The following is a 437,289-nucleotide window of genomic DNA, read 5'->3' on the forward strand; positions in this document are numbered from 1 at the left end:
TACTGAAAAGAAATAATACTGTTACTAGAAATCTGTATATTAAATAGGATTTTGTCATCATCTGTGCTTCCCTATGAACTAATTTTGAGGTTGCAAAACTCCAACGAATCCTTTTCTCTACATTCTTCACAATATCCACTCACAGATGAGTTGGTACGCTTTTCCTTAGCTATGTAAAGCCTTGATGACTTTCACAGAAATTCTGCATAGCTTGAGGCAAGAGTGTATATACACAACAGTTAAACATCATTTTGTGTTTGTGGAATATGCTCTAAAGGAAGGCTTGCAACAGACAGCATTTTACTAGAACAAGATCACCGTGTATAAAGAAATAAGCAAGAGGTTTAAAACCAAAGTTAGCTTTTTCTCTTCCCTGTTTACTGCTGTTGAGATCATTCCTAGAGGTCAGTCTTGCAAAGTAAAAAGCTGAATGGAGAAAGGATTCAGTACCTCAGCCTTTTCTCTGTTCCATGTCACAAGGGCCCCACCTCAATTAGTAATGGAGCCACATTTTACCTGTTCTTCCTTTTGGGTCCATTTTTGGGTCACAGCTTCTTCCCTGACAGGGACACCTGCTCTGGCACCTGCTAAACAACTAGCAAGAGTTGTGACATAAACTGCTGCATCCGTCTGGGAGCTGTGCTGCACACTGTGTTTATGTACAGGCCCCTCTCTAGCACCAAATGAAAGGCTGCTCAACCCTCCTGAACACAGGCCAAGCAGCACTGAAGGCTGCAAGCACCTTGGTGGTGTCAATGGCGGATAATCAAACTGCTAGAAGCTCCTAGAGACTTTGACCCAAACCCTTTTGGTTACCCCTTACCTTGATCTTATCTAGCATAAAGGCCAAGAAGTTATAGAAACTTCCTTGACTATTTATTCTATAGCTTACCTGCTTACAGAAGAAAATATCGTAGAATGCACTTGAGTAGCATGAAATTCAAGAGCATTTCGTCAGACTAGAACATTGTGCACTGGCTGGCACATGTTTGGAAAGATACTAAAATGCAACTCTGTGTCAAACACTGTCAGTATTCAATGTGACAGCCAGCTGAATGAGTAGGAGAATGTTAACACTCAGAAGCAACAGGCACAGGACAGCACAGCTGGGTTTGGGTTAGGCATTGAGAGAAAGTTCAGACAATATTTATACCTACTTTTAATATTCAAATTAATTTCCATGGGGACATCACTTAATTAACATGAGTTGTATGGAAGTCATCTCATTTCCATTTATATTCCATCCAATATTTAATATATGTTCCAAGAGGTACTGCACTATGCTGCACTACTTTAATCACTGCCCTTTCCTATTGTATTCAGGACTGTTCAAGTCTTTAACTGTCATGTAGATCAGCTTAACTTCAGCCCACATAACTTTTTAGGGTATGTTTCTACCTTAACCTGTAACCTACTTCTTAAAGGTTTGTTTTCTAGCACTATTCGTTGCCTACTTACCACAGAGATACTCTTTATGAAGGGCATGCCCCAGACTTATTTCCACTAAAAACCAGAAAAAACAGCCTCAGAGCTGTAGTATCAATAGTTGATTCAAATGACCCTTACCTGAGCTCAGGTAAAAATAAATTTATGGAGGGAAAAAAAAAATAAAAAAAAAAAAATCAGGAAAAGACTGTACTAACCCCTTTTCACCTACAGTTTGATACTGAAGAACAGCAATGATTTCTTCTTCTAGTGTCACCCTATCATTCCTCCTATTTGTTTCTTGCTCTTCTCTAGATATGTGAACTCTGGAAATGTAGATAAATAGAACCAACAGAACATGGCTCTTATTCTGGAGGATGATTTTCTATGCTAATTACACCATAAGAATATTATTGGGAAGAAAAATTCATACACTGACAGGGTTATAGAATCATTTGAGTTGGAAGGGACATTTAAACATTGTCTAGTTGAGCTCCCCTGCAATGAACAGGTATGCCTACAGCTAGATTAGGTCACTCAGTCCAACCTGACCTTCAGAATTCTCCAGGAATGGGGCACATCCACCACCTCTGTGGACAACCTGTTCCAGTGCCTCATCACCCTTATTTTAAAAGCACCTTTTTCTTATATCCAGTCTGTATCTCCTTTCTGTGAGTCTGAAACTATTTCCCCTTCTCCTACCACACCAGACCCTGCTAAAGAATCCATCTCCTTATTTCTCAGCACCCCACTTTAGCAGCCTTTCATGGAATAAGAAATTTCATTGATTTTTATTGTTTATCAGATAAACGTAAAGGACTTCATAAAGTAATCACAGTGACTGAATGAAGCATCTATATGCATCACCACAGCAGTAACTCATTGGTTACATTTCAAGAGCACAGCAGGGCACCGAGGTACATTTCAGAAAGTAACACTTCCCAAGAATTATTTGGCAGGCCACTACATTGTAAGCCTGTACAAAACCAACACACTCTCAACATCGCTGCTTTAAGGGCACTCCTCTCTGGGAAGATCTGAATGATTCTTAGGATGAAAGGTGCTATAAGGATATATTCAGCACACTGCATGTACAAAAAATATAGATCTGTGTCTTTAATGTTACTTGTGTGCTGACCTGAGAGCTAGTCACTGACCTGCTAGTCACAGGTCTCCACAACTGGATGCTGCACCACTGACCACCACCCTCTGAGCTCAGCTGGTTCTCAAGCCACCTCACTATCCACTCATCTATCCCACACTTTCTCAGCTTTGTTATCAGAACGATGCGAGAAACAGTTTCAAAAGCCTTGCTGAAGTCAACATAGACAATATCCACTGCTTCCCCTCATCTACCCAGCCAGAGATGCCATCATAGAAGGCTATAAGGTTGGTTGAGCCTGATTTCCCCTTGATGAATCCATGTTGACTATTCCTGATAACTTTCTCTTCCAATTGCTTGGAGATAGCATCCAGAACAAGCCGATCTGCCACTTTCCCAGGAACAGAGGTGAGACTGACTGTCCTGTAGTTTCCCAGATCCTCCTTCTTGCCCTTTCTGTAGTGACACTGGCTATCCTCCAGTCTTCAGGCACCCTCTTCTGTTCTCCAAGACCTGTCAAAAATGACAGAGAGCAGCTCAGCAAACATCCGTCAGCTCCCTCAGCACACATGGACATACCTGCACCCATGACAGCCCTCTCCTCCCCCAGCACTCAAGAGAAACTCCAGATAACAGAGCTCCCCCACAGTCAGTGTGAGGGGCTACGTCCCCTTGGTCTGGTTTGCTGCCTCAGTTAAATTTACGGATGTTGAAGAAGAGTTACAACACATGCAAAGGCTGCTAAGCACAAGGAGATATTTATGGTTGAGCCAGGCACTGAACTGCAGCTTTCTGAAGGATGGAAGGATACCTTGTGAAATGTACACCGCAAGCTTATCTTATTTGCTGTTTCCTAAGCATCTGCTGCAGGCTGCTGTTAGACATAGGATAATGGGTTAGCTGAACTTCGGAACTTCATACAGAAAAACTTGTACTCTTACATGTCAACTGTATATACCTGTAGTACTTGATTTCAGAATTTCAAGTATTCCACAGAGGAGAAAAGACATCCACACCTGCAAGATATGAAAAGTTCATTTTTATTTTTTTTTCCCATATCGACACGAAACATCACAGTAATGTTTAATTAAAATTATGAGTTCAGATTCATCAGAACTCAAATCTTTCTCCAGTCACTGCTGCACAGTGTGTGCTAAGCTGAGGTAATAATACTGATACTAATTATAACTGCAGCTGAAAGAGTTTGAAGGTAGAAATCTATTACCTTCAGTCTGTAATGTGAAGAATAAGAACGTCCCCTCACATTCTAATAATATTTTGACCAATTTATTTCATCTTTCTGTAACAGTTTTCTAGAATAACAATCTCCTCTGAGAATTCTGACTGCAAGATAAACATGAGGCAAAACAATTCATGCTCATCTAGGATAACTTAACTAGATATTGATGCACCTAGACAGCAGTTCAACACTACTAATAATGAAAAGCTAAATTAAGACAGACAAAATTAACAGTATGGGAAGGTAAATTTGCAAATGTAACAAACAGAGGAAAATTAGCAGATAATCAGAGTTTCTAATTTCTTTAAATGCCACTCAGGTTGTACAACAGGCAATTAAGACTTCATTGGGCTTCAGTTTACAGCTGAGGACAGTTCAAAGTGTGAGACTTTAGGACAAGTAAAGGAAATCATAGATTTATTTTATTTTTTTAAAGAATATGGTAAAAGATACTGTATTATGAACCCAGATTTTGAGGCACAAAGAAAATGACTAGCACTTCTTTGAAGAAATGTTATTTCTAGATCATAGCTCCTTTGAAGTACAGTTCTATAACAGTGTAACAATATATTAAGAAACCACCACCAAACCAACATTATGTGTCTACCAGGAAATATCAGAAATATCAGTGAAGAACCTGGAAAGGGACCAGTATTTTTCTTCCATTAATTTCCTGAACAGTTACGGACATGTGAAGAGGCCTGAAGTCCAATCAGTAGTTATAACTACTAAATCATGAATTACACAAAATAAGTTACGGTTCATTAAAGAAAGTTTCCCTATAGTAAAAAATCTTTAAGCTTTTTATCCTTCATTGATTGGTCATTCTTTCCCAGAATGAGTGCAATACATTGAAAACTGTTCCATCCTGGGGCAGTAAGTTTCATAGATCACAAGGCTGAGACAGATTTACTTCCGACTTGACTCGGTCACAGCTTCCAAATACTGTGTGTAGACATCACAGGATCTGCCATAGTCCCCGCTGCCTTAATACAGTACTGCTGAATGGAGGATATCACTGAGGGCCACAGTGTATCTTTAGCAAGTTTCTAAGTCATATGGAAAAAACGAAATGCACAACAGTAGAAACTGACTGGTCATCACCCCAAAGACAGACACTTTCATAGTAAATGAAAACTAACGAGCAGTTCTCTTCGCTTCCTCCTTCATTTTCAAACACAGTTCACCCTTAAAAAAAACAAAACAAAACAACCTTGAGCGATATTTCCTTAAGATGGACATTGGTTCAGCTTTTCTGCAGAAGTAGTCTATATTATTATAAATGCAGTGCAACAGAGCTTGAGGATATTAAGCCTCTATTGCTACTCTGCCCACACCTTCCCCAGCAGAAGCCCATCCAGAAAGTGCACACCTCATTGCATGCCTTATGCAAGTACACATACCAACATAAAACAGTGATGGCTGCTCACAGGGTGAAGGCAAGCATTTCACAGCTTAGATACGCATCCTGGAAGCTCAGTATGTGAAGAAACCTTCCTGCTATTCTTACCAGGAATCAAGGCTGTGCAACATGGATCTTCTCATGAAGCAAGCACAGGAAACTATTTGTTAAAAACATTCACATTTTTTTCTTCAAGTACATTATGAAGACCACACACTAACCCATATGATAGTCTTGTCTTGGTAACGTTCAGGGAAAAAAAAAAAAAAAACCCTCAAAACACAAAATTAGGTTGTGGCCCTATCTGATTTATAGGGTCCTAGGTTTTCCAGCTCCAATACAGTGCAATTACTTAAGATCTTTATAACAAGAATTATCTACAGAAGCTTATTGTGAGAGTTAATTCCTGAATGTTTACGTTCCACCAAAACAGGTATTACAGGACAGAAAGTTGTAACAGTATTTCACAAACACTATTTCCCCATGGCAAGAGGGGGAAAAAAAAAAAAAAGAATCATTAGCAACCTTCTTAATTTAGCTGCAACTTTTTAACCTTACTGTAGCTAACTAGTAGCAAGGTAGATGGAATCAGCCAACATCTACCTGCTACACCAGCTGTTCACAGCCTCAAGAAGTATATTACAATTGCAATCTTGATTTTTCCTTTTCAGTATGATTCACTTTTGAGTTTGTGCCCTAAAGCCCAGCTGGCAAGCGGGAAGGCAGCCTAGTGGCCAGCAGAGTTCTCAGCTGACTCGATCCCCTGGTCTCCCCATTAGAATGGTATACTACATCATTTATTTCACTTCACACTATTCCAGTTACAAACAAGATTTCTACTTTCACCTTTTAAAAATAAGCAATTTCTAATCCAAATACAGCAGAACGCCCCATTACTGAGAGGAATGACTTGCACTGCTAGAATAAGTCTACAGATTCTGCAAGAGAAAAGATTCACAAAGCTTCTCATAGTGTCACAGAATCATTAAGGCCAAGAGAAACCACTAAGATCACCTAATTCAAACCATTAACCCATCACCACCATGCCCACTAACCCATGTCACTCAGTCTGTCACTACCCTTTACTTGAAAAACCCCAGGAATAGAGAAAATACTTGAAAATATGGCAGAAAAACAGTACAAAACTGACTTGAATACTACAATTTATGCTATAAAGATTCAGTTATTTAGATCACATACATGAAACCTGGTCTTCATAGAAATAAAATGTCTCAGAACAGTTAATAAATGCTATTTACATCTCTCCATATAGCAACATGAATTTTGTCTGATGCAATGTGGACTTTTTTGAGTTAACCAAAAAACAAGGTTTACACTTGTAGCAAAGCAGATCCTACTATCGCAGGCACAAGTCACCTTACAACGCACCAAGGGACCACCCCAACCTACTCATGTCATCTAAGCACAAGAGCGGGGCCAAACAGAAGAAACATCTTAAAATAGCTATCAAAAACAAAGGCACAAAGAAATGGAAACATACTTACATGAATGGTAGGCACTGTTCATCTCTTTCCTGTATTCACATGTGTGAATAACCTCCAAAGAATTACTATTTACTTTTTGGTTTGGAGCCTTCAGCAGAGCCTTTCTATCCCTGAGGAATCTGCAGCTCCTCCTAATTCAGTGTCATCGCAAATATACTGAATACATACACCTTTGAGTCCTGTGTCCTGCTCATTTATAGTAATACCTAAGGGAACTATCCCTGCAGTCAAGCCTGACTGTTGCCTGTCCCCCAGCCTCTCCCTGACTGATTTCATTCTAGCAAATGCTTGAAGCCTCTTTTGTATGGCTCTGAGTCATTGCTTAGCCATTTGTTTGTATTAAGAGGTATAAACAGGAAGGACAGTTTCATGACATGGGGTTTAGTTTCTGGACTCTTTTACCTGACAGTCTTCCATACCTACATGAAAAGACAACACATGCTTGGAACTAGACCACAGGTGCTCTCTCAAGTGATGGAATGTTCCTCAGGGGTGATTAAAGTGTAGGAACAGTTAAAAAACAAACCATAAACTACAGCAATTTATTGACTTGGAATGTATTAGATAGTTGAAACTAATGAATGTATTTTTCTAATAGTGGAATGGAAATAAAATCTGTTAAATTATCCAAAAGTTGGACATTTTTACAATTCAAGTAATTTTTACAGATCACATTTTCTGCATACTAACATTATTAGTGTGTATCCTACCATTAATATCCAGGATGGCTGAGCAAAACATGGTTTGGGTTTGCAGCTATGAAGCCTAAAACTGCAAAAACTAACGAACAAACAAAAAAACACCTACCACCTTTCACACCCTTCCATGGGATCAGTGGGATCATAATGTATTTCCTGGGTGCCTGCATTCATAAGAGAGAGAGCTGGTATTCATACCACTTATTCATACCAGTCCTTGCACTGTCTTCCATTACAAACAGAGGTACAAACTCTCCCCACCCTCACTTTAATCTGACTGTATAATTGTATTCCTCTGTTAGCAAAGACAAAAACCAATATTCTTTCTCTTTCTTTATGATAAATCAGAAACAAAAGCCCTAATCATTAGTTTCACATGAGCGTGGCAAGAAGAAATGGCATTAGACTGTGAGCAGCTTTACGAATCTAACCTTTGTCCTGTAATTGTTTACAAGGAGGACCGATCCTTCACCAGGCAGCAAGAGAGGAAAATTTAACCTTTGCCACTTTCTATGCTCACCTGTGGTAATTACATCCACAGTAAGTTCCCTTCCACATCAATTTGGTTTACCAAGCTGAGAAGTAAAGCCTTTCCCCCCATACCTACATAATTTATGTTCAACTAAGGGGGTTTTCTTTTCAGTTGAAAGAGAAATAAAACTAAACATTACAAACATAATAGGAGGTCTTAAACTTCTTTACCTGATTTAGGCTTTCTCTGCAGTTTGTAGGTTCTTAAGGACTCAATGAGCACAAAAAACAGCGGCAGAAGAAGAAAAAGTAAGGGAAGGGCAAGTCTTCGGAATTCATCTTTGTAATTGCACCGGTCTGCTGAAAAGAAGATATCAGAAGAAGAATGCTTATCTGTCTCCAAAGATGATATAGGCTCAAAGAAGAACTCTGCAAAGGAGGGATCTCCTGAAAGAGATCCTTCCTCAGCAGAAAAAACTGACCTGACACTTGCCTCAGGTGGTTAATCAGAGGTTCAGGCTGTGATTAACAGTTTCCTATACGCTTCTCAATAAGTCTTCCCAGAGATGAGATCCCACAAACTTGGCTAGCCTAGCAAAAACACATAAGAACGGATCAAACAAATTCTTAGGAAGAAAACCTATTTCACCAGTTGGTACCACTGGGGAAGACAGTTATGGAGACCATTGGGCTGTCAGGCTATTTTCCTTGCTCTGTTCTTAACAGTAGCCTCATGAAGTAAGATTGACAAACATAAGAGCACATGCCTGAAATCGTGGTATGACTCAATAAATTCTCTTCTCAATTATTTACAGTAAGATAGGAGACCATATGGTTTCGCTTAGAAAAGCCACAGGAAGAATTTGCTCTGTTCTCAGTCAAGGCAATCATCTACCTCTTAAAAGAAATTTAATTGCTGTAGCCTTAGGAACTAACTGCTTTCCAACCCATCTGATTTTCTACTTTAAATTTGAAATGGCAGTACTACAAGTCAGAGCACTTCACTAAATCTTTTAAAAAATAAAAATCCAGGAAAATACCCATTTAGGCAGCCAAAACCATTAACACTGCAATACATTCTGTGCTCGGAGGAACCTTACCTTAATTAATCCTACCTGAGATTGACACTGTTAAGAAAGCCCACCTGCAGAACCAGACAAGAAGTTCTCAAAAAAATAAAACAACAAAAAAACCCCAAAAAACCCACAAAAAACAACAAACAAACAAAACACATTCTCAAATGCTGAATTAGAAAAGAACATAAAAGTAACTCTGTAAGGATGCCTTTCTAAGAGCATGTGAGCTATCCTGGCCCCAGCAGGATCCCCCCAGAAACCCAGCTCAGAAAGTGGGTTTTGAAGGGGGAACTACTCAGCAGATACTGTATTCAACTGTATGTCCATGTGGAGGGGAGGGGGTGGCAGTGACAAACTGTGTTCCCCAGTGGCCTGTCTTGAATTTGGTGCACTTCAATGCCATATTGAATGATATGGATAGCAGGATTGAGGGCCCACTCTACACGTTTCCTGATGACATGGAGCAGACTGTTGCGGTTCGTACAAAAGAAGGGAGGGGCTCTGTCCAAAGGGATTTAGACGCATCACAAAAGAAAGCCTGTGTGAACTTAGTGAGCCATGCATCACCCTTGGTCAGGGCCTTCCTAGGTACAACCACAGACCAGGACAAAAAACATACTGAGATGAGCCCTGCAGGGAAGCACTCAAGGGTTCTGGAGAAATAGAAGTACAATGTGAGCCAACAGTGTGCACTTACAACCCAGAAGGCCAATGGTAATCCAGGCTGTGTCAAAAGAGAGGCCGCCATCAGGAAAAGTGATATTTTCCCTCTGCTCTGCCCTCATGGAGCTGGAACTGCAGTTCTGGGCCTGGGCCCCATGGTGTGAGAAATAATGTGGAACTCCCTGAGTAGGTCTGGAGAAAGGCAACAAAAATGAGCAAAGGGCAGCAACCTTCTCGTATTAAGAAAAGCTGAGGGAATTAGGTTTATTTATTTCAGAGGAAAGAACGTCATATTGCAGGCTTCAAGCACTTGCAGGGGGATTATAAACAGGAGAGGGACTAGCCTTTTTTGTGGTCTGTGTGTGCAATGCTACAAAGCACAGCAATAAGAGCAGCGCAACAAAGTCCTGGGCTCCAACAAACAAGAGCATGCCCAAACACAGGAGCTGCCACAGATGCAGAAACCAAAAAAAAAAAGCAGCCACTTACCTTCAGAAAACATCTACTAAGCCACAATCTCCAGTAAAGCACTCTCACTTCCACTGCCAACCCTTAAATGAGATCTGGGAGGGGGGGGGGTGGGGGTGGATCCTGGCTCCACCCCTTCCAGTCACTCATCTGTACTGTGGGCACCTGAGCTCCCCTGGGTTGGCCCTGCCTTCCCATCAGGTGTTCAATCACAGCTTCCAGCCGTGATCTGGCATTTCCTCTACAGCCTGATAGTGACAGGATGAAGCGGAATAGCTTTAAACAACAAGAGAGGAAATTTAGGTTAGATATTAGGAGACACAAATATTTCAGTTGGGTGGTGAGGAACCGGCACGGGATGCCCAAAGAAGTCCTGACAGCCCTGTCTCTGGAGGCTTTGAGCAACTTTTCTCACCTATCTGTCTCACGGCGGACTTTCAGCCAGTGCTGCAGGGGATCACAGAGGCGGGCAGACTAGGCAAATGGAGCCGGGCACACAAAAAGCAGCGGCCAAAGAGACAGCTTCCCCACTTACACAGGACACCCAGCCACTGCCTCTATTGCAAAGGGCCCAGGACCCTGGGGCCCAGTATCTCCCTGAATTACAGGGCAGCCCCCAACCCTACGGCCGAGGGAGGCTCCTTCACTCCTAAGTCTGGGGCACCTCAACCTGTACCCCACTAATGGGGCGGTCACCCCACACAGGCTGCCAGCAGAGCACTAGCGCTCACACACCCAGAGCCTGATTACAGGCAGGTGGACAACACCCCTGGAGCCACAGAGCCCAGTTTCCCCTCCAGCGGTGGGAATGACTCTCGGAAGCAGTCGCGATCCCAGACCTGATTCCAGGGAGGGCGCAAAGCCCAACCCCACATGTCATGGCCCTGTGCTTCTGAAAAGCTGGGGCCACCTTCCCACCTGAGTACGGGGGTCTCTCAGAACGCAGCTCACCAAACGCACATGGGGGCACACGCAGCCCTGCCTACAGGGCTGGCCTCATTGTAGTGGGCAGGCAGCCTGGGTATGGGTGGAAGCACATTGGCCAAAGCTCTTGCGGATCCAGGTTGATTCCTGCTGCCTGTGGTGCACGAGGAGGCACGTGTCAGGTTGTGATTCAGCTACGGATTCCCTGGGGCTGCAGGCCTGTGTGCTTGGCCACCAGCTCTTCTGTGCCCATTGCTGCTGCACGTGGTGCCTGCTCTGAAACATGACGGTGCTAAGGGGTCATAGGCAAATCTGGGCTGCAGATGGGGCTGTTGTTAGTGCTCTTTTGGTCGCCTACCATACAATTCCTTTCGAGAAGATGCTGGCTTCATCTCAGCTCAACTGGAAAAATGCCGATGACTGTAAATGTCATCAGCTGCCTGTGGGCCAGGCTGGCTCTGAGCTGATAAGGAGCAATGCAGAATAGAAATGTCAACACAGAATTGGAGGAGCAGAAGGACTGGTTGCACAACCCTTCCTCCTGCTGCCAGTCAACCTCTCCAAGAGCCCCAGAACCTCTGCTCTTTTTTAGGTGGGAAAGAAGCGATGGATCTCATGACTGCAACTCTTGTGCCAACTGGTTGCCCAGAGAGGTGGCAGACAACTTGTGGGTGCAGATATTCAAAGTAAGGCTAGACTGGGATTTGTGCAGCCTGATTTAGTGTGGGTGTCCCTGTTCAGTACAGGTTGTTGGACTAGACGACCTTTGGGGATCCCTTCCAACTCAAGTGGTTCTGTATGCTTGAGCAAAGAATGCAAGCATACCCAATAGTAACTTTCTTTGACTTTTAATGTCAGTGTCATGATTTCCTGGGTTGGAGCCTTGTTTTCTTGAAGTTGTAAGTGGTGGAGGAGGAGACCCAACCCTGAGCTAGGTGGTGCAGGAAGGAAACCCAGCCCTGATAGAGGCCACCCGGTTTGAGCAGCAGGTCCTCTCACCCCTTTGGGTAAAAGCAAAGTGCGCATTCAAGACACTGTAGGTGTGGGCAAGTAGTGACAGCAGAAGTAACTAGCCTTCACTCTGCATGAGGAATGGGGTGCAAAGCTCAAACCTCACAGCTTCCAGAGCAGAACAGTGTCTGAAAGCATCACCTGGTCCTTTAGCTCACACCCTGCTACCCCATTTCCCAGCATTCTGCTTCCCAGTACCTGGGTCCCCCAGCATCCCCATCCTCTGATGTTCTGGTCCCCAAGGTCCCCCATATTCTGGCATTCCATTCCATGGCATCGCATTGTGCCCCAACCTCCCCATCTTCTGACACCCTGCTCCCCCAGCATTCCCATCCCCTGGCACCCATGTTCTTTGACACTCCGCGTCCCCTAAGAAGCTGAAACAGAAGCTATGGGAACGCCACTCTCGCAGCCGGCAGAGTACAGCGTGCAGCGATGCGAGGCACGGTCGCACCCGTTGGCAGTGGCGTCCCGTTGCCACCAGAGGGAGCGCCAGGGGAGATGCGGCTGCTGGTGCCGTCTGTTCTGCATAAAAAAGGAACACAATACATAGATGGGTCTGATGAGGAGTTGGTGAGTTGGGTACAGATGAGGGCGTTTTTGAACTCCCTTCGTTTCTATCAGCTGCTTAACAATATGAGCAAGCTAGACTTGAGTATGTGAACTTCTCTGGTTTGCTTTCAATACAGGGGACTGTTGATGTGACTTCAGATGGCCACTGTAAGGCACGTGAGTATGTTAAATCAGTGATTCCCTACTCAAATATGGCTGGGTTCTCCACTGCTTGAAGCCTTTCTGCACGCTCTGACAGCTTGCACTTTCCATAGAATGGAAGGCTGTTCATTTATCAGCAGAGCTCTCTTGTACCTGATAGTTGAGGCACTCCACCATGTGAACAAGTCTAACAGCAACGTTCTCTCCCATAGGTATCGACCTGCCACATAAGTGCAAACGCAGCGTGAAGGAGCAGCACACTGTTCACTAGCACTGCGAGTCTGCAGCTCCAGTCCCAGTGCCCTTCTGCAAAAGGACATGTAGTACCTATTCTTTGTAAGTAGGAAAACTTTTTCTGTATCTGGTCTTCCTGGCTTCTTGTTATAAGAAATTTCCTGGTTGGGAAACTGGGTGTGCAGAGCAGCAGCTGTTGGCAACATGACAAAATGTCCTTGGTGCGATAGGAGTGCCCTTATCTTAGTCACGAAAATAGGCCCCTCATCCCTATCGTCCCAATCATCCTCAATAGGACCACTCAGCTAGAATACTAGTAGAAACCCTTTCCCTTCCTGCTTTATCTTCAGATGGGAGAAGGGCATAAAACACAAGTTAATCATAGGTACACTTAGAAGTCCATTCTCCTGTGTGTTTTACTGTTGCTGAGACTTTATCCAGAAGCTGAGAATGCCATTGGTTGAAAGGCTTATTTTCCTGTGCTATTTTTTCTGACGTGCATTTTGCTTCTTAGGTAAGTGAAAGGCAAGTAACTGAAATTATTTTAGCTTAGAGCTGAAACAGCTTATTCCCATCTGAAGTGTTCTTTCAAACAGAGGAACACCTGAAACCCTTCTCCTTCCAAACTAACACTGATACTTCATTTAGTTGCTCACCTGGCCTGTGCTGTACTGTCTGCAGCTTCAGTGGCCAGACAGTCAAGTGAACTCTTTGATCTTCTGTTTGCAAATGTAGAGTTCTGGTTGGGCAAGATGCAGGCAGCAAGGTGAACTCACTTTAATGAAAACCTTCAGGTTCTTCAGCTCAGAGACAGTCAATGGGCCAAACACCCCAAAAAAGCACCTAAATGCCTCACCCCACACGCAGGAAGACACAGGAACAAAAAACAGCCTGAACACCTTACTTGGTTTGTGGGGCATGACCAGTGTTGACCAAAACGTGACTACAGCCAGCTCTGTGCAGCTATTTCTCGTATGTGCATGCTCAACCACTTATTTGTAGCCTCAGAAAACCTCTTCCAGCTAGTGACCAGTCTGCAAGTCAAACATTTCCCCAGCATAATGCAAGAAAAATCAATTGCATTGCTCCAAATACTGTTTCTTCCATTCTGTGTGGACTCTTTGCATTGTCATCCACTTTACTAGGGTAGCCCTAGGAGAACCACCCCTCATATGAGCCAGTCAAGCCAGGGCTCAACTGGCTTTAGCTTGTAGCTGTTCTTTTCTTAATATGAGAGGATGGTACTATTCCCATTTGTTGAGCAGTTTTGAGAAAACAAACAAACAAACAAACAAACCAGGAAGCATACTGTCCCATATTACTAAAGTAAATATTTGCCAGAGATACTGCCTTGTGTCAGCTGAACAAGTCCAAAGGCACACTGTCATGTTGCTGATGTGAACTGAGCCATTACAATGTCAGCTCTGATTTGGCTGTTGGGAAGGTGGCTTGGAAAACTTAAGTCACATTTTCACATGGTTTAGTTTAGCTAATTTTTTGTTTGGGTTTTGTTACCAGTTGTCAGAGTTGGCATAGAGGATAAGAAAACTAATGGTCTGCTCTGAATACTTATTTGAGTAGAGGCACTGTTCTTTCACATACTTTTCCACTGAGTGAATTCCCTGCCTGTAGAATTGGGCCACTAGTTTTATCAACAGTGTGCTGTATCAATATTAATCCATTATGGTATCTGTAATCTTGAATTTAAAACAAAGACCATGAACTGTATGTGCCCTCTAATACAGAAGGGATTGTTTAAAAGAATGCCAGTGCAATAGCTTAACAATTAGAATGATAAATTTGTAATGTAAATGTGAAAACAAAACAAAACAAAACAAAACAAAACAAAACTGTCTAAGTATGGCTTTGGAAAGTAACCTGATTAGTAACAAACTAGAAAAGAAAGTGGCACGCCAAATTCAGTGGATCACCTTACAAGTACAGGGGAGACCAAGCATTGGGAGAGAGTTGGGTCTGACTCTTTTACTGATCTGTGTGCCAGAGTATATGTACTTGGCCTTGTTTTTATTTTCTTTCTGATCCCAGGTAAGGAGGAAGGTAGGGCCCTCTTTATGCAACCGCAACAGTTCAGTTCATAAAACTTTTTGCACTGCTATATAACATTTCATTTGTGATTCTGAAGATGCCGCACTTGCGTCTGTCAGGCATCCCAAATGTGGTCCACAAGAAAGAAGCATGACAATTCTCCAACGCCACCAAAATAAAGGTATCGCTTGTGAAAATCTTTCTGGTATTTACACTTCAAAAGATCTGATTATATAATATCTTCAGGGCCACAATGGGTTCTAATTATCAGTTTACTCTGTACAAGGCCATTCGCACATCAGTTTAATTCTTTGATATCACCAGTTCCTCTCTTAGTAAAACAGCGTTCTCAGATGTGTGCCTGGTGAATTGGCTCTGTGTCAAAAGCAGACCAGTGTTAGAGAAGGAAGCCAGAAAGTTTTAGTTTCTTATGGACTTTATGCTTCTGTAGCTATGAAGACAAACTTTTCATCTCTAGGATGGTTAGTTTAATTGATACTGGCATTAATTAGTTATTATTATTATTATTATTTAATTGAGGGAATTTGTCTGGTGGTATCCTGTCAATCTAGGTTGAGTGTTCTGTTTACAGAGAATCCCACTTCAACCAAGCTTCATCTTTGCTTTCTGTGACGTTCTGTTTTTAAGATAATCTTCCTGTTGGGAAGGAAATTATTTAACTCTGATCCTCCAGAGGAACCTATCCAGCAAAGTCCCCCACAGATACGACTGGCTAGAAGTAAGACAGGGTAGCTAGACCATAGTTCATCTCATCTACCTTCAGGCAAAATAAATATGCATCTAAACTGAGACTTGAGGCACTGTAAACTTTCAGGGTAGTTAATGATGAATCCATTTCCTGCTATACCATCAAATTCTGGCTTAAAACCAGAGCTGAATCTGACTGTCAGGGAGCAATGTCTGACAAACAAAGGGCTACTGCAGTGCCATGTAGCCATGCCAGCAAATCAATGCTCTATGCTGCCACTTAATTTAGTGGAATTGGCTTTTCCCTTAGATTTGTTTCTCTTGACTTCCCCAAGTGCTCCAACTTCATTCTAGATCTCCAAGTTCCACTTCTTAATTTCTTTTTTTATTTTTTTTTATTTTTTTTATTTTTTTTTTTATTTTTTTTTTTTAGCCATTTTCAGCCTGGGCATGGAAAAGATGTCCCCTGAATGTGGTGTAAGTTGTGAATTCGTCTTGCTTTACTGCTACCCAGGAAAGTTCTCAGGAACTGCCACATTCATCGTGCCCTTCCTACATAAACAGTCTTGGGAGACCCTTCAAAGGATCGCTACAGTCTGCTACACTCACTCTGTGTGATGAAGTGCACATCTAGAGACTACTTAACGAGAACCAGGTCAGCTCTGTCGCATCCCTGTAGACATTCTTCTTTTCCTGTGCTGAGTGAACGTGGTTGGACATCTGTGCACTTCCAGCAGCAAGTAGTTAATTCGGTGGCATTCTCTAATCTGTGCTGTTCTGCTCACACTGTATTATAACAATGATCTTTAAAGTCTTCCTAAAATGAAAAGCTAATGTAACTGGTTGCTTCGGTGCCAGATCCGTTCTCATAATAGATTACCTGGTCTTGCTACAAACTCCTTTTTGCAGGACCAGAGCCCGGTTACAGGTGATCTGGTGCTTTTGTGTCAGAGTAAAGCAAGTCAGGCTTGCAAATCTGGAGAACCGCAGTTTTCTATTGCAAATGGACTTCTAAAGCACAGTTTAACACTAGTCTGTTCAGAAGATAAAGGAGTAGAATAAACTTCATCGGATTTTTACGACAGAAAAAAACAATAGTCATGGGGGAATTGAACCTTTGTTAGTGAAAATGTGAGATGTAAAACTTTTAGACTACTTTTCCCCCTTCCCTCTTTACTTTCTGGCTTGGAAATTTTGTAACATCTGTAAGTAATGAAGATACAGCTTTGTAGCACATACAGCAGAGTCACCAATAGTTTTTTTAATGTAGCTTTTGTAGGTTGCCAGTCACACTATCGATTATACAAAAAGAGATCTGATTCCTTTAAATGATTTTTTAAAATTACACATGATTTTAAAGTTTACTATCCCCTTCACTACCTGCTGTTGTTGGAGGTAAAGTAGCACTTCCATCAGAAGGATGCTCTGCTCACTTAATATATGAAAAATGAGTGTTAAGTTTAAATAATAAAGCAATAGAAAAATATTAAAGATTGAATCTGAAGTTCGTCATTGCTATATAGATCCCTGTTTCTTTGTATCAAAGCATTTGATCATGAATTGTGCACCCTACTTTAAATATTTCTACAGGCTCCTGAAGGTGGCTTGAAGAACCGCGTATCCCAAATATCTCAACCTAGAAGCCAGTCTCTCTCGATAGCTACAATATAGCTTTAGACTTCAGGTTATAAAGTGCAAAAGGGAATGAGAAACAGGGGATCTGGCAGGAGAATATGCCTAAGTCGGATAACAGACTAATGCCAGGAAGCGAAGTGCTGGAAATCACTGCCGATGGTGATTGGAGTTTCTCACTGTGTCACTGAACGTGTGAGAAATAGCACAGGTTGGCAAAGCGACAAGGGGCTATCGCATCCAGCCTGGACATCCACGGTCTGCTCACTGCTGTCCAGTAGTGCACCACTGTGCTGCACAGCGCTCGTACGCCACTCCGGTGACTTTCCAGCGATGAGCAAACTATATATTTCATGTGTTCATTACATTGCCTATGGAAATTACAGCTATTTATATCATGAAATAACATGGTGTGTGTGTATATATATATATATATAAAGACTGGTTTTTATTCTAACTTTAATGTATTTTGTTTTTGTATTGTACCGACAACTTCAACTACTGAGGTGTAACCTGTTTTGTCGGTTTGTGATTCTGTTCTTTTTTTTTAATGTACTTTTGTGTGTGTCTGTGTAACTTTTATATTTACTGAAGTAAAGGTTGTTTTTGTGTAAGCATTTTAAGTTTAAAAAAGAAAAAAATAAAAGCTAATTTTGTTTCTCAAGTTCTCTCCGCTAAAACATGCAGTAGAAATAAATTTGTATTGTTAAATGATCCAATTAGTTGTTAAATGTGAACGCGTGTCTGTTTTCACGGGGAGGGGAGAAAACCCTGCTGAAAACGTATCTGAAATCCCAGTTGCAGAGAGCTTCTGGCGTTTGCAAACCGTTTCCCGGCTGTGTCAGGATGCAGTTTGGGTACTACCGAATCAGCAGCAGTCCTGTTTTACAGTTTTATTTCTCAGTTCCATCTTTTCATCACCTGTCACGTACCTTATGAGGCTGCGTGTTTGGGACAAGGTGAATTTAGATGACATCGTGAAAACGGGGCCAAACTCATCCGTTACGGCTGACGCGGGCCGAGCGCGGCCAGGAAAGCCCGCAGCAGCCGGGGGGGGGTGCGGGGCGAGCCGGGCTGGGCCGGAGGGAGAGCGTCGGACGGCGGCGCTGAGCCGCGGGGGGCCGGGAGCCCCGCTAGGAGCCAGCGCAGCCCCGGCTAGGGCGGAGGGAGCGGCCGCACCACCGGGCCGCTCCGCGCCGGCTCCGCTCCGCGCTCGGCCGGCCGTGCCCTACCCCACGAGCGGGGCCCGTGTGCTCCGCAGTTCCTTTTGCACCCCGTTGCTAGAAGTGAGAAACAGCGACAGCTCGTCGGAAGCAGCTTGCGACAGGTTATCGGAACCGGCCCCGCGTTGTTTCGTCTCACCCGAGTGCACAAAACCCGGATCGCTCAAGCCGAGCGGGGCGCGGAACCCGTACGCCAGCGCCCACTTCGTTCACCTCAGCCGAGCAACCCCGTTCGCTCAGGCCGTTCGTTTAGAGCTGTGACGGAGCTCTGACGGCACTGCTTCGTAAAAAGAGGCAGCTAAAAGAAATGAAGCGAGAGACCTTCAGCTCGCTTTCGAAGTGACGACTGTGCAGATGGGTGGATTTCATCCAGATGAAGCGAAATATCATGTTTAGTTTCTGTTTTCTTCACTGGAATAAATATTAGGGTCCTGGCATTAGAAAGCTCTTCGTCTTGTTATAAAATCTATTAACTCACAAGTCCCACTCTTAACGTAGCCGAGCAGACGGCCGGTTTCATCTAAGCGACAGGTAGTTCGGCAGCAGCTTCGCTTTCCCTCGCGCGCGTCCCGTTCCGCCCTAAGGCCTGGGTAGCAATGCCCGTCGCGTGTATTAAAAGACGCAAGCGTTCCTAAAGTAGCGACAGCTCACAGCAAGAGTCGTAAGCTGCGCGCTACGACTCTCTTTGTCTCCCATAACAACTCACATACAGCGTTCGAGTAAGCGTCAGGATTTTTCTCGGCCGCGAGAGGAGCCGTCCCCGAAGTGACGCTCGTCGCGGAGAGCACCGCGGCGTTTCGCGTGTCCTCCGCGGGATCTCCCACCTCACTCCGCACGTTCAGATCTCCCCGCTTTCCCGTCTGATGCTGCCGATGGCTGTGTAAAATACACGTGTAACAGCGTGCAATAAAAACATTCACACTTCTATCATCGTAAGACACGAATATGAGCGGAGTCCAACTTTCGGGAGTTTCAATAAAGAACGAAACCGCCATTGAAAGTGCCTTTGATTACAGCAGTCTTTACAGAGTACCCGTGTCCTTTACTGGAGACAACTGCAATCTCACTGAAAGCATTCCAGCTGATGTTTGCGACACACGAGCGCAATCCCAAGCGACACGGAACCGCTCGCAAAGCTACGCTTCAAATTTACCGGTCAGCAATTTTCTGTAGCTCTGCCTTCAATCACGTTTTCTGGGTCAGGTCCAAAGTACTCACAGGTTCAACACATCTTTTTTTTTTTTTTTTTTTTTTTTTATTTTAATGAATGGGGGAAGGAAAGGGGAGTAGAGACAGCACGAAGCAGAGGCCGCTGGAAAGCGTTAAGGCCGGGGACATTCTTTGGAAGGGCGTGGTGAGACGCAAAGCGATCCGTTTGAATGAGGCACAATGATTTCACTTATTAAAGAGTCTCACAATGAGATGCGAAGAAGTGGACAACAAACTTGACAATGCAGTTCAGATCTTTAGTTCAGATCGGAAGTCCGCGTGTCGAGCTGTCAAACCCCCGCCCGGCGCTAACGAGGGAACGACTCCCAGGTGCTGCGGGGGCGGCGCAGCCGCGACTGGTTCGCAGCCGGGGGCGGGTCCTCCCCCTACGCCTCTTAAGCTCCTCCGGAGGCCGCAGGGAGCTATCAGAGTTATCCGGGATTCCATAGAAGATGGTAGTCGGCGTGGGCTCCGCTTCTTCGTCAGGTTTCGGTGCCGCTGGGGCTGCTTTTGTTACGGGACTTTGAGGTTGGGTTTTTTGTAACGTTCTCTTTGTGTTTTGCTCTTTTGTTTCAGGTTGCGGTGGGACGTCTCCCGGTGAAGTTGAGCACGAAACGGTGAGTCGTTCAGGTACGAACGGGAGCGCGGAGGAGGAGTAGCGCCGGAGAGCCGTTCGGGGCCATCCGCCCGCGGCGGGCGGCAGCCGGACCGCAGCCGCGCCGCGTCCAGGGGCCGGCGCGGAGCTCCCCCGGCTTCTCGGAGCCGGGCTAACGTCGTCGCAGCCGCGAGACGGTGAAGTTTCGGATGTGAAGGGGAAGATGCGAAGCAGTAAGTAGGGTGGAAATGGCAGACTTTGACGGAACCAGCTTTGTCCTCTCGGAGGACCTTCTCAGCGGTATCCCTCGGTTCGGAGCATCGGAAGGAGTTCCGCCAGCTGTTCTCGACCGTCACGCCTTCCTCGTTTGTTCTTTGTTTTGTTTTCATCAGGGTGCATCCTCAAGAATAAGAAAAAGAACAGCAACGGCAGGAGACGGGCGTCACCTCAAAGAGGAAAAAGAAGGTGAAGGCCAGTTCAGTATCCCCTTTACGGAGAGAAGGTGACGGCTAACCGAAGCTTGCAAGATTGCTAACAGCAAAACAGAGGCTAGGGAACGTGCGGGTGTGTCGTTATCAGGACTGTCCCCTCGTGAAATAGGGGATGAGGGAAGGCGGAGGTGAAGAGGCCCTTCTAAGGTTCAGCAGCGGCTGCCGAGACGGTTCCTCGGTTTCGTCAGAAGCAAGAGTCCTAGAGAAAGGATGATTTCCTCTCAGGTGTGGAGGAGCCTGTTAAAGATCCTGTAGGTAAAAAGGCTTGCGAGTCCTAGAGGTGCCGAGGCGGGAAGAGATCTCCAAGATCGTCGTTTCCAGCGGCAGCTTAAGCCTAGGTGTCTACAAGGCTCAGCTAAATCTTCTCTGGAAGCCCCACATCCAGAGGACTCCTCAAGACATCCCAGGATGCGGAGGCAACTATCTCCCGGGGAGCCTCTTCCAGCGTTTAACTCCCCTTTGGGTCAAGAAGAGTTTCCTAAGGTCCAGGCTAAAGGTATCTAGTGTGACTGTAGGCTTTTTTTTCCTTCTGTCAGCAGGGAGAAGAGAGTATTGCAGTCGTCAGGATAAGCAGCTTGTAGATGTGGTAAGAGAGCCCTAAGGTATCCCCCTGAGCATTCTTTCCCTAGAGCTTACTGGGCTATGCCTGTGTGTGCTGAGGAAACGGGCAGAAGCGAGCCCTCAAGAGGTTTGTATGGTGTTTTTTCTGCCGTTTGTTACAGGCGAGGCAGATGAGGAAGAACGGACAGCCCAAAGGAGCGCAGCCTTCAGCGAGGGAGTTGTGTGGATTCAGCAATGGAAAATGATGCTGGATGGAGCAGGTAAAGTTGGGTGTGGAGTGTGTCATGTGTTAATAAATGTGTGAGTGTATAAAATAATTATAATATATACAATTATATTTGTATTATAATATAATTGTATATAGTATAATTACATAATTCCTCACACATTTATTATTATATATAATGGGCTGTTTGGAGAGTTTGAGTCCTCTTTTCTGGGGCTGTTTAAGGATTGTCTTCTTTTTTCACAGGGTGAGCAGTGCAGCAGAGCATTTGGCAGTGAGGATGGGAGAGCCCTGTGACCTGGCTGTTCCAGTGGTTCCTCAGAAGCGGTTTGAGCAGTTTCAGGAGCAGAGTTGGCAGTGGAGCACCTGTATGGAGTGAGGTGAGTCCTTTAATTTTTGTTTTGTGTGTGGTGCTTTTTGGTGTTGGAGGCTTTTTTTTGTTGTTGTTGGGTGCTGGTGTGTTTAGAGCACTGTGTGTGTGATGGGTCTTGTGGTGTTAGAGGTGCAGCACTGTAGGTGGTTAGTTTTTTTTTTTGGTGGTGGTGTTAGGCTCACTTAGGGGTGATAGGTCTTGGTTTGTTTTTTGGTGGAGGTGTTAGATTCACTTAGTGGGTGATAGGTTTTTTTTTTTGGTGGTTGTTTTAGTTAGGTTCACTTAGGGTGGTTGAAGGTGTTGTTTTTTTTTGTGTTTGTCTTTGTGTTGTTGTGACTTTGTCCAGGGGGGAGAACACAGCTCACACTGGGTGACTGCTCTGGTCACTTAGTGTGGGCTGTGTTCTCCCCCCTTGGAATAATGCTAGAGACCTGGTTTTGCACTATCTTTAAAAAGATATAAATTTTTTTTTTGGGCGGGATGGTGGGTGAAACACAGTGGCAGTTTTTTTTTTTGGCCCCTCCCCTGCCCCTCTGGGGCCCCTCCCCTGCCCCTTGGGGCCTGCCCCCTTGGGGCCCCTCCCCTTCCCTGCCCCCTTGGGGGCTGCCCCCCGTGCCCCCTTTGGGGCCCCACCCCTGCCCCCTTGGCCCCTCCTCTGCCCCTTTGGGGGCAAACTTTGCCCCCTCGGGGCCCCTCCCCTGCCCCCTTGGCAACCCCTGAGTGGGGTTGTTGGGCCCTGCCCCCTTGGGGGCCACCCTTGCCCCTTGAGTCCCCCCCTATGTCCCCTTGGGTGTCACCCCTGAGTGGGTGTCTGAGGGCAGCCCCTCTTTCCCCTTGGGGGCTGCTCCCTGAGTGGGGTGTGGGGGTGCCTCTCTCTCTTCCTTGAGGCCCAGAGTGGCTCCTTTGTGGTGGTGGTGCTCTTAGTCTTGAGGGAAGGAGCTCGAGTGAGGAGGAGCTGCGTTCTGCATCCTGCTGAAGAAGAAGACTTGGTTTAATTCAAGCCTCAGGTAAGATCTTTTTGAAACAACTTTAGCTCTGTGCCTAAGGGGTTCTATGGGGGTTTACAGTTTACAAGATTTTGGGTAAGTGGCTGAAGGAGAAATACACTGATATGCAATGCCGCAGGCATAAGTCCTGACTGTGCTATGGATGCTTTACAGTATCAACAGTGTATGTAGGCTGAGTGGTTACAGAGGAGGGAAGCTGCTACATGTTCTCTGTAACATTATTGCCATTTCCTCTTAGTGAGGATAAAATAGAACCGAACAGGGAAATAAATGGAAATGCTTGTGCAAGCTGTTGAGAGAGCTCTCTGAGACTGACTCTAATATTAATATATTTTAAAAAATGTAGAAAACTATCTCTCTGTGGGCAGAGTTTTACTCTGTAAGAATATTAGTAATTGCCCGATGGGGGACTTAAAAATACCTGAATTAGTGAAAAGCTAGCTCTCCCTTAAAATAGTGTGTCTTTTGCTTCATTTTCTTACTTGAGCAAAACTGTGAAGAAGAACTTCAGGATAGAACTCTGTTCTTCTCGTTTCAATGCATTACTCTGAAATAGCGATAACTAAGCTTACTTCTGTGGCTCGGGAAGAGGGCGATAATTCCTTTTTGCAGAATTATTGGCTCGCGGAGGCTTTTTGGCAAGATTGTTTCTCCTGAGAGCGCTGCCGATCTGCATTGCGAGTGGGATCTGGGACGCCTAAGAATATCTGCCCCCTAGCGGAAGGACTAGGCTTAGCAACTCGAGGTTTAGCGGTGAAGCGGATACCTGTCTGTGTGTGACTTAAAACAACAGAAAATCAGTGCTTACCTCAATAAAAAATGGATGCGCTGTCTATTTCTGTGCTTTGGTCTGGCTTCTTTGCTGCTGAAGGTTTTTATCTTGCGGAATGTGAAGAGGAAGAACAATGGTCCCTTAAGCAATTGGCATTTGGCATTGTGTGTTCTGTAAAAGAAAAAGTGAGACTTAAATCAGTAACAAATAATAAATCAGTAACAAATAAAACAAATATTTATATATATAAATATATATATAAATATCTATGGCAGAGGGACTGAGCATCAGACTTGCTTTGCTCAGTGAGTGTTTGTATTGTTGCAGCTCTTTCTGGAGCAGTGTTTCATGAACTTGGTATGGCTTTCTGAGCTGATGGGTGGGTGTGCTGTCCCAGCAATAGAGTGGTGGTGATTGCCTTGTTTTAAAATAAAGAAAAAAACCCTTTTGCTTTCCATTTTTAAGGTGAGCTCACTGTGAGCAAACTCTGGTTTCTCGCTAGGTAAACTAAGCTAGTGCTTTGCTGTGCGACCCTCTGAATCTAACATGTAATCTAAGTTAGTTATTGTGAACATTTGTTCAAAGTGAGGCTCAGCTTTAATGCTAACTATACAAATACATTATGCTCTGCATTTTGTATTTTAACAGAAGTAATGAAACTGCACTGGGGTTCTGCCATACATGATTATACTACACACAAGCATTTACATCTTTATGTGAGAGTCTGCAATTATTAATAGGTTTCACTTACAATCAGTTAATGACCTATTTATGCTGCCACCAAAGTGAAACATGGTGGTAATTTGGGAGAGAAAATTGAGTCTTAGTTAACCATGATGCTGCTTCCCTAGTGACTTGACTGCAACAGAGTTTCAGTGAGTTAACAGGTAATCTTACTGGTATGTGATGATGTTAGTGGGCAATTGAGGCGTTGCTTTCTGTGAAAAACAGAATGGGGGGGTTATTTTACATAGGGATATCTTAAATGAATATTACCGAGATAAATGTTATGGATAAACAAATCCACTAATTCAATGAAATTTCTTTTTGATTACAGAATCACAAAGCCAACCCAGTCAGAAGGGACACGTGACTCCTAGCTCTGCGTGAGATGGCCCTGACTTCAACTGTTCTGGCTGAGAGCGGCATCCGCCTGCTCTGTGAACCGTGTCAGCCCTGGGCTGTGATTGATGCCTCAGGGAAGCCTGTTCTGATACCTCAACCCTCTTTAGAGCATGGTTTTTCTTCATCTCCAAGCTGTACTGTCTACTGTCCGGATCCCTCTACAGAGCCTTTCTACCCCTGAGGAATCTGCGGCTCCTCCTAATTCAGCGTAATTTGCAAATGTACTGAATATGTTTACCTTTGACTCCTGTATCCTGATTAATTACAGGAACGCCTAAGGGAACTACTCCTGCAAAGAAGACCCTGGAGTCCGACTGGTGCCTGTCCCCCAGCCTCTTGCATTCTGATTTCATTCTAGCAAATGCTTGAAGTTTCTTTTGTATGGCTCTAAATCATTGCTTAGCCATTTGTTTGTCTGTTCCTACACATTAGTTTGGCTCAGTGTATTAGATAGTTGAAATTAATGGATGTATATATTATATAATGGATGTATTGTGGAATGGAATAAAATTTGATTAATTATCCTGAATTTGTGTATTTTTTCTCTCTTTCTGTCATTTCACAGATCACATTTTCTACATACTCACATTATTAGTGTAGTATCATATCAAGAATGGCTGAGCAAAAAGGATGGATTTAAGCTATAAAGCTTAAAACTGCCAAAAACAAAACCAAACAAAAAAAAACCCAACAAACACCACCACCTTCCACACCATGGAAGTCCATGGGGTCATCATGTATCCATAAGAGAGATTTCAGAACTCATGCAGACAGAATGCACTGTCTTTCATTACAAATGTGGGTACAAACTCTTCCTCACCTCACTTTAACCTAAGGGCCAGACTCTGTGATTGTATCCCTCTGTCAGCAAAGACAAATAGGACTTATATGTATATATTTTTCTTTTATGATAAGTCAGAAAGGAAAGCCCTAATCCTTAGATCGTGTGAGCTTGGCAAGAACAAATGGCATTAGACTGCGAGCACCTTTAAAAATCAAACCTTTGTCCTATAATAGTATACAATGAATACCACTCTTTCAACAGGCAAGTGTGGAAAATTAAACTTTTCCACTTTCTATGCTCAACTGTGGTAATTACATCCACAGTATTCTCCCTTCCACGTCAAAGTTGGGTTACGGAGCTGAGAAGTCTTTCCACCCATACCCACACAATTAATGTCAAACTAATTTAAAGCTTTTTTGCTTTTTTTTTTTTTTAATAATGGAAAACAAAAACATTACAAAGGCAATAAGAGATCTTAAACTTCTTGACCTGATTTAGGCTTTCTCAGCACTTTGTAGGTTCTTAGGGACTCAACACGCACAAAAACACAAGCAGAAGGAGAAAAAGGCAAGGGCAACATTACAGAATTCCTTTTTGTAACTGCACCGGTCTGCAGCAAAAAAGATGTCACGAGAAGAAGAATGCTCATCTGTCTCCAAACATGACACAGGCTCACTGGAAGTCACCCTTTAAATGAGGTTAAAGAGACGTGGAGCCTCCCTGCAGTTGAATCCTCTTCCCCTGTGCTCCCGAGCCTGACCCGGTCTCTTCTTTCAGGTGCTTGCTATGTGGTTTGGGCCCTGACTCTGCAGTTCCCTTACAGTCATGCAAATCTTACTGGTTACGGCATAAGCTATTTAGACTGAGACACCCTGTCCTTGAGACGTCAGACAGAACTGCTTCCCAAAGGGAAGCTGAATCGCTTATCCTTCTTGTACAGTGTAATAATACAAGAATAGTAATGTATAGCTCAAAATAAATAGTACAAGACTGGTGGTAAAAAGATAGCCAGACATTATCTATAGGAAAAAACTCACCAATTCTGAGGCCTCCAGTCTAGATGGAAAATGATGAAGCTTGTCACACAAACACCACAAAGGAACAGTCTCCAAAAGAGATGCTGCCTCAGTGCTGGTCAGCCCTCAAATGAAATCTAGCAGAGCCGGGGAGGTGGAGTTGAGCTGGATACCTCCACCTGTGTTCCCACGACTGACCCGACACTTGCCTCAGGTGGTTAATCAGAGGTTCAGGCTGTGATTAACAGTTTCCTATATGCTTCTCAATAAGTTTCCCCAGAAATGAGATCCCACAAACTTCTCTAGCATATCTAAAGCACACAAAAATGAGTCAAAAAAATCCATAGGAAGAAAACCTATTTCACCAGAGGGTACCTCTGGGGAAAACAGCCATAGAGACTGTTGTGCCGTCACGCTATTTTCCTAGCTCTGTTCTTAACAGAGGCCTGATAAAGTAAGATTGTCAAACTTAAGAGCACACGCCTGCAGTTGTGGTCTGATTCAATAAACCCTCTTCTCAATGACTTACAGTAAGAAAGATAAGAGACCACCTCTGAGGTTTTGCTGAGAAAAGCCACGGGAAGAATTTGCTCTGTTCTCAGTCAAGACAAACATCTACCTCCTAAAAGAAAACTAATTCCTGTAGCCCCATGAGCTAACTGGTCTCCAACCCATCTGATTTTTAGTGGTAAATTTGTAATGGCAGTAATAAAACTGAGAGCACTTTAGTAAATCTTTTAAAAAGTACAAATAAAATCCAGGCAAATACCCATTCAGGCAGCCAAAAGCATTAATGCCTCAGTACATTCTGGGCTAGGAGGAGCCTTATCTTAATTAATCCTACCTGAGATTGACTCTGTTAATGACACCCACCTGCAGAAACAGACAAGAAGTTCTCAAGGAAAAAAAACAAAAAAAAAACATATTCTCAAATTCTGAGTTAGAAAAGAACATAAAAAGAACTCCTTAAGGATGCCTTTCTAAGAGCATAAGAGTTCTCCTGGCCCCAGCAGGATCCCCCCAGAAACCAAGCTCTGAAAGTGGGTTCTGAAGGGGGAGACACTCAGCAGACACTGTATTCAGCTGTATGTCCAGGTGGGAGGGGGGGAGAGGAGGGGGAAAAGAGTGATGGACAGTTTTCCCCAGTGGCCTGCCTTGGAATCTTCAATGCCATATTGAATGATATGAATAGCAGGACTGAGTGCACCCTCTACACATTTCCCGAACACACCGAGCAGAGCGCTGCAGTTCATACAATAGAAGGGAGGGATACCCTCCAAAGGGTTTTAGACACACCTCAAAAGCGAGCCCGTGTGAACCTAGTGAGGTTCAACACAGCCAACCATCACTCTTGGTCAGGGCCTTCCTAGGTACAACCACAGACCAGGAAAAAAAAACAAAAACAAAACACACCCTTATATCAGCCCTGTGGGGAAGCATTCAAGGGTTCTGGAGGAACACAAGTTCCATGTGAGCCAACAGCGTGTGCTTACTTAGAACCCAGAAGGCCTATGGTAATCTGGGCTGTGTCAAAAGAGAGGCAGCCACCAGGAAAAAAAATCATCCCCTTCTGCTCTGCCCTTATGGAGCTGGAGCTGCAGTTATGGGACTGGGCCCCTGGGCGTGAGAAATAATGTGGAGCTCCAGGAGTAGGTCCAGAGAAAGGCCATGAAAAAGAGCAAAGGGCTGCAGCACCTCTTGTATCAAGAAAAGCTGAGGGAACTGGGTTTCTTTATTTCAGAGGGAAAAAGGCCTTATTGCAGACTTCTAGCACTTGCAGGGAGATTATAAACAGGAGAGGGACTAGCCTTTTTTGTGGCCTGTGTGTGTAATGCTACAACATGATACAGAGCACAGCAATAAGAGCAACACAACAAAGTCCTGGGCTGCAACAAAGCAGAGCGAGCCCAAATGAAGGAGCAGCCACAGATGCAGAAACGAAGAAAAAAAGCTGCTTACCTTCAAAAAAAACCTCTACTGGGCCACAATCTACAGTAAGGTGCTCTCTCCTCCGCTGCCAACCCTTAAATGAGATCTGGGAGGGGGGGGATCCTGGCTCCACCCCTTCCAGTCACTCATCTGTATTATGTGCACCTGAGCTCCCCTGGCTTGGCCTCGCCTTTCCACCAGGTGTTCAATCACGGCTTCTTCACTTTCTTCTAACTAATGCTCTAACAAACAAGTACTAAAATTCAGACCACTTACTTGCCTTGAAGTACAACACCGCAATTGGTAGCACTGTGCAAGTACACAAACAAACAAAAAAAAGCAGAAAAACCAAACTTAAACCTTCTCTATTGTGAAGTTTCGCCTACACGAGGTATTTAATATCACATGGGTCATGTTGCCAGTGCGCAGCACAAAGTAATCAGTTATTGTGGAAGTCATATTCTCTGGCTTCGTTGTAAAACAGGTTCCAGGTTAACTGGAAGTGTATAAGTGTACACAGCTGCTGAACACTCACCGTCTTCTTGATGTATTCTCTTATAAAAATTAATTCTGTCAGCAATGGGAAATAATTCTTATTTTTAGGCTGTCATTTTTGTACAACTTCAGTCAAACTCAAAATATTATTCTAAACAAAGTTAGAAGAATTAAAGACTATCTCTTTAACTGCTACCTATTACTTACTCTAGCAGAGACAGATGACAAGAAGCGCGGATCTGTCATATCTGGCAGTACCTAAAAGTGCACTGGCTTTAATCAATACTAGAGCAAATCTCAAACCTACATTTGATTGCTCTGTTGTGCTCATATCCTTCTGTGACAGAGCAGGCAGTGAAGGATTATGTTGTGCTTTCTCTCCACTGTTCCTTCCCTCTCCCTCCTTTTTCCTGCTCCAGTGTGGGTCCCCTGTACGCTGCTGTCCCCTTGGGGTGTACCTGATTCAGCGGGCACTCATCCGTGAGTGGAGGTCCCTTTGGTGAAGTAACTCCTCTTGGCTGAATTAACCGTGTGTGGGTCGCCTGCTGCGCCGTGGCACGTCACCGTCTCCAACCTTCATGTTCCCCCTGCTCCTTTTCACTCAAGTCGTATCCATGCCCAGTTCTGTGGGTGGAAAAACTCTGCCAAACTAAGCATGGGAAAGCAGGTAGCAGACTCAGTATGAGTGATAAACAAGCTCTGACTTTATTGCCCGAAAAACCATACTTTTATAGCAGACAGACGAGGGTGTTTGAAAATCACACACACTAATTGGAGGAAAGCTACTGCAATAACAACCCTAAAACCCTCCTTCAAATCTGCGAGCCGTTCATTCTTTTCCTAGAGGTGTCCTTGGTTCTCATGCTGTTTATCCTGCTCTGCAGCTGCTGCTCTGTGGAGTGCTAATCTTGATCCATAGCTGCTGCTCTGTAAAATCCTGCTTGTACTGCAACAGTTTTTCTGTCCTTTCCTACATTTCTTTTCACCAGCAGCTCCGCTAACAAAATACTGTAGGTCCTGGGATAAGTGTGCTGCAGAGCGGCCTAAAAACAACTGTAATCATTGTAGCCATCCCCTAATATTTCACAGAAATCTCTCCTGTTGCTCCCCTTCCTCCCAAAATCTTGCTGCAGAAACCCAATACAGATATCAATATCTATTATTAAGAGGGGTGAAAAAAAACTATTAGCAGGATTTCCTTCAAAACATAACAAAATAGTGCAACTTTGATGCGATACTAGAAAGACTGAAGTAAGTTTAGTGTGAGTTGAGAACAGGAATAACAAGGCAGATCATAAGTTTAGAGCTCAAAAGCCTTGATTGCTAGCCGTGAGAATACTGTCCCTGGGTCACAGACTGTTAATCAGTGCTATTGCTAATTCAAGAATAATAACATGGTTTGATTTCTTTCCACAGAGAATGTTTCACTAAATCTGTCAACAAACTCAGCTCTATAATAACATATAACTCTGGAAACATTAAAATAACAGCTCTCAGGCCTTCACAGGGAAATCGTTGGGCTGCCTGATGAAAAGTCAAACGCTTGTGGCGAAGGAAACCAAAATTCTGACTGAAAATGTGAACAAACCAGGTTTTCTCATCGCCATAACTGTCATCTGAAATTCCTTCTGTCAACTTTGTTCATGTTTACTGGGAGGCAAATTTGGGTGAGACAACGTATTGCTCTCAGCTTTACTGCAAGAAAAATATATATGTTTTCTAACTGATGGGTACTATGAAGTTCAGCTCCGTCCCAATATATTCACATGTGACAAAGCAAGTGACATCACTGCCTATTAGAAAGTGAGCCAAGTGCTGAGCTTCTCTCTGTAGATTTCAAAACCAATAGGCTCTACAAAAATAACTCAGGGATTTCTCATTTGCTGTCTGTTACTGAGTGTGGAGCCCTCTGTCCCTCTGAGCTTTATCAGCTTTGTCAGCTCTGGGTGAATATTATTTAATGGTAACCTCTGTTATCTTAATGCTGATTGGGGAACAAATGTACAAATGGGGTCACTGAGTGATACAGGGTAGTCTTTGTTTTGTTGGTTCGTCATGCTACACTTTTATTATTCATTGTGATTTAAATGCAGCGTGGACAAAAGTGAATCAAAGTGCCTTAAAAACACAAATATTTTAAAACAGAAAAACGTTTATGTCACATATGAACATCTGAGAAAATATTTCAACATTGATTAAAAAAAAAGCAACAAAACAAAAAACACTTATACAGTAACCTTGTAGCGAAAGTAAAAATCAGTTCCTTTTTATTTTAAGTGATGCTAAAGGCAAGTTTCCTGCACTCTCACCCAGAGCAGAATGCATTAGAATGCATTTGAATCAGTGTAAAACATGTTTACATTTAATGACATAATTCCTTATCTCCTCAAGATTCTCTGCTAGGATCCAGAATCTAAATGAAGATTTGGGTCCCTCATGTTGCCCAGGTGTGGGCCATAATGTCATCTTTTACCATCAAAATTTTCTATTCCATTGAGACTTTTAATACGGTGAGTTGGAAGTTCATATTGTCCTTGAAAAACTATTAAAAGAGTTCCCAGGAAAAGTGGAAGCCAGCCAAATTCTCTGGTGCTGTAGGCTGTACGTCCTCGTGTCGCTCTGCAGTCCCAGCTTCCGGGCTTGTGCGGCAATCGGAACCTAAGTGGCTGCTTAACGGGCAGAAGCCCTAATACTAAAATAAGGGAACGGGCAGCGGCAGCAGCCGACCTGCCTGGAAGTGTGCGAGACGAATATATTGATGTTACGGTTTTGTAACTTGGTTGGTGTGGTTGGTGCTGCTATTCCACATCAGAGCAGCGTGCGGGATAACGGGAGTTAAGGGGACACGTTTTTTTTCTTTTCTGTGGACTGCCTTAAATGGGCACGGGGGGGGGGGGGGGGGGGGGGAGCACCTGAGGGGAGGTCGGGAAGGGGACGGGGTTTTTTCTCCGGGTTCGCTGCGAAGAGACAGCGTGGTCGGAACTTCCCGCCTCCCACAGCCCGTCGGTGAGATCGGGACTTGGTTTTCTCCTTGTTGAAACTCTCTCGTTGTTGTTTAGTGTTACTGGGTTTATTAAACTGCCGTTCGTTCTCAGATCATTCTTTTTATCTTCATTTTTTTCTCCTAGACCCATTCGCAATCTCCCTTCCGCTGCCCCTCTCCCGGAGCGCACGTGGCCGCGCCGCGCCGTTAGAGAAGGGAGGTACTTTTTTTCCTTCTCGCCCTGGGTTTGTTCCCGCTGTCACGAAGCGAGCAATAGAGAGAACTCCGTGACAACCGAATACTGTCCAGGTCTGTGCAGGGCCGGTTATCTGGTACACTGTTCAAACTGAGAGATCCGTTTCTCTGTTGGAAATACCTCAGAAAAGGCTGGCAATACATGAAGGTACTATCCCTAAGGAAATGACAAGGAATAAGGTACCTTTATTTCAAAAAAAAAAGAAAATTAAGTGAAGAATCAGAACTCCAATTTTAAAATCTCCTTACAATGCAACTTATAGTCACATTGTAATATATATAGACAGGAAGAAACAAGAAAACAGACTTTCAATACATTAATTATCTGGTATGCTAGGGAAGACCAGCAACACATCTTACAATTTTGCTGAAAACCAGATAAAAGGGACCATTGAGAAGCACCAGCAAGATCCCATTTTTGGCCAATATCATGGGCACAAAATTAGTTCACACACTATGTACAAAACATCTGACTTCCAGTTACTAAAGCCCTCCTGTTGTGTTGTGAGGATACTTAGCTTAATACCTGCACATGAGAACACCGGGACAGTTTAGCCCTTATTATTACTTTTATTTATATTACTTTGATTCCATACACAGCAAAAGATACCAGGCATCATCTGCAACCATCCGACAGAGAAAATTAACTTTATTATACATTGAAAACAATGTATGTGATATATAATTAAAACACTTTCAGTGTAAAAATAATATGCTTTCAAGCTGTGCCTTGTGAAACTGTTATGAGAAATGAGCGTGCCTCATGTCTCTCTCCATTATATTAATTTTCACAGTACAATGCAAACAGAAATCCTCACTGTGGAACACCCATCGTAACGTTTTGAAAGGGCTCCGATGCCTTTTTAGGCCACGGCTTTTACCAACTGCATGAATTCAAAGCCCTTCTTTCAGTTATAGAAGATGCTTGCGGCACCTCTTGTACCTCTTTGTACAAATTAAGTTGTTTATCTATAAAATTAACCTTGGAAATAATCAAAGCCCAACCAGAATGCGTGACACTAGGAAATTACATAATTTATAGTGTATTGTAGTCTGTTGGACATTTTGTTTGGCAATTTTTTTCTGTCTTGGGCCTCATCTTTTCCTTTTCCACCCTTTCATATCTGTCTTTTATATTCATCTCTATCTTTCATATTCACCTTTCATATCTGTTTACTCAGTTCACCTCTCTGTGTCCCACCCTCATGTTCTTCTGTTCGATAATTTAATTCCCACCCTCATGAGTGAAGCACCGTTATGCTTCTCATTAGGAGGAGTCTGTATTAACTGCACACTCGGTTACAGATTCATTGAAAACCTTTTGTAATTCTTAAATAAAAAATTCACTCCAACAGATTAAAATCAGAGGGAAATGAGCTCATTTTCAAAGAAAGGAAGGTATCAGCACACAGTCTTTCTCATTTACATCCATAAAAATAAAACTTAAAAAGGCAGTTTTTGCAGTTTCTTCAGAACACTCTATGTTCTCTACAGAGTAAATATGATTTCAAGGAAGAAAGTTTATTTTCAAGCATATGAGCAACACAGTTGTTTTTGTTTTTTTTTTTCCTTTGAGCTGTGGCTCGACAGCCTCTATAAGATCACTTATAATTTGTGCATCTGTTCTGAAACAGCATCTTAAAATGGCTGGAACAATCAAAACAGAACAGCAGTAATAATAAATATATAAGAATATAATATAATAATAAATAATAACAATAAAAACCCAACAGAAATAATGCTGACAAACTCACACCTTCGTCTCAACCACCTGGCTCCTAAAACACACACCTATTATCATTCATACAGTCTATTCTCTTCTGCATCTTCAAACACCATTCTTCTCTTTTTTCCTCTTTTTAGCAAAGTTCAGTATTCATAGAGGCACTGTGAAGATCATTTGCTTTGGTTTTAGGCTTTTATTTATTTATTTATTTATTGCTTGGTTTATGGTTTTTTTGTTGTTTTTTTTTTCCCCGCTATTTGGTTTAGTGACAGTCATCTATTTTACTGCTTACTTAGTACTGCGCAATTTAAAAGAACTGTTGAACAAATGCTCTCTTGTGGTGCAGGAGAAATTTTGCCCTTTTTAGTCTTCTGAAAACACAGGCTGTGGATGTTTCTGAAGAGCAGCTTAGTCAGTCCCTAAAAAAATATTGCATTTCACAAAATCCAGTCCTTTGTGAATTCTGTTACCAGCATTTAACCATATGAGAAAACAAAACAAAACAAAACAAACAACAACAACAAAAAAAAAAACACAACAACAACAACAAAAAAAACAATGCATACAATAGGACATGTATCAAAACACCCCTAAGCTATCAGAAGAGTGACCTATGATGCTGGAAGTCGCTGGAGGCTTCCGCAGTTCTGTATAGATATGGTACAAAGTGCTTCACTCAAGACATTTTTTTTCTGTCATCTTTATTTATTTATTCTTAAAGGGAAATTTAGATGTACTGTACACGTACATATAACAGGAAGGCCAAGTGGTAAACAGGTGAACTGGACTACATATCACTTCTCAAAATGAAGGCTAATTACAAACACAAAGTTTAGAATTATATGAAATAGGCTGAATCACGTTCCACCATTTTGTCAGCCTCCAGCAGAGAGTTACTTCTCCAGTGAAAGCATAATTTTCAGATTTTTACTCTAACAGCAGCACCAAAAAAATGAAGGAATACAGTTTTATTGTGGATCACCAAATATATGGTCTTTACTTGGTAACTATTTCCTTTGATTTTCCTCATTCTCATGACATGCGGAATCAAACTCTATAGCCTGTTAGGATATAAAGCTGGTATATTTAATAAAGAGAAGTGTACACAGCTCTTGCATAAGGGCTAACACTCCAAACTTGTGCACTGTAAGGAAAAAGTGTGTTACAGATATAAGTCGAACTAATACATAATCAATAGTCTCCCCCTGATTTTTGTTACATATTCATTATATTCCCCGCAACCCCATGCACCTCTTCTCTTCCCCCCTTCTCTCCGTTGTTGTTTTGGAATGAAGATTTCTTTCCTGTTGTGAAAGCTCCTGTTTTCTTCCGGTGTTATCTTCTGGCCTGGCAGGTGGAGCGCCCCCACACATAAGTGCCACCTTGCCCTGTAAATATATATGTAAATCTGGCCTTTCTGCCAGATCGCTTTCTTCCCCTTTTTTCCTCAAACTTAGCGTCTGCAAATCTTAAACTACCATTTGCCTTAGTTTCTGTGAGGCCCTCTTTCCCTTTCTGTAGCAAAGTGTTCCCTTTACATCTATTATGGGATCCTTTTTCACTCTTCAGTTCCCCACTTTTCTTTAATCTTGTGGGCCTTCCACCTGCTAGATCATTTTATTCTTTCTTGACGCGTCCTGAAATAAGCCCCGCTCCCTACCTTTTGTCTAAGCTCATGCCTCTCCCATTCCTCATATTCCCTTCTGGTATCCTGGCACAGACACAGAGAGCATCTTATTACAGCACAAGTAAATCACACAGAGAGTAGGGAGTTGGTGCAGACTCAGAAAAGCTGTTTTAGTGATCAGCATTCTCAGTTGTTTCTAAGGTTACAGAAATTTTCATACAGCGATACCCCCATTTTCTCGGCAGTTCTGTGGAATCAATTTGCCATCGTTGCCCTGCAAGGCCCTTTCCCATGAGACCCACTTGTGCCCTGTTGCTGGTACTGGGAGCTTACTTTGTAGTGTTGGTTTGCCCAATATATTCTCTTATCTTCCCTTATAACCAATTTCCATAAAATACTAAGGGTATAACAGTGTGTCCATCTGGGCGTGTGCCCCTCTGTCAGCTTTCTCTCTTCCCTTCTAAATCATTAATTGGACTCCTGCCCTCTTTAGAATATTTTACAGGTTTTGACTTGGGTTCAGAGATTTTAAGTTTACCATCTGGAATTGAAGCCTTCTGCAACTGCCTGTTCTGCCACTTGATCTATCGTCTGACGTTCTGTTTGCTGTAAAGTGTTATTTTTCTAATGTCCTTTACAACATATAATAGCCATCGGTAGATTTACATCACGCTGTTTTCCTTGTGTGTGAGCAATCCTTGCTCTTTTCAGATGGTACTATGTATGTGTGGTACCCCAAATGCACATTTAGCAAAACTCTCTTAAATTTGTTGTCAGCCACCCAACAGAAAACAGCAGTTTCTCTGAGACACTTCTTCGAGCTTCTTTAGTTCAAACTGTGTTTTTTTTTGTTGTTTTTTGTTGTTTTTGTTTTCTTTTAAAGACTGCAAAACTACAGAAAATAGAAACAAAATTAGAAACAAACAAACAAACAAGAAATATCACGGTATAAAAAGGCTGGATTTCACATCAGTCTTGGATAAAATTCTGAAAGGCTCCTTGCCATTTGCACAGCAATTTTTAAAACTTTCTTAACTATGAAAACTTCAAGTGGGTTAAACAGCATAACCTCTCCATCCTTGTATAATCAGCTCTATAAAGAAATGTCATGGTTTTGCAATTTTGTAGTTTTGCTATCAGTATTCCACATCATAACATCACGTAGAGCATGGATAATTTTGACGAATGTGATGCTCACAGAAGACTGAATGTCCCAGAGAACATCACGGTCAGTCATATGACAAGGACTCTATAAAATCTCACTTTGGTGCTGGACTCGCTCTCTTGAATCCTGCCTGCCAGGAAGGGAGCGTGGGGAGAGCATTCCAGCTGTTTCGCCTAGAGTTACAGTAGGCCTCTTGGTTTTGGGACTCAATCTCTCCTATTTTACTTGATTTGTTAGCCTTAATTCCAATTATATTGTATTGCATTGTGTTATTCTGTATTCCAATATAATATTTAGTAAATAAATATGTGTCTCCTTAGGTCATTGCCACTGTAATTTTTTTCCCCTTTTTCCCTTCTTCCGTGCAGTGGCCCCCTGTGGGCCCTGCCCCCCTGTCACAGGCGCAGGCAGATTTTAGGTTAACCTGTGACAAGAAACCAGCAAAACCAAAGTCTTAAACCAAGTAATAATTTTAAAACATACTCCTAGTACTTTCAAAATATGAACCACTTATCTTCAGACACACTTTTACAGTACTTACATCTTTTAGTATATGTGCAACATGTTCTTGCTAAAGGTGAATCAGCTTTTTGTGTGTGGGTGGGTTTTTTTTGTTGTTGTTTTGTTTTGTTTTTGTTTTTTAAGTGTACCTTTTGCTCTATGGCTGAAATCCTAAAATGTGTTTAATTATGTGAAATCAGATGATATGCCATTGTACCTTTGGCATCATTTTCATTCTGAAAAATGGTACTAAACTGGAACCAGAGTGGTCCATGTGTATAAGATTTTTTTTCTTAAAGATGAATGCTCATATATTTTTGCTTCCAGGTCCAGGGGAGAGCTAACTAATTAGTAACGCATAGTTGTATTATAGCTCTTTCTGGTGGAGAATGGGAGCTGATCTTCAGAATAAGTTATGTGATTAGCACGTCTAGTTTTGATCTCACTTGCTTCTGAAGAGCTTAGTCTGAAACCAAATGGAATTTTTGAAGTACTTGTCATGGAGAGGATGAAATCATGCTCTGTCTGCCTGGGCAAAGAGTGGTATTGTCTGGTTGTTGACTTTTAGCTCTGAAGTTTCTAACATCAGATGATAATAAGCTGAAAATAAGCATACTGGCCTGCATTTAAAAACATGCTCACTGATCTTTGCTAGGATTTTTTCCTCATGCATCAGGATCCAGAAGCACGAAATCTCAATGCTTTGACATGTTGGTGGCAGGATATTTTCGTGATCTTGGCACTGTGTTGCAATAGGTCTTACCTTTAAACAGAGCAAATGTCAGCCTGTACAGTTAAAAATCCCAGTATTCTCTCTGAATAGAAGAAGTAAATAATTTTAGAAATTGATTTTCTTATTTTTATTCAGACTGCTTAGTCATGAGAATTGCTGTTGTGTTGGGCTGTGCTTTGTGAAAGTGAAGGAGGCTGAAGCTTCACATTGTGACTTTATCAGTGGCACTCAGTTTGAGTGTTTGTTCAGCTGTCTTGCAAACGCAGGTTAAGCAGCATGTCAAGTTATCTATTTAAACTGTGTTCCAGCAAATTCTCTAAGTACATTGCTTTAAATCCTATTTTAGGCATACGAGTTAGTCATCTGCTTAAAGTTAGATGTGCTTGCAGACAGAACTAACTTGCTTACTCTGCCACATTGGCTGCTTTCAGCTTGATCAAGTAAAAATGTCTACATTCAGTAGAGGCAATTGAAGACTGAATTTCCAGTAGTGAATCATATTTTTGTTGTTCTCTTTTACTTCTTTCTCTAAGGGAAAGTACCACACATTCAGATTCTCTTTTGTTGTTTCTAAATGCTCCTATTTCCATCACTCCCAAATGTCTGGATCTAGTCATGATCCAAAACGTAGCTTTTTGTATGTTAAACTCCATTTACTGTTAATTAGCTAACCTTCAGGTCATTTTGTCTCTGACTGTGTGACCTAACTCTACCCTTGCAATGCTGAGCTTGCTCCATGGGTGATTACAGGAGTCTAGCAGACGCATTGTCTTCTTAGTGCTGTGCAACACTAAGCTAGCATAGCCTACTAAGAAGCAAGGTCTGTTTTGTGAGTGGGATAATGGTGCTTGATATTGTGCTTCTGGTAACCAATTCAGGCTGACCTAGCGTGGGCCTTGAAGTTGTTTGGTATCTCACTGTGCGCTGCACAAAGCAAGTCCCTAGCTGTGAGGACACATCTAGGCATGTGTTTTCCTTCAGCTGAGACGTTATTTTCTTGCTTTTGCTAACTTTACTGTGGTATCACTGTTTACTGTTCTATGAGTAGTCCCCAGCTTGTTTATAATTTTTTTTTTTTTTTCTCCTATGGAAAAAAAGTGAAGTTTAAATACTTAAACAAACAAATAAACAAAAACCCCCAACAAACAAACAAACAAGCAAAAAAAAAAAAAAAAACAACCAAAACCCAAAACCCCAAACAAACAAACACAGACCTTAAGGTGCAGATAGCATGCTTTATTTCAAAGGAACAATTCTATCTCAAGGAGGTTCAACATCTAACAATTAGATTTACTACTACATTAGAAGAACTACAGCAAATTGAAGTGCAGGGCAATATCTGATGTTATAACAACAGTTTGTTTCCAAACTGTGGTTCACTGCTTAGTTGCCTGTAAGGGACTACTAAGTGTCTAATACTACTAAACAAACTCAATCACTGCACCCTACGAACCTCCAAGAGTTGGTACTGCTGCTGCACTTGAGTACCTAAATGGCTTTGTAGATTATGGGGATGGCCAGGTGATGTTACTTTTTAAAAGCCATTCAGGCAGTCAATGTGTCAGAAGCAGCACCCAAACAATGGGCGAACAAAGTGCTGGCCGCTTGCACTTTGTTCAGAAATTGTCAGTCAGGCATGGAAATTACGACAAAATCAGATCCAATGTAAAACATTAAAGTAATACTTACAGGAGGGTAATTGTAAATATCACCAGTGCCTTACATTTCTGATTCAACATAATTATTTGTGCTTGTATTAAATACTATGCACAGTATCCTTTCTTGGTTGTAGGTAATCTTCAACAGGGAGCCTCTCTACCTGTTGAGGCATTCTTAGACATCAACAATGAGTTGAGGCACAAAAATTAGTTAAATGTTGAGCAGGATAGTCGTTTGCTAGGAAACTTTCTCCTACCAACTGTTAATTCCAAAAGTTACGTTTCAAAATGTCATAAAACAAATGGTACAAAACTTCATAACCGTTAACTTCGGCTATATACAGTATGTACATGTCAGTGAAAAAAGTGTCTAAAATTCTTAGGTCAATAATGACTATAAGTCATAATGTGTATCTCTGGACTTTGTCTCATTCAGGTAGGTACAAAAATATTATTATTATTTTTTTTAATATTTACAGATCAGTCCATAAGGGAATCACTTGTAAAAAGACAAGTGTAAATTATACAGATCAAGCTTTCTAAATTGATCGAATATTAATATTCACAGTGGCAGAATCTGTACCGAATTCATTTCCTAAATTCAGAGTGTAAATTCCACCATCATTCTTCTGGACGTCCATGATGATCAGGGTGGTTAGATCTTCACTGGTTTCAATGTGGAATCTGCCTTGCTGGTCCTGACTGGTAATTTTTCTCCCTTTGCAGTACCATGTTATCTCAGGTGCAGGTTCACCCGAAAAAGCACAAGATAACGTGAGAACTTTTCCTTCATCAATACTGATGTCAGATGGCAGAGCTTCAATTTTTGGTGGTACTCCTTTACAAAACAGGAGAAGAAATGTGAAGTTAGTTAGCATGTTTCCACTAAACCCCTGTGAGGTGTAGTGGGTTTACTTAAGGACTATTTCACGATATTCAAAGCACTAACTCTACTAGTAATTGTGTTGCTCACCTCTCACACCTGATTTAAGCATCTTACTAGTTGAACTTTCCAGTTGAGCCATACTAGATTTCCCCATAATACTGCTGGAGCTCATCTCTACAAAGGATTCTTTCATGGAGGACATGCTTTTGGCAGACATGCTTGCAAATTTCGTTTCAGTCATGCTGCTACTGCTGAAACTGCTGAATGAAGCCTCTTGTTTAGAAGCAGCCATTTGAAAGGATTGAGAAGAAAAACTTTCGTGCATGCTTGCGTCGCCACTTGTCTTCAATACTACCTCTTTTGGAGGTTCTTCAATTAGAGCTGAGGAGCATAGAAGGAAAAACCAATAACATCACATTAACTAAGGAAGTCATGCAGTCTGTGCGGTTAATTTCTCAGAAATAAATGGACAGACAGCTTAGCTTAGTTTGCTTTCACTGGAAAACTGCAGTGGAGAATACAAATGTGTAAAATTATTGGATTCAAGATGTCCAAGTTACAAATGATAACTTGGAAATGAAATGAGTAGGAAACAGAATGGTGGCTAAGATGCATCAGATGGAAGGGAAAGACATGCTTAAGAAGAAACAGACTGTCGACACACTATTTCCTAATACAGCCATTATTAGAATTAGAAATTGTGTGTTTGGTTCATAGTTGTAGAAGTTGTGGAATATTTTTGAGTTCTTAACATGCATCATACTAGAAGTTCTAGATGTCACTGCACTCTTTTGTAGTTATCAAAGAGAGCAGAAACAGACCAGCTACTGCAGCTTTCCTTTAAGCTCAAGCACAGTTATCCAGGCAAATCATACTAACCCCTTGGTGCTAGGAACACAGATGTCCTTGTACAGTCAAAATCTTAAATCTGGTTCACTTATGGCTAAGTTACTGTAACAGTTTTCAACTGCAGAATTATTTTGTTTCATTGGAAGAGGTTCTGTTAGTAGTTCAGGAAAAAGTACTTGCCAGCACCAAGGTCAGCCTAGAAGAAACGTTCACAGCTTTCCTGTTAACGCTCATCTAGGGATACAAAAGAGCATCTGCATGCTTCTCTGTGGGTGCTATGAAGGTTTTTAATTTTAATTTCTAAAGACAATTTCTAATGGACTTTAGTTTTATGGATATATCAATAATAAATAGAAACCTGTTAAAATACCTGTATCAACCTTGCCGGTGGCTTTAATCAAAAATCATTTTAGTAGACATACCACAGCAATAAAACCTGATAAATCTCAACACAAGATGCAGAAAACGAACTTACGGAAAACAGTCAAAGATGCTGTAACAGAGCACTGCCCATGGTAATTTTTAGCCTTAACTGTGTATTTTCCGGTGTCACTCACTGCAGCATTTCGAATCTCAAGAGAATAAGTGTTTTTAGAGCGAGTCACTCTCATACGTGATGAAACAGCAATCTGTAGAGGATAAAATTGTTTAATTAAAATCAGTTCAATGAAGAATCCTAAGTTTTCAAGTGAACACGTTGAAATGGTACTTACAGGTTGATTATTCCTAAGCCATTCAATTTCAGGAGAAGGATCACCAGAAACTTCACAGGTGAACAACACATCTTGTCCTTCATTGACATTTTGAGACTTTGGCTGCATGATAAATGCCGGTTCGTTTGAGCGCTCTTTAGAGAACGTAAGCACATACTGGCATTTAATAATGCCTTCATCAGTTTTACCTTCGCAGGTGAGTATACCTTCATCTTTATTACTAGCCTTTTTGATAGTTAGCGTGTGATCACTTCCAGAAATGCCATATCTGTAATCATCTGAATTTCTTAGCTCCATTCCATTTAGCACCCATTTTACTTCAGAGGCACCAGGAATGTTGGCTTTCAGAGTCACTTTCTGCCCTTCAGACACGGTCATTTGAGTCGAAGAGGTTCTAATTTCTGCTTTCAATTCTTTGACATCTTCAGTAACAATTGACTTTTTAATAACTTCTTCAATTGCCGCTTTTTCTTCAGTTGAAACTGATGATTTCTTCTGGGTGGAAACAGTAAGTACTTTGTCTCCTTTCTCAACTGATTTATGAGTTTCTGATACACTTTGCACCTGGGAATGGATGTTTTTAAATACTTGGCCGGTAAACTGGAAGTTAGTTTTTGAAATACCTCCTTCTCCCATAATTTCACAAGTATATTCTCCTTTATCAGATTCTGTGAGGTCGTGGATTTTGAGCTCATATGTGCCATCTGCTGCATAATGAAACTTGAAATGATGGTCTTCTTTCAGTTTTTTGCCATCCTTGTACCAAGCCACTTCCCTGACGCTTAAAACGCTACTTTCAACTGCGCAGGATAACTTCACCTTATCTCCAAGGGTTTCTGCTTTCAGTTGCTCCTTTATCTTTGGAGGAGAAGCAGTTGGTAATTGTACTTTCTCTGCCGGTGCTGTTTTGTCTCCAGGTGGTGATTTGGCTTTTGAGGGGGTACCGATGGGTTCAGGAGATTTCACTCGCTTAGGAGACTTAACTGGCTCTGGAGACTTTACACGAGGCTCAGGAGATTTGATTCTCGGAGGTGACGTAATTGCTTTTTCAGGGATTCTTTTCCTTTGAACAGTCAAAGTAAAGTGCGCTTCCTGTCTTCCTTCAGAGTTTTCCACCATAACAGTGTAACTTCCTTCATCTGAAATCTGGACCAAAGAAATTTCAAAAGTAGACTTGTACTGCGTCCGTGTTATTTGGAAGCGCCTGGAAGAAACAATAGGTTGACCCGCGCGGACCCATGTTATTGTTGGTGCTGGTTCACCGTCAACATCACAGGAAAATCTTGCAGTCTCGCCTTCAGAAACTGTGATTGACCGCGGTTTTGTAAGGATCGTTGCTGGCAGAGTGCTCTTAAATGCCTTGTGTACAGTCCTTTCTTCCAATGATTTTTCTTCAGAGGCACTGATCTTTTCTTCGGAAGAAGCATGGTGTTCATATGATAAAAGCGACTCTCTCGTTGCTGACACTTCTGATTTGACCTCTCTTACTGAGGAACTCGCTTCTGTAGCAGATGCTTTCTTAAATGATGTGACTGCATACGCCTCTGTTCTTGTCAGGTCAGGTAAAATTGACCGTGGTACCTCTTCGTCTCTCCGCTGGGAAGAGTATGTAGTGTAATCTCCTCCAGTAACATCTAGCGTTGCATAATCAGAACATTCACCTTTGTAGTTTGTGCATACAGCCCTGTATGTTCCACTGTCATCAATATGACAGTCAAGAATCTCCAGCGTTAATACCCCACTGGTATTCGAGAAATGTATCTTACTGCTCTCCTGGAGCTCAATGCCATTGTGGTACCACTTCACGTCAGCAGTTGGTTTTGACTGGACATTCAGAATGAACCTGGTGTTGTGGCCACACGGCACACGGTGTGAGCGCATTCTCAGGGTGATGCGAGGAGCATGGTCAAGGGTGAAAGGCTGTTGAGTTAGGACTTCGTATTTCCTTTCCATAGTTTTCTGTGTTTTCAAAGCGGATTTCATGGACTCGTATCGAGAAAAAATGTCAAATCTTGCCATCCTCTCAAACCGAGAGAGCGATCTTTCAGTAGAAACTGGGCTAGGTGAACGCGGTCGAGTTCTCTCTGGTGTTGGGGATCTTCTTTCACTTTCCTCGGGAGGTCGTGAACGGGGTCTAATTAATTCAGATACAGGGCGCATCAACTCAATGTAAGTTGGAGAAAGGGATCTTCTTCTCCTTAGTAATCTGGAAGGAGGTGAAAATTCCCTTTGGATGTGTTGCACCATTTCTATTTCTTCTTCTTCTTCTGATGTGATCTCAGTTATTTCTCTTTCCCTCCTTCTCCTCAGTCTGCTCTTTTCCTCCTCTGCCATATATTCCAGCTCACTCTTGTACTCAGAGAGTCGTTGAGTAGCACCGACAGGACGGAGCAATTCTTCATCCTCTCTTTCAGCCATTATTCTTTGCTTTTGTTTGGGGGGTCTGTAGGCAGCCCTGTCATAGCGCTGACGAAGTTCCGCATAGCTTGCGCTTGTGTCAGCTTTAGTTGGGATATGGTAGCTGGAGTACCTCAGCTCTCTCTTTCTTTCTTCCTCTGAATGGACCTGTGTTCCTGCAGTTGAGTACCGAAGCGCAGACAGCTCAAAGCGTGGGGGGCTTCTACTTGGTGGGGAAGCAGAAAAGCCTAGCTCAAGCTCTTCTTCAAGGCGCAGTCTTTCCTCTTCAGTTCTCTTCATGGCTAAATAGTCCTCAATTGGCAGGAGTAATTCCTCATCAGATAAATCACCAAGTGACCGCCTCCTTGGCCTGTAGTAATATTCATAATCTGGAGATGGTGTACGCCGACGTGCTGGTCTCACAGTTTCGAGGTCATCTTGTGTTAGCTTCGGTATGCGCCATTTAGGCTTATACTGATCAGAAATGCGTGGCAGTGGCATCACATAGAATTGCTCCCACCTGGAAAGACGTATGCGTTTCTGGCGTTTCTGAACGGTTCTCTCAAGTTTTCCTGGCATTTCATACTGGTCTCGCAGCCTCTTGTACCATTTCATATCTGACAGAGGCACAAAGTGTTTAATGGTCTGATCTTCCTCAAGAGTAGTACGCACGTGTTTGCGAGGCTCTGGAACCTCATATGGCATACGAAGTTTTCTTTCTTCCTTCTTTTCTTCTTTCTTGATTTCGTATTCACCTTTGACAGTCTTAGTGCTGACAGCTGGTTTGTATAAGATAGCAGCTTCTCTGAGAGCCTCTTGTGCAGTTTGTGTCAATGGAACAGCTTCAACCCCAGAAAGGATCTCTGCCATTCTTAAGGTCTTGTCAATTTGCCTTTGTACGTGCTTCTCCCGCTCTTCTTCAGTCTTGTACTCACGCTTGACATATTTCAAGCGTTCAACTTTTAGATGAGCCTGGCAGCTTGTAGATCCAGCGCTGTTTGTAGCAGTAACTCTGTAATAACCGCTGTCTTCTGGTAAAGTATCTCTTATATGCAAAGCATAGTAATCTAAACCTTCATGAATTATATCAAAGTTAGGACCAAAGGATAGAGGTTGACCGTCTTTCTCCCACATCAATGTCGGTTTTGGAATACCAGATACCCTGATCTCAAAACTAACATTTTGGCCTTCTTGGCATTCGGCATTGGCCAGCAGTCTTTTAAACATTGGCCTCAGTGTAGTATCTGCTGGAGGTGGATGTGGAATCACAGTCAGCTTAGCTTTGCAGCTGTCTTCCCCATATTTATTGCGTGCTACAATACTGTACTCCGCATCGTCCTCTTCAGTGACTTTATTGATGATGAGCTGGTAAAGACCTTTGTCTGATTCAAAAGTATACTTATCGTCATCACCAGGCTTGATTCTCTGGCCTGACTTGAACCATGTTAAGCGAGGTTCTGGGTGGACTGTTATAGTTACACCAAACCTGACATTTTCTCCAACGTATGCAGTGCGATTATACAAAGGCAAAGTAAATTCTGGTGGGCGCTCTAGAAGTCTCATTGCATCAACACGGCGTTTCACTTTCCTAACAGCTCTACATCTGTAGTGCTCAGACATTTCTCTCACGCCTTTAACAAAAAGTTCTGCGTAAGAGCTGTCTTCACCGTAGTCATTTATAACCTTGCATCTGTATGTTCCATCATCTGATTTAGAAACGTCTTTGACGTACATCGTCGCCACACCTTCTTCATAATTGATTTCATATTTCTCATTGTTTTCTAGTTGCCTCATACCAAAGTACCAGGTGACCTGTGTGGACTGATCATAGTTTTCAATTTTACACACATATTTGGCATGCCCTCCTTCTTCTGCAGTAGCATGGTTTATCTGCCCAGCAATGGGACCGATGTCTATTGGAGCAACTTTAACTTTAGCCACTGTTATACCTTTCTGAGATCTAATTGCACCTCCACAGGAAATGCGGGCTACTGACACAACTGTGTTCCACTCCTTCTTTACTAGAGTGTGGTAGTAACGCCTGTGTCTTAAGGTCTTGATGGTTTTAGTGCTGGTCTTCTCTGTTTTCTGTTTAAGCCACGTGTGATTAAGTGCTTCAGCAGCTGTCATTCGAGCTTTTCTTTCCTTTACTAACAGGCGATCGATGAAGTCCATGGCCTCAATGCTTATGTCTTTGAATGCTTCATCATCAAAATGGTATTCAGCATTTAGAATATTTTCAATAACTTGTTGATTTGTTTCAGCAATGAAAGGATTAATGCCGCTGAGAAGTATGTACGTTAGAGCACCAACTGACCACATGTCAGTTGCTGTGCTGACCAAATCATGGTGATGTACTTCAGGTGCATAATATTCAGGTGAAGTGAACTGGAGTCTAAAGCTGTCTCCAGGCTTCAGTTGTCTGGCTTGACCAAATTCGACAATTTTAACTACAGAGCTCCTTCTTGTGAAATAAATAATATTGTCTGGTTTGATATCAAAATGTCCAATGCTGTGGCGATGTAAAAATTCTAGTGCATCACAGACCTGGCGTACATAACTTACTATTTCTCTTTCATTCAGTTCAAATGAAGCTGTGCTGATTCTTTCAAAGATGTCAACTCCCGAAATGAATTCAAAGATCATGACTAATTCTTCTAGGCTCTCAAACGATTCATGAAGATACAGGATATTTCGGTGCCTAGCAATGTTTAGAATAGAAATTTCTTTCTTTACCAAAACTTGGTCAGCACCTTTTACTTTGACAAACTTAGCCAGGTAAGTCTTCTTTGAAACTGCCTCAACACAGCGGTGCGCAATGCCAAACTGCCCACGTCCAAGCTCTTCTGCAATCATGTATTTGTCATAGAGTTCCTTCGTAGAATAGTGAGCAGCTTTAGCTGTGGTGACTTCTCTGGTCTCATCAACCTCTTCATCGTAGTTCATTACTCTAGTCTTATCTTCCTTTGTTATAATTGGATCAGTAGGTTCAGAAGGCTGGCTTTGGCCAAACTTGTTTTCTGCAATTACACGGAACTGATAGGTGGTCTTGCCAAATAGGTTCACTACTGTATATCGTGTATCACGAGCTTGTGCAACACGAATCCATCGCTCTGCTGTTGTAGCACGTTTCTCAACGATGTAGTTTATGATCCTGCTCCCACCATCAGTAGCTGGTTCAATCCAGGTTAAGTTGACTGAATCCCTTGAAATGTCACTAACTTTCAAACCTCTTGGTGGATCAGGCACATCAGCTACATCTAATTCAACTGTTTTTTGATCAATTCCAAATCTGTTTTTGGCACAAACAATGTAAAAACCTGCATCTTTTCTGTCAACACCATTTGGGAAAACAAGAGATGTGAATGATCTTGTAACAATGACTTGGTAATGTCCATTAGTATCAATGAGATCTTGTCCCTTCTGCCACGTGATCACAGGGGGAGGCTTGCCACTGAATGGGATCTTGATGCTCACTACTTCCCCTCGGAGAGCGTGAACGGCTCCCATACCTTCCAGGTTTTTGGGTAAGTGAATCTTTGCGGGAACTGGAAGAAAAAGAGAAAGAAAAAAACAACACATGAGCAAAAACCCATGAGAAGAGCATCAATAATCCAACCGCTCAAAATTTAAAGAGAATGTGTCTCGGGAATCAAGACCCTTCATTTACCTTCAACATCCAAAGAGGCAGTGCCAGACACTGATCCTCCTTGATTGGTAGCTCTAACTTGATACACTGTGGCGTCATCATCTGTTACATCTGTAATGATTAGCTGGTGGTATCCACCCTTGAATTCCTGTATTTTGATCTTTTCTCCATCCGGCATGATCTCTTTGCCCTGCCTGTACCATTTGACAATTGGTTTAGGATGACCAGTAACTTTGCAGACAAATGTGGCATTAGCTTGAAATTTCACATTCAGATTTCTGAGTTCTTCCTTGAAATGTGGAGCTTGAATTGGTACATCAGATTTTGGAATGACTGGTTGTGATACCTCACTCCACTCACTTTCGCCACCTAGATTTTCACATTTTACACGGAACTCATATTCAAGGCCTTCAATAAGGTCTTTCACAGAGTATACGGTTTCACGAATTTCATCCGTTGTTACAGAAATCCACTTGTTTTGTTTCTTCTCACGCTTCTCGAGATAGTATGTTCTGATCTTTGCACCTCCATCACTTGCAGGTGGCGTCCATGAGACAACACAAGAATCTTTTGTGACAGCACTTGCTACTGGCTGACCAGGTTGTCCCGGTTTTTCTGTAAAGAATAAAAAGATTGAAACATTGAAGTGAACTTTCCGTAGCAATTACAGAGGCATACCAAACTGGATATTCAGTGTGCACTTACCAAATGGAGGCTTCATAATGACAACTGATGAGACTTCCAGTGCTTCGCTAATTCCATATGTATTCTGAGCAGAAACACGGAAATAGTAGCCTGCGTTTTCAGTTAGATTAACAATTCTACAAGTTGTGCCTGAAATGCTTGAAGACACAAGTTCCCATTCTGCTCCTTCCTTGGCTTCACGTTTCTCTATGATATAATTTGTTATCATAGCACCTCCATCATCTTCTGGTGGTTTCCAGCTAATCACCACGGAATTCTTCAGTACAGACTCTATAACGACTGGCCCTTCTGGTTTATCTGGCTTATCTGTGAAACAGAAAGAAGTGTCTTTTTAGTTCTTTCTTTCTTTTGCCACTCAGTATTTTAGAAAATATTCCACAAATACACTGAAAATAGAATTCTTTACCTTGTATTTCCACATTAAGTACAGTGTCAACTGTTCCAAACGTGTTGCTGAGTTGCACTTTGTACTTCCCAGCATGAGTTTTGTGCTGGACATTCTTAATTGCAAGATGAGTATAATGCTCTGTGTTTTCAATAGTGACTGATTCTGATCCTCTCAGAGGTTTGTTGCCATGAAACCAAGTTATCGCTGGTACTGGTCGGCCAATATACATGACATGAAGGCGGAGAGTGCCACCAGCACCAGCATAATATTTCTCTTTCAATGGGAAGCCAGGGTGGAACTGAGGAGAAGCCTGCAACAGTAGCTTGCCACTAGTTTCAATTTCTCCGACATCATTGGTAGCCATACAAGTGTAGAGACCTTCATCCTCTTGTTCGTCTGTTAATACTGTCAGCGTGTGGTTGCGTCCATCAGATGACATTTTGTATTTTCGGCTTTGCACCAACTCTTTGCCAAAGCGGTACCATTTAATATCAGGAAGAGGTCTCCCAACAATCTGGCACGTCAGCTGAGCTGCTTCACCCAGTTTAGTTGTAACATCCTGCATTTCCTTTCTTATGGCAGGTGCTTCTCCAGCTAAAAGAAAGAAAAAATAAAAATAATGATAACTAATCCAAAAGATTCCTCTATTATTATGTTACTGAAATGTAATCTTCATTTACACTTGTTCCCCTTACATGTGAACAGTTGGACTGTGACTTAGGACAGTCACGTTGGCAAATAATTTGTAAAGCATATTCAGTGTGGCACTGTGGTATATGACACACGAGATTACATCAGTATTGAAGCAAATACAACAGTGTATTTTTTACTTACACGTTAATTTAGTTTTCACTGCCATAGCAGTCCTTCGGGGTCTGCTGAGGCCAGTCTGGTTTTCTGCAAAAACACGGAATTCATATTCTGTGGCCTCCAATAAGCCTCCTATGGTAAACTGTCTGTCCTTGATGAGTTCTTTATTGCATTTTTTCCAGGTGCTTTCTCCAGACTGTCGATATTCAACCCAGTAGCCAAGGATCTCTTTGCCACCGTCACTTTCAGGTCGTTCCCATTCTATTGTAATGCTGTCCTTAGATATTGAAGTGATCTCAATTTCTCCAGGTTGGCTTGGTTTGTCTGAAAATTGAAAGATATACAGAAATTAAATTCTTTTCCAAATTGCTAAATTGTTCCTCACAAGATCTATTAATGCAAACATTTTCATACCAAACGGATCCTTGCATACGACTGGTTCAGAAGCAGGACTTGCTTCACTTTCACCAATTTCATTTTGAGCAACAACACGGAACTGATATTCAGCATCTGGAACAAGTCCTGTGACTGTGTACATTGTAGTAGTGATCTGCGTTTTGTTATGCCGGACCCATTTTTCTGTAGATGTCTCTTTACGTTCAATGTAGTACCCAGTTACACGAGAACCACCATCATCTTTAGGTCTGGACCAGGACAAGTTAACTGAACTCTTTGTGACATCAAGTACTTCAGGCGGGTTGTTTGGAGGCTCTGGAGGATCTGAAAATAATGACAAGAACATGATTAGTAGAAATAATAGAGCCACAGCATTCAACTATATGCTCATTCTATTGCACTTGTGGAAGTGTAATGTAGTAAGTAAGTGGTAACCATTACAAAAAGTTTTTAAAAATCTAAAATGGGGACTTACTCAGAGGTGTCTTTGGTACTGCTGGTTCTTCAGATTTGAGAGATTTGCTAATGCCAAAATGATTTTCTGCAGAAACACGGAAGTGATATTCCACATTTTCTTTTAGACCTTTCACTACCAACGATGTCCCTTTTACTCTAGAATCAACAGTGTACCAGGCAGTCTTTGGTACTTCTCGTCTCTCGACAATATAACCTAGTATATCTGCCCCGCCATCGTCTGTAGGAGGTCTCCAGCTTACTCTGACAGAACGGGCTTGTATATCGTCATACTCAAGAGGCCCTTCTGGTGGATTTGGAATGCCAATCACTCTGACTTTAATATACACAGCTTTCTTGCCACACTTGTTTTCAAGTGCCAGATCATAGGTGCCGGAATCTTCTCTTTCTGCATCTTTGATCACAAGTTCTGTGTGAGTTTCGGAAGTTGCAATCATGGCCCTCTTGCTGATATCCTGTCCTTCTTTCGTCCATTTGCATACTGGGATGGGCTTACCCTTAATGGGTATCGTAAGCCTGATAACTCCACCTTGTCTCACCATGAGACCTTCCTGGTATTTTTCATCAAGTTCATAGTCAGGATATTCTGTAAAGAAAATTAACATCTCAGGCAATGTGCATTTTACAGGCAAATGATTTAGCTGAATACTTCTTTAGGACAGCTTTCAATAGGATTTAAGATGTGAAGTGTCTTACCAAGCATTTCTGTTATTTTGACCGTTCCTGGCACTTCAGCAGGTTCTCCTGGCCCACCAGCATTACAAGCTAGCACACGGAATCTGTACTCTGCACCTTGTGGTAGGTGTGTCAAAGTGTATTCACGAATCTTGGTGGGAGTTGTATTACATTTGGTCCATTCAAATTGATCTACCTTCTGCATCTCAATTAAGTAGCCGGTGACTTTAGAGCCACCTTCATCTTCTGGTGGACTCCAAGCCAGAGAGACAGATGTTCTTGTGGTGTCAGTGACTCTTGGATTCTGAGGTTTCCCTGGAGGAGCTGGAAGAGAAGACCACATGAGGGCTCAGTGAGATCTTCTTTATGAAGATTTAAAACACATAACTTCCAGCATACAATCCGTATGAAGTCATTATAGGATTTATACAGGGATACTTGGAATAAAAGATTTTCACATATGTTTTTCTTGGTTTCTTCCAGTCAGACTCCCTTCTGCTGTTCATAAACGTACACAGATAAATTTCCAAATTACCAGAAAGAGTGACTTTCAGTAGGATCATTCCATTCTGCCATAATATGCTTAGCCTATGTAGGAAATAACTTACCAATTGGATCCCTGGCAACAACAGACTTGGAAGGACGGCTAGGTTTCCCAGCACCTCTTGCATTGATTGCTGTGATGCGGTGTTCGTATTCCAGTCCTTCAACCAACCCAGTGGAACGGTATCGAGTCATAGTGACTGGAACTTTATTTGCACGAATCCATCTATCTGCTCTCACTTCCTTGCGTTCTACGATATAACCAGTAATCTGTGAGTCACCATCATCATCTGGAGGATACCAAGTTAACGTCATACCATCTCGAGAGACATCAAACACTTCCGGAGTGCCAGGAGGGCCAGGGATACCTGTAAAAAGAGAACACAGACTTACCGAAGATGGCATCAAACTATTTTCACAGAGAAATATGCAACATACTATGAGTGACAATGTTGTATCAACATCATATCAAATTTAATTTTAATAGAAAAATATAAAACTACTTTACAAACTAGGCCAATGAAATAATCCTGCTTTTGTAATGGGGTGTAAAGCAAATTTTCAGTAATAGTAGATAGATAGCTAACAGTAGATCTAAGCATAAAGTCCATGCTTACTGTCCATGTTCTCTGTGGTGCATTTGCAATACCTATTTATGGATGAGGTTTTTCCCCAGAAACATACAAAGGCTACAGTGTACCATAATGTATCCCATTATTTGGCAAAATAAAGTAGCAACGTTTAGGATAATCTCATCTACGCGTGCCCACATAAACCATGTAAATATGCATATTTTATTCTTAAAGGTAGACTTACGAATTCTGCTCTTGCATTCTATAATCTCAGACTGCAGGTAAGATCCGATTCCAAAGCGGTTTGTAGCAGCCACACGGAACACATATTCTGCACCTTCAACAAGCCTGGTGAATTTGTATGTTGTTCTGGTTACTGACTCTGAAACTGGCAGCCATCCGGGACGGTGAGCATCACGCTGCTCTACCACATAGCCACTAAGTGTAGCTCCACCATCCAGCTCAGGTGGCTCCCAGGAGATGGTTACGTAATTTGAATCAATTTCATCAATTCGGATAGGTCCAACAGGTGGCCCAGGTTTGTCTATGAAAAATAAAATTAAGAGCCACAAAATAATGTTGAGAGAAGAAATCATATTGGTGGGAGCAAAGTTCAGACAAAAAAAGATGACGGACAATTACTTTCAGAAGTTCTTACCAAGGATTATAACTTTTATTGTATCAGAAACTGTTCCAGTTGTGTTCTTCAGTTCAAGTGTATACTCTCCAGTGTCATGAATGGTGGTCTCGCGCACCGTCAGTTTAGTCATTTTGGCAACGGTTTCCATTTTGATGCGTTCTGATTCTTTTAGTTTAGCACCAGCCAGGAACCAAGATGCAGCAGGAGGTGGCCGTCCTTCAATTGGAATAGCTAATTCAATGGGCTTGCCAGCAGGTACATGAATTGTCTTCTGAGGTATTCCAGCAAGGTCAATTGTTGGCAGAACTAAGAAAAGAAACAAATACATTGATATTCTCAGTATCTGCTTAATAAATATTGCGTTGATTTGGTGTCAGTTTCACAGTTATTTTCAGCAGTAGATGCTTACCTTTTTGGTCCTGTACTGTTACTGCTGTGACAATCTCTCGTGGTTCTGAAACACCCTTCTGATTCTGTGCTCTGACCCTGAACAAGTACTGTTCACCTTCATTGAGAGAAATAATTGTATGTTCATAGACGGTAGGCTTTACTGTCACTACCTTCAGCCATCTTTCTGTTCCAGCTTTGCTGGCCTCAATAACATAGCCAGTCAATCTGCTGCCACCATCATGAACTGGTTTCTCCCAACCAAGAGTAACAGTTGATTTGGTGGTGTCAATCACTTCAAGTTTTTGTGGTACCATAGGTACATCAGATATTAATACTGCATCAGATGTTTCACAAGCTTCACCAATGCCATAAATATTTTCTGGCAGTACTCTGAAATAATACAAAGCTCCTTCCAGAAGTCCAGTAACTCTGTAAAATGTCTTGCTGCATTTAGTAGTGACAGTCTTGTAAGCTCTCATGGAAGCTTCACGTTTCTCAATTATATAATTGCTGACAGGGGCTCCACCATCAATAGTTGGAATGTCCCAAGTAAGTGTTGCAGAATCTCTTGATACTTCCTTAATTCTCACTGCAGCTGGTGGACCGGGTGTATCTAAACCAAAAAGAAAATATTAACTTTTTCTTTGGGATTCTTTCCACAGATTGAGTTCTGAATTAAAAAAAAACAAAACAAAACAAAGCCACAACAATAAATAAATTAAAAAATAATAATAATAAAAAAAACAACACACAAAAAAGCATTTCATTTATAACTGGGATTGTTTAGTCTGGAGAGAAGGAGGCTCATGGGAGACTCATTGCTCTCTACAACTACATGAAAGAAGGTTGTAGTGAGGTAGGTCTTGGACTCTTGTTCCAGATAACAGCAATAAAATAAGAGAAAGACATAGAATAAGAGGCAGTGGCTTTAAATTGTGCCAGGGGAGGTTCAGGTTGGATTTTAGAAGGAGCGGTAATGCATTGGTATAGGGTGCCCTGGGAGTGGTAGAATCACTGTCCCAGGAGGTTTTCAAGAAAATGGTAGATGTGGCACTCAGGGACATGCTTTAGAGGGCATGGTGGTGGGATTAGATGATTTCAGTGGTCTTTTCCCACCTTAATTATTCTACAATTGTAGCACAGCTTTAAAACTTTACGTTTTCCTCTATTTCTTTGACTTCTCAAACAATCTCATGCTGTTTCAAACTACTTTTTCTTTAGAAACGACTGAATTTCTTACTCATCAATAACATGCACCATGAGTAGTCTAATAACCATATTTTATAATTGTAGTAGTACTTACCGTACACTTTCACAGAAATAGTTGCTGATTTTTTTCCTGATTGATTTTCAGCTTCAATGACATACTTTCCAGCATCGTAGCGATTAACTTTATCCACAATAAGTAGAGTGTAGCTGTCCGTAGTATCAATAATGCCTCGACTTACAAGGTCGATACCCTGCTTGCTCCATGTGATTACAGGAGCAGGTCTGCCAGACACAGAGACCATTAGACGCAGGGAACCACCAGCTCTCACTGTTACTGTCTTCCTCAGGTCATCAGCAAGCTCAAGCTCAGGTTTTTCTGATGAAGGGTGCAAGAAACATGAAATGAATTAATCTTTTAGTAGTTTTAAAAGAAAATAGAGTTATTCTTTAAAATACACACTGAATTCTTCAAATTACCTATTCTTTCCACAGGTTCTATTTCTGCAGACAGTTCACTGAATTCACTCATACCATTCACATTTGTAGCAGCAACTCTAAATTGGTATTTCTGGGTTGTTTTAAGACCAGTTACGGTGAACTCAGCGTTCCTCAGAGTGGGAGTCGTATGTGGTCGGTACCACTGTTCAGTACCTTCTTCCTTCATTTCAAGAACGTAGCCTAAGATGTCAGCACCACCATCATATGTGGGCTTTGACCAGGCTAAACTTATGCTGTGCATTGTAGTGTCCACAACTCTTGGAGCTGAAGGTGCTGCAGGAGTATCTTTGAAAAACAAGAAAACATATTTCACATTGGTTAAGGGAACATTTTACAGTTAAAAATTGTTTATCAACAGTAAAAGCTGGGAAATGCATTTAAGATGAATTACAACTGCTTCCAAATTTTTTCAAATACTGCCTAGTTCACTGAGTTCCTAGGTCTTCCTGAGTATCCTAGTTGAAGCGTGAATTTGGGTTTATGCTCCGTTATTATAAGTAAATGTTAAAATATGTTTTAAATGTGGCAACTTACATGATGGTTCCTTGCATAACATATATTGTGAAGCTTCGCTAGGCTCGCTGTTCCCAGCAGCATTCACTGCAGTGACGCGGAACTGGTACTGACCACCTTCCATAAGACTGGTAACTTTCAGTCTGGTATCATAAATCGTGTAATCTCTGTTCACTCGTGTCCAGCGCAGACTTTTCCTTTCACGTTTGTCTACAAGATAGTCCTTAATCTCACTGCCACCATCTGATTCTGGTTTTGTCCACTGAATGATTATGTGTTCCTTGCCAACACTCACTTCTTCGGGAGTACCAGGCTGTGTTGGGATAGCTGTTGAGTTTAAAAATGAGAGGAAAAACATAATTTTATGCATTGCTTACCTATGACAGACATTCCACACATTCTGACACAGAATGGAAGGTAGTAACACTCACTGAAAGCATTCCTGGCAATGACAGGTTCTGTTTCAAGTGGAACACCTGGCCCATATTTGTTGACACCTCTGACACGGAAGATGTACTCGTTATTCTTAATAAGTTTTGTTACCACACATGACAATGTCTGGCATTCGGCCTCAACAATAACCCAGTGAAGTCTGCTGGTTTCGCGCCTTTCTACAATGTAGTGAGTGATTTGTGCACCTCCATCCTCCTCGGGAATATTCCATGCCAGAGTGCACTTCTCTTCAGTTATTCTGCTAACTGTGATTTTTCCTGCACACGGACCTGGTGAATCTGGGTGGAGGTAGAAATAAGTGTTATTATTAGAAAACAAAGAAAAAATTATCTCTTATTTTATGCAGCAACACTGGTGTTTTTGTTTTTAGTATACATTAAGCACGAATATTAATCACAAAAAACATACCAAGCACTTTGACAAGAACAGAAATTTGCTTTGTCCCACTGGCATTTTTCACCGTTAGAGTATATTTTCCACTATCACTTCTGTCACAGAACTTGATAATTGCAATGGCTCGTTTGCTGGTGTATTGCAGAGATATCTTTTCACACAGGTCCAATTCCTTATCACCTTTGGACCAGAAGACTTTTGGTTCTGGTTTCCCACCAATGGCTGCATCAAGAACAAGGTCAGATCCAGCCCTAATGGTCACAATTTCTCCTTGCAATCTGGCATCGAGTTCAGCCTTTGGTGGTGCTGTCACAGGAAAAAAAAAAAAGAAAAAAAAAAAGAAAAAAAAAAGAAATAAAAATTAAATTACAAATTGCATGATAGTATTAAAAAATGGAACGCCACATATTTAGTTGTTCCAAATGAATATTTCTTACAGTATTCATCTTTGCAAATGACAGCACCAGTTGATTCAGATCCTTTGCTAATCACACCAGCTGCATTCTTTGCTAGTACACGGAATTCATATGCTTCATCTTCACCAAGAGCTGTCACTGTGAAGAAGTTTTCTGAGACTATGGTATAATTGCATTTCAGCCAGCGTCCATCACCAGATTCATTATATGGTTTCCTCTCTATAATATATCCAATAACTTTACTTCCACCATCGTAAAGTGGCGGTGACCAGCTCAGGGACACTGTAGATCTGGTGACATCTGTTACTTCTGGCCGTCCTGGTGGATCTGGAGGAATAAAACAGAAAATGAGAAATGCAGTTCTATTTTAACTTAATTTACAAAACAACTATTGAAAGTAATACTTACCAACTGGATTTTGAGCCACAATGGGTCTGGAAGCTTCACTGGCTTTGCTAACACCTGCAGCATTTAGAGCATACGTTCGGAATTGATATTCTAGGCCTTCCACCAGCCCAGTGATTTTGAAGTTGCATTCACAGCATGGCACTTTGTTTTCCTTCACCCAAAGGATGGTGTTGCGCTCTTTCTTTTCAACCCAATATCCAATGACTTTGCTGCCACCATCATGATAGGGTTCTTCCCAGCGAATTGCCATGGCATTTGCAGACACGGAATATACTTCTGGCCTTGAAGGTGGGCTTGGTGGGACTGAGTACAAATGGGAGGTTGGGAAAATATTAGTTAACTATATAGTTATATATACGCACACACACACACACACAGCAGTTAGAGGAGAACAGCCTAAAAATAAAAATGTATCACTTACCAAATGGATGTTCAGCTACTACAGTTTTAGATTCAAGTGGTTTGCTGACTCCAAATCTGTTTTCTGAGCTTACTCGAAAACTGTACTCCTGGTATTTTGTGAGACGGGTGACTTTGATCTGTGTACGTTTTACGCTCGAATTTACCAGTTGCCATGCTGTTGTTCCGGATTCACGCTTCTCTACAATGTAGTTTGTAATATCACTGCCACCATCATCTTCAGGTTCTTTCCAGGTCAACATACAGGATTCAGCAGAGACAGACGATATTTCAATTGGGCCAGTGACTGGACCTGGCCGTCCTATGACTACCACTGTGACAGTAAATGTTTTCACACCAGCAGTGTTTTCAAGCGTAAGGTAGTATTTCCCAGAGTCACCTCTCATACTGTCCTTTACAGTCAGTGTGGTTCTGTCTTTCGTTGTCCTTATGGTAACTCTCTCAGTTTCCTTCAGCCTCATCTCCTCAAGTTTCCATGTCACTTTTGGAGCTGGGCGGCCACTAATTGGTATATCAATAGTAAAAGTGCTTCCAGCTTTGCATGTTATGAGTTGTCTGCTTATTTCACTGAGATCTGCTGTTGGTTCAATCTGTGGCTCTTTAATAATAACAGAAGAGAAAGCTTCTCTTGGCTCACTGTAGCCAGCATCATTCTTTGCCTTGACCCGGAACTCATATTCAGTGTTTTCCACAAGGCCTTCAACAGTGAAAGTAAGTTGTTTGGTTTGACCAGCTGGAATCCATTTGTCAGTGCCTTTTTGTTTCATTTCAAGAAGGTATCCAGTAACACGACTACCACCATCATGGTCAGGTTTAAGCCAAGCTAAAACTACAGAAGATTTGGTAGTATCAACGATATCTAGTCTCTTAGGTGGAGCAGGCTCTTCAGTGGCTACAATTGGTTCTGTCAACTCACAAGGTTCACCTACGCCAAATTCATTTTCTGCTGACACTCGGTAGTAATATGGGACACCTTCTGCCAGATCAGTGACCTTAAAGATTTGTCGAGTGCATTTTGAACTCACCACTTGCCAGCTACGACGGCTTGCTTCTCGTTTTTCCACGATGTAGTGATGAATACGTGAACCTCCATCCAGCACAGGAGCATCCCACATTAAAGTAATAGATCTTCGGGTCACATCCTTAAATGTAATAGGACCGGGTGGACCAGGAGTGTCCAAAACCTTGACAGTAAATGTAATTGACTTACTTCCACTGTTGTTTTCCACAGTAAAGACATATTTGCCAGCATCGTTTCTGTTGCATTCCTCCACAGTCAATGTGCTAAATGAATCAGTGGTTTGAATGTCAGCACGCAGGCTCAGATTTGCATCTGCTTTGGACCACACAGCAGTAGGAACAGGTCTTCCAGAGAAGGCAATAAATAGGCGAATACTTGCACCTGCTCTTACAATGTGAGTCTGCTTGAAGTTTGCATCAATGTCAATTTCAGGTGCGGAAAGCCTGTCTACAGTTTGGACTGATGCAGGAACTTCACAGCTTTCTCCTTTGCCAGCACCATTGACAGCACTAACTCTGAATTTATAGTGTTCTCCTGCCTCCAGATCAACTACAGTATATTTAGTAGCAAGAACAGTCTCTGCATTGACTTTCTGCCATGTTTCTAGATCAGCTTTGCACATCTCAATAATGTATCCAATTATTTCCATACCACCATCAAAAACTGGTTTGGTCCATTCTAAGCTTACACTAGTCTTTGATGTATCTGTCACCCTTACAACATTAGGTGCGCTAGGTGGGCTAACTGGCTCTCTGCATTTAATTAGCTTTGAAACGTCACTTGGAGGTCCAACTCCTGCAGCATTTTCAGCCATGACATGAAATTCATATTCGTTGCCTTCAATAAGGCCGGTTACTCTGTATCTGTTCTCAGCAATGGGCCTCTTACTGGACACTTTAACCCAGCGCATGCTCTTCTTTTCTCTCCTTTCTAGAATATATTCATTTATCTCACTCCCACCATCTGACTTTGGTCTGGCCCATGTCAGAGTGATACTGTCTCCTGTTATGTTGGTAGGCTCTGGTGTCCCTGGGGCATCAGGAAGAGCTAAAAGGAAAAAAAAAAAAAAAAAAAAAGAAAAAGAAAAAAAAAGAAAAGAAAAACATAATTAGAAACAGAAGATGGTACCTTTACAGTGTTTTCCACAGAATTAGATAGTAACTTACTGTAAGGTATTTGTGCTACAACTGGATCAGACTCCAATGGTCTGCCAACTCCAAATTTGTTTACTGCAGAGACACGGAACTGGTACTCATTGCCTTTAATTAATTTAAGTGCAGTGTAGCTGCAAGCTTCACACTTGTCATCAACTAAGGCCCACGCAATCCTGCTGGTTTCACGCTTTTCAATGATGTAGTGGGAAATAGAAGCACAACCATCGTTAGCAGGAGGCTCCCACCATAAGGTCACTTTTTCTCCAGTGATGTTTGTGAATCGTATTGGTCCACCAACTTTTCCTGGTGTGTCTGCAAAATAAAAGGTTTGGAGTTATAATTTAAGGGCACTTAGAGTAAAATACTGGTATGAAAAATTGTATTGAAAGCATTCAATATGATACCTTGTATTCTGAATGTAATATCTTCTCGTTTAGTGCCTGATGCATTTTTGGCTTCTACTGTGTACACTCCACGATGATCTCGGGTAGCATCTCTAATGAAGATTGTGCTATATCCAATACCTGTAGTTATTTCTATACTCATAATTTTTTCTATCTCCTTGCCATCCTTAAACCATGTCACCTTAGGTACTGGTCGTCCTTTGATTAAAGCTTTAAGTCTAATGCTCTCTCCGGCTTTAACAGTTAGGCCTTCAAAGTGCTCAGGGCCAAATTCAATCGTTGGAGCAACTGAAAAAGGAAAATACAGTCTTCTTAACTCAGCAAATATAAAAGATTTATATACAGAATTATGAACTGTAAGCTTATTTTTTCCTGTTAGCACTCTCAGCAACATACTACAACAGATGAAAAATACTAAACTATTTGCTACTAACGTAGCAATGATTACATATGTCTGTCACGTTTGGGTATTCCATTTAACTCCTCCTGCTTTGGAGCAAAAGCAGAAATGATTCTGAGTCAAGAGGAAGGGGCAGTCATACGCTTTTCTCCCCCCTGTGACCTCTCATCTTCCAGAAGGTCTACTTGGCCCCAGTACACAAACACAATTGTGTTATGAAATCTTACCGTTTTCATCTCTGGTCATGATATAGCCTGAAGACTGTGAAGGTGGGCTAATGGTACCAACAGCGTTTCTTGCAAGCACCCTGAATTCGTATCGATCGCCTGAACTGAGTCCTGTAACTGTATACTGGCATTCACTGACATCAGTAAAGTTACATCTCAGCCACCGGTCTTCACTTCCTTGCCGCTTCTCAATACTGTAGGCCACAATCTTACTGCCTCCATCACGCAGTGGGGGGGTCCATTTAAGAGTGACTGTTTCTCTGGTGACATCAATATAATCAGGAGTACCAGGTGGATCTGAAAGAGGGTAAAAATAATGAAGGATTATTTTTATTACTGTTCACCATATTCTACAACACTAGAATTTTTTTGGGTGACTGATCATTCACTCACCTACTGGAGAGACTGCCAAGGTAAACTTGCTTGGCTCGCTAGCTCGGCTTAGACCAGCAGTGTTTTCTGCATATACTTGGAACTGGTAATCCAGACCCTCAACTAGTCCTGTAATCCTGTATTCTCTGCTAGATATTAATGCAACATTAACCTTTTGCCACAGAATACTGTTTCGCTCCTTCTTTTCAACATGGTAGCCAATGATCTCTGAGCCGCCATCATAAGCAGGAGCATCCCAAGCTATGGTCATTCCATCAGCAGTTACATTGTATACAACAGGTTTGCCTGGGGCACCAGGTGTTCTGAATTGATGCTTTGCCACAACATCTACTGAGACAAGAGGTGGGCTTACTCCATATCTGTTTTCTGCTCGGACTCTAAACTGATATTCAGCATCTTTAACAAGGTTTGGTACTTTGAAAGTCGTTCTAGCAGCACTTGAGCACACCAGCTTCCAGTTCATTTGAGAAGTTTCTCTTTTCTCAATACTGTAGCCAGTAATTTCACCTCCCCCATCATCTTCAGGAGGTTCCCATGACAAAACTACACTATCTGCTTTGACTTCGTCTAGTCTTAAGGGTCCTTTTGGCTTAGATGGTGGACCAAGAGTGATGACAGTGATTGTAAATGTTTTTCTGGAGACGACATTATCAAGAATCAAAGTATATTTGCCACCATGCTCCTTTTTCACATTCTTGATACTTAAGCTTATCTTGTTTTCAGTTTTCTTGAAACGAAGGTGTTCAGTTTCTTTAAGAGGGAGGTTGTCCTTCAGCCAGCTCATTGATGGCTTAGGTTTACCTTTATAGGGTAATTCAATGTGTAGGTTATGCCCAATTCGCACAGTCATTTGACCTCCAGGAATGTCAGAAAGGTCAGCTTCTGGTGTTATTATATGTTCTTTCACTGTAATGGGTCCAACAGTAACACCATCACTCATGCCTTTTTCATTTTTTGCAAAGACTCTGAATTCCATGACAGATAGCTCTTTAAGTTTTTCAGCCTCAAATTCACAGCTCTTGCTTGTGCCTGCATAGGTCCATTCCTTTTCACCCTGCAGTTTCTTTTCAATAACGTAGTCTGATATAATGCTACCACCATCATAGTCAGGTTTGCTCCAATGCAATTTAACAGAAGTTTTTGTAGAATCTTTCATGGTGAGGTCTTTTATAGGTCCTGGTATGTCCGCAGCTTTCACTGGTTCAGGTGTCTCACAAGGCTCACCCAGTCCAATATCATTTTCAGCAAGAACACGGAAGAAGAACGCAGTCTTTTCTGACAGGTTAGTTAGCTTAAAGGTAGTTTGAGAACACTTCATTGTTACAGTTGACCAGGCCCTCTTTGTAGCATCTCTTTTTTCAACAACATAATTTGTTATTTCAGAGCCACCATTAATGAGAGGTGGCTCCCATACAAGTGTAACTGTGCCACGAGAAACATGCTTAAGCTGTAGCTTCTGGCAGGCAGATGGTGTGTCAAGTACCTTCACATTCACAAATGATGATTTAGGTTCTCCAACTCCATTTTCAATTGTAAGAACATACTTTCCTGTATCATCTCGGGTAACTTGAGGAATAGAAAGTAATGTTGATGATTCTGTGTTCTGTATGATATATTTTTCATCAGTCGCAAGATTTTTGTCACCCTTTCTCCATGTGACAGTTGGAGGAGGCCTTCCTTTGAATGGAATCATTATTTCCACATCTTCACCTGCTTTAGCAATGATAGAAGTCCGAAGGGCAACATCCAGATCAATCTCTGGTGCCACTGTGGAAATAGATAAAAATGAATAATGCACGTTTGGAATGTAAAATTAAAATAAATAAATAAATAAATAAATAAAATCTCCAAAAAATAAAACCACAGAAAAGTTACTGAAAGGTACTGTACCGAGAATATCTTTAGCTTGAACAGGTTCTGTCATTTCAATAGGCTCTCCTTGTCCAGCACAATTTATAGCTGAGACGCGGAAATAGTAATTAATACTTGGCTGAAGATGGGATACAACATACTCAGTTGTCCTCACTTCTCCTTTAGAGCTGACTATAGTCCATTCTTGCTCTTCACCTTCCCTTTTCTCGACCACATAGCTGGTAATTGGGCTTCCCCCATCATAAGCAGGTTTAATCCAGCCAAGGGTGACAGATGTCTTAGTTGTATCCACAACTTTCAATTTTGTTGGTGAGCCTGGCTTATCTGTAAGTGATAGTTTAAGAAAAGAAAGTCAGAAACAATACATACAGGTAATAAAGGAATAAAATCTCCTGCAGTTACATTGGTGCAAGCCATCTTAATTGCTTGTTGCCTACTGATTTTTAACCAATTAGATATACTGCACATTGTCTCTTACCAACAGGATCTAGGGCTCTGTAGAAGTCAGATGCTTCAGAGAATGGACCTTGTCCAGCTGCATTGACAGCACAAACTCGGAAATGATATTCACTGTTTTCAGTCAGACCCGTTACTTTCTGTCTGGTGTCACGAATGGTTTCCTTAGTAACCTTGAACCAGCTAAGACTCTTCTTGTCACGCTTTTCAAGAAAATATCCTGATATTTCGCTACCTCCATCAGCAGTGGGCCTACTCCAGACAACAGTCATAGAATTCTTGGTTATCATTGTGACTTCTGGTACACCAGGCGGTCCAGGTGCAACTAAATTAAAAAAAAAATATATACACATATATGTAAGTAGATGAATACTATGTGCAAATACCACATAGGATGATTCAATTCCATTAGTGATTTTACATGATTCTTACCAAATGAGTTTTTGGCTATTACTGGTTCAGACTCCAAGGAATCACCAACTCCAAACTTGTTCACACCACGGACACGGAACACGTATTCATTTCCTTTGATAAGTTTTGTTGTAGTTATAATACACCCCTCCTGTTTCTCAGAAACTAAAGACCATACAACACGACTTGTCTCCCGCTTTTCAACAACATAATGTGTTACAGGCGCACCACCATCATCTGCTGGAGGGTCCCACATTATTGTGATCTTTTCAGCAGTGACTGTCTTAAACTGTATCGGTCCTGTTGGCGGTCCAGGTTTGTCTGTATAAAATGCCAGAAACAAGGTGTTAAGAATTTTTAGTAGATTGCTGTTTAACAATGTTACACAGTAATTTCTCAAGACATACCAAGTATCTGTACTCTAATGTGCGCTGATGCTGAACCCATGGCATTCTTCAATTTTAGTTCATAGGTGCCACTGTTGAGTCGGGTTGCATCCTTGATGAGTATAGAAGCAAATTCTGTTGTGTTCTCAATAGACAGTAGTGAACTGGTTTGCAGCTCATTGCCATTTTTGAACCATTCAACTGTTGGTATAGGCTTTCCTGAGATGCCTAATTTTAGCTTAATAGAAGTTCCTGCTTTGTATTTCACTACTTCTGTATATTCTGGTGGCACATCAATTTCAGGTGCACCTTAAGAAAAAATAAGAAAAAAAAACAACAAACACAAAACAGTTTAGACTTGTCTTAAAAAAACAAACAACAACAACAAAAAAAAAAACAACCCCAAAAAAAGTAAAAATTAGCAATACTTTTTCTAAGCTAACACTTACAAGTGTTTTATAAATATTGATTAAAGCTAGCCTGAGTAACTTAAATGAGAAACCTGGTATGAGTTAGAACTCACACTACCAAAAAAAAGGTAGCCACATGTTACAAATATCATCACTTTGGTCACGCGGCATGGGCTTACTTCTGAAAGAATAAAAATGCCACAGCTTAAAAAATGCAGATACAGCTGAAGATGTTAATCACAATCATGCTCAAAAAGCTCACAATCATTCAAGTTTATTACACCAAGATAAGTTAGCTTTCCGTATTAAAAAGGCTATGGTTTGACAAAACGGTGCTTCCTTGAAGCTTTCTAGCATTGTAAAACTGTTATATCATTGCAAAATACTTACCATATGTATCAACACAAGTAATAGGACCCACAACATCTGATGGATTACTAATGGAACCAATGGCATTCTTGGCAAAGACTCGGAATTCATACCGGGAATTCTGTGTCAGACCAGATACTGTGAACTGAGTCTCAATAACATTGGTGAAACTAGCTTTTGACCATCTGCCATCTGGTAGATCACGTTTTTCTACGATGTATCCAGTGATCTTGCTACCACCATCAAATGCTGGCTTCTGCCATGACAAAGTAATAGCAGTCTTGGAGATATCTGAGACACGAACATTTCTTGGTGGTTCTGCAGTAGAAAACATGAAAGTATTGCAAATGAATAACACTGTTTATAATAATATTAACAAATGTTTTAGGTATTAGCTTACTCCATAAGACAGAATATCACAGGTAAAAAGAAAAAGCACTACTTCAGTGGTTGGGTTTCTTTTATTTTCTACAGAATACATACCGCAAGCATCAATTGCAAGGACCGGATCGGAAGGATGACTTGCTTTTCCAATGCCAGCTGCATTTTCAGCATAAACTCTAAATTCATAGATAAGGCCAGCGCTGATGGTGGTGACTTTAAAGTGAGTTGTGCGAATGAGGGTCTTGTTAGCCTTCTGCCATAATATACTATTCCTGTCCTTCATTTCCAAGTGGTATCCAATGACAGCGCTGCCACCATTAGTGACTGGTTCGTGCCATCCAACTGTAATACTCTCTCGGGTGACACTAGTGACCCACGGCGTGGAAGGAGGACCGGGAGTAGCTGATGATATTAAAAGAAATGATGGTTAAGGAAAGCCTTTCAACATCTGAGCATTAAAATTTTGATCTGCAGTGTGAGAAGCACATTACTTACTGTAAGGAAGTTTGACGACTACACACTGTGAGTCAACATGATCGCTGATGCCAAAGCGGTTCTCAGCTTTGATGCGGAATTGGTATTCTTCTCCTGTTGTGAGTTTCATGACTTTAATAACAGTTCTAGCAACGGTTGCAGACACCTCAGACCAGGCAGCGGTACTTGTTTCTCTTTTCAATACAATATAGTTGGTAACTTGACTTCCACCATCATAAGCTGGTGGCTGCCATCTGAGTGTTACACTCTCTTCAGTGATATCACTAAGGACAACAGGACCAACAGGAGGACCTGGTCTATCCAACACAACAATATTAATGAATGACTTTGTGGTGCCACTCGAATTGGCAGCAGTAATATCATATCTGCCAGCATCAGCAGCCACACTTTCTTTAAGGTTAACAATGAAACTTTCTGCTGTCATTTCTGTGTGAAATCTCATGGTGGGTTTGATTGGAGTGCCATCTCTAGATAATGTCACCTTTGGCAGTGGTTTTCCAGAAACTGGAATTTCAACTTTCAGGTTTGAACCTGCTCGAATATACACAGTATTGTGAGGGAAGCCCTTCATGTCAATCTCCGGAGATTCTGAAAATGAAGACATTTTCAAATAATTAGAAAACGCTATCTCTTCTAAAATATGAATTCAATTCAACGCATATTAACTTTCATCTCATGACAGGCAGCTTACCTAATTGTTCTTTAACTGTAACAGGGAGCAGTAGTTCCTTAGGATCACTTAACCCTGCTTGGTTTTCTGCAGACACTCTGAAGAAATAGTCAACATTCTCCTTAAGACCATGGACAATGTGATGAGTTGCCTTTACAACTGCACACTTAACCCATTTTTGCTGTCCTTTTTCAAGAGCTTCAATGAGGTAGCTCACGATTCTGCTTCCACCATCATGTTCCGGTTTTAGCCATGAAAGAGAAACACTGTCCTTTGTGACATTTGTCACTCCAAGTTTTTCTGGTGGGCTGGGTTTTTCTGAGAAAAAAAGTTCAACAGGTTAAGCAACATTGCAAGTTTTTCCTTTTTATGTTAGTGATTACATTGGATTGAGTTGTTTGGTTTTGTGTTGTTTTTTTGTTTTTTTGTTTTGTTTTGTTTTTGTTTTTGTTTTTTTTAATTATTTTAAAATGAATTAGTACATTAGAACATTATAATGTAAAATATAAACAAAATTTAAAATTAATGCTTCTGCTTCACATTTTCTTTTGTAAAACCCCAAACATATATACCACATACTTAACTTTCTTATTATAAACAGATTAAATACTTTATATTATTTTGAATTAAACATTTCAGAACATGCATTGTCATATGTTACTGAATTTTTTTATTTATTTTTTAATTTTTTTAGTGAAACATACCTGTTATTTTAGTTCCCTCCTTGGTCTCAGAAGGCACTCCAACACCATACTCATTCTCTCCAGAAACTCGGAAGTAGTAAATGGCACCTTCTTGTAAACCAGTTACTTTATATGACAGGCGATGACAATTATTTGTCACGGTGACCCATGCTTTCTTGCTGGCTTCTCGTTTTTCAATGACATAGTTCTTCACAGGTGCCCCACCATCGTTATCAGGAACATCCCAAGATAACACAGCAGATTCTTTAGTGACGTCTTTTGTTGTTACATGAGATGGCGGGCCAGGAGTGTCAAGAACTTTGACAACTAAAGTCAAGGTAGCAGTGTTCAGGATGTTTTGTAACGTTAATGTGTATTTTCCAGAATCATTTCTTGTTGCCTTCTCAATAGTAAGAGATGTGCGATTATCTGAAACATCGATGCTTGCTCGTGCACGGAGATCAGTATCTGGTTTGTTCCACGTTACATTTGGGACTGGTTTGCCTCTGAAAGGAACTGTCATTGTGAATGATTCACCAGCCTTTACAATTAGTGTCTTTCGCATTTCACTGTCAATATCAAAAGCAGGTTCTTCCTCTCTTTCTTTTGCCAAGTGAGGTTCTGAGATGTCACTTGGTTCACTGACACCCATTTTGTTGATAGATTTCACTCTGAAGACATATTCAGAGCCAGATACTAACCCACTTATGGTGTACTCCGTACCTCTTAAGTTCTGAATAGCAGTTGTCCAGTCAGTTTCATCAGTTTTCTTGTATTCAACTGTGTATGCTGTTACTGGAGCGCCTCCATCAAACAGTGGCTTTGTCCACCCAATTGTGATATTTGACCTTGTGGAATCCATAATCTTTGGTTTAGAAGGGGGAGATGGCAAAAAGATTGGATCTTCTGCCCGAATCAATGGTGTGCTTTGGCTTGGAGGGCTGAGACCAGCAGCATTTTCTGCATAAACTCGGAATTCGTATTCACATCCTTCACGGAGACCAGATGATTTCACTCTTAAATCATATACTGGCTTTTTGTTTACACGGATCCATCTTAGGCTAGTTTTCTCACGTCTTTCAATTACATAGCCAGAGATCTCATTGCCTCCATCAGACTCAGGTCTTGCCCAGCACAAAGTTATTGAATCTTTGCTTACACTGGTGATCTCCAAAGAAGTAGGTGGGCTTGGAACCGTAAATGGGTCTAGGGCTTTAACAGCAACACTTTCTAGAGGCTCACCAGTGCCGTATTTGTTAACTCCAATCACTCTAAAAATATACTCATTACCCTTCAGCAGTTTTGTCACTTTACAGGATGTTGTTTTAAGCTCTCCTTCACAAATTGTCCATGCAATTCTGCTGGTCTCACGTTTTTCTACAATATAATAATCAATATCTGCACCTCCATTCTCTTGAGGAGGTCCCCATGATAAATGACATTTTTCAGCAGTAAGGCCAGTTATTTCTAGCGGGCCTGCTGGTGGGCCAGGTCTGTCAAGTACTTTGCAATTAATTGCCAAAGATCTTGTTCCAGCAACATTTTGTAACGTTAGTACATACTGTCCTGAATCACCTCGGATACAGTCCTTAACTGTTATTGCAGTAGCGTAGTCTGTTGAGGCTATTTCAACTCTAGCTTTTCCCTCAAGTTCTTTGCCATCTTTTGTCCATGAAATCACTGGTATTGGCCGTCCTGCAATATCAGCATTGACTTTAAACACTTCTCCGGCTTTCACAACTACAACATCTCTGAATCTGACATCCATCATAATTCTTGGAGCCTCTACATCATCTTTTACAGTCACAGGTCCAGTTGATTCAGATGGCTGACTGAAGAGTCCAGCAGCATTCTTTGCAATCACACGGAATTCATAACGCTGGTCTTCGGTAAGTCCACCTACATCAAAGTATGTTTCTTGCACATTTGTGAAATTACACTTTAGCCAGCGACCATCTGGTATCTCTCTACGCTCAATAATATATCCTGTTACTTTAGCCCCACCATCATATTCTGGCTTAGTCCACTTCAGTGAGACACATGTTCTTGTAATATTAGTAACTTCTGGTTGACCAGGAGGATCACATGGATCTCTTGCAGCAACTGGTTCACATGATTTACTGCACTTGCCTATGCCTGCAATGTTTTCAGCATACACCCGATATTCATACATCAGTCCTTCATCAAGACCTGTAACTTTCATTTGTGTATCAGGTATAAGACTTTTGTTGACTTTTGCCCAAAGAATACTGCTTCTTTCTTTACGCTCCAAGTGATACCCTAGTACTCTGCTACCTCCATCATTAACTGGTACCTGCCAAGTTACTATCATGAAAGCTTTAGTTGCATGTGCCACGTGAGGAGTACCAGGAGGTCCCGGGGGTTTAAATGGATATTCTGCCACAACAGATGGAGAATTAACGTGTGTACTTTTCCCATAACGATTTTCTGCGCAAATACGGAACTGATATTCAGAACCAGTAGTAAGTCGCGACACTTTAATTGATGTTCTTGCAACTGCTGCAGATACTATGTCCCAGGTCGTTGTGGTAGTGTCTCGTTTCTCCACAATGTAATTGCTAATATGGCACCCACCATCATATTCTGGAGCTTTCCAAGACAAAGTTACGCTATCAGCACTAACTTCATCAATATGAACATCAGTTGGTGGTCCTGGTCTGTCAAGGACAACTACAGTTAAAGAAGCAGTTGTTGATCCAGCAGTATTTGAAAGATGTAACTCATAATGTCCCAAATCTTCATGTGAAGCTTCCTTGATGGATAATGAAGTTGAAGTCTTTGATGTCTGAACATTTACCCTGGTTGTCTCTCTTAAGGGATTCCCATCCTTCTTCCAGCTAATGGATGGAAGAGGTCGCCCTCTGAATGGCACATCAATCTTAAGATCATCTCCAGCTTTCACAGTGAATGTGTTGAAAAGGAGCTCAGCAGATGGCTGGATTTCAATATCTTTTGCAATGACTGGGACACCAAGTTCTCTTGGATCACTTTTCCCTTTTTCATTAGTAGCAATCACTCTGAAACTGTACTCTTCTCCCATACTCAGTCCCGTTATTGTTGCTTCTAATGTTTTTACTTGGGTACATGTACTCCATTTTACACTTCCTTTAGTTTGCATTTCTACTATATAGCCAGTAATTTTACTGCCACCATCACTCTCTGGCTTTTCCCATTTAATTGAAGCAGAGTTGCGAGTTACATCAACAAGAACGACCTTTGCAGGTGGAGAAGGTGGTTCTGAGACCTTAATTGGCTCAGGTGTTTCTGCTGGTAAGCCAGCCCCATATTCATTTACAGCTAGAACACGGAAATAATAACTACATCCTTCTTGTAGCTGAGTAATTTTGAAGGAATTCTTGGTGCAGTTATTTGTAATTGTGGCATATGCTTTTCTTGTAGATTCCCGCTTTTCAACTACATAGTTGGTAATTTTTGCTCCACCATCAATAAGTGGTTGTTCCCACGCTAGTGTTACAAAATCTTTTTTCACTTCTCTGACTGTCAGGTTCACTGGTGCGCTAGGTGTATCAAGCACTCTAACATTAACAAAAGCTGATTTTTTGCCGCTGTTGTTCTCTAATGTTAGATTGTATCTACCACTATCAAATCGATTCACATTGTCAATCACCAACATTGTATAGGAACTGGTGACTTCAATCTGAGCTCGATCACTAATTGCTCCTTCTGCTTTCTCCCATTTAACTTCAGGTTCTGGTCTTCCTTTGATAGTGACAAAAAGACGTAAAGTACCACTGGCACGTACAATGACTACTTTTCTGAGATCTGCATCAAGTTCAATTTCAGGAGGTTCAATCTTGTCTGCTGCTATAACTGTGCCAGGTATAGCAGCTGGTTCTCCTACTCCTTCTGAGTTGATGGCACAGATGCGGAAGTTATACTCCTGGTTCTCTTTAAGTTTTGTTACAGTGAATTGTTTTGCTTGTAAGCCTGTTGGTGGGGTGCAAGTAGTCCATTCATCAGCAGCTGCTTCTTTTGCTTCTACTACATATCCCTTAACTGGAGCACCACCATCATAAATGGGCTTACCCCAGGCAAGAGAAACTGATGATCTGGAAGTGTCTGTAACCTTTGGATTGCTTGGTGGACCTGGTGGATACAATACATCACAAGCACGATAGAAAATGGATGGCTCACTGGGTTCCCCTACACCTGCAGCATTTTCAGCAGAAACTCTAAATTCATAGAAATGCCCATCAGTAAGACCTGTTACTCGGAATCGCAAGTCTGTCAGCCTTTTCTTATTGCATTTGGTCCACCGGACACCATCTTTGTCTCGTTTTTCAAGTATGTATCCTTCAATTTCAGCTCCCCCGTTGTCTTCTGGACGACCCCACGTTACAACCATCGAGTCTTTTGTGATCGCTGAAACTTCAGGTGTTGAAGGAGGACCGGGGGGCTTGTATGGATTACGAGCCACAACTGGTTCAGATTCCAAGGGTTCTCCTGTTCCATATTTGTTCACTGCCATTACACGGAAAATGTACTCATTGCCAGCAAGAAGTCTAGTTACTTTGTGGTTAAGGGCTTGCACATCTGTAGCTACTTGTGTCCATGAAAGCCTGCTTGTCTCTCTCTTCTCAATGATATAATGTGAGATACTAGAACCACCATCATGTAAAGGCGGAGCCCATGCCAAGTAGCATTTTTCTGCTGTTACACCTGTAACCTTCAAAGGTCCTTCTGGAGGTCCTGGCCTGTCAAGCACTTTTACAGTGATAGGTATAGATTTTGTGCCACCAACATTTCGGAGGTTAAGTGTATAGTGACCTCCATCTACTCTTATACAGTCTTTGACCGTAAGAGTTGTTTTTTGAATAGTAGATTTAATTTCCATTCTTGCAGTTGTTTCTTCAAGGTCTTTACCATCTTTTGACCATACAATGTCAGGAATAGGCTTGCCATGGATATCAGCTTCAAGAACAAAGGTTTCTCCAGCATGAACAACAATGACATCTTTGTATTTAGGATCCAGAGAAGCTCCCGGTGCTTCAATTTCATCTCTGGCTGTAATGGGCCCCGTACTTTCAGATGGTTCACTCAAGCAACTAGCTGCATTTCTTGCAATTACTCTAAATTCATATCGTTGGTCTTCAACAAGACCACTTACTGTAAATTCTGTTTCTAAAACATTTGTAAAGCTGGCTTTCATCCACCGACCATCTGGTAGTTCTTTCTTTTCTACAATGTATCCAGTTATTTTGCTTCCACCATCATATTCTGGTTTCTTCCATCTTAGTGTAATGTTATTTCTTGTAACAACAATTGCCTCTGGGCGGCCAGGTGGGTCACATGGATCTCGGGCAACATATAACTCTGATACTTTGCTGACTTTGCCAACGCCAACAATGTTTTCAGCAGAAACTCTGAACTCATACTCAAGACCTTCTTCAAGGCCATCTGTTTTATAGGTGGTGTCTGCAATGAGTGACTTGTTCTGTTTTATCCAAAGAATGCTGTTCTTATCTTTACGTTCAAGATGGTAGCCAAGAACTTTGCTTCCTCCATCATTAACTGGTTCATTCCATTGTACAATCATATGGTCCTTGGAAGCTGCTGTTACAAATGGGGTTCCAGGTGGCCCAGGCACCTTGTAGGGGTATTGCACAACAACTGGCTTAGAGTCCAAAGGAGAACTCTTTCCGTATCTATTTTCAGCAGAAATCCTGAACTGGTATTCAGAACCTGTCTTAAGCTTTGTTGCTTTGATAGTTGTTCTTGCAACAGTTGCTGACACAATATTCCATGTGGTAGTGCTTGTGTCACGCTTTTCTACTATATAGTTGCTTATCTGACAGCCACCAGTATAATCAGGTGGATCCCATGATAAAACAACAAAGTCTGCGCTAACTTCATCAAAGCGCACAGGTCCTCGTGGTGGGCCAGGCTTTTCCAATACAATTATACTCAGCTGCTCACTTGCTGTGCCTGCTGTGTTTGATGCTGTTACTGTATATTTACCAAAGTCCTCTTTGTTGCTTTCTTTAATATGTAGGATAGTTGATGTTGATGTATTCTCAATATTTAATCTGGTTGTTTGTTTCAGTGGCTGTTCATCTTTTGTCCAAGTAATAGTAGGTTTTGGTCTACCTATAAACGGTACTTCTACTTTCAAATCTTCTCCAGCCTGTACACTGTATGTATTAAACATCAACTTAAAGCTTGGCTCAATTGTCAAGTCTTTAGCTATCACAGGAACTCCAAGTGCCCTGGGATCACTTTTGCCTTTTTCATTGTAGGCAATTACATGGAATTGATATTCCTGTCCTGGACTCAGACCAGACACAACTGCACTGCACGTTTTGGTCTCACTAACAACACTCCATTTTTCTGTTCCTTTAGGCAGCATTTCAACAATGTATCCCAAAATTCTGCTACCTCCATCATGTTCAGGTTTTTCCCATGTAAGTGATGCACTTCTCTGAGTGATGTCAGTGAGAGTTACTTTCCCGGGAGGCAGAGGTGGCTCTGAGGCTTTCACAGCATCTGCTGTTTCAGCTGGAACACCAATTCCAAATTCATTCTCAGCCATGACTCTGAAGTAATAGATTGCTCCTTCTGTAAGATTTTCAACTTTAAAGCTTGTCTTGCCACACTTTGCGCTTACATTTGCAAATGCCTTCCTGGTTGACTCACGCTTGTCTATTACATAGTTCTTTACCTTTGCACCACCATCAATAATTGGTGGTTCCCAAGATAGTACAGCAGAATCCTTCTTTATATCCTTTACTGTTAAATTTTGTGGTGGTCCTGGGGTATCTAAGACTTTTACTGTTACAAATGCAGATTTAGAACCACTGCTGTTCTCCAACTTAAGAATATACTTTCCAGCATCATTTCTATCACAGTTGTCAATCGAGAGTTGTGTGTAGTTCACGCCTTTATCAATTTGAACTTTCTCCGTGAATTCACCCTCTTCTCGAGACCACATAATGTCTGGTATTGGTCGTCCCCTGAATGGTATGTGGATCCTAGCAGAGCCACCAGCTCTAACCACTATCCCTTTCCTCAGCTCTGAATCAATATCAAGTTCTGGAGCTTCAAGTTTGTCCTCTGGTTTAATAGTACCAGGAACGGATGCAGCCTCTCCTACACCAACCTTATTGAGAGCACACACTCGTAGTTTGTATTCCTGATGTTCAGTAAGCTTTTTGATTTCAAATCGAGTGGCACGTACACCTGTCTGTGGAGTAACAAGTGACCATTCATCTTCATCTGCTTTGCAGATTTCTACAAGGTATCCCTGGATTTCACAGCCACCATCATAAATAGGTTTACTCCAGCCAAGTGTCACCGAACTTCTAGTGGTATCCACAACATGGGCATTTGTAGGTGGTCCAGGCTTGAACATGGGGTCACAGGCTTTAAAGTAAGGGGAAACTTGGCTTGGCTCACCCAATCCAGCAGCATTTTCGGCAGAAACTCTGAATTCGTACTCATGATCCTCTGTTAATCCTGTAACTCTTAGTCGCAAATCTGTAATTCGCCGTTTATTGCATTTTATCCATCTGATGCCTGCTCGATCTCTCTTTTCTACAACATAACCTATGATTTCACTACCACCATCACTATCTGGTCGGCTCCAGCAGACAGTCATAGAATCCTTTGTGATGTTGGTGATTTCCAAGGCCTTTGGTGGACTGGGAACCACAAATGGATTTTTCATCATTACTGGCACAGATTCCAGTGGTTCACCAACTCCGTACTTGTTAACTGCCATTATACGGAAAATATATTCATTTCCTTCCAAAAGTTTTGTTACTTTCAGCATTGTAGGTAGAACCTCTGAAGCAACAACAGTCCATGCTAGACGACTAGTTTCTCTCTTCTCTACAATATAATGAGAAATATCACTGCCACCATCATGAAGAGGAGGAGACCATGCCAATGAACATTTTTCAGCTGTAACCCCAGTCACTTGGACAGGGCCCTCAGGAGGGCCTGGCCTGTCCAAGACTTTTACGTTTACTGGTACTGTCTTTGTTCCTGCAACATTAGAGGCTTCTAAAATAAACTGTCCACCATCAACTCTAATAGCATCTTTTACAATTATTAATGCACTGAAATCTGTGTTCTTGATCTCATATCTAGCAGTTTCCTCAAGCTCTTTATCTCCTTTGTACCATTTAATGGTTGGTAGTGGCTTTCCGTGAACATCAGCCTCAAGTCTGAATGTATCACCAGCATTTACAACAATTGTGTCTTTGTACTTTGGATCCATTGAAATTCGTGGAAGTTCAACTTCATCCTTTGCCGTTATTGGTCCTGTACTGTCAGAAGGTTTACTTATGGCACCTGCAGCATTCTTTGCAATTACTCTAAATTCATATCTTTGGTCTTCGGTAAGCCCTGATACAGTGAACTGAGTTTCAATGATATTTGTGAAACTAGCTTTCATCCAGCGACCATCTGGTAAGTCACGTTTCTCCACAATATACCCAGTAATTTTACTTCCGCCATCATATTCTGGTTTGGTCCACTGTAGAGTAATAGAGCTTCTTTTTATTATTACAGCTTCTGGGCGACCTGGAGGATCACATGGATCACGAGCTACATAGCACTCAGAAACTTTACTTGTTTTACCTATACCAACAATATTTTCTGCAGAAACTCTAAATTCATATTCAATTCCTTCTTCAAGGTTAGTTGTCTTAAAACTTGTGTCCTGAATAACAGTCTTATTCACTTTAGTCCATAAGATGCTGTTTTTCTCCTTTCTTTCAAGATGGTAGCCCAGTACCTTACTGCCACCATCATTTATTGGTTCATGCCATTGTACAACCATGGAGTCTTTTGTAACTATTGTCACAAATGGTGTGCCGGGAGGTCCAGGTTCTTTGTACGGGTACTGTGCTACAACTGGTGCAGATTCCAATGCAAAGCTCTGCCCATACCTGTTCTCAGCAAATATTCTGAACTGATATTCTGAACCAGTTTTTAGTTTAGTCACCTTCAGTACAGTTCTTGCAACAGTAGCTGAAACTGTTTCCCATACAGTGGTTGTTGTATCTCTCTTGTGAACAATATAGTTGGTGATCTGACAGCCGCCTGTGTACGCTGGAGGATTCCATGACAGGGTAACACTTTCTGCACTTACTTCATCAAACTTCACAGGTCCTACTGGAGGGTCAGGTTTGTCTAGAGTTATAATTTCAACAGAGGCAGACTTTTTCCCAACAACATTAGCCACGGTGATTTCATAAGTACCACCATCCTCTTTGCTAGTTTCTTTAATATTCAGTACAGTGAGATCAGTCAAATCACTAACATTGACTCTTGTTGTCTGCCTTAGCGTCTGGCCATCTTTTACCCAGGTAACAGTTGGTTTTGGTCGACCTGAAACTGGTACTTCTACTTTCAGATCTTGTCCCACTTGAATACTGTAACTGTGAAAAGCAGGTCTTACATCAGGTTCAATCACCAAGTCTTTGGCAACTATTGGAACTGCAAGTGCTCTAGGATCACTCTTACCCTTTTCATTTACAGCCATTACTCTAAAAAGATATTCTTCCCCTTGGGTTAAGTTAGTAATAACTGCTTCAAGTGTCTTCACACGGGCACACTCTGACCACTTCTCACTACCCTTTGCTTGCATTTCAACAATATACTGTATGATTTTGCTGCCACCATCATGTTCAGGTTTTGCCCAGCTTAGTGAAACACTGTTTCTTGTGACATCATCCACTGTTATTTTCCCAGGAGGCTGAGGAACTTCAGCAACTTTAATTGGATCACTGGTTTCTGCAGGGAGGCCAATTCCATATTCATTCTCAGCAGAGATTCTAAAGAAATAATAGCAGCCTTCCTGAAGTTGATCTACTTTCCATGAAGTCTTGTGGCAGTTTGTTACAACAGCTGCATATGCCTTTCTTGTTGCTTCACGTTTTTCAATAATGTAATTCTTTATTTTTGCTCCACCATCCAAGAGAGGAGGTTCCCACGAAAGTGAAACAGAGTCTTTAGTGATTTCTCTGATTTTTAAATTAACAGGTGCGCTTGGAGTATCCAGTACTCGTACACTGACAAAGGCAGACTTTGTTCCACTGCTGTTTTCTAAAGTCAGGGTGTACTTTCCAGTATCGAATCTGTTGACACTGTCTAGAACAAGGGAAGTAAAGCTGCTAGTGGTATCAATAATGGCTGCCTCTCTGATCTCACCATCCACTTTACCCCATTTTACTTCAGGTGTTGGACGACCTCTGATGGGAACAAACAGTCTTAAGGAACCTCCTGCCCGCACATTTACAATCTTCCTTAATTCCATGTCGAGGTCAAGGTCTGGTGCCTCCATTTTTTCTTCCACAATAACAGAACCAGGAACATCTGCATGATCTCCAACTCCTGCTTTATTAACTGCGCAGACGCGGAATTTGTATTCATGTTTTTCCACTAATTTTTCTACTTCCATATGGGTGTTCTTTATTCCAGTTGGAGGGGTACAAATTGCCCATTCACCATCACTTATGTCACATTTTTCTACGATGTATCCCTGAATTTCAGAGCCACCATCATAGATAGGTTTGCTCCATGAAAGGAAAACTGATGATCTTGTAACATCCACAACCTTAGGATTATTGGGTGGTCCTGGCTTATAAATAGGATCACATGCCTTATAGTAAGCAGAAGGTAGGCTTGGTTCACTGAGACCAGCAGCATTTTCAGCTGAAACTCTGTACTCATAATTATGATTTTCTATCAGCCCAGTCACTCTGTATCGCAGTTCACTTATCAGGCGTTTGTTACATCTTGTCCAGCGAATACCTTCCTTGTCCCGTTTTTCAAGGACATAGCCTAGGATTTCACTACCTCCATCTGAGGCTGGCCTTTCCCAAACAACTATCATAGAATCCTTGGTAATGGCTGTGACTTCTGGTGCCTTCGGTGGAAGTGGCACTACAAATGGGTTCTTTGCAAGTACTGGCTCAGACTCAAGAGGTTCACCAACACCATATTTGTTTACTGCCATGATGCGGAAAATGTATTCATTTCCTTCTAAAAGTTTAGTTACTTTGCAGTTGAGCGTTTGCACATTTGAATCAACGACAGTCCAAACCAGGCGACTGGTTTCCCTTTTTTCCACAACATAATGTGAAATATCACTACCACCATCTTGCAGTGGAGGTTTCCATGATAACATGCATTTTTCAGCGGTGACACCTGTAATCTCAACAGGTCCTTCTGGTGGTCCAGGTCTATCAAGAACTTTGACATGAACAGGAACTTTCTTTTCGCCTGCAACATTCTTTGCCAATAGCACATACTGACCACTGTCAACTCTAATAGCTTCCTTCACACTAAGACTTGTTGCAAAATCCATACTTTTAATTTCCATACGAGCAGTGTTTGTCAGCTCATGATCACCTTTTAGCCACTGAATGGAAGGTATTGGTTTGCCATGAACATCAGCTTCCAACTTAAATGACTCACCAGCATGTACTACAATTGTGTCTTTGTATTTTGGATCCATACTTATGTGAGGTGGTTCTACTTCATCTCTTGCTGTAATGGCACCTGAGCTTTCAGATGGTTCACTGAAAACACCTGCAGCATTTCGTGCTATAACACGGAACTCATATCTCTGGTTTTCAACCAGACCTGTTACTTCAAATTGGGTATCGATTACATTTGTAAAACTTGCTTTCATCCAGCGACCATCAGGTAGCTCCTTCTTTTCAACAACATAACCGGTAATCTTACTTCCACCATCATATATAGGTTTCTTCCACTGAAGCGTTACTGAACTTCTTGTGACGATTACAGGTTCTGGACGGCCGGGAGGGTCACATGGGTCATGTGCAGCATAGCATTCAGATGCTCTACTTGCTTTTCCAATGCCTACTATGTTTTCTGCGTAAACTCTGAACTCATACTCAAGACCCTCCTCAAGGCCAGTTGTCTTAAATTTGGTATCTGGAATAGGTGTTTTATTCAGCTTAGCCCACAGAATGCTATTTCTCTCTTTGCGCTCCAAGTGATATCCAATGATCTTGCTACCACCATCATTGACTGGTTCATTCCATTGTACCACCATGCTATCTTTTGAAGCGTTTGTTACAAAAGGTGTTCCAGGTGGACCAGGAAGCTTAAATGGGTATTGGGCTACAACTGGCTCTGAAGTGAGATGGGTGCTCTTCCCGTATCTGTTTTCAGCTGTGATTCTAAATTGATATTCACAGCCAGTCTTTAATCTACACGCTTTTATCGTTGTTCTTGCAACAGTAGCTGACACAATCTGCCAAGTGGTGGTGGAAGTGTCTCTTTTTTCTACAATATAATTGTTAATGGAGCTACCACCATCATACTTGGGTGGCTCCCAAGAAATGGTAATACTATCTGCTGTTACTTCATCTACTTTGACTGGCCCAGTTGGGGGTCCTGGTTTATCAAGGACAACAACATTTAGGGTCTCAGTTGCTTCACCCGCAGAATTTGTAAGTTTAACTAAATATGCTCCCACATCTTCTCTGCATGCTTCTTTTATCGTTAATACTGTGTTATTTTCTGAACTTTCTGCATTGACTCTGGTTGTCTGCTTCAATGCCACATTATCTTTTTGCCAAACCACTGCTGGTTTGGGTCGACCAACAAAAGGAACGTCAACCTTTAAGTCCTCTCCTGCTAGAACACTAAAAGTAGTAAACAGTAGTTTGAAAGCTGGTGGAATCACAAGGTCTTTAGCAACAACTGGTATACCCAGCTGGCGAGGATCACTGACGCCTTTTTCATTTTGAGCTGAAACACGGAAAGTGTATTCTTCACCTTGGATCAATCCTGTGATAGTGGCTTCAGTAACTTTTACTGTAGCACAAGTTGACCACTTTTCACTGCCTTTGCTTTGCATTTCTACAATGTAGCCCAGAATTCTGCTACCACCATCATGTTCAGGTTTTTCCCAAGATAAGGATACGCTATTTCTTGTCACATCCAACAAAGTTATCTTTCCTGGTGGAAGTGGTCTTTCTGATACTTTTACCGATTCTGAAGTTTCAACTGGAAGGCCTATTCCATACTCATTTTCAGCTAGGACTCTGAAGTAGTAGTTGCAGCCTTCTTGCAGTGAATCAACTTTCCAGCTAGTCTTGTGGCAATTGGCATTAACAGTTGAATAAGCTTTTCTTGTTGATTCACGCTTTTCAACAATGTAATTTTTTATTTTAGAGCCACCATCTAAGAGAGGAGGCTCCCATGTGAGTGTAACTGATGACTTTGTAACTTCTTTTATTTTCAAATCTTGAGGTGGCCCCGGAGTATCAAGTACTCTGACATTCACAAATGCTGACTTACTACCTGAGCTGTTTTCAATTGTCAGCATGTATTTGCCACTATCAAATCTATTTACATTTTCAACAATAAGTAGAGTATAAGAGCTTGTTGATTCAATGGTTGCTCTATCCAGAGATTCCCCATGTTCTCTTGTCCATTTTACCTCAGGTGCTGGTCTTCCTTTAATTGGAACAAAGAGTCTTAGAGTACAGCAGGCTCTGATAGTTACAACTTTACGAAGTTCTGCATCAAGTTCAATCTCTGGAGGGAGTAGTCTTTCTTCAGCTTTAGGAGTCCCAGGAACAAGAGCAGGTTCCCCAAGACCTTCAGAATTCATAGCATATATCCGGATTTTATACTCTTGGTTTTCTTTTAGGTCAGTGATAGTAAAGGAAGTGGCCTTTAGTCCTACTGGAGGAGTTACAATCTTCCACTCATCTTCCTCAGGTAGTGCAATCTCAACGATGTAACCTGTGATCTCTGAGCCACCATCATATATTGGTTTGTTCCATGCTATTGTAATAGAGGACTTGCTGCTATCCAAAACACGAGGATTACCTGGGGGACCAGGTTTGAACACAGTATCGCAAGCTTTATAGAACGGACTAGTTGGGCTTGGCTCACTGACTCCAGCAGCATTTTCAGCCATGACTCTGTATTCATATTCATGACCTTCTGTCAGTCCAGACACTTTATAACGTAAATCAGTAACAGCTCGTTTGTTACATTTCACCCACCGAAGACCAGCTTTGTCACGGCGTTCCACAATGTAGTTAGTTATTGGGCTCCCACCATCAGAATCAGGATGGCCCCAGCAGACAACCATAGAATCTTTTGTAATTGCTGTAACTTCAGGTGTCTTAGGTGGATCAGGTGGCACATATGGATTTACTGCAAGAACTGGCTCCGATTCAAGAGGCTCACCAACTCCATATTTGTTAACAGCCATAACACGGAACACATACTCATTGCCCTTCAACAGCTTAGTAACCTTCAGTTTAGTTAGTGGAACTTCAGTGGCTACAGCTGTCCATGCCAATCTACTGGTTTCACGTTTTTCAACCACATAATGGTCAATCTTTGCTCCTCCATCATCCAGAGGAGGTAACCATGATAGCACACATTTTTCTGCAGTGACTTCAGACACAGCCAATGGCCCTTCTGGAGGACCAGGCCTATCAAGAACCTTAACGTTGAAGATATGCTTGGCAAAGCCACCAGGATTTGTTGCAGTAAGTGTATATGCACCACCATCTCTTCTTGAAGAGTCTTTATTGATAAGAATGGTAGAAAAGTCTGCTGTCTTTATTTCTAGTTTTGCTGTGTCTTCAAGTTCTTTTTCTCCTTTTGTCCATGCCATAGTTGGTGGAGGGCGACCTGACACATCAGCCTCAAGTCTGAAAACTTCACCCGCTTTCAGCACTAAGGTGTCTTTATATTTAGCATCCACGCTTATCCTTGGTGCTTCAATGTCATCTCTACAAGTTATTGCATCTGATGGTTCAGAGGGCTGACTAACAGCCCCACCAGCATTCCTAGCAATCACTCGGAATTCATAGGCAGCATCTTCTGTCAAACCACTGACAGTGAATTCAGTCTCTAATATATTGCTGAAATTAGCCTTCAGCCAACGGCCATTAGGAAGATCTCTTTTTTCAACAGTGTAGCCAGTTATCTTAAAACCTCCATTGTATTCTGGTTTAGTCCACTTCAGTGTCACTGCATGTCTTGTAATGTTCAGAGGTACTGGCTTACCAGGTGGATCTATTGGGTCTAAAGCAAATACAGGCTCAGATGGCTTGCTTGGCCTACTCTTGCCAGCCAGATTTTCTGCTATAACACGGAATTCATATGCAATGCCATCACTAAGTCCAGTTGATTTAAAGATATTGCCTGATACCAGCATTTTACTTACAGTCTGCCAAAGAATGCTATTTCGTTCTTTCCTTTCAATGTGATATCCTAGAATTGGGCTTCCACCATCAGTAACTGGCTCATGCCAGCTAATGGTCATAGTTTCTTTGGTGACTGCAATCACCTGAGGAGTACCAGGAGGCCCAGGCACCTTAAATGGATAGTTGGCAACTACAGATTCTGAAGTAATGGCTGGACTGGTTCCATATCTGTTTTGAGCTTTGACTCGGAACTGATACTCAACGCCAGTATTAAGACGAGTGGCTTTAAATGTAGTACGTATCACTGTGGTTGCCAGTTCAGTCCATGTGGTACTGTCAGTTTGACGCATTTCTACGACGTAATTACTTATTGGTACACCTCCGTCATTCAGAGGAGGCTGCCATGAAAATGTTACAAAGTCAGAAGAAATTTCATCAAATTTGATTGGTCCGGTAGGAGGTCCAGGTATATCATGAACTTGAACTGTAATAACTTCACTTACTTCTCCCACAATATTTTTAGCTGACAGTGGATACTGACCACTATCACTTCGTGTACATTCATTGATGGTTAGTATGGTTGCTGTTGCAGTATTTTCATAATTTACCCTTTGTGTTTGTTTAAGTATCTGGTCGTCTTTCTTCCAAGTCACAGTTGGCCTTGGACGACCAAGCACAGGGATTTCAATCTTGATATTGTCACCAGCTCTGGCAATGACTGTTTTCTGGTAGATACCACGAAGGTCAAACTCAGGAAGCATCGTTTGTTCCTTGATAATAACTGGTCTGCTTTCTCTTGGGGCACTTCTCCCAGCACTGTTAACTGCCATAACCTGGAAAGTATATTCTTCATTTTCAGTTAGATTCTTCACTACGCAATCTAGTGTTTTTACAGTTGTTATGTGTGCCCATTGGTTGGTTCCTTTTCTTTGTGCTTCAATTACGTATCCAGTGATCTTGCTGCCACCATCATGTTCAGGTTTTGGCCAAGCCAGGCTAACTGAATTTCGTGTTACATCCATAATATTAAGGCTGTCAGGTGGGGATGGTGCCTCAGAAGCCCTTACTGGTTCTGCTGTTTCAGCTGGTTCACCAATACCAAACTCATTTTCAGCCAGTACTCTGAAATAGTACTCACAACCCTCAGACAAATTAGGAATCCTGAAAGAACACTTCTGGCAGTTTGTTGTGACTGTTGAATATGCTTTACGAGTTGATTCACGTTTCTCAACAATATAGTTTGTTATTCTTGAACCACCATCTATCAGAGGCATATCCCATTGGAGAGTGATGCTGTCCTTCGTAATTTCTCTAGGTTTAAGGTTTATTGGTGGACCTGGTGTATCCAATACTTTTACATTTACAAAACCAGTCTTCTTACCAGCAGCATTTTCAAGTGTCATTATGTACTTTCCTGCGTCGTATCTGGTGCACTCTGTGACAATCAAGAGTGTAAAAGAGTCTGTATTTTCAATGCTAGCACGTCCTTTGAGAGAAACATCATCTTTTGTCCATGTAACTTCTGGAGTTGGACGTCCTTTAATTGGCACAAAAATCCGAATAGTTAACCCAGCTCTGACAACAAGTGTTCTTCTTAGCTCAGCATCTAATTCAAAGTCAGGAATTTCTTCCCGCTCTATGATTTCCACGCTTGGAATTACTGCTGGTTCACCAGTACCTACAGCATTCATGGCAGAGATTCTGAAATTGTATTTGGCTCCTGTCTGCAGATGAGCAACAACAAACTGAGTGATTCTTAAAGCAGTCCCTGTTGTGTCTTTTACCCATTCTTCTTCTCCTTCCTTTTGATGCTCCACTATGTAGCCAATGATGTCAAGACCACCATCATAGTGAGGCTTGCCCCAGGCTAAAGATGCACTTGTCTTTGTAGTATCAGTCACTCTTGGATTTGCAGGTGGACCTGGTGGGTCTGAAAGTGAGGATAAGATAAAATACCACATTATGTTATACCACTATATTACAGAGGAAATCACTTTTATACTGTCTAAATGTATCCCCCCAACCACCGCCCCAAAAAATAAAAAAGCATGATACTAACATGCAACATCCTTGCACATGACTGAATTTGATGCATCACTTGGTGGTCCAACTCCTGCTCTGTTTTCTGCACTGACACGGAATTCGTATTCACTTCCTTCCAGAAGACCAGTCACTTTGCATCTAAGATCCGAAACTGGTTTCTTTGTTGCTCTGACCCATCTTAAACCTTTCTTTTCTCTCCTCTCCACATAGTAACCTGTGATTTCACTTCCACCATCATCTGCTGGCCTTTTCCAGGTAACTGTCACAGTATTTTTAGTCACATTTGTTACTTCTGGTTTTCCAGGAGGTCCAGGGGGACCTGATAGAGAAGAAAAAAATACAAAGTTCAGACAAAAATCAAGTAGTCAGTGATTGTTAAAAGCATACTTGAACCTCTTAGCTTGTTCAACTTACCAAATCTGTCCACCATTTTAACTGGTTCAGATTGTACTGGTTCACCCTTGCCATATTGATTTACGGCTGAGACACGGAAAACATACTCATTTCCTTGAATGAGTTTGCTAACAACATGCCTACAACTCTCGATATTTTCAGCAACTAATGTCCAGAGCAGTCGGCTAGTTTCTCTCTTTTCAAGAACATATGATTTGATCGGTGATCCACCATCTTCTGCAGGAGGTGACCATGTAAGAGTGGCTTTTTCTGCTGAAACATTGCTGATCTCAATAGGTCCTGGGGGTCCTGGAACATCTAAAACTTTCACATGTACACTCTCTTGCTTAGTGCCAAAAGGATTGGTTGCAGTGATTGTATATTCTCCAGAATCCTTTCTGGCTGCATATTTGATGGTTAGGGTAGAAGAAGTGGGTGTAGTTTCGATGTGCACAAGCTCTGAAGGTCTAAAATCTTTTCCAGCTTTTGACCATGCTGAAGTTGGAGGTGGTTTGCCACGGATACTAATAGCAGATAGCGTAATTGTATCTCCTGCTTTCACTGTTAAACCTTCCTTCAAAGTAGGTTCGATAACAATTGTTGGCGCCTCTGTAATAAATAAATAAATAAAATAATAATATATATATATATATACATACATACACACACGCACATATATAAAGGATTTGGCAATATATTAATTATTGAAGTAGAATTCATTTTGATGCCATCTACGTACCATACTCATCCTTGCATATTATGGTTCCTGTCGATTCAGATGGAGGACTGATAGCCCCAGCAGTGTTCTTAGCTCTTATTCTGAATTCGTATTTGGAACCTTCAGTAAGGTCAGTCACAGTGAATGCACAGTCTGGAACATTCACATGATTAGCTTTAGTCCAAGTCTTTGAGGGCAAATCACGCTTTTCAACAATATAGCCGGTTAACTTATGTCCACCATCATATTTTGGCTCTGTCCAAATAAGTGTTACTGAGCTCCTTGTTACATTGATAACTTCAGGTTTCCCAGGAGGATCTTAAAGGAAAAAAAAAAAAAAAAAAAAAAAAAGATAAACCATGGTCAAACAACAGTGATTTCAGCTTTCAGAATTTTCATTTTGTTCTCCTCATAAACTTACCAATAGGGTCAAGTGCCACAACAGGTTCCGAAGGTGGGCTTGGTTTACCTACTCCAGCCATATTGATTGCCATTACTCTGAATTCGTACTCCAGTCCTTCAGTTAATCCTGTCACTCTGTAATCTTTCATTCTGATTGGAATTGTATTGGCTCTCTTCCACAAAAGACTATTTCTTTCTTTGAATTCAATATGATAACCTAAGAAGATAAATGGTGAGATGAAAATGAGAGATTTTCCAGAGATCTTCCATTTATCACAGGTCTTCAAAATATCATACAGTTTGCAAGGTACGTCACACAAGACATGTACAAGACAATACTGAAAACCAGATTAAGAAATGGATGCAGACATACATTACAGATGCATCTAAGTGAAACACTTGTAATGCAAATTGTACAGCCCCAAATGATGTAACATGTAGTTGAGACAGTTATTTGGTTCTTTGGCTGTTTTGGCTGTCTGCATAAAAGCTTTATTGGTTAGACTCTTCCTGACTTCCTTCTTTTAAAGTTAAGCCTTTAAAAGACTCATCATACAGGAAGAATAGGAAGTAAAACAGTGAAATCAACCTATCATTCCCTCAAGCTATTAAGAACTGGAATAGTAAGAAGGCTTTTGGGAATATACCTGTGATTGGTGAGCCTCCAGTTCTTCTGGGATCAGTCCAAGTTAAAGATACAGAATCATGTCGAACATCAACAATGTTGGGGGGTGGAGGAGCATCAGGCACATCTAAACAATATTAAAAGATGCAGCATCATTAACAATAAATATCACCTCTAAAACCTTTTTTTAACATTTTGAATATTATAATGATTACTTACCAAATGGATGTTTTGCAACAACAGGATCAGATTTAAGACCTTCGCCTACTCCATATTTATTTTCAGCCCTTATCCTGAATGTGTATTCATTTCCTTCATGAAGCCGTGTAACTCTAAATGTAGTTTTCTGGACTGCAGAGGCACAAGTCACCCACTTATTGCTTATATTATCTCTTTTCTCAAGAACATAGTTAGTGATTTCTGAACCACCATTATCTTTTGGAGGACCCCATTTTAAGGTCATGGCATCAGCTGTGACTTCATCAAATTTCACTGGACCTGTTGGTATGCCAGGCTTGCCAACAACTTTCACAGAAATGGTGCCTTCCTTGCTGCCAACAACATTCTTCAGAGTGATTGTATATTTTCCAGCATCAGCTTTCTGGCAGTCACGTACTACAAGTGTTGTGTTTACTGCCGTAGATTCAAAAGCAACTCTTCCACTCTCAGTAAGTGCCTTGTCTTCATCTTTCTTCCATGTTACAGTGGGCAAAGGCTTGCCTTTAATAGGGATTTTAAGACGGAAATTGCTACCCTCTTTAGCTATATAGCACAGATCGGGTAGATCTCTTAAATCAAGATCAGGTGCCACTGTAAAAAAAAAGAAATAAAAAAAAAATCAATTATTAAACCAAATGTAAACTCTGAGATAAAATTCAGATGCTCTTTTCATAGCATCATAGAAAGGTCTGCGCTGGAAGGGACCTTAAAGATAATCTATTTCCAATCCCCCTGTCAGGGACAGGGGCATTTCCCACTAGATCAGGCTCCTCAAAGCCCCATCCAACCGGCCCCTAAACATCTCTAGGGAGATGTTTAGGCTTCCCTGGGCCAGAGCTTCTCAGGTTCCAGAGCCTCACCACCCTCATAGTAAGAATTTTCTTCCTTTTAAAGGCATCTGATTTGCATGTATATATAGCAATTATGCTATATATGAAATAAATGTGGTTTGGTAAGTGAATTGATTATCTTTTAAGTTGCTTCATACCAACATCATCTCTTGCCACAATTGTGAGCTCCCTTGGAGTTCCATATCCAGCATCATTTTGGGCTCTCACTCTGAACGTGTATTCTTGCCCTTCCTTTAGGTCTCTCATTGAAAAGTGAAGGTTCTTTGATCGCATCACTTCCTGCCATTTATCTTCACCAATGAGGACTTCCACAACATAGGCAAAAATACGGCTTCCACCATCACTGATAGGTTTTTTCCATACTAAATTGCATGATGATTTTGTTACAGCTGAAGCTTTTAGATCCACAACTGGTCCAGGTGTTTCTAGAAGAGGAAGAAAAGCAGAGTGAGTGTCCTTTCAAGCTAAAAATAAAAATGAATTGAATACCAAAATAGGAGAAATTGATTGATTTTTCTTACCAGAAGCTTTAACAGCATCACGAGTTTCACAGGGGTCACCAATACCATATTCATTTTCAGCAAAAACCCTGAAGAAGTAGGATTTGCCTTCTTCTAAGTTGGTTATCCTGTAGCTTGTCTTTGGACATTCTGTTGTTACTGTGGACCATGACTTTCTTTCTGCATCACGTTTTTCAACAACATAATTTGTGACTGGACTGCCACCATCAATTATTGGAGGTTCCCATGTTATATAGGCAGAATCCTTAGATGCTTCCTTTACAACAAGATTAACAGGAGGGCCTGGAGTATCTAGATAAACACAAATTCCCTGGATTTAATATAGTAAATGACATGCAATAAATAAATAAATAAATAAAATAAAAATATATATATTAGTTACAAACTGAACAAATATGTTATTCTGTGGAAAACTCTGGCACTTACCAAGTACTTTTACAACAATGGTGTATGCCTTTTTCCCACAACTGTTCTCCAGACTGAGAACGTATTTTCCAGCATCATATTTGTTTACGTTTTCACAGCGCAGGAAGGTATCAAAGTCAGTTGATTTGATGTCTAATCCTTGTCTGTCTCTTAGATTGGCACCCACTTTAGACCATGAAATCTTGGGAGGTGGTCGTCCTCTTACTGGCACATAAAGTCTCATTGTGACTCCCGCGCGTAATACAAGGACTTTCCTTAGTTCTGCATCAAGTTCTCCTTCAGGAGGAACTGTTAAACAAAAATGAGATGATTAAAACATAACATTTAAGACTATCACTAACTTTTCTCTGACAAGAAGTACTGCTTTACAGACATTCACTAGATTAACCAATTAATTCTTTTGTCCATGATGATATCAGTGAGTTTGTATCCTGATTCTCATTTCAAGATCATTTAGAAACTTAGCTTTTTTTTTCCCTCACCAATTTCACTTGCTTTTCTTCTGCTTTTTCCATAATTTATGTTACTTATCGTGTAAAAAGGACTCTCATTTCCTCTATAATTCAAAGGAGTTTCAAAGTCTTGATTCAAAGCAGTTCTGTGAAGGAATGCTTTTCTACTTGTGGCAAAATGCATACAGAAGCCAACACGGCTCTTAGGGAATAAGTCTCACAGAATCATAGGAATTGGAAGGGATCTTTGGAGATCATCAAATCCAATCCCCTGCTAAAGCAAGTTCCCTGTAGTAGGTTACACAGGAAAGAGTCCGGTTGGGTTTTGTGTATCTCCAGAGAAAGAGATCCACAACCTCTCTGGGTAGTCTGTCCTTGTGCTCCACCACCCTCTAATTAAAAGTTTTTCCTCATGTTCAGATGGAATTTTCTGCATTCTAGTTTACAATCACATAGTGTCTCACGCAGATTCTTAGGATAATAATTTTGGCTTCAAATTATTAGGAGACATGAAGACTACCTGAAAAGTCTTATTCATGATTAGAGAGAGAAAAAATAGGAAGTGGAAGGGTATCTGACATACAAATGAAAAGTGCAGACACCATTAAGATTCTTCTCAGTTCTTAACTGCCCCATTTTTTTTTTTTTCTGAATTAGCCACTTTCAAACTACATTTATTTGAGAAATAACACATTCCAAATTAATCCTTTTTTAAATGATCTTTGACAGATCCTTCATTTAGAAGCCACCCCATGAATTAAAACAAAAGTGAACATAGAAATATATTTTCAATGAACATACTTAAAATATCTTTGGCAGTGTGTTTATCAGGAACATCACTTGGATCACTGTATCCAATCTTATTGACAGCATATACGCGGAACTGGTACTCTGTATCTTCCATCAGCCCTGTTACCACAAAGTGTGTAGCCTGTAAGTTCTTGGGAAGATTGCATCTGACCCAGTTGTCTGTGTCAGCTCTTTTTGATTCTACTAGATAACCAATAATAGGGCTTCCACCATCATATGCTGGTTTGCTCCATGACAGGCTTATTGAATTACGAGTAGTGTCAACCACCTTTGGGAAAGCAGGTGGGCCAGGAGGATCTGAGAATTAAAAAAGCACAAAGTTAATCACACCAGATGATGTACAAAAGTATTTGGAAATACCATGGAAAATATCTGAGACTTTCAGCTTACATTGAGGATCACGAGCATACACGGCTTTGGACGGTGCACTAGGCTTGCCAGGTCCAGCCTTATTCAGTGCTATCACCCGGAACTCATATTCTGTTCCTTCTAGGAGTCCTGAAGCCTTAACAGTTCTTTCAATGACAGGTTTCCTGTTTACCTTCGTCCAGTTAAGTGCTTTAGTTTCACGCTTCTCAAGTATATAACCAGTTACTGGGGACCCACCATCATTAGCTGGTGGCTTCCAGCTAACAGTCATGAAGTCTTTCGTTACATTACTGATTACTGGTGGATCGCAAGGTCCAGGAACATCTGTAAAGATTTATTTGAAAGTTATGTTGATATCGTAAGTGTATACAAAACAAAAACAGTGACTTGTGAAAATAGCCTGCTAAACACTTACCATATGGATTCTTAGCAACTGCCGGTTCGGTCAAAATAGGGTCTCCAACACCATATTTGTTTTCAGCACATATACGGAACTGGTACTCATGCCCTTCTATTAGTTTCTCCACTGTGCAGCTTGTAATGGGTACATTGGCACTGACCTGGGCCCAGTTTGGTCTGCTTGTTTCACGTTTGTCAACAATGTAATTAGTAATTTCTGAACCTCCATCTTCTAGAGGAGGCTCCCAGGAAAGCATTGCATGATCTGCATACATGTGCTTGATTTTCACAGAGGCCGGAGGACCAGGCTTATCTAGAAGAATCAACAACACTCTGTCATACTTCTAGCTCTTGATATATAATTTAACCACAAATGCATTTACCAATGGGCAGTCTTTAGCTTACCAAGTACTTTAAGCCTAATGGTTGCTGACTTTGATCCACTCGCATTTTCAGCAGTAATAGTATAGTCTCCTGTTTGCTTCCTGTTAACACTGAACAGTTCAACAATAGCAAGATTTCTCTTAGTGGTGATCTTAACACCTTCTGATGGTTTTAAAAGTTCTCCTTCTTTCTTCCAAGTGATGGTTGGCATTGGTTTTCCATATACATTTGCCTCCAGGCGTACATTAGTTCCAGCTTTTACTGTTAGCTGTGATTGCATAGATAGATCCAGTTCTATTCTGGGAGGAACTGAAGGGAAAGAGCACAACATTTAATCAGTCTAGTAAGAGGTAAGCATCCCATTCTTCTCATGACTATTAGTTCAACATGGATAGATTCTTATCAGAGTTCTCAAATGCTTTTGCATTTCTCACCATTTTCTGGGTGAATGGTCACTGGATCAGAAGGCTCTGAAGGTTGGCTAATATTGACTGCTGTCTTAGCAATTGCTCTAAATTGATATTGCGCATTTTCTTCCAGATCAGTAGCAGTGTATTCTTCTAGAGGTATTTGATGTGGAGTTGTATTGCACCGGACCCATTTGTCACCAGGTAATTTGCAAGCTTCAACAAAGTAGCCAATAAGCTTGCTACCACCATCATGCTTTGGTCTTGTCCATACCAGCGATGCAGTACTCTTAGTGACATCAGTAACTTCAGGTTTTCCAGGAGGATCTAAGTTGAGTAAGATCATGTTTTAGTCTGGTATTTTTGTCTAATAACTACTATTATTAATAAATATATATATATATAAATATATATAATATTTAATAGATCTGGATCCAGTCTACAGAACAACCACATGAACATGAAAACAGTAAGTGCAAACCAAAGACTATAAAGAATTGCAGATACATTGGGAATGGCCATAGAAACAGTAGTCCGTTGCTATTCAGTGGTTTGTCTGGCTTACCGACTGGTGTCCTTGCTGTGACAATCTCAGTTGGTTTACTAGGTTTACTTGCTCCAGCTCTGTTCAGTGCATAAATTCTGAAAGTATACTCAAGACCTTCGATGAGCCCCACACAAGGGTACTCTGTGGAGCGCACAGCTGTATCATTAGCTTTCACCCATAGTAAACTGTTCCTTTCTTTGCGTTCAATGAGATAACCAGTGATTGGACTGCCTCCATCACTATCTGGTCTATCCCAAGCAACAAAAATGCAGTCCTTGTTAACTTTGGTAACACGTGCATTCTTTGGTTCACTGGGTACATCTAGACAGAAATACAAAGATGGATATCAATCACATGCTTTATTATTAGGAGGGGAAAAAAAAAAAAAAAAAAAAAAAAAAAAAAAAAAAGAGAAATGTTACTGTGAAAATCCGACATACCAAATGGGAACCTTGCAATCATCTTGTCAGAATTAAGTGGCTCAGAAATCCCAAAACGATTTTCAGCACGAACACGGAACATGTATTCTTCTCCGGGAATCAGCTTTCCAATTCTGCAGCTTGTCTTTGTGACAGAAGCTAAGGCTGTTACCCAGTCTCCTCGGCTTACATCACATTTTTCAACTACATAGTTTGTAATGTTACTGCCACCATCTTCAAGAGGTATATGCCACGCAAGAGTGCATGCATCAGCATCTATTTCAGAAATGTCAAATGGAGGCTGTGGTGGACCTGGCTTATCTACACAAAGAAACACATTGAGAAAAAGTTATGAAGGAAAATGGAAACCACTGAAACATACTAAAACTAGTTTTGCATGAAATCAGGTTTTTAAAAATAGTTAAATGATACGTACCCATGACTATCACTCTGATTTTTTGACTATCAGTGCCAGAGCTGTTTTCTGCAGTAAGAGTGTAAAAACCAGAATCTTTTCTAGTCACATCCTTAATGATAAGAACAGAAGACTTTTCTGCCTTATGCACAGCAAGGCGACTGGATGTAATTACATCTTCATCTCCTTTCAGCCATTTACAGACTGGCTGAGGCTTCCCATATACATGAGCTTCAATTCTCAGCTTCTTCCCAGCTTTAATGTGAACGTGATCAGGCATCAGGATCTTAGGTGGGACTGGAAAAAAACAGACAGCGATATATTAATTCAACTTCTGTGACATATCAATTCACTTTTTCTTATGCTTTCATGTGAAAGTTATTTTCATCTCCTTCAAGTGGAATAACCAGTAGGAAAAACTTGATAATTTTTAATTTAGGTCCACTTATGAACAACCAGAGATTTTGCAGTGTGTAATATCCATGCCAGCCTTACTTTTCCATTCTCATGCAGATTATAAGAGAAATAATTTGAGTTTGGATTTCCTACCTGCACACTTAATGAATCATACAAGTTCTACAGAATTTGTCATGGATAACCTACTGTGCAGATGGGTTCCTACTTTTTACAAGACAGACATGAAGGAGAAGAAAAACTGAAATTCTCACTGAATTTAATCTGTTTCCACAGCCTTTTTACTGCTTTTGAATCACTCTTCAACTAGAGCCCCTTCCCCAATTTTTGCACATTTTTTTGTCGCCTTCTTCCAAAAGAAGCCTGGCCATACATTTAGTGTACTTTTCTTCTTGTCCCTGCCTAGTTTTTCATTTGCTGTTGATCCTGTACCTCTCTCCACATCATGGATGAAGGAGTCTGTTCTTATTTGTCCCACACTCCTATGTCTTTCTGTGCTTGAAGTTCTCCACTAGGCCAGTATTGTCCTCCCCCCTTTTGGCTTTACATTCCAAAGTTACTCTACAATATAAGCAACTTTTTCTTGCTTATCTTAAAATAAGAACCACATCAAAGCCCACTTCTCTCTCACCCTACTGTTGACCTACTGTTCCCTTTTTCTCTTTCGTTTTAAGTTAATTGGATGTATTTATTATCTATTCCTAATTCCTGTCTTCTCATTCCAACTGAAGCCATGCACACAACATTGTTTAATGATTCATGCTCATCATTTGTGACCTGTGAAAATATCCAATACAACTAATCAAAATCTTCAAGATGACTTTATCAAGTAATTGACTTCTTAGGTCTCAATCTAAGAACAAGAGTGCTTGCCTATATTATTGCTAAAGAGAATACTGTAACAAGGGTAATATTTAATTAGGTACTTACTGAGTTGTTCTTTAATTTCAAATACTCCTTCAGTTTCTCTTGGAAAACTTACTCCAACAGCATTTCGAGCTGCCACTCTAAACTTGTACTTTTTTCCTTCTTTCAAGCCAGCTACAACAATGGAGAGGTCTTTGACTACTGAATATTCTGTCCAACGATCTTCTGGTTGGTCATCTTCTTTGTAGCTAACAATATACCCATCAATTTTCGAGCCTCCATCACGCAGTGGTGGCAGCCAGCCTAAAGTAGCACTGTTCTTTGTAATTTCAGTAACTTCAAGTTTTCTTGGTGGATCGGGTTCACCTTTTGGGGTGGGAGGAAGAAGAGGAGGGGCAAAGGAAAAGAAACATTAAACAATGAATTACAAAGATTTTCTGAAATACTGGATGCTATCTATGCTAACTCAACATGTAAAATATAGAAAAGAGGAAACTTTTTGCAAGATTGTGAAGATACTGCATTCACATGTGTTACCTAAAAGTTACTGATGCAAATATTTATGACACTGTTTAGAAATAATTGCTTTTAAAAAATCCAAAATCTTACTTAATCATAGAAAACAATCAAATATGCATAAAAGCACACTTACTTAAGGGATCTGTTGCTAAGACTGGTTTTGGTATGTCACTTGGAACACCTGATCCATATTCATTTACTGCTGTTACTCTGAAGTAATATTCATTTCCAGGTACCAGGTTAGCTATTTGGAAACTCGTTTTCTTTAGTTCTGCGGTGACTGTTCCCCAAGTCTTCCTGTCAGCCTCACGTTTCTGCAGGATGTAATGAGTCACTGGGCTACCACCATCATTCTCTGGAGGTGCCCATGAAAGATGGCATGACATCTTGGTGACATCTGAAGCTCTGAAGTCCGACACAGGTCCAGGAGTATCTATAAAGAAATTTCGATTTATGCAAGTCATTCCTTTTGAAAATTCGTCAAGTTACAGTTAAGGGGTGCTAATAGAATGTTACACAGTCAGAGACAGCATTGGCCAATACATTTATTTGTGCTCAAAAACTTCAGCATTAGGGGGGGATGAAGATTTCTGTAATGAACATACAATATTATTAAAACAATGTCTACAGATAGTTCTCTGGTTACTTACCCAGAACTCTAACGTTCACAAACACAGCCTTTTCTCCAGCTGCATTGACAAGTGTCAGTGAATATTTGCCTGAGTCATCACGTGTTGAATCAGGAATGACACAGAAGGCCATAGTGTCAACCAGATCAACCTGTCCTTTTCTGATGACATTATCAATACCCATTCTTCTCCAGGTGACTTTCGGTGCTGGGCGACCCCTAATGATGGCAAAAAGTCTGATAGGACATCCTGCTCTTACTGTGACTAACTTTCTCATGCTTGCATCCAGCTCAATCTCAGGAGGTTCTGAAAGACAAATTTACAGAAATAAAATTCAAAGTTTAGAACACAAAATAAGTTAAAAACAGAACAAATAAAGATTGTACACAAAAACTCATAGAGAAAATGGGAAAACTCACCAAGTATTTCTTTGGGAGACACAGCTTCTTTCAGTTCTGCTGGACGGCCAAGGCCAACCTGATTTTGGGCAGAAACTCTGAACTCATATAATTGTTTCTCATCCAGACTAGTGGCTGTAAATTCTGTATGAATAACTTGAGCAGCAACATTGCATCGTTTCCATCCTGCTTCAGGATCAGCACCTTCCACTTTTGGTCTAATTTCCACAACATATCCAATAATTGGAGCACCACCATCGTACACTGGTTTTCCCCAGCCAAGGGTTATTGAACTTTTTGTACTATCAACCACTCTCAAGTTGGTGGGAGGACCAGGTGGTTCTGAAAGACAATAAAAATTACAGACAAGAATACAGTTAGTTATGCAATTTAACAATCAGTTGACATTAAACAAAATAAGGTAGAATATAACAGTATGATACCTATTGGGTCTTTAGCTACTACTGGTCTTGATGGCAAGCTTGGTTCTCCAAGTCCAACTTCATTTTCAGCACTGACACGGAACTGATATTCATGACCAGGGATGAGATTAGTAACCTTCTTGCGTCTCTCAGGAATAGCAGTCTTAGTAACTGGAACCCATCTTAATGATCGTTTCTCTTTCCTCTCTAAGATGTATCCTGTAATTGACTTGCCACCATCATATTCTGGTGGATTCCAAACGACAGTCATCTCTTCTTTGCTTACTCTTGTTACCTCTGGAGGGTCAGGGCGTCCAGGTCTATCAAATTTAGTTTTTGCGATAATTGGGTGTGTTTCTGTTGGTGGACCAGTGCCCATTTTATTCTCTGCACGAACTCTGAATATATATTCATTACCTTCAATGAGGCGCGTTACATTTGCATAGTTTGTTAGGACAGAAGATGAGTATGTAGACCAAACCATACGCTTGCTTTCACATTTTTCTAGGATGTAGTTTTGTATTTCACAACCGCCGTCATCCTCTGGAGGTTCCCAGGTAACAGTACATCTGTCACTTGAAATGTCAGTGACTTTCAAATTTCTTACAGGACCTGGTTTATCCAAAACAATAACAGTTGCATATGCTACAAAACTACCGGCTGTGTTAGTTGCAGTAATCACATATTTCCCACCATCGCTTCGCCTTGATTTTGTGAGAACAAACTTTGATGTGTCCGATGTTGTTTCAATACTGACTCTTGGAGACCTTGTAAGATCTGTTGCATCCTTGTCTTTTGTCCATACAACTTCAGGCTGTGGTTTTCCTCTGACTCCAGCCTCAATTCTAATTGTGTCACCAGCTTTCACTGTTAATACCCCACTTAACTTCAAGTCTAGTACTGGCTTCTGTAGATCTTCTTTCACAACAACTTCAGCAGTTTTTACCCAGTCACTTTCACCTGCCTCATTCTTGGTTTGAACTCTGAATTGGTAAATCTTATTTTCAACACATTTATCAACCATGTAGTGCGTTTCCTTAATGCTGCCTTTGTGAACCCTTTCCCATTCATCTGAGTCTTTCAGTTTTCTCTCCACGTGATAACTTAAATTTGGGCTTCCACCATCATAATCTGGCCTTCTCCATTTCAGAAATACAAATGTCTTCCCTTTCTCTGCAATGTGAAGATTTTCTGGCTCTCCAGGCTTGTCAATAGGATTTATGGCAAGGATGGGAGTTTTGGTCTCAATGCAAGGACCTGGACCTATTTTGTTTTCTGCACAAACTCTAAAGAAGTATTCACGGTTCTCTATAAGATTTGCCTTAACTAACCGTTTAGTGACATCAGAGGACACAATTGACCATCCCCTCTGATTTGGTTGGCGGTACTCTACGATATAATTTGTGATTTCTGAGCCACCATTATCCACCGGACTCTCCCAAGCAATCATACAAGAATCTTTTGTGACATAGCTTATTTTCAGGTTCTGACATGGTCCAGGTCTGTCAAGTACATTCACAATGGCGAAACCTTGAGCATGTCCACAGCTGTTCTTAGCTGCTATTATATATTTGCCATGATCAGATCTTTTGGCTTCTTTTACTTGCAGTCCAACATTAGGTAGTTCATGGACTATTTCAATGCGTTTTTCCTGAACCAACACTTTGCCATCCTTAGACCATGTTATTTCAGGATCTGGCCTGCCTTTCACTTTGCCAGTAATATGGATTGTTTGGCCTACTCGGACAGTAATTAAGTCTCGACAAGTCACATCCAAGCTTATTTCTGGAGGAGAAAGAATATCTTTCGCAAGTACAGTTTCTGCCAGTTCTCTTGGCTCTCCTTCTCCCACAATGTTGACAGCTTTTATTCGGAATTTATATTCATTTCCTTCTATTAACCCAGGTACTCTAAATGCACATTGTCTAATAAGATCATCTTTATTAATTCTGTTCCACTGTGTAGTTCCAGTTTTCTGGCATTCCACAATATATCCCAGAATTGGGCTGCCACCATCTTTGAGCGGTTTTGTCCAAACAAGATCAGCTGTTTCTTTGGTTTTATCTTTTAATTTTGGATTAATGGGTGGTCCAGGAGGAGTGATAGGACGTGATGCTTTTATTGGATCAGAGCTTGGAGATGGCTTGCTTAAGCCCACCATGTTTTCTGCAAAAACTCTGAATTCATATGTGTTGCCTTCAAAGAGACCAGTGACTCTGTATTTCATATCAAGAACTGGTGTCTTATTAACACGCACCCATTTACCAGATGCTTCTCGACGCTCAAGTATATAACCAGTTATCGGAGTTCCACCATCTGACATCGGTAGGGTCCAAGACACTGTTGCAGCATTTTCTGTAATATCAAACACTATTGGTTTACCAGGTGGGGATGGTGGATCAAACATATGTTTAGCAACTGTTGGTTCTGAATCAAGAGGTGCACCAATGCCTATCTTATTTTCTGCCCGAACACGGAAAATGTATTCACAACCCTTCTGCAGTCGTGGAATCTTAATTTTTGTGTGACTTGTTCCAGAGCTAACTACTCCCCAAGTCTCTTTCTTTGACTGACGCTTCTCAACAATATAGTTTATTATAGGACTCCCACCGTCGTCTTTAGGAGGGCGCCAAGAAATAACCATATGTTCCGGTGTTACTTCAAGAATATTAATAGGACCAGTCGGTGGGCCAGGAACATCCAAAACTGTAAGATGTAGAGCAACAGTTTTGTGGCCAGCTGCATTAGATACTGTGAGCAGGTATTCTCCTGTATCTTTTCTTACACAGTCTTTGATGGTAAGTACAGTTGAATAATTGTCAGTCTCTATCTTGTGTCTGCCTTCCGTCTTAATTTCAGTGTCATCAGTAACCCACTTTGCAGTGGGAACTGGCACACCTCTCATAATTGCAGGAAGTCTCACTGTGGTTCCAGCTTTAACAACAAGACCTTCAATTAACTTCACATCTAGTTCTACAGATGGAGGTACTGAAATTAGAAAACAAAAACAAAACACAGAAATTGCATTATGGTTTTCAGAGAGTATACTTAAAGGAGAGAGAGAATCAGTGAAACAATACAAAAAAGCTATAAATTACCTAGTTTTTCTTGACATTCTATTGGTATAGTTGTATCTGGAAGGCTGAGACCCACAATATTTTGAGCTTTCACACGGAATTTGTATATTTTTCCTTTTTGCAGGCCTGTAACAACACAATCCAGCATTGGGACTGTTTGGAACTTTGTCCACTCATCCGCACCATCTTCCTGATATTCCACCAAATATCCAGTTATCTCAGCACCACCATCACGATCTGGTCGATTCCAAACAAGGGAAACTTCTGTCTTGTCAACATCTACATGATGCAGATTCTTTGGTGGCCCAGGAGGATCTTTGAAAATATAAAACCCAAAGCAGTTAGTAAATGGCTGATCCATCTGATGGTACACTGTACCATGTTCACATTAGTTCCAGCAAGACCATTTCAAAAATTACAGAGAACAATATAAACAAAACAAATCCTGAGTAACACTTACGCAGTGGATCTATAGCTTTAATTGGCTTGAGTGTTTCCACATATGGTCCTCTACCAAACAGATTCTCAGCTGCAACTCGGAAAAGATACTGAGTGCCTTCCATGAGATATTTAGCCATGTGACTGCGTTTCTTGGAGGACGATGAGACAGATACCCACTGTGCAGAAGCTACATCTTTCCTTTCCACCACATAGTTGGTAATAACAGAGCCACCATCATCTTCTGGTTCCTTCCATGTCAGGTAGCAAGAATCGCTTCTAACATCACTGACTTGCAGATTTCTAGGTGGACCAGGCTTATCTATTAACATTGAAAACAAATCTGTTATCTATTTGATAACCAAAGATTTATTATTATTATTATTATTATTTTAAATTTAGTAGATTTTAAGGAAAAAAAGCAAACAAAAAACTTTTTCCCTGTGTCAATCTTTTTTTTTTTTTTTCTTCTGTGTATTTCATTATAGAATCATAGAATGGCCTGGGTTGAAAGGGACCACAATGATCATCTAGTTTCAACCCCCATGCTATGTGCAGGGTTGCCAACCACTAGACCAGGTTGCCCAGAGCCACATCCAGCCTGGCCTTGAATGCCTCCAGGGATGGGGTATCCACAGCCTCCTTGGGCAACCTGTTCCAGTGTGACACCACCCTCTGTGTGAAAAACTTCCTCCTAATATTTAAGCTAAATCACCCCTGTCTCAGTTTAAAACCATTCCCTCTTGTCCTATCACTACCTACCCCTGTAAACAGCCATTCCCCCTCCTGTTTATATGCCCCCTTCGTGTACTGGAGGGCTGCAATGATGTCTCCCTGAATCCTTCTTTTCCCCAAGCTAAACAAGCCCAGTTACATCAACCTTTCCTTACATCTCAATTTGTTGATATTTTCCTGACATTCTTTCATTTCTTAACCCCAATTAAAGAATAAAACCAGGAAGTATAAAAACAACATAAAAAAGATTACCTAAGACAAGAACTTTTACTGAAACAGTCTTTGAACCAGCTGGATTTTCAACTGTCAGGGAGTAAATTCCACCATCTTCATGGACAGTGTTACGAATTTCAAGCTTACTGCCAACACCTGTAATCTCAATATCAGCTTTGGGTGAGACTTCCTTATCTTCTTTCTTCCAAGAAACTTTTGGGAATGGAACACCTTTGATAACAGCACTAAGTCTCAGGGTATCTCCTGCTCTTACATGCTGTTCTCGAGCCATATTAGCATCAAGTATCAGCTCAGGAGGTTCTGGAATCAAAATGAGTTTTTTAAAAACTGAGAAAACAAATATCTTCTTAAGTAAACTCAGCCAATTTTATTATACTCACCAAGTCTGTCTTTTACTTCTACTGCATCAGGAACGTAGGCTGGTTCAGATTCACCTGCTGCATTGACTGCCATGACTCTGAACTTATAGGTCAAACCTTCAGTAAGTCCAGTGACTTTATATTTTGTCTCAGGACAAGAATCTGGTGTAAGATTGGCCTTTTTCCATTCTTCATCTCCAACTTTCTGATATTCTACAAGGTAGCCAGTTATCTTACCATTACCATCATGGCGTGGTGGTTGCCAAGTTAAGTCAACAGAATTCTTAGTTTTATCTATTGCTTCTGGATTAACAGGTGGACTTGGTTTTACTGTTACAAAGAAAAAAAGAAAAGGAAAGAAGGAAAACATTTAAAAGGATTTCTATGTGAAACTAAGAGTGCATTAAAACTTAAATTAAAAAAAACAAATTTAATACTTTACCAATTGGATCTCTAGCAAAAATTGGCTTTGATGGCGGACTAGGATTACCAACACCAATTTCATTTTCTGCTGAAACACGGAATTCATACTGGCAGCCTTCAAGGAGGTCAGGTACTTTGAATTGAGTACTGGGGAAAATTGGGTCTTTGGTAACTCTGACCCATCTAGTAGCCATTGTTTCTTTCTTTTCCACAATATAGTTTGTTATGGGCTTGCCTCCATCATATGGTTTGTTCCAAACTACTACTGCAGAGTCTTTTGTAACATCCTTAATAACTGGTTGTTCAGGTGCATCAGGAACACCTGGAAAAAAACCCACGAGAGTTAATGAGAGCAACAGACAGAGTAAAGATTACAGCATCAAAATAAGACAGCAAAAAAATGACATACTGAAACGGTCCTTGGCTTTCATCTCATCAGAAATGAGAGGATCACTTATGCCATAGAGATTTTCAGCATAAATTCGAATTTGATATTCTCTTCCTTCAAGCAGCTTAGGAATTTTGCATGTTGTCTTAACTGTGGCAGATGTAACTGGCATCCACAAGTCTCTGTGTGTATCCCTCTTCTCAATAATGTAATTTGTAATTTCACTGCCTCCATCATCAAGTGGAGGTTTCCAGGAAACTATCATATGGTCTTTATGAACTTCATCAAATATAACTGGACCCACTGGAGGTGAAGGGCGATCTGTTTAAGGAAAAAAATAAATCACATCCAGGTTTTTATAAGATCTTCAAACAATAACAGACTAAATCAGTGTCAATATGGTAAATATATTATGAAAATAGAAACCTGGCAACTATTTTTAATAAGAAGTCAAAATCTCAAAGTTGTTCCTCTTTAATACTCTGATTCACTGGACCTTATTTCTTAATGCTTATAAAGTATTTAGTGACTGACATTTTCTACAGTAAATTGATATTCTTGAAATGCATATGGAAATATATTTTCATGCAGAATAAATTAAGGTAGAGTTAACTATGAACTCAAAACAATAAATAATATTTCAGTAAAAGTAAGAATGTACTATATCAGAATATTTCAATAAAGGACACAGTTTTTATGTTTCATATAATTCAATGAATTTGAATTATAAAAAAAACACTAAATGCAGCAGTATTGTTCAGTGAAACCTACCCACAACAGTAACTTGACAAAACCCTTTTCTTGATCCTGTGCTGTTCTCTACAGTAACACAATATTTGCCTGAATCTTCACGGACAGATTTTAGTATCCCCAGACAAAGTGTTGTAGGAGTTGTCTTAATCTTTGTACGGTCATCTTCTTTCAAAACAATATCATCCCTTAGCCAAGTAATCTTTGGTGTAGGCTTTCCTGAGTACCGTCCAGTCAGGCTGAAAGCTTCGCCAACACGAACAATAAGCTTGTCTCTGAAGTCAAGGTCAAGTGTTGGAGGAGCTGAAAGATGAAAATAAAAAATATGATTTCCACAAATGTCAGTAATATTGGTAAGAAAAAGTAAGGAATCATTAAGAGTGGTAATTGTTTTCAAAAGAAATATGAAAAAGATACATACCAATTTCATCCTTGCATGTGATTGGTTTTGTGCAAAATGATGGCTTGCCTTGCCCCACAATATTGCAAGCACTCACACGATACTCATAGGTGTCACCCTCTTTCAAGCCTTCTACTGTGTATTTCCTATCAAGCATTTTCTCCTTAGTAACTCTGTGGAATTTTTCTTTTCCAATGAGACGACTCTCTAAAACATACATGGTGATGTCTGAGCCTCCATTATATTTTGGAGGATTCCAAGTTAGTGTAACAGAGTTCTTTGTAACTGCTTTAACCTCTAGGTCTTCAGGACGATCAGGAACGGCTGTGAACAAACACAAAAATATGTTAAATTCATTTTCCTGCAGATTCATCTCATATGACAGTAACTTAAGACACAAAATCAACTTACTTATTGGATCTCTAATGATAAGCTCTTTTGTTGTCTCTGTGAAAGGACCCATGCCAATTATATTCTCTGCTGCAATTCGGAAAAAGTAGGCTTTCCCTTCAATCAGTCCCTGAACAGTAGCATTCTGTCTTGTAACTGTATAGCTTACTGGAGTCCAGGCTCTATGATCAGATTCCCGTTTTTCAATTATGTAGTTGGTAATAGGAGAACCACCATCATCTTCCGGAGTAAACCATGTCAATTTGCAAGAGTCACTTGTTAGGTTCTCAGTAAGGAATGGCATGCCAACTGGGCCTGGCACATCTGGAATCAAAGAAAAAATGGTGTATTTAAGTATACATACTTAATGTTATGAAATTTAACTTGCTCACAAGGAATGAAATTGCTTTTTACCTAGCACATCAACAATAATGGTCTTCTTCCGCTCACCACCTGCATTTTTAGCAAGAAGAGTGTATATACCCTGGTGGCTCCGTTTGCAATTCTTGATGACTAAAGAAGAACTAATGGCTGTTTCTTCAATTTTAGCTTCTTCTGGTAAAGCTTGATCATCTCTGCTCCAACTCACAGTTGGAGCTGGTTTTCCTGAGACATACGCTATGATCCGAATTACTCCTCCAGCATGAACAACAATTCTGTCCCTGACACTTGCATCCAAATTAATATCTGGAGCCACTGTGGGAGGTGAGCAAAATAAAAATTCAGTCATTTAAAAAAAAATTGTTTTAGTTCTCATTTTGAATTAGATATATTTAAAGAAGTAAATGAAAGTGATAAATACCAATTCTGTCCTTCATTTCAATAATGTCTGTGACTTCTCCGGGTTCTCCAATGCCAGCAGCATTCACTGCCCTAACTCTAAATTTGTAAAAACATCCTTCTTTTAATCCTGCCACAACAAACTTTGTTCCTCTGATTTCTTTATCCTTTACCTGGAAAAAAATATTATAAAATCAATGAAAAATCAAGGTAACATCAATTTCTTTGTGATGCTTGAAATAAATCTTAAATGAGAAATTATTTCACATTTACAAGTACAAGACATGATTGAGCATACAGTAATCTAGCTCATATAGGAGTTTTCAGAAACTGGGACACACAAGCTATTCTTCTGAAGATTTACTTTTTTGATAATTTTAAAAGACAGAGGCATTACAAGAATCACAATGCTCTGGAGTCCCAGAAGGATTATTTGTTTTGCTGCTCAAATAGGCTCATATAAGTAACAGTGGTGTTTAAAACAAACAAACAAACAAACAAACAACAACAACAACAAAAAAACCCCACAAACAAACAAAAACAACAAACAAAAACAACAAACAAAAACAACAAACAAACAAACAAAAAGAACAATTTGTTCTTTTATAAATCCAAGCATGAATCCTGTTTACCTGGAAAAAATACAGGAAATTTATGTACTACTTCAAATGCATCTCAGTATTTACACAGATAGAAAAAATGGCCAATGTATTCTATTAAAAAAAAAAAAAAAAAAAAAAAAAAAAAAAAAAAAGCGGGGACCATATTAGTATGGTTAATAATTTAGCAGAGATTCTGCCAGTGCTGCCAGTGATAATTTTTTGTTGTGGTGTTTTGTTTTGTTGTTTGTTTGTTTGTTTGTTTTTTTAATTTTTTAGTCACAGATCACCTACGTATTTTGTCTTATTTTTAAAGACTGAATTATAAGAAATCTAAGAAAAAGAAACTTCTCAGTTAACTGGGTATTGTGGAGTGGCAATTACTGACTTTAAATTTGGTAGTACAATTTAATTTAAGTATATGAAAATAATTATGGTGCAAAATATCAAGTTTTAGAAAAGAACATTCATAATGAAAATTTGTTAAATATATAAATATATATATATACATATCTTTTCTCCTGGAGACACTACTTTAGATAGACGTACAGAGAAAATAAATCAAATTCTGTAGGATTTCCACCTACCTTTTCCCATTCTTCCTTTCCTTCCTCTTTATACTCAACAATGTACCCAGTGATCCTAGAGCCACCATCCTTTAATGGTGGAGTCCACTCCAAGTCTACAGAAGATTTTGTCCAATCAGTAACTTTTGGAATAGGAGGGCCAGGTGGGGCTGAAAAATATAATCACACGATTACAGCATAACAATATATTCTGTGTTCCTATCTGAGTATTTTCAAATTAATAAATAGGAAACAAAAATATTTACCGATAGGGTCTCTAGCAATTGCTGGATCAGATGGCATGCTTGGTGGTCCAACACCAGCTGCATTAATAGCCGATACGCGAAACTGATATTCAGAACCTTCAATAAGACCAGTTACTTTGTATGAAACACCCAGTGCCATAGGTTTGATTGGGTCACGGTTAATTCTGGTCCACCTCTTTCCAGTAGTTTCTTTGCGCTCTAACCAGTAACCAGTAATAGGAGAGCCACCATCATGTTCTGGTTCTTCCCAGTTTACAGTCATAGAGTCACGTGTTATACTGCTAACTGTTGGTTTATCACATGGTCCAGGAACAGCTGGGGGAAAAAAAATACAGATTGCTTGTAAAAAATCGCTATGGGAAGACGGAAATATGAAGTCACGTGATTAGAGTTGCAGCATGTGACCTCTTCCCTCATTCAGCTTACCATCTCTTTTCACATAATATGCCATGAAACTACTGTGAAGTATCTTTCATTCAAAAAACAATGGTCAAGAATGAAGTTGCTTTTTCTCTCTCCTTTTTTTTTTTTTTTTTTTTTTTCTTCCTGGATCGGTACCTTGTTTCAGCACCTAGCCCAATCCTGAATGTTTTAAAGATAGTTTTATCTTATCAAACATTTTTTCTACATCACTATTGCTTAGATTTCTTTTTCAAAACTGAAGGCAGCAAATTCCTGACAGAATAACCTAAGACTTGTAAGATAAAACCTTATTTGTATATTAGCAGCTTAATAAACTTGGAGATTTTAATTCAATGTTCTTAACAGGGAAAGTATTTTTAGATACCACACAAGCTAACTACTACTGCTAAAATATTCAAGCTATTCTAGAAAATTTATTTTGGTGAAGAGAGAAAAGTAGTAGTGGTATTTATCAGATGTCATACACACATCAGAGTATGAAAATATCTGACATAATTTGAAAACCTATTTCTACTTACTGAAAAGGTTTCTTGCTGTTTCTGGTTCACTGTCCAAAGGTTCTCCAATACCATACTTATTTTGTGCCATAATGCGAAACACGTACTCATGGCCTTCCATTAACTTGGGAATAGTGAATAAGCATTCCTTGGGCTCATTTGTAACTGGTACCCATGTCCTTCTATTTGCTTCTTTTTTCTCAATAACATAGTTTGTAATCTTAGAACCACCATCATCTAACGGAGGAAGCCATGATATTGTCATTTTGTCAGCCAAAATGGATTCAAATTTAATTGGGCCCACTGGAGGTCCAGGACGGCCTAAAATATAAATTTTTATTAAAGAGGAATTAATTCAAATGCTATTAAAATGAAGTATCACATGAATATTATCAATTTGTGTAATATAAAAGAGTTCTTGATATCTACCCAGAACATTTAGTCTCATCTCCTTTGAAGCAGTTCCTAAATTATTTACAGCTGTTATAGTATATAAGCCTGTATCACTTCTGCGAGACTGTTGAATCAATAAAGTGCAAGAATCTTCTCCAACAATCTTGTTGACGTGTTGGTCATATGACACTGGTTTTTTGTCATCTGGTTTCTTTGGAGAAGCTTTCTCCCAGGTTAGTGCTGGGAAGGGTGTGCCCTTTATCTTGGCCACAATGTTAACATCTGTTCCTTCTTCAACCTCCATAAATTCTTTGAGTTCAATAGATGGTGGGCCTACAATGAAATGTTGAGAAGTTAGCACACAAAATCACTTCATCATTGCAGAGTGGAATTCATATTTATTGGCATTAGCCACTACTTACATGTTTGGTCTTTGACAACAAGTGGACCAACAGTAGCTGAAGGCCTGCTAGGACCTGCTATATTTACAGCCTTGACTCTGAATTCATATTCACCACCTTCTATAAGATCCTCAACAGTAAACTTTGTTTCCTCCACATCACGTCTGTTGCACTGTTTCCAAGTTTCTTTCACTTCTCCAGTACGATCCCAGTGGAGACATTCAACGTTATAATGAGTAACAGGAGCTCCACCATCATTCTTTGGAGGTTTCCATGTCAAACTCACTGTGTTCTTGGTTACTAGGCCAATCTTCAATTTAATAGGTGGATCAGGAGGATCTTAAGAAAGGAAACAGAAACATAAATAAATTACACTGTACAGTATCATCTGGCTTTATATAACTCTATTCATTTTGATTTCACTTACGGATTGGATCCCTGGCTGTGGTTCGTTGGATAGTTTCTGCAGGAGGTCCAACACCAAAACGGTTTTCTGCACGTACCCGGAAGAAATACTCTTGACCAGATATGAGATCAGGTACAACAAAAGAAGTGCTTCCACAGTTTGCATTGACTTTTGTCCAGGCTTTCCCATCGATAGTTCTTTTTTCTATAACATATCCTCTGATCCTATCTCCACCATCATCATCTGGCATCTTCCATGAAAGTTTGCAACTACCTCTTGTGATATCACTTACTTTTAGGTCTTTTGGTGGACCTGGGACATCTGTTAAGGTAAAAGCATAACAGAAACAATGTTAACAAGTATGTAGGAAAAAAAAACCCAAACCTACTATTTAAACATTTCAGAATGTGTAAGCCGTACCAAGAACATTGACTCTAATATGTGCTGTTTTTTGTCCTGCTTTGTTTTTTGCTGTAATACTGTATCGCCCCGAATGACTTCTGTTGCACTCAGGGATTATTATCATTGAACGTGTATCAGTTGCTTCCACCTGTAGATAATAGAAAGAAAGTTATAGTTCAACTTTAAATGTCTATGTTTGAAAAATTTTCGCAATACTAAAGTTACAAAACTTGCTTGGTTTACCTGAGCTTCTTCAGGAATGTTATGACCTCCCTCCTATAAATGAAGGGAATAAAGTAAATATGAAAGGGATGTATTTTGATGTCTAGATATAGATAAAGAAAAACATTTTTTTCTTTTACTAACCTTTTCTGCTGTCTTTGCTTTTCCTTCAAATTCCCAAAATGATTTTGGAACTGGACGACCTTTGATAACAGCTGGGATTTTAATTGTTGTGCCAGCACGACAAGAGAGAAAATCCTGTGTTCCAATATCAAGGAAGATTTCTGGTTCCTCTGGAAAATAAATAAATAAATAAATTTAGAGCTACTTAAAGTAAATTTCTGCTAGAACTAGTCTAAATCCCCAGATAAACATACAGAATGTATGATTTTTTGAAAAGGTGGTATGTGTAAAAAGTAATCTGGGAATTATATAAATAAATTTGTTGTTGCAATTTTGTCACAAAATACAAAGTACTTCTGTTAATGGCTATGGGAACTTGTAAGTGTTCTCAGTAGATCATGCTCTTGTAAGTGCTATCAGTAGATCATGCTCTTGTAAGTGCTATCATTGACACTTCCCAAAAGGTCTCTTAGTCTTTTATTACATTACTGTTCAATTATTTGCTTGTTATTGTCTCTGCTTGCTTTGCTTCTTGCTCAGCCATTGAAAGCAGTAGGCAACATTTAGATATAAATACCTAAATGAATTTTTACAACACTTACCTAAAATATCTTGGATAGGTATTTCAGATGTTGCAGGACTTGGTTCTGATTCTCCAGCAGCATTTACAGCTTTCACCCTGAATCGGTATTTTCTGAGCTCTTTCAAATTGGGAATAACACATTCACAAGTGGGAAAGAGTTTGTCTCCTTCATTCACCTTTTTCCAGTCAGTACTACCTTCATCTTGCATTTCAACAATATAGCCTTTTATTGGGCTACCACCATCCTTTTGTGGAGGCTTCCATGCAAGAGATACAGATGATTTGGTTTTGTCTTTGATCTCTGGACAAGATGGTGGGCCAGGCACAACTTGTAAAACAAGAGCAAGCAAAAGCAAAAATTACCCAAGAGTTAGTACTTGCATATAGTTTTCTTAAGAGTTTATAGAAGAATGCGAACATTTTCAGTGTTTTTTCTGCCATACACAGATGATCCTAGAACATGCATAATAATTATATATATTACATACATCACTGAGGAATAATTTAGGTAAAGGCATAAACATTGAACTCTAACAGTGAAGAAAAGTAATTATACAAAATCTCATACTGAACTCAAGCAAGTATACTAGGCAATATTTACAATGGCATAATTACAGTTTTATGTACATAAATGAAGGGGTAAAAGTTTAAACAAGTCAATTATTTTAAAACCAGTGAAAAACAGAAAATCAGTTAACCACTTTGCATCAACGCATCATTTGGTTTAATAAAAACAAAGCATTTGATTAATTGCACTAATTTCAATTTTAACAAAAGTACCATATTCTGGTATGATACAGACCTTAAAAGTAGTCACAAATTTTATACTTACATATGGGATCTGCTGCTAAAGCAGGATCTGATGGTTCACTGGGAGGGCCAATTCCAGCAAGATTTTCAGCCATAACTCTAAATTGATATTCCACTCCTTCAGCCAAGCGAAGCACATTGTACTCTAAACCTTTTACTGATGGTTTTGTTACTGGAGCCCTGTTAACACGTGACCAGTAGACACCTCCCACCTCTCTTTTCTCCAACCAATAGCCAGTTATTGGGCTGCCACCATTGTCCAAAGGAGGCTCCCATGCCACCAGCATTGATGACCTAGTGCGATCTAAAATTTTTGGCTTCCCAGGTGGTCCAGGAAGGCCATAGGGATCCTTAATAACAACTTTTTCTGAGAGGCATTCATCACTTATTCCATATTTGTTTACAGCCCGGACTCTAAATTGGTATTTTTCATTTGTTGCAAGATTCCACACCTGAAAAATAAGATTTTTAATCAATATTCAGCTATTTTCTGAATCAACTTATTTGTTATTGTTCAGGGGTTTTTAGCATTGGATTCTACCTTGGAATCTCACTGATATCATGATGTGTATGTAGCTACATGGCTGCATGCAGTGCCCTAAATATGGTTTTATTTCATGTGCACAGGATCAAATGTAAATAAAAGTATCATCAGGTTTCACTTTGCACTTGGCAGAGCTACAAGTAATACTGGAAAATGGAAAATAAGTCATCTTCTAAATTCACATGAGATTAAATAGTAAATGAGAACAATTAATTTTGTTTTGTCACAGGAGGAAAATACATACACATAGTATGTATATTCATAGTTGGGCAATGTGCATTCAGTAATCATGCACTTTAAATGGACCACTAGCACAGGTAACTCTGCTAGAAGTAGAAGTAGTTTTTATTGTGTGCTGTCATATGAAAGTATATAATAAAAATAGTAAAATTACCCCAAATCTTCTGTCTATTGCACTGTTGGAGACTTCTTCCCACTCGGACTTCTTCCTACTAGCATCACGTTTCTCGATAATGTAATGGGTAATTTCACTGCCACCATTGTCAAGAGGTGCATCCCATGTTAAGTAGCATGATTCTGCTTTAATATCAGAAACAGCAAGGTTTCTTGGTGGAGAAGGACGATCTATATGAGAATAAGAGAACACAGAACTGCATTAAGAAAAAGAGAAAAGCATTCTACTACGTATCATTTTATTGAAATGTCACATCCTTACCATACACTTCAACATGCACATTGCGAAATGCAGTGCCAAGACGATTGGAAGCTCTCACAGTATAAATGCCTTTATCATCTCTCACAGCTGCAGGTAGGGAAAGTTCAGTTTTTGCCTCACTTCTTGATACTTCTTCCTTGGATATCTTAAGTGCACTGGATGTTTGATCAATTAAAACTTCATTCTTGTCCCATTCAATCTTTGGCATTGGCAGTCCAGTCACATCAGCAGGAATATTAACTGGTTCTCCTGCCTTCACTTTGATAGTATCTCCTCTCACAGCCAAACGTAATGTTACAGTTGGGGGTACTGAAAAGCAGGAAAAGAATGATAGTGAAATTAGGGATGAAACAGAAAATGAATTTCATTGTTTTTAACATGTTTGTATGGATTTCTTTAAATGAGATGTACCTTCATCATCCTGTATAACTACATTGAGGGGCAATGATGGTTCACTCTCTCCAATCTCATTGACAGCTTTGACACGGAATTCATACATATGGAGTTCATCAAGTTTTTCAACGAGAAGAGATGTGGTTGGACAGAGCCTTGGGTTCACTCTTTCATAGTCTTTTGAATCATGTCTCCTCTTCTCAACAATGTATCCTAAGATAGGACTACCACCATCACTACGTGGAGGCTTCCAATCAAGTGTAATGGTTGACTTTGTCCTCTCTGTGTACATGAATCTCTCTGGTGCTGTTGGAGGACCTATTAACACAAATAAATCATAATGAAAAAAATATAAAATACAACATCAGTTACTCTGACAGTAATGTCTCCCATTTATTTCCACTGAAACTACAACAGATATGAAGAGCATAACATTATTTAATAGAGCAAATTCTCAGCTACAAAACACTTTTTCACCACAGTCATCACCTTAACTATGCATTTTTGTCAGCTATGAACAAAAGCCTGCATGCTGTGCTCATAAAAATGTGAACCAGAGTAGACAACACAGTGCTTCACTGATGCTGTTAGGAAAATATTGACCATGTAGTCCAGCTTTCATTGTGCTAACATCCACTGTTTGGTGTCCATGAACATTCAGCAAGTGCCAATGAATGAAAACATCTGCAACTTTTCTGTATGGAGAAATTCAGTTCCAAATCCTTGCTTCATATGCGCTTTGTAGTCAGGTGGCATTTTATCAGGCTCTCTCTCTGCTGCCATCTGCCACATGGCAACAAAACTTAACAGAATATGGATGGGAAGGTTCAATCTCAACTGCCATGCCACCAACATCTGCCTCTGATGTCCAGGGCCAACATAATAAAATAGGAGGCATTACTTTAGGAGCAGTCATTGATATTTTAAATTGTATGCCTACTGTAGCTACAATGGCTGTGGCTTTTCAAAGTCATCTCTTTCATATGCAAAATATTTGAATATGCTTATTGATAGTAGAAAGTTTCTGATGTATGTGGGTGAAATGGCAATAAGCAGTATCTCAGTAGATACCACAATTTTATTACATAAAGAGACATGGTAGTTTTACACTCTCTGTTTCAAAGATCTGAGCAAAGAAACCATGACAGGCAAAGTTATCCAGATAGTATGAAACAACAACAACAACAACAAAACGTAAATTAGTTCTCTTACCTAATGGATCAACTGCAAGAATAGGTCCTATTTCAACAGCTGGACCAGTACCAAACTTGTTCTTGGCACTGACACGAAATTTATATTCCTGACCTTCAACTAGACCTGTAATATCACATTTAGATCTTTCTGTATCGATAGCTAGTCTCCATGTATGCATTTTGGCATCTTTCCGTTCAACAATAAAGCCTATGATATCGCTGCCTCCATCATCTTCAGGATCAGACCAGTTAAGCAAGCACATCTTTCTGTTTGTGACCACTGGCTTTAGGTCAAGGACTGGTCCAGGAACATCTGAAAAAATAAAATCAAATGGGAAGGATAAAGCCCAAAGATTATTTCACCAAAAGAGATGCTCAGCTGATTTCAGAAAGTATTTTTTCTTACCAAATACTTCTACTCTGGTTCCTGCTGATTTGGAACCACTGCTGTTTGTAGCAGTAATTACATATCTTCCGTGGTCTTTTCTCAGTGCATTCTTAATGGTTAATTCTGATTTTGTGCCAACATTTTCAATAACAACTCTATCTTTGTCCAATTCACCTTCCTCCACAGTCCATACAATGGTGGGAGTAGGACGCCCTGTCACAGTAGCAGGAATTTTAATCGTTTGCCCAGCCATGATCTGAATGCCTGCTTTGACAGAAACATCCAGCTCAACAGTAGGAGGCTCTGAAAAAGAAAGAAAGATGGTTCATTAGTTCAAGGGAAAGATTAAAGTACGACTTCTAGGTAGCTGGAAAATTTTTCATAATATTATAATTGCCATACCTTGGGGTTCTGCAACAGTTACGGGTTCAGTTTCACCAGGTGGTCCTTCACCAGCTGCATTAAGTGCAGTAACACGAAGTTTATAGTCTGCACCTTCTCTGACTTCTTTAACAGTATACTGTCGGACCTTAATGGGTCTCTCTGTGCAACGTGACCACTCTTTTGTTCCCATTAGTTGTTTGTATACATGGTAGCCAGTGATATCTCCACCACCATTATACATAGGAGGTTCCCATTCTAACTCAATAGAAACTGAGGTTGTATCCGCAATCCTTGGAATGGGTGGGCCAGGTGGCACTATAAAATAAGATACGTAAATCAAAGTTAAAAGTTATGAATTCTATTCTGTCACTAGTCTGCTAGCACATTTTGTTAAGCTACTTACTTATTGGGTCCTGTGCAGTTTTTGGATCTGATGGTGGACTAAATTTACCAGGGCCAGCTGCATTTTCAGCACAAACTCTGAAGATATAGGTTAGTCCTTCCAATAGTCCTTCAACTTTTAGTTCCAGAGCATTCACAAGGTTCCTGTTGACTCGCGCCCAGTGAGTGCTATTAATTTCACGTTTTTCAATCCAGTATCCTATGATTGGGCTGCCATTGTCTTTTGGTTCATTCCATTTAACCAACATACTGTTGCTGGTAACATCTTCCACATCAGGCTTATTAGGTGGATCTGGTGGAGCTAAAAAAATAAAAAATAAAAAATAAAAAATTACAATTTTGTAATCATTGCTGTCTTATTCATAATTTACCCAGAACTAAGAGAGAACAAATATATGAGAAATGACTAATTTTAAGGAAGCCTTAATTATCTTACTCTCTTTGATTCCTAACTGTAACCAGTCATCAAACTTAAGGTGATTTTCTCTTTCAATAAGAATATGGCAACTGTTCTTATTTCTTATTAGAATGCTTTTCAATATTTCCCTTCATATCCATGGTTTTAAAAAAATGCAGTAAGTAATAATTGCATTGTCCAGTACTCTTCTGGGAAACTTTCACATGAATGAAACTGATTGTTCTAAGAGTGTGTATATTAATAGTGGTTTTCAGAAAAGACTGCATTTCAAAATTAAAACTTACAGAAAGGATCTTTTGCTGTCAATGGTTTTGAAACACATGGTGGCCCTGCTCCAACTCTATTTTCAGCAAATACACGGAAGAGATATTCTTTCTCTTCAATCAGTTTTGTTACATGGAATTTACAGTGCCTGAGCGTTGAACTGACAGTAACCCAGCCCATTTCAGCTTTTGTGTTGTCTTTCTTTTCCAGTACATAATTCAGGATTTCACTTCCACCATCATCAAGGGGAGGCTCCCACTTGCAAATGACAGAATTTTTCCTCACATCTTCAAATACAAAGTTGATTGGAGGCCCAGGAGTATCTGTTAGTAAAGCAAGAAAAAATGATGAGCTCTAATGTACTTCTCACTCAGTGCTTTGAATGAGTAGCTGGCTATGAGTACATTCACTACACACCTAACACATTAACTTCACAGGACGCTTTTGCAACACCATGATCATTTTCCACTTTAATTGTAAATGTGCCATGGTCAGCTCTGATGGAGTCACGAATTGATAGCACAGACTCTCCTTCTTTATGGTTGTCAATACTCATACGTTCTGGCAGTGAAAGCTGAAAAGGTTCCTCTTCTTCAGTTTCACCCTTCTTCTTCCTAGTATATGTTGTTACTCTCTTTTTTATTTCCTCTGGTCTAATAACTTCATCATTCCTCAGCCAAGTGATAGATGGATAAGGTGATCCTGAAATATGTGCCTCAAGTATGATCTCATCACCTTTCTTCACTTCAAGACCAGACTGTAGGTTTGCAGCAAGGAAGACTTTGGGAGCCTCTGTAATAACATAGTGACAATGAAGAGTAGAATTCACTCACATGTTTGAGGGTGAATGGCAATTACAACAAACAATCAAATAAGCAATTCATACCAATAGGATCCACGGCTTTTACAAAAGGAGTAATCCGAGAAGGCTCACTAATGCCAGCAGCATTCTCAGCACGAACACGGAATTGGTATTCCTTCCCTTCCTCAAGACCTTTCACTGGATAGGTTAATAGAGGTACCAGATATTCATTGCATCTTTCCCACCTCTCCTTGCCCTTAGCAAGCTTTTCTATTATGTAGCCCATAATCTTGCTTCCACCATCAAACAGTGGTGGTTTCCATGTAAGTGTTACTGATTTGGATGTTGGATTATGGACCTCAAGGTCAACAGGAGGATCTGGAGGCTCTGTGAAACAACAGCAAAAGAGGTATTACCCAAGTGAAGAACATATGAAGATTTTAGTTAAAATTCAGCATGATATGTCACTTAGTAGACTTACGTTTTGGATCTTCTGCAATTACTGGGTTTCTTAGTTCAAGATATTCGCCTCCTCCGATTTTATTGACAGCTTTAACACGGAAGTAATATTCACTGTTTGGGATAAGGTCTTTAACTTGCCACGAGAGTTTATTTTCACCAGACATTACTGGAATATATGTTCTACGACCAGCTTCTCTGCGTTCCAGAACATAATGCAGAATAGGAGTACCACCATCAAAGTCTGGAGGTTCCCAGGTTACCTTACAAGAATTCTTAGTTACTTCGCTTGCCTTAATGTCTTTACACTGTCCAGGTGGACCTGTAATTATAATAATAAAGTTATTTAATATAACAATTAACTAAATAGAAGGGAAATGTATTCCTACAAATATGAAATTATACTGCATTTCATTGCTTTGAAGAAGGCAGACCAAACCCACAAATGCTGGCTGCACAGCATATATAGGAACTTATATTCCTAAAGGTGAAAAGAATTCTTAACTCTTATAAGCTTTTTAAAATTTATATGATGATTATTCATAGTAATTGGGCTGTAAGCAGCCACAGACTAGTAATATGAATTTAGAATAAAGAACAAAAAATTGTTGCTGTTTTTGTTTTGTTTGTTTTTTTGTTTGTTTTGTTTTCTTTTTGTGTGTGAGATTTTGTTATATTAATGCAGTGAAGGCAATTGACAGAGTGTCTGAATTGAAGTGATAAATCCATATGGCAAGAAAGGGATTTTCTAGTACTTCCATCTTTTAGTGGGCTCAGAAACTCCCCCAGAATGGAAGATGTCTAGTTACCTATGACTTTGACATTGACAGAGCCAGTTGTTGATGCCAGTTTGTTCTCCAGTGTAATTGTATAAACACCAGCATCAGCATGAACACTCTCTATGACTTCAAGCAATGCAGAAGTGTAGTCACTCTTCATTGTTGTTCTGTCACCGGCTTTCAACTCTTTGCCATCTTTGTGCCATGTGATTGTTGGGGATGGAACAGCTCTGAAGGGTACAGGGATACTTAATTTCTGTCCTTTAACAACGACAATATCACGAGTTTGTAGATCAATGGTTGGATTACCTGTAAAAATAAATTTAATATTATTATAAGTTTACAAAGACTAAAGACTTCTTTCACTTTTCAGTTCACAAAGTAAATCTATTCTTACAGTCTGGGTCTTTGGTAACAACTTTTTCTGAGATGTCTGATGGCTCACTGGCTCCAACAGCATTGACTGCTCTGACTCGCAGCACATATTCCTTGTCTGGAACAACACCTTCCTCCACTTTGCATTTTAGATCTTTTATTGGACGAGAATTGATTCGCATCCATTTTTCTGTTCCTGCTTCGCACAACTCGACATTGTACCCAATAATGGGACTTCCACCATTCTTCTCTGGTGGCTTCCATGCAATGCAAATATGATTCCGACCTGCATCTGTGACATGCAAATCCTGAGGAGGTGAAGGAGGGCCTGTAAAATTCATAAAGATGTGTTATTTTTCACTCAGAATATCTGTTCTAGCCAATGCATTGCCTCCATAGTCCATATGCTGTATGTTATAATACTACTTACTAGTTGGATCTTCAATATGAATGAGATCAGTTGGTTCACTGGGATGACCACAGCCAGCTTCATTTTCTGCACGAACCTGGAACTGTACATCTATACCTTCAATGACATCAGTCACTCTGAAATTGCAATCTGGGCCAGCTGTCTTGCCAGCTTTTACCCAACGAGTGGCTAGTTTTTCTTTCTTTTCAATAACATATCTGAATAAATAGGAACAAATAGTATCAGAAATGTCAAATATGAGCATTTCAGATTTCATACTCATTAAAATAGTGTGAGATTTGAATGACTTGGCCAATAGAAAAATAAAGATAGCCATTGGTGACAGACTAAATGAGCGTTATTTCACATATCAGCAACACAGTCCTACTAGCCTTAATAGCTGTTAGATGTAATGGTGTTGCCACCGATGACAGAGTAAATTTGGAGACCCTATTACTGAACTTCTGTTGTGTTTTTGAGTTTTGTAGAGCTGCAGAGGTAAAGGAGAGAACTCTCCATGCTACATTTATATCTCTGCTAGTTTAGACAGCAGTGGACAAATTCTACTTAAATTATATGTAGATATTATCTATGAATGTTTCAGTTACATGAATTCTGTTACCATTATACAGAATGGTAAGAAAAAAAAAAAAAAGTGATTTATGTTCCTTCAAACAGATCTTTGTAGTTGTCAGTTTGTTCAGGATATGTTTACTGTGTATGGAAAGAAGAGGAAGAGTGAAAATATACAGAGAAAAATCTAACTGGTATTCAGGGTAAAATAGTCTGAGAAGTGAAATAAAGAGAATAAACAAAAAAAGATGACACTCTGTACTAGCTCAACGTACATATTTTAATGAGAAACTCAGGCAGAAGAAAAATCTAACAATATTGTTTGGTAGATGAGGAAAAGTAGCTAGAGCTCCACCTAGAGCTAGAAACTATGTCTGCATTAAAGTTTGGTTTTGTATACAACTCAATTTCATCTGATTTAATTAGATGGGGTTCTTTGTTTTGGTTTGATTTGTTTTTTTAGGATGTTTAGACATGTTCACTGTCTATAAACATTAGGTCATTTCTATTTGTGTAATTTCCACTTTTAAAATTAAATTCATACTTGGTGCGACCATAAAATTGCCTCTTTCACATAAATTCACCTCTTCTTCATATAAAATGTGTCCATTTAAAATGTAAAAATTTTGACAGAAATGTCTTCATTGATGAAAAAATAATCCACAGAAAACATTACACAAACATAAAATGAGCTTACCTTTGAATTGGTCTGCCACCATCATTCTTAGGTGGTTCCCATTTCAAATCAACATGACCTTTTGTCACTTCAACTACTGTAAGAGCATATGGAGGCCCAGGGGTTGCTAAACAAAACACATATACAAATTAGTAAAAAAGGAACCCATGAGAAGTCAGCCATTCTGTTAATTCACTCTGAAAGCAAATGTCAAACTTACTGAAGGTATCTTTAGCAAGCACTGAATCTTCAATTTCACAGTAGTCACTTTGCCCAATGGCATTTTCAGCGGCCACACGGAACACATACAATGAGCCTTCAGTCAGTGGGCTCACTGTGTACTTTGTATCTTTCACTGTTGTATCTACAGTCTGCCAGCCTTTTCTCCTTACGTCTCTCTTTTCAACAATGTAGTTGGTAATTGGGGAGCCTCCATCTTTTTCTGGCACTGTCCATTTAAGATCTGCTGTGTTTTTAGTAATATTAATAACCTCAAGCCACCGAGGAGGAGAAGGGGGATCTGTAAAATAAGAAGAGAAGGAAAAGTAGATTGCTATCTTGCCCAGAAAAGATCCTGGAAGGCAGAGAATATTACTGGAACCATGAAAAATTAATATTTTCTTAGAAGGACAAAGGTATATTTTCACTTGGTGCCTATCGAAATAGGCATATGGGGGGCTTTTTAAAAAAGACTGAATGTACTTGCAAAAACAGCACATTCTGAAACAACACTTACACAGCCTTTCCTTGCACAGCACAGGGTCACTGGGTTCACTGGGCTCACTCTCTCCAGCCTTGTTCACAGCTCTTACACGGAATGAATATTCTTGTTTCTCCATAAGCCCTTTGAGGAAGTGTTCAGTTGTGGGCACACCTTCAGCCACTCTCACCCACTCTTCTGTTCCAGTCTTTAATAGTTCAATGACATAAGATTCAATTTTTGCCCCTCCATCATGTTCTGGCTTTGTCCAGTTCAGGAATAACGATGTCTTGCCAACATCCTTCACTGTTGGCTTTCCAGGGGGCCATGGTGGATCTAGACAAGAGTCCAATATTAATTAATTAATAAAACCTTTGTTGTTGTTGTTGTTGTTGTTAAATTAGAACATTCAAAATATGTTTATTATACCAATTGGGTCTTTCACTAAGATTGGCTCTGTTTCCTTGCTTGGTTTTCCAGGTCCTGCAAGATTCTCTGCCAAGACACGGAACTTGTATTTCTTCTTATTTGTAAGACCTTTAACTCTGGAAATCAAAATTAAGTTTGATTAAAACAATCCGCATGTTAACTGTTACCTAAAGCAGTATCTTCTATATTCTTCATCTCACATTTCTGTTTGTAGTATGAATGTTAGCTAATGCAAATGTCAGGTGAAAAAGGTGGGATGTTGGCACATGATGCACAAGATGGTTTTGTTTGCTATTTTTGAATGTCTTTTTAATAATCACAAAACACAGACATTCGTGAACATTATAGAAAAAAAAAAGGAAAAAATAGGCAATGATTCAGTTTTCTGTAAAGACATATGTCTTTAAAACTATCAGATAAAATATGTAACTGGATATTAGTTAGATCTAAACTTACAGAAAAAGAGAAAAAAGAAAAAAGAACAGTCATGCAGTAAAATTTGTTTAAAAGGCTATTTTTACATTTTTACATCTCAGATTCAGCCTGAAGTGACTATCTCTTACTTGAATGTTGTATCTTTCACTGGCATTTTGTTGCACTTTATCCATTTATCCTGCTCAGGGTCATATCTCTCAACCCAGTAGCCAGTTATGGGGCTGCCACCATCTTCATCTGGTTCATTCCATGTTAGAGTCACTGAATCTTTAGTAACCTCTGTAGGTTTGAGACCTGTTGGAGGGCCTGGTGGATCTGTATATATCAATAAAAGAGAAAAAAGAAAAACCCACAACAAAACAACACCATTACACATGTGTTTTCATAGCTGTTAAAATTTAACATTTTCAAAATTTAATATTTAATTCACTAACCAAAGGAATATTTTGCAATGATGGGGTTACATTGTACTGGTTCCCCAATACCATACATGTTCTCAGCACTGACTCGGAACACATATTCCTTATGAGGAGTTAAATTGGTAGCTCTGAATGAAGTGTCCTTGATAGTTGATGACAATTTATGCCATATTTCACTGTCCGTAGCTCTTTTCTCAAGGACATAGTTAGTAATTTTAGAACCTCCATCATCTCGGGGAGGATTCCATGTCAGAAGGCAGGATTCATTTGTGATTTCTGACACATCAAATGCAGCTGGTGGACCAGGTTTATCTGTAGTGGATAAGATGAAAATGTTAATCTTCTGCTTGCTTACCTCAATACATTACTCATGTTTTTAATTAAAATAATAATAATAATAATAATAATACATGCATACCAAGAACATTAACTTCAACAACAGCTGTAGCACGTCCACTGGAATTTACAGCTTCTATAATGTAGGTTCCACTGTCACTCCTCTTGCTGTCTGTAATAGTGACTGTAGAATGATCTGGTTTTGTTTCAATACTGATTCTATCATCGGGTCTTAGTATTTTTTCAGCCTTGGTCCAAGTAATCTGAGGCTCAGGCTTTCCAGTTATTTTGGCTGGCAGCTCAATTTTAGTTCCAGCTTTCACAGTGAGTCCAGCAAGCAGTTTCACATCTAAGAAAATTTCTGGAGCTTCTGATTTAGGAAAGAATTGAAACATTGTTATAGGAACAATATTTCAGAGACTAGTAAAAATGAAGATGCTATTGTAATTAAGTGACAGAAGTAATTACCTTTTGCATCAATGGCCTGAATATCATCTGTTGGCTTGCTTGGCTTGCTTGCTCCTACTCTGTTCAAAGCCTTAACCCGATATGCATACCACTCTCCTTCCTTAAGTTTTGTTACTTCCATTCTATTTGTTAAAATAAAAAATAAAAAAAAAAAAAAAAAATACAATTTTTTAAAGTGGCTTAGATGTAACAGTTAGTTAAAAGGTTGTAACTATAGTGTGAGGTTACTTACTTTGTTTCGATAACAGGCTCCCCACATATCTCCCACTTATCTGTGCCACGTTGTGATTTTTCTACCAGATAGCCCTTGATGCGGGCACCACCATCATATTTGGGAGGTTCCCATGTTAGGAAGATTCCTTTTGATGTTGGATTTCTCCATTTAACATTCTCAGGTGGATCGGGCACCGCTATTAAAAATTAAACACATATGGTATCTTAGAAAACAATCTGACGAACTGTTTTGTTTTATTTTGCTTTATTATTTTTACTTCTTCTTTTTTTTTAACATATTTTTGTAAGGAAAACCAGCAAGGTTTTAAAAAACAGTCACCAAGAAAATGAGCAACAGTGTGAAAAAGCTGACTCACTTGCTGGTGCTGACATATTTACAGGTTCATCAATATATGCAGGTTCTCCTGGGCCACATTTATTGCATGCAGAAACTCTAAATAGATATTCTTTTCCTTGGGTGAGGTCAGGTACAGAGAACTCTTGGTCAACGACATGGTCCATAACCTAAAGTGAAGAAAGAACCCACTGTGCTACTGAAGTGTATTTCCAAAGATTTACTATAAAATTATGACAAAGAATTCAGCAGCATATGTGGAAAAAACATATCAAATACAAAAGGAATAATAAAGAATGAACTTACCTTGATCCATGTTTTCCGGCTTACTTCACGTTTTTCAATTATATAGTCAATAACTGGACTTCCACCATCATCTTCTGGAGGTTCCCATGACAGCTGTACTGTGCTCCTGCTTACATCTACAACTTTAAGTTCTTTTGGAGCACCTGGGCGAGCTAGAAATCACAATAATTTTATTATGTTCTAATCAGACATTGTCAGATGATCTCTATATTTTCTATCTGCCAAAAAACATTCTGTCCTCAGTTATTCCTCCTAAAACAGTAAACAGTTTTTGGGAGGATTAATTTCTAGTTTGTAGTTATGTTTTAATACTCTTGGCTTACTGAAAGTTATGTGATTTTACTTTATTAATCTAAGGATGTTAATATTAGAATATATACATGTCCACTTACCAATGACGTTAACGTTGATTTCCCCTGAAACAGATGACACAGGATTTTCTAATGTTAAGGTATAAATTCCCTTGTCTGGACGTTCACTTGGACTGATTACAAGTTCTGCAAAGGTGGCGGTGGTCTTCATTGTTACACGATCACCTTCTTCTAAGACTTGGTCACCAAAAGACCATGTGGCAGTTGGAATAGGGTAGCCAGTGATAGGAACATGGATCTTTATTGGCTCTGGAACAATAACTTCTAATCCATCTTTAAATGCACTTAGGTCCATTGTAGGTCCAGCTGAAAAAATGGAAAATGAATTCCATTAAATATTTTCAAACATTCTGAAAATGGCTAATGATTACTGTTTTGAAAAGGTGATTCCGAGTGCACCTCAGACAGCAGGCTGTAGCTCTCTAGGCCTAGCTGTAAATTATGACTTCCTCCCTTTCCCAGCTAAAAATCTGTTAGAAATATGTGGTATCTAATAATTCTAAGATAAGAGAACTAACCTATTCATTAAAGTAAAAACTTCATATTGTTTTGATTTCTTTTGTGTATTCTCTGACTTTCTCTTCCTCAGATGTCTCCCCTCTTCCACATATCTAGGTCAGGAGACAAAAAGTCATGTCTCACTCTCCAGGCAACCTAACAAGTCTCTACCTAATTCAGCTAATTATTGGTAGGATTAATAATGAAGAGAAATAACTCAGATTCTCATAGGTCTAAAGCTCTTTTTTCCAGTTGGTATCACAGAAGAAACACATACATCCTAGCCACAAGATGCACTTCAGTTGTGCATCTTTTCTGATTAAATATCTTTGATGAATAGTACATAGCTTACCAGAAGGATCATCTGCAGTTAATGGTCCAATAGCCTCAGCTGGGTCAGAAACCCCAGCTGCATTTTCTGCTGAGACTCTGTAGTAATAACTGGACCCTGCCTTCAATCCAGTTACCTAAAAAGCACAAATAATTTTTTAGTAACTCATTAAAAATTAACTATATGTCTTTGTTGTAGTGCTTTGCTGATGAGCCAAGCATCTCACCTTAAAAGTAAGTGCTGGTACTAGTTTTGGGTTACAGCGGATCCATTTGTCTGTTCCTTCTTCCTTCCTTTCAACTATATATCCTAAGATTGGACTTCCTCCATCTTCAAGAGGAGGTTCCCATGTGAGCTGCACTGATGTTTTTGTTTGATCTGAATGATCAAGGTTAATGGGAGGACTTGGTCTCTCTGAAAATAATTTGAGAGAAACAAATCTTGGTAAAGAAACAAAACTGGTAAAGAAGTTACACATCAGTTGTCTGGATCTTAATGTACTATTTTCAAAGCCTTGCTGCATTTCTTCTAAACTATTCTTTAAAGAAAGATTGTCTCCTATTTTCAGATAAAAAGTACTGGCAGTTCTTGCTGTGCCAAATGCTCATAAGATACTTCTGAAATGTTTTAACACCAAAATTAGGAGAAGTCTAGCCAAACATGATCTTTTCAGTACACACATTTCTCTAATTGCTTCTTGGAACATTCTAGTACACATAATATTTAAATAACCAAATGCAATCACAGTAATGCTTGCATGCTTACCAATTGGGTCCATAATCTTCACTGCACGTGTAGGATGACTTGGTTTGCCAACTCCAACCATGTTTTGAGCTCTTACTCTGAAGAAATATTCTTCATTTTCCACAACATCATTCAGGACAGCTGACAGTTCATCAGCTCCAGTGGTCATAGTTGGCTCCCATTTGATGGAAGCTCTGTTACGCAGCTCAATAACGTAGCCAGTAATCGGAGATCCTCCATCATACTCAGGAGCTTCCCAAGTAAGTGTAGCACCAAACCTGCTCACATCAGTCACTTCTACATTTTGAGGAGGACCAGGAACTTCTATATTTCATTTTATGGAGAAAAAGAAAAAACAAGGTGTGTTTCTCTATCTATTGTTACAGTAAGTAATATTTTGTTATTCTTTCTCACTGTTATCAAGCACCAAATTTTTCATAACTTCTGCTCACCAAATTTGCTTTTAGCTTCCACAGGCCTCTCTGTTTCCACTGGCTCACCAGTACCCACTCGGTTCCGTGCACTAACACGGAAGAGGTACTCAACTCCTCCTTTCTGAAGTCCAGTAACAGTGTATTCACAGTTTTCAGCATGGTCAGTGACCACAATCCAAGTCTTACGCTTGATATCACGCCTTTCAACAACGTAGCCAATGATTTTACTTCCACCATCACTTTCCGGTTCTTGCCAGGCGAGACCAACTTCACCATCATAAGTTTCAGTGACTTCCAGGTTTCTAACTGGTCCCGGAACATCTAAGAAATACATAACAATAATTTAGGGGATTGCATCTTTTTATTTGATTTGGCTTAACTAAATATAAGTAACGTCTCAATAACAGGAGCACTTACCAATGACCTCTACATTGATGAAAGCTTCTGCCTGGCCATGTTTGTTTCGTAGTACAACCTTGTACCTTCCCTTATCTGATTTCTTTGCTTCATAAATTTTGAACGTAGTACAGTCAGTTGTTGTATCAACAGTTGTTGTTGGCAGACTTTCCTCCCCTTTCAACCATTCAGCTTCTGCTCTTGGGTAGGCATCATATGGAACAGTCATAGTTAAAGGCTTCCCAACATCAACCACTAGGTTCTGATCACCAGTCTTGATTCTAGGTGCAGCTAAAGAATATCAATGTGACAAATGAGTACTTCCATATTAGAAGAAAAATACAGACATAGAAAAGTAAACGGAGCTGTTATGTGAATTCTAAACAGGTTCCCATATATATTCATTGGATTGCTGCAGAGAGCAAGAAGCTCAGTCCTCCTTTAAAGTCAGGGAAGATGGAGCTGCTTTTTGAGCATTAACTTAATGTAATTTCCTGGTCTGAAGTTGAATGAATGAAGCCATAACTCATATGACTGAAATGAGTATATCAAATAATTTTTACATTTCACATCTGTAGTGACCTAATGAAAAGGTTCTGTCCTCTGTAAACTCAATTCTCACTCTTTACTGACAATGAAAAGTGTCCTATAATTTCCTCAACAGTTGGATCAGTGTGGTATAATAAAAAATGTTTGTTGTATGAATTATAATTCATACAGTTTAACAGACTTGCTCTTGTCTGATCCTGATTGCATATTCTTTCTGATGCAACTTTTTCAAAGAAAAAAAAAAATTTTAGTTGAAGAATTATTTCACTAAACTCACATTTTATAAAACAACTATGAAACAGGCAACTTACCGGCTAATTCAAGTTTAGCTCTAGCTTCCTTATCTTTAGCAATAAATCTGTATTCCCCTTGGTCACGAGGCTTTATCTCACACACCTGCAGCCTATGGACTTTTCCTTCACTCATCATCTGATGTTTGTCACCTTGGATAATAATCATGTTGTTTCTTAGCCACTTGACTTCCACACCATCTTTGTTCAATTCAGCCATGAAGATGACATCTGCACCTGGAGCTTCATAAACATCTTGTGGTGGTCGAATAATCTCCACGGGGATTTCTGAAATTAATGTCAATTCATTTTGGGTTATTTGTCTATCATTTCTACTATCACTAAATAATGAATAAATTAATCCTACTTAATTTTACAAGTACCTTCAACAAAAAGTCTTGCCCTAGATTTTCTGTCATCCACTCCACAGGAATATTCACATTCATCATCTAGTCTACAGTCTTTTATGATTAATCTGTGAAGATTTCCATCCTTTTCAAACTGATATCTTTATGGGAGAGAAAATAAGAAAACATTATTTTAATTTCCAGATAAAGACAGAAAGAAAAGTAAATATGTTTAGCATACAAACAAGCACAATAGAACGTGCGTACTTTTTGCCTTCCTTGATTTCTCTGCCATTTCTGTACCATTTTACACTAGCTTTCTCCTTGGAAAGCTGGCAGGTAAAGACAGCATCATCAAATTCAGTGACAGTCTGGTCCTGGAGATGTTCGATAAAATCTGCAGGTGCTTCTGTGATGAGAAGTTCTGCAACAGATTTGTCTTGTCCAGCAGTTACAGTGTATTCACCTTCATCTTTAAAGCCACAGTCTTTAATGATGAGTGAGTGTTTGTATTTATCAATTTTATACAGAACGCGCTTGTTAAAGGTGATCTCTTCACCATTCCTTGTCCATTTGAGAGTTGCATTAAGGCGATTGACTTTGCACCAGAATGTGACAGTTTTCTTTTCCATTGTCTCAATGTCTTCAAGGGGTTCAACAATTCTAAGATCCTCTTCTATTAAGAAAAAAAAAAAAAACAAACATGATTAATTTACATCCTATGAAATCAAAACAACAGTCATTGAATAACTTTAATACAGTGAATGTTTTTTACCTAATACTTTCAAGGCAGCAGAGCTCTCGGCATGTTCCCCTCTGTGGTTTGACAGTGAGATACTGTAGTTAGCTTGATCTTTTAACTGTGCATCCCTGATTCGAAGAGTATAAACTAAATCCTTCTGGACAATAATATATTTTGCACTATCAAATATTGCCTCGCCATTTTTGTACCACTTCTCTTTGGCACCCTCTTTATTCACTTCACAGTTGAAGATAATTTCTTGACCCTCATTAACTTCTTGGTCCTTAAGTGGAGTTATAATCCTGAGTTTTTCTGAAATCAAGAAAATGGAAGAAATAAGAAATCATATTGTACAAGAAATACAATAAAAATATGCACAATGATAAAATAAAGCTTACCAATCACTGTCAGGCGTGCTGTAGCTTTAGCTTCACCAACCATGACAGTGTACTTTCCTGCATCTCCTACAATGGAGTCTTTAACCACAAGTGTCCTCTTTTTGCCATCTGAAATGATGTCGTACTTATCACTGGGTTCCAGCACTGTGTCACCCCACAGCCATTGTACTGTAATTGCCTCTTTGGAAACTGAACAGGTAAATTCAGCTTTGTCTCCTTCAAGAACTTCAAGGTTTTGTGGTCTGGTAAGAAATTCTGCAGCAAGTTCTAAAAAAAAAATAAATAAATATATATATATACATATACACATTTAGGTATATATGATTTTATTTCTCTTTTTATTTGTGAAGAGAATAAACCAAGATGTATTGATCTAATTGATCTCTTTTTTCAGAACAAAGACAAAAAAGAAACTCTCTTACCATGCACAGTAAGTTTTCCTGTTGTACTAGAGCTTGGGAGTTTGCAAGTATATTTGCCAGCATCCTCAGGATGAGCATTACGTATGACAAGAATTCTCTTTCGGCCATCAGAAATGTATTCAAATCTACCACCATCTGGCACCTCCTCATCTCCTTTAAACCAAGTAACTTCAGCATTAGGCTTAGAGATTTCACAGATGAATCTTACAGTCTCATTTTCGTTTACTTCAAGATCATGAAGATTTTTTGTGAAAACAGCTTCTTCCTCTGCAAAAAAGAATTTGGAAAAACAATTAAGATTTTACATCAAAATAACATTTTTTCTTCTTTACAGATTAGATTCTTGAAAATAATGTGTTTACCTATCACTGTAAGTAGGCCAGAAGTTCTAGCTGTTTTTGCTTCACAGGCATATTCAGCTTCATCATCAAAGAGACATTTACTAATAACAAGAATGCGTTCTGCACCTTTGGAAATTATGTCATACTTCTTGCCTTTTCTTATTTCAATACCATCCTTAAACCACTTCACCTGTTTTAAAACAGTTTGACAAGGTTATTAAAATTAACATGCTCAGCATAGATTTCAGCTATGTGTTCTTTGGCATCAACACAATGACAATGTAAATTTTAAATAAAAGCTTTAGTTGAAGAAACTACTCAAATTTTAAAAATATAATAATAAAAAATAAAAAAATGTATTATTGACCTTAACACCTGGGCGAGAAATTTCACATTCAAACCGAGCAGATTCTTTTTCTTTAACTTCAAGGTCAGTTAGTGGCTTCAGGAATTCAACACGAAGAGCTATAAAACAAACAAACAAACAAACAAAACAAAAACAAAAACACAAAACACACCATTTTTTGTGGAGGAAAATCACAGGATATAACAAAATAAATTGCTGAAATGTATATTATGATCTATTGCTAACCGTAGACACAAGTACATAGAGTCTACAGCAGTTATTCCATAGAAAATTATAAACTACTTACGTTCAACATTGAGAAAACATGATGTCTTAAAATCTTTAGCATCACAGGTGTATGTTTTTGCATCATCCAGTGTGCAGCCATGGATAATGAGTTTTCTGACTCTGCCTTCAGAAATGATATCATACTTCTTTGTTTTATGAACTTCTTCTCCATTTTTAAACCATTTCACTTTTGCATTTTCCCTGGAAACTTCACATTCCAGTATTGCAGTGGCCTCCTCTTCAACAGTCTGATCCTCAAGTGGTTTAGTGAATTCAACTGGGGGTTCTGAAAATAGACAGATTTTTGGTAGAAAAGATATAAATTACATCTGACCTTCTGCTATTACAGAAATGTTCCATGCTGTTTACATTTTTTTTTTTTTTAACTGAATAATGAACAGTACTCCTGAACTTCTCTCTTGAAGCCTTTTTTTCATAGTTTTTCAGATACTCAAAAGACTAAAAGTCTTAATTAGATATGGTATTGGTGTGACACACTGAGGCCAGCTGAATGTTCAAGTCTGCAGTGAAGCTGTAGAAACCCTAAAGAACTGATTTATCTCCAACATCTGTCATATTTTTATAGTTTCACAATTTCACTGTTTTCTCAGCTCTTCTGTGAAACATCAAGATTTTAAGTAAGGGGCTATTTTTAGTAAGGAAATTTATTTACCATTCCAATGTTGCATATGCGAGCCCTTTAATTTAATATATGGCGTATGTTGACCTTGGAGTGTGAGGTGAAATATGAACAGCCTATTAACACTGGCTATGGTATAATTAAAATGACTGACTTACCTTTCACAAAAAGATTTGCCTGAGTTCTGAAATCTTTTGCAGTCAGTGACACCTCTCCAGCATCTGTTAACTTGACATCTCTAAGAATAAGTGTGTGAGCTCTCCCTTCAGCACGTGTGACAACCTTATAAAGTAAGTACATAGAAAATACTTTTGTACGTATCTACAACAAATATTTGAAGAACATTTAATGAAATAGCTTTTTTTTTTTAATTTATTTATTTTTTTTACTGTTGTTTGAAGATTTTTCTGTTTCCTTCTCTATGAAGTTTGGATAATTTCCCTTTACGTACTCAAAATATAGCTAAGATAAAAATCTTCTGAGGATTTTGAGAATCATTCCTGTTTTGTCTTTTCACTTACAAAAATATGAAATTTTATGTTTCTGCTCATGTTATTACTCCTACCTACATTTGAAGTAAAAAACTTTAGAGAAATATAAAGAGGTTTGGTCCCCCACTCTTTTTCAAGTGCTAATCTGATAATCTAATATTATTAAATTTTGTAGAAAATTCTGCCTCAAAAAAAAAAAAAAATCCCTGTTCATTTGTAGTTGAAAATTCTTGATAATTATGCATTTTAATGACCTACTTCCACATAAACATTTCTTCATAAATTTCAGCTGAAGAAAAATGACAGTTTTAAGTGGATATGCAAGCTGAATAAAAACCTAGAATTTTCTCAAGTAATTGAGAGGATAACTTAATCAGACAAGATCAAAATAATGTTTCATCACACAGAAATATTAAACCTGTGATAATACCAAGCCACAGCAGTGATTAATAGTTTTCCACCCTTTTATTTCTAGACTCAGAAGTGATTACTTTGGTTTATTAAACATCCCATCTGTTGAATTTCAATTTTGGGTATCTGTTCATAAATATAGTAATTGGATTGTCACTTCTCTGATAATTGTTTCTTTCTTTTCTTATTTCTACATTTTTTAATGATTTGTATTTCATTTAAGCAAATTTGGTGAAGCTCAGGAAGGTCTATTTGCCCAAACTGAAAACAATCAACTAAAACTACATTTAAAAGTAAAAAAAATATATAGTGAAGTATCATTAGGGGCATAATTACAGGTTCTGAAACTTTGCTACATTCTATGGTGCCTTGAAAGTTTGCTTTGTCTGATATTAACAACTTCTCCTAGGGCAATATGTAAAAAAAACCAAGCCAAACCAAAACAATAAAACAAAACAAAACAAAAACAACAACAACAAAAAAAGTAGTCTTAAAACCTAGCCATACCTATTTTATTTTATGCTTCCTACATTATCTCCCCCCACCATTAACATTAAATGTTAAACTGGCTACATTCCAGACTGCTCAGATCTCAAAGTTAAGAGCCAGCACTTGATGAAGGGTTAAAAATAGTTAGTGAGAAGTGCTTGACAAGCAAATCTGCTCAGAAAGTTATCTGTAGAGCCAGAACAAATGCCTGAAATGGAATTTGAATCCTCTTAATCCCCTTATATGCAGAATTGGATAGCAACTCAGCATTCAAGAGAAAAAAAACATTTCCTGAAAGCACCTTTCCAAACCCACTCACAGTAACTGCAATTAACCTGATCAAAAATAATTCATCAACTGTGTGGCAGAATCTTGCACAAAATCTTGCACAGAATCTTAGCTCCCCTTTGTATCAAACATACTTGTAGTATTCCACATTCTCCTCCTTTTCCAGGTAAAATATTCCATGTCTGAGTCAGTGAGAAGTTACCATTCAGCACAACAGCACTGCTGTGCCTTAGTATCTCTACTAGCAGAAAGCAAATTTAAAAAAAAAAAAAAAAATGTGGAAGAGGGATGAAAGTGAGGAAGGAGGAAAAAATATAAGGGAAAATAATATTTAGTCTCCTTACCTTATCACTGGGCTCCAGTTTCTTTCCTTGCAGATACCACTCTACTGGGATTCCCTCATAAGAAAGTTCACACTCAAAAGTTGCAGATTCCCCAGCTGTCACTGTTACATCCTTGAGAGGTCTCAGCAAGCCTATTACTCGAGCTTGGTAAGAAGACGACATCATTTTCAGATTAGTCACTTCTACATAGGAGAGAACTGCTGCCCTTATGTACTAATCTTCATGGTGGCTTCCCTCAAGAGAGACAGACATTGCAATGCTGCTCTTTTAATTCTCTAAATAGAAGGGGCCACCCTGGGCTTTTAGGGGAAGGGCTAGCGACCAAAAATTTCCTATTTGCAGAGCACGCTTCTCTAAATTGAACAAGGTCAGCAGGAAAGTTGCTGTGCATCTGTCTCTCTGCCAAGCCTTGCATGCCTCTTGCTAGATAAGGCATGTGTTTTCCAAAATAGCGAGGGCTAGGATTGGAGTAGGAAACAAGTGGTCTTCAACCATGTGGTCTGTCCCTGTCCATCATGATCTTAACCCTATCCCCAAATATCACTGTGATCCCATCCTCTCAGGTTAACATGATATTTTAATGCTGCAAAGCCTTTGCTGTGATACTTTGATTTCATAACTACATATGATGCCAGATCACGAAGAAGCATTCAAGGCCATCTCCTTACTTTTTCTCCTCTTAAATGAATAAACTATATCCAATATTATAATAACTAAGTAGAAATCATCATTCTTTAATTAAATGATAAAAAGTAGCTTAAGTAACTAATCCTCGAGTTGCTGTTCTGGAAATAATTGGCTTGGGTAGATTACAATATAGAGATTTTTCCATTGATACTAAAGATGTTTTGAGAGTGTTGTTTTTGTGTAAGTAATTTCAAAGACACTTACGTTTCACTCGAAGGTGAGCACCAGATTTGGCATTTGCTGCTTGGAAATCTACTCCACCAGCTTGATCTAAACGTACATTGTACAGTGTAAGAAAGTGCTTTTTGCCTTCCTCCTTGATTTCACAGTCCTTCAAAAAGAAAAATAAAATATTTTTTTTTCAGTATCTTGTGTTCCTCAGCAGAACAGCCTGTACTTCTCAGACTATGCATCTGTTATGTTCTCTTACATTCAGAAAACTCAGGCCCACTGCCCCTAACACACTCCATGAACTTTCATCGATAGTCTGCTCCCTTTCTTTTCCTTCTTTCTAATGCAACCTAAGAAAAGTGTGAGTGGTAATGTATTTGTGAGGGTGGCATTTATGTGCTGATGGATTAGCTAATACATTCATATGCAGACCAATCAGAAGGCTAGAAAGAAATAAAAAATGGTAAGGTAAACTTGTTTGGTGATCTTTCCTTGAAAAGGGTTCTTTCATCCAGTCACTGATTTTCATGGAACTTTTGATCATTTTGATTATTCACATCAGCACTGTAACATCAAACATGGCCAAATTATTACCTGTTGTGACTATTCAGTTTTTTAAAATTCCAGATCCTACCAGAAATGAATTAATAATATTTAATTAAGCCATAAACCATTTTAAATAACTTTTAGTTGTCATAGCAATAGTGAAGAGTATGAAAATGAGATCTGCACCTATTTAAAACAGACGCACCTATTAAAACATAACGCAAAACAAACAAGCAAACAAGAAAAATCCCCACAGAACCTGAAGTTTCTATTTTTAAATGCTGTCACGTTTAATGGAACTTTATGAGGTCTATGCATTTTGATTGTTAGAGATTGGCAATAGAGTGTATTCATGTAAAATATTTTATTGTTTAGCTATTTCATGTGAAATTTTGTGCTGATTTTTATTACATTTTTAAAGTTATTACTGAACATTATACTGTTTATACAATAGTTACCCTTACTGAATGTCAAATGAATTTTCACATAAGTTCTGTAACTGCCTTCTTCTCCCACACATTCCAGCTACATGTAAATTGTTAAGTAACATGTAACCTAAAACCCAAAACATATGCTTACAGGTGATTCAGTCAGGGGTTCTCCTTTTAGCTTCCAATTGCCATGGACACCTTCCTCAGATATTTCAATATCAAAACGGGCAGTTTCTGTCTCAATCACCTCCACACTATATAGTGGACGTATGATTTCAATGTCTCTGTCTGGAGAGTGGGAGGAAAAAAAAAAAAAAGGAAAAGAAAAAAAAAAAAGATTGATTTCCTCAGTCTCTAGTGGATCCCAAAAGACATCTTTGACATAGCAACACAGCCCTACCTTCAATATTGAGGTTAGCAGAGGTTTGATCGGTACCACAATCACAAGTATATTGTCCAATGTCTTTCTTCAAAGCTTTCTTGAGTATAAGTATTCTCTTTTTACCATCAGCCTTAATAACAACATTCTTTGATGGAGTAATTGGTTTGCCATCCTTCATCCATTTCACTGGAGCATCTGCTTTGCTGATTTCACATTGTAAAATCACTTCATCTTTCTCTACAGCTGTGTAATCCTGAAGCTTCCCAGTGAAGTAAGGGTCTCCCTCTGCAAGTGAAAAGATAATGATTCTTACTGTAAATACATTTCCTATTTATGCCTTGTAAGAGCAATTAAATATAGTCCTAATTAATATTGCATAGTTCTGCTGCAAAATGAGAAAACAAATATCTAAGAAGCATTTCAGTGTATTACTCATATTACTGACAAAATGATTTCACTCTTTTCAGGAGCTTCTGAGCACCATATAAGTAGCATTTTATAGCTAATTTTGCCATGTCTGAATGAAAGCTCAAAGTTATTTTAATTATCCCTTGTGAATGGTAAATGAAGACATAGAATAGGTTTAGGTAGAAAAAAAGCCAAACAAACCCAACCCTTGCCAAACAAAACAAATTGATTTTTCATTAGGAAGACTCTTCTGATATTATATCATATAAAATTATGATTTTATATTATTTATTTATATGATTCTATATGAATTATTATATCACATACAATTATTATTCTGATAATATATCATATAAAATCTTTTTGGGTAAGCTTACCCAGAACAGTGAGTTTAGCTTCTGAGGATTTGCCCATAGCTTCCACTCTAATCTGGGAAGTGTCATCAATAGTAAGATCTTTGATTGTGAGTGTATGGAATTTGCCATCATCTGTCATCGAAACCACTTTACTGGTATGTAATCGTTGGTCATTCTTGAACCAGACAACAGGGATATTTTCATGAGAGAGTTCCACTGTGAACACTGCAGTTTCTCGCTCCTTTTTTGTTACATCTTTGAGAGGAGTAATGAATTTCAGGCGAATACCTATGGCAACAAAATATTTCATTAGTACAAATACTATGAATAAAAATGGTTCAAGGACAACTATGGCACAACTCTTTCCTAGAAAGGCAGACAAACCTTCAATAATTAGCTTGGCACTTGTTCTTTTATCTTCAGCTTCAAACATATATTTAGCCTCATCATCAAATGCAACAGATTTAATAATAAGAGCATGTTTTGTTCCATCTGAAATTATTTCAAATCTTTCATCAGGAGTGACCTCTTGTGTTCCTTTTAACCAGCGGAAAGTCTTGGGCTCTCTGGACACTTCACATTCAAACTTGGCTTCGTCCTTCTCAAAGACCTTGACATCACTTAGTGGAGTAATGAAGATGAGAGGCAATTCTGAAATCCAAGAAGAGCACTTTTAGTTCAGCAGTAGATTTATATAGAAATTGCTATTACTAGATTTGTTCTAGTGTCCTGATATACAGATCTTGGTGAAATGCAAGCAGTACCTTTCACTTTCAGATTGGCAGCACTTTTAGCATTAGCAGCTTGGAAAGACACTTCTCCAGTCATATCCAGTCTACAGTTATGAAGAATAAGAATATGTTTCTTCCCATCTTCAATTATTTCACACTCCTGGAAATAAGGAAAAAAGAGCCCCTGACATATAGGTATTCCAAGAAACTACTCAGCAAACTGTATTATCAAATATGTATTCCTTGTGTAAATTATTGTCTAAGAATAAAGCAGCAGTCTCACAGGTGAAGGTGTTAGGGTCTCTCCCTTCAGTTTCCATATGGGATGGACATCAGGCTCAGAAATTTCAATTTCAAAACGTGCTGTTTCACCAACAAATACTTCCACTCCGTACAGAGGGCGCTCCACTTTAATTAAGCGAGCTAAAAAGATAAAAAAAGTTTACATTTTCTTACTCGTTTTATAACACAGAAAATGTAGGACTGAAAAGAATATTAACTCCCTCCTTATCCCTTCTTTGTAGAATTCAAATACTGCTACTGATAAATGCCACATCTTTTTAAAAAAAAATCAAAGTTGGGCAGTCTACTACCTCTTTCTACAATATGTCTGAAAGTTTACTTACTTTCAGCAAGAATATTTTTCTTCACAATTCAGTTAGATATGCTATATTTAATTAAGCTGACTTTTTTTTTCCTGACTGTAAATTGACAGAGGCAAAAATAAGAATCACTGTCTTTAAAACAGTCATTTATTATCTATTCTTAATATACTTGGTAATTTTTAATTTATATATATCAACTATATAATAATTAATCTTCTTTCAACTTTGTTTTACAAAGGCTTCAGTATTTTTTCTTAGCCAAGGTATGATGACTTACGCTCAATGCCAATGTTACAATTTGTCTTGTCCGTTCCACAGCTACACTCATAAACACCCTTGTCACCCTCTGCAGCTTTCTTGATTGTTAGCATACGGCGCAAACCATCTGTTTTTATTGAGATTCTGCTTGAGGCAACAAGTTCTTCACCATCTTTGTACCATTTTACTGGGACATCTTTGCTAAGTTCACATTGCAAAGTAACATCATCTTTTTCTAAAGCGCTGTAGTCTTGTAGTTTCACAGTGAAGTATGGATCAGCCTCTACAAAAAGGATATTGGATATGAAACATTAAATTAGTGATACAAACACATTATATTGCCACTCTGCTTAAAAACTTGTTTATAGTTATGGTATAGTGTATCTTATACAGCATATTTATGCAATTACCTAAGACTTTGAGGTTTGCCTGTGTGTTCATATCCTTGACTACAGCTTTGATTTCAGAGATATCATCAAGTGTTACTTCTCTCATTTCTAGTTTATGAACTTTTCCTTCTGAAGTAATAAAAACGGTTCTGCTTGTGTGGAGTCTCTTATCATTTTTGTACCATTTCACTAGCATGTCTTCATGAGAAAGCTCAAACTGAAAATGGGCTGTTTCTCCTTCTTTCACTGTCTGATCCTGTAGAGGTGAGATAAACTTCAGCCTCACACCTGTAGGTTAAAAATAAAGCATGTGTAATTACCACCAGAAAAAAGCTAATGTGGTTCTAAAATATACATTACAGATATATGTAATTTTGTAACATTTTGTTCATAAAATACTTGCCTTCAACAAACAGTCTAGCTGTGCTCTTTTTGCCTTCAACTTCAGCAGTGTATTCTCCTTCATCATCAAACTGAGAATCATTGATTACAAGAATATGTTTCTTTCCATCTGCAATGATGTCAAACTTTTCTCCAATCTTCAGTATATCAGTGCCTTTAGACCATATAACGTTGGCTTCTCTGGTAAGGACACATTCAAATCTTGCTTGGCGTTTCTCAGGGACAGTGACATCTTTTAGAGGAACAGCGAAGTCCAGTTCAATTTCTAGATACAAAACAGAATATATTATTTATATCCTTGCTCAGAATTCTTTTAAAGTTGATATTGTGTTTCATCCCACAGCACATTGTACCTTTCACTGTCAGGATAGCTGTAGTAACTGCATTAAGTGCTTGGTAAAGGACTTCACCAGCTTGCTCTAACTTGACTTTGTGCAAAGTTAGGAAGCGTTTTCCTCCTTCAGCCTTGATTTCACATGTCTGCAGGGATGACAGACTTTGTTAAATATTATGCAAATTCATTACTTATAGGCATTTTTAATAATTCTACAAACATTTGATACACTGTAGAGTCATAAAGAATGGAATTATTTCTCAAAAAATTAACTTACTAAAAAATGACCAAAAAAAAAAAAAAAAAAAAAAGATTGCATTTCCACCCTTCTTTTAAGTATATAATTCCCAGTGATGTACAGAAGATATTTCTATTACTATCTGAATAATATGCCATTATCTTTAGAGAAAAAAAGCATTTCAAAAGATAGTCTAAAGGCATATAATCCTTACGTTGAGAAACACATTATTTTAATCACCAAAATATTTAGTGTTTCTACATTCTGGACTGAGTGACACGTCTGCAAAAAATTTACCATAAAGACTTAAGTGAATCTGCTGATAGTGTTTAAGTAATCTATGTTGTTATATTCAAGGATGCTTACAGGTGAGGGTCGCAGGATTTCACCTTTCAGCTTCCATTCACCAGGAATATCTTCTTCCGATATTTCTGTATCGAAGTTTGCTGTTTCTTTCTCATAAACTGTAACATCTTCTAATGGCTTCAGAAGTTCAACTTCACGTTCTAGAATGCACACATTAGTGGATATGTAATTAGGTCAGGTTTTGATTGAGCTTTACAGGACAGATGACCGTTTTTATTTTCATTTAGAGATTTTGGAATTATTGGCATATGATGTGATTAAACATATTGAAAATAAAAGATTCCTTACCCCCAAGGGTCAGTTTAGCAGGGTATCTGCGACCTTCAACTTCCACGGAATATTCTCCAATATCAGCAGGGCCAGCATTCTTAATTTTCAGGAAAATTTTATTTCCTTCTTTCAAGATTTCTGTCTTGTCAGTTGGTTCAGCAGGAATTTCCTCATCGCCTTTAAACCATTTAATGTTTGGTGTATCCTTGACAATGTCACAGGTAAAAGTAGCTGTTCCTTTTGGCTTCACATGCTGGTCTCTTATAGGTTTTACTAGCCAGTCTCTTATCACTTCTGCATTATAAGAAGTTGCACAGAAATACAGGTTAACAGACTTCTAATACAAATAGATGAGTCATAAACAGAAAAAAGAGGACTTACAGATTTTATATTACAGCAAGCATTTAATAGCTGTAGAATTTCTACCTACAAGTATATATTGTAATGTCATGGGGAAAATACTGATTTTAAAAGAGCCATAGACAAAGGAGATTATTTTGATTGCTTACCTACTACCTTAACACAAGATGAGCACGAGAGCTCAGAGTCCTCCACGGTAACAGTGTAGGTGCCAGCATCAGAATCATCTGAATTGGTGATAGTGAGGGAGTGTGACAAACCAATAATACCCAGAGCAAATTTCCCAGGCTTGTCTTTGATGATCTTCCCATCCCTTCTCCAGACCACACTTCTTTCTTTATTAAGCTCACAAGTCAAGTACAGTGGCTGGCCTTTAATCACAGTGACTTCTTCTTCAAGTGTTTTCACAAATCGTACTGGGAGTTCTGAGAGAAACAAATTATTTTGATTACTCTCCTTTGCATAGCATGATGAAGAATGCCTTACATACTAAATCGAACTTTGTAACTTTGTAGTTATTGATGAAAACTAAAATATGTATTTGTCACTGTAAATTCATAAGCTTTAGTAGGTGTTAGCCTTTAAATTACTGACAAATCTGAAATGGGATTACCTTCAACAATGAGTTTGGCAGTAGAGGTCTTCTCTTTGTTCCCTAGTCGTAATACACATGTATATTCACCAGCATCTGACAGCTGGACATCAATGATATGCAATTTCCTATCTTTGCCATCAGCAATAAACTTATGCTTTGGGCTCTCTCGGATGTTACTTCCATCTTTCATCCAGCTGGTAATTGCAGTGGATGGTGAAATAAGGACTTCAAAGATTGCAGAAGACCCAACAGATTCTGCTTCTTTCAGCACAATATCTTTCATCTCCTTGACAAACTTCAGCGGCACAGCCTTGAGTTGATAAGTGAATGGAGGCTCTTCAGGAGGTTTTTCACCACCACTGCCTGGTCTGAGTTTTCTTCTTTCTGCATCTGCTGGTGAAGGTGTCTTCTTGGCTGTAATTCAGATTCAGAAATAAATAACTTAATTGTTTTATTTTACTGTTCTTCTATGTTTCCTGCAGTGCCAAAGTGGAACTGGTTTCTAATCCACCTGCTTCACAGTGTTGCAGAACCCTAAGCACTTAATGGAATTTCAATAGAGCTAGTAATTAGTGTTAAATTTTTGAGTTAATATTAGATGAACTGAAAAAGCTGTGACAATACTAGTAACAAGATCACAAAATCTCTTCTATTGAGATTGAAACATGGAAAAACAGAATCATGCATTTATGTATTGAATTTGAAGGCAAGGGTATTCTGAAAGAAACTGGTTTTGAACTTCATAATGATCTAATTTGTATGAGAATCCAAAAGGGTTTAAGTAGCTCTTCTACCACCTCCTCTTTGCTCCCAATGGACTAGTTGTGTCCTGAAAGTGGAGGCATAGCCTTGCTTTCATGTTATAGCTTTGTTGGAAGGCTGTGCGATCTCTAACTTCATTCATACCATAGCCAAGTTTGATTTCATCTAATATTCTGGTGATGTCCAGCTATTGAGAAATGCATGCAAAGTTTAACTATCTATCATTGGCTGAATCAGCTGAAATTTTAAAGATGCATGCCTATTAACTACTGTTGCTTAGTCAAAAACAACAGATCTTCTAACACACTATAAAACTCTTTGCTGGGTAGTCTAATTTAGAAGATTGCTGAATAGTGTTTTTTTTTTTGTTGTTGTTGTTGTTTTGTTTTGTGTTTTTTTTTTTTAAAGCACTATTTATAATCTGAGTTCAGGATTGTAAGACAATAGCAATTATAGTTATTTAGTAATCATTCTTACCTTTGACTGGGCTGATACCCTTTGGAGTTTCTTCTTTTGTCGGCTTGGCCTCTGAAGCAGAACAGCAATATTATTAGGAATGGAGTTAAATAAACATGCATATCAAAATTAAGATAAATTTATTTTACAAATAATATTTTCTCCTCCCTTTGTTATGTACACATGGAAGGGAAGGAAGATATAGACATAAATATTTATATAACTTATGCTGTCTATATCTGAATGGTAAGCTCAAATTCTTTGAGGATGGCTGTATATTTAGCACTGGTGATCAAAAGGCAGCTTAGGAACTCCTAATGCCTCAATTTAATGTCCTGCAAAATTCTGCCATTCTCTAATACTTCACTTGCAATTAGGCTCCTGATCGATACCCACCTGTCAATCAAAACAGTTGAAGTACCTGTTACAAATTATGTGTTATTTGAAAAAAAAGCCCACATGCTTACTGATGGAGACAACAAAAATATAAGTTGTATAAATTAAATATGTCAGGACACTGTGATATTCTCACAACTGAAGGATGTTCCATAAGCTGTCAAGACTCATCTAAAACATTTGCCACACTATTCTGCTTCTTATCATGACTTGTGAAAGAAAATATAGTGTATACTTCTAATATGAGAATGATATGAATGAAATGCAGGACAGATTTTATTGCAGTGGATGGAAAAATGAATGCTAGAAAAAATGTGCAAGTATTTCTGAGAAGACAATGGCACACAACATGATTTATACAGTTTCACAAGAGTGTAATGTTCAGACAGTGAACATAAACTGCACAGAGACACTTACATACAGGTAAGACAAACATGTAAAGGGTGGCTGAATGCCAAAAGAGTAGATGGAAATGCGAATGGCGTTAAAGAACAAACATTGCAATGGCAAATGGTACTTTCTCTTGAAGCATATAGTAAAAGCACTTTGTGGAAGAATTTGGCAGTCTTCCTCACCTCGCTTTGCATGAGGCTTAGCAGGAACATCGAGAACTTGATGTGATTCTCCAGATGCATCCAAATTACTGTCATCACTGAAAAGGCTACTGGCCTGCTCAATCACATGAGCAGGTTCTGATTTCCAGTACTCTTTCCCTCCTTCCTCCTTCTTGGGAGTGATTATCTTACCTATGCTGGAGGAATAAGTGATTTCTCCACTTGCAGGGATTCCTTTACCTGATGTTATTTTGCCTGGAAGCATTTCCTTCTCTTTTTTCTTACTAACAGATGTGCTTTTTCTAATGTCATTTTCAGTTGCTGGTTTTTCATCTGAAATATCTACTATATCTTGAGACATTCTTCCAGAAAGCTTCACTTCTTCCACAGTCAAAGAAGCTTTCTTTTCTTCAGTTTTAATTTTGCTGCTTTTGACATCTGGAGCTTTTTCACTCTCATCCTGAAGCTTCTGAATCAGTTCTTTATCTTGACTCCTTGGTGGCTGAATAGTAACTTTCTTTGCTGACTCATTCCTGTTAGCTATTTCATCTCCAACTCCCTTTTCATGTTCTCCTATGGAAACTTCACTTTCCATTCCTTCACCTATAATCATTGTAAAAGATTCTTGTTTTCCCATGGGCAGCTCTTCAGGGGCATTAAACTGTCTCAATTTGTCTTTTCTTAAGTGAGTGCTGAAAATAGTTTTATCTTTCTTCTCTGATGTAATCCTTCTGCCTGGTTTTTTATCACTTAGTAGTGCTTCCTCAGTCAACAGTGTTTCTAAGCCCTCCTCACAATGAACTTCTGTGGGTTCTCCTTCCTCTGCAGAATATTTTTCTCCTGTTTTCAATTCCACTGCTTGTGGATTAAGAACACACTGTTCAAAGTCTCTGTAAGCTTTTACTCTGGGGACCATCTTATCTTCACTGAGATGTTCTAGGTCAATATCTTTTTTCAGTGCTGGTTCAGTAGTCTCATCAGACAGTTCTAATGGATGTAGGTCTGATAATATAATATCCTTTTTCTCATCTTTCTCATCATCTTGAATAATTTCCATTTTCTTTGCTTCTTTATTAAGAATCTTATACATAGGAATTTCAGCTACTGTGGTACTATATTTCTTCATGTGTTGAGCTTTCTTCTGCATATCATGATCCTTCATGGATTCTCCAGGAGGAATTTCTGATTTCTCTAGAGTAAATTCTCCTCTCTCTTCTTCACTGGTAAACAGAGGAGTATCAGATATTTCTGTTTCTGTAATAATTTTCACAAATGAGGTTTTATCCTTAATGAGAGGTTCTTCATGTTGCAAACTGATGTTTGATTTTCTCTCTTTTCTTAGAAATCTCTTCTTGTCTCTGGGCTCAAAAGGCCCTCCGGGTATAAGACTAGGTACATCAGTTGATTCATTTTCTCCTCCTTTTTCATTTGCAGGAATCTCTCTTTCCTGAAGAAGCTTAGACTTGTCAGAGATTCCCTCTATATCACCTTTCTCATGAACAGCCACTTTAGCTTCATCCCCCTTTCCTTCTCTGGAAACAGTTTCCTCATGTTCAGATGATATACAGATCAATTGCAATTCCTCATCAACTAGTAGTGGTTCATTCTTTTCATAAATAATGTGACCCATTGCAGCTTCTCTTGTCTCACCTCTAGGGGTAGGAGTCCTTGAAATTAAATGTGTCATTTCTAGCTCCTCTCCTTCAGGAGGCAGCACAAAATATTTAAGAGATACTTGCTCCTGCTTATATCCCTCTGACTTTAGTATTCCATCAGCAGTTTCCAGCAAGGTTTTTAACTCAAGTGGCTCTACCATCTGAATGTCCAAAACTGTCTCCTTAGGACTTACTCTCTCTTTCATAAGTGCATGTTTCTCAACTGATATCTTCTTTAACACAATTGACTCAGTCTTGTCTTCTTCCACTGGGGGCATTCTACCTTTCTGCTTTAGTAAAGATGGTGCATCAGGTTTTTCTGCAGCTACAAAGATTTCACAGGTAATTTAGAGAGTTAAAATCCAAAAGAATAAGCATCAAGAACAATACATCTTAAGACAAAATTTCCAGCTATACCTGAAATAAAGTGAACATAGAACAATTTTTCTTCGCACAACAGACTACACAACAAAACACAAAACATAGCAAAACGGATAAGAATGTCACATAAATACAGCACAGAAAGTAAACTGTCATGGTACAGGGCATCATCCCAGTAGTTTACTAGTCTGCATTCAATCCAAGTTAAAAGCAGCAGAGAGTAAGGGTTTGCTAGGACCTTGTTACCTATATAAAATGGATAGGAGTGCCACTACGTCATCTAATCAGTGGCCGATTGAATGATGGGAGAGCAACATCTATATCAGCTCTACTGATGGACCTCAGATTTGGAATGATTTGAGGAGGAGAAAGAACTATTTGTTCATAGTGAGGTATGACTCAGAGTCCTAAGTGTATCATATTAAAATACCAATACGCTGGTTCTTCAACACTGCTGCCACTTTCCCTTGGGATTTCAATAACAAATTACAAAGCAGAAGACCAAATAATGCAGGAATTACTTAGAAATATATGTAATCTTCCATTTACAACACAGAAGATTCAAGATGCAGTTCACAAGATATATATCAGAACATAAACAACATAAAAGAACAAACAGAATACACAAATTTCACAGTAGGACAAAAAAATACAAACATACATTTCACAATCCAAAAACAACAGCATAGATTCATCTCAGTGGTATTCCACAGAGATAAGCTTCACATCAGGTGACAGTATTAAGGATATCAGGATCTTGGGGCAGGATCTAAAATTACCTGGTCATGAATGAGTTAGATGATTGTACAGCTCTTAATTGTCTTTATCTTTCATGTATTTAGGCATCTTATAGAGAAAAACCCGGTAAGTAGCAAAGAGCTATCATAAATACCTGCTTTCTTTCCAACAACAGGAGTTGTCACTGGTGCAGTAGTAACAGCTGGTGCTGGTTCTGCTGGTTTGGGAGATTTTAAAGCTGTAGGGGAAAAAAATATAAAGAAGTTCTCATATATTTATTTCAATGAATACTTCTGTTTTAAGCATGATATTCTCTAAGATGTTCTGCAGGGCGTATGTCTTTATAGTACTAAAGCTCTAAAGCTGACGTATTTTTAATGTCATTTTAAGGAGAAAACTCTAAATGAAAAAGATGTACAAGTAAGGTTGCACTCATATTCATGGCTAGAGAATTCTTACCTATGGCAGGTTTAGGTTCAGGCCCAGGAACTGGGATAGCTGCCTGCTTAGGTTCTGGCATTTCAAACACAACAATTACAAATAGGTTAATTTACATATTTTCTAATCTCTTTGGACATAAAATTTACAAGCAACAATACAGACAGAGTTAGTGGAGGACAGACTTCATTGTTTTTAACCAATTTTGCCAGCAAGCAAGAAATTTACTTGAGATGAACTCTTTTAAAGCAAGATATGGTAGAAGAGAAAGATAAATTTTTCAAGCATTGAAGACTCAAAGACAAAAAGAAATCCTGAAGAATGCAAAGTGATTAACAAGTATCCAGTAGTCATGGACAGAAGGGATGGCAGCAGAGCATTAGTTCAACTCAGCATAAAATGCAGCAATTAATAAAATTTAGTTGCTGCAATAGAGAAAATAGCATCACACATCTGTACCTTTTGGTGGTTCAGGCACATGTTTCTCCTCCTTTTTAATGACAGGTATCTCAGTTTTCTTCTTAGGAACTTCTGAGACTTTAAAACATTGTTTTGTAAGATATACTGAAACACCTTGGACCCCAAAATACCTCTCTCTCCAATATAATTATAAGTTTTCACTCTTTTCAGACTTCAAGAGCTTGAGATGTTGTTAAGTTTTAAGAACATGTATTTTGAAGGCTGGGATTTGAATAAATTAGAAACAGTAAAATGGACAAAAGGACACATATTTGCAAGACCTTAGCTAAAAAAGTACTTGAATTAACCATTTCACAGCAGTTGTATTTTTATCAGTTTTACAACAAACTTGTAAATTTCTCTTTTACACTCAGACTGACAAGTAATCACACACTGTAGAATTCAGATCCGAATGCATATGCCAAATCTGGTTGTGCTTCCAGTAAAGCTCTGATTCACAGAATTACATTTATTGAGGTAATCTATTAAAATCTGAATTTTAAAATTTGGAGAATTTTGGAAAATTTTTCTACCAGATAGATTTGAATGTAAACTAGTACCTTCGGGTTTCTTAATTTTTTCTACTGGTGTAGGTACTGGTTTAACTTCAGGTTTAGGTTCTTTCTCTGGTTTAGGTTCTTCCTCTTCTGGTTTCTTTCTAAGAACTTTAAAAGAAAATTAATCTCATTTTTAAAACACAGGTAAATAAACGAATAAGATAGATAGTGAGCAAGACAAAAGCCTAAGCACATACAAACAATGAAGAAATCGGCATATGAAATACACAGTAAGATACTATTCTGAAAGCATTTTAAAAGTCATCTAGAGCAAAAAGATGCTTTAATTAAGATCACTCTCTCTGAGTAGAAAGATGTTAACTGTCTATGACAGAATATGATTTCTTATCATAGAAGTTTTGTGGAAAAGATATGATGGGTATGTATTTCAGGAGAACAAAATAAGATAAATTATATTTTAAAATAATATTATCTATTAACACGCTATTCATCAAGTATGTTAGTTAACAACATCTTTTCTTGTCAAGCTATTTTTAATCTACAAATATTCAATATGTAATCCAAAATGTTTTACTAGATGAAATAGCATCACTGCAGTTTCTTAATGCTTTCTTTTCAACACACTTTAGGAATTGTTATTTGCACCTATGGTGAGTGAATATTGGATTAATGCTATGAAGATACAGTTAGCAGAAAAGTGCCTGTATACAACATCTGAATTTCTTCTGTCAGTCTCATGCTTCTGAGAGAAAAAGTGCATCTATTCCAATTTAATGATGAATTACCACACAAATATGCATTAGTAACTGAAATTGCAGGTGATTTTCAGGGACAAAATGAAGGATTCTAGATTAAATATCTACTGACTTCCATCATGGAAGAAAACTATAATTTTCAATTGTTGGATTTCGAGAGCTCTAATCTATATCTTGTCTGGGTTTCATTTTGCTTATTTTTGCCCTGTCAGATATGCATTTTGGGTATCTAATGAGATTCATCTGAAAAACTGAGCATCTGTGGAATTGGATTGTCTAAAATTTGAAGGCCATGAATGATCATTCAGTATTTCAAAATGGATGGGAATTACTACTACTTTTTTTAAGCCTTGAGCACAAAGTAATTTGGAAGGCTCAAGACTTTGCAGGAAAAGAGAATGATGTACAATAGTGCCACCGGACTATCACGGGAAAATGTATAGGTGTCCATGAACTGAAGACACTGAAACATTGAGTTTTTGCATCAGCTTTACAAAGAATAGAAAACAGGAGAGAGTTACAACAATAAACCAGATTTTCAGTATTCTACTCTGTTTTCAGCATAGATCCTTTGGAATTAACTAATTTTCTATATCCCCTTGCTTTATCTCTTCTTTTATAAACTCCTTCCATGATAAACACACATCAAGTAGTATACTATTCATGTAGTTTTCCACACCACATAAATCAACATTACTAAGGAGAACACACTGAATAATGTTAGTATGCTGGGCTTTTATACAACTATAAGTCACTATACCTCTTTTCAAAACAACTTCTTCTTTTGGTGGAGGAGTAACTTCAGGAATTACTCTGCGAGGTTTCTTTACCAGTCCAGGAACTTAGGAAAATATTATTCCAGATTTTATTATAGGTTCATGCCAGTAGGAAGAGCTAACCAACAACTAACAACTCCAAACACACAAATAAAGTGCTGGTCTACTACTAAACATTCAAAGCAAAGAATTGCTGAGATTGAGGTCAGTACCTTCAGTCAACCTCCCATATTATTTGTTCACAGTAGTCTTGGCCCATGCACAAGAGTAAATTTTCATACAAAATAACAAAAGTGAAGTATGGTCTAAGAAAACCACAAGAGTTATAAATTCAGAGAGTTATCATAGTTACGTTCTAACTCTTTCGTTACCTCCACCTGTACTATGATATTCACAGTTTAATCTCTAAATTTAAGAAGCGTTAAAAAGAGATGTTTATGCAGTGTTGCTTAGAACCCTAATACATATGAAAAAAGTGAAGGAGTACTTGTAAAAAGTGTCTTGCTCAGCTTATCTTTCATAAGCTAATTCTGGAAGCATCTTTTTGCACAATAAAGTTACACTTCAGACAAATATTAAGTATGGATGAAGAACGCTATATACATTTAAACAGCATATTCTTATTTCTCTGTAAGCAGAGAACTGGAATAAACATCTACACAAATGACAAACTTACAAAACACTTTCTTATTCTTCCATGATTATCTTTTTTATATCCCACAAATTGCAAAATGGGAAATTAATAAGAACATGGAATAAATCTATTCAAGACTAGAGTCCATGCTTGAAGTATAATCTAACAAAGGCACCACTTTTTAAAGAATTAAAGAAGAATATACAGAAAAGTAAAAGTCTTGGTTCAAAAGATGCCTCAGAGAATAAAGATATTTCTATTAGGCAAGTACCTTTAGCAGGTGGGGGTTCCAACTGTGGAGCCTCAACAGGTTTAGCTGTCACAACTTTCTTCTTTGTTTCAGGAGCTTTAAAGAAAATTATTTGAATTTTATCATATATACCATTAGATTCCAAAAGAAATAACTTTCTCAAAAATCCATATAGCTGGTTAATACTAGTGACACAGCAGAAAGACAAGAGCTACAAAGGTAAGATTCCGGTTGATTAGCTTTTTAGAAGAAGTCTGATGAAATGAAGCAGAGTTGATTTGAAACCAATGTTTAGAAAGCAGAATCAGCAAATTATGCATGGGGATTCTCGTCATTTGTAAGAACATATTCAAAGTAGAAGAATTATGTTAAGGATAAAACAACGTGTTAACTTTTTAAAGAGTTTTAAGAATACATTTATTTATTCCAGAATTATTGAAAAGAACACGTGCAAACTGACTTGGCATAATACTACTAAAATATGGTAACAAAATAAAATAAAATAAAATAAAAAAATTACCTACAATATGCTGAAAATTCATAAAGATTTAGTATCAGCAAGATGCATATTAGAGTAATAATAGAGATGGGAAAAAAACAAACAAACAAACAAAAGAAAACAAACAAAAAAACAGTGATATGTCATAAAGCACACTTTTTAAGATTCACCAGTGTAATTAAAAAGGATTACACGTCTGAATTCCCATTGTTAATTGTGGCTTCAGATGCTTATACCTTTAAGCAGTTCTTTTGCCAGTTTAATATCTTCTGTTGGTTCAGGAACTGCTGGCTTTCGCTTTTCAGGAATTTTCTTTTCAGGTTCTGGTGCTTTAAATAACATTAGGTATATTTAGAATAAATGTACTACCACAGTAGACATATGAAGAATGCAAATGTAAAGATGATCATTTTCCATTTCCAATGAAGTTGATGAAAAAATCTCTTTGATCAAAACGGTGTAAGAGTTTTAGGCTATTGCTCTGTAGCTTACACAAAACACAGATTTCAAGCTGACTTAAAAAAAACCAAACATGTTAATAACATGGGGACAAAGGTGAGAAAGCAAATGATAAGATCCAGTTGACAGGAAACAAAGTGAAAGCACTTACGATATTTTTTATATTATACTTAGAAGAATTAAGAGATTGGACCTCATTTGCAACATGTAACAGAGAAGGAAATACATGGAGACTGACAACACACAGGTACATTTGTGGAGAATAACAGAGCAAGAAAAATTTGTTCAGCAATGAAAGAGGAAGTTGTCTGATAGCCTCTTGGTAGTCTATATACCTTCAACTGGTAAAGCTTCTTCTACTTCTGTAACTGCAGTTTCTTCTGTCTCTTCAGCTTCACTTTCCTTTTCAATTTCATATTCTTTAAAGAACATTGATAACTGGTGTAAGTTTCCAATGATAAGATCATTGCAGATATCAATAAAAAGAAGGCTACTCCAATACACACAAACAAGTACATGTTAGGATATATAATCAGTCAGTATATTGCTAACTTTGCAGTTAATGCATTCTTTGAGAAAACTGTTGTATCTGCAAGTATAATTCAGGGTTGTGTAGAGGATAGTATTTTTTCTGCATACAATATAAATGAAATAAATTTTGGATGATTATTTATAACTGGAGAAAATAAAAGCTTGAATGTTCTCTATTAATTTAAGATTATAACAGTAACAGAAATACTGGATCTCAAGAAACATGAATTTAGTGAGAATTGATTACTGCCTAAAATTGCATAATAAAATATACTCTTACGAATACCCAATGTAGGACCATGTGAAAATATTTAAAGTAATATCTTACTCTCATATGGAACTGTAATAGTAGAGATTAAAATAAATAAATAAATAAATTGGTATAATCTAAAATGTAAAGTAAACAAATTACAATAAATAGAATGGGGAAAAAAGAACAAATCAGTTTGTTCTGTTTTGTTCTGTTGTTTTTTGTTTGTTTGTTTGATTTTTAAAGCATACATTTGGATGAACAGTTAAAAGGACTGTCTTTACAGTAATAGCCATGATGGTATATACCTTCACTTGGTAGAGGTTCAGGTATTTTAGGAAGAGCAACAGGTACTTCCTCCTCTGAAGCAACTTTCTTGGGGACCTCAAGCACTTAAAAAAATATTAATACATTTATTTTACATGTAAATAAATGTGTGAATGAAACATTAAAAAAATAAAAAATAAAAAAAAAAAAAAGAAGACAGCTACCACAAAGAAAATATCAGTGAGTAACAGTGTCCACAAAAACAAAAGAGTGTATTCTTGTATTCTAAACAAGAAGACAACAAGGTAACACAACTGACAGATTCCATAGACTCAGTTATAAACAAAGGAAAGAGAAACAGAAAAGGCATTCAAAGAAAGTGCCTTCTAGACATATATACCTTTGGTTGGAGGAGGTTCTGTTTTTTTGAATTCTGGCTTTTTAGGTGTTTCAAGAGTCACTTTCTCCTCTGGTACAGACCTCTGTGTCACTTCCGGTGCTTGTAAAGATATTTAATTTTCATTTTTGTAAATATTGAAACATACACAAGCAAAACGCAGAAAAGTACCAAAGATAAGAAACAGATAAAGAACATGAAGAATAAAATTTTCAGTGACACTGCATGCGCAAATACATAAACACTGCGCATAGCATTGAAAAAACTCTAATTGATCATGTCACTGATGTATATACCTTTCAGTGGAGGAACCTCACGTTTTGTAAGGACAGATACAGGCTCTGGTTTCTTGGGCAGAGCCACAGGCTCTGGTTTCTTGGGCACTGGCACAGGTTTCTTGGGCACTGCCTCAGGCTTCTTGGGCACCGCCTCAGGCTTCTTGGGCACTGGCACAGGCTTCTTGGGCACCGGCACAGGCTTCTTGGGAGCAACCACTGGAACCTCTTCTTTTGGCTCCTCCTCCTCAACCACCTCAGGCACTTTAAAGATATTAGTTCCTTTTACTTGACAGGGACAAAGATCAGCAAACAGCCTAATGGTGAGCAGCAAGGCAGAAAATAAAGCCCGTGGCAAGCTACAGGCAGTCCTCTTCAGACATCCACTTTTCTTTTAGGAGATCTGCTTGCAGCAAAGAACCCAAGCAGGGGCTTACGGCAGGGCACATGCCCCAGACCAGCACCACCCAGTGCCACAGGACCACATGGGCATGTACAGACACAAGGTGAATAAATGCCGCTCACACCCCTCCCCAGTGGAAAGCAGAGGGCCAAAGAGCAGTCAGCGCTGCATCAGCCCAGAGAGTAGGGCAGGCGCTTTCAGGACACCACTGTATACCTTCAGCTGGAGCAGCTTCTGGCTCTTCAAGCTCTGCAGCAGGTACTGCCTCTTCTGGTGCTTCCTCCTCCTCTTCTGGGACCTCTGCCTCCGGCATCACAGGCACTTCAAAGATATTAGTGGGGTTCATTTTATAGTGATGCAAAGACTGGCCAAGCAGGAACAAACACCAGGGCAATACAGAAGCTAAACACTACAAAAGCATGACAAAAACCACTCACACTGCAGCACAGTTTGCCCAACATTCACAAATTCAAGACTCTTAGATTTAAAACAAAGACAGGCCAAGAGAGGGTAGGACAACACTCAAGAGAAGCAGATTAAGTATCTTCTCTGTCAAGTTATCCATCAAGTCAAGTACCTCTGGCTGCTGGAGGCTCAGGTGCTTTGTCAGTGACCACAGGTACTTTTTCTTCTCGAGCAGCCTTCCTGGGCACTTCAGGTGCTTTAAAGATATTAGTAACCATCAATTTGACATATTATACAGGAAGACACAAGCAATGAAACCTAAACCACAGGTATGCACAGGAAAACTAACCAAGCTAGTCTCCTGGTATGAATCCCATCCCTTTCTCACACAAGCATGCACAGACACAGAATGCCTGTATTTAGGTTATGCTTATGTTGCAAGGTGTGAGTTAGGATACTCCTCTGCATACTCTGCAGCCTTCCCTATCCACAAAGAGGAACTGCCACTTTCAGCTCTGTTAGCTCCATTGGAATGGCTACAGCCTAAATCTTATCTATTCTCATTCCTTGTAAAGCTCCTGGTGCTTTGTATTCAGCTGCATAGGCAGTGGTAGGGTGAGGAACACAAATCCTACTGTTTTTCCTTCATATCTACTCTGTCTATCTCTCTGTGAGTTGTGCTTGTGACAAGTGGTCACTGCAAGAGTTGTGGAGTCATGAAGACCTATGCTGTCTCAGTGTAAAACAATAACGTTTGGCAGTTTTTTGATAATGCTGTGGTCTTAAAAATCAATTTTTATTTTATTTATTTTTTGTGCCTGAGGATTCAGAATTTGAAAACATAAATATAAATTCAAAATATCCCTTATGTTGTGTATAAAAACTACCAGACAATTGAATTCCCAATTCACACACATCACGGTATTGAATAATCTCAGGTAGTCAGCAGCAAGAATCTGCTTAATCACATTTGTGGCAACATGTACCTTGGGCTGGTGCTGGTTCTGGCTTTTTTGGCACAGCTACGGGCGTGGGCTCTTCCAGAGCAACTTTCTTGGGCACCTTGGGCACTTTAAAGATATTAGTATATTCTAGTTCAGTGGGTTGTACAGATGTAGACGAGACAAACAATCAGTAACATTCATGCACAGTCTTTCCTGTGAAACTGCTGTGTCTACAGACAGGTGTGTTTTGCTTCAAACACCTGGAATGTGCAGGGTGTCAAATATGTCATGCAGGAGGTGGGAATTCTTTGTTTAGCTTCAGTTTTTGAGACAGGGTGGGAATCGTACACTGTCTTTTTAAAAACTGATCAAAGCTCCAACTGGAGTCCAGCTGTACTTGAATGTCTGTAGCATGTCACTCATCATAGTTTGATCAACTGCAATAATTCTTTATGAAACTAATGTTTTATTTATCAGTTACTGTTTATTTCCTGTAGCTTTTATTCTTTACATGTCTGCTTAATTTTCAGTTTTCCACACTTTCTTTCTTCTATTCAAATCTCATTACCTAACAGAAATGTTCACCTCCTTTAATCACTTCTGGCTCATCTTAACAGCCATTCAAGTGCTCATTGTATAATCAGGAAATATATTCAACATTTGACTAAAAAATCCATCACCAGGTTACCAGCATTAACTGCCTACTCTTAAAGAGGAGGGGAATTGATACCTTTGCATTCACAAATGAATAATGATAACTAAAAACTGTAAGAGTGCTTCATTATGTGTTTTACACTGAAGATGTACCTGCAGGGTGTTCTTCAGAACAGCATGCTATTCTTATTATACTAAGCATTTCTAAATCTTAATTTCCAAATATTACAGAAAGATCAGGAAGTTGTCAATATTTTTAGAAGAACAAGAGTTAAATTCTGTCTCATTTTAAACACCCCACATTCAACCTGATATTGTTTAAACATATATCTCAGATTATGATTCATAAATTAGTTCAATTTAAGTCCAGAATAGTGTAATATTTCTTTGATGATGACACTCTAACGATTACACATACCTTTGCTTGGTAATAATTCATGCTTTTTGGGTTCAGCAACAGACTCTTTTTCTTGTGGGACAGCTTTCTTGGGTACCTTAAGTACTTTAAAGATATTATTTCCACTTAATAATGTAGTTATGAAAAATAGAAAAGATCAAAATCAGACAACAAAGTCAAAGAGTTTAGAAACTTCTAACACTGAAAAATTCCTCAAGGGGCTGTTAGTTAATCACGTATTATTAGGCAAAGAGGGGCTAAGGGGGGAGACACAAAGAATGTTACCACCAAAAAGAGAAGCAACAAATAAAACAGTAATCAAGACACTAAGGTAAAAAGCAGATCTCTTCTGAAAAAATACCTTTAGCATCAGGCTTCTTGGGCACTGGCACAGGCTTCTTGGGCACCGGCACAGGCTTCTTGGGAGCAACCACTGGAACCTCTTCTTTTGGCTCCTCCTCCTCAACCACCTCAGGCACTTTAAAGATATTAGTTCCTTTTACTTGACAGGGACAAAGATCAGCAAACAGCCTAATGGTGAGCAGCAAGGCAGAAAATAAAGCCCGTGGCAAGCTACAGGCAGTCCTCTTCAGACATCCACTTTTCTTTTAGGAGATCTGCTTGCAGCAAAGAACCCAAGCAGGGGCTTACGGCAGGGCACATGCCCCAGACCAGCACCACCCAGTGCCACAGGACCACATGGGCATGTACAGACACAAGGTGAATAAATGCCGCTCACACCCCTCCCCAGTGGAAAGCAGAGGGCCAAAGAGCAGTCAGCGCTGCATCAGCCCAGAGAGTAGGGCAGGCGCTTTCAGGACACCACTGTATACCTTCAGCTGGAGCAGCTTCTGGCTCTTCAAGCTCTGCAGCAGGTACTGCCTCTTCTGGTGCTTCCTCCTCCTCTTCCTCTTCTGGGACCTCTGCCTCCAGCATCACAGGCACTTCAAAGATATTAGTGGGGTTCATTTTATAGTGATGCAAAGACTGGCCAAGCAGGAACAAACACCAGGGCAATACAGAAGCTAAACACTACAAAAGCATGACAAAAACCACTCACACTGCAGCACAGTTTGCCCAACATTCACAAATTCAAGACTCTTAGATTTAAAACAAAGACAGGCCAAGAGAGAGTAGGACAACACTCAAGAGAAGCAGATTAAGTATCTTCTCTGTCAAGTTATCCATCAAGTCAAGTACCTCTGGCTGCTGGAGGCTCAGGTGCTTTGTCAGTGACCACAGGTACTTTTTCTTCTCGAGCAGCCTTCCTGGGCACTTCAGGTGCTTTAAAGATATTAGTAACCATCAATTTGACATATTATACAGGAAGACACAAGCAATGAAACCTAAACCACAGGTATGCACAGGAAAACTAACCAAGCTAGTCTCCTGGTATGAATCCCATCCCTTTCTCACACAAGCATGCACAGACACAGAATGCCTGTATTTAGGTTATGCTTATGTTGCAGAAGGGCAAGGTGTGAGTTAGGATACTCCTCTGCATACTCTGCAGCCTTCCCTATCCACAAAGAGGAACTGCCACTTTCAGCTCTGTTAGCTCCATTGGAATGGCTACAGCCTAAATCTTATCTATTCTCATTCCTTGTAAAGCTTCTGGTGCCTTGCATTCAGCTGCATAGGCAGTGGTAGGGTGAGGAACACACAAATCCTGTTTTTCCTTCATATTTACTCCTTTCTTCCATTTCTACATCATGTTTACACTTTCCACTCTAATGGATCATTTCACCTTCACTATCTTCTTTCTTCTTTTTGTTTTCCCCTCACTGAAGCAACTTCCACTCTTGGATTTCACAAATCATTCCTCCATTGTATTCAATCAAAGTGTCCAATTTTGTTTTTACAACATTGTAAGATGTCACTTCTTCCAACTCCCACTGCATGTGAATTTCTGAATAAAATCAGGTTTTTTATTTTGAAAGGCTTGTGAAGCACAGTCACTGAGAGAGTCACTGAGTCATGAAGACCTTTCCTGTCTCAGTGTAAAACAACGTTTGGCAGTTTTTTGAAAATACTATGATCATAAAATCAATATTTTTTTTTTTTTTCATTTTTCTTGTGTGTGTGTGCCTGATGAATCAGAATTTGAAAACATAAATATAAATTCAAAATATCCCTTATGTTGTGTATAAAAACTACCAGACAATTGAATTCCCAATTCACACACATCACGGTATTGAATAATCTCAGGTAGTCAGCAGCAAGAATCTGCTTAATCACATTTGTGGCAACATGTACCTTGGGCTGGTGCTGGTTCTGGCTTTTTTGGCACAGCTACGGGCGTGGGCTCTTCCAGAGCAACTTTCTTGGGCACCTTGGGCACTTTAAAGATATTAGTATATTCTAGTTCAGTGGTTTGTACAGATGTAGACGAGACAAACAATCAGTAACATTCATGCACAGTCTTTCCTGTGAAACTGCTGTGTCTACAGACAGGTGTGTTTTGCTTCAAACACCTGGAATGTGCAGGGTGTCAAATATATCATGCAGGAGGTGGGAATTCTTTGTTTAGCTTCAGTTTTTGAGACAGGGTGGGAATCGTACACTGTCTTTTTAAAAACTGATCAAAGCTCCAACTGGAGTCCAGCTGTACTTGAATGTCTGTAGCACGTCACTCATGATAATGGTTTATGTGGTAACTTTTGGCTGTCAGCATCATTTTTTCACTTGTCATTTCAATATTACTCAATATTATGCTTCTTTCATTAGTGTATTTTTGTGTTCATTAAAAATATTTTTATAACTTTGATATCATCACTGTGAAGTGGTACTTCACATGTCGATTCTCATTGTGTTTAGTGGGAATCTTGTGACAGAGAAAACGTACTTCTCCAGCCTTTGCTTGGGAATTTGTGAAAGAAGTGAAATGGGACAGCACTGCTTCAGTTTATAGTGTAATCAGGTTTTGAATATTACTAAAATACTTTTTTAGTATTTCATCTGGAAAATCTCTTATCCTGAATATGCTGAGGAAATACATTTGACCTACTTGCAGTATGATTCACATTTTGTACATAACTCTAACGTGGTAGATACCAGATTACAGCAGTAAAAGATCAGTTAAAAATGAGATTTGTAAATAACCCAGAAATTAAGAAAAAAAACAAAAACACAACAGAAATGATGGGGTTCATCATGGCATATACCTTTTGCAAGTGGAGTTCCTGCTTTTTTAGGTACTGAAGTTGGTTCTTTCTCCATTGGGACAGCCCTCTCATGCATCTCAGGCACTTCAAAGATATTAGTTCATTTTACATTTACAATACAACTAAACATAAATACACAGACTGAAACATAGAGGATGAGAAATGTTCTTATGTAGCCATCTGTCACACACTCATACTCAGTGCAATTTGTTGTGGCAAGCACCATTTAAAATCTCAAATTAAAAATGACAGAATGAAAGAGGTTAAAATAGTGTTTAAGAGAAGATTAAGTGTGTTTATGTATTCATGATTGTATGTACCTCTGGCTGATGGATGTTCTGATTTTTCTGGAACAGCTGCAGGAATTTTCTCTTCTGGGACAGCCTTCTCAGGCACTACCGGTTCTTCAAAGATATTAGTATATGTTAGTTATGTGTGTAAGCTCTAATATGAGCATTGAAACATACTATATTCAAGAAAAAGACTTCCTATTCATAAGATATACCTTTTGTTCGTGGAGCAGCTTGTTTTTTATGTACAGCAACAGCCTCTGGCTTTTTTATCAGCTTGGCTAGTGGTAGTTCTTCAGGTTCCAAAATAGGTTCTGGCTCCTCAGGTGCCACTTCAGCCTTTTGCTTTTGAACTGTTGTAAAATGCTTTAGTTTCTGGGGTGCCAAAAGAGGTTCTGGTTCCTCAGGCACCATGACAGGTTCTTGCTCATGGTGTGCCACAACCAACTTTGATTTTCGAGATGCGGCAATAAGCTTTGATTTTTGGGAATCTGCAACAAACTCAGTTTCTTCAAGTGTTATAGTAAGATCTGTTTTTTGGGGTGCCACCAAAGGTTTGGTTTTGGGGGACACAATGTGCTCTGATTTTTGGTGTGTTGCAACTGTCTCTGACTTATCAAGTGCTACAGAGAGCTCAGGTTTCTCAGGTGCCATGAATGGCTCTGGTTTTTGGGGTTCAGCAACACGTTTTTGTTTTGATGACATCACACCATGCTTTAGTTTTTGAGATGTGACATCAGGCTTGGATTCCTCATGTACCACAGCAAACTCTGTTTTCTCAGGCACCAAGAAATGCTGTGTTTTATGGGCTTCCACATCTGGCCTTTTTTCCTCAGATGCCACAACAAGTTCTGTTTTCTGTTGTACCAAAACAGTCTCAGGCTCCTCCTCTGCCACAAAAAGCTTTGCTTTTTGGGCTGCCACAGCTGGCTTTGTTTCTTCAGATGCCGCAACAAGTTCTGTTTTCTGTTGTACCAAAACAGTCTCAGACTCCTCCTCTGCCACAAAAAGCTTCGCTTTTTGGGCTGCCACAGCTGGCTTTGTTTCTTCAGATGCCGCAACAAGTTCTGTTTTCTGTTGTACCAAAACAGTCTCAGACTCCTCCTCTGCCACAAAAAGCTTTGCTTTTTGGGCTGCCACAGCTGGCTTTGTTTCTTCAGATGCCGCAACAAGTTCTGTTTTCTGTTGTACCAAAACAGTCTCAGACTCCTCCTCTGCCACAAAAAGCTTCGCTTTTTGGGCTGCCACAGCTGGCTTTGTTTCTTCAGATGCCGCAACAAGTTCTGTTTTCTGTTGTACCAAAACAGTCTCAGACTCCTCCTCTGCCACAAAAAGCTTTGCTTTTTGGGCTGCCACAGCTGGCTTTGTTTCTTCAGATGCCGCAACAAGTTCTGTTTTCTGTTGTACCAAAACAGTCTCAGACTCCTCCTCTGCCACAAAAAGCTTTGCTTTTTGGGCTGCCACAGCTGGCTTTGTTTCTTCAGATGCCACAACAAGTTCTGTTTTTTGTTGTACCAAAACAGTCTCACACTCCTTTGCTGCCACAAAAAGCTCTGACTTTTGGGAAGCCACAAAAGGCCCTGTAACCTCAGGCAACACATCAGGCACTGCTTTTTGCACCACTGGCACAGGTTGTAATTCTTGAGGTGCCTCAAAGGGCTTTGTTTTGGGGGGTCTTGCAATGGTCTTTGTTTTTTGAGAAACAGCAACAGGTGCTTTCTTGTCTGGAACGGTTGTCTTGGTCACTTCATGTATATAAAAGATATTAGTTCTGAGTTTAATGACTGCTCAAACACATAACAACTTCAAGTAAATAAAAATACAAAAAAACACAATTGCAATGAAAACATTAAAATTTTTTCAAGCATTTATGTTAGCTTGTTTAATGACAGATATAACACATTCATTTTTCTCATTGCAAATACACACACACTTCACATCACCATATGCGGGTGTATATATGTACTGATCGTGTAACTTAAGCTATAAATAAAAAAAAAAATCACGATATTTATAAACAAAGTTTACAGGACAAAAGATATTAGTAATACTGCACATATTATTATTAAAAGATATTAATCATACAAACTGAAGACTAAAGAATTGAGTGATGGCGTATTGCTTTTCTTGGTAGACCTTCTGGTATTTCAAAAACATCAACATGGTCTGCTGTTAGCTGCTAGAATGAATACTTTTCTTCTGCTGCTACCACTTTAAAGATATTAGTTATCACTGTTATTATTAACAAAAGCGCATAGTGAGTAGAACAGTAGGAATTATCCAAAATAGTAAGAAGGTTTTGAGTAAAGAAGATGGGTAATTCACACATCCAAAATTTGTTACTATTCTTCTAAAACATCCACCTATGCATATTTCACAAACACATCCAGATACATAAAACAAATGGAATCTCAGAATCAGAGGGCCTGGAAAATGACAGCATTAAAGAAAAGTGGGAAAATATTGCTTTTATTATTTTACTAATGTTGAGACTTACCTTTCTCTGGTAGAGGTTCTGGTTTTTCAGGTACAGCCACAGGTTCTGGTATTTTCTTCTCTGGAACAATCTTCTTCGGCACCTCAGATTCTTGGAAAATATTTATTTGTTTTACTTTCAGGAATTTGAAGAATTGTAATTTAATATAGCTCAAGGGAGAACATTATCAGGAGAAAAAAACCCTCTTATAAACAGCCGATGTGTTTTTGATATTGTTTGATGTGCACCAGTAATAGCCACTGTTACTTAGTGAGAGTTATTCACAAAGGAAGAAAACAACACAAACAGTAACACTTATGAATATTAGAATAGAGCAAAGGTGAAAACAGACTTTTAAAGGTAATATTCAGATAAACTAATTAAATTTTCTATGCAATTTTATCAGTACTGATATATACCTTTAGGTGGTGGAGGTTCTGGTTTTTTAGGAACTTCAGCATGTACTTTTTCTTCTGGAATCACCTTCTTGGGTACCTCAGGCACTTAAAAGAAAGTAATCTATGTTATTTGTAAGAAATTTAAACAGTATTCTTAGCACTTTGCACACAAGAAAAAATATAACTTGAGGACATCAAAAACAACAGTGGCTTTGGTTATGTGTATCAATTTTTTTTTTTTTTACTTTGGCTATAGAAAATCAACAAAAAATGTAGAATATTTATAATAAGAGAAAATAAAATGATTAAAATCACAGTCTAGATAACAAAGGGTTTCTCTTTAACTCATCATGTACAGCAGTTACCTTTAGCTGGTGGAGGTTCTGGTTTCTTTGGTACTTTAACTGAAATCTCTTCTTGGACCACTTTCTTTGGTACCTCAGGCACTTGAAAAACATTAATAATTGTTACTATGAGAATTTCATAAACAGCATTATATATGGCTTTTTAGGCTCAGAAACTTTGATTTTCTCTTCTATTTTCTTGGGCACTTCAGGCTCTTTAAGGAAAGAGATGATTTTCAGTCATTTTATAGAATTTTACAGCTACGTTCAAAATTATGTTCCTTTTATTAGAAACTGCAAATTAGGAAAAGCCTTAATGGAATTGCATTTTTACTAAAACAGGATTAGTACTTAGTATCCCTGTAAAGTCTGAGGGTAACATTTCAGAGCCTTTTGAAACTTCAGTGAAATGGAGATCAGGGATGCAGAAGACTTAAATGTATCCTTCTACATTAAATAATTCTTCAGTTTAAGTCAACAGCATCTCTAATCTCTGACTAAGGCTGCCACTGTCCATTTTGCTTTCTTTGTCATATTCTGCTATGGATGATGATTTTGACTCTGTATCAATATTGAGGGTTTTCCCTTCTGTTAGGCATCTGTATCACTCTGTATTTAGATGTTCTTAAACATTCTTCTAGAGCTATTTTTACTGTTAGTCATCAGTATTTTGGGTTACAGAAGCACTGCTTTCCCTTCAAGATTTCTGCTGTGGCACTCAAGGATCAGTCTCATAGCTGCCCAATGATATCAGTATTTCTAACTCACTAGTACACTAATCACACCCAAAAGAAGAGATATTTCAAAGCAGTAGCATATATAGAACTATGTCCACAGAAAATAAATATAGTAGAAGAACACAACAGGATAATCAGAAACTAATCAAAACAATCTTGTTAGAAGCTTTTTCTTCCCAACTTTAGTTCTACATATAAAAGATACCTTTGGCTGGTGTTGGCTCTGGCTTTTTTGACACACTGATGGGTACTTTCTCTTCTGGAATTTTCTTGGACACATCTGGCACTTTAAAGAAAACAACAGTTTTGTTATTTTTAAAGCATTTAAAAATATGCTAATTATTTAGAAGAAAGAGCATCTGAAGAAGAATAGCAGAGTGATTCATAAGAATGGATCTGAAATTAGATATGCAATGTAGGAAATGTTGTATATTACTATATACTAATAGGAATACTTATAAGTAAGGAACACAGGATGGATTTTATTTTAATGTAAATCCTTCTGCCCAAGAGAAAGAGAAATCTTCTTAGGGTTTAACCATTGTTGATATATAGCCTTTAGGTGGTATTCCTGTCTTTTTTTGGTATGGCAAAAGGCGTCTTCTTTTCTGAGACACGTTTCTTAGGTAGCTTGGATTCATTAAAGATAAGTACTTTTGGTAATTAGAAAAATAAAACATACAATACAGAGAAGTAAGACAGAGCAAGGAGATGTGAAAGCACAGTCTGACAACAGTTACATGTTCAAAACAGTTTCACTGGTTCTACTCCTCTGACAAAGAATGGTTTGAGGCAGCTTTACTGGGCGACCTTCGTCGTGCAGTAGTGACATATGACAAAATGCTCGTTCAAACAGCCTTCCAAAATACCTGAATGAATTGTAACAATTGTTTTCAGAGCTGAATACTATTTCTATTCAAAAATTAATCAGCAAGTTTAACATGAGCAACGTGAAAGCTTGAGTACTGTGGAATTTCTGAAGGTTTTTACAATATTTATTAATACCCATAAAGTGAAAATGTTTATTTTGTAAATCTTGCTGCCTATGGACTCATCTAAAGTTTTCCTTATTGCTCTTAGTCCTTCTGAAAATTGACTGATGTAATTTCTGAACCACTGCAATGGATTGTTCTTGGGTAGAAGAAATCAACAATTTCAATTATTTTTCAACATTTGGACAACAGCAAAATGAGACAGAAGAAAGCTGAAGAAAAAGGAGAAAGAAAGGATATGTTGGCCTATACCTTTGGCGGGTGGAGCTTCTGGTTTTTTAGACAGAGGGATGGGCTTCTCTTCAGGGATAACTTTTGTGGGCACTTCAGGCACTTGAAAGATATTTACTGGTTTTAATTTTATGATTTCATACATACAAATAAATAAGACTAGTAGAGAAACATGAAAACTGACATACACAACATCACAAATTTCACACAGTTTGATTACTAACTATTAAGCAAGTAAGAAGCACAAAACATAAGCAAAAGATGACAAGATCTCAGTTTTAAAGGACTACAATAGTACCTTTAGATGGTGCTTCTGGCTTTCTAGACACAGGAGTAGGTTCTGTTTTTTTAGGCACAGCAGTAGGCTCTTCAGGAGCAACTTTCACAACTGCAGGCACTTTAAAGATATTAGTTCATTTTAAGAATTTTTGTAGAACAGAAATACAAGTCATACAAAAAAAAAAAAACAACAAAAAAACAAAACAAAACAAACAAAAAAAACCAACAACAACCAAACCCACAAGTATTAAATGGAAGTAAAGAAGAAAGAGAATCAACACAAATATTAATTACATTGAACAAGATCTGGACTATGAACATGAATAATTAAATTTTTCTTGAAGGTCGTTAATTTGCAGATAAGAGATGATCAAGAAGTTCATATACCTCTAGGTGGCGGAGCCTCCTCTTTTCTATGAAAAGTAGAAATTTCTTCTTCTATGTATATTTCTTCATAAACTTCATGTACTTGAAAGATATTAGTATAATTTTTAAATTAACTTAGAATTGCATCTTCAGACAAGACAGTAAGAAAGACAAAGAAAACCAAATCTCCAAGCTTATCTTAATATGAACAGGTCTATTTTTTATCTACTCTCAAAATCAGGTTTATTTGGAATGAGGGGAAATAAAACCCCACAAATGATGACTTTCTGTACTGCCGTAAGATCTCTGCAAGTTGCCAGAAGGTGTGTAATGTGTCCTTAACTGATCTACTTCCTTGATCAGACCTCTCTAACTATTCCCTGCCACTTTTAAAATTTGTTAGTTTTTTTATTATTATTTTTCCTTGGGAGTTCCTACCTTCATTTGCTTCAAAGCTGAACTACTGTTTTTTCTAAAGCACAAGTCCAGGTGATTTTTATTTTTTATTCAGGTTTATACTGTGTCTGCTAACTAACTCTAGGTTGTGGTACATGAAATACTCTCAAAGCTGTTAAAGACAGATACACGAAAACACACCTCTTATTCTTCAAATACCACTTAAAATGTTTTGTACCTTTAAGATGTGAAGCTTCTTCTTTTGGTGGAGCAGAAGGCATTTTTTCTTTGTGGACAGCTTTCTTTGGTACTTCAGAAATTTAAAAATATTTTATTTTACAAATTTGAAGTAGGAAATAAGTAGTACAGTTTGCAAAACAATAAAAAATGCTACTAGAACAGTATAAAAATACATGGTATTAGGCTGTAAATACAGTGTGACAACTTAGGATTATGTATTTTTGTTTTTGTAAGTCCTGGCACTTACAGGTCTGAATTTGGTAATGTTTGAAAAGATAACAGATGTTCCTCATGTTGCTCATTATTTTAACACATGAAGAGTGCTTCTATTTCTTTGTGTCAGCAAAATGATTATCTTTAATTCCCCTGCATGCATGTTCTCTTCCTCAGATACAGAACATAACTTACTCATGCAATAAGAGATCAAATGGAAGAAAACTGTGTGTACAGCACCTCCTACTGCTGTTCAGTAAGAAGACACGTGATGGATTTCTTGTTACCTCAATTTTTAAAGAGATTAGAAAAAATTCTGTTATGAGATCATATACCTTGAGGTGGAGGAGCTTCTTCTTTAGGCACAGCAGAAGGTATTTTCTTAAGTGAGACTGTTTTCTTTGTCACTGCAGGTGCTTCAAAGATATTACATTTTTAAGAACATTAACAAAATGTAAGTAACAAAACAAAGAACAAATGATAGACGCCTAGTAACTAATGAAACATTAGAATGAGAACATAAGTGACTGAAGCAAAGATGGAGTGATGATGGAATGAATAGCTGGCTTGTTTATTATAATGCATGTTGCTTTTTTATTTTATTTTAATAGTTAGTGTACCTTTAGGTGCTGGAGCTTCTGGTTTAATGGGAATAATAGCAGGGAGCTCTTCTGCTGGAATATCTTCATAAAATTCTGTCTCTTTAAAGATATTAGTATATTTTAGTATTATTTACAAGACAAGATTAGAAACAATGCTTAAAAACCACAGACTAATACAAACAAGGAACTGCTTGAACATAAATTATTTAAATATCCAATTTCAACCTGATCATTTGCCTACACTTATTAGAAATGGTCATTCCCAGTGAGTAAAATCCAATTTTATAAAAATATTTCATTATGTTTCCTAACAATTTATTTCTTGTTTTAGAAGCAATACTGTATTTCAGTTGAATTTCCCACATGCAAATTTGGGATTAAGCATTTATATTCCAGCTAAAAAAATGATTAAGTCACACTCAGATCAACTCTAAAGACAGCATCTGCTTCAGTTCTTTTTTGTTTGTTCGTTTTCTTTTTTGTTTTTTGATTGTTTGTTGTTGTTGTTCTAATATAGCTGTTTGTTCTTTTTTTTTCTCCCCAGATCAGAAGTTTAATTTCTCTCTTATTTATATCTATTTTATCCAACAATAGGGGACAAAAGAAAACTGTTACATATTATACCTAAGTGTTAGAGGCAGAGAGAGTCTCAAAGATATTCATGGAAATTACTTTTAAGTAATCAAAACAAAATAAGAAAATGACTCATGTTTTACAAAACAACTTAGAATGTGAATCAAGGAATTCTCTGCAATTTACTGCTCCGTAGATGTGTCACTGGAGTACCTTCATATAAAGGGGCCTCGTCTTCTTTAGGAATTAAGATGGGCACTTTGTCTTCAAGTACTGCTTTCTTATCAATCTCAGGAACTTGAAAAGATATTACATTTTTTTAGTAATCTCAGAATAATTTTCAATTTTTAAAGTCACAGAGAGAAATTAACCCAGATAACTAAGTTCCTCTGAATTCCCCAAAACTGAGCATTTTGATGAAAGAAACATACAGTCAAGAACTGTCTGGGACTCACTCTGTCTTTTTGCTTTTCCTTCTGACACACGTAATAACCTCAGTGGTTTGAACTTACTAGCTCTTGTGCTATTACTTCTCTAGAAATATCATGACCATTATGTTTGTTCTAAACTCCCAGTTTAAACTAAATTCACAACAACATGACAAAAATTAAGTTTTTGTGTCTTTGAATGAGAGCACTCAGAGCTCAAGCAACAGAGACTAAATTACACGATCATGTGGTGTAAAGAACATGAGGATCATTTTAGAAGATGTTAGTTGAGAAAAACAGTCCAAATATTTCCTTTCCATAAAATTTCATAGCAAAGGTTCCTTTACCTTTCATTTCAGGTGCAAGTGTAGGTTTCTTTTCTTCAGGGAAAGCTCTTTTGATAACAGCCGGCCCTTTAAGATATTATTTCCTCTTAGGGCTTTTAAAGTTATTTGGAAGAAGTTAGAAAAAAAAAAAGCAAATCTAAGACAGACTCACGAAGCAACAAAGGATTAAATTCTTCCTGACAAAGTATTTGTTAATTCTGAAGATTAGACAGAAGAATAACATACCTAAAACATTTTCTCTAAAGACAGACATATTTTTAGCTGATGGAATCTGCATCCTTTTCAGAAGGACCAAAAGAACTCTTACTTCTGAACTTAAAGCATAAGGCACATACTTTTTCAAAGCAACACTCCTGCCTTTTCAACAAATGACTTGAAACAAACAGGCCAAAAATAACTCATTCACAAACAGCTGTGTAGAGCTTCACAGAGACATAAAACACAGACATATCTTACTCAGTGAATAACAAAGACAAAAGACTGAAAGCAGAGCTCATGATTCATGAGGACAACACAGAGGAAATATACCTTCAGCTGGTGGAACCATTTCCTTTTTAGGAACAGCAGGTAGTACTTTCTCCTTTGGAACAGGTTTCTTTGGCAGTGCTGGCACTTTAAAGACATTTGTGATGTTTTTAAGAATTTTTGCAGTAGTAATAGTACATAAGAATAAGCATTAATAAAAAATACAAAGAGTCAGAGAAGAGTAGTTAGAATTAGAAAAATAAAAAATAGAGTGCCCCTAGTTGCAATTGAGTGGTAGCCTTAAGAGCCATCCTTCTCAGCTGTTTGGGATGGATTCACACAGCTGTTTGGTGAACTCAGTACAGTGGGATGGGCCTTAATAAAAGACTGACTGCAAGGTGGGTTTCTGGCAAGTTAAGAGCTCTGAACAGAAAAGTAAAGAACTCTGGACTACAACAGGAATTCTACCAACACGCACTGAGCATTGCTGTTCATTTCACAGTCTTTGTGGAGACTGACACACAGAACACATATTAATATCAAATGCACTCCAGTATATAGTTAGGTTGAAGAAAGTAATTGTCTTCTGAGATTCTGTGGAAAACTAGAGTTTGACTGCTTGGTAGTCTTCTGTTAATTTATACATCTATTTGTTTTCAATACTTTGATATAAAATGTCATTAATACTCTGACAGCAAAAATTAAATCTTGGAGGTCCTTCTCTAAATGTCTCTGCCCTCAGAAAGAATTTGTCTAAGTTTTGATTTGTTAAATAAGTATTTATCTTTTTAGTATCTTAATCCCAGTCATTGAAAATTCTGGAAAAAACATTAGGTATTTAATAGTCAAATCAGAATAGACAATTTACTGCATTTGTGAATTCTGAGAAGATAGAAGGCTGCATTTTCAAACTCCTCTTAAAGCTCATGTACCTTTAGCTGGTGGAGCTTCTTTTTTGGGAACAGGAACAGGTACTTTCTCTTCTGGCAAAAGTCTTTTAGGCACCTCGGGTACTTTAAGAAATATTTCAATAGTGATTTAAAGTTAGTCTTGAGGAATTACAACAGATACAAAGTCAGAAAGCAGAGTAATCACTTATTTTAGAAGAATCGTCTAAACTATGCTGTCAAGAGAACAGCTATTATTCTCAGAACCTGAGCAATGGCATCTAGGGAATATAAGTGTACATCTTTTTGGTACATTTCAGATACAATTTCTGATTAGTATGGTGGGTTCTATGATCTTATAATCACACATAAAAGATAAGAAGGAAAGCCATGCCTGAATTTTAACAGCTCTATGACTCGTGAGAGCTAAAATGTCCAAAGGAAACATAATGACACATAATAGCACTGAATCCAGACTGAAGCTGAACTGCATCAGAAAACTACCATTTAGTTTGTTTTCATCACATCTACACTGGTTCAGTCTTTCCATTCCACTCTGAAGGTAAGAATTCCTTAGTAAGATGGAATGGATTCATCATCATCAGCTGCAGACAGACACAGTAGTACAAACAGGGAAAAATATAAAGAAGGGAGGCTTTAAGTAGTAGCTGGAAACTTAACAAGCAATGATAAGAATAAAGAAATCATGACATGATGTACCTATAACTGGTGGGATTTCATAAGTTTCTTCATATGCTTCCTCATATTTCTCATAGATCTCTTCTTTTTCCCTAAACTCATACTTCTCATAGATATCTTCCTTCTCTTCAGCCTCCAGTTCATACTCCTGTTCTTGGATTTCTCTGTATCTCTCAGGTTCTTCAGGTTCCTCATATGCTTCAATTTCTTCACTTTCCTGAACCCCCTCAAACTCTTCGATGCTTTCGTATGTCTCATACTTCTCATACTCCTCATAAGTATATTCATATTTCTCTGCTGCAGGAACAGGAGCTGGAGCAGGGACTTTCTGAATGGGTTTCTTGGGTATTTCAGGCACTTTAGAGATAGTATTATTGTTAGTACCTTTACAGCTATTACATTTCATTCACAGTTGACCATCCACACAGACCATCCATGCAGAACAGAAAATATTTATGATAACCACAAGATTTATTTACTTCAAAAATTAAGAATATGCTCCAGAAATGTTGCATATTCCAGAGATTTTAGGAAGGAAGAGGAAAAAAAACATTTGGAAGAAAGAAATATATCTGTACCTTTACTTGGTGGTGGTTCTTTGGGCTTGGGAACGATGGCTGGTACTTTCTCTTCTGCAACAGCTCTTTTACGCATCTCAGGGACTTTAAAAACATGATTTTCTTTTAGCAATTAGAAGGAAAAACTTAAAGCAATACAATTAACAGACATATGGACAATAAACAGCTTAATGACTTTACAATACAAACATTGATAATGAAGAGTTTTAACAAAAATTAGAACAGAAATCTCATAGGACAGACAAAAGTTAGAAGAAGGTCAAGAGTCTTTTTATCATGAATATTAATGATAGTCTGGAGTACATGTACCTTTTGCAGCAGGAACTTCCACTTTTTCAGGAGGGGTAACAGGTATCTTCTCTTCAGGAACAACTTTCTTAGGCACCTTGGGTACTTTAAAGATATGATCTGACTTCAGCATTCTTGTTGCAGTTTTTAAATAGACACAAACCGAGACGCTTTCCAACAGCAGAACAGAAACTCACAAACAAACAATGAAGTGACAAACTCAGTACAATACAGACATACTAAAAAGTATTGTGCTAAGCTCAGTTTGTCTGAAGAATGCTATCTATCAACAGCACTGCATTTACAAGTGCAATACCTTTTTCTGGTAGGACCGGCACCTTTTTAGGGACAGGTACCTTCTCTTCTGGAACAGGTTTCTCAGGCATCTGAGGCACTTAAAAGATATTATTTTCAATTTAGAATGTCATCTACCAGTAATAACAACAAGAATACGAAATATATATACATACATACATATATATATATATATATATACATATAATGAAATAAAAACAAAGACATGGGCAGACTTTCTGAAAAAGTTCAATTGTTTTGGATGTTATTATTTGTCAGGAATCTGACAGGCACTCTGAGACATCAGTACAGAAAGACACAAAAATAACACAAGCTATGAGCAACATAAAACAAACATTGCTACTGAATGAGAACAAAAACAGAGATTTTTTTTCCTAGTTATTAATTTATATACCTTTTGCTGGAGGAAGCTCCATTTTGTCAGGAGTGGTTACAGGTATTTTTTCTTTTGGGACAGGTTTCTTAGGAATCTCCAGCTCTTTAAAGATATAATTTTGCAATCAAATTTAGAAATTACCTTCAGAGCACTAAAGACACTAAGAAACATGAAACAATATCACAAACTCCCCAGTAAGATAGTTAAGATTTACATAAAGCTCAGGAAAAGAAATGAAGTATTTTAATGAAGTCAAAAGATCTCATGGATAACTTGCAAGCAGTGTTGTACCTTTTGCTGGTATGATTTTTTCTGGAATAGTTTCCTCTTCTTTCTCAGGAATAAAAATGGGAATCTTTTCTTCAGGCACAACTTTCTTTGGTGCCTCAGGCACTTTAAAAGATATTAAGAACTTTTGCAACATTTCAAAGAAAAGTTCACAACACAGAACAAAAAGACTCCAACTTTAAAATAGCAACAGTAAGAAACACAATGAAAACTCAATTCATTATTTTTCATTCTTTTTCTGAAAAAAGCAATTTGGTTATAAGGAGTATGTGAAGATTTACTCTTTTGCCCAGTTCTTATACATAATTATTACCAACTGTATCACCAATGTAAGCTGCAAATGAGTGGTTGTAGATTTTTTAGTTTCTAGCATATATCCAACCATTGTTTTCTTTTCAGGATTTTTTTTTTTTTTTTCCCTAAAAACTCAGCTGCTTTGGTAAACTTTGCTCAGCACTGAAGAAGTGGCTTCTGAGTAATCTGCTTCTACATCAAATTTTGCATTTAGAGTCCATCTTCTAGTTATTTATAGAGCCAATTTTGTTTTGACTTTTTCTATGTGTCTAAGTTTAGTTAGTAGGCTTTCAAGATGCATGCCAGAATGAACTCCATGAATTGAAGAATCTTGAAGTCCCACAGGACATTATTACATGTACTTTCTTGAAACATTGTGCCTCAGGAAGATGAGTTCTCACTAACAGTATCACAATGAATTCTTTAATTCACGGCAAACACTTAAAATTGAAAACAAGCAAATCATTCAAGACCAAATTTCTCAGCCCACGGAAACCCTACCTGAGATGTAACACTGATCTCTATTTACAGTGGAGCAGCAGTGTGCTAGAACTAGGGATGTGGTTTCACTATAAACTGATTCCACTAAAATATGAAAATATAAGGAAAGAAAATTATCTGCACACACTGCAAAATGATATACCTTTAGCTGGAGGAATTTTCTTTACTTTAGGTACTGCAACATGCACTTTTTCTTCTGGTACAGCTCTCTTGGGCACCTCTGGCACTTAAAAGATATTGTTTTGATAAGAATTTTTCTATAACATTTAGAACATCACAAAAAACACAGAACAAGGTCACAAACAACCATAAGATGAAGAAAACTTCCTTCAGAAGGATAATGGAGGTTTACATCCAACTTAGGACAATCATTAGAGATGAAGAAACTTTGATGAACTGAAAAGAGCTTTCAGGTAATTTTCAGGAAGGAATGCTGTACCTTTTACTGGTATCTCTGGAATAGCTTCCTCTTCTTCCTCTTCCTCAGGAACAAAAGTAGGTGCCTCTTCATGAGGAAGTCTTGGAATTTCTGGCACTTCAGAGGTAGTATTTAATTGTAAGAAACTTACAATATCGGAAGCAGAAAGACAACTCACAAAGAAGCTGAAGAGTGCAAATTAGCAAGTACATAGACAACATCAGAAGCAGAGAGACAACATACAGAAGCTGAAGTGTGCAAGTTAGCAAGTACATTTTTAACAATCTGCTACAGTACTAAAGTTATATGCTAATAACAAACAAACAGAAACAACAAGAAGCATTTTGCACAGGTTCACTGATAAGAAGAGATACCTTTGGCTGGTGAAGGCTCTGGCTTTTTATGTAGAGGGACAGGTACTTTCTTTTCTGCAACTTTCTTGGGCACTTCAGGCACTTTAAAGACAGTGTTGTTTAAGAAATTAATTTTCAGTGCAACATAAAACAATAACTGTGTAACTGACATTTAGATAATTACACAAACATGGTAAATTTAATTGTGTATGAGAGATAACTGATTTTAAAAAAACAATTTAACTACAGATTTTTCCACAGATATAAACTTGCAAACAACTACTGTGTTATAAGTTGATGTGGTAAGGCTGGGGGAAGTCTGGGTGTTTAGGTATATTGTGTATCTTTTGAGTAGCTACTTTTGAAACAGTAAGTATTTTTAAATGACGAATTTCTAAGTAGCAGGAAAAAAAACAAAAACAAAAACCACAACACAAACATGGAAATTTAAAAAGTGTAGAGTAAATATATCATCCATGTTTAACATAAGTGTACATAACACAGTCACAATACAGTGTTCTGATCACATATAGGTCAGTGAACGGTTCAATATCAAACACACTAAGAGGAGGAGTGGGTTTGTTACTTGCAGTCTTCTAAAACTGGAGAAACAAAACTAGGATTACTTGTTTGAATCAGAAACTGGTGTACCTTTGGCTGATGGATATTCTTCCACTTTTTTAGGTACTGGGACAAGTACCTCTTCTGGCACAGGTTTCTTTGGTACTTCAGGAACTTTAAAGATATAAAAGAATTTCATTTTTGAACCACCATGCAAAGAATCAATAAAACATGAATGAATCTATTTGAATGACAAAACAAACTGACAAGAATAGACTTTTCACACTTCATTACATTAAAGAGCACACAAAAATCTTTGCTTTTTAAAAGCATTTGGTTAAGAGCTGATATACCTTTAGCTGTTGGAAGATCCTTCTTTTTCTTTACAAGAATTGGAACCTTCTCCTCCTGCACAGGTTTCTTTGACACTTCAGGAACTTTAAAGATATTGTTGTAAAGTGAGATTGGACTAAGCAGCTGAAACACCATGACATATAAGCCAGTAACACTAAACATTTTAACACAACACACAGAACGACAGTTCATAAGACTGATAATCCTTTTGCTATCATCTTGCTTAATGCAAGTGAGAAGATAAATGAAATCTAGAAGTCCTTTCTTATTACATATAATTACAAGTTGCTATACCTTTAGCTGGGGGAGCTTCCTTCTTCTTTGGCACTTGGACTTTCTTTTCAGGTTCAGGTTTCTTTGGCACCTCAGGCACTTCAAAAATATTATTTTGGTTAAAACATAACCCACAAGCTATTCAAAACAGAGAAGAGCAGAAAACAGCAGCACAAACACATCAGACACAGAGCCCCCTCCCAAAAGAAAAGTTATGCTCAAGTGAAACATCTGAAATACAGTGTAAGTTATATATTCAGAGAATGCCTGCTACAATCAAGTGATGATATACCTTTTGCTGGAGGAGCTTCCTTTTTCTTCAGCACAGGTATTTTTTCCTCTGGAAGAGCCTTCTTGGGCACCTCAGGCACTTGAAAGATACCATTAATGTCTTAGATTTACTTCTAAAGCAATGTGAACAAGAAAGCAAGCAAGTACTCCTAGCACAAACAAATCTCTAAGACATACCCAAAACAAACAGCTATGATTTAAGATGATTTGAGCACAAAGACAGAGTAAAACAGTAAACAGATTATATTCACTGCTGCTAAGCCTGTCCTCCCTGATCAGCCACTGATGGCACCAAGAAAATAATTTTTTAATTCAAGGATTTATTTGCTGATCCAAAGAGTAAGACAGGATGAGGCTTTTTAGAACCAATTAAAGAAGACTCAGAAGCACCATGGTGGGAAAACTAACTAAAACACAAATTCAATATTTTCCTCAATTTTTTGGAGCAGATGAAAATGCTAGTGGTAGATGAAAACAAACTTTATAATAAGCACCTGCTTTAAGTGCTGTAATTAATACTTTAGGGTTTCGCATTTCTCCTGACTTTCTACTAGAGCTATGATCCTAACACTTCTAAGACATTCAACAGGCTACACTTGATCATGTTGAGTATGTATGTCTTGCATATATATTGAATATATATTGCTGACTACATTTTATTCTTAAAAATTTTCCAAGTGTTACCTACATACTTAAAGCAAGCAGACACAGTTTACCAATTGATTTATGTCCAACAAAGAACTGTGGACAAGTAACAAGCACCCAGCAGTTTATCATAGAATTACCCAGGTTGGAAAAGACCTTGAAGATCATCAAGTCCAACCACAGCCTAACCAGTACTCTATCTCTAAAAAACATCTGCTAAATCATATCCCTGAGTACCATATCCAAACGTCTCTTAAACACATCCAGGGATGGCGATTCAACCACCTCCCTGGGGAGAAATTATGGTTTATACCATAATTTGTTGGTTAATGACATCAGATTAAATCCTGACTCTGCTGAACTAAGCACATTTTTTCCATTTAACTGCACTTTCAACTAAAATGTGTATTAATAGTTATTTTACTCCAAAATCCAGAAGTATTCATGTAAGTTTTATGAGGTTGAGAGGAGAATAATCACTCACTCTGAGCATTTGAAGAAAGACTGCAGCACATACAGGTTAAACTTAACTGCTGGAATTAGTCATGAGAAATTTTAGCCAACCCTAATTTTCCAGCTCAGAAGAAACCTCAGTTTTTCTGTATGCAGCATGGCCTTTTCTTTAATGGGAAAAATGTTCTAACCAATTTAATAAAATTATAGAGCAAACAACGTTAAATATAATTTTTACATTCATTAGTTAGTCAAAAGAAATTGAGTTTCTTCCTTATGGGAAGAAACTCTATTGATTAATTTTGATTCAGATCTGGAAAATATGGTTTATATACTTTTGGACAATTACATCGTATTGGAAAACTGGACATAGACCATGTCTTTATTGTAAGTAGTAGGAAGATTTTATTACCAAGATCTTGGCATCATCTAGTTTTCCTCTCTAAATAGTGAATAACAGGTTTACTCTGTTCTAATAGCATTGAAATTTTACACCATCAGCATAAATATCATTCCTGAGGAAAATATCTAAAAATTCAGGGAATTAAAATATGTCAATGTAAAAGAACTTTAATGTCTTTGGTTTCCATAAATAAATACACTAACAACAACTACAGAATTTTCAATTAATTTTGAGATTAAGTCACAGAGGTTTGTGTTCTTAAATCACTTATTTTCAATTACCCTGTGGATTTTCCAAACAAAAGTATATTTTTTTTTTTGTTATAGTTCTCATGAGCGATTCTAAACATTTCAAGCACAGGCTGACAGTAGAATTTGACAAGGACAAAATAAAGTCCAATTAAATTGTCTTAGTTGGTTACACAGACTTCATGTGAAAGAGGAAAGAACATTTATGACGTGGAACATTTAAATCTGTAGAAGTAGTGAAGTGTAGGCATATAGCACATTTTCTACTCTGTATACTAATCATTAAAAGCCTCAGAAAAGAATAAGATGTAAAGCACTTTGGAACACACTAAGACAAAACTAGGATACATTAACAGAAGATACTTCTCATTCTCACACAATCCTATAAGTAAAGTATACCTCTAATTGGTGGTGGAGCCTCCTCTTCATATTGGGGAATTTCCGCTTCCTCCTCCTCATACTGAGGAACTTCCTCTTCATAATAGGCAGCTTCTTCTTCATAATGGGCGACTTCTTCCTCTTCATATTGAGGAACTTCCTCATACTGAGGAGCTTCTTCCTCATAGTGACTAACTTCTTCATAATGTTGGACTTCCTCTTCATAATGGATTACTTCCTTCTCATATCTGGTTACTTCTTCATATTGTGGAACCTCTTCTTCCTCCTCATCCTGAGGAACTTCAATATACACTTTTTCTTTTTGGACAACCATCTTGCGTACTTCAGGCACTTAAAAACATATCAATTAAAAGAACTTTAAAATTTAGCACATACATCTTAATAACACTAAGGATACAAGGCAATGTCAAGTGAGAATTATACTAAAGGACAAACAATCCTCAGAGAACAGACTGGTACTCACTATACATGGAACACACATGACACAGAAAACATATCGTATTTCAATACTTTATCCAGTATACCTTTGGCTGGTGGTCTTGGCATTTTTTTAGGAGGAGAAATTGGTACTCTTTCTTCAATGATAGCCCTTTCTGGTACATCAGGCACTTAAAAGATACAGTATATGTATATTTAAGAATGTTTAGAAGTATTTAGAAGAAAAATTTTCTTGTCAAGACAAAAAAAAATAATAATCATACAAATACATGGTTAATACATAACAGACGACTGCACGTACTGACACTTTGTATGACATCAGTATCATAACAAAGTCTCAATCACTGTTAACAAAAGATCTGCAAAGAGAATTCCAGATGAAGGTGGGGGAGAGTGTAGAAAAAGGCTGTATGAGTGGATAAGAATGGATAAGATTTCTGGTCTAATTAAATCTGAAAGTTTTTGTTGTTCAGTGAAGAAGGCATTCCTCTTCTGTCATTTGTTTTACACAATGCCTGGTTTCTTCAGTCATGGAAAGCAACTACTCTTCATAACAGCAGAAAAAGTTCCAAACGATTAAGGCATGAATAGGTTCAGATTTTAAGATTTATTCAGGAATCATTGCATACTATGTTTAAAAAGCATATTCTTTTCCAGCAACAGTGTAGGTGTTTTGTTTTCTGAAGCAGGCCTCTTGAGACTAGGTAATCTATATCAAGGGAAGCTGCATGGAAAATTACCATAGTATTGTAACACCGGGGAGACAGCAAGGCTTGCTAAGTTTGAGAATAACTTCTACCTTTTTCTGTCAGATCTGAGATATTTTTGATCTTTAGTGATGGAATCCATTCTGCCTATGACAAATTTGAGAATTCTCACATTTTCTTCATGTCAAGCTACAATGACTGCAGATGCAGAAGGAATGAGATGACATGCATACTAGCAAGCTTTTTAAAAGTCTTCTGGCAGAGTTCTTGATGCTTAATTGTAAAGGCCAACTACATCTGTATTTGAAATCTTGAAGTCTGGAACTGGTAATTTTGCTTGATTTGATTACAAAAACTGCATTGTGCATAAATACTCATGTCCAGAAAAGCAGGTTTCTATGGATTCTTTTGTCTCAGCAACAACACTTCTATTTGCCATGCCATGGGAGGACAGGTAAGTTTGATATCGTTTTGTATTGACCCTTATTTTCCAAAAACAGTTGGTATATTACAGAGACAGTCCTCTTCTATTTTCCTCACAATACTCATGATCAGCCTGTCCCCAAACCATTCTCCAGAAGACAAAATAAATTATTTAAACTTCACATTCATGTGGTTATATTATTTTTACAATTCATACTGGCATATTCATGGTGATGGATAATTTTTCTCAACAGCAATAGGAGCAAAAATAGCAAGTGTGAGCCAGCTTGTGAATCATTTTCCACAAATCAATAGATCACTTCCCTAAGTAACATGGCAATGAATTTTCTTTAAGAGCCATGGACTTTCATTAAAACCCTTGACCTGGCAGGTCCAACACATGAGGTTATGCTAAGCCACAGCATAAGAATCCCATTTCTTAGCAAGCTAAGAAACAGAGTAGAAATAAAACGCTAATGCTTTCAGATTTGGGTGAGAGATTATTGCCACAGAAGAAGGGACAGTTACTTTTCAAAAAAAGAATGCATGTTAATATAAATTAATGAAAATACTGCCTTGCTTCCCCTCGAGGGTCCAAGGGATGGCAGAATTTGCAATGGAGGGGCTAGTGAAATAGTTGAGCTTTCACTATAAAAGCAATAAGTCAGAATGAGAGATTTAAGCCTTTTTTTTTGAGACTGAAATACTGTTCCGGGATTCCTTTGGTATTCTACAAGGTTCATCTTTGAGGTAAACTAATCATTGATGGTATTCACAGAACAACAGATTACATTTTGGTGTTTCTTTCTCTCTTTTTTGTAATTGGCTGTCAAATGTAAATTTGGACGAAGATTCACTTTGTTCATACCTGTGTATGAAATCTCCTCCTTCGTGTGAAGAGAAACAGACACTTCCTTTGACATAGCCCAGTGTTCTTCTTCAGTTGGTACTTTAAAGACAGAGTTTAGTTTAGTTTAATTTTTTTCTGGTGCAATATCATGTACAAACACATATCCCATTAAGTGTTTCTTAGAAAACTGATTATTTTTTCCAGACACCTCTCACACCTAGAGTAATTGGGGTGTTTTACAAAGATTCTTTTAAGGTTCCCTTGGGGGCTGTTGTTGGAGCATTAGAACTATTAAAAAATGGTGCCAGAATGTTAGGTTTTAAGCTCTCATGGTATTGCTTTAGCGAAGTCTGTTCATAGATTAATCCACGGGCAGGAGTACCTTCTAGCGGTGGTGACGCCTTTCTTTTTGGAACAGCAACAGCTACTCTTTCTTCTTGGATCATTTTCTTCGGCTCTTCTGGCACTTTAAAGACAGTAGTTGTAAGAATACAAAATTCTAAAAGAATAATCTATTTCCATACAAAGCCCACACAAAAGAAAAATGGACAAACAATTACAAGGAAATAGAACAGATCTACACATCAACAACACTTACAGTAAATACAACAAAAACATGAAAGACAAATACAAAGACACTTAAATTCACAGAGAAATTGACCAGCTGAATTTTTAATGCATGGTTGCTAGGGAAGCACTAAGTATTTGGAAGAATACTGGATTGGAGGTGTTCCAAGAATAAATTCCCTAGAATTAGATGCTTTGAAACACCTGACAATTTTAGTAGCATTAGAAATATAATCTACTAAAATAATACAGAAAATATTAGACTTACATACAGTGTAAAAGACATCAAAAAGCCAATTATGTAATCACACAACATGAAGATGCAAAGATGGAGATGAATCTCTCTAGATCCTTCAGAAACAATTTAATCACAAATATGACACTGAGCACACATAACAAAATTATATTTCAAAAACAAGATCAGAGAAGCAGAACACATTTCGAAGTCTGAAATTTGCCACTCTGAATATTGACAATGTTCTAAAACATTGATATTATAAACATTTTAATATTTTAATAATATTATTGATATTATAAACATTTATCACTTCATTTAGCTCTCCAGAGCTTTTAAGCAGCCAGTGTAATCAGTGAACTAGCAGCTTAGAAACTAGCAACTTGGAAAATGCAAGGCTTGTGACTGTTCTCCATCACCTACCACATTTTTTGCAAGGGAGAAGACAAAGTTCCTTTGCATTTATAATCAAGATGCTAGAGAATGGAATATTAGCCAGGCAGATGATGAGTATAATGCATTCATATATCTGGCACTTAGAAGACTTCTCTACTGTGAAAAGAGCTTAAATACCTTTAGCTGGTGGAGCGGCCACTTTCCGTGAAACCGGAACAGAAACCTTCTCTTCTGGCACAGCCTTCTTGGGCACTGCTGGCATTTTTGTAAAATTTTTGTTTGTTTTAAAAGATTTTGAATTAATCACAGACATCAGATAACAAAACACAAAATCAAAGACCCGACAATTCTTTAACTCAAATACGGAAATGACAGCAAACAACAATAAAACAGCTTTTGTTATACAATTATATGTTATAATTATAAATCAGATAATTCAGAGAAAAATGCTTTCTTATTTAGCTCTTAAAAATGATATACCTCTTTTGGGTGGAGCCTCATCTTTCTTAGCAACTGCAACTTTTTCTTCTGTGATAATTTTTCTGTGCACTTGAGTCACTTTGAAAGAATAAGAATAGTTGTAATATTTGATGTGAAGACACGTGGAATTTTTCATACTTCATCTGATTTTATGTAAAAGAAAATGCTTCAGAAACTTCAACAACAAAAGTGAGACATCACAGAAGTGTGTACTTTAGACCCATAGAGAAAACAACGCAAACAGAAGAAAGGGGAGATGCAGACAGAGATTACAGATACTAACAAATAAGAACTTTACGTAAAACACCTGAACACAAATACTTCAAGACAAACAAAAAAAATATGTATTATGACGTTATTCTCTCTGTTTACCTTTGGTTGCTGGTGGTTCTTCAACAGCTATCTCAACAGTGGGCACTTCTGGACGTTCTTAAAAAAGATTGTGCAACTTTACAAAGTGGGATTGATCTCAGCAACAGGCATAACATAAACATATAAATACCATCAGCAAGACACAGTCCATAGTCCATATTGTAGATAAACAGACATAAGTACATGCTTAACATTGAAGAAATTCAATATGTGAGATTTGTCAGCATGCATGCATGTCAAAGAAGGAATGCAAGAATAAAAGATTTTTTTTTAATTTTTTTTTACAAGTGGACCAAACCATAGATATACCTCTTGATGGTGGAGCCTCCACTTTCTTAGGAACAGGGACAGGTACTTTCTCTTTTGGAGCTGCTTTTTTATGAACTTCAGGCACTTCAGAAGTATGAATAAGATGGGAAGATGAGAAAGAATAAGCTGTAATGTTTGTAATTACAAACTACACTACTTTTTGTCATTTTAAAAAAATAATAGCAATTTACTAACTTATTTTTCGTAGTAAAAGATGGAATTTGAGACAATCATTCATCATTGAAAGCAAACACTACCCATGACAACACAAAAAGACAGTATGATATTATCCTCTTTACGAGGCATGTATAACATCATCAAAATGAGGAACTGTTTTATACCTTTAGCTGCTGGAGCTTCCTTTGGAGCAGCTGGAATTTCTGGTTCAGGGGCAACTCTCCTAGGCTTCTCAGGCACTTTAAGAGATTATAACACATAGTTTTACAAAGACAAATAGTGTTGCTTTAGCATACACACATTTCTTTAATGTAAAAACACACAAATGTACAGAAACACGTAGTGGCAACATTCACTCAGAATAATGAAAGAAGGAACACAGACAGAAACAACATATGTTTTGTGTTGTTTTTTTTTTGTTTTGTTTTGTTTTGTTTTTTAATGAAAAGAATGTATACCTTTAGCAGGTGGGGCTTCCTTTCTTTTAGGCACAGTTACCTTCTCCTCTATGTAGTAAGACTCTTCTTCAGTCACTTAAAAATAGTAAAATAAAAATACCTGAATTTAAGTATTTGTCATCTATTACTGTCCTTACTTGGCACAGGTACATAACAAAATATTTGTAAGACAAGAGTAAGCAGTGTGCTTTACTAAAAGACATCTCTGGTGTCTTTTAAAATCCAGACTTTTACACTCCTCCTCCCTCTGAAGCCAGTGGAACAAGTCCGAGCAGCTTAAGACTCTTAGCTCATATTTCTGTGAACTTGAAAATCTGGCATACAAAGTGACAGATTAGAACTTCCCATTCCTGTGTCTGTTACTACACTACTATTAGGACTCGTCTACTTCAAGAAGGCTTCCCAGTTACTTAAAAAAAAAAAAATAAAATCATTAATTAATTGGATAAAGTTATCCCTTGTAAATACTTTCCATGGTGTTGCTTGTGAAGAAAATTGAGACAATCGGTGTATGTTACTGTTCCTTACAGAATTATGTTAACACCAGTAAACTCATAGCTGAAAACAATTTTATCAGTATCCTGTGAAATTGTATAAGAAACAGGAATACATCATGAGAGTCTGAAAGGTCTTTACTTAATCCAGGAAACTAAGTGGATGAGTAATTTCAATGGAGAGTAATTGTAAAAAATAAAAATAAAACATTGAAGCGACACCTAATTTTCACTGTAGTAAGGCAAGAGTAATTACACTTTTCAAAAGCAAGACAAATTGAAAACAATATTACAGTCGATAAGATATGAAACTTAAGGCATATTTGTGCAGTAGTAAAATTTCCTTTTAAATAGAGTGTATCAAAAGTGCTATTTTTGATACAAAAACAAAAGTTTCCTTTTGCTGTTGTCTAGTATTCTTGAATTGTAATCATACCTTCAGAAACCTCTTCTCTGTGAATGGAAACAGATACTTCCTCCATTTCTTCTTCAGACCATTCTTCAACTATTGGTTCTTTAAAGAAAATGTTTAATTTTATTATTTCTGGTGGATGGATGGATCATTCAACAGATGGACAAGATGAAGATCAACTCTTAAAAGTTCTGTATGACAATATGCATAATGTATAGGAAGTGCTGTGCACACCATTTATGATCTGTACTGAGTGACACATGTACCATATTACGTACTGCTGTCTCTCTCAAATATTTTTCACAGGTCAAATGTCAGCCCATCAGAATGCCTCAGATCCCCAGACCTCCCCCTCACAACAGCTGATGTAGGGAAAGAACTAGATGTTACTTGATCCAGCAACATGAAAGTAAGAAGGGTACAAGATAAGGGTAGGTCATTAATTGAAAGGAAAGCTTGTCATATATGTCTACAAATATGACTGAATTAGGGAAAACATCAGTTTGTTCAGGAGTAAAAGACTGATTAGCAGGGGAGAAAAATTAACAGTATATCTGCATATATGAGTATATGTTAGCATGTTCATGTTTTAAGTAGATAACTTCCATATCCTCTTTTAAATACATTTGTAACGTTAATAGAACATAAGTTATATTGACAAGCAAGTCATTAATGGCATATGGAAAGTCAAAATGTTGATTTAAACTATCTTGAAACAGATCTGTGTTGGAATTACACCAACTTAAAACAACTGATCCCAGCCTCCTTTGAGTATGAGAATCTGAACTAAAAGAGTCCATGTGGAGAAAATAGTGCTGCTATCTGCAAGGCTGCAGAGAGCAAAGTAGGGACTAGAAGAAATGGATAGCTGTGGTCCCAGGCACTGGTATCTAACCTCAACACTATACATCTTTACATCTCATGAAAGTCTGATGCTAAGATTAGTTGTAGTATTCCATACATTTAATGGGATGTTAAGTGGCATTCAGAGGGTATTAACTAACTAGGAGTCTATCAAATATTCCAACAGAAAGCTCATTCAAAGTAATTAACAAAAAATTCTTGCATAGTTATATCTTGGTCTTAAAGCAAGAGATGTCTAGAAAAAGCACATGTTTCTCATTGGCGTTTGTTAACAATCTACCTTCAGGTGATGGGATTTCTTCTGGAACAGCAATAGATATTCTTTCTTCTGTAATAAGCATTCTTTCTTCAAAAGTTGCTCTCTTCTGCACTTCAGGCACTTGGAAAGATAGTAATATTAAATGTGTGACTTTCTAATGCCAGCGTGAAAGTCATCTTCCAAAATGCAAATAACTAAGTTTCCAAAGAATTGCTCGAGGGTCTTGAACAAATAACACAACAGAGATTCAACACTTCACATTGGTATTTTTGTAAGTAATGTACAACACAAAAAAAGTATCCATTGTTCTACTGCCACTAAATCAGCACTGTGGAATTCATAAAGGAAGCAGAAATCAATGACAAGACAGAACATACACATAGAAGCTAAGAAAAAGCATTTTATTTATTCTACTGGAAAGCATACCTTTAGTTGGAGGAGCCTCGACTTTTTTAGGAACAGAAGGAGGTGCCTTTTCTTTAGGTTCAGGTTTCTTAGGAACTGCAGGCACTTTTTTAAAAAAAAGGCATTTAATTTTAGAATCTAGAAAGTGCAAAACTTGCAAAAACAACATGAAACAAAAAAGTATTGTTCAAAAAGATTACACAGACATTTTTATTACAAAGAACAGCTGACTAAACCAAGGGAAATGTTTATGTTCAGAAGACTACAAGACACAGTACCTTTTGCAGGTGGAGCCACTTCTACTTTGGGAATCTGAGGCAATTTTTCTTCTGGTACTAGTTTCTTAGGTACTTCTGGTGCTTCAGAGATATTAATTAAACAATATTAAATAAACAAAACTACAAGTGTCTCCAGACTACATCTAAAGCACAGTTATCAACAAAACTGACACAAAATGTACATAACTAGTATTACTGAGGCACAACTAAACCTAGAATCACCTAACAATAATGAACAAAGTTAGACCAAACAAAACACTTAAGATATTTAAGTATACCTTTGGGTGGTGGAGCTGCTTCTCTTTTTGGAACAGCAACTTTTTTCTCTGGGGGAGCTCTTTTGGTCTCCTCTGGCACTTAAAAAACATGAAACAAAACAACTGAATTCCGTATTTCAAAGACCTATTTGAGAATTTTACATATCTATCCATTCATAAGAATATCAAGATGCACCAAATATTGCATAAATATTACAATTAACATAGAAAATATAAGACTAACATATAGTTGAAAAAAAACATTTATTTGATCAGTAACTGGAAGACTCTAAAGAGCTTTGAGACAAATTTCATAACTTGAGAGAGCCATATGAGTATGTTGCCTGGCCTTAAAAAGTGTAACATGCACAAACAATTATACATTCAAAAAGGAAAAAAAAAAAAAAAAAAAAATCTGACAGATATAATTACACAGAAACTAAAATCAACAACAGCAACAACAACAACAAAAAACAGTAAAAAAAAAAGCTATTTGAGAGGTCACTAAGTATACCTTTGACAGGTGGAGGTTCTGCTTTGGGAACTGGAACGCGTACTTTTTCTTCAGGTGGAGGTTTTTTAGGCACTTCAGGCACTTAAAAGACATTAAAATGTGTTTAGGGAATCTTGTCAAGGCTTTTGAGTTGTCTTAGGTCAGAACAGACATACAACACACATATACTACATACGTTTACATTTAGAATTGAGTAGCAGCTAGAACAAAACAACAATACAGGACTGGTTAAAGTCCACTTTCAAAAGATGCTGTACCTTTTACTGGGGGAGACACCTCCTTCTTAGCAACAGCAACTTTCTTTTCTGGAACAGGTTTCTTAGGGACCTCAGGCACTTGGAAAGCATTGCCAAAGAGAGAGAGTTTTAGTTTTCACCACACTTATTCAGATTTCAAGATTGCTTTATAGCACACAGTGTCTGGACAAGTAGACAAACAGCGCAGCACAATACATTGTACAACCCATTGGACATAATGTAGACTATTTAGGAAAGACACTAAAATACAAAATAAAATTCCAGTATCAACATTTATGTGCTATCATTTTTCGTGGCACTCTATTGAAGAAAAAATATCCTACTCTTATCTGCAAGAAACACACAGTCAAAGCAAACACAAGAAACAAACACAAGATTGTTAGGAAAGAGAAGAGACACTGAGACACATTCAAACACTGTAAACTAAGGTACAACACAGAAAAAGGCAAAGAAAGACAATGCAAAATGAAAGGCACATGGATAGTAGATTCATAAAAACATTCAAGATAGCTTACAAAAATATACTGAAAGATAGTAAGATTATTTTATTATTATTTTTTTTAACTTTAGCATTTAGAAGATAGAAAGAGATTTACTACATTGCTGTAGACTATTTTCAACATGCTGTGTAAGCAAACACCTCATGACAAAAAATATGATGTTTTTCAGACAGATAAATATTCTCAAATTTTAAAAAAATAAATCACGGATTTAAATGAAGTAGTGATAAAGAAGCAGATTTGGAAATGCAGTAGGAGGTGATGTTTGAGGGTAGAACCATAGAGAAATGGAAAGATCTGAGCTCTGTTCTTTCTATAGAGTGGTACAGACAAATAACATGAAATTTAAAAAAGAAAAAAAGAAAAGAAAAAGAAATTAGGCAGAGGCTGCAAAGATTTAATTCACCTTCAACATAATGAGTCACCAGTTCTTCAGAAATGACCTCTTGTTCTTCCTCCTCTTCAACTTCCTTATGTGCTGCAACAGGAATTTTAAAGATATTAAACACGAAGATGTGAAATCCCAATGTCTGTAGTAAACGTGAAACACTTTTAAGATATTATGTGTCCAGTTCACAAAGGTCCACTGACAACATATGCTAACGTTGTCCAGAAAATCAACTGAACATGTAGATCTCACAGTGAGTTTTTATTAAGATTCAAATTGTTTAAAAAAATCTTAAATATTGATTAGTGTCTCATTTTAAGCAATCTACCTTCAATGGGGTAAACAGCTTCAAAGAATCTTTCTTCAACTGTTTTCTCATGCTCTGTTGGCTCTTCAAAGAGAAGCATTTAAACAATGTTTAGAAAAAAATAATAGCTTAGATGTTAACATCTGTTAATTTAAAGAAAACTGAGGCTACATAACACAATGAACAAAAAGAAGCAATGCATACCAAAACATAAATATGTCTAAATATGTAATTTGAAATAAAAGTTGATTTAAAGAAAATACAGCAAGACAGAAAAGTACTGATATTTTTTTTTGTTTGTTTGTTTGTTTTGGATGTGTGATTTTGTTTTAATTTGGTTTTACAATTTTTTTGTTTGTTTTTGTTTGTTCGTTTGTGCTTGTTTTTATTTTACATACCTGTGACATATGAGTACTCTTCTTCTCTGTGGACAGAAACTGACATCTTTTCTTCTGAAATAGTCCATCTTTCTACTGTCGGTACTTTAAAGATAGGATTTTGTTTTAGTATTTTATATTATAGATCCACAGCAGTGGTAGAGAGCATGTGAATTTTCATGAAATCTTTATCTGTATTGTACACTAAAGTCTTAGACATATTTAGACAGTCAGTAATGACATTCTCACATATTGAGCACAGAACAAGAACTGATGTAAACTTTACTATGTTAGAAACTAAAGATACAGGTACTGTTAACACCAGAATTTAAAATAAACTCATGCTCAGATCTCTGCAATTAGTGTATCATAATGATTTCAAAGGTATTTCTTCAAAGAAGTGTTAGGGCACTGAGACATTGTCATGTAAGTATGTGACAACAGGCAGAACAGAAAAAGAGAAAACTAAATCATAGTACATATCCACTATTTAAATATGAATCACAAAGACAGTCACATCACAAACATGAGAAAAACATATTTTGTGATAGGCAAAATCATGGTAGACATACATTTTACAGAATGAAAGCACAATCAGTACAACAGATCCAGGTACATGCACAGTTCTATATGTTCACAAGAGACACAAGAGTTCACATTGTACTAGAAAAATTGTAAAGTACAATTGAAAGGTGCTGATCTTTACCTTCCTTTTTCATAACTTTTTCCTCAACGATCATTGGTGTAGGTTTTGCTGGTGGGATTTTCTTGGTAACTGTTAGCATTAAATTTGGTTAATCAGACATGTATTTAGAAAAAAGATTAAAACAAATCTACAGCTTTTTAGGAATAGCGTTGGAAACACAACAAACATAATCTAGCTCAGCAGCTAAGCCAGACTCTTCAGATTCATGCAAAACGAGAAAAAGAAAGTGTTAGCTTCATTTAATTAGTCGCCTTCTGAAGGGGCTGGGTAACTCAGAACATTTAGTACACAGAAGGTCATTATCTTGACATATTTTGAATTCTAGCAAATGAACTCCTGCTGCAGAATGGTAAATGCTATATGAGAATAACTGGTTACCAAGAGAATAAAGATGCATCTTAATTACAAACTTATAACTAAGGCATACTGATAGACAAGTTGGGCTGGAAATTTGAGGAAGACAGATCTTGAGCTTAGAGTGAAACAGTTTTTGCTGCTTGATGCAATTCTACACTTCTTTAAAGTGTCCATTGTCAGCATCTAAATTTCCTATTTTCACATAAAAAGCTTTTTGTCTTCCTTTTACAAAATACTACAGAGGTTATTATTACAGCTGTTCCAAAGACTGACAAGTTATTCAGATCCATGTAAAATGAATCATAGAATTGCTCAGGTTGGAATAGACATTAAAAAACATGAAGTCCAACCGCAACCTAACCATACTGCCCGTCTCTAACAACCCTCTGCTAAATCATGTCTATCCTTGCGCACCATATCCAAGCTGATTTTAAACACATTCAGGGATGGTGACTCAACCAGCTCCCTGAGGAGTCTACTCCAGTGCTTAACAACCCTTTCTGTAAATAAGTTTGTCCTGATATCCAACCTAAACTTCCACTGGCACAAAGTGAGGGTATTTCCCCTAATTCTGTCACCTGTCACCAGTGAGACGAGACCAACCCTACTCTCACTGTAATCACCTTTCACATATTGAAAGAGAGCCATAAGGTCTCCCCTCAGCCTCCTCTTCCCCAGACTAAACAGCCCCAGTTCCTTCAGTCTCTCCTCATAGGGCATACTCTCCAAGCCCTTCACAAGCCTTGTTACCCTTCTTTGGACCTACTCCAGCACCTCAATGTCCTTTCTGTACTGAGGTGCCCAAAACTGAACACAATACTTGATGGGACCTCACCAGTATCGAGTACAGCAGCAGGATTACTTCCCTAGTCCTGCTCACCACACCATTTCTAGTGCAAGCCAGGATGCCATTGGCCTTCTTGGCCACCTGGGCACACTGCTGGCTTATCTTCAGCCACCTGTCCAAGATCCCTTTCCAACAGGCAGCTTTCCAGCCACTTCTCCCCAGGCCTGTAGCATTGCCTGGAGTTATTATGACCAAACTAGCATAGGCATATTAGCTAAGTAAAAATAGCTGCTACTTTCACGTAAAGGCAACATTAAGGTAATCAAGCAGTAGTTACCCTCAGCCCGTTTGAGCTTTTCCTCTGCAACCCTCTGAGTGGTAATCTCAACTTTTTCATCAACAGGTTTCTTGACAACTGTAAGCAATACAAATATACTCATCATTTGTGTCATCTTGCAAATTATTTTTCATACATAAAACAGGTAGAACTAACTTTTTCCCATTTAAGATGTGAGCATCCAATGCATTATTCATCACACTGTTCACTGCCATTGAACAATGGGGTAAAGGTATTGATGAAATAGTCAGTATGGCCCACCTTGCACTGAGAGATATGCAATGATCTATTCAAACAGTTCTTAGAACTGCAGCTTTCACTGACTCAAAAACATCACCTTAGGTTCAAGGCTAATATACTGTAAGAGGAAAAAATAACAAGCTTAGCTTGATTTTACTAGCAGTTCTGGTTTTGCTTCAATCATTTTGTCATATTCTCTCTCTGCAGGAAAATCTGAAGTGAGGGAACAGAAGGGTTGATATGGCCCTTGGTCATGTCACTGTTCAACATGAAGATCATTCCTATTCAAGCAAATGTGAATAGCCACTGCAGTACAGCTTGAAGGAGCAGCCTGAGAGAGGTCAATATAAACACTGCTGTTACTTTTGCAAGTATGACATACCTTTATGAACTGTAACTTCTTTCTTTTCTTTCTTTTCAGCTGTAATTGCTGGAGGCTTTCGCTCAGGCACAGGCTTCTTAGGAACTTCAACCACTTTAAAAATAAAAACATTTCCTAATGATGGAAATTGCATTTTCTAAAGGCTCACAGAAGTAATTAGTTACATCATTATAAATTAGAAAGTTGAAACATACAGAGTTTTGAAGATTGAATCATTGCAGTACATTTTTTGGCTCATTTCCATGTTTTTCCATTAAAATCACGTTCTGGTCATAGAGGCATACTACTATCTTAAACAGCTGAAGCATACAAGGAATTGCAAAATTATGCCACCGTTAGCATTAAAAAAAAAAAAAAAAAAAAAAAGTTTGAAACATTAATTTAAAAAAAGTTCATTTAGAATGTGTGAATGTGTGAAATGATACCAGAAAATATCCTAACAACTAAAAATAAAACAAATTACGAATTTGTAATTCATGTTAGTTTTTAAAGATGGCCCAATCTTCAAAGTTTGCTGGTAATCCTATTACATAGTGTAACATTTTCCATTTGTATTGACATCTTCCCATACTGGGATCCTTATATTATCAAGTACTAGTTACAACTTGGCAGCATGTTTAGACTCAAGTGGTAAAACAGTAGTAATTCTTTAATACCTTCTTCATGAATGATTTGTTTTTCTTCATAAGCCACTTCTCTTTTCTCGTAAGTTTCTTCCCATTCTTCTTCCCCTTCATCATAACCTTCTTCCTTAAAATAATAATCATGATCTTCTCCATAATCTTCTTCCCATTCTTCATAAAATTCTTTGGGCTTTTCATATATTTCCATTTTTTCTTCATGTATCTCTTCTCTCCTTGCCATAGATGTTATTTTGACCTCTTTGGGCTCCTCTGGCATTATCTCAGGAACTTAAAAATAACAAAACAAAACAAAACAACCATGTTATCATCATAGCCTGGAATCTGCAAAGTGTATTGGATGTTCACAGTTAGTGAAATTAGTTCTTCCTTGCAGACAGTGTTATATGAAGGTTTTTTTATAAGATCTGTAAGATTGAACATAAACACAGAAATCAAAGAGACATCTGATCCAGAAAATAATTTCACTATTTTAAAAAGAGTATTTCTTTTGTTGTTTATTTTTTAAGTTACCTTCAGGTGGTGGGATTTCCTTGGGACCCTTTTTAACCACCTTTTTCGAGACTTTCTTTACTGGAATTTTCTTTTCTGCTTAAAATATATATATATGAAAATTTAAGTTAAAACAAAAGAAGACATAATTAAACATATGAACACTATGTAATTACTTCAAGTATAATTACCTGGCTTTTTCTCCTCTGGTGGAGGAACGAGGGGCAGAAGAATAGGAATAGGGGCAGCTTGTAAAAAAAAAAAAAAAAAAAAAAATTAGAATGAGTACAGTATTGACCTCTAATTGACAAAAAATCTTGTTGCATTTAAAAAACAGAGATTTTTTTACTGCAATTGCAGAATAAGAGTAAAACTGGTGCTCACTCTGATAGCTCACTGTAGCTGGAACAATGTGGTTTGAGTGGAAATCTATAGTCAACCTTTATTTGAATCATGACACTTGGAAGCTTTATTTTCTAGCATCATTCTCCTTTCCTTGCTGATAATAAGTCATCTAAATATAAAATCTTTTCCATCCTGCTGCATCTCAAAGCATTTACCAAATTATCTTGGAAACGAAACAGAGAATGAACTTATAGGTCCTTACTAAACTACTGAATGTAGCAGAAACATACTTAATGCATGTTGTTGGTAGACCATTAACGGAGTTTGGGGAGCTGATAATATAATTTGTTTATACAACTTCAAAATTATCTTTGTCTTTAATTTTCTATTGACATATATGTTTATTATTATTTTATTTTTATTTTTATTTTTATTTTTTCCTTCAAAGTTCATTCCTATCTACAGTTTTCACCTTCCACAGTGCAAAACAAGTCTATCCGAGTCAAGGCTTGCTCTTACCATATTTCTAAAGAGGGGACTAATTGATCCTATCAAGACCTTACCTATGTTCTTTCTTTGAGGTTCCTACTGCCTTGCTGTTACTGATATGAAAGAGTACTACGAAACGCTTATGTTCTATTATTTTACCTTCAGCTGGTTTTTGAGGCGGAACTGCTACCTTGGCATCAGGAACATCTAGAAAGTAAAAACAATTAACTGTGAAAAAAAAAAGTACATATCTGAATTTGCTGCTCTCAAGACTAGTCCATGGTTTCATTTTTTCTTGCTCTAGGAGAACAGTTACCTTGGCCCTCAAGCATAAGAAACCCAATGTATAGATAACTTCTTGAATTAATCTTTCTATATGGTCAGACTTTACGCTGTTACATTTTATTTCTATATATTGCTCACCTCATTCTGGAGTAGGCTCTTCCTTAAGAACATTTAGAAAGGAAGATCATTATATATCATAAGGAGACTATTGCTATCTATTTTGCTTCCTTAATTATTTTTAAACTGCGATTAAACATTGATTATATTCATTGGTTTCTCTTCATTTCTGTATTCCTCAGTCATTTAAATAAACTCATTTGTGCTAGAGGATGCAGCTTCCCATACTGCTCAAAATAAGACCTCACACATGATGATAATCAATGATTTCAGATTTACCACAGTAGTAATTGCCATAGTGTATAAGAATAAATAGTTCCTCATATGTACAGGTAAGGAATATTTTTTCAGAGTGTAGGTTTGACTTACTACAACCAGGAAAAAAAGGAAAAAGCAGAGAAACACATTCTATCTATGATAGATGACAGACATGATCTTGTGCTAATATTGTGCATGATCTTTACCTGGAGGCTTCAACTCCAGTTTGATTTCTGCAAAAGAAAAATACATTTCCTTCAGAATTATTTGCTCCAGAATCATATTTTAAACTCACAAATTTGCAGATGCTATGATCACAAATTTGTTTTAAAAATCTGCTAACCTTTGGTTACCAGATAGAGCTCTGCAGTGCTTCTTGCTTCTCCCCGTGGTTCAAGACGAGCAATTACAGAATATACACCTGCAACAGCCAAGAATTTTGTATTTACATGACTTTATAAGTAAAATAAAAACACTTCATAAGTAAAAAAAACATACAACAAAATCAGACAAAGTGGCATCAGTTCAAATATTTCATTAATTTTTACCTTCATCTTCTGCAGTTACATTGTGAATAGTCATATAATGACAACGACCTTCACTTCTGAAGCTGTACTTTGGGCTTTCTATCAGTTCAGTGGGGCCTTTATACCACGTCACAACTGCATCATCAAAGGACACTTCACACTCAAAGGTAGCAGATTGGTGTTCGCTTACTACAATGTTCTGTATGCTCTTTGTGAACTGAATTGGTTCAGCTGTTTTAGAAACAAAAAAGAAATAAATTATTGTTTATCAGTCAGGCCATTTAGCTTTCATGATAATAACTACATTATAGTAAGGTACAGTAACAAGGAACAAAAGTTTCCGTCTACTGTGAAGTTTTCTACATAAGAATGAAGATTAGAAGACATAAGAATATAAATGTAATAAGATTGCTGTAGATATATTATACAAGAGAAGTAATTAGGAAAATAAAGAGAAGGTAAAGAAAAATTAAGAAAAAGAAGAGATCAAGGAAAAAGAGGAAAATGAGAAAGCATCAGAAAAGAAGGAAATACAAGAAAATAGGACTGACGATTTCAGCTCAAGAGGTCATTACTAATGATGACTTAGTTAAAAATATTAAATTACACAAATACTATTATATGTGGTTCAAAGAGAAAGAACAGCAAAACATCTTGTATGATCAATTTCCAAGTTTGAGGATACTTCTTTAATTTCCTTTTTAATTTTCATCTTTTCTGTTAATGGAATATCACAATTGTAATAAAGAGATTCCATATCTGTTTACAAACCTTCAATGGCCAGATCAGCAGTTGTTTCTAGATTGTCAAGCTTGCAGGTATACTGTCCCTGGTCTTCTGTTCTAACATCCTTGATGATGAGTTTGTGTACTTTGTCGGAGACTTGTGTTGAATATCTCCCTCCTATCTTAATTGGCCTCCCATTTCTATACCACTGAGACTTGGCATTTGGGATAGAAAATTGACAAGACATCGTGCATGTGTTTCCTTCCTTGAAAGTAGTGTCATGAAGATGCCGTTCAACTGCAGGCTCTATTAGCATGTTAAAACATATATTTTAGCAGACATCAGGCAGTAGAATAAATAAAGTAAAAAATACTTCAAATACACAGCTCAAAATACACTTACCAATCACAGTTAGCCTAGCACTGGCAATGTGTGGTCCACACACTATTCTGTAATTTCCTTGATCTTCAAGTTGGCAGTTCCTGATTTTCAGTATGTGGCGATCACCTTCAATTTTAATCTCGTATTTGTCACTGGAGTCCAGTTTCTGAGTTCCCTTGTACCATGAAAGTTTAATTTCTGGATAGTTAATTTTAATCTCACATTCAAAGACAGCGTCTTCATCTGTTAAAACTGTCTGATTTTCAATGTCTCTTATTAGAGTAACAGGCTGAAAAAAATATTAGTTTACATTAGTTTCATGTTCCTTGTTACAGCTTTGAATATTTCATGAATTAGGCTAAAAATATGTTACCTCTGTCTGTGTGAGTCGTTGCTGAATAAATGCTACAAGTTCTTCGAACTCCTGGTCTTCTTTTTGAGCCTTTTCTGTGAGCTCAATTTCCTGTAATAAGACAAAATGCACTCAATGATTAAAGGATACTAAATGCCAAGTTGGCATGCTTATCCAACAAAGAATTAGTTTCTACATCAAATTTGATGTAGCTATGCTGTAACTAGCCTATCTTCGCATCTTAGAAATAACAGCCACATGGTCAAGACAGAACATACTTGGCCAGAAGGGCCATCCCTTCTTTTTCCGTTTGAGCATGCAGGAAATTGAGAACTATCAGTAAAAGATATGAACAGATTCCAGAAAAGCCTGTACAAGGAGTACAGGTCACCATGTCTGTTCACAAGAATTTTGCTACTCTTAACAAAAACAATGCTGTACTTGCAATGTTTCTTACCAATCTGTGACTTTCTTCCTCTCTGGTTTGCTTTAGTAACTCAAAAGCTTGCAGGAGGCCACGGAAATCTGTAATTCCATACATGCGAGCATATTTCTCATATTCTTTGGGATCAACATTTTTGAGAAGTTCTAAGATATCGATAGTTTGCTCTTCAGCTTCCTTCTTTTTTGTTGGAATTCTGTTCAAACCAACAACATAATTAGAGATATGATTTCACTTTCCTAGAAGGATGTTCACTGAAAAATAAACAATCAACTTAGAACTGCAATATACAGCACAATCTTCTCGTTTAACCTAATCAGATGCTTCTATTTTCAGTACACAGTTACACATGTATAATGAACATTAAAATATTATATCTTTATCTGAGTCATATAATCAAAAATTTCTGTGTTGCTGGCAGAGTAGTTTATACAAATTCTGTGCATACCTTTTCAGTTTTCCCCTGACATCCTCTTCAACAACTTCTTGCTTCCTTTCTTCAACTTGCAGGTTGACACTCCTCTCAATTTCACCATGTTGGTTAAAAGCTATGCATTTGTACATGCCAGAATCAGTTTTTGTTGTGTCCTTTATTTCCAGTCTGGCTTCATCTCCTCTCTGCTGGATTATAATGCGACCTCCCTGGTTGAGTTGTCTCCATTTTCCCTTCATCCACTTAACATTTGGGATTGGGTCTCCTCCAACTTTTGCAATAAACGTTGCAACGGTCTCTGCAGAAAGACGCAATGAGGAGGCTAAGTCTTTTCTAGGTGCTTCTATCACAGCAGGATATGACCTCAAGCATCACTTATAGGTAAATATAAAGCAATGTAATTTTAAAAAGAATTCTTACTTTCCATGACTTTGATACTCTGAGGCTCTGATACAAAATAAAGCTTTCCTTCAATGTCTGCTTTCTTAGCTGATGGTGCAGCTGCTGCTTTTTCTGGGGAAAACAAACAACACAAAACCAAGATTTACAGAATCACAGAATAGGATGGGTTGAAAGGAACCTGAAGATGACTTGAGCTCTAGAAAGCCCAGAGCTTTCTAGATGATACTGAATATTATGGGCCACGTTGTGCCATTCACTAACTTCAATCGTGTCAGTTATATTTCACAGATACAAGTTCATAGGTGGATATGCAAATAAGATTCAATTTCTAAAATTCATTTTCTAAAATGAGTCAGTTTTAATGAAGTATTTTCTGTCTATTTTTGGAAATGTTATTCTGAGTTATTTGCATTTTTTTAAAATAGTGATCTGTTGATTTTATTTTTTTCTTTTGTGTAGTTCTTATCTTTCCTGCTACCCATATAGAGACAAACAAATTGCTTCTACATATTACTGGACCTTCATTACTTGAATGCACTGGTAAAACAGGATACTACATGGAAAGTCTCATGTTAGGAAATATTTACATCTAGTTATAATTTCAAAATGCACTGGAGCTTTAACAGCTTTGAAGCACCTAACTTCTAAGGCCACATTATGAATAAATTCCTTTTGTACTTTCCTTTAATAAACACCACTATTAAAAAAAAAAAAAAAAAAAAAAAAAAAAAAAAAAAAACCATGCACAGATGAATGTAATTTTAACTAACTAAGCTTTCCTTTTTGTTAAATTCTGTGTTTAGGTTTCGGAACTAAATTCTTAATATTTTCAGTGAGAATATATTTTTGGTTTGACAGTGATCTTCCACAGTTCATATTACTATTTATATATAAAATATTTTTCAATATACTGGCTCCCCCGGATTGTGTAGTTTTGCAAAGAACTAAAATATACTAATTGTTTATTAGGAACATATTAGTATCCTTGTTCCACACAAAACAAAACAGAATGGAGTTTTGATTTAAATTCCCATTGCATGCCTTGATCTTGCATTTAACTGTACCTTTAACTGTCACTTTAGATCTGCAAGTGTCAGTGCCGGCCACGTTTGAAGCTTTGCACACATATTCTCCTGAATCAGATTTGGTAACCGCAGTAAGTTCCAGAAGAGCTACTCCATTAGCAAAGCTGAAGTTGCATCTTTCTGAAGCTCTTATTTCTCTTCCTGCCTTCAGCCACTGAATCCGGATTGGCTCTGATCCCCGGACATGGCAGCTGAGCTGCAGGGTATCACCTTCCTGTGTTGCTGCTGGCTGAAGAGGCTGGTCAAAAACTGGAGGCTTTTTAGGTTCTGAAAGGTGAAAATGCTTCAGTGAATTCTCCAAGGAAAGTATGATTAAGAGTGTAGGAGAAAAAGAGATGCATGTGTTTCTTAAGAAAGAAAATGGCAAGGAATGAGTAAGAATAAGTCTGAGAATACCAACCATAGCTTTAGAAAATAAAATCACTATCTAGGCAGCATGCTTTGAATGCAAGCATGCAAAGAGTGCTTTACATAACACATGTTCTGCGCACAGTAAAGAAATTCACATGAAAAATTAGTAGAACTAAAGTACTGCTATTAGTCTGCAAAAAATACATAGGCAGTGGTAGAGAAACAAATATAGAATCTCCTGCACTAGCATTAGGACAATGTGCCATGCTGCCCAAGCTGAGTTGTAAGTGCACAGAAAAATTGCTATATTACACATACACACACACACACACACAGAAAGAAAAAGAAAAAAGATAAAGAATGATTAAAGATTCCACCAAAATATTACGTTAAAGATTTCAATGTTTACTTTAGATAAGTCATAGTAAATACTGAATAAGTAAGGAAGCCACTCCCTGAAGAAAATGTTTGATTAACCCCAAATTGAAAGGTTCCTTGATATTGTGGTTCAAATTAGATTTATCTTGTCCATCTCAGTACAAATTATTGATGTTAAGGTATGCAAACACATAAGCATATGCAGTTAATTTATTAGCTGTACAAGTTCATAAGATAGAAGCTGTATATTTGCAGCTAACAAAGAAAAGCAAGAAGAAAAACAGGACTTTAACTAACCTCTGATAACAACAGAGGATGTACACAACACACTTCCTGCTTCATTGGACACCTTGCAGGTATATAAACCAGCATCTGATTGCCCTACGCTCTTGATATGCAAAAGCAAGGTATTGTTTTTGAATGATATTTCGCAGTGAGGACTTGAATGAACTTCTTGATTGTTTTTATACCAAGAAACAGTGAGAGGTTGAGAGCCAGCAACCCGGCCCTCAAGTTTAAGTTCATTCCCTTCTGTTTCTTCTACCGCTTCAGACAGTTTCCTAGTAAACGTAGGTGGAGTTTTTCGTTCTGTAAAAAAAAAAAAAAGAACATAGGCAACAAACTTGAAATAAATAATTCTAAAGAAATTATTTCAAGAAAGAAAGAAAAAAAAAATAGATGGGGAACATTGGGGAATCAATATTTTCTCTCATTTAAATAGGACTGTTTTTATATATACATTTTTAGTGAGGGTAAGCCAAGATCAATAGCAAATGTCTTAATCATACATTCATTGTTAGTTGATTTTCCTGTGTGCATAAAAGCAACAAAAGCAACAACAAAAAAAACCCCAATTCTTTTACATCGATCTAAGGAAAATGATCTTAAAAACACAAGATTTTTGTTATCAAGAAAGAAATAAGTCAAAAACTATAAAGAAATTAGTTTGAAGAAAATATTATTTCTTTCCTTCTCCCATTGTTGTTAATGACCCTTCATAATTCCTTCCAAAGACTCATATGTACTTCCAGGCAGATGTTTTTGAGGCAAATCATAAAAGTTACACTGCAAGTTTTTTCTCAGTTGTCTTGCAGCAATAAGGCTAACTTCCTCTTCAAATAAAAGAAAATTTTACACATAATTTATTATTTATTCAGTACCTTTAACATTCAGTTGTGCTGTACAAGAATCCTTTCCAACTTCATTGCTAGCATAGCATGTATACTTTCCAGAGTCTCCCCTGTCAACTCTCAAGATGGTCAAATGGGCTATGTTTTCTACATAACTGATCTGATAGTTTCCTCCTGTTCTGATTTCCTGATTATCTTTTGCCCAGCTGACTCTAATAGGCTGTGTTCCAGAAATGTGACACTCAAAGTCAGCACTTTCTCCAATAATACCATCCACAGGTGTAATTGGGGTATCAAAAAATGGAGGAGTCTTCCCTTCTGAAGAGTGAAGGAAATAAAAAAGCATCACGTTAACATCTCAATTTGCTGTAAATCTTTGTAAAATAAATACTATTATATTTACAATATTAAATACATATATAAATTAAAAGTAAGTTTTCAGATATTTCCATTAAATAATTCACAGCCCACAGACCTGTAAGGACAAGTTTGCCACTAGAAGAAGCAGTTCCAATAGCATTGCTTGCTGTGCAGGTATATTGCCCCATAAGGCTCTTGTCAGTCTTCAAAATCTGCAGAGTTGCTACATTATCTATGAAGGATGTGTGAACATTGTAGTCTTCTTTTATACGTACGTTGTCTTTAAACCAAGATACCTCAATAGGTTCTGAACCAGCAATGCCACAATCAAATGTAACCGGTAAGCCAACAGTTTCATGAACATCTCTTAATTTTCGTGTGAAAGAAGGAGGAAGTTTACGTTCTGTAAGAAAACAGGTATTGTATGATGAGTGCTTTCAGAAGGTATGCACCTGTTGTAGTGCTCACCAGTAATCACCGATTAAGTGATTCATACAATAGGTTTCTGCTAATAACTTAATAAGAATTTTATCCACTATATCATTTAATTTGGAAGCTGATGTATAAAGGGCACAGTACATTTGGTTGTAGGAAAATATACAACCATTCTGCCCTCAGTTACCCCCAGCAAGCCTATTAAACACTCAGGACTGTCACGCAGAAAAAATCAGAAAAATTTCCTAAGTGTGTAATGAAGATGTAGAACTTTCTATTCCTAGAGAAGAAATGGGATCAGTGAGAGATGATTTTCAGTTTGCTTTAATGGAAGGCCTTTGTTAATAGAAGACAGGAAAGAGCAGAGCTTTTAAAAAGGAAAAGGTAATCTTAGTTTTTGAAAGAGCAAATATACTTAAGAAATGTAGGCCACTTTCCTAATTTTTAGAAAGAATCATTCACCTTGAACAGTAAGCAAAGAGGATGAAGTAGCCTCCCCAACAGTGTTTTCTACTTTGCAGATGTACTCCCCACTGTCACCACTGTCTACTTGACTGAAGACCAGAGTGGCTACTTGGTTCTTAAAGTGCATCTTCACAGTAGCTGTTCCTCTCAGCTTTGTATCACCTTTGTACCACGATACAATCATTTCTGGTGTTCCAGCAACCTGGCACTGTAAGGACGCAGAATCCCCAACAGTCACCTGCACTGGCTCCAAAGGTGTAACGAAGTAAGGTGGTTCTAAAGAACAAACACATTGTATTAGTACAAAAAAGAAAAAGCATGGCACAGTGACTACTAGAGGTTGAAATATCAGCTGATGAAATGATACTGGCTTGATGACGCACCTAGTACTGTAATTGCACCATGACAATTATCTTGTCCAGAGTCATTTTCAATATGGCAAGAATATTGCCCCTGATCTTCTAGTTTGCTATTAGAGATTTCCAGTATAGCAGAAGTTTCTGTAGTGGTGATGCTACACTTTTCAGAGTGTTTTAATATTACTCCATTTTTCTTCCACGTCACGGAAATTGGTGGAGTACCCGTATATGTGCATTCCAAGATTAAATTTTTTCCTTTCTCTACACTTAAATCATTCACCTTCATCACAAATTTTGCTCGTTCTATAACAAACAATAAGAAGAAAATAAATTAAGGAAAGCCAGGAGATTATCTCTATTAAGAAGTGTAAGAAATGGTAGTCTGCACAAACCTTTGACAAAAAGATGTGTTGTGCAAGAGATCTTCCCTGCCTCATTAGAGACTTGGCAGGTGTATTCTCCACTCTGAAGTGGCTGTACATCAAATAGCTCCAATTCCGCAACAGAGTCTTGCAAGGTGATGTTGCATTTGTGTCCTGGTGCTAGCTCAGTGCTACCTCTAAACCACTTAACTTCCAATGGAGAGGAGCCTTTTATGATACTTGTAAATGTGATGTTTGCTCCAGATAGAACATTAAATGGTTCAGGTTTCTTCACAAATGATGGTGGCTCTAGGCATACAAATAAAGCAGACAAAGAAGTAGTACAGTTGATCTTCTCATGAAGATTGTGTAACAAAAGAATTTTTGTAAACAAATTTGTGTCATCTGATAGATACTGACCTCTAACACTCAAAAATGCACTGCATTCATCAGATCCAGCTACATTAGTAGCTGTACACGAATAAGTTCCCATATCAGATTCCTGAAGGCCATTCACTTTCAGAGAACAAGTATTGTCTGTAAGGGTAGCCTGATATTTGTCTCCACTGGTAATCTCCTGTCCATCATGAAACCAGGAAACAAGAATGGGCGGTGACCCATAAACTTTACACTCCAGCACAGCAGAAGAACCCAGTTGACCATATGTTTCTCTCAGTTTTCTTGTGAAAGAAGGTGGTATAATACGATCTGTATTTGTTAAAAATAATAATAATAATAATAAAATAAATGAAAAGCTACTGTACAGAAGCTTAAAATATAGAATGTTCTCCATGTATCATAAAATCAGTTAGGTTTCTTTTGCTGTACATGCATTACTAAACTGCTCCTGCATGTCTAAGTCAATGAGAAGTAGAGAGTTGATGATTAAGAACATGCTGGAGCTCTTATTCACACTTTTGAAGGAAAGGGTGGGTTGTTTTTTGTTGTTTTTTTTTTTTAAGTTTCTTTTTTAAAGTATTTTTTATACAAAACAATATTGCACCAGTTGTCTGAAAAAAAAGATGCTTGGATTAAAGCTGAAGAAATGAAATCTTTGCAGCAGTTCCTGCCCCTAAGATGTTAGGTAGGCATCTATCCCTGATGCTTGTCACAGTAATGTGCCAAGAACTGAAAGGTTATACAAGAAGTGAGTCTCCCAGACTGCCAGTCATAAGAAAGGGTATGCTATATAAAAGCATTGTAAAGGAACTTTTTATCAGATACGACTCAAATAAAGTAGTCAACTAACCTGAAACTTGCACTGAAGCAGTGCAGCTGCTTTTACCAACACTATTTTTCACCTCAAAAGTATATTCTCCACTATCTTCTAATCCTGCATTGAGGATCTTAAGTCCCGATACTTTGTTGAAGAAACTGATTTTATATTTATGGTCAGTAGACAATTCATTCCCATCCTTAAACCATCTAGCAGTAAGCTCTGGTGTGCCATCTACTGTGCATTCCAGAGTACAAGAGTCTCCAGCTGTTACTTTCACTGGGCCAGGCTTCTCTACAATGACTGCAGGTTCTGCAATGAGACGTAAATCACAACATTTTTAAAAACAACAATGCAAGAGTTATTAGTACTGTAAAAACTGAAATTATTTTTTGTTGTTGTTTATGTTATCCAATGCTACCCACCAAGCACTGTTAGTTTGGCAAAGCATTCCTGAAATCCGGCATCATTTTTTATCTGACAGATGTATTTCCCAGCATTGGTTGGTTCTGCATTTTCAATCTTCAGAGATGCAATGTTTTCCGAATAGGAAATCCAAAGATTTTCACTTTCTCTAATGATCTCCCCTTTGTCTTTTAACCACAGAACAGAAATGGGCTGTGCTCCTTCAACTGCAGCCTGTAGTTCAATTGTCTCCCCAACCACAACAGTAACATCACTCAGCTTTTTCACAAAGGTTGGTGGTGCTATTTAAGAGAAGATTGCGAAAATCACAGTCCAGAAAAGGAAAATAGGAGAACAATAACAGGAACAATGACATTCCAAGAAGGTGACAATCTGCATACAAACCTCGCAGAGTTACAGAGCCAATGCAGGAGTCACTTCCCACATCATTTACAGCTTTACAGTGATATTCACCAACATCTGCAGTATCCACATTGAGAATGTGAATGCTAGCAAGGTAGTTCTCAGACATGACCTTGTACTTCTTGCTGCTCCGAATTTCTCGCTTGTCTTTATACCATGAAATCTGGAATGGAGGTGTGCCCTGAAGCTCACATTCCAGATGAACATCAGACCCTTTCAAGGTCTGGACTGGATGAGGCTTCTTGGTAAAAACAGGGGGTGCTGAAACAAAGGAGTTAAAATTTGTGTTATTTGAGCAGAGGACATTAAAGAAGGGAGAGCATTCAAGCAGTCAAACTGATACTGAACAAAAAAAGCAAACAGTAGATAAAAGAGATTTCCCACAGCATAACAAGCAGGCAAGAGACTTGCATCTATTCCGACAGGTTTCGTCCTGTCTGATTAAAGAAAGTGAGATTTAGCAGCTTTTCCACACAGAAAGGCATGGGGAAGAGCCTGGTTTCTCACCTTTCACTTTTAGTGAGGTGCTGGTGCTAGCACTACCAGCTGGGTTCTGGGCTTCACAACTGTAGTCACCACTGTCTTCAACACTGAGGTTGTGCATTTCAAGGACTGCCACCGAATCCACAAAGGACATACTATATTTTTCACTTGGATGGATCTCATTTTCTCCTTTGTACCAGATGACTTTAATTTCGGGAGATCCACCTACTTTGCATTCATACCTAGTAGAATCATGCTCTTTCACAAGTCTTGAAGAGTCTAGTTTCTTAATAAACCTCGGTGGTTCTGGAAAGCCGAAAATGGGAGACAATGCTTTAAACTGCACTGATATAAGCAGGTAAATACTTAACAGAAAATATAAACTTCAGGGACTTATGCAAGCACTCTAATTTTGTAATTTCTATGTTGTTTATTATTATTATTATTTCAAGGTTTCCCAAAATGTAGATTAGGCAGCAACAAATTCTCTGTTGGTATTTCAGTTAGTTTCTCCTTATTTTACTTTCCCATTCTACTTCTCTTTTTATGTATTCAGCTTAGATCAGCTGACGTGTGATTATCTTTAGTAATAGCCTCTTGCAATACATGGATAACGACTGGTAGAAATGCAAGAAATCGAACTATTTGGCTAAGAAACATTAAGAGAAATTATGCTCAGTATTACAGCAACTGCTTTATAACTTAATAGGTCATTAAGAATTGATATGGTCAATAAATATACCGAAGTTAAAGCCCTTCACATATTCGTTACAAAGCCAAACATAAGGGTGCATACAAGGAAGAAAAGTCAAGGAGCTTACGCATCACAAATTAAAGATGTTCAAAACAGTTATTCTGGGAAGATTTATGAGATGGCTGGTATTACTGAATTTGGTAAGGGCCCTGTGACTGTACGGTGAACTGGGTTGTTACATTTTTTAACTGTTAGAAGAGAAAGGAGCGGATGTTTGATGCATTACATCAAAAGTAACATGTGGATAATTCAGAATCACAAGACTGAATATGCCTGCATCAAAGATAGAAGCAGTAGAATCATGAGGTAGTAATGTAGGCGAAACCAACGGATCTCTCCACAGCTAAGTGCCTGTTTACACATCTATCTGCAAAGCGTAGGAAGAATATCTGTTTTATTCTCGGTTCCTTCAACATGTGGGATGTTTACACAACATCCTATGTTGTTAGTAACAAAGCTTCCTTAGAGTTTCTAAAAATAGAGATCATATCTTGTTAACATGAGAACTCCTGAAATGTCAGTAATTTACTATCAGTTTTCATGTCAATAAACAGATGAGTACCTGTCTGCATGCTTACAGTTGTTGGCCAGTCACATTCTAACTCCAAATTGAGAATACAGCTTAGTAAAGTACATATATAAAATGTTATGCAGTTTCTAAAAGAGCTAGTAAAGCTAGAGATCTAGAATACTAGAATACTGGATTTAAAATTAGGAAAATTTAATAAAAAGCTGGGAAATGCTGAGATCAGTTGGACATGAGATCCTGATTCTAGAAACAAGTCTGTATGTCATAAAGAAGACAGCAACTTCCCAAATAAAGGAAAAAAAAAAAAAAAAAAAAAAGTAAACTAATACATACATAAGATCATACTTACAAGTATTGTAGGAATTGCATGACAAATTATGAGAAATTCTAAAGAATGTAAGTCATGATAAGAATGATAAGATTAAAAACATAAAAGTATCAATTCACAATTTTGTGAATAAAGAGTTGAAGAGTAACCAAATTAATAGGATTAGTCAAGATCCTTCTATGAACTGTATCTCCAGTCAATAGAACATATTAGTACTGTTATCACTCACAATAAACAGAATTGTGATTCTGGTGGAAACAAGTTTGTAATCTTCAATAGGTTTCTTTCCTTAAAAAGACATTTTTTAAAATAAATTTTCTTCCTACAGTATTCCAGTAACTTTAGTAGGTCAAACTATATAAGAACAGGAGGCCACAGGTAATGCAGTTTGCCACAGCCCTCATACACCCAGAGAGAAAAATTCATATGGAAAGAATATACTCCAGATCTATCCACTACACTTGGCATGAACTTACTAGAAAATCTTACTAGTGGTGGTTCAGCTTCTTGTGTTACTTGTCTCAGAGTAGAAGCTACAGTATTTAGTCTTGAAATGTTTGCGTGCATGTGTGTGTTGTTTTGTTGTTGTTGTTGTTGTTTTACCTCAGAACTAACACAGTGAAAGAAAATAATGCCCTGAAACAACAGGGACATTGAAATTCATGCATCATTTAAGTAGCTTATTTTATATTTGTCCTTTCAGAAAATCATCAGTAATAAGATATCCGGAACAGCTATAAATATATCCAAAGTTCCCACCTACATTAAGGAAATTACAGTAAGATGCAAGTGCCAGTTTTAAAATTAGATCTTCAAAAATCACAAGATCCACACACTGTGTGGAGAAGTGTTGGTGGAATAATTGTTTTGCCACCAAGTCTACCCCTAGATTCTCCAATTTTTCCTATTCAACAACAGTGGTTTTCAGTGATTTCACATTGGAAGAGTAAAAATATTTGCAGGAACTGAACACATGGTAAAAACACATTTAAGACTTCTAAGATAGTTTGCTTCTTTCAGCTACTTTTCCATCTTCTGGATCAGATAGTGAATGACATTTCTGCAGAAAGACTTTAAAAGTGGACAGCTTTTGCTGGCTAATGGGATCATTCATAAAAGCATAACAAGGTACTAAGTCAGTTTTCACATTTCAGTGACAGAATTTCTCAGGTAAGACTCACTGTACCAGACCAGAAGAAAGATGGATAAGCACTTAAGTATTAAAATAATATAAACATGAAATAAAAAATCTCAGTGTACCCACTTGAAAAGATTGTTAGTATCACATATGCACTATTCAGGGTGCCACTTTGCAAAGAAAAGCCTGCTGAAAAGTAGAGCTACCAGCAGTACCTTGTACAGCTAGCTGGGCAGCACATGCATCCTTTCCAACACTGTTGCTGGCAGTACAGGTGTAGAGTCCAGCATCCCCTTTGCCCACTTTTAGGACCACCAAGCTGGCTGTGTTTTCCACCAGCATCATCTTGTAGTTGCCACCTGGGCGGATCTCTCTGTTGTCTCTGGTCCATACAATCCTCATGGGTGTCGAGCCAGTCACATGGCACTTAAAGGTTGCACTTTCCCCTAGAGCCACATCAATAGATACTGGCTTGATGTCAAAGAAAGGTGGTTGTAGATGTTCTGCGAAGAGGAAGGCATGGTAGATCTCACCATCAAACTTCACCACACACCTCACCACACTTCCATGCCCACACTCCCTTACCACCATACGGTGAGTAAAGTGAGAGAAAGAGCAAAGAAATAAAAGAGGAAATAGATACTAAATACCTCTGTTTAAAAGTGAGATACAAACCTGTAAGGAGAAGCTTGGCACTGGAAGATGCAGTCCCCAGGGCATTCTGGGCAGAGCAAGAGTATTGGCCACAGTAAGCCATACTAGTTTGCAAGATCTGAAGAGTTGCAACATTATTTAAGAAGGTTGACTGCACATTATCACTGTCACTTAAGAGAACCCCATCCTTGTACCAAGAGACCTGGAGAGGCTCTGAGCCATTTATACGGCAATCAAAAGTCACTGGAGCACCAACAGTCTCCTGAATATCTTTCAGTTTCCTGGCAAATGTAGGTGGAAGTTGACGTTCTGCAAAATAATAATAATCACCACCATAAGTAGGAAGCCACCCTGTCAACCTAGAATTACTTAATACAGAATCTAGTAAGAACCCCTTTTTGTAGACAACAAAGAGTTTCTACAAAATACCCCAGGAAAGAGTTGCCTTGAGCCCATCACCTTTAACAACAAGCAAAGCTGTAGAAGTAGCAAAGCCAACACTGTTTTCTGCTTTGCAGGTATATTCTCCAATGTCACTGTCCTCCATGGTGGAGAATGCCAGTGTGGCCACGTTATTCTTGAAGTGCATTTTGTAAGCCTGTGTTGATCTGAGTTTGGTGTCTTCTTTATACCAAGACACCTTGATTTCTGGTGCACCACCTATCTGGCATTTTAAGACCAAGGGCTCGCCAATCTTCACCTCCACACGGTCCAGGTGTGTGATGAAAAAGGGTGGTTCTAGAGAGGAAAGAGCATAGTAAGTAGAGGCAGAATATCACTGGGGTAACCTAGGGGATCAGGGTGGTGCGTACCTAAGATGGATACAAGGCTGTGACAAACATCCCCACCCGCCTCGTTTGACACCTCACAGGTATATTCGCCTTCATCACTCTTGGTGCTGTTGAAGATTTCAAGAATGCCAGATTTGTCAGTAGTTGTAACGCTGCAGCGTTGAGATTGAGCTACTGGCATGCCATTTCGTTTCCAGGTAACAGAGATGGGAGGGGTTCCTGTGTAGATGCTTTCCAGAACAATGGACTTCCCTTGCTCCACACTAAAATCACTTAACTTCTTTGTGAAGACTGCAGGCTCTGTGTGGAGGCACAGGTCAATAGGGTGAGGGACAAACGTGGCACTGCTGTAGAGACATGTCTATGCATAAACACAACACACACCTTTCACAAAGAGTTGAGTTGTGCAGGAGGCACTGCCAGCATCATTTGTGACCACACAGGCATAGTCCCCACTGCTCCCTGGCTCCACATTGAGCAGCTTCAGCTGTGCCTTTGACTCATCCAGAGAAATGGAGCAGGTGCTGTCTGGCACCAGTTCCCTGATGCCTCGGAACCAGGTGACTTTGAAGGGTGTGCTGCCCTTGATATGGCTAGTGAATGTCACACTTGATCCAGGCAAAACTTCCTGGGGATCAGGTGTCTTCACAAAAGAAGGTGGTTCTAAGGGTCACACAAAGAAGTGAAGAGGGAGAAAGATGTTAATAGGAGAGTTCCTGTTGGGGATGAAACCTAAAACAGGTTTAAAATAAAGAGAGCGCAAGGGAGAAAGCAGAAAAAAAAAAAAAGAAAAAAAAAAAAGAAAAAAAAAAAAAAGATGTATGATATAAAGAGGGAAGAAGTGTTTTGTAGAAGGGTCTGTGACAGTCTTCCACTGACCTTGTACAGTCAAGAAGGCACTGCATTCATCAGATCCAGCCACATTAGTTGCCACACAAGTATATGGCCCTGTATCTGTGACATCCAGGGCATTCAGCTTCAAAGCACAGATGTTATCCAAGAATGAGATTTCATACTTTTCCCCACCAACAATCTCATTCCCATCCTGAAACCAAGCCACAGACATGGGGGATGTGCCAGACACTTTGCACTCCAGCAACACTGAAGATCCCAGCACCCCATTTGTTTCCTTTAATTTTCTTGAGAATGAAGGAGGAACAAGTCGATCTAAGTAAGACAGTGCAGAAGAATTATAAGAAAATTGCACTTTGTTTTTTTTCCAGTGAAAACCATAAATAAACAAATAAATAAACACTCAAACTTCTGTCTTTAAAAAGATAGAGAGCTGACCTGAAACATCAACTGAAGAAGTGCAGCTGCTGTCCCCCACCTCATTGTGCACCTCAAAAGTATACAAGCCCCTGTCACCCTTCTCTGCAGAAAAGACTTTCAGAGTAGAGATATTGTTGAAAAAGGTAATTTGGTATTTGCGGTCGTTCTTCAGTTCTCTGCCATCTTTGTACCACTTAGTGATAAGTTCAGGCGTCCCCCCTACTTTGCACTCCAGGGTAAAAGGATTGCCTGCCATGACTGTGATCGGCTCTGTCTTCTCCAAGATGACTGCTGGTTCTGAAACAGGAAGGAAGGGGAAAAACGCTTCATCAGGAAATCCACCTGCAAACCACTGAGCAGAGGATATAAGCAGCAAACAAGGGTGGTAGAGGAAACTGCGCAAGTCACAAGATATGGTACCTGTGGATTAGGCCATACCCACCTAGGACTTGTAAAAATGCAGAGCACTCCCGCATACCAGCATCATTTTTAATCTGACAGATGTACTTTCCAACATCTGCGCCCTCAGCACTGGCAATCTCAAGAGTTGCAATATTGTCCATAAACAACATTTGGACATTTTCACTCTCCCTAATAACTTCACCCTTGTCTTTCAGCCATACAACAGAAATTGGTGGGGACCCTTCCACCACTGCCTGAAGGGCTGTTGGCTCTCCAACGAAGATTGCAGTGTCACTCAGCTTCTTGGTAAACCGTGGGGGTTCTGATGGTAAAAACAAGGAGGCAGAAGAGAGTTAATCACACATGCCTGCTTGGAAGAGGCACAGCCAGGAGATCAAGAAAAGAAGGTGCTGGTGTTGTTGATCCTTTAAAATACAAACCTTTGAATTTCACTGGGCAGGTGCAGGTGTCACTCCCCACTTCATTCATCACTTTGCACTGATATTCTCCAGTATCTTGAGATTCCAGGCTGAGTATGTGAAGACTGGCAATGGAGTGCTTTGCTGTTACCTTGAACTTCTTGCTGCTCCGGACCTGCCTCCGGTCCTTGAACCAAGCCACCTCAAAGGGTGGAGTCCCTGCTATCTCACACTGGAGGATAACATCCGAGCCTTTAAGTGTGTCCACAGGGCTCGGCACCTTGCTAAAAACAGGTGGTTCTATAAAAAAAGAATCACATCATAATGTGTGAGACTGCTTCCCCAGGTAAGTTTCTGGATAGTATCAAAAGGCAACATATTCAGGAAAGAGGCCTATACTTCTTCTAAACCCATGTTTAGTCTCCAAATACATGGCCTCACCTCTAAAAAATGCTCACACCCCAACATCTCTCCAGAAATTCATTTCAAGCTCTAAGAGTCCCAAGGGCAGGAAAATATGGCATTTCTGTATCTGTTTGGAATCAGAACTCAGCATCCCTCCCCCCAGAGTCATTCTCTCCCCTCTCTTCAGGACCATATTCCAGCTTTCTCCACCTCTTTCCAATTATTAAAGCTACAATCACTTAGGCTCAGTGCAAAAGCTCCCCATTATTTATTAGATTTCACTCCTGCCTGAGTCAATGTATAAAAAAGGAGGCAGAGTGATGGCTGCTTTCTCACCATGGCTGGTGTTCCGTCTATTCCATGCTTCTCTTCTGAGCCAGCAGCCTTGCCTTATTCAGCTTACAATTGACTTAAATGGGGAGGCAAGGGAGTGGCTACACAGTTCAACACCCACTACCACTTCCTGCCTATTTTCTGCTGCCTGTATCACATCCCTGTTCTAATGTGAGAGTGGAGACACTGCCTCAGCAGCCAAGACTACTGTGGCAGCAGCTCCCTGCCTGGGGGTGCAGCTAGAAGTGGGATCGGGATTCTGGTGGTGCATTGGAGCCATGCTGCTGACCTTTAACTGATACTGAAGTGCTGCAGCTGGCAGTGCCAGCCGAATTTTGGGCTTCACATATATAATCGCCGGCATCCTCAGCACTGGCATCCAAGACAGTTAGCACTGCTGTAGATTCTACAAAGGACATGTGGAGCCTGTTGGTCATCTGGAGTGCCTGATCATTCTTGTACCATGTGATCTTAATCTCTGGTGTGCCAGTGATTTTACATTCAAGTTGAACTGTGTCTCCAAGCCTCACAAACCGCAAGGCTTCAGGTTTCTTGGTGAACTTGGGAGGTTCTGCAGAAAAAAAGTACGTAGAGAATGACAGCATGCATTCGCCACATGAAATCTACAGTGCTGAGCAAGAGTCACAGGGAGCAAAAGACCAGTGGAGCGCAACAAAGAATGAAAGATGCAAGAAGGATTAAAGATGGCAAAAACAACTACAACTAGGTTTTGCCAACTCTAGAGCTGTAAAAGACACTTGAATGACGATTGTTCCACTCAAGAGAAGCTTTGCAGTTACCTTTGTGGGGTGAAAATGTTCCAGGCACATCAAGAAAGTACTGACAAGCCCATCTTCCCCAGGATCTTACCCCAGGAACAGCAGAAATGTCAGGTACAGTTGCACTTGCTTACATATCTTTAAGGCATATTTCTGTATGAAGAACTTAAGTGACTTATAATCTAGGTTAAATCAGTAATTAACAACTCCAACTGAAATATGCAAGGTAATTGTATTTTACCATTGAATAATCACTATGTGTGAATACTCCTGTAATTGTAATTTAAGCACTAATAATGAAGTAAAAAGCAGGGAGAGTATCACGTGCAGCTCTCCATACCAACAAAGAGCTTTGCAAAGAGATTTGTTCCTTGGAGAATTGCCAGGTGCACAAAGTTTCTATTGGCACAGTATGAGAGCAGAAGAGAGTCATTTCATGGCATGTCTGCTTTCTGAAAAGCTCCTTTCTATGTATTTCCAAGCTGAAAAGGGTGGAAGATGAGGCTCACTTACAAAGAGGCCTCTTTACCCAAGAGAAAGAGAACATGCAAAGTTGACTTAATCACAATACCTTTCACACTGAGTTGGGCTGAACAAAAGTCTTTCCCAGCTTCATTACTAGCCTGACAGGTATATTGGCCAGAGTCTCCTTTACCCACTCTGAGCACTCGAAGATGAGCTGTGTTTGCTACAAATGTAATATTGAAGTTTCCTCCAGTTCGGATCTCCCGACCATCCTTGGACCAGGTGATTTGTATTGGCTGGGCTCCAGTAACGTGGCATTCAAAATCAGCACTTTCTCCAAAAGGCACATCAATAGATTCTGGCTTAGTATCAAAGACTGGTGCTTGCTTGGGTTCTAGAAACACAAGAAAACAATATAATGCTTGTATCTCATAGAAAAGTTAATCCAACACACAAATATCACTGCATACATAAAATGGGAAGGAGGCACCTGTGATCCAGGTAAAAGTTTTGTAAGCCAACACACCTGTCACTGTAAGCCTAGCGCTTGTGTTGGCAGTGCCCACAGCATTAGTGGCTGTGCAGGTGTACTGCCCAGTGTGGTTAATCTCTGTTCGCACCAGTTGCAACACTGCAACATTTTCTACAAAGGATGTGTGCACACTGTGGTCATCACTTAATTGCACACCATCTTTATGCCAAGTCACAGTGATGGGCTCTGAGCCATTGAGTCGACACATTAGTTTAAGGGGTAAACCAACAGGGTGTTCGATGTCTTTTAATCTTCTTGCAAAGGAAGGCGGTCGTTTGCGTTCTGGAAGAAAACAAGTAAAAGATAAATGCATGCCAGGAAGCAATTTTTTATACAGTTTTGCAAGAGAAGAAGTACAGTAAAGAAGCATTTGTAACAAGCTAATACAAAATCATCACCTTGAACTGTTAAGAGAGCCTTTGTAGATGCAGTTCCTACACTGTTTTCTGCCTTGCAGATATATTCGCCGCTGTCATTGATAGCCACTTTGTTGAAAGTGAGGGTAGCAATGTTGTCTTTAAAGAACACTTTGTACTCAGGAGTAGACCTGAGTTTTGTATCACCTTTGTACCAAGACACAGTAATTTCTGGGGTTCCAGCAATGTGACATTGCATTGTTGTATAATCCCCAACTGACACCTCAAGAGGCTCCAGTTGTGTAACAAAATAGGGAGGTTCTAAAAAGAGAAGCAATTAGATAGGCTCATTATATAGTGCCAGGCTTTTGAAAGCATATACTTCAAAGAACAGGCAAGAAAAAGAAGAAAAGGGAAAACACACCTAGGGTAGAGACTACAGCCTCACAGACATCTCTTCCTGCCTCATTTTCAACATGGCAGGTGTATTCTCCAGCATCCTCTTTCGTGCTGTCAAGGATCTCCAGGATGCAGGATTTCTCTGTGGTAGTGATGCTACACTTGTGAGACTGAGCGAGTATGTGGCCATTCTTCTTCCATGTCACAGAGATGGGCAAGCTGCCTGTGTAAGTGCCCTCCAGGATGATGGGCTTACCAGGTTCCACATATTGATCACTCAGTTTCTTCACAAAGACAGCCGGTTCTAATGAAGGGTAAGAATTCAGAAACGCTGAGCACCGTAGTAACAAATGGAAGGAAGGAAACAATATTTTAGGACATACAAAGAAATGCAATATTTACAAACCTTTTACTGTAAGATGTGTTGTACAATTTGCCCTGCCAGCTTCATTAGTCACTAGACAAGTATACTCTCCACTTTGAAGAGGGGTAACATCAAATAACTCAAGCTCCACAACGGAGTCCTCCAAGTAGATATTGCATTTGTCCCCTGGCACAAGTTCACTGGCTCCTCTAAACCAGTTCACCTTAAAAGGAGGGGTTCCTCTGATAACACCTGTAAAAGTTATGCTTGTGCCTGGCAAGACATCCAAAGGCTCAGGTGTCCTCTCAAAAGATGGTGGCTCTAAATACATAGAGAAAAAGAGAGATAAGGCAGTTGCTACAGTATGACCCCAGCATTTCCACATACCTACTGAAGTTAAAAAAGAAAACCTTTCCTTTCTAGCCAATAATTTCTCTCAGTATACTTACAAAAGATGAAAGACTTTTAAGAGAGAAAGAGCAAAGAGTAGCTCAGAGAGCTTGCTGACCATTATATACTGACCTTGGACGGTCAATACAGCACTGCATTCATCCGAACCAGCTACATTGGTAGCTCTGCAGCTGTAAGTTCCGGTATCTGAATTACTCAGTGAATTAACTTCTAAAATACACAGGTTATCCGTAAATGTGATATTATGTTTTTCCCCACTAACTAGCTTCATTCCATTTTGGAACCAGTCAATAGACATAGGAGGTGAACCCGCCACTTTGCATTCCAGCAGCGCTGAGGAACCCAGGACGCCAGGGGTTTCCTTTAGCTTTCTTGTGAAAGAAGGAGGAATGATTCGATCTGCATTAAAAAAATATATATATAATAAATCCATTGTTAGAGAGAAAATGAGGGAAGGAATGGAATGAAGGAAAGAGTATAGGAATAAAAGAAAGTTTTGGTAAAAGATAGAAGACAAACTACCCAACTGACCTAAAACTTCAACCGATGCCGTGCAACTGCTTTTCCCCACATCATTTTGCACTGCAAAAGTGTACAATCCACCATCTTCCTTCTCTGCATCCATAATTTTAAGTGTAGATACTTTGTTGACAAAAGTAATCCTGTATTTTTGGCTGCTTGTCAGTTCTTTGCCATCCTTAAACCACCCAGTTGATAGTTCTGGTGTGCCTGCCACTTTGCACTCCAAAGTACAGGCATCTCCTATAGTAACCCTCATTGGCTCTGCCTTCTCTACAATGACTGCAGGCTCTGGAAGGAGAAACAATTAACATGTGTAGTGAAAACTGGATATTATTAGTACTATCTGCAAGTATTATTACAATATATACAGGGCTTATATGTTTGATAACAGATAAGGTTATCTTGGTTTGTTGGGCTGGGAAATATTTTCCAACTTTTTTTCCATCTTTTATCTCACTCTAAGCTAGTAGATGCTCTCTGACATGGAGGACAAATATTTTGAAATTTCCATGAGATAAACACAATTATCTTTCTTTCTTCAAGCATGCATGAACAGAAGACATGACTTAGGAATACAGACAACTGAACATCACAGCAAAGAGGCCTGTAGTTCCTTTCACTTCTATCCCTGGGCAACTGGAAAAAAGCAACCCAACTAATATTTACTGGAGACACAAGGATTCTCTGTTTTGCCTGTTTTGAATTCAGAAGCATAAGCAAAGGATACATCAGATACTAAATTACCAAGTTTCTAACTTAACAAAGATGTTCTATAAATTTATGCTTTTTACAAACCTAGAATAGTTAAGGTAGCCATGCACTCGCGACTTCCAGCATCATTTCTGATCTGGCAGATATATTTCCCAGCACTGCTTGTTTCTGTGTGAACAAGCTGTAAAGTTGCAATATTTTCCATAAATGTGATCTTCGTGTTTTCACTTTCTCTAATAATTTCTTCCTTGTCTTTAAGCCACTGCACAGAAATTGGCTGGGAGCCCTCCACTCTTGCTTGCAACTCCACTGGTTCACCAACCACAACAGTCACACTGTTTATTTTTGTCACGAATTTCGGTGGTTCTGGACAAGAAACATGCAGTTGTAGTAAATACAGTGTCTACATAAAGGAAGAGCAATGCAGTGCCATTGGGAGCACTGCTGAAGGCCAATATCTTACCTTTAAGCTTCACTGTACAAAAACAAGTGTCACTTCCTACGTCGTTCTGAACTTTGCATTGATATTCACCAACATCTGCAACTTCAACATTAAGAATGCGAATGCTTGTATGGTAGTTTTTTGCTGTAACCTTATACTTCTTACTACTGCGGATTTGTCTCTTGTCTTTGTACCAGGTAACGTCAAATGGTGGTGTTCCTGAAATCTCACATTCCAGGCTAACCTCAGTTCCTCTGAGCATATCTACTGGAGAGGGCTTCCTGCTGAACACAGGGGGTTCTACCAAGGGAAAAAAGGATCATTTTTAGAAAGGAGTATAGAACTCTTTGATCAACAATTTATTTATATAAGCTCTTCCACATCAAGACTTCTGGGACAATCAACAGAAGTTCAAGGAATTTGCTCAGTTTTCTGAGCACATCATGAAAGGCAGGTGAGCTTTCAGAGCTTTGAGCTCCTCTGTAGAAAAGTTAAAAAACAGAGGTGTGATCCTTGACAGAGAGGGTATAGGTCTTATAGTCTGTACTAGAGGATGTAAAACAGACACTGATTAGTTTGGGTCTGTTCTTCATATTTCAGCTGTGTAATACAGCAGATCTACCTGTCTTGGACCTTGGTATTCACAGGGAACACCTGAGCTAGTACACATCTGCATTACAAACAACTCTTGCTCAAACTCTGGAAGAAGGGATGAGGGGATATCAAGAAACAAACAAAACACAAAGAAAAAGGCACTCCCTCAAATAAGAAGTGAATCTAATGTTTTTGTGGATTTCCAGGGGGAGAAACCACCAGGTTAAAACAGGAGGTAGTTGGGGAAGGAGAGGACAGCTAACCTTTCACTGTGACTTTGGTACTGCAGCTGGCCTTGCCGGCAGGGTTCTGAGCTTCACAGATGTAGTCACCACTCTCGTCTGTACTGAGATGATTCATTTCAAGCACAGCCACAGAGTCAATGAATGAGGTCCGGAATTTTTCACTGGCAACAATTTCATGGTCGTTTCTGAACCACACTACTTTCATTTCTGGAGATCCACTTACTTTGCACTCAAGCCGGGCTGAGTCACCCTGCTTTACTATTTTTGCTGCTTCTAGCTTCTTAGCAAACTTGGGTGGTTCTAAAAAACCAAAAGAGTGGAGTCAGAAAGGTCTGAATACTGGAAAGGAAAGATGATGGAAAAGAGCAATTCAAACAAGCATGGGTTGCAAATGAAGGGTAGGGAATTCACTTGGCAGGGTATCAAAGATTACTAAGGTCGGCTTGGCAGAAAGAAAAGCAAAGAAATAGAGAAAAAAAGACTGCAAAACACAGCAAGAAAGTGTGCACACCTGTTACCATCAACATTGTAGTGCAAGAGTCACTGCCAACATCATTTGAAATGTGGCAAGTGTAGTGCCCACTCCTAGAAGTATCCACCGAATACAGGGTTAAGAACCCTGTTGACCCTTCAATCCCAATGAAACAAGCTGGACCAGATACAAGTTCTAAATCCTCTTTGAACCACTTTACTGTAAATGGCGGTGTTCCTTTTAGTGTGGTCTTAAACTCCACCGTGGAATCTGGGATGGCTTGCTGGCTTTCAGGTTTTACTAGGAAGCTTGGTGGCTCTGCAGTTTTTAAGAAAAAGAAACATTCAATTATATCAAGAATGCGTAAGAGTGAAGAAAATGAGTTAGAAGAGCAGAGGCACTGAATGCATAAGAGGTTAAAGATACACAGCAAGAAAATGGAGACCAAGTTTCCAGCATTAAGAGGTAGAAGAGCGCTATGTTAGCATAAGATTTAAGTGTTTTTCTCAAGAAAAAAGTAGTAGTCAAAGAGTTTCAAACCTTTCACTGTCAGGACAGCACTGCAAGAATCACTTCCGGCAACATTAGAGACATTACATGTGTAATTTGCAGTGTCTGTCAGCTCTAGATTAGCAATCTCAAGTGACATGGTGTTCTCGTGGCACAGGCTTCTATATTTTGCACTGTCAGTTATTTCTTTCCCATCCTTGAACCATTTTGCAGAAATGGGAAGTGATCCAGACACTTTGCACTCCATTTGAATAGAAGATCCCAGAACCACATCCTTTTTGGTTAGCTTTTTGATAAATAAAGGAGGAATTGCTTGATCTGTACAACACAAAACATGGCAAAGATGTATTGGTTACCTTAGTGCTCATCTTTCACAAACTACCTTTTTTTCCACTCCCTTCCAGTTGTATTGGCAAATTTGGTAAATGACAATACAAACCTAGCACAGTCAGAACAGCTTCACAGGTGCTACTTCCGAAGTCATTTTCAACCTTAAAACTGTATGTACCACTATCCTCCTTCGATACAGGTTCAATCCTGAAACTGGCCACATTGTTTTCAAAGCTCATTGTGTAATATCTACTAGGTAGAAGCTGTTTGCCATCTTTGTACCATCTGATTCGGAGCTCTGGTGTCCCCTCTACAGTACATTCCAAAGTCACAGGGTCTCTTTCAGTAACTTTAAGTGATTTAGCTTTTTCTATAATCCGTGCAGGTTCTGTGGTATAAAGTGTACAAAAATGGTAATTAGTGACACTGAGAAGTGACTGATTTACAGTGGTGAGCTTGAGGGGATGCACCTACACACCTTGCACAAAAAGCAGAGCAAAGCATTTCTCCACTCCAGATTCATTCTTTGCCTGACAGGTGTATCTCCCTCTGTGGCTGAGGTCAACGTTGGTAAGTTTCAGTGTGGCCACATTATTCTCAAAGGTAATGTGGTGGTATTCATCATCTTCCAGTATTTTCTCATCCTTTATCCATGACACAGATAAGGGTTGAGCACCTGCTACAACACACTGGAAGAATGCGGTGCCTTTCAAAACTGTAGTGACATTCTCCAGTTTCTTGACAAAGGATGCTGGTTCTGTGGTGTGAGGTTTTATTGTGTAGAAGAGTAGTCATAGAAAGAGAAGAAAGGAGAAATCACATGAGGTCATTCTAGTCACTACACTTCAGCTAGGGACTGTAATCTTGGGGGTACTTTCCAGGAGACTGACCTTTCAAGCTGAGCCTTGTGCTACAAGAACAGCTCCCAACTTCATTTGATATAATGCATTGATATTCACCTACATCTGAGGTGTCACAGTTGGTCACATTAAGAGTAAATATTGATTCTTTGGTGGAGATAGCATATTTCTTGCTGCTGAACATCTCCTTATTATTCTTCAGCCACTTCACCTCAAATGGAGGAGTACCAGTCACCTCACACTCAAGCGTGGCATCCAAACCCTTCACTACCTCAGCAGGTCTCAACTCCCGAACAAATGTTGGAGGCTCTACAAAGAGGAATAAAGGGAAAGTGGATAGTAACTTTGGTAAGTATGAGGGGAGAAATGGTCTCCCCTTTTCCATCACTCTAGCTATGTGGTGTAGCTGGATGATGATAAAATTTTTAAAACCAACCTTTTACTTTCAACTCGATGCTGCAGCTCTCACTACCTGCATCATTGTGGGCTTCACAAACGTAAGTCCCACTATCCAACACTCTGGCTTGAGTGACTTTCAAAGTGGCTAGACCATCAATGAAAGAGATGCCGTACTTAGCTTCATCAGTCACTTCATTCCCATCCAAGAACCACGTGACACGAATCTCTGGTGTTCCTATTACATGGCACTCAAAAGTGGTGGACTGTCCTGCACGCAAAGCTACTACAGGAGTTGGCATGTGAATAAACCTGGGGGGCTCTAAAAGACAGACAAAAAAAGGTGAGGTTTCATAATATTCAGGATAGTTTTTGGAAATATTTTTCCAAAAATTGTTTTCTATCTCCCCCCCTTCAATTGTACAGAAAAATCAGAACCACAAAGAACAGTGAAGAACACTGTGCTGCACACCTTTCACAAACAGAGTTGCTTTGCAAGTTGCAGTCCCAACATCATTGCTTATCTGACAAGTATAGTTCCCAGAGTCAGACATTCTAGCTGAGAAGAGCTCCAGCACACTAGATGTGTCATCCATCCAGACAGAACGATTGGCTCCAGAAAGGAGCTCCTGGCTGTCTTTAAACCACTTTATCTGCAGAGGGGTAGAGCCTTTCACCATTGCTTTGAACTGAACCCTAGCATGGGGCACAACTTCTTGTGACTGAGGCTTTTCCACAAAATATGGAGGTTCTATAACATGGGGTGAAGAAAAAAAGAAAAAAAAAAAAAAAAAAAAAAAAAGAAAGAAATAAAAAGAAAGAGGATTACTCAAAGATTCAAAGATAGGCGAGTTCCCAAACTATGAATTAGAGACCTAATAAAAAAAAGAAGGAGCTCAAACCTTTGACTGTTAAGAACCCGCTGCACTGGTTACTTCCTGCTTTATTTGTTGCTTCACAAGTATAAGAGCCACTGTCTGTGCCTTCAAGTTTATTGATTTCCAGAAAGGCAGTATTATCATGGAAAGAGTATTTGTGCTTTTCACTTGCTGTTATTTCTTGGCCATCCTTGTACCACTGGATACTTATAGGATGTGAACCAGACACTATACATTCCAAGTGGACAAAAGACCCCTTAATGCTGTCCATTTTCTTGAGCTTTTTGGTGAATTTAGGTGGTATAATGAGATCTATCCAAAACAGAGTAAAAAGACAAAATATGAAATTCAACCGTGACTGTGGTAGATGTCAACTCAGGATAAGAGAAAGAAAGCAAAACCAATACTAAAAGAGTTCATACACACCTAGGACATTGATGCTGGCGGAACAGCTACTTCTTCCAACATCGTTGTGAACCTCAAACACATATTCCCCACTATCTTTCTTTTCTGCATGAAGTACCTTTAGGACTGAGACAGTATCTGTAACACTGATCTTATATTTTGGGCCTAATGTCAATTCCTTGCCATCTTTGAACCATTTGGCTGTAATATCTTTTGTTCCTGAAAATTTACATTGCAAGGTTGCTGGGTCTCCCTCAGTAACATCTATTGACACAGCCTTATCCACGATTGTAGCAGGCTCTATTTTAAACAGAAAGACAGAGAAGAGTGTTAAGGTAACCTGTAAAAAAACACTGAAAAGAAAACTGAGGTCACTAAAATTCAGAGTAGGACCAACCTTTGACAGTCAGCAGGGCAGAGCACCTCTGAATTCCTGCCTCATTTTTAGCCTGGCAGAAATATTTTCCATCATGTTTCAGTTCAATAGACTTCACCAGAAGAGTGGCAATGTTGTTCACAAAGGTCATTTTGATATTACTGTCTTCAATCACTTCATCACTGTCTTTCAGCCAGGACACAGTGATGGGCAAGGAGCCTTTAACAGCAGCCTGAAACACGACTGTGCCCCCTCGAAGGGAACTAATGTTTTCTATCCTCTTCAAAAACTGGGGAGGCTCTAGCAAGAAGAAAGTGGCTAAGTAAGTACAGGCCTACTGCACGCCTGTGTGGCATGGAAACCACACTGGGATAAAATCATGCTTAGTGGAGTTCTCCACCTTGCACTAACCTTTCAGTGTGACCTCTGAACTGCAGAGACAGCTTCCAACATCATTTGTTACTCTACACTGATATTCACCAACATCAGATGCATCAAACCTGAAGACATGGAGGCTAATCAAAGATTTCTCAATGCTTATTCTATACTTCTTACTGCTTCGCACAGGCTTATCATCCTTCACCCAAAACACTTCAAAGGGAGGTGTACCAAGCACCTCACACTCCAAAACCACATCAGAATCCTTCAAGACTTCCATGGATTGAAACTCCTTGCTAAAATAAGGTGACTCTATAGTGCAAAAGAAAGAGAGTGCAGTTTATGTTAATCCCACTTTAGAAACTTGTAGAGGTGCACAGAGATTAAAGAGACAAACTGGTTGAGTGGCTGGATATCACACACACCTTTGACTGTAACAATGGTACTGCAAGTATCTTTCCCAGCATCATTTCTGGCCTCACAAATATATTCCCCACTGTCTTCAGTCTCAACCTCTGTAAGATGAAGTATTGCCAAAGATTTTGTAAAAGACATCCTAAATTTGTCACTCTCTTTTAACTCCCTGTCATCCTTGAACCATGTGATTTTAATCTCAGGAGTACCAGTGACTTTACAGGTCAGTTCAGCATATTCGCCTTTCTTCACCAGGTGAGTTGGCTCTAGCTTCTCTGTAAAAGCAGCAGGTTCTGTGGATTTAAGAAAAGTGTTCAGTAACAAGAAGGCAGCAAAAAGTGCCACTGAAAAGTGAAAAGAGTAGGAATGCAAACCTTTTACAAACAAGGTTGCAGTGGATGTTACTGAACCAGCTACATTGGAGACTTTGCAGATGTATTTTCCTGAGTCATTTGGTTTGACAGCATAAAGCTCCAAGTAGCTTGCTAATGCCTCTGTCATAATGTAGCAGGCTCCTCCCGTTATCAGCTCAGTATCACCTTTAAACCATTTCACTGTCAGCGGTGTAGTGCCTTTAAATGTGCCCTTGAAACGTACAGTCGATGCAGGCAGTACATCCTGGGACTCTGGTTCCACAATGAAGCTGGGTGGCTCTAAATTGAATTGGAAGGAAACAATTGCCAAGAATAAGATGAACATCCTGCATTTTAGAGAAGAAGATCATTATTTCACAAAAAGAAAAAAGAAAAAAAGAATTTTGAAACAAATTGCCAAACCTTTTATAAACAAAGTACTACTGCTGTCTTTGCTACCAGCAGAGTTTGTGGCTCTGCAAATATAAACTCCGGCATCACTTGCATCTAGGTGTTTTATTTCCAAAGATGCAGAGCCTTCTGCAAAGTGTATTGTGTACTTCGCACTTGCAGTGATCTCAGTGTCCTGCTTAAACCAAGAGACAGTCATTGGAAGAGAGCCAGAAATTTTGCAGTCTAGACGGCAGGAGGTGCTAATGATGCTGTCAATGTTCTTCAGTGGTTTAGTAAAAAAGGGAGGGAGAGTGCGATCTGTTGGGTATGAAAAAATGAAAGAAAGCAGCACATGAGCAAAAGAGAAATACAGTTCTACTTCCGGCTCTGTTGGGCTCAGAGCAGAATAGCAGGAATCTCTGACAAGAGTCGGTACCAACCTAGCACAGTAAAGCTGGTAGTACAAGAACTGATCCCCACATCATTGGATATCTCAAAGGTGTATTCACCACTGTCCTGCATTTCAGCAGCATAAAACTTGAGTTGGGCAACATTATTTTTAAAGCTGATCCTGTATTTTTTGCTGGCAGGTAGTGGCTTTCCATCTTTGAACCATTTGGTTTTTAGCTCTGGAGTGCCTGTGACAGTGTACTCCAAAATGGCTGGGTCTCCTGCTGTCACCTGAATGACTTCGGATTTTTCAATGATTTTGGCAGGTTCTACAACAGAATTAAACAATCAGTGATCAGTGTTAAGGACAAAAGTAAATTGCGCTTCCTCTTAGGTGGAAGACAATGCAGAGATAATGGAACCCCTCCACTGACCTTTAACTGCCAGTTCACCAAAGCAGGACTGACTTCCTGCATCATTCTCAGCCACACAAGTGTATTTGCCACCAGAACTCAGCTGGACACCAGTAATTTGCAGTGTTGCTAGCCCATGTTCAAATGTCACTCTCACTTTGTTATCATCTTGGATAATGTCTTTGCCTTTCATCCACATCACAGAAATAGGCTCTGACCCTTTCACCACAGCCTGTAATGTAACATTGTCTCCAGCCAGAGCTGTCACGTTTTCAATTTTTTTAACAAAAGATGGTGGTTCTAGTTCAAAGAAAAGAGATAAAAAGAAATACTCATCTGCTACATCATTCCATGAAATCTGCTGCTCAAAGATGATTTTAAGAGACAGTGCACACGGTACAGGACATGCTTCAGTTAAAGAGCAGGCAAAGGGAAGAGCTACATTACCCAGCTGAAAGAGTAATGCACAGCCCTTTAAGCCCAATGTTCTTTAAATTCATAGTTTGATATCAGATAAGAGTTAAGATATGCACAGTTTTAAGAGAAGAAGGTACCCCCCCCCAACCTCCACCCACCCCACAGAAATCCGAAGACAAGACATTTTAAGAAATAAGAGGTTCCCTGCAGTGAGCGGAGCGTTCTCTCTCCCACTGACCTTTCAAGACATACGTTGCACTGCATATGCACTTTCCAACTTCATTAGCTATCATGCACTCATATTCACCAACGTCCGCACTATTGAAAGATGACACTTCCAGAGAAATTACTGCTTTCTGAGAGGTCAACCTGTATTTTTTGCTACTGCGGATCTGTTTCTTATCTTTGTACCAGCTAATCTCAAATGGTCCAGTGCCAGCAACCTCACACTGAAGAACGGTGTTTGTTCCCTTCACTACCTCTGCTGGTTCAAGTGTTCGGACGAAAGATGGAGGCTCTATAAAAGCAGCAAGAAATGATTAATTGCCCATGCCAAAATAAAAAGAAGATTGTTTTCAAGTGTGACTGTCAGCAGCATGAAGAACAGACCTTTGACAACTACTTCTGTGGTGCAGCTGTCGCTTCCAACCTCATTTACAGCTTCACATGAGTAGCTTCCACTGTCATCAACCTTCATCTCCAAAATGTCTAACACAGCCACACAATTGACAAAAGACATCCTGTGTGTGTTGCTTTCAAGGATTTTCTTATTGTCCTTGAACCAAGAAACCTGGATTTCAGGAGACCCTTTGACTTTACATTGAAGCCGTGCAGAGTCACCTGGGGTCAGTAAATAAGATGGATCGACCTTCTTCACAAAGGATGGTGGTTCTAAAAATGGGAAGGAAAAAGATAAAAACAGAAGAAAGGAAGAGGAGTGGAAGGAATGGGAACAAATAGGAGAAAAAGAGGGGGGAGGAAGGGGGAAAAAATGGGGTGGGGAGAGAAGGGGAAAGAAAATAAAAGAAGCCTGGAATACAAAGCTTTAAGAGTTTGTTTCCTAGCATCAGAACAAAACGTGACTATAGAAAAGATCGCACAACACATGCTGAGCTACAGTTCTCGTGGTCTCTCTTGCCCTCCCCCGTCCACCCCTCCCCCACATGCAGACGCAATTCTTGGATGCGGTTAACAAAATAAAAATCGAAGCCACACACAGTGCATTGGAAGGCAGCTGGGGAAAAAAAGCAAGAGGTGAGTGGAGTTGATAGAAGATCTGAGGAGAGTTCACAGCATGATTTCACCTCAAAAAAAAGAAAGCAAGAACTGAAGAAGAAAAAGGTAAGCGGGACCTAGGACTATCTTACCTCTGACTGTGACACTGGCAGAAGAGGAGCTGCTTCCGGCCTCATTTGAGACGGTGCATACATAATGGCCCGAATCCTTGAGTTTCGCCAGAGGAATTTCAAGTGAGGCTATTTTGTCTTCAAAGTAAACTTTATAATCCTTGCCTGGGGGGATTTTGTTTCCATCTTTTGTCCACTCTACTCTTACTTTCCTATCTTCATCTACCTGGCATTCAAGCCGTATCTTTTTATTGACTGCTGACTGCACTGATTGCAAAACTTTAATAAAGTGAGGCTTGTCTATAGTAACCATTTCAGCCTGGCAAACATCAGCCCCAAACTTATTAGAAGCTTTGCAAGTGTAAATTCCCCTGTCGCTGGTAGTGAGAAGGGAAATTTCTAACACGTGCTTGTTTTCTACTTTGGAGATCTTGTAGTGGTCCGAAGGTGAAATAGTTGTGCCGTCTTTCTGCCAAACGACGTCAATGACTGGAGTGCCCGAAACGGTACACAGGAACTTGGCGTTTTTGCCCACAAAAGTGGTGATAGATTCAGGTCTGGTAAGAAACGTTGGCGGAAGTGCTTCTGCAAAATAAAGGGGTTCATTGTTATGCGGAGATGCGGAACAGATTATGCTGTGTCTCCCCTTTGGCCGGAGACAGAGAACAGAAGGGGTGGTTGTCACTGATCACTCTTAAACAAAAGAAGGCAGCAGCGAAGGAGATAAGATCAAAGATCATTAAAGATCATGAATTTTAGCTTTTGGTTTTGTACTTGGATCTACATACTGCTCCAGAGCTTAAAAGCCTTTTGGCTCTGGAACAGTGTACAAACTAAAGGGGGGGGGGGGGGGGACGGGGACACTAAACCCCAGAAATTCCTTTCCCAAGAATTACACATTTGCACGTGATTCCCTCAAGATAATCAAGTTTTCTTATGTTTCACAGTTTGCACATCCTTCTTTAAGCTCTAGCATCTGGCTCTTAGCAAAGATCACATAGACTTTTCCACAAAAAGTCGGAATGATTTAAAAAAAAAAAAAAAAAAAAAAAAAAAAAGCCCATTAAGATGTTTAAAAAAAAAAAAAAAAAAGATGTTTCAGAAAAAAAGAAAAGAAAAAGGAGATGATTGCAGAGGCAGAGTTATCAATAGATTAAAAGAAGGTTTTACAAATTAAAACACCTTTGAACTATCTTTTCTTTAAGAGGACCTATTCTCTCATGACACAGAGTTCCCCTTGGCAACGGCACATGTATGTTCAGGTAAGTGCAGCTGCATAGTCTGCCTGACAAGTATGGCTGTAGTATACATGTAAGATAGAAGAGTAATCACACAGTGCCTACTACACCAAAGAAGTCAGATTTTAAACTGTACATCTGCTCGTTGTCTGCAAGTGAAATAAACCTTCAAGAATGTTATCACAAAGCAATCCCATTCTATTGACAATGTAGTTCCTCCCACTCTTTTCCCACTTTGTATTCCCTCCTGAAACTTTTCTCTCTGGTTCTCTTTTCTAGGTACAGAAAACATTTAAAAGCAGCAATTCTGAAAACCATTCCTTCTCTTTGCTTTTACTTGTCAAAATTAAGTATGGATTATATATAACCAATGGTGATCAAGAGCCCTACCACAAATGTTTGCAAGCATACCAGGGTAACCATTTCAAGACAGCAAGATATTTAAGATACTGTATGGAAAAGAAGTGCTTGGGACTCTGAACTTACCAGTTACTGTTAAGAAGGCTGTAGAGCTTACGCTGCCATACTGGTTGGAAGCCTTACAGCTATACTCTCCACAGTCAACAACCTGAGGCCTTGGGATCTCCAGCGTGGAGAGGTAGTTGGAGGAGCGAATTGAGTATTTGTCCCCATCATAGATCTCTCGGCCAGCTTTGTACCACTGGAACTTGACATTAGGAGTAGTTTCTACTTCACAGGTGAACTTGGCCACGTGGTTTACAGCCACCTCCAGAGGTTCAAGCCTTCTTCTCAGGATTGGTGCAACTGAAATCAGAAGGAGAGTGTTATTCAAAGCCTGCCCTCTAGAATTGTGGAAAGTAAGTGACGGAACTAACTGAAACAAAACACGTGATTTACTTGCAATCCACATAAGGTGCAAAAGGGAAAAAAAATACCTGTAAGAAATCAAAGTGGTACAAGGTCCAGTGGATGGATTGTGATGGTGCAGAATGACATCAGGAAACACAATGGTGAAACCAGAAAAGTGATGTGCAATAGCAACATGTAGTAATATTGCAATTCAAACCACACTATCTTGGAGCCATGCAAAATGACAATGTAAATGAGAAATTGTGCCAAAACAGGGCAATGATCTAAAGATTGGATGCAGTAGTGGTAAAGTGTAAGAGCAGATTCACTTCCAAGGTGACTGTGGAATGAAGTGGTCAGGACTTCAGTGTAGTTTGTCCTGATCTTGGCTGTATAATGTGGAAGTGAAAGATTACGATGTGATAAAGGGAGATCATAAAAAGAGAGAAAGGAAACCCTCTCTGATTAGTGCTGTGACCATATTAGTATCATATCTGTATCCAAAGATACAGATACATAATGGAGCAATTTCCTTAGCAGAGCAGTGTATTAGAACGGTGGTCTTTTATCCCCATAATCCAACCTCTTTTAACAACTGTGAGCTTTGCTGTTGTTGCTCTTTTTCCACCTTGATTCAGTGCCTCACAAGTGTACTCTCCTTGGTGGATCTCCCCACACACTTGGCTGATCACTAGTTTGTATGTGTCTTGATCTTGAAAACACTTGAATTTGTTGCCTGAAGACACCAGTTTACCGTCAAAGTACCAATTTACCTCTCTGACATTTGTTATGACAGACACCAGAGTAACACTCTCCCCTTCCTCCACAACAGTGTTGACCAGTTTGCTGTGTATGATAGGGTAACCCTCTTTGCCCAGTTCATCCTCTAGATTCCTACCTTTAGTTTCCAGACCCTCTCTGCCCTCCTCCTCATGTATTTCTTCCCTTTTCTCCTCCCTTTTCAGTATTTCTGTGGGTTTCTCAAGAGGAACACCTGCAGGGGCTACATCAGCAGTGGCTGCCATTGCCCCCACATCCTTGATTTGGTCATGTTCCATCAGTATGTTAACTACTTCAGCAGACAAAGGCTGTTCCAAGGGTATTTCTGCCTCTGTAGTTCTCTCAGCCTGCTGGGGCTCCAGCTCAGAAGTTTCATCAATAGATTTTCCTGAGTTAAGTGGATGGGGAGGGCTTGGCAATGCTTTGGCTTTTTCATCTGTCAAGAGGTGCTTTTCTTCATAAATAAGAGAATAGAAAGCCTCCTTTAATACTTTTTTCTGGTCAGCTGTCTCAATGTTGACTTCTCCAAGAGAAACTGTTATTTCCATGGGATTGAGTCCTCCTGTGGTCACAACATAGGTGCACAAGGTGTATTTATGTTCCTTGGTGATTTTTAATGTCTGTAATTCAACGCTTTCTTTATCAGCCAACCATTCTGAAAACAAGAGGTTTTGCTCACTTACCACTGCAGCTTTCAGTGCATCTCTGATCTGGGACTTCATATCTAGGTTACAGCTCTTAGGAACCTGATAAGTGAGCTGACTCTCTTTGGTAAAGACTTGGTTTGTCTGGAGCTGGCTAGCATACAGAGTTTCATGGGACTGTCTTCCTACCTTTGGATACTGCTTAAGTGGGCTGGCAAGATCGATGACATGTTCTTCCTCCAAAGGCTGGTTTTCTTCTAGCAGTAAAGGAAATCTCATAGCCTGTCCCTCACGTATTCTTGCAGCAAAATCTTCCTCTGCTGCCTCCAGAGCAGAAATGTTCTCCAGGGGAACAGCATGACCCCCTGTGAAGGCCAGTTCAGAGGGAAATCTGGGTTCACCCTTTAGCTCACCTTGCATTGCCTGAAAGCCCTCTATGACTTGAAAGTGGTCACCATACATGACACAGCTCTCAGTGGTGCTTGATACCTGCTGAAGAGCTTGGGAAACTTCTGTCTTCAGAGCAGCCATCTGTTCTGCCTCCTCTGGGATGATTTGCTCTTTGGCCAAGTGCATCTGTGCAGCCACAGTCCCAAGGCAGCCTGGCAGTGGTGTTTCAGTTGCTACTTCAGGTGCAACACTTTTGGGTCCACCAGGGAGGGTTTGCACCAGCTCTGCCAGAAGCTTGCTGTTCTCCTGTGTTGTGGCTGCCTGGGTCAGTATCTCTTCAATACCCTGCACAGCAAGGCAGGCTGGCGGTAGGCTAGGTAGTATGTCCTCCTTGGGCAGCATGTGCTCCATCTGGCTCATCTGGAGCTGGAGGAGGGCCTGGGGCTCCCTAATGGCCTCAAGACTAAGTGCTCCTTCTGCAGCGGGAAGCTCGCTGGCCTCTTCATAGGAGGTAGGACTTTTGTCCTCTGTCACCATGGAGTGCTGCAAGGCACCCTGTTTGGACACAACATGCTCCTCAGGCAGCACGAGGAGCTCAGCAGAACATGCAGCCTCACCCAAGGAGTTCACTGCCCTGCAGATATACAGCCCAGTGTCCTCCTCAGTGCATTCCTGCACTGTCAGGGAGCCAGAGCCATCAGGATTGTGAGCCACAAAACAATGTGCGTCCAAGAAAAGTTGTTCACTCCCCTTGAACCACTCCACATCAGGGCATGGCTCCCCAGCCACAGTGTACTCAAAGACAGCAGTGAAACCCGGTGCGCACTGCACACTGTCTGGTACCCTGTCAAAGCAAGGGGCCCCTTGTATCCGCTGCTGCACGCGGAGGTGTGCACTGCACATAGCCTCACCATACATATTGCTGGCTGTGCATGTGTACTTGCCCTCATCCTGCATGCCTGCATAGGGGAGGATGAGGCTGTGGTCATTTCCAGCAAAGACTAATTTACAATCTGTGGAAGGGGTTAGCTTTACACCATTGAAAAACCACTGGATTTTGGGTGTGGGGTTTCCAATAACAGTAACAGACAGCCTAGCTACATCTCCCTGCCAGACTTCAACATCTGAGACCTGTCTGAGAAAAATGGGTGTACTGCCCCCCTCCTCCATTTTCTGCTTGCTTTGGCTGGAGTAAACTGGTTTTTCAGACTCAAATTCAAGTGTTTTTTCTCTATCAGGCAACTGAAGGCTGCTGCTGTAGCCTTCACTTCTTCCTTCCTCAGAAGACACAGTAAGAGAACTAGAGATGTCTGTATGGAAAAAAAAGAGTTTAGTTTTACTAGAATGTTTAAATAAACACTTGAAAACAGCAGTAAGCAGCAAAGAGTAACATACAACTCTGTTAGTGTGAATATTTTTGTATATCTGCAGTGTTACTTATTACTATACAGTAGGTACACGATGTTCTCCTATCAGATACTTACCATACATAGCAACCCATGCTGTGTGGTCAGGTTAATTGAGATAGATTAACATAGACTTCTCATTAAACTTGACATCACAGTATGGGTTAGATGTAATCTCATGGATGACTCAGATAACATTGAAAATAACAGTCAAGCAACAGTAGAGCATTTCACAAATTTAATTATAGCAGTTATATGCCATATTTATATACACACTCATACAAATAAATAGCAGTGCTAAGGCCCTGGTTAATTCAAATTACCAAGAAAAAGCAGAATGTCAGAATTTGAGTTGGAAAAACATAACTTTTCAGCACACCAGCTTTTTTTCTGGTATAGTTACTTAATCTCTTTCAACTCTTGCATGTAACACAAGATATTTCTGCTCCTTCACAAGCATTCTCCTATTTTTATCAGAACCTTTAAGTTTAAACACTGTTATTACTAAAATAATGAGTTTGCATTCTTGCTTTACTGTCATTTATTTGACTTTCTGCTTTTAAGTGGCACAACTCCGCATATTAAAACTCCTATAATACCAGAAAAAAATAAGACAGAGCACTTTGTCTTTCCTTCTTGCTGTTTTGAATTTAGACATTTATGTGATAGACCACTTAGTTCTAATGGTGATTTAAAATGTGAGGAAACAGACATGGAAGAAAGAACATGTTGTCCTCACGTTCTTGATAGCAGAAACATCAGTGAATTCTGAGGTTTCTGGGAATGGAACAAGATATCCAAGAAAAGCTCGATGAAAATATCTTTAGAAATCAAATACTGTTGTCCAGCCAGAGACAAATCGGTTCAGTTGTTGCCCATGGTATTTGATGTGGAATGGGCATTGAAATTGTTAAAAAAAGAAGGAAAGAAGAGTGAGTGGATAAATATCTCCAGGTATTCTAATGATGAGCCTTGATAACTTCTCAATTACAGCATCTTAAATTCCAAAATTTGTTGTGAAATAATAATTTTTGCTGTACTCAGATAACAGCTATGAAGAAGAATAGATTGTGCCATACCCAATTCTTTCACATTGGTTCTAGCAATTATTAACCTTTCCACAAATGCCAAAGTACACATGACATAGCACTGTGCAGAGTGACTACCTGCAGAGAAGAGATGCTTAGGTGAGAAAAATTACACCAGTCCTTTACGCAAAAAAAAAAAAAAAAAAAAAAAAAAAAAAAAACCAAAACAACAAAACAAGGCTTTTTTGTTGTTTTTTTTTTGTTTTTTTTTTTTATATTGTAGCTTTGTAGCTGTCTCTGAAATGAATAAAATACAGGAAGCAATGGACTTAAATAGTTTACATGTTTATTTCACAAATTAGTGGTACACGTTAACATACTATACACACTGATGACAAACATATATAATGCATCCTTTTTTAAAAAAAATACATGGTTTGTGAAAATGAAGAGCTTAAATCTGACAATAAATTTGTGTTTTTGTTTTTTTTATAAATCCCTATGGAAGTACAAGATTTTGAGGAGAGGTGGTCAAACATGGCTCAAAGCTATACGAAATGCCCCAGAGGAATCTTTTTCAAACTAAAATTTTTCCAGATTTCTACTGTTGTAGCAGTGGTTGGATCTTTATAAGCACACCATAGTGCTCCTGGCCAATTTATGAAACTTAAAACAAGTCCTTTAAACATATATAAATCACAAACAGTACTGCACAAGTAGACATAAATATGCCCTGCCATATGTTGCAGATGTGGACATGAAGTTGGACCTGTTTGGATACAAGGTTTTGAAGCAGGCTCATTTCTACTAAAAATTTCATTTCGTGAATGTGCAAATTAAACACAGGTCACAATTGCTTAGTACCTAACCAAAGGCTCTCTGACCTCGTTGGCTTTGGACCTGAAAGACCCTTCATGTCACAGTTGACATAGAACAATTCATACCATTTTCCCCAGGAACCTTTGCTGTCTAATGAATCTGTGCAAGGAATTGATAAGGACACATCATGAAACAATTAACACCAATCACAATGTTGGGTCAGATACTCTCACTTCTCTTTCCTACCACCACTATCTATGAGAAATTGCAATTGTCTCCACCTACTAACACCATAATTATTTATTACAGGGTCATGATTGGGAAGAAAATGAAATGACACAATGGTACTAGCCTCCAGACATTTATCCAGACATTTATCCAGACATTTTCTCCACATGCTGGGTCATTAGAACTAGCCACTCCTGCAAGTTAAGTTTATACTGGGCAGCATAACTAGGGAAAATGAATATTTTGATGAAAAATTACTATGAGAATAGTCTTAAAGATTGAGGTATTGAGGCATATTGATCTCAGCGTGAGAACACATGAAACTCGGAAAAAAGAATGAACATGAGCATTACTGAATGTACCACAGGAATAGTTCTCTCACACTTAAAATCATCATGCTCCTTAAAGCAGTTTGCAAGGCAGCCAACAGTAATTTGTAAATAATCTGATGATTTTCACAAAATTAAAGCAAAAAATAATTTTTGTTAAGAGGTTGTAAAGCTTCAGTTTCCACACTGGCATATAGGCAACTGTAAAGCTGGCACATGCATTTGCATTATTTAAATTCTGCTAAAAATTATTTAATAAATTTTATACTTTTAACATATTCACTCATTCAGTTTAGCACTGTTGATCTAAGATTAATTTAGTTCTGATTAATAATGTGAACTACTGATGATTCCTCTTCCTAAGCATTAGTATTAGTTTAAATACAAAAATATACACTCATACCAAGAATAATGTAAAAAATGTCTTCTGCTGAGAAAATGCCAAAGATAACTAAATATATTCCATCTATTTCTGGTCATCTTGAAACATAGCACACTCATTACTAATATTTGTTTTTTAAAAAGGAATCTGTATACAGTTCTAATGAATAACAAGAATACTTCATACAATTTGCATTTTAATAGTATATATATTGTATGAGTGACACCAGAGTATGGGGACAACAAAAAATTATAGTAATGAATTTACAGTTACATAATTGATTTACTATGCTCCCTTTCCTTTCTCTTTAACTTTTAAAGATACAATACAAAATAGATTTTTATGTATATTACTTGGTAATAGAGTAAAAATCCTGTCCAGTCCCTACTAAAGCAAAACTTATTCTACCCGTTATATTGATTTTCTTTACTACAACGTAATTCAATTTATATAATTTAAAGGAAAAAAAAAAAAATCGGACACAACAAAGGCATTAGAGAGAGGTTCATAGTAATAAGAGTTTTGCAATGATAGAAACTGTAAACAGGATTTGAATTAGAGAGACACATTTTCTGACACAACATTGTGAGAAGGGGGAATATCAGCTTAAGGCGTTATTTCATGGAACTATGTCCAGACTAAAAAGCAGGCGAAAGTTAGTATTGTATACCATTAGTCTTCAAGAAAAAGGCAATTTCTACATTTTTAGGTGATTTCTAACCTATGTATTACAAAAACAACTGCACTAGTACAGACACAGGGCTATATATACACTATACAAAACAAATGAATCCTGCATATATGAGTGTCAATTGAAATACCTTTACAAGGATGAGCTTGGGAGGAGTCTGAAATACACTTCCGTTCAGAAAGTGTACTCAAGACTTATCCACACTGAAAATCTCACTTAAATTCCTTAAATTAATCAAAAGCAAGTTTAAGCGAGACAGAAATATGACCACATGGGGTGAACTTCACCCCTAAAGAGATGAAAAAAATGCCCCTAAAATTACTGTTGCATTTTTACCTGCAGTGAGTAACAGCATAAAACATTTAGTGTTTCAAAAGAAACTCTGAAATAAGTCATGGAAATTCAGTACAGTGTTAACAATGCACAAGTCTCAGAAGCTCCTGCCTTGTTAATGGCTATACATTTGTACAGCCCACTGTCACTTTGTATCAAATTGTCAATAGTAAGGCTATGAGAACCACCATCCTCTTCCCGCATATAGTACCGGTCCCCTTCCAACAACTTTCCATCCTTGTACCATTGAACACTTGGTTGAGGGGAGCCAGTTACAAGACACTGGAAACATGCTGACGCACCAACAAATGTACTGTAGTCAGAAATGAGCCTCAGAAATTTGGGAGGGGCTTCTGCAACGTGGAACTCAAAGCTGCAGCTCTCTGTGTCCTCTGCCCTAGACTCAACCTCTTCCTCTTGGGATGGCTCTCTGAACACATCATAACTAGTGCTGACACTCTTCTGTCCTTCCACTTCATGCTCTTGTTCAGTCACCTCAAGCAGCTGTACCAGCCTCCCTGAGTCCTCAGTGAATGGCTTAAACTCACATTCCACCTCTACTTCTGACCATTTTTCTGAGGTCTCAGCCTTACTTAAAAGCAAGTCACACTTCTCAGGCCTCTCTGGTTCACTGCCCATGTCTGTCTCACTGCTTGCCATAGTACTTGCTCCCTGCAAGTCACTCCCTGTAACTACGACAGAGCCTTTACACATTGCTTCTCCCAGCCTATTGATTGCCCGACAGTGATACCAGCCACCATCAGAAGGACCTACATTAAGGACCTTCAGGCAGTGAAGTCCCTCCTTCTGACTTATCACATACTTCCCTGCAGCAGGTGTCACGCAGGTGTCACCTCTGAACCACTGTACCACTGGGACTGGTGTCCCTGTTACCACACACTCAAAGACCACCTCTGAGCCTTCTGTAACTTTCACATCTGTAAAGGGCACAGCAAAGCGGGGAGGCATTTCAGTCACTTGGAAATCAATTTTCACATCCTCATTCTCCTCTGAGGCAAATCCTGAAACTTGCTCCAAAAGGGCAAGTGGAAGCACATCCAGGGAGACCACCATGCTCTTCTTATCCGGGCTAAACTCAGGACTTGTTATGATTTTGACCTGCTTCTCAAATTCTTTTACCTCATTCTCATCCAGCTCCACTTCTAGGAGGATTTCCTGTGGTGAAGGTGACCGTGAGGATGTGTTTTCCTCTAGGTCAAACTGTATAACATGCTGGTGGGTCACAGGGGGTGGCAGTGCTAGGGATCGCCCATCTTCAGGCAAAACTTCCACCTGGGCAATGCTTTTAGCTTCCCCAACAATGTTTACTGCATGACACAGGTACTGTCCTTCATCATCTTTCCGAATGTTAGTGATCTCCAGAACACACTTGTCCCCATCCTTCTCTACCCGCACTCTCTTATCCGCCTCCAGCAGGGATTTATTATGATACCACTTCACCCCTGGCTCAGGCACACCCACCACCTCAGCCACAAAACTCAGTGTGCTGCCCTCATACAGCCTCCTCCTGCTCAGTGCCTTCAGGAACGCAGGTGGCATCTCATTGCCTGATGGCTCTCGAGCTTCACGAGGGGTCCTAAACACCTCATCCTGTGGTGGCTGCTCTGGAGCCTGATACCCTTCCTCGCAGGGGGAAAACACTGACAGGGCATCCTTATATTCCCCAATGGGTGTCCAGTAGTGCTCCATTGGTGTGATGTCCCCTGATGCTGAGCAAAGTCCCTCAAAGGGTGTGAAGTAGCACTCAGAGGGTGCATTGTGCTTTGAACCACCTGAGGGCGTGGAGTAACGCTCAGGTGGCATGCTGTAGTTTGATTCCTCAGATGGTGTGAAATAGTGCTCAGGTGGTGTCCTGTACCCAGAGCCCTCAGACGGTATGGAGTAGTGCTCAGGTGGTGTGCTGTATTCTGAGCCCTCTGATGGTGTAGAGTAGTGCTCAGATGGCGTGGAGTAGCGCTCAGGTGGTGTTCTGTACCCAGAGCCCTCAGATGGTGTGGAGTAGCGCTCGGGTGTGCCAAGTGGTGTGTGGTAGGATGCTGATGAAGCAGTTTCAAAGATCTCCACTGAGGAGGGAGGTGTGTAGAAGTGGTCCGAATCAGGTGACTCCTCCCCACTCCCACTCTCCAATTCTATAGACATTTCTGACTCAGGAGAGAAGGGCCGGGTCAGCTCCTGCTGGCTTTTGTAATAGTCATAAACTGCGCTGAAGGTAACCTCCTCTACTTCCAAGGAAGTGATGGTTTCTCGCTGTTCCTTATGAACTGTGCCTCTGATATTTGGAACTTCCTGGATCCCTGTTGACCTTAAATACTTGGCCAGGGATAAATCAGGTTCTGTCTCTGGGACCTGATCAGCACCGTGCTCTGGACCTGCAGAAACATCTTCCCACATTTCTTCTCCATCCAGGCTGTTCTCAGAGGCTTCTGTAGTGGAACTCCTCTTCTTGGCCCAAGACTCCTTCTTTTGTTCCTTCTGTGCCACAGAATTATCCACTGTTAAACCAAGTAAGAGTTTCCCAAATGAGAAGTCCTTCGTTCTGTTCGGTTCCTGCTGCATGTCCCCGAGCCTCCCCTCAGGGGAACTTGTGCTTTCTATCTCACTAGTGGAGCAGCTCACTCCTTTTTCAATGACCTTTCCTATCCTGGAGCTGTCTTCATCCTCTACCAGATGCCAGGTCTGTGGTTTCTTCTCCTGTGCAGCTTTTTTCAAGTCACTGATGAAGGTGTCACTCTCAAATTCTGTTGGCTCCAGTCTCTCCTCGCTCTCCCACACATGCATTTCTTGTGTTGTTCTTTGGAAATCCGCAGTGGACTCTACCAGATGATCATGAAACTGTCCTTCGGGTGAATCCCAACAGACATTTGCCTCTAACTTGTGAATTTCTTCAGCAAAATTCTGCTCTTCAGCAGATAATGTGATACTGCTAAGGTTCCCATTAGAGATTTGCAAATGAGGCTGCCTGATTTCTGTTGGCTGCACTTCTTCCTGAGCACTGACTTCCTCCTGCTGCATCCTGTGGTTTGGACTCAGAACCTCACTGAGAGACATCTCTTCCACAAGCATTTCACTTTTGTGCACAGGGGAGATAATCCCAGCTTCTCCCACCTCCACACTCTCTAAAGCTGTGGGAATTTGCACCTGTTTTGTGTCCATGTTTTCTTCAGCTGGGAAAGGTTCCACAAACTTCTTCATATCAAATATGATACTGGTCTCGTCAGCCTCAGATGGCAGTAACTGCTCTTTGAAATGCACGTCTGGATAAACCTCAACTTCTTCAGCAAATACCTGACCTGAGTTTTCTATGTCAGAAGGAGTAAGAATTAAATCCAATGAGTAGCTGCCTGCATCAGACTCTCTTTCTTGCAGTATTTGTCCATCAATGTTTATTTTATGTACAGCATCCTCAGCATCAATCAGTTCTTCTTTATGAAGATGGTCACCAACCTCAACGTCCTGTACAATATCTACTGATATCTCTTGTTCCTTAGTCCATTCCTCCTGCTGCTCTTGTTTTTGGGGACCTAATGGATCTTTTGAGGGTGTGCTTGCATTATTGTCCTGTAGGTGGGGCACATCTGGCTCATCAACCAGAGACACATCAGAAGCCATTGCCTCCCAAGCAGAAGCATCACTGTCCTCCAAGTAGCTGTCAGCCTCTTCTTGCACCAGTGCTGATACAGCAGTAGAGAACTGAAGATCCTCACACTCCTTTGCCAGAGCAGACTGCTCAGAGGCAGGCATTTGTCCTTTCTTTTCTATAACAGGTGACTGCAAGATATCCCAGGACAAACTGACTGTATTTTGTGCCAGTTTGTCACCTTCAGCCTCCAGCTCCTCTGAAAAGTGGCCTGAGTCCTTGGCCACAAGTTCATACTTTTCTCGGGATGTGCTTGGGTGTAGAACAGCAGTATCAATTCCAAAGGCATGTTCCTCAGGTACTCCTTTTTCACTATACTGTTTCATCTTAGAAGTATCACCAGCATCCCTCACACCCTCTTCTGCATAACCCACTTTCTGCTTTGCACAGACCTCCCTGACATCCATCAGCATTGTTTCCCCTGTCCTACTTTCCCTGAAGTCCTTTCCCACCTGCTCACCAGGAGAGGGAGACCACTGCAGGGACCAGTGTAGGTGGCCTTTTTCCTCCTTGGAGCATGTGGTCTGTCCCTCTTTTTCCTTCTCAGGTGAACTGAGGAACAGGGCAGGTTTCATGGCAGGCAGTTCCTCAGTGCCTCCATCCTTGCTATTCAACCTCGGTGCATTAGGTTGCACTGTAAGCTCAGAGGCTGACTGTGCTGTTCCAGCCACATTCTTAGCCACACAGCAGTATAGCCCAGCATCTGAAACAGAGACCCCTCTGATGTATAAACGGTGAGTGCCAGCCTCACATTTCTCAATACTCAGCCTCTCACTGGCAGAGAGGTTCTGGCCATTCCGGGACCAGGTCACAGCTGGTGGAGGCTGCCCAGACACAACACATACCAACACCACTGCCTCCCCTTCACAGCAATAGATGTGTGCTGGGTTTTCTGACACAATTTGAGGTGGCTCATTTCCAACATCAAATGAAAACTTGAACTTGTGCTTTATGGTAGGTGCAACCTGGCCTGGAGAGGGCTGCACGGTCTCTTTCATCTCTGTGTCTTGCTCCGGTGTTGGAGTAGGGGCAGTGATTTTGATTTCTACAGGCAGTGACAGCAAGTCTGAGTCTGGAAGAGTATTTAGCAGCCCCTGCTCTTCTGTAAAGGCCAGGGTGACTTCCCCCTCCTCTTTCTCTCCCTTTTCTTGTTCCTCTTCCCTCTCTTGTTTTTTCTTCTCTTCCTTTGTCTTCTCCTTCTCTTTCTTCCTTTCTTCTTTCCCTAGCTCCCTAATGGCCTCATAGGCCAGCATCCGCTGCCTTACATGGAGTGCAGCAGAGGTGCTGACAGAACCCAGAGGGTTAGAAATCACACAGGTGACTGTGCCACTGTGCTGTAGGAGCAGGGGTGAGAAGGTCAGTGTAGAGCGGCACTCTGTGGTGTGAACTGCAGTGCCCCGGATGCGTCCCACAGGAGTAGTGTTGTTGTACCAAGTGATCGTTGGCTTGGGGCAGCCATGGAAGAGGCAGGAGAAGGTGACTCTGTGCCCTTCTACTGCCTCCTGGGGCCTGACTCCCTGGACGAAGAGAGGTGGGCAGGGCTCGAGGAGCCCAAGTGCCTTCCATCTCTTCTCTGCCACCTTGGGCCGGCCGTACTTCTCTACCGTCTTCAGCTGGAAGGGCTCTGAGCCATCCATCTTGCCAGGTGCCTCAGGCTGGCAGGGCTTCCCAGGAGGGCCCCCCTGTGGCTCGGATAAGAAGGACTCCTGCTTCTTTTTCAGCGCTGCCCTCTTCGCCTCCCGCAGCCGCTGCAGCTTCCAGCGGATTTCCTCATCCAGCAATTCCTCAGCATTGACCACAGTTCCACTTCGCTCCCTACTGCGTACTATCCCCAGACGGGGAGACTCCACTGATGGCAGCCTTTGGAAACGTATGGTCCGTACCTTGCCCCGGCCTGAGAAGTTTGGCAACAGCTGCTCAGCCTCCTGGCCCTTGTCAAAAGGCGAGCCGGTGCAGCGGAGCACCACGCGCAGCCGGTCCTGCTGCCGCTGCTGCAGCAGGCACTCCCACCTCTCCTGCACTAACTTCACCTTCCCTTCAAAGCCCGAGTCCCGCTGCTCACCGCTGCGCACCACCAGCAGTGAGGCAGCGGACTCAGCTGAGCCTTCGCTGTTAATGGCAAACACCCTGTAGCTGCCGGCGTCATGCTCTTGCACATCCTGCACCTCCAGGCTGGCGCGGTGCGTGTGCTCCTCGCTCTCAGTGCGGATCACCTTGCGGCAGTCCTGGTGGACCGGCCGGTTGTTGTGGAACCACGCCATGTGAGGTGGCGGACACGCTACCAGCTTGCATTGGAAGACAGCAGGGTCCCCCTCCAAGACGGACCTACACTTGAGGCCCTGCATGAAGGTGGGTTTGCAGTTCTGGGAGCAGTCCAGCACCACCCTTGCCCCATGTCCCTCGGTGCTTGTCTTGCTGTGCCGCTCTGCAAAAGAAGGGAGGAGACTAGGTTACGGCACGCCTCGCTCTACCCACTGTTTTGATTGAAAAAAAAAAAAAAAAAAAAAAAAAAAGGGCATGCAACAGATTTCATCACACACCCGGGGAAAAAAAAGGTAATTCACTCACCATATTTGTTCGAATAAACGCAATGCCTTGCTCTGTTTTAAAGATTGACACGAAAATCGTTCGTTGTCTTTTCTTTCTTCAGACTGTGGAAATTTCTTCTTGAACAAGCAAAAATGAATTTCAAAACAACACGTTCTTCAGTGTGTGTGTTTTTGCTGCCTGGAAAAGTTGTGTGTCTTTGGATGGCAAAGAAGAAAATCTTACCTGACTTGCAGACAGTAGAATAAACGCCCTTTCTGACCCCTCTGTTTGTAGATTAAACGTTCAAACAATTGAGAAAAAAATATTTTGAAAAGATATACAAAAAACATAAGTAATTAGCTAACATGAAATGAGAAGGCGTTTATTCGAACTAATACAGCCACTAACTTAACAGTGTTATGCACAGGGAGAAAAAAAGCAAGCAACATGAACCACATATGCTATCTGCAAGCCAGGGTAAGAGATGTATAATGATGAATTAATGTATGCAAATGAAGTGCAAGGAATCAATGGAAATGTATAGCTTCCACATATCCTAAACAACAAATGTTTTCTAGCATAATTCATCCATCCAATAAAGTTCATTGAACTGACCGTGGTTAGGTTGATAACTTGCTTAAAAATAATGTGATTCAGATTTGTATAGCTTCCTTCTGAAGTAAACTATTGCATGCATTCAAAAGGAAATTAAACAGATGAAAGCTCTGTGAACAGCTGCGAAGCATGAAGTAAAATTTCAAAACATGGCTGCAAAATCATAAATTTGAAGTTTTAAACACTTTAAAACTTAAATAACCTTATAATGCAGGTAACCCTTTGCATATCAAAACAAACATGCAACATGTTCCAATATGCCTCAAAATGTGTCTGTCTTTCCCCATCAGACACTACACATAAGCAGATGAAAACTTGTCACGAAGTTGCTAATTACTGGTACTAATTATTCAGTGTGACATCAGTAGTGACTGTACCTTTCACTTCCATTTCAATTTCTTCCTCTAGCTTCTCATACATTATTTTTTCAGGAGCTAGAAAAAAAGGAAAAAAAAAAAAAAAAAGGGATTTTTGAGCTCAAATGGCCAGTCAACAGTGCATGAAGTAAAACATTCAATCTCTCTTGCAAAGATACAGAAATTCACACATAAATACACATAAATGCATGCCAAAGAATGCAAATATTTGATAAACCTCGAGAACAGAGTAACCGAATGCTTTCAAACTTGTTTGCAATGTATACTTTTCTACAAGATTTGTTTATGTTTTGTGCAGGATGGGGGAAGATTTCTAATGGAACATGCCTCTATCATGCCTTAAATCCCTGACAAAAACATTCAGCAATCCACAGGCTTATGAGACGCTTCTAGTTCTTTATCATCTCCCCAGGAAGGAACGTACTGGAATGCAATGATGCTATGCAAGAGGAACTGATACTTGGAAGGAACATGCAGTTGCCAACCTGTCACTCTCAGATGGGTGCTGCACTCGGCTTGTCCTGCAGGATTAACTATTCTGCACTTGTATGTACCCTGGTGGTTCTGACCAACTTTCAACAATCTTAAACTGCACAGTGGCCCATCGTGTTTTAAGGAACACAGTGCAGACTCCTCAACTATGAGCTGATTGCACAGCCAGACCACACAAGGTGTAGGCACACCCTTCGTTATGCAAAAGAGTAACACATCATCTCCTTCTTTCACAACAGTTTCTGAAGGCAGAGTTTCAAGAAACTCTGGTGCTCTGGCATCAGTTTCTGTGAAGTCTTCGCATGGCACAACATCAGGATAGTAGACCCTGTTTCTTTGTTTCCCAGCTTCATGTGATCTTTGGGATGTAGATATAAACAAGCTCGAAGATTTCTTGGATGACTCTTGTTTAACTTCAGATGCTTTATACTGACAGCTTTTGGCTGCTTTAAAGCTTTTAGTATCTGATTCAAGGGTAATTTTTGTTACTGCTTTGGCTTGTGCTTCTTTAGCTAGGTAAGAATAAAGTTAGGAAAAGGATTAGGTCAGGTGTTTTTCAGGAATACAAAGCATCCTCACATTTAGATGGGAAAGAAAAACAAACATTAATTGGTTCTGAAAAGAATGTCCAGCATATTAAGGCTACAGGGCTATTAAATATGAAATCTTTGTATATTTTAAGAGCTCCCTTTCTGCTGGGCTAAGCCTGAATTCCAGTTAAGCCTATGGGACTTTCATGGAACCAAGACTTGGTCCATAAGGTGTAATACAAGCCTATCTTTGCATTTGAGAGCTTCAAAGTAGAAAGCAGAAGCAGACGATAACATAAAGCACTTCACATGGCTCAGTAGTAAAGAAAAAAAATTCAATGTGTAAGAGCCAAATCAATGTTATTGGGTCAATGGCTTCTTCATTATTTTTCTGCTCTCAATACCTTCAAGTTTACAAATACTATTGCACGTCTCGTGTGGCAGTAATACATTTTTAGTTTTCAGTAGTGCTAACACAACTAACATTTTAATATGCTGATGTCAGGAGAAAGGGAGGGAACTTAGGAAAAATAAATACTTAGGATCTCAGGGCAAGTGAAAGGTAGAAGATAATTCATTAGTTCAGTAATAGAGAACTTGCACCGATTAACCCTTTCAAGCATACTGCCCTCTATTGCAAGCCTGATGATATGTGGGAAACAGGTTGTAGCCCTCCAATCTGAAATGACCACATATGTAGTTTATCTGACATGCTTTTCTCTCTTAAACTTCAGCTTCAGGAATTCACAAAACACAAAAATTCCTATCTGCCTGTTCTACTTTACAGCTCATTTTTCATATCATGAAAGATACAGAGAATCAAAAGCCACAAAAGACTTCTGTTACTTGCTGGAAAGAGGTATGAAGTTACAACACTTATTAATAGAAGCATAAATGTGGAGGGGAAAAAACAAAGCATTGTTACTAGAACTTCCTCAGTTAAATGCTGATTATTAAGGACATTTGAATGAGCTATAGGCTGTGATAATAAAGTTGCAAAACATCATAATTTTTTAAGTCAGATAACCACCTTTGACTGTGAGTATTGCAGAAGTTGTTGTTCCTCCATAATCATTATATACAGTACAACTGTACAGTCCTTGATCTATCAGCTGAGCATTTAAAATTGTGAGCTGTAGAACACTTCCATTTTGTGATATCTTCAATTTTTCAGACACTTCTATCCGTTTACCTTCATGGGCCCAAAGAAACTCAGAGAAGAATTCATTTTCTAAGGCACATATAAACTGAGCAGTGTCACCAGATTTCACAGTTAGGTCTCTGAGTGGCAGGAGAATCGTTGGAGGAACACCTTTCAGTTCTTGAGCAGTAGCCATAGAGATTCTGGTACTCTGAGATGTCTGGGAAAGGACTGTTGTGTGCATAGCTTCTGCTTCTTCAACAGATGTAGCTTTCATGGTCAACCTTTCAGATATGCTTTCAAAAACCTGTACACCCGATTCCTGTGATGGTTGTTGCACTGATTTAAATTCTTTTTGAAAAGCTTTTGTATTCCTCTTTGTGAAAGGAGTAACGCGAAGTTCTGATATAGCCTGTGACCGCATAGACTCTTTTACATCTTTCCCAGAGCTTTGCCTATCTAGGGCTTGCACTGTGTAATCAAGTAACACAAAATAACAATGTTAGTATCTACAGAACTTCACTGAGCCATGCTCTGAGCAAAGTCATACAGCATGGAGAAAGAAAATGAACTTCATCTGAAAGCTCAGCATGCCAGATGCACTACTCTCTCTTTAGAAAGAATCTCCATACACAAATAAGAATGACATATGATGCCTAGTTTAGTCATGCAGCTGATAAACAGTTGATGCTTGTTTCTTCTTTTACTTGTCCATTTCAATATGAGATGACTTATTATAAAACTTTTTAGGAGGTATTTTGTTCCCCACCCCACCCCCCCTACAAAAAAGGGTGAAAATACCTCAAATCAATGGTATAATCATTACTTAATTCCAAGTTTAAAAAAATCTGAATTTCTTCAGTAAGATTATCCTTATTCTAGACCTATGTCACAATAGAAATCCACAAGTCTCCAAGTATGTTAGAGTTTAAACAAAAGAAATGAAAGTGGCTGGGTTATAGATGATAGGTACTATCAACATTAGCTGCTAAAGAAAAGTAAAATGAAGAAAGAACATTAGTGACAGTGTGAAAGTGAGGTATACAGAAAACTGAATCCCTTTGAAGTAAAAATGGGGCTTTACCTTCTGCAGTCACTGTAAGTGTAGCTGTACAAGTTGTTTCTCCAGCACTATTTCTTGCCTTGCAAGAGTATTGGCCAGCATGCTCTAGGAAAGCATCTACTATTATGAGCATAACTGTGCCTGTAAACTCATCAAAGTGGAACACTAAGTCTTTTGCTGGCAGTATGAGCTGTTGATTATGAAACCACTGGATTTCTGGTTTAGGCATGCCAGATACTCTAGCTTGAAATCTGACTGTTTCCCCACTGCAGACCCTGAAGCATGAAATAGGCTGGATAAAGATGGGCCTCTGGCCAATAGTCTCCTCCTTAAGTGAAACAGATGAAGAAACATGCCAGTGGGACTCTGTTGTAAGTTCTTCAACCTTTTTAAATCCTGAAAAGAAGCATGCCAACTTTTAATTTCTTTCCCTACACTACAATACATTTTCTCTCTCATTCAAGATTATTTTTTTTTTTTCTAACTTGCAACGATTACAGCAAGAACTATTCTAAAACATCATCTATAAAATCTGTTGCAAAAAGAAAAAAATCATTTATGGTTAAATAACATCATATATAACAATATAAAACCTTAATAACAAATTCTCCAGACAATATTTCTTCTTTAAAGCTTTGATCAGTATTTTATCAAATTGCAGTTCCTGATCCTTCAGGTCCCATCCAACCCACATCATTCTATATTGGAATGTGTCTATTTCTTTTAATCTTCCCAAGACTGGCACACACCCTTGATTAACATGTTTTCAAAACTTACTTTCAAAGTAATATATTTTATACAAAAACTCTTACTAGGTTCTCCTCACAATCAAATTCATGAATGTGAAAGCAAGGCCCTTCCATTAGAAAGAAAGTATCTAACACGTTTGATTCATGCAAGATTCTAATACTAGAGAGAATGAAAATGTGAAATGTGTGGAACACTGAGAAACTGTGAGGTATTTTGGAGACCAACAAATGTGTTGTGGACGTTGTGAATGGTAGCAATGAGTTAAATTAAAAGACAACGCGACAGACAAGGACTTACATCAGTGTTATGTTAAGATTAGTGTTGGAACATGATCTAAACAAGATATCTTCTTTAATTGCACACTGTACCTTCCAACTTCAAGGTGGCAGTGCTTGTCACTTGACCCACAGAGTTACTTGCTACAAAGGTATAGGTGCCTTCATCCTCTGGATAAGCTTCAGCAATCTCCAGCTGGTAAGTGTCTTCAAACTGAGTCATTCTAAAGAAACGTGATGGCTTGATTTCTCTGTCTTTGCTATACCAAGAGACTTTCAGATCTGCTCAAGCAAGAAAAGTGTGTAAATTATGATATTAGAACAGTAATTAAATACCATTTTTATATTTATGTCTGTCAAAAATCTTTAATCTCAAGTATATTTCTGTGGTTGAATATGTCTTACGTTAACTTTGGTAATATAAGATCAGTGGAAAGTTATGTATGTCTTAAGTTTTGGTTTTACTCACCCTACATCACAGGGTCCTGAGCAAAAATCATTTGTCCTCTTCTTGAAGTATAAATATATAAATAATATATAAAGTATAAATTTTACATGTATCACTCAATTATTTTTAAAGTTGGAGTTTCATTTAACTTTGAATAATTGTATATTCTTTGGGATTGGAATGGGATCTTATTCTACATTTTGCAATGTGAATATTTTATTACTTGTCATACTCCAGACTACTTTTTTTGAAGTTAAGAAAGCTAATTTCATCTTATTTTGCATTAACTTGGAAAGAATTGCTTCAATTGTAGGATGATTCTCTTTTTATCTAAAAGTAGACAAGTTACCTAAGAAAAATTCTTAATGAGACTTCAAGAGATGATGAGTAAGCACTTAGAAATCCTTTCTATGCTAGGAAAATAGTGCAATGGCAGTTTACAGTTTGCAAAAACACTTAGGAATATTAGGATGTAGCTTTTGGTCTGTTTCTTCAGTTAATTGATGTGATGCTGTGTGACACTGAAACCTCTGTCATTTTCATGTAACAGGACAATATTTTTCAGTCATGATGTTCTGTTTAGAAACTCTGCATTATTGCACTAACACAGTTTTGCAACTCCTGTTGGCATTTGAGACTCCCAGGTTACTGTGACAATTTTTTTGTTATGTCATATGTGCTAGACATTTGTGTTAGAAATGCTTACTGTTTAAGACAGTTTAAGACTTCCATTCTTGCTGCCATCTTTGATACATGACTAGCTGAACTGCTACTTGTCAGTGGGTAACACAGCAGCATGCTTCCATCGAGTAACTGTACCTCAAGGGAAAGACTGATTCAAAGTCCATAGTCTGCAGTATATTTTCTGAGTTCAAAACGAAAAATTCTGAGAGGTGAAAAGACGTACAGTATTTCATTGAACCCACCTGTTCCTGTAACTCTGCACTGAAAACGGGCAGACTGTCCCTCGGATGTAACAGCGTCACGAAGTGGTACTATGACAGCAGGTGGATATACTGGCACCTCAAGCTCAGGAGAAACAACTTCTGGGACTAAAGGATAAGAAGAGAAAGAATTTTTTAAAGACAAAGGTTAGGTGCAACTAAATGTTGACAATAAAATTTCACAGACATTGCGAGTACAGAAACTCACTTTCCACTGAAAGTGAAGCTGAAGTTGTAGCAACTCCATAGTCATTTTTGGCTTCACAGGTATACACAGCTGAATCTTCTGGGAAAGTTTCAATCAGCAATAGCGTATATTCTTGTGCATCATGAAGAAATTTGCACTTGAAACCTGGAGAAAGCTGTTGATCATCTTTGTACCAGGAAACTTTGGGCTGGGGTTTCCCTGATATCATTGCGCAGAAGCGGGCAGGTTTACCAGATTCCACAGTGGTTGGCTGTAGCTCCTGGATAATCTGTGGTGGCTCTGGAGCTGTAGTTTAGAAGGTGGGGGGAAAAGAACATGGGGGGTGGGGAGGGTGGGGGAGAGAGTTCTCATTTATTTATCAAGGATTTATCAAAGATTCTAAAACATTAGCAAGTAGATTTTCAATTCTAATCTTATTGTTCCCAATCTTGCTTGCTCAAGAAAATCTCCCCTTTTCCTTGAGAGGAAGGGAATGACCTAAAAGGAGCTGCCTTAACATAAGTAGCTATGTTGACATATGTTTATTCTCAGCAAAATGCTGAGAAAAAAACAAACCTCAGAGGGTTGGTCCCTCTGGCAAGGTGTTTTTGTCCATATGAAAAAAGGTAGTTTTATTTGAACTTCATAATTTCCTGCTAGAAAAAATATAGAGAAAATAAGGAATGTTACATCATTTTCTTCAGCTATTTTAGTAGAGCAAGAAATATCCATATGTATGAGGCTGTTGGCAGTGTTCTAGAGACAAGATTCCCTTTGTATTTACTTTTTAATTTCAGGGTTAGATTTTGAGAAAAGTTATATAGATATCAGAAAAATACAGGATAATAAATGAGGCCAAAGTGTTAGTTTTGAGTATACATACCGTTCACATAGAGAACAACAGAACTCCTATTCCGTCCTGCAACAAAAGTATATTCTCCAGCATCAGAGTAAGTGGTTTCAAAGATGCTCATTCTATGAATTCTCCTTTCCACCACATAGCTGTATCTTTCCTCATAATGGAAGTTGATCTCAATGCCATCCTTGTACCACTGTGGTTCAATGTCATCTTCATTAACTTCAAATTCAATTTCAGCTCTTTGTCTCTCAATGACCTATGAACAAGTAATAGAAACATCACAAATAGCATTTGTCTTTCCAGGTGTTCTCACTCCAGTAAGTCTTCCCAGAGGAAGTCTCTGGCCTTACAATCACTCTTTTTATTTTTCCCCCTTCTTTGGGAGGTTTTTCAGGTTAGATGTCATTGCTCCTCCTTTGCGTGATTATTTGACTTAGAATAAAAAAGTTATAAAATAGTTTTTCTTCATTGTTCTATACCTGAATATCTTTACGGATGCTTCTGATGCGAATGTCACGACCTTCCACTATCAAATTTGCACTGGATGTGTTTCCACCTGCTACTACAGTGTACTGACCAGCATCAGACATTTTTGTAGAAGGAATGATGAGACGATGGACATATTTCTCCCGCTGAATTTGCATCCTAAGGAAATCAGAAAATAAAGTGAATAAATTATTTCCTGGGGGAAAATACATTGAAAAAATGAATATGGTGTTGGAGGAATAATTTACCTGTCACCAATCTGAAGTTCTTGTCCATCCTTCATCCACTGGACCTGAATGTCAGGTTCTGAAACTTCACATTCAAAAATGGCCCTCTTCTTCTCCACAACCTTAATGTCTTTAATATGCTTCCTAAATTCAATGTGACGAGCTGGAGGAGGGTGGAACAGAATGAGTGTCATCTTTCTATTTAACTCATCATAAGTCACTAAATATACAAATCAAGAAACCAAATACCTTCCACATATAAAGTGGCTGATGAAGCTGCTTTTCCTGCAACAAAACTGTACTCTGCAGCATCGCCAAAATGCACGTTCCTTATGGAGAGTGAGTGTGTGAGTTTCTTTGTTCGTATCTGGCATTTGTCAGTCGATTTTATTTCCACTCCATTCTTCAGCCATTTATATGAGATACCTTCATAGTTAACAGTAACTTCAAATGTGATTGTATCTTTCTCTTCAGCATTAATGTCTTTGAGCATGGAGGTAATTAGGATGGCTAAGAGAAAACAGAAATGGGCATGATTTAGGGTTTTTATTTTTAAACACACTTCAGCTGATCCAGAGATGTTTCACAGAATCACAGAATTACAGGGGTTGGAAGCGACCTCTAGAGATCATCGAGTCCAACCCCCCTGCCAAAGCAGGCTCCCTACACCATGTCACACAGGTAGGCGTCCAGGCAGGTCTTGAATATCTCCAGAGAAGGAGACTCCACCACCTCCCTGGGCAGCCTGTTCCAGTGCTCCGTCACCCTCACTGTAAAGAAGTTCTTGTGCACATTCGTGCAGAACTTCCTATGCTGAAGTTTCAGCCCATTACCCCTAGTCCTGTCCCCACGCACTACTGAAAAGAGACCAGCCTCGCCACTATGCCTCCCACACTTCAGGTATTTATAAACCTGGATCAAGTCCCCTCTCAGCCTTCTTTTCTCAAGGCTAAACAGACCCAGTTCCCTAAGTCTCTCCTCATAGGGGAGATGCTCCAGGCCCTTCACCATCTTTGTGGCCCTCTGCTGGACTCTTTCCAAGAGATCCCTGTCTTTTTTGTACTGGGGAGCCCAGAACTGGACACAGTATTCCAGATGAGGCCTCACCAGCGCAGAGTAGAGCGGGAGGATAACCTCGACCTGCTGGCCACGCTCTTTTTAATGCACCCCAGAATGCCATTGGCCTTTTGGCTACAAGGGCACACTGCTGGCTCATGGCCAACCTGTCGTCCACCAGGACGCCCAGGTCCCTCTCAGCAGAGCTCTTCTCCAGCAGGTCTTCCCCCAACCTGTACTGGTGTATGCAATTATTTCTTCCTAGGTGCAAGACTCTACACTTGCTTTTGTTAAACCTCATCCGGTTTCTTACTACCCAGCTCTTCAGCCTGTTCAGGTCTTGCTGAATGGCAGCACAGCCTTCAGGCGTGTCAGCCAATCCTCCCAACTTCGTGTCATCAGCAAACTTGCTGAGGGTGGTCACTATCCCCTCATCAAGGTCGTTGATGAAGATGTTGAACAAGACCGGACCCAGCACAGACCCCTGGGGGATGCCGCTAGTCACAGGCCTCCAGCCGGACACCGCACCACCAAGGACAACCCTCTGCACTCTGCCAGTCAGCCAATTATTGATCCACTTCACCGTCCACTCATCTATCCCATACTTCCTCAGCTTTGTTATAAGGATGTCATGGGGGACAGTATCAAAAGCCTTACTGAAATCAAGGTAGACTACATCTACCGCTCTCCCCCCGTCCACCCAGCTAGTGACATCTTCATAAAAGGCCACCAGGTTGGTCGAGCACGACCTCCCCTTGGTGAACCCATGCTGAGTACTCCTGATAACCTCCTTTGCTCCCAGTTGCCTGGAGATGGCATCCAGCACAATCTGTTCCATCACCTTCCCTGGGACAGAGGTGAGGCTGACTGAGATGTTTATAATCTTTAAGAGTTTCTGATTTTTGGTGATACTTGAAGGAAAGCCTGAGTTTGTGTTCAGAATGAATACAGCAATTAAATTTCTCCAAACTTCTGAATTATTTAAGAAAACAAAATCCATCTCCTGTGGTGATTTGACACCTAGGATTTGCTCTAAACATAGGAATCAATGACCTGACTTTCAAGTTTGCAGCTTCTAGTTTTCTTTTAAAAATTTAACTTAGATTACTTAAGGTTATTTAAAAATCTCTGTACAATACTCTTGGTTTTATATATTGTTTTATATTTATTGGTTTACAATAAACTCCAGTATTGTTAATGTAGAATATTCTGTTAATTCCATATTCACATACGTTTTACGGTCAGAGTTGCACTGACTCTGTCATTTCCACAGACAAATGTGTATTCTGCAGAATCTTCACTGCTTGTGTTCATGATGTTTAGCTGATGGAGTTTCCCCTGGACTACTATTTTGAACTTCTCACTCATTTCAATCTCCACACCATTTTTCAACCAGACAGCAGGTACGTTGAAATGAGAAACTTCACACTGAAAAGAGGCAGTTTTGGTCTCAGGGATCTCAATGCTTTTCATGGTCTTTGTGATGTGTATGGCTGTGGGTAAAAAAGAAAAAGAAATAAAAGGATTTGTTTAAAAATCTGCATGTGAGCAGGGCTTTAAAAAATAAATAAAAATAAAAAAAATTAAAAAAAAGCTGGTATAGCAACTCATATACTTTTTCTTACCAACTTGTGATACTTACTTTCCACAAACAGTTTTGCTTTACACTCAAGTTGTCCAACAAAAGCTGTGTATTCTCCAGCATCAGAAGGAGATATGTTATGCAGCATCAGCTTGTGGACTTTCCTTTGAGATATCATCTTGTATTTATCACTTTGTTTCAGCTCAACATTTTTGTGGAACCACCGAACTGGTACAGTATCATGGGATACACTCAGTTCAAAGGAAACAACAGCGTTTTCCAAAGCAGTCACATCCTTTGGCTTCTTGATGATCTTGACAGCTTAAGGAAGAAAGTTAGAAAGATTCAGAAATGTGTTTGATTTCATTTTCAAACCTCACACTGGAGCAAACATTCAAAAGAGACCGACTTACTTTCAACATGAAGTCTGGCATTTGCTCCTATCTTTCCAAGCTTAAAGCTATAAACAGACTCATCAGTGACAACACAGTGCTTTATTTTCAGTGTGTGAACTGTTCCTTTAACTGAAATTTCATATTTGTCATTTGATTCAAGTTCAACACCATTTTTAATCCACAGAGCTCCTTTCACATCAGGGTGTGAGAGTTCTACGCTGAACACTGCCTCCTGTGTTTCTGTCACAGTCAAGTTCTTAAGAGTCTTCTTTATTTTAACAGCTGGAAAAAATATTAAAAATAAATAAATAAATAATACTAAACAATAATTTAAAAAAAAAAAAAAAGAAAAAAGAAAAATTACGATTTTTCATTTTAAAAATCTATTTCCTATGCATTGTTTTATATAATTTCTACCAAAGTGATATGCTAGGAACACAAAAAGAACCTTTACTTGTAGTATCCATGAGAACCAATTTTTCTTTATTTGATATGTTTAATAAACAGCTAGAAAATAGTGTATTTCAATCTGTCAGGCAGTATCTCAAATAAAATACGCCCTTTTAAAAAATAGCATGCTAAATTCCAGAAGTGCAGACTCCAAAATAATTTCTTCTACCTCAGATAGAGTGTAATAATGTAATATTGTTTTCTAAATGGGAAGCAAAATATGCTTGTATCTTAGGGTATAATTCGGGACATAGTGAGTGATGCTGGACCGAGCCTTAAAGACACAAGTTACTTATTTATATATTAAAAAATAATTAAAAAAAAAAAAAAAAAGAAAAAAAAAAGAAAAAAAAACAAACTACAAACAAACAAAAACCAGACAAACTGACCTTCGACATGCAGTTTAGCAGATGTCTTTGAGCTTGCTATTTCATAGCTATATTCACCCATATCATCCATCTTTGCAGCAGGGATATTAAGCCTTCTCTTTACACCATCAGTTTCAGCACGATACTGATCTGTCATGGGTAATGGTTTACCATTTTTTAGCCACTGACCCTCTGATTCAGGATTTGCCACTTCACATTCAAAAACAGCTCTCTGGGACTCAGCTACAGTCAGGTCAGTGAGAGGCTTTGAAATGGCACCTCCTGTTGGAAAGCAAAAGCACGTGGTTTTATTATTTTTTTCTCCCATATGAAAAACAAATCAGGTACTAGACAGAATTCTTGGCCCCAGTTTTCCACATGCCCATAGTCATTCTGAGCTCTGTGAAAAATCAAGAATAGAATGTGATGTGAACATCAGAAAAAGATGTTTTTTTCTCTTAGTAATTCTAATCTATTATCTTTATTATCAGTAGAGGCACACCAAATATTTAAGAAAAAAAATAATCCTTCTTTCTTACAATAATTATATTAAAAGCATACTACGCTATTCCATTCCAAGACTTCCTTAACAGCTCTGTTGATTTTGGTTTGCAGAGGTCACAAAAGAAGAACAAAAAGGGAAGAACAAAAAGAACATAAAATAAGAGATAAATTAAAGGCTAAGAAAGTATAGAAACAGCACACAGCTGGTACATTTATGAAGAACAGTACTTTGAGCATTATTTTTATTAACTCACAGTGAAATAAAAATCTTGGAGTTCAAGCCTACTAACCTGCCACAATCAGTTTTCCAGATGTTTTCTTCCCTCCAGCATAAAATACATATTCTCCTTCATCATCTTTCATCATTTTTACCACTGTCAATTTGTATATTTTGCCATGTGCTTCAATTTTGTATTTAGGACCAGCCTTGATCTCTTGCCCTTTGAAATGCCAAATTACATCAATCCCGGAATGGGAAAGCTCAACCTCAAAAGATACATTCTGTGTTTCAGTGCAGGTGATGTCATGAAGACCTCTAATAATCTCAATTTCTGTAAAAAATAAAAATAAAGCATAACTGACACATTAGTTTCTTCCATTGTTTTATACTGAAAAACTATTCCAAAATAAATTTGCACCATAAACAAAACTTACCTTCAACTGTGACGTTGCAACTCGTTTCAACCTTGCCAACCATTAACTTGTAATGTCCTCCATCTGATGCGTGAGTCCTGGTGATCACTAGCCTCTGTTTAGTGCCTTTACACACAGCTTGCACACGCTCATCAGACTTGATCTGATGATCATTTAGGTACCATTTGGAGGAAGTTACATCTGGTGCTGAAACTTTGCATTCAAGGATAGCTTTTGTTCCTTCAACTACATGAACATCTTTTAGAGGAACTATTATTTCCACACCTGCAAAGTTACAAAAATGATCAGGAAAAGCTATACCTTTAAAAAGTAATCGTAATGAACCCAAAATCAAACATGACTTCAAATTCATGGTAATGACTTACTGTATACAGTGACTTGTCCGGTGGTCGATAGTTCAAGACCAGGAATGCTGAAAGAGTAAGTTCCACTGTCTTCTTTTGTTGCATCTTCTATCAACAACATGTGTGACTGTTTATCCAACACAATATGAATACGATCACTTGATTGAATTTCCTGACCATCTTTCATCCAGACACCTTCCACATTTTCTAGAGAGACTTTAACCTCAAGCTGTACAATATCTCCCTCACAGACTTTTTGATCAGTAAGTCCTTGAAGAATAGTCATGGGACGAGCTATGGAATGAAATGAAATTAATTAATCCTTGTAATGGAATATTGAATACTGAGGCAGTCTGGTATATAACAACTCATACTAAAGGACATCTATCATGTATAGATGATATAAATATTAGATATACTTACGCTTCATCTTTAGTTTGCAGTGAGTTCTTTTCCCATCAACAACAAAGCTATACTCTCCTTGATCATCTTTATTAACATCTTTAATGGTGAGGATTCGTCGACCACGACGGGATGCAAGCACGTATTTATGATTGGAACTGAGTTCAACATCACCATGATACCATTTTCCCTCCATGTCTTCTGGGGAAACCTCACACTCAAGTTCACCCGTGAAGGATTCTGGGACTTCAACGTCCTCAAGTTCTTTAATGAACTCAACCACAGCACCTACAAGTAAAAATAATTATGCCCATGAAAGAGCTTGATTAGATACCCATGATGAAAACATTTCTTATTAAATTGAACCCAAGGAAATACATATATGTGCACACATTGTAACCATTTTACATAAATATATCTCAAAGCTTTCATACTGGATTGAAAAAATATGAAAGTGGTTTGAACATTTCCTAGTGCATTTTTTCTCAATTGTTTTATTTCTTTTTGAAGTAGATTTCACTTCAAAAGTACTGCATAGTTCTAGGCTGTGTGCTTCTTACCTTCAACAGTAAGCTTTGCAGTAGTTTTTACAGATTCATCTTCTACCAGTACACAGCTGTAGTCATCAGCATCAGACTTCTCTATTGCTAGTACAGAAAGAAAATGAGCCTTTCTGTCTGAGTGCATCCTGTATTTTTCTCCAGAATGAATCTCAATTCCATCCTTAAACCATTTCACTTTGATGAAGGGTTCTGATGTCTCACATTCAAATGTTGCCATGGAGTCCCTCTCTTTAGCAACAATATCTTGTAAGTTCTGGATGAAGCTAATTAACTGCTTGGCTGCAAAACAATATGTAATGAATCAGTAGGGCACTTGTCATATAGATTTAACTACAATAATTGCTATGATAGGCAGCAGGATAAAAGTAAGAGATTTAAAATTACCTTGCACTAACAGGAAAGCATGGCTGGAAGTTTCACCAGCTATATTGACTGCTTTCACCATGATGCTGGCCGAATCATCAGAAGTCACATCTCTGATGACCAGTTCACAAACGTTATCTTCAGGCCAGTACCAGTATACACGATCACTCCTTTCAATCTGTACGCCATTTCTGAACCACTGGCACTCAGGGTCTGGTTTCCCTACCACTCTCACACGGAAGTGGGCATCTGTGCCTTGGGCTACAGTCTGGCTTTGAATTCGTTCAAATATCTTGGGAGCTTCCATACTTGGACTAAGCTCAACCTTCTCTGGTTTGAACGTTGGAATGGTAATTTTGCCTTCAGGAGGAAGGGCTTTCTTTTCTTCCTCTGGGATCTCTTTGGTCCAGTGAAGAAGTTCTTCTTTTGTCTTTTTTAACATCTCCTCATATGATTCATCCTTTTTGCGAGACTTAAGTTCCACAGCAGTGATGGCTTCATAATAGCCCTCTTCTGTTCTTCGCTTGAACTTACTGCGCAGCTCTTCAGATTCCTCTGACAGTTTCTCATGAGTGATTCTTTCAGCTCTTTTAAGTTTCACTACCTCTTTGGTTGATGCCTCTGCAGGCTTGTCTATCTTCTGTACCTCAAAGAGAAGTTTTCCAGGCTCTGTCACTACAGGTTCATGCCTGGGTTCAGGAGCACGACGAAGAACTGATCTGAAGTCTTCCCTCTGCTGGATTTCAAGTTTCACTTTATGTTCAATAAAGCCTTCTGGATTCTCTGCAGTGACTTTCACCTCACCTGTGTCATATGATTTGCAGTCCACAATATCCAGGTAGTGGATCCCATCATAACGGAGTCTAAACCTTTTGCTCTTACGAATGAGTTGACCGTTAAGGTACCAGTTGACCTTGGGTAGAGGATAACCAGTGACACGGCAGCGGAATCGTGCTGTTTCACCTTCCAAGACTCTTGCAGGTTCAGGAACCAAAACAAGCTCTGGCTTTTGTTTCTCCTTTTGATCTATTGCAACTGCAGGAAGAGCACCTTCATGTGCCATTCTTTCTAACTCTTCAATTCGCTGCATTCCTCTCCTTCCTTCTGGCAACTGAGATTCTTCCACAAGGCTTTTCTCATCCTTTACAATCAGGGTAGCAGATGTATGGTCTGTACCATATTTGTTAGTTGCCCTGCAAGTGATCACACCACTGTCTCTGGAATAGGCTACTCCATAGTCCAGGCTACAGTACCCAAACTCATTGATCATCCGGAGTCTGTTAGCTGCTTCCAATGGTTTGCCATCATGCAACCATTCCACCACCATAGTTGGGTCACCAATTGGTGTAAGCCTGCACTCAAAATGTGCTGGTCCAAATTGTTTCAGCCTTAACGACGTGAGCTTCTTCTTAAAAAATGGTTTCTGTTGCTTTTCTTTGTCATAAAGATCTCCCTCCTCCCATTGCTCTTGACCATAACGCAAATGGAGGGGCTCTAACTCTGGTGCTGCAATCTCTTTGGCTTTATAAGTGCCTTTTGGAATGATTAATCTCCTTTCTGGTTCCGGCTCAGCATGTTCAACTTCAACATTCACCTTGCACCTAGTAGTGTCCCGCCCAGCTTTATTGATGGCAGTAGCTGTATACCATGCAGCATCTTGCCTGGCGGTGGATTCAATTTTAAGGGCAGCGGCCCCTTTTGTTCCCTCAATCCTGAAATATTAAAACAATTATTTTAAAAAGCTTCATCACATCTCCAAAATAAGGTCAAAGCTTCCAAAGGCAATTCACTGAAGGAATTAGGTGGTTGTTTACATTTATTCATATTTGAGTGCAATACATAAGAATCAAATAGACAAGGATAATAAGATGCAGTCTTGAATCCAGTTGCAGTTTTGCTTGCAAAGACTGCAAAACTGGAGACTGAGAAAGGTTCCCTAAGTCTCTGCGGTAAGCTGGCTTTGCATGATAAAAAATACATTACCATACAACCCAGAAAACACTGAGGGAATCCTACAAAACATTTTCTGCCTCTGAGCTGTGCTGCAATGCAAAAGTTTTACTGGTTTCAGAAACCACTGGACTAAGTCCTTACCCTTAGTTTATTCCTTCCATGGAAGCAAAGATATTTACTGCACTGTAGGAAGCACTTAGTATCTAACAGAACAGTGATTATTAACTGTTTTACTATTAAAAACAAAATCAACAAACAAAAAACCCCACACATGCTTACTTTATTCTGGGATATTTATGTGGTACAATGATGTCACTATTCTTCAACCACACAATGTCAGGATTAGGGTTGCCAGTTGCTTTCACAGCCATGTGCAGTCTAGAGCCCTCTTTTACACTAACATTCTTGAGCCTTTCCACAAAGTGTGGTCTGACTAAGTCCTCTTTAGCTGAAATAGCAAGGGAAAGTTATTACAAGAAGTAATGACATAACCATGATTTTTAACAGGAAGCATTATCAAGCCTCCTCACAACAGCATGCTCAATAGATACCTTCCACAGACAGTGTCACTGATACAGAAGCTTTGCCTGCCCTGTTCTGAGCAATTACAGCCCATTCACCAGAGTCCTCAGGCATAGCAGGAACTATGATCAATGACTGGGTGCCATCTTCTTTAATCACTATTTTATGGGTGTAATCATTAACCACTTGCTGACCTGTGGATGAACAAAAAAAACATTGTACTCAAAATATGTCACAAGAAGATGCTAAATGCTCATGAGATTGTTTTTTAATATTATTCTTTTATGTAAATAAAAGCTATGTACCATTATGGAACCAATATGTCTCTGGCATAGGTCTGCCAACAACTTTTAAGTCAAATCTTGCTGTCTGCCCCTGTGAACATTTGACTGATGTAGGTTTCAGCACAAAAACTGGCTTATATAGTCTCTCTAGTTGTCCTTCATCAGTTTCATCTAATCTGCGCGCAGGAGAACGAGAAGGAGAGCTGCGGGCAGGAGAACGAGAAGGAGAACGTGGAGAAATAGATCTGGAAGGAAAAGAGATGTGTATGAAAATGTCATACAGCAGCATGCTGACATGATAAAGTTTGAATTTTGTCTTTAGCATAATATAGCTTAAAGAGTTTTATCAATTTATCTAGGTGAGAAATTGTGCAGACAATTTTCTTTATTTTTGAAATAATTTACATAGTCAAATAATATGAGCATATGCCACACACAGATAAATTTATTTTTTTCAGATACTGTAAAGTCACAGTTGTAACCTGTCTATTTTTGTGCATGTGTGCGCATATATTTTGTAGATGACACATCCCTGGAGGTGTTCAAGGACAGGTTGGATGGGGCCCTGGGCAGCTTGATTTAGCGGTTGCCAACCCTGTACAACAGGGGGAGCAGATCTTGGTGATCTTTAAGGTCCCTTCCAACCCAAGCCACTCTGTAATTCTGCAGATATTGGATGAACATACTGCTATTTCAAGGACAGGACTTAAGAGCTGCATGCAGTACTAGAATTCCAAGTACAGATGTTATTTTTCTGAAAACATAAGCAGGTGAAGAAAGATATACTGTTGCTGAGGTTGTAAATATAACACAGTGACTAGATATATATGTGAAAGGTGGTACTCTTGAGAGCTGCCGTGCTAATTAAGAAGGTAAATCAGAGAAAAGGTTGGCACATAAATCAGTATGAGCAACGAGAAAAATGTTTAGAATAAAAAGCATAAAAGCTCCAATAACCTAAACTGTTTTCCCTCAGTGTAATGAGTGTCTGGACAGTTTTTATTGCAGAAATTTCATGTAATATATATAACTGTGTACGTACCTGTATCTTCTCATAACTTCAGGTCCTGGCATATAACCTGGAGTTGCCGTGGGCGCAACAGGCTCAACATACAGTTTTGCTGAGCAAATGGCATTTCCTTTCATGTTACTGGCAAAGACAGTATAAATTCCTTCATCTTCAGGTAAAACAACAGGCAAGCGCAGACTGGCACTACCGTCTTGCAGAACTTCCATGTGATAGTGCTCTCCGTGTCTTATGCGCTTACCATCTTTGTACCATGCAATCTGCATGGAAAGAAACAGAAACACTGAGTGAGCTTTCCAGAAGACAAACATCCAGTAATGGACTGTACATACAACAAATTTCTGTTTTTCAGCTGATGCATTGTTATAGTCCAGTAGGGGGAGCTCCTGAGTGGTGTTAACATTTTCTTATTTCAAGGAAAAATGTTAAAACTTAAGTGACATGTTTTCAAATCAAAGTGATTTTCTAATTGTGCTCAATACTCATGCGTGTGCTAACTCCGATACTCAGAAGCAAGATCTATTTCACTGTTGGTATTAAGGTGGATTAAGAAGACTGATCTACCACTGAAATAACTAACCAATCTAACACTGCTGCATCAAGGGACAAAAGAAAATATCAGCTTGATACCACCAGATTGTGTTTCCAATAGACACGCTGTGTTCTGTGTAGAATTAAAATTTTTCACTGAGATGTTAAGGGAGTTTTCAAGTAGAGAAAATAAGTTTTCTTATAAACAGATAAACATCATGTATGTTTGGAGTACCTTTGGCAATGGATATCCAGTTGTCTTGCAATGGAAAGTAACACCAGTGCCTTCAAAGGTTCTGTAATTCTTTAATCTTAAATCAAATCCTGCTTCAATTGCTTCAGATTCAGAAATATCAACCATCATCTCCTCCCCGTCTTCCTCGAGGAGTTCATCTAAGGTGGTCTTAATAATCCTGAGTTCAATTTCCTTGATAAGCCTTTCTTCAAAAGAAGAAATGTGGAATTCCTATGTCAAAAAGCAACAGTGTTAGTTGAGTTATGCATGCCAAATAATGTAAAGAAATGACTTGCAGTGGTAAAATTAAAAAAGATTTCAAACAGCTTGTCAGTATACAAAATAAGCAGTAAACATACCTCATCTTCCACAAAAGTTCTGACCACCACTGTATCTTTTGCCATTTTCTTCCTAATTAAGGCTTGTTCTTTTTCATATTCTTTATCAAAGTCACCATATGAAATGGGTGGGGCTACCTCAGCCACTTTAGGTTCTTGGACATATGCAGTCACTTGAGTTTGGTACATCATTTCTTGTTGGGATTTTATGTAGGCCTCATAATCAGCTAGGAATTATAAACACATTAACTTTGATAAGTGCTTATAGTTTTCACTATAAGAAATAGAAAACAAGTACAAGCAAGTACGAACTTTTTTTACTGGATTTTTTGGGATTTTTTCTTCTGTTTGGTTGGTTTTTTGTTTTGACCAAAGCAGAGATGGTCTGTCAAGCCAATAAAATGCAAGTAGCAATAAAATCTAAATACTAATGCCTTCAGAAGAGCTTTTAGACAATTAAAAGTTCTAATTTACAAGTGTGCTAGTTCTCAAAGTGGAAGTACTTTCAGTAACTCTATTTACTTTCTCCCCCACAGCTCTGTCTTCTGCAACCTCTTTTGCATTTCATAAAGACAACTGAAATTAACCTAAGCTAACTTATTTTCCTTTACTAGATCAACCTATTATTTGTTTCAACTTTGCCCCTATAGTCCTGCGAAGGTCTTGTGTAGACCTATTACGAATGCATACTTTGCATTTCTATAGCTGCACATTCCAACAAAGAAGGTATATCCTTCAAGAACCTGATGCCGAATACTCCGCTTTCAAAGAAGAGTTAGAACAGGTATTAGCATGCTTTCTTAAGGTTTCTTGTGCTGATTAAACTAAATTGCAAAGAATTTGCAGTACAATTTAAAGTGTTTTTCTCTTTACAATGTACCTTCTTCTAGTAAGGAGACCGTTGCAGAAGCTTCTCCAAATTTGTTACGAATGACAATAGTGTATTCTCCGGCATCATCGGCAAAGGTCATGGAAATTTCAAGTTTGCATTCCCCGGTTTCTCGTTTATAACTTACTTTGTATCTATAGAAAACATGGAAGTAGAAGCAGAATTTTTTTATGACTTTGCTTTCAATAGCAATTATGATCAGTTGCACAACTATTTTATAAATGAAAAACAAAACAAAACAAAAATATATTTGCAGTTAATTTTCAATATTCAATGCTATAAATGTATATTTTTTCTCAGCTGCAAAGTGTATTGCTTTCTACAGACAACATTTGTGCACAAACACTACACAGAAAATATAAAACAAATTTAAAATTTCTTCCTGATTTGTTCTTAAAGATGTATAGCATTTCTCATTTTATGATCTTCTGAATACTTATATTTTGAATCTCAGCAGACCAAGCATCACACAAGGTATGATCCGATGATTTTTACATAAATGAGCGATGCTATATGAATGAAAGAAATTGGCTTAGCATCAATAAGAGATCAAAATTATGTCATTATCAACAACACACTCTTTAAAATTATGTTTAAATAGTTTCTGCACATTAAATTACCTGTAGCCAGTCGTAAGAGGAACTCCACCTTTTTTCCAGAGGACATGTGGCTTTGGGTTGCCCCCCACTTGGCACTCAAAAATAATGCTCCCACCTTCAATTAATTTGTGTACTACAGGTTTTCTTATGAAGAAAGGAGGTACGGGTTCTCCCGATACTTCCTCTGCTGCAGCAGAGACATCTTCCATTACAACATCCTTTGTCTCCACATAGCTGAAACAAGATTACAGAACAGGTTAAATGATCAGATGTCTGAAGCTGTCATAGAGTGCAAGAAACTAATGACCACCATAAAAGTGGGCTATTTAGGATTCACTTTACCTTTTCTCTTCTGTAACAACCTTCTCAGAAATGGTTTCTCTAGCCTCAGTTTCTTCTGAAACTGCAATGCAAATAAGACATAGTAAATTCTGAGAATTTTGATAATACATTTGAATAGTGCTTAAACAATGATTTTAGAAAACACAAAGTGAGAGAAGGACAAGTGGTATTTCTCAGAGGACCAGGTACATGCACTGAGGGAGCTGTCAACTCATAATTGCTCTCACCCCCCCCCCTCCTTTTTTTTAAAAAAAAACATGTATACTTGCAGTCCTGCCTCCAAACAGGCCTAGAGTGTAAATCCAGAATTATGTTTGACTTGACAACTGACAAAATGTCAAAGTTACACTATAAGTAACATGCAGTTAACAAAACGATCATCTTCCTTCAGTGACAGGTATACTTACCCTTCACATGCAAGTGGCAAGATGTGCTGACACTCCCAGCCTTATTGGTAGCAGTGCAGGTAAATCTTCCACTGTCTTCTGCAAAGGCTTCACGAATCACGAGGCGAGCAAGTCCCGCTTTGAAAGTGATCTGGAAGTCCATTGAGCTCTCTATCTTGTAGTCTTCCCTGTACCATGTCACAGTAGGTTGAGGGTGACCAGAGATATGGCACTCCAGAGTGACAGACTCACCTTCAGTCACAGTCTTATTTTTAAGACCCTGTATAGCAAAAGAAAAAGAAAAACCACAGTCATTATATATTTTCACTACTATACAGATATTTTAGATTGGATATTATCAAAAACTTTTTCTTGAAAAGACTGATAAGACATTGGAACAGGCTGCAGAGGGAGATAGAATCACTGCCCCTGGAGATGTTGAATGAAAAGTAGATGTGACACTTGGTAGTGCATGTTAAAAGGCATAGTGCTGCTGGGTTGACAGCTGGACTAGATGATCTTACATGTCTTTTCCAACCCTACTGATTTTATAATTATATGACTTTAGTAACTATAACCTTTTGGAATGGAAAATTTAATGACTTTTTCAAAACAGTGTCTTGTTCAACAGTGTATCCATGAAAAAAAGAGGCATTTTCCAAGGGAAGTATTCAAAACTGGATGTGGAATCTCTGCAAATTAAAATCATGTAGCATGATGTTTATGTATGTTTAATAGAGTAATTTTTTCAGTGAAAAGTGTGAAATTGACTTTATGTGAAATGACCATGAACTCTCATCCTCACAAAAGACATCCAGAATTGTTTGTATATGAGATGAAATGTATAATTACATAAAGCCAAATTTTCATGGTCAAAATCTCAAAGATTAAAAAAAAAAAAAAAAAAAAAAAAAAAAAAAAAAAAAAAAAAAAGGCATGAAAGCAGTGTGTAACTACTATTTGCTACAGAGACTAGCTTCAAGCAGGTAAAACTTCACTGGGCAAGGGACCTGGAGTGAAGAAAAGTGATCAAAAAAGCTCTTTTTTAGACTTCTTTGGAGCCAGCAGCAGTGCTGTACCTGAGCTGGCAGCTGGCAGGTTGTGGGTGAGCTCCTGACTGACCAAGGGTGGAGCTGACACTGCCTGCTCTTTATCTCTGGTGATTGACCTTGAACCATTTGCTGTGTGGATAAAAAGAGGCTAGGGAGGGCGTGAACTGGTTCACACAACATAACACAGAAGGTGTGGAAAGCTGTGCTGAGCACCTAGGCTGGAGATAGTTAGTGTCTGAGGGCCACCTGCACTGCCCATTCAATAAGGCAGCAGTGGGAGTGGAGATTGTCTTGAGTGAGCACGGGTAAGTACTCTTGTGTTTTCTCAGCTGACTTGCTCTCCTGCTCTGATACCACCACTTCAAACATGGTCCTCACCAGGAAACGGGCTTCCCGCACAAAGACTGTGGCAACCCAGACAGAGGATCTGCTTAATAACATAGCGGTTCAGGTCTCTGGCTGCTGGAAGTGCCTCAGCCTGTTGCTTGCGGGGGAGGATGGGAAGGATGCCATTTGTGTGCAGTGCAAGCAGCTAGACAAGCTGTTCAACCTGGTTGTGGAGATTGACTGGTGGAGTGACTCTCTGCGAGAAAGGTGCAGAGATTGCACTTCCCAGACTGAGGGAGTAATGGACTCTCTCTCTCTCTCACCATAGTCAAGCAGGGAGAGACAGCTTGAGAGGAGGAATGGCAGCAGGTCTCAGCCCGGTGTCACAGGCAACCCCCATCCCAACCTATCTTGGTTCCCCTGGTCCCTCTCTGTAACAGGTATGAAGCCCTGAAACCAGAGGGAGTGGTGAGTGATAATGATGTGGGAGCACTGCTGCCAAGCTTGCTGGAAGACTGCGTAGAGGAAATGGACCTGGGGTTATTGATAGATGCCCTGCTGAACATGAGCTGACAGTGTGCCCAGGTGGCCAAGGCCAATGGCATCCTGGCTTGCATCAGAAACAGTGTTGCCAGCAGGAGCAGAGAAGTGATTGTTCCCCTGTACTCAGCACTGGTGAGGCTGCACCTCGAGTATTGTGTCCAGTTTTGGGCCCCTCACTGCAAGAATGACATTGAAGCCCTGGAATGTGTTCAGAAGAGGGCAACAAAGCTGGTGAGGGGTCTGGAGCACAGGCCATATGAGGAGAGGCTGAAGGAGCTGGGAATGTTCAGCCTGGAGAAGAGGAGGCTCAGGGGAGACCTCATTGCTCTCTATAACTTCCTGAAGGGAGGTTGTAGTGAGCTGGGGGTTGGCCTCTTCTCTTGTGTCATTAGTGATAGGACCAGAGGGTATGGTTTAAAGCTACGGCAGGGGAGATTGAAGCTGGACATTAGGAAGTATTACTGCTCAGAAAGGGTGGTCAGGCACTGGAATGGACTGCCCAGGGAGGTGGTGGAGTCACCGACCCTGGGGGTGTTCAAGGAAAGACTGGATGTTGTGTTGAGGGACATGGTTTAGTGTGAGCTATTGGTAACAGGTGAACAGTTGGACTGGATTATCTTTTAGGTCATTTCCAACCTTGGTGATTCTATGATTCTGCCTTAATATACATAAAAATTACTTACCCAGACTAAAGTAGGTGGAGTCACAGGTATTTCTGCAGGCACAGGAACTCTGGCAGTTTCTGTCACCTAGATTGTTCAAAAGCATGATTAATAAACATCACACAGGTGAAGGAAAGGAACAGTAGGATTAAGTAAGGAGAAATCTTTGTTTGCCATAGGAAAATATTAGATCCTTAGAAGAATTTATGCAAAGCAGCTAAGAATGAAAAGTCAGGCAAATGCTTCAGAAGGGAAAAACTGGAAGGAGGAGATAATAACCACCTACATTTTTCAGGTGAAAGTCAGAGTAGATGAAATTTGCTTAATGACGTACCTTTGCTTCACTCTCTTTCCGCAACAGCAGGTGATCCTCCCGCACTGCTTCTCTTTTCATGCTTACATCCACTTCTTTTTTCGTCTCAACATCGTAATGAGTTTTATAGGTCTCAGCAGCCTCTGTGAAGGGAAATTGTGGAGGAGCTGACTCTGGTTTTATCTTGATTTCATGCGGCTTTAGCTGAGGTGGTTTCACAGATTTGGTGATCTTTTGCGCAGCAGAAGTAGCAGATAACTCCTTTTCCAGAGTAGCCATGGCAGATCCTGCTATTGAAACCTGTGGAAAAGATGAGAAAGGGTTACAGCTCTAATTCTCCTATTTTCATAAAAGGCATATTCAACACTTGCTCCCCAGGTTTTTTTTGTTGACACTGCAAAGGCTATGGTAGACAAAACTGATCTCTAGTTTTAGTTTGCAGTAGTAGAATACTAGACATACAAAATCTTTCTACTAGTTTTTACTGTAGAACTTAAACAATATGATCATAAGTGAAACTTGCGAAATGTTCTCTAGGTCTACTCACTTAAGATGTTAGCTTTCTATTTTGAAAATCTAGTAGATGTTATAACAAACAATACCACTAATTATTTCAATGAAAGTCATTAAAATACATGAAGGCTTTTCAAAATGTTATTGCAGGTGTAATAAATTTGAATGCATTCAAAAATCTATAAATATTTTAGACAAGTTTATATGGTTTAATTACACTTTCAGAAAAAACTTCTCACTTTTAAAAGATCAGATGAAGAGAAAAACTGTGCTTGAAGGAGAATATTAAGTGTAAATTTAAATACCATTTGAAGGAGTCAGAACAATGGAAAGAATAACACTAAAAATGGATAATGTTATATTACACAATCCAGATTTCAAAAGTCAGCTTTATGTGTAGCAGTCTGCAAGGAAGAAAGAAGCTATTAATGTGCAAGTGAAGTGATGAAAATAATAACCTTCTTAAGGGTCACATCTGGTCTTCAAAAAATGTGAGTTGTATGAAAGGGGTTTTTGATTACACTGTCTGACAAGGTATTGAAGCTGCCTCCTTAAATGGATTCTAATCTTGCTTAAATAAGTAATACTTACAGATCACATTTTAGCAGGTTACATATCTGTTTACAGTGTTACTATTTATTAGTCAAACAAAATTATGAGAACAACTTTAGAGAACATAAAACCTTCTGGAGAAAGTACCATACCAAACTGGAAGAAAGAACAAAATGGTGTGGGTGTCATACCGGTTATTAGAATACATTGTTCTCCTTACATACACTGTTTTTACTTCTTACCTCATATGTATGATCTGGTTTAGGAACAGCAATTTTGGAGACAGTGAAGTGAGGACTTGCTGTGCGGGGTCGTGGGTGTTCTATATGGATTGTCTTCTCTATCTTGGCTTCTGTTTCTCTTTTAATCTACATGAAGAAATGAAAACATTGAGAATGTTGCTGCTCTCTAAACTGAAAAATATCTCATCAAGACATAGTTTTTGGGAAATAATTGAATGGAAACTGGGTCTAACCTCTGCTGATACATGAACTTCCTTCTTTTCAGCAGTTGGAATATGTTTCTCAGGAGGAACGTAGACCGTTTTAACTTCTTTAGTAGCAACATGGTGTTCTGCTTGTGCCTCATGGTCTTTTACAGCATGTTCTTTATAGCCATATTCCACAGTTTTCTGCTTGACATAAGTTTCATCGACTTGCTCTGTCTCCCAAGGTGATCTAACACGTGCCTGATCAACAGCTGCAACAACTGTAGCTACAGCTTCAGCCCTTTTTCCAGCTTCAATCTACAGATAATACAGGCAAAGTTTATACAAATGCTCATCATTGTGTACTAAAGGCTTTTTTTCTGGCAAATGCTTATCAACATACTGCTCAGCAAAGTATATTCAAGATAAAGAGATTTTGCATTCCATACACAGATAAGCAAAAGAAATAAAATTCAAATGTGTTCACTCACAAATACACTTCAGAGTCAGTAGATTCAAATACAGACACATTTCCAAGCTTTATCTACACATATTCAGGCTATAAATATGCTTGAATACTTTATGCATGTCCTTATTTCTATCCAAGTGAACTTTTAATACTTTATAGACAAATTAATTACTACTTGTCTCTGAATACAGCAGCTATATAAATGTACACAATTTTAAAGTCAGTATGCTCATAAACTCCATATAATACCTAAATGCTACTAAAAATGTGTGGAATGTATCTGGCATCTGATACAAATGTATTTACTAAGGAATGTATCCTCAGAATAAAATTACCATAAACCTATCCATAAATTCTGATGCTAATCTATTTTAAGTGATTTTACTAAAGAAGGAAAACTAAGCTTTCAGAGAAATTGGAAATAAAGTCCTTGTATCAGGTCCACTTTTTTGTTTGTTTGTTTGTTTTTTCTCTCTCTTTTCCTAATAGTTGATGAATAATATCAGCTTGAATGTTATCAATTATAACAGGATCCAAACTTCTGCCCAGTCAGTCAACAGTAGATAATGGGATGATTACTGTTTACTGTGATAACTGATCTTGGTGTGCTCTGTAGCAACACAGCATATGAAATGTACATCTTATTGGTAAGAAAAAGACCTAATTTATAATTTAATGCTGATTTTAAAATGATTATTGTCTTAAAATAAATTAATACAAACAAGGCCAAAATGTGATTGCTTTCAAAAATGTCGTATTATCATTAACATAGCGTTAAGGTTACAGTGACCTCAGTTCAGTTTGCCACCAATTTCAAAATCACTGTTTATACTAGCTTGAATTTGGCCCTCAATTTATACCTTATAACAATTAAAGTTTGTGTTGTGTGAAAAACAGTATGATCCAATGCTTAACTTAGAGATGCTGTTTTGCCTGGTACCTGTAAAACTTCAAGGACTCAGTTTGTAGAAAAGAACACTGCAGATTCAGAAATTTCACTGAATTTGAAACAATTTGATCAAGTAAATGCTGCTAGAAAGTCACTGTTAGAGAGTAAACTTTCACAGAGACATCTGATCTTAGTCTGAAAAGTGGCACTTCCTGTCAGGATGGGACAAACATTTTGGTATCACTGGAAACTTAATTAATCTATTATTTGAAAATCATTCCACTTAACAGGCATAACATCAGGAAATAATTTGAATGCATTCTATTGTACTTGAGTAGCTCTTAAAAGGAGAGGTTTGCAGGGAAGGTAATTGGTAACAGTGCATTTCACATCTGCAACAGCTGTATTCACCTGATCATAAGCTAGATGCATTTGTTCTTGCTTGGCTGTAATTTCTTCTCTAGTTCTGGACACTGTGACTGGTGCAATTATTTTCGGAACTACAGTTGTTTTCTTAGCTTCCTTTTTAATCTAATTGTTATAGCAGAAACAAAAGTTTCAGTTACATATGATCTTGAAAAATATTTGAACAATGGGAGAACACTTTGGATGGGAACACAGAAGGAGAATTAAAGGGTTACATCCTTGTGCACTGCAGACAGCTCTGTATTACATATATACTGGTAAGTATTGTTACAACTTGATACCTATTTAAGTAAAAGTAATATATATTTTTTAAATAAAGATGCATTTCAGGAGTCAGACAGTTCATTCCAAAAGTCAGTCCAAAATTATGGGCATCTCATTAATGACAACAATTAGAAGAGAAAGACATAGTGGTGTAATGTAGTCTAATTAATGAGAGTTTGAAAAGTTTGTAAGTGGAATCAATCTTAGAAAGAATGAGCTGGAAATGTACAGTTAGTATTTGCTCAAGGAAACATAAGGTCTGTAAAAACTAGAGGATAAGAAGACAAACATGGCCATTACAGGGCCATTCACCTTTTCATGGCTTATGCTCACATGTTCTTGTTTGGTTGCAATTCCTTCTTTACTTTTCGATATTAAGACTGGAGCTTTAGGTTTTTCAGTGGTAATTACTACCTTTGGTACAGGTTTCAAATCTTCCCTTCTTATCTAGTTTCATGGTGAAGAAAAATAATAGCAATCAATTATGTCTGTCTCCAAAATTACATAATTTTTCAGGAAAGCAGGTCAAGATGTCAGATTATGTACCAATAAGGGGAAAACGCCACCTCTGAAATGAGACAGCTCCTTTGTACAGATTGAGATCTTATATTCAAGCTGAACCATGTCCATTCAAAGTCATTAATACATCACACTAATCTATATGTGAATTAAATAATACACTTCTGAGTTAATTGAAATATACCATTGCTGTTTTGTAGAGACAGTTGGTTTAAAAATGAGAGTTATTGATTCAATTTACTTCCCTCAGTTGAGCTATTCCATTAGTTACTTCCATGAAAAATTATTCCAGAATGTGATCTATCAGATGCATTCAATCTTCACATAAATATGAGCCTCATTAAATCAAGGTTCATATATAAATATTATTGTATGCTGATAATTACCTTTACAATTGATATTCATAAATCTACCTTCAGAAGAAAAGCAAAGGTAGTAGATCATCAGATTTAATTTTGAGTATCCTAGCAATAAAAGCCATAATGCTTGTAGAAACCACAGGAAAGGAGGCTACACTGTTTCCCTGCAGACAGATTCACTATGAATTCAGTAGATCTGAACCCCTAATGCTGGACCGATAGGAATTAGTCACATTATAAAAGTTTGATTTTGTAATATCATCTTCATAAAAAAAAGCAAAGGGAAGCAGAGGAGGACATCTGATGAAGAACAAAGTGTTTAGAAGATTATTAGAGTACAAAAATAAGTTAAACACCTATATCAGATTTACTCACATGTTCATGAGAAACATGCACTTGCTCATGTCGGGCTGATATTTCTTCTCTAGCTGTTGATATTCTCTCTTGTTCCTTGGCTTTGTCTGTGGCAATTATTACTGTGGGTACTGGCATTTTCTCTGGTTCTTTTCTTACCTGTATGTTTACAAGTAAAGAAGTTTGAATTATGTATTGTTCAAAATACAAGGTATGTTTGGGAAGGAGGATATAAACAAAATGGATGAACAACATCAAAATCTGATTTTCAAAATCATCTAGTTTGGAAGCTAACAACATGAACGGCATTTCTATAAAACCTATGAACATTTAGCATTAAAGTAAAACATTGAAAAAAGGTTTGTTTTGCTACTGAAAAACAATAATAAAAGTAATTGGGTCTGAGAACAATAATAAAAGTAATTGGGTCTGAGAAAAACTGTTCTGCATCACAATCAGTTTGGGAAAGTGAAAGATACTAAAACCAAGTTTTAGGTGAAGTTTCATTTTGCCAGGAAGTTCTGATGCAACATGCACTCAAGCATGTGATTTTCTGCTCAGGTGGATTTCTGTCTCTCAGTACTCTAATTTACAGCTTCTTTCTTAGACATTCCAGCATATAAGTATGTAAATGTAACATTTATCTAGAAAAGCTGGTATTCCATTAAATCAAATTAATATTACAGAATACATTCTAAAATAACCTGAGTCCCAGTCAACTCCTGCTATTTTCAAAATAGATTTCAATGCAGAATGAGTTTTTCCCACTTGTTCTGACCCACAGTGCTTCCAACAAATAAAGCAGGCTGCAAATAGCAAGCTTAGAAGAAAAAAATAAAAAAAAAGAAAATTGAAGAGGTATTTCTTATGTCACTTCTAGAATGTAAACCAGAATGAAACGTGTAAACAATAGGATATTTCTAAGTTAAATTTTCAGAAGTTTAGATACCACATTCTTAAGAAGTAACCGTGGAAGTGAAATTAAAAAAAGAATGACATCACCAAGGAGAAGTAGGAGAATGACAGCAATGTAAACTGGAAGAGTGAACAGGGTATCAAATAAGAAGATAGGTTTTATCGATATGTTGTTCATATTTTTCATAGGTTGTCCATCATACATTTGATTTTTTTAAAAACAAGATAAGGTGTGAAAATTATGGGTAACTTCTGTATTCACCTTTTCGCGAGAGATGTGCCTTTGTTCTTGTGAAGTAACAATTCCTTCTCTAGTTCTTGATATTACTGTTTGTTTTGTAGCTTTATCACTGGTAACTACTACCGTTGCCTCCTTTCTCATCTGATTTTTATAGTAACAGACAAACAAAAAACCAAAGCCTTAAAATTCAGTTTAACAAAGGGATCATGAAAAGGTAAGAAGGGAAAATAAGAAAAGAATGCAAATGAAGGAAAAACACTACAGAAGAGTTATTTTATCCTTAGTGAAGAAAGTATAAATGAGATATTAGAAGGAAAAGTTCATCAGTGTAAGAAAAATGTTAGAAAGTAACTAACATAGGAAAACTGAGGAACACTTTCATAGAAGGCATTCTTAAACTTAGAAAAAGTTTAAGAATAATAAGTTCAATTGTACTATGAAGAAAAGTGATGGTGTAAGTAATCCATAAGCATTCCTTTAAAGTGAAAATGTTCTATCTGAGTTATGCATGCTTTTGTAGTGAACAGTTTGTTAATTCCTTGCATTAAATCAAGCCTTTCTCTTTCACACTGATGAAGAGATAAAGGGGAAATTATAGAATGTCTGTGCTTTACTTCTACCTGCTCCTGAACAGGCTGAACATGGACTGCAGTCATTGCTGTCCTTTTAGCAGCTTGCTCTACAACACTTGGAGCTGGCTCTCTCACCATGGCTTGATCCACGGCAGCAACGACTGTTGCAACAGCTGCTGTTTTTTCACTGTCCCTTCTCACCTACATTAGTCACATCAAAAAACATTTTTTCATATTGTGCATACACACAGAAGAAGCACAGAACAAGTACACAGACAGTGTTGCCATCCAGCATTTAAACATTTGCAGCAGAACTCTCTCAACTAGTTACACACAAGTCTTTATAACATTTAGCTCATCTATTCAGCAGTACTGCATCCAAACAGAGCAAAACCAATATTCTTTCCAAAAAATAGACTTTACCTCTTTAGTACCAGCTGCAACTTCACCAGCAGCAGCACCACTAATGGTAACTTGTTCTTGCAGCCCATATCTCCCTTCCCATCTTTCTTCAGTTCTTATTTCAGTTGCACTTGTAGATACTCTGGTTTCCTTCATATGGGCTTCAGCTGTTGCAGAATATCCTTCCTGCCTCCAAGGAGGAAGGACTTCAGCCCCAGGTGTCACTACCTGTGCTTTACGGATTGGTGATGGAGATTTTACTGGTCTAATAGGAGAGGTGGAGATTCTTCCAGCAGGAGAAACGGACCTGATGAAAGTATACAGTATTCATATAGTGTCATGACTACTCTATAACAGTGCTGGCCTGAACTTCCATTCTTTCCTGCTTTCAAAGAACTACAAAGACCTGAAGACACATTTTTAAAGGGCTGTTAGGTGTTCTACTCGAAAGTTACATTTTTCTGCTTTAGTATATTCCTTACATTAATTTTTTGTGCATGTATTTTGCTTATTTTTATACTCATCTGTGCAACATATCACTTCAGTAGATATATTCCTAAACTGAAATAAAGGTAAAGGTAAAAGTGCATTTCATACAAGTACATACATTTAAACATAAAAAATAGATAATTAGCCTCTAATTCCTGGCTTCATTTTCCCACAAATAGTGATATAAAAGGCATTTTTCAACATACTTTCATAGGCTTTTTAATGAACTTTTTGTTGTTGTTGTTGTTGCAAGGAATTATGTTATGTTGTATTTCTCAGGTACTGGTCGTAAGTACTGCACCATTGCAGCAGTAGGTGGCAGCAACATCACATTAACTTTTAGATTAATTTTTTTGATATAATGCAGCCCTAAAAATGGTTTGTCTGGCACAGCAGAATGGAACTTACAGCTTCACTGCACACAAGATGGCACTATTGAGTTACTCTTTCACCTTGATGTTGCTATTTACTACAAATTCATTTCTGCCTTTGCTCGTTTGTTACTGTCAGTAGGCAAAATTCATCAGCACATCTAGTACTGGGAATTTAGTTGAGGCTTTCCTGAACTTGGATAAGTTGCTTCCCTAATGCTTGTGCTTCAGGATGCTGGGACCACAGGACTTACAAAACTATTATTTATTTACCTGTCAGCTTGAAACTACCAGGATCTTCCACACCACAGGTCCTGCTCTTCAAATTACTCACTTTCCCTCTCAAAATCCTTTACACATTAGAGCTGAATTTCATTTTTTTTTATTATTTTTTTTTTTGTAACGACTTGTACCCTACCTACATTCCAAACATTTTTTTCTGCAATCTTTACAATAACACACATGGAACATGAGTGGTGACACAAGTAGCCCAGAGAAGTTGTGGAAGAGCCATTCCTGGAGGTGTTCAAGGCCAGGTTTGATGGGATGCTGAGCAGTCTGATTGGATGGTGGGCAGGGGATTTGAACTGGATGAACTGTAAGGTCCTGTGGCTACCCAAGTCATTCTGTGATTCTATGACTAACCTGTGTTCACGGTTTTCATATATTCTTCCATTCTTTTTGCCACTCATCAAAGTAATTTTTCTTTTCTCTGTCTGTATAAAAATAATCATCAAGGGCGAGCTGCTCTGTTGTTTTCTTATGTTTCATCACAAACTGGGTTCTTTGAGTGCTATTTTGATTGTATATAAAACAATCAAATGGGACTTATTGTGTAAAGGATTTTCTTCCATATGGCCCAAAAAATTTACAGAAGAGAAGCACACACTTCTTTTTTAGCAGCAGCAAATATAGTATATTACATATCACAGTCTAAATAAATTCACAGTACCAAGTCAGCACGTTCTTCAATTTTATACTATGGTCTCATTCTGCAGTATTAATCCTGTATATGGAAGTGATTAAAAGAGTGATATTGTTTGAAAGATGTTTACCTTACTGGTGAAGGTGTTGGTGCTCTGACATGTCTTACAGGTGATGGTGATTGTCTAACAGGTGACGGTGACTGCTGTCGTGCCATCTGTGCTTTTGTAGTAATTACTGGTGGAGTTGGTGATTTCGATGTAGGTCTAGGAGGCATTCGTGGAGGTGCTTTGTGTGGGAGCTGTTGGGCTGTTGCACCTTCTATGACCATTTCAACACTTGTAAGTGATCTGGCATCAAAGTGGGCTTCAATCTTCTGCAATGAAACCAAGAAAACAAGTCTGAGCTATTGTACACTTAATCATCCACAATAAAGTCTTACATTCCTTGTTTTTGAAAAATATACCTTTTCAGTTCTGGCTTGTCTTGTTTGTGAAATCTGAGCAGTCGAAACAATTGTTTTTGTCTTTTTAGCAGGAACGGCTTCTTCTTCACCTTTTGAAAGAGAAAATAAAGTCAGGAGAATATGCCAATAAACACCCAGTTGCAGAAATAAATGGGTATTCAATCTATATACCAATGTATATAAGCAACAGAGGAAGAGTGAAGCAGCCTAATGTTTCTCCTGCAACATTTGTAGACATATAATTGTGAAAACAGTTAAAATAAGGTTTATCTTTTTGCATTACTATGTCATTAGAAATAAAAAATAAATTAATATGAACACATTTATTTCAATTGGAGAGTGAGTCCTGGATCCCCAGTGACTACACATACAATGTGGAAGTCTGGCTGAGGTGAAACACATAAGAAACTTCTTTGGGTATAATGATTCATTGCTACAATTCTCTGCTAAGTACAGTCTTCATTCTTACCAAGCTAACTTATAAGACCACATACAGTTACACAGTCAAACATATATATTTTATCAAAGTCAGTATACAAGTATAATTTTGAGAAATACACTGAACAAAATAAGAATAACAGAAACTATTCCACACTTGTTTCTGTTTACTGTGAATCATGGGTCTTTTTAAAATTTCAGACAAAAACCTTTGGCAAATTTCACTGGAGAGAATGCTTTTTCACAAGAAGTTAATAACTCTTAAAAGAGTTATAATACCATTGATATAACTTTGATATAGTGGTATATATTGTATCATTACAACAGCATATACCCTTATTTTCATGGCTTGTAAATCTAGCTCCATTACCTTGAATCAGTAGTTCGGCTGTTGAAGTAGCACGTCCCACGTTATTTGTAGCATTTACTGAATAAGTACCGGAGTCTTCAGGATATGCTTCTGCAATTATTAGGCTGTAAAGGTCTCCTTCTTGTAAAATTTGAAAATCGGGGGAGCTTTGGATTTCTACTCCATCCCGATAAAACTTCACCACAGGTGTAGGGATTCCAGTCACTCTCACGTCAAGTCGAACTTGACTTCCCTGCCTTGCAGTCATGCTCTGTAGTCGTTGTGAAAAGTTTGGTGGTGCAGTTCCAGCTGCAATTTTATTGAAGAGAAAAGTAGAAAAGTAATAAGAAGAATTTTTAGGGCTAGATATTTTCTTTACTACTAACTCTAAGTGAGTTATTGAGCTAAATATCATTCAGATCTCCATTCTGCAGAACTCCAACATTCTTTAATGATTGGTTTGACTGTAGCTAGTGTGACACATTGGATGAGTAGCAGTATGTACAGGGATAGGCTAGAAATTTGTAACTGTGAATAAAAGTTCACAAAATGAAGACCATATAGTTAAAGCGTGAAGGATGTTACTAGTAATTATTTGTGAGTATAAAGCAGTCTAGACTTCAGCTTATATGAGAATATTTATTATTATTATTCATTTCTTTGCTAATCACATACTCCAAATTCAATCCTTTTCATCACCTGTGACACTTCTGCTGTTACTCCCTTTCTCACACAACTACTGGAGAGAATCACTTTTATTTAGTTGCCAAGTACCTGTAACAAGCAGCTCAGCAGTACTAGTTGCTTGCCCAGATCCATTGGTGGCTTGTATGGTATATCTTCCACTGTTTGCTTCTGTCACGGAGGGGATCACCAGTTTAGCGCGGCCATCACTAAACGAGATCTGCACTCCGGGCAGAGTTGCAGCAGAGAGAACCTGGCCATCCCGATACCAGCTCACCTCAGGAACTGGGAAACCTAGGGAAAATAAATAGAATACAAAATTATTTTTGCTTGACACACACTTCCATGTCAGACACCATTTTGTCAGACTGCCCCTCTGCTGCCATCTATCACACAGCAACAGAACAGTGATGAAAAGGTTTAGCATCTACTGCCACACCACCATCCACCTCTGACATTCTTGGCCAACAGAATAAAGCAGGAAGTTCTTGTACTTGAACATGTATACATGTCTGAAGTGGAGAATAATGTCATAGGCCCAGATTTATGATTATATTTCCAGTAACATGGTGATAAAGGTTTTCTTGTTAGAAATGTCTTTAAAATATGATATTTTAAAGAACAATAGTATCAGTGCAGTGGCAACTGCACTTAGGAAATTACTTGAATAAAGAATGGATTATAGTTTTTGACAGCATATTTGAAAATTATAAGGAGAATGAACCAATGCAAGATGATTTTTATTTATTTGCTAGTGTCTAAGTAGTACTGTTTATTGCTAGCAAAATTATCCAGTCTATTAGGAGACAAAATAAATTAGATCCTCTAGTCAGCTATTGTTGTATTATTTTGGGTTTTATTGTGTCAGGATAATGACTGCTTGAGAATAAAATGAAAGAGAAGCTGAGATGTGTATTTAGTTTTTATGCAAAGTTTGTAGTCATGCCAGATGATTAGGAAAGTTTCAGGTTTTACTCATAGCTGAAAAACTATGTAAATATGTAGAATACAGACACAAATGCTGACAGAATTAGGTTAGTATTAAAAGAGCTTAGAAGTCTAGAAGGTAAAAGTAGACTTAAGCATTGCTCATTTCACAGATGGAAGTTTTTAAATAGCCCTGATGGAGATAGTATAATTCAATTTATGGTATGGAGCCCTCAGTACAAGAAAGGCATAGAGCTGTTGAAAAGGGTCCAGAGCAGGGCCACAGAGATGATCAGGGGGCTGGAGCACCACCCCTAAGAAGACAGGCTAAGGGAGCTGGGCTTGTTCAGCCTGGAGAAAAGAAGGCTGCGGGGTGACCTCATTGCAGCCTTTCAGTACCTGAAGGGTACCTATAATCAGCGGGGGAGTAAACTCTTTGAAAGGGCCAACAATAGTAGGACAAGGGGAAATGGTCTAAAGTTGATAAAGGGAAGATTTAGGTTGAATGTTAGGGGGAAGCTCTTTACTAGGTGAGGTGGTGTGGTCCTGGAACAGGCTGGCCAGGGAAGTTGTGGATGCCCCTTCCCTGCAGGTGTTCAAGGCCAGGTTGGATGGGGCCCTGGGCAACCTGATCTAGTAAACATGGAAGTTTGGTGGCCCTGCCAGGCAGGGGGGTTGGAGCTTCATGATCCTTGAGGTCCCTTCCAACCCGGGCCATTCTGTGATTCTGTGAAATTTTGAACTACAAGTAGAGGACAGTTTGGCACTATCACTGTAAACATGGCCCATCCAGCAGATCTCACTGATTTGATCCATAGCTGTGCATTCTAAATTTCTGCACATCACTTTCAAAGCATCCTAGCATTAGGATGCATTAGGTTGAATAAGGCATATACTTAAAAAAAAAAAAAAGGGCTATTTTGATATTTCAAACTGTCATGTTGAAGAGGTTAAAAGTTAGAAGTCATTTGAATAATCTGAACATGAGTACCATGCCATAAAGACAGGGACTAAACTATACAATCTTCTTCAGACTATCACTATTAAAGAGGTTTACTTTTCTACATTACTTATATTGTAGTTACTGAAAAATTCTTTTTCATCTGAGAATTACTCAAGTTCTTTGAGCTTTATTGCAAAAAAGAAGAATATGAACCTGAAGTTTCTGAAATTTACAGTTTAAGTAATTGAATTCTATTAAATTGTCCTGGCAATCTACACAAAATCTATGTGATTTTTTCAACAATATGTAAAGTCTGGCTTGCATGGGGTAAGACATCAAAAATTCACTTATATGGAGACATAAAGATGAACACAGTTATAACACCAGCAGCTCTGCAAACCTTCTAGACAGTAATGTGCTATCTCATGTCCTGTCAGTTACTGCTCACCCACTGGGTATATCACATGATTATTTACCACCTGCTCTAGAATTTACTGCTTTTAAATCATGGTTTTTTAGTGATCCAAATTTTCTGAGTGCACAGGGTGATATTATGTAATTTTTTTATCAACTATCAGATCTTAGCAGTGTGTCATTTAACACACAATCTGACAGAATATATCTCATTTTTTTCCAGTTACAGTCTGCAAAATTGCCTCACAGGTGGTTGCTGATTTTGTGTTGGTACCCCCAGATAAAGTGAGCTTTTCACATTCAAATGACAACTCTGTATTAATACTTGACTTGTACACAAAGAGCAATGTTGTCAGAGATAAACAGAAAGTTTGAGTTTCAATTTCATAACCATTAATGACTTATGGAAAAACAAACAAACAAACAACAACAACAACAAACAAAACAAAAGCTATGTGACAGAAACAAAGCCTTGTAGTCCATTATTTATGCAATTAGATCAAGAAATAAATAATAATTTTAATCTATTAGAAAAACTAAAATGCTGTCAGATCTGTCAGTGAACAGGTAAATTTTTCAGGGGTAGGAGAGATTTCAGAGTCTTATAACATGAGGTGAATAAAAGCTGACAGGATCCATTCTCACATAAGATTTGGTACTAAATTAAAATTATGGAAAATATGGTGTAAACAGTTAGAAAAACTACTGCATCTTGAAGTAGAAAATTAAGTTCCCTTCCTAAGAACTTACTGGTATTCACATAGGTGAAATGAACCGAAATCACACATTGAGAAGTAGCACTAGCATTGTTACTGAGGCTGGTGGCAAGTATCTGTCTGTAAGTGTCAGTGAATTTGTGTGAAATTAAATTTTCCACTGAAAATTGAAATACATAGACAACAAGGCAATTAGCTGAAGAAGAAAGCCAAATTGAAGAATATGGCAAGAAAAATCATCGTGGATGTAGTCTACAGAAATAGATGTGTTCAAATGTCTTCTGAGAACCATAGCTCACCAAAATGTCCAAGTGATGAACCACAGTGGACCGTAGATGTCAGTGCTTTATAGATGGACAGATCATGTGTTTGCACCTGTCACAGAGCATCTGGGTAGTTCTAGACTCAGAAGAATTTTTTATGGTATGTGGGTTGTCATATTGTTAATGCCTCTAATACAGTATAATTCCCTCATCAAGAACATGTGCCATTTCTCCTTAGTCACTGCTGAGGTCAGAGACATGCTTAGAACCGGGTGTTGGTTCTATAAAACATTGTCTCAGGGTTTACATGTTGAGGGCTTCCCCCCCCCATATTTTAGGGTGTTTTGTGAGTAGAATGGTAAAATGAAATATGCTTTAAAATGAGGTGGCATCTTTAAATTTCAGCAACAACTGTGAACTCCTATTCATCCAGCCTTGTATTACCATCATGATAACAATGCACTTCTACTATTTGGCTAACCAGATAGGCAACATACATCTAGATGTCATGATTTTAATTTTGGAGTTCTGGCAGGGGTTAAGTAAATGAGTAATGTAGCTTAGCCAGAAAAAAAAAAAAAAAAAAAAAAAAAAAAAGACTTAGCATCTCGTCAATGAAGAGCTGGCTTTACTTTTGTACCTGGGCTCCTCATTCCATCTCATTATCATCCAAACAAGATTACCCCTTCTGCACTGATAGGAGGGTTTCTAATTAGCACAGCATGCATTTTTATCTACATACTATTTTTTAATGCTGTTTTCCCTATTTTTGATGATTGTAACATACAAGAGAATTTAATCCCTGTCTCATGGGCAGGGTGACTGGCTACTCCCTGGAAGCCATCTTAACTTTATGCAGAATGTTTGTGGAATCCTGACAACACCTCACAGAGCTAACAACCACTGCCTGAATTCTGGTCATTCTGTACATTCGTCTTTCAACATAATCCATTCAGATTATGAGCTATGCAAAGTGTTTTCATTTATTTTCTGCAGCTTGAATGATACCAATAACAACAAAAGTTAATCTTGCAAGAATAAATCAAAACCTTACCGCTAATCTGAGCCTCAAAGGTTGCGGCACTACCCTCCAGTGCCACAACACTTTGTAACGGCTGCGTAAATGTTGGTGCTTTCGTCGTCATCTTTACAGGCACTCTGAAAACAAGAACATAATTAGATATCACTGGTCATATTGTTACTATACACACATCCTTCTTGTAAGATTTTAGGAATATCTGTTACTACTCATAACAATTCATTCCTACGTTTGAATCCCATTGACCTACTAAAATGAGAAGAATGTATGTTTTGAAAAGGTTGTGTAGCGAGTTAATCTTAGGGCACACTTAACTGAGTTGGATGTTAAACATATTTAGTACAGCTATGAATTGGCATTACAAATATGCAGCAGGAGAAAAAGTTCCACTTGACTCACTGCATGACCTTGAACAGGTCATCTCTAGCCTCTCTATTTTTCCATTAATCTCCTTTACCTAAAGAGAAAACAATCTCTGTATAAAAGATCTTTGGAAGGATCTGAAAATATTTTGGTATTGCAAATCATTTGCATTCTCCATTGGGAAGATAACCAGATCAGTAAGCAGCAATTTAAAATGTGAAGGTCTACTATCTATTTTACTGCTAATAATCCAAACTTGACAGGAGGCTCCCTTTTAAAGGCAGTCTGCAAGCAAGGAATAATTTCATTTTACACAGAACCATACAGACATTATAGATGCAGATAAAATTCTATTCTTTCTTAGAGAGTATCTCAATGGAATTTTGAATATGGGGAGACAACCACCTTCGAAATGTGAGCTAGGGTATAAAGTAGCCACTGACACTGATGGTTTGAACAACTGCAAACCCATGTGAAATCAGAAAGAAAAATAGTTTGCCTCCTCTTAAGCCACTACTTTGAAACAGCACACTGCCACTAAAAAGGCTTCTGTATTTGAAGTATTTTATATTTGCTTGAAACTATTTAGGTAGTGACGCTGAATTTAAACTCAAGGTTTTAGATATGGAACTTTTAAAACCTTAGCCTGGTATCTTCTTAACAGTGTCATTCATACAATAAGGTTACATTTTTTTCTCTCTTTAAAAAAAACAAAAAAACAAAACAAACAAAAAAAAAAAAAACACAAACACACACACAAACACACACACAAAACTTCCCCTGTGAGCATATAACGTTCTACTAACAAAAAGTTAATTTCATAACCCTTTCAAATTCATTTATCTTACACAAATTTCTGGTGTTCACTTTGGCTTTTATACTTGGTTATATGTCAGTTCCAGACTTAAAAACTAATGAGACAGTGAAGTGCCTTTCATGATTAGTTATCTTACTCCATCTTTCAAAGGAGTGGAAATTCTTCATGAGGACTTTTCTCATTGAAATTCATGTCTGATCTGTTCATAAAAAAGTGGAGGGGCAGAACAGGATATTGTGCAGGGATTAGAGCTGCTTTTTATTGCCTTTATCTGAGTACTTGCCCAAGCCTGGAAAAGGAGTAATCTTTTATCATATTTAACAGTTTCATGGGGGAAAATATGACCAACTTTTGATCCTTCTTTTCTCTGAATGGCATATGAAGAAAATTACCTATCACATGTAATTCACTGAGATCTATTTCAATTGTCAATTTTGAAGCTCAGATAATACACATGAAAATAATCTTAAAAGTATTTAAACATTGTGAAATATTATACATAATTTTCAGACATCAGAATAGATTATCAAACACTCAATTAAGCATAATTTTCATTGAGTTCACATATAATTCATGCATCTCATTGTCTAGGCAAATTTTAGTGTTGAAGATCTGATCTTATAAGGCTTTTTTGTATAATTAGGATTGAAAGCATGCATCTGAAATGTCATGTTCCAGAAATAGCCTTCCAGGCTATGAATGACAACAGACAAGTGTTCCAGAGCTGCCATGTAATTGATACCTTAGCAGTTGATTCCCTTAAAAAGTCATCAGCGCTTAGCTGATACCACATGCATTTTATCAGAGCTATTCTTGGAGCTTCTCAGTTTATCTCTTGGTACCATAACCTTGAACACTCCCAACAGAAAGGAGTTTTTAAGTTAAGCAGATGTTTCCATGCCCTCTTCAAATCTTCACTTATATCAACTTTAACAATACTTATACTGTAAAAACTCTTTATCTAATGTTATTGTAACTCACCCCCTGAAATTTAAGACAATCCTGTTAGAGTTTATGTGCTCCATGTTCATACTCTGAAACCTATACCTCATCCGAGTAAACATATATAACAGAGAGCACATCAAACTTATTGACTAAGAACACCGGTTACACTAGGAGAAACACATTACTAACCTGAGATCTCAAAGTGCCTGTAGGAGTGGGCTAAGCCCAACGAAATCTTCTTGAACGACGTCCTTATCCAGAGTAAGATTTTTTTAGACAATCCCAGCATGAGAATTGATGAGCCTCTAACCATAAAAACAAAACTACACAGTCTTGACAGTGTAGTTTTGTTTTTTGCAATCCCTACACCCGAGGCGAGGCGGGGAATGCACGACTGCTCAGAAGTGCTAACATAGTTGTTTTACTTTATATACCCCAGCTCTGCTGACAGGTCTGCATCATCACGCCAGTTCTGATTGGTTTCCTGAAAGAAAGTATCTTGTGAGAGGGGATCCACTCTGTGTAACCATACACCACCTGTTGGTTTGATTGGCAATGCTAATTTTGGAAGCACAAAAGGGATTCACTGAGGAAACAGCATCTGTTCCAAAGATTTGGGTCTATAATTTAGTTTGGTTTGCAGCGCACAGTTTAAAAGCCACTGCAAATTTCTGAAGTCATAAGCCCAAGAGGAAATAAGCAATAAATAAGAATTCTGACAGAGAGTACAGACAAGTCTGTAGTAGTCATATTGTTAAGATTTAACCTTATTTTCTTTTGCTATAAAATATCCAAGAAGCTACCAAATGCATCTGTCAATCACCAGACTAAATAAGTAAGCTGATCTCAGACATGTGGCCACATGCTATTAGAATACACTGTTTAAATTATATCTTTTTTCCATAAGTGTGAATTGCAAAATTGTATTTGATAATATATAGATTTGACTCTGATTTTTTAAATTTCATTTATGATTTTTCAGTTGGATGTGCCAAACATTTAAGCTTAAACAATAGTTTGCAGAGTGCTGAAATATAAAATTTGTGAACATAAATGAACAATAACTGACTGCAATTGCTTAATAAGTAAATTTTATATCTAACAGCTTTTACTCCAGATCTGTGGTGGTTTTGTGCAGACTGCAGATTTAATCATCCATAGCATATTAGTTAGCAAACTTGCACTGGCCCATATTTCTCAGTCTGAGCAGCTAATTAATTCTGAGGCACTATTAATTGCCTTAGAAAGAGCGGTCAATTAGAAAAGGTGGAATGGGAGCTGTATCACCACAGCCTTACATTTGCTTCCCTATGAAAACGAAATGCATTTAAATCACATTTGGCAAACTCTAAGAACAGAACTGGCTCATAAGACTATTTACGTGCTTAAACCATGCTTGTGTTATATGTAAGCAGAGCACTTCAGTGTGCTGTCACCAAGATCTGCACTGAAAAATATCCCTCCAGCACATGGGAGAGCCATTCTTGTCACAAGTTTGCTGCTGATAAGGGAGGGAGGGGCCCAGCAGCTTCATAGCATCCATCTCCTTCCTCAGTCAAAAGGCTTCAGGAGTGCCAAGCACCACATGCAAATGAAAGATCAACTCAGGAAGGTGATCTAAGAAGGATATCTAGAAAAATAAACACAGATAAGAGTTTTGTAATATCATCTGCACTTGGGCTTGAAAACAGAGTGAAGAATACTTCCAGCCTGATCTCCAGAAACCGTTAAGAAGAGATACCACTACAATTCCTGCAAGAGGTATTATACTACAGTTCACAGAACTGAAAGAAACCAGAAAGGACAGACTGCTGTGGCCTCTCTGCCCTTTAGTTTATCCATCTCATAAAGTCAACTTTACAGCTAATTCTTGGCATGCAGCAGCAGCAACTGCAACAGAAACTGAAACCACTTTCTACGCTGGTACCATCTAAACCCCCCACAGAGTTTGAAAGTCAGAGCACTATGCCTCATATTTGACTTTCTGGTGCAAATGGATGTCAGATAACCTAATCTCTCTGTGTAAGACTTAGTATGATAACAAGTGCGTTCATTAGCAGGGAGGACAAGTTGACTACAAAATGCCTGAAGGAATCTGTGTAAAGGGTATCTCACTTCTGATTCTAAACAGAGGCTCACTAAAATAGCAGATGGTAATTTCATCCTGCAGTTGAACACCCAAATATTCAGTGAAAAATCAGCTCAGAGAAAGAACGCTGACAACTACCAGTTTTATAATGAAAAACAGCCTTCTTGCTAAAGATAAAAAGAGAGAATATTTATAAAATTGTGATAATTTCAAGTGAAAGAGCTATGAAAACTGTCAGTTTTAAAGATCAGAAGGACATATTTTCTATTTTTAAAGCAAGCTCCTTTCCATTTTTCTCAAAAAAGTTTTACACTTGATTCTGATCAACATTAAAGCTATTTGCATCCTAATAAAAGTTTGTACTTTTGTAACCTTTTTTCGTATTGCTGGTGGATCCAGAAATGAAGAAAACAGTGAAATATTTCTCTCATGCTCTTAAGAAAATATGAATAATTTATATTACATGATTTAAAAAACAACAACATCAACAACTTGGCCCAGCCGAGTGTGATTTCTGTATGTTCAGTGTCATATCTACAATACCTCTATAATATAAAGGGGGAAAATTGTCTTAATGTTGCACAGCAAAGACATTGATGGTAAGAACACAGCAATATTTCTTTACTTGTAGATGAGAGAAAAGCCAGACAGAGAAGTGAGGATTATTAATAAATTTCAGCATTTGCTTAAGTTGCTTACTATTTTAAGTATAAACTATATTGCCAATGTTACTGCAGAACATGCATTGTACTATAGGCCAAAAATACATTTGAGGAATAGTAAATAATCTTCAACATTTTTGAAGATTATTGTATAAACTGAAGTCAATAATGCTACTGACTTAACAAATGGAACAATTATTTGGGTAGGCTTGCATGCAGATACAGTGAAAGTCACAGCTGTAACAGCCAGAGTTAAAAAACAATATCATTCTTTTTAGAATACTGAAATCTTCTGACTGCTGCTTAGGCAAGTTTACACTGTACATTTTTTTGAGTTGGAAATTCCTAGTTTTGTTTTTGTTTTTGTTTTTCCTATTTTTCTTTTTTTCCATCTAAATAATTTCTATTTTCTTCGTTATTTCTTAAACAGCAATGTTAATAGCCGTTACAAGCATTGCATCCTCAGACTTATCTAAGGAGCAGATATACAGATGTTGCTTTAGATTTAGTTTTTCCCAAGTTTTCCTTCCATTGTGTTACATATACATAATTACATATATAGAACTAGGAAGGAATACAAAAAAAACACCTAACTTCACCCCATAGAATACACAGTCTTCTCAACAAGACCTATGAACTCTAGTAAAAAGCATACATGCTAATTGTCCCATTTCTTTTCACAAAATATTAATTAAAACTATAATACTGGGGACAAACGATGACTAGTATGGAGGCAGTTCTCAGAATTTGATAGATACATATACCTTATGCAATTTCTCATAATTTTTAGCAAATTCCTGAGCATCAAGGATTTATAAAAAGCAAAGGAAAAAAACTTACCAAACTTACCTTGCTTCATAACTGATACATTCCTGGGGATCATTTCAGAGTAACTGTGCTCCTTGCTGGCAAAATAAGGTTGCCAGGCTTTTCTTTTTGTTTAGAATCAAAATCTTTAACATGTAGTCTGTTTTCTTTTTTTCAAAAGGTCTGATATGTACTCTGTCACTCCTCTCACTGAGACTAAAATAACAAACAACATTTTCTGTGAAATCTCTGAGTAAGGACATGTGTAATGGTGTAATACCATAAAAATGTAATTGCATGAAATTCACTTAGTGTTTGACATTTGTCTGTTTCATTAAAAATAAAAAAATCCATGAAAGAGACAGTGCAAAGAAAAAGAGAGCAGACCTTAGTCCTCAGGTGTTATATTTATGTGCACATTTACACGGTCTTGTGACTCTTTCATGGGCAGAATGCCACAGACTTTTCGGTGAAGTCAAGCAAGTGATTTGTGTGATCAGGTGAAGACATATGTGATATTTTTTTTCATCTTGTTTCCTCTCTAGGCTTAGATTTCTTTCCAAAATGAAGCACAAGTTTCTACCAGCCAAACTGGATTTTGTTGGAAACTTGTTAAATGCTTTGGTGTTACACCTGCAGCAGCTGCAAAGATTTCCTTCCCTGTTTTGCACAAATGATATCTACTTGGATGAAGTACAAAGATGCTGTGCTTCTTGAACTTTGCTCCCTTTGTGAAGTGCGAGTGCATTGCTGTGGTATACAAATCCAGTGTAGGACTGATAAAGGTTTATAAAAAGAATAACAAACTGTTTCATAACAGGCAGTTGGAGGAAACATACACTCACTTGTATCGTACATGCCATAAGTCTGAGTAGCATAAATCATTTGCAAGCTAGGACTTTGATAATCTGAGTCAGAAGATGAATAGCAGATATAGTCCCAAATCTAACTAGTTACTCTGTTATTGTACCAAATAGCCTGACAAAAGGTGTTTTTCCCAAGCAATTTTTCCAGTCCTGCAAGTGGATGGCATTCCAAGTGTCCTCATTCTCTGCAAGGAGCTTTGCAATGAGCTGAAAAAAAACACCAGGAAGCAAAACTTTCACCTTGCTAATGATTGCCCTACTGTCCAAAAGATTCGTTTTCTCTTCAGGTTTTCTCCACACCATGAACAGATGCTGCAGGTCATGAATAATTTTACTACTGTGATATCTCTGGTTAAAGCAAGTTTGAAACTAGTTCCACTCTTCTTGACTACAGTGGCACTCATCAGCTTGAAATGTACTGCTTTATCACAGTAATCCGATCCTGAAAACAGAAGCCATATAGCTAAAGACTCTTCCATTCTACTGCTTTAAAGAGAATGCCTGGTCCCTGAAAACATTTTCCCTACAAAGCAAACATTAGACAAAGACGGTAACACTTAGTTACCATTTCTTTTGATGCACAAGCCCCTCTGGAAATGCATCAGAACATTTCTCCGTGCAAGCTAGAGGGAAGTGCTGGTACTACTGATTGTAATACTACAAAATGTTTGGTGCTGATGAGTCTGAAAAGACATCTGAAATTTATAAGGGCTCAATTCTCTGTTTTAAAACCGTATTCTCTGTTTTAAAAACGTACAGAACACTGCTTAATAACTGCTGTACACGATTGAGTTTTATTAATAATGATTTATAGAGATATCCAATATAAATTTCAACCTAGATACACATCAAATGGCATTCACTCATTGTCTTATCACACACGGACACAACAAACAAGATGAACATTAATCAGGTGCAGTCCACCTTCTGATCCTTGGCAGTAGGCTGAAGTAAAGCAGGAACATGTTCCAGACTGAAGCTAACATCTGGTTGTCTCACAAGCTCAAGATACACTCCTTGAAGCCAGAATTTCTCTTTAAACCTTTTATTTAAAAACAGATAAGTAACAGATAACACTTCATATCGTCTATATTTTAAACCATGTCAGCTGCAACATTCCCTTTCATAAACTGCATTGTAGTGGTTGACATTGATTCTTGATCTTAAGATGATAAAAAATTAAAGATCAAATACAGAGCAACTCCATAAAGAATATAAATTATCCTTTATTTTCTAATGATAACAAATAATCAGAGGGTACTTATGGTATAAGAAACAGAAGAGAATAATGGAAATAGAAAAATCTTTCTTTACAGTCTCCATGCTTTAATCATGCTGAATATGCTGAATTCTATAACAGCACCAAGTAAAATTAATGCAATTTTATATTTGATTTCACTGCTTTGGAATACTTGTCATCTCACAGTGATACAGAGATACAAAAAACAGAATAAAACTTCTGAGTCAATGCTTAATCAGCTGATTTTTCTGGAAAATTAAATCAATGACTAGTAGAAGATTTTGTGCATGCTTGTGTATCTTTTATTTAATAAATTCAAATAATACTGAGTAATATTCTGCTACAATGCAAGCAAATTAGTGTGTGTTTATATATACGTATATGCATATAGAAAATATCAGCTACCCCACTTGAGAAGCATGCTTTTGCAAAGAAAGTGATACCTGGCTTTTGCAAAACATTCAATAGTGTTGTGCAAATGTTAAAAAGAATGCTCGTTATGACAAATACTATTATCCCTCAAAAAGAAAATGGCAATATGCTAAAAATCATTATCTTCCTAGGTTGTGTCAAGAACTCACTGCATAACCAAAGGAAAAATATTTGAACTTCTGGGATACTTTGTACATTTGAGTTGGTCGTGCGTAAATTAATATCAAAATTAAGATACCTAGATTAAAGCAAAAACAAAACAACCACTGAACTAAATACCTGCTCCACATGAGTTTAATTTTCTATTGTATTATAAAGTCTTTAACAAAATTTAATACCTTTTGGTACCTTTCTATGCAAAATCATAAAAGCAGCCACATTACATGCTTTACATTATGAAAAAGTTCAAATGATCAGAAAAAGTGTTATTCAAGTGCTTTTTAAATTGAGATTACTGCAACTATTTGAGTATTAGGAGATGTAGCACAGAGTAAGGTGCAAGTTACCTTACTGGGAGATGCCTAGGGACTGGCCTTTGGCTTCTCACACAACACATGTCCTGGGCTTGTACAAGTTCAGCTGTGGTGACATTCCCTTTTTCTGAGAAGTATCCATTTTCCCATTCTGATTTAGCCTGAGTTATAGCAGAAATTTCTGTTTTTTTATTTCTCTCTGAAATGAGACATACACATATTGGAAATGAAGCTTTCATTTAATACAGCAACATGCCTTAAAGCATACAGTTGGCCAAGGTGAATCACCTATCACTGTTACTAAAGCAGAACAGTGTGCCTTTCCAACTTCATTGCTGGCAACACAGATATACTTCCCAGTATCAGCAAGGGTTACGTTTCTTTTTAATAGGTAGTAGTTATCTCCTAATTTCTCAGTCTGTAAAACAATAAAAAGCACATAGAAGATTATTAGAGGCACATAGAGATTATTATCATGTTAACCATGACAGAGCATAAAGCAAAATATATTATCTTTCTCTGAGAAATGTTTCAAGAACATTAGAACATACAGTGAATTCTCCAGCTACCACTTGGATATCATCCTTGGTCCAGCAGACGTGTGGTTTGGGTTTTCCATGTACAGTGCAATGCAGGATTAAATCTTCTCCTTCTTGAAGAGTTTTGTGTCCAAATTTTTGTATGAAATTTGGCTGTTTTCCTTGTACTGAAAAAAAATGATGCATTGTATTTTAAATGGCACAACTAAAGCAGATGAAGAAATACAATTTTCATAATGAGAATATTTACAACGTTGCATGCAAAGAAAGCCTTCCTTGATACCTAGAGCTCAGGATACTGCTCACAAGACAGACAGGAACAAGCAGATTTCATTTATGTATACGACAAAGTTTGCTGAATATTAAACATCCAATAATTTCATGCATCAACATAGTGATTTTAGTCCCATGTTAACATCAAGGAATTATGTTTGTAGTACAGGTATTAGGTAACTATGTGTGGATTGCTGCACTTCAGTACAGAGCAGAAAAATATTCCATGTAAATTTAAAGGAGCAAAGTTAAGATAGTTAACTCTTGTATTTAGTGCACTATTGTATATCACATCCTTTCTTCTTTTCCTTTACACTATTTTGAAACAAAAAGTAACATCTCACAAAAGCCCCCAGCATCTGAATCATGAATGTAATGACTCAGTTGAATATTTTTGCAAAATATCAATGCGGGTAATTAAACATTTTCACTCCCTTGTATTAATAAACCTATTACTTAGGTGAGAGGCTTCACATTATTTCCATATGGTAGGACTGAGGTCACAACAGAGCAGAAGCATTTGAGTTTCACTCTCATACTCTTTGCTAACCTGAAGTCTGTATTAACCAGTGCCAGCCAGCGCAATTCACAGCTGTTGAAAGCTGGTATGCACAAGCTGCCACCATAATTTCATTGCACACACCTTGCAGATTTTGGAATCTGCTGTCTTACTTCAATAGGAGAATCAACCAATCTCAAAAAAATAAAAAAATAAAAAAAAAAATCAGATCTGAATGGTAGCATGACAACGATCAATCAGATATTATCTTGATTTTGGATCAGCAACTCAGCAGAACATAAAAACTAGAATGACATTTCTAGGGAGCAAAGGGAAAATTATATGCAGAGAAAACTTTTAAGTGGTCTACAGCTCTTTGGGAAACATTCTATAGAACTCAACAGCACAAAAATCTGACGTAGAATGATGTGATTGTACTCTGACAGCAACTTTCAAAAAGGAACATATGGTAGTATGTCACCATTGCTTTTCCCATCATATGATTGTCAGAATCACAGAGTCATTAAGGTTGGAAAAGACATCTAAGATCATCTAGCCCAACCGTCAGCCCATCACCACTGTGCTCTCTAAACCATGCCCCTCAATAAGCTAAGAAAAAGCTAAGATTACTTATCTATTAAACATGATTACTGTGCTAAACATTACACAAACAATAAAGGTTAGCAGGAAGAGACTCTTTTTCCTGTGTCAAGAAAATAAATATTTCAGGCAGTCAAGGCTACTGAAAACCCACTCTGATGGCTTCAGGTAAGAAGTAAGTTTATTCATTCTATTCAATTAGCAATATAAAATTTTATATATTTGTTGGAAGCAGTACAATACTGCTGTAAACTGGGGAACCAACAAGCATAAAAAGAAAAACTCAGTGGTGTAGTACAATGCAGAAAATGCACATGAAGAGAACATCTGGATTTGACTTCATCACAGTGGTTTTACCATCCCAGTCACTCTCACACACGGGTGTCACAATATCAAGCCAAATTGTTTTCTGCAGCTGTTTTTGATTACTAAAACTCAGAACAATCTTAGTCTATTTACTCTGGGCATAAATCTTTACATCTCTGAATGTCTTGAAATGCAGTATTATCGAGTTTCTCAACTTCCCCCTAACTATATATTCTATAAAAATTTAACCTAGTCTGAGTTTCAGACAGTGCTGCTTAGCGACTTCAGAGTCTGTCAGCATTGCTCTAAACTGAGACCATACCTTATTGTTTGGGGACTTTTGGAAGGAATTTCAATAGGGAATGTCTTTGGGACTGATAATCCCAGCCAATCTGAATATCCTTATCCAGAACTCCACTGTCCTTGAATATCACCGTATACGCTCATTAAAGAAAATGTGTCTTGTAATTTTTAGAGATATATCTCCTCTGAGTCACAAAAGAAACACGCGCACACTCAGTATACTAGCTTACCCTGGCAAAATCTCCACAGAAAGGTCCATAAATAGGCATACCTTACCAGACATTTGAGAGGGAGACACCTTCTCCATTGCAGCTCCATCCACATCTGATCCAAACGCAACCAGAGAAATGCCTCAGCCTCCCTTTGCCTACTAACTCATATGAGGCCCACAATCAGGCTTCTTTTGAGAAATGAAAAGAATTAGCATTTTCCTCTTTACATTTATATATGTTGTGTATAAATTTCATACACTTCCACTTTGAGTCAAACAATCTTGTTCAACTCTTTCTTAATAAGCTCCCGTATATAAAGAAGAAGGAAGTGAGGTTAGCAATGTGCTTAATTAGAGTATTTATGTTGCAAGGCTAAAGAGATATCTAAGTCTGCTTTTTAAGAGAGGAATCACAAAGATATTCATATTCTGGCATCTTGATATAATTATAGGATCAAAATTGTGACTGTGATTAGAAGAGCTCAGTACTGTAAAATAAGAAAGCATCAAAACCAGAACAAAAAACAGCCATATGTACTTTGAGCTTCTACAGAACATTTAAAAGAAGAAATAAAATATGTGCTACATGAAATATAAGGGAAAAAAGGAAAAAACTCTAGCTTTGAAATTATTGCAGAAATAGTACGAGTATGGTTTTCTGTCAAAGAAAAGGTAATGCATTACAAAACTACATCACTATCACTCATTATTTAAGAGAAAATGAATAGAAAAGAAAAAGAATTTTCCCACAAAATCTTTTGGGGAATACATCTTCATTAAATCAACAGCTTCATTAAATCAAGAGTGACTGCAAAGTAAGTAAACCCAGTCCATCAACACAGCAGTACTAGGTACAAATTATACTTTTGTTTACAAAATAAAGCACTAAAAACCAAAAGTAGTCAGTATCCTACTGTGCAATTGGTACCTCTACTCTCTCTGTTCTTAAATCTCATTTCTTACCAGCTATTAAAAAATGCGGCTTCAAACTCATTTTAAAATACAGTTTTAATACCTGATTTAAGTTAGATGTGAGAATTTATTCACTTTAAGATACATGAAAATCACATTTCATTAATCTAAAATTGACAGAAATGTCCAAATTCCCTGGCAAAACTTTTAATGAATAATGAGATCATATACTTTTGCAATGATTTAGGATATAAGTATGTGCTAAGATATTTTTGGCCTTAATTTTTTATATTAATAATTAAAATATCTGACTATGTAAAAATGAGATTTTTCAAAAGTGAAAACATCTGGGTTTGACATTTATTATTTCACAGCATCTGTCATTTGGCATTCATGTTATTGTTGTATTTGTGTGCCCTGAAAAGTAACAGTATGCTTAGATTTTTAAAGTTGGATTTCTTCACATTTCACTATTTTTTCCTCAAGTCAAACTTGAAAGATCTTATTTAACATTTAAACTGAAATTGTATTCCAATATTTAATCCAGCAGCAAGCAGGTCATTCTTCCATAAATAGTACATTTGAGTAAAATTGATTGTGGATGTGCTGGCAATGGACCAGATCATAAGCCACTTCACAGCTGCTTTTGCACTGAATGGCAAAATTGATCCTTGCTTTCTTTAGGCAACTGGCTTACCTGGGTGACAGGTAAATCAATTGTGGCTGTTTTTGTAAGCTTTTGACTCATATTACTCAGAGTGTGCAAAGTCCACAGTACTAATCTAGTCTCCCCTAGTGGGATAATTTTTTATTTTTCATTTTTTGTCTTGACATAGATGGAGACAAGACCATCACTGACATCTGTTTATCATAAAGATCTGCTGAAATCTGGACTACATAACTTGTCAGTTACATTGGTTATGGTTCACATTGGAAAAGGAGTGCTAACCTCACCAAGTGTGTTTCACTACCATTCTCCCGTTGACAATTTTGTGTGCAGAAGGCAGGTTCCCTGCAGTCATGTTTTACATAGAATTGGCTAAGGATGTCCTTGTCCAGCCAACAAAATTGAGCATGGGTCTTGTTTCAACACTACATCATAGCAACAATCAACTAAAAGGATATCACATTGGTGCATCTTCCTGGTCTGGAAAGTATTTCAGACTATCAAATCAAATCTCATTTCAAATCTCATTAAGCAATACCTTCAAAAAGTCCATTAAGATAAACTACTTCCACACTTTGTTTGGTATATCAGCTACCAAAACAACAACAACAACAACAACAAAAACAACTCTTTTTTTTTTTTTTTTTTTTAAGAGGAAAATAAACATGGAAACTACAAATAAAAGGAAAAAAGACAAAACAATTGCATTGGTTTTTAAAGATATTTTTCTACCAAGGGTGAAGAGACAAGGAGTAGGGCAAAAACTTCAGTATACAAGAAGTATGAAGCATGGGACATACTTGAGTTTTACAGTAAAAGATAATTGTTCATTGGCAACCAGAGCATAGGATTGTAGCAGTTTGGATAAAATCTTTCTCTGAGATGTCTCTTAAACTACTCCACTATTAGAGAAAAGATGGCAGCCTTCCTTGCTATGTTTGGAACTACCTAATTCCAACTCCAATAATAGGTAATATCAATAGTTTGTAATATTATTAATGAACAAATCTCACTTGGGTGAGAGTGATTTAAAAAAACCACAAAATAATCTGAATAGTCTATAAAGATAGAAAAGCAGAAAACAAATCAAAACAGTATAAACGAGTACTTTTAATTTATGAATAATAGGCTTCTGGAAGAAGCTCTTGGTAAAAGCAGAGGACTGAAGGCCAGCCATCACTTAAGATTTTTTTCAAACAGAAAACGAATATTATAAATAAGATAAGACTGCCAAGCAGTGGCAGCTTTTCAGCATAAAAAAAAAAAATATATATATATATATATATATATCTTAGAATTCATAGAGGAGGCATTTGGGGTTTCTTCTTAACACAATACTTCCTAATGTAATGGTTATGAAATTTAGCTTGCTCATAGAGGTTCTTTGCAAAGTAACATCCATTGCTGTTTTTGTTATCATTTAATTATTGTATGTAGACAAATTTCTGTTTTGGATTTACCACTTACTAAAGGATAATTTTGTTTGACTGATATTTTTGTGTGTGAGCATGCTCCTGAGTATCTCCCCATCTTGACTATTTCTTTCTGAAATAAATGCATAAAAACTTTTCAAAAGGTCAATTCATAAAATAGAATATTTCTTGTCCTATACTAATGCTTCAGATAATTGCCAGAAATATTTAGACTTGTACTTTCATAAGACAACAGAAAAGTACCACAAGCATCTGCCTTAAAAGAAGGGTGAGTTGGAAGGCCTCAGGTCCTGTTTTGTAAAAGATTTTCAGGTTTGATTTGGTATGGATTGTTAAGTACACAAATTCTGACAATTCTATGCCAAATTTCTGTAGTGCAGATTATCACAACTCTACTGTAACTTTCATCTGCTGAGATGAGACAAATTTAAATCTGACATATGACAGAGCAGTTGTGAATATTACCATTTTATACTACGAATCTTTATCCTATAAATGAAAAAAAAATAAAAAAAAAAATTAAAGAGATGAGAAAACATCATTGGATAAAGAACATTTTATGTTTAAAATGAATTTCAGCACCCTCCTCCCTCCCCACCATAGACAATGTGTTAATACAAGCACTGTGTGTATTGAGACAAGTAGTGCCTATAAAACTGTTTTCAGCACTTCATATTGCCAACATATTTAAAACGCAAAAAGGGACCTCTGATTCTAGAAAATTGTTGTAACTTTTGTTTTTTAATCTCAGCTTCATTAAGATAAAGGAAAACAAGCACATAACACAGGTATTAAGAAACAAGCAATATATGAAATGTTACATAAAAGTAGTTTGGTACAGATGGTGAAAGAATCAGTGTAGTAAAATAAATTTGATCTTGTCTTAGCATGTGAGAACTAAGTCCAGTGCATCCAGTACCATACTCATTTTGTGAATAGCCAGTACATTAGTGATATGCAAATATAGATGACACACAGCGTTATCCAGTCTATTCTTGCAATAGGTGGCCTGTTACCTTGCACATGGAGAATAGCACTTGATGATATAGTGCCACTAGAATTTTTAGCCCGAGCAACATAGAGGCCAGCATCGTTATCACACACCTCCTGAATGAATAAAGTATGCTTTGTCTCCTTTTGGGAAAGGTTTAAGTGCTCATCAGCAGTCAGTTTCTGGCCTTTCTTGTACCTGAAGCAGAGAGTCAATTTTCAAGTCAGATTTATGTCTTTGTATGCCAAGCAGAGCTTTCCAAATTCAGATAACTTTATAGCACAAAATTAGCAGCAAGAAAGTTCACAGCCCTGCTTTCAGTCCTCATCTTTAAAGTTATATCTAAACATAACAATTGTTCACATTGCTGCATAAGATTTTCAAGCCTCTAGAAAATGTGGCTTTGAAAATGGTTTTGCATCGACAAGTAACCTAGTTATCTTATTGCAGCATTCAGGAGTGTAGCATGAAGGCCTTTACTCCTAGTTTTGCTAGTAAAGTCAATCCTCATTCAATCTGGGAGAAACAGGATCTTAAGATACACAAGCAATATAGAAATTTCCAAACATCTGTGTTCAGTAGAAAGAACAGGCAAGGACCAGTTACTCCACCCCAGCCCACTTAAAATTTTGAAGTTCATACCATCAGGCAGGACAGAACAGTCATAATATTCCAAAACTTCAGAGTATGTCGCCACATATTGGTTTTACCTACTGATACATGTTTTGAAAGTGACAGAAGATTCTGGCTCATTTTTAGTTGGTGGCATGTCAGCATAACATTACCCAAACACAGATGTGATTTTCAAAGGGTATATCCAACAAAATGTCTATGCTGGTACAAAATACATTATTTCATTGTTACCATACTCAATTTTTAATTATAAACAGACCTATTTTATTAATTTTCTCATTTGCTTTCTGTGGAATGCTATTCTTTAAAAGATCAGATATCAACCACAAACACACTTATGAGCTAAATTAATGTTTTCTTGTGATAAAATAAAATTCAAGGTACATGGTTTTGCCAGCACTACAAAATGTGTAGAATGATTAGATTTAGAGCAAAACTTTCTTGATACCAATAGAGAGTATACCACCAAGACTGTCGAATACAATATTTTTCTCAGTGCCATAGAAGAAAATTCAGCTTTTTTAAGAGCTTACAGTTTGCCTAATTAAAATGCTCTATCTTTGCTACAACATATATGCTTTACATGTGTACTTTTAGAAACATTCTCAAGTAAGATCACTAAGAAGCATATATTATTTTAAGGCATTAAAAGAAAGACCTCCATGATGAATGCCTAGTGCAGAGGAATGGCAAATGAAGTAAAATTTCATGAAAAATAGGACAGAAAACACAGGAATAATACTAAAAACTTGAAATCCTGTCCCCTTGTTTAACCAGTATCTACTTTCGCATGGAACTTCTAAAATGTTATATTGAATGATACAATGGTGTATAAAGAAATTTGATTAGACACAGAAGTTCAGAGAGAGAGAGACAGAGGGACTGTGCAAGAATACAGTATATAACAAAAGCTCAGCATAGACAGTTTTTGTTTGTTTTTCATATGAAACCAATCTCCAATTTTGAACAACACCCTCAGATGTTTATAAATGTATTTGTCTCTCTCTGTGTATGCTTAGTGACTATGTAAATATTTGTGTCCATCTGTCTATATACTGTGGCAAGTTCCTTGAAAAAGATGCAGCTTTACTTACAGTAAATCAAGAGTGAGCATTTATTTTTAAGACATTACTGAACAAATGGAATGTTGAAATACAGAATATAAAAGTACTTGACTAATCTGCTTAAAGAACGTTGAATATGCTTCCAGTTGTTCGATATTCTCATTACACTTAAAACTAAGTACAGAGAGATTATTTAAAGGTGGGTTAATTGTCAAATAATTTGGAAAGCAGGAACCATGCAGAAGTGTGGAGTGGAATGAATACAAGCTATTTAGTCTAGTCTACAGATTAATGAATACAGTTATAAGGGGTTCAAGGTGCCTGACTAATAGGTTTATTTACATTTCCTCATTGTAAGCTACCCACCATGTCAGTGTAGGCTCTGGGATTCCTGTTACTTCTACTTCCAAAGTTACTGGAGAACCTTCCATGACGGTTACATTAGACAGAAGCTGGGAGAAGTTAGGTGCCTGCCCAGTTAGGCAGGCCATGCTGTTCTTTTCTGATGTACTTTTAATCTCTTCTCGGGTGACCATCTGCCTCTGAGAGCTTCTGGTGGCGTCTGATTGAAACATGAAACCTGAGAATGCATCAGGCAAAGCATGCAGCCTGTCCTGGGTTTTAGTACAGTTATTCGAGTCATGCAATTGTTCTTGCATTTCTGCCATGCTTTTATGAATTTCAAGGTGTTGCAAATGTGTTTTGTGCACTTCACTCATCGTGCTATATGCTGGTTTGGCATTTATTGTGCAGGAAGCAGTGTTATCTTCAGATACTGCTCGTAAACTACAAGGCAGAGGAGAATCTGCTCTGACTTTTGGATCAGAATATGTTGAAGAGATACAAAACTTCTCAAGCTGAGCTGATTGGCTTTCCATTCTAGTATCTGTAGCATCAGCATAAGTAGAATTTGTTAAGAGATCAGATGATTCCATCAATCTTTTATCACTAGAGGTTTTCTGCATTTGCAAGCTATAAGAACTAGCATGCAGGCTAGAAGAACTACAACAGTGTTGCTCTTCTAGCTCAGTTTCAGAATGTAAGAGATTGGACTCTGGTGTCTCAGAAAGCGGTGGCAAAGAGATATCATCAGGTGATATACACTCGTATTCATCTCCAGAGGGTATTTCTTCTGCCAAGAATTCAGTCTGTAAACTATCCTCTTTGGCTGAAGATGACAGCTCTGTATCCTGTGACACAAGATCCTCACCAGCTGGGCAGATAATTGGAATATCAGCCAATTTATTCGTCTCCTTAAATTAGGATGGGACAGAAGAGAATGGAAAGAGAGGAAAAAGAGAGAATGGGTTATCGTTTGAACTATCACCTTTTCATACAGAAGCTAGCAACAACATTTGAAATATTTCTTCTAATTAAGCTTAATTAATATATACTAAGAAGAGGAGGAAATATGTGGAGAAGAATGACCATCACAAAAGCTTGCTGTAGCTAACTGGAATTTCAAACTGTTTGGACAAGCTACCAGATATAATTAGTTCAAGCACTTGTTATAATAGGAACAATAAAAAAAAGTACCCCTTCTGTAAACAAGTGGCAACTTGTGGGCTTCCTGTAGGAGGTTTTTATAAGACCATTTGTAATTGGTAGGTGGGTGTACGTGTGAAAGGAGGTGGCATAATGATATTTATATGGGAAACAGCTACATAATAGAAGTAGATTAATAGTCAAGTTACTGGACTTGTATTATTTGAGAGTCACGTTTCCTGCTGAAGAGTTAAATCAATATCCTCAAGCACATTGCATTTTCTTTATTTTGTGCCAGTTGTTTCAAGATCTTGTCCAAATGTCAACAGAAAATGTTGCTGTTGTTTTTTCTATTTCCTTCAACCCACAATGAAAAAAACCTCTCATCTCAATTTAAAAAAGAATTAGATCGTACACAAGGGCAGAATTCACTGCACTTTTACCTAAAACATTCAAAGCACTTGAAAGATGAAGCTTGTGTATTAAAGGTTTTCCACAAATATCTGATAAGATCCAACCCTCAAATTGTCTTCCAATATGAATATGTAATAGGTATTAAAACAATCAAAATTGAATTTCCAAACTAGTGGAAAGCATACATTTTTCACCTTTGCAATTGCTGAGAATAAAACCTTGATTTACTTCTTAACTCATCATGTACTCAGATGTTTCTATTGAGGATCTAACCAATAGTCAGCTATTTCTAGAAAATGCTTCTATTTAAGGATTAATTTAAATATCCTCATAGAGTACATTTTTCTTGACTTTGCAAATTCAACTGTCACACAGCTCTTATCACCTTATCATCACTGTTCTAAATGACCACGTCAGTTTTACACACAACAAGGATTGCAAGTCTTCATTGAATTACATTCTGATAGATACCTAGGCAGAAAAGTTAAGCTATTAGGCTTGAATTCCATCAGCATATTCAATAAACTGAATCTGATGAAATATTAAGGTTAAATATTAAATCAAATGTGTCTTGAGAATATTAAATACTGAACAGTTATATTAAAAAAATAAGAAACATGGACAAAACTTGTTAAAAAAGAATGAAAATTAGAGTTTCAAAAAGGAAAAATGGTTCTTTGTGGAAGATGTTGAGGAGATATGTGGACAGGCAAAAAGTCTGAAAAAGAAAATTCAGTAGGGAAGAAAGTGTGGGTTGCACTGAGTACATATATATATATATATATATATATAAAAGAGATAAATTATAAATTAAGGTATCAAGACTACACTGACAAAGTTTGTCATAAGGGAGGCTTAATGAGGTTCTAATCAAAGAAAAACAAAAAATGAGGCCAACCTGATGCTTTTTTTCATCTGCTTTGTCCTCACATGCTTCTTGACTATTTTCTTCTTTTTGAACAGTAACAAGCTCACCAGCAAATTCATCTTTCTGCCACATGAAAAGATTAAGTTGATACACAACAGAAGACAGTAATTAGTAGTTTCACACTGACTCAAGCTCTGCGCAATGGTGTAGTTTTTCATTCAGGATTATTTCAGAGGCAGGGCAAGTATCAGTCACTAAAGGCTGCTAAAAGTGCTTGATCAAGAATCTGAGGAATATTAACCAGTTTGTACAAAGCATAAGGAATGAAAAATATGATGCATTTTCTTTTGAATTGTTGCTGTTTAAAAAATAAAAGGAAATTGATTTCCTATTCATGGCATTGCATACTCATAGTGCCTATTTGTTTAGATAGTTTGCTAAATTTCTTATCTCTCATGAGATTCAGACTTTGCAAATATATGATCAAAATATTAGTTTTAAATTCTCAGACTATGTGTTTATTATAAAAAAATAGCATCTGTCATTTGAAAAAATGCAGAACGACTCTCTATTGCAGAAAATTTCCTTGTGGTAACACTCAGTTTGAGTAAAATAGTCTTTTTTCTTATAATAATATCTAAGAACTGTCTAAATGAAAGATGAAGCCCTGTCACAGCAGAATCTGGAGCTACTGATATACACACATTACTGTTTAGGTACATGTGGACTGAGAGGAGAATCTTGAAAAACTAGTTTATATATATATATATATAATATATAATATATAATATAATATATATATATAATAATATAATATAATATATATATATAAAAGTTTCTTCATGCTAACAGTGAAAGGCAAAGCCTTCTTTCCATTTATTTAAAGACTTTTGGAACTCACTTGTATTTTGGCATCTTTTACTGCCTCTAGGCATATTAATGGATAATCTGAGTGTTTATCAGTTTCTACACTGCAGTAAATAACGAAAAAATTTCAACAGCATAAAGTGAAACAGCTTTCAACATCAACAGGATATTTGAGCATCTTATGTATTCCAGCTTCACAGAATTACTCCATCAGGTATTGCTGCAGTTGCTTGATGCATTACTTTGAGGGTGAGGTAGAATGGAGTAGTCTGTAATATAGAAGCAGTTATTTATCCCTTCATCCACTACCTACTGTAATTATGCAGCTATTCTTCAGACTATGCATTATTATGCAGATTATGCATTATTATGCAGATATTCTTCTAGAAGCTTACGGGAATACAAAACTAAGATATTTGTTGTAATCCTCAAAGTTTATAAGCCAGACTTTTTAAAATTAAATGACTATGGTTTTAACACAGTTTGGGTTTTAGTGTGATTTTTCCTATTATGAATTGGCATTCTTTAAACTTGGCACTTATCTGTATGTCAGACCTGAGGAAAGCATGACATTCTTATCTAATATTTACCTGATAGCTATAACAAAAAGAAGTCCAGAACAAAAACAAACAAAATCAATAGCAACAACAAAAACAGGGTGAATATCTAGTGCACAAAGAAGTGGCATTTAACTGCTTTTTTATGATTGCTGTTCAAGGAAAAAAAAAACTGTTTCATTATCCCATTGATGGTCTTCTGATATAAGTACTGATTCGGACAATAAACCCAACATATTCACATGAACACAATTTATTCCCAAGGCAAAAGAAAAATACCTGAATCTCCCTAAATTCTCTCAGCGATCTACACAACTCATCAACAGAATTAAGGATTTCTTTGTACTTTGACACAGCTTTTTCAACATACTTAATTCCTTCTTCAAAACCTGAAATGGGAAAACAACATAAAGGTGCCTTATATGAAAAATATAACAGGGGGAAAAAAACAAAACAAAACAAACAAAAAAAAAAATAAACAACCCTTTTCCCCCCAAAAAAGCCATAATGCCTCAGAGAAACTTATAATAACAAATATACTTTATAACCTCCATATAATAAAATACATATTTTTAAAAGCTATGTTTTATTTCACCGAAGGAGCTCTGTACTATAGAGAAATATAGAGATTTGTCATGGCTTTGTAATTTTTGCTATTTGTATTCCACATCATAACATCATGTGGAACACAGAGAAGAAGTACATGTCCCAGAGGACCTCACGGTCAAAGAGGAAAATACATCACAGAAGTGACACTCCCTCTCTCACTGCCCAGCGCAGCGGGTGTGGGTGTGCTTCCAAGCCATGTGCCTCCAATTTCAAAGTAGGCTTCTCAATCTTCAGAAACCTCTCTCTCTCTTATTTTACTTGATCTATTAGCCTCAATTTCAATTGTATTATATGTTATCTTGCATCCTGACATCACAGCTAAAAATCTTAAAATAACTTTCCCTCCTTAGATCATTGCCGCTGCTCTGTTTTTTTCCTTGAGCCCAGTTCCCAACTCCCTACCCTTTTTCCCTTCCCATCTGTCAGGGCTGGAGAGCCCACAGGCCTACTGCCCCCCCATCACAGACATAGACCAATCTAGATAACTGTAACAAGATTCCACCTCATGGTATCTGCAAGTCTTGTACTGGGTCTCTACTTGATTAAAAATTTCTACTATAGGTCAGTGACATCGCTTGAAAAAGTGCTGTCCTCAAATGGTTTCCTGAACTACCAGGCTGACTATATAGCTAGAAGGCAATTGAATCCATATTTTAAGATATAAAAGAACAAAGTCAGGATGGAGAAGCTTTTTCCCTCGACAAAATACATAAATAAAACACAAAGCAGCTTCTTTCCCTCAACATTCCTAATAAGATAGTGAGACTGTGTCCAGAATCCATTCTGTCAATACATTCTCTAGGGAAAAGGATGTCTAAAATGTTTAGAAGGTTATAAATAGGAAGAAAAAATATCCCTGTTCTCCAGTTAGCCTTCCCAACATCAGAGGAATTTGAAAGTACAGTTAGTTGAAATTTTATCAGATTTGTTACTTGACTTTATAGAATACACATTATCTTTCCACATTTGGATAGACACCTTATCTTTAGATAAAGTAACTTCAACAGGTACAGAAACATTTTGAGCTGGAGAAAAAAGAAAAACCTCAACTTGGTTGACCTGCATTCTTTTCAGTCAACAAATCAATGTTTTCAAATGACACAATTGCAAATACAATTTTTACATAACAATGCACCTTTCTTTTTATAATACATAAAGTGAGCAATCAAACACCACAAGCTAGTCTCAATACTGATATAAAAATTCATTCACCACTGATGCATAACTCTTTTAACATACTTTGACTTCAAAGATTTAGCCTGCTACAAGTAATTATGAGCCATGAGGTCTTAGTTTCAAACTCATAAATATTACAAGAACATTCACAATCAGATTCCAGGGTGAGCACAGTTTGCAAAGGGAAAATCAGGTAACTACCAGACAGTAACAGTGCTTTTGCATTATTTTTTCAGTACTTTCCCTGAAATCCTTCACATTTACAAGTCAATACTCTAAAACATTTGTTGTTGGTTTTTTGTTTGCTTTTAACTTTCTGTGATTTTATTCTTAAATTGACAAATCTAGCAAACTGCTTTCTTCTGTCCTAAATAACTGCATTTTGTTTCTGTTTTTTTTTTTGTTTGTTTGTTTGTGTGTTTGTTTTCCCCAGAGTTAACAGATAGAACCTTACCATATAACTGCTCAGCCAGATCTATAACCTGCTGAAACTTTTCTTCTTGTTGAGGCAGCGTAGCCTCAATAAACTTATTGAATTGCTTGTAGAGAGTCTCTATTGCTTCTCTTGTTTTGCATTCCGCTGAATACTTGCCAACTCTAATGACTGTTGCACTAACATCTTCAAAGCAATATTGACACTGAAGGAAAAAAAAATGATAAACACTGTATCAGAATGAACAAGTATCAGCATTTCAAGCTCTTACAAAATAGATGAGGCTATTCTTATAATTTCAGTAATTGGTGGCATATATTTTGCCTTAAATATTGTGATTACAGCTTAAAACATTTGTTCATTATGAATGTTGATGCAAATACTAAAAGCTTTTCTGTTTTCTTTAAACACTAGATTCCTAAGTTAAAGTTTCTGCAAACGTATTTTAATTCCAAGTTCTTTCCATTTAACATATCAGTTACCTAACTTCATTGCCTTTTATCATATCCGAAGCAAGGCTGCTAAGATTTAGTTCACTGGCAAACAGTCCTTAAAGATATTGACATTCTTTCTACAAATGAGAACGGGCTATAAAATGTACCCTTAATAAATATTTTCGGTTAATAATACTGGAGAGATAATTTAATCTGCTATTTACTTAACATCTATATTACATCACCAAGGGAAGCAGCTAATAATTAGCTTAATAATTTTAATTGGCATTTTAATGCATTTAAGACTATTCCTACACTCTGAAATAAAATTATTGAATAAGAAGTTCTACTTCACACTGAGTAAGAAGACATCTTAAAGGCTATTTCTGGAAAATTCTTTTTCCCAAAGTATAAGGCTGGATGTGGATGTTAATGCAAATCCACAACATAAATTGCTTCACTAATATATAAGAATATTATATATTCATATAGTATATATTACATTTTATATATGATATATATAGTCATATAGCATATAATATTACACAAAATGACACATTTATCTGATCATTAGACATTGAAAACACTTTTTAAAACAATCTTTACTATTGCCATCCATCATTAAGGGAATTTATTCACCATGGATTTAGATGAACTTGGGGGTCAGTGTTATTTCTAAAGATAAACAATGATGACAAATGTGCTTGACACACAGACGTACCAACACAGTACAGCAAGAAGGAAAGTATTGTTACAAACATTTTAAAAATATATGGCATCATATAAGACAGTCTTCAGGTGTATTAAAAACAAGTTAGAGAACTCTAAAAAGAAAGAGAAACTGCATTCTGGGTAAAAAAAAAATAATTTACCAATTAAGTATATTTAATATGTACTTTATATGTGTATGTACATATAAACATTATATGTATATTATTACATACATTATGCATAAAATATTAAGCTTCTGTTAAGGTATTGAACATTTTACATTTCAGTTCCAGAACTGAACACTTCAAAGACAACTCTTCCTGACTGTTAACAAATTGAGTATCGTGATCTTGGCTCTTGTGATTTGACAACTGCTAAAGAATGCCTTGTGGTTCTTTCTGTGTTGCCCCAGAACACTTACAGAAAATGAGCACAGAAGTAAAGTATGATTATTGATGTGCCAAATAACCATGAAAGTCAAGGCAATGGCGAACTCAGTCTTAAGCATAGCAAAACAAGAGTATAGTCAAGTTCCATGTTCACTGCCCTCCCAACTTTATGAAGTTACAAAGAAAATAAATAGAAGAAAATCCAAATTTACATCAATCTACTACCTTTGGAAGTCACATATTTCATTTATTGTTAGAAACACTCACATCTACCCCAGTCCTGAGTCACAATTACAGCCATAGGTTTCCTAGTACCTCTTCCATCATCAGATGCAGATGCTCTGTAAGGTCCAGATTTTGCTTATAATCCTCCACAACTCTGCCAAAATCATTCAGCTGTTTCTGTAACTCACTGATTGACCCCAAGAAGACTCTAACATGGGGATCATCTGTTGCAGAGTCCACTAATTTCTTCTCTAAATTATCTATCTTCTTTTTAAGAATCTGTTTAAAAGATGCATCAGTATCACAAATAAGTATTTCCAGTTCTGAAACAGTAAGTTAAAAATACGCACAATTCTACTTTCACTTTTGTGTTTTAAAGTAAATAGTATAAGATGCACTGCCAAATGCAACACAAGCTGGGGGGCCTCTACAGTACTGAAATCAACATTTATTAAATATTGAATTAAATTTTCAACATATCAACAAACATTTGTATGATTTAAACTGGATCTTGAATAATGTTCACCAAATCTACATATGAAAAAAAAAAAAAAACAACAACATATATTAGTAAGGCTTTAGTCTCTTACTTTGATAGAATATGAGTCAATTTAAACAGTCATTTATATCCTACAATATCGCATAAGAACGTGTCATAAACAACATTAGAGATAATCTAGCATAACCCCAAAGACCCAAAGGAAAACATATTCATAATAGCTCTTCATGATATCTGCTATAAACATAACATGTAGGTTTTAGGATTACGTTATGTGTCTATACATACAGATTTATTTATTTTACATCCTAGTCTTCCCTGTTGATCTAGACATCCCTGTGATATCAGTTATACGAATGATGTAAAAAAGACAGGCGCTTCATTTTATCTTGGAATATAAGAGACTGGTTTGAAATAAAAAGTATTTAATGAACTGTCCACATACACACCATTTCCCTAAACAGCTATGTGAACACTCCACAATTTCATGAAAGGATGTAGCAAGGTATGCATCAGTCTCTTTTGTCAGGTGAAAAGAGATAGGACATAAGAAAACAGCCTGAAGTTGTAGCAGGGGAGGTTTAGATTAGATGCCATGAAGAATTTCTTCACAAAAAGAGTGCTTAGAGACCAGAAAAAGTAACCTAGAGGTGTCAGAGTTGCCAACTTGGGAGACACTTGAGAGGCATATGAGTTTGATGCTTCAGGGATGTGGTAGAAATGTAGTGCTATGCGATGACTGGACTTGTTCTCCTATCTAAACAACTCTGACTCTCAAAATATACACTGGTATGATGAGCGTTATTAGCAGATTGTGGAAGATAATTATTCTCTTCTACTCAGAACTGGTGAGACTATCCATAGGAGTGCTGTGCCTAGTTTCCACTCCCAAGTACAACGAAGACTTGGACATATTGAAGCAAATTCAGAAAAGGGTTAGAAAGATGATTGAGGGACTGAGTATGTAATGTCCAGTATTCAGCTGGAGAGTACAACAGGTTTTTTGTATAGTTAATGTCCAATTGAGTACTGGGAATTAAACAGAGAAACCTGTTGTAGTAGATCCTGCTCTAAGCAAGGAGATTGGACTAGATAACCTGTAGAGAGTCCCTTTCAACCTTACTGATTACGTGATCTGAATCATCAAGGAGAAAAGAAGTTATAAAAGGAATAAGAGAAAAAATAGTAAAATCACAGCTACTGAAAATTTTGAGAAAAATTGTGAAAACTTCAAGGATAAATGAACTGAAAAGTGTTTGCTCTGGATAACAAAGGGACAAATTGGTTTCTAAAAAGTCGTGGAAGATTTGGAAGAATTTCTGGTGTGTGCAAAGAATAGATGGGGCCAGAAGAGTTTAAGGTTCCAACAAGCAACTCTAGGCAATGGAAGCAGAAAAGGGCTCCGAAGGACAGAAAGTTTAAATGAGAAAGGAAAGCAGATGGATGCAAAAGAAATTGCATATTTATTATTCATAAATTTGATGGGATATTGGTTCTAATTGCATTTTGCTTGGCATAGGCTATAGCAACTGAAACAATCAAATATTTATAATAAGTTTCCAATATTACCTGTATTTTCTCAGCATATGTATCAACTTGCTGAATCTGTATTTTAAGTGCTTTTAAATTTCGAGCTTTTTCAGTTTTCTTAGTATAGTTAAACTTCAAATTGTTGAATTTCTTTTTGAGGTCCTTAAATGATTCTCTAAGCTGAAAAAGAGTAAGCATATTTGTCAGTAAAGGAAAAAAAAAAACAACACTCTTCTGTTTAGCTTGCTTTCTCCCCTCCAAGCTTTTTATCCACAATTTGAACATTGAATACAGAAATTATTAATACTGTGTTGTCTCATAAAACATCTTTATATACTTAGAATTTATTTATTTTTTTCAATTAGGGAAAACGTGTAACCTTTTTATGTAAAATTTTATGCATTTTGAGTACTGAGAATTGCTTCCAGAATGGCTGAGGCAAAAAGCTCAGAGTTACAGATTGAGATTCTTGCTCAGACAACTGGGTCCTAGGGCATTCACTTCAGCTACAAAGAGATGACTTTCAGGTTCTGTAGTCTCTCTGGTAAAACCAGTATACCAACATCTAGTTTCCAGAAAATAAAATAAATTACTGACCTAGGGCAAGTATGATGGTTGCCGTGAAAATAATGCCTCCTATTCTATTCTAATGGCCCACAATGTCAGAGACAAATGTTAATGGTATGGCAGCCGAGGTTGAACCTTCCCACCAAAACCCCATTACATGTTGTTGCTGTGTGACAGATGGCAGCAGAGGAGCAGTCTGACAGAATGGCATCTGACATGTAAGTGCATATGAAGCAAAGCTGTGTCTCTGAATTTTTCCATGTGTGAGATATATCATCCACTGACATTCATTGATGATTGCTGAGTGTTTATGGAGACCAGTGATGTGACTGCAGTGAGGTGGTAGGTGCTGGGTTTCAGCACTGGCAAAAGCAACATGAAAGACAAGCTGCATTCTGAACAGCTATGCAGATTTTTATGAGTGGCATAAAAGTCTTGTTCATCACAGCTGAAAATGCATAGCTACTGGTAGCAACTATATTGAAAAATAGCACTGTTTTTGTTGCTAAGAATTGTCTCTATCAAATGGTATTGTGGTCTGCTTTCATTTTAATGGAAATAACAGGCATTACTTCCAGAGCAAATAAAATATTTGTATTTACTTACAATACTTTCATCCTACAATGCAATATTTCATTTTCTATTTCCCCCCCAAAAAAAGAATGTTATTGTTCTACTGGGAATTGACTAACAGAGAAAGAAGTTTGTAGGTTTATCGACTATTCAGTGGTTCTATAATCCTTGCACTATTGCAGCTGTGGACTTATCTGCCATATTTATTGGAAAATAAAATGGATGGAAACAATATTTAGTAATACCAGAAGCTCGGCTTCTGAGAGAATTAAACAGGTGCTCAGATTTATATACTATGGTTGTCTAAATATCCCAGTATCACTATCCAGAGCATACAAAGGTGATTCTTTGCAAGGTCAGGATGTAGACTGCATATGAGCACTTGAATTTCAATAACTATTCTATTTGCACTTTCTTTCCCACCCCCCCACCCCCTCCTTCCAACTCCAATTATCTGTTTGCTTCAATGTCATTTTACAGGTGTGTCCTAATAAACCATACATATCTCATTCTTTGCATTAGTGGTGTTATATAAAGAGACATATCAAACAAGTATTGCAAAGTATCTTCAAAGCACTACGAAATTTTTAAGTGCAAAATGGTATGTTTTGTCTGGAAGTTATACAATTTTTATTTCATTACAACTTCAAAATATACTGCAGTTATTTTTTAATGCCCTTAAGCAGTAGGAAGAGCCAGGCAAGAGGGAAAAAAATCTGCTACAGTAAGCATACTGCTAATACCTCAGAAGAAGTATTTTAATTACTTCTCAATTCCACAGTAAATACAAATCCTTTGATTGTGCTCGCAAAAATTGAAAAGGAAGAAAAAACAAAACAAAACAAAACAGAAACCTGAAAGCTTTTTGTGAATTTCACATCCTTTGGGAGCTGACAGTCCTTTGCATTTAGAAGTACATAGAATTCTAAAAAAAATTATATTTACCTAAAGGAAATGACATTGAAGAAATGCGCCAGTTCTAATAACTTAGGCACTGTTCTGCCAGGCGCACATACATGAAAACTAACTGCACTCAATAAATTTAAACAGCTTCAGGTTAACACCCACAATTTAATACTTAGTTAAAATATTTGAAGCTTTTTTTAAAAATTATTATTATTATTTTAATTAGAGTCATACTGTCTCCCTCCTCAGTACTACCCCTAAAAATCCAGGGAGTAGTGCATGCTCATTCTGCTCTTACCGTCATTGGAAAAGCTAGCAATTCACCTTTATTATTACATACTAACGATAATCCACCAGGGGATATCTTTTCCATTTTCATTTCATCTAGGGGGACTCTACCACATTATTTCAGCACTGAACAGACTGATGATATTCACTCAGTATAATAAAAGGGAAATGAATTCTATCACACTATGAACTCCGATCAGTTTAAGCTCTTTATCCCACCTAAGGATTCTGAATAATAAAACCTATCTAACACTGCTATTAATAAAATCACCTCGGTAGAATAATATTTTGTATCCAGAACAAAGCCTCATTTGCTGATTTAATTCTGAGGAAAACAAGAGATGAGTAAGTTCTCTTTAGTTTATTTCACTGGCTTATGCAGATACATCACATCAGCTAGTGATCTTCTATAAGGACACAGGCTCTCCGCAAAACACGTGAAATTAGATCTCCTTGTTTCAGATATGATGGCTCATGTGTCAAAGGTCTGCAGCTGCTGTCACTCTTCTCTTTCAGCCTCAGTGGAAAACCAGATTCAGCTCAGACCTGCATGTTATCCTCTGAGAGCATGTGCACAACTTTTTCTCATATCAGCAATTCTACCAAGGTACGATATATGGCTCAATTGTTACAAACTGAAATTGAAACATATCTCCATTTTCCAATATTTCCTACAAAATACAATGAGAATTACTAAAGTACTATTCACCCTAGAATGCTCTAGTGACTTCAGCCAAGTTTAATGGAACTTTACAGCTTCTCCATTGTGTCATAGTCATCTATCAGGCAGCTGTTCCTAACTATAGTTGGACTGTCATGAGTGGAGAATGATGGTGGAGAGGGTTTTAGATATCAATCACTAAGATTTATCACGTAACTATTACAAACATGAAAAAAGCCATTTATAAGGCTGATTTAAACATATTTTTGTTAACAGTACAATTCCACTAATGTACTTTGATTCCTAGTCTCTCTAGGAGGCATTTCAATGTTGTTATCCACTTATTAAAATTAACTACAAGCCGAGGATAACACTGAGAAATTACAGCTCCTACTGACTTGTGAACTAAGGTAGCTCGTTGCCATTAAAATGATGTAAATTCACATTTTCAAAAGGAATCAGAAAGAATTTATCTGATTGGGAGAGCAGATAACCTACTTTAGCATCTGTTATTCTTTCACTGCAATTTTTGTGCAAGAACACAAATGTTATTGACAAAAGTAAAAAGTCTTTTTCAGTGCAAGGGTTATCATGTGTATGTAACCCTGCTACTTTTAACCTCATGTACAGGTTCAACATGGTGTTAACTGTCACGAACAGTTGCAGTGTAATGTAGCGGTGTTGTGGCTCTATATAAGTATAGTAGATAGGAAAGAAATTATCACAAGTCTGCCAGATATTAGCAATATTTTGATTAATTTCCGATGTTAAAATTAACAGACTACAAAATATTAAGTGAATGCTCATAACTTGAAGATTATGGAACTAGCTCTTGATTCTTAATTTGAAAAAATGAACAAAAATAGTGGTGGATTAATGCATATACATCTACATTATCTTATTTTTACTGAGGAAATTTCTTCTATATTAACTTCTAATAGAAATGGGATATAATTTAAAAGGTATTCTCCCTGAATACAGCCAGCCTTACATGCAGGATACAGAGCAAATACTTTCCTTCAACAATTTTGAGGAGTTTTCATCAAGAAAATGAGAATATTTTAATTCAAACTTCAAACATTCTGAACATGAAATCTAAATGCTAATGTCATCAACACCTCATTTAAGCAGCTCACTCTAGGAAAATTCATTCTGGGGGATGTGTGTCCTAAATTTTTTGCTGAGAGAAATAGCTTTATTTTATCTGCTAAGCAGAGAGTGGATTCATAATTGGCCTGCTATGATGCTACATAAATAATCACATTAAGTAATTTTTCCTAACCTAAATTCTGTAACACTAATTTCCGCTATCTTGTGTAAAGGAACACTTTTTCCTTTAACAGCTTTTCTAAGTATCACACCTCGGGTTACTGACAAAACATCAAGAACTAAAGTATTCTGAATTTCTCCTTAAAAGACTGAAAGTTCTTACCGACACAAACAGCGTTATAATCACAAATTATGTAAATTCTACTTTTATTTCAAATTATAGTTTGATAAAAAAATATATATATATATATATATATATCTGAATACCCACACATTTCAGATGAAACTGATAGCGCTGAAAATCAAAGAAAATATAGCTGCTCTATTTCCAGTGCTCTTAGTACAGTAAAAACTTCATTGCCAGCTCAAAATCTTCTTATAGTCCTGAGCTGCAGAGTTACAGACCATAGGCTATTATTGCTCCTACTAAAGGTTGTTGGCAAGATGAAAATTACCATTTCTCTACATGCACAGCAGATCTAGGAGAACGGCAAAAAGCAGTATGTATTATTGAACACAATAGCCCTTTTAATAGGTATTTCTTTCATTTACCTCATTTATAGCCTCTTGATTGATATAGTACTGGAAACGCTGTGACAGTTCTTCCTCATACTTATCTGCCTTGGAATTCCAGTTAATGCTATCACACTCAAGTCGGGCAAGTTCTTGTTTCAGATTCTTTACAGAAACATCCAAGCAATTCTAAACAGGGAATATACAAAAAAAGGTACAAAATTCAGGGCAATACTGATTCAATCAGTCTAAAATGAAAACTAAAATGAAATAAATGTCATCATTCCTGGATGCTTTGTTTCAGTTGATGGCTGTATATCTGTATATATACTTGTTATACTCTATAAGCAGAAATCAAAAAATGCTTACCTATTTTAGAGTCTTTGTTTTTCTTTCCTTTAAGAGGATTCTCAAAGCTCTGTATTTATTTCATTCACTGGATTAATACATTTTTTTTTTTCGTACATCTAAATGTCTATAAGATAGCTCTATAATCTTCTTACATATTTATCATTGGTTTCATAAGTCATTCCAATTCTACTCACAGGCTTCTGCACCACAGACAAGATATCCACTCCCTGGTTAATAACCAGCTTATAAAGCTGTCTGATATGCATATGTTTCTTCTGAGCATTCAAAAGGTAAGCTTTGGCATGGTGCACATCTTCAGGGCCCACAGTTATTTCCGGAAAATCCAGTTCTCCTGATTTTGACAGACATTCCAGCTGAAATATATTGAACTAAAAATCAGTAGGTATTTTAAATGTGAATGGAAGCTTACCATTACATCCTTACCCATAACATGCAATTAAATTTTGGCTACAGTCTTAATTTTAAGCTCTCAGAATTTCATACAGTTTTAGATCCTAAGTTTTATTCTGATCACCAGACATATTAATGCTGTTCATTTGAGGGGAAAAAAGAGAAAAAGAAAAAAAAGAAAAAGGATTACAGGCAGCAAAATAAAAAACAGATTAGAAGCAAAAGGACTGTACTCACTTCTTTTTTAACATGATGGAATTTAAGTGTCTTGTTGAAAATGTCACCATACTCTGTTATTGTGCTCTTTACCATTTGATGAAGGTGAATAAGCTTGCTTATTCTTTCGGAATTCTCTTTCACAGGAAATCCTTTCTCATTTAACAACTCTAATAATTTCATCATGTACTCAAGCTCAGCATTCAGTTGCTAGTTAAAAAAAAAAAAAAAAAAAAAAAAAAAAAAAGTAGAAATCACAAAATTATTTGCAAGATTTCCCTTACACTTGATGAAATATAACTGAAATATAACAACCTTGGAGTGGTAAATTCCCACAGGGAAAACTTCATAAAAGATCAAATTCCCAACATTTGTGTTAGATGGGCTGACTGACTGCTGTGTTCTCACGTCTAGTACAAAATGTTTTGCAATATGTAAGATCACAGTGTTTCTAAGTTTCATACTACAAAGATGACATAGTCTTTTTTTTTTTTTTTCAGCGAAATCCAGCAGACACAGAGCTCAACTCTCACAAATGAGAGAGAAATTGGTAACCCAGCAAAAAAGAACTTCTAAGCCAGACGCAACCTCTTAGTTTCTGCAGCTGCAGATCAAAGAACACTTCTGAACAGCTGCACTGCATGCAGTGCCACCCTCCACAAAACAGCATGACTTGCTAGTTGACTTGCAGGACTGTGAAACAAGTATCACGCGTGAAACTCCTGATAATGAGTTTGAGGATTCTTATTAAATGAGCATTTACTGTTAGTTTATTGTTAAAGAACCTTAAAAAAATGCTCTTCCTTTCACAACACAAAAAGTTCCCCCTCCCTGAGGGAACCCAGCTGAAGGGAATTTTCAAAGAAGCAAGTTAATATCAGACACAAAATGGCAAGACAACAATCTTTGAAAATGTTTCCAGCAACTTCATGTGACCTGGAATACTCAGTGATTTTGTTTGTATGATGATTCAAACGCAGCTAACATTACACAAAACATTCTGGGGACAATGAAGATAGGATGTTTTCTCCCTGACCTTATCAACACACAAAATCTCTCTTGCAGAAAGTTAATACAAAATGTAAAAGTGTGACTCCAAGTTCTGTCTGAAAGCAATGTGATTATGATTGTTCACTGCACCAGCAAGACCATTTGAGTGACTATGCACTTCAGGAGCTCAGTTTCTCACCTGAAACTGTGGCTTTAATTGGTTAAGTTTTTGTTGTTGTAAGGCAATACAAAGATCACTTCCGAGGTCAAGTGTTGATGCGAGCCTGAGTGCCTCTTGAAGAACTTGCAGCCCATGTGTAGTCTAAAAGATAATCATATTCAGTGATATTTTAGCAATAATTCAGTTTTTTTTTTTAGTAAACCAAAAATAGTTCATCCCAAATCTAAATATAAAAAAACCATCCCCAATGCAAACATGCAAATATTATCAGTAAATTTCATTAAGACAGATTATTAGTAAAAAACCAGAGACATTGAAATTCTGAAGTCCTGTAACAAGAAGCTCTCAAACTTCTGTCCTTATGGACATGGCTGGACTTTGAGTTTAGTAGCTATCAAGAAACAAATTAGTTTAGTAACTTAAGATACAAGATGGTGCTAAAATAATGATAATAATAATAATAATAATAATAATAATAATAATAATAATAATAATAATAATAATAATAATAATAGAAATGACAACTTGTAGGGTTTGAAAAGTGACCAAAACAAGATCAAAATCATCATAATCATTCTTGAGGACTACCTGGATGGTAAAACAGGTTATGGAGAATTATCTATTTCTCTTCCTAAAATAGTATCTCTAAATAGTTGATGGAGAGTCACAGATGAAATACAAAGAAAGCAGTTGTGACAATTATTTCTAGGTTGTTAATAGCTTATATACCTTATTTAGTTGTTCTTCCAATATCCAGCACTGTTGCTTGATGGGTTTGACTTGACTGACTTTAAAATTCCAGATTGCCCAAAGATCAGTCAGTTCTTCCATTTCTTTACTCAAATTAATAACGGTTTCTTCTACTATTTGTACAGATCTTTCTACTTTTAATATTAAGCCCTCATTTACCTGGTAAATAAATAAGAACACACATTTTCCACATTTGTATCTGTATTAAAAAATAAAATAAAATAAAAAATAAAACCAATAAAGCCTCATATTAAAATATTAACAAAATTTAATAAGAAGCAAATATTTTGATATAACTTATTTGAAAATTTTGGTACTCCATGTGCATTTAGACACACTATTATCTTAGAAATAGATATAGATGAACAGATTTTATATATTGCAGCTATGACTACTGTTACTTTATAAAATCCAGAACGATGAAAGGAATAAAAGAACAGACCACTCTGTGCTGACATCTATAGTAGCACAAAGCATTGGAGCCTGTTCAGTATTTGAATATTTGGCAGATTTTCCTCTTTTTAAACAGAGCTCAAACACTGCAGAAAACCTGATAATGCTATTGTTGCTTTTCCTATTTAAGAATTTTTCCTTTAAGAAATATTTGGTTTGTAAACAACTAGTTTAGTCTGTATCTTTCTACATATTCTTGACTTGTAGGTTTAACTATCATCAGAAAAGCGGAAGAAAATAAAGCAACAACACAATTCCAGGATTTCTGAGAGAGGGAATATCTGGACACATCTATACTTTAGTTAATTTCACAGAATAATAGAATCACAGAGTAATTAAAGTTGGAAAAGACCTCTAAAACCATCTAGTCCAACCATCAACCCATCACCACCACATGCCTCTCAGTGCCACATCTGACCTTTTCTTGAACACTTCAAGGGTTGGTGTCTCTACTGCCTCCCTGGGCAGCCTGTTCCAGTACTTCACCACTCTCCCCGAGAAGAAATTCTTCCTAATATGCAACCTGAACCTACATTGGTGCAAACTGAGTCCATTCTATCTAGTCCCATTGCTAGTTATGCAGGAGAGGCCAACCCTCACCTCACCACAATCTCCTTTCTGGCAGTTGTAGAAAGCAGTAACTCTCCCCCGACCCTCCTCCTCTCCAGATTAAACAGTCCCAGTTCTCTCAGCTGCTCCTCACATTACTTCATTTTCAGACATGCTCAATTTGCTGTTAATTCTGAATAGTTTATCTTTGCTTGGCTGTATTCAAATCCGCACACTTCAGCCCTCACTAGCTGCCTCAGTACATTCCTTAAGGAAGTTTTCCCGTTATATTATCATTACCATTTTCCCCTTCTCATCCTCTCAGCTCACTGTGATTGTTCCCTTATCTCTCCCATAAAAGCAGAATTAACTGCTGCCTACATCAATTGAGATCAGTTTAGGAGGCATGGCACAGAGAGTGATTTTATGCAAATCTCAAGCAATCATCCCATGAAGAGGTGCTAGAGAATTAGACTGTGATGCCTAGGCAATGCAGCTGATTTCAAGAAAAAATGTAAAGACATCAGGAGTGATTATCTATGTATACAGAAGCTCCAGTACCCATTTTTTTTAGAACTGCATGCACTTGCATTGATAATTACTGACACTTAATGGAAGTAAAATGAGCCAAATATCACACACAGATCTATGCTGCTTTCAACATGAACAAAATTTATGTCCATGTATTATGTTTAATACATGTTCTGGACTCACTGACTAATCACAGAATTTGAGTTTGTTCCATGAGAAAGGCGGTAACTCCATGAAATAAAAATCTCACCGTATTTACTAAATTAAGAAAAACGTTTCCCAGATTTTCAGTGGAAAAAAACTTCTCTATAAATTTTTGCCATTTTGTATTAACTGATTCCATTGCATTTTTATTTTCACCCTCCCTGCTTGTTCGTAGTGGCTCTGCTTGATAGAATTCCTTCAAATATTGAATGTAGTCATTCACCTACAAAAGATAGAAAATAATTTTTTTTTAATCACAAATTCAATTGCTATAATCTGAAGATAAATAGACATGATAAAATTGAAGATAAAATTCAGGCTATATTAAGTTATTTACAGATTTTAAAATCTACTTCCCTCCCCAAGACCTACTGAAATACTAAACAACACTCAATGTTTTAAGTAATCTTAATTAAGATAGATCACCAATAGATGAAAAGCAGAGATTCGCAATTTCTGTCACAGAATTTACAGGTTATATAACTTTCATTTTTAAATCCCTTCAAACAAATTAGCACTTCAGTAGAAACACAGATTGTTGTAAATACCTATACTAACATATAAGATAAATATATTATGATAAATTTTAAGAAATATGAAAATAATCACCCAACTTTTATCATGTGTATAATGAGAGACCAAGATAGAGCATGCACATGAGAAAAAGGAAAAACTTGATGAAAATACCTCCCATGATGGTGATTTAAATCTCTAGAAAACCTGTATGCTGGCTAATTATTATGGTAATGAAAGTTCAATAATCAGGGCCACTTGCCCAGATGGTGCAGACCACCTTTAATGCAGAAAGAAGTTTACAAACACTTGTAGTTCTACCGTGGCACAGTGCTTACAGGATTTGTCTTATTTAAAATAAAGCAAATGTCTCTGCTTACAAGATTTTTCACCACTTAAACAGAATAAGTAGGTAGCCTGTACCTCCAGTGAAGACTTTAAAAAGGCCGCATAAGTTGTTAGAATTTCTATTTTTGTACTAGTGTTTCTTTCAGCTTTTTTCAGTTCTTCATTCAAGAAGTCACTTTTGCTATTAAAAGCTGCCACTTGCTCAGGTTCAAACTCCTTCACATCTTTGATGATTCCTTCAGCTTCTTTCAGTTCACATGAGGTTTCCTTTCAAGGTACAATTGTAGAACAAAATATAAAATGACAACGAAGCATTAGTGAATATTGATAACACATTGTTAACTTTCACCAGCATCACTTTTTTTCTGAACAATTCAGTTCCTTAGTTGAAAAGCTCATAACGTCCCCAACTATGTGCTAAAATAAACCATTTATTTCTAGTAACATTTTAACAATAAGAACTGTATATGTCATTGAACGCAGCCATTAAGATTGAAAAGGAATAGGAATCTCAGTATACAGATGAAGTTCCCCACTTCACAAAGCAAGAACGAAAACAAAAGAAGTGTTCCACAAAGGAACGCAGCCAACCAGACCAATACATTACCATTCATAAACTGTATAGACTAATTTTCTGAACTCATTTTCTGAGTTAACTCCCTCTTAGCAGCTTGTTTGATACTTATTTCTTTTGAAAAGAACTCTGTCAACAATTGAGTGCGACTGGTTCTTCATAAATCTACTGCTGTATTTGTTTGCATTTATTTTAAAAAATATTTAACATTAATAAATCTGAAAACTCTTGGTTTTTACCTTTATTTGATCTGCCAGCTCAAGGTATTCGTTCAAAATTCTTTCTGACTCAGTCAGACAGGAACCAATCTCCACATTAACTGCAAGCATTGAGGTGATTTTTTTAATTGACTGTGATACCTATATTTGAAAGCATTATTTATATAGTTAGTTCACAAGACAAGACGTATATAGACAAGTACAGAAAATCGCTTTACAGTGAAAAAAGAAAAGTAATACTTCTCTGGTACCGTTTAAATTCTGTGCTTTCTATTGTCAGAGCAATTACGAACAAAATTCTACTATTTCACACCTAACATTTGGGTTGGGAATGTTTTCTTCCATTTCTATCTGCTCTCATTTTGCTGGCAGTTGTTTGTTTGTTTGTTTTTTTGTCCCAGGCATTCCAGTCTTGTTAATTCAATAAGACAACTGTATTAAACTCTAAGCACGACCACAGTGTCATAAAGACTTCTATTATGATCCATTTTACAAAAGCACCACACATTCTTTTATTTTTATTTTTTCCCCCGGAAAGTACATTTAAAGCTTCTCCACCAAGCTAAAAGACCTATCTACACACAGATTTGTGTAGGCAATGTTATTTCATTGTCACTACAAATGAGTCTCTGGACAGTTGAATTGAGCACTTTAGCACTTCTTTGGAACACAGTGCATTAGGACAAAGGTTGGAACGAAAAGTGTTTTTGATCAGGAGCAATGTAACAGTGAGCACAGTTCCACGTGAAAATTAATAATATTTTAGGACTCAAACCTCCAAGTTGTTTTCTAATGGAAGATTGGGTACGAACTGCAGTATTAAACTTATGGAAAAATTAAGCTTTACTTTTTGAACAAGAACTACCTTCGTTATTGAAACTTCAGTTAATAATTCTGATATGCTGCTAATATCACCACTGCAAGACCTATTGCAGATATCAGCATTTCTTTTACTTTCAGCTAAATTCAACAATATTTTTATTGTATTCTAGTAGACGAGGCAACTTGTATGGAAAGAATATTCTAAAGGACTAAATTATTCCAAATTGTTTTCTCATTTGATTCAGAATTGTTCATTACAAGCATCATGCAAATATTATGAAATATCAGATTACAAACTTAATTACTCAGTCATCAAATTTCATTACTTTTCTAAAAATTATTTTCTACATTCTAGGAGTTTCTTCATATGAATCTTATGAAAAAATTGGTGTTTTGTTTTTGTGGCTGTTTGGTCTACGTTACCATTTACGTATGGAACCTTATTTAGGAGTCGTGTGTATTTCATCTCTGATGAATCATTAGAAAGGTCTGCAGTACTAAAAAATACTTACATATTTCTATTTAATTATGCTGCAGATAATGACAAAATAAAATAAAGACAGAAACAGTATAGTAAACTTGTACATGGGTTGCAGTCCTGCATAAGAATTGCTCTCTTCTTTTCCAAAAGAACAAATTTTAATAGCTCATTATCTAAGCTTTATTGAAGATAATTGGTAAAATGTTCTCATGGAAAAAAAAAAAAATCTGCATTTTACAGTAGAAATTTATGTTCATTGCTTCTGATAACAGAATTCAGCATTTTAATTACAGAAGCGTGCTCTCTAACAAACAAGTGTGCTATTTGTAATTGAGTCAAGTTTAATATTCATATAGATAAATGATGGAAATGCAATGCACTGGTTATGAATACAATTACATGAGGGCATTTTACAGCATACCTTCTTTAAATGATCTTCAACTGAGGCAGTCCATTGTTGCTTCTTCAACGTGATTTCTTTATCATCTGGATACTGTCTGATTAGTTGATCCTCTTTTTTGTTAACATTCTCTATCATTTTCTGAATCCCTATTATCCAAGAGCTGAAATGGATAAGTGCAACTGTTAGTACTTCTCTGGTTTGCTCAGCAAGCAGGCTTTTAATGATTAAGCAAACAAACTTCCTGTTGATTTGTATGACAAAGGATTTCATGAGAATCTTAAGCTGTGACCCTTACAAGAAAAGAAAAATAACCAAGAGAAATATTAAAATGAATGCCAACAAAATTGATAACAAGTAGTACATGGTGGTGACACTTCCAAACAAATCACTGGAAGTTAGACTCACATGCATCTACCAGTGAGACAATACCTGATACCCTGATCCAATGAGAAATACTTCATTTCAAAAATAGTTCTAATGAAGAACTAGAAATTGAGACCACAAATAGAAAGGTCCTAGAAAAGAGTAAGAATACATAGCATATAATTTCTACCATAAAAAGAATTTTTTCTTTGGAACTGTATTATTACAGTAGGTGAAGAATGTCACATACATTGTAAGCCAACAATTCTTTGAAGATCCTACTTTAACAGGAGGAAAAAAAGATAGCAGTTGACAAAACAATTGCTTATCTTATGATTTAAAACATTTAGTATCAGGTAAACAATTCATAACCTGATGTTTGAGGCAGTTCTCTTCAAATTGTGAAGAGCCTACTGCATATAGCTAAGGTCTGAATTTCTGAAACCCAGAGATCAATTGATTTACTACTGAAATTTGACAATCATGAAAATATTAAAAATAAAAATAAATACTTTTTTTGTTTGTTTGTTTAATCTGGATTAAGAATTGTACCAGATAACAAACAGTTCACAGTTATCTATTTCATTGTCCGATTATACTTTCTCATTTACTCTAAGGCATATGTAAAATTTTTCAGGTCCAGACATTTCACTGCCTTTAAATAAAAACTGCCATATCCCTCAGGATTTCCAGTCATTGCTATGTAGGAAATGGGAAGATTGTGAAAGCAGTTATGACTACTAATGATCTGAGCAATAATGGAAAAATGGTAGTCAGATTTTGGTCTTGATATGTATCCTGTTTTCTGTCCATATCTTCCTCCTTGGACCTTTAGCTGGTCATACAAAATTTGTTGTCCCATTTGGTTAATCACTGGCCAGTATTCAAGGATACCACACTTTTTAATACATGAAAGGAACAGAGGGCTCTCTTCCCTGTCACAAAACATTATTCTTTCTGGAGGAAATTAGTGTTCTGGAATATAAACACCATATTAGCTAACATAACTCACTATGTCAGTCATTACTAGTCTTGGCTAGATATAAGTAAAATATGTGTTGCATACACCCAGTGCTTACTACCAGAAAAGACAGACCAAAAGAATGCAGAATTCCCATCTTTGGAGATATTCAAACTTTGCCTGTGAACAATATGACTTAAGGTGAAGGTTTTGAATAAGAATTTGCATGAAATGTTCTCCAACATAAATCATACCATGACTCTAATCTTCAAGCTCATACCTAGACATGTTAAGTATTCCATCTGTACAAACTAGCATTACACATAGAAATATATGGCAAACTCATATTTAGGTCGTGAAGTCTGAAGAAAGCAGAGAAAAATAGAACAGCCATAATATTAACTCCCGTTTTAAGAAAGCAAGCACATATGTATATGATGCAACAAGATATTTAAAATATTTGAGATTTTTTTTTTAATATATATATACTTTCACTGTTCTTTAGAAGTAGTAAAATAATTTTCTAGTAAAATTACGCTGTTGACATTAAGTTTCATCTTCCTTTCTTAGATAATCATTACTTCAATTTTTATTCTCTGTCCATATTTAAGTTATGGCTTCTGGCAGAAATCTTATTTATAGAATATCTTGAGCAGCACTGTAGCACACAGGAGATCTGCCTGTGGCACTGTCTTTTCTTACTGAATTTTAGCAGAAGCTACTGAAATGGTAGTTTTGACAAATTCATCCCCTTTTTCTTGACGTATATTGATGTCTTACCACCCCACTGCTCTTTTCTATTTGATCATTATGCAAAGCTTAAGAAGTACAGAAGATTATGTACCTTTTTTTTTTTTTTTTTTTTTTTTTGCCATGTCATATCCAGAATCTCGATTGCTGCAATGAAGTCTACCCAAGGTTTGAGAATATTTAAATGACATAAGCATTTAATGGGAAGGTGGATCTGTCTAGATGACCACTAGATAACTATCACTCATGAAAATCTGTTATTTGAAGAAGAGCTCATTAGCAAAAATGATCATTTCTTATTGCACCAGCATGAACAGTTGGAGATATTAAACTACTAAAACTGATTTTAAACAAAGTTATGACTTACATCAGTGTGAAAACAAACATAAAATGTGCTGTAATTAAAAAAAGAAGAAAAACCAATTTGATGCACAAATTAGCACTAATGAGCAGAGAAACTTTCTGCGTTTTGCTTAAGACCTGCACTGCTGTCTCACATCAAATCCCCTTATAACTATCATTAGAGCAAGTTTCAAAACATCTAAAAGGATTGCACTGGGCCATGGGAAGTATTCTTATCTGCTGACATTTTGATTAATATATGTATATTTCTTCAAATATATGTAAATTTCTTCAAGCTGAACCACTGTTTCCAAATATCCTAACTTACCAGTTCTGCTATTTGACACAGCTTTTTAAAGTAGCGTGTAGCATTCTCAAATATTTTCATTAAAGAGACTGGTTTGTTTAAATATAAACAGCAAGATATGAAAGATAAGCATGGCTGAAACGGTCATTTAGAATCACATCTGCTTAACTGACTTCAGTGGCTGTAAATGATTTTAACTAATGGAGTTGTAAAGCAAGAGGCAGGTATGGAGCAATGCAGCAAACATGAAAAATGAAGGGAATACCTGTGAGAATCTGCTTTATTAATTAAAGTTTGTCCTTTTTGCAAAGCACACGCTGTGCAACCTTTAATTTCTTCCTTTAATTCAGCATACTTCATTGACAGGACAGGCAAACTTAAGCCTTCTGAGTTAAAGATTTTAAGGTAATTCTCAAGTGCATCAAGTGCCTGAAAAAAATATATACAACTTCTGTCAATATTTCTACTTAAACTCATCCACACACGCATTTATATAAACAGATGATCAAAGGTCAAACAATATTTCCCCATTCTTTAGGACAACAACTTTTTAATTTAGGATGTGATATTGACTTAGTTTCCGCAGAAGAAAACATATAATTAAACAAATTTAATACAATTACGAGCATGTAAAATCATGTTTAGTTTGAATTAGAACTACTCAATTTTCAGAAATTATCAGGAATCTGATGCAGAACCAAAATAGTAACAGAAATACAGTTGACAGTGTTAGCAATCTGTGGAAGTACGCTCTTAAGTGCCTTTACCATTGTTTTCTTATATTGCCTATTTTCTGTTTTCCTTTAAAGCATGAAGCTCCTCATTCAGCAAGAAGAAAGTGACAAAAGTATTCTGCCTTTCAAAGCAGATTAAAGACAACGGTTCAATACTCCATTATTAAAGTCACTAAATAGTAATTTTAGTAAAATAGAGATGAACCTAAGCCTACTATGCATAATTGGAATCCTAGCAGTAGCACCAGATCCTCTTAGACAGATCTTTATGGCTTTAAACACCAGAATAGCTTGAGACCTAAATAATGCAAGGCAGCAGCAACATCTAATATTATTAATTTTCCATTTAACATATGCATTTACTTAAAATAAAAAAATATAATGTTGTATATGTGTACTATTCAGTATATGTGTATATAAGAGGAAATCACTAATGAAACTTAGGTTTTCAAAGTGAGAATATATTTCATACTCTAAACTTAAATCCAATGAATAATTTTGTAGACAGAACTAGAACTTAGTGAATACTGAATTGAATAAAAAGTTGAAAAGTGAAAATTCAGTGAGATTCATGAGGGACAATATGACCCAGCTTGACCCAGCACATTACTTGTAAACTAAAAACTCAGAAGCTGAGAATGAAGCCTTTATCACTGACTCAAAACAGCAAGAGTAGATACCTGGGAGAGTTCAGACAACTGAAATCTAACACAACAGAAATGAAATAAAATAAAGAAAACATGATGAACAAAGTTACTGTAAGTACTACTACTTAATATTTAACCAGATAGACAGCAAAGGTAAGAAACTGTCCTTAGTGTGGCAGAGCAATGTGGAAATTTTAAATGAAATCTTAAGGTATATCTTATACGTTTATCAAAGAGATTGAGCAGGAATGCTCTGTATGTTTATCAATCTGCATCTCCAAGAACAACAGAAAACTCCCATGGGTTGCACTGCCTTCCTTCTCAGAACTGTTCCTACTTAGATCAACTTAAAGCTGCTACCACAAACAAAGATTTATGATTCCTCATGTTCAGCTTCACTTGCAAGTGAGTGCAAGACACTGACTTTTTCCATAGCAGCTGTAGCACTCGTTGGCAGTCATGTACCCTCTCCTGTTCTGCACAGAAAAGCAATGTCATGTCCTAATTCAGGCTTTCAACAGCTCAATAAATCAACATTAAACACCACACACAAAGGCATCCTTCTACCTCTATCTCTCTCTTTTCAAAATTAGCATATGTATGTAGCTGTTTTGCAATAGATCATTATAGGATGGCATAGAAAACAATATGAAAAAAGCATCAAGCCTACCTGAAATTGTGGTACAAGAGCATAAATTATTATTTTTGAGAAATTGTGTCACTGACCTGAATAGCTGACAACAAATGTATTTTGCAACTTACATATTCATATATTAAATATAATCTGCAGATGCAGAAGACTTATTATAAGTGATCAAAATGCTTAACAGTAACAGTAGGTTGATTTCTTTCTCTTTAATTTTCATTCTGGAATGTAAAGTTACAGATAATGAAAACCTTAAAAGTTACAATAATAAATTATATATCAATCGTGCCATTCACATTTCCCAGTCAGTTTCTGTGTCTGTGTGCATACAAAACATGTACACTGAATTTTGTCTCTTTTCACTTTAATTCTGTGATTTTTAATATGTATATAAATATATTCTTCAGCCACCTATCACAGCTTTGAGATCTTCTAGGGCAAATAAAGGGATATAGTCCCTCTATATATCCTCTGCTTCTCTATTGACATCTGCCTTTTTTTCAAAATCCCATGCCACTTCTGTTGTTTCTCTGTAGTTTCTTATGCTTAACTAATTACCAAGACCAAAAGAAAGTAGAACACCTCTAGTATACCTGCATCTATAAGCTTAAACAGAATACTTTGCATTAGGATCAACCAGATGTGTATTCCAATCCTCTCAGCTCCATGCAGAAAGTACTCCAGCTTTATAGTTCCTCCTGCATGTTTTCCTTAAAGCTAATTACTATCCATAAGGCCTCAAAAGACTTTTTTATTACTACTTTGGACAGCACGTTGGAGGAACAAAATCAGTATCTATAGTTAGAAGTATATTTGATCCAGAGTTCTAAATCAGAAGTTCTACTTTGAAATAGCCCATGTGCCCACGCATGAGCAGCTAACTAGAAAAGTGACTGTGCAAGCAGTGAGCTCAGTAAAAGCCTTATTTATTTACTTAAAACTGTCCAGGTAAACATTTTCAAGCTTTCGCCTTCCCAAAGCCATGTCTGCCTATTCCAGGTAAAATTTCCCAAGAGAAAATAGCTACACACAGATCTCAGTGCAGAAAGTCAAACTGAAGATAACCACACAGACATATAAGTTGACTGATAATTAAAGGAAAGCTTAGCAAAAGCCTACTGAGGAGCATGAAATATCAGAAAAGAGCCAAGGAGCTAGCCAAAATGGAGGTAAATGCACACCACAACTTAAAACTACAAACACAGTGCAGGTATTATTCTTCTATGCTACCATGCTACCTGAGAAGTACTATTTATGTTTTTGTTTTACTTTTTTTTTTTTTAATTAATAAATCAAAGAGAGATACAAAATCTAAAGTGCATTCTCTTCAAGTTAGTTCCAAACAAGTAATACTCTGCCATTTACATGTAAAAATTGCCAAAATTTCAAGGTATGCTCTCAGAACAATTGAAAATGCCGCTTTTATGATCCACAGTAATTAATTTTCAATACACAAAGGGAGAAAAAGTCTTGTTTTACTTGTTCTTACACATGTAATGTTGTGCTGAGAAGACACACAAGAGTTAGTGTTGTTTTGGATAGGTACATCTGTCAAGCACAGGCCTGTACTCTAAAAACAATTCTGCATTTGTTTTCACAGCAATAGATATAAAACCATGTAGCTCTTTATCTATACTACAGGAGGAAATCACTGACACCAACAGGTTTGGTTCCATTAACAACTGCCCCTCTCAGTTTCCTCACTGTAAATGAGATCAAGAAATATTAGACTTGTTGGGGTAAAAGATACATCTCACTTCAAAGATCTGTGAATAATTTCAGTCCTGAATATTGTTTCCATGTTGTTTAAACAAAATATCTGAAGGAACGTTATCAAAGGTTAAAAATACAATGCTTACAGCCTCACCTGGTGCTCAAAACAAAAACTAGTACTGGCAAAGTCAAGGTTATTCTCTGATCACATGTAACAGACATATTAATTTGTTTCTGAAGTTTTCCCTGGAAATGATCTGCTCTGTAAAGCTTCTAATAAACTATCTGGAAACAACATGTTTTAAAAATTACAGTAGACCATTTGCTCTTTAGCCATCATAAAACAGAAAATCAGTTAAAAGAATTTTGGAGAAGAAATTGCATTACTAATACTACCAAATGAATGCACTTGTGAAGGATTGGTTCATTGTAAAATTGAAAAAAAAAGAGATTTAACATTTTAGGTGTGGTTTAGGTATGTATTTAACATTTTAGGTATGGTTTTAAATTATGAGTTAATTTTCCGTTCAAAATTGTTTTGCAAAATCCCAAATCTATCAGTCCAAAAGAGTGCACTATTGTTTATAAGGTCACAGTATTACAGTCTTAGTTTTACCTACCTTGTTAGCTGTATTAAAAAAGTCATTGGCCTCTTGTAATAAGGCTTTCCTCTCTTCCATATGGCAACACACTTCTCCTCGCAACAGATGGATTTTCTGATTTGAAAGATTTAAATGTTCTTTTTCTGCATAGTCTTCTGCCAGCAAGATCTTAAGTGCTTCAGCCTCTAGTTGTTCCACAGTGGAGTTCCATTCCTAGTAGTAAAAGTTCAATTTTAGTCAACTGCGCAAAGGAAAGCAATATATCTTCACCACAGTCATATAAATACTGAAAAACATATATTGCATTTACAGGTCTGAAATGTATAACCTTTTGAAGCTATTTCTTCTAGGACAAATTTCTCAGCAAATTATGTTTCAGCACAGTTATCGGCAGTTGCATCTCACATCCCTTGACAGAGTTTCACAGGCAGTAATCGTTACTATCTAAGACATATTGAGGTATTCACCCTATGTACGCACACTGTGTATCTGCTCACATAGTTAATGCTTGAGTTCATATTTTCCTTTTTTTTTTTTTTTTAAACTTAATTCACTGATCAATTATCTTATTTCTTACTTCCACTCTGACTTCCATTTCTTTATGCTCTTGAAGTAACTGTTCATTTTCCAATAAGGATGAGCCCAGGTTTTGCTTGTGAATATAATCTCTGATGTTTTTCTTGTACCAGGATGTTACCTAGATAAACAGTATAAAGTATTATCAGCAAATGAAGGATTTGAGGATTCAGTCCTTAGGATATGTACAAGAAGATTTCATCTACAAAAAGCTCTAATTCACATTCCTTTTGTTTTTCACTTCTAAATGTTCGTGCCTTTATTCAAAAATTTACATTTGTATTACCTTAATATTAATAATAACAGAATAGAAGGATCATAACAAAAATAAACACCTACTGAAATATATGCAACAATACAGGTACAAAATTATATTCATGGAGGAACTTCAGGCAACATTTTAATGCATTAAAGGACCAGATTCACATCTTCCTACAAACTATGCAAGCTAAACTCTGTGCTTTCTTTCTAGCTGTTGCAATGCTACGATGCATACAGCTATAGAAAGAAAAAAACAAAACAAAACAAAAAAAACCAATGAAGTACATCGTAAGCAGATGTAGGACACATTTATACTATTCTGTCCATCAGTGTTGGTACATCAGTTACTGCTATGGATTCCTCCTCTCATATGTGCACTTACACATTTAGCTTTGAACATAATTGTTATCAGTTGTTAAAAATCTCCATTTTTAATAACAGAAATATGCTTTCAAGCAAAGAAACAACAGAACCTTTCTATATCCCAATATATATAAATATTTGTAGGCAATTAAATATACTAATTTGTTATGGAAAGATTACATGGGAAAGGAATCCCCTACATTTACTTAGGTAAGCTGTGATGACATCCTTTAAATCACTGAACTACAATCCTTCCCTTTTCAGTCAGTTAAACTGCCTTTAATAAAAATAAATGTTTTGTGACTTATATCTACAGTTTGTCTCTTATAAACCTGTCTGGATATAACCAATGTGAGTATGCTCACCTGTCTTCTGAATTTTACTCAGCTCTTAACTCTGCCCTGGATGCTACCAGGGACCAAGCTTAGTTTCAGTTTTCTCATATATGCATGATTGGGTAGATAGAGAAAAACTGCATTCATAAATCTTCCGAAGATAATTAATCATGCACAAAATAGTCCAATCTGTCTCTGATCTCCATTAATGACACAGATTATCAGAAAATAGGCTGCTGATAATTCCAAAGAGGAAGGTCAGACACCCTTCTTTAAAAGAAAAATAATTAAATGCTCCTGTATTAAAAATACTGATAAAGGAACATGTTACAATTGTGCTTACAAGATTATCACTTTCTAACTAGAGATTAAAGGAAGATACTGCATTTTAAGAAACAGGCAGTATGAACTGATGTTTACATCTGTTTGGATGTTTGTCTGTTTATGTAATGCAGACTTCTGCATTATGCAGAGGAAAATATGTATTGAAAAACTGAAGTGGTGCAAAAAGCAAAAACCTACTCATCCTACACAGCAAAGCTCATCTCCAGTACTCTGCTTTCTTCGTATCCCATGAACTCTCAATAATGTCAGTGGGAGTTCAATATGCTGTTTGTTGGTTGCTTTTTGTTTTATATGTAGCATCATTTGACATTAATACTTCAGTTGTATAGAGACTAAAATACGTTTCAAACCACTGAGAAGCTTTGTATCTTTGAGCGCTGGCAGAAATTCATGTCACATCTTGGAGACTAGAGAGATAAGTTTTGCATAACATCTCTAAAAGTTAATTTCCCAGAATTTGTATTTAAAAATGAATATATTATTTGCCCAAAATGCAGACATTACACAAGGCTTGAATCTATGCAAGGACTAGACATTATATTCCAGTAAGCATGATATTAAACCTACTTGAATTTGTCCCTTTTAGTATATATTATCCTCAGCCTGGATGCAGGCAGGATCTAACAGGTGGTTAACTATCAGGTCCTTCTCTCTTGATGATCAGGAAACTTGTCAGCATATTAGTTTCTATACCTACCAGGCAAGAAAAAGAAACATCCACAAGGAAAACTCAATGCACAGTATTTTCAACCATACCCAAATTAGGACAAACAAAAAATGGCTTTGAGATATTAGGCCAATAAATAATTAAGCTCCCTTTCTGTAATAGTCTGTTTTGAAACAGCACGTGGAATTGTTATTTTATTTTAACTGTGACTTGCCTTACTATGATGTACTTTACCTGGTTCTCTTGTTGATGCCACAGACAAATCTGCAGAACCTGCTCCAGACCTTGACGCTGGTGCTTAAGAGAACTGTCCAGTTGTCTTCGTCTGTCTTGTAGCAGTTCAAGGAGGTTGTCAATTTTCAAGCAGCTGCTCTGGGCTCCCTGAATCACCTCAGGATTTGGGTTTGGTCCCTCACGTTTGAATTCTTCGATGAATTCAATTAGCTCATGGCTTTTGTTCAAAAGTGCAAGTGATTTTTCCAGGAGCTCTGTAAGAATAGAAATTGATAGGTGGAAGAAAAAACAACCCAAGAACACCATATAATTTGTAAATCTAGTACTGTTATTAAAATTCTAATATTATATAATTTCAATATTATTTAAAAAGGACACTTTATATTTTCCCAAGGTAAAAAAAAATAAAAATAAAAATAAAAATAAATACACTAAGGGATTAAAAAAAAAAACAAAAAACACAAAGAAAGAAAAATTACCCTTGAAAGAATCAGTGCATGATCACACCCTGTCAGGAGAACAACATACCTTTTGTATGATGTTCTTGTTGCAGGAGGTGTTCTCTTAAATTGTCAATGTTGTCAAATTCTTGAGCATTTTTCAAGAAATCTTCCACTTGGTCAATTTTAACAGCAAACTGCATTAGAAAAACAAAGTGTGGCAGGAAGCACAGTAAAGTTGACTTTCATAGACCTTAATCCTTTTCCCAGTAATTTAATATCTATTACAGGGCAAATCCATTGTTAAGTTCTTGGAAAAAGGGCATTCTTACCGACTGGTAGCTACAGACTCACAGTGCCCTTTCTATTCGAGTTTTCACTGATTGAGAGGATCCAAAATTCATTTATCATATCTGAAAGTATAGTCTATCATTCTGTATGAGTACCTCAGACAGAGTCTCGACACTGCATCTTAGCCATCCTTATTGAATTGTACTGCTTGTTTTCAACAGTGAAGAAACCAACAGAGTTCACACTTGTATTTCTGTGTAATAAAAGATGTTGAAACCCACAATGAAATTAAGGAAAATGAAAAGCCAGCCCTCGGCTTTTTCTATCTTTTGTAATTTTCCAGATTTTTCTCTCTCTTGACCTTAATGCTATAAAAGAAATCTGTCAGGCAATCAGCATTTGGGATTTTGCTTCTGATTTTTCATTAGAGAGTACCCTTGAGATAACATTTGTGTTCCATTACAGTGTAACAAGGATTTCCATTATCACAGGTTGCCATTTAAAGAAAAACCTCCCCATAAGAAGTTTGAGTGAATCCTATTTAAATCGATATTGCATTTCTTCCTTTCACCTAAATATAATGGATATGATCTGTACTATGCTCCAGCTGCTGCATTTTACTTTAATGATATAAGGCTGTTGCAGGGACAATTCAACCATCCCCTCGGGGATTTATGGTGCACCAAGTCGACCTCAGCTGGTACAAAATTTTACACATGCCACCAGATATTTCTTTGTATAATTACACATAGCCAGGACACAACAATTAGTAAGCCAATTGTTGATCTTACAGATTTTCCCCTGGAGCTCTTAGGACAGACAGGAGTAGAATATTTGCTTCTTTAATTTAATACATGGCCTTTAGCCACTGCTGAAAAAAAAAAAAATTATCAGAGGGATTTATTAAACTATTTAAGTTCCAGCAATGTGAAGATAATTGAAGACAGGGAGCAACACAGTATAACTGCTCTAGCTCCTTGTATATGGATGAGTTAGGGTAAGAGCCACAGAGGGGAATAGGGGAAAAGGAAAACACTTTGAAATCTGACTACACAGATATCTGGAAAGAGAAGTCTTGAGTAAAGGACTATCAGGTTACACTAATGTTTCATTTGTAAGCATAATTACAGTAACTGTATGCATGTTACAGTACAAAACCCTTCAGTGTCCAATCATCACTAAGCATTAACAAAGACATCTAAGAATTTAGCTCTTTTAATTCTGAATAATTTGAATCAATGAGTGAAAGAACTGCTGGAACACATCCACTGAATTATGTGTTTTAAGTTTTTGTCCAGTGATGTTTTTCACTGTCGCTTTTCTGTCAAGTAGGAATTTTGGAGACATCACAATCATGATTACTCTTAAAGCCTACATACTTTTGTTCCATTTTATCCTAATCTAAGCAGAAGGAGAAAAAAGAAAGACGGCTCAAGATAATATAATTTCCTTAAGCAGTTCAATTTCTAGGAATGCAATAACCATCTATACCAAGTATAACAGTGAAAATACAGTGAAAAGAGATCATGTAAAATGTGGGAGGATTCCAATTAAAAATAATTTGTTTTAAATACACACCTCCAGGGCATTTTCAAAGAACACTGTAGTAAGTTCCAGAAGTGTCTGTCTCTTCTGTAACATAATAATGAGGGCATCCCATGCATCCCCAAGCGTCTCTGCCATGGCATCATACACCTGACTCTTCTCCTTGTTCTCCTCAGCAGCCTTGTCTGCTTCATGCAGCAGGTCCCACACCTGATCTTCCAAAGCCTGGAAGAAAAAAGAAAAGAAGTATGTAAACTGAACCCAAAACTCTATGCTGATAACAGGACACTTTTTCAGCAGATCTGAAATTATCCACAAGTCTCTTACTCTCTGCACTCTGTTTCTAGCTCCTTGTGTTTGTAGTAGCATGTTTCACTGACAGTTTCTTCATTTCAGAGGCAACAGATTTATGAAATCTCATTTAAAAGGAAGTGTTAAGACTATCATTCTATCTCTAAAATTTAGATTCAGTCTTTTACATCTATTTGAACACAGATCATCCCAAAAGCTGAAGAAATGCAGATAATCCATATCTTCTTTCATATGTCATCATACTCTTTTGATATAATAGAGGAAAGTAAAAAAGTTCAAAGCTTAAGAAGTTTTTGAGTCTCTGATGATTTCAATATTATTAAAAAAAAAAAAAAAAAATGTAGTTAGAACACATTGATGTGTTTTCCAAAAGAAACAAATTACAAGTAATGACTCAATAATTCTTTTGTGTTTCATTCCCTTTAATAATGTCATCATGACAAAGATAACCACAAGGCCAATTTCAGCTTACATTTACATCTTTGATGTCTAGAAAATTGATGAGTATTTGTTGTATGCTTTCTTTCTCCTCCTGCCTCAGATCTTCATCATAGACATGAATGTAAAGTATCAATATCTGCTGTTCTTACACGTTATCAGACAAATATATAATGGAAAAATAAATCTATACTAGACAAGTTCAAACCCATGATAAATTGCTCTCAAGACAGAGTGTATTAGAGACTAAGCAACCAGAAATCTTGAAATTCTTCTGGCATTTCAAATTCTTAACTTGAAGAGACTCATTAGTTCCCTCAGAAAGTAGCATTGTTAGTATAATAATAATAAAGGGATTTGTATTCCTTCACTGATAGAAACAGAATGAAATAACTTGAAATTATCTTTACACATGGACAACTGAGGAAAATTCTTCTGACAGAATTAGGGATGCTTAAAAGCCGAAGACAGTAATAGGACAGAGATAAACAAACAAACAAACAAACAAACAAAATAGAGCATATAAACAGAGATTTCTAAATCCCTGTCTTACTTCAGCCCCCTTTTCCTTCCTAAACCAGCATTTGTACAATACAAATTGTCATCATTCCTAAACTTCTTGACTGGTTTGCATCTCAAAAACCTAAGACTGGAAAAAGAGCTGGAAAGAAGTGTTTATTGAATCCTAATTTATCCACTCTGAGTCCTGGTGTTGTGTTTTGTTTTGTTTTTAATTACTTGCAAAATACCATCCCTGTCATATGACAATTGAACTTTGCAGCTAATTACATAGCCAAGTACCTTAATAATTATGTGTAAATAATGCAGATGACTTTAACAAATAATTTATTCAGTAACAAATATATTGAAAAAATGATCATTACGAGTCTATTTTTGCTCTAATTGAAAGATATCAAAAAATTACTTAAAAACAAACAAACAAACAACTAAAATCCTCCACACCCTCGTACTTCATTGCTCATTGAAGTATGTAATATTTTATAAATGTTTCCCATGGATATTAGCATATGAATGATTGGTCGGGAATTTATGCTCTGTGAATTGAAGTAAACAAATTAATTAGCAGGAAAATTTAGGTAAATGAGCCAAATTAATAACGACGTTGGTTTTAAAATGAAGCTTGGATTTATTTATTTCTGCTTTGGAGGACTCCTTCCACAGAAAATTCTGTGATAAAAAACAGAACTCTGGAGACAAAGCAAGAATGCTGCTGTTTGTCTTAGTGAGGATTTTAACATCATCATAACCAAAAACATGGCAAAGGATTCACACATACTTTTTTAATGGCTCAGAAAGCATCGGTGCTGGGAGACTGAAATTAAACAGCATTTGATGTCCAGGTAGAGATTCTCTTGGAAACGACAAATTGAGACTTAAAATACAGAAGGATCAAATCACAGAGAAATGGGTTCCTGTTCCAAACCTGAGAACATTTACCATTACTCTTAGCCTTGTAAAAAAAATAACATTTTATTTCCACTCACAACAAATGCATAAGAGTCAGCAGCATATATACTTGTTAAATCAATTAGTGGTTACAAAGGAACCTATCCCTCCTTAATGGGTGCAAGTGCCACATTTATCTCCAAAGGAAAACAAGCCTGTATGTTTACTTAAAGGAAATAACAAGCTTATACAAACTTTCCTGATCAATTAAATATCACTGATTAAAACTAAGCAACTGAGCAATATTTTGCTGCTTAGATCACTGTTGCTAAATAAGTTAAACTCCTTGTCTGCTACCAGTCAGCATGCCAATTTAACAAGAAGAAATAAAATAATTTCCACTATAAAAGACACTAAAATCACACATACATGAAATCAACACAAAAACATTTGAAAAGAGAACCTTTTCAAACATGTTATTCTGCTTTTTAATTAAATAAACAGAGTTCCCTGTTCCCAAATTAAATGGAACTTGAAAGCAGTATAGAGTAAAGCAGAGTACTTCCTACCAAAGGAAATTATTTTACATTTTTTTCCCCCGTTATGTCCCAATAAAGTATCAATTTTTATCACAATCTTTCTTATCATCAAAAGCAGAAAAAAAGTTAAATTTTATTAACTCATTGGGTTTTCTCTGAATATACTTTGAAGTACCACCTATAAATCTGTGTGCCAAACTGGTTATTCAGCGGAGGTTTTCTGTTCCTATTTTTGTGTTATGTGGGTTTTTCGGGTGCTTTAGGTTTTTTTAGAAACATGTTAACACTGCTGAGTCAATAACCGATCTCTGGTTCTGTGAGTTGGATTACATTCCTTTTCCTGTAGCACCAGAAGTACTATAAACTGATTACAAGTCACTGTGCCAAATTTTATCCTTTCTTACATCTGCAAAGCTTCAATTTACAAAGCTGAAAAAAGAATTTGACTTGAATATTTTGAATGTAACTTATGAAACTCATATAGCGAAATGAGTCTAATGAAGTTAAAAATGAAAAAGAAGCACAACCGGAATGATCTTCTGTCATGGTTTTGTGCTGTCAGTGTTCTACATCATGACATCATGTGCGGTGTGGGTCATTAACTGAGGGTACAAATAAGACAAGATGTTTTGGTGGTATAACATGGAATGAAGACAATATATTCCTACATTGACGCAAAGCATTGACTCAAAGGAGGTTTCATTTAAATCATAATTCCAGTTAAGCAGAAGTAGTTTCACTTTCAAATCATCACTTGTCCATGAATTTTTGCCTGTCTTGGACATAAACTTAATTTAAAATCAGATGTAATTAGTAAGCAAGGTAAATTTAAGCACATGCGTATCCAGAATCAGTATATGATGATCAGGAAACATTTACTTTTTTTTTTTTTTAATAAAAAAAAAAACAACAAAAAAACACTGCAATGGAAGAGAAGTTACCAAACAGGCCAAACAAACAACACTAAGTGTTCAAAGCTTTCTCTTTACTTAAAATTCTGGTGACTGAATAATCCACAACAGTTCCAACCATGCCTTAGGGATCCAAGAGGATCAATTCTTAATTATATTACTTTCTCTTGTACTCTATGTGAAATACTTCTTTGAAATTTTTGAGTTTTTGAGCTGTATCCTACCTTTTTTAAAACAGAAGTACAGTAGAAAAAGGTCTTCCTCTTGCTATACTGTATATTTCTAATATTTTGAAATATTACAGGCAGATAAAAAGCAATGAAGCAGCTTCTCAGTTTCAACAAAAACAAATCATTGAAACAAACATTAAGATAACATTAGACGCAAGAGTTTTACCATTTTGAATTTTAGGAGGAAGATTTTCACACGGAGGGTTGTGAAGCACTGAAACAAAACAGGCTGCCCAAGGAGGTTGTGGATGCCCCATCCCTGGCAGCGCTCAAGGCCAGGCTGGATGTGGCTCTGGTCTGGTGGTTGGTGACTCTGCATGTAGCAGGGGGGTAGAAACTATATGATCATTGTGGTCCTTTTCAACCCAGGCCATTCTATGACTCTATGATGTCTCTGATGGATATTTTTATTTCCAGAAGCATGCTGCTCTAGGAGGGTATTTCTTATTTACTCTACAGAACTCTAGGAGGGGTAGTTACACTGGAACACAAGACCTTAGCTTCATTTTTATCCTTTTTAGACTATTTGTAATGAATTCCAAATGCCTAATTAACAATGAAAGTACAGATAAGTTACACATACCATAAACTACCACTGATATAGTGAGTTGGAACAATTAAGTCAATTAATATAATCATTTGTTGTCCATACGAAAGAATGAAAAGCTGCATTGCATAAGGCACCTTGTACATTTTTTATGCATTTATACAATTTATTATTGCTAAAATTTATGAGATTATAATACTGAGCAAGAGGAAAAGGCCATATGGAATTACTGGACACCAGAATTAAATTTTTATCTCCACATTGTTAAAGACCAAAACACTACTACCTCTTATCACATCACATAATTTATGCATATTCATGGCCAAATGTTTAGTGGGGAAAAAAAAAAAAAACAACAAAAAACCAAAAAACCAAAAAAAAAACCACAAAAAAACCCCTACAATAATGCTTATAAGAACTTCTGTTTTTCTTTCCCACTCTTACTTTCCTCCCCTTCCCCCCCTCACTCCACACTATTAGAAGACAAACAGCTTCTTCACATTGTCACTGAGCAAAGAACTCAGCTCATTCTGAGTTGTTCAAACAGGATAGAGTACCTTGTTCCAAGACTGCCAGCGTGAGATAGGAATAAAAATGAGGCACTTGCACAAGTAAAGACAGTAGAACCACTCTCTGCGTTATCCAGTAATTGGGATGTTGTGGTTTTTTTTTCTGTATTTTCTTCCTTGGAATTATTTTCCTTCATATTATACAAATTCCATATTGTGAACTGTATTAAATTATACTCCCTACATATGGTATTTAAACTTCCCCATGCAAATAAGTCTGATTCTGCTCTTGAAAATGCTATAATTTTTACTCTGTTAATCAGCTGAAATCATCTAATTTCAACACAAGTAATACCCCATGCTACAGTTTCTTTTTTTTTTTTTACCTTAACATACTTCAATTAATATTCAATGTAAACATGCCTCAAAGTTCACACTTTACAAAGTGCTTCGCTTGTGCTTACAATTGTTATGAAATACTAATCAACCTTTTCATACCAATGGAGAATAAATAAAGATTGTGATGTTCCATTACATTTAGCAGTTATTGAAGACAGCAGGAATTTTTCATTTGACTGTAAAGTAGAAAAAAAAAAACAACACATCTTTGCTGCAGTTTTCAGAAAATAATAGTTATCACTGAGTATATTTTTTCAGTGCAGAGGCTTAAATTTGATCTACAACACTGACAAGCAAAACTATTGTGGAGTTAACTAACAAACATCACAAAAGGAGCTCCACACACTTATGTCAACTGTTTCATCAGAACTATAATGACTTCATATACTTTTGTGTCACTTTATCAGAACTTACCTTAAGTTTAGCGAGGAGGAGTTCATGATCTTGTAGCAGCTTTTTTGTTTCATCTTGATTGCTGCCAATTTCTAATAAATTTGGCGTTGATTCAGCCAGCTGAAGCTTCACCCATTTTCCACACTGCAATAAGTAAATCATTACAGGCTTTAGGAAAAGCAAACTTTCCTTCCTTTATTTACATACACGGACTCTCAGTTCACACGCACTTTGTGGGCATAGGATAACAGAAATCCATAGTCATATAATCAGTGGTAGAATGAAGACAGAGACTAGAATATAAACTTGACTTCATTTGAAGCAGGTATCAAAATGATAGGCTCTAGATCACCCAGTCTGCTGAGATTTTAGTTTTGCTTATGAAAATTAACATCACAACGAACCAAAAATATTTCTCCAACTCACCTTCCATTTCAGCTGAAGACTGCATAAATAGCTAAGGAAATTAGTGGGGGAAGGAACAATTTTTTTTCTTCAGATGCAGTAATCCCAAGTTTTACTTCTAGAACACAGATCCAACATAACTTGCGCTGAGCATATAGAGAGATTACACGAAGAAGCTATGGGAGCAATTAATAGCTGTTGGAAAAGGAACCCAGACAGCCAACTGTAATGCTGTCCTGGAGGATGCAGAAAGAAAGGAAGACTGACAGCATCCCGAAGCACAACTCTTTTCTTGCTGTGCTGCACAACTGCTACAGCCTGAGAAATGCAATTTGGATGGTGACAAGTAACAAAGCAGTAAAGTCAGTGGAGGCTGTAGGATACAAGGAGCCTACAGTACGCAAGGAAAAAATGAACACTTCACAGTAAACTTAAGCATCTTTTCAACAAAATTTCTGTCTTGTAGTAACAGACTGAGGCTCCTTGGGAAGCATAAGAACAGAGGACAGAACATTCCCCACTGCCACAACTGAAGTAATCCCATCCTGAATAATCACTCTAACTCTGTGACATCCTTGGCACGTTATCACCTTATTCTGCATTACAGAAAAACTCCAGGGGTGAGGGCAGGGTACTTTACAAGTTGTTTGGAAAACAAAGAATCAAACTGCCAAAGAATGCCAGCTTGGATACAGTTCCCAGACATCCCTTAGGCATCCAGCTTTATTCCACGTGCCAAATGTTATGCAAGTTATGGGTGCAGATTCCAGCTCACAAATAGGCCTTCAGGTGCTCAAAAAAAGCTATACACACAGAGACAATAACTTCTATGAGAACACACAGTAATATGAATTCACAACTTTCAAAAATAATCATTCATTATCAGTTTTAGGCATTAATTTCAAGCAAATTATTCTAAATAGACGCACACAATGTGCATTTGTGGGGTTGGTAGCAATAATCTTACATAACAAGCAATCTTAGTTTTAAAATAATTCCACTTGCAGTTAAGTCTCCTCCAAAAGTAACATTCATGCTTATCAATACATTTACATGGCACTCTGCAATTGTCTGTGACTCTTTAAATAGAGGAATTCTTCACCTCCAATAAAAAATAAAAATTTTGAACAGAAACAAAGGTAGGAATCTCCATTAGAGATTAACTAAATTACCCCACTTTATCACTGTATGCTAACTATTCATTTTTGCAGAGTATTTAATAGAAGCAGCAACCACTGAGTAGGAGAGAGTTTATAACAAATGTGCCAGCATTTGCTACCTTACCTTCAGCACAGCTATAACAATACTGACATTCCCGGCCTGAACAGCAACCGAACTGAGGGTTGTTGTAGAAAGCTTCTGCTCCAAACCGGCTTCATTTGACATGGTGTTTCAAAGCAGAACTTCATGCATTAAAGCAGACTTGGAAATGCTCGTACAAAGTCTACTCTTCATTTCAGAAAGCAACAAGCAGGGTTCCTTGGATTCATTCAGTGAAAGAGCTCAGCTAACACTGATTACTCTGCCAAAAGGAAAGAACAGGAGGTTAAAAATAGACAGCTCCATTGAGTTTATCATTCTTGAGAGAGAGATTTGACACACCCCTAGCCTGGTAGCATTAAGCTGCCTGTACTTTTTGTCACCATCTGAAGCGTGAAAGCTTACTTCCACAAACATCATCCCATGCTGGATAACCAAAGGAAAAAAGATTTCTTAAAACAGCTAGAAGCCGTTTTAATACCAACGCTATGCAGATCAAGCTGATGTTCTGAAGTTTGAAAACATGCAACCGTACAGTCTAAATGTTCGCTTCCTACAAGCAAAACTTTTAATTGTTTGCTGGTATTCCACAGAGCCAGAGCACTTAAACAGGATGAACATGAGTACATAAATCAGATGTTGAACCAAAACAGACAGTGGAATTTTAATCCAAAAATATTTAAAAGCACAGCGACCATAACAACAAAAAAGTAAAGTCAGAGATCTGTGTGAATTCCTAAGAAGTGCTTTACTACTTCCTGAGATTAAAATAATTCATCTTAGCTTCAACTGAATATTGTTTCCACAATTGTTTCTTTATTTTTGTTCTGAATCAGAGCAAGGAAAACCTCTTAAATAATTTTTAAAGGTTGCACCCCACTTAAGATTTTAGTTAGTGAGAGTAAATTAATAAGCACATTTAAAACCACAGTGCTGGTTTAGCATATTAAATCTTTTGCCAGAAGCACAGAGCATGCCACAAGCAGCCTACAGAATAAGACAACAGCTGCGAGGTTTCCTTCCACAGAACAGCTGAGAAAGCAACATCAGTGTTTGGGTTGGCAGGTCACTTGGGCAACATAAGTCCACCCAATAAACTGTATATATAACTCCCCTCTAAGCACCTGCTTGCTTCATTTGCTTAGAAACATGTAATGCTCAGAGACATTTTTGTCTCAATTAGATTTGCTAATCACAGGCTAGAACAGACTCCAATGTCTGCAAAAAAATTACAGGGTATCTTGAACTGGAAGAAATTTAGGGTAGTAGCAGGGAATTTGAACTGATATGTCAAGATCTGTTTCTTTTTATCTGTTTGTTCATTGTTTCCCACCTCCAATTAGTACAAGATTATAATCTTAATCTGAGTTTTAATCTTCAAACCACAAATTTGGATCAGGGTATCCAGAACTGCATTCTAGTGTTCTGTGCTAAACTAAATGGGCTTGGCAAATCAGAACAACTACCACATCCTTAGTGTCAAAACAGAACCAGAAACCCTCAGTCAGCTTTCAAAGGAAGAAATAAAATTCAGTTTTTCAAAACTTGTAACATCTGTGAGAGATTAGAGAACCTCTGCCACTGAAAGAAGCATTACATAGATAATCGTGAAACTTACTGGTATTCACATGTGGCATTAAAAGATGTGCAAAATTTGATAGCCACACAGAAATTTGACTGCAGAAACCATGAAGAAGTCTGAACAGCTAAAACTGAATAGAAACTTCTATTTTGGATTGAATAGAAGGTAGATCCCTTGTATAAAAACCCCTACATACTCCAGATTTCTCAATAAGTAAATAAAATAAAATCCATAAGACAGAGACTGGGTTGAATGGTGGAAAAAATGATAGGAAAAAAACCATCCTAACCTCTAATTAGCTTCATAAAAAGAACTGCAAGCCAATTTTAGTATCACATTAAATCGTGTCATCAAGTTTCGTTTTCAGACAAGCACACTGGAACAGTGCATTTCAGTAACACAAGTTGGGCAACTTGTCTCAGAGTAGTCAAGAGCCTTTTTTCATTCAGGTTAAATGAGGATGCATATTTTGTGGTGATGACAGCTGGAAACCATGGATAAATATCACTCTAGAAACAGGTCATAATCAAGTTTGGAATCAATGGAGACAAATTATTCAAAATACCTAATAAATGCATAGACATTCTATAGATTTGGCTTGAGCTATACATACCAGATAGAGACATGGAATCAGAATATAAGGCAGTGAAAATGTAGCAAGGAATCTGAAAGGATCTTACAGCACAATTCTAAGAGGAAAACATTGAGAAATTTGACATTGCATTACAATGCAATTCAGCTGCGCCCAGAGAAACAAAATTTAACAAGCATGGCTTTCTCAGACTTGTATATGTACCTGTCGACTGTTTCTCTGGAGCAAACAAATAAAAATCCTTCTTGAAGCCAAAATCAGGCAGTTTATCTGCATTAGAGGAGAGAAACATTTTCCCTTTGCTATTGCTGGGCCTTCAAAGACAAGAATGTCAATGAACTATAACATCAACCAGCTGTCCACAAATAACAATGAAGCTGAACAGCAGAACTAATAAAACCATCTCAAGAACACTGGGGGTGAGGGGGTCTGAGTCTTGAGTGTAAATAATGTCAGGCATTATCTGTAAGAACTATTAATAAAAATAATTGGAAAGATTAAGATGATAAAACTCATTTCATTTTCACCATGCAGTCTTAGCAGCCTTTTGGCTTTTGTGGGAAAGGAATTCCTACTCTCAGTTTGACCCATGGGTAAAAGCAAAGTGACCATTCATTCTTGGAGACAAATTGCATCTTTCTTAGAGCCTTGGAGCAGCCAGAATGCCTTTGGGAAAGTTCACTCCCTCAAGCCTTGGATTACTGAGGTCCTTTAACTGGTTTGTACACATAATGGGGTCTTCTTCCCGTATTTCATGCCTGAGAGGTATATGCAGGAAGGAAGGGAAATAAGGAAAGGAAGCACCTCTCCAAACCAATGGGTTTAGTGCAGCTCTATACAAGAGGCACTATTTCCCTCAGCTGCCCCACTTGAACAAGGCACAAGGATATCAGATCTCCCCAAGTCTACAGTTGTTGCCTTACTGGCTCCTACCATTCTACCTTTTGTGGGCTGCATTTTGAGGTATATTCAACTCTATCAGGAGAGCAAAGAGAGCTCAGATGGCTCACTAACCTTATTGTTCAGACTCCAAGAGCAGCAGCTGAAAGAGAATAGTTTATTATACAAGATTGGTGTGTTCCCTCATGAATGCACGTAGGCAAATCCAGCAGGACTTCTGTTAGTAAATTCCTTGAGAGCATTTAAAATTCCTTCCTGATGTAGTGTTAGCACAGTGCAGTACACACACTGCACCAAATATAGATCGCGAGCCAGGTTGTTTTCTCCCTGTAAAAAAAGGAAGATTAAGATGTCAGTTGAAATACAAGTATAGTGTGAAAGCAGCTACAAGCTGTCCTGCTAATAAGGTAGATCACAATAACAATTTTGCCCCATCGTGGTTTATATTTAAAATTCAGCTATATTAAAACATTATTTCCGTATGTTTCACAGTATTTATATACACAAATATTGCTGTCTGTATTATACTCATTCAATAAAAACCATCAGATAAAAATGAGACTACTCAAAAAACCAAAACAAACAAAAAAAACCCTATCGTAGTTGTAATTGGGTTCTTGGGATCATCATTTAATTGTGAAACATCTGTTTAACCTCTTCAAAAGTAGTCAGTAGGCAAAGATACAAGAAGGTCAAAGTGAGCCATTCCTTTAACAAGACACTAATTAAAACAGATAATCACACTAACCATTCAAAACCATTCAAGCCATATTGTTTCTATTGTTTGGAAGACTTGATTTAAACGGACTCCAGCCTCAGAAAGCTAAGTTTAGAACATAGGGCTATGTAAACACACTTTGCTCTGTTTCCAATATCACATCACATTAGACAAAGGGAAGGGTTTATCCAGAGAAGTTAAATTCAACAGCAAAGTTGAATTTCAAGGATTAAAGAACCATACGGATTTAGAATTTGGTGGAGGTATTTTTGCTTGTTTGTTTTTTAAAAGTCATTTATCAGTGGAGTTATAAGTAGCAGTGCTTTGTTTTGTTTTAAAATGATAATGCCATCTCACGCAACTATGTTACTTGAAGGTTCACACTGCTGAGCATTCCTCTGTACAATCTGGTCGCACACCTCCCCCGTTCCAGCCCATGGCACAAGCACGCAATTGGTCCCAGTTGGCCCTCTCACAAAAGCAAGAACTGCGTGACCTACTTAGGAGAGGAAAACAAGCTGGAAGCCCTGAGATCTCCTCTCTGCCCCTTTGATTACTTTACTAGAGCTGGCTTGTTAAGCAGAGATGTGCTCGCTGCTGACACCCAATGGAGCCGGGGTGCAACTACAGCACATGAAAAAAAGCCATCACTGTTCCCAGCTCATCCACAAGCCTTCAGTAGCTAAAAAGGATAGTGCATTACATTTCAGATTTTAAGCATTGCCTATAATAAAAAACCCTTCCCCCCCTACCCTTTCACACTCTTTCAATGGAAGTTCAGATGGACTAGTACACTCAGAACCACCATGAGCAATCCACAGCAACAACCCCTACTGCCATATATCAGATGGGCAATCTGACCCTCATTCCAGGCAGAGCACATACCAGAATCTTCCAACAGAAATACATACACTTCTTTCTTCAGAAAATTGGCCACTGGTTCCATAGGATTTGGCTGCTGAAATGCCATCTGCACTTGACCTCTGCCACAGGGGTGGGGATGAGAGCCTGTGGCTGTTTCCTGCTCAGAGAGAAACTGACAGAAAGGAGAGGTTAAAAGGAGCTAGCTGGCTTGGTTTGCCTTATCTTGTGAGAACAGAATAGGGGAATGAAACAGCATAGGGGAATGAAAACTTGGAAGGATTCTTAAAAAAAAGCCACAGCTATAGAGAGATGTCTCAACTCAAGGTCCTAAAAAAATTACTTTCAAAGGCATAGCAGCCCATCCTGTCAGACCAGAGGTTTCATTCTTCCACAATTCTATGCTCAGTATGATGTTACCACCAGGAACCTCTGTTTCACATAGAGACATAGTAGGGAAGAGGAAACAGAAACCATGGTGTCAGTATGTCCTTGCTGAATCTGGCTGTTAACTGCAGGGAAAAAGGCCCACAAAGAAGAATATGCACTTCTTTGGAGTCTCCCCTCATTGTCACCCCCCAAAAAAAAGCCCAGCTCAGCCCTACATTCATGTATGACAGTCTCTTTAGACTGTTCATACAGGGCACATAGCTGCAATGCTGTGCCCAAAGCACTCAATCTGCTCCAAAAGTAATGCCTCCTATTTATTTCCATGGAAAATACAACAGATACAAAGAAGACAATAATGTTCCTTGATAGAGCAAATTCTCATCTACAAAGCATTATTCTTCAGCACAGTCACCACTGTTATCTACACATTTGTACCAGTAATGATTAAGATTAAAATCTGCACCAGTGGAGATGACTCTATGTTTGCTACCACTTCTGGAACCCACCACCCATCACCCCACTCTGCTCACATCCACTGTTTGATTTCCATAAACACCTAGCAAGTGTTGATGAATGGCTGCCATTTTCCTCTGTATGGAGGAATTCAGTGATACCTTTGCTTCACAGGTATTTCCATGCCAGATGCCACTCTGTCAGACTGCCCCCTATGCTGCCATCTGTCATATACAATACAACATAATGGAATATTGGTGAGAAGGCCCAACCTCTACTGCCATATCACCAAAATCTGCCTCTGACATCGAGGGCCAAAATGATGAAATACAAGGCAGTACTTCCAGAGCAGACCTTGGACAATCAGACTACTTCAAACTCTTGAACATTTCTCCACCATCCTATCATTATATGGAAATCTTTCTGAAAGGCAGAGATGGATAACACACGTTGCTGATGCAGCAGAATCCTCAGGAACTGCATTTTAGAACCTGGCTTGTTGTGTTCTAAGCACAAAAATAGCATGCATAACTACCTCATAAGCTACACAGATTTTTCTACACTTGATTTGGTATTTAGCAAATACTCTGTAATTAAATCCCTTTCTCTAAGTTACTCTTTCTCGCTGTGCTAACATTTCTTCTGTTGGCAGATTTGATTAACTGTATTCAGGGAATGAGCTCAGTCTTCCCAAACTTCCTTACAGCCCACCTGTTTGACGCCATATGATTCACATAAATATTTTCATTGCAAATTAAACTCTTCAAATCACCAACTGGTTTCATCACTCCTCCTTGGCTTTCCCCTCCTTTCTTCTTGCTGAATACTGCTTTTCAGATCTCACTACCATATGTAGAAAAAAAAAACAACAAACAACAACATTACCTCAGCATTCTAAGATAAACATGATTTGAGCTGTACTTTTTATATCCTGAGCATCTGTGATTTTCATGACTATAACATCCCACTCCTGACCATTATGAGGTTCATTTCCACCAGGCTATGAAGCAGGAATGCAGCTGTAACCCACTCCCAGCACAGGCACCCACACACTCGGCACTGACAGCAGAGGCCATTTCATCCAGTCCTGCTTGGGAACTATGAACCCTTTAAAAGGCATGCTGGATCGCTCGCAAGAAGACAGTTCAGTGACAGATGTGTGGATACATCTCTGATAAGTCCCAGGAGACAAAACAATAGCTAGAGAAAGGGTCATAGCTAAAGATACCAAATGAACTCCAATAATTCATGTTTCTCTCACCTTCCTGAGCAAGAGCCCTGGCATCTTCACAAGAGGTAATGCAGCATGAAGTGATACCTGCAAATAGCCACAACCTAATGAATTGGCCACATATGATGAGTAGAAACAAAAACCTTACAAGGCTCACTAAGCATGTGGCTCAAGCACAGCCTTTTGATACCATTTCAAGCAAAGCATTAAGAAAAAACCTTGGTTATAGCACAGTACCTTACTGCATTTCTTTGTATAGATTTGTCTTGGAGAGAAGGAAGACCATGCTCTGAAAAGCAGTGAATGATACAAAGCAGACAGTGGGGCATCACATTCACATCATCACTAGAGATAAGTGGAGTAGCAGTCAGATGTGTTGAATACATGGTATAATCTTCACCCTGCTGAGGCTAACTTGCAGCTATCATCTCATAGAGGCATGCAGAGCAGCCTAAGTGTTCAGAAAGAGAACAGTCTGCACTTAGTACCAGTTTAGAACATGGCTTGTTCCCAAGTCCCTGAAAGCCAGGCCCATATCACCACACAATCCTAATAAATATCAAGTAACCACACTCTGTATTTGTGAAAATGCTCAAGATGCCATGAAAACTACTCTTTCCTAGCTAACAAAAAAAAAGAAAAAAAAAAAAAAGAAAAAAAAAGAAAAAAAAAAGCACCTTGACTATGGAACATTAAGAGACGCTTATCACTTGGCTGCTGCTTAAAAAAGAACACGGAAGAGCCCTGGCATTGTATTTTAGAGAAGTGTCTTACTGGAGCTTTGCAACCCACTGAAACTCTGCAGCTTCTAACCCCTGCAAGACAGAGATCATCAGCAATCCATGCATGCCAGGAAAGTCAGCAATGACAGCAGGAATGTGCTGCCACTTGCCCAGCATCTGCAATTCTCCCATGGAAAATGAACAGTGAACACAAATAAAGCCCCCAAAATGAGATGGTAAATCATGCAACACAAACCAAATAAACAAGAAAGATCATCAGCATCTGGAAAATTACCTTGAATTTTCCAACCACATAAAAGAAATAAAAAAGGATATTACTTTGCTTTCTAATATTTTCCAACATATTTTCTCAGCACAGTTAAAATATAAAGAAAGTGTATTTTTCTTCCTTTGCATTTGGAAAGATTTTGAGTTGTGACTCAAAATTCTCACTGTATTATGTTCTCATAATCGTTGCTGTAATTGAGACTCATGTAAAGTGATGCCACTTTTGAGATGAGATAAGAAACACCTCGCCTTAATTTTCATAGCGATTTTGGACTTAAGTTTATCACTAATGCTTTACATATACTAGACATTTTAATATATCCTGTATACATTCCAGCATACATTACAGTTTTATTATTATTGGAGTCCCACCAGCATCTCTTTTGATGATTAGTTGAGTTGTCCTCTCATATGATAGTCAGATGTTCTCATGGGTTCCTTTAACAATTCCCCTTCAGATTCCAAAACACCCTTCATTGCAGAGAGACTGTTCTGACTACCACATGACTGAGATTTGTACAAAGACATCCATAACAAGCTGGAAATCAAACTCATTTCAACTCATTAGTTATTCTTACCTGTATTTCCACAGATGGTGTAAAGAAAAAAAATACTTCCTCTTCCAAGCATCAGATGATGCTTGAACACAACTCAATATCCTTGCAAAACGTATTTACCCTAGTTTGTAAGAGAATTTTCAGTTAAGATGACAGGCATTAGAACTATAACAGTGGAACTACTTACTGCAGGAAGCAAGAATGCCATACTTATGAGAATCAACATTATTTAAATGACAGATCCATGCGTTTTCTCAACACATAGTTTAAATCTCAAGGAAGTCACTCTACAATGGTCAGCTCTGGTAATTGCATAATAGGAAGTTAAAGAAGCAACATGTTACAGAAGACAACCACAGTTCACTAATTCTAAATAATCGCAGGTTGAGCTGCCTGTCCTAGTATTAGATACGCAGAGGCTGGTAGCACTGCCTGCAGCAGGAGGGTTAGAGCTAGACAATCCTTGATGTCCCTTCCAAGTTAAGCTATTCTATGATTCTTTTTGCCTTTCTATTTTTTATTTTGGAGTATATGACTTTTCCAGAAACATGAAAAAGATAACAGATCATTAACTAATGACATTGCTGAAAGGGTTTATTTAAAATTCAAATACTCTAGCAGTTTTTTGGCCCTTACATTCATTTTTCATGCTTTTGATGACATATTTATGGGCTAAGATCTAGTCTGCTTATACCACCCTTCTGTTCACATCCAGGAAACTAATGAGAAGCCTAACACAAGGGGGCATTTTTACAGTGCTGATTCCCATTTTACTGTTGCAAGAGTCTTAAAATATATGAGAGACAGCCTTTGAAGTTAGGAATCAGCAAAAATTTTCTTTTATCCCTGTTTCCTTTGCACTTTAGCTCCTGAGCTCAAGCAATGTACTATTTGACACACCTAGAATTTCATCTATGGCTCCAAAAGCTTCCATTCTTACTCTTTCCTAATAATTCCAGCGTTACACAGATTAAAATTACATCACTGAAAGAATTCAGAAAACTGGAGGTAATAATTACATGTCACTAATACTGCTGAAAGCCCATGACAAGATGGAGATGCAGTACTTATTAATGACTGCAGTTTTCATTTAAAATTGTGCTTGCATTTTGTATGAAATATGCATTATAGACTTCTCTTGTTTGGACGTATCAACATCAAATTATCTGATCCAAAATCTTGCAATATTGTCAGCAACATTATCTAATGGAATTGAAATGACCAAATCCAATTTTAAAACAATACAATGTAAAAGTCTCTTTGTAAGTATGGTCTGTGAAACTTCTGTTGATTTTTGAACTACTATTAATGCAATACAGTACCACTGCATCAGTGCATCAAAAAATAATTGGATTTCCTCTGCCAAAGTAGCCCAAGAGGGGAAAAAAATTACCTTTATCACTTTCTCAGACAAATCACTGATATTGACTTTTTTCTTTAATGGAGAAATTGCTTTATTTGACACATCACTTTCCTGTAGAGAAAATGCGGAAAAACTGAGACAATTAAGTAAACATACTATTTGAATGACAGCTGTATCAACCAAACCTACTGAGTAATAATAAAACCTGCAGGAATCATCTTCACTGTGAGCAACGCATAGTGGGATAATACAAAACAAACCTACAGTTGTTTGTTTCACATGCAACACTCAAGCACAGTCAGATATCACAACACTTTCCAGTGTTCATGTAGAGTAAGTCCCGAAGAGTAAGAACTACATTATGCATGCAACTAATTTTTTTTTTTTCATTCAAATTATCAGTTTGGGTTGGAAGGGACCTTTAAGATCATCTGGTTCTAACCAGATGACCCCTGCTATAGGCACCTCCCACTAGACCAGGTTGCTCAAAGTCCCATCCAACAAGGTCTTGAATGCTTCCAGTGAGGGAGTATTCACAGCCTCACTGGGCAACCTGTTCCAGTGACTCCTCTCAGTAGAGAATTTCTTCCAACTATCTAGTCTAAACATACCCTCTTTCTCTTTAAAGCCATTTCCCCTCATCCTGACACTACACATTCCCTTATAAATAGTCTTCCCTCAATAAATTTCACTGTTTGTTATTCATTATTTATTTCAATAAATTTCATGGTTTTACATTGTTTATGAAGCACATCTTATTATTTCTCATTAGATAAAAATCTCATCTCCAAGTTATTACAACCAAAGGTGTCCATATTATTCAAGATCTCCCTTCCAAAAAGAAAGACAACTGAAAAATAAAGCACAAGTAATATCTACTATTCTTACCCTGGAAGAAAATGATTATTAATGTAACATTGATTTACTCACATACCATCTTCTTACCTTTGCATGAGTACCTTCATCAGAAAAAAAATAAATAAAAAATGGCATAGCCTCTCATTCTAACAACAATTTAGAGCAGTTCCCTTTATAGCCACAACATGTTACATTCATAAGAAAAATGATGCAGATGTAAACACTGGAAGAGTGATGGATCTTCCTACCATTTATCACAAATAAGAAAAATAACATTTGAGAATACAGGCCACAACAAATTTGTTTTAGATTTTAAAAAGATGGTTTTTATTAAGCACAAACAGCTTTTAATACATTATCAATACAAATAGGAAAACATCTGTTTAATGAATCTGATATATCAAAGATTTGATGGTTGGTTGCATACTGGCACAATAAAAATGACTTTTATTTTAAAGTATTTCAAATTAAAATTATAGGGTCACCACTGTCTACACTGCAGGCATTTTACCTGCAGTCTAAAATTACTACATCATCTGGGCATGGGGGGAAGCAAAGAACTACAATTTCATAATATGGAACTCCTAACTCATTAGCACCATTCAAAGCTTGCATCAGCTGTTAAACTAAGTAGCAGCTGACGGGTCAGGTAAAGCTTTACAGCAAATTTCAGTGCAAAGTTTACAGTTTTTTTCCATAAGATACTTGGAATCTATGGTTTCATAGCATGTTAAATAATTATGGCTTGATAGATGTACAGTGTTAAGATACTGAGAACATTTACTTTGAAAAGAAGATGAGACATAAAAGCTTTGAAATGCATTTTAATATATTATGCCAAATTCTGTAATATGCAAACAACATGCTGGATTACAAACTTAAGTCCTATTATGAATTGATAGATAAGGGTCAGTATTAGCTCTCTGGGGTAGTGGCTTCTGGTTGTCTCAGCTGCTGCTTTTTCAGGCTAACTAGCTTCATCTTCTCTCTAATGTGTTCTGCTGCAGAAGCCATATCACTCGGGCTCCCAAAGTACTGCTCAGAACTAAAAAAGACAAAAAAGTCATCAGTGATAAGTAAAAAAAAAAAGAAAAGAAAAGCATGAGTACACACGTGAATAACAATCCAGAAAACAAACAAAAACATAAGAAAAATAGACTCTTTTCCATTGAAGTTTAAAGATTTGTGGACAGCCAATCTTGATAATATTACTATAAATAGTAAATGACTCATACTCAAGAGATTCTTTCCACAGCAGGGCACTGTTCTGTATGCTCAATGAGATAGTACCCAACACTATTTTTTAATCTCCATTTTCTGGCTGCCCCTAAGCCAGTCTTGGGGTTTGAATATTGTGACAGGCAAGGAAATCAGCCTGAATGAATTCTGACTGAGGTTATACAATTGTGGTCTTATTGAAAGATTCTGTACACAATGTCACCCAGATGCTGACAGTGAAATTATGTCATCTCACTCTCAAATTGAAAAGAACACACAGCTGTTAAAGCTGATTTTTTCCATTCAAGTACAACAAAAAGACATCTGAAATGTTAGGAAAACTACTAACCAAGCTGTCAACAAAAACAGGATTCGAACACAATCTTTCAAAAGAAGAGTAGGTATCAAATCTAATTATGATGCAGAGGTTGAAATTTGGAAACAATGACAGGACAAAGGACTTGGAATGGAGTCCAGCCTGGACAAAAGCAGGCAGAAAATTTATTTCATATAGAAGTAAATTAGTTTGACCAGAGATCTCTAGAAAGACAGCAGACTGAACAGCTGCAACTGGTGATCACAAATACTGGCAGACATTTTGCCTGATGAAGACTAGAAGCTATAAGCGGGACGGGAAACACTGACATAGATTTTTAAGGAAGATATTGACCAAAGCCTGAATTGATAAAGTGGTTGATGGAGACTAAAGAAGCATGCTTCCAGACATTTAAGAAACTGTGCCAATCTCAGCATTTTTAAGAACTATTTATACAAACGATGGACCCCTCTGCAATTTTTATTATTATCATTATTTTTTGTTAAGTGCTTTAAAAATAGAAGGACTAGGGAGGGTTAATAGGTCATCTCAGGATTTAGGACTGTTAAGATTCCACTTTTCAAAAGGGGGACAAGAGGAACACAGCTGAAATGCCAGAGGCCAAAAATAGCACTCAGGACTCAGTCAGCCTAAAACATAGGTGTATGTACATATAATCATGGAAGCATTCCATCAGCACTCAAAGTCCAGTATATGCCTTCTCTCATGGGAGATTTTCCAGGCAGTAAAAGATAAAGCTCGTTCAAAAAAAAAAAAGTAAAAGAAAAAGGTAACACCAGTGTTTGCTTTTCCTTTAACAGTCTCTGCAGATTACACAAGTTTGGGGAATAAGTAAGTTAATCTATTTACCAAGTCATTATGTTATACCAAAAAAACCTGGAACATAACACAGTTCCTCCCCTTTCTCACAGCTCTAAAATCTTCACTGTTTTCAAATACCTTACTAGAAAGGCATTAAAATCAGTACTGATCAGCTCCTGGTACATCTTTGTGGGTAGTACCCCTCATAAAAAAAATTATACTGCATAAGGTGCATGATCTTTTTGGAAATATGACAATACTGATTTCCAGGACCTGCTTTTTCTAAATATTTTTTTCAGATCAACTTCAAATAACCAAACTACAATGAAGTTGCCTGACAATCAAGCATCAAAAAAAAAAAAAAAAAAAAAGGATTTTTCTCTCTAGGATTTCATTACTTAGCGGGTCCCTGCACACCCAGAGACCAGTGCTAATTTTACTCTAGGTGGAAAAAATTAACCACAAGTTCAGTATCATAGAGGACAACTGTATTCATACTGAATACAGAAAGTGGTTTTTATAGTGGCTGAAATTCCATACTCAATTTAGTTTTGTGGCCTGACAAATCTGCTGATTTTAAATTGCCATTAACAGTTCATGAGGAAAGTAATGTTTCATTAGGTGAATAATCAAATGTAATTTTATCTTCAGCGTACTGGCTTCAGATTTATTCAAACTTTCAGCCATTTAAAATCTACCATAAAATGCTATAATTCATGAGATCTGGTCACTCTTATGCTATTTTAAATACTTCTCTGGTGTAATGAGAGCACATACCTAACAGTTAGATTACAGGGTGAGAAAAAGTTATTAATTTGGAAAACTGGGAACATTGTCTTTGGAGATGGTTGAAATTAAACCTGCCTGTTTTCTAAGAAAAGATGGAAAAAATATTTGATAACTAGCACATTACCTTTTTAATTTCTGCAATAAGCACTCAGGATTCTTCTGCATATGAGACCATTATGAAACATTACCAAAAGGATACTCAAAAGGCATTACAATAACATTTTACATACCCATCAGGATAAACTACAGGCACGGTTAATCTGTCCAACAGTGATTTCCCAACAGCTTCAATTTCATCAAATTGTTCCATTTCGCTAAAAGCTTCAGGCTGCTCAGGACATTCTTGTAAAATCTGTTTAAAAATGAAAAAACAAAATGTAAAATAAGGTAGACAAGCAATAGCATATACATAAATACATATTTTAAGTGCTAATGTGCCATTAAATAGAGTGGTCTCTCAGCATCATCACTACCACATTTAAATGACTTCAAAATATTCATAAAACTCCAGAAAAACACAGCAATTAATCTAATGCAGAATGAGAAGACAGTGCAGGGTACCACTGTTCTCCATGTTTGACATCGTTGCTGAGAATGAAAAAAATCTTGCTAGACAATATTTCAACACCAAATTTAAAATGCATAAATATGGTAACCTACACCATTAAGCATGAAAGACAATCATATGAATTATAAAGGGTATATTAAAAACAACCTCAAAACAAAAATCTGTACCTGGCACAGAGCTCCAGAGAAATTATACGTTTAAATAAAAGTATTTCTAGACTGCATTAGAACCCAACATTTTCTTCTGCTTCTCCCTCTGACACTTGTTTTAATTAACAACAGAATTTCCTCTTGGTCTCATTAACAGGCCACAATAGTGCCAGAAGAATTGTGCTTTTGAGCAATTAAATTTTTTTTAGCTATCTGCTTTTATTTACAGCTGCCTAAAAACACAGCAATTCAGTACTACAGGAATGAAAGAACACTCGTAATATGGGCAAGGACAAAAAGGTTCATAAGTTTATGAACCACTGAATTCTGATTTGATAACTATTAAAACCCATTTCAGCTATCTGTGGCAGCACAGATGATATATTTCCTGCTTTCATGAATCACCAGCAACTCCCAGTATCCACTGATTCAAAATATTTTCTATTAATGCAAGCAAGAAATGAATACAAGCCAAGAGCACAAGAATTACCTTTGCATCTCATACTTTCCTTCAATTAGAGATCATCTTTTTTTTTTCCTGTACCATGTCCAAGACTGGCTTTTCTTTTGCAGTTGTAAGAAACTACATTAACTACCTCAACAGGAGAGGCAGATACCTTTCAGAAAAACATTTCAGGGTATCGTTTCACAGAAAGAACACTACCCTGGCCAAGAGGTCATACCTCTCATGAACCAAAGTAACAGACATTGTCTGGAATTCAGGCGTTTGAAAACTCCCAATTTAGCAACTGCTCTTCATAACACTGTTGCTGACTTCTGATTCTTGGCAGCTTATAGCAGCATCCAGCTGAGCATGTCAGTGAGTATCTTTTCTATAGGAGCTTGAAAACCATACCAAGACAGCAGCACGCTTTGAAGAAAACATGTTCAGAGCCCTTTAAGTACTGAATTCCAGGGTGCACCAGTCTAGCAGGCACAGAAAGTGATGAGTTTCTTACATTCACAAGTTTTGAAAGAATACCATGCAGAACACACACACAGTGTAAAAGGCACTGCTCCCTTTAACACCTTGAAGTTCGTAAGTGACAACATTGTAGCTTTGTATTATACCTTGCATAAAAACACAATCCAAATGTTTCTTGCATTTAAGAATTCTAGTTTAAAACACACAAAAATCTGCCTTATGATCAATGTCAGTGTTTCCCCCAGAAGAGTTTAAAAAAAGTCAAATAAAATTACTTCCAGCCCCAATTCAACACCCCTCACTTCAATGCTGTTGTTCTACTCTTTGTTATATGGCCTTACAGCAATACAGGTACACAAACAATAATTCATTAAGCACTGAAATAAAGAACAAACATTCTTATTTTTTTTGTAAATATATTTAGAGATTTTGTTTAAGCATATTAAGTATTAAAGGAAAAATGAAGTTCCTCCTGTATATGACATTTATTTGCTTAATTCTGACAATAAAGTTTTCTTCCTAAAAACACAATGCTCACCTTTTCAGCACTCGAATGAAATGCAACAGCCGTTTCCAGCCTCTGTACTCTTTCTTCAGAAGTTAATGTAAACTGCTTCCACACTCTGTTCAGTCTTGGTAGCGTGTCCCCTGAGGACCTTGAAGTGCATCTCAGGGACTGGCACAGCACAACTGTCGCCTGCAGTAGTTGTCTCCCATAATCATAAGTACTCTAGAAGTTGAAAAGCAGGAGGAATACATAAGATACACTCAATCTATGCATTTAACTTAAGAGCTAGTTATCTTAAAACAACAGCAGACAGGCTTGTGAGACCTCAAATTCAAGTATGTTGTATTAATTTGCTCTACTAGAAAATACTGCTGAAACAAAAATTGTGAATAGCTGCTTGGATCTTACACAGTAAGCCTGGCATCTACTGCTAAGATGACCATCACACTGACTTCACTTTCACCATGTTTCTGGTCACACAGCAACCAGGCACTTCATGGCACACCGTAATGACAGCACACTGTCCTCTTCACATGCTCAGTTTTAATTCATCACTGAGTGGCCACTGTTCATCAGAAGAGAGGTGTGCCAGTACAACAAGCAGAATTTTAAAACATGTTATCTATTATTTGGTAAAAGTGTATTAGGTATTTCTAAAAATGGTGTTTATCTGGAAAAAGTTTAGCTTTTACATATTCTGATCTTCCTTGAAATTCAAAACATACCTGACGTCTGTTCACAAACAAGTGTGCAAACATGCCCTATAGCTTCAGTGCATTCAGGAGACTTGCACAGAAGGACTAATTACTTGGCTGCCTCCGTCAACAATTGAAAGTTGTCAGTTCTGACAAACCATTATCTCTAAGCAACTGAACAAACTCTAATGCCAGAAACTCCTTGTCTAAGATGAAAACCAACAGAAAGACAGGATCTGCTTTATGAAGTACAGCACAAAATAAATGCTAACTGAGCAACTTACTAATGCTTCATTATTTTGTTTGCAGTCCTTCAAAAGCTGCTATGAGGACTACAGGAAAAACATGCCCTTTAAAAGTCAGTGTGAACTTCTTTACTATGCAAAACATAGTAAACTAAGGATTGTAGTATCAGCAATGCTGACAGATCACTGAAATCTTCACTAGAAAATCTCATCAGGCTCATTGCTAACTCATTTATTCATTTATTCATTCAACCAGAGGCAAACAATGAAGACAAGTAATAGCTGGTCTATTATTGTACACGTGGGTGCCAATTCTATCTAGATTTCCTGAAACTGTTAAAAAAAACAAACCCACACTACTAAAATAATTCAGTTCACCTGTGCAACATCAACGAATTTTCTATGCTTCTCCAGTAAAACCTTTGTTTCTTGAGCATCATCTCCTAGTCGGATGTGTGTCTTCAGCAGAGCATCCAACAGTTCACTTAACCATTCTACTGCCTTAAAAATAAAAGCAAATTAGAAGCATAAAAGCTAGGAAAGTAAAAAGACATTTATCCAGAATACTGAATTAACTACAGTACTAGCATATACTTTTGAACTGGAAACAGTGAAGAGGTATCAAACTCGTATATCGTGCACGATACTCCTTGAAACACTGTTTATCACTATTGCTATATCCGTTATTATTTTCACTTTATAAATTCATTTAAAAAAATTACACTTTCAAGAGATAAAAATAATGCAGTACAATTACTAGCCCCCCTTTTCCCCAACATACATTTAGCCAGCACAGTCATATATTTAGAACAGGAAGATCAATTTCTTTGGCCATTTCCATACCTGAGCAGCATCTTCTTCACATTTAAATAACTGTACCATCTGAAGCATCTTCAGTCGTCGCACATCTACCATGTCTTCGCACCTTAAACAGCAGCACAGGAAGACTCATCAATACATGAGGAACAGAAAATACACTGTTTTACAATGTTTTCAGTGTGAAACTGCTCATTAAAAGGTGATTAAACCACTTTATATCCTGCTTAGATTGACCATAATAATAAAAAAAGTAGGAAAAAAGTAAGCAATAAATCAAAGCAAGCACTACAAGCCACAGACATGATTAAGAGTCCAGACATAGCTACACTACAGAAAGTAATACCAGCAGTAGCTACATGGCCTTCTATCTGCATTTCAGGTTCCTTACCCTGTTGCAATGGTAAGATTTGTAGGCCAGAGGTTTACAAGGGTAAAATAAGCCATTTCTGCTACTGAACTACTTAAGAAAAGCTGGATTAAACATAGTATTATTCTGATTTCTATTGTCAGTGGGTGGCAAAGTTTTCCTGTTAAATAAAGTGAAAAGAAAATAAAACAAACAAAAAAAAATGCAGCACAGATCTTTATATTTTTCTTTTTTAGCTAAGGATTGTTGCAATTGAAGAGGAAGCATGAAGTCTTACAAGACTAATTTTGATGATGTCCTTTGCTATAACTCACCAGGAACCATTACAAAATCTAATTCAAACAAAAACCTATTAAAATTCTCTTGTTCTGAATGAATAGCATATTGCAGTTTTTGTCCAGTTAGAATACAAAAGTAGTATCAAAAGCCATTTTAATAGCAATAGCTAAACACTAAAGCATTTTGCAAAACAACCTTTCTATTTCAATTTCAGAGCCTGCTAAGAAAACAGAAAGATTCAAATTCTTGCATCACACTGTAAATAGAATTACTGATGTCAACAACAGATAACACTATAAGTAAATGCTAAAGATCGTATGCATATATCTGTTCTTTTTCCAAACTGTTTACAAACAAGCTCTTCCAAAATAACAAAACACAATATTGTAATGAACTGTTAAGCACCCTGCAGTGCTGCAATGCTTGCATAAAGAAAATTCATTGCTCTAATAGTGCACAAGAAGTCTGTGCATTACAGAACAACAAATAAGACAGCAAAATGCCCATAGAAATGAACTTGTGAAATTTCTTGTATGCATATTTAAATAAATGAGAAACATTTTACTAATTTGAGGAAATTGAAATCTCACCGAAACTACTACTAAATGCTATGATGTGATAAATAATTGCATATTTTTCAATGAGCAAGTATATTTGGTAATTAATTTAAATAAAAGTAATGAGAAAGTTTTGTCTAATTGTAACTTAAGACAATTTTCAGTCTAAGTAAGGTCACATTGATACCTTTGAAAATAAACATCAGAAGGCAGAAAAAAATTACGGTTTCCCAGATGCATATTTTCTATGGCCTTTTTAGATGGAAACAAAATACAGTTTAAACCCCTTCTCTGGTATGCGCTTAAGTGAGAAACCTCTGGTGGTGTGGTAGGAAGCATTACGTGGTTAGTTAAGCTTGTCTTTTCATCCAGAATAAGCTATGCAGATTAGTTTCATGAGTCTAATAAAATTAAAATTCAAATTCCCATTTCTTTTCGCCACCTGAAGGATTCTACAAGACTAAGAGTAATAAAAAATGCAGATTCTATTAACTCTTTATATGAATCTCATTTAGTTTCACTTGATAATGTAGAAATATTACATTGAAAAATAAATTTATTTCACTATCTAAATATAAAAGTAAAAAGTTCCAACAACCACCACAACAACTATGAGAAGCTACAGTTCAGAGATACAACTTGCATCTATAAAGATCCAACATGCTATTCCCCCCCAAATTAATCCAAATTCTTTCAGTACTAGTTAAGCTTAAACAATCTTACAGCAAAGAGTTCCACAGCTTAATTTTATTTATATGCTACATGAAGCAGCATCAGCTTCAGTTATCAACGTTCCTTAAGTCAGTTCTAGCCAATGTTCTCCACTTCTGTACTAAAAGAAGCAATGAGATAAACCTATACCTGAATTTTCTCCGTCTTACTATTGCAGACCTTTATCCATATTTCTGCACCTCTTCCAGACTGAAGATCTTAGTTAAATCATTAATCAACTGGAAGTTGTTTCACACCTTTGTCTAAGTACTTAATTGACATTTTTTGTCCTCTAACTTCCTATACTTATACACTCCTTCAAAAAACAGGCATCAGATTATATAATGCTTAGAATACAAATGCACTGCAGATCTATACAGGAGCAGCAATATAGCCACTTAGGTACTACTCCATCTTTATAAGAAAGGAACCAATGGAAGACTGGAGAATGAGTGTGGTAGCAGAAACCATCCTTCTGGGAATTTCATTCTGCCCTGTATTTTCCGTTGCTAAAATTTCATCCTTCATTTCATCACATTCCAAAACTCACAAAAAAAAGACCAAATACAATTTGAAAGTTGAACTCTTGTGCTTCCACCATTTGCTGGTCCAGGGGAAGAGTACATAGTGAGACCTGACACAAGCTCCTGTTTCTTCCTCTCTTGAGGAGAGAAAATGCCACATTCAAAGGATAGAGGTTGTGAAAAAGAAAATGAGAAACAAGATGGAACGCAATTTCCACATAACTTTAGAGCTAACATCATTACTGCAGTATTAGCATACCTTTCATCTCAAACTGCTAACATATAAAAGATCTCCTGCATCTGTTCTATAACACCATATAAAGGAAATGTGTCTTAAATATTTATGAGTAGAGAAAACCACTCAAATACTGCCACCCAATACCGAAATGAATTTAGGAATATGCAACAAGTTAGGCAGGGAAAGATTGTCTTGTTTAACGATACCACAAATAGCATAAATTACAATTTGTAATATTGTAATACAGTTATTAACTGAAAGTAAAGCAAAATGGTCACTCTGAGAATACGTATTTTGAAGTGATTTGTCCGTAGATGAAAACTGTAATGAGAACTTTTTTACCTTTGTTTTCTAAGCTGCATATCTTCCATCACTCCTTGGATATGGTCCACATTTTCTTTATTTTCAATGGTCACATCTTTTCCATAAGCCCAGGGTGCCTGATTAGATATCTGATCAAGAAGACTTTGACCTTTCTCACGCAAACCTTGCAAACCTAAATCTGAAGGAAAAACAGCAAGAAAACTTTAAAAGGTTAAAAATAAGTTTTATATATATGGATATATACACAGAGATATATATAAATATATATATCCATGATACTCTACAAAACTTATTAACTTTCTCACCAAAGAGAGAGATGAAATGCAATAGAATCTATGAGACGGAAGGCTGGAAAAGAACATTACTATCTTTGTTTTTTGTTTATTTTTTTTACCCTTTCCTACTTTTAAGTTAGAGAAAGCAGTCATCTATATTAACGAAGAATTAGTGCTTCACAACAGATGAAGTGCAGAGTAGTGGTATATAGTAAATATATCAATGCAAAACATTTACAAGAAAGCACTTCTAGAACAATACCCCATACTAAACAGTATCAGCAAGTCAAAGCTAGTTACATGGAGCATTACTACACTAGAAACAGAGAGAGATTACCTTCCCTGTCCCTGCTCTCTTTTTTTAAAGAATATTCCCTACATTGCAGAAATATTTTGCTTACCAACACTCTTTAATTTCTCTTCCAGTAATTTTAAAGTTTGTTGAATTGATGCTCCATCTGCTGGTGCCACATCTACACACAACATTCCTAGTAAGCCATCCAGTTGCTGAGATAACTAAAATGAAAACCAACATATTGCTTTTTAAAAGAAGTTCGGGGCTTCAAGGTGCTCAAGTCTGCAATTGTAAGAGATCATTCATTTATACCATTGACTCAAAGCTTGCTGAAGGACACATGAACAAGTCCAAGCAAGTCTTGGTCAAGGGTTGAGAAATCCTTTGTCTGAGGGACACAGATGGACAAGCCCAGGGGCAAAGAGAGAGAGATAAGCTGCAGACGAATGGCCAGGAAGGAGTCTTTTGTGTGGGCTTATCTTGAGGAAGATGGCCATCTCAGGGGGTGCTGCACATGTCTCTTACCCAAGCACCCAGGAATGTCAAGTAGGCAGGAAAAAGAAGTATAAGAGGGATCAGCAACCATGAAGTTGGGTTTTCTGACATCAGATTCCTCACAATGTGAACAAGAGAGGTTTTCTTACAACAGATTCCTCACAACCTGAGACCTGCATGCTGAAGAAGGTGTCTGCCATCAGATCCCTCACTATGGACGTCCTGCTTGCTGACACAGACTCTCCTGAACCTGCTACCTGAATCTTGCTGCCTGCTCCTGGACTCACCCTGTGGTTCCTTCCTGATACCTACTTGGTGTCCAAGGCCCGCCATGCTGCTGCTGCTCTCCCCCCTGTGCTTTTGCCTCAGACCCTTGGAACTACTCACAATGGGACTGCTGCTAGATCCTGGTGGTGACTATTCCCACGCTACGCAATTCTTGCCTTTTTCTATCTTTTCTATCACCTGTCTTCCCTTCCCCATCACCCAAAATCATCTGTCCTTCCCTTCCCCATCTCCCTGATGAAGCTTTTTAATAAACTGGTTGGACCAACATTTGAACTGTTCTTTCTTAATCTCACGCCAGGTATACATGTATGCAAGAATCTCTTCTCACTCCAATAAATCAGAGCGAGACAGCAATGTTCTCCCAAATGTTTGGGAACATGTCATTTTACAGGTTTCTCTTTGCATTTGCTTATAAAACTCCAAGAGAACATATCATCAAATGGGGGAGGGTAGGAACCTATGACTCCTTAGGCAACTATAAGAAAGGAATAAATGTCAGTTTTAAAAAGAACCTATGGTGATCATATCAAATTCAATTCAAAGTAAGTAAATGTGTCACAGGTAATACATACTTCAAAAAAAGGTAGAGCAGTTTTTTACTATTTTCTTTTATTTACTACTAGCTATTCAATGCCTAACACTATTGAAATACAAGATATACTACAATTTCTCTCCCAAAGAGAAATTCATTTTTCCAGTGTTTCAAGCACAAAGTGAAGACTTACTCCATTTTCCAAGTAACATTCTATGTTTTATCCCCCTTCAAACTTTCCCAATGTATTGAACACATAAAATGCTTCACTAACAACACACTAAAGGCAAGTCTGTGAGAAGTAAAAAGAACAACTTACATCTTGGGCGACACTGTGGAATTCAAGTGCTGCTTGTAATAGATTCTGCCTAAATTCCAGCTGACTGGCCTGTCGATAACACACATCACTCAGCTGTTGCTGCAATGCTTTTAATTCCACAAGGTCCTCCTCATCCCCTGCATTTAGGAGGGCTGCAATCTGCTGATTAAGCTCAACATAAACAGCAAACCACTCCTACAAATAAAAGATAATTAAGCATTAAAATAATATCAAACAATTTTCTCTTAAAAAGGCATGCATCTAGCTGCAGATTAATACACACTCAGATTTAAAAGGAACTTATTCCAGCTTACACTATAATTATCAATTCTCACACAGGAGGGAAAAAATTCCATAATTTCAAATCAACTTAAGAAGCGATTAGTACATATTGAAATAATGCATGCACCGTAACTTAAACATAATGGTGCAGTAAAACGGGAAGATTACAAACCATGAGTAGCATGGCTTCTAGATCACAGCACAAACTTCACTCAGACTACATCACTGAAACAACAGAAGAATCTCCCCATTTTGAAACAGGCTTACGTGCCTCTAGGGTTGTACTGAATGGAAAGTTTTTGCCAATTGGTAAGCTATTTCAAAAGGTGTTCAAAAGAATATCTAGGTGTTACTTTCGGTGACAACTGAACACTGCAGTAATTTTCTTAAACATTTAGGAAAAAAAACTACTACTGTTGATAAAGAAAGTAATTTTTATCTGCTAATTCCTCAGGCCATCCATATATTGGAACTTTAAAATGGCCCTTATTACTTAAAGAAAAAATTATACTATTCAATTCAAAATTCACAGATCTGGTTTCAATTGCTTTAACTACTGAATACCAGCACAGGAGTTACCTAATATCATGGTGGTCTATTTGCAAAATAAAGTACTTCAAATATTTAACAGTAGTGTTTAAATCCCCCACAACTTGATACATCAAGATCACATTCTCATCCTGCATGATTCAAATGCTTAAATATATTTGCCCAGCAGCTTTTATTTTAGCCTACATTGAAGTGTCTTCCAAGTGCCCTATGCACTTCTAATGGTACTGAATAGCACCATCTATTGGCGTCAAACACTTGACTCAATTAGTATTCTTGCCAAGCTACAGTTAACATGTTCGCCTTTTTTTCTTCCCCCCCTCCCTTTTTTAAAAAAAATATTATGCCTACAGCTTTTGCATCATTTGTTTACAAAGCATGCAAAACAGAATATAAATATTCATGTTTTTATTTTATTCTTTTCTTTTTACTCAGTTTTCTCTATAATCTGCTCACAGGAAGAAACAGCATATGAGAAAATGCAAGGAGGAAAAAAACAGCTATGAAAAAATTAAGTTGGCAATCAAAAAATTTAAAAGCAACATAAATCTTTCAGCCCACCAGAGCCATCTTGGATAACATAATATGGAGAAATCTTCTACTGCCAGATACACAGGTTCACTTAAGTCAGTTTACACAACATTACTCTTGTTATTACTTTTAGGCACTGAACAAAGAAAGCTTACTGAGTGTGATGAGCAATAAATAATATGAAAAGTCAAAAAAATCTCAGTTAATTTTTTTTTTCTTTTTAATGATTAAAGAACATTGATTTTTTTAAACTATCAGTTAATTAAAAGACTAGTAAACCAGATATAAGATGTGTTTTTATGATGTTTTCCATAGCAGATTTTCAGATACAGATGCCTCTGTCACATGAAAATCAGCCAACATTTACTCAAAGATAACAGCTCAAGTACACCACCCAACAATAAAACACACAGAAAATAAGAGGAGGGGGGGAGGGGGAAAAAAAAAAACAAAACAACACACTCCACCCAAGGCAAAATAAAATAACACCCTGAAAGTGGAAAATATTTTTTAAAGTAAACTGGAATGTAAAAGGCAACATGCATAACAAATCAAACATTTTTGGAAGCGCCTTCAAAATAGAGGCGTTAAAATCAGCAACAGATGAGAAATGATGAAAAAAGCAAAAAAGCAGTCGATTCAGTTTTTAGAAGCAGAAAAAAAAACAACAGGGAAACAGCAAAAGAAAAAGAGTACACTCAGCTATTATGAGATTTTTAGAAATCAATTTTCTCCAGTGCTATTTTCAAAATGTTTTCAATTTGTAAATGGGGATTCCAGTTAATACTTATGGTATAAATCTGAAAAATCACTTGTTTTGTTTTTACAAAATCCTTTCAGCATCAGATAACCAAGCAGTGTTTGGTATTGCCTATGCCTGACAGTGATAAGAAGGCTGTAGTCCAGGCTGTCAACTTCACATACTTCAAAGACGGCATTTAGTTACAGATAGCACACAGTTCTGTGGTATCAACTCACTACAATTACAAAATACTATATAATAAATTTCCTTATGAATATAGGATGTATTTTAAAACATGATCATTGAAAATGCTAAGCTAGTTTCAGCTCCTGACAAATGTAGTTTAATAAAGACCAAATATTAACTCACTCATGTAAGAAATATTGGATTTCCCACCCATTTCCTCTCCAGCTACAGGCAGAGGGGGACAGGAAAATACACTCCTCCTAATTGCCATGACAATGTAAGAAAATTCCCTAACAATAAAATAAAGAAAACCATAGATAAACAGTATTTTTCTATACTGGAAAACAAAATAATGTCTACATACAATGAACATATCAAGTTCTTAAATTGCTTAGACATAAAGTTAACCATAAAACCATTCACTATCCAAAATTCCTCAATACACATAACCAAAATGCATAATACATAACTGCATGCACTTAGAACTGTTTTGCTACTTGAAAAGGACAGTGGAAGTCTCACACTGTGCTGACTCTCAATCTCTTCATGCTTCTGTTGCAATGCTTGTGAGGCTCTAATTGAATCTCCTATTCCCCACTGGGTTCTTAGCTGCTCTGATCCAGGTCCTTCAAGCCAATTAACTACCTGTAAAAAAGGTAAATATGACAAAAACGAGATTCAAATCAACCACATGGAAACTGGCATAAAAGAAGAGTTTTGTTGCAAAACTAAGTATTTAAAAATATATGTAATCTTAAAAAATAAAATTTTATATATATATAAACTGCAAAAGCATTGCATAGAAGTTACTTCACATTAACCTCAGCCTATCAGCTCCATGAAAGCATGGAGCAAAAGATGGTTGCTCCAGAAGTAAAATCTACTAGTGACAAAATGACATTTGATATAGAAGTGTTTACAGTTACGGAGCAAATGCGTGTCACTGAATTCCTCCATGTGGGGGGAAAAAAGGCACACTGACATTCAACACTTCATTAACATTCATGGATATCAAACAGTAGATGTGAACATGAGCAAAGATGGACGTTTTCCTAGCAGTGATGCCATCACAACAGCTGTGAAACACTGGATCACCTCTGCTGGTTCAGATTTTTTTTTATTATTATTATTATTTTTTTTTTTTAAACGAGCACAGCATTCAGACTTTCTCATTATTAGCAAAAATGCATAAATATACTGGCAACTGTGTCAAAAAAAAGTGGTTTTGTATCTGAGAATTCATTCTATCAATCAACATTATTATGCTGTTTATAAGCTTTATAGTTTCCATGAAACTAATTAGGAGCCATTACTTTTAGAGCAATTTTTACATTTTAATGACTAGAGATTCCATAAGGTCTGTCATTTCGTTTTGTGAAATAAGGTTTGAAAAATAGTAGTTAACACCAATTAGCAATGTAAGAAGCTATACAAAGAATGAAATTGGAATGCAAAACAAAAAAAAAGATGAAAAATAAATCAGCAACATAAGGGAGCAACTCTTCTCTGTACACACCCATTCTAACTGAAAGTGCTACAAGCACATTTACACTGCAACTTCTTGTTTGTTTCAGCAAAATAAGTCCCATGCCAGTTTGCCTCCATCATTTTCCTCCAGCCCATCATTATCTTCTTTAATTTACCATGAGCTCAAGTCTTTTTCCCCCCCAGAAGCCAAAAGGAAACTACGTAAGTTTACATACTTATACATACATAGTTTTTTCCATGTTTTTATGCCATTAAAGTGTACTTTTTTAAAATAAAACTGGCTAACCTAGTAAAATATTGAAATACATCTTGCTGCATGTACTGAGAGTCAGTTCACTTAATATGCAGCATCCATAGTGTAGAGGGAGCAAACAAAAGACTTCCTAATAAAATTGGTGGCAAAATGAGTCTGACGCTCCAGTAAACAAGTCTATTTAAATGCATTAACAATGGCTGTTGGCCAAACTAAGACATAAATTTAATCTCAACCAGCACATCTCATTCAACCAATACAGCTTTACCACAGAGGGGAAGAACAGTTCTCAACCAATTACATCCACTGCCACACTATGTTCGATACAGTACTATTTTCACCTTTTATACGTTTTTCTTTCCAGCTCAAAATATCAAAAGATGACATTTACTTTCTTTTCCTTTTATAGTCATTTGAATGACTACAGAAGTGAAAATGATTACTGAGATTGCTAATTTTGCTGCTAGATATAAAAACAAGATTGACTAGTTTTTCTTCCCTATTTGGAACGCTGTGAAGGGTAAGTACTTGATTCCTGCTCCCCATGCTTTACAAATGTTAGTGTACAAAGGTTAAGAGCAACATCCATTCTATTTTGTGCATATTCTAATGATGCAGAAAGCTTAAAAACAAAACTAATTTCAAGTGATAAACACAAGAGAAAGAAATTACTTCCATTTCCTTGATTATCTCTGAAACTATGCTGAGAAAATGTTGAAAGTGCCAATTACATGCCTGTTTCCAAAGGACAAGACCAATTCATTACGACCTTCAACAACAATTGAATAAAAGAGGTCTATTCATCCTGGTCAAAGGAGACTCAAAACAGTGTTTAGCCATTTTAAACTTTGCTAAGACATTCAGCATCAGACAAATAAAGGAATAAATAACAACATTCCTTCAGTAATAGGAACTAGAAGAAAACTAAACTTTCAGGAAAAATGACAGTTAAATGCATCTCACATGTAAATGTTCTCTGCTATAATGTCAGGTATTCCACCCTTTAATAAGTTGAGAGCACACTGTTGAAGAGAGTAACAAAGGGATGTGGTGAAGACTTTTTGCTGTGGGGATGAAAGCAGGTGGAGCTGAGTACATTCCAATGGCTTCTACTGTATCAGAAGAGACTTTAGCAAGTCCATGCCAGTGGCCAAAGCATAAGGCATCCAGTCAAACAAGTACACTGAAGTTTGAGGAATAAGAGGAAACATAAGAACTAGCAAGAAACTCCTCACTTCTGATTCCTAGTTCAGAAAATAGAAGCTGAGTCTCGTGCCTAAACCCGCTTCCCACAGCATTCAAGAACTTAATTCTTACCTGCATTACCTTCTGCTGAATTTCCTCTAATTGAGTTCGCTTGCTACGTTGCCTACAAACTTCCTGGTAGCGGGTATATTGCTCTCGGAGGGAGTCTAGGAGCTTCATGACCTGCGGCTGAGCAAGCAGCTCATCGTCCATCGGAGACCACGACACTCCTCCATCTGAGCCATTAAATCGACGCTGTTGTAGCTCAGAGAGCAGCTCATGGCCTTTGAGGAGACATATAATGATTTGGTTAATGCAGATACAAAATAAGCACAAGGCGATGAGTCAGCAAATGTACTGCTGGGTGGTCTGAAAGTCCGTTTCTTCAGCTAATAATCTTTCATGCGTTATGCACATTTTATGATACCATTCCATTAACATTCAGAGCATCAGACACAGCCTAGGATTTGTATCAGCTATAAAACAGGGCAGAAATCATGTGTCATACTTCAGATAGCTGAAAGATACAATAGCCTTAACATTTACACAGACAAAAATATTAATGTAAGAAAATATGTGCAAAACACATTGCTGATTCAGGAACAACTGTAAGTATTATGGTCTACTTTAAAACACATATAGCATTCAAAATATTTCTCTCACATAAATTATTTTCTCAGAATAAATGATTTAGAAGCACTAACAAATTAAGCTTAAACTTCTGTCAGTTTACATGATTTTCTAACAAGTATAAAAATTACCCTGAAAGTGTGGAATTGAACCTGAAATATTTTATGCTCTTAGACACCGTATTATGGTACAGACTCTCCATAGAGCAATGACATACATATGAAAATAAAAAGTTTGTCTGCCTAATCCTCCACTTAAACTGCTCACAGAAAGTGAGTTTTTGTTAAGCTGTGGTAAAGTTTTCAAGATGTAAACTCCACACTATTAGCCAACTCAGTCTGTTTGTATCTGCAGTAGCTCAGGGAATAAGTTAGCAAGTGAAAGTGTCTGTTCAGTAAAGACATCTTGATGAAGGAGTGAAAAACAAATCTGCCAATCCCACAACTGTGCAGGTTTTAAAACGGTAATGTGCCAGTTCACAAAAATAAACAAAACAAAATAAATAAATAAATAAATAAAATCAAGCACTAGCATAGTAATTGTAATACTTCCAGGCAAATGCAGAAAAACAGACTTTAAACTCAAGTATTATCTAGACAGAATGCCAAAGGCTTTGGAATTTGCAGCAAGCATCTGTAAATTAATCTGTCCTTCTTACTGTGAGATGAACATGTCCTAAGAACTCAAATGCATTTTGCTAAGCTCATGAAATAAATATCATTGATTTCATGTCCTAAAGTACTACAAAGCACAGATAGTTGCAGGAAAAACAGTTTAAGGTTTCTATAAGTCATATTAGAATAATCTTACATTTTTATTGTGTTTCTTTCACAGTAAGAAATATTTTCATGATTAAAAAACTTTTTAAAAACTAAGCTATTATCAAACTGTAAGAATTACACATGTTGATCTATAGCCTGCAAAAGCAACAATAATTATAATTATTGAAGACAGAAGGCTTACATTTAAAACTCAGAACAACAAAATAAATTTACTGGTCTTTTTTTGGTTTGTTGATATTTACCCTTTAAAGATAGGACACTAACCAGGAAAAAAAAAATGATTTTTGATTCTCAAACTTTCAACATAGTGCATCTGACAATAACATAAAAAAGATTCTTGGGAACTCCCATGGCTTGAAGAACATTACTATACCTTATAGCTCTAAGAATAACACCACAATATAGCATTAAAAAATACAGAATGCTTCCAAACTTCCTTGGGAGTCATCTACTCACATTTAAAAAAAAAAAGTTAAAGACTATAACAATAACCACATAACCTTTTAATGCTTACAGAATTCTCCCACATCTCAATAAGCTAAAGCATACACAGAGCCAGCAACTCTATGTAGGAGACACTACACAAATCACACATCATGAATGTAGTGGGCAGTTATAAGACAGGATTATGAGCACTCCTCAGACTCACCATCTTAATGCTGTACTTCACTTCCTACTCTATACAAATCTTTAAGCATATTTCTAGCCCAAATCAACAGTGCCATTCTGCATTATTGGGAATAAGATATTCATCCTAACACCATCTCAAAGAAACCAAACTGTTTAAAGCTCAAGGGAGTGTCCAAGTGAAGTCCACTTCACTTTCATAGGTAGGCAGTTCAGAATGAGGCTGATGCAAACTACCCAAATTGCATAGGAAAACGCGATTCATACCACTACCATTTGGTGGCTACTTGGGAGGAATTCATTCCATGAGAGGCCAACATATCAGCATCATCTAGAAGCAACGTACTTTCAAATTAAAGCTACTAATTATGGTAACACTGTAAAGATGTTATCAACGCTACTAAAAATGATTTTAAGCAGACAAGAGACATTGCTTTTTTTTTTTCCTCCCAACAAAGATGACACTAATTGATAAGCTTATTACATTAAGGCATTGGTTAAGACAGCTACCGCACCCTCTGCTTTCAAGTGAGGAAGAAAAATGATTAATGAATGTTATTAACTGACATTATTATTTTTCAACTTACCTGTCTGCAGTACTGTCTCAGGATCAACTGATGGAAGGAAGTTCAAATCTATTGATCTTGAATAAAGTAATAAATAAATATCAATAATTCATTTGCATTACGGTAGTATTAAAAAGCTTCAAACAACACCTGAGCTATCACACTCTGTTAAGAGACTATGTTACTTTTCTTTCTTCACATCCCAGAATATTCGGTGACATGACATGAGAAAAGCAGATCAAATGGCAAACAGTAGTATCCATAGTTTACAGAACTGCACAGCAGTGGCAGAAGCTTTGTTCAAGGAATGAGACTTGCCAGCAAGAATAACAGAAGAAGATAAAAGCCCCACTGACTTGTGCAGTGTCACGAGATTTGTAATAAAGACTGAAGCTGAAACTCAGATCTTCTGTACCTCAGCCTAATACCTTAAATGCATAGGCTTTTTGTAAGTCTATGGAAAGAGTAATTATTGTTATGACTTTGATAAATGGTTGAAAACATCAGCTTGCTTTTAACACTGTTTAGATATGTATTATAAAAGATTGGTTAAAAAAAATAAAAAGTGCAGTTCTTCAGTTGCTCTTGGAGTCTACTTACATCAGACAAGCAACCACTTACTAAAAAACAGAGTACCAGAGTAAATCAGTCTTCCTCATTTTGTTTCTAAGCTTCTCTAAAACAGTCATTAAATTCTTGTTCTTTGTACTCATTTATCAAAAATGGAGTGCAGCTGTATGTAGTCAATAGCCAAATAAGCATCCACAAAAACACAGATAAAATTCATAGTCTTTTTTAAACACTGAAAATGTCCTTACAGAGTTCAAATGACATTTAAAGTATTATATTATTTTCAGTATCATTTTGATTTCTGATGAAATTTAATATAAAAAACCATGAATTTCAAGAACTTAACCACAATACCTGTCTTTTTCTTGTTGATTTCCTTTATCACTTCCATTGTTAATTTGAGCAAGTTCATCTAGCAAGGATGTTGATTCTTTTGTGAATTTTTCAAATACCTAAACAAAATGCATGTTTTAAATTAAGAAATACAAGACGTAAGTGATATAATATTGAGGGCACCAATACACATTTATCCAGTAGTTCCAATAATATATTTCAGCCTTCGTATTATTTCCCAATATTCAGATGGTACAGCAGAAAGAGCACAGATTTCTTCAAACACTTATAAGCACCAGAAGTCTTTAGGAAGATAAGAAATATCACACAATATGATGAAGAACTGATTTCTGAAATACAATTTTTTTATTTTTATTTTTTTACTTTTTTGCATTTCTACAGAAACTGTAAGTTCTTATGGACATAGTCCACCATTTCATTTATGCCTCTATCTTTAAGTAAATCACAGGGATAATGCCGAATCAGGATGTTACAAAAGCACTGGATAGCTCAGCTGAATGGATAAAAATAATCAGCTTTGTGAAAATGCCAAATCTTCATTGCTATGAACATGCTACAATTGTAATGAATAACTCCAAGGTAGAAGAAAGATACTTGTGATTGAAAATATATACTCTGACCAGTTTCTTCAAATACAGGGTACATATAACAAGGCCTGTGTAGTCAGATATTGCCCACATTACATCTCTATAACAGATTTATTTAACCCTGCATGATTACTGCAACTCTGTATCCACTGGGAAAACAGCAGTGATACAGAATTCAGCATAGAGTAGCTTATAACCTCGCTCTACCTCCCAAGTATTTCTTCCTTGTTAGGGATTTCCCTATGAGGAGGCAAAAAAAAAAACCAAACAAACCCAAAAAGCCCCTCTGTAGCCACTCCATCATACACTCAGGTTCTTCTACAAGAATAACAGTCTGTAGGAGAGCTCTACTAAGGAACCTATTAGTTCAGTTATCATCACAAAATGCATGCATTTTGACTGCAATGCTACACGCAGGATAAATTCTATGCAAGGCTGCAACATGAATAGAAATCCATGGATCAAGAACGAGACATTTGAAGGAAACAGAAAACTAACCAGCCTCTTATTCAACCAATCCATGTGATCGTAGGTGAGAGTTCCTCCAAAATCTTCTGTTAGTTGACATGGTTCTATGTATCGAGTCAACTTGTTAGCAGACACCAAAATGACCTGCAACAATAAAATAAGTATCAGATTCAGGTGCCGATAATGCTTATACTTAAGTACCTGACAAGTTGTGCTGTGTGTCCAGAGGTACTGAGCATATCTTTTCAGTGATTCACAAGTGACCCTCTTACTGCTAAATATCCCAATGAAGTCCAGTTGACTGCAATTAAGTGGGGTCTAACAGAGGCACGTAGTTTTGACACAGACCACATTTCATGCATAACCCCTCAGAAGCAACAACAATACCACTTTGTCTGTTTACAGTAGGAGAAAGAAATACACTTATTGGCTGTTTTCCTCATGGTAATTGATGTTTCTTGATTAAGTCCTACTTTGTGTGACCTATTTTCAGTGAACATAGTAGCAGGATATCATGCTGCCAAGTCCTTCGTGCCAAGCTAAGTACCTGTATTTATCATGCAAACGTGCTGCATACCTTTATAGTTTAGGTAATTTTTACATTCTGTACATCCCTCTGAGTTTATAAAAAAGAAGAAAAAAATTGACTCAATCAGGACATTTCAGTACAGAAACAATGTAAATCAGGCAGCTGGTTCATAGCAAAGTACATCCATTTGAAAAAGATTTCTAAAAAACCAACAGCAAACTGCTCGAATAAAACAGGCTACACTGAGACCACTTAATTCTATTCTACTGAACCCTTTGGAGGAAGGCTAGGAGAACACAACAGAGGATAAGCTTTATAAACTTCTTCTGAGGAGATATTTAAAGTCTCTCTTCTCTTGCAAAACAAAACCTGACCATAACAGATACATTAGCTACTTCAGGTAATCTTCTTTCCAACCCTATTCTCCAAAAACACCACTCACAAGTGCCATTTAATCAAAAAGCACAGATTTCCTTAGCACCTTATTAGATAAATCTTAAGAAAGAAAAAAATGTTAATAGTCAGCTTTGTTCTAACTTAAGACGTTGCTTCAAAAACTATTTATTCTAAACAGTTGTTTTAAAAAAAGCTTTGAGCTAATGGAGTTACTGACATATCTGACAACTACAGAAATTCTGCCTGAAAACATTTTTTTGTTAAAAAAAAGAAAGCAATTATCTAGATTCTGTTAAGGTAGCATCAGAAGGGCGGTTCCTGAACAGAGTTTTGCCCGTTCTGAACTAGCCTAGCAGCAGTGCTGATGCAATTCTCTCCATATGCTTTAAATTAAAGAACTTCACCATTTTTATATTCAAGCTGCCTCTCTGAAGCTTCTGAACTACTGTTTTGGTTAGTCACCACTGAACTGTAAGAAACAAGGCTGAGATGCAAGGGGGAAAAAAGTCAAAGGTATAAATGAAGACCATTTACTGTATTTAAAAAAAAAAAAAAAAAAAGAAAAGAAAAGAAAAGAAATATCCCCACTCCTTGCCTGCAACTGGACTGATTTTTCCTCCCCACCCCAAAAATGACTGAAGTTTTGACTTTAAAAAAGATCTTTTTAAAAATCCAAATAGTCTTTGGACAGTAGACTATGATTTTTCATTAATGTGAACAGCTTAGATTTTTATAAAGGATAAATGATTAAGTCTGGACAGACGGGTCTACCAAAGGCAGGGAAAGTATTAGTTACTGAATCTGTCTTTGTTTCCTTACGGGCTCTACCCACTCACTTGACAAGAGACAGTTAAAAAGGTGACAGTGATAATAAGGTTTCAAACGTGCCCTGCATGATACTGACCAGAAGCCCTATCATCACCTGTACTCGGTTCTTTTCAGAACCTAGAGGAGCCGTAACAGCTTTCATTGTTCTACTCTAATCATGCTTTGTACAATAGCTTGCTACAACACCTAAAAGCCTTTTCAGAAATAACTCAAGCCAGTGTTTTGGGAAAAGTAAAAATGCCGTATTATGGAATAAAATTAGAAAAACATTTTTAGGAACTGACAAACAAAAATGAGGGAAAGATATAGTTGCAACAGCACTTTGTGGTATTTTATAAGTTTCATTCACTTACTAGAACATAAACCTAACATTCTTAAAATAAATCATTTCAATTAAAAGTACATGAAAGCATGCTAAAAGTTTATCACAGTTATCTAGTAACTGGCTGATAATTTTGGACAAATCTCATTCGAATAGGCCCCAGTAGAAGGGTTTTTTGTTTGTTTCCCCAAAATTCTGCCAAGAAACACTAGGAAATTCAGAAGATTTATCCTTTCTGATAGCCTAGTTGACAAGCATAAAAGACTGAACTTTGACATACTCACTTGGGACTCAATGATCCTTGTGGTCCCATCCAATCCAGGATTTTCTCTGATGCTATGAGTCAATACCCAAGTTGTTTTTTTCAATGACTTGTTATTCTAACAGCTTACATATACAAACAGCTTTGGAATAACACGGAAGAGCTTCAAACAAGAAGGCAGAGATTGAGAGCACAACTCTGCACTTCAGCTTGTGGAGAAACCTGAACCACAAAACTCCTACTTTCATTTTCACATTATACTGAAGGCAGCCTTTGTATAAAAGAAAAGAAAAAAAAAAAAAAAAAAAAAAAGTAACCTGTTTCTTGGTATTTGTTTTGTTTTAAAACAAAATATGAATCCTACTTGCTTGCTAAAACAATCAGATTAAACTTTGACATTTACATTCACACCCCTCCCAAAAGGAAAAAATAAAATAACTGTGCTCATTCTTCAGCAAATTTAGCTTCAAGATACTATGATCTAAGGATTGAACTATATTCCTTATGACTTTTCAAGAATAACTCTGGCACTTTAAATAGACAAATTATAGTTACCCACATTCCTGGTCTGACAGTGATTCATTGCCATGTAATTGTAAAGTTGTTCTTCACAGAACAAAAACTCCACTGTTTCATGATAATGAAGCCCTACTTGATTAAACATTGAGTAGTGTAAAGAAATACAAGTTAAATATTTATCTGACCAGCACCACACAACATCTGACATACTGGAAAAGCCCAACAGCAGGTAGCAGAACCTAGACACAGACCAGTCTGTCAGCTCCACTCCCAATAACCTCTCCTTCTCCATCCAGTAACAACTGCTTCAGCTACTCATTCACTTTCCCCTTCAGGGCTCATGATAATAACACACTGTCATTTTTCCATCCCAGAGAAAAGAATAATAGGCACACACAACCTGATATTTTTCAGCACCTCCTCCTTTAGAACTGAACTCTAAAAGTGACAAACATAGGTTTGCCTTCTCCATCTCTACAGGGATAATTCCCCAATTTGGCACAGGTTTAAGGCACATAAATGTATCATGTATCGCATTCAGAGTTTCTTTTATTCTTTTTTAATACATTCAGAGGAAGAAACATGCACTAAAATAAACGCCATTTCAATGATTGTCTAATTTAGAACAGCTATATCCATTTTTAGGAAAGTCTGAGAAATCCTCTTTTAGATCCTCTGCTCTAAAATAGTCAACTGAACGACATGATAAGGAAATTAAAGACTTACAAAGTGTTATTCATTTATTCTCTGGAATACCACTCTGCCTATTACTATTATTCATAAGAGATGATATGGGGTTGAGTGTGCCAAAGTTAATTTCTAAGTGGAAAACTGAGAGGATATAAGGTATATGTTGAAACATATAATTTCAAAATTCAATAACAACATAAAGCTTTCATGGTAATATATTAGAAAGCTCTGGATCACAGGAAAATGGTTAGGGTTGGGATTTTTTTTACTTTGGAACATCAAGGACTGCTATAACCAGGTAACAAAGACCACTAGACTGGAGAAGGTGAGTATCTGCCTCAGAGTTACTTCACTTAAATTAGGGACCAAAATAGAAAAAAAAAAAAAAAAAAAAAAAAGGTCTAATCACGTTTGTCAGTTCCAGTTGCTTTCTTAAACACATCTTACACTTACAACACTCAATAACCTTTTGTTCCTTTAATTACTCCCAGAGATTTGCAACTCTTCACCACCACACCTCACCCTGAAGCACAAAATCTCTGCCTTACGACTAAAACGACAGTGTGGTGATGACTTCATATGGCAGTTTTAAACAAGGTATAAAAGACAGATCAGGAAGCACAAAGTAGGGCACGGAGGATTTTATTAGTCCAAAAGTTATGTCGGTCTTTCTAACTAATAGTTATCCAAATCTAACATCCCATGAAAAATAAAGGTAGGGCATTGTTTTGGCTTTTCTGCTAGTATATACAAACACACAGCTGCAGTTTTGTATAAAGGGGTTTCCATAGTCTTATCAGTGCTCAGTACTCACATCAGAAAGAGAGGAAAGATATATTACTAGCTCTAGCACAAGGACTACTTGGAGCACAAAGGAGGGGCATTTTTACTGAGTCAGTTTTGCTAGTAACATAACCAAGAGTTAATGAATAGTGAAGAACAAAGGCTTACTTATTACTAATGGTCATTCTTCATTGTTTCCTACAAGATTTTTCCCACTATTCTTTCATCATCCCCTGTCCTTTAATGAAGAATGCTATTAAAGAAAATGAATTACCGCACAGAAAAAAACAAACTAAACAAGTGAAAAAAAATAAGGAAGAGTTAGGACAGTATCACGTAAGTCTCTTCATCAACATCTGTACTGACTCTATATGCACAGCTGCTCACTAATGTACATCGATTGGATGACAACTGCCCCAAAGCTGATGGCAGCCTCCATGCAAGCAGGCAGTCTCAGTGTTTCAGTGCTTCTAAACTAGGAGGGAACTTGAGAGTAAAATGTTATCAACCACAAAAACTGAACAACTGCCCCTTTATTACCATCTACTCATGCATATCTCTGTTCCATCCCTACATTAATCCAAGATACAAGGGGCCAGGAGAACAAACCTGAAGCTTTCCTCCTGACAAGAACACAACTGATTTTGACGAGAAAATGCTTACATGGTTGACTTCGTTTTTAAGCAGTTGACACATTTTGATCCATGTTTGTATGAAATATTTACTTAACATTCCCATTATTTTCCTCTTCCTAAAGTTTCAGAACTCTTAAATTAAGAGAACTGCACACCAAGACCGCATGTCAGAGAGAAACGCTTATGGTTTAATCATACAAATGTAGCTTAGAAACAGAAAACAAAAATATTCTACGCCAACAATGAAAATACTGTCAGTACAGATACATACTTCACAGAATGACTTAAATGATTATTCTGTAAGGAAATTTAATGACTGAGTCGTTTCTTGAAGTTAAACAAGAATATCTCTCTGTGTAATCATTTTATATTATACCTGCTTCACTACTAAATATTTTCTGTAATCATTCTACTTACCTGTCTAGAAACAGATTCTGACTGCATCATATTAAAGAAAAAAACTGAAAAGAATCTAGAAAGATTATCTTTCAAACTAGCAGTATTACACTCAATATAGCAATCAATGTAAAATATTATTTTAGACCACAATTTCAAAGGCTTCCCAGGACTATGTCTATCAGTGGACAGGTGGTAAAGAAAAGCACCCATATTCAATATTAGGAGCTGCTTAAGAATTTCTGACAGCACAGAATTTCAAATATGAGATTATCACAGCTGAAACTACTTTCAGTAGCAAAACTTAAGCCATTACCTTTATAAGTATCTAGCTGTCTCAGCACAGAAGTGGTCATCCAGACATTCTTTGTACTCAGACTACTTTTCAAATCTTTCTTTAAGGAATTACTCATAAAGAAAATACAATTTTTTTTCTGCTGTTAGATAAACAGCCCAAAGACAAACTCATAAAATTTCCTTCCTGGTAAAACACTAAAGCTTATTACAAAAAGGAATCCATCCCCCTGACCCAGTCCTTCAGAACTCTTTGGCATGAAAGAATTGTTTCTGAAAGAAAAATGAAAGCATCTACTCTAGGTAAAAGTTTGATAAAACACTTAACAGAATAAAATCCTTATGAATTAACAGTGATTTATCTAGATGATTAAACCTCCAGATTTATATTTAGTAGCTATATAACCTTTAGCAGCCATCTTCCCAATTCAATTTTCCCCAAACTAACTTTTTTTAGATGAACATTCAAGAATATAATAAGAGATAATTACCCAGAATTAGATAAGGCTGCAAAATACACTCAATCCTTTTAACAAAAGATGTTTTGTACAAGGCACTATAAGAGCAAGTTTCTATTTCAGTAACTGGTAAGCACAGCAGATCTGCTGTCGTTCAAACAAAATTAATTTCAAAAGCACCTGGAGAGACTGATAATACAGAGAATTTTCCAAAAACAAAAATCTGAGTTTCCAGTAACCTCCCAAAAAGATAAAAGAACAGAACTGCAATCATAGTTATATAAACTTTTGTACATAATCTACCTCATGGGATATTACCAACTTATCTTTGGAAAACTGAAAGGCCCTGTAAACTCTGTTACTAATGTAAAAACTCAAAGATTAAAAAATGTTCATGCAGCAGCAAGATGTTTTTTTTTAAAAAAAATAAAGCAACCACTCATTTAATGACACTATACAATATGCAATACTACAGTTTATTACAGAAGTCATGAACAAAATTCACACTAAACCTTGTAACTGTTTCTTGCTCAAAGCATCAACCAAACGTGTCATACAGATTTATCCTCTTGCTCAGCAACAGATTTCTAATTAGAGACTTCATTTAATATTCCTTTCAAGTAGAAAAAAGTAAAAAAGCTAAAAAGCCACAGTGCTTTATTAGGGATCTCCATAAAGCACCCAGAATAAACTCTTTTTAAGGAGCCATGCATTTGCATCCAATTATTCTAAGAAATTCCAGAAATAGAATTTGTGACCAAAGCAGAAAGAAATTCTACATACCTCGAATCCAAGTCTATCTTTCTCCTTCCAAAAGCAGAAGTGTGTAACCTTCTTATCCCAAAATTCATCTGGCTTTACTACACAAACAAGTGATACCTCAGCTGGAACAACATTCTGTAAAACAAATTAAGGGAGGAAACAACAGTAAAGCATTCAAGCCTTCATGTATCACAGAACTGAACTCTACTTATGTGCCCTCAACTACTCAAGAAGTTACATTTGCAGATAGAAACTATACAAAATTTGCGGCAGCTATGTCCCAAGTTGGTCCACACTCTGCAGCAGACGGCATAGGAAAATACTGTCAAAACTGGTAAGAAATTCTGACCGCTAATCCATCCTGTACCAGTACAGAAAAACACAAATTATTGGTTTCATTAAATGTTTTTTATAGAATCTCTTTTTAAAAAGTTCATAACAAAGCTTTCTACTTACGCAGTTTGCTACGTAAAATGAAAAAGCAATCACTTAACCTAAAAATTATCTACTTCCAATAAGACTACGTTTTTTCTGTCTTTCTCTACTTTTGTGGAAAGCACTCCAGTAAACAGCAATCATTTACACAGTAAGAAAAGCAGAAAAGGCAGTAAAGTTCAACTTCTTTAATCTCGTTTAATGTGCTGTACCTTCCATTTTAATTTGAACACAGAGACCAGAAGACAGATCATATTCCTTAACAGAAATAAAACTTGATCATATATCTTTAACAGAACCTCACTATTCTGAAAAAGTAAATACAAATAATTAAGAAAAACCTTCATTGGGAATTGACACTTTTTTTCCTCCCTACTTTGAGTAGCATCCAGGACATAATTTGTGTCTGGGACTATTGTAATGCAATAAAATCAACAGCCAGTTACAATGAAAGCTAATTGGTACTGCATAATGCATCTAAGCCTACTTATCTGCACTATCAGTGCAAACAGACCTCTGCTTATGCTTGCTGCTCATAGTTGATGATGCCAAGAGCATAATTCTGTATTGTTTCCCACTAAAACTCTGTTTTAGGGAAAAGGATACAATCTCATGTGTTGAGCAAATAAGGAATTTGACTCTCATTTGAGGAAAGTGCATCATCCTCTCTTCAGATTGTTTCTTTGTCAAAGAAAAGATTTTGTGATATTACAAGACTATAAACTACCTTCCTGTCTCTCAGAGAAAAAATTAATGCCCTCAAAGTAATGTAGCTATTGGGTTCACATCTATAGAACAAATCTGTCAACTATCAATGGATAAAATGGATTCACCTGTAGCATTAACACAACTGTCTTCACCACATTCCACTGAGATTTTCTGCCATCCACTATCACAGTAAATCCTCTCGCTTTGCACTTCTCACTAAAAAGGAAAAGTACTTAGAAAAAAGGTATCATTCATCAACAAGTATTATATCACAATGACTCAGGCTATAAATATACCGAAAAATACAGCTATGTAGCTTTTTGGACACAATTATCCATCAGTACCATAATGTAAGTTTCAAAACATAGTTATCATGTAAGGCATGCTCAATTGAATTCCAAGTTAAACATGTTAGGTTAGCTTATACTTAAGGGAAAAGAAGTAAAACCCATGTTTCTTAAACAGAAATCAAGTTTTCAGGCAGCATCCCTTCCCATAAAAGAGCGACTCTATCCCGAGAGTAAAATGCAAGTGCACAGGCCAAAAAAGATGCATTTCATAACATGCAAACAAAAATGACAATAATTTTTCCATATTGCCACCATAAAGAAGAGGTCATTTTTTTCCCCACATAATCAACAAAATATTAGAAGTGGGAATACTTCTTTGCATTCAAACAGAATTTGTACAAAGTACAAAGAGTGCTTTCACTGAATTTTCAGTCAGTTATTTTTACACTAATATATGTAAAAAACATACACCAGGGAGAGACTGAAGAATAATTAACACTTGCGAGAACAACAATGCCTACATCTGTTCCACAAATGTGGCCAAGTCCCTAAGTCAATGAGACTACTTGCATAGATGACAGTTTGGTATTTCCAACACTTCACAAGCTGTTTGGGAAACTCTAAAGCTTCCACAACTTAAATGCTGTTCAGTATACACATATACATCGATGCTTTACTTGTAAGCAAACTGAATCGACTGCTTGCTTTTCTCTCCCTAACTAGAGCTCTCTTTTTTCCTCCAAATGCTCTTAACCACAAAAAGAAGCATATCACTTCGTTATGTTCTTAATGCTTTTGCAGACTCCAACAAGCAAACTGCACTAAATATTCTTTGGTTATGGCACTGAATCTTTATTTCCAGGAGACGTACTTAGGGATACAAGCAAACATTTAGCTGAAGGCCTTCATTCCTTCCTAGATATACGCAAAGTAACTCTAAAAATGAACCCCTGATCTTAAAATAAAAAGACCAAAACCAGTCGCTAGAAGTTTACAGGGTCACCAAAGTGTAAGCAGAACACCAAAAATATATTACAATAACGTCTGAAAGACAAAACATTTAAGTTTTAATTCAGCACTTTCAGCGCTATTTTAACCTTGAACACTTATGTTTCTAACTAAATCACACTGTATAATGTTTTGAACAATCATTTACATAAAATAAATTTTGCAATGACATCAAATAGAAACAATAAATGACCCTTTCCAGGACTGGAGGAAGCAAGCAGCCCTGAGAGCCAAATGCCTTTGAAATCACCTTGGGATACTAAGCAGGTAGTCCAGCGTGACACTCAGCTCATCCATACTCGTCTGCTCAAGGCATAATGGAATTGTCAAAATGAGACCACTTCTTCTGTCCTTCCCGCCTATTTGGGAATGAAAAAGTCATTAGAAAGTTAATGGAAAGGCTTTAAGGTAAAATAAATATTTTGTAGTCACATGGTCTCAAAACACATCATAAAACTAATATTTAAAGTTGCTGTGGAAACTACTCATGTTAGATACGAGGATCCACTCACCACTGATATTAAAGGCATCACCAAAGCTTCAGAGCACAGACCACATCCACATCAGTCATAGCCTTTCATCTAGTAGTCCCAATACAAATACCGTCCCAACTCCAGCTTTCCAAAACCATTCTTTTTGCACATGCTGATTACATTTTCACTTAAAGCATTTCCTAGATAATCTATACAACCAGTCAGTCAGAAATCCAGTAAGTTTCCAAGGTAAGTGAGATCAGCAGCCCCAACTGCAAGACAAGACCTGCTGCAGAAACATTCCTTACACAAAGCAAAGTCTTGTACCTCATGTGCTGCTCTCAGTTGATAATCTATGCATCAAACCCATGGATTTCCTGACCTACTTACAGGCATATAACAGTCACCTCACAATTAAGGTAAATACTTCCAGGTCATTTGCTTCAACCTTCGTATGCATTTTACACAGGCAGGAACATAAACAAAAACAAGGCAAGTACAGGTCACACATTTTCACTTCAGTCAAAGTCGAGTGTTAGGCAGATGTACTACATTTAAGTAGAACATGCTACAACTATGGTTTATGTCATTTTTAAATTACACAGACAATCTGGAAAGTTTCTGGGAAAGTAGTTTTTTGGTTTGTTTGTGGTTTTTTTTTTTAAAAAAAAAGGATATTTAAAGAGCTGAAATTTTCTTCATCGGTCTTTCCTCTAAAGGGACCTTTGAGTCACATGGCTGTCAACCAACAAGAAAAATGGATTTGGAGCAGCTTTTCCTTCTCTCGTAGTTCCAACAGGAACTGACAAGAAACTTATATATATATATATATATATATATATATATGTATGTATGTATGTATACACACACACACACACATATATATATATATATATCAAGATCACACAAAAAGTAAATATTGACACAGTGCCCTGCTACATGCTTCCATTCACTCAGAAGGGTCACCCAGAAAATCTGGTGGTGTGAGAGGAACCACTCAGGTGTACAGAGAACTCACCCATATTCACTGTACCTTGCAAAGGGGCATCATTGCTGAGCCTCTGAATGCAAAGAGGTCAAAAAGTTCGTCCCTAACTGGCTGTTAACTCATTAAAGACTAAAAGTCAGTGAAGGGGCAAAGGTATTCACACTGGACCTTTCCATAAAATCTGGGGGAGCTCTTACTTCAGTCATGCATTCACTACTTTGAGTAAAATTACCTTTGTTTGTTTGTTTTTCCCAACCTCTCTGCCCTTAAATCTGTGATCTGAGGGGAAAAAAATATATTCTCAAATGGTTTTGAAAGTGCTGTTCATGTGGTTAAACACATATCACAATTTTACTTCCCTGCTGTCATGGCTTTATGATTTTTGGTTACTAGTATTCCACAGGATAATATCATGTAGTGCACTGGGAGTTAAAGTGTTAATGCTCCAGTTCCAGGTACCTGTCTGGAAGAGAAGTACTACAGGGGACTTTGCAGTCAGAGAGGAGATATGACTCCTGACAAGGTCACCTGATTGGGCTTTTCTTGCCATTGCTCTTCTCCTGTCCTCACTGCTGCCCAACCCAACTGCATGCATCACTTCAGTATTACTGTAAGGCCTACAGCTTTCAGATACTCTCATTATATTTGATTAGTTAGCATCAATTCTAATTATATTGCATTATAATGTGTTATCCTGCATTCCAATACCATATTTAGTAAATTAGTTTGTCTCTCCTCAGATCACTGCCGCTGTTTTGGGGTCCCCTGTTTCCCTTCTCCAGAGGCACAGATTTTGCGAATTCCCTCCACCCCACTAGTCACAGAACCGGGCTGAACCAGTCTGTAAACCATTGACACCTGCAAGTCAGGGACAGAGAACACAGTTTCTTAAAGAATAACAGTAGCTGATGAGCAGTAACACAAAGCACACAAGTACAGCTCAGCAATTCCTACAATGCATACACCTACACTGACAAAATTTGAGAAGATTTCCTCCGAGAACATTAGAGATGCAGGCAAAATAATGGAAAATAATGTTTATTTACACCACATATGTTGGCATCTTAATAGCAATAGCTTCTTCCCTTGCTTTCAGAGCTACCCCAACTCCCCTAATAGTATTAAAGATCCACTGGTATGCAGGTGAGCAAATTGCATGTCTTCAGAGCTACTGCTTAGGTGGTCTATTCTAACAGTTGTGTTTCCTTTTTTCCCCTGCTGTGGAGGGTTTTTTGTTGTTCGTTTTATAGGTGAAGGGGGGAAAAAAAGAGAGGGGAGGAACTGTTGGAAAAACAGATAACAGACTTCAATATTTAATAATTATCTCTTAACAGAGGCATTAACAAATGGTGAGAAGGGATCTACCTGTTAGTCCTTTCTCCAGAATCAAATGAGTCACTTTATAAAGCAAAAGTTATTTACAGACTGTCCATCCTTATCTGTCTCAGACAGAAAAACTTTTCAGGCAGAAGCCTGAAAATGGGATCAGGAAAGAGGAAAGAAAAAAGGAGGGAAAAAATAAATAAGTAACTTAATCCTTTATGAACCATAAATTTGTTCTCATCCAAATGCTTGAAGTGAACTGAAGAGTTCCTCCCTACTTGCTGCACTGCTTCGTGAACCCTCAATTAAATTCACAACTAAAAGGGAAGTAGTATTTTTGAGGACATAAAACAATACTTGAGAAGCGATGAACAATGACTTTTTAGCTACCACCTCTTCACAAGAAAAATAATAAAATGAAGGACTAAGCCCTTCCCCAAAAAGTCAGGCATCATTTGGTCTTTTCCTATTAAAAAAAATAATAACTTTTTTTTTCAGAAGCAGTGGGAATCAGTTTTTAAGGACTCAAAAAGTAAACTGGTTTAAACTAAAATACACTACAGCTAAATTCAAGAATAGGTTACAGGTAGAAGAGTTTCAAACTAGGGAAAACTGCCACAGTAAAATGTGGGACTCCACATTAATGCCTCTTATTTTATTATGTCCACCCACAATGTCAGAGGCAGACGGTAGTGAAGTTGAGCCATCCCACCAATACTGTTACATTTTGTTGTCATGCAGCAGGTAGCAGCAGACAGGGGAGTATGACAGAACGGTGTCTGACATGGAAGCACATATACAGCAAAGGTGCATCATTGAATTCCTCAGACTGAATATTTAAGAAAACTAAACAATGGATACAAAGCAATGTAAGGCAGTGTTTCAGCAGTGGTTACAGTGGGTCAACTCCACAGGTGCAGAATTTCACAAGTGTGGCATGCAGGATCTTATTCATCATTGGCAAAAATGCAGAGCTAACAGTGGTGATGATGTCAAAAAAATAACGTTTTGTAGCTAAGAATTTGCTCTATCAAATGGTGTTTTGCTCTTGATATCTTTTGCAGTCTCCTGAAATAAACAGGAGGCATTACTTCCAGAAGAACTTACAAAGCATTTGCTGAACCCACATAAACAACTAAACTCTGTCTTGACATTTCATAGAGACTGCAATAATTAGCAGAATTATTCAGGTTCAAGACATGTCATCTTGTGTAAGTGAAGCTTCTTTCTCTCCCCACCTTGTTAACATTAGCAGAAAAGAGTCAGACAACTATATTCTACCTGTGCAGTGTTTTTTGTGCGGCTGTCTGACTCACATAGATCAAGTAAACGTTCTGCCAACCTGTCACTACATAAACTGAGGACAAAGTAGGAATTATAAATTATTACTTTGCTCAGTGAAAAGTGATAGCCTGCAGTTTATAGAGAAGATAACTGCTATATATTTATCTATCTAAAAGAACATTTTAACACAAAATTCTATCTTTAAACAAAATACTGGAAGAGACACTGGACTTTAGTCATGTATGTAGTACAGCATTTGCCAGTATTAACAGACTCAAGTATTTAATTGAATGGTAAAGCTGAAATATAATAGAGGTAAAAGAGCAGTTACTGGGTTCTTAAGCTTAAAATTAAACCAGAAAAGAATCTGGGCAAATCAACACATCGTGTAGCCTAACTCAAAAGTGGTATAGTTTACAAATAGGGGAAAAAAAACAACAAAAAAAACCATATAGGCTAAGGAAAGCAATAAAGAAAACTAAAAAAATCACTCTGTAAATGATTCTGCACCAAACAGAGCTGGGCTTTTGTTTTTTGTTTGTTTTGCTGAGTCATGAGCTCTCCTTTTTTCCTGCCATTTATGATGACCTACCAACATGAATTCCAAAGCTACTAGGTTGTTTTTCTAGAAAAAGGCAGTGCCAACATTATTTGTATGCACATTGCAAGTAGTTTTATCATACAAACAACACCAGAGAATGTTTTACTAAAACACCAATTATGTTTGTTTTAAAGTCATTGTAGTCTTACTTATGAAACTAAAGGAGATAAAATTGCTTTAAAGAGAGACACGAGAAAGTGGTTTGTGTATGAAGTTCTTCTACATACACAGAAGAATGATTAAAAGGACTACTGCCTGAATCTTTATCATTTATTAAACTAAAGTATCCATTAATATTACACATTTCCAAAGAGGTCAAACCTATTTAGTAATATGAAAGTTCAAAACGGGTGATAGTGTTTACCTGGCACTCAGTAAATTGCTTTTCACTAAGAAGATCTATATTTCAAAATGGATCAGGCAGCTTTACCAGCCAAACTGCAAAGGCACTCTAGTTAATGAGAGCTTCCCTGCTGAACAATGCTGAACAACCAGCCATTTTATGCATCTGCTATCAGAAATGAGGAAGCTGCCCACTTTTACAGGCTTGAATATAATGTCAATTTATTGTTTTGAATAGGAATTGTTTGATTTTAAATCTCCTTGGACAGCAAGCAAATTCAAATCAAAATAAACTGCATTCAAGAAGGAACAGTTCTCACTTCAAGAGACTGGGGTGGGCAAAAATGAACTAAAACAGAATACTTAGTTATGGCAACATCTGTCAATTTTTATAATTGAGAAGTTTCCTGCAAGTTAACTACTCTCCATTTTCAAATCCATCTTTCCAAGCATTCCCTTTTGTTTTTTCTATGGCCAGTGGAGGTGAAAATTACAATTAATCCAAGAAGTATGAATGAACAAAAAAAAAAAAACACCAGTAATTCTAGCTTTGTCTCAGTTAACTACTTGGAAGCAGGATTAGCCACATATTGCAACGTACTGATTATTGACATCTATTTCAGGGTTGGAAAACAGAGAAGTGCAAAGGAAATCCTAAAGTTAACCATGTTCATTTCTAAAAATCACTTACAAAACAAAAAGTGTTATTATTGGATGCCTGCTAAATTGTCATTTTATTTCTGGACTGAAACTTCAGGACATCAACTTTGTGGAGTTGAGTCACAGGTTACACTTAAAACAAGTGCTAAATGCCAACCACATCTTGCCTACTAGATATAAAAAAAGTTTGACAGATTCTTTTGAAATGTGATGAAAGTGTGAGCTTGCAATATATTTCTGCTACATGCATTGAATAAATACAAGAAAGCAAACAAAAATTCCACCCAAATTATCTAGAAAGAAACCAACTGAAGAAAATAGAAACTGTACCTGAAAGAAAAGCCAATTTTTTCTTCAGAATGGGTAATATTACTGACGCTTCCATTCTATTTCAGGTAATTTTCACAGCTCTGAAACACAAGAAGTTAAAAACATAAAGCAGGGGTAACAAATCATGATGTTTCACTAGAAAGTACTCTGTCCAAAACACTCATGCTCCTCCAAAGAATATTCAAAACACAGAATCAGAAGTACTGTTAGAAAGAAAACAAACCACCTGCTTGCTTGGTCATTCAGACATATAATTGAACATGTAAATAAAATCAGTGCTCTTAACTACATTTTCATAATCCATCTTACATCATCAGGAATATAGCCATTAAGTACACTTCATTTATATCAGGACACTGTCACTACCCTGCCATTAGTAGACCTTCAAAGAAAAAAAAAAAAAAATAAATAATAATAAAAAAAATCAAACAGTCAAAATAAGCAAGTCTAACCTACAGATGGAAATGCTTTTCACTCCTTTTGTCCCTAAATCCCTTCCTTTGTACAACTTTGTGTAAAAAAAAACAAATTGTGGTTCACTGTGATTAAACATCAGTTTTTCATTGACTCTGAACAGGATGTCAGTACTGCAACCTCCTTCCTCTACCAGGTGCAAAAAGCAGCAACTGGTATCCGCCTGTAAGTATTCCTGAGGTCACACTTTTGCTACACCCTGCAGCACCACATACTGAACTTTCCTCATAACAAACTTCACCTGAGTCTCAGCATTCACACTCTCCCAATTCCTCCTGCACCAAGGCCAGCTGAAAATTTTCAGATTCCATTCTTCATCCCAATTAGACAAACTTCCAAGAGAAAATCTACCAGAAAACAGACATGCTCAACTGTGAAAGAGATAAGACGACCCACTCATATCAGACAAGAAAAAACACCAAAACAAACACACTGCTTCTTCAGAAACGGGCTTCATACTCAAGAACTACATTTTGCCCTATTAGTAAATGTCACAAAAATGACATGCAAGTTACTCAGCTCATGACACTGATTTGTACTTCAAAGCACTTCAAGAAACATTTCCTTTAGCGGTCATAAGTTGGTAACTGGCGTACTTAGTTTACTCTTTTGGAAACAAAACTCAAAGCGTTTAGGCAAACATACTTCTCCTGTTGCAAAATACAATCAAGAATTATATAGAAGAAACATATTAGAAGTGACTCCTACTGATGACAGCTTGCAAAACAGTTGCACAAAATGCTAAGTCTCAGCGAAAACATTCTAAGACAAGCATTTGTAATGATCCAGTACACGTAAGAGATGATTAAAAAAAAAAAAAAAAAAGTAAAAAACATAATTAAAGCAAGGAAATAAAAGCATAGAAAACAAATGAAAAACAACTGGTTGATTACAACTGAGTAAATTATGCATCAGAATTTAGTAAAGAGCAGGAGCCAGACCTGAAGACTAAGATGTAATACTGACACAGGCACATCAGATGCAGTGAGTTTACATAAATAAAAAGAATGACTTTGGCACAGACTGACTAGGGACTCAGCTATTCCAATAACTGCAGCCTGAGCACTGGCAAATGACAAACTGCAAAAGAACAGAAATCTTCCAGAAAATGAAGTTCTGTAGGATGTTGAAAGGATACAAAATATCCTAGAAAAATAATAATATAGTAGCAATACATATATTATAATAGTAATATATATCTTGACTGTGAAAAATATGAGTACAAAAAATTATGGCTGCATTTTTTCAAGAATATACAATCCTTTTTGAGACTTAAATTAGCTTAAACTTTCTGACTTCAACAATCATTGGAGACATGCAAAAGACACGTCAAGGGGTTTATTTCTACAATATAACAGATAACATTTATGCACATGCACACATGGGCTACTGCTGGCCATCTTTCATTGAGTTTTGTTTTGACTCAGAGTGCTACGTAAGCACAGATGGAGATCAGTTCTGAGAAAATTTCTCTGACCCATTCTCTCTTTTCTTCTGGTGTTCAAACCCTGACTGTTTACTACTTTATACATTTCTGTGTTTGAATCCATATTTGCAGATTAGAATTGCTGTCATACATAACACTATTGCTGCCATATAATAATGTCAGATTCCTTGTGCCATTTACTTGGAACCACTCAACACCAAGCAAAACAGTGATACTATATGTAAGCACAACAACAACTTGGTCATAGAACACGTTTATCACCCTGTGAATACTTTCAGCCTGGAAGAACCGCCACCCATCCTCTTTAATAAAAAATAAAAAATATTCACCATCTCCTAGTACATAGGAATCAATTAGCACAGTAATACAACACAGTTGTCAAGCACTTGTAGCCCATCTCTAGTTTCATGCCGAACTCCAGACAAGTCACACATTTATGTCAACCACTATATGAATGTCTTATGCAAGTAGCGTGCTAACTGCCTTCCCTAGCTTTTAAGCAAATATGAAAAACAAAGAAGAGAGGCCCAGGAAAAGAAACAGGAGTCTGGTCAAGCTTCATAAATCCTTTACTTTATCAAGATGCTCCCCCCCTGAGGCAGCACTGAAAGTGTGACTTTGATTTTATATTAACTCCTACAATGTAATTCACAATCACCAACCTGGTGGGGAAGTTGTTCTTATTTGCTTTAGCTAAAAGGATAAAGTAAGACCCAGAGCTCCTAAGCATTTCTTATTTTAAGGCATTATGAAATTAGCTCATAATCCTTACATGATTAAGTTCATTTCCTTCTCATACACCTTAAGTCTGAAGGAGGAAAAAAAAAAATAAAATAAAATAAAAAAAAAATCAAACTGTGGTTAGCATTGGTTACTTTTACATCCCCATGTGAAAATCTTTTAACTGAAGTTTATGAAGAAACATGAAATCCCATAAAACTAAAAAGTCAGCTAAACTCTGTATCAGAGTTCTTAGAGGGTTGTTTTCTTTGAGAGGGCTGCTGGAAGGTTGTTTCATGGCTGTCTGGGGGGTTGTGGTTACTGTTGGTCTTTTTTTTGTTGTTGTTGCTGTTTTTAAAATTCTACTTTGTGGAACCAAATGTGGAACCAAACTGGACCCAGGAAAATTAACTGAACAAATTAAAGAAATTGTAATGGTAATTTTCCCCTCCTCCACATATTTAATTTGGTGCACCTTCCTCAAATAAACTCTTACATAAATGTTACATTTACGCAATTTAACATTTATATAAGGTACAGTATCTATGACACTAGCATGTTGTTGGCATCAGTTTCTGGCAAGTAACCCAGGTACCTACCACAGCAGGCAGACCAGCAGGCTACCCATGCTAGCAGAGGGATCTCAGCTGTTACCACAGTGCTGGCAAAGCCACAAGGTGAAAGAAGGGAAAGTCCAGGGTGGCCTTAGAACAGGAGGATTTATTGGTCACAAAGGAACCAAGCAAGACTCCAAAGCGAGAACAGCTCCTGGAGAAACCCTGCAGTGCCAGTCTACAAGGAACCATATTTTGTGAATACTAGCGGGTTCACTCATCAAGACATTCCATCAGACCAACAGCTTATTTGATATAATGTCTTCAGAAAACTTGAGCATGAGACAGGCTCATCAGGAAAGCTACATTTTGGATTTAGGTGCAGCCCTTTAACTCCTCTTAATCTAAACTGAAGGGAGACAGTAGGCACCAAGTTCCACTCAGACTGCTACTATTGTCCTACAACTGGTGTAAATATAACCAATAGGCCACTTCTGGTAAGTAAATGCCAGACCCAAAAGATAACAGCAAAGTTGAGAGGAACCTGAGGTCTCCATAAATTGCAGTTACCATGCCTGAAACTACCTTCCCCTCCTTCTTAAAAGTGATCGCACATATTTATAATAATAAAAAAATCTATTCATACTATTCATATAAAGAAAAAGGCAAACCTAATTCTGCACAAAAATTCCTAATTCAAAACTGATCCAAGACACAAAAAAAAAAAAAAAAAAAAAAAAAAAAAAAAAAGCCCAAAATTCATTTTTTTTTTCTTTAATTCCTAATCTGGAGCTCCATTAGGGTACTTGTGTATATATGTACACAAATAGAACTTTTTTCCTTGGAACAAAAATGTTAACAGAATCCAGACTGTAAGTGATCTAGGGGAAGTGAGGAGAAAAAAAAGAAAAGGAAAAAGACTTCAAACAGAGCACCCGAGGTAAAATACAGTTTTTCCTTTTCTTGATGAAACAACGAGCTTCACTGCCAACAAAAAACACAGACTATATTTTTTCTTAAACCAAGAAACAGAAACATTAACTTTTTTACCCTCTCTCCCTGTTTTAATACAGTGATCCACAATGTTTGTTACCACCTGTTACCACCCCTTAGCCCAAATTCCCCCACCTAAGTGACTTCTTTGGTAATTACACATACAAAACACACTTCCCACATTATAGAAAGAAGCAAACAAATCCTGTCTTTCAGGAGACTGCATGTCAAGACAGCTTGCATTTTAAACAATTACTCACATGAGACCCTACTAAATCTTCCTGTATGCTACAGACAAAAAATTGGGGGCCATGGCATAAAACACAAAACTCAAAAGAGTGACTCAGGCACTATCATTTTTGCCTCCCAACCATGCATGTAGCTAAATAGAGTTGATAGTTTTTCCTTTCCACCTTAAGTTATATTTCTAAGTTACTACAAATGGATATTGTAATCAAGAACAAAAGCAAACTTCCACATTCACACCTCACAATTATCACCCCTTCACATATAAAACTGTTATCTCAACTTACTGACTCCAGTGAGCATATTTCTTTGTTATTAGTAAAACACCAATTTATTTCACTGAACTTGAATAAGTTCTACATGGTTTTCTGCCATAGTACTGGCAGCGTTCATGGATCAAAATAGTTCCTTTGTTCCATATTTCCTGTAACCTAAGGAAGTATTCTGTTCATTGAGAGTGAAGGGAGGTGAGTCAGAATTGTAATTTAAACACCTCGCCTTTGTTCCAGAAACTCGTGAAGTTTGAAACTACTTCTCTTCTATGAGAGCTCTGACATGCTCTATCCAGAAGAAAACTCTCCACAGCATGCTGACAGAATACACCAGAAAAACAAAACCTCTAAGATTAAAGAAAGATCAGGAAGAATTATTATGCACACAATTATAGAATCAAAGAATCATAAGGCTGGAAAAGACCTCTAAGATCAACTACTCCAGATGCCCACCCACAACCAATAGTACAATATTGTCCACTAAACTAAGTGCTAAACCTACCTAACTTCACCAAGCAGCCTGTTCCAATACCTCACAACTCTTTCAGAGAAGTTCTTCCTAATATCCACCCTAAACTTTGTATGGTGCAACTGAAGAGCAATCCCTCTTATCCTATCACTGTAGACTAAGCTGACCATTGCCTCATCACAACCTCCTTTCAAGTAGTTGTAGAGGGCAATAAAGTCTCACCTGAGACTTCTGTCATGGTTTTGTAAAACTCTCCTCAGCCCACTCCTCCTAAGACTCACACTCCCAATCCTTCACCAGCTTCATTGCCCTTATCCCAACATGCTCCAGAGCTTCAGTGTCTTTCTTGTGAGGGGTACAACTGGTCAAATTCATTAGATCTGAAACCTCAGTGAAAAGTTAATAAATGTTTGTCTGTTCAGGAGTATCTATTGCAAGTTACAGGGAACAAATAATTGCATTATTTTCTCATCATGTATCCAGCAATACAATGTAGCTGCTCTCCTAAACTCAAGATGAAAGCTCAAAAACAAAAATCTGGTTTCCATTCCTTTTTCTGCTATGAAATATACATATGGCTTTCAGCAAGTCATTTATCCCTTTTAGTCTTCATTCAATCTCTCCATCTGTAAAACGGAGATGTTATGCATTAGTTCCCTTTTTGCAAGAGCACTGTGATGTTTAATTCATTAATGTTTTGAAGACTTGAGAGAATATAAGGAGCTCCATAGATTTGCCTATAAATAGCCAAGGAGCAGATGGGCAGCTACATTCAGAACTGTAGCAGCTTGCAAGTCCAGACACAAACAATAGCACAAACAATAGACATTCTGAAATACTGAGGGGAAAAAACAAAAGAAAAAAACCTTGATCATATGGGCTGAAGTTTTGAGTTTTTAAAATCAACTTCTGAAATGCAAGCCTTCAAAATTAACAGCTTCATTCTCTGAAGCCAGCACACAGATGCTAACTCCAACCCAAAAAAAGCATTAGCCCAGACAATCTGGATCAGCTTAAAACAACCTCATCCATGTCACAGAAAAATAAAACCCATATGCAAGAGACAAAGAAAAAGCTAACTATCACAGTTACCTAAGTAGATCATTATTCTATCTTCTGTTAAAACTACATTAAATTTATGGGATAGAAGCAGATAGAACACAATAGTATCTCCATCACTGACACCCCAGGGGAATCCGAGAAGCACACTAAACCACATTAAACCAACCCAGAAAACAAAACAAACAAACAAACAAAAAAAGCTGTAAACATTCATTCATTACCTTTGTTTCTAATTAAAGAGCAAATAGAACTGGGTTGCTCAGCTGGACAGATTCAAAGTAACAATAAAACTGACAGATGAACATCAGCTTAGGTACTCAAAAGCAGATAACCATTAGGAGCATTTAAGTGTTAGTAGCCCTTGAACAAAACAGTTCTTTTGAAAAAACACATTTTATACTGTGCCTGATTTTCAAATTGTACATTAAGAAAATATTACTGATCTTCCTTAAAATGATAATCCATACCAAAGAATTAAGAAAATAGCAACTATGGACCAAGGAGAGTTGATCAGTCTATAAGTTTGTTCACAAAACGCAACCATGCAATGTCAGTTCCATTAAACATGTGTGATCAGTACTTTTAACTCAGCAACTTGTGAATTGTGACAGCAGATGAATGTAGCTTGAAAAACATGTCCACCTTTTGATTAAAAGTCTGTGAACAGTGTGCAGAGTTCTCATCCAAAGGCATATTGTCACAGCCTTTTCAGATTTAGCCTGGAAAAAGTTCTCAATTTCTCCTGTCCTTTTTTCATCTGGATATTCAAATCCTACCTTGCAAACATGGTCATTCATCTAACAATTGAATGTGAAAGTGCTGTCCTGGATAACTACCTTGCCTATTTAATCCATCTTCAGTATTCAATTCCTACACTTCTCCCCCCTTCCCCCAATATTTTAGAAGCAGTGAAATAAATGAGTGGCAAAAAGAAGTGATGAGCAACCTAATAAATAGGGAGCAAGCAAATGGAAAACAAGAGAATAAGAGCAGCTATGCTGAGAAGAAAAAGGCACTGTGCTCTTAAGTTTCAACTTTGATCTCAGTCAACCATTCATTTCACAGAATGAGAGCTTTTCTTCAGGCTTACAGCAAATGCCAAAGCAAAAGAGAAGGAAGAACACAAACACTATGGCTAATAACCCACAGTTATGACACAGGATACCCGCACCCCAGGCTTCTCACACAAGGGCAAGCACAGGGCTGCAACAATTAGCATGCTCCCAAGGAACAGCACTGCTTTGGATTCAAAGGTCAAGTCCACAGCCAGCAGTCAAACTCCAACCCACAGAAAAGCAGAAGTTTGTAATGATGTCACAACATGTGATATATGAAATTATAGCTTGCTTCAGTTTTGTAACCTTTCCAGCCTCAGTCTTAGCCGAACACACAGTATATGCTAAATTAATGCAGCATCCAGGCTTCTTTAAGGTAACATAGGACAGAAAGTGCTTTTCAGGTTTCAGATGGATCCCTTATTTCTTCTCCTGCCCATCTACAGAGAGAAGCAAATAACAGGGCTTCACATAGAACTCCACAACCTCCCCTTCAGGATGTTAACACAGGCAGCAGCAGAATCTGATCGCTCCTACTGCCTCCCTCATGACAGGCAGCCAAAGCAGCAAGGAGCTGCAGTCATCTGGAAGAGTCCCAGCTCACTCAAGAGAAACAAGTGACCACAGCATAAGCAAAGTGATGCAGTATGGGAGGTGGCTTCTTACACCCCTTTGCTATTTGAACATGCATTAGGTCAACTGAAATGCAATGTTCAAAGCATAGCACAAGCATATTTTTCTTCCTCACGATGCTTCCCTAATACCCATAAAAGAACAGGTTCAGCTCTCAAAATGTACTTAGGTGCAAATCATGTGGAAGCAAGACAAATCGGACCGCAAACCCTTGCAACTGAAACAATCTCAGTTTAACTTAGCAAAAAAAATACTGAGTAATAGAATAAAGTGAGACACCCCACCCTCCTCTGGCTTCCTCTACTGATGAAAAAAAAAAATAAACCACACCATAGCAGTCAGAAGCTTGCACAGAAGAGTTGGCCAAAATAAGTCCCTTATCACCAATACTTTAAAGAATCAGCCAAAACCAGTTCACAATGAAAGATCATAGAGAGTTCTTATGCCTTTGGTACTTTATAAAACTAACCAGACAGTAGGAGGAAAGGGACTGGTCAATTCCATAAGCAGCCAAATCAAAAGATGAAGTCAAGGGACAAACAGCTGCACCGATGAGCGCAACTGTTGGCAGTTCAGAGCAAATGAAAAATAACTTTCCTCTGGGGTGCCAGATTAGAACTTCTTGTTCCTTTTATAACATTTATATAAGAAAACAATCTAGTTCTACAACCTCAGAACAATACACATACTTGGCAATAGTTACAAGTTCGTGTGGCTCAGTCCCTCGGAATCATTTCTCAGGACAGTATGACACTATAATTGCACAGAAACAAAAAGAAATACTCTTCCCAACTAAAAGCCAGAGTCTGGGGCAGAGGCCAAGGAGCCGCATGAGAAGAAAGCTGAGTGGGGAACACAGAAGTAAAGCAGGAAAAAAGCTACCCTTTTAAGGTGGAGAAAACTGACCCAAAACAAATCACTTAACAGGCTATTTACAAATCTCTCAAACTTTGGGTTTGATATATGACAAATTAAATTCCCAGTTCAGGAAGAAGACTGTGTGGGCTTTGAACCATCCTGAACAGTTGCCTCTGTATTTAAAAGTATTATACAAAGTAGTGTCACACACCTCAACCCACTGCAGAGCGCACAGATCAGACACAAAGAGGATAATTAAAACCCCTGCATAAGAAACTAATAAGCAATCTGAGAACTCTTCTGCTTAACTGTTTGGTTAAGATTAGCAAAACGGATATTCCAAATCTGGGCCATAAAAAGCACATTTTCAAGTTTCAAAAAACACCAGAACAACAAAGATGCATTGCTACACAAAATAACTGTTCTGCCCTTGAGATATACTGTATGTGAAAGAAATAAATCTCTCAACTTGCGGAGCTGTCTCTGGTTTTTGTGCTCATGTGAAAAATCCTAAACATTTCAGCTCCTAACCACAATGAAATCTGCCACAGCAGTCACCTGCAGTAACCACAGCACTGGTCATCCTCAAAGAAAAAGATACAACATTTTACTTCTATATATAAATACCTGGAGTATCTTGCAAAGGCATAGCAGATTCATACATTTCAGACTGATAGTATTTTCTAGGGCTGAACTAGAACATCACATGAAAGAATCAGTAAACACTATGTCAAATCTGGAGGCTGGCAGCCCTGCCTGCAGCAGAGGGGTTGGATCTTGATGATCCTTGAGGTCGCTTCCAACCTAAGCTATTCTGTGATTCTATCATATGATTCAGAACATACAAGTTAAAAACTACAGTGTTCAGCAACACCTAAAAGCAGATAAGCCATTGCACCTTTCATCTACGTATTATGTCAGTCTCAACTCTCTCCCTTAAGTATGGTCATTTATTTTCTTCAAGTTCAAACACAGACATAATTCACACATTAACATCAAATCTCTCCTATTCATGCAACACTTTTTGTGTGTGTGGTCTACATTCACCCTTTCATTATATCTTTCTAAGAATACATCTCTGTGCTGTTGGAATTTAGCTTGGCACATGCCTACTACATTTACCTTCATTGAATTATTGCTTCTGTGAAGCTTTAAGTTGCGCCTTCACCACCTCTTAACTAATTTCCTTTGAGTGTTCTGTCCCAGTGTTCCAAATTTCAGTTTGTCCTAAAAAAAGCTGCAGCTCATCTTCCACTTAGAAATGGGGAGACAACACTCCATTTTTCATTTGCCTTCTTGTTGAATTTAGAGCCTCCTGCAAAGATATCCTCTCTTAAAAATCCCTCATTCTCAGTCTAAAGAATACAAAGCCTTGCCAGGGGATTTTTCTGCCTGTTCACTGAAGGTGCTCAAGTCTTATTTCTCTTGTGTACATAAGCTTATCAAGACCAGAACAGCAACACTTTCTTTTGATGCTTTTAGAATTTATTCCTTACTCTCACCTACAATCACAGCTCTCTTTAGAACTTGCTCATCTCCAGTCTTACATGGAAAGTATCCTCCGCACAACTGAGAACACTGCTGCATGAAATGCTACATGAAACACAGTAACACAAACTGAATTGTATAGCACAACTTCAGTACCTGAAGCCTCCCTTTTGTCATAGTAGGTTTTAAAGGTTTTACATGACAAAATGAGCATGAGAATTAGGTGAGTTAAACAAGACACCAGCAATAGTTTAAGTAAACCTGTAAAACACCAGCTTCAACAACACTTTTCAAGGCAGTGCATTCACCAGCTTCATAATGCACAAATAAATCACAGAAAGATTCATACTACTTTAGTTTTGGAACAGATCAATCTTAGCATATGTACTGGAACACAACACTTTCTGTTCAGAGTTAAAGGTACAGCTCTAAAGTCCAGACTGCAAATCTAGATTAAAAAAAAAAAAACACACACAACAAAAAACAGTCTGTATTTATACTCATCCTAAAAGTTTATTTCCTTGGGGACTGAAAACAGGGATTTATTACAAAACTACGTGATATGGGAACCACTTTTCCAATATGTGCTCACAACTACTTGTAAAACTAGGCATTCAAGTTGCCTGGGACAGCAGGAATCCTGCATTTTCTACCAAAACATATGGTAGACATCAACATTGTTTATAATTAGCAGGCAATGCTCCTGAGGCAGCACCGGAAGCAGTGGGAAAGTAACAAGTTCCAGAATCCTCATGGTACGCTTTCAAGCGGAGGTAATCTACACTGAGTTTTGGGCTAAAGGAAAAAAAAACAAAAAACAAAAACAAAACAAAACAAAACAAAACCCTAAACTTTTGTGGGGAAAAAAAACCCATCACTGAGCCAAACACTGCTATAAAATAATAATTAAAAAAAAAAAAAAAAAAAAAAGAATTAGAATTTGAAGTCAAGATGGAAATAGTCCCTATCTGCATTAGGAAAAAGCAGGATTAAAAGATAAGCAATCAGAGAAAAGCTTCAGCAAATGCTTTAAGACTTGCATAAAACTTTGCAGTGGTGATTAAATGCCATCCAACAATAAAATCCAGCAACTCACACCCGTGTTTACAGTATTAGAGGTGAAGCCAATACACTAGATACATTCTAAATTCATCAAGAGCGGCATTACCAGAAGTTTGCCAGAGACACAAATAAAGCAAAAAGATAGAGAGATGGCAAGAGTACATGCCCTCAGGTCAGGGACAACGGTATCAACAGCAAGTATTCAAGAGAACTGGGCAGATGTGCTGTGAAAGTCTGGAGACATCAATCCCTAACACTGCCATTGCCCAGGGCAGGCTTCGCTCACTTGATCTGGAGCTGCCTACTGAAAATACTGCGTATTTCCTGACTACTCATCATCCCTCCTCATCCTCTAGCCTACAGACTGAGCCAGTTGTGTAGCGTCACGATTAAGCTCACCACTGACACATTTAGTCTATTTCACAAGTATGTCCCCGTTTCCTCCCTAGCATCCCTCCCAGGCAGCAAGTTGACACTGACATGAAACTGATCTGATTCATTTTCTTTCACGCTGCTAGAAAACAGCAATCAACACCAAAAATGTGTACATTTTCCCTGTTAGTGTAAGCTATACTGAGAAATGTGACTCCACACCTAATTTATAACTACAGCTTATAACTCAAGGAGACATCAGGGCACTGTTTCTTATCAGGCAACTACAGTTCTCTCATTTTTTTTCTTATTTCTCAGAAAACAGATATCTAAACTGCAAATAAGACATCAACTATTGTAACTTGAGGAAAAAACTGTTGGCTGAGATGATTTTATACAGTTCTCCAAGATGCAACAACTTATGATGGAAAGAGTAGCACAAAACCCCCAAACCCATCACTAAGAACACTGCAACTGTATCTAGGTTTGTTTGCTTTTCACAACAAAACAAAGCGGGATCAGCACCCGACAGGCAAGTCTTTGACCATGCTTCAGATCGCCTCCCGTTACCCCCATTAAGTTGATGCCTGGTATGGACAATAAGACCAAGTCTGTAAAAAAAATACATAAATTCAGAAATATGAAAGCCCTTACAGGAGCTCATCAACATAGCTGTTCATGAAATACAATCACAGTACTTGTGATTTACGGTGCACTAAACCTTAACAGAAAATATTACAGAACAAGGAAAGAAGGGAGAAGAATAAAAATAAATAAATAAATAAATTTAAAAAAAAAAAAAAAAAAAAAAGACCTTGTTCATCACGGGGATTTTAAACGAGTGATCAAAGTCAGCATCCAATCATTCAGATAACGCAGACCCTGCAATAGCAGGAACGCAGAGGGCCACTATTTCCTTTGGGACCGAGATGAAAGAGCTACTGACTGGAGCAGCCACTGATACCGATCCACGTAAGCATCGCAAATTGCGTTCACTGTAAGAAACGCACAAAAAAAAAAAAAAAGCACACCGCAGCAATCTGTTTCATTCTTAAATAGTTGCTTCTCTGCACAGGGATAAGCAGCATTTTAACACACTACAGAGAATATCTCCTACCCACAACCGCCTGCCTGAGAGGCTCTATGAATGGGCAGCACGAGACGCTACAATCACGGGGGGAGCAAAGCCAGAAGCACCAGACAATGGACCTGTCAAAAATCAAAGAAATGGCAACCGGGGCCGCGAGCAACCCGCGCCGCAGCCGTGAATCAGCTCTCCCGAGCCAGCAGCGCTTCCACGCGCGGCGCAGCGCCCGGCACGAGGCGGTGCTGGTGCCGGGGCTAGTCCCGCTGACCCGCTCCGGGCAGCCCGGCCGCGCGCTCCCGCACAAAGGCAGGCCCCGGCCACCCGGTGGCCCTCCCCCGCAGCAGCCACGTCCGTAGCGGCGGCACGGACAAAGCCCGGACCTGTTGCGCCGGCTCCCCCGGGTGACCGAGCTCGGCCCCGCTGGGGCTGTCCTGCGAGGCCGGGACACCGCGCCCCTCCGCGCCCCGGCCAGCCGGCGAACACCCGGCGAAGCGGTGCACCCGCAGCCGCCGGGGAACAAAGCGCGGCCAGGCCGCGGGGCCTGCGCAGCACTCGGTGTCGGGGCTGCAGCACGGGAAGAGCCCTCGCGGGCGCGTACTTACCGAGCTGCGGCGCTCCGGATACCCGGACGGGCAGGGCGGGCGCGGGGCGGAGTCGGGTCCCGCCCGCTCCGGCCAGGCTGCGGCTGCTGTCCCCAGCCGCCTCGCAGCTCCTCGCCGCCCCGGCGAGTGCTCCGACCCCTCCCCCGTCGGGAAGGAGACGGTGGCCACGGGCCGCCGACCCGCCTCCACCCGTGCCTCGGCGCCCGCCTGCGGGGCACGCAAACGGCCGCCTCTCTCCCTCCGTCGGAGCCGCCGCGGCAGCTGCGCGGGATCCGGCCCGGCCGAGAGACGGCAACGAGAAGCCCCACCCCGCCGGGAGACAATGCGCGGCCGCCGCCCCGCTAGGGGGTGCCGCGCCGCCGGCCTGCAGGCAGCCCCTCCCAGCTGCGGTCGGGGTCCGTTCCGAGCTCAGCGCCGCCACGGTGGGGCTGCTCGAGTTCCAGCGGCAGCGCTTCCCCGAGAAGCGTGTCTGGTGCGTACACGAGTCGCTTGTACGGCGTGCAGGGCCTTGCCTGCCAGTAACTTTGTAACTATCCGGTGTGCTGAGCACGTGTTGAATTCAAGGCAAACTGACCACAGGTGGAACTGGTCAGTGGTAAGGTCCTGGGCAGATGTATTATCCGCTACTTCCACCTGTGGCCCTTTGACATTGGTCTCAGTAACCACAGGACTAATAGCTTGTTTGCCCTAGATCATAGCTATTAACTTCCCATTTTTATCCAGCCCTGGACAAACATACTGACACTGTTAAGCCAAGGCAAAAATGATACCAGTGAAATTGTGGAGTCAAAATGAATGCTACAGAATGACTGAATGTTACTTATTGTATCTAATACCAAACACAAGGATTGTCTCAGAGGCTAGAGCTGCTTGGTTTCTCTCCTCTGAACAGCTTTGTGGAAGCACAGCTTCCCTGCCAGCCCACAGCTGCCTGTGGTAGGACTCATATGTAGAGCATCACTGAGGCACTGACCTCACTCATCCCTCCTCTCAGCAGCACAGCCCCTCCAATGCCCAAGAGCTAAAAAAACAAACAAACAACAGAATTATCATTAATATGTTCAGAGGTGACTGAAGAGACAGGGCTCATCGGCTTCTTTAATGAACCTTCCTTGTTGGGGCTCTCCTTCCTGGGAGAATATTTGTAACAGCAACAGGAAAACAAAAGGAAGAACAAAAAACAAACACCTGTACCCAGACAAATGTACTTTGGACTGAGGATTACAACATGGAAACCCTTCATGGATGCTAACATGAGAATAGAGAGCAAATGAGTTTCCTCCTTGGCAGCAAGAAGTGGGGATCTTGCCCATAGTGCCAGCACACCGAACACTCAGCCCCAATTCCAAGTTTCTGTGGTTGCAACCAAGATTCAAGTGCAGTCTCAGCAAAATAAGATTCCAGATGTAAAGAATTTTGTACTAATTGTCTTTAAAAGAAGAAATAGTTTGCACTATTATTGGAAAATGAATTAGATGAGTGCAAATACATCACACTATCTTCACAGAAGTAGAAACTGAGGCTGCACACCTATTTGCCCAGGTGAATTTTACATGCAAAATTACTTACATGCAAATATTGCATTTAAGAGTTCTTTGGTTAGCCTCCACTTCTTTGCTGTTCTAGGAGCCACTGAGCATCACTTGTGGTACACAACTCCCACTTCAGAACTCAACCAAATGGTTGAAGTTTCAGAAGAGGAAGAACCTCTTTCACATAGACAAGAAGTAGATAAAGTACTCCTAGAGTTTACAATATAACATATTCTAATACAGCGTGGTACAACCTAGTGAGTTAAAATGGCATAATATGGCACAACATAGTTGTAACACAATGAAAAACACAACAGTGACAGCTGAGCATCAAAATCCCAAGCTGCAGCAAGTGAGTTTACTCAAACTCAACACCCACAAAATAAATAAATGGAAAGAATTTGCTTACCTTCAGAAGACTGCAGGTACACAAGAACCTCCAGCAAAACCCTGTTGCTTCCACTGCCACCCCTTAAATGAGGTCCTGGAAGGGGTGGGTCCTGGCTTCACTCCTTCCAGTCATTCAGGGGCATTGCATACACCTGAGTTCCCTGGGGTTGGCCCTGCCTTCCCACCAGGTGCTCAGTCACTGGTTCAAGCTATGACAGCATTTCCACTACAATAATGCACCATGGTACAACATCGTATGATATGGTATAACATGGTACAATATAGTGTGGTACAGTACAATATAATACAACAAGGTGTGATATGGTACAGCATTATACAGTGGGTTACAGGTCAGACTCAAAGCATGATTGTAAATGGGGCTACACCAGGCTGGTGACCAGTCACTACTGGGATGACACAGGGCTCTTTTTCTGGGGCCAGTCCTTGTAAATGCTGTGGTTGCCACACTCAAATGTATACTGAGTAAATTTGTGAATGACACTGAATTGGCAGGAGCTTTTAATGGGGAGATATTGACACATCAGAGGTCTGGGCAATCACCAACTGTGTGAAATTTAATTCTCAGGTTCTGCACATGGGATGAGAAACCCTGGATAAATAAATAGAGTGAGGGACAAGAGATTGGGGAATAGCTTGTAGCAGCTTTAATGCTCTAGGATAAGGCAACTCAATAGTTGTTCTAATCTATGCCTTGACTGGAGCTGTGCTAGTTTGAACACCAACGTGCTCTAACAGGTTTTCTGACTCTTCTTTTCTATCTGTCCTCTGCTGAGTGATATGGCAGGATAGAATCTGAGATCAACAATTTTGTTTAAGGTCCTCCTGGAAACCCAGAGGCATAGTTAATGGCCTTTGCCATGTGAACTACCAGTAAAAGGAAATCATAGTGTATTTTTGTACCAAGGAACAATTTGATTAAAATGAGCCTTCATATATGTTACTATTTTCCAGGAGGCATGCCAGATTTACCCAACCATAATAGAAGTAAATAGGCTGAAAACATCCTGAGCCTTTGGAGCTTTGCTGTGTACCAGCACAACAGAGCCTTTGTTACAGGCAGAGCTGTACTCTCACAATGCAGTCACTGCCTCCAGCTTCAGCTGCTGTGCTTCCCGAAAAAACAGCTGCCAAGGAAAACCAAACCAACCCCCACACACTTCCAGTGGACAGCAGCTTCTCACTGTGACACTGGACCTAGATGCCACCAGGTGTGACAGGACCATCTTGTGCAGCACCCCAGAGCAGCCTCTCTCAGCTTTGTTCTAGCTCCACGTAGCACTGCTGGACACAGACTTGCACCAGGCAGGCTGGAAACCTGCCAGCTGCAAGGATTTACAAGCAAGCTGCTTTGCTTATTGTTTGCTTTCATATCTACATGCAGCAGATAGATGCTTGTTTTCACCTGTAGCTCAAAAATGGCTGTGAAGGTTAAGTTAGTGTAAACTAGCTTAAGTGGCTGGAGATATAGATTGCAGGCTATTGCGGTCCATAAATTGTGTATACCATAAGCCAAGAAATAACTTTATGCACTGGGATTTGTACAGGCTGGCACTGATGAATTGTAAATAAAAACTAGAGAGATCTTGAGATCTGCTTATGGAGTTTTGTGATCATAACAAGATGGTATCTCTATATTCACTAGTGAGCAGCAGACATCTCCTGCTTTAAAGCCCTGTGTGTTTGTCATGCAGGCAGAGTCTTGTTGGCAAAACAGTGGGAAAAGTCCCTCCTACATTGATAATCAGTATTGGAAGTGGAACTGACAGAAATATACAAGCATTCAGTGCACATTCAGAACATCACAGAAACAAACAAAAGATTTACCACAGGGTTGAGTATGTTGCTGCTCACTGAATTCTAAAGATAGCCACATTCACCTGCTAATTAGGACAAGAATTTTCAGTGTTACTTTAAACACAATGAATAGTTTTTAATCCTAAACCGAGGAGAGATTTTTGTTGGTTTTTGTTTGTTTGTTTGTTCATTTGTTTTTCTGAAGCAACTGCAACAAAGCTTTAAATCATGCCCTTAGTAGAATCCCAAATTCAAGTCCCAGTAACACATGAAGTGAGGTTCCATTCAGTGCTCAGCATGCCTGGCACTCTGCAGAGGAAGCAGGCTTTGAAGGACCTGTGTTTTGTTTTGCTCATAATTACCAAGGAGCATATCAAACAATCTCGTAAATAGATGTCTCAAGTTGGCAATAATTTCGAAGCTCCTTGCTGAAATCATCTTTTAGGAAAAGTGAAAACCTTTGTTTTACAGAGGTCTTTGCATGAGTGACATGTCTCTAATGAGACGATGCTATGAATCTTTGCAAGCTTCTGAATAAACTGGTTTTGTGTCTTTTTCCATTTGAATTTTTGTGCTCGGGGGAAAAAACAAAGCATACCCTGATCTCATTGTATCCTTCCAAGTGCCATTATAGGCTGTTGGATTGTATGTCCTGCAGCAAACTCTACAGTGACTTATTACTTTGTCTAATTACTTTTTATTCCCTATAAAATGCTTCATAACTTGTCCGTTTCTTTCTGCTGGGGAAATAAGGACATTCTTGTGGAAAATAAAATAGAAGTTTAAAACCTAGGTTGCCTGGGTAGGTAGCAGAGAAATGTCAGAAGTGTTTCATGGGAAATTAAGCTATCTGTGGTCAGTATCCCGCTGCACACATCTCTTTAACACAGTTTCCTCAATTATTTATTTCAGCTTGGGAAGGAAAAATAGTTTCTGGTTGTCAGCAGAACCTGAGCCTCCATAACATAAGGGGGTTGTCTTCCTTTCTACACAGGAAATATGTCCACAGCTCCATCTGGATTCTCTTTGTGCAGTAACAAGGATATGGATCTTGACCTGGTTTGTGCATGTTCAGACAGAAGGTACCAAAAGCAGGAGACTGGCATGCCTCAGGTCACCTTTGTGGCTGCTGGGAAGGAGATGAGGACTAACTCACCTGTCAGGTTGGGTGCTTGTACCTTCCAACTGAACAGGCTTGGTAAGATGACTGCAGCATGCTCAGGTGATGGTTGGCTCAGTCTGATCAGGGGTTAGTGCCGTGGTGCTTGCTGAATCAAAGGAACAACTGTACTCACTAGGTATCATATGAGGCATAATGAGTCTGAAAAACATGACTGAAGGTCTAACTCTAGAAGTAACAGAGAGAGTGTGATTGTCAGCAGTGCTTTTCAATGACTCCTATACAAAACACCTAATGTTCTGCTTGGACCTCAATGCGTCCTTTCTGCTTACACAGAAAACAGAATGATCAGAGATTTTTCTCACAAGGTTTGATTGCATAGTGACTCTCTGCAGCTTGCTTACTCTAGCCGTGGTATTTGTTAGCAACAGTCCGTCAAAAAGACTTTATACAGTACCACCACCTTGTTTTCTTACATTAGATTTACATCAAATTTTCAGTTTCAAAGTGAACTATATAGCAAAATGTCTCTGAGGTCAAGTAGGTTAAATGGGGATAAAAATCAGAAATCAAGAAAGAGGTATCCTATACTGTAGCTTGTATTTCATACAGTCCTAGGGAAGGGAGGACAAAGAGGGCTTTGCACTTGTGATCATTCCCCATATTGGGTTATTCTGGGTTCTGGCACAGTACAGACCAGGACGAGTTAACAACCGTGATCCTGAGAAGAAAAATCTGTGGTTTTGTCTTGGGAGTCTAAATGAGGATCATTTGGAAAGTGAACAAATTAAAAGGAGCATCTTCATAATATGCTTTTCTGTAGTGCGTAAGTAACAAATATGCCTGTGTTAACAAGAAGTGGACATTTATGGATTCAAAATACATTCCTCATATAGATTCCTCTTCCTATGGCTTGTATTTCTGACCTAACAAACAGCAGCTGGTTTCCAGGGTGTATATTAATACTAATCACAATCATTAAGAGCCACAGTGAACTGGAAGAGGATAAGAAATATAAGCTATTTTTAGAAGCAATAAGCAGAGCTCCTTGCACTGAGAAAAGTCATTTCTAGGAGTAAGTGCTGAAGCCAGTTACAATCATCATGCGTTTGCTAGTCTATGGATGTTCTTACAACTTCTTAAGGAGCCTTAAATGCAACCTTTATTATCAAAGAGTCGTTATTTTACTGAGATTAAGTGTTGTTACTTGGTTCTGCTCCTCAGCATTTGGTGTTCACCCTTTGCTTTAGAAATGCTCCTCAAGAAGGACAGAATTCAGTGACTAAAGAAATAACAATTTTACAAATGAAAATAATTACATCTGTAATTGGGAAGTAACATATTTTGGAAAGTACGGAAATCATTTTTCATCACTTCGTCGAAACTGCTGTATGTGAACTAATGCTTTTTGAAAGAATGGTCTCAAATATAATGAATAGTGTTGATTTGTAACCTTAAAATATTTCTGAAACTTTAGTCAGAATGGTCAGGACTTTCAAACACATCCAGAATGCCTCCCAGGCTAACAGTAGGACTTGTTTCTAATCCACAGCAATGTTTTAAAATCCCACTGATCGGTACTTGTTTTGTTCTCGCTTTGCCCAGCTCACAAGCAGCTTGTCACCCTCGGGCTTTCTGTATCAATTCTCTGCACACACACATCAGAGGTCACCAGGAATCAGATGGCAGTACTGATCCCACTCACTGGTCACGCACTTTACAAGCAGACTGTTAAAGTCATTCAGGCCACTTTGAGGATAAGGTACTATTTCAGTGGAATATCAATAATACTGTCTGATCCAAAGTGCTGATCATTTTCTAGTCTGAGGCAAGGATTTCTCAAGTTTTTCATCTTACAGTTTTTGGTGTTATACAACAGCTGAAATTTGGATGGAACTGTTGAGTGCTAAATTAGGTACTTGGCACTTTGTCTTCTAGTACATGAACATAATTTCAGAACAGCTCATACTGAGAGATGGGAAAAATAGGGCACAGAAGAACTAAATCATGCAGCAATCTTTACTTAATAAGGTAACGCTTAAAAACTTCCATAAAAAGAAAGATTATCACAGAACATTGTCCTGCACTGAATTACTACACATAACATTTTACAAAACATGTAGCATGCATTTCTGTATGTAAAGCAAGAGAAGGATAAAAATATTCCTTACAGGGTCATAGCATATATGACTTTATCAAATGATTGTTTCTAAAGAAAAGACCATTAAAACCTTCCATATCCACCCCATGAGCCAGCAAGCAGAATGAAAAGCCAACGAATTCATTCCTCCTGATAACTTTCAGTGCTACAAACTGTGAGGAAGTTTATCATTGCACACAGACAAAAGGAGCCTCAGGGAGCACAGCCAGAGGCAGCTCACAGACAGGTATGCAACTCCATTCCTAGGGCAGGGTAGTGTGAAGAAACATTGTACTTTCATTACATATGAAAGTTAAAATTGATCTTTTTGAGCATGCACATACTGTGACAACAGGTATTGATGTACTTTATTGCTTCAGTAAGTACTTCGTATTTTAGCATTAAGAGGTAAGATTGTGGTTTTTTCTCACAAGTAACCAGTTTGAGAGTTGGCTGGGCATTATCCTCCCTCTGCCTGAAGCTGAGCATGCAGCAGCAGCCCTGCAGTGGAGCTCCCTCCAGCCTGCGCCCACCCTGCAGACCTGGCCAGCTGATGTGCCTGCCTCCTGCATCCTTTTACAGTGAGCTATCCAGCCTGCTGGGTCTGTCTTCAGGCTGCATGGAAAAGGAACATCTATTTGCAACATCACACTAAGGCCTTTCAGCAAAACTATGGCAGTTTCATTCCTTTTCAGGTTTTGCAAAGTTGTGTTTTGAGATGAGGAAAAGACATTTGTCCTGAATGAAATGGTCACTGGGACTGAAGACTCCTCCAGTTCTGTGCTACTTCTGCAGATGCATTATTTTCTAAGAGATTTAAACTATTTCTGACTTTTATTACTTATTTCTTCTTGGCCTTAAACTTCAGGATTTTTGAAATGTTTGGTTTAAATGAATCAGAAGCATATTCCAAATACAGATGTATTTGAGACAACTCAGTAAAGGCAGGGCTATGTTTTACCTGTTTTGCAAGGATTCTGGTTGATTCATATTATTCTATGAAATAATTGTTTTTGTTTGTCTTACAGATCTTTTCTCAGAATTGATTGTGGCCATATTCTACATTTTACCCATAAAAAAACCTGTCTGTCCTCTGGCTATAATTAGTGACTGAATCCAGACTTCTTTTTGCCTTTTATCCTAAAAACAAATATTTTGTTTCCAGCCTCCTTCCCTATTCATACAGCCATAGAATGGTTTGGGTTGGAAGGGATCTCAAAGATCATCTACTTCCAACCTCCTGCCACAGGCAGGGTTGCCAACTACTAGATCAAGCACCAGATAGAATTGCTCAGGACCCCATTCAGATTAGCTTTGAACACCTCCCTCCAGGGATGGGGCACCCACAACCTCTCTGAGCAGCCTGTGCCCCACTATCCTCTTTTGTGAAAAAATTCCCCCTAACATCTAATTTAAATCTTCTCCCCTTTAGTTTAAAACCATTCCCCCTTGTCCTATCACTTTCTACCTTTTTAAAAAGTTGTTTTCCTTCCTGTTTATAATATCCCTTTAAATATTGTAAAGTTGCATTTAGGTCTCCCCAGACCCTTCTCTTTTCCAGACTGTACAAACCCATCTTTCTCAGCTTGTCTCCATAGGAGAGGTGCTCCAGCTCACTGATCATCCTTGTAGCCCTCCTCTACCCTCTCCAAAAGCTCCACATCGTTCCTGAGTTGTGGGCCCCAGACCCAGACACAGTAGTCCAAATAGGGCCTCATGATGGCAGAGTAGAGGGGGGCAGTCACCTTCTTTAACCTGTTGTCCACCTGTCTTTTGATGTAGCCCAGGATACAGTTGGCCTTCCAAGTTGCAAGCACACACTACTGACTCCTGTTAAGTCTTCCATTAACCTAAGTCCTTTGCAGCAAGTCTACTCTTAAGGAGTTCTTCTGTACATATATCTGAAATTGCCCTGACCCAAGTGCAACACTTTGCACTTGGCCTTGTGGAACCACATTAGATTTACAAGTGTCCAACGTTCAAGTTTCTCAAGGTTCCTTTGGGTGGCAAACAAGCAAGCAACAACAAATAACTATTAAAAAAAACCTATTACAGTTCATAGGAAAAAACTATAAAAATTTAGATTTTTCAGGATGGACAAGAATGATTTATAGTGTTCAATATCTTGACATTACAGCAAACTGTTCTCATATGCCTTCCCACTTAAAATTCTTGAGTGTACAGAGCTTGTGCAGTCAGAGGTAGTGTGCTTTAAAACCTTCATTAGGTGAAGCAGAGCCCACCTGTTTCACTGGCTTCTGTGCCACACAGGCTATCCATCAGCCCTTCCCACATCTTTATGCCTGCTGGTAGCTGCTGCCAGCATCAGTGCCAGCTTTTCCCCTCAGCCTTCATCACCCTCATCAGCTCACACCAAGTCCCTTTTTGGCCTCCAGGCTTACAGAAATCAGTCCGAATTTCTAAACTGCATGACAAATCCCTTGGCTGCCACATACAACTTCTTCCTTCATTCTTTCTAATTTTCAGTTCATTGTAAGAAATTAAACTATTTTTTCATAGAATAAGAAAGAAAACCATTCTCATAATTCTCTTCTATTGACAATCCAAGGTGGCAACTCGTGCATGTGAAGTTGCTTCTTTGATCAGAATATCTGCAGAATTAGAACTGTTGCACTGGAGTGCACATCTTGGATCTGCCAACAAGAAGCCCTGCTCATTTCAGGCATTTCCTTGGCTCCGCTAGCAGAGCCATGGTTTAGACTTTAGATCACCTATAAACCATGTAAGTTTATCAGCAATAGAAAAGAATAAAAATCATATTTCTAATTACCAGAAGTCCTTTGAAGTAGCACAAAAGGGCTTTTAGCTGCAGGAAACAGGAGTCAAACCAACGAACCTTTGGATTCCTCTGTTATATGTAAAGCAGACATCAGAGGCCAGCCCCAAATTACCCCTCACAAATACAGCTCCCTTCCCAGAGATGGTGTGCTGGATACTTCTCAGATCTCAGCCACAGATGCACAGCATTTCTGCTTCTCTCACAGAGCACAACACAGATCCACAGCTTCAAACATGTGCAGCAGCTAATCTGCAGCACAGAAAACAAAAAGCAAACAAAAGCCCAGAGTCTTTCTGTTGTTGCTGTAGTTGGTAAAGAAAGCATTTTATTTTGAGGTTAAACCAGATTATACCTCAAAATTTTCAGTCTTTAGTTAAGTTTCAAGTTTTTCTATTCTGCATATTCATTAATATCCTTATTTTTATCTGTGTCTGCTATGCATTTTTTCAATTACATTTTCAGGCTTCCTTGGCAGAGAATGCCTCTAAAAGTTGCTGATAAACTACAGTATCTTGAGTGTTGAACTGCTGCACAATCCTGTAAAAATATAATCAGCATTTCTAATTTCAGGTTTAAATGCAAAAGGGAAGGTTTTTTTTTTCTTAAAGGCTTTGAAAAAATCAAAGACTGCCCATTTAAGGTTTTGTTTTGTTTTTAAATATATATATTGAATATATTCTATACATACAGTAAAGTATAATGGGGTTACACCCAAACACGCTGAAACAAAACAACCTAATAAAAGTATGTAACAGCCTTTCTATTATTAAAAGTATAAATAAGCTCTACTTATTGGTAAAGGAAACAGGTTGCATGCAATTCAAAAGCAGTCATTATGCTTCCTTTTTCATTCCATTTACGCATAACAAAGCAGGACTGGCACATGCTTGCCAAAGAATTTTACATCTGTTTTGAAAGGGATGATGTTGCAGCAGTTCTGAAAGCTCGGATATCTGTAAGCTGTTCTGGTGAAAACTCACTTTCTTTTTTTTAATTCAGTGAAATTTTATTATTAGTTCTATAATAATATTATATTATTATATATTATTATTATATGTTATATTATTATTATTTTATATTATCATATTGTTATTATTATATATCATTATTATATATTATATAATATATAATATATTATTATTATATATTATATTAAATTAGTTTTAATAATTTTATTATTAGTGAATTTTTTTATTAGTTCAGTGAAAGCAGGGGGCTGCAAAAACAATAGCACTGGAGGAAAGGGAAACAGCAGGTTTGGTCACATTGGTTATGAACTGCATAACAGAATTAGCCTGACGTTGGCTCAACTTTCATTTTGGCACTTTTAAAAAACAGCTGTGAAAGGCAAAACTACAGGAGCATCATGTAGAGCTTCTTGTTATCATTTTATTTTTTATAAGAGCAAAAAATGAGTAGTTATAGTAGTGAAACCTGGTGTGCAGGAGAGAGGAAAGTGTGCTAATCAGCTTCACGTTGGCTACTCCCATCCCTAGTACAGCAAAAATCCTGCGTGGCACAGGAAGATATCACTTTCAATCTGGACCTCAATGTGAGAAGTAGGATAGCAATTCAGAGCCCGGTGCTGATAATTAGGGAGCTGGAGAGACTGATGGAAATAACATATATATGAGGAAATAACATTGATTAAAATTTGCATTTAGAGCATTTTCCCACAGAGGATCACAAATGCTGCATTAGTGTTCGACCAGTGTTTTCAGAAGCAGCCACTGATGCACTGCGGTGCTCTGATGGACCCTGGTGCTCAGCAGCTTTTCTGAGCAGGTGTCAAACAAAGGCGAAGCCTGCTGAGCACCCTCGTGCTAAGCACTCCATTAGGAAGTGGTGGGGATGTAGCTGAAGCAATAGACACATTACATCTGTTTGTGAAAACCCTCTCAAAGCCCCCTGCCTTTGTTTCCAGCCAGGTGCTCCTGATTTAAACAGCTCAGGGGCATAAATAAGAGGCAGGAGTGAAGGATCACTGGGACTGTATAGGCGCTACTGGTACTTGAGCAAAGTACCTTAGAACCACTAGCAGAAAAAACAAGATAAAACACACTCTCTTCCACTGCTTTGAATGGTACAGCAATAGATGAAAGCGTGCAGAGAGGAAGAAGTGGCTATTAAGAGGGAAACCAGAGGGTACTGCAATTCAGAGGGCCATTGCATCAGCTGCTGGCTGCAGGATCACATCCACCTGAAAGTACATGATGCAACGGGAGAGAAGAATATTGCAGAAAGTGGAGATGTGGGGATGTGATTAGATGTAAGATATATCCACACCCTTAAAAAGGGGAGCTTAAGTCAAAGAGAACTTTCCGTGATCTTACAAAACTAAAAGATGAAGAGCAGCTTTACTCGGGATTCCTAATGATGTCATCATAACACTGTGTGCACTGATTAAGTACTTGGACTTTAAAATAAAGTATTCCTTTTGGGAGCAGCCATGTTACTGATAGATTTATGCCACACACATTTCATGCTCCCATGCTTTCCCCAGCTGGTGATCTCTGGATAAATACCTCCTGCACCTTCCCCCATTCTTACCTTTATTATGCAGAGAGTTGGAGTAGAAACGTTATGAGTGATGTGAGTAGAGTGCCTGGAATGAAGGGTAGGAAAGGACACACCAATGGCACCTGGATTAGCAGGTATCCAGGATCCCAGCCTGGCTGTGTGCAGCTTCTCGGTATACCCAGGTTAGGAGGGGAATGGGAGTGAGTAAATCCCGATGAATCATGGGGATGGGACAGAATGGAGAGGCTGATGACTGTCAGCTCCTAAAGGGTGCATAACGAGCATATCCAAAATCAACACATGGATCTCATTGAGAAAAACTGAGAAACTGCAGAACCAACTCAGCAGACTAATCTGCTCTGCTAGCAGAAGGAAGGAAGCAGGATCTGCCACAAAAATAGAAAGGGATTATAGAGTCTTTATGTTGCTTTCCACTGCTTGTTCTGTAGAATAAGTAATTTGTATTAGAGAAAATGAAGACATTGCAAAGCACTAAAAAGTAACCTTGGAGAAGTACAATTTTTCCTTGAGATGGGTCTTTGCCCCTGCATGGCTATAGGTGACATGAGCATAAGGCACAAGCACATGACAAGACTAAGTGCTGCTCCTGCTGCCAAATATACAATGCTTTTGTTTTGAAATATTAATGTAGGTCATTGCTCCAGTGAAGTATATACTTCAGTAATAATTTTCAAATCTCCCAGGTTCTCATCATTTAACCATTGTTAATTATTCGGCAGTTATGCTGATGAAAGGTTAAAAATGATCGCAGAGCCATTTTTTCAGTCAGGGAAGGGAGAAACGGTTTTAAATTAAATCCTTGCAGTCGGTGCTTAATGGTAATGACATGCTATTTTTATATTATTTGAAGTAACAGATGATTACTTAGAAACTTCGACACTGGAAAATGGGCTAGAAAAGTATGGTGATCTAAATAACAGACAAGCATTCTTGGCTGTGAAATTAGGACATGGAAGAGGCCATTACAGAAATACAACTTTACAAGGGGATATCTTGATGAACATCACAATGCAAGACTCACGATTCTGCTGTCAGGGTCCATGTGTAAAATAAGCAGAGGTTGTGGATAAGAGAAACTTTGCTTTTCTGAGAAAGAACAAGTTATATTCTCATATATTGCTCATGTGTTAAGTCTTGCACATTGAAATGAAAAATAAAATATATTAAACCAACAGTATGCATAGTCTCTTTTTTGAAATTACACCCCAAACATCAGTAACTTCTCCTAAGCTGCAAAGTTTTTACTTCTGTTTTCTGAAATCTAGTATGGCTGAACTATGATATCCAAGGGTAGTTGTCCTTTGGGTGCCACACACTTGGCGTTCTGGTCATCCATAAAAGATGAGCCCATGTTTTAAGTGTTGCAGAGGCACTTAAGTGAGTGCTGTAAACAACTGCCTAACAATTGGTGATCTCCTGTCTATTAGAAATAGCCAGAGAACTTGTTCGGGCAAGAGAGGTATTTGGTACATAGTTTAAAGAAGAACAAATCTGAAGATACAGTGATGCCTGATGGAAGTCATGTCTGTGGAAGCATGAGCTGGCATGAGAAACTTCTCCCAGCTTTCTGAGCAGTAACTAGGGCTTAATATCAAAATCTGAACTGCAAAATACTTCAGGAAGTACTACATTTAAGAAGATTAGGGAATACAGTCCTCTGTCAGGCTTATTCTGACAGCAAAAAGGGCTGGCTTGATACTTCAGGAATTTCAAATAAAGAGCAGCTTAAATAATGCCTGAACCTTGGAAATATAAACCAAAATGAGCTAATAATTCTCACTTGTAGGTGACAGATGAACTCAAGTACTACAGCAACATTGCATGGAAGGGGAAGAAAAATCAGAAACAGGGAGATAAGGTAATATACAGTGAACAACCACTCCATCCCAGAACGTAATAAGTAATTATTTAAATTTCCTCTTTTATGTTTCTAGTGCTGTGCTGTTTTTGTCAGCAACACTTTTATTATATTATGGCTGTTGGGGGAACGTGATGCCCATGCTGCTGAGGAGCAAGGCCTGTTCCTGGAGCTCTGTGGGTCCCAGTGGGCTCTGTGATGCTCTGCTCCCCACCACTTGCCTTGGCAAGCAGATATACCTGCTTATCACACAGAGAAATATCTCACTTGTACCACTGGCAGTAAGCTGTCTGGCTTGGAGTCCACCTTTTGTTTCTGTCATGCCACCAGAAGTCCATATCATCCTCCTCCTCCTCCTCCAGACTGAGGGTGGCTCTGCCCTTCAGGCTATGGCCATCAGGATTGCATTTGTCTAAAATGAGAGAAGATTGCTGCTGATGTTCCTAGCTCTTTATTGAAACAGCAAAATGAGAGATAAAATAAATGGCTTGACTGAAGCCTGGTAAGAACATAAATTGCAGCGTAGATTAAGGAAGTCAGTTTTGTCATAATAGAAGGCAGAGCTTATCATTACATTTCATTTCTTTTAATGGACACTTTCTGATGCACTTACAGGAACAGGGCAGGGCAATTCTTTCTGAACTGAATTATGTGTGTGTATTCCCATGTCATTTTAACCAGCCAGAGCTTCAAGGCAGATGCACCTGAACCGCAACATACCTTTCCTTTTCTCTTGTTTTCATTAAAGCAGAGACCATGATCTGCTTCCAAGGCAATTATACCCATCTCCTCGATTCAAAAGGACAAGAATGTTAGATAACAGAAAATGCCTCAAATCTTTGACAGGTGCATTTTGGTCTCTTTTCTTCTCAGCATTCATCAGCTCTAAAGACATACACAGCTCTTCCCCTCATTCTTCCTGGCACTCAAAAAATTGTTCTTCATCATCACTTTAGAAATTATTCTCACTTGCAGATTTTTTGACTTTTCATGCCATGGTTTGTGGGCTTGGTTTTTTGTTTTGTTTTGTTTTTTTTTAATATACAACATCACTAGAATGGGAGCACTTTCCTACTTTTATTAGCAGTTTATCTTGGAGATGTTCCTGCTGAAGTTTTTACAGCACTGAACTCACCTGTGTGAACCCGTGGTTGAAGTCATCTTCTTAACAACTCTTCACCAAGAGTACCTGACAAGAGACTTAAAGGGTGAGATAATTTACCTTTAAATGTACCTCATTTATTAAAGTGTACAAAGGAATGAGCTCACAATTCAGGTAAGAATAACCCTGTTAAATTGAATCATCCCGTTTTTGACTCTTTGTCATTGTAAATTTGGCATGTATGCATCTCTGAAGGTTGCCAAGCCTTACAAACTAGCTTGCTGGGAAAGCAGAGGAGCCAGTAAGGTAGGAAGTATCAAAATCCCCTTCCCTGCACCCTCACACTGTCCAGAGCCAGGCAGGAACAGCTCTGAACATATTATATCAGCCCCAGATTATTGCCTAAATACACACTGCTGTACATCACTGTGAAAGAGGTGCTACGTGTCAGAAGAGGCTTTTCATCTATTTCTCTCTCCCGGCACATTCTATTCAAACAGTAGTTTCTGCTTAGATCCTAACAGGTAAAGCACAACAGTCTTCACTGAATAGAGCAGGGCTGAATTATTTTAAATGCTCTCAGGACTTCAGTTATCTTCCTTGCACTTCAGTGGCTACAAATGCTGTTAAAATAGTTGCACTGGTACGGCTGGATCAGACACACATGTACCCACATGTCTGCAGCAGGAGCAGCATCACCAGTGCTGTGGTGACCACAGGGTTCAATCAATAACCCACAGTAAATGCATCACAACCTCTGCAATGCATTGAGGAATCTGACAGCTGGCAAGTGGCATTGTGAGTAGTGAGATGCTTCAATGCAAATCTGATCTCAGAAAATTTGGTGTATTTGGAGTTCTATTTTTCAAAGACCCAATTAGATATCCATGTAATAGAAACTAGAAGGAGAATTTATTTGATGCAATCATTTTATTGCTCCATCTTTATAAAGTCATACTTTGTCTCCCCAGATCTGGGACAGTGGAAAGGAAACAATGTGTTCTCATCTCAAGTTGAAAATAAACATTAATACATATGATATTGCCATTAAAAGGGTTAAAAATATACATAGGATTTTCTACAACCTGGAAGAAGTAAGCTAACATGCATCAGAAGGCTTGTTAAGCCATATCTGTTAAAGGGAATTATTATCTAATTTTCCTCAGCATAAATATTTCAATTCTTCTATGATTCAGACTTTCCTTCTGTTGCACAATCTTTTCTTTCGCTTATTCCTTTTTTTATTTTTATTTTTTTTCTTTTCCCCTCACATCTTTTCTCAGATATCTGCCCTCATCAATTCCATATCTATTCTTCTCTGTCATGACATCCTTTCTCCTTTTTTTCTCTCTCCCTAAACTTCAGGTGTGTCTCTCAGGTTCCTTATAGAAGTATCTCCTTCTCTGCTCTCTGCCTTTTACCTCACACCTAAATCTCCTTCCTTGGGTGGCAGCGCTCTTATTAGCTGGCAGGGAGGCACAGCACGCTGATCATAAGTGAAACTCACATGTACAGAGAGAACTCCAATTAGATTCTTGGGCTGCAAATGATAATTTAACACCATACTGATTAAGTTTTAAGGACTGTTTCCTGATAAGTGCAAGGAGTCCTTCTGGACATCCCTTCAATCAGTTCCTATTTGCTTACAGTATCCCTACAGTGCTCACAATTTTCTCTGGTAAGTGCATCATCTCTCTGAAGTTACTGGCATTTCTGCAAATACATTTGGTCATGGAATGACAGCCTCGAGCAATGCAGATAACACTCAGTTAGCAGGAAGACTGCAAATAATGTGCTTGTCAGACACCTCCCAATTCCACTCCCTTTCCCTGATTGCTCAGGCCAGGGAATATTTTTTCGCCTCCTCTACTTTTCTGTGATTTGCATTTTCATTTCCTAAGAGTACTAAAATGTCCTATTTACCTTGGACTGCAGCAGCATCAAGATCTTTGTGCATCTCATTCCCTGCAGGAATTTCCCAGGCAAGTATTTCCCACTGCACCTATTTTTTAAACAAAGGAAAAAGATTCTCTAATGAAGGAAAAAAAAAAAAAAAAAGAAAGGAAAATAAGGTCCAGAGAGAAAGCCAAAATCCTTCAGAAGAATAATTAATTTCTGGATACAATTCAACAGAATGTCATTGTGCCTGTGAACATGTGTTAGCAAGAACTAAGAACTAAAAGCTTCACAGCTTGTAAGCCCTCTCTTAGCTGATTGGGATAATCAGAAAAAGACTGGTTAAGAGTATTTTGGGTTTTTTAGCATATATCTTTAGTTCATGCCATCAGCTAGAATTTCTGGAACCACTTATCTATCCCTCGAGAGCCCTTGAAAATTATTCCACTTTTCCAAGCACTGGATTCCTGTATGGTGGTAGTAGGGAGCAAGAGAAAGATTACTATTATTAGAGAAACACAGCTTCAACCTGAACAGTGCCCCCAGCAATGTGCTTCTGATAATGCATAATATAGTCCCTTAAGCTAGTATGAGAGGTAGGTCATTATTTTTATTCCTCACACAGCAAGAGTACAAGTGAACAGCCAGTATTTCTCTGGCACGGTGGTGGTTCTTGTTTTGGACACTCCCAGTGGCTCAGCCTCTTGGGGTCACTTCCCACCCTGTTGTTCAGGACAGCTGACTGGTCACTGCAGCTCAGCTTAGCTCTGGAAAGAAGGAGGCCTTCAATATGGCTAATAGGCTGCTCAGAGAAGCTGTGGGTGCCCCATCCCTGGAAGCATTCAAGGCCAGGTTGGATGGGGTGTTGTGCAGCCTGATCTGGTGGATGGCAGCCCTGCCTACAGCAGGAAAGTTGGAACTAGATGATCTTCAAGGTCCCTTCCACCCAAGCCATTCTACAATTCTAATCCAAATTTTCTACTGTTCACTTCAGCTTCTGGAAGGGTCTTCACTTTGCATTCAGGGTCTCGGGAGAAGGACTCCAAATTGAATGCTACATCAAGTTCAGCTTCAATATCCAAATCTCAAAACCAGTTTTTAATCTGTTTTCTGTTATGATGGCTCAAAATCATCAGAGGAGGAGTGCGGAGGTGAGAGTTGATGCAGATGAAGCTTTCTGATGGCTGACTTTCCTTTGTGTGCAGAGAGTACTTTATTCTCTTACACTTTCACCCCATCAGGAGCTCTGGGTAAATAGTTTATGCAGATAGGTTAGCTCTCTGCTCATTATTCTCCCATTCACCTAGAGATGAGAATCCTAAAGATTCAACCCATAGGGCTTTGATGAGGTTTTATGAAGTGATATTTTTCTATTTTAGAATAATAGCTGTCATAAGGAAAAATAAAGTTACAGAACTAAAGTTTGCCACAGCCACCTCAAAATGTTTTTTAAAATCTCATTATACCTCCAGACTCACCACAGTGCTGACGGTACTGCACAGAGGTGCAAAGATCTCCAGCTGAATAGCTGTTATCAGATGCTATGTGCTGTATGAAAACAAGAAGCTTCTGTTGATTCAAGGTCAGGGAAGTCCCACCAGTACCTATCTCTTACTGCCTGGTCCAGAGAGTGCCTGTAAGATTTACACTGTTCTACTGAAGTTAAGTCTGAGTGCACTCTTCCATTTCCTCTGACATTTATTTGTGCTTACTTTCCCTGCTTCAGTGCTCCCACAGAATGTGAGCCCTCTCCTCCCCACTCTCTCCACCTTGATCCCTCTCCCCACTCCTAATGTCAAGCAACAGGATCACCTGGGGCATCTAAGCTAACTGAACACTCTTATACCCCCATTGATTTGCACCTTTTGATGGCATGCTTGTGAACAGAGTACTTTTCTTTGGGGAAAAAAAATGAAAACAAAACAAAACAAAAAACCCAAAACAAAACAAAACCATCCTGGATTCTGCTTAGTGTCCTTTGTGCCACCTGATTTTTTCTTTTTTAGATTCTTCCCATCTTTATTTTTTTCAATCCAGTGTTTACTCCATGGCTTCTTCCCTCAACTTAAGGAGTACGCTTTCAGCTGCAAGCCTATCTTTAGCTAACTCACTGGGACTTTTCTACAAGGACAGTGTCAACTACTACACTGTGTACATTGTCTTCCCTCTCCTCAAAAACAATAAGATTAATAGTTGCTTTGTATCTTATCTTTTCCTACCCACTCTCTCCATGGTCAGAGGTATTAAGAGAAACAACTGTACTGAGTCCAGAAGCAGTGATTGAAGCCAGTGCTATGAAAATACAGCTAACTCATTCAGACCAAGTCTTGGGGATTTACTGTCTCAGTTCAGCCTGATGAAGTTTGTACCATGCTGTCTTGCATGATATATAGAGAAATCCTCTTTCACCTCTCTCACCCCAACACTGCAATGATAGCTGTGCCTAGCAGTCCTCTGCTTGGATAGCAGACTCCCTGCCCTAAGTGTCAGCACTGCTTTCCTGTAGCTGTCTCAGTAGGGCAGCCATCTGAATTTTTCTCTACAACTAATATTTAGCCTGATACATCTGGGAGTTGCCCTGGTTGTCACTCCATGGTCAGCATTAGAAGATTCTTTTCCTTGGAAATATTTTTCTCTGTATATTAAAAATGCTGACTGCCACTAGCTATTGGTTGGGGCAGAAAGAAAAAAAACTTTCCTCTAATGTGAGCCATAGGACTTAATGGGAATATGAGTCCCCTGCTTAGCAGATTTATCATAATGGGAGCAATTTAATCCCTCTTGAGCAAAACTGGATTTAAGCCAGTTTAACTAATACACAAAAGACTCTGAAGCTAATTAGAAGGTCTTTGTAGTATCCAGACCGCAATAAATATTAATGCAGCGTCCTAAAGAACAAGCTTTATGTTCCTGAATCATACATTTATTAAGTCAAGATTTGACCTTTTTGGAGATTACACGGACAAACACTTTCACTCTCTGCAAACACAGGCAAAAATCAATCTCCTGCAAGCGTTTGCTAAAAAAAATCCAAAGGCCATATCCTACTTTTAACAGACACATTTGATTAAACCGAACAGAAAAAAACCCAGCATCCACACACACACACACACATTCACTGAAATAGATTGAACCTTCCTGATTGAGCTATAATAAAATAAATACTAATGCCATATACACATTTTTAAAATGCCATGTATTCATCTTGATTAATGTCAACAGCTATTTTGTTCCTCTCACACTAAGAGGAGTCTACCTAGATATAATTACTGCTAAAAAATCTACATTCAAACTCCGCTGCAGGTACAAAGTCAAACACGCCAAAATTAGTAAATGCTAAGATGAAATCTATCAGTAGGGCACTCATTTTTTATTATGCACATGTGCTGGTGTTTTTCTCCCAGATGAATGCTCAGGATTTTAGCTCTTATCCTTCACACCCATCAGCACAGTGCTCTGACACGGAAGATTAGACGGTGGCAGAGGTGCCTGTTGTTGGAAAATGCCATGTGTAATGGCTGAAGTCATGTCTGTGAACCAAAGAATCAGTCTTGCTGTGTGGTCCCCTGATCCTGGGGCCCAAAGAGGACTACAGCACTCAGAGAAATAATTTCAAAAAGAACAACTGTGAAAACTAATACATATGCTGTCTATGCAAATGAATAAATGGGACTTCATTTTGCCCTTTTAGCCACCTGCACAACCTTCCCATAAAACTTCTGAGAATAACACTGTAGACTAATCCAGTCCCCCACAAACGTTTTCTATAGTCAGCTGGTATCATGCATACACTACTGGAAACATCTGGGAGAAGAACCCATCTCTTTTATCAGGACATCATTATTTCAAAATCACATTCATTTTACCAAAAAAAATTTTTCACTTAAAAACTATAGAGCACCGTAGCAGCAGATATGCCCGTTGCACATCTGCAGCAATACTGCTACAGTTACTTAGCAACCAGTAAGATTTTTCTTTCCTGACAGAACCAAAAAAAGAAATCATGTAAAAGAAGAGAAAAATTGGAAGCAAATTGAGTTGAATAAAAAAAAAACCAGGCAAATAGTGTTTTAACATTCAACACGCATAATGAGCAGGGTATGGTTTTGCTGTATGAACCAGCAACTGTTGCACAGCTTTAACTCAGCCTCTGCTTTTCAAATCAAGGATCAATCTAGTTCAGATTTGCCTACCATTAAGAAGCATTATCTTAAGACTGTGTTCTCTTACCTGAATTATATTACAGGCAGAAGGAGGCAGAGAAAAGAAAAATGTAGCAATGGAGCCCAGCTCTGTGCTCAGACAGAACATCACAAACCTTCCTCCTGGACTGCAAAGGGGCTGCAGCAGAAGGCAGAGGAGACAAACATCAGTGCATCCTGCCCTAGCTGGCTAACAGGCATTTAAAATCACTAGGACAGATAGTCCCATAAACAGAAACACCGCTTTTCCTTGACTTCCTCCTTCCTCACTGCTCCCTACCACTCCAGCAGCAGGATTAAAAGGCTGCTTTGATGCATTTAAAGAGCGAAGATGTAATGTACATTCTGGTACGGAGCAAACTTAATGAAATTTCTATACCTTGATCAATCAAACAGAACCCCTTTGGCCTGGTTTTTACGATTTAGGAAGGAACGAATCAGAGTCTGAAGGAAATTACAGACTTAATTACTGAGAGTAATGGTGCTATGAATAAGCATTTAGATTCTCAGCAGGAGGTAATTACGTTTATGATAGTTTTGAAAATTTAGCACTGTAGCTTTCTCTGCAAGACAGCAGGGTTTCATCAGGATGCTATTATATATATATTACATTCCAAGGCAATAAATGTCTTAAGTATAAAATACCAGAAACTGACATTCACTTCTGTACTTAATTATTTCATTGGGTTTATGCTACATTTGAGCAAATGTACTGATAATTATAATTTATTGAACATTTTCTATAGAAAATGCTTTTCAAAAGAAAATACTGTCTTACTGCTTTACTTGATGCTGAAATACACTTTTTTTAAATACTTTTTTTTTTTTTTATTTCCCAATAAAACACACAAGTTCAGTGGGTCTTGTTTTCATATTTGCTTGCAGGTAAACCATTTCAGAACAAAAAGTCCATTAAAAAATTCTTTTAATATGATATTTTCGTCGGTAAAAAAAAAAAATGGAATGAAAATCCAACCTTTTTCCCACAGCATTAGAAGTGGTGCAGGTCTGCCACAATAGTATCTTTCATTTCTACAAAACAAGTTTTTCTTGTCAAATGCAGAAGGAATAAAAGGATCTTTCTAACATCAAAGAAAAAGAGGGGGCTGTGCACAGTGGCTTCATTAAGGTCAATTTTCAGCCAAGCACCTAGCATTGTAGAGGGCCCAACAGAGGGGACGTGACTGCTGTGTTCCTTTTCTGAAGCCAGTTTTCCTCTCATTTCTTGTCTTGGCATGCTTTACTTGTACAGCAAATTTTTTTTTTTTTTTTTTTTTTTTTTTTTTTTTTTTTTTTTTTCCTCTGTGTTTGACCTTTCTCAAGGAGACCATTTTCTTTATCGAACACAAGAGGAGTCATGGTTGTCAGAGCTAGGAAGGGACTTCAGCAGAGCAGAGCAGAGTGCAGGCCTTGTTAAGTGCATGGAGGCACTGTGAAGGGTAGATGGAACACTGGAGTCACTTTTTTGCTCTGGCTGCTCATTGTGAGGCCACTAATCTGAAGGAAACACCACCTACGCAGGTGTGTCACTTTGTGCAATTCAAGCATTCTTGAAGCCTTTCCCAAACACCCCACAAGCTCCTGCCTGAGAATCAAACCCATCAAACCACCTGTGACATAGTGCATCTCCATTTTCCTCAGGGTATGATTTCCCCTTCATTATTACTGAGCATTCCCAAACAAGGACGTACTTTATTTCCTGATGCTGAGCAGCATAAGAGCTGGTTTCATTTGGCTCTGTGCAAGCAGCCTGATCCATCCACTCCACTGTTAGGAGGATCCTCTTAACTAAGAAGTACTTATATCAATGTCTGCTTGCTGCCTAGCTCAGACTGTCACTGCTAAACAGGCTCTCCTGACTGAGAATGTGATAAATCACATACCAGAAACCATATAGATTTGTGACTTAAAGCAAGCAGAGGACTGCAAAAGCTTGGATGAAGACACAAGAATTTCAAGGGGCTGAGATGAGGAAAATCACTGCATACCTATCTCTTTATTCAGCCCTTATGAATACGGCGAGAATTGTCACAGTAGCAGTGTAGGGCTGAAAAGCAATTGCGTGATCTCTATAGCCACTGCCAACATGAGAGCCTTGCTGCCAGCTGGGCAGGACGGGTTGCCTCCTCTCTGCACTGGACTGTGGTGATCTCAGTTCTGAGATATCTTGCCACTCAAAAGAGAGATCTTTCTTACCACTGAATCTTTATTCTTATCACACATTCGTTGTCCTTCCTGTGGGATAATCATATGAAAGCTTTCTTGTTCTTTTTTTTTTTTTTTTTTTTTTTTTAAATAGAATTTCTATTTTCCATTTTTGTTATTTGGAACTAGATTATCATTTTTATATGAATTCTGGGAGGCCTGAAATTCAATTGTATGCAATTCAAAGAAAACAGAAATAGAGATCCACCTAAGCAGGAAAATAAAGTACAGCCCCTCATGGGGACCAGGTGCTCTCCCTGGGCTCACAGAGCATACAGGAGGCTTCTCTGACTCTGCCAGTCATATTTAGAGCCAAGATTAAAGGGGGAAGGAAAACCAGCTGTGGATAAAGGGAGAAGTTCATTATCTCTTCTCTCCATCTACTTGCCTCACTCCAAACCTTTAATTAAGGGAAGGATATAATAGTTTGTTAAACTTCCCTATTTTAGATTCACTTCTTTCCCTTCAGAGATTCACCACATCAGAGTGACTGGCTCACTGAGCAAGTCAACTCAGTGGGAAGCTTTTGTGAACAATGAGCTGAGCAGGCTGGCCTCTACCATCAGGAAGGGGTGGAAGTGACCTTTTAAGGCAGTGAGACAGGTTCATGGCTGCATGTGACCATATTGGGCTTGTTGCACCATGCTGTGGGGAATACAGGAATCCTGCTTCTTGGAAACCCACTGCCTCTAAGCCCCACTGATGGTACTCAGAACTTCAGGATGGGAAGAAAACAGACCAGAGCTGGCTTATCTAACCTGCTTTGCAACAAAACAAAACAACAAACAAACAAACAAAAACTTCTCTATGAAGCCCTAGGGAAGAAGACAGACATTCAAGCCTACCTTCTAGAGAAACACCTGTAGCAAGTAGCAGCCAAAGCTAATTTTCAGACTGGCACTAACTTGGTCTAGTCTTCTTCAGTCAGGCCAGTCTATCTCTGTGCTCTTTGCTTCTGAAGCCAAAATAAGCAAGATAAGCAAATGACATTGCAGCCTGCTTGTGATTGCTAGTTATCAACTAAAGGTATAAAAATCTAGTAAACCTTTGCTACTCAGGACATGTTTACATTCAAAAAAAAATTATGTGATTTCAGTTTCATTAAGTCAAGAAAACTGAAATTAAGTGTGAACTGTCACAGTGAGAAATGTGCCCAAACAACCTGACTTGGAGCAGAGCCCAAAGACGAACTTAAATGAGACTGTTTCCCAAAGAATCAGCAAGGCAACTCTTTAAACTGCAGATGCACTGTTTCATTTCTAACGAGCCCTGACAGCACTTCTAACAGAAACTGTCTTCAGAAACCATCTTTTCATATGGCACAGAGGCTCTCAGGCATTCAGGCAGGGGTCCATCCACAAAAATTCTTATTGTAAGCCTTAGTTTTCAAAAAGTCTTTAGAGCAAGAATAACATCTTCCTCTTTATACCAGCCTGGCTTCAGAGTAGTAGAACCAGTGCTGATTAAAAAGATAACAAGTCCATAAAATCCCAATTTTTAGCCCTCTGTTCAAGAGATCTCTGTATCACTTGTTGCTGTTCTCACTCAGTCTGACCATGGGAGGAACAGAAAGCACTCTCCATGTAGGAGTGAAACCAGAAACAGGAGGGTTGACTGGGCAGTTTTTTTTTTCTTTTAGTAGCTAGAAACATCCTTGCTTTCCTATGGGAGCACCACAGGAAAATATAACAAACAAACAAATAAAAACCACCACAAAAAGCAACATGACAACATGGCATTATGTCTCTGAAAGACAGTGCACTGATCCTACCATTGTCTTGCCGCAGGTACTGCACCTGGATGAAATGTTAGAAATCTCACATCATTTCAATGCCATGAAATGTCTCACACAACTTGTTAAAAAACACATTACAAACAATGCAGCAGCTCTACTTTGCTTAATAAAGATCTAGTTGAAGGAGTAATTAACATCCTGATAGAAGGCTGTTCCTCTCTAGTACCTGTAAGTGAACTATACTTTCAAATGAAGGTCTGCTTGAAATACTTTCAAATGAAGGTCTGCTTGGAATGGTGGCAAGGGAAGAGGAATCTGGTTTTTGGACAATCAAATATTGAAATAAACATGATTTTGATGCAGAATCCCATTCTTGAAAGATGAAAGAGCCACTTCGGATCTGAAAAATAAAGAACATGGTATATGGTTCACAGTCTCAATGAAGAAGACATATTTTGGGACAATTCACAAGGGAGTATGTTGTGGGAGATAAAAAGCAATAAAATAGGAAAAAATTGTACGTATGATGCTAGAAATCTTAGTGAGAGGGCTTTTTAAAGAAGTGAATGCAAGTTGCTGGGTTAGAGAAACCATTTACCTAGGCTAAGGACCAGCAAACACTGAAATAACCTAGCAGTTACAGAAAAAGTCCAAGAATAAATGACATCTAAGATCAAGAGACACCAATCTGAACTAAGGGATAAAGATGACAAGATTTGATTATTGTAAAAGCCACAGGAATAACATTTATCACTCAAGGTGGATGGGCAAGAGCAGACTGATATTTCTGGGGAAGAGAGATGTAGTCATAGTACAACAACTAACAGAATGGGGAAATACCATATCTATTGCTTTATTCTCTCTTCTTTTGTCCTATTAATTTTGTTCCACAGAATAGATGTTTAATCATATACTTAAACTATAGGCTTTCTGAAGCAAGATCATTGTTTCTGAGTGCAAGCAATAAAAAGTACAGCAGATGCCCAGTTATTGGCTAACACAACTTGAAATACCAGAGAAGAATGCTGGAGTAGATGAGGAGTTACCTATTGGCACACAAAAGCTGATAATGGATGCTTGGGTCTCATGCAGAAGAAGTTTTGCCTCCCCAGCACTGTACATTAAAAGTGAGAAGGACTATTATGTTAGCCTCAGAACAATTTTCAAACATTTTCCTATGTTGTTGGTGTCTAAGTTAAGAAACTACATTATTTATGTCTCATGTGAGTAGATCTACATAGTCATCCTTTCACCTGAGTGCTGATGTAGGACCTAAGAGAATAGAGACTTATATGGAGTATCTGATTGCCATCTCTCTCAGTGCTCTCACATAGCACAGCTTTCCACATTATGCACGGCAGACACTGCATTTCACAAAACAAAGGTGACTTTTGGAAGCCCTCTGGCATATAGCCATATGGAATGGTTAGTGAACCCCATGGTCTTCTTGGAAAAACAGCAGCTCCAGCAGCTGCTCTTCAGTGCCAGTTATTCTCAGCTAGTATTCAAGAGATAGTTAATAGGTCCTTCAGATTCAAGATAGCTTTTTTGGTCAGTTCCAAAACTGTGTAACATAAATTTCTTTTCTCTGCAAGACTGACATTTATAAAGACTCCATAATTTAGTTCAGAGCCATTTCATCTAGCACACGGGTGATTTAAGCCTTCTGTGGCAGATGAATCATAAATGCTGAAATCTAGCTCAGTTTTACTGTTGTGATAGGCATCTGCACTGAACAATCTATAAATAAAAGAATGTGAGCAACTATACATCATAAATATTTATTTCCCAGTTTATGTTTCCCCATCCATCAGACAGACCTGTGGTGGGGGCTGAGAAACGTGTTTGTAACAAACTCTTCAAGCAGCTACCAAACAAGCAGTGAGGACATCTCAGGGTCTTCATTAATTTAGAGGCAGTGGGAATGTGGAACTGAGTTTGTTAAAACTGTGCCCAAGAGGTTTTCCTGACATGTTTCATAACATGAGCTAGCCAGCTGTTACTGTCACCCCTGGAGACAAAGTAAAGATGACTTCTGACAGCAGGTAACTCCTGTCTCTGTTAGCAAGCTGTCTCAGGGGTCACTGCCCACATCCATCCATATCCATTCTGCACTGCCAGGTATGTGGCAGGAAAAGCAACAGAAAAGCAGCTAGAGGTAGTATTTACTCAGGTTCTCCAAAATCTTGAATAAATAGGATTTCCCAGGAAAAAGGGTACACTTCATAGGAACACACTGATCTTACAGGAAGACCACAAGCCATGGCAGTCATGCAAACAGGTGCTACTATGAAAATCTTGAACTGTGGAGTCTTAAGGGGAAAAAGCAGTAAATATTTCACTCGGTGCTCTTAGTTTCTGCTTTTTTTTTTTTTTTTTTTTTTTTTTTTTTTTTTTTTTTTTTGCTACAGAGTATTTTTAACAGCATTAATTATTTCCCAGTACTTGCCCTTAAATGTTCTCTAAGAGTCAGGCTACAAGCTAACTTGCACTAAATAATACTACGGAAGCAGCCAATTAGCAAAAATGCATCACAGTATTCTGTAGTACAACCACACTAGTGGCTGATATAGGACCTCTGATTTAATTACTGGGTCCAAGTTGTCAAATAATTGAACAAACCAGTGAATCAATGAACTGTGCATATACAGACTATTAAAAACCATAGTGGCAAAGGATCTTAAGGTACCAGTCAACACATTACTCTGCAGTGAGTCATTTTTGGCAGAAGTTTGCTGAGAGGTGGTGAAATCTCCGATGTAGGTTTTAAGAACAAAGACTAGGAAATAAATGCCAATGCTTACTCACTCAAGCCATAACATTATTATTTTTTTTCCCTGATGTCTAATTTAAATCTTCCTTCCTCAGATTTAAGCTCATTACTTGTTCTGCTAGCCTCAGCCAATGTAGTGAGCACTTCATTTCTTCTCTTCTACTGTAGCCTTTCACAGACTTTGCCTGTAAGTGTGCAATGCACAGCAGCTGCTGAGGATGGCTCCTGTCCTGAGACTCCTATCCAATCCCTGGGCTGAGGCCAATGGGACAAAGTTCAACAAGATTGAGTGTAGGGTCCTGCACTTTGGTCACAACAACCCCAGGCAACGCAACAACAGGCTAGAGGCAGAGTAGCTGGAAAGCTGCATGGAGGAAAAGGATCTGGGAGTGTTGTGGTCAGCTCTTGGCTAAACATGAGCCAGCAGTGTGCCCAGGTGGCCAAGAAAGCCAATGGCATCCTGACTCATATCATTAAAACTGCTGCTGGGGGGAGCAGGGAGGTGACTGTCCCCCTTTACTCAGCACTGGTGAGGCCACACCTCATATATAGCTTCCACTGCAAGCATCTGCAGCGTCCAGCAATGCAAAAGGCTAATTCAGCCCTTGGACCATGTATCCTTGCATATCCAGGAATAGCCCTGCTACACATGCCAACACAGAGACTCTTCCTTTTCCCATATGGGAGAGCACTAAAATCCAGGATTGTTGTCACTGAGGCTTGGTAAGGTACCAGGCTCAACAAAGACTTTTTGGAAAGTGGAAATACCTGCTTCTCCTTACCTTTAAGCACCAACAACTAATGCTTTTGTTACAGCATTTTCAGCTCGTCCACACTAGAGTTTGGCAGTATTTGTTCACAGTCTTCACCTATATATTGTGAGAGTATTGGTATTTTATTTCTTCTTCACTAACTTTTTTGTTTGACCTACTTAATCATTTAATTTGAAACAAAGAAACATTAGCTTTTTTTTTTTTTTTTTTTTTTTTTTTTTTTTTTTTTTTAATGACAAAAGTACCTCAAACTAGACTTCTACATCTTGAGATATTTTCCTAACAGTAGCAAAATTACTGAGAATTTAGAGAAAGAAGAATATGTCTTAAATTTTCTTTCTTACTTTCTTTTCTAGTAGTGTCCTGGAAGTGAAGCAGTTGATGACCTCTAACTGAGATACTGCAAAGTAAAAATGAGGACATTCTGACAGAAGAATGGAGCTCTGTGTGGCTGTGTGCAAGTACTATTAATATCGGTGCCGTCATATAATTAGATATTGCAACTGAAGACCCATAATTTAGAGGAAGAGCTTACCCTCTTCAAAACAAAGGCAAAATAAATGAAAATAAAATGCAAAAATCAACAGCCTATCATTCAAAGTAAGGCAACAGGAAATATGGAATGGGGGAAGAGGAGTCAGACATTAAGTTTTTCGAGATGTAACACAAAGAAAACCAACTATTTAATTTCACCGCTCCTACACATAGTGTGAGCTATTACATTTTCAAATGAACGTTCAATTTACTGAGGAATCTCAAAGTAATAATTCAGTTGTGCCCTCAGATGTAAGTATAGCAGGCTCAGAGCAACCTGTGTTTCCATTTTGACACGTAACACAGGAGATGGAGAGGATGATAAAACATGGTTACAAACACCTTCTCTTCTGTGTAAACATCTATTTCTGCAATCTATTGGCAGGCATCGTATGGGAACTAGAAGTAGTAAGAGAAATAAATGGGAACATCCTCTAGCTCACCAAGGTCGCAATTTCTTCCCCACTGTGGGCTGGCTCCCTGCCCTCCTGTGAGGTGCACACAGGCATTTACAGACCTCACTACCTCTGCCCTGAGGCAGGGGCTTTTCCTCACATGATTCACTTCACAAATGATGATCTGGGACACCCTGTTTTTTATCTTGATGCTCATGTTCCCAGTTATATTGCACGAACAGTGCTTGAAGTGGCTTGAATGGTATCCAAGGAGACATCTTTACTCAGCTAAACTAATTGGTCCCATCTTATTGCTATCTGCAGTTGCTTCTAAATAGACAGTATATGATCCCAGAGAGACCATAACAGTTTCTTTATACAGCATATTTTATAAAAGATACATAATAAATACATTTATCAGAGCTGTTTTTGCTACTTAAAATAATGTCGTTAAGCTTCTTTATTCCATTCACAACATATTATTTTCCACTTTTTGCTGTCAGCCTGCAATTCACATTATGCTCTCCCCAGATCTCATTTTCCTTTCAGTGTCAGCAACTCTGATTCCTCTCCCTGCCGCACTTTCCCCATTTGCCACCAGGTGTCACCAGGCCACCCAGCAGCACCGCAGCTCTGCTGCGTGATTTGGGAATTATGGGGAAAAGAAAAATGAAATTCTCATTCGCTGCCAACACGTCCACACAGTGATCAGAGAGCCACAATTCTGATTTCCCCTTGCCTTCCTCTGTTTTACATCAGAGCTACAAGATGCAAGCAGCACCAAATATCCACACCATGGCCACTTGGCACCAGCTCCCTGGTTGCTTCCAGCATACCTGGACAAAGCCTTCTGCTCCTCGTGTCAGGTTGTCCTGGGGAGAGACATCAGCATTCCTTATTATACTGCATCTACAAGGAGAAACAAAAAAGTATGAACAGAAGAGGGATGAAACAGAATCTATCGGCAGCCTGGTCTGGTTCTTGGCAACCCTGCACGTAGCAGGGGGCTTGAAACTAGATGATCATTCAACCCAGGCCATTCTATGATTCTATTTAGTCAGGTTTCACTTAAATATATGTATACATATATATACAAATTACGTATTTCATGAATCAGTTGTTCTAATAAAATGCAACTCTTCACCTTTGTTCTCCATCTCAGCTTCCCCAAATCTTTACATTTCCAACAAGATTTTAATTGCTGTTTTGACCAAGCATTATCTTAATGCCCATTTCTGTCATTTTGCTTTTTTTCCAGCTCTTCATTTCTACATTAATTTGTTGTGCAAAGCATTTTGTTCATGTATTTATTTTTTAAGCCAGTTGGGCCAGAAGCTTGAATAAATTGCAGGCAGGTACCAGGGCTGCTCATCAGATCCTTGGCACAAAACCTGTGTCTGCAAAGCACGGAAATAAACCTGCCCTGAATTCCCATGGGGACAGCTGGACTTGCTGTGTGTGTGGGGAAGAAACACACTCAACTCACGGTGTGCATGTCAGCTATTATCACATCACAGATCACACTGCAGAGAACAAAACCAGAGCTCCCAATGTCTTTCAGAAAAGCAAGCTTTCTTCTTGGATCTGACGGAAGCACTTGCATCTTTGCTTTTAGCATGTGTCACATGCTTTCTTCATGGATAGAAAGAAAATGAATGAAACAAGGATGGGGAGAACATCGGCCTGCAGATCCCCCACTACCTTCTGCACCTGCAATGCTCAGAACTGCTCACAGAGAGGGAAGAGTGATTCTAGATGAGTTTGGAACATCTATGGCAGTTTGGGCAACTCTGGCTTAGTTTTGTGTGAGACTCACACAGCACAAAGCCTTTGCAGGATCCAACAGGCTGGGTTTACTGTTCAGAGTTACCCCTAGATTTCACACAACTGTTTATTATTATTTGTATCTCAGCTGTTTGACCTAGATTCAGTAGCCTGCAAAGTGTCACATTTGACTTCTAAAATAAAAATAGTTAAATTGAAAAATAAGTCACTGGGCAGTTTTATATTCAGTTCATTTCAGTTCAGATTCTTTGTGCCTTAGAGAACATAAGTTATTTTAGTTTAAATTTTCTTAATGGATCGAGTTCAGAAGTGATGTCAAATTATGCATAATTATGCATTGGTCAGTGAGTCTAATTGGCATATCACATACATATTGAGAGAGGTGCACACATTTACATCTTCTCTGAGGCACTTATTGCTTGGACCCCAAAACACAAGGAGCATGAAATGCCACCTGGGATTCTGGATGGCTCAGAAGGTTGTGGCTAAGTGACCAGATACCTGCTTCTTTCCTACATGGGCAAGCACTAGGGGCCAGGACTTGGCAGAGAGATTAGGGGCCACTGGCAGAGAGATTAGGGGCCACTGCCAGAGGATATTTCTGCTGCTATGCAGGAGCTGCTATGTTAGATGCGATCTGCAATGGGTGATTTACTTTTGCAATCCCAGTGATACTGTTTCAACTGTGCTGCACATCTTTGGATTTCTGGCTCAAGGGAAAACTCTAATCCAGCTTCCTCCTGAGGAACAACATGAAATAGCTTTTGTTTGTTTGTTTCTCCCTTAAGGCACGGCCAAACAATGCCAATGAATCAGGATAAGAGATGTTCTTTCTCTCTCATTTTGAGAAGGAAATGTATTGGGTTTTTTTTATTGTTGGTTTTTAGTTTGTTTGGTTTTTGGTGCTCACCAACATTTTGACAGAAGTTTCAGAAATACTTGATAAATTCTAGTAGTCTTAAAGCTCTGCATTCATTAGGAATGTTCTATGTTACTACAGAAGTACAGTGTACAGCTGAATGCCTACTTGAGAGTAAACACACCCAATAAACATGCAAATAGAAGTAACCATCATCAGCCAAGTTTTTCGTTACTTTCTGCTAACTCCGTGACTTGAAACATTTGCTGAATCTTAAGGTGTTGTCAGTAAATGTAAATGTGCCTTGTGGAAAATGAATAGATTACTTCTGTATTTTTGAAGACACATAATCAAAATTGGATGTTTAAATTTTAGTTCCAGCAATAAAAATACAAAAAAAAAAAAAAAAAAAAAAAGTTTCGGGCTTTTAGTGTGCAATTACATTTTATAGGTGATCACACCACAGTGTGCAGGAAGAGAGATGCCATTATAATTGTCTCCAGTGGTCTAATGAATTTCTTGGCACTGAGTCCTCTCCTTGATGGCCCACTTCATGAGATCTACCTAAGTAGCCTTCTGGTTTAACTCTCTAGTTACCTATTATTTGACTAACAACACATAGGTGCATTGCTAATCATAAGTAAATTCTTGATTACTTACAACATGAAACAAGAACTGTCAGTCTGAAAATATACCTCTGCAAATACGTTTTCCTGCTTAAATGTGTGCGAGTGCATTGCATCTACCACCAGCCCACAGTACTTTTCTGTGCTAGTGGAGCATCATCCTAGAACATGGCTAGTAGTTGCTACAGGATAAAAATTTTAAGATAAATTTTCATCTTCATTACTTTCCTCTAAAAATGGAGGCTAAAATTGTACAGTGCTTTTATTTCCCTGCATGTCACAGGGCTGTTGAGCAGGCCAGCTGCAATAGTTTAGAGGGCACAAGGGCATTTCCCTACTATTTCATCCCAGAGAGGGAAGAGCAAGTTGTAGCCTTTAAAATTAACTTCTTCTGCTTTTGAAAATGTGGCTGTAATTCTTATCACCCCTTTGATTTGAACAGTTCTGGTGCCTTTACTACCACTAATCAATATTTCCTGCACTAAATCATTTATGGAGAACAACCACTGAAGCTGATTCATGCACCTGGTGCCAGATCTGGCAGCACAAAGAGCTCAGGTGGTAAAGAGTGTCCATCTTTGTATGTTCCCCCCAGCCCTAATACATTCCACAGATGGATAACAAAGAATGAAGGGAATATAGCTGGAGTCAGTTTAGCATCAGCAAATAGCAGGAGTATGTGATTTACAGTTTGGTAGCTGTCACAAGCAAAAAACATTCACTAATGAAGTCCAAACAGGCGTCAAATAGACCTTGTGTTCCTGTTCCTATCTCCTCTTTCTTGTGGACTGAATAATTCATCAGCAAACACTCACCTGTGAAAGCCATGGGTAAATCTCACACTGGAGAGTTTTGCTAAGGCACCTCTGTGCCAGGAAAGGAGTGAGCATGGGCTTGATATGTTCCAGAGGATCAACTTTTCAAGAAAAGAAGGGAGCCCAGGGCTTAGGGCAGCAAGTAGGCAAAAGGAGGTTGATCTCCTGTCCCTCTGGTACAGGTCAGCAGGAAAGGAAATTAAGAACAGAAGACCCATCTTTTGGCATGCCTCATGTATCCTCTTCCCTGCACTGCTGTGAACAGGTGGAGAGGTGGACAGCCTCCCATCCTGAACAGGAGCACGCCTCTGTGGGATCACATAAGGAGTTACACAGACAAGAAAAGGAAGACTGGATTTGCTCTTATATCAACAAAATTCTTTCCCTTTCCTTTGCTCCATTTGACAATGGGTGGGCTCACACTACTCAACTGTGATGGCCTCAGAACATCTCTGGTGAAGTCAGGCACTGAAAATTTTCATTTGGCTTCTGCAGATGTTAGAGAACATTTTAAAATTCAAATTGTATGTGAAAACCTCTTTTGGCACAGTTGAATTATCTTTGAATGCAACTACCACCTACCTTCCCAAAGAGATAAAATATTGCAAAAAGAAAGCATTTGCAGGCATCACTGACCCTTCAAGGCAAGCATCAGATCTGCCAAAAAATGTGCTTCGTGCAGTCAAGGCTGACAGAGCTTAGACAGACGAAATAAGAAGGGTCATGACTGTACTGTCCCCTATTCTTAGGTGTTCTTACTTGCTAAAATCTGAGTTCCAGTCAGGTTTTCTAAATTCTACTGCCAGCTTTACTCTCCTTGTAGGTGTTGTGGTGTTTTTTCATTTGGGAGGTGGGCTTCTGCTGCTGTGAGTGGGCTGTAGACAGGATTTTGAAGATGGCATATTTGGTGACTTGGCAACTTAGGGAGCTGCTTTCCAGTTCAATGGAAAAACCTCACCAGCACTTGCTAGAAAAGTAAGATGGACTTGAGTCAGGAAATGGAGGAGGGAGCTGACATCTTGGCAGACCATGAGAACTGGGACTTAGGAGACTGACAGAGGTGTGAAGAAACAAGTGACATGGTTTAATGTGGTCAGGGAAGGAGCTCAAGGGAGAGGATCAAAGAGCCAGCTGATGTAATCAGAAGGCTAGACAGGACAGTGCTGTGGTAGCTTGTGACATGGGATAGTGGGAGCTTGGCTGGCAAAAATCAGTCCTTGAACAGCAGGAAAAGCCTCCCCTTACAGCTGAAGCAGAGGAAGTGTCTGAATAGAAAAGTAAGTTGGATGGATCTGTGGACAAGGCTTAACCAAAAATGGTATCCTTTTGAGCATGGGAGTTACTGAAGGAAGAACAAAATCCTGAGGAAAATAAGTAGAAATATCCCCAGCTGGAAAAGAACCATCTGGGGGTCTGCAGTGCCAGGGGGTGCTCACTGACTGATGTATCCTGAAAACCTGGGCTTAGATTTACTGCTCTGACATTACAAGTTGGCTGCTGTGCATGCTGAACATTTAAATCAGCCAAAATTACATTCCACATCTAAAGTATTAACCACAATCTTTGAAAAGGAAGCCTGTGTGTCCTGGTGACGCTGGCTGCAGCTGGCCTGGGGAAGCAGCTCACAGCAGCTAACAGCTCCTGAGCAGCGTGACTCCCAACACCAGCATGGACAATCAACTTTACATAAGACTGATCTGAACTTGCCAGGCCCTGTTCTGATGTGAGTGACTTCACAGGGCCAGATGAGGCCATACTGGCACTTGCAAGGCCATGAGTCCAGCTGCACCTGTTCCTCTCTTCAGTATACCTGGGCAGGAAAGCTTGAGACAAATAGTGGAGGCACTCAAGCACCTATTTTTTTTTTTTTTCTCCCCAAAAAACCAGTGAAGAATAACTAAACAGCTAAGGTTTGAACTCCGCCTTTCAGTTTTGTTCCATTGGCTTGTGCAATAAAATCACAATATTTGGCCACATTCATTTAAGGGGAAAACAGAAATAATTTTTGTTTGCATGGTTGTACAGATCTGAATTTGTTTTCTGAGAGAGAATTTTTGAGCAGTGGATTTGTATTTGACAATATAACCATTCCCTGTGGATTTTGTTGGCCAGTTCTCCAGACACAGAAAGCTGTCTCCAGCTTCTGTAACCCTTCTGCCACAATAGCAAACAGTCCTCTTAAATTCAGCATCTTCCTTGCATAAACCAGTGTATATTCATTAGATTCAGCTAACAGGGTCCTCACTGTCTATTACAGTCAATCCTCTTGCTGCTACTTTAGTACACTGCCAACACATCCTTCAATAGCCCATATCTAAAACAACAACAACAGACACTTTTTTAAATATAAATATTTCCTTTCTAAGTCTGTTAGGGTGCAAAAGAAATATGTGATTCAAAACTGAAGCAGCACATTGAACCAGAACACTTACCCAGAGTTAAATGCAGAACAGGTGTTAGTTGTGGTACTTGATCACAGAATGGCCTGGGTTGGAAGAGACCTTGAGGATCATGAAGCTCCAACCTCCCGCCACATGCAGAGCCACCATCATCCACATTTAATACTAGACCAGTCATGAGCCAATGCAAGTTGCTTGCCTGTAAACATAAGATGTGACCAAACTGAGACTTTTTTCATCAAAACATGTTTCATGTTGAAGGACTTCAGATCATTTAAAGAAATGACTCCTAGGGGAAGATGTAATGGTTTTGGCAAAACTCACTGAGACCTGGAACACACCACTCTGCAGTTACTGCAGTATCCCTCTGATGGCCTAAAATATCCAACCTCAGGTCCTCCAAAACCCAGTTGCAAACTTGCAGCAAAACTCATATCCCCATCCCACCTCTTTGACTCTCACCTTTCACCATACTGCCTCCTCTTAGATCCCCTTCAGCCTATGACAGGTAAGATGCTTGTCTTTGTTCAGCATTTCATAGCCTGTCCCCACGACTTACAAATGTTCAATCTGTACTAAGTTTCACAGATTTCCCAGCTGCTTCTCCTGCTGTGGAATGCAATGCTTACTTTTGAACTCTCAGCAGAAGACTTTACATCTTTCAGCGTTCCTGAATGGTGGGGCTTTCTGGGGTGACCCAACATCTCTCTTCTATCAGAAGCAGCGCACTGGACACCCGACACCAGGTGCAACTTCAAAAATGAAGAGCAGAGTGGAGTTGCCCGTCCCCCACTCCGCTGGCCACGGCTTTGCGAAAGCAGCGCAGCGTTCAGTGAGGCTCTGCTGCCACAAGGGTGCACTGCAGACTTGTGCTCCGTTTGTCCACCACAGTATTGGGGTGGCCCCATACCATCCGGCCCGGGCTCTGTCCTGCACAGTCGATCTCAGGGGAGCGGCCCCAGGCTGCAGGTTGCCAGTAGTGAGAAGCTTCCTTGCTGCAGGACTCCTCCTTGGTCCAGCACCTTGCCAGCTTCCGACCGTTTCTCCAGCTCACAATGATCCCTCTGGATGGCAGCCTTGCCTTCAGCAGGCTGCCCAGAAATGCAAGAGCTGTTCGAGGCTACTCACCATCTTATCACAAAGGCTACTGTGCCTATGTGCACCCCTGCTCTCTCCCCTTGTCCATACAGTCATTTCACCACCAGTAGAACCAGGCTGCCAGGCATGGAAAATCCATGTTGGCTAGACTCAGTGATCTCTGTTTTCACAGGCCTCCTTTCTTGACTCTTTTGAGGAGGATTACAACACTCTCCCCTTTCCAGGCTCTGGAGACTTCCTTCAATGACACTTTTTCAAAGACAGACAGCTTGGTACAGCCTCCTCCACCCTTCCTGCTTGGTGGGAGTTTGCTCTTGATATGCTGCAACGTGCAGGTTCACAGTATACTGTCTGTAAGTACAGGTCTGTGCAGTATCTGGTGCAGCACTCTAGCAATACAAATAAAAATAAGTTACTAAACTAAACAAACATTTCTAAGTCTGTTACTTTACCTTCTGAACATTAATTTTTTGTTAGAATTACAGAGGGCTTGTGGGTGTCACATCCCTGGAGGCATTCGAGGCCAGGTTGGATGGGGCCCTGGGCAGCCTGAGCTGGTGGGAGGCAACCCTGCCATGGCAGGAGGTTGAAGCTGGATGATCTTTGAAGTCCTCTCCATACCAAACCATGCTTCGGTTCTATGAATGCTGCTCATTCCAGCATATACTTGAGAATGCTTAGGATGTTACTTGAAAAAAGAATGTTAAACAGATGAATAAACAAACAAAGATACAGTAGCCACAGTTAGA

General features: G+C 38.1%; 4 protein-coding genes and 2 long non-coding RNA genes across 13 annotated transcripts; 1 reads left to right on the top strand and 5 right to left on the bottom strand.

Moving 5' to 3' along the window:
• The first annotated feature begins 20,185 nt into the window (after window positions 1-20,185).
• On the top strand, window positions 20,186-25,378 carry LOC140254959 (uncharacterized). Of its 4 annotated transcripts, none has more exons than XR_011904345.1 (7): window positions 20,186-20,237; window positions 20,328-20,381; window positions 21,374-21,423; window positions 21,560-21,658; window positions 21,871-22,004; window positions 22,885-23,004; window positions 24,834-25,378. It is a non-coding gene; the product is annotated as an uncharacterized lncRNA (long non-coding RNA). The 4 variants fall into 4 exon arrangements; XR_011904344.1 differs by having other exon boundaries at window positions 22,922-23,004; window positions 24,834-25,376; XR_011904346.1 differs by lacking the exon at window positions 24,834-25,378 and adding an exon at window positions 23,594-23,790 and having other exon boundaries at window positions 22,922-23,004.
• On the bottom strand, window positions 22,707-29,805 carry LOC140254960 (uncharacterized). 2 transcript variants are annotated; one of them, XR_011904348.1, is made up of 3 exons: window positions 29,584-29,805; window positions 23,813-23,947; window positions 22,707-22,969 (listed from the first exon to the last, which is right to left on the bottom strand). It is a non-coding gene; the product is annotated as an uncharacterized lncRNA (long non-coding RNA). The 2 variants fall into 2 exon arrangements; XR_011904349.1 differs by lacking the exon at window positions 29,584-29,805 and adding an exon at window positions 28,661-28,742.
• A 10,507-nt stretch (window positions 29,806-40,312) lies between these two features.
• On the bottom strand, window positions 40,313-280,662 carry TTN (titin). Its single transcript, XM_072341903.1, has 259 exons — window positions 280,553-280,662; window positions 278,254-278,357; window positions 274,027-274,230; window positions 273,274-273,561; window positions 272,466-272,554; window positions 272,131-272,375; window positions 270,237-270,522; window positions 269,862-270,014; window positions 269,263-269,382; window positions 268,107-268,244; window positions 267,166-267,300; window positions 266,575-266,694; window positions 264,854-265,123; window positions 264,621-264,746; window positions 263,335-263,613; window positions 263,022-263,087; window positions 260,438-260,696; window positions 260,031-260,091; window positions 259,710-259,922; window positions 259,081-259,223; window positions 258,222-258,427; window positions 257,863-258,093; window positions 257,112-257,356; window positions 256,091-256,314; window positions 255,815-255,979; window positions 255,543-255,711; window positions 253,332-255,022; window positions 252,945-253,226; window positions 252,406-252,672; window positions 252,004-252,276; window positions 251,639-251,902; window positions 251,275-251,535; window positions 250,502-250,762; window positions 249,681-249,944; window positions 249,328-249,588; window positions 248,918-249,178; window positions 246,879-247,139; window positions 246,651-246,792; window positions 246,396-246,561; window positions 245,941-246,172; window positions 245,079-245,363; window positions 244,853-244,978; window positions 243,572-243,760; window positions 239,228-239,284; window positions 224,695-224,973; window positions 222,992-223,555; window positions 222,234-222,515; window positions 221,863-222,141; window positions 221,229-221,507; window positions 220,845-221,123; window positions 220,435-220,722; window positions 220,033-220,311; window positions 219,670-219,951; window positions 219,278-219,556; window positions 218,888-219,166; window positions 218,512-218,790; window positions 218,110-218,397; window positions 217,680-217,958; window positions 217,248-217,529; window positions 216,842-217,120; window positions 216,430-216,708; window positions 216,061-216,339; window positions 215,652-215,939; window positions 215,151-215,429; window positions 214,658-214,939; window positions 213,822-214,100; window positions 213,443-213,724; window positions 212,657-212,935; window positions 212,237-212,524; window positions 211,757-212,035; window positions 211,376-211,654; window positions 210,994-211,272; window positions 210,590-210,877; window positions 210,170-210,457; window positions 209,109-209,390; window positions 208,103-208,381; window positions 207,703-207,984; window positions 207,279-207,557; window positions 206,868-207,155; window positions 206,373-206,651; window positions 206,010-206,288; window positions 205,657-205,935; window positions 205,219-205,506; window positions 204,759-205,046; window positions 201,819-202,100; window positions 201,294-201,572; window positions 200,909-201,190; window positions 200,517-200,795; window positions 199,688-199,975; window positions 199,298-199,576; window positions 198,930-199,208; window positions 198,544-198,822; window positions 197,762-198,049; window positions 197,317-197,604; window positions 196,454-196,744; window positions 195,407-195,694; window positions 194,361-194,453; window positions 193,956-194,238; window positions 193,523-193,703; window positions 193,087-193,176; window positions 192,735-193,002; window positions 192,378-192,638; window positions 191,628-191,837; window positions 191,423-191,500; window positions 191,286-191,312; window positions 190,579-190,626; window positions 189,777-189,833; window positions 189,607-189,684; window positions 189,109-189,363; window positions 188,453-188,545; window positions 187,831-187,908; window positions 186,350-186,418; window positions 184,978-185,049; window positions 161,369-161,449; window positions 160,584-160,641; window positions 160,448-160,548; window positions 160,104-160,187; window positions 145,901-146,005; window positions 145,341-145,418; window positions 144,903-144,956; window positions 144,598-144,681; window positions 140,741-140,791; window positions 139,520-139,915; window positions 139,056-139,331; window positions 138,565-138,840; window positions 138,277-138,416; window positions 137,692-137,818; window positions 137,340-137,603; window positions 136,958-137,224; window positions 136,567-136,830; window positions 135,968-136,107; window positions 135,718-135,844; window positions 135,338-135,604; window positions 134,975-135,241; window positions 134,208-134,474; window positions 133,956-134,095; window positions 132,864-132,990; window positions 131,973-132,115; window positions 130,108-130,231; window positions 129,329-129,595; window positions 129,043-129,140; window positions 128,697-128,865; window positions 128,335-128,601; window positions 127,913-128,179; window positions 127,548-127,826; window positions 127,040-127,448; window positions 126,809-126,933; window positions 126,447-126,713; window positions 125,608-125,877; window positions 125,209-125,511; window positions 124,778-125,080; window positions 124,239-124,426; window positions 124,034-124,148; window positions 123,205-123,489; window positions 122,813-122,964; window positions 122,529-122,676; window positions 122,171-122,348; window positions 121,939-122,060; window positions 121,553-121,840; window positions 121,150-121,446; window positions 120,844-121,030; window positions 120,281-120,396; window positions 119,888-120,187; window positions 119,372-119,671; window positions 119,173-119,278; window positions 117,924-118,120; window positions 117,516-117,821; window positions 117,149-117,427; window positions 116,362-116,661; window positions 115,965-116,267; window positions 115,496-115,870; window positions 115,099-115,401; window positions 114,398-114,697; window positions 114,013-114,309; window positions 113,629-113,913; window positions 113,242-113,535; window positions 112,048-112,347; window positions 111,637-111,945; window positions 111,355-111,545; window positions 110,439-110,868; window positions 109,626-109,934; window positions 109,045-109,193; window positions 108,922-108,954; window positions 108,697-108,826; window positions 108,298-108,597; window positions 107,892-108,209; window positions 107,506-107,802; window positions 107,098-107,397; window positions 106,157-106,471; window positions 105,912-106,060; window positions 104,748-104,898; window positions 104,360-104,641; window positions 103,967-104,269; window positions 103,577-103,879; window positions 103,177-103,458; window positions 102,427-102,726; window positions 102,037-102,339; window positions 101,616-101,924; window positions 101,254-101,535; window positions 100,289-100,588; window positions 99,850-100,143; window positions 96,773-99,739; window positions 96,351-96,671; window positions 95,953-96,237; window positions 95,436-95,735; window positions 94,847-95,149; window positions 93,524-93,799; window positions 93,109-93,408; window positions 92,687-92,989; window positions 92,149-92,448; window positions 91,736-92,023; window positions 91,347-91,643; window positions 90,953-91,255; window positions 90,554-90,859; window positions 89,301-89,588; window positions 88,875-89,165; window positions 88,491-88,778; window positions 87,503-88,093; window positions 87,306-87,410; window positions 86,678-86,875; window positions 86,278-86,574; window positions 85,560-86,147; window positions 85,162-85,464; window positions 67,927-85,032; window positions 67,244-67,540; window positions 66,553-67,140; window positions 66,157-66,459; window positions 65,695-65,991; window positions 64,916-65,203; window positions 64,530-64,829; window positions 64,120-64,422; window positions 63,660-63,965; window positions 61,770-63,536; window positions 61,377-61,673; window positions 60,750-61,037; window positions 60,358-60,657; window positions 58,172-60,238; window positions 57,751-58,053; window positions 57,364-57,669; window positions 56,942-57,232; window positions 56,512-56,811; window positions 56,102-56,407; window positions 55,547-55,852; window positions 55,164-55,445; window positions 53,880-54,473; window positions 53,489-53,776; window positions 53,075-53,374; window positions 52,324-52,626; window positions 51,737-52,039; window positions 51,042-51,626; window positions 50,585-50,890; window positions 50,195-50,494; window positions 49,379-49,954; window positions 48,973-49,278; window positions 48,289-48,882; window positions 42,222-48,166; window positions 41,984-42,137; window positions 40,747-41,040; window positions 40,313-40,611 (listed from the first exon to the last, which is right to left on the bottom strand). The coding sequence occupies exons 2-259, from the start codon at window positions 278,342-278,344 to the stop codon at window positions 40,313-40,315; spliced, it is 94,497 nt and encodes a 31,498-aa protein (XP_072198004.1). The 5' UTR covers window positions 278,345-278,357; window positions 280,553-280,662.
• On the bottom strand, window positions 232,118-238,277 carry LOC140254795 (uncharacterized). The gene is made up of 3 exons (XM_072341829.1): window positions 238,247-238,277; window positions 232,699-238,131; window positions 232,118-232,476 (listed from the first exon to the last, which is right to left on the bottom strand). Exons 1-3 carry the CDS (start codon window positions 238,275-238,277, stop codon window positions 232,118-232,120), a joined length of 5,823 nt encoding a protein of 1,940 aa, XP_072197930.1.
• Window positions 280,663-285,684: 5,022 nt separating the features above from the next.
• CCDC141 (coiled-coil domain containing 141) lies at window positions 285,685-337,945 on the bottom strand. Its single transcript, XM_072341896.1, has 28 exons — window positions 337,829-337,945; window positions 336,161-336,283; window positions 330,488-330,679; window positions 328,707-328,815; window positions 328,179-328,432; window positions 325,975-326,094; window positions 325,416-325,610; window positions 321,321-321,484; window positions 318,351-318,492; window positions 316,648-316,767; window positions 315,910-316,101; window positions 315,020-315,196; window positions 313,216-313,395; window positions 312,505-312,627; window positions 311,337-311,525; window positions 310,883-311,062; window positions 310,377-310,526; window positions 305,600-305,740; window positions 303,622-303,810; window positions 301,794-301,977; window positions 299,834-299,943; window positions 298,161-298,253; window positions 295,730-296,616; window positions 293,692-293,864; window positions 287,484-287,638; window positions 287,221-287,350; window positions 286,966-287,131; window positions 285,685-285,829 (listed from the first exon to the last, which is right to left on the bottom strand). The coding sequence occupies exons 1-28, from the start codon at window positions 337,928-337,930 to the stop codon at window positions 285,697-285,699; spliced, it is 5,073 nt and encodes a 1,690-aa protein (XP_072197997.1). The 5' UTR covers window positions 337,931-337,945; the 3' UTR covers window positions 285,685-285,696.
• Window positions 337,946-348,625: 10,680 nt separating this feature from the next.
• Window positions 348,626-401,119, bottom strand: SESTD1 (SEC14 and spectrin domain containing 1). Of its 4 annotated transcripts, none has more exons than XM_072342039.1 (18): window positions 401,089-401,119; window positions 385,754-385,833; window positions 380,003-380,111; window positions 378,580-378,670; window positions 377,333-377,446; window positions 370,468-370,581; window positions 369,383-369,480; window positions 368,480-368,535; window positions 365,926-366,137; window positions 363,390-363,512; window positions 360,578-360,772; window positions 359,050-359,164; window positions 358,392-358,551; window positions 355,398-355,479; window positions 354,933-355,055; window positions 353,645-353,836; window positions 351,695-351,816; window positions 348,626-349,364 (listed from the first exon to the last, which is right to left on the bottom strand). In XM_072342039.1, the coding sequence occupies exons 2-18, from the start codon at window positions 385,806-385,808 to the stop codon at window positions 349,235-349,237; spliced, it is 2,091 nt and encodes a 696-aa protein (XP_072198140.1). In that variant the 5' UTR covers window positions 385,809-385,833; window positions 401,089-401,119; the 3' UTR covers window positions 348,626-349,234. The 4 variants fall into 4 exon arrangements, with proteins under 4 accessions (XP_072198140.1, XP_072198137.1, XP_072198138.1 ...); XM_072342036.1 differs by lacking the exon at window positions 401,089-401,119 and adding an exon at window positions 399,148-399,286; XM_072342037.1 differs by lacking the exon at window positions 401,089-401,119 and adding an exon at window positions 386,469-386,569.
• Window positions 401,120-437,289: the final 36,170 nt, after the last annotated feature.

Source organism: Excalfactoria chinensis, chromosome 7 (assembly GCF_039878825.1).
Source record: "Excalfactoria chinensis isolate bCotChi1 chromosome 7, bCotChi1.hap2, whole genome shotgun sequence".
Classification (NCBI taxonomy): Eukaryota; Metazoa; Chordata; class Aves; order Galliformes; family Phasianidae; genus Excalfactoria; species Excalfactoria chinensis.

Bases quoted from the DNA above. Each gene is read 5' to 3' on its own strand.
- SESTD1 (XM_072342039.1), bottom strand. From the start codon at position 385,808: ATGGAAGCGTCAGTAATATTACCCATTCTGAAGAAAAAATTGGCTTTT. The intron at 369,481-370,467 runs GTTAGTTTTCTG...CATTTTGTTTAG, and splicing joins ATTGGTTGAATAAGAGGCTG to GTATTTGAAAAATTCACAAA. The intron at 363,513-365,925 runs GTAAGAATTAAG...CCTTTTTTACAG, and splicing joins TTCAGCAGAAGGTAATGCAG to GTAGTTAATTGGCTTGAAGG.
- CCDC141 (XM_072341896.1), bottom strand. From the start codon at position 337,930: ATGTCAAATGAAGCCGGTTTGGAGCAGAAGCTTTCTACAACAACCCTC. The intron at 318,493-321,320 runs GTATTCCCTTCA...TATCCATTTCAG, and splicing joins AATAAAGCAGATTCTCACAG to CTCTTGGATAATAGGGATTC. The intron at 316,768-318,350 runs GTATGCTGTAAA...TTTCAAATATAG, and splicing joins TTGAAGATCATTTAAAGAAG to GTATCACAGTCAATTAAAAA.
- TTN (XM_072341903.1), bottom strand. From the start codon at position 278,344: ATGACGACGAAAGCACCAACATTTACGCAGCCGTTACAAAGTGTTGTG. The intron at 260,092-260,437 runs GTAAGTATACCT...TTTGCATTGCAG, and splicing joins TTGCCACTTGCATGTGAAGG to TTTCAGAAGAAACTGAGGCT. The intron at 258,428-259,080 runs GTACATTGTAAA...TATAATTCCTAG, and splicing joins GGTCTCCTTACTAGAAGAAG to CTGATTATGAGGCCTACATA.
- LOC140254795 (XM_072341829.1), bottom strand. From the start codon at position 238,277: ATGGTGAGTGAATTACCTTTTTTTTCCCCGG. The intron at 238,132-238,246 runs GTGTGTGATGAA...CTTCTTTTGCAG, and splicing joins ATTACCTTTTTTTTCCCCGG to AGCGGCACAGCAAGACAAGC. The intron at 232,477-232,698 runs GTGAGACAGACA...ATGTGTTCAGAG, and splicing joins AGCAAGTACTATGGCAAGCA to AGCCATCCCAAGAGGAAGAG.